The 566,895-nt window shown below is 35.8% G+C and overlaps 13 protein-coding genes across 21 annotated transcripts; 4 read left to right on the forward strand and 9 right to left on the reverse strand.

Moving 5' to 3' along the window:
• Window positions 1-3,174: 3,174 nt before the first annotated feature.
• Window positions 3,175-56,424, reverse strand: LOC124358974. The gene is given in 7 exon segments (XM_046811264.1): window positions 3,175-8,250; window positions 19,433-20,053; window positions 21,424-21,522; window positions 54,649-55,818; window positions 55,820-55,953; window positions 55,956-56,031; window positions 56,171-56,424. Coding segments are annotated over 7 exon segments (2,580 nt in total). The 5' UTR covers window positions 56,414-56,424; the 3' UTR covers window positions 3,175-8,013.
• Window positions 56,425-60,617: 4,193 nt separating this feature from the next.
• Window positions 60,618-65,942, reverse strand: LOC124360948 (translation initiation factor eIF-2B subunit gamma-like). The gene is made up of 3 exons (XM_046814984.1): window positions 65,663-65,942; window positions 62,090-62,250; window positions 60,618-60,794 (listed from the first exon to the last, which is right to left on the reverse strand). The coding sequence occupies exons 1-3, from the start codon at window positions 65,817-65,819 to the stop codon at window positions 60,618-60,620; spliced, it is 495 nt and encodes a 164-aa protein (XP_046670940.1). The 5' UTR covers window positions 65,820-65,942.
• Window positions 65,943-66,579: 637 nt separating this feature from the next.
• Window positions 66,580-267,211, forward strand: LOC124358976. Of its 5 annotated transcripts, XM_046811270.1 has the most exons (8): window positions 66,580-66,778; window positions 71,438-71,569; window positions 212,901-213,047; window positions 213,187-214,566; window positions 242,210-242,308; window positions 250,447-251,067; window positions 251,215-251,323; window positions 262,163-262,302. In XM_046811270.1, exons 2-7 carry the CDS (start codon window positions 71,525-71,527, stop codon window positions 251,290-251,292), a joined length of 2,370 nt encoding a protein of 789 aa, XP_046667226.1. In that variant the 5' UTR covers window positions 66,580-66,778; window positions 71,438-71,524; the 3' UTR covers window positions 251,293-251,323; window positions 262,163-262,302. The 5 variants fall into 5 exon arrangements, with proteins under 5 accessions (XP_046667226.1, XP_046667221.1, XP_046667223.1 ...); XM_046811265.1 differs by lacking the exon at window positions 251,215-251,323 and having other exon boundaries at window positions 262,163-267,211; XM_046811267.1 differs by lacking the exons at window positions 66,580-66,778; window positions 71,438-71,569; window positions 251,215-251,323 and adding an exon at window positions 86,263-86,401 and having other exon boundaries at window positions 262,163-267,211.
• An 8,733-nt stretch (window positions 267,212-275,944) lies between these two features.
• On the forward strand, window positions 275,945-286,498 carry LOC124358977 (translation initiation factor eIF-2B subunit gamma-like). Its single transcript, XM_046811271.1, has 4 exons — window positions 275,945-276,088; window positions 280,716-280,945; window positions 284,187-284,290; window positions 286,359-286,498. Exons 1-4 carry the CDS (start codon window positions 275,945-275,947, stop codon window positions 286,412-286,414), a joined length of 534 nt encoding a protein of 177 aa, XP_046667227.1. The 3' UTR covers window positions 286,415-286,498.
• A 4,270-nt stretch (window positions 286,499-290,768) lies between these two features.
• LOC124358978 (ADP-ribosylation factor-like protein 13B) lies at window positions 290,769-320,017 on the reverse strand. Of its 3 annotated transcripts, none has more exons than XM_046811274.1 (11): window positions 319,933-320,017; window positions 319,125-319,492; window positions 313,307-313,377; window positions 310,777-310,910; window positions 308,149-308,264; window positions 305,544-305,723; window positions 301,882-302,074; window positions 299,957-300,197; window positions 296,455-296,631; window positions 294,381-294,551; window positions 290,769-290,913 (listed from the first exon to the last, which is right to left on the reverse strand). In XM_046811274.1, the coding sequence occupies exons 2-10, from the start codon at window positions 319,208-319,210 to the stop codon at window positions 294,394-294,396; spliced, it is 1,356 nt and encodes a 451-aa protein (XP_046667230.1). In that variant the 5' UTR covers window positions 319,211-319,492; window positions 319,933-320,017; the 3' UTR covers window positions 290,769-290,913; window positions 294,381-294,393. The 3 variants fall into 3 exon arrangements, with proteins under 3 accessions (XP_046667230.1, XP_046667229.1, XP_046667228.1); XM_046811273.1 differs by having other exon boundaries at window positions 319,852-319,997; XM_046811272.1 differs by having other exon boundaries at window positions 319,125-319,965.
• Window positions 320,018-320,141: 124 nt separating this feature from the next.
• LOC124358979 (UPF0389 protein CG9231) lies at window positions 320,142-330,012 on the forward strand. The gene is made up of 3 exons (XM_046811275.1): window positions 320,142-320,666; window positions 326,518-326,611; window positions 329,647-330,012. The coding sequence occupies exons 1-3, from the start codon at window positions 320,537-320,539 to the stop codon at window positions 329,855-329,857; spliced, it is 435 nt and encodes a 144-aa protein (XP_046667231.1). The 5' UTR covers window positions 320,142-320,536; the 3' UTR covers window positions 329,858-330,012.
• A 6,756-nt stretch (window positions 330,013-336,768) lies between these two features.
• LOC124358980 lies at window positions 336,769-382,908 on the reverse strand. The gene is made up of 20 exons (XM_046811276.1): window positions 382,616-382,908; window positions 381,901-382,308; window positions 380,760-380,816; window positions 374,048-374,219; window positions 372,321-372,660; window positions 371,950-372,238; window positions 371,078-371,293; window positions 367,776-367,882; window positions 367,299-367,467; window positions 366,498-366,682; window positions 364,816-365,134; window positions 361,223-361,391; window positions 360,279-360,462; window positions 359,420-359,548; window positions 353,197-353,337; window positions 351,039-351,163; window positions 349,477-349,694; window positions 344,547-344,735; window positions 343,100-343,267; window positions 336,769-336,903 (listed from the first exon to the last, which is right to left on the reverse strand). The coding sequence occupies exons 1-20, from the start codon at window positions 382,883-382,885 to the stop codon at window positions 336,844-336,846; spliced, it is 3,915 nt and encodes a 1,304-aa protein (XP_046667232.1). The 5' UTR covers window positions 382,886-382,908; the 3' UTR covers window positions 336,769-336,843.
• An 8,673-nt stretch (window positions 382,909-391,581) lies between these two features.
• On the forward strand, window positions 391,582-406,146 carry LOC124358981 (zinc transporter ZIP1-like). The gene is made up of 6 exons (XM_046811277.1): window positions 391,582-391,637; window positions 397,795-397,854; window positions 398,955-399,092; window positions 399,901-400,113; window positions 401,412-401,583; window positions 405,822-406,146. Exons 4-6 carry the CDS (start codon window positions 399,910-399,912, stop codon window positions 405,896-405,898), a joined length of 453 nt encoding a protein of 150 aa, XP_046667233.1. The 5' UTR covers window positions 391,582-391,637; window positions 397,795-397,854; window positions 398,955-399,092; window positions 399,901-399,909; the 3' UTR covers window positions 405,899-406,146.
• Window positions 406,147-407,746: 1,600 nt separating this feature from the next.
• On the reverse strand, window positions 407,747-437,682 carry LOC124358982. 2 transcript variants are annotated; one of them, XM_046811280.1, is made up of 7 exons: window positions 437,574-437,682; window positions 426,492-426,651; window positions 418,191-418,402; window positions 417,198-417,232; window positions 414,513-414,683; window positions 411,727-411,990; window positions 407,747-408,126 (listed from the first exon to the last, which is right to left on the reverse strand). In XM_046811280.1, exons 2-7 carry the CDS (start codon window positions 426,647-426,649, stop codon window positions 407,974-407,976), a joined length of 993 nt encoding a protein of 330 aa, XP_046667236.1. In that variant the 5' UTR covers window positions 426,650-426,651; window positions 437,574-437,682; the 3' UTR covers window positions 407,747-407,973. The 2 variants fall into 2 exon arrangements, with proteins under 2 accessions (XP_046667236.1, XP_046667235.1); XM_046811279.1 differs by having other exon boundaries at window positions 417,198-417,235.
• Window positions 437,683-452,135: 14,453 nt separating this feature from the next.
• Window positions 452,136-464,735, reverse strand: LOC124358983 (V-type proton ATPase subunit S1). Its single transcript, XM_046811281.1, has 3 exons — window positions 463,947-464,735; window positions 456,548-456,805; window positions 452,136-453,400 (listed from the first exon to the last, which is right to left on the reverse strand). The coding sequence occupies exons 1-3, from the start codon at window positions 464,700-464,702 to the stop codon at window positions 453,185-453,187; spliced, it is 1,230 nt and encodes a 409-aa protein (XP_046667237.1). The 5' UTR covers window positions 464,703-464,735; the 3' UTR covers window positions 452,136-453,184.
• Window positions 464,736-477,985: 13,250 nt separating this feature from the next.
• Window positions 477,986-482,109, reverse strand: LOC124358984. Its single transcript, XM_046811282.1, has 3 exons — window positions 482,002-482,109; window positions 479,672-479,764; window positions 477,986-479,565 (listed from the first exon to the last, which is right to left on the reverse strand). The coding sequence occupies exons 1-3, from the start codon at window positions 482,092-482,094 to the stop codon at window positions 478,417-478,419; spliced, it is 1,335 nt and encodes a 444-aa protein (XP_046667238.1). The 5' UTR covers window positions 482,095-482,109; the 3' UTR covers window positions 477,986-478,416.
• Window positions 482,110-520,569: 38,460 nt separating this feature from the next.
• LOC124358985 (protein STIP1 homolog) lies at window positions 520,570-561,398 on the reverse strand. 2 transcript variants are annotated; one of them, XM_046811283.1, is made up of 7 exons: window positions 561,246-561,398; window positions 552,576-552,750; window positions 541,394-541,484; window positions 540,133-540,303; window positions 527,724-527,959; window positions 523,597-523,686; window positions 520,570-521,071 (listed from the first exon to the last, which is right to left on the reverse strand). In XM_046811283.1, the coding sequence occupies exons 2-7, from the start codon at window positions 552,740-552,742 to the stop codon at window positions 520,861-520,863; spliced, it is 966 nt and encodes a 321-aa protein (XP_046667239.1). In that variant the 5' UTR covers window positions 552,743-552,750; window positions 561,246-561,398; the 3' UTR covers window positions 520,570-520,860. The 2 variants fall into 2 exon arrangements, with proteins under 2 accessions (XP_046667239.1, XP_046667240.1); XM_046811284.1 differs by lacking the exons at window positions 552,576-552,750; window positions 561,246-561,398 and adding an exon at window positions 544,385-544,564.
• On the reverse strand, window positions 538,338-540,106 carry LOC124358986. The gene has a single exon (XM_046811285.1). The coding sequence runs from the start codon at window positions 539,187-539,189 to the stop codon at window positions 538,338-538,340; it is 852 nt and encodes a 283-aa protein (XP_046667241.1). The 5' UTR covers window positions 539,190-540,106.
• Window positions 561,399-566,895: the final 5,497 nt, after the last annotated feature.

Consider the following 566,895-nt stretch of genomic DNA (forward strand, 5'->3'; position numbering starts at 1 on the left):
AAATGGCACTTTTATTTTCATCTAAAATTTTATCTTTAGGATTTCGAATTAGGTTATTTATCTTATATAGTGTGTAAAATGTTATGTTTTTTTGACCAAAACTTTTATAGATATACTAATATTTATTTTATTTTATTTTACTTTTAACCATATAAATCTTGTTAGTTTTACTCAGCTGATATTTGTTTTTAAATTGTTGATTCACTCCTGATGATGGCATCTTCGATGTCGAAAGGCCTCGTGGTAAAATACACAAATTATTGGAGAATTTTGAGTTTTCTTTTGTAAAATAATAGAAAATTGATATTCCAATAAGAAGAGCTCCTCCTCCTTCATTGCAATCTTGTTCAGTGTTTAAATATATTTAATCATTATAGGAACAACCACTTGACAGTATAGACACAATAAGTGACGCAGTATATTATCAGGGACAGCTGTAGACCAGCATTCAAACAACTAAAAATAAAGACAGTCACAGCGATATATATCCAAGAACTCATTCTAGATGTGGACAAGCTTGGACTTCTCCAGGGTAACACGACCACATTGCTACAATACCCGGAATGCGTCTCTCACGCTGCCAGTCAGACATCGAACTGGACAAGAAACCCTCAACAATGGGAGCACGACTTTACAATCAGCTCCCAGCTTCCTTCAAACAACTAACTGGAAAGGCAATAAAGAGGAAACTCAATTCGTCGTTATTGGAACATTCTATCAACACTGTTCCAAGAATTCACCGAAGAGATCAGCCAGACTTTAGACTAATACTTGATCGACCATAAATGAAAATCATGTATTATTACCATGTATCACATGTATATTCTGACGCATAACTGTTCTCAATGTTCATGTTAATAAAGAGATTCTGATTCTGATCTTTAAAAGTAATCAATTGCGTTTCTAAAAACACCAGTAAATTCTTACTTTATCAAATTATATTTTGGTTCTAGTGGCATACTTGGGAGTGAGAAGTAAGGCTAAACATACGGGAAAATGTAACAAAATTTATCAATAGATGGAAGCACTGTGTGGCCAAATTTACTTGTGTGTCTTTGTTTTCCTTAATTCTCAACCAATTTTAATTTTTAAAAACACATTTGTAAACTAAAAAATTATAAAATTTGATACATAGACTCAGAAAATTATTTTATTACTAGAACAAAAATTAATTTAAAGAATTTATGGTTAAAATTAATAATGAAAATTTGCAATTAGTAATTTTGTGGACAATAAATTCTCATCAATTTAAAAAATTTACTTCTATAATTGGTTGAACAGTTCGATCGGAATCCCTCTTTTTCTGTAATTTCTTAACAAAAACCACCACAACACTACTGCACAACGAGGTTGAATGGCAGTATTCCTGGCAAAAACCTTACAAACTATACTAAGAGTGATATTGTGTGCAGTTACCCACTAAAGCACGGCGCCCACTGCGACCGGCCCGGCCTAGTCGCAGTGGGCGGGTGTTCATTTGATTGTGTATATTTCGACTTCACAAAAAGGCCAGTCCATAGCTGGTATCCGTAGCTGTTATCCCAGCTGGGATGAGCCGGTCGCAGTGGGTGCCATGCCTAAGAAGATACCATGGCACAAAAATTTAATACAACATATGAATTTATCTAAGGCCGCACATCTCTTTAAAACAACTATGAGAAGAATAGTGTTTCATTTAACACGTTCACGATGACATATACTCCATCGCGTACACATGATCTTTCACAACTGCCATTGTGTACCTGATCGTTGTTAAGCTTTTTTTTATTCCATTTTTCTGCTTTGTTGGTTTGTTTAATTTGATCCCGAGCTTAAATAAATACTTCAGACTATTATGTACCCTGTCAGGCGCATGTTTGCTTAATTTTTAAGCTAAATGAATTTTTTGGAATCCCCCTTGGGGTACACAGAAAAATTGGAAACAAATGTAATGTAATATTGTTTTTGTGCACAATTGCTAAGTCTACATACTTTACTTACTAGTTATACTTAAGACACTTGACGTAAAAAACTGATTATGGTTGTTTGCCAAAAGTCCGGAAAAAAAGCTGTCGTCGTGGACGTGTTAACTCTTTTAGACAATAAATTTAAATGTAACTTTGCTGATTATTGCATGTATAACATCCATAGGCTATTATGGAATGGCATTTTGATATATTTGCTTCATTTTGATCTTGGTCTATGGTGGATCAGTTTGGAACCACTCAGGCATTTTTAGCCTTAATAGGAAATCACCAGTTTCTCTGTGGGAAACAGCTATCAGAAAACAAACACATGTTTTCGATGTACAGGCGTACTAATTTAGGAGGATTCACTCCTGGCTGGTTTATACCTTCCAGTTGAACCTATAATGGACACAGCAAAAACCGATGTCACTTAAATTTGAGTAAACTTATGGATGTCCAGGAGCGGCAAATCACTAGCCACAAATGTCAAGATTCTGGAATAAAATGGTTGATCAATAAGTTTAGTCTACTGCAGAGGATGTCTGTTGGGCCAAGTGATAAGGCAGTAAGTTGCTGACCTAAATATGAGAAACTGCACAACTAACAACATTAGGCCTGTAAATTTAAGGTTTAACTCTCTCCCGGTTGACACACTCTTTCGAACCGGATTAAATCGCCCACTCTGTCCAGGAGAACATTATTCGCATTTTTCTAATTTAAAAAACTTTGAACAAAACTGTCACAATGTTCCTTGTCATTGTTAAATTCCCTATAGTATAGAGGTATTAATAACATTGTTATCCTTACAAAGTTTACATTAAATGGAATAATAATTTGCATTTTCAAATGTAAATGAATGTTTACGTCCTCTACATACAAACATTAAGATTATACACTCAATTTGTTTTTATACGAGTACCATAAAACTTAAACTTACATTTACTCTTATTATGAAATCTCTATCCTTTTTCCTGTTGGTACTAAAAACAAAACACAATTGGTTTTGAAGAAACAAACACCACTTTTCTCATAGGCAGCAACAAAAGTAAAAATCAATTTAGTGAACATGGATAAAATTAGTGTGAATACATTATTTCATGTCCAGTTAGGAACTTATGATGGCAGTACAAAACAAAGAGCAATGATAAAAACAGATTTGGGCAATTTGAGACCATCGGTTAGGAGAGGACTGGAAAAGTCGGGTGGATTAAAATTAAAAAATCACCCCTACGAATCATAAAATAAAAGACTGTATTTGATATAAACAAAATTACATATCATACAAAACCATAATAATGTGGAACACTTACAAAACAACACTCTTTTAACACAATATATTGCTATACAATCCTAATCAACTAGCCTGCCTTGTATGCCTAAAGTATCACAGAAAAAAACGTGGAGTGTATATACAAATGCTTCGTCACTATATGTATATATATACAAACAGGCACCTATAGTGTACTCATGGAATAGTAAACAACTACAACAATCTAGTCTATCATCAAGTTTTATGCATTATGGCATTGTTTGATCAAATAATACAATTTTAATTTTTTAACTTATGGCGTATAAAATCTGGAAAAATTCTGAGTATTAAAAAACCAAGCTGTATAAAAAAGTGAAAAAATAAATTTGTCTATACAATCAACAAAGACGTGATTGATAACACTGAAAAGGGTCTATTTCTTAAACAACATTCAACTTGTTTTACTAGTTCAATATATGATTTAATGGAGTACTATGGCTAGAAGAATGCAACTATCGGAAAGCATACGTTTCAAAACTGGTATACACTTTTAATTCTTATAAAATGGAAATCATACATCCATTCTCTGCTATTCAGTCTCAATATAAAAGAATTACAAAATGTTACAACAAAACAAAATAGTTTAAGAAAATTTTTCAAGCAAAACAGTCTAGAACGTTTTATGCTCAAATGAGAGCAGGAATATTCACTACTTTCAATTAGCCACTATTCATAGTAAATCACAATTACAATTTAAGTTTCAGTAACACTTAAAGAGTGATCTAACTAATTCAATTCAATTGAATAATTGGAAAATAATATGGTAAACACAATTATTTTACAGAAAATCAGATACTAAGCAAAATATAAACAAAACGTGGATAACAAACATGAACATGAATATATTAAACGATCATAGAATAATAAATCCAGAGAAAACACAACGTAATCTGTCTATAAAATATTAATAAACAAATTTCATTAGCACTACAATATCTGAAGCAGACAAAGTCTTATAGCTCTAGGAAAATAATACCTTAAAATGTGTTAAACTTCCAAAAATAACGTAAACATGTTACTCTTTGAATCTGTATCGAATAAACAAACTTGGCAATGAAATAGTTTAAAATCAGTTTTGGGCACATCCGGAAAAGGCAAGATATGAGTGAAAGTTTGAATCAAGTCAAACCCATTCTTGTCAATATTCCAGAAAAACATCAGACAACAACACTAAGAATAGTATGTATAAACATGTCTAGGTTTATCATTAAATTTGAAACACATTTTACATTCAGATTTACAAAAATAAGTTAAAACATTTTGTTTCAAGTTTAGAAAATAGTATAAAATTAAAACTATCGAAAACGTGTGGATGGAAAAAACTTTGCTACAACAGCCTCCAAGCAGATGGTTCCAATTAATTTTACTAGTGAACATAATTAATAACCTTCCGGAATAGTTTCTGCACTACAACGATAAACGATCATCATCACTTGACTGCTGATATAATAATTTTAATTTGGGGTTGCTTACATTTATGCGATTTAACAGTAAATAAACGAATAAATAAATAAAACAGATTTGTTAAATAAAAATCATAGAGATCAAAACAAAAATGCGATAACAATAAATAAAAAGGAAAAACAATATAAAACACATTAAATTTATTTTAATAATTTTTTTACCTATATTATACTCCTATACAGAGTGCTTTGGCTTACAACAAACTATATACCTTCGAGGTACAGAAAAACAAACATAACAAGAAAGTAATACAATTTAATTTTGAATAAGAAAAATAAACAGTTTCCTCCAACTTCTTAATTTTAAAATATTTTAAGAAAGAACATTAATGCAACTATCTATTAACTACTTAGCGAGTTCAAAAATACGATTTTCAAACCATTTAGAAATACAATATCGTACAAGAGTTTATGCATGTAAAAAGTTGTATTTTTAAGGTAATATCCTGAGATATGGTGAGCCTCAAGAGTTTCTGTAAAAAAACTATCCAATTATAGCACTAATAGAGCAAGTTCTTGTAGTGAGTGATCTTGAGGAACTGTCAACCACAAGTGTCTGGATGTTACCACGGTAGCAACCACAAGTGCCTGGATGTTGCCACGGTAGCAACCACAAGTGTCTGGATGTTGCCACGGTAGCAACCACAAGTGTCTGGATGTTGCCACGGTAGCAACCACAAGTGTCTGGATGTTACCACGGTAGCAACCACAAGTGTCTGGATGTTGCCATGGTAGCAACCACAATTGCCTGGATGTTGCCACAGTAGCAACCACAAGTGCCTGGATGTTGCCTCAGTGTTTAAAGTGGTGCCATAAATAAATGCATCGCTTCTGAACGGTCCAGTTTCAACTCAATTCATCATGTGTACCACGTAGGCATATTTTAAACTTTCTGGTCAGCTGAGTATACAACACCAGCATTTGGCATCGATGAGAAAGTAGGTTTTAGTTTAATTTATACAGCAGGAACACCCACAGCCTAACATATCATGCCTTTTATCCACTACATTTTTGAACTGAGAAGCAGTTAAAAATACCCAATTTAAAAATCACCTTGTCTGTTGATATGTTTAGAAAAACAAAATTACAATAAATTATTCATATGATATACCAAGTTTTTAGCATTCTTAAAAACTATTTCTCCGAGGCTATTTATTTAAATTAAATTTTATGTCGTTACTTAACACATTCTTTTATCTAATGCACAATTTACAATTGTTTTTGAACCCTAATTAAGGTCACCACATCCCGTGTATCAATTTTTTTCATATATTTTTATATAAACCAATTTTTTTGTTTGTTTTTTTTTGTATATCAAATGGATTTGAATTAGAAAATACCCTAAATTAACGTTTTCAAATATAAGGAACATAATCGTTTGCGGTTAATCAGCAATTACTTTAAGTAAAAGTTGTACTTTTAAGTGTTTATTTAAATTGTAAAATTAATAACAATTTTACAATCTCCGTGAATTCGGTTTTCCAATTTGTATAGTTTAATTTCTATAAAACAGTTTTTCCTTTACTTACGCAATTAACAGTTTAATATTCATCTCCAGCTCTGTGATACACGCACCACGAGAAACACTTTTGCATATATGTACACCAATGACGGACGAGTTCAGGAGAAATATGAAGTTTCATTGATAATTCACACAAGCTGGAGATAGCAGTAGAAATCGGTCGCAAACTCTTCCTGACAACACTATTTACCGAAGCTATTTTATCAGTTGGAAAATGTGACAGAAACCTTAGTGGGGTGAACTTAGAATTGGAAATTTATAAGCATTTCAAATTGCAAACACTATTGGATCCTAAGACATTCCGGTAGTAATCAGATATAAATTGTAACAGATCTTTAGTACATAATTAAGGAATTAAATTGCTTTAGAAGCACCAATTATGAGTGTGAGTGAAAAGTTGAAGGTCAAAGTCACACTTTGGACCATAGTATTTCTTCTACTATTGTGACTAATATTGAAAATAAATTATGAAAGATAAAACTACGATTAATTAAAATCTCTAGTTCCATTTCCCTAATACTTCCAAAGTTTACTATATGAAATTGTATGTGGAAATAATAGCTTACAAAACATTGCTTTTCAAACGTCCATGAAATGCAGACAAGCTTCAATGAATCTTAGACGACAAAATTAAAAAATATGAAATTGGGCTTAAACAACATTATGATAATAGTAAGTACCTTAAGAGCTCTACTGGCAGCCATCTTGATTTTTCTCAAAAAAAAAGATAAGTGGTAAACCTGTAACCATTCTACCTAGAAACCATCTATATTTGGTCAGAAAGTTTTACAAGATATTTCCCATTTTCAAGATATGGATTAAATGCATTGTTTTTTTATAACGATTTAATCACTCCTGGTCACTAAATATGAAATATTTTATAAAAAAACCCAAAGAGGTTTTGGCTGCATATTAGTTGCAAGTTGAAAACGAGATCTTGCTAAACTGTGTGGCCAAATATAAGAGAATGAATGATTCTAGGTTAAACATTATTCTTATAGAGAATCTCACCGTTGATTCAGTATATCCGGGTGTAAATTTGATGGCATATAGTTAGAAAAATTATTTAAGAACATTCCTTGATATGTATTTTTGTTGTGTTAGGCTTTCCCTTCATCCTAAATGTATATGACTTTCTTGACAGCCCTCAAAGTCCCGAGGAATATTTAAACCTGTTATATTTTCTAATCCTATTTAAATTACAAATTTATTGCTCATTGAATTTAGACTTTTCAATAAGAAAAACTGATTTTTGAAACTTTTACGGTATAAACACGGGTTTCCTGTTGAAATCCATCACATGCATTTTTTTAATGAGGACTTTATTTGAATTTGAAAAGCATTATTATGAATAAGTGAGAGATTCGGAATACAATATCTGTGTAATAATTCTTTCTTCCAAGTAACTACATAAATTAAAAAACTAAGAAATTCTTTTTTTTTGCAAATACTGAAATTATTAATCAGACAAGCTTTAATTATTGAATTTATCGATATGTTGATTTTTATGAAATTCTCTTTTCCGTTTTACGTTCCAAATTAATTCCTGAATTTTGTGTGCTGTGTCAAATTCCTCGTTGCAAAAGTGATCAGATACAAATCCTCTTTATCTACAACAATTACTTTCAAAATGTTTCTTTAAATATTCTGCTACTTGAAAGATACACAAATTTAAGTTGATATACGTGAAGAGTTGCAATGATCTCGCACGATCTAAAAACGCGGCGACAAAATGGCACCAAATTAATCAACATGAACAGAGGCACGCCCCAGTCACACGAGGTCCCCCAGCTCCGTCTCCAGTGAGTCGCAGTCCGCCAGTGCTTCCCGCTCGCCGGCGGACTGGTAGCAGCTGGAGTGGTTGTCGATGCTGTCGAAGTACTCCGTGTCACTGCCCGAGTGACGCCACACACGCGACGGCAGCGACCTGTCCAGCTCCTGGCTACTGACCTCTGACGCTCGGGGCTCATCTGTGTTGAGAGAGTCGGGGTACTCCGAGACTGGTCTGGCCTGCAAACAACAGCAACATTAGTACGTTACCGTCGAGGAAGTGGTTTCAATTAAAATATTACTTTCATTTAAGTCAGAGTAACGGTAGATTTCTTATGTGGCTGTCATCTAAAAATCAAACGAAAGATGCATAATCATTACTTTAGGAAGGTTAACCTGTACATCACTGATTAATATATGACGACTCATTAATGACTGGTATGTCAATATAAAATTGGGATTTTGTATAGAGGTATAATTTATTAGAAACTAAGACCAAGATAATTATTTGATGTAACATACAACACCTACGCAAGGTATAATTATACTAATCCTTTGTAGTGTGTATATCTACAAACAAAAATATCGTAACAAATAATAAACATGAGTATAATGATATTATTAAGCACTCATTTGAAACATTAACAGCAACAGCAACTAGAGTGATACTCTTTTTTCTGCTTCTCCGTAATTAGCATGATTTTGTGCTAGCAAAATAACGCAGAAAGTTAATGATCACTGGAACTGTGTTGGTGGTTGTGGTCAAACAGATGCATCCTGTATGCAATCATCCCAAAGATCCTCCTCATCCAGTCTTATTCAAACACTTTTATTTCAGAATTTTATGTTTATCCAATTTTGGCGATCTGATTGTGTACAGAACATGAAGACTGTAAAGTTGTCCTTAAATGACAAAGATATCAATAAAATGTCTATTAACACGTAAAACAATGACCTGAGTTCAATAGGTAATTCTTTATGCTTAGCGTGATAAAACATCCAGAAAAAGCTGAGCCAAAAATCTTCACGTATTTGATAATAGTATTGCATCCTCACTAGGCTAACTAATAATAGTGACTATTACTGTAGAAAATTATTCAAATATAGTACTGGTTATGATATTATATATGGAACTGCGAATGCCTTTTTAACAACTGCAGTGCATCTCTTCCTCCATGTTCATGAACCAGTCGTCTCCAAGCCTTCATGTTGTCAATTATTTTTTTCCTATACATTTTTTGGGAACTACATTCATTTCCTTTTTTATGTTTCTCCATAATCTTAAACAGGGTTGCTACAGGAGTCCAATAATGAAATTCCCTGACTTTTCCCTGATTTCCAGACCAAATTTTTCATTTTCCCTGACTTTTTCGACGCAATCCCCAGGGTTTTTTGGCAATTAATGGTGGAAAAAAGCGGTGTTGAGGCTAACAGGGTGGCAAATATAGAAAAAGCAAAAAATAAGGTGAACACAGTTTAATACGTACAAAAAGATTGACTTAAATGATCTTTTACAACACAGAAGTAAAATATGCACCGCGTCGTCTGCAGGCTTGGACTCGGCACGGCGGCAGTAAGTTTATTTGTGTAAAAAATTTTATATTTTTCCCTGACCAACGTGAAAATTCCCTGACTTGAGACCGGATTCCCTGACTTTTCCCTGATTTCCAGTCCTGTTTTTTTTCCCTGACTTCCCTGATTTCCCTGACCTGTAGCATCCCTGATATATTATTATGGACTTCTCAATCCTTTCAAACACCGGTCATTCTCTAACTTAGGTTTTAGCCGCTTCACTCCTACGCCAGTGGCCAAGTGTAGCGGGTACAACAGTTATCACAAGATAACTGGATCAAGCAATGTCGAGCGTGGCTGCTGCTTGGATGGGTGACCGCTGAGCAATCCTGTCCTTGCAAGCAGTCTGCCCGGCCGTTGGGGGTGGTTCGGAAGTCACCTTTAAGCCGTTGGTCCCCAGGTTAAATGTTAGAGAGGGCTTCTTAGCCTTAACTTCGCCTGGTAAAATAAAACGTCTTTACTATTTCACTAGTAAATCCTCGTTTCCTTTTATACTCCAATTAGTTGTCTAAAAAATTGTGCTTATCTCACTCGTTCATTGATTTCCTTATCAATCCTATCATTCTATTATGTGTACATTTGAAAGTCCTTTATCCTTTTTATCTTTTCCTTCTCCAGGAAACAGCTCTTCTCTTGAATCTCTTTCAGCCTAAATCCTTCTTTCTTTTCCCTTTATAGTAAGTGATACCACCATCTCATTTGCATTAAACATCATTACATATTGCCCAATCTCACATAACCAAGCATCCATCTATTCCTGTACTTTATCTCCGTCCAGATCCATTTGTCTTCCACAAATACCATCATATTCATTTACATATTTTTCTATTTCATGAAGCACAGCTAAGAGGACATTATTCTAATCTAGTATGGTGGCTGACCTAGTATCATGATCTTGGGAGTCGGACAGATTGTCGAATACGGAGCAAGAAGAAGAATGATTGTAAGGGGAGGAGCAACGCTATAGTTTAGGCGGCAATGTAATCACCTTAACATTTGGGCCATCATCCTTACGTTCCGTTTAGAAGGTTATTCGAAATATTTAAATATGGAATAAAAAATATATTTCTATGGGTGTAGGAGCCACATACTGTTAGCGTCCCACGTCCTAACCCCTGGGCGGGACCGTTGAACAGCTGTGTATTGAGGCGGTAGTAGTAAGATTATGAAGGCGTTCATTTTACCGCAATAACAAATACTATTGAAAAATATTGATAATACATTTTAACACAAATATATGTGTTAAATATTTATTTTTCAATAAACGGCACAAAGAGCTGTTAACTATTATTACTGCAAATAAAATTTAAATAATTTCAAATGTCATGGTTTTTTATTTGTATCCCTCGTACACTAAGCGTTAAGCGATTGCATTGTAAAATGTACAGCCTGTATGTAGAATTTTACAGTAAACACTGAAAGCAGCAGACTGAGTGTGTTGTTTGCGTGGCGTATAATTCGCGAAGTAGCGCCTTCAACTCCCAGGTAGACCAAGGCTCAGGGGTCAGGACTTGAGACGCTAACAATACTAAGGAGATAATTAACTTTTAAATCAAACTAGTAGGAACACGTTTAGGCTTCATTGGGGAAAGACATACCAGTCAGGCAATCAAAGTATATTTAATATAATTTATTTAAGACCCATAACATGATAAGTAGCTCTTGGTAACAATTATATATCATCATTATTTATCCATTAAAGGTGGCAGGAGAATTGTGTTTGTTCAGGAATGTTGGGGCTCCACAGGATAACAGAATTAACCACATGTACACATTATTATAAACATAATCCTGTATAACAACACTATTTTAGCCTGTAGTCCAGGCTAAAAATAAATAGGTGTTGGGCTGCGAAATTCCAACACTTATAACCACACCACTAGTGAATCTTTTTTTCTAAATTGGCAAACTTCTTATCTTGTGAATTTCGAGTTGAAATTAAGTAATAAATTTTACTCCATAGGAACAACTATATGTAGGTGTCATATTATTTGATCAACTAGGATTGATTTATGTGAACCTGGATGTTACAACACTTTCATACTCTGAATGAACACAGTGATATAAAATTCTGGACGTGTAAGCTTTATAACCAAAAATTACTATTACCACACTAAATTAACATTGTTTTAGCCCTTTTAGTGCTAACATCTAAGAAGAAACACTGAAAAGATTAAGAAAAATTTAAGGTCTAAATATGAACTAGTAAAATAGTTCAGGTGAATTATTGTAGACAATTCACCAACAATATTACATACGATTCGAAAGATGTAGTTGACACTTTCAACGACAGTAAATATTCAGCAACATCTGACTTGCAGACGACAGGTCACATAGTGTTAGTCCAGATTAAGTTACCATGCCCATGCAACAACAGCAAAGTCAAGATAGTCGGAGGTAACTTGCCCAAAGCCAGCCCAGCATTTATCATGCTCCAAATCCCTCTTGTAACATGACCAAGTCAATGAAACACAACCAGAGTACATAAGCATGAGATTCACCAGCATGGATACAGTGATCACTATTTACACTGGAAAGTACGAGGGGTATTAGAAAAATAAGGTTCCCTATGCCGCGAGACAGAATGCGATATGTTGGGAGAAATCTGGCAACACTGTCTTACTCATCAGCTGTCCCTCGCTCTATCCATCCCACTCACGCCTCGCTACGTCCAACAGTGCCGGCCTAGCTGCCTTCGAAGATGGAGCTCCCTATCGTTGTTACCGCCAGATGCGCAATTCGTGCTGTGATACATTTTTTAATGCAAAACAGATTTCACCTATTGAAATTCATCGTCAGTTAATCAAAGTTTATGGGGAAAACTGCATATCTGTTCAAAACGTTCGGAAATGGTGTAGAGAATTCAGTGAAGGCCGCATGGAAATTCACGATGAAAACCAAAGTGGACGGCCTTCAGTTTCAGATGGAGTTGTTGAAAAAGTTGAGACAATATTGCATGAAGATCGGCTATCCCCCCTACAGCCCAGACCTAGCCCCAAGTGATTATCACTTATTCCCAAAATTAAAGGAACACTTGAGTGGCCAACGCTTAAGTACCGATGATGAAGTCAAGGAAGAGGTTACTTGATTCCTCAAAGGAATGACGGCAGAATTCTACAACATGGGAATAGAAAAGTTGGAGCATCGTCTACAAAAGTGTTTGGACAGAAAAGGTGATTATGTGGAAAAATAGCTTAACTTTTAAGTTTTAAATTGATGTATAACACTAAGTAGAAATATAGAGCTGTCTATTTTAAAAAATCATGAGAACCTTATTTTTCTAATTAATTGTAAATCCCCTTGTAAATTGAACAAAAACAGTCTTCAGTAAAATCTTGTTAAACTTAAAAAATTTACTTTATAAAAATTTGTTACATTTTACGAAAAATTTAAAATATTTACTTAGAAATCTTTTTTGTATGAATTGTGTTTGTCATACATCTAACTCCTGAACTGGCAAATATCATTATATGGGGTAATAAAAAAAAAAATGTAAGTATTTATGAAGGAGGAGGAGCTCTTCTTATTGAAAATATCAATTTTCTATTATTTTGTAGAAGAAAACTCACAATTCTCCAATAATTTCTAAATTTTAACACAAGGCCTTTCGACATCGAAGATGCCATCATCAGGTGTGAATCAACAATTTAAAACAAATATCAGCTGAGTAAAACTTAATACAAAAAATTATGGTTGCCTGTAAAGTCGGTTTTACGGGCGAAGATTTTACGTGACGTCTTTTTCTCGGTAGAATATTTATTGATATGAATATTATTAAATTGCACAATAGGAACAAGGAATTGAATGAAAATAAGAATTGCACAAATTTTAACTATAGAAATATATTTTGTTTACTAAAACATTGTACATAATTTGAAATTAATTAAAATTTGTTATTGTAAATGGTAAAGTTGAATAAAACATTTACTAAAATTGGAATTTGAAATTCTTGCTAAACACAGTTAAATTCTAACTCTGCGCGTGGTGATTGGTCGGTTTAGTTCGTTTGTTTGGTCGCACTGTTATGACAGGTTAGAGGTTATAATTTGTTATTTTAAATGTTTGACTAGCAATACGCGCTGTTTCTTCTCAATCGACTGAATTACGATTGATTGCAGAGTGATTTAAACTAATAATTTACTTAACACTCTCAACATTTGTCAATAGTATGACATAACCTATAAACTCAGTTTCTCAACTTTTGTGTCAATCTAACAATTAATCAATCAATCATAGTTTTACGATAATGAAATATCAGTGTACAATTATTTACCTTTATTGTTGTAGTTGTTGTAAATGACGAATCTAAGCACTCCACATTTTCACGAATAAACATAGTTATCTGCTTTATCCCGTGCGGCGGACCCACAGTTATCTGCTTTATCCCGTGCAGCGGACCCACAGTTATCTGCTTTATCCCGTGCGGCGGACCCACTGGACGGGCATCGTAACGTTACCGGGCGTTACACTTTTTCATGAGTGACTCCGAGCCGCAACCTAATTTAAGACGTTGTCACGTCAAAATTAATTTTTGTCTGTGTTTCAAAATTAGTGTAAATGGACTTACAAACGATCTAGCTAAAAAATGAGCAGGATTTTGTTAAATTATTAGAACTTTTTCTTTTTTATATAGATACAATTAATGATTTTCAAGTTCAGCTAATGTGTGTTACATCAATTCAATGTATGTAAAATTATTTACTCTGTTCCTTGGAACAGTACTAATACAGATTAAGTATAATACTCTCAGTCAACTACATTATTTATATGAGAATTACTCGAGTATTAGATGTTTTGTTCTTTTGTGCATGTTAATTTATATAGAGCTAGGAGAAACAGGATAGAAACACCCTTATATCTATGTAACTGCTTTGACCAGTAAAACTAAACTCAGCATGTCTTAATATTATATGAAAAGGCACTCGTTCATGACTTTTGTGACTTTGTGGAATTTTTCAAAATGGGGTGTTTGCAGGATAGTAACATTTCTTATGGAAAGCTCCACCTAGCGATGCCTAATTTTAAAGGATCTGGTGAAATAATATGAATGGTGAAAACTAGAGGTTTACATGAAAACTCTGTCATTCCATAAGAAAATACAATTTTTTAATAAAATATCCTAATATGTCAAATATTCACCATTTTCATATGGAATAAGCTAGAGAAGCATAAGCACCCCCCCTCCTACTTTGTTTTACTTACTTTATATTGCCTTGTATTATAATTATTATAGTTATTAAATTATAAATTCTCTCAATAAGTATTTAAGTAGCTTTGTCTAATGATGTTGTAAGTGTTCATATTATAAATTGTAGTCGTTTGGAAGAGTAGTATTTATTGTATCTTTGATTGTGTGTATTATAGATTTAAGTATAATTACTTTATTTTTGTTTTTATAATTTAGTTGCCATTTGAACTGTGATATTTTTAAATTGCAGTAAAGCCTCCAATCAGGCTTAGCCTTGGAAGATTAAATATTTCTCATGATATACTTCTTAAATGTATGTATGTATGTAAGGTGTTGTTTGAGAAATAAATTTCTTTCTCTTCTTTCTTTCTTTCACTTAACAAGGCTTTCCATCATAAATAATGTAGTTAACCGTCAAATACCCCATTTGAAATAGTGGACGACAAAAACACCAAAAGTACACTTTTTTATCCTATTAAAATGTGCTGTATTTAATTTTAGTGGTTAAGGGGGTTTGAAAGATAAAAGGGGGTTCCATACTTTTGCCTAATCGCACATAAACTTGTCACTCAAGATATGTTATCACAAGCACCTGAAAAAACATCAAGTTCAAATTATTAAAGGAACAAATCAAACAAAATATTATTCATTTTGAGGTTTTCGAAAAACATTCAAATCAGTTCTTTGTTTGAAGTTTATTTTTGACGATGGAAGGATTGTGAAGGAAACAGGATTTTTCCGGATATTTGCCATCATTCAGTGAAACAAAAAAAAATCAGCAACACTACGTTTCTATATAGTATATGAAATCAGTCATATACTACAATTTATAACAGCTTTATAACAAGTTTGAAAATTGATTAAATAGTTATTTGTACAGGAGTTATTCCGAAGGTTTTGAGATACTGGCAGATACTGCAAATTTCAATAATCTTGGCAGATACTGCACATTTCAATAATCTTATCATTCTTATCTGATTGTCAGAGCCCAATCAGTATCTGACAGCAACTTCATCAGTGTACTTGTAAAATCTGTTTGGAAAGATCAATTTTGTGAAGTCGTGAAATTTTTAAGAGCATTTTTGGGCTATGGTTTTAAAGTAGGTTTGTCTCAAGAGAAGTGCTCTCAAAATTGCCTTTGGTTTAGAAGCACCATCACACTGTTTTTAGATGGGATTCAGAATTTAAAGAGTTTGTAATTCGTTTTATGACAAAGAATGTTCCGCATTTCGGTTTCATCTAAGAAAATGTTCAGAGGGTGCACACTATGATCCAAGAGAACTGACACTCCATGTATTTAATGATTAAAGCTTCCCTAAGGATTGGATCCACAACTGTGCAAATAATATTGCATTGCTTTTTAAAAATCAAAAAACTTTTTATTGAAACAACAGATGAGCAAACAGCTGACTATATGAAAATCAGCCAGCAGATCCTCAAACTGGTTAATAATGGTGGTCATCGGATAATTGATACAATTTTCACTGGTAATGAGACGCACAGACTATTTTGTGATGTTCCAACTTGAGGAGTCGTGTATGGTTGTATGAAGACGAGCCATGCCTCACAATGGTCTAGAAACAACAACCGGTGAAGGCTATTAATGGATGGAGGAACGAAGAGCTGCCACAAATTGGTACACTGAACTACAATTGCTAGAGTTTTGCAGAATTTGAACATTAAGGGTTTAATTTTGCACCACAACAATGCCTCTTCTCATACTGCCACAAAAACTGTGAGTTTTTGGCCGAATATAGATCAAAATGATGGAGCACGTCCCTTAATCACCCAAACTCGCTATGTGCAACTTCTGGTTGTTCTTCGATCTCAAGAAAGATTTGCGTAGTCATCGCTTTTCTTCAGAAGCCGAAATTGATGAGAAATTGTAAATATTTTGACTACATTCCAAATATTGAGTGGCTGGGTGCAGTGGAAAATCCGGCTTCAAAAGTGCATTGACGCTGGAGGAGATTACACAATTAATGTTTGGCAAATCTAGCACAAAAACTATTCATATATCTCAAAACCTTCAGAGTGACCCTAGTGGTAAGTACATGAGTTAACACTGCCAGTTCTTGGGGTTACACAATTTAACAACAATTTGTTGAAAAGAATAGGTTTTTGGACAGTAATTGTTACCATTACAAAAATAGAAACTAATGCTGTACTGATAACAAAGGCAAATATCTGAAAACAGATTAGCCTTTCAAATTATCCATCATCATTGGCAAACTTTAAACTGGTTGTTATTAAAACAACATTACCAGTTATGTTCTCAATGATTGCCCCCAGCTTTCTTAACTCTACATATAAAAATTTACCACTTGTTATATATCCCAATCCACCTCTATTTTGTAATTGTTATTGGACTCTTGGAAAAATGCACATTTCCTTGATGACTTCACAGAAACTAACTGAAATCTTCAAGAGTTAATTACATATCATGACTACTATATTTAACCAAAAAATGAAATACAAGTCTCGGATCCCCCAAACCCCATTGTTAATAAATTTTGTGTGTATGTGTTTATAAAGGGTGTCCTGTAATTCTCCAGACAAAGGTATATCACATTATTGCTCTTCACTATATCAACATGAATCTCCAGTGCTTAGTTTTCCATCTGACTATGCGTTTTTATTATAAAAAATGAATATCTTAAAAAATAATGAATTACATCTACCAAATTTTGGTCACATGTTTACGGTAACAAGGCTAGTTACTACAAAAAATATTATGATTTCATCTTTAATACTTTTAAAATGAATGGCGGCCATTACAATTTTTTAGTGTAGAATACCTAAAAAAACCAGCAATTTTATTGACGAATTACAAAAACAAAATTGTTTGGTGAATTTCATCACAAATGAAATAACACTAAAATGATTTAAATCAAATAATAAGTAACCGATAGAGCGTATGTACTTTGACAAAACAAATTGAGCCCCAAATTGAGGTTCCCAGCAAATGGCCAACAATACAAAAAATTATAAACAGCAGCTTCAGAATATCGCATACCTGACATATCCTAGTTATACAGTTAATATTCACTGAGAACCTCAAAGTGCACCTTGTCTTGTCACAGTAAATCGGTTATTAATTACCCAATTTAAATAGTTTTAGTACCATTAGATTTATGATAACATCTGCTAAGATCTGTTAGTCTTGTAGGTTTTAGTAAAATTGCCGGTTTTGAAGATATCAAAAGTTAAAATGTTTTAAATGGCCACTATTTTGAGAGAATTAAAGATAATATCACATTTTTTTATAATATTAGTATTTCCTATAGCTTTGTGACGATTAAAATTTGACCCAAATTTGGTAGGATTTAATTTATTATTTTTGTACAAACCCATATCCAAATGGTGAAATATGTTTTTCTTCATCTGGGCAATAGTACGATACACCTTTGTCCACTTAGTTACGGGACGCCCTGTATATTTATTTACAGTAGTAATAATGTAAAAAGTGGCTTCTCTGCCTACTTCACTAATAAACCATAAAGTGTTGTGACCTACAAACAAATATAAATCTTTAATGATTTTGTGATAAGTTCCACTCCTATATTAAAGATGCCTATCACATAAAATCCCACCAGACTGAAAAGCTTTTATTGTTGTATTACATATTTTATTCTTTAATGTCAAATCTTTAGAGCACAAAGTGTTAAAAAACACATTTTTCATCTGTTAACAAACAGTTCATCCCACAATGCAATTCGCTTTACTTTCCCAGAGTTATATATAATTGTTGTAGTGCACAGTCAATCAGAAGTGTAGACAAAGTACCCACTGAAGTTATGATTTCAACAACATGCATGGAAAACACAAACTACAGTTTTGAAAGACCTGGTATGACAGTTTTCTAATGTATTTGGAGAGTATTATGTAATCAATATAAGTTCAGCCTTAATCACAAAGAATGTGTGCATTTAAAAAAGTAGAAAAGAATTTTATATTTGAGCAATGGTTGAACAATTTATTAGCAATTTTATTTCTTAAAAGGCATGTCTATACAATACATAGAAAGGTAAAAATGACTTCAATGTAATACTGTAAAATAATAAATTAATTTGTTCAAAATTATATGTTATAAGTAAATTTAATTTTCTAATGGGGAAAATATTAAAAGGAACTACTTGGTTTAAAAAATAACCAAACAAATCATTTAATAACTTACTCGTACATATACAGACGTGTTTAATCAAAGTGCCACATTTTTGTATGTATGTACATAACTCATTAAAAAAGCCAAACCAAAGAAAAATTAGCACAGAATCCACTTAGTTAGTTTGGTAATATATGGTAACAGTTTGTACTAGGTTTCTGAACTTGGAACACCCAACACCAATTACAGCAAACCAAAAGATAACTGCAAATAAACCAAAATAAAATGAAAATCCACTTACAAATACGAAAGGTGATGGAAGTGGCTCCTGGTTATGTCCCTGGTGATGACCATCGTCCAAGAATGGGGAGCAGGAAAACGGGAGGTTGGAATTCAAGGAAAGATGTTACCTGCGGAAATGTTAAATGAAACCGATAAAAAAGCAAATAAAGCAAATCGCTAAGCAATACTCGTGGCCCACAACACAGAGTGCCTCATTACGAAGGGCCCGACATTCGAAGCCAGTTACTCCAAAAAGACAACTTGGATGGTCGTACCTTGGACTCACTATCTGAGCTAATAATCCTGTCTCTCTGGGGAATCTTCTTGGGAGCTGGGGAGGAGGGGGGGTCCCGCCGAATGGACGGGGTGGAATTGGTAGAGGAAAAACTACCGTCTTGGTTGGAGGTTTTACGGACTCTTCGGTTGATGTTGGAGGACGTGTTGACACTCTCTCGACTGGCAGGTCTCGGGGACTCCCGCTTGCCAGCAGAGATGTCCTTCATACTCCTCGTCACCGGATCCCAGTTCTTCTCTTTCTTACCCCAGGATGGAGTGGTGTCCTTAATCTTGGTGGTAGTCCTCACGGCCGCTACCGGTTTCCCAGAAGGGGGTTTGGGCGCCGTGTACGACTTGAGGGGGATCTTGCTGGGTGGCCTCCTCCTGGGACTGTTGATGTCATCGTGATGGGCGGACTCAGTGCTGCTCGAGTGGTCGGTGGCGGGGAGGGGAGGGGGCAGGGCCAGGCGGGGCAGGAGGGGGGCAGGGGGACTCTCGTGGCTTGGCGGGGGCAGAGTATGGCTGTGGGTCAACTCTCCTGATAGCTTTGCTGCTTGCAGACGCTCCAACAGTCGCACCCGCGCCCTGGTTCCCTCCAGCTCGATGCTCTTCTCTTCCAGCTATAAGAAATTCATAAATTTATATTAATATATGTTAACTTGGAAAGGCCTTGATCTCTCAACTACAAGATAAAAAATAACAAGCTGAGAGCTGACGTGGTGATATATCTTACAGTCATTCAAACACACTATTCTATATCAACTCCAAAGTGATCTCTCAAGTTAAAAAAATTGTATCAGCAACACTTTATGAACTCAATAGAACAATCTCTCCATATCCAGGAAACAAGTGTTGGTCCAGAAATTCACACTGATCTGCTAACTGCCACATACAGATTCATGTAAATCACACATACAAACAATATCAAAATAGTAAAAGGAGATATCAAACAGTTGTGACAGAAATGTAATTGTTCAAAGAAGGCCAATCATCTTTTTGAAAGCGAATATTACTGTGAATGGGTATTGAGGTTTAAAATGGTTGACATTTCCATGCACATAACATCCAAAAACAACATAGTTAATCAATAACAAGGCAATTATTAATTAGGGTTCAATGTAACAATTGTTTAAGCTTACGCTTAAAGTGGACAACTTTTCAGTTTTGATCATTTGGATATGGATACTCTGTACGTTATGTGTACTTTGGTGTCGTCTTCTGAAATCGATTTTAGCTCCCTGGTGGCACTGTGTGGTTTATAAGTTACCAGCCATAGTGAATATGACTAGCCCAACAAAACTAACCGTAACACGTTTAACCCCACCTTAACCCCATCGCGTACACGAGTTCTTTCACAACTACTGTCATGTACCCAATCAGGCTTTCATAAAGGACGTCATGCACCCGATGCTACACATTTCATTACTGCGGTTTTATTGTTTGCTTATCTTGGTGATTTGTTAAATGTGATCCCGTACTTAAATAAATACCTTAGACTATCGTGTACCCCGTTGAGCGTACAATTGCTTAATTTTAATGGTAAATTAATATTTTATGTACCATTTGGGGTACACTGAAAAACATTAAAAAAATATATTGAAATACATTTTTAGTGCAGAAAAGTCTACATACATTTCTCGTTAAACTTAAACGTTTAAAGTAAAAATAAATTATTATGTTTTTGACATTATTATTGGAAAATTCAATGAAAAATAAAAGTCCGGAATTAAACCGTCATCGTGAACGTCTTAATGCCCATTCACATGACACTAGCTACTAGTCGACTAGTATAAGTAAAGCACTAGTATTCACTAGCACAATAGGGTTTTTGACATGTTTGACTGTACTAGTCACTCGTTTATTTTATTTTTTGCTAAGCCCAAGTGACAAGCTTAAGATTAGCTTTGAACTGCACGATATCTCCTCTTAAGTCTATTGACATGATAAAACTGATCTCTATGACTTGCTATCACACAAACTTAATACTGACCTGAAACCTGAGATCCTCATTATCCTCCTTGACTCGGTCTAGCTGCAGGGAGAGATCCTTGCAGGACGTCGATAACTGTTGCATTTTGTGTCTGGCCACCTGTAACATTGCAATTTACATTACACAAATATATTTGGAAAAAAATTCATTAAGAGCAACAAACAAGTTTTGTTACTTGAATATTTTTACTTCCAAGTTTGTTCTGTGCCTTTGATTTTGATATACATAAAAATCCAAGCTTTCCTGAACTATATAGTTCATGGCATGCAAATTCCTTAAGTGGCAGTTCTCTCCCTTGTTAGTTTTACACAGTTGGTGTGATAACTAATATCCACATTTTCCAGTTTATCTAAACATTGCTTGAACAATTGCGTTCTTGAAATATTTCACCCTTACAATGGAGAATCATATTCAGTCAACAGATGTTGTTAGGAACCGAATGCAATGGCAGTTATCTTGATTTTAATCCCATACGAACAATGTAAAACCTCATGCACTTTTACTACCTCATTTTTAGTTGTAGAATTTATGGGAGGTGTCTCATTTTAAAGATATACTCATCCAAACTTTTTTTAGTTTTCAATATTTTTGTTGGTCACTCTGAAAATAATCTCACACTTTATTGTACTTCATCATTTAAATGTTCAAAGAGGATACACATTACAAGAAAAACTAAAAAGTATTTGGAGGAAAATGAAACATCTCCCGTAATGCTAAGATTAAAAATAAATGCGTAAAAGTGCATGAGGTTTTACATTGGGGAAAAACTGAAGGTTGTTTATCAACACTCAGCTCTTAAAAAAAAAAAACATAATTTCAGCTCTACACGTGTTTCAGTTGTAATATATCTCTTGACTGAGGATGAATCTCTACAGTGCATTTCATATTACATTTGAATGTACTATTTACATTTAGACCTGTTTCCAGTGGAAACACTGTTGCTGTTATGTGAGTGGGTAAATATGTTTTGTAAAATGCAAGTTATTAACAACAATTTAACAATTTACCACCAGATTAAAAATTACCTCATGATACTAACTGCTCTTATTATGTTACCATTTTATAAATAAAATAATGTATTTTATTTGGAAATATTTTAAATATTAAAATTAGAAATAATGTTATATGCTATAAACATGTACAGGAATGTTTTGAACCCTTACAATCGTAATGCACCCAGATTAAAAAATTATTTTATTTACCCCATATGAGCTAGTTTAACTTAGCTTTACTATCTACCTGAATATACTATCTACCTGAATATAATTTAACTACAGTTTTCTTTCCGAGTTTTAAGGCAAGGAATGTTTTAATAAATAATACAAGTGGCAGTTTGAAAGATTGAGAGCAGGAAAATGGGATGGATATCTGAGGATGGCATGTCCTTAAATGCAATTGCTCTCTATACAACTATAAATTTCCCAGGATGGGATCTGTCCTTACAGGATCAATTCATGACATTCTAAAACTGTTATTGCTCCATTAATAAATTTATGGACGTCCAGAACGTGTTTTATTTGTATTATAAACCACTAATAGTAACATCACAACTGTAGCCAGTAATAAATTCTTATCTATACACTCAGGAAAGATCCATTCCTCATCATAGGTTGTGGATAGAGTTATGAAATTTGCAGTCGAATCGTTGCCAATGGGAAACCATAAGGTGGCAATAAATGCACTGCTACCATCCTGTTGTAACATGCCTGGCTACTGGCACAAGGGCATGTTGGGGAAGACCTAATTGACAGGAGATGTGTGAGGAAGGAGATTTGGCAATGAGGAGATGAGTTGGCTGCTACCAGTACATGTATATGTGGATTGCCAACGCACTGGCACTGTACCTCCTCCATAGTCGTTCATTACACAACAGAAGCTTTTAATCTTCTACATCTCATTAAGTTTACATAATCACTATCAACACTGATTGTATAACACTAAACAGGGGGACAGTGTTGGATCACAACTGCCAGAAATCGTTAATATCATTCACCATGACCTTGACTGACAGACATAATCTACTAGTGATTAACACCACGAAACCAGAGTAGCCATAGTGAGGCTTCAAAACAGATTTTTAGAACAATATACCTTCTGCCCAACAAGACCATTTGAAGTTAATAGATTTCAGCACTATTGTGATCAGCATTTGCCTTATGGGTAGGCTTGCCAGACGTCCCGGTTTGACCGGGACAGTCCCGGTTTTGAATTACGATCCCGGTGTCCCGGCCGGTTCACTACGCGTCCCGGATTAATTGAAATTTGATCCTATCCTAGGCTCTTGTACATAAGATCGCATTCATATTAAACAAGAATTTGATGGATTTTATGACAGATGCATCGCATATTTGAACCTTTGGGAGAATAGCTTTGGACACGCTGAGAAATTTTCCTGGGTAGATCTGGCCACACAAAATGTTCTTTCATAGGAAAATGTTGAACGTTCCGCTGAACTTATCAATGGAAGTCTTCCTAATCATGGCGATCTAAAAGTGAACGTTGACTTTTTGTTTGACGAAGTTATTCTTGCCAAAGACTATTTTCAATCCATCTGGGAGAAGTGGACAGAGAAAGAAGCTCTAAGTGATAAGCGTATTCCAAGTGAATAGAAATGGCTGAGGTTGTTTTCTCACTTTAAAGAAAACCATATAACAGCAAACAACCTATTTAAAATTATTGAGTACGTGTTCTGCACGCCGGGGACATCAGCACCGGTTGAAAGGGTGTTCTCCTTGATGAACAATGTGTGGACTGATGATCGTGGTTTGATGAAAGAGTCAACGGTAAAAGGCTTGATGACTTGTAAAATTAACGTTGGCCTCAGCTGTGAAGAATTTTACACCAAAATAAAAAGCATGAAAGAAGTGCTGAAAATGACGAAAAATACAAGCAAAATGTAAAATCTTAATCTTAAACTTATTTTAATGTGTGTTTGTCTTTTGCCATGTTAACGAGAATAACATTTATTCATTTTCATTTATAAATTATAATATAATGTCTAATTTACTTGTTACTAATTTACCTGCATATACCTATATTTTTCCAGACCCCAGGCTCTTCTGATGGGCGGACCCCCCAGCCCCCCCCCCTTTTTTGTCCCGGTTGAGCTTTCAGAAAATCTGGCAAGCCTACTTATGGGCCCTGTTCTCTGGAAACTTTTTCGTCCCTACGCTATTTAAATATGAAAACACATTCTGTGTAAATTCACTTTTCTCAAACAGAACCACGAAACATAGGGCAATGAAACTTCTACACTGTTTTAATAAATATCTAATAAAAAGTGTATATTTAATAAAATGTAAAAAAGATCAAAATAGATTTACTCCAGTTATTCCAGTTAAATAAATATTATTCAAGTTGATATGTAAATCATGTGTGTACAGGTGATCTACATGAGAACAAACCAAATTCTTTGAGATAAGCCCAAGTCATTAATATTTAATTTTCTTGTTAAAAAAATGTTTACACTTGAACACATGTTTTTCAAGAATTGTTGAACATAACTTAATGAAATGTTTTGTACTTATGCACATAACTCTACACACATAATATAGGCTACCTATTATTAGCTTGCTGTTATATAAATAAAAAAATGTATTATTTTAAATTCCATAATATTTATGTATTTACTTTTCCTTTAAAACAATTTAGTAGCTAAATAATAATACATATTTACACACAATTATTATTGAAGTGTATACAATTTATTAGACATTTAAGGCAGATTATATAAGTTAAATTTCCTACGTTTGGTGGTTTATGAGTAAAATAAACGTACCTAAAAAGAATTTCTGTTTTTTTATTTTATATGTTTACAAGGGAAAAAGCATATCTCAAGGAAAAAGTTGTCTGACTCCAAAACTAATAAATGGTATCAGAGTTTTCAATGCGCTGAATTACCACTTAAGTGATGAAAAGCAAATGGTGTAATTATTTACTCAGTTGACATTAGATTTATTATTTTCAGATTATTTTAGAGTAACATTTACAGGTTTTCAAGGTAATTTCTTTATATTACAAAATTAGTAAAAGCACAGGCAACTAAAGTCATCTTTTCCAATGCAGCTTCTTAGACAAATTTTAGGAAGCAAATGCATATTTTAAATGCTGTTTTCTGTATTTCTCTAAGTTATCCAAAATTGTAAATATAAACCTTCAAATCTGTGGTAACAGACAAAATCTGGGGAACATTTCTACCAAGAAAATCCAAACCTAGACTTCTCACGGGTGAGTACTAGGGCCAACAACGGATTTGATAATATTTGTTCCATGCAATAATGTAGTTTCTAGGTCTAGTAATACTAAGGCCATAAGCAGAATTCTCTAATGTTGTTCTATGCGATATCGTAATTTCTAGGTCTAGCAATACTAAGGCCAATAAGCAGAATTCTCTAATGTTGTTCTATGCGATATCGTAATTTCTAGGTCTGGCAATACTAAGGCCAATAAGCAGAATTCTCTAATGTTGTTCTATGCGATATCGTAATTTCTAGGTCTGGCAATACTAAGGCCAATAAGCAGAATTCTCTAATGTTGTTCTATGCAATATCGTAATTTCTAGGTCTGGCAATACTAAGGCCAATAAGCAGAATTCTCTAATGTTGTTCTATGCGATATTGTAGTTTCTAGGTCTGGCAATATTGAGACCAATACACAGAATTCTCTAGTGTTCTGTGCAATATTGTAATTTCTAGGTCTAGCAATACTAAGGCCAATAAGCAGGATTCTCTAATGTTGTTCTATGCGATATTGTTATTTCTAGGTCTAGCAATACTAAGGCTAATAAGCAGAATTCTCTAATGTTGTTCTATGCGATATCGTAATTTCTAGGTCTGGCAATACTAAGGCCAATAAGCAGAATTCTCTAATGTTGTTCTATGTGATATTGTAGTTTCTAGGTCTGGCAATACTAAGGCCAATAAGCAGAATTCTCTAATGTTGTTCTAAGTGATATTGTAGTTTCTAGGTCTGGCAATACTGAGACCAATACACAGAATTCTCTAGTGTTCTGTGCAATATTGTAGTTTCTAGGTCTGGCAATACTGAGACTAATACACAGAATTCTCTAATGTTGTTTTATGCGATATTGTAATTTCTAGGTCTAGCAATACTAAGGCCAATAAGCAGAATTCTCTAATGTTGTTTTATGCGATATTGTAATTTCTAGGTCTAGCAATACTAAGGCCAATAAGCAGAATTCTCTAATGTTGTTCTATGCGATATTGTAGTTTCTAGATCTGGCAATACTGAGACTAATACACAGAATTCTCTAATGTTGTTTTATGCGATATTGTAATTTCTAGGTCTAGCAATACTAAGGCCAATAAGCAGAATTCTCTAATGTTGTTTTATGCGATATTGTAATTTCTAGGTCTAGCAATACTAAGGCGAATAAGCAGAATTCTCTAATGTTGCTCTATGCGATATTGTAGTTTCTAGGTCTGGCAATACTGAGACCAATACACAGAATTCTCTAGTGTTCTGTGCAATATTGTAGCTTCTAGGTATGGACCATAGGATTTAGATAAAAGATTCATACATAAAAAATAAACTTTCAGTATTTAGTAATATAACTAGAAATTCTAAAGAAACAGATTATATGCACTACAGAATCAAGTGTATTTTAATTACAGCAAACCAAAGGTTGTTGTTATAATCTATATACAGCTTGCAGCTGTATACAATTGTAATATTTCAGCAAAAAGACTAATGACAGTTTCAGATAGAATTATGAATACTTTGAATAGAAAAGTGGTATTTGCGATATTGTTTTAACAGCCCCATATTAGAGAGGAAGAGATGGTTAACCTAATTAACCTATTGAAGAGAACTAAGTAATACATTAATTTGTAATACCTTGTTGTAAGCTGTTAGTACCAAGGATTATTAGCTGAAGGGAAATTATTAATACCTCTAAGGGGAAATACATGTGCAGAGATACAATCACGTCCCCTCTGGGTTCTTCACTGTAAGCAGTAGATATTATCTTAACAAATGAACTCAGCCTGGAGCAGATGATTGTGGAAGGGAAACAAGAAAATGGTGCACACAATGGCATTGAGTCAGCTGCTAACAATAATACAGGCCTAATTCGCTACATCCTGTGCACACAAAGGCGTTTCTGCACGAAGGTGGGTTTTGTTCTGTGTGACCTTGGCGTTTAATACTGTCTCTACGACGAATCTAACTGTTTAATGCTTTCTTATCAACGGTTAAATCTGATATGTTTATTTAATATACGGCCTTCAATGTTTACACCAAGTTTAAAGTCTCACAATGGGTAGCAATAAAAAAGTCTTATGAGATATTATACTGCAGGTAAATATTTATTTGCTTATTTCCTGCTGCATTAACGGAAACAAAAGGAAAAAAGTAAAAATTACAAATATATCAATGGAGCTGCTGATCTATAGTATTAGCAAATAGGGATTGCTGCTGATCTATAGTATTATCAAATATGGATTGCTGCTGATCTATAGTATTAGCAAATAGGGATTGCTGCTGATCTATAATATTATCAAATAGGGATTGCTGCTGATCTATAGTATTAGCAACTAGGGATTGCTGCTGATCTATAGTATTATCAAATAGGGATTGCTGCTGATCTATAGTATTGTCAAATAGGGATTGTTGCTGATCTATAATATTATCAAATAGGGATTGCTGCTGATCTATAGTATTATCAAATAGGGATTGCTGTTGATCTATAGTATTATCAAATAGGGATTGCTGCTGATCTATAGTATTAGCAAAAAGGGATGGCTGGTGATCTATAGTATTATCAAATAGGGATTGTTGCTGAGCTTTAGTATTAGCAAATAGGGATTGCGGCAAAAGGGTGCTCGCACGCACGCACACCCACACTCACGAACGCAGAGGGTGGGGTCAGCCGTTTTAAGTAAAGGGGTTAACCAGTAATGTCGTAGAGTAATGACTAGCAAGAATTATACGTTGTTTATTATAATTTTTCTCATTATAATGTTTATTATCTATATATACTAATCACTTTAGGACAAAACATTAAAAAAAAATTGGGGGGTGTCAAGACTACTGACATTTTTCCGTAGTGGACAGAAAGTAAAGCGAGTGCAGTCAACCGCTCATTTCCCGTTTTGTTCCTTAAAAAGTTCTTCATCAGTTTCTATGTTGAGAATGATCTTTCATCAGTACATGTCGGTAATACTGAATTACTTTAATAATAATAATTGTTTGCTAAAAAAATTAATTGGAAAATTAAAAATTTGGGTGAGGGATCCGGACCCCTTGAACCCCCCCGCTAACTACGTCCTTGCTGTAGGATAACATTACAAATAAGAAAAATCTGGGTTTTGTTAGAGATGCACTAGGTGACTAACGGGGAAATTCAGACGTTCCTAACACCCTGCACTCAAGATTGAGAGGTCTGCGCGCGGGCGTGTAGCCCACTTGTTAATTCCCCCATTTGGCATTATTGGCATTAAAATGTACCATCTGCCATATGCGTTGCTGAACAACTATTCGCATTCAATAACGCAACAGTGAACCTCGGAGAAATCCAATTCTGTCGAACGTTCCTCTAATAACAGTTGTGCCCGGCCTGATGCAATGCTTTCCCTCAGCCATCATTGACCGCGGTCGCGCCGCCGACCTCGCCCGGGATGAATAGTCCTCAGTCGTGCGACTGCGGCCCGCGGACTCCCAGGTCCAGTGACAGTCGGACTGTGCCGATGTCGGGAGAAAGTGAGCGCGGCCCCAGGCCGGGTATTTATGGCCAAAATCGTGGCCTATTTCGTCAATCACATCGGATTGCTGCTGGACAAAACGTAGGATTGGTTCCCAGCCACCATCATATGCGCTGCAGTAAGGCCATTACGACACCATGTTGTAATCTACAACAAATATAACACAATCCGACCACCATCAGAGTGCGTTACCCGCAATATGGTAAAGTGCCTCTGACCTGTTTCCTAATTCATTCATATCGGCTGCCCACCGGGATCTCTCAATCTATGATTGGTGCGCAAGTTATTTAGAAGTGGCACGGCGCGCCTGGTTCTCCATAACGGTGTGTGTCTGTCCGTCTGTCTATCTGTGACGTCATTACCTCCCCTTGTCCCTGATCCGGACTTGGGTCAGGGGAGCAACCAGCCAGAACGGACATGTCCAGGAAGAAACTCATTGGTGGGGGGAGAGAGGGTAAAAATAATCGGAAAAGAGTGATAATTTCGACGTATTTGATTGAAGCTTCGGCCTTATCTAGCCCTCGGGTACAGATGTAGAGCGAGCTGATTATCTGGTAGGAAGATTAGATAAGGACTTTTATCTCCTGAACACTGCCAGCGCTTTAGAAAACCAATCGAATGGTCGTCTTTGCCACAGTTTTTAGAGGAAACAATTCGAACTGGAGAAACTACTGCGATGTCCTCAGGGTCAGCAATCACACGGCGTTCGGCAGATCGATGCGGTACGGTACACCAGAAGAGGTGGGCCGGTCTAATGGAGGGTGACGGGCTACCGTTACAGTTTCCACCTTGCTTCGCCGAGCTCTCCCTGGCCTGACACTTCCAGAGTGGGCGCACAAGTAGCGGAGTAGAGACCCTTAGTAGGGGGGGGGGGGGGTTGCACTCTGCGAAGGTACTCCAAGACTGTCCCTGTCTCAAAGTCCAATGAAGGTGTCTTCTCGTCTTGCAAATTGTGTCTTGGCGTGGAATCATCGGTGGAAAACAATGGGTTTTTGATGATTTTGGACGGAACTGCTTGCAAATAAACAAAAGAAAAAAACAACAAAAAAGCAGAATAGCGGTAAAGACAAGCCCTGTGACACAGACAGCCAGCTTGTCGTGACGTCATATGCACAGTGTGTGTGCGGGAGACATGTGCGAGGTTGCGTGGGGTTTCCCTGCACACGTGCCCCAACACCGCGCCACGCCGCGCCGCCTTATATAAACACCACCACACTCCTTCTCTTCACTGACTTTTACACGTGACGAAATATATCACTGTTGTGACGAACGAACTTCATACCCACTAGTCCAGTCATTTCAGGTTTTATCTGAGGAAAAATTCCTAGCAAGCTGAATTTTGGTGTACACCTTCATTATAGGGTTTTAATGAAGATGTAAAAAATCGACATTGATATCGTGCCGGCTAAAAAAGTTTGTAAGGGTCAAAAGGTCACGAAAATCATTTTTTTGTGAATATCTCGCAACTATAACTTGGAAGTCAATAAAGGTCAGTATATAAATTATTCCTCATACGATTATCTACAAAACATGTCTCTTGCATTTTTCTGTAAAGACAACAGTTTTCGGGCTAGAGCACTGACAAAGCGACTACATTATGATGATGCACTCGTTTCCGCACCGTCTTTGAGGTAGAATGCAAGGCACGTTTTTACATGGTTTCCCCCGTAGGCATAATCCATGATATGTAAAGTTTTTTTATGCTCATTAACTATTTATTTGTATATTAAAAATAGGAGAAAAAATTTGTTTATAGTTTTCTTTTCGATATCCTCCATTTAAACTTAAACAAAAGTTGCTGACAAAACATCGAGTGGACTTATTGCTGTATATCAACATCTTCATCATTTTCTTTGGACTCTGCGTTTGAGCATGACTGACCACGACAATGTCCACAAGCTTTAGAACATCTCAATCCAATTTTTTACATCCACGTTTGCCGCCACAACCTCTTGTACAATTATAAAAGATTGTGTTTAGTTGATCGGGTTCTGGTGGCAATTAAGTTGTTATTGGCTGTAATATATTACTTTTCAACTCCCACCCCCATTGATTTTATCTAACATTTGACTTGGTGGTGGATAGGAGTCGTGAATAATTTTAATGGAACGAATGAATATCTTCTTTGATTGTCGATGCAGCAGTTTCCACAATTCGTAATCGTTCATCACAAAGATGTTTCTTTTTTTTCTTCGTACCGGTACAGTTCGAGGACTTTAGCTGTGCGCGTGACCTTGAGTGTGTGGTGATAGGCGGGAGGGGTTGCGGGGTAGTATTATGCGCTGCGTCCCGAAAACATTTCCTGAGACACATAGGTAAAACCCTCCTTTCAGGAATCGTATTGGCCCAAATAACTCATCACACTCGCTAAAATCAGTTTGTTTTGTGACAGTGCTGATTGTGGTGGAATTAAAAATATGAGAATACCAAATAATAGCAATAATAGGACTTATCCTTGTTTTTCAGTTGTTATAGTGTTGTTTAATGTGTTTTTGAAAATAACGCATTTGTCAATACTAATCTGCAAATCAAAACCGTGAGTTTAAAGTTGTTAAAGAGATTGTCGCGCCTTCATCTCAGCGGCTAGCACGTAAACGCAACCCGCCACACAGATAGCGTTTATTTGTTGAAAAGGTAGTATTAGGGCCCTACGAGCACAGCTAAATTCCTCCAACTGTACCACGAATTAGTCAAAGTATTAGCTGAAGTATATCAAAAGCAAATTATAATAAAAAATTTGCTTTTCGTGGTAATTACAATACTACTTCCATATCGAGCAATCAATTTTTTATAATTCTCTTGTCATCTGGAACGTAACCTTGAATTACACCTTTCAACTCAGCCAATGTGAAATGACAATCGTCATTGTTTTCAATGTAATGGATTAAAACATTGTCCATAGCAATTCTGATATTCTCATCCAATGGACGGCTTCCTACATCACCCTTTCCACTAAGTAACAAAAAATTTGACAAACACTTATACTACTTAGCTTCGACATAGACAAGGTCATATTCAAAATGTACACGCTCCTTTACATTTCTTCCATATTTATCACCACGCGCCTCTGCAGCTTTTAAAACTGTGTCTTTAAATGTGAGACTACTCACTTTTCTTATATTATTTTTTTATATCTGTATTTTTCTTTTTTTCTTTCGATTTCTTCACTTGCTTCTTCTCCACAAAACAAACATAATTTTTTTTAAATCTAAACAATTAATTCTTTTTTTGCGCGGAAATGTTTATTTACTCGGCTCTTTGCGTCTTTTGAAGGCCGCAACACTCAAATCGTTCGTATAATGTTTACGACAATTACTGTGAACATTTACAAATGTCACAGTATTCAAATATTCAATGTTACCATCACTTCTAGCAACACTAGCATTTTTTAATGTTTGTAGGTTTGACCAGGTCTAAACTCTACTACGTCACCACTAGATAATGATTCATTACATATGAAACGTTTATCACTCATTATGAAAACTGTTCAAGAGCACAAAACTACGAAAATAACGACTTTAACATTCAAAAACTGATTTTCAACTGAGCTAAATACGGTCCGACAGGCAGTAGCAGGTATAAAGGGGCGGGTCTCAGAACAATAAAGAAAGGAACATCCTGGCAGTGGAGGTCATTTGTATTATATATAGTACATTTTAATAAGTTCCAAAACCTCTATAATATAAGTATAATTATTTGTCACAAAACGCCCGAGTAGAAGTTAGAAGTTTTAAGAAAACTTCAATACATTGATAAAAAGCAATAGAGCCTTATATGTTACGATATATAATACCCTATTATGAGTGCATTCTACTCGCTTTCTCAGCACTCTAGTCCGACAACGGTTCAATTTACAGAAAAATGCAAGAGACATTGTTTGGCACGATATCAATGTCGGTTTCACATCTTCATTAAAACGCTATAACGAAGGTGTATACCAAAATTCAGCTCACTAGGAATTTTTCCGCAGATTGAGGTTTAAAAAACCTAAAATGACTGGATTACACGTCTTTTTCATACAATTGCAAGTTCCGTACTGTCAACTATTGCACACGTTACTAACGGCCAATTGAACTACCGATTGGTCGAAAATTATTGGTTCGATTTTTAAACAGAAAACACACGATAACTATCGACCAATTGAACTACCAATTGGTCGAAAATTATCGGTTCGATTTTTAGACAGAAAACACACGATAACTATCGACCAATTGAACTACCAATTGGTCGAAAATTATCGGTTCGATTTTTAAACAGAAAACACACGATAACTATCGACCAATTGAACTACCAATTGGTCGAAAATTATCGGTTCGATTTTTAGACAGAAAACACACGATAACTATCGACCAATTGAACTACCAATTGGTCGAAAATTATCGGTTCGATTTTTAAACAGAAAACACACGATAACTATCGACCAATTGAACTACCAATTGGTCGAAAATTATCGGTTCGATTTTTAGACAGAAAACACACGTTAACTATCGACCAATTGAACTGCCGATTGGTCGACAATTAGCGGGAGACAAACTTAATTTACCAGAGATATAGTAAGGACTTACAGGACTAAACGGTCCGTAAGAAAATAAACATTACCCCACTTGGTGTGAAAATCAACTATTTGATCTACTGAACACACGGAGTATAGGTTTACGTTACAGAATATTTATTGTAATAATTCGTTTAGAAATATTTCAAGTGCAATTACGGTTATTTTCTATAAAAGAAAACTCACAATTGTCTAATAATTTTAATTTTCTCACACGAGGCCTTTCGACATGTAATGTGCCTTCGTCAGGTGTGAATCAACAATTTGAAATAGTATAAATAGTTCACAATTTAAAACAATTAACAGCTAATTAGCTTAATAAAAGTGGAACTTACAAAAATAACTGTGAAGATTGTGATAATATTTACATTGGCCAGACAAAAAGAACCATTAAAAATAGATTTAAAGAACACGAAAGATATTATAAATATGGACAAACTGAAAAATCAGCTATTGCCAAACATGCTCTTCACGTTATTACAAGTCCACAATCAAGAAGAACTCGACGCTTACCAAACATTACACATAAAAAAAAATAAAGATAAAATATTATACGATGCTTTTGGACCGATTCAAAATTCGCCCTTCCTTTAAAACATAACCAAATTCTTTTTGACCCAAACTTTCATTCACATATTAATGTTTATTTTATTTTACTTTCAATTATACAAATCTTGTATTAAGTTGTATTCAGCTGATAATTGTTTTAAATATTGTTAAATTAATATTCTTATACTATTTCGAATTGATTATTCACAACTGACGATGGTATCTTAGATGTCAAAAGGCCTCGTGTGAGAAAATTAAAATTATTGGCCAAGTTTTTTTTATTTATTTATTTTTCAATTTTACATGACAGCTACCGGACATGATATAGCACAAACAAAGTACAAAACCTTCAATTATTCCCAAAACAGCCATCCTAACTAAAATTAATGTACTCTTAATATGAACTTTACATAACAAACTAAACTAAACTAAACTAAACTGCTGGCAGTTACACAAATTAATATTTAAATTTCTTTACACAACATAAATAAATGAACTCTATACAATTTAAATAAAAATAACAACTTGCTACATTGTACACATACACTTCTACAATGAACAATAAATTAAATCAAAATAAAAGGTTGCTGCATATCTTTAAAATATTTTCCAAATTATCATTAAAAATATCTAAGTTTAATTGGTTTAAATTAAGAAACCGTAGAGTCTTGTACAAAGGAAAATTATAATGAGAAACTGTTCTACATCTAGGTAAAGTAAATAAATTAAATTCTCTAAATATATGATGTGGTACATGCAAACCTATGTGACTTAACAAATACGAACTATCAACTGAATTATTAAGTAACTTACATAAAAAACTTATTGAGGCTAGTTCCCTTCTTATGGACAATTTTTCAATCTCAAACATTTCCCTTAAATTTTCTTTTGTAGAAATTACTTTTTCCAATAAGAAGAGCTCCTCCTTCAATAAATTGCGGTTAGTTTAGAAATAAATGTTATTTACAACAAATGGAACGTGACTGAGAATGTCCGGACTTCAATGTGCAAGTTCATTGGATGCTGAGTTGTGGGAGTGTGTATGCGGTGCGCGCGCGAGAGGAAACCCTCAAGAGAATTGTCGCCAACATATCCGCCTCATGAGGGCAATCTACTTACGGTGAGTAAGTAGCACTCTTCTCCCATACACACAAATAACCTTTAAGCTTATTTACTTATAAAATGTTCATTGACCTTCCTTCATTACGACCAATCGAATCCATGGTTTCAGTTACACCTTTGATCTAGAAGCCATACTCAACCCACCGACTAACATGTACAAAATGTTTATTATTTTAAATAGTTTTTACTTTGAAAAGAGTACTTCTGTTTATGTATAATGTTATATAAACGGAAAACAGGAAAGGAATATAATATTAAATACGGGAAGATGTTGAACCAGGGTGAGCAGACGCAAATTCCTAAAAGGATAACTTATTGGGGCTTCAAAAGGAAGGAAGGAGGACAATATTAATTATGCTTATAAAATTTTCTAGAAAGCTATTTATTTATACATTATTAAAAAAAAATATATAAATCAATCGCGACATTATAAATCAATCAGTACTGTATTTGAGCATATTTTAATGCAAATAACCCTAAAATTGGATTTGTTCCGACATATAAATTGAAAAATAAAAAGAATTCATATTAAAGTGTATATTGATGGATTAAAGTATTATTTTGTGTGCGGCATAAAATTGAATTCATTATAGTTAAAATTGTTCCCTTTAAAATTATAATGGATTTGAACTCAAATTTTAGAATGATATTAAAAATGATTTTTTTTATAATTGGATATAATTCTATGCACTGATTTATCACATTATTAGTAAGCTATGTATGAGAAATTATCACAATAATATAAAAATATATAATGTAATATAACAAAATTAACCTATCATTTATAATACACAAATAGAAAATCAAGGGGTAGTAGCGCCAGTGCAGCTGAGCGGATAGAAAACAACAGTGAGTCAGTGACACTATAGACAACACTCAACATACATTACGTGTGCGCTGCAATAACTGTGCATGGTCTATTTTAGGAAGAATCTTTAACGTGATGCTACTATTTTAGTACATTTAAGTGGCCGCCAAAAAGCCGGACATTTTACAAAATTTTCAAAAGCCGGGAGGACAGCAGGGCAAATTAAAAAGGAGGGAATGTCCTCCTAAAGCCGGACGTCTGGTCATCCTGGTTGGAACCCGTAATGTGGAATTTGCTTAGGGACTGTCTGATTCTTCACCAGCCCCTACAGTTGTCATGTTGAAAAACACTAGTTGCTTTCAATAAGGCGGCCACAGTGATACTATACGTCACGCTAGACGCTAACGCCAAGAACCCAGGTGATATTCTTGTTAGGTGTTCCCCATAGCAGTCGATCTGTGTAGGTGGGTTTAGTTTGTCACTAAGAGATGCAAGCCGTAGGAAGATATGATTCAATTTCTCGACAACTCACCGTTCCTGTTTTACGACTCGAAAACTGAACATTAGAAAATGCTTTTGGTTTCATTGAAGGCCGAACCATTAGGCGTGTACGAAAGTAAAAGTGCGTGGTCCCTTAACGGAGACGTACGGTCGGTGGGTAGGAAGAGGCCAGACACAATGTCACTTCGCGTTGCCCATTTAATTCCCATCAAGACCGGGGAAAGTCCCGTGGAAAGTGATACAGCGACAGTGGTAAAGCTACCGCGTCCCGTCCCTGTCACTGTCACTGTCACGGTTATATGTATGTTGTCACTGTCACCGGTTAAGTGAATAATCTTGTACTGACATCACTGACTTTGCTAATCGAGGGACCCCCTCTCATTAGTGAAAGGCAGAGTAAAGTGTTAGTACAATCTTTCTCATTTCTCTCATAAAAAACTGATGTTAGTGCAAAATCTTAATAAAGGTGATAAAATTAATTATTGATTGTGGAAATTATTTTCATTTTATATTCATAGCCCTTTACGACAACTTCCCTGAAAAAAGAACAGTAAGAAATTTGGATCTTTATCACTCTGTACGAAATGTAGGTAATTTTGAAAGCAGAAAAAAATAAAAACAGCTGAAGATGAAAATGTTACAATGTTTACAGTACATGCATGAACTATAGATTCCGAGATTGACATGTTTTATTCATTTGACACAAAAATATAAATTATAAGTAAATATAAATTTTCTTTACATATTTAATATTTATTTCATAAGGAAATGAGTATTACAAATAAAAATGACGATCCATTCAATCATTTTAAAGGACTTTACCAAGTACTTACTGTAAAATTTAATATCCGCATGTACAACCGTTTTGTTGGGTCTCATTTTAAGATGTACAAGTACCTAAATTCTGCTTTGAATGCCCAAATTTCCTTGTTGAACGATTAAAGAATGTATATTTTTTCAGTCCTCAGAAATGGTATGTTAAAGGTCTGTGACCAATATAGTCTTTAAAACACAAAGAAATGGACCATTCCATGCGATAAACGACTTCACTTCGTTAAAAACACATGGGTTGTTATTGGAGCGAAACACTAACTTCTTCTGTGAGCAGGGATCACTTCTGGCTGGTTTATACCTTCCAGTTGTACCTACCACTGGGCACAGCAAAAACCGGTGTGTCATTTAAATCTGGGCAACCATATGGACGTCCAGGAGCAGCACATCACTAATCGCAAATGTCTAGATTCTGGGGTGCAAGGGTAATTCAATAGGTCTAGTCTACTGCGGGAGGTAACTGATGGAGTTGGTGGGGTCGTTCTCTAAGTGTCACAGGTTCTTGCTAGCCTCAACAAGGGTGTGCCACCCCCTGCCTGCTTTGACTGGAGAGGCTGGTTTCAGAGCTGGTCCCCCCTTCTTCCGAAGGGACACGACGAAATTAGTGTGCTAAATTCTTCCTCATTGGTCTCGATCCAGAATATCCTGTTACTTCAGAAGCAGCGCAAAGGTCCTTATTAGGCTAGGGAGGGACAAGACTTCAAAATTAGTGCCCTAATTCTTCCTCGTGGATCTCGATAGGAGGCGACCCCTACCCCTAACCTTACCCATCCAGAACATCCTATCACTCCGGAAGCGGCGCTAAGGTTCTTACAGGACTAAGTGCAATCTATAAGCTTCTTTTCCCGAGAGAATAAAAAACCCAAATCACCCTCCAAAATACGACAAATCATGTGACTAGATACAGGACATCTTTATTTTGCCACTGTAAAATCACTCGAGCGTTTTGTACTTCTTCGTCTAAATTTAAAAAAAGGACACTCGTTACTAGAAACACTAAAAGACGTAAAAGTGTTTTGGTTGAACATTGCTCTTATGGGGGAATGGCTCAATAGCCGTAGTCAAAGCATACGGTTCTGCACTGCTCAAGACTCCAGGACTAGCTATTGAAGCCTGACGCTTAGGTTGCCTTGGTAACGTACAAAACGAAGAAATCTCATTATGTTGCATCAAAGACTCCATGAGGTCTAGACCGCTCGTTATTAGCCCACAAACGATGTGCGCATTCGACTGGAAACCCCAATGTTATCGGACCTTCTGAAGAAGTCACTTATCGAAGTGGAATTTTAACAATTTTCAGTGTCCATCATTCGGTTCTTCCAGGAAACCCGTGACACCCAGGTTGGGGTGACACTCAGGCGGAAGCGAGTAATCAGGACCAGCCGGCATAGTTCAATTGGGACAAGTGAGATTTGGTGCATGCGGGTCTGACTGGCCGCGCAGTAAGGTCACTGCCACGGGGAGGGTGTCAAACTGTACAGTAGCCGTCATAAAAAGACGGACAACCGACATTGAGTACACAGTCGGGGAGCCCTACTCAATGCAACATTCAAGTTGCAAACAAGTGGGACCATCATAAAAGACCACGTCATTTTACAAGGGCAACCCACGGTAAGTAAGCAGGAACTTTTCTCTGTGCCTTTCCTCGTACCAAAAGATAGAAATGACCGTTACTTTCAGTTCAATTTTCAAGTTGCAAAAACGAGGGACCATCATAAAAGACCACGTCATTTTACAAGGACAACTCACGGAAAGTACGCAAGAACCTTTCTTTGTGCCTTTCCTCGTACCAAAATATAAAAAAGTGTGCTAAATTCTGTTCAATTTTCACATTGCACTAAAATGGAGACTATACTTCCAAAGGAATTGAATTGAGAGAGATGTGGAACGTATATTCCATTTCACTGATTTTGCTGGAATAGTAAAAGGTTCCCCGTGTAGTGTAACTGAAATGTTGCCCACTTATGTCTAAGACAACTGTAGTGACGAATGACAACATTATTTACACAAACAAATCTATCCCCTCCGAATTCAATAACACATTTAAAATATCACCACTATAAAACCCCGTCCGTAATTAAGTAATTATAATTTATTACACGTGACTTCTAAGTCTTAACGTACAAAACTTTTTTAATATCCAACCAATCACATGGTCCGTACCAACCACCATACCGGACCAACACATTTGTAATGAAAAACACATTGAAATAAAGCAAACACAGATACCGGTATATAAAAAAGATCAATTCCTGCCATTACCATATTAAACGTTCGCGAATGATCATGAATGTGGGGGGGGAGGGGGACTGACGAGGAGTCAAACAACATGACGGCATTGACGTGTTTGCTATTCTAAGATCTAAAAACACATCAGTCAAACTGAAGAGGGTAGGCACGTCATCTTAATAACGTGCTGCCGCCACCCAATAACACTTTTAAAATATCACCACTATAAAACCCCGTCCGTAATTAAGTAATTATAATTTATTACACGTGACATCTAAGTCTTAACGTACAAAACTTTTTTTAATATCCAACCAATCACATGGTCCGTACCAACCACCATACCGGACCAACACATTTATAATGAAAAACACATTGAAATAAAGCAAACACAGATACCGGGATATAAAAAAGATCAATTCCTGCCATTACCATATTAAACGTTCGCGAATGATCATGAATGTGGGGGGGAGGGGGACTGACGAGGAGTCAAACAACATGACGGCATTGACGTGTTTGCTATTCTAAGATCTAAAAACACATCAGTCAAACTGAAGAGGGTAGGCACGTCATCTTAATAACGTGCTGCCGCCACCCAATAACACTTTTAAAATATCACCACTATAAAACCCCGTCCGTAATTAAGTAATTATAATTTATTACACGTGACATCTAAGTCTTAACGTACAAAACTTTTTTTAATATCCAACCAATCACATGGTCCGTACCAACCACCATACCGGACCAACACATTTATAATGAAAAACACATTGAAATAAAGCAAACACAGATACCGGGATATAAAAAAGATCAATTCCTGCCATTACCATATTAAACGTTCGCGAATGATCATGAATGTGGGGGGGAGGGGGACTGACGAGGAGTCAAACAACATGACGGCATTGACGTGTTTGCTATTCTAAGATCTAAAAAACACATCAGTCAAACTGAAGAGGGTAGGCACGTCATCTTAATAACGTGCTGCCGCCACCTTAGCAGTCTACTGCTGTCAATCGCCGAGACAAGCAAGTCATTATATTGGAAGGATAATTTAATATCCCTCGCTATATTCCAATAGCAGCATTCGGCTTGGTTTCTAAGGTGCACAACTACCGCATGTAAGTCAAATAAATTCTGTATTATTTGTTTACTCATACTTATTTTTATTAAAATACGCTTTAGCCGTCGTTTGAGCTTCAATCTTTGCGAAGCTTCAATCTTGAGCTTCAAGCTATTCAATCTTTAAATCTTAAAGTTTAAAGTCGCACGAGAAACTGATTTTAATGAGTTAGAGCTGTGTGAAATTGTTTATAATATATTTTCTTAATTCAAGACTACAAAAAATACATTTAAAATAGATGATTAAATGAAATTTAAAATAATTAAAATTGTAAATTTATTAATATATATATATATATATATATATATATATATATATATATATATACTTGTACATGTTGCAGGTGGAGCTTGTATTGTCTAATGTTACTTAATTGCTTTAAAAACACACGAAACCAACACTTAATAACTTTTATTTTTTGTGATGTCATTCGATAGCAAGGCAGTACTGATAGTGTGTGTTTTAAATGTAATTAAGTTACTTGTACATAATTGTGTTTATTAAATTCTCTCCTCTCACTCCTACAAAAAAGAAAAATAGTTCTCTAACCCGAGTTAATGGAGTAGAATAACTTAATCCACATACTACACCACAACACACCTAAGAAAATTCTCCTTGTTAACTAAAATACTTGACTGAACGTAGTAAACCTTCGCCAATAAATCAATCGAAACCGACTGAACGACAAATACGATCTTCCCTGTAGAAACCCATTCGAATTATATTGTGTTCCTTACTTTCGGACCACACACTACGACATATCACGTACGCATATATATAAATCCATACCGCGGCGTAACACACGGAAGCCACAGTCGTGTGGTATGGAACCGGAGAAAGTCCAATGTAATTTCTGTTAATTACTGTTATAACAATTCCGTAGGACGCTGCTGGCTCCATTGTGTTACCGTGAGGACGTAACCAAACAGAGAGACAGTGGACCCCCAGTCACGCATTCCCTGCAACACTCATTGTCTCTACATCGTGTGGTCATCGGGGGAGAAAGCCACAAATATTCCAATCACACGCGTAATTATTCGGGAAATTGACTTGGGCCATTTTATTTGTTTCTTTGGAACAATCATGCCCGATACGGATAACCTGAAGTCTCTCCGAACAAGAGGCCTCGGGGACGTTCGGTGAACTAAACGCTGATTTGGCAAAATACGGCATAATAAACAATATAAAAACTATTGTACATTTTAGTATGTAATGTTCATAAGAACAGCCAGTACCAAAATAGTCCGCGGCGTTGCCATATCTCTGCCGTTCCCGTTATGACGTAGCCGTGGTCACTTCTGTCCGTTTTATTTGACTGTCGTGTACAAACAGATGAACGAAACATACGTATATTTGTTTGTGGTAGCACATATGATGTTTGTTTATTGTAACACATGTTGAGACGGATCAGTAATTTTTCCAACACGTAAAATTGGCAACAGTGTATGGCGCGGAGTATAGAGGGGGGATTGAAATGCAACAGCCGCCAGAGGACTACTTTGGTGCTGACTACTATAGGCATATTGACAAAATTCAAATTGCAATATTTATATAAACCTATAAAACGTATTTTCGTTACAAACCGTATTTCAGAATCCGTTACGAACATGGATAATGTGTTTACTTTATGACACACTGATGTATAAAACGATACTCACGAGGATGAGAATTTAGATCAACCAAGTTCAGACTGAATGTCTTTTCTACATTCCAGCTTAAATCCCAAACATGTACGTTGTATTGTGATAAATTGAAACTATTAAACATGTCACAGTTTGCACTTTTAATCTGATTAATAGTGAGTTAAATGTGTAAATATGTGTTCTGGAACAGTTCACGATACAAAAACTGTCGAAAATCAACGCAATGTAATCCTTGGAATATGTCCATAACCATTTTTTTGCATTTGTGTAACCAAGCTTTCCAAACGCGTCATTTCCATTCATTCCGAAACAATAATTTATTAACAAAACTAAACTACACCCAACTTGGAAGACATTCATAAATTATTTAAAATCATTTATTCTTAGCTGAGACTTTTATAAACATGTGTGTTTTAACACCATTTAATTCGTGAGCCAATGTAAATTCAATAAATTAGACGCATATGTTTTCAAAATTAATTAATGCAATTTATATTGTACAATTTGAAAGCACTGATCCATTCATTTGACAAATTAATGGTCAGTCTGCTGCCTGTTCAGTTATAAATACAAATGTTAACCGTGTGCGATAATTAGCGGACTAACGCAAATAATGTGTTCTCTGCAACACTTCCTCCTGAATGTGTCCGAATACATTTCTATTTTGCCCGTTTCAAATTTGGCAAACCCCTCCTCACCCCCCCCCCCCCCCCAAGTGGCCGTACCCGCAACAGAGTTAGCGGAGGTGCGCCAACTCCATTCTACGAGTTAGCTGTCCATTAGTACTGCAGTCATTTATAAATGTCCCGAACTCGTTACAGGTTATTTCGAGAACAATTGACGTACTATTGAAAATATCTGCCGTTTAATGTTTAAAATGCGATTACTTTATATGAGTTTTCCGGTATAAATGAATTGCGTAAATATGGCATTCGTTCTGAACCGGATTTTGAACGGCATCGCTAATTTGGGGGGGGGGGGGGTGTTCGAACATTTACCGATTGCTAGTAAGAAACTTCTACAATTAAATTACTTACGCCCTCTGTAATTAAAAACAACTATAACACGGTTTAAATTCAATTGCATATACAGAGCGTAATGATGTAACTTAGCACAGTTACTGTAAAATCAAAGCCGTAGCCAGCGAGGGGGTCCAAGGGGCCTGGACCTCCCAAATTTTTAATTTTTGCAATTACCTTTTCAGTAAACTATTATTATTAAATAATTCAGTATTACTGACATGTGCTGCTGAAAGATAGTTTTCAACAAAGAAACGAGCCAAGAACTTTTTAAGGAACAAAATGGAGCATTACTCACTGTTCACTACGGGAAAATATAAGTTGTCTGCACCCCCCCCCAAATTTCTTCCTAGCTACATTCTTGGTTAAAACGTGCACAAAACGTCTAATTTACGTCTGGATTGCCTGCATCTGCTTGAATGTAGTAATCCACGTGTGTTTTATCCACACGACGTCTTATTTTAAAAGATACATTTATATGTACCCAAATGTTTTTGAATTTTTCTTGTAAATTGTTTACTTTGTGGACATTTGGATGATGAAACAAAACACGTTTCGAGATTTTTTCAGGGACGAACAATATCAGAATAACTGAAAGATTTTTGGATCTGTAATGATTAAAATGTAACACGTCACATTATTCTGTGACTACTACAATAGGGGTGTAACAGTTTGAGATCTAACATTGTTCTTATAGGGCTAAAGTCCTAATTACATCTAGGACTTCTCCTGGAGGAAGTCCTATTATGAGCAAGAGCTGTTGCCAATTAAAATCATGAGACGAGAATAGCGACATGAAAATTAAATATGAAAAACCATTATTATGTTAAACTAAGACTTTGCCCTTTTCAAGAGCCACATACCTCAGATAAAGAGGGTCATATGGACATAAGGCAATGTTGCTAAAATGAGATCAGACAGATCGTTAGACTTGGATTTCCTTAAATTCGCACCCAAAAAAAAGGGTAACTAATGGTTAAATAGAGATTACTCTAAATAAATACCATTTAAAGTTACATAATGACCCATATTGGACGCTAAAACCTCAGAACAAACCTCAAAACGATATACAAACAAACAAAATCACCCCAAGGACTAAGGGTGAAGAATAGTCGTGCTAATGTTCAACAGTGAAATTCCATTAGACCTTGCGTAGTGTTAACATTCAGCACAACACAATCTAACTTTGAACAGTATTACTAAATAAATCGGAAATGTTTCTCCAGGAAATTCAAAATTATGGAACTAAAGATTACACGAAAGAACTGTTTTATGAACTGGAGAAGAAATCGTCAGTTCAAAAATTCGCCAAATCTTACAAACGTTTTTTTCTTTCTCTATGTGTCACGAAAATTATGTTTTATTTTATTCCTTGGGTGTCATAGGTTAAAGGCATCGTTTATGTTTTATAATCTTTTTCCCTCCTTATATTTATTTATTTTTATATTTATATAGTATGAATTTGAAAAGATCACTGAAACGTAAAAAATTACACGTAATAAAATTGAAGAGATGTGTTTTAGCTTTCACACAGTTCCTCCTTTTTCAACAGCGAACTCTTAAAACAATAATTAATGATTTTCAATTATTAAGCCAGTTAAACCAATAACAATAGTGAGAAGATAATATGATTATTAAACACTTTTGAATAATTAATAAGTCACAATTACTTGCTACAATGAGAGTATTATGTAATAGGTGTGCGAAAATGCAATTAGAATATTTTAAGCTTATCATAAGACGTTTATATAGACCTTACTGAGATTGTATATTAACGAAGAGCCCAATTAATTAAGTCAGTTAAACGTGGTCGACCTGCTTTTATAGTCTGGTTACTACTTCAGAAGCAACATAAATTTTAATTACTGTACGTTTAGTTTAATCCACATTAAAATTGAGACGCTACAGTAAAATAGTTCAACAACACGGAAATAGAGAACATCTGATGCTGAATTAAATAATTACATAATTAATTTTCCTTCCTTCACACTGCTTGGAGAGCGATTAATTAAATCTTACGTGTTTCACAGTGAAAATCGAGTTGTGTTCTTGTTATAAAGACAGAGAAGTATTTTTGTATTACGCAACTATTACGTGTACAATAAATGTACTGTTGAATAGTCTTCATTTATGACAATGTGCCCATAAGGAATTAATGATAGACAAGTCACAACAGTTATACAATAACACAGGCAATACAAGGTTTGACGTGGTGATAGTAAGTAACCACTAACACAATGACCGAAGAGTAGGTAGGTAATAATGCAACCCCCACACTCGTATGTGGCCTTCAGTCCACAGGTCAAAGGTCAGGTACTACTTTACCTTCCTCTGCCTACAGCCATCCACCTACTTCATCTCCACCCAGGGAATAAATAAATGTATAAAAAACCGAGGAGTATACAGGATAACTAGTAAAACCAACAGGAATTTACTGAATTTTCTAACATGTGATCAAAGTAAGAATTTATTTGTTGACTATACAGGATATCTATTAAAACCAACATAAATTTACTGAAGTGGAAGGATCAAAATAAGAATTTATTTTTAGTGTATACAGGATATCTATTAAAACCAACATAAATTTACTGAAGTGGAAGGATCAAAATAAGAATTTATTTTTAGTGTATACAGGATATCTATTACAACCAACAAAAATTTACTGAAGTGGAAGGATCAAAATAAGAATTTATTTGTAGAGTATACAGGATATAATATTAAAACCTACAGCAATTTACTGAAATGGAGGGATTTAAATAAGAATTATTTGTTTTAACAACACACCGAGTTCTTTTTTTTAATTTTAGATTCCTAAAACTTCAAGTAACTTAGGTTAAGTTTGTCCAAATAATACATAATATGTTGCATTATTTAAGGCACAAAATTATATCATGGCAATAAGAAATAAGCACATTGCATCCTGCCTGAGAGGAAGAATTTGAAAAAGAAGAATGTCGACCCATTAAGCACACTCTTAAGAGGTGGTTTACACACACCTCATAGCAATAAAATTTGAATAGTTGTTGAAAGACAAACAAAGAAAAAATGCCAACAAGTGAATTAGGAAATCAAAAGTACAAATCACTTTCAGAACAAAATATATGCTTCCAAGTAGAATGCCAGAGTGGAAGATTCTATGCAGAAAAATTATATAACCTCTTGAATGAGGAAATGTGAAAATGTGTTGAGAAGAGAAGAACTCATCTGTGAGGGTGAAGAAAGAAAACTGGAAGATGGTGATGATTAGCCTAAGTTAAATATTACTTACCATCTTTGAGATCCGTTTTGAAATTCATAAACATACCATATACATACAAAAAGTACATATAATTTATTATTATATAAGAATTATTTTTATATCACTGTTGTGTGAAGAGATAACAAACTTTTAACCTGAGAAGAATTTTTCCTACCAATTATACTGATAAAAAATTATAATTTGAAAAGTTCCAAAATACTATTCATGCTCTTGTATCACAATTAAGCTTGTACCTCTATTAATAGGTTAGTTTGAGTACACAATACATTTGTTAATTTTACCTCTTTCCCGAGTTTTCTATTCATCTTGCAAACATTTAATGGTTTTACTTTGGATTACAAATAAATTCTCAAATCTCATAGTTATACTAAAACTTATGTCAGGACTGACATAGCTTTAAAAGCTGTTCTACCTTTCCTTTACCGAACTAGATAAGGATAGGAACTGTTTTTGAAATGTAGAATTATACAAATAAATCGAAATAAATTGTCTGTGTACAAATTTAATTTTGAATGCCAATGAAACTCAATCGTACAATTTCAACAACAAAACCTAACCAGGTAACAGTGAGCAACAAAACCACATGGCCTTCGCGAAGGTGGCATTACTGGAGATACAGAGGCGGTTATTAAAACTAATAGACTTTAATAACAGACATTATAAGTCCATTATGCATACATCACAACCGTGAATACATGCGTGTCCCACACTTCCTTGAGTCATCGTACACTTTGTAACTACATAACCAGTTAAATTATATTTTCACTGACATTTTAATTGTACCTCGTGTTAGTAGTTACCTTAGTTCAATTATTTGTTTAATTCCATCTTAAAAAAATCAAAAATCAAACTTAATTGACAGCAAATCCTGTTAAAACTCAAAGCTGTGCGATTTTTTTTAAGATTCATACTTTTAGAGGAGACCAATACTTTGGAGATCTTTGGAACCAATACTAAGTAGTTTACTTTATGGTTATAGAATCTAGTGTGATGTCTCATTTCAAACATATGAGCCATAAACGCAACAGTGAATTTTATATATATATATATATATATATATATGCAGTGAGAGATCCGGGTTCGACTCCCGGCGGAGCAAGTACTTTTTGTGATTCAATGTTTATTGAAATTAAATAAGGCTATTGCCATTTATACAATTTAATGTAAATAAAAGTCGTTTGACAGGTATTTGGTCTTCCGATCATATGTGAGTTTGCTTATTTAAACGCATATGTGACAGATACGGCCAAATACAAAATAATTGAATCGGAAAAAGTAAGCGCTCTGTGGTGTAATGGTAGCACATTCACCCGGCAAGTGAGAGATCCGGGTTCAGACTCCCGGCGGAGCAAGTACCTTTTGTGATTCAATGTTTATTGAAATTATATATATATATATATACAGCTTTTGAACAAAATAACTTTGAAGTTTCTTTATTAAAATGCTCAATTATTAGAAAAAGTATTGACACGAAAAATATAAAAATAAGTAAATTATATGTACTAGGGCATACAATTTATATTCCTTTCACTTGGGCCGACACACTAGATTCTACAATTGTACTCAATGAAATAAGATGGTTTATGGCCCTTAAAGGACAACACCTCTTGTAAATATAGATTCCAAGGCAAATTGTGAAAAAAGTGAAGATGAAGAGAAGAGAAGATGAAGACTTTACACTAACTTAATTACAAAATAACCTGTTCACCACACATCGCCCAAATACATTTTTCTACAACCTACTTAGTTGTAGTAACATTATTAGTATTAATTCTTGTTATAAGCTATTTAGTATAAGGCATAAATTTTAACATATGAACGATTATTTTAACTATGTTACAGAATATCTACAAAAAGAAGTAGCTCCACAACTATATTATTGAGTTGATTGTGTTGATAAACAAAAGTAAACAGAACTATCGAGAACCCATTACAAAAGATATTTCACGAGTAAAGACAAACTGAGTGCTACCATTATCGGGGTTGTAAGAGCCATTAACAGCCACTTTTCCTAATTACGTCCCTTCAACAATATTGATCTATCTGTTGTGTAGCCAAGCACGCTCACCTCATTCACCACCTCTGACTAAATATTCATACAGGTGGACAAGAACTAACTTGATTCATGATAAACAAGAGTAAACAGAACTACCAAGAACCTATTACAAAATATATTCAATGAGTAAAGGCAAATTGAGTGCTACCATTATCAGGATTGTGTAAGCCATCAACAGCCACTTTTCCTAATTACGTCCCTTCGACAATATTGATCTATCTGTTGTGTAGCCAAGCACGCTCACCTCATTCACCACCTCTAAATAAATATTCATACAGGTGGACAAGAAACTAACTTGATTCATGATAAACAAGAGTAAACAGAACTACCAAGAACCTATTACAAAAGATATTCAATGAGTAAAGGTAAACTGAGTGCTACCATTATCGGGATTGTGTAGGCCATCAACAGCCACTTTTCCTAATTACATCCCTTCGACAATATTGATCTATCTGTTGTGTAGCCAAGCACGCTCACCTCATTCATCACCTCTGACTAAATATTCATACAGGTGCACAAGAACTAACTTTATTCATGACAAAAAAGAATAAACAGTACTAGTGTTGCAAAGCATAGGATTTGTTTAATAATCCAATATTGATGTACGCTTTATTCCAAAATTATTTTAGTACTTGTGTAAACATGTTTAAGGCTAAAAGTCACAACAGTGCACAATGCATTATCTATGAGCCACCCGACAGTGCTAACATTGCGTTAAGCGTGGTTGGTCAATGTTAACCGCAAACATCATGTCATTCATAATACTTCTCAATGTGATGTAATGTAGAAATAAAATCGAAAACAGCACTATTAATTCATGCACATGCCGTCTTTATTTTTAATATCTTAAAACTCATCTGTTGAAGTAATTGTTTGACTTTGTCAAATTTTTGGAGCTTTTCAATTGGGGAAAAAGAACACAATTTTTGTACCCATATTTTTTTCCTAAAAAGCAAATGTGAAATTTGTTGTGTTGTACGTTTTATTTGTAATAAAGTTGTCTTTATTTTGTATATTTTAGATTGTTATTTGAGTGCGTTTAGTAAAGAGCTATGCTGCACTAAATGTGTAAAAAGTGAAGAAAAAGAGCATTTTTAATAGTTAATAACTTTTTAACATGGAGCAGTAAGTTATTTTAATTACTATTTTATTATTCTATAGTCTCTGCTGAAAATAACAATATATAATATGTTGCGCTTTGTTAATTTTTATTTACTCAATATTTACTTTCAAAATATGCTTGCAAAACTGCTAAAGGATGTGTAGCACCACAAGTCAGTACTTTGAGGGTTTTTAAAACCGTTTCTACCAACAATGTGCTTAATAGGTTCTCACACCAACAATACAACCAGCTGACTTGCAGCACCTTGTGATGTAACCTGAGGGAGGGGGGTCAACATTATCTGGAGGCTATCCACGGGGATAATCGGAGGACAATGTGTTCAATCAGACTAACAGAATGAGTGGCCCAGATAAAACTGTGGCGGCAGAGAAAGCGAGGCTTGTGGCACTGGCCTTGCGTCTCTGTCACTGCCTCCATCATTGGTCAACATTCATCACATTTCAGACCACCGTGGCGAGGTTATGACAAGGGAGGAGTCACAAGACTGTCGTAACAGGCAAAACTGTAATAAGTACAACAGTCTTTGTTCTTGCTCTATTACGGATAAAACTTCATGAGAACAATACATTTTAAATATATAGCAGGGACAAGGTCGAAGAGGACATTTGAACTTAACAGACTGAGGTGAGACAGTGAAACTTAACAGTGGTTATGGATCGAAAGATATATAAAGATTGGGATTTGCATTACAATTTTTGAAAATAAAAAAATTCATGTATAAAGTACTCATGTTAAGAGACTGACTAAAACTAATTAAGGTGGACAGAGCCAAGTGGAACTTCCATCAGGAAATTCCAACTTTGCTGTAGTGGAAGGCTGCTTTAATCCAATTTCCAATGGCAATATTACTTACTCGCCACCATTCTGAGAATACATCATGTAATGCAACATTGCGCCAATTTCATACTATTATCTACTTTTATTGTCAAGAATATTACTGCAGCAAAAAAGACAGAACCAAATTATCAAAAGGTTGGCAGTCGATGATAGTTGCTTCGATCAATCACCCCTACTCCCCTTCTGTACACCCTTATGAGGAGATGTGTATTATTAACAATTTTTCTTTAAATCTGTTAACTAGGAATGTGTTTTCACAGCAAGTGTGAAATATTTCAAGACTAAACTGTGATAACAATGAATGTTTTGTTGTGGTTTTAACTCAGAAACTTTAGATAATATTCATGACATCTAAGGCCGATGTAATGCAACAGTTTTAAAATGAACTGTTTCTAATCAAAGAAACATTTATAAACTTTAAAGAATTCACCAATATTGCACAACTGTCCTTTAATATTCAGGTGGCTACGCATCACAAAATTGCTAACCTCAAACAAGAAGTTGCTGAAAATAACAACCACAATCCACAATTTTCCCAAACAAACACAAACTGCAAATTGTCAAAGCCAAAACTTGTAACTATTATCGTGTGACTGTGAAGGTGAAATGAGTGACAAGACAATGCTAATTTACAGCAGAAGCTAAGTGATTGTTCCCATGACAGCCTGGTTATCACAGTATACCAGTGATGGGAGCCAACCCAGTGAGCTTCCTCTCACCCTAGATTTAGCACGGTGTATGCAATATCATATTCAGAGCCTATAATAATAATTGCTGTAACATAATACAGTAGACTCCCGTAAGTTCGGCCTCGGTTAGTTCGGCCGCCGCTTAGTCCGGCCGGTCGGCTGAGCATGAGTCACACGCACTTGGCGCCAGCCAGAAAGCGGGCAGCACGTCTCTACTAACAGTGCCGTTGTATTCTTTGGTTAGTTTACTGCTCTGTCAAACAGCTCATCAGTTCGTCTCGAACATTCATACTGGGTGGTGCTCGTCATTTTTACAGTAGACCTACAAAGTCAGTTATTTTCTTTTAGTTTGCGTTTTGTACTGTTGTTTATTTACTCGTGGGTTTCTGTGATTTCTTTTGTGTATGTACAGTACTGTTGTTTTCATAGTTTTTGTGTGTGTGCGTTGTGTGTTTGAACAAAAACTGTTTTGCATCGTGTTTTAATCTGTTTTTAAAATGAGTGAAATGCGTAAACGTAAGTACAAGTCAATGGAACAGAGACTACAAGCTCTGGAGAGATTAGACAAAGGAGAATCCGTGCAAAGTATTTGCAAGGATTTAAACGTGGGCAAAAGTACAGTCAACGACTGGCGACGCAACAGAAAAAGTATTGAAGGCTTTTGTACACAAATTGATACCGAAAAAGTTCTAGAAAAGCGTTGCACACTAAGGAAGGCCAAACACGAATTGGTGGAAGATGCTCTATGGTTGTGGTTCGTTCAAGAACGAAGACGAGGAACGCCATTAAGTGGACCAATATTAAAAGAAAAGGCCATGATCTTACACTCAAAGCTTCAACCAGAAGAGGCGTTCGTGGCTAGTGATGGATGGCTCTCTCGTTGGAAAAAGAGACACGGCGTACATTTTATTGGAGTTTGTGGTGAGAAGTTATCAGCAAACCCAACAGCGGCCACCGACTTTTCTGCAAGATTTTTAAAAATTATCGATGATGAAAACTTTTGCCCAGAGCAAATATACAACATTGACGAAACTGGGTTAAATTTTAAACTTCTGCCTAGAAAAACATTTGCCACCCCGCAAGAAACGTCTGCTCCAGGGTTTAAAACCAGCAAAGACAGGATAACAGTCGCCTTGTGTTCAAATGCTTCGGGGACTCACAAGTTACCCCTATTTGTCATTGGCAAAGCAGCAAAACCGAGAGCGTTTAAGAACATAAACATGGACGCTCTCCCAGTGTATTATCGGTCACAGAAATCAGCGTGGATGGACACGTACTTGTTCAGAGAATGGTTTGTATGCGAATTTGTTCCCAAAGTGAAAAAACATTTGGCAAAATCGAAACTCCCCGCCAAAGCACTTCTACTTCTTGACAACGCGCCTACTCATGATGAACATCTTCAGTGTGACGATGAAAAAGAAATTAAACTGCTGTTCCTACCACCCAATGTAACCAGTCTTCAACAGCCGATGGACCAGGGGGTCATTGAGTGCTTCAAGAGGAAGTATCGTCGTAAGCTACTTTCGGAAGTTCTTTCCAAACTGGAGACTGATGACAGCTTAGACCTTACCAAAGTGTTGAAGTCAGTTAACATGAAGGATGTTGTGTACATGTCGGCCAAGGCATACGACGAAATACCACCATCCACGTTTGTAAAGTCTTGGAAAAAACTTTGGCCAAATATAGAAGATAGCGTAGATCAAAACAACACAACAGCAGATGAGCCAAACAACATTCTTGATGGCGAAACCTGATGACAATGCAGCTCTATTGCACGACCTTCAGCAACTACCGAACTGTGGTCCCATTGTTGAAGAAGATGTTTTGGAGTGGATCAACATGGAAAAGGAGCTAGACAACGAGGTTCTGAATGATGACGAAATCGTCGAGTGTGTCATTCGCCAGGACAACGAGATGAAATAACGACGCAGATGGTGCTGAGATTGAAGAGGAAGACGAAGAAAATAAAATGAGCCACGCTGAAGGAAAAGCAGCTTTGCAACTGGCAGCTACTTACATCGAACAGCAAAAAGAAGCAACTGCAGTCGATGTAATTTTTATTAAGAAGTGGCGTGAGTTTGCACATAAAAAATCATTAGAAACAAAAATTCAGAAAAAAGTGACAGATTATTTTAAGTGTTAAGAAGCTAAACCACCAATGTACAGTGCAGTACTGTATTATTTTATTTTATTTCATTAGGTCTGTGGTTTTGTAAATAAAGCGTTACTCTGTGTTGTATTCTATGTGCAAGTGTTTGATTCCTACACGCATTGATTCCCAACATATGCAGTATTACCGTGTTTTATTGGTAAGTACAAATTTAAAATTAGTTTAGTAGTTAATTCTGTGTTGGTAATGTTTGGAAAGGTTAATTTTACGGTTATTTCATAACTTTTATTGAAAAATTACCCTTGCAAACAATAAATGGGCATTTTTTAAATAGGCATCGGTTAGTTTCGGCCGCTTTTAAGTTCGGCCTAGGGTCCGGTCCCGAGGTGGCCGAACTTACGGGAGTCTACTGTAAATGGCTTAACTCTTGAGAACCACAGACTAACTGCTCTATAACAGGTTCACTACCGACAGGCACAGTAGTGGTGTGTGATGACTGGCTTTACACTCATCCAGATGTACCAATGAAGCTAATCAAGTTTGTTTTAAATTCTTTTCATTCAAGATGTAAAAGGAAACACACTGTGATGATAAAAAAATCTAATGTTGATTCTTAGTAGAAATTTCATTTGAGATCATTTAATATATAACAGTTAAAAAACATATTAAACAATTAAATGATTAACATACAATTTATATTATTTATTGTCCATAAGATGCTTGGAATATGGCATGATCTGGATATATAGAACATCATTTATTTAAAAGTTACATGAGATTAAATTTAAGTTTCGGTATAACGAAATTAAGCAATTAATTATTTTGTATGAAGACCATAAGGATGTTCGGGTAAAAATTATGTATGTATATCTTTTTAATTTTTAACATTTTAAAATTTTTTAATGTGATTTTTACGTAAAATAATAAACTGAAACTTCTAGACTCAAAATATTTCTACATTTTCTAGAATTCTCAAGGAACATGGAAATTATTACCACAATTAATAAAAAATTGTTGTAATCAACATCTGATCAATTAAATTACTCATATATCACATACCTGATTTTCAAAAGATGTAGTGAGCAGATGGCGTTGTAACTCCACAACATTTTTCTCCTTCAGGATGGCTGCAGTCTTATCTTTGTCTGGAAGAACACCTTTGGCACCTTTGATTTTGTTGGAAGGAGAGCTGACCACCCCATCCAGGGTTCCCAGCTTACCATGCACATGAACACACTTGGAATCACTTGCGTTCAATCTTTCAGACACTGGATTTGAACTACCACTGCATGAAAACCGTGGGGATAACATAAACACTTTATCTGATTTTGGAGTAGAAAACTTTGGGGAATCATCAATTTTCAAACCGTCCTCGGAATCACTATAATCTGCTGATTTCAAGACAGTTAACTCCTTGCTTGTCCTTTTGAGCCGATTGGGATGTTCCTCTCGCTGTTTAAGTCTTTGGAATTCCTTAATACCTGGACTGTCGTCGGCACTTGACACAGTCTCTTCATTGGACAACGACCTCTTGACCGGAGTAAAATGAGATCCTGTCCCAACAAATTGACTAGATCCTAATTTTTGAATTCCTTTACTATGTACAGCTAAAGGAGAAATAAGAGCTTTACTTAATTTATTATCTGATCTACTGACAAACTGAGAATGCAAATCGTGGATTCTACTATTAAGTTCAGTTTTTGTGTGAATAGCCGCTCTCAATTGATCTTCTAAATCACGTTTCTCTGCAGTTAGAGCTCCCATTTCGGCAAGGAGCTGGTTGGTCTGAGCGAGGTTGGCAAGATTTTCAGCTTCCATTTCAGTGACCCTATCCAACAACATATCCCTCTCCCTGCGCAAACCCTCCACTTCCACTTCATACACCCCATCACATCTAGTCCGTGGCGGTTCCCTTCCTCTTCTAAGATCCTCTAAACTCTTGGATCGTCTCTCCTGCACATCGTCTTTCTTATCAAACTTCTCCTGAAGATGTTCGACCTCTAGTCGCAGTTTGGTGCCTTTACGGTGGATGAGCTCCAGCAGCGTCCACAGTTCATCCTCCGCCTCCTGATCTTGGTCCGTTTTCCTGACGGTGGTGGTGGTGGTAGTGGTAGAGGTGGAACAGTGCTCTTTGCTCTCTGTACAGAAGCCAGAGTCCTGTACTGCGCTGCTGCCAGTGCTGCTGCCACTATTCCCTGCCTCACTGCGCCCAGCCTTGCCGTGACTGTTTGCTGCGACTGCGGGGCACCAGGGACGTCTCCTGCTCCCGCAGCTTACGCCGCACACGGATGCCCGGTTCCCAGTCCCGTTTGCTATTCTGCAGTGACGCTGTCCCGTGCCGTGCAATAGGGTGGATGGCTCCGTCTTGGTCCGCAGGTGAGGGAACGTTTCCATAACCAGGTCCCGGAATTCCAGTAATGCTGTGACCTCATTCTGTAGCTCCTGGAACAAACACATATACCTCTATACATTTTACCACCAGATATTAAAACAAAGTGCGATTAAAACATTGTTATAAAAACATATGGTGTAATTACATTGATGAAACTATCAATATGAAATTACTAATAGTGTTTGTTACCTGTAGGGCTGCAATGGACTTGGCCTGTTCGTTGATGAGGTAATGGAAGGGGGCAACTGTGGTGACGGTAGTAGGGGCTGAACTTGATGCTACGATGGTATGCTCTGTCTCCATCCCCTGTAGACAAACTTCACTCAGACCCCTCTCCTGAAACAAACAAGTGACATTTAGTCTCTTAATCTTTAGTTGATAGAGATTTCGGAGCTCAAATATATGGAGGCTTATTGATAAAATTTCAATCATAATTTTTTATTCCTAAACTCGACGTTTACTTAGAAGAGAAATGACGAAGCAGTCAATAAAAGGTATTTATTTTAAAGGATTTAAGGTTTAGTTATTTTTTATAAGATTAGGTTCAATCAACTTGAGCAAACTTTTTATCACAATTACTTTACAACAATGAACAATTAGTTGTTTAAAGTACACCAAAATCATCAGGGAGTAGCTAGAATTTGCATTGGTGATGAGACTGAGAGCAAATTCAACTTCTGACTCTGACGACTTTTATCATGCATGAATGTACTATTCATGTAGCACAACATAGATTTATTCTGTTCTTGTGGAAATTTTTGGTTTTAATATAACAGACATTTTTATTTCTTCCACAATTTTAATTTATTTTAAAAGTGCTTTTGCTGGTTAAACCTTTTAAAATAAATAAATGTCTTTTATATTAAAATCTGGCGACTTCCATCAGGTATACAAAGCAGAAAATGAAACTTTTTGGTCACAAAAAAATGTTATAAACATTTTATTGTTTCAACATTATAATACAAACTCGTTTTTGAAATAAAAGTTGTTACGTAAGAATGTTTTAACTTAGGAAAACTATTAAAATAAATGAATGAATAAATGAATAAATGATTTATTTCCATATAAATAAGGTAAATATAAAATACATGTAATAAATGGAAATAATGTTGGCCTGTTACTAGTATATGGCCAACATGAGTTCAGTATTTTTTACAAAACATTATAAAGCTCGAGCACGCCTGCATTACTATAAATACAATTTATTACAAATGAAAAAAAAAAAATGAAAAAAAAATAAAAAAAAAGCATCTACGCATCTACTTGAAAATGTTGGGTGTCATTCCATAGCAACAATATTAGACCTATGTTAAATTTTGGTGGAACATGAACGGACACCGAACCATAGACTCACACGGCACACACTTCTAGCCCCCAGTCCCCGAGAGGCTAAAATTATACAATGTTTACATCATTCCTGATTTTCATTTTAACAAATGAAACCGCCCTCAGTCAGTAATAAAATAACAGTGAGTAAAAATTTAACAAATTAAAATATATTTTGTCTTTTTAAAATTTATCTAAAACATTATGAGTTACAAATAGATTTTTACAGAAGATCCACATTTATTTCTTTGCTCCATTAAACGAGTAATATCCTTAAAAACAGCTGCATTTAAAAAGAGTCCCAGTGGTAAAAAATTAATAATCAGACTTCAGAAAGACCACAGAAGCAACCACAACATCGATTACTACAATGTCACTTGTGACAGGCACAAGAGAGCAGGAGTTGACTGTTGTGTACACAAAGGTGAGTGGAGAGCAGAGCTCGGCTTTGTGTTAACACCTGGGCTTGGTCTCCGATGTACAGCTGCTAGCTGCTAAATGCTAATGTGCACTTAAACCCTGATCCTGGCTGGCTTCACTGCACCTCCTCATGCTAATTACGCATAAAACCTTAACACACATTTTATTGGATTTTTCTAGGAGTCTTTTGAAAAGACAAATATGGTAAATACTTCCACAAAAAATAAAACAACTGGCAAAGATTAAGACCTACAATGAAAAATATTTAGGTAATTAAGGCGATCTCCAAAACAATTTAAAAAAATAAAAGAATAAGCAATTATGAGACACATCAGAATATGCTAGCCCAGAGCACAGTTAGAAAAAAATATTAAGATATAAAATAATATATTTTAAATGAACTAAAGACTTTTTTGTAACATTCATAATTACTCCACTCATTAAAATACCAAATAGAACGAAAATGTTACGTATAAGTATATATATTATTTCCCTCAATTGTTCTAAAAAGAGCATTGAATTAACTGTGATCTTCAAGTGTATGTGAAGTACTCCAGATTTGGTAATATACTTATTAACCTTGATTGGAAAATGTATGTATGAAATGCTTTGAAAGTTTGATCGAAACCCCAAAACTCCTCATGTCTTTGCCAAATGCCCTATAAAATGACTTAATATGATAATCACAGCGACTGGCATGTTGCCTGCATGAATTTAGATTTTTGTATGGATGGTAACAGCTCATCAAACTAATAGGTATATGTCTGCCCTTTGACTTGATATATATAATATATATATATATAATATATTCCCTCGGTTTCAAATACTGACAATTGAGACTTAGGCCTTGATAGTGTGACAATCTAAAATTAATTCCTCCCCCACAGTAGTTCATTTTGCTGATGATTTGGAAATTACTCATTTGGTTTCTTTCCCACGACTTAAGATTTAGAAGCCTGGAGAGTTACCCAACTAATATCTCTCTTCACAATAATGCTAATATTTGACCTCATTACTTAGTTGGCCAGTTTGTATGTAGTGATCGCCATATTATTATGCTAGAGAGTGCCTAAAACCCATCACATAACTTGAACCTTTATTTTCGTATTTCTTACAGATGTTACCTTTACTTGACTTGAGAAAAACCGGTCACACACCTTATGAGCGGTTGTTACAGGCAGTCAGTTAAGGGGATTCACCACTGAAAAACATACTTTTTTTTTAATACACAATAAAAATAGCTTAACCATTTTTTTTCTAGTGTGTAGTAGGCTAACAAAAAATACAAAAAATATAAAACGGCAAAATAGTTGTCACATACAGCCTACAGCGAATAAAAACTTTGTTTTTGTTTTCGCGTTTTTCAGACCATATTTAAAATTGATATATCTAAGAAACTTTCCAACATATTGCACTACTCATGGTCTAATTTTGAAGATATGGATCTATTCTAAATATTTAGGTAGATTTATCATGGTAGCATTAGTAGTTTTAATAAAATAATTTAGTAAACTTTAGACTTTAAAAAAAAAAACAAACATGCTTATATATATATAAAATTATGTTTCTATTCATCATATATACCTAAAAATCTAATTCTACCTAAATATTTAGAAAAAGACTACTTAATATGTGGTAAAAATTATGAACTTTCTATCTCAATTAGTTCCCAAGATATATCGATTTTTTGTCTGAAAATTGATCGAAAATTCAAACTTTCGGAGAAAACTGCAATAGAAAGTAGACGTAGGTTCAACACTAATATATCACGTATATTTTTTTACTTTATGGTTCTGAAATAAATTTACACAATATATTTAGGTCAAAAGGTTGTATTATACATCAATATTAGGTCATATTATTATGTCAGTGTTCAATAAAATATACATATATATACATTGTAAAATAAAACAGAGTTCGGTCGGTGACGTAGGTTGCAGGTTGCACCTCTTACCGCTTTGCAATATTGTCCTTATTTCTTCTAGCAACATTTTTTTTTGTATTCTTGACTCTTTCCATATTTTATGGCATAAAAATGAACTAAAACTTCACTCAAAACAAACAGCCTGAAACTCGACAGTAGAATGACAGATGACAGAACAACAAATTGTTTTGTTTTTATTCTATTACTACTTCTTCTTCTTCTTCTTCTTCAGCATAGAGTAATGAAAATAAAACAGTACAATGATTGATATGCGTATTAAAACTAGATTTAAATATCTGGTTTACATATTTATAATGAAGTATATAAAAGAAAGTATGTTCTTCTATAAAAACTGAACGTAATAATACCAAGCTTTGGTGTTCTGCAACAAAGTTTTGAAAAAATATTATGTTTTACATTTTTGGACTTTTAAACGAACATATAATAAGCACTATAAATCAATTTTTGTGCGTTCCACAAATATATTTGTGTGTTAATAAATTCAAAAATATATATTAATTAAACACTCTTGCCTATTATTTAATTTTTTTAGTTGATTTATTAAATCAATATATTATCACCAAGGAAATTAAAATAATAACAGCACTCAAGAAGGACATAAAATAGAAAACTGTTGCGAGCAGAAGCTCAACACAAGAATGGATCTGAAGACTCAGACTCATTAGCTCCATGCTCCAGGGGCTTAGCTCTTTATATTATTAATGGAACACCTCTCTTGAATTATCCAACATCCACTTTAAGCCTTCCCACCTTAAATTATTCTTTTACATTCATCCCCACCCCCCCCCCCCCCCACCCCCCCCCCCCCCCACCCCCCCCCCCCCCCACCCCCCCCCCCCCCCACCCCCCCCCCCCCCCACCCCCCCCCCCCCCAAACTTAATCTGTACTATGACATCACAACCTTGAATGGGGATAATTTTTTCACGTTATATATTATTCCTCAACTACTCCTTACCAGGTTTGTCCTTGGACTTAGGCCCAGGTGTGGGTAGAGGGTACTTTGCTAACGTTGGCTGGAAAAATAAGCTGGTCAAGGATGCATCATGCTGACGAAACAAGTTAAGTACAGCCGACAGATCAACGTCTGTGATTAGATCACAACTAACCACAATCACATCGGACTGAAACAAAAAACAAACTAACAATGAAAGTGTTTATTAGTCTATAATAAGAGTTTATTATTATTCTATTACCATTGGTGTTTTCATACAAATATGTTTTAGGAACTACTGATATTTACATTTTATATACCAGCATGGACAGGATGTACAGACCACTGGTTCAAATCTTTCAGCCAAGTTAATTTAAATAGAATCTTTAATCCAATTATAACCCCATAGATTCAGGGAATTATTTTTAATTTCGTTACATACCCAAAAATCATTTTTGGGGGATAGGATCTGTTTTGAAAATATGTGATCCTATGATCCAAATGATACCTGAACTTTCGTTTTCATACATAAAACATAACTGACTGTCCTTTATTTGGCTATGAATAGTAAAAAAAAAAACTACAACTATAAGTAAAAGCCTAGACTTACAACAATTCAACAGTTTCATTGATGAAATTCAGTAACTTTGAAAAATTCCATAGGAGTTATTATTTTTTGTTGAAACTTCAGTGTAGTATCCATTGAAAAATTCCAATTCTGGAGCAACTATGGTCAACTGAGTGTTTTTGTGTAGGGGTTACAGTTTTAATGTAACAGATTTTTGAAATATGTCTTTATTTGGATAACTTACAAACAATCAAAATTTCAATAGTCGGAAACTGACAATTCTTATTTTATTTATACGTATGATATAATACATATTTTAGTAATGTTATTTATACCAAATAAAAGCCTATGATCTGTAATCTCATTTGATTACCTTTGAAATTGTTATCAGTAAGTAGTTATTACGACACAGCTGTTTCAAAAGGAACCATTTTGTAGGTTGTTACATCACACGATGCACAAACTCCAGAGTCAAGCAGGTTGTTTATAGTTTGATGATATAAAAAAATTATATCTCATGATGATGTATAATTTGAAGCATGAAATCATATTGTTCAATAAATATATATTCATATTTTATTTGATATGATGTAAACTATAATTTGTTTTTTTCAGTTGTGATATATAAACAGACAACATATACAAACATTTGTAGCCTATATACATTTTGTTCACAATTCATAAACAACTTTAGCTCTAGAATGATATATAAAGTACTAAGCACAAAACACAAAATCAACTTGTCACTCTGGAGAATTAAAATATACACCTCTAGGGTTAATTAATTATTTTTTAAGAGATTACTTAGACTTATCGTTTCTTACTACAAATTATTTTATAAATAATCATTTATAACTGTTAAACCATATTAGCACTTAAATAAGCAGTGTTTATAACAAAACCATTTATTAGCAAACCTTAATTCTATTAATATCTTCCAAATGCCGTAGTGTATCTGCAGTACCCCAGTCTTCTCCAGTAGGAATTCCAACAATCTCTAGGCGAATTTTCAAACCAGTACGTTCTAATGCTGTTTGAACTTCATTCTTAATTGACTCCAGGACAACAATGATTACTTCTGTAATAAAATTGAATAAATTTAATTATAAATTCATTTTGTTAACCCTTCAAGCGCTAACCATCCCGAACAGGACACTTAGAGTGCAGTTCCCAGAGTTGCAGTCCTAATCGAGAAAGGTTAAAACATTGATTTACTAATTCCATTGTCATTTATTCTTTTCATGTGAAGAAATATTTAGTATGGTGTTACTCGGAAATAAACTCTCTATCGAAATATAACACAATTGATATGTTTTATTGATCGTATATAGAAAGCTGTAACTGCTAAGTAAGTTGTATTTATGTAGTTGAGTGTCTATCATCAGCTTGTATTTTATATAATGACATTTATTAATTCTATCCTTTGGGATAACTGTCTGTTTGTTGTGTATGTCTGTAATCACAAATAAATAGGGAATATTTTGCATATAATGGTTTACAAGTCTCACTTTTTACGATTTCTCGTTTTTTTGTTTTAATATAAAGTATATAAAAAGTGTTAATGATAGAAATTTTAAAGAAACAAAGAAAGATATACTTAATCTTCTTATTTTTTGGGCACAAGCTTCAAGGGTCAGCAAAAAAAAGAAACATTCATGTAAATAATTGTAATTCAATCAATCAAACAAAAATTAGATAAAATGAGGATTGTGTTACTTTAAAATTCGACCGAGTTAAGTTATGCTTAACACGTTCAATGCGGTTGCGGTAGATCTACTGCACGGCTGCCTCGCGCCAGGCGCGCATGACGTAGATCTACTGCACAGCGCCATTGTTTAGAAACCCAGTCAGTGTGCTCTCAGCACTCGTCGTGTATGGTTGTCCGTTTTGCAGCAGCGAACGTGTTAAGTTGACTGAAGTGTAAGAGGCCTATTTAACTACCATGTGACAACGACGACATTGTCGGCATTCTGCATGGGAGTGGGCACGATGACATTGTTATTACACATATGTTACTAGCAGTACCGAAGTTAAAGATAACCTTTATGAATGCTCACACGATCTGAGCTTGAATTTGGGTACTATCTCCAGGGATATTTTTCTTTTTTTGCTAAAAGTGCAGAGTGGCGCTGAAGACGTCTCTGAATGCACACTGATGGCCAGGGACATTTCCTATCGGAGGTTGGGGATGTACCGATCAGAAACGCCCCTGGCAATCAGTGTGGACTTTTGTGGTTCAGTACCACCCCGAACTTCTGGTGAAAACAGAAAAACATCCCTCGAGAAACCTAAAATCAAGCTCAGATCATGTGAGAGCTTATTAACTTTTTATATTTATAATATGCATGTATGTATATTTTCCTATTTCAGGTAGAGTACAATATCTTGGTTTTTATATCGAATAGTATGATACTAAATATTCATATATCCAATACGCATCTATAAATCATATCAACATATCTATAGTCATAATAACAATCATATTTTAAATTAAAATAATCAATCAAATACAAATAGTGACAATCCCACAAATAATAGCCTAAATGAGATATAACAATCAAACAAACAGTTAGAACTGGAAATACAAAGAACCTAATTAATAATGAAATGATAACAAACATTCAAAACAGAAAATATGAAATACGCGTAATTATTTATATGTTTTCTCCTGGGTATCAATGATTAACCGCTTTGGATAAATTGTTAAAGCATCTTCTCTAGAAAGCTGTACTTCTCTTCTGTACAAATACTCACAGAGATGATCTGTAAGTAGGTTGGCTGATATGCCACTTTTTAAAATTCGTTTCATGGTCTTCCATGAGCTTTGGACTGCCTGTTATTTTATTTTATTTTATTTTACATTTCAACGGACATCTCCATTTTTACAGTTTTGAACAATAATTAAGCAATGAAAGTAAACAACCACAGTGACAAATAGAGCAATAACGATTAATAAACTATTTAAGTGACGAAACGGATATAAACTATGAATGACAATAACGTAATTAATTATAAGTGTACCGTGATTTGAACTATGGAAAACAACGAACAATAACAGCAATAAATTAGCACGAAACAATGAGAATAAAACCATGAATAAACAAGAATAGACAAGAATTAACAATATATAAATAACATCAATGAGAGACGTACAGGTAAAGTGTAAGAACGAGTGTCTTCCCTCATTGTGCAACTCCTAGGCAGATAACTCCTGCAGACCGGCGATCTTCCTCTTCAGCACTGGTATACTGTCCACAAAAAAGTCAACGATGTCGGCGACGCTATTACCAGAACTCTGAAGTCGGTACATCGTATCGTTTGCTGCGTAGTTGGTGCGATGTTGCTGCCTAGCGAACAGGTCTCTGGAGCGAGTGGCTGAAGGGGTCCTGAAGAGGATCTGGCTCAGCATATCAGGACAGTCGATCTTGCCGTTAAGGATCTTTGACAGCAGTACAACGTCAGCGGAGAATCTGCGATCCGCAAGAGTCAGGAGTCCCAGATCACGAGACACTTCCCCGATGGGAACCTGACGATAGAGAAGACCACTCCTGACACCCACTATTCGAATAAATCTTCTTTGAATAGTCTCTAGTTCATCTATGAGAAACTTCTGGTGGGGGTTCCACACTGGAGAGCCATATTCAAGGATTTGGCGTACCAAAGCACAATAAAAAGTTTTTAAAGCCGTGTCACTTAAGCCTTTTGAGAAGCGGGAGACAAATCCAAGCATTTTGTTTCCTTTGCTGCAAATGTTTCGCACATGCAACTCAGGATTCAGTGAAGGTACTAATGTAATACCAAGATCTTTCACCTGCAGTACACGAGTTAAGGGCTTATCTACAAAAGAAAATGCATTTACTATAAGAAAAAGTATTTATAGCTAATACAAGTTACTAGTTATTGTTCAAAATTCAGTATCAGTTAAGTATATCAAAAGTTATAATTAAGTAATATCAGTATAAAAAACCGGGTCCGCTTATTGTACTCTACCCTCTATACTTATAGCCAAATAATAAATAGTAGATAGGAACAGAGAGGCATCCTCGCTTCCTTTTAGGAAGCAGAAAACAAGAACCGATCATCATAATAACATATAATTAGCTACTAATTTTTTCAGTATGTAAAATAAAGTCTGCTCTCTCTCTCTCTCTCTCTCTAATAATTTAGTTTTATTAGATCCAAGGGAGAAAATCTCCACAAATACAAAAGTATAAATACAAAACTTTTGTTGTCTCTGATAATACAAAAGTACCATTAAATCTGTTCTAGAATTCTAGTTAAATACACTCAATACAATTTCTTATCTATGTGTACTATTTATCTTCCCTTTAAAAACAAATATAGATTTCGTGAGGGTTTAGTTCAGGAACAAGGCCAGAATACTTGTTGTTTCCATGGATGGAATCTACAGGCAGTTTCACGAAGGTAACTAATAGTAACATGTTAGAAAGTAAAAATTCTTCAGAATTTTCATACTAGAATATGGTTACCTTCAAACCCAGATCTTTCAAACAAGCGTATGGGATACCAGACCATAGGAAAATTTCCGATTGGAAGAAGACATTTTGGTCTTTTAGCTGTCAATTCAGTCATCCTTGAACCTTTTCCACCGGCCATTATAACACCTTGAAACTCAGTAACTCCCATTTTAAAAATATTTCATAAACAATTGTAATAAAATGCACAAAGCCAATGATGAACTTTTATTAGTTGAGGTTATGTTGATAAGTAACTTGGCTCAAGCAGACACCACACGACACATGCACCATCCACCACCAAACATGTTAATTTGTGTTTTTCTTTTTCAGAATAGTGATAGGCTTCAGGATTAGAACTTCAACTGCATTCTCCTTGCAGCCTGTGTAATTGTTTGTTTGCAACAAAATGCTCTCATAGATTTTTAATATTTTCTTTTGCACACAGAAAATAGTTGCCGACCACCTATCTAAGGCTTCCCTCTACCATAGGGCTAAAGTAGCACGTCTTAAATCCATTTAAAAAAATCAGATTTAATGTCTCAATAACAATCAAAATGGTTAATATGCAACCATCTGTTAATACAAATAAATTACAATTTATTTACAATTTCCGTTAAGAAACACATATCATAAATATATTTATTGCCTCACTATACTATAGTTTATTATATAGTTTATCTATAAATACAACTTTATTGGTTTCCAATCGAAATGTTAGATAAATAAATAATATTTCATTAAAAATCTTAAAAGAGTAACTGGACAACGTTTTAATAAATTATATTTTTATTACTGGTGTTATATAATTATTGAGGAATCTGTTCATTGTAATGATAAACTTTTATTGTATAGTATGAATGTATCCTGAGTAAAGTTTCAAGACAGTATCTAGTTAGTAGTGGTATGTATGCCAGATGAATCACAGAAAGCAACCACTCCATTGCATGTTTTTTGACGTGAGATATTTCTGTAATAAGTCAGTGGGGTAAAGTTATTGTTTAGTTTGTATTGTAGTTAAAATAATTATTAAGTTTCTAATCTGACTGATCTTCATGGTGCTTCATGATATTTTAGTGTTATATGTATGACTTTTACAGAACTTCAAGGTACATTTGCTCAATAAGAAACGTAAGTAACGCCCTCTGTCAAACTTTTCGAGCTATGGTCAATTGGCTTTGCCATCTTGTATTTCAGTTAAAATTTACTACCCTAAAACGTTTAACATTTATTTTGGTATAGGCTTAAATTTAGTCATAAAGTCTAATTGTTTAGTATTTGACCAATAATATTCTGAAATAAGGACTAAACCTTTCTAGACATTTCCAAGTAAACTAGGCCTGTTTCAACTTGGATACCATGAAGTAAACTTAACAACATTATTAAATTTAATAAGGTAATCAATAATAAATTAGTTGATAAATTGGTAAATATTGGGTTTTGGGACACCTACTTAAACAATCTTAACACTTCATGTTTCCATAAGAGGTTATAAATATTGATATTTAAAATCAAACCATTATAAATATCGGGTCCCGGTATAATAAGCAGTCATCATAGATGTGGTATAATAAGCTGCTACCACCACTATCAAATCATCGATATTCATGATCATTTAAATTATCAAAGCCAAAATGTAAAATCAAATTACGTTATTTACAATTACAGTATAGCTCAGCTGTTTTTGTATCTAAATCAATAATAATTGGGGAGATTTTAATGAGCAACCTTCCTACATTCGTTATTTGTCCAACTTTGATATGTAAAATTCGTACACAATAAGAGTTATAATAAATTACCGTAACAAGAAGAATCTTGTACATTACAATTTTAAAAATATAAACTTAATAATAACGTTACAAAACACCAAACCAACTATGGCCTAGACTAAGATATCAAAGAAACCTTACAATATTTATAACTTGCCCAGCTTTATATCATTGAGTAAAATAGCTTTTGTGAAATGGAGGAAATAATTCTCCCCATGTATTACCAGGAGCCAAACCCACACGTTGAAGCAACTTAAACAAATCTTGTCACTTTTGAGAAATATTTCACATATTTTTCCTCATACTCATTGCCATTTTCAAAGTCTCAAAATATTAGTTACTTCTTGTTGTTTATTGTTAACGAATAAGTTGAAATCATATGCTAAGTTAAGTAAATTAATTGTAATATCAAATAATTTCTTTGGGTAAAAACAATCAAACCATTTGATAATAGCAATCAAATAATAAGTGTAGGCTGCATATTAGTCTACCCTAATAATTTAATGATCTCTAAAAACCGACCTAGTTTATGTGTATTTAAAAAAATGTAACAATCAAAACAGTGCAACATGTAGTTACTCTGTTAAGTTTTATTAACATTATGATTTTTTTGATAATGACAATCGAATACGTATGTAGATTATTTATCAAGGTCTCTTCTCAAAAAAGGCTACCAATATTTAATTGTAAATACAATAGCTGTAATTAGAATATTTTTGTATTCAATAGCTTACATATTTCTATTCAATAATCTAATACCCTAATTCGATTGTGGTGGTGCCCACTTACTATACTCCAGCCATCACCACGACAATCAAATCAGTGAACCAAATTACCGATTAGAATTACCTAAACCATAGATACAAAAACATTCTTAATATAGTTGTGTACAATTAACTTGTATTGTCGTACTTAAAGTATTGCTACTTTGGATAATTACTTTAGTCACGTTACCCAAAACATCTTAAACTACTTGTACCAATTTCACAAAATAATAAGTATATACTTGCAATTCCAAAAAGAATTTGAAGGTATCGCAAATTTATTGCACAATAATAGTTATTAACGTTTTTATTTTAGGTTATAGGCCTATTTCAATTAGTTTATCAATGTTAAGGAATGGGATGAATCAGGTTTTTTTTTGTTGGGTTAAATAACAACAAACCAAGGAGGGGTATGTTTAAGAGAAGGGATTAACAGGGTTGTCAATCTTTATGTGAGAATTTCAGCAGAAATATTGTGTCTACCAACTGCATTTAAATATAATTAAGAGTTTTCAACGCTTTTTCCTGTTCGACCATAGTTTATTCCTTCATGGATAATTGTATTCATAGTTTCTACCTCTATTGTGAAGATTATTCATTGTTTTTCATTTGTTTATTCAGTCTTGTTAGCTACTATGTAACTTCTTCGAGCATCTCGACGTTGCTTTTCCTGATGGTTGGATTTAGTTGTATAGCCATTTACAAATATAGTGGTTAGGTTTAGTTTTATAGCCATTTAAAAATATAGCCATAGTTTAATTCTTTTGTAGTGCTAGTGAGTGGAGATTTTCTGTATGTACAATGTAAAAAGTTATTGTTGTGAGCGCACTTTAACATATACTCATTTTATATCATTGTGTCAGAATGGAAAGAAAAGATGTTGTATTGTTTTATTTTACTTCAGTATGCAAATTTAAATGGCACTTCTACACTAGAAGCCATTTTGTAAAGCAAGATTTCAGTTTTCCGCTTTGAAGGCTTTTTCACGACTCTTTCTTGTCTTTGATTTAAACATTTGTCTCTTTCTTTACCCCCTGATTTATTCTGATCTTTCGGATTGTTTTCAATCTTCATTATTAACTTGTGTCTTCTATAGCTTCTGCTGATAGCTTAAATAATACTATTCTTTTAGCTTTCTTACTGGTAGCAGTAACAATTTTTACAGTTTAAGTCCTCTTGCCTTATTGAAATTTCTCATTTTTCTTCTTACAAGCAAAGATCTGCAAAAAATACAGATCCACATAAGAATTTCATAAATGTTGTGTATTCTATTAAGAAAAGTTAATTTCATTAGAATTCTTGTTAATAGATTTTGTCATATTCAAGAATTCCAGTGTCATTTTGGTCATTAGCCAATTCATTTAAGATGCACACTTGTTGATTTTATTTTGAATTTTATAAGGTACGTAATAAAAATATTAACAGGATTGAATCTTTGTAACTTACATTTTGCAATCGTGGTTGCAACACAGGATGTAATGGTACATCTCTCTGAACTATCACGATAGTATTCTTCATGCCTTCTTCTCTATCTCAAAAGGTTTATCTTTTGTTGCTTTATGAAGTATCTGAAATGAAAAGTACATCTACCTATTATCAATTGAATTGGTCTATGTTTTACGCTCTTTGTGGTACTCATTTCACTCCTATGGACAGGCTTTTGATTATTGAAAAAAACTTAAAAAATAGAAGCTTACATTAATATATATTATGTTATATGTATAATTGTTTTCCGAGAGTGAAAAATTGTACCATGTCAAAATTATTAATAATTATTAATAAAATTATGAATAAATTATTCATAACAAATTATATAAAAATACAAAAACAAGGTGGCTTATGCTTTAGAATTGAAATAATTTTGAGAAATTGAAAAATCTTTAGTAGCCATTAACTTTGGCATTTATAGGTTCTAAAAGATATAAGATTTGTTGCATTAAGTAGAATGGTACAAAAGTTACAAATAAAATGTTATACTAAGGTGCATAAAATTGAAAAAATTGAATGTTAGTGTTTTTTTAGATAATTCTAACCGTACAAATATAAATACAGATGAAAAGGTTTCATCTTGTATGTATAATTTTATTTCTCAATGAATTGTCAAAGATTTGACATTTTGCCAAACTTATATAGTAAAAAATCTTCTATTGTAGTAAATTACTATATTACACCATAAATTACTGAATAAACACAATGCAATTCACATTTGTTAGCCAAGTAAACAATTGATCTGTCAAAATAGCTGACTTACAAAACAAAGTCATACTTCAACATGCAATGACATCACAACATAAAACTAACAAGTAAGAAAAAGATAGCTAACATTAGGATATCTCCTAACATTTTATGTGGTGTTTCAATCAAGTCAATACATTCATGTTTAAAATTAAGTTTAATTTCATGTTGTTATGTATACGAAATTAAAGTCAGCACTTGTTCTGTAAATGGATAACCATTGATTGCCGCAAAGAGGGTTAAATTAATAATTTAAAAAATCACAAAAAAAGGTGTGTGAAGTTGTGAGTCCTAGTCATGATTTTCCTAAGGTGGTCAATTTGAGGGTTATGCATTGCCATCATTTTGGTCTCATTGACGATTATAAATATGAAAATGCCTGAAAGCATTTGCAAATATGTAAATTAAAATGACATACAGGTAAATATCTTAGAGTTATCTTTTTAATTTTAAGTCTAAGATACATCATAATAACAAAAAGTGTATAAAGTTCTATAAATCACTAGACTTAGTTTGATGGAATGTCAGGGACATTTATTCAAGGCTGCAATTCCATATTGAAAACCTCTTTAAAATTTATACTTATCGAGAGTAACCTCGTTTTTTATAACACTGATGAGTGATATGCAAAGAATTGCTTTCCATGCAATATCTTTTCAACCATTATACTTATCTAGTATATTTGACTCTTATCTTACATTTTTTAGCCTATTATATATTTTTCCACTAAGATACATTCATTTCTTCACTAAATCTTTACTTGGTCTATGTTCACTTAAATAAGAGTTCAACCAAGGTGAGTTTTCTTGTATTTAACTAAACTATAACATGTTTTGTATATAAACAATAGGGATAAGCATTAATTAAATGGATATTTGCTGTTGCAATTATATAGGTTTTGTAGCGGGAAAGTGACTTTCTGACATTAACATTTTTGAAACCTTGTGCTGTTATGTTTTTGTAGTTTTTAATGACTATTGTACAATGATATGTTGATATCAACTGTTAAATTTTTGTTTCAGATAAATAAACTCACTAATAAACAGGCTGTGATTGTGAACCTCAGAACTCTGGTAATGATTGTGCAAATTTATTAAGATTTGTGCGTAATGAGTTACGACTACAACGAAAGCCAGGCTACATTCAATTACTTGGTGAGTAAAAGTCTTCATTTATCACACTTCACATTCGAGGTGGTCTTACTGGTAATGCTGATTATTTGGTGTTAAAATCCACTTTCTTTTGTGTATTTTATTCGTATGGTCTCTAAAAATATACCATTTCGTTAGCCCAACAGTGCTAACAGTTTTAGTTATTTAAAATGAAATGTCCATTTGTTATATATTAAACATTCCATATTATAGTCTTCAGACTTTAAATTTTCTTAAAGTCTGAAGAGATAAAGAAAGTCGTAAACTAAGACGTTCAAAACAAACTCTTCGTTTCAACATCAGAGATACCTAGGCTACTAAAAAGGTCTGTATGTTTACCCCGCAGCCATCCTAGTGTAATCTAAATGAAGAAGTGTTCTTATTGTCTCCATTCAACACGTAAGACTAAGTGGACTTGGTGAAATCGTGCTGATGTCAAAATTCACATTAAACCAACACTTCCCACTTTTAGTATAGTGTCTTATTTTTTTCCTTTCTTTATACATATTGTAATACGTATCTCAGTATCATTAGTGTATATTTTGTTTCCAGAAATTAAAAATGTGAAGTTCTAAACAAGGAGTAAAGGAATTTTTATGCAAATCTATTTTATTCTCCATTTTTCAGATCCAATATCTGTTGTAGAAAATAAAAATTTCCCACTCTCAAATAAAATGCATTTATCCCAACTCAAGCTGTCTGCCAACCTTGAGTGTAGAATGTAAAGTGACTAGCGAGTTGTACTTTTCTCGTTTACAATGGCTTACATTAGAAAGGAGTTACTTTATGTTACATTATGGAACATTTTGAAAAGGTTTAGTATCCCAAATAAACTGATAAGTCTAGCAAGACTCTGTGTAAGCAGCTCCAAAGGAAAAGTACAGGTGGGAAAGGAGTACACAAACTTGTTTAATATAAATACAGGAGTGAGGCAAGGTGATGGAATATCACCAATTCTATTCAACTTTGCTCTGGAAGAAGCACTAAAAAAGATAAAGGGGATGCCTGAAGGAGTAAAATTGGGAGATAAGTTCAATATCCTGGCATTTGCAGATGATGTAGCCATTCTAGCTGAGAGAAAGAGGGACTTAAACAGACTAGTAGAAGCCTTTTTTAGTTGAGGCTGCAAAAGTAGGATTACAAGTAAACGAAGACAAGACGCACTACATGAAAATAAGCAGAAGAATGGAACAGGAAGGAGAAAAGCTAGAAGTACTCAACCATGAATTCAAGGCTACAAAGGAATTTAAGTATTTAGGAGTGACGATAACACATGACAATAGAGAAGAAGTTGAAGTCCAATGTAGATTAGCAGCAGCAGATAGAACATACTGGAGCCTTGCAAAACTTCTCAAAAGCAAACTATTAATGAGGAAAGTTAAATTAAGAATTTACAAAACCATGATCTTGCCAGTTTTGATGTACGGGTCAGAAGTATGGGCACTCACAAAGAAATCCCAAAAAAAGTTAATAACCTTTGAAAACAAAATACTAAGAAGAATTTTTGGACCAGTTCAAGAAGGAGACATATGGCGGATCAGGAAGAACAGAGAGTTAAGAGAAATATACCAAGATCCCGATGTGATTGCACTGATCAGGAGTAAAAGAATGAGATGGATGGGCCATGTTACCCGCAGGGGAGAAGATAAAATGATAAAGAAGGTGTGGCGAGGGGAACCAGAGGGAGTGAGGCCATTGGGCAGACCTAGGATGCGATGGAGAGATCTGGTGGAGAAGGATTTAAGAACGATTGGCGCTACACTGGAAGTGGCTCAAGATAGAGGAAGTTGGAGAGACATTGTTGGCGAGGTCAAAAACCATCTGGGTTTCGAGTGGCCACAGGAGTAAGTAAGAGTAAGTAAGTAAGTACATTAGAAAGGTACACCGGTATATTAGTATAAAAGAAAAGGATTCAATATATCATATGGTTGTATTTTTCATATAATTCTGTAAAAGACTAGTGTCAAAATGAGTATTACAGAATGTATTTCTTTGTATTAAATAGGTTTATAATGATATTTTATAATGAGTATCTATTTTTTCTAATAATTTTCTGTCTCATGTGTGAAGAACTTTCTGTACAGAATCACCTATTTTTTATTTACAATATTAGAATCCATGCACTGCACTAAATTTGTATTTAACGTTTTCTGAACTATTTAAAATGTTAAAATTGGAATTCTCAAACGTGATGTGAGCATGTGTCCTTTCTGGTGTAATGGGCATAAAACCAATTATGCATTATGTGCAGTTTTGTTTCTCCACAATGCGTTCTGTGGTGTTTTTATGGTAATGTGGTATTATCCGAAGGTCATTCTGTCCTCATTTATTACTTGTTACTACGCGATATAAGTAGGTTTAGATTAGGTTATTATAAATATGTTACTAGTAGTACCAAAGTTAAAGTTAACCTTTACGACATGATCTGATCTAGAATTTGGGTACTATCTCAAGGAATGTTTTTTTTTCACCACGTGTGGGATGGTGCACCACCGAAGTCCGCACTGATGGCCAGGGGTATTTCCAATTATCTGACGTACCAATCGGATATGCCCCTGGGCTTCAGTGCCACCTGGCGTGAAAGAATAAAAACGTCCCTTGAGATAGTACTTAGATTCAAGCTCAGACCATGCGAGTGCTCATAAATGTTGACTTTAATTCTTTCTATTTATAATAATTATATTATGTATTTATCTACTTATATAACCTAATAATACTAGTAGATAAGGACAGAGTAGCCTCCTGATAATAACAAAATCTCTATTTCTGCCTGGAAATCGGCTGTTCCTTCTTTTGCTAAAAATACAGGCTGCAGTTTTCAACATAGCCACTGTGTTGAAACTTTTAACTATCTATGTTGGACTTGGCTACCAGAATGTACTGTATTTATGACTTTGTCAATGATCATGAGATTTATACGACAATAAAGTGATTTTTTATTTTTTTTGATTTTGATTTGTCCTCCTTTGTGATTGCACAATGACAAACTCCTCGTAGAGTTGGGTCTTTCAAACCTCTCATGAGCACAGCTAAGAAAGCATCTTTCTGTTTTTTGATAGTTTGATCTCTGCTTTTTTTTCAAAGTCACTTGCCAAACATTTACCCATGGCAATAATCTATAAAAACAATATTTCTCTTTTGTTCCCCAAATTGCCATCGATCATAAGTAAGAATGACAAACAAACAAATAAATCGTTTATTTTTAACAATAAAGACTGTCTGCTGCATTTTCCAAAGCAAAATTCATTTTTCTTGAGCAAACTCCACAACTTAGTTCTTTTAAAATTGGAAAGGTTTTGATTTTTGTTTGCTCTTTTTTAAGCTGCAGTAAGTGTTGGTGGGTATTTCTGGCCAAAAAAGAATGCATTATTTTCTGAAAAAGACCAACAACAAACCCATAGTAAGTATTTCAGTTTACTTCTTATTTTTTATTCTATTTTATGTGGTGTTTTTCTTGGCGTAACGAAATTTCAATGGATTTTTATATATTTAAAAAATGTATAAACAAATAAATTTATCAAAAATTTATGTTTTGCAGTCATCACTTTTTATAGGTTTTCCTGCAGCTCTTTATACCATAACACAGACTATACTTAATTAAGAAACATCAAATCGACACTGAGAACAAAAAGTATAAAAATATTTTACAGTATGCAATTATAGGTTATAAACACAATAATTATGCATATACAAAACATGTCGACAAAAGTTTAACATTTCCACCAAACCAATGAGTACTTTGACTTTTGACTTTGTTTATAAGTCCTTGCTTGCTCTTATCCCCAGCCATCTGTTATTGTCATGTTTAGGCTGAGGAATTCTAATAACAGATAAATAAGTCATGTCCTCTCAGATAAGATCATAGATTGTTTCCTGTTCTGCCTAAACTCTATTCAGAACCATGACATGTTGCAATATAAGTTTAGAAGTACTTAGGAGAGAATTGGCATACAAAATTTGTATTATAAATAAAAATACATCATATTTGTACATATATTTGCTTATGCAAAAACTAGAATCTGTTTACTGTCACTGCATTAAAAAGTTTCTCTTAAACACTTACCATAACAAAATCATATTTAGTGTTTCAGTATTTTAAACATCAATTCGGTGTGAATTAAGTTTCATATGGTTTCATAGTAAATTATATGTTTCTTTCACCTATATTTTTTATAGAGTACAAAGAGTAGGGTGCAGTAAAATCTATCTAAGCGCCTTTGCACGGGTTGCGAGGACAGTTAATACAGCTCGCATGACACTATGCATGATGTTCTCAGTGAAGGTAACATGAGCAAGGGAACGATACACCATCTTTGGTAGTCTGGACAAGGGTGGTGGAATTTCCCCAGGAGGACCTGATCGGTTGTTTTCGGCGGTTTGTAGAACTGCTGAAACCGTAGTCGGCTTCATGGTGTGCTTGTGGGGTGCGCAATAGGCGGAAGTGTATGGCAATAGGTCGGCCCATAGAAGAAGAAGAAGAAGAGTATCTCCCATTAGACCTTTACTGCACAGTGAACATGGAACCAACCATAAGCTAGAAGTGCCTTCCTGGTTGCCGATTCAAGAAAATGTTATTTACCCTGGAAAAAAGTACTCACAAGCACTGTAGTAAATAAAAATGCCTAAAACACTTTGAGGTCTGAACATTTTCCATATTGGGTGGTGTTACGAACAAGTAAAGCTCCCACTACGACATTGGTATAATGTGGATTACCCAGAATGCACTGTAGTAAAAAACTTTGAGGAAGTTAATAAATTTAGTTATTGCGAGAGCACCACACACACAACAGGTACGGAGTAACGCCAAGGACACGAGTTGTACACTGTGTAGGAGTGTCTGGCAGCAATCCCTGGTATCGACTTTCATCCTGTGCTGTAGGTAATGTGTGTGGTGTATGTGGGTGTGACCTTGACCATTGTGCTGTCTGCTGCCCACTGCTGCCAATTACTGTTTGACACCCTTCCGGTGTCCTCTGCCTCCTGTCAGGAGTGTATGGGTGAAACAATGTAAAAGCCTGCCTCCTGTCAGGAATGTATAGAACTTCTAATAATAAACCAAATTTTCTCTTGCAACAAAAATTAATTACAAAAAAAATTTGTTTAAATTGTTGCAGTATTCTTTGGAAATTTCTAACAAAAAAAATTATGTTGCAGTATTCTTTTGGAAAATTATTTATTTACATAGTTTTATGTATCTACACATTATTATCTCTTAACTTTTATCAGCTGTAGGAGGCAATTTATTAATAAAGCGGAACTCCTGGAGAAATAGCGTAAAGAGAAATAAACTTTACCTTAGTTGTATTAGTTTCGCATGATGCTGAAGCCATGTTATAAAACAGTCTATTGAGTTCCATGTGACAAAAACTCAATGTCATCTTAAGAAGTGTTCATCCTCAGATCTACAAATAAAACAGAGCTAGAAATAAAAGTCCTCTCTACCTGATCATTTCTAGATTAATCCAAACTTCTAAAAGCACTCATTCCCATAAATAAAGCAGAGCTAAAGCTGCAAACCCTCCCTACCTGTTCATCTCTAGATTGATCCAAAATTCTAAAAGCACTCATTCCCATAAATACGACAGAGCTAGGGTTGACAAACTCTCCCTACCTGTTCATCTCTAAATTAATCCAAACTAATAAAAACCCTCATTCCCTTGAATAAAGCAGAACTAGGGCTGCAAACTCTCCCTACCTGTTTATTTCTAGAATAATCCAAACTTCTAAAAGAACTAATTCCTATAAGTAATGCAGTAAATAAGACAGAGCTAGGGTTGACAAACTCCCCTTCCTATTCATCTCTAGATTGATAAAAAGTACTAAAAGAACACATTCCCTTCAATAAAGCAGAGCTAGGGCTGCAAACTCTCCCTACCTGTTCATCTCTACCATAATCCAAACTTCTAAAAGAACTCATTCCTATAAATAAGGCAGAGCTAGGGTTGCAAACCCTCCCTACCTGTTCATATCTAGATTAATCCAAAGTACTAAAAGACCTCATTCCTATAAATAAGACAGAGCTAGGGTTGACAAACTCTCCCTGCCTGTTCATCTCTAGATTGATCCAAACTTCTAAAAGAACTCATTCCTATAAATAAGGCAGAGCTAGGGTTGCAAACCCTCCCAACTGTTTATCTCTAGATTGATCCACACTTCTAAAAGTACTCATTCCCATAAATAAGACAGAGCTAGGGTTGACAAACTCTTCCTACCTGTTCATCTCTAGATTGATCCAAACTTCTAAAAGTACTCATTCCCATAAATAAGACAGAGCCAGGGTTCACAAACTCTCCCTACTTGTTCATCTCTAGCATAATCCAAACTTCTAAAAGAACTCATTCCTATAAATAAGGCAGAGCTAGGGTTGCAAACCCTCCCTACCTGTTCATCTCTAGATTGATCCAAACTTCTAAAAGTACTCATTCCTATAAATAAGGCAGAGCTAGGGTTGCAAACCCTCACTACCTGTTCATATCTAGCATAATCCAAACTTCTAAAAGAACTCATTCCTATAAATAAGGCAGAGCTAGGGTTGCAAACCCTCACTACCTGTTCATCTCTAGATTGATCCAAACTTCTAAAAGTACTCATTCCTATAAATAAGGCAGAGCTAGGGTTGCACACCCTCACTACCTGTTCATATCTAGCATAATCCAAACTTCTAAAAGAACTAATTCCTATAAATAAAGACAGAGCTAGGGTTGCAAAACCCTCACTACCTGTTCATATCTAGCATAATCCAAACTTCTAAAAGAACTCATTCCTATAAATAAGGCAGAGCTAGGGTTGCAAACCCTCACTACCTGTTCATCTCTAGATTGATCCAAACTTCTAAAAGTACTCATTCCTATAAATAAGGCAGAGCTAGGGTTGCAAACCCTCACTACCTGTTCATATCTAGCATAATCCAAACTTCTAAAAGAACTAATTCCTATAAATAAGACAGAGCTAGGGTTGCAAACCCTCACTACCTGTTCATCTCTAGATTGATCCAAAGTACTAAAAGCCCTCATTCCTATTAATAAGACAGAGGCGGTTCTACTAAGTCATCACTACCTGTTTCTCTGTAGATTGATTTAAACTTGTAAAATCACTCTTTCCTATAAATAAGGTAGAGCTAGGGCTAACATGTTTGCTTTATAATTCCACTTCTAATTTGTTTAGTTAATGGTGGGCAATGTTGAAGTAGAGGCAGCCAGTTTAGTGGTTAACGTTTTTGAATATATATCTAGTATACTTATCAATCTGATTGTAATCTACTGTACATCCCTAACCTTTGCATTGATACCGTACTTACTTAATTTTTGTACGTTGTACTAATTTTTTGTTGATACACTCTTTGAACATAAAAAATATTCTCATGTTTATATTTATTGTGGTGAAAATAAATGTGATGAAAGTACTATTGAAAATATGAGAATTTCAGTAACTATTAAGCATATGTTTAAACTTTTTATTAAGTAATGGTTGGCTAATTAATATATCTTGCGGAAGTGCGTTAATGGTTCTGCCAGTTTTGGTTCAACATGTTGGCGTAGAATCAATTAAAACTTTGCTGATAGCATTATTTTACTTATTCTTGACATTAATTCCGGAGATCGTAAGTTCCAGTTTTTATATCAGTATCATCGTGCAGTTTTTGTTTGAAATCTCTTGCAGGATTCAGGTCGTTATCTATTTTGCTGGAATTTAAATCAGAACAGACTGGCGAAACAGGATGGGGAAACGAAACAGGATGGGGAAACTGTTCGCGGTTTCTTTTAAATGTTCAGCGAGAACGCGAAGCTGTTAAACCTTTTACGACGCGTAATACAAAGGCCTAAATATAAATAAGGACAAATAAAGTTCATGGCAACACTGGCGCGGCGGAAGTATGAAGTCCGGGTGAGCCGGAGCGGTGACCGGAAGTGGGGTCTATTATGTGCTATAAATAACATTACCCTTTGGAGTGTGCAAGAAGAGGGATGGGTGTTATAGTCGGTTGGTCTGGTACGCTCACGCTCACTCCATCTCGCAGCGCTTTCTGTAATTATTTTTTGTATGGTGCTCTTAAACGTCTTTACGACAAGCGGTTAAAATGGAGGGTATACTACCAAAGGGTATACCGATATGACGTGCTGTTCCAGTTGAACATTGGAGATGACACAAAGAGAATGATATGGCCTATTGTAGGGTTACAAAATTAAATTTACTTGAAAATCCAGCGTATTTGAAAATCATCAAATATCACATCACTGTAAGGATTTTAGTTAGACTCTGAATTAAATGGTGCTCCAATTGAATAATGACATGTAATTTTCAATTAGTGATCATAAAACTTAAGAAAAAATTGTCTGTGCTATTTGCTTTAGTGATAAGACGATTTAAAAAATAATCAGTATCATTGAAGTATCAATGAACTATGGCAAATGTCCGGAAATCCTATTTCCTTCGCAATCCTTCCATCGTCAAAAATAAACTTCAAACAAAGACGATTTAATAAAGTGATATGATAATGGTCTAGGTAAATAGTATAACATATAAGGGAATATTGCGCGAAATATGTTGAACGTTGAGAGAACTCCCTCTTTATGGAGCTCAAGTGAATTCGAATGCGAAATATTTAATATTGGCTCAATAACTAAATTCAGTCAATCACATTTTTTATTGTTCATTAACAATGCAATACTGTATGGAATATTGTCATAATCATGTACTTATAATATTTATATAATATATATAACTATATTATATATAATATTATTTATATATGCCGTTTCAAATTTAATCACATCCCAAAAATATCACTTAACATGTCTATTGAAAATGCAATTTATAAGTCCATGAGATAATAATTCTGTTTTTTATATATATATATATTGAAAGGGTTTCACTAGTTTTTATACAGTCTGGTAGATCATTACAATATTTTGGCCCAAGATATGTGGTTGTTTTTTTAAAAGAATTCACGGTAATGCTTTGGAACTATAGGACAGGTTTTGAATCGTGTGGAATAGGAATGTATATGTACTGGAAAGGATGGCAGGTTTTTAAAAGTAAACACACACATAGAATATAAGAACAAGGATGGAGGGGTTAGGAAATGTTCACTAGGGAATACTATGTAAATCCGATGAATTCACGAGTTTATCTGGGAGACTTATGAAGAAGAGGAGGGAACATAAATTGTCGCGGTGTTAGACCAAACATGTGCAGCTGCTAATGCCTTCCTGCATTGACTATGTCTTTGATTTTTGTTTTTGTATGAGAAAACAAAAGCGGAATATATTGGAATATGTAAAGTTTTCCCTAGAAAAATCGGTGGGGTGGAAGTTTCAGGATTACACTACCCGTTTTAACTGTACGTCAGATCCTAGCGGGAAGGTTAAATTGCAATGAAGCGACCCGTACAAGAGATGGTTGACTGGTAACACTGCAATGTTGCCTAGTAGTGCAGTCTCCTGAGGTGACGTTAGAGCTGCTTTAGTGTTGGGATTGCATAGAAACCTGCACCTTGACTTTGACGTCCAGTTACGATTTGTTCGTTTGTCAAATAGAGTCGAATTTTTTCGTCAGCGAAACACACATGATATCTCGAAAACGAACTGACTCTGTAGACATAACGTAGCTATGGTAGGAAGGGTTGATTCAATTGAACTTTGAGTTTAGCTCCAGTTTACCTTCCTTTTATTGCAGCGTCTGGTATCTGGTGACACTGTCTCAGACTTGACTCCTGGAGTCTGGAGTCTTGTTCGTCTGAAGGGATCCAAAAACGAAACATTTAAATCGTTTCGACATCAGAGACACCTATAAATAGGTGAAGTGGTAGTCTCATTGTCTCGTCAGGTGCACAATTGAGTGCACTACGATGTGATTGACACGATCTCTGAGCACGGTGAAGAAACCGAGTTTTCTACACATAACGTAGCTATGGTAGAAAGGGTTGATTCAATTGAATTTTGAGTTTAGATCCAGTTCACCTTCCTTTTATTCCTTAAAATTCGACACGGTAGACTAGAAATTTTGCACGAATCTTCATTTCTGTATAGGCAACAGCTGATTAGTATTGGTTCCAGCTCACTATTTCGTTGTGTACCATCCCTATCTCACGGAAACGGTTATTATTTAATCACTGCTATGAAACCTAAACAAACGAAGAAAAATATGATGTATCGTATAGCAAAATATCTCGTGAAAGTTTTAATTTGTAGGTTTTATATTTTGGATGAATTTACATTTCAACATAGACAATAGGATTTTCTCGGACATTCACCATTTTGTTCAGTGATACAAAATTCAGTAACACAACGTTTCGAGATTTTCAATCTGATCTCTTCTTCAGATAAATAACTAACCTAACACATAATTTAAAACTAGGTTGAAATAAACAAATCGTACCAGATCGTTGTAACACTCGTGAAGTCAGAAATCACAACCACCATGTTGTGTGTCAACTTCACTAACTCTGAAACATGCACTTAATAAACAACTAAACACAACACTAATTATTAAAACCTAACTACAGAATACAGGTCACAATAGGTATGCATTCGTCGACCAGCCACTTACGGCAGCCGTGATTCCTCACTTACGCGTGTCACAACGGTCTGGTATGATTTGTTTATTTTAACCTAGTTTTAAATTATGTGTTAGGTTAGTTATTTACCTGAAGAAGAGATCAGATTGCAGATCTCGAAATGTAGTGTTACTGATTTTTTTTTGTCACTGAACGAGGGCAAATGTCCGGAAAAATCATGTTTCCTTCGCAAACCTTCCATCGTCAAAAACAAACTTCAAACAAATTACAGCGGCAATATTGAGTTTTCCAATGGTGCATGTCCAACCATGGAATTCGGCTGAGCGTCATCGAAGCGTAACACTCAGTAGGCTGACGTACTGTTTTGTCTATAGGGGGTGTAAACATATATTTTGTGTATGATTACCTATCTATCCGTCCGTGGGACATCTCGATAGTGAAGTGAGCTACAAAACTTACCTTGTTCCAGTCTGTCTGAAAAGTAAAAACAAGATTTATAGTTGACGTGGAATTGGTGTCAAGTTTACGGTCCGCAGGGAGTGACGAACTAGAGAGACATCTGCCCCCGAGTTTGGACGGACGGAAGCGAAGCTGAGTCTCGAGGTTGACAAACAATACGATGAAGGAGGGATTACCACATAATGCAGCTGCCTACACTGTCTTTGTTACCCACGGGCCGAGTGTGCGCTTGCTATATTTGCTCACAAGCACAGTGTACTCGCTCGTGCCGTGTCGAACATTGTGTCCCGCCTACACGTGTTGATACAGACGTCACTTGTGCCGGCTACTGAATGGCGATGAACTTGTGTCGTTGCTGTGTGTGCCCTGCGTGTTCGCTAATTATCAACAACAGGTCGTCGAGTCAAAGTTCTCTCTCGTGTGCAAAATCCACCAGTTCTTTATCTTATGATGTCCCCTCCCGTTTTATCTTATGATGTTATCTACGTTTTTATCACGTTGATTGAGGCAGGTGCCTTCGAAGCTCTCCCTTTGTGCACAAAATCCACTCCGTTTTTAAAACGTCCTCTCTATGGTTAGTTGCTATGGAAATTCCTACCTTTGTGCACAAAATGCACCAGTTCTTTATCTTACAGGTATGTTGCAACCTCCGTTTTAAAACGTTGTTAAACAGGAGGCTTTGTTACTCTGGACGAGGTCACCATCACTGAGCTCTATTCGGTTTGTTTCTTGTGTGTTCAGTTGGATGCTGGTTTTTTCTTGCCGATGCCCTTTGCTCTAAGCTCAACTCCTTAATGTTTTTCTTGAGGTGTCTTTCAAACCTCCTGAATTGTAGTGTACTAAGAATGGTATACCATGGCTACTTTTCCTCTTTGATGTCGTAAGCCATAATGTCACAGGGAACAGCATCATCTGCTTTGTTAGAAAGGGTCTTCAAATTGCAAAAGAGGGCTATTCCTGTGGTGTTTGGTCCGGGGAGCCCAGAAAGTTATGGGCAGGTTGTTTTCTGAGAACACACCCATACTAACAAAGTATATCCTTAGTACAGACATTTTAATTTGTTACTTCATGAAGTACTCTATACTCCATGATGGGCGGGCGCCACACACTTCCTAGCCAGAACCAAAATTTTCCCAATAAAATAATGCTGGATGTTTTATTTTATTAGTTTGATCGCTCTAATGGAAAAGACTAATTTTAGGGTCGTGTAACTCACCAAAAGGAGGTAATTTTTCGGAGGCGTCAAGGACGTAGCCAGCAAAGGGGTCCAAGGAGGTCCGTACTCTCCTCCCAAATTTCAATTTTTTTAATAAAATTTGTAGCAAACGATTATTATTATTAAAATATTCAGTATCACTGACATTGTACTGCTGAAAGATCGTTCTTGAAAAATAAACGGGTTGAGAACTTCGTAAGAACAAAATGGGACCTTACTACGGGAAATATCAGTTGTGTGGTCCCAAAAAAAAAAAAAAAAAAATTCCTGGTGACGTTCTTTGGAGGCGTTGTTTCTATGAAAAACAAATTCCGTATCGGTCTCTACATATATTCAGAAACACCATGAATACCAGGTGTTTTGTGAGTGATACAGTCGGTTGTAGATATAGCTGTAGAGCATCAACACAAACGGCAGACCGTAGATCGGCCCGGTGTGGTAGCCAACACAGAGAGACGCGGCGTCACTCATAATCAGGTCGATGTCCGGCCGCGGTCGGGAACCGAGCTGAGAGATGAGACAGCTGTTGAAAGTGACACCAGATTACCCCCCCCCCCCCCCGCTTCACCCGCCCACTGACACACACACACACACACACCCACTCACTCCCCAGCAACGCTCGGCTCGGGGTTTCTTCTTCAATTAGACGGCCCTGTCTGTGATAGCGGTCCCACTTTATTGTCACACTTTAACTGCCTAGCTTTTTGTTCCTGTAGTCTGTCTATAGATCCAGTTGGGTTACTTTCTGTCGCGTAGCAGATGCGTCTGATATCGCGTGACGGGGTTCCCAATTAAACATTTGGGGGATTCGGTGAAATTTGAATCCTAAAGTCCTTACGCTGGCCAGGACTGTAGTGTAGCGGGTACACAACCGAATCAAGCAATGTCGAGCGTGGCTGCTGCTTGGATGGGTGACCGCTGAGCGATTCTGTCCGTGCAAGCAGCCGCCTGCATGGTCATTGGTGGTGGTTCGGAAGTCACCTTTAAGCCGTTGGTCCCCAGGTTGTGTTAGAGAGGGCTTCTTAGCCCTAACTTCGCCTGGCAAAATAAGACATCTTTACTTTACTGCAGATTGGGACCTGTTTTGAATTGAATAAAAAACACGGCATAGTAATTTTTTTACAGGTTTTATACCAGTGACATATTTAAACCAAACCTTTAGTCACTTGTGTGTTAGGTATACAAACTTGAATAAAAAAGTTGAACAGGAAACAGTACTTGGCCCAATATTGTTTATTTTTTTACGAGGACTTTCTAAACCAAAGGTTTCATCATCAGCCGACTCGATCTTTAGTTTCGAAAGTCCTCATAAAAACACCCATATAGGAAAAGTATTGTTTAACATTTACTACTATTTAAAATATTTCTTCAATTGCTCCAAGGGTTTTCGAGTTGAACAGGATTGAAAGTTGTGACTTGCAAGTTTTCTGATTTTTAAGAACTTAATGTGGAAAAGTTTTCAAATTTTCAATTTCTAAAAGAGCAGCACTCCAAACTGAAAGACATATCGTTGCACTAGTTGGTTATTATAGTGTCACAAAGTTTGAACACAAAAGTGTTCTTTTTCGAAATTATTTTTAAAATTATATGTCATGAAACCTGCATGCACTTGTACGAATAATTAAACCATCTAAACACAGAACGCAGGCAGACACTTTATTATATTATGAAATACAGTTTTTGTTTTGCATTTTAAAGCCCGTTTTGAGTATAAGGGCATAATATTCATCTCCAGGACTAGTGTGCACTCTTTGCGGATATAGTTCCAGCGGGAGAGTCGGCAGCCACCCGTAACTTCAAGCATTTCTCCGAGTTTCCTGGGGATTTTCTCCCATTTCCCGTTAATTTTATATTTAAAATCCATTTCATCTGTTACAAAGTTAGTCAGATCCAGTTGTTTTAAGTATTATTTAACACGTAAACTAGAAAGTCTAGGAGGAAATCGAAGAACTAACCTCGAAGCTGTAATTTTTGTACACTACAAAATACGTTTATATTATAAATACTAACTCAGCTAATGGTTGGCAGATCCCTTCGATGTCACTGGCGTATTTAAGATTCGCGTTAGGGGTGCACTCATACCATCATCTTATTGGGGGGGGGGGAGAATAAATTGACCCCTTTATTTTATCAAAGTTTAGTATTTTACACACAGACGTACTTATATTGTGATGAGAAAGTATTTAAGTGCGTAACTTTACAGTAGTGTCGGCCTTCTCTTTGGATAAGCTCATAAAACAGCTGATTCCAAAGAGAAACATTTTTGTTACTACAATTGCCATCAACATTAATTTAATATTCATCAAATCGATTCTGACGTCTATGTTGGCATCACTGTCGAGATGACGGTTGTTGGTGCAGAGGCGGGCGGTATGAATGATCTATTTTTAGCAGCCGTTGATGAGCGCCGAGCCGCTCGCCGACCCCTCCCCTCCCCCCACCAACGTCGGACCAGCTGGCAGCTGTAGTGACGTCACGCGATCAGCTGAGCGGCCGCTCCGTGTCCGTCTTGTGTCAGTTTCAGTTTGACTGTAGCTCTGAGCGGTGACGGTCGTGTTTGTCTGTGGTTCTTGTGATTTTCACGTTTTCGTCTATAATCCAGTGTAACCTATATCATGTTGATTAAGGAATGCCTGTTGACAAGGTATGCCACGTGTTATTTAAAATCGTTAAATCGTTGTTTCTTTATTGAATGTGTGCAATTGTATGTATATATAATAAACAACTTACTATATTTGTACGGTAATTACGTAAGTTATTAATAATGTATCAATGTTTTTTTTTATTCCCCTGGTCGGAATTTAAAGTGGTGAGGAAATTTTGAGGGCGGAAAATTAATGGTTGTAAAACACTATATAAAGCCACTTCAGACTAATAGGGGTTTAGGAGAAAAATCGACGAGACGTACTTATTACGGACTAATTTACTATTAAAATTAAATGAAGAATTGGCATTAAATTTCCTATATCCGTTCCTCTAATGCTGCAAACAATTGTGAGGGGAAACGATCTTGTGACGTGTTTCTTTTTAGTATCCGGATTATTTGCGTTTTCAGACTTTTATACAAGGCTGTACTGTATTTTTTTATTACGCGTATTTTACTCGTTAGGAGTGTACATGAGTAAGTGAGTACATGTGTTATTTATTTATTGAAACGGAAATGAGTTGTATTGTTTTATTTTAATGATTTTCGAACTTCCACTAGCGACTTTGTATTCTTGTACAGTTTAGATCACCGTACCGAAGTACGCCACAGTTAGCTTGTACAGTACTCTCTCAGTACTAGGAGAATCGTGTACTATCACATATGTGTGTTGGCTCAAGGATGCCAAAGAAATCGACTTGTTGACACTGATCGAACAAGATATAACACACATTACTGTAGACAGTTGAACGAGGTGTCAGCAGAGGCAATGCTAATTAACAGAAGATATTGGCAGCTTACTGGAACTAATTGTCATGGTAGTTTAAAAACTAGCTTATCAGTATATTGTATACTGTGAATGAAACGTTGGCTTACTGATCACAGATGTTTAGGCTACCCATGTGCAAATATCAGAACAATGAAATTCTGCTTGCGCCTAGCTGTTCAAAATGTCATCAGTAGGGTAAAAAAGTTTGAAAACTTTAGGGGAGTGACGAAATCAGAAGTCATTTTAGTACTTTGGTATTATCCGAAGGCCACTATTTTTGGACAAGTTTTCCTTATCGGGGACCAAAATCAACTGCAGTATTAAAAAACAGGCCTTTTTAACCTTATTGAAATGTACAAGTCATTACGACGGGACGGCTATCGTATTCTGTTTCCCATCAGGAAGAGACGTCTGCGAGAGTTGAGTTGAATGCATCGCTACCAGTCGCCGCTATTCACGATCGCCACATGCACAAAACTGCCAATACGGCATTAAGATGCCAATAAAAAACTCTTCTCTTCAGTTCGAGGTAAATCCTAGAGGCGAAGGTAATTATTCGTGATGAAATTATACATTAATTAAGTGCACGACAAACAATGAAAACAAAAACTAAAAGAACAAGTAATGACGATTCGTGCGTCTAGACCTAATTGAAGGGTTACTCGTCTAGGCCTATTTGGAGAAGATTTGGCGACAGGAAGTATGACTCAGCGGGTAGTTTTCGATTCATTAAGTACTAATAGCATATAATGAAGTTGATTTTGGCCCCTATAAGGAAAACTCGTCCAAAAGTAGTGGCCTCCGGGGTAACACCGTTAGTACCGTCATTTTCAAGGGAATATTTTTTTCCAACACAAAAAGTTACAGACCTGATATTCTCTGTGTATATAGTTTTGCATAAAGGAAAATAGTCAAAATGATTTTTAAGGAGCTTTACGGGAATAAAAAGGTTTCTCTCAAAGTACAACTTTGCCCTTATAAAATGTTGCCCCTATAGTGGGAACGACATTTTTACTAACTTTGCCTATAAAAAAGCATAAAATTCCCCAAAAGTTGGATTTTTTAATTAGAAATTGATTGGTGCGGTTACGAGGAAAATTTCAGAATTTCCCTTTAAATAGATTACATTGCAAACTACCACAATCACCGAAAAAGTTAACGTAAATACACGAAAGTCGGTTTGCGCATATATTATAAAACAATTCCAAAAGTAGAAAATTTCAAATTTAACATATTAGAAAAGTTAAAGTGGTAATGGTAAAGCAATCGGTTAATACACTTCAATATCGGTGATGGATTTTGGCTAAATAAATGTAACAGTTATAAATGGCTTTCATGTTGAGATACAATGAACATGAAACATTTAGTGACATTTGGAAATATCCTGAAACTTAAAGGATTGAGGCCATATGGCCCTTTCTAATAATTATCCTTCATAAAATATAGAACAAAGTAAATGCTGAATTAAATTTGTACTAGAAGGTAACGGGTATGAACATTTTAAAAAGAGGACATTGAAGAGGTGGTTCTGTAAAACAAAGCAACTTTTGAATAAAACTAAGACGAATAGTTAATTATGTTTATATGTAACCAAGAATTAAGGTAGGAAAAAAATTTTGGAGGGGAGTCAAGACGACTGATATTTTCCCGTGTGGACAGTGCAGTGCTCTTTTCCATTTTGTCCCTTAAAAGGTTCTTGGCCCGTTTCATTGTTGAGAACGGCATTCTTTAAGCAGTACATGGCAGTAATACTGAATTATTCAAATAAATAATATTAATCGATTGCTAAAAAAGTATTTGAAATTTTTTTAAATTGGGGGGGGGGTGTCTGGACCCCTTGGCCACCTCGCTGGCTACGTCCTTGAATCTGACTATGTTGTTTAGTGTTCGTCTAATTAAAATTTCCACGTGTAAAAAGTATCGAACCCCGGTTTACCGCAGACCTGGGTACATAAGAAATCGGTGGCTTCCTCTGACCTCTCTCTGGCCGAATAAAATACAGCATAAAAGCACGAGCCTGTATATGTGGAAAGCGTTCAACATGAGCCATCCTGATGGAAATAATTGACAGCGAAGTGGGTTGTACAATTATGACCGCGTTATCTCTTGTAGCGCGGGATTAGCTAGCAATAATTCCGCCGGATAGCCGAGTATTGACTCATAAAACCTGTCGTGGCGGGACTTTTTATCGGTCTGTTCTGGGATGCGTGATACATTCACGGTCATGTGTGGCAGGTGGAACGTGTATTTCACGCGGGATTAACCTACAACAGTGTTCACGTCACGTGATCTATGACGTTCAGTCGATATAATGTTTTATACGGAGTGATTAAGAGCGCTCAGCCCTAGTTCCTGCTGATCACCGTCGGAACTGACAATCACTCGGTTTTAACAAGTCGTAGTCTCCTACACTGCGTCATGGCCAGGGTGGCCAGTGCAAAATCCTAAAGGGGGACTTTTGGGATTTATAAGGAGAACAGTAATAAATATTTGTATAAATTTTGCGAAAAATGTATAGTACATTATTTAATAACTCGAATTTGATTTGTTTTGACATACGAATAAAAAATTAAATATTATTAAAGAATATACTTATGGATAAGAGTATTATTTGAGGCTATTATTTTGTATGTGACATAGGATTGAATTAATTATTGTTAGAATATTCCTCTTCAAAAATTTCAACTGGTTTGAACTCTATTTTTTAGAATGATACTAAAAATAACTTTAGTGAATTATTTGGAATTAATTCATTGCATTGATTCATTACATTATTGGTAAGCTATACTAACAGACTATATCAGAAATATCACTATAACAGAAATATATATATATATATATATATATATATATATATATATATATATATAAATATTATATATATATATATATATAACGCATTATGAAATGTTATATAAGTGATGAACTTATCTGATGGAATCCCTATTCAGGCTTTGCCTTTGGGACCCTACTTTCCTATTAAAACTATACTTGATTTTTCATAACAGAATGTTATTTTGTGTTAATATAGATTTGTAGTACTCATGTGATTTTGTCTTGGTACTAATATTTGAGTTTTTTTTTTTAGAAAATAAATAATGTATTTATTAATTTAATTAACCTGTTATACATAAGTATGAAATCAAACGGTGAGTCAGTGACACTATAGACAACACTCAACATACAACTGAATCTAACAGCAGTTCACATGCCATGGCATTACGTGTGCTCTGCAGTAACTTGTCATTGCCTATCTTCGGAAATGGGAAGAATGTTTTAATGTGATGCTACTATTTTAGAACATGTAAATGTTTACCGAAAAGCCGGACGTGTTACATAATTTCCTAAAGCCGGGAGGATATTGTCTTCTAAAGCCAGACGTTTGGTCACCCTGATCATGGCATAGAAGACCTCTCTAACACTGAACCTGGGGACCAACGGCTTAAAGGTGACTTCTGAACCACCACCAACGGCCGGGCGGGCGGGCTGCTTGAAAGGACAGAATTGCTCAGCGGTCACCCATTCAAGCAGCAGCCACACTCGACGTTGCTTGATCCGGTTATGTTGCGATAACCGTTGTACCCGCTACACTACGCCATTGGCCAGTCTTATACCGGTGTTTGACTCTGTCTCGAGACAAACTACCATTAAATGAGCAGTAATTACTCCGCAAGATGTAGGGGCAGGGCAGAGTCTAATAATTCAAGCTACTTGAATAAAAAGCGAGTACACCGTTTTACTAAACGGTCCTGAACTCGGTGCTGCGGTTTTTAACCCCGTAATTTGTTAGAGTCAGAAATTCGGGAGAAAGCAAGCGACCTCGCGCTGTAAAACGTTCGCAATTCAGGTATTATTTCTATTGACCACGACTTCACGAACTGGCAACTGCGCATGCGCAATTCAGGCCACTTGACCGATTTGGTGACCGAGACTGGCGGTTTAGTAGGATCGTTTTAAGGACATCGTGATTACCGCAATATGGATAGGATATTTCACAAGCATACATAAATACATGGAAATATTAAGGTTTTCAATATATTGCTGTATACACTAGTAGGGTTAGAAATCGCCTTTGAATTAATTTTCCAATACCTGTCCACACTACTTTTCCGTGACTATTTTCCAATTATTTGATCATCGTAAAAGTTGTTTTTAATAGTCTTAAATGTCCCCTTAAAATATTGAAAGATGCATTATAGAATTCAAAACTGTCTTTGGTGAAGACTCACTTGTATTCTTCACACTTAGGGAAGCCGATGGCCGCACGGTCTCAGACGTCAGACTTTGCACAAGATCACATTCTGTCTGTGGACGTAGCACTTTTCATCAGTACTGTGTCTACTTTCCTTCGTATCCTGTTTGATAAGATCCTCACACATGCCGGTGGCCTATTAGGAAAGGCAGAATAAGCCGTAACAGATCGGTGTCCTTTTTATAAAACCAATAGAACAACACCCTTTGGGTAGAGGAAATTCAAGTTCAAGATTTCGCCAAGGTGTGTTTTTTTACAACTTTTACAGTATTATTTTTTAACAGAATTTTGATTTTAGCTCCAGTTCAAATTGCTCTTATTGCAGCGTCTAGAATCTAACTCTGTCACAGACTTGACTCCTGGAATCTGGAGTCATGTAGCCTACGTCTGAGGAGATCCAAAGAAAGTCGACGACGAAGAAGCTCAACACGAAACCTATAAATAGGTGAAGTGGTAGTCTCATTGTCTCGTCAGGTACACAATTGGGTGCACTACGATGTGATAAGGCACGATCTGGAGCAACCGTGTATTTTTTTCTCGTTCTTTTTGGAAATCCAGCAGCAGCGACGACTCCGTGTGGCTGTCGCTTTCTTCGGCCTTAATGTCCTTATTACCCTCCGACAATTCCTCAGAAGATTTGCATCATCCATCAAGGGACTGTCTGCGCCAACAGCCACACTTTCCCCTCGGTCGCTCTGCAGGACAAGGATTATTAGCCCAGTTGCTGCAGTCGCGGTCCGCGACCTATTTATCCGCCCCGGCTCGTCTGGTTTCGTTTCCGGCCGTATCGCCCGCCGCGCCACCGCCTTATCACCCGATACCACCAATTAGGTTTAATAGTCCTTCATAAACAGCGATAGAGCTCCGAACCGCCGCGCCCGCCGCCCTCCTTGTTTATTACCTGCATAATATCAGGACCGATCGGGTGATTCGTTCGCGCTCTTCTCCTAATTGTCTGCACCTAGATGCCGAATGCGAAAGTTGGATGTGGAGCAAACTATGGTCACCGCATAAAATATATGCTCGTGTTATGGATAACTAGTAGTTACCCGCGGCCTCTCACGTAATGTCGTGCTGAACAAACTGGGACATCATAGGAATGAAGTAAAAAGTATAACGCGACGTTTCGAGGATTGGGATCTATCCTCTTCGTCAGGTGGGGGAGGTATTAAATACATATAAAATAAAGAACAAAAAGAAGAAAATGTGGGAAAGAAAGGGTTCAAACATTCCCAAAAGCTGCTCAGAGTTCAGTCCAGGCGTTGTCACTGCGCAGGATGCACTTGTGCTCGAGACTTGCATTCTGTGCAGTGATAACGTCTGGACTTGGACTTTAAGCTTCGGTTTATTTATCATGGAATTCCCTCCACTTTTCAAATCGTCTATTGAATTGAAGCGGGGTTGCATTTTTGGCCTTGAAAGACTGTTTTCCTTTGTGAGTGATTGTATAATTATTTATTTCAGTAAGTGTGGCATATTCTTACTGGAATTAGTTATTACCAGTTGTAGTTTAATTCAGTACACCGTTTATATGAAAGCCCAGTCCACTCGTAAGGTCGCACAGAGAGGTTTAACTAGAGCTTGTTGAGCTAATCCATGGCCAAGGACTTGTGACTAGCAAACATCCGATAATAACGCTGTCGCCGCGCCGCACTTGTCCTCTCTGTGTCAAACCTACACTTACTGTTCAGCATGCAATATAACTAGCTATGTAGTAGTATTCCTTGCAGCACGACAAGCAGCATTTGTCGGGTGGAGTGTATAGCTCTCTGCCCTCTCTGCGTCAAACCTACACTTACTGTTCTGCATACAATATAACTAGCTATGTAGTAGTATTCCTTGCAGCACGGACAAGCAGCATTTGTCAAGTGGAGTGTATAGCTCTCTGCCCTCTCAGCGTCAAACCTACACTTACTGTTCAGCATACAATATAACTAGCTATGTAGTAGTATTCCTTGCAGTACGACAAGCAGCATTTGTCAAGTGGAGTGTATAGCTCTCTGCCCTCTCTGCGTCAAACCTACACTGACTGTTCAGCATACAATATAACTAGCTATGTAGTAGTATTCCTTGCAGCACGACAAACAGCATTTGTCAAGTGGAGTGTATAGCTCTCTGCCCTCTCTGCGTCAAACCTACACTTACTGTTCAGCATACAATATAACTAGCTATGTAGTAGTATTCCTTGCAGCACGACAAGCAGCATTTGTCAAGTGGAGTGTATAGCTCTCTGCCCTCTCTGCGTCAAACCTACACTTACTGTTCAGCATACAATATAACTAGCTATGTAGTAGTATTCCTTGCAGCACGACAAGCAGCATTTGTCGAGTGGAGTGTATAGCTCTCTGCCCTCTCTGCGTCAAACCTACACTTACTGTTCAGCATACAATATAACTAGCTATGTAGTAGTATTCCTTGCAGCACGACAAGCAGCATTTGTCGAGTGGAGTGTATAGCTCTCTGCCCTCTCTGCGTCAAACCTACACTTACTGTTCAGCATACAATATAACTAGCTATGTAGTAGTATTCCTTGCAGCACGACAAGCAGCATTTGTCAAGTGGAGTGTATAGCTCTCTGCCCTCTCTGCGTCAAACCTACACTTACTGTTCAGCATACAATATAACTAGCTATGTAGTAGTATTCCTTGCAGCACGACAAGCAGCATTTGTCGAGTGGAGTGTATAGCTCTCTGCCCTCTCTGCGTCAAACCTACACTTACTGTTCAGCATACAATATAACTAGCTATGTAGTAGTATTCCTTGCAGCACGACAAGCAGCATTTGTCAAGTGGAGTGTATAGCTCTCTGCCCTCTCTGCGTCAAACCTACACTTACTGTTCAGCATACAATATAACTAGCTATGTAGTAGTATTCCTTGCAGCACGACAAGCAGCATTTGTCGGGTGGAGTGTATAGCTCTCTGCCCTCTCTGCGTCAAACCTACACTTACTGTTCAGCATACAATATAACTAGCTATGTAGTAGTATTCCTTGCAGCACGACAAGCAGCATTTGTCGAGTGGAGTGTATAGCTCTCTGCACTCTCTGCGTCAAACCTGCACTTACTGTTCAGCATACAATATAACTAGCTATGTAGTAGTATTCCTTGCAGCACGACAAGCAGCATTTGTCGAGTGGAGTGTATAGCTCTCTGCCACTCTCTGCGTCAAACCTACACTCTGTTCAGCATACAATATAACTACAAGTATTATCTTACTGTTCAGCATACAATATAACTAGCTATGTAGTAGTATTCCTTGCAGCACGACAAGCAGCATTTGTCAAGTGGAGTGTATAGCTAGCTGTAGTGCAGGACGAACGAGAAACTAATCCATGGCCAAGGACTTGTGACTTGGCCTTTTTGTATCAAACCTAACAGTAGACCGTAGAGTGCTGAACGTACACTTATGCTACTATTAAATAATGTTTGTTTTTTTGTACTTTAATTTTGCATTTTTATTCTTAAATTATTTATTTCGTTTTGTTTCCTTACATTGTTAATCTTTTAACCATTCAAGTGGTTTACGAGTGTAGGTTTCTTTTGCTAGTCTACTTCTCGAAACCAGTTGAAAGGACGGGTATTTTTATGAATTCTGTTTGCCGTTGCTGTATGCACTGTTTTATGGCCTGTAGTAATAGTCCATTGTATTCGTTAAAAGTGCAATACAACGTCTTAATTTAATGATTTAAGGATGTTATGAATGTAGACGTATTGTTAGGTTTTATGTTGTGTAGCGTATGGTGACGTAAAATAGTATACGGAGCATCGCATCAAAGGTTTTACATAACAATTTGTTTGGGTTTCAATCCACGCTGGCCTTTTTCCTAGAATAATCTTCAGTAATATAAATTGTCATTCAAGAGTAATGACATTTCGAGTCCAATCGATTTGGTGCCTTTCTTACATACAGAATTTTAAATTATTCTGAAAAAGTAGTGGAATTCTGCCGAAAAGTTTTAATACCGTACACTTTTGGGGAAACTATAGCAGCGAGTAGTGTATACAACCCTACGTCGCCTTAACGTCGAATCACAATCAGAAAAATCTTTATTCAGTCGTTACACTTGGTTACATGAATGGCGTCACATGATTGGGAAAGTAAACTGTTAAGTTTACTAAATATATTTTACATTAGTATATAACTAAATCTAATACAATATAATTTTACAATATAATTTTACCGATGGTAAATACTATTGTGAATTGTATAAAATTCAGAAAAGGAGTACAACCGGCAGGTCAGTCAGGTAGCTTTTAATTTTATTTTTAAATAATTTACCATTTTATATTAATTTTATATAGCTTGGCGGTAAATTAAAAAAACTAGCTCTTATGTATATTGTTTTTATACATAAAGAATGTTAAGTTATGTTGAGCTACTGCCATATTATTTCTATTTATCGTGTATTATAACTATGGTTCTCACCACTTTCTGCCTAAGCTATGAGCACGATTCATCACTGACATTATAATTACACACACACACACACACACACACACACACACGCGCGCGCGCGCGCGCGCGCATAGTGAACCGTCATGATACCCAGTTGAGGAAGTGATACTTCACAATTTCATTCCATTGAAGTTTTTAAAATGACACGAATAGCTGTTTTTGTTTAACTAAAATTGAATCTAAATTTGTTATTGATGTGGAAGACATGTTGTCTGGCCTGTAACAGTAGTCGGTGGCTGTGCCATATGTAATTGCTCGGAGATATCTGACGTTACGCTTTCTGGTCGCTCCCTGTGGCTGATACACTTTCACGACTCGAGCGGTGAGCCCAAGCCTGCTTGTGTTCGGCACCATATTTAATTACACTCTTCAATTTCACCAAGTCCAAATTTCTAACAATAGAATTTCTAAAGTAGGTTTCTAAAAGTCAAAATTACCACCAGCAATTACAATTATCTTCATGTGAAGAACGTTTGGGGTTCCTCCAAGTCCAAATTAACAGCAATGATCTTCGTACCAAAGCAGTTTAGGGCTTTTCTAAGTCCAAATAAACGGCAATGATCTTCGTACCAAAACAGTTTAGGGCTTCCCCAAGTCCAAATTAACATCAATGATCTTCGTACCAAAAAATAGGGCTTCTCCAAGTCCAAATAAACGGCAATGATCTTCGTACCAAAACAGTTTAGGGCTTCTCCAAGTCCAAATTAACATCAATGATCTTCGTACCAAAATATAGGGCTTCTCCAAGTCCAAATAAACGGCAATGATCTTCGTACCAAAGCAGTTTAGGGTTTCTCTAAGTCAGAATTACCAACACAATGATCTTCGTACCAAACCATTTTATGGATTCTTCAAGTTCAAATTAACTGCAATGATCGAATCAAGAAAGTTATGGGTTTCTCCAAGTCCGATTGAACGGCATTAATCTTCGTACCAAATCTGTTTAGAGCTGTTTGTTTCTCTACCGAACAATTTGAGAGTAGATTTCTCAAAATCTAAATTAATATCAATAATTTATCTATCAACAAGGTTTGTCTTTGCTCAAGTCTAAATTTCAAACAGTAAATAGAATTTCTGAAATTAGGGATTTATCAAGTCAACATTCTAACAATGAATTGATTTTCTCCTGTATGTTTGATTGCTGCCATTGAAATGTGTTAATTTGAAATGTCGAATACCTCGTGAGCGAGTTAAAGTTACTTAGTTGCATTATCCGCCTCCTCCCACCTGGCTTTCTTATGAAGCAAAAACGGTTCTGTTACAATCGAATCATATTTTTCTCCATGCACTGCATTGAGGATTACAACATACATAATATTTCGAGAAATGTCTAAAACCGTGTCAGATGGGAAGTTATTGTCTACATTTTTTTCTTGGATAAACATATATTTCTGGGATCCATTATTTAACATTGGACCCAGTACTTGTATGGCGGTCCCTGTCAGTGAGAGTGATAGTATTCGGTCATGTTACCGACCGCCTTCGTTTTATTTAGTTGTGATTGAGCAGACAAATAGAAACAAAATCAAGATGGCCGCCAATTTTCATATTTGAGAAACAGCACATAAATCTCGATTTTGTTTCGTCGAAAACATTTGTTATGAAATATAAATGCAGTATTTAATGACAACGCTATCGTTTTACGTAAGTTGTCGTGTCGATCATAAGAAGAACATACGTAGTATACGTGTTTTCGGCGAATGAAGCGGAAGGCTGCGGCTGCGATGTCATGCGATACAGACTGCAGCGACCGCACGGCGAGGCTGGGCAACCGCTAGACGTGTGCGGTAACTGATACGTCACCGCACACACGACAGCTGAGAGATGTGATACGGCGTACTCAGGGTTTCTGTCTAGGCTCTTACTTCTTCCCTCAGTACAATCTGGCTTGTTCTCTGATTTATAACGTAAAATACACGACAGCTGAAGATGTGATACGGCGTACTCAGGGTTTCTGTCTAGGCTCTTACTTCTTCCCTCAGTACAATCTGGCTTGTTCTCTGATTTATAACGTAAAATACACGACAGCTGAGAGATTTGATACTGCGTACTCAGGGTTTCTGTCTGGGTTCTATTTTCTTCCCTCAGTACAATCTGGCTTGTTCTCTGATTTATAACGTAACATAGCCTACACGATAGCTGAGAGATGTGATACGGCGTACTCAGGGTTTCTGTCTAGGTTCTTACTTCTCCCCTCAGTTCAGTCTGGCTTGTTCTCTGATTTATAACGTAAAATACACGACAGCTGATATGTGATACGGCGTACTCAGGGTTTTCTGTCTAGGTTCTTACTTCTCCCCTCAGTTCAGTCTGGCTTGTTCTTTGATTTATAACGTGTAATTTAAGACATGTAACAGATGCGATACGGCGTACTCCGGGTTTCTGTCTAGGTTCTTAATTCTTCCCTCTTCTGGCTTGTTCTTTGATCTAATATACGATAGCTAAGAGATGTGACACGGCGTACTAAAGGTTTCTGTCTAGGATCTTACTTCTTTGCTAGGGTCTTATAATTTGGCTTGTTCTTTGATTTGCCTGTTGCAACTGGATTTCGATTAGCGTAGAGCGAACAGCATTTATTTGCCTTTTTATGATACCTACAAAAATATTTTAAGAAATAGATTTTTACTATTACTAGTTTTTTTTTAATTACCTACTACTTTATTAGCTTATTCCTCTCGTTTTCAGAATGTTCTGAAAGTACTTAGTTCGTACTAGGTGGAATATTCAAGTTTTATTCACCTTATCCGTATGTGGTAACCGAAGGCTTTAGGTCTAACATTAAAGTTTGCGTGTCTTCTACTCTTATGTTTGCTATATACTTGAATCCGTAAATAATGATCTACATTATTTGTGTAGCAAACAGCATTTGTTGTTTAAAACCGAATTTCAGCGTTTCCATTGATAATTAATTATTAAACTTGGTAAGGGAGGGCCTGGAACATTACACATTAAATCCACAACTAAATCTTCTTCTCCTAAAATTCATAATTGGGAGTGCCGGCTGTTGTGGTATTCAAAGTGGTCAGGATCGCGGTTGACATAATTCTCAGTTCACATGGACAGGTTTCGTTGGAGCCACTCCGGAATAAGGTGTAAAATTAGAGTTAGATGTAATCTAAGGAGCCTGTGTGGCTGGACGAGGACCGCCGGACCGGACCGGACCAGATAACGGTGTGCAGATAAGACACGGGCTGGAGCACAGGCGGCCGTGGCCCTGCCACCCAACGGCTTCTGTTACATAACATGCTTCAAGACTATCGATTTTGGCGATGCCGGTCTAGCAGAGATGGGCTAATTGTTTCTGGAATGTCTTGCACCACTGGGTCTCCTCCGGCATCGTAGGATGTGGGGCAACTTCTGTACAGAGCTGGTTCTGTTGGTTTGGGTCCGTACGATGTTCACTAGCACCACCGGTCAGTAAGTTACGGTCTGCCCGTGGTCTCAACTGTAGTCTAGATCCACACGAATCAAGTTGACTGAGGAATAATCCAATTTACCCCCACGCGTATACTCATAGCATTGTCATGCTTATATTAGAGTCTAAACTTAATTATCACTGACAATTATCACAGACATTTGCGCTGCTTCCGGAGTGACAGGATATTCTGGATTGGTAAGGTTAGGGGTAGGGATCGGCTTCTGTCAAGGATTTTGAGCATTAATCTCATTCATGTCTCCGCCGAAGAATGGGAATTTCTAGGATAGCAATAGCCCTTAACACTCACGGAGCCCTACCAACTCTAACAGTCATCTCCCGGAGTAGACTAGATCTATCGATCTTGCACCCCAATACATCGACACTTCTCACTCCTGGATACCCATAAGGTTTCCCAGATTTAAGTGACGTCAGTTTCTGCTGTACCCATAGTGGGTTTCCATGGGTTGAGGGTTACCATGGACAGGGCCCAGTTAAAACACGTCTTTCGTGGCAACCTAGCGTAATGCGTACATTTAACTGTGTAAAATAGACGTAGGTCCATGGTGGTAGTGAATCCTTCTGTCATTATTCTTAGATATTGTGTTGAAATGATGGGACTATAGAGGAAACAGACTAACATTGGAAATTATATGAATGTATCAACTCCCCATCGATATATTTATGCAGTTTATTATATTAAACCTCTTTATCAGGAATGAGTAATATTTGTTTGTAGACTGATAGATACCGGACTCTAAAGCAAATTATTGGTGGTAGGTAATAATATTGTTGGTAGATAATATTGCCATGTTTTCAAACTCCTTTTCAGATGGTAGATAATATTGCTATGTTTCCTACCTCCTTTTCAGCTGGTAGATAATATTGCCATGTTTTCAAACTCCTCTTCACTATGTTTTCAAACTCCTTTTCAGACTTTTTCTCCGTATTTAATGATCAAAACGCTGGTGTGCCCGGATCAACCAGATGATCACTGTTCTCCCAGTGTGTCGCTCTCACACTGGGCGCAGCCGGCCCACCGGAAGTCCGATTGTCAACTTGTGAACAGCTGATTGTGACTCCACTGTCCATTTCCGGTGTTCACGGTCAAAGCCCTCGCGGTAGCTTGGCACGCCACACATTGCCAACAAGTTCCCTATCTTTGTTAATGGTCTTGCTAACCTTTACAGCGGTTTCTGGAGTGCAAAATGAACTAACACATTGGTACAAATTAGGGGGGGAGTGTGGTTCAGTGGAGGAGTCAACGTGCAGGGAACCGAAAATCATTTTAACGTGTGATTGTACACCTTAAAACAAGAAAAAAAAAGATCGTATAAACATATGTGTGGAAATGCTTTGTTAACAAGATAAGACTAGGGAAGATTTCCACTCCGAGAGATTAATGAAACCAGACTGAAACCATTAGAACGGCAATTAAGACAAACATTTGATTGCGTCATGTGAGTTCTAACCTGAAAACTGAATAAACTAGGTCCCTTAGTTTATAAAGAAAACTTGCTTAAATGACAAAAATGTACTATAAAAAAACCAGGCGCTATAATGTCATTAAATGGATAACAAATACATAAATCCGTGTGCAAAAAATGATGAGAACTAATTCTGAGAAAATGTATGTAAATAAAGTCGATAGCAAACAAATTCTTAATTAATCGATTCAAATTTAACTAGCCTCATCTCGTGAACATGTTCATATACATGTTTTGTATGAACCTTTTGTATTGTTTTTAGGTCTACAGTCATCTTATAAAACTTTCCCCCCTGTATGTGATTGTCTCTTCCCCTCCCCCATCTTTGACATTTGCCAACACCACCGGTGGGTGTTAAAGAAAAGGTCTGATAATCATTTCTGCAACGTTGCCGAAAATTGCATCTGCAGAGATGATCTCAAAGCGGCTCTATGGTATTAGCTATCTGGGATTGAGGCTGGTTCCATGTAGGTTCACACTCGCTCACGCACACCTAGAGTAAATCTTCAATTGAATCCGTATTTTTGTTATTGAAGTGACTGCTTCTTTTTCCGGGCTATGGATGTATGTTTCGTACGGGAAAACTTTCGTTTCGCGTCACGGAACGTCACGCAACACGCATGTTCGCTCTGTAGCCGATAGGGGCGGCACTTTCGCGGCCATTTTTATGTTAGGGCGTTAATTGACTTTAAAAGAAATTAAATTTAACAATGTCAAACGATAAAAAACGATAAGTGCAAAAAGTTACAGAACAGCCACAGATGTTGTGTTTGCAAGATATTTAGCAAGATTTATTATCGTACAATTTCCTAGTAATGAGCCTTAGGATGTTACTGAATTATCCGGGTCGGAAAACGCCAGGTGCCGGGCTGACCACAACTCTCTGCGCTCGTGAGCGCGGGTGTGCGTGCGTACTAGCCTTCAGCCGCAATCTCTATTTGCTAATACTGTAGTATATTAACCAGTAGTGTATGACAATGTGGAACACATTAACTAACAAGTGGATTGTTTCAAGTGACGGAATGTAAAGTCCCCCCCCGTCACAGCGTACACCTGCTCCGAATCGGCTAAACGTCCCGCAGATTTATGGTTATGGTTGATGGAAGCAGGTTACATAACCGAGCGTAATTGAACCTATTTTGTAATAAAGAGCTGACCGGACGTTCCAACATTGGCAGGTTTCCATTGTTTGCCTCAAATATTCGAGTTCTACAACAATCGATGGTATCGTATAAACATCTCGAACCCGCTATGAGAACATTCGCTTCGTCGATGAGTTTGAAGAGTGACAGGTTTAGTGGGTGTTTTGTTATTTACGTATATTTTCGGACTATTATTTATGCTTATAGCGTTAATATTTTATATATTTTTTGTTTCAGGTAAGGAGGTGTGCACGATTCGTAAGTTCGCTCTATACAGTGTAAATAATTGTGCTAAAAAAAATAGTTAGTTTTATGGTTAGTATACTTATGTAAGGCATTGTTGATATGTTGACTGCTGCGAGCGCATATCACTTTTGTCCGCATATCACAATATTTTTTTTAAGTTTGCATAGTTTTATTCAATATTTTGAAATTTCGAGAACTAAGAGAAATAGAGTAAGTAGTACGTGAGGATCGCCACGCCCTCCCTCCCCCACCAAAGATGTAGAGTGATCACGTGATCATGTAGCAGTGTTACGTCATTAGCACAGCTGGAGGGAGGAAGTGGGATTTAAAGGAGTCGTTAGCCTCGGGTCAGCTGATTAAACTGGCCTTGAGACAGCTGACTCCGACCCGACACTGGTGCCAACTGTGTAGCGTTGAATGTACAGACAGGCCACTCGTGCGTTGTGTTGTGTTTACACTACGATCAAAGTCAAAACAGGACCCCACTTGAGCGTTGATCACTCTGTCGATCAGTAAAACTGATCAGTGATCAGTCAGTCAACAATCTTTACCACGTGCCATGTAACAGGCCTCGCTGAGGTTTACAGCTCATTTAATTCCTCTCATGTGGTTGTTTGTCTGTTTACATTTTAAATACCCGGCGGTCTTTTCGTTGCTATCGTGGTTCGCTAACGCTCAGCCAAAACCCGTGGAGTGACATTCACTATCATAGAACTCGATATTGCTGGTATATAAATGAAGAATGAAGTTCATCCAATATTTTTCAACACTATAGGTTAGTTCGTTCTTGAAATGGCGTGCGGACAGACATACAGACAAAAATTTAATTTATCCAGTTTATCGAGTGGTAGGCTTCGCTGAAGCTCAGCCAATAAAGTTTGTGTAATTGTTAATTTTACCAGGCCTGGCAAGAGATAGCCACCTAATGTGTTTAAGAGAAACATGTAATTTATTGATCTTCAGTTTTTGTTTTGGATACAACAAATCAGTGTAAAATGCTTAGGCTACGATTCGTGCAAAACATGCCTTTTCCGCCGGGACTCGTTTCCGCATCCCTTACTTTCCATGGAAGCATCCTAATTACACAATAGGGCTTTCACTTTTGTGATTCCATTATTTTGCTACACAACCTGAGTGATTTCTCTCACGGGTGCAGAGTTCCATCCCGCTGTGTCGTTGCAAGAACAAGCGAACATGAACATGCCTCTCAGTTCCATCCCGCTGTGTCGTTGCAAGAACAAGCGAACACGAACATGCCTCTCAGTTCCATCCCGCTGTGTCGTTGCAAGAACAAGCGAACACGAACATGCCTCTCAGTTCCATCCCGCTGTGTCGTTGCAAGAACAAGCGAACACGAACATGCCTCTCAGTTCCATCCCGCTGTGTCGTTGCAAGAACAAGCGAACACGAACATGCCTCTCAGTTCCATCCCGCTGTGTCGTTGCAAGAACAAGCGAACACGAACATGCCTCTCAGTTCCATCCCGCTGTGTCGTTGCAAGAACAAGCGAACACGAACATGCCTCTCAGTTCCATCCCGCTGTGTCGTTGCAAGAACAAGCGAACACGAACATGCTTCTCAGTTCCATCCCGCTGTGTCGTTGCAAGAACAAGCGAACACGAACATGCCTCTTAATTCCATCCCGCTGTGTCGTTGCAAGAACAAGCGAACACGAACATGCCTCTTAATTCCATCCCGCTGTGTCGTTGCAAGAACAAGCGAACACGAACATGCCTCTTAATTCCATCCCGCTGTGTCGTTGCAAGAACAAGCGAACACGAACATGCCTCTTAATTCCATCCCGCTGTGTCGTTGCAAGAACAAGCGAACACGAACATGCTTCTCAATTCCATCCCGCTGTGTCGTTGCAAGAACAAGCGAACATGAACATGCCTCTCAGTTCCATCCCGCTGTGTCGTTGCAAGAACAAGCGAACATGAACATGCCTCTCAGTTCCATCCCCCTGTCTCGTTGCGAGAACAAGCAAATACGAACATGCCTCTCATTGTTTGTAACAATTCATGTAGGGGCTAACAACATGTTTAAAAAAACAAATACTCAACGTGTTTATCAGCAGTAAACATTTTTAACCTTTTCGTATTTAACTGTAGGGTTTAAGTGGAACAAAACGTATTTAAGAATGTAACATACATTCAAGAATTATGGTTTCTGTTCGGAAAAACCTTTCTGAGAGGATTTAAAATTATACCTGTCTCCAAAAAATGTTGATAGTATAATGCGTTAAATCTTATTTAAATGTTCATTTATAAAGTTTTTATTAAAACCCTCCAGCTACCAGTGAAAATTCCGTTCTCTCCCAATGTCTTGGTAATCAGTATATAAAATAAGCGCGTTTCCACTAATCATGTCTAATTACGCAACTAAGTAAAATTACTACAGCAATCTGATCGCTCATTTGATGTTTAGTTAAGAGAATCTCAAAAACCGTTTTAATAAGTGTAATATTTTTAAACTAACCTTGTATACATTATCTAAATTTGGCAGCATTTTAATAATTCACTGTACTTAAGTAGATATCAATATACAATAAACGAATAAAAACATTAAAGGTTACTCCAATATTGTAATGGATTGTGATTGTGCCACAGATGCACACCGCCGATGTCCAGTTTTTTTTTTTTTAAGCATTTATAAATGTAGAAATAATATTATTAAACAGTTTTATGAGTTTTTTTATTATTAAATCATATACAGTATTTATTATTTGAGTTTTTATTGTGTAAAAGTAAATTATCATTCGAATTTTTTACGTAGTAGAAATCACTAGAAGAAACAAGGGGTTACGTATGAAGGTGGACATTTTTAAAGCACACATTAGTAAGTACATAAGTACCTAAATGTAATTAAAGTTTACAATAATATCTGTAATTTTTGGTGGCTGGTTTGACGTTTTTCGTTTTTTTCCGAAAATTTAAGTATTTTAATATAATACACTATTAACTTTGTCGTTTTATGAGCTAGATAGTTGAACTCTTAATTAGTACACAGTGCTACATTTAGCATAAACTGTTGTATTGAAAATCCAAAATATTCTCAAAAACAAAGTGTACGTTTAGAAGCGCCGGTAAACCATTTACTGCACAACAAATATTTATAAAAGTAATTAAAATTGTAATCTACACTTTGTAAAATGTGATCCTTTTCTTAAAATTAAAAAAAATCTATATTCTAATTTCAAAAAGTTATGTTGTTTGGATAAAATACGCGTATATTTTAAGATCCTTGTCATCAAATAGGGGGCGAAGGGAGAAAACATGAATTTAAAAGTATATTTTTATTATACCTAGTGACACTATTGGGGCAGTAAATGAAAATGTTTCTACAAAAATCCCCCCTGACCGGCCTGCCAGTTTGTGCAAACGGACTTCAGATATGTTGCCTTGCCCGGACAAAGTAGCAGAGTAGTGGACGGGAACGCGCTCTGCGGACGGACAATAAATAAAAGCCGGCCTTGGCGGCGGTATTGGGTGTCCTTAGTCACTGATACAACTCGGACCGGCCCAGCCTTCGGTGAGTCATCGGTTACGTTACGCTCCCTGCGCTTCTCGCTTTATTTCTGATATCGAGACGATTGTTTTATTTACTACGTAACCGGCAATATATTTAGCTTCTAGAGAAGTGGGTGCGATACGTTTCTTCGTCCGGGTGCCACTCGTGCAGCCCTCGGACCGTTATCGTTGTAAGGTGGTCCGCAAGTCCCTGCCTTGGGCACAACAATATTGATTAGTCTATTATCGTTCATCTTTGGGAGTTTCCAGGAGTACTGGACTTTTAGTTTGGTATCTATATGGCACTTAGTGATATGCCAAGACACTGTATTTTGAATTGTTCTGAGACTCATGTAAAAAAGGAAGTTTTTTAAATATCCAATTGCTTCTTAGCGTCTTCTCGAATTCTCTATTCAGACATTCTAAGCCTACCCGTTCGCTCCTATTTTATTGGGGTTTTCCCTCCCATTCTTTTTTCGTGTTTCTTTTATTCACCTAAGTTTCCCCGTTTTCCCCGTATCCAAATGACAATTTCTTTCACGATCTTTTTGTAACCGATTCACCTCCAAATCTCGTACTAGTACATTATTATTTGTGGCGTGAGTTTGTTGTAAGTCTAAATGCATTATTTAGCATATTCAGGGTTACGTTTAACCACGAGTGCTTACGTAAAAATTTACAACCTGAAAATAACAAATCAGTATTATCACGATGCGATGTCTAGAACTGTGTACCATCACTGGGTATGGTTTGCCCAACCCCCCTCCAACCGCTTTTACCTTCTATTCGTTTCTCTATTCCAGCTCTTTCAACTAGTCTTTGCGTCCTTATCCATTTATCTTCTGTATCTACGTCTTCCTTCTAGTGTTCTACTCTTCGTTCTTCTCTCTTCCAGCACTCAGCTAGTCTTTACGTCTTCATCCACCACCTTCTGTCTCTACGTCTTCCTTTTCGTTGTATACTCTTCATTCGCCTCTCTCTTCCAGCGCTATCAGCTAATCTTTGCGTCTTAATCCTCTTATCTACTCTTCATTCGTCTCTAGTCTGTTTCCTTTGGGAGCCTAGCTGTAGCTTGGTTTTGTGGTTCTTTAACAATTCTCTTTCCGATCCTGTATTTCATTCAATCCAGCTCTACACCACGGAAATATAGTCTCGCAAGCTTTCAACCTTCTCCTTTTAGTACTATATTTTTTGTTCGTGTCGGATGTAAATATCACTATTATACCATACTTGACGCTACAAGCTCGTTTACATAAATTTACAAGGCACATTGTTAATTTGTACTTTTACTATGTGTTGGAAAAACGCGGAATTGTTTGTCGGCTCCAAGTTCTGGCTAGAGATCTCGCAAATAATGGGAAAATGATGTAGCATATATATGTCTCATGTAACATGTCCGAGTGTATTGTGGATTGTGGATTTCTCGTCATAGTTTGACTTATACCTCCGATCTTGGCCTTAGGTGGTGTTCACAATCCAAGACCTGATACATTCTCAAGCACGGGTTTTTAACAGTTGTAGTTTTAATGATCACGTTAAATTGGGTCATGTGTAAAGGAGAACAATGACGAATGGTTATTATGTAGCAATGACGTAATGCCGCGAGACGACAGGCTAGTTATAGCCAGATGTAATGTGGGAAGTTCCTGCGATATGTGTTGAACTCTCACATGTCAGTACTGAACGCTAACACAATTTCTTTGTTTAAAGTTTGTTATTGACGATGGAAGGTCCGAAAGGATAATATGTTTTCGGATATTTGCCATCTTTATATGTTATAAAATGTATAACAGAACGTTTCGATGATTGAAACTGTATCCCCTTCTTCAGGTGAAAAATTAATTGCATGTAAAAAGAAAGAAAAAAGAAGAGAAAGAAACGGATTCAAACATAGCTTGTTTGAATCCAGACAGGAGAATATGAACCCAAGCTTTTTAGTGTAGTTGTTATATTCTCACCTAAAGAAGAGAATAGATCTCAGTCATCTAAAAGTCGTGATATACGTTTTATAACAAATAACGATAGCAAATGTCCGAAATCCTATGGACACAGTTTGGCTTCTATACGTAGCCTATTGTATGCAATGTGTATTGTAATCTCTAGCGTCATCAAACAATAAAAATGACTGAATAGTATTTCCCGGTATCCCGGTATTATTACCTAGTAAACCACACAGTGGTGTAACTAAGGGGGGCGTGAGGGGTATTTAAGGTAGCAGAAAAGCGATAAAATTAATTTAGCATTCACTATTTATCTTTATAAAACTTACACATTGCACTCAAGGAAATTTCTTTATTTCGGGAATTCTTCGAATTTTTTTTACATTTTTATGTTATTTTAGGTTTGTGAAATTTGAGAAGGAATTTTTAAAACACCCTTAGAATTTAGAAATCCCCCGATTTAGAACTACTTTACTACTTGATAAGTTCTAAAAATGTTAAGTTAAATCATAAGTGAGTGTAAATAAAACAAATAAATAAAAAAACTGCGGGTGATATCTAAACGTTTTATGTATAATTCTGTTAATATGGTATATATGTTAATTTTAACCCAAGGAAAAAACCTCTAAAATGTCCCACTTGTATAGTATTACTATTCATTAATATTTCGCAATAGTTTCGTTTTTCGAGATCCTTTCGACGAGTAATCATGATTACTTACTACTCTTGTCTTACTTAGGCATTTAAAACTTAAGCAGTATAGCCACGCTGTTTTATACAAAGACCGTTCTGTTTAATGGCATAAGTATGAAAGTTAGTAATACGTTGAAGTTATTCCGTTGCTTTAAAAACCCAGGTGTGGACTACTGTTCCCCGTTTAACAAATCATTTAAATTTCATTCATAAAATTAAATATTTTATTTCTTCCGTTATTCATAAGGAACGAATGCCGTATATTGTTCGAAGTATCCAATAAGACTGTTCACCTAAAAGTAGGACCCTTGCTAAAATCATATATTTTAAGAAACCAATAGAACTGTGTTTATAATCACACGGATAAGCGAGTACGTGTCAGTTACGTGCTGGTGACTGAGTGTGTTGAGGAGACGAGCGATACACACTCCACGATTACAAAGTGCCACTTGTTGGCTGGAACGCGCGCCCCCGCGTGAGAGAAAGCACGTCTGGTCCACATGTGTGCGGTGCGGCATCCGTGATCATCTCCACGCTCACTTACAACCGCATGCAAAATTAATGTGTTACGTTTTTCACACTGTGTTATGCGGTTTGCCTGTTTTTAGGACCACCAGTGCCGGACTTAGCATTTTGGCGCCCCTTGGCCTGGTTAAAGTTACTTTCCTAGAAACCTTTTTCTTAAAAAAAATATACGTCAGGCCTATATGTTAATTGCTTAAGCACCACTCCACGATGGAATTTTATCGTTGCAAGTTTTTTTTTGTAAGGAATTTACTTGGTTCTGGCTTAACGAAATACCATTAATATATTAACAAAAAATTGGTTGATAACTAAGGTTTTGTTCAGTTTAGTCTTTGGGCCAAATAGATAAAAAAAAACTCTGTAATGCATTTTAAAGTAGGTTTAATCTCGGAAACACAGCTTATGAAATGAAGTATTTTGATAACCTGAGAACACGTTGTCACAAACCAGTTTTGTTCCGAAGACAGTAACAGTGATAAAAATAGTTGGAAAAACAAATATTGCATCATGGTATTACTAATTAAATAAAAATGTTTAAACATATCGCCACGTTTTAAATTTCACTTACAAGTCTTAAAATAACTCGTATTAACCACAGTTGAAAACATTGAAATTTTTTAATAACTATCAAATTGTTATTTTCTGTTGTTATTGCTTGTTATTTAGGTGATGATTTACACCCCAAAACGTACGGGTTAAAACGATAGGTATGAATGGTAAGTCTAGATTGTAAATAATAGTGTAGTAATTTTGAATAGTTTAATTTATTTATGTTATAAAATTTGATAAAACTGCGGTAATACACAGCGAAATTGGTTTTTAATTTTTTTATGAAACCTATTTTGAAAACTAGGTAAAAGGAGCGAAACCACTTTTTTTGCAGTAAATTGTAAGTAAAGATTAGTACAATATGATAAAAGTAACATTAAAAAAGTAGCAAGATTTTTTAGGACTTTTAAAAACGATTCAAATTTAAATAAAGTATTCGTTGCCCAACAATGATCGGAGTGTGTAGTTATGACTGAAGAAATCTAGGTTAGACGTTTTTTGGCAAGAGGAGATAATTTGGACACAATGCTGAACTGGAAAACTTTCCTAGCGAACGATGGCACATGGTGACTAAGCAGAACTGAGCTGTAAATTAACGTTCTTTTCTGTGTGTGGCATGTGGCACACAAGTGCTTGGCAGATAAGATAAGGAACTGATGACCTTGTACGCGCTGGTTTACATACTCTACTGTTTGCACTGTAATGGTGGTAGTGGAAGTGATTAAAGTAATGAGCAGATTGAATGTGCGTTATATTTACAAACGGCTCGATTTTCTTGCAAGTAAGCGTTATAATTTAAATAAGAAAGGAATTGGTGGACGGTGTTCCCTTCTCGCGAATTCTGTCTGATTGCTTATTGATCCACACATAACACGTCAACTTCAAGAGGAAATGTGTTTAACTTATGAATGTCTTTCAGCATGTGTATTTGTGATTATATTTGTATTACACAATCAATCAATAACTGAGGCACTAAATGTTTGGCTATTACCTAAGCTAGCACCCAGTTGAGAGTGGCGAGACATCGTAGTATCGTCCGCGCATGCGTATTAGCTTCGGCTGTGCGTGCGTTTTAGCTTGGCCGCGCATGCGTATTTATTTCGACCGCATAATCAAACAGTCTAGAATTTAATTTTGCTTTTTATCAGTGTAATGCGCATTTCAATTCATCTTTGTAAAAAATTCGTATGACTTCTCTCGGATATATTTACTTCGTTGGAGAAACAGGTTGAAATTGTCAACCTAAGATGGCCCTTTGTAGAATCGGTAGTTTTCCGTATTGCCTTATCCACATAACGTTAAATATATGTTACTTTGTAATACGTTTTGAAATTTGAATGTTAAATTTATAGATAACTTGAAAGGTTTGGTACTTATTCTGATTCAAAGAAATAAGATGTACTTCATATATTGCATTCGTTAATTATAATCACAGAGTTCAATTGGTATGGAAACATATTCTTGTAAAGTCGTCGTAGCTAATGTATTCTTCATACGACGTAAAACTTTTGGGAAAATCGATTTTCACAGCAGAGGCGTCGACGGTAGAAGATTGCCGGGATAACTGCTTAGTTAGGAAGAAAAGAGGATCTGCAATCTTTCACTGTAGCTCGAACGTGGGTGTACGTAAAGCACATGGAGTAATGAAGTAAAATTGCAAAGATAGTATTTTTTTTAATTCTAAAATACATTCTAGAAGGTTTCCACATGTTTTAGGTACACAGTGCATATAACGTTATATCCAAGAAATATAGCGGTCGTATGATCGTGGTCGCTGCTGCGGCTGTCAGAGGAGCGGGAACCGAGGACAATGTAAACTGAGTCACCCTGCGGCACTGATACGGCTATCAGTTTATGGTTTGTAGTCTTTCAGATTGTTTGCCGACCTTCTGTTCTCGGCTCTCTCACCCAGCTGTAGCCCCTCCCATCGTCACATCGCGTACAGAACTGGGAATTATTGTGGCAGTTAAAAATACAGCTTTCCTAACCTCGCCCCTGGAGAAAGAGGTGGAAGACCAGTGAAGTAGGTGGAAATATACTTTTAGGGTTAAGAGCGATCAGGCTGACATCCCTGCAATTTCTTTTTTTAAGTGAGGATGGATAATGCGAAAGGATGATAGGATTTCTGACATTTGCTATAGTTATATGCTACGAAAAAGATAACACGACGTTTCATGGATTGAAATCTTAACTCCTTTTTCAGGTGCGAAAATCCTTGTTTTTGTTCTCTTAGATCAAAAAACTTATAAATTGTACTTAGTCCTAGAAGAACCTTAGCACTGTTTCCGGAGCGACAGGATATTTAGGATGGACAAGGATAGGGGGTAGGGGACGCCTCCTATCGAGATCCATGAGGAAGAATTAGGGCACTATTCTCCAGAATAGTCAGTAGTGGTTGGGGAAGTCATGTCCCTCCAGAAGAAAGGGAGGCCAGCTCTGAACCAGCCTCTTCAGCTAAAGCAAGCAGGGGGTGGTATACCCTTGTTGAGGATAGCAAGAGCATCTGATATTTAAAGAACGAACCTCACCAACTCATCTCTCGCAGTAGACTATACATATCGAATTACCGTTGCACTCCAGAATGTCAACATTTGCGGTTAGTGATGTGCGCTCCTGAAAAAGAGCAGTAATGGACTGTCACTCAAAATTATATTGATTATAAAGTGATACGCGAATGGTACACGAACGGCATCGAGTCCAGACTCGAGAGAATGAGCAAGTGTCCCAACCTCGTCAGTTCGAGTGTGACGTGCAGTTTGCTCTTTGCTCCTCTGCAATGACATCGATTAGCGTTTTTTATACCATAAGAAGAGCGTAGATCTCAATCCTCGTGACGTAGTGTTATACCTTTTAGTTACGTGTATCTAACTACGGTGAATGTCAGAATTCTTCCCTCTTTGTCATGTTGACTAATTATAGTACAAACTCACAGCGGTAAAGTTAAAACAGTTCAAGTGCTGACGTGTCTCCTGCCAGTGTTCCAATTCTCAAATTTATCCCGACTTCGCTGTGATGCAACATCAAACTTTTTGACAAAGCCGATAGTTTGGCTAATCGCGCCACTTAACGACTAAGTGTGCACGAGTGCTTTGACGAGATAAGTGTGTAATAGATACCGATATATCCATAGCCGAGTTTTCCTGGTACCAATTGCATAACAACCATTAAGAGGTTGAAATTGAACCCAAATATTATGGGAATCGCTTTTTGATAGTATTACAAACATTTCAATTGGAGCAAGTCCTTTGCTTCACACTAGTGTGCTAGTGTGGTTTACACTGGCATGCAGTGCGGTGACTACGATGAGCCTTGACCGCAAGAACACTGTGTAAGTGTGAAGGCTGTCCGTGTACGACCTTACGTTGCGTCATGACATAGGCTGCCTTGGGCCTCGAGGATCGGCTCTTTCGGCTCTGCCGTTGTTACTCAACAACAATGCGTTAGCTCGCACGTCATAAAATACTGGAAGTGACTGGTTCCCCCTAATGTTTGGGAAGGTTTCACAGTTTTGTTCACTTGCGAGGTGTTGATATTTGAAGCACTTTGCCAAATGAACTCTGGGATCTGCTATTTAATGTGTTGATGTTTTATAATTTTCCTTGATCATGAAAAAGCTAACTTATATAGAACAATTTGAAATTGTAAAAAATGTTCAATATCGACATGGAGATCAAAGATTCTCATCAGCATTGATACGGTTTGTGATTGAATCTTGTGAGTCTAAGATGTATGAGTCAACTGAAGAAAGTTTTTTGTTGCTGTGATTGATATCTAAACTCTTGGTTTAAAATTAGGTGGCGAAATGTCGGAATGTTGGGTTGTAATTTGGATTTCTACAGCTTCCAAATGAAAGATTTGAAAAGAATCCTCCGTGGTCCCGTCTTAACATAAAATGATAAAACTCCTCTAACTTTTACCTGTTGATGGGCGGATAATTAATGACGTTTATTGAAAGTACGCCTTACCTACTGACAAGGTTACGTTTTAATCCTTTATAACGCTTTTCTCTCACTTAGAACCCTACCGGATAATTTCGGTGTCTCAGTTCGGCAATTGCTAAAATCGCCCGATGCATTGTGAAATCAACAGACATACGATAGAATGAGAAATCTGTTTAGAGATCTGCATTCCCTGATGGGTGGTTGGTTGTCTACACTCGTTTGTTAGCTTTGAAAGAGAAATTGTCCGTGATTTAGGCGGGATTGACAATGACAGTGAGCGTTGCTTCGTGGGGCTTTCCTCGTGATTGGCGAGGGCCTATCATTGTAGAAAGTGTCTGAGGTGGAGTGCAGGTGGAGCGCTTCACTCGACTCAGCCCGTCGCTGGAACAGTCACGTCTTTCAATTGGCCTGTCAGGTGGTTGGACTTGGCGGTCGACCTTGATACCGTCTCCAAGGAGAGATTCTGCCGTTACAGAGCCATACATTTATTTAGTTGGTTTGCAGTCACGAATAGAATAATTGTTTCCTCCGAATCGTTTATATGAATCGATCAATCTACCCACCTGCTGGTCAGACTGGGTTTATCAATGAATACAACAGAAATGTTTCAGGGAACTGCTCTTGCTTCTCCAGGTACTAGTAGTTGGGAGTAAAAAATTGTGGAACTTTAGGATTTGGCGAAGCCAAATGTAAAATGAAGGGCTGAAACGTAGATTTTGGGGGAGTGAAAGGAAAAGTGTCTGTAATTCTTTCAGTGTTACCATGCAGTGCTTTTTCCATAGTCATACTTTCTTTTCAGTGCCTTTTTAGTGTTACCATGCAGTGCATTTTTCATAGTAATTCTTTCTTCGTTACCATGTAATGCCTTTTCTATAGTCATTATATCAGTGTTACCATGCAGTGCCTTTTCCATTATCATTCTTTCAGTTTTGCCATGCTGTGCCTTTTCCATAGTCATTCTTTCAGTGTTACAATTTAGTGCCTTTTCCATAGTCATTATTTCAGTGTTACCATGCAGTGCCTTTTCCATTAGTCATTCTTTCAGTTTTGCCATGCAGTGCCTTTTCCATAGTTCATTCTTTCAGTGTTACCATGCAGTGCCTTTTCCATAGTCATTATTTCAGTGTTACCATGCACTGCCTTTTCCATTATCATTCTTTCAGTTTGCCATGCAGTGCCTTTTCCATAGTCGTTCTTTTAGTGTTACAATTCAGTGCCTTTTCCATAGTCACTCTTTCATTGTTACCATGCAATGCCTTTTCTATAGCCATTCTTTCTGTGTTACCATGCAGTGCCCTTTCCTCAGATAAACTAATTACACTTGTGTTGCCAACGGTCGTAAAGGTTACTGATGTTAGCAACACGTAATATATCTGAACGATATCGTTCTTTGGAACTGATAAACTGATAACACTTTGATCAATCCTTGAGAAATATAATTTTGCAGATCAAAAAGATAGGCAAAACCAGACAATCCAATCCTAGGCGCGTCACTGAGGAGACAACCAGGACCAGTCGTCAGAAGACAATTCGATAGCGCAATGTTCAGTCGATGGTAATACTAGGGCTGGTCGGAGGATCGCGCCGTGAACAGTCGCCACTGCGGAACTCGAGTGTTTCTGTGGCCAGAACTTAGGTAAGAACTGAACAAGATATGATCTAAGAGTTCCCTGTTGGCACGACTTCTGGAATATTATTGACCAACCTTCACCTTGGGCCCGGCCAGTCGTGCATGGCAGAGCTTCCGTCCTCGCAGACAACTCTATCGAATGACTTCACTTCAAGCCTGGCACCTCCTCCACTGCAGGATTTTCACTACAGTACCAGTTATTGTGTTTATATTGTATAATTTACACGGTGGATACAAAGTTTGGACACCTTAAATTGACTTTTTAATGACCTCATCTAGAAAACCCAAACTCAGTCAGTACAGGTCTGTGGGGTACAGAACTGCACTTTTAGATTAATATGACAAGAAACTTATTGGTCGCTATCTCAAGCCAGCACATAATGTGACAAATTCAAATTTAATATAACCTGTTATGTAAAATTGGTGATTAGGTGGTGACTTTCAGGGGAAATCTTGTGATACTAACAGAAAAGTGCAGTTAGTACAGTTTAGTGCAACAGAAGTGTACTGAGTTTGGTTTTTCTAAGTGCGGTCGTCAAAAAGGTTAATAGGATAAGCGAACTTTTTATTCATCCTGTAAACTTGATACTTTTGTATATATGCTATATTTTTCAAACATATAAACGCCTTCTTTAAAGATTGTGCAGGAGAATGCTGACTACTAATATCAACACTAAAAGACGTTCACGAAAATATTCAAATAAACTACTTCGCTCTTGGCTACCTTAGTAAACTTCTCGCCATTTCGACATTTCTTTTACCGTACACACATGGAGTAGTAATGTTTGTCACTTTATGGTACACCTGGCCTCCTCATGTATAGACCCAGATGGAAGGAGTCCTTATGGTACACCTGGCCTCCTCATGTATAGAACCCAGATGGAAGGAGTCCTTATGGTACACCTGGCCTCCTCATGTATAGAACCCAGATGGAAGGAGTCCTTATGGTACACCTGGTCTGCTCATGTATAGAACCCCGATGGCAGGAGACCTTATGGTACACCTGGTCTCCTCATGTGTAGAACTCTGATGGCAGGTGACCTTATGGTACACCTGACCTCCTCATCAATAGAACCCCGATGGGAGGAGTCCTTGTGGTACACCTGACCTCCTCATGCATAGAACCCCGATGGCAGGTGACCTTATGGTACACCTGGCCTCCTCATGTATAGAGCCCCGATGGGAGGAGTCCTTATGGTACACCTGGTCTCCTCATGTGTAGAACCCCGATGGCAGAAGACCAGTGAGGCGGCGGGTGATGGCGCGGCGCGGGAACGGGAAGGTCAGCCCGGGTAACGGTGGGGACTGGTTTTTGATTCCGAAGCTACGTGACAGGTTCTGCTGACTGATTCCAAATTGTGCCCCCCCTCCTTCCACAATCGATAGTGGTCTTTACGCTATAGCCTTGGGCAGGTGCCTTCAGCTTATGCAAGAATTTGTTGGGTATTTCAATTCTTGAATCTGCCATTTCGTATAACTTCCCTTGGGCTTTAACAGCGCTACTAAATCTAGCCGGCTTATTGTCGGTAGTAAACACGTGTTCAGGAGGTCAGACCATCAATTTTCGCTCGGCGCTCGTATTTTGCTGGATGGTCGCAGTTGGTCATGTACCATTGGGCTTTGTCGAAACGGAGTGATTTAGAGAACGGTCGCGACTGAAGCATCGAGCATGGATTTCTTTTATCGGCTCGCGAGAGAGCGGGAGCACATACAACGCGGTGACTTATGGCAACAGTTTTGATACATGGACGGCCGGCTGTGACATGTTTATGTGAGAGAGACTTTGGAGCGCAGGCGCGACCCCCACAACACTGCTGTGCTTTGTGTGTCGTTCTAGTACATTCCGCGTGCTTACATTTCCATTTGAATCTGAAATATTTACATCAAATCATTGCTGCAACATTAAGGTATTTGGGGTTCAATTATCAAGATCTTCCTTTTTCACTTATGACAAGAAGCTTGAAAATTTCACTTAGTCCTATAAGAACCTTAGCGCTGCTTCCGGAGTGACAAGATATTCAGGATGAGTAAGGTTAGGCCTTCTATCAAGATCCATGAGGAAGAATTAGTGCACTAAATCTCATAGTCATGTCTCCGCGGAAGAAGGGGAGGCCAGCTCTGAACCAGCCTCTCCAGTCAAAGTAGGCAGGGGGTGGCACACCCTTGTTAAAGCTAGCATGATCCTCTGACTCCTAGGGGACGAACCCCACCAACTCCAACAGTCATCAACCGCAGTAGACTAGACCTATCGAATTGCCCTTGAACCCCAGAATCTCGACATTTGCGGTTAATGATTTGCCGCTCCTGGACATCCATAAGGTTGCCCAGATTTAAGTGATACATCGGTTTTTTTATTCTGCCCAGTGGTAGGTTCAACTGGAAGGTATAAACCAGCCAGAAGTGATCCCTGTTGGGTTAAGATCATTCTTACTTAGGTTGTCTTTATGTCAGCTACTCAGGCTTAGACCGATACGCCCCAGGAGCATCATTGTCTCTTGTTTTCTGTAGTTTTTTGGAAAACTGTTGTCTTACTCGTTATCTTTGTTCCACCCAAATTTACCGGTTACTGAGTGACTTGGAATCTAGCAGTTTGGCGTTCTGCAGTGAAGTACAAGTCAAAGACAACGTTGTTCGTTGAATGTTGAGTTCATCTCTAGGTCACCTTCCGCTTAGTGGTGACGCTGCCGCAGACTTCAGTCGCTGGAACTTGAGTTCAACTCAACATTCACATTGAATCAACCCTTCCCACCATAGGTACATTAAGGTTGTTCAGTGTTTATTCGCGGGGAATTTCCTGATATGTGCAAGGTTTTAAAATATTAGGAGCTAATTTTGATCAATAGTGTATTTGAGATCTGATTTTCATCCGTTATTAAGATTTTGTCTTGAAACCTCAAAAGAAAACACTAAACAGTAAATTCTTTGTTTGAAGTTTATTTTTGACGATGGAAGGATTGTGTAGGAAACAGGATTCTTTCCGGACATTTGCCATTCAGCGTTAAAATTAACATTAAAGTAGGTGGTTGGTCGACGAATGCAGACGTGTTGTGACTTGTATTCTGTAGTTCACTTTTAATAATTAGTGTTGTGTTTAGTTGTTTATTAAAGTGTATGTTTTAAAGTTAGTGAAGCTGACAGACAACATGGTGGTTGTGATTCCTGACATATGCGTGTCACAACTCTCTGGTATGATTTGTTTATTTTAACCTAGTTTGTAATTTTGTTTTAGGTTAGTTATTTACCTGAAGAAGAGATTAGATTTCAGATCTCGAAACTTGGTGCTACTGATTTTTGTTTCACTGAACGATGGAAAATTTCCTGAAAATCCTATTTCCTTCATAAATAGTAATTTTGTTAGATGCTGTTATTAAAACTTTAGCATGACGCAAACCATTATTTTTACTAGGGGCACCTGAAATGTACTAAAAAGTGGTCTATTTTTCTTTAGCTAAAAGAAATTACTGCTTGGACCCTTAATCAACAAAAAGGTTGTGATTATTTCCTGTCTTCAAGAAGTGTGCAGGTTACTATTCTCATTGAAAAAGCTGAAGTTTTAGAAAAAGCTTAAGTTTTGTAGTGGTGCTGAAATGTTTTTAAAGTTTTACTGAAAAAAATCTGTTCACCGAGGTATACGCCGATCTTGTTGGGTTGTGATGCGGATAGAGAATACAACTGAGAGAGCAACTGCAGCGTGTGGGATACCTCTCTTCAGCCAGTCGTCGGGATGTAAACATTTCTCCGTGTTTACAGAGGCCAGCTGCTGCTGCTCGCAGTAAACACTCAACTCTCGCGCGCGTACACGCACGCGTGCGCTATCTGGGATCGGCACTTATCAAGTTTCTGAACAGAACACTCGACGCTCGGATCACGTCATGTTGATGTTGATGTTGTATCAGCCTTGATGTTGCCGAGTTTACTTTTCCTGTAGGAACTGCTACACTGTGTCTATTCCCGTGGTGTCTCGCAGACATGCAAAACATTTCAACAGCCAAAAACAATTCCAAGCTCGTCTTAAACGCCTATTGGTGTCAAAGGCGTTTTACTCTGTAGAGGAATTCATGATGAGTCGCTGAGATAATTAAAACGATTATATGGCTGAAATTGTTGGATCTGAAGTCAGTGCGGCTGTATTTGCTCAATGTAGAAAATGTATTTATGACTGTGTGTAAATTGGATTTACTCTGAGGTTCTAACGTTGGTCATATTTTGACGATTGCGATACAATGATATATTGTCTGATGCAATAAAGATTGTATTATTATTATATTACAGCGTTATACCAGAACTATATAGTAACATTTGGACAAAGACAGTGTCTTTGAAAGAGTTTGATTTTGCAAGGTTATTACTCTGTCAGCCATATTTCGTATTTAAAAATCGTACTTGCAGATGCGAGGCTTATACGTGTAAAGGTTGAATATGGAATGCCTCACGACCTTCTTCTTGTTCTTCAAAAGAACCCTTCTTGCCCCTCTTGCTTTCTTGCTTCTTGGTTTTGCTTGTGACCTTCTTAGATGGTGTATTAACTCGGTATTGATCACTTCTGGCTGGTCTATATCTTCCAGTTGAACCTACCAGTCGGCACAGAAAAAACCGATGTGTAACTTAAATATGGGCCACCTTACGGATTTCCAGGACCGGCACATCACTAATCGCAAATGTCGAGATTCTGGGAGGTGCAAGGGTTGTTCGATAGGTCTAGTCTACTGCGGGAGATGACTGTAGGGATTTATTCCCCAAGTATCAGAAGTTCTTGCTAGCCTCGACAAGGTGTGCCCTCCCCCTGCGTGCTTTGACTGGAGAGGCTGGTTCAGAGCTGACTTCTTCCGGAGACATGACTTTGAGATTAGTGCTCTAATTCTTCGTCATGGATCTCGATAGGAGGCGGCCCTATCCCCTAACCTTACCCATCCTGAATATACTGTCACTCCGGAAGCAGAGCTAAGGTTCTTATAGAACTAAATGCAATTTATAAGCTTGTCCTAAAGGAACAAAAAAATGATGGTGTAAGAACTCTTTTTTTCTTATTTTGACAACCTAACCTTGTTGCTAGAGGAATCTGTAGATTTTACTTGCCTGTACTTGTCGCTTTTCAAGATTATTAGGGGATAGGCTTATCTCGCGCTCTTCCCTTTGAACGACTTTGAGTTAAGGTGTGCTTTAGAATTTAGCGTGGACATAGAAACTACCTTTCTTCAAATATAGTGGCGCTGCCGTGCAGTGGTAGTGCAAGGAGTTAGGGTTCCACGTTGTAAACACATTATACAAAGTGTCCCGTAACTCTCTGGACAAATTTATACCACGTTATTTATTGCTCAGGTCAAGACAATTTCACCATATGAACATGGGTCTGCGAAGCTTAGTTGCCGTTTATTCAGTTTTTGTATTGTTGACTATTCGCTAAGAACCTCAATGTGAGTCATGTCTTGTCACATTAAATCTGCTCTAAATCAGTTATTTATTATTCACTTTAAATAATTTTGGTGTCATTAGACTTGTGATGTGAATGGTCGAGAAAAAATGCAAGTATTTAAGATATTCACAGTTTAAAAGTTTGTATGGCGCCATTTTGAAAATACTAATGATAATTTCATGATATTTTTTCGGTAATTGACCCTGTTATCGTAAACATTTGAGTCATATTTGGTATAATTGGACTTATTAGTTTTTAAGATATTAATAAAAAAAAAAAAAAAAAAACATACAGACACATAGGAAACTAAGCATCGGAGACCCATGTTCATATCTTGAAATATGTTTTTCTTGAACTGAGCAATATCGTGGTATACCTTTGTCCAGAGAGTTACGGGACCCCCTGTATAGATCTGAGTACGTTATAGGTGAATCTTAATACGCCGATTTTAATCCCGTCATATAAAACTCCTGCTTGTTAAATAAATTGTTTTCCCAAACCCTCTAGAGTGATGCTGACGTTAATGAAATGACCGCTGTCCAAGGGGCACCACGTGGAATTAACTTCGCCTGGTTGTCATTCATTCTCGTTCCTGTCTTTTTCAACACGACCAGAACGCAGGTTTCCGTCTAATGCCAGACTGTACTGTCTCGGGCATGAATCCAATCTACAGACAGAATGAGGGCGATTCAGATCATGAGAAATAGTGGTTATAATAAATTTAGGATTATCTAAAAGTAATATTGCCCAATAGTTAAATGATTTAAATATAACATTTCTGTACTCACAATGCACACTGTATGTCTTATGTAACCTAGTTTGTAATTATGTATTAGGTTTCAGATTGCAGATCTGAAAACGTAGTGTAACTGATTTTTTGTTTCGCTGAACGATGGCAAATGTCCGGAAAATCCTGTTTCCTTCACAATCCTTCCATCGTCAAAAATAAACTTCAACTTACTAGTTTCGCTATGAAATGTATTACCTAACAAGTAAGTATGAGCGGAGAGGGAAAGTGCTACCGCGGCTGGTTACACAGAGCAATGCCTGTGACTTCCTACTTGAACTACGGAGAGAGCAGCTAATAACTGACCGCAGCGCAGAGCACAGCCATTATACGGGAAGTCGTGTTCACAACACGTCGTCACTTACCTTTTATCCTTTCCCGCCTCTGGAAACTACTGACGTTTGGTTTATGGTCAATGTTTTCTGAACTGACTCCCAAAAGTATAAAAGATTGCAACTCACTTTTTACAAAGTTGACACATTAAACAGCATGCGCGTTTTGCGCGGAATATATCTGATCAGAAGGGCTGAGCGGGATCAGGGATTGTCTGATATCCGGGACTGATGTTGTTCAGGGGCTGTATGATATCCGGGACTGGTGTTGATTAGGGGCTGTATGATATCCGGGAATGATGTTGATTAGGGGCTGTATGATATCCGGAACTGATAAGTACCAGGGGTTCTATGATATTCGGGACTGATGAGGACCAGGGGCTGTTTTATATCTGGGACTAATGAGGACCAGGGGATGTTTAATATCCGGGACTTATGAGGACCAGGGGCTGTTTTATATCTGGGACTAATGAGGACCAGGGGATGTTTAATATCCGGGACTGATTAGGACCAAGGCCTGCTTTATATCCGGGACTGATGAGGACCAAGGCCTGTTTGATATCCGGGACTAATGAGGACCAGGAGCTGTTTTATATCCGGGACTGATGAGGACCAGGGGCTGTATGATATCCGGGACTGATGAGGACCAGGGGCTGTTTTATATCTGAGACTAAAGGGGGCCAAGGGCTGTTTGATATCCGGGACTGATGAAGACCAGGGGCTGTGTGATATCCGGGACTGATGAGGACCAGGGGCTGTTTTTATATCCGGGACTAAAGAGGACCAAGAGCTGTTTGATATCCGGGACTGATGAGAACCAGAGGATGTGCTGTGGGCCAGACACTGAGCGGGATCAGGTACCCATACCCTACCTATCATTATTCAATACATGTACAAAGAATCGGGTGAATTAAATTGGAGGTCAATCAGTTTTTTCTTGTGTATATCCTATTTCTCTTCTTTACCTATCATGTTAGCGTTTCCAAAACCTTCACTCGATTTATACCAGAGTGGTTTAAGTGATTTAACTCTTTGTAAAACACCATCAATAACGGTTTGCGGGAAATATTAGTTTACGGAAAGATAATATCGTCAGTGGTTTTACGAAAAAAACTACAATTTTTGAACTCACACTGGTATTATTAAAATAAACTATTTCTTCGTACGTTTCAAACTGACCCAGTTGTAGGTTAACATTAAATGTCAATCTTCTGTTTGGAAAGCAAACAAGATGCTGGAAAACTTTGTTACGGGCCAAATGGCGCACGGCAGCATCTCGTGCTTCCATGCTTTATATTACTGCTCCCGATACTTGTCAGCTTGATGGTACTCATTGATTCATTCACTGCCTTTCCAGCATTTTTTACCCTTCCAGAACTTCCAGCATTTACCACTGTACACGATTATTAAGGTCAGAACCGTTCGCGACACATTTTAAATTTGTTTCGATATTTACTTAAATCTTTTTACCAATTTGCTACTAGGCTTCACTGCAATTCTGTGTCCATTTAAAGTCTCTGGCAAGAACTGTAATATTGTAACAACCGGGTCCGTATATTGTTATGGGACAATAAAATTCACTCAGCTTTCCTCTGGCTTTTCGAGAAACATAATTCCTTAAGTAGGTGACCGCTTGTTCTCTGGCCACTTATCGCCGTGTTTATAGTCTTGCTTTATTATCTTGTCCATATATATAATAATATCCTGCGCACTTTCTCCTGTGTCATTTTGTAAGTGTTGAAAACAGGGGAAACGTGTGTAATTGTTATGGTCTCGTTATGGTGCGTCATATATGGAACATTGGTGAGTTGCTAAGTTTAAAACACCCGATATGTGGTACACTGTGATACCACGATCAGTCTGTCTGTCAAATATGCAAGGTATTCTCTTTAATTATCTGGGAGTGCCGATGGCCGAGCGATCTAAGACGCCGGACTTTGGGTTTGAGTTAGAAACAGCGTAGGTCCTAATCCTATATGTAACCGTAGCACGTGTTATATGTACCATCGACTTTGTATTGTGTCGACACTGTCCTTAATAAGATTCTCGCACAGACCATGAGGACAAACAGAATAAGGTTCAAAGGGGGATCGGCCTGTCCTTGTTCTAAAAAAAAATATAAATAAAACATTGTGGTCATATTAACTAAAGAAAAGCCACGAGGTGACTGCAGCAATGAATTCTATTGATTTCAATTGTTTTTCAGAAGTGGTATTTGCTCTCATGGTGTTGTCTAATTGGTAATGTTAGTATCTTTAAGGACGCTGATTACTTAATTTATTCGTACTTTTTTGTTCGATAACCCCAAATATCGTTGTATTTGTTGGTCAAGTGACATCAAAGTCTTGAAGGTTCGCACCGCAGCGAAACTTTCCGTACACAATATCTTCTTCTAATATTTCGGTCTCGCTATAGATACCGTCTTCAATCAACAGGTTTTGTAGGCAGTGTTACAACGCAGTGTGAATTAAACATGTTAAATATTTAATTGTGTGTATTTGGTAAATATTTTCTTCTGTTACTTCCCTTTTTTTAGAAAATACTTAAGCAGTGAATGGAAAAACTACATAAATACAACTGCGTTTCGGAAAGACCGAAAAGTAAACAAACGCGTAAAAGTTGTTACTTTAATGTAAAGAAAACAAAGTAAATGTGTTTTTCTATGTTTTCTTTCCAGGAAACTGCACTGACCAACACCGAACTGCGATTCCTCGTACAACTGGTTGAAACCCAGAACGAGACGAGCGAGTTACCGGAAGCCATTAGTACAGTCTGGTTGTTCACCGGCAACCGCCATGTGTACCATCACCTTCGTAGATAGTTACAGTCTGTTGCGGGGGTCTGCCGGTACGGGTGGGTACACACTGTAACTAGCTCGCGTAGTAATTAATGGTACATGTCGAAACTAGTTTTCTGGAAAGAGCGGTCGTGCGTCTTACATTTGAACGTTGTAAAGTGCAGGGAAAAGGTTAAAGATGAACGACGGAAATGGAGTAATGTTTGACAGCTTTTCCTTTCTTCCGGTTTTATATTAATAAGCTACTTACTCAAAACTGTTAGTGTCGAGGGGGGGGGTTCTTACTCATGCCGCGTTGAAACATTGTAAATACAACAAAATTCACGTGAAGTGTTGTAGTCTCGCTGTTAAAGAAATATTTCCAGTCACTAAATTCAAACAGAAACTTTCAGTAAACACATCCGTTTATACAGTTGAATTGAAGAGTGGAGCCGTATCGTGATTAGTTGACGACTAAATACGATAAGGCTGTTATCGCAAGCTGCCAGCTTTTCGATAATTTCACAACAAAGGTAGCGTCAACAATGATCCGTTGAATGTATGGTCCTCGTAAGTATGAGCCAATAGCGTTACGACTCCACCTTATCACCTTAGTTTAGTACCACACTATGGGTCGTATTCATAAAAACGCAGGACATCCTTCAAAGCTAGAAGTATAAGGTTATGATTTTATTTCGGTTTTTTTCTGTATTCATAATGATTACCTTATACTCTGAGAGGATATACTCCTATCGCGAGTAAAAGGTTAGGCCATCTGAGACCGTGTTGTAAGATAGGGAACCGGCGTTTCAGTTGGTCAAAACATCGTCCAATTATTACTCTTTTTTTTTTTTTTTCTTTTTTTTTCTCAGAAATTTGTCTTAATTTACCTCTGCAGCAGCAGTATGATTGAGAATTGTTCCATCTCCTGAAGACGTGCACGGACCAGGTCAAGTAATTTCGGCACTAGTGAACATATCTCTCGCATCACACGTGGCTTGAACATTCAGAAGGTTTACCTTTTCGATTAATAAATTCATCTCCGTGGAGTTTTGGTTTTAGTCTCCCTATATGGGTACAATCAACCACCACAATAGCTGTCGGAAAAACTGCTTTGCCTCTGTCATTCCAACGTTAGTAGTTGGAAACTGCATCCATTCATTTCATTGTGCAATTATATTGTCAACTACTGCAGTCGAGGTGCCGTAGCATGGCTTACACCAAGTTCTTTACCGATAACTTTTTTACAGCCAGGTTCACCACCCGAGTTTCTTCACGTGTACCCAAAAACCTGCCCGCAAGCCATTTTAAAACGGTATAAAATTTTGAAATCTCGAACAAGTGTACTTAAACGAGGATTGTAATGTTTCACTTCCCGCACATTCTCAACATCTGTGATCGGTGTGGAAATCGCGGAAACGGCCGTTCAATATAGAGGTGAGTCTGCCACTGACCAACCTCAGTTTTACCCATTTACTTTTTCAACAGCAAAAGGATACACTTCTACTCTACAAGTATAAAGGTTCTACTTGAAATTAATAGACACAAAAACAGAAGGATACCCCTGAGATTATGCAAGTAGAGTATAAGCATATGCTTTTCCAGCAAATGAATACGACTCGATATAGAACGGGCGAACACTCGCGGCCATAGTGCAGGGGCAGTCGTGTGCATTGACCACTACTGGCGGTGCAGGATATTAATGTGGACAACAGGTGATTATAACAGTGTTTCCGGTGTGAGGCAGCGGGGCGATAACGATGACCTTGTACGCCCTGATTACACCCCCCCCCCCCCGGCTGTGTGTATCAGACGCTTCCCTTGTGTGCCACCAGTACTGCTAATTAGGGCGATTCTGACAATTTGCTCTTCCTCTAATTGAGTGTGTATTTCTCTCGAGTCACGATCATGTCTTAAGTAGCTTGTGTCCTTAAATTCCATGATGTTTTATCGGTTGTGGTCAGTTAGTACGTAGTGTTGGAGTTTCCACTAAAAGGCCTGATCATCACTCTATTATTGCATATCCACTCAATGCCGCCTCTGCATATGCTTAAGATGTGTATTAATATCGTTTGTATATAATAAAGCGTTTATATTTTTTTTATCCTTAGGAAACTTCTTTTTTAAATCAGACTGAGATCTCGTATGAAACAATGAATGGAATGATATGCTTTTTTAGCTTTAACTGCTGTTCATACGTCTGCAAAAATTATAAATATAGGTGACAAAATAAAAAATAATTAACTAAAAATGTGATATAATCCATCTATAAGGTATTGCAGAGTTTGCAAGTTTAAAGTAACGCAATTGTATATATTATCTAAATGTCTAAATTATTTACATTATTTAGTTGTGGTTTCATCAAATAAATGTTTACTCTATTTAGTTCTTTATATCTTAGTTCTTTATATAGTGTATTTAATATCTTTTGTGGTACTTTGGGATTATACCGACCACACCCAGACATGAATCGTTATTTCACATTTCGTTTCTACTGATTACTAGATTAGCGTAGAACAATATTTCGTCAATATAAAACAGGAATTGTCTTATCGCAAACCCCTCCCCATCCTCAGACAGAGGTCAAAGTCGAGCGTCTAGTAGATAACGTGATTGCAGAGTCTCGCCGCCCGTTCAGCTGGTGCATCGCTTTGTTGTACTTCCGTGTTTTACCTCTACATTTCTCCAAACACAAAAATTCAACAAAAACAAACATTTACCAAACTAAACTCTTTATTTAAAAAACACTCAAAAACTTGTTTTTATTCTTGATCACATTCCGCCACCCAAAATGCGAGTGCCTCCGGCCATCAGCGCGGGCTTCGGCAGCACCTTCGGTGCTGCCGAAGCCCGCGCTGATGTCGACGAAAGAAAAACATCCCTCGAGATAGTACCTATCAGTAAAATATCAAATTCTAGAGGGGCTAATCAGAAATATAAATTGAATTGTAATGGAAAGGTAATTATGTACCGTGCAAATCACGTGATGCCGCGCGGCCTGCCGTAATCAGGATTCTCGAGAAAGATAAGATAACAGCGACATCAATACCGATCACAATACCTGGAAATGCTTGTAAGTTTGTAATTTTGTAATTGAAGAGTTGTTTTTTTCGTTCTATCATGTTTGTTTCTATAAATTTCTATTTTTGTGTTCTTCATACTGGTGTGGTCGGTATAATCCCAAAGTACCTCTTTTGTATATAATAAAGCGTTTATATTTTAAAAATCCTTGCATATTATGATTTGAAATCAGACTGAGATATCGTGTGAACCAATGAATGGAATGATATGCTTTTTAGCGTCAACTTTGTTAGTACTTAAACTGCTGCTTATACGTCTGCAAAAATACAGATAGAGGTGAAAAAACTCTAAAAATGTAATGTAATCCTTCTATAAGATATTGTAGAGGTTGCATGTATAAAGTAACGCAATTTTATATATTGTATATAATCTAAATGTCTAAATAATTTACGTTTGTAGAGCAATGGTGGGAAGGGTCGATTCAATGAGAATGTTAAGCTCAGCTCCAGTTCATCTTGATAACATTTGTTTGTAGATAATGAGTCTCTGATTCACTCAAACGACGTTTTGAACTTCGTCGCCGACTGTTTTGGATGTTGATTCCAGATTCCAGGAGTCAAATATGTCACACTGTTAGACTTCAGACGCTGCACTAGTGGAATGTGAACTGTAACTGAACTTGACATTCTTAATTTATGTTATATAGTTGAGGTTTTATCAAATGTACGTGTACTCTATTTAGTTCTTTGTTTAGAATCGCACAACAAACTGATATGTTGTATTATATTGTTATATAGGTACATCTAGCTAGCCGACGGGGTATTAGCAAGTACGGTGTATGACATCTAACTAGCTGACGGGGTATTAGCAAGTACGGTGTATGACATATAGCTAGCCGACGGGGTATTAACAAGTACGGTGTATGTCATCTAGCTAGCCGACGGGGTATTAGCAAGTACGGTGTATGACATCTAGCTAGCCGACGGGGTATTAGCAAGTACGGTGTATGACATCTAGCTAGCCGACGGGGTATTAGCAAGTACGGTGTATGACATCTAGCTAGCCGACGGGGTATTAGCAAGTACGGTGTATGACATCTAGCTAGCCGACGGGGTATTAGCAAGTACGGTGTATGTCATCTAGCTAGCCGACGGGGTATTAGCAAGTACGGTGTATGACATCTAGCTAGCCGACGGGGTATTAGCAAGTACGGTGTATGTCATCTAGCTAGCCGACGGGGTATTAGCAAGTACGGTGTATGACATCTAGCTAGCCGACGGGGTATTAGAAAGTACAGTGTATGACATCTAGCTAGCCGACGGGGGTATTAGCAATTAGCAAGTACGGTGTATGTCATCTAACTAGCTGACGGGGTATTAGCAAGTACAGTGTATGTCATCTAGCTAGCCGACGGGGTATTAGCAATTAGCAAGTACGGTGTATGTCATCTAGCTAGCCGACGGGGTATTAGCAAGTACGGTGTATGACATCTAGCTAGCCGACGGGGTATTAGCAAGTACGGTGTATGACATCTAGCTAGCCGACGGGTTATTAGCAAGTACGGTGTATGACATCTAGCTAGCCGACGGGGTATTAGCAATTACGGTGTATGACATCTAGCTAGCCGACGGGGTATTAGCAAGTACAGTGTATGTCATCTAGCTAGCCGACGGGGTATTAGCAATTAGCAAGTACGGTGTATGTCATCTAGCTAGCCGACGGGGTATTAGCAAGTACGGTGTATGACATCTAGTTAGCCGACGGGGTATTAGCAATTACGGTGTATGACATCTAGCTAGCCGACGGGGTATTAGCAATTACGGTGTATGACATCTAGCTAGCCGACGGGGTATTAGCAATTACGGTGTATGACATCTAGCTAGCCGACGGGGTATTACCAATACGATGACTTTTTTTTAGTAGCTAATGTAGTAATTCAATATGGACACGAAAACGTATCGTTTATTCATATATCAAAGCCGCCTAGGGTCAGAAGGTCACGACGCGTGGGCGTGGGCAGCACCCTTGTCAGGACTCTGATGCAACAGTTCCAGTTGCGATACGTGTATGATTCTACATCCGAGAGTTCGGTTCGACGCAGAAACAAAATCGGTTCCTCCATCACCGTCTGCATCTGGAAGTGACTCGTTGAATAATGTAATGTTTATTCGTCGGTCGAACGTTGACTTCCTATTTTGATTGGTGAAGAAACGCCTTTTCCTTTGACCGCGCGCCAGTCCGTTTCATAATCTCTATTGGCCTCGTTCTCCTGGGTCCTCTGTTCCTTTGCTTTCCTCTCCCGACCGTGGAACTGGTGAAAATGGAACCGAATTAGCGATGTGAGAATCGAATACACAATCGAATAGTATTCGAATACCTTAAAATGAATTCGAATACTTTTGAAATGAATAAAATGTTGCTAGAGACAAAATGTACAGTTGTACAAATATTCAATTGTTAAATGCATTTGTAAACAATTATAACAATAATATATGTATATGTCTGGATTATGAAAAGAATAATTAAGGGGAGATTCATAATTTGGAATAAGTAATTAAATATTTTTAAACTTGAAAAAATGTATAATTGAACAATTGTTCAGTTAATAAATATATTTGTAAACAATAAAGAGAAAAATGAATACTCATTTCATGTTGTTGTGTAAAAACAAAATATGATTGAGGTTTATGGCTTCAATCTATTTCTTAACGATCATTGGTGACAAAACCTGCACTAGAAAAGAATTACCTTTACCTGCAACTTTCAGACGGGACTGAAGTTGCAGGTAAAGAAATGATTTTTTTCTGGAGTTCATAAGTAAATCATGGGTATGACATGTTTGCACGAAGCACAAAAAGGCAAAGGATTTTCTCATCTGTTAGGCAGGGCAGATCAAAATAACCAAGAAACAGTAGATTACGGGAAGGGAGTAAGACAAGTCTAGTACTCAATCCCACTATATAATGTGTTATCAGATTTAATAGATTAATAACTCGTTACACATCGTGACAGATATTTTGGACTTACAGCCGTAGTAAACTTTATTTTAGCAAAGCTATTGTAAACCTAAATAACTAGAAAATTCCTGCTCTTGTATAGGTTACAACAAATATATTAATGACTGGGTGCATTTATTAAAGTTGTTGGAAAACAATACTCTTCCTGTGACAGTGGAAATATTGCATTTCTGCTTTGTCATGATTGTGTTCTTTTTATTTACATTATAAAGAAATGCTGCTAATTTAAAACGCAGGTAACTCGTTAAAAGTGTTTACAAAATCAAGAAAGGAGACAATAGGTTTGCTATTTCTGTATCACTAGAGGTAAGTGTCACTTTGTCATCTGAGACCAAGGTTGACAGCACTAGAGGTGGGGGCAACAATTTATTGTCTTGAGGGTGACTTTTCTCTTGTCGTACAGATACAGTTTTACTCCTGCTGTCAACATGCACTGTGTTTCCCTCCTTTCGTACATACACAGTTTTAATCGTGCTGTCGTACATACACAGTTTTACTCCTGCTGTCAACGTGCACTGTGTTTCCCTCCTTTCATGCATACACAGTTTTAATCGTGCTGTCGTACATACACAGTTTTACTCCTGCTGTCAACGTGCACTGTGTTTCCCTCCTTTCATACATACACAGTTTTAATCGTGCTGTCGTACATACACAGTTTTAGTCGTGCTGTCAACATGCACTGTGTTTCCCTCCTTTCACACATACACAGTTTTAATCGTGCTGTCGCACATACAGTTTTAATCGTGCTGTCGTACATACACAGTTTTAATCGTGCTGTCGTACATACACAGTTTTAATCGTGCTGTCGTACATACACAGTTTTCATCGTACTGTCGTACATAAACAGTTTTAATCGTGCTGTCGTACATACACAGTTTTGATCGTGCTGTCGTACATACACAGTTTTAATCGTGCTGTCGTACATAAACAGTTTTAATCGTGCTGTCGTACATACACAGTTTTAATCGTGCTGTCGTACATACACAGTTTTAATCGTGCTGTCGTACATACACAGTTTTAATCGTGCTGTCGTACATACACAGTTTTAATCGTGCTGTCGTACATACACAGTTTTAATCGTGCTGTCGTACATACACAGTTTTAATCGTGCTGTCGTACATACACAGTTTTAATCGTGCTGTCGTACATACACAGTTTTAATCGTGCTGTCGTACATACACAGTTTTAATCGTGCTGTCGTACATACACAGTTTTAATCGTGCTGTCGTACATACACAGTTTTAATCGTGCTGTCGTACATACACAGTTTTAATCGTGCTGTCGTACATAAACAGTTTTAATCGTGCTGTCGTACATACACAGTTTTAATCGTCCTGTCGTACATACACAGTTTTAATCCTCCTGTAATACATACACAGTTTTAATCCTCCTGTCGTACATACACAGTTTTACTCTTCCAGTCGAACATTCACAGTTTTTACTCCTTTTTTACGTACAGGTACAACTTTAATCCTCCTGTAATACATACACAGATGTTATTCCTCCTGTCGTTCAGACAAGGGTTTTACTCATTTCGTACAGGGACGTTTTTATCCTTCCATGCATACAGACATAATGTTAATCCTTCTTTCATACAAATACAGGTTTAATCGTGCTGTTGTACAGCTACAGTTCTGCTCCTCCAGTCGAAAATGCACAGTTTTACTCCTTTTGACTTACAGTGACAGTTTTAATTCTCCTTCCATACACTCACAGAAGTTATTACTCCTGTCTACAAACAAGGTTTTAACTCTTCATGTCATACAGACACAATATTAATCGTTCTGTCGTACAAATACTACAGTTTTGATCGTGCTGTCGTACAGACACAGTTTTTACTCCTCCTATCGTACAGACAAGTTACTCTTTCTGTTGAATATACACAATTATACCTCCGACTTCAACCTTATAAATAAGGCACACTTTTCGCCGTACCTGAATCCTATCGCCTAAAACCTAAATCACAATCGATGGTAATTACTGCCATAATCCCATTAGGTCCTACTTAAAAGTAGGTGAGTTAAAATAGGCGTTTTATTTTCTTCTTCTGTAGTGGATGATATGGACTTGTGCTGTACGTCGGCTGTCACCCGGGGAGCCCGTGTCAGCCCAGGCTGGCTGGAGGCCGCTGTCGTGTACATGTGGAAGCGCGGACACGGGCACAGGACACAATACATTACGTGATGTAATAACGCTATTGTATCCGTGTTGCATCAACAACAACCCACAATGGCCACCTGTCTCATAATAACCCAAAAAACTGTGCTTCGACCGACACCACTTCCACGAGCCGGTGTCGGTGCTATCGTGGCCTCTTCACTTTTTATCCGATCGGAGGTGAAGATCGAATCGGGAGTGAGGATTGGAGACGCCTTCGCTGTAGCAGCACCGATCTGTTGAAGACATGAAGTGAAGGTCGGAACAGTTCGACCTAACCATTTCTGGTAGAAAAAGGCAGCCGACATCTTGTATAACTAAAACATGTTCAATGTAAGGCTCTGGATCTTAAATTATTTATATTGGACCAACACCAACGAAAACGAAGACCAAATAATTGAAATTAAATTAATTATTTACTGCAAAAGCGCTTTAGTAATTTACGATACTATATAGGTAAACCGCGAACAAAAAGACACTGGGCGCTTTTAGTTCACGCAGGGTGGGGTAATATACCCCACTGGAGGGGGGTTCCTCCTGCGCGTGGCTGCTCAGATATTTGCTTCTGCGCAGGTTTCTTTGCGAGCAGTTTACCTATAGTTTTCTCAGTTTATTTCAACACCTGCGTCTCGTTTTTTCGCTTAAGACCTTCGTAGACGCATTTGTGTTGTGCTTTTTACCAGTTTGCCTATTACTTTTCGCCGTTTTTGGATGATAAAGCTTTGATAGAGCTCTCAAATGGAGGTCAGCTTAAAATGTATGAAGAAATTGAATTTGGGATGAGTAAGTCAGTTGAAGGATAAGGCAACCTGGAAGGGCCACTTAATAAAATACAACCTCGCAAGGTGGCCGCAAACCTCGTTTCAAACTTTGCAGAAGACCCCGCATGTCCCCGTTGAAACACTTCGTTAAGTTTTATCGCAGTTACCAGTCCCTTTTATGCACTATGTACAAAGCCATTACCCAAGTTTCTGGGACAGAATTGTTCCGTGTTCAACCTGGTGATAGTAGAATTGAATACTTAAAATAATCGAATACAATGTATTCAAAACACCCTTGTGTTCGAATACTTTATCTGCTTCGAGTATTTCTAACAGACAAGTCTAGACTTGTCTCACTTCCCTCCCGCAATCTATTATCCTTTGCTTATTTGGAATTATCCATGACAAAAACGTGGGACAATCCTTTTTCTTCCTACAAACATGACATACCCATGATTTATGAACTTAAGAAAAATATATTTGTTCACTCGCTACTTCAGTCCCGTCTGAAAGAACCTTTTCTTCAGCAGGTCTTATCACTAATGGTCGTAGAAATTGGTAGATGCCAAAAACCTGAATCATACTGTATTTTGTTTTACACAACAACTTGAAATAAACATGAATTTTTTCCTTTATTATCTACATATTATTCTGATGTATATTATGTATATATTCAGTAGTATTAATTACAGTTATACGTGTTGTTAATTTTTAAAATGTGTAATTATACATACTAGTATTTGGATATATGTTTGTGTGTGTGTATATATATATATATATATATATATATATATATATATATATATATATTCATCTAAAACCCTCCAATTAGTAATTTATTGTAAATGGATAGGAATACAGATTTTGAATATTTTATTTCAATACTATTATATTCCGAATGAACGAATACTGGAGGTTTGGATTCAATTCTACCAGTATATATTCATATAAAACCCTTCAATCAATAATTGTAAATGGATACGCATACATAATTTGAATATTTTATTTCAATAATATTATTCCGAATAAATGAATTCAATATTATACCAGGAAATTGTATTAATTTCAAAAGTATTCCAATTCATTTCGAGGGTGATTGGGTATTCGAATATGTGAATATCCGGGCTGTATTCGAATACTATTCGATTCTCCCATCACTAGGCTAGTACAAACATTTGGTCTAGCATTGATTTTCTTAGATACGGCAACTGACCAGCAACTACGATAGAGAAGATGGTGAACGTCTTATTAAAATGACATGCTTGGCTTTTTAACTATTGTCACACATTTTAAGGGATTTTTGAAGTCCTGTAGGGATCACCATACGGCGAGGGTGGAACAACCATGTCGAAAGCAGGCAGACACAAGACTGGATCGACTGACGGCGCGGCGGCGAATCGCCGGCCAGGAGGCTGTAATAGCTGATAATTATTATCTATCCTGAGTGACGCAATTACAAAAATTGTCCGGAGAAACTGCGCTAAACCCTTCCCGATTGCGTAACGCGGCCACGGAGCGAGCGCTTTGAGGAGGCCTTGATTTGGGGTGATAATGACGCCGCGTGTGCAGTTATCGGGTACGTGACAGTGAATGTTTCACCAACATGGTGGAAATTAGATCTTCCCCAACTCGTTCAGTTTGTAGTTTAGGGTAGCACCTCTGAATACAAACGCTATAGGTAGGTAATTATCAAATGCTGTCTCTCGCCCGCTCTTTTACAGAATTTTGATTTTTTTTTTTAATTTTAGCGACAAGTGTTACGCGTAATGCACTACAGTTTTCTGCGTGTGGTTGTTCGCTCGGCGACTCTCGCAGTGAGTGGCCGTCAAGGAAGTGGACCTGTGTGAGTGTGAGTATGAGTATGAGTCAGGTATGAGGTAGACTGGCGATCACGTCACGGCATCTTGCAGTCACTGACGGCACGGAACAGCGTCATCATCTCGCAGTTATATCCGGGTGTGAGTGCCTGAGATCGTAGGGTTCATGGCTGCAAGACGGCGAGTAGTAACGGCGCGGCTGGGTCCGGGTAGTTTCACACCCGTAGTACACACATACAAGTGCAGAGGATTAGGAGTGGCCTCTACTCGGTCTCCTTGTCCTAAATATTAGTTCAGCACAGGCCCAAAACCCCTTCCATACAATTTGGGTGGAAATTAATCATTTATATCATGATATAAAACTATACTCTATTTAAGTTACAAATATTTAAGTTTTTCAATCTGACTTTAATGAAATATATTACATATTTTCTCTCGATTGAATAACATTCTTTTTGTTGTTTATAAAGACTAACACTACAAATAAGTTATTTTAATTACATATATTTTGCTAGATGACATCTTGTCTACTGCAAGAATATGGATTTCATCTGGTGTCTCCAAACTGGCGATATCGTTCTCACCTTCGGAGGTTTAGAAGTAGGTGATGGCACGAGGTAATAAGGACTGAACCCAACTACTTATTTCATCCTGTCTGTCCTAAGAAATAAAACTGTCCATTCAATAAATTCGTGTAATTTGATAAGGCACTTGTATTTCCCTGGGATACACTTCGCTCCCCTGAACTAGTTCCGCGGACGCCCCTTCGGCTTTGACACTCCAGCGAGATTTTAATGTCCCTTAACTGTTCATGTAGAACCAAAGTAATTGTCCATGTGTCACGCGGATTAACAACCTCGCACCACCCACGACTACGCACCAGACAGGACCATGGTGCTCAACCATATGACTAATCTTGCCCTCTTTTCTCCTTCCCCATTTTCTAAAGTTTGTCCCTCATTGGTCGACACTTATCTGGTCGTCACCAATGATTGGTTCTATCGTAATCTTATGTCTTCTTGGAAAGAGCCTGTACTAAGTTTCCTACCGGATGTTTATAAATTCCTAGGTTAGTTTTCGTTCTGACAGGAGACTCCACGGGAAGTCTTTTGTCCGGTCGATATTTATCTATCAGCACTTAAATTATCTAATCTTTTCTTGTAATTCGATTTAATTACAATGAACCAATTCGTCGATCCCGCTTCAAAGTCCCAGTGCACTACCTAACCAAACCCAGACATTTGTTGTTTTTTATATTATCCTAAAGTGATTAGTATTATATGGATAATGATCATCATATCAGGAAACCAACTTGTAATACACTTAAATTATCACAAAGTACTGCTTAATCGTGATTCTAAGATATAACTGAATTTTCAGGGAAGGATAACTGCCGGTGCTGGTTCTAACCATCTGCGGTCTTGAAAGTGGAGGTGACTGCAGTACCTGGCCCTTCAGCCGAAGTCCCTAGTTGCTAATACTGTAGAGCCATGTGTTGCAGTGTTGTCGATATGAGTCTGAGCTAAACTCCAGATATTCTATATTAAAGCAAGGGTGTGTACTATTGCTTCTTTAAGTTACGCTCTAGCTGAGAGCTCAGTTACATGTACAGAAGGTTCCACATGGGCAAGGTCTGTATGTGTAGATTATCTACGTGATCCATCATCTACGAAAGAGAACTCCGTTACGCAGCACCGATCAAGAAACGTTTTGTCTTGAGTCGAGATGGGATGAACAGTCGGGATCTCCGTTCAGCAGATTAAACCGTCATCTCTCCAGCAATGTATGCAAGGCTTGATGATGTGCGGTTTTATGGAACGCTGTGGAATGTAGGGGCAGAGCCCGGTGTGAGTCGGTCAACAGGTTGTCTCTACATGGACAAGGTCTCTATGTGTGGATTAGCTGCACATGATCCGTCATCTGCGAAGAGAACTCCGTTACGAAGCACCAATCAAGAAGCATTTGTCTTGAGTCGAGATGGGATGAACAGTTGGGATCTCTGTTCTGCAGATTAAACAGTCCTCTCTGCAGCAATGTATGCAAGGCTTGATGATGTGCGGTTGTATGGAACGCTGTGGAATGTAGGGGCAGAGCCCGGTGTGAGTCGGTCAACAGGTTGTCTGTGTCTCTGACCGGTTTATCCTCTCCACGCTGCGCGCCTTGCCAATACATCACACGACTCATCGAGGTTTCCCCTCAGCGACATCTTTTTACTGTAAAATCGTGTTGTGTGACGATCTGTGCTGGCCGACACACGCACCACAGAACGCCGCGACGTGACGTCACGCCCCACGCTGCCGTGTCACTGCGGGAGAAACTGTGACACGCGATTGATACGCATCTGTTTTTTTTTTCGGTCGATCGGTAGATACAGGGTACGGTGTTGTTCGGCATTTCGATCTTCTCGATCTATTACAGTCTACGAACTTGTGTGAATGAGTACTTTTTAATAACCTTGTCATATGTGAAATATATCTTGTATGAATAGTTGTTGCTATCGTAGTAATTATCGTTATTGCTTTTTACTTGTATTTTAACGAAGATTTTGTTTATTTTAAGATGGGCGTCACAGATTTTTAAGACACCTTCATTGAGGATAGGAAAATGGAAACGTTTTGGCGCTCCATCAGACGTATCATAATGTTAAATACCGGTACTCTTTTTGGGTGATTTCGTGGTTAGTCTCTAGGAAAAACTGCTAAAGATAAGCTACCTGAATTGTTCACTGTTGTAAGAATTACTAGAAGAAAAGCACATGTAAATGAAATAAACTTCAGGAAATGACATTTTGAAACGAAATATAGCATTATAAAGGCGTGTTTTATGGTATATTGCTTAAGAAATTACACGTCTTACATGTGTCATACTTCAAACAGATACTGTAAACACGTATTTCCATATAGTCGTGTTTTGTGGACCTAAAAAAGTCTATAACTACGAAAAAAATACACCCTGCCGAAAACAGATTTTACCAATTTGTCTTGCAGTTTTTGAAGTATTCTTGCTTTCTCTAATTGTACTGTCATGTTCTTCTAAAACATTCGCTCGGATTGAAAGCCATTAAGTGTTGTGTTTATAGAGATAAAAAAAGATGTGTACTATCAAATTTTGTCCACAAAGTGAATAATATAATATGTATATATGGTCAAAATATTCTAACTGTGGTTGATTTATTACATGACTAAAGGTTAACGATTGTTACTCACATCAAGAAATGAAGCTGTGTAGGTGAAAATAGTTAAAATAATGAGCCATTGATATTATTACAAAGTAAAGGTTGTCAGATTTTCGGATGGAAATTACAAATAACACTTATATACCCTTATAAAGCAGTTAGGTAACGTGATGTGATTCTAGGAAAAGGTTGACACTGACCCCTGGGGCTTATAAGGCTACACGGTAATGGAGTCTCGGAGATTATTGAAACTTTCTTTGCAATGCGGTACCTCCCCTTTTTGGCAAATCATCGGTTACTAAACTACTATAAATTATGGTGTACGTACACGATTCCTGCACAATTTTTCTTTCCTTTTTTTTTTGAAAAAATTATGAAATTTTAGAAATAACGAAATAGGTCGATAGTTAGCTGCGGACTGCGCGGTAGCTACGTTGCTGTGTAATAACGACCGCGCCGTTCCGCAACCCGCGCGTAGGCGTGCTGCACGTTTGCAACTCGTAATTAATTTTCCATGATTTGCTTTTTATACAGTTGCCGTTGCTGCCGCGAAGGCGTTGTTGAATCGCCTTGTTGCTGTGAACCCGCCAACAGCAACATTCGTATTAATCTCATATTATAAAATTAACATTGTCTTCATATGTACTTTGGACGTGTATTATTTATTTAATATTTGTCTCCTTCTGTTGTAGGTAAGCAACGGTGATGAACACTAGCGCTGTTAAACAGTAAGTTGTTCCCTCCAATAGTTTTTCATCATCTGTTATAAGTAATCTGTTATAGTACTCATACTTGGTACTACTTGGGTATGAATTGTATCTAGTAATACTCCACTGTACAGGATGTTCATTTGAAAACTTCAAACTCGTATTAAAACTCAATATATATATATATATTTTATTTTCAACAAGATGGAGCTCCTCCACATTATGCTCTTCCTGTGCAATAATGGCTAGATGCATGCCACCTGGATCGGTAGAAGAGGATAAAAATCGGCAAGGTCTCCAGACTTAACACCCTTAGACTTGTAATCAGTAGTTAAAAACGTATCCCACTGGTGTCCAAGACTTGAAAAACAGGATCACTGCTGAGTGCAGACGGTTAACCAGATAAACTTTTAGAAAGGTTAGGCAAGAATTTGAAAATAGATTTTTTGCTTGAACAACAATGGCTACCAATTTGAACAATTGATTTGAAGTTTACAAAGGATTTACGACAGTATTCAGTGAATAATTTTGATGTTATTACCAGTAGCACAATAGTTTTTAGACTAATAATTGTTGTGTAAGAAATGTTGCTGACACCAAACGGCTTGGCCGATTCCAATTTTTTTACCAAAATACAGCATTTTTATGAGCTTCAATTTGAGGTGTCACAAGGTATTAGTTGCCGTTTCAAAAATTTGGCTTTAAGTACGGTGGGGGGACATGGGGGTAAGCACCCCCATTAAAAATTTTTAATCCCAATTAATACTATACACTCCAGTTTACAGAATGTTGATACTTGGGCTATAAGTCTTCTAATACGAGTTTGAAGTGTTCAAAATATCACTCTGTATAACGTGAAGGCTGTTATTTTGCAATCAATGTATGGCTGATGGATGCCGTATGCTGTCCACGCGCAGCAAGGAGCTAGGCGGTAGACCAGTCTTGCCTTGTAGCCAGCACCAGTTGTCGCAGACCTGGTCTAGTGTATTATGTATGAATCACGGTGCGGCCGGCCGTGCGTATCGGCTTACATAACATTAGCCCGCCATCAAAGACGATGACGGGGCTCGACGAAAATCTCCAGATCTAAATAAATTATCTTTCACTACGGCACGCCTCGGCCCGTTACGCTCACAACTTTGTCTCTTTGTGAGCTCAGAGCTCAGAGGTTGGGGTTTCCCGTTCGAGGGAGTTTCTCTTGGAATAATTATAGAAAGGTGTCTAGAGTTGATGGATGTGTTATCGCTTGCATTTGGTCTAGTGCTTAAGTTCGTTGCCAATCTCACAAGCTATACCATTTTTTATGATGGTTATTTGAATGATTTGTATTTCATCCATTTCATACGGAAGATGAAACATGTCTCTTTAAAATGTCATTTTTAAATCTATAAGGTTTCAAAAGATAATAGTTCAAATTTTAGGAAGTGAGTCTCCGTTGTGATTCTCGGATAACAAAACATTGAAACCCAATCTTCGACGTTAACCACTAACTAGTAGAGCTGCAATAACGGGAACTGCTTTAAAATGTTGTTGTTTATTGCTGCATTTAGAAATACAAAAAAAAAATATTTACAAAAAAAACTTCCAAATAATACGGATAAGAAGATACTTTGAAAATTCACAACTCAGATTAAGATCAAATCTTTATACAATATATGTACAAGTGTACTGTTTTTGAGCCTGAAATGTTCAAATTTTGTGTCTTATTCGGACCACAAGTTTCCGAGTTATGAATTTTTATAGCTGCATTTTGGTTGACAATCATCAAAACCTATGTCTATTTTGTTCTTATCGTCATCATCACTGGAAGTTATTGTTTTAAAATCATTTCCTTTGTATGTACAAACGCCTAGACGAGCTGGGTGTTACTGTAATTCGTGTTATTACAGGTGTACTAGTTAGTTTGTAACTAACGATGAAACTCGGGTATCTGGTATCTGTACTTTTTGATCGGAGAGATAGGAGCATTGTCAATCAAAAGATAAGCGCGTCATTTAGTTCAATGGGGATCACATTTCGTTATATGCCCCCAAAGCTTAAACTTTTTCAATTACCTTTGAACGTTATAAAACGATGTAGTTGAGTAACAGAACTAACATTATGCCCCTACGCTAATTTTTCATTTTCGGATGATTATAATGAATTACAATTTTGGTTACTAGCTAAGAACAAAGGGTACTTACGTATTATATTGACCACATCTCTACATTTCTCCAAACACAAAAATTACAAACAAAAACAAACATTACCAAACAAAAACTAAACTTTATTGAAAAAAAACACACAAACTTGTTTTTATTCTTGATCACACTCCGCCACCCAAAATGCGAGTGCCTCCGGCCGAAGGTGCTGCCGAAGCCCGCGCTGATGTCAACGAAAGAAAAACATCCCTCGAGATAGTTAGTACCTATTAGTAAAATATCAAATTCTAGAGGGGCTGATCAGAAATATAAATTGAATTGTAATGGAAAGGCAATTATGTAACGTGCAAAAAACTTAAATAATCATGTAATGCCGCGCGGCCTGCCGTAATCCGGATTCTCGAGAAAGATAAGATAACAGCGACAACAATACCGATCGCAATACCTGGAAATGCTTGTTGATTGATGGAATGTTAGTTCTGTTACTCAACTACATCGTTTTATACCGTTCTAAGTTCATTGAAAAAAGTTTAAGCGTTGTGGGCATATAACGGAATCTGACCTCAACGGGTGTTGGGGCAAGCTAATTATTTTGAACTAAATGTAATAATAATGGAGGTTTGTCATCATTCCATGGGAAATCGTAAGCATTCACAGTTAGTATTTGGGGGTGTCTTTTAATGAGACTCACATATAAAACCGCTTAAGGATATGGATATAGATAAGGCTATGAAAGATGACTGAATGCAGCAACATGTTTCAAGTCGTAACGGGTTATATACATTGTTATTCCATGATCCCACGATAAACTGTGAATTAATGCTATAAATACTTGTGAGGGGATGAAGTACGGTTTTTTAAATATCTTCTGTCTCCAGGATATCTACTTTAAAGGTGAATTACTCTAAAGTACAAAAAATACCAAACACCGATTAAACCATCGATTTGGATGGCGTGTTACGATGTTCGTCAGTCGAAGTGCTCAGTCAGTGTCAATTCACAAGAATCTACTACAGTGCTGTGTTCAATAGCGGTGAGTCTCGAGCAGTTCAGAGATGTGTTAGCAGCCTATCCCTCAGAGAGAGCCTCCGGCTTAGAAAGCCACCGAGTACATCGCCAACAACTGTCACACTGACATGCAGAACATGCTCTGGATCGTGATGGACATTCGAGTGTTCGTTTACATAAATTATAATTACATCCGAATAATCGAATACTTGGTGAATAATCCGTGATGCATCCATTTGCTTTTGTAGTTTATGGCAATGTGTGTGAAATTATTGAAATGTTAGCTTTTGTTCATAACGGATGGACAATTTTCATTCATAAATAATTATTCAGGGTTAATACCATAAGAAAGTGATTCGAAGCAACATAACTTCAGAAATTGTGGTCAAGGTAGAAGTGCGGCCCTAATACCTCTACACTAGTGTGTTGGTGTAAAACTACCTGTGCTATAGCCGCAGTCACTATTTGCTCCAATACTATACAAAACGTGTTAGGTCAGTAATTGAATTAAGAAGTCTCAAGAGATGTGGTTCAATTGAGTACTATTCACACGACCCTTTTGGTTGGTAGAAATAATAGAGTGAATTTTGTCGAATAGTTCTTGTAATCATTTGTGCACAATGTATATGTGTGGAATAATTGTTAACGAATATTTAACCGAATACATCGTGGAGGTATTAGGTACTGTATTCGATTATAAAACGTACATTCGATTATTGTATTAGAAGTACGGAGCTGATAATTTCAATCATCGAACTATGTTGCCCCCCCCCCTCTCACTGAAATGCTATTCACGTGACTGACCAGTGACGAACACTACCGGAAGTCGATGGAGGGTGAGACCGGAAGTGGATGGTAGGAGGGTGCGAACAAGTTCCGACTCCCCGAGTTTGCACAACTAATGCGTGTCGAGCAAGTACCGCAAGCCTGTTGAGGAAGGTAATCCTGTAATGTAAGAGGAAACGTGCTATGTACATGTCACATGTCTGTACACAGGTCGTTACGTGGTGGAATCTACTTTGGTAAGGGCATAGTACAGTGTAACACAAAGCTGTGATGCTTGGTTTACTTAATCTCGTGGTGTAGCGTCAGTGTCACGTGCACATGTGAGTGCGGGGGAGGTTAACTAAAGTAAACAATTCGTTATGCGGCACTTCATTTCTCAGTATTTTTGGCCATAATTAAATTCTCGACTTTATGATTTGACAAACCTCGTGTGTAAACTGGACTTTATTACTCAGTTCAAGTTACTCGTGTACATTGTGTACATATAGTTAAATTTATATGCCTTTAAAATGTATATAAATTAAACTAAATGCGTATAAATTGTTTTACGTGTGGTCTCAATGTCTTTAGCAGATACATTTAATTCTTGTATGGCAGTGTAGGCGTAAATCTCTTTCTTTTTTATTATCCCTGTACTCTTTGGACTTCCCATACGAAGCCCAAATTTTCTAAATTTGTGCAGTATTGTTTCTCGACTCCAGTCCAAAAGACTTAACAACTAAAGAATTAAAAGGTTTAAAAATTACCACCACAATTAGAAAAAAAAAAAAAAAAAACACATAACCTACAAAATAGCTTGTATAAATCTTTGATTTAAGTTGTATTTAATTTATTCTAACTTCAATTATCATCACACACAAGTCAATGTTTAAACAAAATTTTATTCACTGAAAATGTATGAGCAAAATGTTGAAGGTGGTACAAAAAAATTTGAGTTTTTGAGCCAGCAAATGTTTCCGTAGTTTTTGATTCAACAAGTATCTCACACAAGTTCTCATGTGTGTACCAATGTAAACGTACCTTTTTATCTCAAATTACTTCCTCTGAGTTACAAAATTGCTTCAATGTCACATGGGTCTCACAGGAAAGAAAAACGAGATTTGCTTTGTTGTTCACTTATGATCACTGAGAAACTCTCAATATAAACCTGAACTATATGAAATGTAATGTGCAATTTAGACATGTTTGAAGCAGCAACTGTAGGTAACGTGTACGACTGACTTCTCTCTGTAAGACTCCAGACAACAGCTGACCGCAGCGCAGATTGCAGTTTTTACGACCGGCTGTGGCCGTTCTGTTTGTCGTGGTACCGGAAGTTACCTGCTGCTGCGCTGCAGGTTCTCTGACTAACAAGGATCTCTGGTTGTATCGTTACGATTATCCCTGTTCAGTAAATCTCTCCAAGACTGGACGTAGAGTACCGGCCCGACACAAATGTTAACTGAGCAGACAGTTAGAGTATGATTTTGGATGTTGAGTTTAGCTCTAGTTCGCCTTCCTTTTATTGCAGCGTCTGGTATAAAAGGACGCTGTCGCAGACTTGATTCCTGGAATCTGGAGTCATGTTCGTTTGAAAAAATCCAAAGAAGAAGCTAAAAACGTACCTTTACATAGTTTCAACTTCAGGGACTCCTATAATTAGTGGGGACCCCATTTTCTCAGGTAGTCAGGTACACAATTGTCTCTGATGTCGAAACGATATAAAGGTACGTTTTGAGCTTCAGATCTTGTCTGATCTTCAGAAGAACATGACTCCAGATTCCAGGAATCAATACTGCGACAGCGTCAGATACCAGACGCTGCAATATAAGGAAAGCGAACTAGAGCTAAAGTCGACATTCAAATTGAATCAACCCTTCCTACTATATCTACGTTATGAAATGAAATGAAAATTGTCTTTATTAGAGGCGAAGTTGGACTTAAAGTCCTCTCTACTAAACTAGGGCAGAGGTTTTTATGTGTGGATTAGTGTTTGAATTGTGCAGTGCACATCTGCTCTCCTGGGCGTTTAGAACAATATTACCTGATTGAAGCAATGACTGTTTGTCATGATGCAAAGTCCCCGACAGACAAAAGGAAATTGTGTCAGCCTACTGAAGGGTATGCTTCGATGACGCTCAACCAAACCCCATGGAGTGGAATGCACTATCATTGAACTCGGTGGTTCCTGTATTGAAATGAAACTTTGAGTAAAATGACATGTTGTTAATTAAGTCGTTGGGCAGCCACTTTAGTGATAGCGTTTTTGACGCTAAGCCTACATAATGACCTATTTTAGTCCATCCAAAAATCCAATTTCAGATTATTGTTTTACAACCAGGAGTTCCTTTTAGTTATATAGTTGCCAATTTCCATCATAATGATACAAAGTGTCCTCCCTCTATTATTTCAGTACTTTCAGCGAAATCTTATCATATTCTCTCTGCGAATCTCTCATCCCATTTAACGAACTGTCGAGCTCATACTTTTGCCCTTCCTTTCTTTTCCCTTATTACCTTCTGTGCCAAACCCTGAATAATCATCTTCCTCGTAATGCCCTATCATCTCAGCCGCCCGAGCTCTCCGCCTTCTTCCAGCAGTGGCTCCTTCTACACTCTTCTTTATAAGGACCTTAAGGTCCCATACCTTCTAATGTTTCTTAAGTAAACTTGTCGACGTGATGGTACTTTCCTTAGTCATCTTAAAGTCATAGGATTTTTAAATAGAACAGAAAATATATATGATGCCAAACATGTTATTGATTTATTAAAATTCTGTTCTGGAAATTTGCCTCAAAGTGAATTGAAATACTGTATACCCGTACTTTAGTTATGTACTTAGTTAGGTATACGTTCTGTGGATCACGCTAAAAAGCGTAACAAAGAACAGTTTTTCTTCACTTTTAACCGTAGTTGTTTAAAATTAAATTCTTATATTAGCTTAATATTTGAAATCACCGTTGCAAGAACTATTCTCCAATAGATAGACCAGTGCGATACAATAGTTATTTCCTAGAGAATGTCTTTGCCAAACATGAACTGTGATGTTTTAGCTATATCTAACTTTACTAACAAATCTGCTAGAATGTTGATGTCGATATTATTCATCCTAGAAACGGTGTTCATTTTCAATTAAATGTAAATGCCTAAGTTCGTTATGTTCTGTTTAATATAACACTACCAGATTGCAAATAAAATTCTCCCTTATCACGTCACGTTGAGACACTATGTGCAATGTACGTGACAGCAACGTGCGGTGCACTGCAGTTAGTGCGCCTGGACTAGTGACGCACGTGCGATCGTACACTTAACCTTTGAACCCACACTCAGTGACTCACTTCCTCTCCATGCCCTGATAAGCTTATCGCTTCTCCTCAACACCAGGGACTCAGCTTCGCCCCCCCTCCCTACAACGTGCCGCCGCATCCATAGCGTCCAGTAGTCTTCGACGTGGTATCTTCTCGAGTGGTAGTGTCCTGTGTAGTGTTCAGTGTGTTCTGTTTGTTGTGATGGTGTCTGTTGCACTCAAGGTCAGTTATGTTTAATATGTTTTCTTGAACTGTCATTGCTTTTAATGAGTACGGAGAGAGACACAAGCCGGTACGCTTATCGTGATCTCTCTGCGATGTCATGCACATATAGGCCAATGTCTGCTCCCGCTTACCCACCAGACGTCTCGGTAATAACCTAATAACCGATAACGGTATCTGGGCATGACTGTATATCTTGTAGCAACGTGTACAGTTACTATCAGTCGCCAATGTATGAGAAAGTTTCGATCCACGTCTCATTTATGATGTCTAGGAACGCTTCTCAGTTCCTTATGTCTCTTTTCCGAAACTCTGCAGTCAAACCTTTGATGCTAGGAGCACAATTTCAATTTCTCAATTTGTAAAGCCGTAATCAGTAATAACTCAGATTCTCTTAATGCGTGTTTTAAAATTGTGGTCATGGTTATGAAGCTTGTTGAATTATAAAACAACACATTTTTCAATTTAGGCTATATCAAAGCTAAATTGTCTCCGAAATAGTTTTATCGCTGAAAAAGCAGTGTTCTTTGTTTTATCTAGTTGTACTAGATCACTGCCAATCTAAAGATAGACACGTGAGTCCGGGGTTGGAAGTAATTTTCAATAATTTGAAAGAGTTAAATCTTTACTTCTACAATTATTAATATTAACTAAAACTGTGTGCAAATGTGTCAGTTAAAAGTATTCAGTATCGACTATTGTCCAATTAGTGGTTTTGTCATTTTAGCTTGTAGGCTTTAATGTTGGTAATTGATTTATTTCAATTATATATACAGTAGCCACAGATGCAATATCCTTATAGCTATTTTGACGTTTTATAAAACTAAACAAAACACAATACATTTTAGTACAAAGGGAAAAACTTTAAACAAGAATATTAGGCTAAGCAAAAATTAATAAATTAAAATAACGCTCTGCACAAGTTAAGACATTTGGTATACGCAACTAAACTAAAGAATAATTTTTATATCGAACAAAATTGAATAGTTTGCTTTATAATAAGTCAACAAGCTTTGTCAATTTGGGATTTGAACTCACGAACTATTTTATTAAACACATCTATCTCCTGCTTAAATAACTTTAAAAGTCTTAAGGCTTTAAAAATGGAAAATATTGATGGACGCAAGTTGCTTCTAGGAACAAACAACTGGATCTTATTGACAAAAAGAACTTAACTGTCCATTGAACCATGAATAATTTTGTAAATAAACGTAAGACCAGATTTGTTCCTTCTGGGTGTAATTGTATCAAATGAAAAAATTCTTCTAAGAATAACCACTGCACTTTGCACTTCCAAAAGTTCAGCCCTTTAATCCACGACACTGGTTTATAGCAATTACTTCATGAACTTTAATGAACTTCGACTTTGAGAATTGACGCTCGAGGTTTCCAGCAGAATCGATCCTTATATTTCCCGCATAGGTTCCTTATATCTCCCGCGACGGTTCGCACAAGAAAGGTTGTTGGCGGAGAGCAGAAGCCGCGGACAGGGGTCAATCACCGCAGTCACCGCGTGTCCAATCACTAATGGATTGTTAGCACATTATTCTGCGCACAGAAGGGCTAATTGTGAGCACAAAAACTGCGCACCGATGACGGCCCGGCACAGCGAAGCGCACGGCTCACCGACACGAGGGGAGAGGTAAGATTGACGCCGTAATGTTACCTGTTGCCAATGTTGGCAACAGTGATTGTCGTCGATACAGAATTACAGTAGTGGTGTGATCGCCCCGGTAGAGTTTTAGCGCGGGAATTATTTTATTGTTGTACTTGCAAAGAAATTTGCTATGTCCGCTACAGGGTCAACAAATTGTTTAAGAGCCATATGTAATGGAAACGACCTTGAGATTTTTCCTCGATAACAACGTTAATTCTCATTCACTTTTACACCCTCGTTTGCGATTGTAACGTTACGGTAGATATGTCGTTTATGGATGTAAATAATACGAAACTGAACGCTTTTTAGATGTTTTGTAATGTATAGTATAGTATTTAAACGATGAAATAAAACGAAGTTTGAGATCTTTGCCTGAATAATCCATACAATAAAATAAAAAGGCTTGAATGCGTATAAATTATATAATATATCATATTTCTCTCATAATTCTACTAGTAACCATAAGGCCGTAAAAGTACATGTGGTTTAACATTGTTCTTATGGGCGTACAGTCAAGATGGCTGCCAGAGCAGCCAGCTCTGAATTTTGGTAAAAAAGGATAAACATTCTGATTTTAAACGCAAAATTGTGCTATTCTTTAAGCCTACATGTCTGCGTGAGATTCAGTACTGTCGTGTACCCCCATTTCTTACGAAAAAATACTCAAGGGATGTAACGAAATTATTGTGATTTCTATTTAGTAGGGTCTTTATGATTTTGAGAAGTGAGATTCTATCGGTCCCCGTATCAGGTAGCAACGCCCAAATCAGATCAAGTTGGGTTTGTGCACACGAGTGTTTTCAGGCGTAATATTGCGTGCACCTCCCCCCCCCCATTTCCACCACCACCACCTATTATACAGAACTTTAAGGGGTGGCAAACTTCTTGCCGTTTTATTGAAATTGTAAACATTTTTCTGTGAACATCATTCCTCTTTTTACTTTATATATTCAACTGCATCCCAAAATATGAATATTCAGCTGTTTTTTGTAAAGACCCAAATTAGAGCGTCATAATAACAAAACGTTTACCGCCAGGAAGATATAAGTTGAATGATTTACAATCACCCCTACACTAGACAGTGTACCTAATACTCCTATATTAATCAATAAGAAAATCTTTATTCAGATGTGACCGTGTGAGATTCTGTGCTCTTGAGAAAATTCGATAAGAAGGTCTTAAAGTGCTTCGACTATCCAGATTATGTGCTAAAAGTTTGAAGTTTTAATTTATCGAGCTTCATTTGTACACCGATAATAAAGTAAGTAATGGGTGGCAATAAGTTATGTTTAGCGAGTATTGATAGTAAAAGAAAGAATGACAGGACTTGTGTGTCGGGAGACGGCAGTTCCAATTTCTGTCCATTTAAATCATGCGAGAGCCCAGTCAGAGGGAGAGAAAGTTCTCTCTGTTTATTGTCAGCCTGATGACCTGGATTGCCAGGCGATAGCGCGGGTTCGCGAGTTTATTAGAACAGGGTACCGAGTATCCATGTAGCGCTGGTGGTAGCTCAGGTTTGGTTTGGTAAAGCGAGTACCAGTGGACAACTGTGAGCGGTGTTGGAGTACTACACGCCTACCCAGGAGATACATATCTGTTACTCGTGACGTTCTGGCGGTGACCCAGACAGAGTGGGCGGCGTGACCCGGGAGAGAGTGACCTTGCCCCTGACGTCTGTGGGAGTGGTGACCACACAGCCGGCACTGGTGTTGTCATACTGCTTGTCGGAAATGTCGTGTAAATTCCCGTATGATTGTCATGTACAATAAAGTGAACTAATTTATCATCTCTGATAGCTAGCGAGTAACCGTTCAAAACATGCACCGAAAAGACAAAAATGTTTTCGATTTTTGAAACTGAATTTCGTATAGAGCGTGGCTAATTATGCATACCACTTTAGCCCTACAAGTAGCAAAGACAAATAATAGAACATTTATATTAATGATAGTATACTCTTATGGGGAAACTCCATTATTTATTTGTACCATAGTTTTCCTTCCTGATTTGGTATAATACGGAACATATTTAATTACGTTATTGATTGCATTTGTATTTATTGTAGGCTATTTGATACTTTTAGTGAATAGAGAAAGAAGAAAAAAATACTATGGTTATTATTTTACTGTTTATTACTTATCATTTATTTAAGCAGCACAGCTGAAAGGTGTATTAAGTTATTATTAACATGATGTTGGGGGTTATATTCTACTCTGGTACATGTCCGTTACTACTCCTGTACTGGCAGCAACTGGAATACACGTCCGTTACTACTCCTGTACTGGCAGCAACTGGAATACATGTCCGTTACTACTCCTGTACTGGCAGCAACTGGAATACATGTCCGTTAATACTCCTGTACTGGCAGCAACTGGAATACATGTCCGTTACTACTCCTGTACTGGCAGCAACTGGAATACATGTCCGTTACTACTCCTGTACTGGCAGCAACTGGAATACATGTCCGTTACTACTCCTGTACTGGCAGCAACTGGAATACATGTCCGTTACTACTCCTGTACTGGCAGCAACTGGAATACATGTCCGTTACTACTCCTGTACTGGCAGCAACTGGAATACATGTCCGTTACTACTCCTGTACTGGCAGCAACTGGAATACATGTCCGTTACTACTCCTGTACTGGCAGCAACTGGAATACATGTCCGTTACTACTCCTGTACTGGCAGCAACTGGAATACATGTCCGTTACTACTCCTGTACTGGCAGCAACTGGAATACATGTCCGTTACTACTCCTGTACTGGCAGCAACTGGAATACATGTCCGTTACTACTCCTGTACTGGCAGCAACTGGAATACATGTCCGTTAATACTCCTGTACTGGCAGCAACAGGAATACATGTCCGTTACTACTCCTGCACTGGCAGCAACTGGAATACATGTCCGTTACTACTCCTGTACTGGCAGCAGCTGGAATACACGTCCGTTACTACTCCTGTACTGGCAGCAACTGGAATACATGTCCGTTACTACTCCTGTACTGGCAGCAACTGGAATTCATGTTCGTTACTACTGGCAGCATTGCTCCCGTCGCCTGCGGAGTTCGTGTATACGGCAGCGGCACCGACAAGTCGGACGGTCGGAATCTGATGAGTCTAGTATTCGACGTTATCGCGCTGTGTCAGAAGATTACAGTGTTTATATTGGATGAGTGTGTAAATTGTTTGATGAGCGTGTTTACTCACTCGACAGTGTGACAAACAATTTTGTGGAAAACCGTTAAGATAGTGAGTGGCCTGTCAAGGCCAGCACACTTCATCGCCCTGAATAATTAATTACCTACTTATACAGCGTTCGCTCAATGAGCCCGACCTTAAGGATCAGTCAAGCGCTGGAAACTGCAGCCATTTAGAAAACGCTAAAACGAGTTCCGCTATATTATTTACGTCAATCAAATTATTGAGGAGAACTTAAAATTATTATGGGGAATTATAAGAAAATCATTGGAATACGATCCCTCGATATATATCCATAGTTATAAACAGATTAATGTACAATATTAATATCGATGTTATTCCATGAAAACAGATGTATTCTGTGAAACTTAGCGCTGTAGACTAATCGTTGTCGAAGCAGATCTAGAAAGGCTGACGAATGTTATTGCCGGAATATTTTTTCGACATAATATAAAAATAAAATATTTATTCCAGTGGTATTGAGTGTTGCTTGGACAACATCTCAGTGCTTTTGAGATGTTTTTCTTCCCTGTTATACTTTTTTTATTACAAATAAAACTGTGAGAAAAGACTATGGTTGACGTAAAATAGTCTCCGCCTTAGTCTTAGCGCCAGTTAGGTTAGGTTTTGTCTAAGGATAAAAGCGTGTTTGGCATTAAATACAATGTCGGATTAAAAGAAAAGACTACGAGTTTGATTTCTCAGAAACACACACATCGCTGCCAAACGATCATTTTCACAAGATCTACTGGTTTGATCCATAAAACTTTAAATTAACATCTTAGTCAACACAGATTAACAAGTGTGTCAACGAATTTCGAAAAAGTGAAATTTTATAGCTTAATGTCATGGAAAAATAAAAATGTTAATTATGTTTGAAACCCGTTGTAAAGATTGTGTAGGCCTATATGAAGTTTCACAATATTTTAGTACTTTTCGACTCAGTTACGGCTAATAACAAAATTGAAAGAAGATTGGCCAAGGTAATTTACAGGTTTTCGGAAGTTGTCGTATCGAAAGAATGAAAGTATATAAAAATGAGCAGAATCTCACTCAGTACGCGATTCCCGTAGTGGTAACGGTCCGAAACCCGAAACCACCGAACTCAGAGATGTGCCTCTGCCCGGGTCAAGTAGAGCGTGCCACGCGTGTAGCCCACACCGCTCCACAGTCCGCAGCCTCGCGGTGAAACTGACAACCCAGCCAGAACACTTCCGTTACTCCTGTTAATTAATTAATACCACCACTGTTTAATGTCTGGGCAGAGATGATTAGTGGCGGTATGCGCCAGAGTTCGGGGTGACCCGAGAACTTCTAACCGTTCCTCATTATCTCGCATCGAGACTTCATTGTCATCTAGGGACGACCTGTCTTACTTACAGTTTTGTGTACAGGGTGTTCATTTGAAAACTTCAAACTCGTATTAAAAGACTTATAGCCCAAGTATCAACATTCTGTAAACGGGAGTTTATAGTGCCCCCTCCCCATACTCAAAGTCAAAATTTTGAAATGGCAACTAATTACCTTGTGACACCTCAAACAGAAGCTAAAAAAACTTATGTATTTTGGTAAAACAAAAATTGAAATCAGCCAAGCCGTTTGGTATCAGCATCCAATAATGTAATTTCTTGCACAACAATTATTAGACTACAAACAACTGTACTACTGCTAATAACAACAAAATTACTCACGGAATACTGTTGTTAATCCTTTGTAAACTTCAAATACAGAATTTTAATACTTGGGGCTATAAGTCTTTAAATACGAGTTTGAAGTTTTCCACTGAACACCCACTGTGGTGTGCTATGTGTGTATATGCGCCCTATAGAGTCTGAGGCCATTGGCCTATCTTTAACGTACTAATTAATGAGTGTCGTAGTGAATCTCAACGAAAATTAAGATCGGTAGTTGTAAAGTTTTCATCGTCCGTTCTTAAATGTCCGTGACTTTTTCATTAGCTGATATGTGCTTGCAGAACAGCAGTGGCGTAACTAGGAGTTAAATTTTTTTTTTGGGGGGGGGGAGTAAATTATTAAAGAGCACACCACACTGGGAGGTATGAATACATGTAAATAAATGATTCAGGCTTAATTTAAAGTGCATTTATATTGTTTTATATATTTGTTTGGGGGGTTATAACCACTTCACCCACCTCCCTTGGTTACGCCACTGCAGTGCAGACACAGTGCATTCATCTCATTGCTAATATTGGACTTGAACAGGGGCAAGAAACGTTTTCAAACAAATTCTGCAATGTGCAAGTGTGATAAAATAACATATCGGACTGGTGGTAGCCAATGTCTTGTAATGTGATAAGGGACGGGTGGTGATAACACCAGGGTGAGGACGCCATAGTTACGTAAATTAGGTCGGAACAAACGCACAGAATTGATTCTGCCAGTTGAATGTGAACACGATTTCCGGGAGGGCGTGTGGCGGTACTCCCAGTGCCGTGGATTAGCATCGTCACGCATCGGCGGCGCCGCTCCTCCTCTCCACCTGCCCGCGCGGGCGTCGCCACCAACAGGTTCCAAGCTCCGAGGGCGCGGTAATGTTCAGACACATTGGATCAAGTGAGGCAGCGTTTCACCGTCGCTAGGAACACGCATGCACAATCAGGTATGCCGTGTTTGAGACTCATCTAAATGCATGGACACTAAAACGGGATATAGGGACCCGTATATACAAGCGGGACGTCGAAATGTTTTCTTTGATACTACTATGGCTTACAAAAATACATTGGGCGATTTTAGTTTACGCAGGGTGGGGTAAATATCTCTCCCACCACTGCCCGGCACTCGCCCGCTCACTCTATCACCTGACCAGTGACCTGGCCACTGTCACGAGCGGCTAACCTCACACCAAAACGCAAGCTCCATGGATACGTCTATGGATACATAAGTCCACATAAGTATATAGGCCTAGTCACAAAAATACAATATGCTTATAGAAGAGGTAAGTAGCTGTAGTGTACACAAAACAGCGCGAGCGAAACAAGATCAACACTACTGATAAAACAGATATGGTTGTCCCGATCCCCACCATTGGAGGGGAGGCCCCTCCTTGCTTCTGCGCAGATTTCTTTGAGAGAGTGATTTATCTATACCAGTGTTGTTGAGAGATTTGATCATGATTTTCAAAGATTTAAATAACATTAAGCCGTTGTCTCTAGCAGCCTAGTCCACCTTACAATTGTTCTATTATGCGATTGTAGTCCATTAGGTTTTCTTGAGCCTCCGTTATTTACACATGAAATTCCTAAATTCACCATTGGCAGCACTTCTTTTCCATCATCACCCCATTCGGTACAGTAATCTGATTCGCTTGGGAACAGGGTGGCCAGACACAAATTCCCAAATTCACCATTGGCAGCACTTCTTTTCCATCATCACCTCGTTCGGTACAGTAATCTGATTCGCTTGGGAACAGGGTGGCCAGACACAAATTCCCAAATTCACCATTGGCAGCACTTCTTTTCCATCATCACCTCATTCGGTACAGTAATCTGATTCGCTTGGGAACAGGGTGGCCAGACACAAATTCCCAAATTCACCATTGGCAGCACTTCTTTTCCATCATCACCTCGTTCGGTACAGTAATCTGATTCGCTTGGGAACAGGGTGGCCAGACACAAATTCCCAAATTCACCATTGGCAGCACTTCTTTTCCATCATCACCTCATTCGGTACAGTAATCTGATTCGCTTGGGAACAGGGTGGCCAGACACAAATTCCCAAATTCACCATTGGCAGCACTTCTTTTCCATCATCACCTCGTTCGGTACAGTAATCTGATTCGCTTGGGAACAGGGTGGCCAGACACAAATTCCCAAATTCACCATTGGCAGCACTTCTTTTCCATCATCACCTCATTCGGTACAGTAATCTGATTCGCTTGGGAACATGGTGGCCAGACACAAATTCCTAAATTCACCATTGGCAGCACTTCTTTTCCATCATCACCCCATTCGGTACAGTAATCTGATTCGCTTGGGAACATGGTGGCCAGACACAAATTCCTAAATTCACCATTGGCAGCACTTCTTTTCCATCATCACCTCATTCGGTACAGTAATCTGATTCGCTTGGGAACATGGTGGCCAGACACAAATTCCTAAATTCACCATTGGCAGCACTTCTTTTCCATCATCACCTCATTCGGTACAGTAATCTGATTCGCTTGGGAACAGGGTGGCCAGACACAAATTCCCAAATTCACCATTGGCAGCACTTCTTTTCCATCATCACCTCATTCGGTACAGTAATCTGATTCGCTTGGGAACAGGGTGGCCAGACACAAATTCCTAAAAGACGGACTTTTCGGGTTGAAAAGGAGGACAGTATTGATTATTGTAATAAAATTTGCGAAACAAATTCACAAATAGATTATTTTAAAAAAAGCGCATTATAAATTACTACTATGTTTGAGCATATCATAATGCAAATAAAAATTTGTTTTGACATATAAATCGAAAAATTAAATGCTACTAAAGAATATATTGAGTATTATTTGAGACTATTATTTTGAATGAGCAATAAGATTGAATTACTTTTTGTTAGAATTTTTAGAATTATATTAATAATAAGTTTTGTGAAATAATTATAATTAATTAATTGCATTGATTAAATATATTATTGGTAAGCTATACTAACAGACATATATAATAAATTATCACTATAAAATAATTAACCTGTCACTTATAATACACAAATAGAAAATCAAGGGGCAGTAGCGCCAGTGCAGCTGAGCGGATAGAAACAACGGCGAGTCAGTGACACTATAGACAACACTCAACATACAACTGAATCTAACAGCAGTTCACATGCCATGGCATTACGTGTGCGCTACAAGAACTTGTCATGGTTTACATTAGGAAGAGTTTTTAATGTGATGCTACTATTTTAGAACATTTAAGTGTCCGCCAGAAAGCCGGACGTGTTATACAATTTTCAAAAGCCGGGAGGACAGGTGGACAAACATTAAAGGTCACCCTACTTGGGAATATTTGAAAGTAGCTGACCATCGCTGTGCCCGGTACGGGAGGGGACTCTCTGTCGTTTAGCATAAATACAGGACACTTCGAGCCGCGGTGTTTCTCAGACGCCCCCTCTTCCCGCGAGTGATCAGCGCACTGACCAGGACAGGCGGCGCGGCGCGGCAGCCATATGGTTTGTTTGGTGGAAAGTTGGAAATGCTAATGAAATAGTGACAACGCTCCAGTTACCGGATGGCTAGCAGCCAGATCTCCTAAGTGGGTCCGAGATTGTATATTGTGGAGCTGCTGCTAGTGACCCGGTTTCCTGCCCTGGCCCTTCATGAATCTGTGAGAACAGTGACATTTTTATTTGCTGACTACTCATAGGATCGCGTTTGTGCCTTTGTGTTGTGCTTATTAGTCATATTCAGATAATTAAAAGCAATTTACCTACGTCATTTAAAAATTCATAAAGATATTTCTTTACAGAGTGTTCATAACAAAGGATACAACCCTACCTTTCATACACTTACTGTAAGTGGTTCGCAAGCAATACATTTTAATTTTAAAACACATACAGATATATACATGGTGTCCAGTAACCCTGTGGACATAGGTATACGACGTTTATTGGATCAGGTCAAGACAAACCATATTTCACCATATGGGTCTCCGATGCTTAGTTTCCCATTTTTCAGTATGTGTTTTTTTTGTTTACAAAAAAATTAATATCTTAGAAACTAATGGATTAAGTAATACCAAATTTGCCTGAAATTTTTGTAATAACAAGACGAGTCACTCAAATAATATATCATCAAATTATCTTTAGTATTTTCAAAATGGCGACCATTAAAACTTTTAAACTTGAAATATCTTAAGACTTAAAAACCTGCAATTTTTCTTAAGAATTACAAGAATAACAGTTTTTAGAGGATTTTATCACAAATCTAATCGAATAATAAATAGCTGATCTAGAGCAGATTTACTGTGACAAGACATGGCTCACATTGAGAGCTGCCGTTTATTCAGTGTTTATATTGTTGGCTATTCACTGAGAACCTAAATCGGCTATTTTTATTCGATTTAAATAATGTTGGTAACGACACCCATTGTGATATTATTTGTGATAATTGAGGAAAAATTACTGGTTTATAAGATATTAAAGGTTTAAAAGTTGTAATGCCCGCCATTTTGAAAATGCTAAAGATAATTCAATTATATATTTTTCAAAAAGTGGCCTTATTATCATAAACGTTTAAGCTAAATTTGGTATAGTTTAATTCATTAGTTATTAAGATATTAATTTTTGTATAAAAAAACACATACAGACATACAGATGGAGAACTGAAAATTCTAGGACGAATAATATGGATGTGTTCTGTAATTTTTATGTGTACTATGTTAATTGATAACGTCTGATAGCGTCTGGAAGCGCACTGATTTGGTGCCCTCTGAGCGTGTGATGTGAAACAATGCCGGACAGTGAACAATAGAATGTGGTAGTGGTTCTCCAATGGGATCAAGAGCTCATTATTACAACAGACAGAGCGGAGTTGTACTGCCTTGTAGGGACGTGTAGACCCACTGTGTCTCTGCCGGCCTACATTACACGGCCTGTACTTGCTGAGTGGTCATCCGCCGGCTAGAGCTGATCATGATAGCTTGTGTTTGATAAAACAATAAACAGTGGATCACAATTTATACATTAAAAACTCATATAATATTCCCATCGTTAAGTCACATACGAAGATAGGTCCAACGGGAACTTCCTTACGTCACTTAAGTTTCTGTTGGGTCAGTGTAATCATATTGAGTAAGCTTGTTTTCTCGAATTGTCACGGACTGAATGGTTTGTTCAATAATGCTAATGGCCACTCCCTCAGATTTTGTTTGTTTTTTGTTCTTTTTTTGGTGGGGGGGGGGTGATCCTTTGGTTACTGTAGATATGCCGTCCTACAATGTGTTAGGAAGTCAAATTCAATACCTGGCATGTACACATTCACAATTTAGCTGATTAGGTAAAATCTAGAATATATTAATTTGTTTGCCTTGTCACGATGTTCGAATAAAAAGTGTTGTTACTTTTGTTATGCTTTTACCCATTAAATTTAACATACTAATTGGAAATATTGGTTAAATTAAATAAACTCATGCTGTAATAATACCATGTTAAACTTTTTATTACAGAACTTTAGAGGCCAAGATGAAATTTTTGCTGCTTCAGATACCAGTGGGGCGTAGCCCGGTGGGTTTTCGAAATAAGAATACACCTAAATTAATCTCAGGGACGGTAAGAATGTCCTTGTAAAATTCCAGTACAATTGGTTGAATATTTTGTGCGTGAAAGCAAGACAAACAAATAAAGTCACTTTGCATTTATAATATTATTAGGACGTACATTATTCATTTTGTCAATAGACAGAATAATAGAGTGGAGTAAAAGTCCATGTTAAAAGTGGGCAACAAGATCTGATATCAGCGCACTCTTACGTTGTCGTTCCCTGACTAACTCAACAGAATGTTTATTATGTGAACACTGCTATGATACCTTAGGTAAGAATGTAAATGTATCATGTGGTAAGGTACCTTAATAAAGATTATTTGCGTACTTTACATTTTGGATGATACATCATTTCTCTGTAGACGAGAATTAGTTCTCTGGTGGTGCATGTCCAACTATTGAGTTAGGCTGAGCGTCATTGAAGTCTTACTGACACAAACAATTTATTTTTTGTCTGTCGGAGGAATGTACATTTGTTTACAGTCCCCCGCGACATGTGGTTTAGCGGTTTAGCGTGCTTCTACCTAATTAATTAACAGCAATTAAATATTTCTAAAGTTGTACCACTATTGATAAAATTTAAATTAATACATTATTATTACATACATATTATTATACATTACATAACATACATATACACATACATTACATTACATTGCATACATATACACATACATTAATATTAAATACATTAATACATAAATAAATACAATCCTCGTACATAAAGAACTTGCTAAATAAACAGAATCTTACTTGAGTGTAGTAAAGCTCTGCGGTAATTGTGGAGGCTGCTGATTGGATAAGTGGATAGGATTAATTGGACGACAATTTAGTTTACTGGCTGTTGAGGGAATACCAAAGGTCGCCGACAGACAGGTCACCTTCACAACAATCGGTGGCTTCCTTCCTGTCCATCGCTCATGCCGAGGTCTGCCCATCGTACACAGTAGGCCTACGCTGGCCAGGCCAGGCGTAGTGATGGGAGAATCGAACACTTAAATGAATCGAATACAGTGTATTCAAAAGCAATTGAATACAAATATTCGAATACTTTTCTAACAGACAAGTCTAGACTTGTCTATGAAATTATTTTTTCGTAGTCCAGATATTTACATATTGTATTTATTATTAGCAAATGTATTTATTGATTGAATATTTGTACAATTATACATTTTGACGAGTTTGATTGCTTATTCCACATTATAAATGTTCTCTTAATAATTCTTTTCGGTAGTCCAGATATAAATAAATATATATATATATTATATATATATATAATATATATATATATATATATATATATATATATTATATATATATATATATCAGTAGAGTCCCGTTAATCCGACCTAATTGGGACTGAGCCCTTTTCGGATTATGTGATTGTTCGGATTAGCCAGAATTACAGAAAAAAATACGGTTTTAAACTTGAGAATAGGTCTATTTTTGTTATAGAATTATCAATATTGTTTATTAAAACAAACATGTTTTCTGACTGTTGCATTGTATTTCTTGACAAATAAAACGTGGTTTGCGAATACTAAGCACATTTACCGTATTTAGTGTGAGTTCTATTGTTAAGCAATGTGAGTCATCCAATAAACTCTCTTCATGCGACAGAAGACAATAACTGAACTTATGGGTACGTCCAAGATGCACGCTGATAAAAGCAGGTAGACAGAGTCAGATTTCTCGGCGCACGCGCCGACTGTCTGACTCTGACGGTAGGCTGATGTGGCCATTATGTAAGCAGGTTGTCGGCGCAGAAAGAGCTGCCACCAAAAAGATATCAGGTGTACAATGGAACTTACAAAGTGAAACTGGCTGCAGCTTTATTGCAGCCAAGTTAAAACCTATAAGAAGTGAAATACATCCAATTAATAAATTACGATCTGTTTACAGGGAGTACAAACACCTATTTCCGCAATTACTTGCCGACGAAAACCCATTTTTTTTAATATTTCAGAATAATCCCGGATAACTTTTATTTTATTTTGTCAAAAATTGAAACACAGGCTGACTAAGAACTGGGCGAATTACCACACAACCCCCTATTCAAGCGGAAGAGAGACTAGTTTGTCACATTAAGGTACGTAAACACAATTTTTATAATTTATAGAGAAAGTATAGTGATCGCTCAAATTCGATGTTGGTTTTTTTTGACGGACCTTTACGTTTTGGGGTCCTTCTGAACCCAAAAAAGTGGTTTTACAAAATGTCTTTTTACAACATACGTTGTTTACTAAACATTGAAACTGACTTGAGAAAAAGATCAGTGATTTACTAACAAAACTTTAATAATTCTAGATAATTTGAAGCAACCCCCCTTTATGTGGTCACCAGCAAATGAAACTACCTATATCGACCATGGCCTATAAAACACGTTTTAGAACATTGTGAGAAAGTAAGTATGTGCCAGTTCTTGGTACCGTTTATTATAAATCGTGATCCTCTTTAAAACAACCTTAATATCTTTAAATCTTCCGCCAACAGGCATCAACGATGTTCCTATTGGAATGTTTTTTTAAGGCGCTTATCCCATATCGGAGGATTAAGTTGCACTTTTGATACTAAATTGTCGATATCCATCGTATAAAAAAAATAAAACAAACAACACTCAATACACACACGAAAAATCACTTTCCGACTAGCAGGTCGTCTGAAACCAGAATGAACAAATCATTCCGGTAAAAATCGGAGTCAGACTACCATGGGCGCAGAAAAGTCAGCGCGCAGGTGCAGTGTGGCCACTCCTGCTTAACAACGTGGAATTTTTACGCACGCCGACTCGGCGCTGATCGGCGCCGATCGCCTGACTCAGAAAACCCAGCGTGCATCTTGGACGTACCCTATGTCTTTTAACAATTAAATATTGTACTCAATAATAAATATCAGTACTGTACGTCCCAATTTTTGTTTGATTTCATTTCTTAATACAGTAATTTAACTCATACTTAACCTATAACTATCAATTTGGTACTGTATTTAACTTCATTATTTATGTATTGTACCGTACACAATTTGTCTTAATAAAATACTGTATGTCTATTTAATTAAAGTTTTCTTATTTATGTACGAAACGATGCACCCATTTTCATTTTTTAAGTAATTAGTTCCTATAACTGTTTCATTATCGTTATAAAAATAATTCCTCCTCCTGGACCTGTTCGGATTAACCGACGTTCGATTACACGTGTTCGGATTAGCGGGACTCCACTGTATATATATATATACATATATATATATATATATATATATATTATATATATATATATATATATAGAGAGAGAGAGAGAGAGAGAGAGAGAGAGGGAGTAGAGAGAGAGAGAGAGAGAGAGAGTTGTATTTATTATTTAAAAATGTATTTATTAATTGAATATATTTTGTACAATTACTATACATGTTGTAAAGTTTGAAAAGTTTTAATTATTATTCAAAATTATAAATCTCTCCTTTTTCATAGTCCATCCCAGATATATACATATTATTATTGTATTTATTATTTACCAAGTATGTATTTATTGATTAAATATTTGTACAATTAAATATTTTGTCAAGTTAGAAACATTTTTAATTACTTATTCCAAAATTATGAATCTCCCCTTAATTATTCTTTTCATGGGCCAATGTGTATGTATATAACATCTAAAAACCCTCCAATGAATACATGTATATGAATAAAAATAGAGCTCTTGAATATTTCATTTCAATACTCTTAGTCCTAACAAATCAATACTGTATGTTTGAATTCGATTCCTCCAGAGAAATTGTATCCATTTCAAAGTTATTCGAATTAACTTTTGAGGTATTCGAATATGTGAATAACCGGACTGTATTCGATTCTTCTACTCCTCTCTCTATCTAATCTACTAATGTTGATTCTGTATTCGATTCTCTCTATCGTCGCTAGTCAGGCGACACAATCTAGTATTGTTCAGTTTAACCTCACAAATGATAATAATGCTCGCGTGTTTCTATGGAATCTCAGTGAACCCCCAGTTATACAATTTGTGCTTGTACAATGTAATTCCTGTCAGTCTTGTTAAATACGACCTTTTTATCAGTGACGCTTTAAAGTGTACAACAAGAGTCACTATGATGCAGCCAAGTATCCGACCATGCAACACCATCAGTGTACAAAGACAACCTTGTCGGGACATAGCCGAGGTTTTGGTGTGTTATAAAGTGTAACAACAAGATTCACTATGATGCAGCCAAGTATCCGACCATGCAACACTAACAGTGTAAAAAGACAACCTTGTCGGGACATAGGCCGAGGTTTTGGGTGTGTTAAAGTGTACAACAAGAGGTCACTATGATGCAGCCAAGTATCCGACCATGGCAACACACATCAGTGTACAAAGACAACCTTGTCGGGACATAGCCGAGGTTTTGGTGTGTTAAAGTGTACAACAAGAGTCACTATGATGCAGCCAAGTATCCGACCATGCAACACCATCAGTGTACAAAGACAACCTTGTCGGGACATAGCCGAGGTTTTGGTGTGTTAAAGCAATTAGATCGGCCTTGATGTCCGTGTCGGTGCGGACGGCTGTATGAGCCCGGACCGCGCTCGGTAACAACGGAGGCGCTGTACAACATTTCACTCAACCTGTGTTTGAAACAGTAAAAACAATTTTAAAATAAATAATTCACTTTATGAATAGGAGTGGGTTCCTCCCAACAGTTGCGTCGCAAATGTCCGTGTTTGTTTGTTCGTGTCAAGTTGCAAAATGCAGTTTAATATGAAGTATAAAAAAATCGAGTTGTTTTTTTTTTTTTTTTTTGCGCTGAACAAAGAAGAATAATCTCCGCATCTTCTAAGCTCACCTAGCATAACTACTAAATTTTCGTTTAACCCTCGAACTGACAATCGACATTATAATGTCGCTGTAAATAGTTTTACAACGTGCAATCGACATAATTCAAACAATGATGTAGCCTACTTGTGAGTGAGTACAAGGGAATTTGGTAATTTAATATTGACAAGTACAAGTACCTTGTTACAAAACTTGAGCATTTTCTTTAAAATGCCTTATTTATACTTTTAATTATGAGGGTTATAGGCTAATCTTTGTTAGGTAGAAAAACTAACGACTAAACTTATACTGAGTTACACTAGGCGATTAATTTACCTTGTTACAAAACTTGAGCATTTTCTTTAAAATGCCTTATTTATACTTTTAATTATGAGGGTTATAATCTTTGGTAGGTAGAAAAACTAAAGGCTAAACTTATACCGAGTTACACTAGTCGATTAATTTACGGTCTACTGCTGTGATATATGAAGGTTTTCATCACTAGCAAATGGACGAGGTTACATCTTTACTTTAATGTAGAAATAAATATACTTTTGACTAAATTTAATACTCGTGAAATTTTTAAGTATAAGTTCTGGCAAAACGCTACAGTACAGTTAATGATTCAACTAAGACTAGTCAAATCAACCGATTAGTCGACTACTTTGGGCAGGCGATTAGTCGACTACTAGTCGAATAAACAGGTAGTCGTTTACAACCGACTAGTCGTTTAGCCCAACACTACTTACATGACAGTGTGGACAACGGCCGCGTAAGTCTGACCTGACCGAGTTGAAACAATGATTCTACTCCATCTAGTACCCGAGTTCGCGACAGTGGACAGATCTGGGCCGTACGTACGTGTGTGTGTGTGTGAGCATGTTGCTCTCTATGACTGATTAACTACCGCAGCCAATCGCAGATCGGTTCACATAACCCGAAAACGTCCACGGCAGATTGGACATGTCCCGTAGGACGGCCTCTTAGGAAACTCGGCCAATTGATTCCATAAAGCGGAATTCCACTACGCACGTCAGGACGTTCTACATGTTATGTTCGGAAACAAGTCAATAACTGTGATGAGGATTCCACTATACATGAGTAATCTGGCATTTACAAGTAACAGCAAAGTGCGCTAAAGCTTCTTTGGATACTATTTTGCATATGTAAGTATATTTGTATTTCGATGTTAAAATATAACACTCTGGTTCTGGTAGATTCAACCGTAACAGTTGTACCAATCCAGTAGATTCCACATCAGCCTGTGTTACAATAAGATCCTCTTGCATTTTGAGTTTAGCTCCATTTCACCTTCCTTTGAGACAGTGTCAGACCAGACGCTGCAACGAAAGGAAGGTGATCTGGAACTAAACTCAAAATTCATTTTAATTAACCCTTCCTACCATAGCTACGTTATTTGTAATAAGATTATGTTTATTCCTTTTAAATTCCTTTGTCGCCAAATCTAGGCAGTAGATTGTAGAATGTCGTTACGGTTTTATTTCACTAAGTAGTTCTGTTGTATTTCTGGTCACTATTAAATTCTATCACATTTACTAGCTATAAATAGCCGGCAATTGTGCGTTTAATATGCACGCGAAAATTATGTTCTTGCTATCTACGCCTTTTCGGTGACGCAGTACCAGGAGAGTAGTAGTAACGATTGCGCTGTTGCCAGATTTAGATTAGGTAAAGCGAGCTGAGGTTTGAAAATTGCTTTTTGTTCAGCACCGATTGGCAACACTGTGCGCAGTGTTGCCTAATCTAAGCGTCTAACTACGTTGCTTTCCTGTTGTGGCGTAACATTTGCAATCGTGCTTTACCAGCCAATGTTTAGTTTATTACAAATTCATGCTTTAATGAAATAAATTAAGCTGTTTTTTTTTATTTTTTTTTATTTTAAACCGTTGTTCTTCATGGTTCATTGCTTTCGATATTTTCATTACTTGAGAATCACATAAAATCTATGTTCTTATTGCTCCGAGGCCCAGGTGATAAGTTTGACGGAGTTTGGTTTGATTTCAGGAATTACGGTCATCACATAGGCACAGTGTAGATAGGGATGGAAAGATCCATTTTATTCAAAACTTCTTTCCAAATCTGTAATGAAGGTTTCCGAACTCTGGAACGTTATGTGTGAACCAATATTACTTTAAAATTATCTTACTCCTTGTTTTGTCAAATAATGCTCGAGATATTGTGTTTTGAAGGTACAATTCCAATGTACTTCCAAGTGTCTTCGTTTTCACGCCCTAATTGTTAAATGCTTTAGTGATACTGACACTGCGATGAAGCATACATAACAGTGCTTGATGGATCAGAGCTGTTGATCTGACCTAGAGATAGCACAGGTAGAAATTGTGTCTGTGACCATGACACTTGTTATCAGTATCATTGACCTTGTACTGTATCGACCCTGCCCTTTATTCAGTTTTGGTAACATCCTCGTGCGGTCGTTACGTACACTGCTGAGGAACTGTCCCCCAGGCACGTCAGCGTTGGTTTCAGAAAGGTTTTATGGTAGCTGACCGAAGACTGTTCTGTTCCGATCGTGCAGCCTGGATCGTTCAGCAGAGCAGCGTTGTTACTTCAGTGGTCACCGATATTTACGGCCTTAGTTACCTCGGCAATCATTGTTATTTATTATTGTCACTGACGCAACCGTTTCTCTCATCGGCCGAAGACTCTTCTCATTATGAAACCCAACCGGACCGTACACAGACAGGCTGCACTATGGATCCTGACTATCTCCCACTATTATACATAGTTTGTTACATGTGGTTTGGTGTACCATTTCTGTGTGAAAGCGACAGAAACATCTTAGGTCAAGGATAATTTAAGGCATTAATTAAAATTCCTACATTAACACTAACCTGCAGAAGTTAAATTATTAAATGTACAGCTTCGACCACGACAGTACAGTACTTCATTACACATCACATTGGCGAGACTTGATTCAGCAAGTGGTGAATAAAGTTGGTTGCTACTACTGTACTAGTTTGCTGTCGAGTACTTACAGGAGAAACTGGATGGATATTGTTTCTACTATTGGCTCCTCTCATAGTTGCATTAAGATATATTTGACAGCTTTCTTCTATTGTATTTCGTAATTGACTGGTGCTCGCTGTAATATATGTTTTTAAATGGTAATTGAAGTTTTTGACAAATTTTACATGTTTTTTTACTTATGTGTTCTACAAGATTTCCATCATACCATGAGATCTCCTACTCTGATACAGTAGTCCTTTAAACTCTACATCCGATATACCCACCATACAGGTGCCCTTAAGACCCTATATCCGGTATACCCGCCATGCTATGCTCTTAAGTCCCTTATATCCGAAATAACACCATACAGGTGCTCTTAAGGCCCTATATCAGTTATACCAACCATACAGGAGCTCTTAAGGCCCTATATCAGTTATACCAACCATACAGGTGCTCTTAAGGCCCTATATCAGTTATACCAACCATACAGGAGCTCTTAAGGCCCTACATCAGTTATACCAACCATACAGGTGCTCTTAAGGCCCTATATCAGTTATACCAACCATACAGGAGCTCTTAAGGCCCTACATCAGTTATACCAACCATACAGGTGCTCTTAAGGCCCTATATCAGTTATACCAACCATACAGGTGCTCTTAAGGCCCTATATCAGTTATACCAACCATACAGGTGCTCTTAAGGCCCTATATCAGTTATACCAACCATACAGGTGCTCTTAAGGCCCTATATCAGTAGGTGCTCTTAAGGCCCTATATCAGTTATACCAACCATACAGGAGCTCTTAAGGCCCTACATCCGATATACCCATCTTACAGGTGTCCCAGTTACCAGACCCGTGGCCCTGCCGCTTCTCCGGATGTGATGTGATGCGCTGGACTTCACCGGTAACCTATTGCACAACTACCGAGCGTACCGTGTGAACTCGCCGCTTCTCCGGATGTGATGTGATGCGCTGGACTTCACCGGTAACCTATTGCACAACTACCGAGCGTACCGTGTGAACTCGCCGCTTCTCCGGATGTGATGTGATGCGCTGGACTTCACCGGTAACCTATTGCACAACTACCGAGCGTACCGTGTGAACTCGCCGCTTCTCCGGATGTGATGTGATGCGCTGGACTTCACCGGTAACCTATTGCACAACTACCGAGCGTACCGTGTGAACTCGCCGCTTCTCCGGATGTGATGTGATGCGCTGGACTTCACCGGTAACCTATTGCACAACTACCGAGCGTACCGTGTGAACTCGCCGCTTCTCCGGATGTGATGTGATGCGCTGGACTTCACCGGTAACCTATTGCACAACTACCGAGCGTACCGTGTGAACTCGCCGCTTCTCCGGATGTGATGTGATGCGCTGGACTTCACCGGTAACCTATTGCACAACTACCGAGCGTACCGTGTGAACTCGCCGCTTCTCCGGATGTGATGTGATGCGCTGGACTTCACCGGTAACCTATTGCACAACTACCGAGCGTACCGTGTGAACTCGCCGCTTCTCCGGATGTGATGTGATGCGCTGGACTTCACCGGTAACCTATTGCACAACTACCGAGCGTACCGTGTGAACTCGCCGCTTCTCCGGATGTGATGTGATGCGCTGGACTTCACCGGTAACCTATTGCACAACTACCGAGCGTACCGTGTGAACTCGCCGCTTCTCCGGATGTGATGTGATGCGCTGGACTTCACCGGTAACCTATTGCACAACTACCGAGCGTACCGTGTGAACTCGCCGCTTCTCCGGATGTGATGTGATGCGCTGGACTTCACCGGTAACCTATTGCACAACTACCGAGCGTACCGTGTGAACTCGCCGCTTCTCCGGATGTGATGTGATGCGCTGGACTTCACCGGTAACCTATTGCACAACTACCGAGCGTACCGTGTGAACTCGCCGCTTCTCCGGATGTGATGTGATGCGCTGGACTTCACCGGTAACCTATTGCACAACTACCGAGCGTACCGTGTGAACTCGCCGCTTCTCCGGATGTGATGTGATGCGCTGGACTTCACCGGTAACCTATTGCACAACTACCGAGCGTACCGTGTGAACTCGCCGCTTCTCCGGATGTGATGTGATGCGCTGGACTTCACCGGTAACCTATTGCACAACTACCGAGCGTACCGTGTGAACTCGCCGCTTTTTCTTCCGAGCCATTTTGCCGGGAACTGCGGCTGTAACGAACAGTGACGTAGACGGAATATAAATTAGTGCAATTAATCACATGCTAGTAATTAAGAAATCGAATTCATCTATACCATTTTATTGTATTGCATTACGTTATTTTCCGGATTCACGTAGAAGCAGTCTGAAATTAATTAGTGGAATAAATCACTGAATTTAAGATTTCCCATAAGGTGTTTTTTTAATGGATTACGCTTGTATCTCGCTTGTAGTTGAGTTATTGTGAATATTTAAAACGTTCCTTTTCGATATGCAAAATAAATCACAATCGTAAAAATTAATTTAAATACATTGTTTCGTGTATACTCCTTAATTAATATATTCCGGATGTCCGACAACTCCAACACATTTTGAAATATGTAGTAACAAAATGACTACACCTCTTTTATCGAAATGGGGGGAGGGGTAAAAGGGTAAAAATGATATTCCACATAATGTCTTTACTGCTATAAATGGTTTTAAGTACCCTAAAAACACCATGTTTGAGCATGAGTAAAAGTTTTTAACTAACCCAATCGTGTGATGCCTCATTCAAAAAGTTTGGTTAGTTGAAGAAGAATTGTGAAAAGTAGATCTGTGTAAGGCTGACTCTTCTTGTAGATTTTAATGGAAAAGACATTTTTTATATACTTCCACATTTAATTTATTAAAAAAGCGCTTTCGCCGGTTAAGGCACCATCAGTTTGACATTGTTTACAAACTGTGTGTTTACAATGTCAAACTGATGATGCCTTAACCGGCGAAAGCGCTTTTTTAATAAATTAAATGTGGAAGTATATAAAAAATGTCTTTTCCACTAAAACCTACTTACTTCCACCAAGGATACAAAGCAGAAAATGAAAAATCTTCTTGTAGAGATGACTCCATCCAGCACAGCGTCCAATTATTAATGCTACATTTTAGCTTCGATCCAACGGCACCCAGTTGGGTTTTTTGGTGTCTTTGGTTTTGTTTGGTGACGTCTTTGCATTTAAGGTGTTACTCGACGGACCATTAGAGTGATTTGAGTTGCCCCCCCCTCACTAATTCGGCGTTGCGCGTGGTAATTTTGAAATTTACTAAAAAGATCCTCAGGTGATTGTGATCACCTGTAAATAAGTATTTCAGTATTTGTAACGTTTAAAATACTAGGAGACTTTAAATCAGTATTTTCGTACTTGTAACGCTTAAAATGTTGAGCATTTTTTTTTTTTAATAAACACACAATTTTGTGAATGCTGTTATGTAATTAATAGTATTCTAAGTTACAACGCAATTATGTAAACATTTATGAATATAATTTAATATTATTAAAAACGTTTACACTTTTTAGATGTAGTGAATGAATTGTACGATAAATTGGACCTCTGCTTCTTTGTATAGAGTCAAATAGGCTGTTTCCCTGGGTGTTCTTTGAGGTTTTAAAAATAAAGTTCTATTTTACAAGCAATTTTAATTTTCTTTAATGTATTTTTGTACATTTACATAGTTTTTTTTATTACGAAACAATTAAATAAGCTTTCATTTAAAGTAAAAACATAAAATATCTAATCATAGTTTACTTAACTAAACATTTTTAATTCAATGTACTATATAAATTATTGTTTAGTTTTCTTTAAAACAATATATTTATTAATCAATAACTAATCCAAGAATATAACACTGACACCGGGATTGGTAAGTGATTTACATTGTGAAGTAGCAATATGTTCCAGTTGGAGCTTTACTATCGCGGTATTTATTTTGTATTTGTCAGCCTCAAATACAACTAGTGAAGTAATCAGTACGAGAAAATATCTGTACCTTGTAACTATATGAACTACTAGATACAAAGTATGTATCTGTCATCAGTATTTTTGGTTCTCGGTAACCGTTATAGATAATGGAGAGGTAACCGTTACAAAGTACCGAGTACTGAAATACCGTCTCACCTCTACCTACGGTGCCTTCTGACTAAGTAACAGTTGTAGTTGCACCGTCAGCCACGTGTTAGTTATCCCGCCTCTTAGAACTCGCTGCACAGCTCCAACGCGTTCTCGTGCGGGATATCTGGTCGGTGAATCACCCGAGGTTCATTCCGTTAGGCGAAGTGTTATTGGTACAGTCGCATCGTGTGAGACTTCGCTATTCCATAACTCGAATAGCCAAATGAACGACACGAACGACAATAGCCTTGAATGCAACGACAATCTGGTTTTTGCGAAGGTAAGAGAATTATGAAATGCCAGACTATGCATGTATGTGAATTAGATTGTAATCTTAAAACGCAGGACGTCTGTTAGTGCACTATTCTGTGATAAATGAAGTGTAGAGTGTGTGATGTGCCCAGTGCCGGATTGTTACTATGTAAAGTTGATTTATCCTTAGATATATGGTAATTTATCGTGGATTATTATAATAAAACTATAATCACTCAACACACACACATTGACAGCTAGCCGCCGCAACTGTTACTATAGCATTACCAAAGAGTGATTGCGGCTGAAGGGCCAAGTAGTAGTCGCCTCGCACGCGCTCGCTCCCACACTCACGTGCGCAGAGGATGGGGGTTGGGACAAGCCCGTCAACTGCCGTCTTCCGTCAAATCAGTCTAAGAAATACACAACAACAATTTCAGTGTAATGGTACGTACTTTAGTATTCTACTGGATTGTACTGTTAATGCCTAATCACCCTAATTCTTGACATTGAGAAAGCCAACTCTAATAATTCTCTTGTTCATCGTAGTCCGATTGATTGTACTATCTAATATCACCCTAATTCATGACATCGTATTGGGCGCCTCTGACAGTGTCGGTGTTGGACGGAGACGAGAGGACCAAGCCCAACCCAGTCGCGTGACAGTGCGACTCCGCTGTAAGCCAGTTGTATGACAGAGAGGCATGCAAGGTCAGGTTACCTCCCATACTTTATGTTCACAATTTGTAGAATTACTTCGACATTTACCGCCTTTGTTTCAAATACCAGGCGCACGACGATTGTCTCGCTTTTCCTGCCCATCAAAACTGAGCCCTTTGTCGGGACGGTTATCATTACCAGCTTTAATTCTAATTCGTACGTATTAAAATAAATGTTCGTTAGAATAAGGTGAATTTTGCTATTTTCATGTGTTAATAGCAAGATCGGAGCACACCATTAGAAATAGAATTAAAGTCTGAAAATTAAAAAAAGGAAGAGGTGAAGCGGAAGACCTAAATTGACTACGGCGGAAGATCTAGCTTTAAAGGACGTAGCAGTTGGTGTAAGAGGTGATTGATATGAGTAAAGTATTTCGGTAAAAAGAAACACGGTGTGCAATGCTAACTATATTTAAGGAATTGAGTAGCCGTAGTAAGGTCTCGTTTGATTCGCAATTGATTAAGTTATAGTCGTTATAGATTCAGTAGATATCATGTCCGACAAGTAAGCCGTCATCAGGAGCTCTCATATGGACGCCAATCTGCTCTAAAACACTCCTGAAACATGTGATGTATACAATGGGATGTATTCATGCAGTAACAACCCATTACGTTTCGCTCCCTTATTTTTTGGAGGTGTTGTCCAACTACAGTCTATCGTTGTAAGACTTTGTGGGTCGTTTGGATGTCATCAGACTCTCATATAGGGTCAGAAGAGGTCGTTGGGTGAAGTGTTTATGCCTATATACAATACTATCTCGCTGCATGAAACAGGAGGTTGTTTTGTACTCCTAACTTACTTAGTACGACGTGTACACCGAATGATTATTATTGGAATAGTCAAACCTCCCAGTTTGGGAAGTTTGAGACGTCCTACAGGATTGTAACAGAAAATCCTTTTCTTGAAGGTGCCAAAGCTGAATTGCTATCCTTAAATTATTTCAATAAATCCGCTTTTCAGCAATATATCGAATTGTAAGCACCACCCAGAACCTCATGATCAACAGCGTCGTCTCCGAGAATTTCAAAGCATCCGATCATAATATTCGATATTGTAAGAAATTCCTATTCTTCCAAACCGTTCTGTTCTAGTTGGAAGTTCTGTCCCCCAACAGGAACAGAGTAGTTCGCACAACACGAAGAAAAGTGAGAGTCCCAGAGCAGTAGCCTGCGGAGAGATGTCGCGAGAAAGCTGGTTCCGTTCGTCTTCAACAGGCCATCAGCATCGACACGGCAGCAACACGGGCGCTGGTGTTGGAGGAAATCATTAGACAGAGCGTCTCCGTGGCCCAGATAGGATTTTTAAAGAGCAGAAAACGGCTTCTTGCATTTCGTCACGTCTTTATTCCGCAGGAGAAAATTGACTTGTAGACACTGGTTTGTCAAGCAAATCGTTACCTATGGTCAAGTTCTGTCTGTAATAATAATATTTTATTCGTTAAAGTTAAAATACAATTAAACACATCAAAGTAAGAATAAATTAAAAAAACCAGTTTACATGTTTTGTATAAAGTCGTTATAAATGCCTTTTGTTACAAAATACTCCCTTAACAGACTTTTAAACGTGTAAGCACCAGTATCATTTTTTTATGTTTGGTGGCAGCGTGTTATATATTGCAGTACATATGTACTGTGGCCCTTTTTTAAAAAAAATGCAGTCGAATGTTGCGAGTGACAAGTCGCGCCGGCAGTAAACATACTGGGAGTATTTCTTACAAACATGCAGCACTCATACCCCACCAGACCAGCCAACGTCATTTTTTTAATATCATCTGACAAAACATTGCTCTCATGCACCATTTTTTAATTTTGAAAACTCTGAAAATTTTTGTTACTATACATACATCAAAAAATAATTCCATAACTTAAAATTGACTCCACATACGAGAAGGAATCGGATGCTGCATACCTGAGTAAGGCGGCCGAGAGCATAGCAGACTGGGCGGAGCCTTTTGCCGTAACATCTACAGTACATGAGATTCCCAGCTGAGATGGGCATCCAAATGCAGCCCAAGAAATTTGGTGGCAGAAAAATTTTGCAATGAGTTGTTGTTGTAGGTGAGTGCACTTCCTGGTAATATGCTTGAGTATGTTTTACAATGAAATGTAACAACCGTTAATTTGATCCATTTTATATTTGGAATTGCTTAAAAATGTGCGTATTGAATAGGTCTCTGATTGAACACAATTTGACGCATAGTGGAGTAGGAGACACAGAATTGTTGATGAGTGAAGGGTGGTGGTAGAAGGCAGCGGCACTATGCGGCAGTGGGTGTATAGATCCCCGCAGGCCGTACCTGGTACCTCGGCCCCGACCAAGGACGTCCTGACCTGAGCCTCTCATTGATCTACAGTTCAACCCTTTCATAATAACAATCAGAATCCATCAATTTCCGTTATAGCAATCAAATAAGGTCGCTTAATATAATTGACATTCTGTGTTTGAAGTTTGTTTTTGACGATGGAAGGATTGTGAAGGAAACATGATTTTCCATCGTTCAGAGATACAAAAAATCAGTAATTAAAACTATTGTTTTACCTAGTCTGTAATTATGTGTTAGGTTAGTTATTTACCTGAAGAAGTGATCAGATTGCATATCTCGAAACGTAATGTTACTGATTTTTTTTGTATCACTGAACGATGGAAAATGTCCGGAAAAATACTGTTTCCTTCATAACTGACATATTGGTAAGATCTGACTGAAACTGTTGAAAATGTTTTTTGAGCTATATAGGTGTTTAGGTGCCAGCGCTTTTTAGAGCTGCAGAGCTGAATAGTGCATGTCCTTTCCAACAAGTGTTAATTTATGGATTGGGTAGACCGTGTTATCCTTTTGGCGTGTTTGTTAGTGCTGGCTAAAGGTATATTCTGCAAAAAATGAGGGTTCATTTTTAAATAAAGTGAAAACATCAAGTATGTAGATACTTGGAAGAGCGAGGAGATTCACTTTCTGAAAAAAGCTTACAGTGAGCAGATCATGACATAATGCGAACAATCCCATTTTGGAGACTAAATTTCACTAGATGACCCCCAGAATCCAATCAAATATTAACCCAACATATTGTACACATAAGCATAGTATATTTGAAGTATAGCCATTAACACTCGAAAAGCGAAAGTAATTGAAGACAGCTTTGTGCATAGGGTATCAATATGTTTATACCATTTGAATTTATCCAATAACGAACTCTTGTTAGGGGTCCGGGAAACTGTATGAAAAAGCTTACTATCGTTTAAGGTTACTTTCCCCGAAAGTACACAATTTAATTCTTGAAGATTTCCCCACGTCGTGGATAGCCATCAATAGCCAACAAACTTTAAACCAAAAGTGATTTGTTGATGGAAATTGTAAGATTTTAAATATGTTATAATTTTTCAAAGCGTTATGGACCAGACAACCTAGTAATAGTCATCTATCGAGGCATATACTGAGGCACTAACGGCTGTCGTGATTGGTATGGCTCCGACATCACGTTAAGTTATTGGTGATTTATAAATGTGTGTTTTACCGTTCCACCATTCCCATGCAGGATACTAAAGGGTGTAGAAGTCTTTGGAAATAACAGTCCTCAAATCACAGTTTTGACAACTTCCTCGTCACGGTACCATTACGGTGATACATCTTATCGAGAGACCCGAGGCCGGGCGTGGTGTAGCAAGTCGCTCCGGCCAGTGAAAGTGTTATCAGCCCACACACGCTCTTATCACTGTCTTCGTGACTCCCCAATAAGGCTTTCTCCTACACACGCTGCTAGACTCCAGGGTATCTTGCTCCGTGAGTTACTCAACAGGTTACGTTACACTCGCCAAATTCGGGCAACCGTTTGCTTGTTTGAGATTAACTCGCTTGGCAACAGTGCTAGCGAGATTCTTCCATTACGCCCCCATCCTGGCTTGTCACGTCACGAAAACAACTATGGAAAATTATTACCCGAATTTGGTATACCGAGCCTAATAAATTCGTTACCGAGAGAACTGCAACACCTTCAGAAGAAAAATCAGATAGAAAGATCAGATAAAATTGTTTTTAAATAGTAAAAATAAAGAGTCATGCCATTCAGCAATCCGTAAATTCAGAGTAACGCACTCACAAAGTAACTTTAGTCAGCGCTCACACAAAATAGTACCTCACTCCACCACCCGCTCTGTGGAACTGAGCCACTTCTCTTTTCCCGTTCATTTCACGATGAAAATATTCAAGAAAAAAGGTCTTTTTCGTTTAAGGGTCACCACAAAAGACCTTAGCTTGCCTATTCAAAACTCAGATCACGCGATGCTTGCCCGCTGCGCAGCGCTTTGCGCTGCTTGCTCCTTTAGAAAAAAATTAACTCGAGCTTGCAAAGTCCAAGCCCAGATCAACTCACCACGCTTTATTGTCCCAAAACTCAACAGAACTAACGCAGGTTTCATTACAGGCAAAAGATAAGCGGCGCGCGTTTATCACTGATAATATAAGACGAGTTTATACTAGAAGTAGTACCTGGACTACTGCCCTACGAACTAATAACGCCAAAAAACGATTAAATGCACTGTCAGTCAGGTATAGTATGTTTTTAAGGTGCTGGCCCTTAAACGAAAAAGACCCAAGAAAAACAATATACAAATCATAACAATATCTTCCGGTTCAGGTTTATGGCACATAACATTACCTTCCCATTATTTTGGGCATATCATTATAGTTAAACAACCCAACACCGATAACTCCATAGGCAACTTTCTCTTTCAAAGTACAGGCAGGCAAAGATAACTCACAGTGGTTTTGAGAACGAATTTCCACTCAAATAAATATAAAATGTTCAATAATGTTTCTAATAATTTATAGTTTATTTTTATATTCAATCTACGATTCCTATTTATCTTTATTTTGAAAAAAAAGGATTTATGTATTTGTGTATTGTAAGAAGAAATATGTTTAATATATATAAATTGTTTTAACTTGTTTATTGTTATAAGAATTATTTATTGCTGAATTAATGTAATTAACATTAATATACATGTAGGCTACCTATGTGAAACAATATGCATGTAAAGTACGTTTAATACAATAAAAACAGTTTTTTTCAGTAAAATTGTCTCCCTCGATTAGCAATGCTAGAGGGTTAGTTATAGATATAGTTATACTGCAATGTAAACAACGCTTTCCTGAATTTAAATGGATTTTGAATTTAAATTATAACTAACAACGAATAATACACTTAAATTGTCACAGGGTATTGCGTAGTCATGACTAAAGCGTTACTGATTATGCTTTCTTTGAAGTTTGTTTCTGGTGATGGAAGAATTGTGAAGGAAACAGGATTTCCGGACATTTGCCGTCGTTAAATGATACAAAAAAAAAAAAACAGTAACACTACGTTTCGAGACCTGCAATCTGATGTCTTCTTCAGGTAAAGAAGTAATCTAACACGTTACTGACTAATTCGAGGCGGAAAACGACAGGTGCCAGACTGGTCTTCAGTTCTCGTGCGTGCGTGCCAGGCGACTACCTGTCCCTTCAACTGCAACTCCTGTTTGTGTACTATAGAGTGCATAGTACAGTTGGAGGAATTTAGCTGTGCTCGTAGGGCCCTAATACTACCCTTTCAACAAATAAACGCTATCTGTGTGGCGGGTTGCGTTTACGTGCTCGCCGCTGAGATGAAGGCGCAACAATCGCTTTAACGACTTTAAACTCACGATTTCGATTTGCAGATTAGTATTGACAAATACGTTATTTTCAAAAACAGGTTAAACAACACTATAACAACTGAAAAACAAGGATAAGACATATTATTGCTATTATTTGGTATTATCTTATTATTTAATTCCATCATAATCAGCACTGTCACAAAAATGTTTTCGGGACGCAGCGCATAATGCTACCCCGCCACCCCTCCCGCCTATCACCACACACTCAAGGTCACGCGCACAGCTAAAGTCCTCGAACTGTAGTATCAACCTTTGTTGATTACACGCTGTAGTGTGGGTTAGTTCACAATTAGGATTGTGAATTAAAAAATCTGCAATTATATTGTCCGTACTCCATGTCACAGAAAGTAATGTAATAATTTTGAATATTTCGCAATACAGTAATTGAAAACACCATTCAAACTTCAACCCTCGGCGGAGTCCAGAGCGTTATTGACCAGCAGTACGATAAGACACTGGACAATATTGGCTGCCAATAGGTCACGTGACCCGGCTACTGGTTCGTAATGGTCTACTAAAATCAAACCAGTCAGTCGGCTGGCAGTAGTAAGCTGTCCGGGACAATTATTGGTGATTGTACATGACCAGATGTGTTGTCTGTGTTTGCAGAACGTTATATTAACACTAGAAGTGGCAGACCCACTTCTTCCTGTCCCACGCACACAATCAGAGAAAAAAAACAGTTTTATAAGTATTATTTGTTGCATACTGAATTCTTTACAAATAAAATAAAAAATCAGAACATCTTGGAAATTTGCTAATTGGTTGGTTTTAATCGTCTGGTGTTACAAAAATGTAAATGAAATTCGTACATCCTGCGACAATTTTTTTAGTATTTTTTAAAATTCATATCGAATATTGTGTTTTTTGAGACGATATTTTCTAAATACCTTTCAGACTAAAGTAACATCATTATCAGTTACGTCAAAATTCTCTCCATCACACAACCCACCGGCTTTCATTGCTCGAACAAGGACCATATTACTATTATTGAGGTTAAAATAATGAAGTACTACTTTACAAACAAATCGTACTAGTCGCCGAGTGGAATTCCTCAATGAAAACTGTACGTTTTGAATTTACTGTTTTGAAGTTATTGTTTAACATTAAGTAAATATTTCAGTATTTTAGTTTTCAATGTATTGACGATTTACATACCTACACTATGTAAAACGTAAAGGTATATGAATTCCATAGAGGTAAATAGAAAGAAAGCGCTCTCGAATGAAGTAAATTTAAAGGCGAATCATTGCTCGAGTGTGTATCGCGGTGATGCACTAATATTTTGTGCTGCAAACCCCTGTCGCCCAGGTCCTGGGTAACGTTGTCAGTCCGGTGCCCTGGTAAACGGCCTTGGAATTATTTAACACTAAACCCAAGGTGATAGTCCTGCGAGCATTTCTCTTCGCAGTTACAGCAACTCGGCAATTGCGCAATGGTAACAGTGGTAATGGTCGTTAAATTGTTATTTCTCCATCGGATCTGTGTACTGTACTGAAGGGAGCGACATTCAATGTGCTGCAATACCTGGTCTGCAGACACTCTGCCGGCGTGCGCATAGTGGGAACACGACTAGCGACCCGTCACCCGTGTGAAGATAGTACGTAGTTCACTTGTTGGACATTTTTATCTCGACCATTATTGAACAATAAGCTCTACGATAAAATTTCAAATATTTGTTGAAAACTCAAGCATTTTAAAAACAATTTGGTTTCTAATAATATTTTTAAAAGAGGTCTTTAAAATTTTGAAATTTATATATCAGATTTAGTGATTTAAAATCAAAACTAAAAGGGATTTTGGGATCGTAGAATTACAATGGCATTTACAATGTTTGTGAAAATAAGTGTTTGGTATAATGTTCAAATAAAGTGATAATAATCCAGTAGCCGATAGATATTTCGCTTTGTATCCAAATACCGTGTGTATATTATATTAGGAAAAAATACATTTTTTGTAAAAAAATTACTGTTTTATGTTCAAAACCCTTTCGACGCCTTTCTATTTCGACCTCCACCAAAACTAGCGCGACTGATGGATGGTCTATTTCATTCTTACGAAAACAGTTTTCAATAAAAACGAAGTTATTGGCTCTCTACTTCGCCTTGAGAAATATACGTACAGGTGTAAATTAAATCCTGACACGCTTGGGTATATTTCAAACTGATTGAGATGTCGATTATTTCTCCATCGTACCTATTAAAATACCTTTTTGGACTTTTTGGGGGGTAAAAATATATCCTCCCCCTTTTGGGGGGTAGAGGTCACTTTTAACTTCTCAAACTACAACCCCTATCTTGTGACATGTCATTTGAAAGTTAAATTCAGAGGGAACAAAATGAAACTAGGTAAACAAACACCTTTACGCCGTTTCTAACAAAAGTTATGGGCAAATAACGCAAAAAAAATCTGTAGAAACAGTGCCAATGTCTTCCGTAACTCAAAATCCCATATCTAACCACTCTAAATGTCCCTCACGTTTTTTTTTTTTTTGATAAAGAATAGCCTAATAGGAAATTAACTTATTAAAATTAAGTTATTCATTGGAAGGAAATCCGTTACAAAACTTCCATTATTAACCGTTGTTGATTATATTGTTAAAACTTATGAAATCCCACATTCCACAGATTTTTGGTAACATTCTTGATGTGGTCTGAGCCAATCGGTTCGTGTGCCTCGCTCCATCTCCTACTCCAGTCATGGTATGCAGAATGTAGTGAAAGTCCGTGTCGACTACAGTTTAACATTTCGTGTTCGGCTGTTTAGGCAGTTCAAATAAATTGAGCTGAGCGTTAGTGGAGTATCATGTGAATGTAAGCGTACAACTGCAAGGGTCGTAAAGCTTATAGATCACAAGTTATTGGTCTGTAGTTATTACTCAAGTACTCGTAAATTGCAAAGAATCGCCTTAAACTGTAGTGTCTTGGTTTCTGAAAAAGGACAATCCGAGAGATTCCTACTGCCAGACGCTTCCAGCAGTCGCTAAAGTATTGAGGCACACAATCAAAAGCTTTACAACATCGCGAAATAAACTTCGTACTTGTTGATGACTCTCCAATCCAACGGTAAAATCTTCAAATGTTAGACAATGCATCAATGTAGGATTTATTTCTTTTTTAAATCCTTAACATTCAAAAAAATTTTTGACCATTTCAAGAATTTTACTAAATGCCGGCAGTATCGGCAAGATCGGTCGGCAATTTTCCACATCTTTGCTATCGCCTTTTTGAATAGATGTAACTAGTCGATCTTGATTAATTGAAAACATACTTTTTTATTGTGAGATACATTGGTGTCGATATATAATGAAAGACAATCACACAAAAACTAACCTTTAATTTCGTAATGTTACGTTGGTTTTAGCAACCAAGTCGTGCACAGTGTATCCTGCTATGGATGTAAACGGTTCTCGAACTGAATGCAGTTCCAAGACCTTCCGGAAAGTAGATTAGAAGTCGCTGAGGGGAGAAATATAAAATTATTTCGTCTTCGAACTCATGAATACTGCTTCAAATAAACGATCTCCGATTTTTAGGACAAATTCAAGTCCGTGGAATATGTCATTGTTTGAAATCTTCAGAGTTGAAAATCACAAGTCTAAAAATAGAGATAATTGCTCACTCCCGTTGTTGGTACAATTTATTTTCAAGGTTCCCAATTGTGGTTTTACGTGTGGTCCTGAATGATTCGGTAAAATAATAGAGGTCGGCGTGTACTCAAGGTCGGTTGGAATTCTGTCTCACCGCCACGTACAGTCTAACCTCAAATTAAGTTATTTTAGCTCCTCCTGTGGTTTCCTGTACTCATTCATTTCTTCTGTTTTTACAGGTAAGTCGCAGTGTCAGATCTCGAGCAGATTCTCCACGCCGCCATACTAGTTACGTGAGTTGGTCTAATTGTATCTTTAGTTTAATATAGTTACACCAATCAGGTTTTAGAATGATACGAGTTGCCGATTCAGCGTGCTCGAGCGTGACTCGAATGGTGCGAACCAACACGTGACATTGGTGTAGGGGGGGGGGGGGGCGGACGACATTATCAGTTGATCCAGAACAGCTGATAATTTTGAAGCTATTAAGTAGGACAATGATCGATTATCTAAATTAACTCATGAGATGCGTTTTGCACTAAGTATTGTTTCTTTATATCTATTAATTATTCTCCATCTTAACATACTGGGTGATTCGGGTAGTGTTACCGGCACTTTCTGAGCTTATTGTGATACAGAAAATAATGAAAAAAGTTCTTATAAACATGGACCTTGAACTGTTTTGTTACTGAGTAACCGCCAATCAATGACTTCCGAAAGCTGTATGTTATTCTATTGGTAGCAAGGAAAGCAGTTTTCTCTTAATCTGCATCCCGAATCCTGTTTTCTGGAATTGACTGGAAGCCCTCGATGACCGCGTTGTGGGCAGCGAAGAGAGCTGAACGGCCCCAGAGCGAAGAGGCGCGGACCCGGGCCCAGGTTAATGGTGGGGTGAAAGTGTGAAAATTGCGTTCTACTCCTGTACCATCACATCCGGCGAACTGGCGGGCCGATATTAGGCGCAGGTCGGCAGCCAAACTAGCTCGGTATCACGGTGGAGTGAGCCGGCAGTACAGTACAGTTCCACTCACTGGCCACCTGTAGGACACACCGGGGACGATGGAGCATAGATCTCGCTAACGAGTGAAACCTGTGGATTCCGTCTCAAGTGGAGGTGCGAAGCCTAGTGGGAGGTTTTTTTACGAACTCGGGTTCCCTGCAGAAAACGAAAGAAAATAGTTGTTTAAAAACTTTGAATTAGAGTAACGCGTTGATATTAATGTGGAAAAGGAAATACCGTCTAGAAGATACGGTACTGGTGTACACAAACATTTTGTGTCAGAGCCGTGGAAGCGATTTATATTGTGACGACGAAAATGCGCTTTAAGATTCATCAGTTAGCCATCATGATGTAAAAGGATCTGAAAAACACGTGAGCGGGTGCTTGCACTCGGAGGAGAAATGTGCCAGATATGCTTTTCGCCGAAGCTCTTAGGACGGTCTAAGAGTTCTAACCAGAATAAACGCCACTACTGAGATTTTGCACGGTCTGTTGTGTTCACATCAGTTGGGCGCGGCCAAAGGAAACATCATCGCACAGTGGGCAGATGTCGTACTTGTGACTGCACCAGCCAGCGGGCGGGAATCGTTCACCCTGGTGCCAGTGGCCTGGAGGTGGGCGAGATCCTGCCACCATCTGTCCTCACCTCATTATCTTGGGCCGTGTGGTGGGCGATCCTCCTCCACCCGTCAATAACTAACAGTTGGACTGTAACGGGAATATCCACGGACTATCGTTGTTACAGATGGAGGAATTTAGCTGCGCGCACGGTCCCCAAATACTACCCTTTCAACAAATAAACGCTATCTGTGAGGCGAGTTGCGTTTACGTGCTCGCCGCGCTGATATGAAGGCGCAACAATCACTTTTTGATTTGCTGATTAGTATTGACCAATAAATTATTTAAAAAAACACGTTAAACAACTCTATAAACATTGAAAAAAAAAACAAGTATATGTTCTTTATTGTTATTATTTGGGTTTATCTAACTATTTAATTTACCAGTGACTTCAATAATATCTAGTTAATAGTGAGGCTCACCGTTTTATTTGAGTCACAACTCGCTCTGATACACCATTTGCTGCAAAGTTCTTTGACGAGTCATCAACAACGTAATATTAACAGTTTCACGGTCTGCCTCTTCCTTCATAAATCTATAAACATTACTCACGATTTCGCTGGTCTGACTATTCTACATTTGACTTTCGACTTTCAGACATTATCAGTAAAAACAAAGCTCATGCAAACACTGTCGATAATTCTTGTTGTCGGTTTGTAGATGTCAATGAGTACTTATTATGTAAAATTCGTGATTTTTGTTATCAATATGTTTTTGGTACACATTTTTAGACCTAACTAAGCCGCAACTGTACCTAGTAAGTTCACGTCAGCAGTTGCAGTTCCCAGACCAACTCCCGCCGATACATATTCCTCCCGGTTACGAACGGTAACAAAGCGAATCTGCGGCACTGGGACTTTCACCGCCCCCAATGTATATTGCTCTGCATTGTCTGACTGTCGCTGGCTCTAGCAGTGGCGGTGACGTAAGGGATATAAATCGCTGGAAGTACGCTCGACCAGTCTCCGCAGCTCCGCGTAGCGCTCGTTCCGCTCACCGCAGTCCTGCCATTACATTTTACTAATTACTTATCTTTTATTCTTAATAGTATAGTACCGGATTAAATGGGGTTTAAAAATATTCTGTGAAGATTTCAGCTCTGTAGCAATTTTTGAAACAAAATGGTGGCGTTTCGAAAAACTATACTTAAAAAACAGCATTTTTGGTTTTGTAAAATTTTTGTCATTTTGTTTTGTTCATGTCATTGTGTTTCCATTGAATATACCTTTAAAATGACATGTCACGAAATTGAAATCTGAATAAATGTGAACGAAATTTAGAGTGGAATTTTGGGTTGCCCAAGACATTGGGATTGTCCCTACAGATTATTATTTTTTTTTGCGTTATTTGCCCCTAACCTTTGCTAGAAACAGCGTAAAGGTGGAATGTTACTATCATTTTGTTTCTTTTAAATTTACCTTTAAAATTAAAAAGAGGGGAAATATATATTATCCTTAAAAAGTTCATAAACGTATTTTAATAGGTGTAGTTAAGATTGTACATCGAAATCTCATTCCGTTTCGAATATATCCAGGCGTATCAGGACTGAATTTACACCCTGTATATAAGCAACACTGAGTTCGATGATGATTTATTACACTCCATAGGATTTCCCCTGACCGTTAGGGAATAATGTTACATTGGTCTTATGAGTTACCATGATGGCAACGAGGAATAGAATACATAAGTATGTCAACATGAGTACAAATATTATTATTAACACGTGTGTGAACACTTTTACATACTGAGTAATATAAAGAATAGTAGAGTGGAGAGTTACTGTCATACGTTCGTGACACGATTAGATTTCAGCGCAATCTTGCGTTGTACTCTCTCCCTAGCTCATCGAAACTTGTATTACTTGTGAACTCAACGTGGGACAAAAAAGGGGAATCATTCCTCAATATAGCCTATCTCAAGGAGGATTTCTTTCGTGTGTAACGCTTTAGAGTCAGTTTGTAAGAATGCTCAATACATTTATTATTAATATTTTTGACTTCAACTGTTAGTCCTCACATCACTGAGCGATATCGATCGTAACTAATGTAACTCGTATATGGGAACGTTAACGCGGTTAGTAGTAACACGGTAGTAACGGCGGTACCGTAGGGCGGCAGGGCTGGTGGTAATAGGTGGCTGCGGCCTGTTACACGCAACACAGTTCCAATACGTTTAATTAGTGCCATCCTGGCGTGCGACGCGACGACGCGTCTATCCATTACTCTACCCACCTGGTCAATCAGCCGGCACATTAGGTCGGGTGGAGTGTTTTGGATTCGTGATGCTGTGTGTGAATAACCCGATGGCTAATGACGGGTTGGTCCTAGAGTAACCAGCGAATCCTGTTGGCGGGTTCCATCCCAGATGAACAAAGTGCAACCTTCTGGACAATCACAATCACTTAGCGCGATCTTCTTGGTTAATTTGGGGCACAGAAAACGTGCAGAAGTCTCACCAGAACAACTGTTAACAGCGCTTTCTGACGGTTGGGCCTAGTTAGAGATGGTCTTCAGCCGGTCACGAACATTTGGTGTGATATCAAAGGTTGGTTTTGGCCACAGAAAATATGCAGAACTGTCACAAGAATAACTGTTAACAGCGCTATCCGATGGTTGGCCCTAGTGTGAGATGATCTTCTAGGCGGTCTTGAGCGTTTGGTGTGATATCATAGGTTGGTTTTGGCCACAGAAAACATACAGACCGTATCACGGGAACAAATGTTAACAGCGCTATCTGACGGTTTGACCTAGCAGTATAGAATTGTGGAAACCCAGTCGCCAGCGAATTTTATTAACTGGTTCTAATGTTTAATCTTAGCGTGGACTGTGAAGTCCACGTTTTCGAATTGTCTTTAGTTTGAGGATTTCAGGATTACAATTCTTCTACTTCAGGATGACCTTAAAGTATAGTAATCTTTTGTGGTCTGTGTGTGGCCATAATTTTCCCCGCAATATCCAACAACGTTGCTGACTAAATAAAAGATCGTTTCGTATTATTCCAGACTCGTGTAGAGATGACTGACTGTGCCGTGACTGTGTCCCAACGCACTGTGGTAAAGTGAGAATTTATCTGGATGACTGTGCAAGGGAACCTCCTACACCGTTCTACACTGTCTCCATTGTCTACCTGTGACACCGAACTACCAGTTTCCACCGCATGACTAATGTATTATTGTGAATGTTGATTGCTCTGTACCTCTGTACCTCGTATACGAGAGTGCCTTTGGTTACTCCGGTTAGTAGAGAGGCCAGTAAGTCTAATTGTGTAATCTGTTTATGGTAGACGGATTGTTACTGCGGGTTACGCTGCTACCTTTTCGCAGGGGGAGGGGGAGGGGTGTCGTGCTTTGAGGAATTATTGGTCATTTGTCATATTGTTGTGTATGTGGTTTCTTATTGTTAGACAATTATCTGAGTTATCTGGTGTCAACTATTGTTGAGGAAATAGTATTGAACAGTTAAAAATTTCCACGCTTCGATTAAGTGAAGACAAGTCAGAAAAACAAGAAGATTTTAATTCGTATATTTTTATTTTTAGTTGGAAGTATTTTTTATAACAAAAGGGTTATCAACTTTTTAAATTGTTGAAGACTGTATCATACCGGCAGATTAAAGCTGTTATATTAATTTAGTCTCTTTTCCTTTGTTTTTCAAGTGTGGATTTATTTTATCATATGCCAAAACTTTTAAAGTGGTTTTACCTGTAAAAGTATATTTCTGTAATGTGTATGTGCTCGGCTAGGAATTTCAAGGTACGTTAAAAAAGTGCAATACACTTTAAGCGAATAAAATTACAACTTCAGTATTACCTTCTTTAAAATATGATCATCAAATTTAAAGTGACCATTGAAAAATGCAACATTCCGATTTAATCTACATTATGAAAATTATATTTTTATTAATTCAACCAATTTCGTCATCTTAAATGTGGTGGAAAATTCTAAAATTGTAAATATTAAACTTTATTACAGTAGATATTTTACCAATACACGTGTTGAATTTTGTTTAACTGCCAGGTTAGTTCTTACAACGGGATTTCTTTTAGTGTCCTTTTACGAGTAATCAGGAAGATTAAAACGCCACGAAAGTGTTTGTTACAGTAACATAAATTTTAGTTTGCGTGTGAAATAAAAGAAGTAAGCGCGTGAACTATTGCTTTCCGAGGCCGTAGAGAAAGTAACCTTGCTTAATTAATGCTTACAAGATAGAGCCTGCGGGAAGCTTTGATAGATGTCGCGATGTTTTCACAGTACCATAAGGATAGCATTGATCAGTTTAACGGTGAAGTTGTAAATTCCATACGTATAGCATTATTCAATTCCCTTTTGAATTTAGTAATGGTAACCATGATGGACAAACGGCAGTTAAGATACTCAACTTGCGTCAGTATCTCAAACTCTGACCGCTAGATCGCATGAGCATCATCGTTTCCTGTTTTCTGCGATAAGCAGCCCGCTTGCCCATCCCAACTCCTCTCCAAGGAATTAGTTATCTGTCCCATCTGCTCATCTCTCCCTCTCAATCCTCCTGAACTCTAAATCTGGCAATAGTATATAGCAGGTAATCCCACCATTGTCATATTTCCCCGAGACCGGATGTACATTTACCTTGATTTGGCAATCGTATGAAGGTTTTTTGACCGAAATGTTGATTCAGTGAAAACGAGCGTTATTATTATTGGGAGGGATTGGTAGTCTTTTCCTAATCCAGCTACTTGGATGTGAAGTTTGGGCATTGTCTGAGACTAATGTTCTGCGTGTGTTTTATCTCACATCCGCACTGACCTCTTGTCAGAGATAGAGCCTTGTACAGCTGTATAGGTTATCTTTGGGCGATAGAGGGTGGATTTGTTGGTGTAAAAAGTAGAATTTTATCAGTCCGTAAATTGGCCAAAATAGAATCGTCTTTGTTGGTAGTTCTTGTCAGATGATAGGATTTCCCGGATTATATTGTGCTCAAAGACACTGGATTAGAAATGACAGTGGTTACACTACTAAAATGGTTACACACTTCATTGAATTCACTTATTTTGTTGTTGTTTTTATTAACTACTTATTAAAACCAGTATCACACGATGTCCTCGTTAACATATAACATCAAACCGATTTTGTTTGGAAGAAACTATCTAATGTTAACACTCAATGTTTTGTGTTTTGCCTTCAGGCGTAGTCTCAAAAACCCTTCCCAGTCTGTATTTGGCATAACCTCCCCATAAACTCACACGATACGACAGGTGTGACTAAACTAGACCAAAATAGGCCATTTTTAAGATATAAATCGAACAATACTTTGCCAAATTACGCAAAGCACAAAGGCCTGAGGCAACTATAGCACAGGCGGTATTCCCAAAAACTTGGTGGATTCTGTTTCCTCTACATTATTGATAAACACAATTGGTCATAATTCTTGTTGATGTAGTCTATAACTAAATTTAATGAATGAGAACTGAACGATTTGTGTTTATTTCAGAAAAGTGTTCGATGCAACACAACGATTTAATTTTTAAATCTTTAATTTTGTTATCTGAAATACAAAGAGTCGTGTCATCAGCATATTTAATCGTCTCTCAATAACGGATCAATGAGTTCAAGTTATTAACGTAAGTAAGAACTATTAACGGCCCAAGAATTGATCCCTGAGGGACTCCATAAGGCATTCTATTTTTTTCTGACAGGGCGTTCGTGACCTGTACACACTTATCTCTGTCACCTAAATATTACGAGAGTCAATCGTACGACAAACCACGAACCCCACAAGGTTCTTAATGGTGCATCGGTTTCATGATGCACATAGTCAAAAGCCTTTGAGGGATCGAGGAAAATGCTGAGCACCTGTTTTACGTTACACATGTACGCGCTCATTGAACTTTCTCTACTAGTACACTGTGTTACGTCAGATAGCGTTTAGCGCGATAAACTGGAGATGGGCGGGCGGGCGGTTTCTCCGCTCAGTGGACTACATCTACTCGTAGATAACTATCTACCCCACGTGCTATAGAAACATTACAGAGGGCTGGCTACAGGGCACGCAGGTCACACATCGGGTTTCTCCAGTTTTCACTATCATTCGGTACGTTGTACGACAGTATCGGTAGAAAGCTAATCGACGGAGATAGTACTGCAGCCCGCGACCTGTTGACCCAGTGCGAGCCGCCCGGGGTGGTGCCTTGTGTGGCGCTGGAAAGCGAGGTCCGAGTGGTCAATGATAACATCCTGCTGATGGTAACCGTTATCGTCTTCCCAGGTCCTTCGACTGTATCACCACGTGTTCAACCATCCATTATCTCGATAAGTAAGTTCGATGTTACTGAATTCCAGGAAACTTTTACTTTACTGCTTCTAGAAAATCACTTTTTTATCTATGTCCTATTTTATTTAACAATTAACCACCTAATATTAAAAGTTTCCAAAGCCCATCGGTTTTCAAGAGGAGATTAAGAGTCTATCTCTTTGAGAGGGCCTTCTACAGCCTTGATGAAGCGCTGGGATTTCAAGTTTTGTTCTGCTAATCGACTAAAAATATGAAATTGGTCTCTTAAATTACGTTTTTAGTATTTAATGTATTGTATAATTTTAGTTAAACTACTTGCACCCACAAAATGTAAATTTTTAATGGTGTCAATAAATCTGATTTGATTTCATCATTACTCGTCAATATTGATCGAAATTGCCTTGTCAAGAGCCTAAACTAATTCTGCGCCCAAAAAATATGTTTTTATATTACTTCTCTGAAACTGATGTAGTGCAGACTTTGCATTAACAATGCAATCCATATATAATAAATAAGTGTGTGTGTGTGTGTGTGTGTGTGTGTGTGTGTGTGTGTGTGCGTGTGCGCGTGCGTGCGTGCGTGTGTCTCGGTTGTAAAAACATTGGAAAGATGATACAGTATTTTTAATAAATGTAAAATAATCTTTAGATGAAATTATTGAGCATAACTATAAATGGCTGGTGTCTCCCCACAGTTAACAGATAATACAAATTTAAAAATTTGTATATTGGGGAATGTGTAATTTGCTCCATTGGGCCTCGAACTCTGGTCTCACTTGCCGGGTGAGAGCGCTACCACTATACCACAGAGCCCTTACTTTTACGATTCAGTTATAGTGTACTGGCCGTTTCTGTCTCATATATGTGTCTAAATCTTTCTATAAATATTGAATCACAAAAAGTACTTGCTCCGTCAGGACTCGAATCCGGATCTGTCACTTGCCGGTCGAGCATTTTACCACTACAGCACAGAGCCGTCACGTTTTACGATTATTTTGTATTGTCACATGTGAGTATAAATAAGCAAACTAACATGCGATCGGAAGGCAAATACCTGTCAAAGTACATTTAAATTTGTATTACATTTGTAGACGTGGCAATAGCCTGATTAAAATTTCAATAAACATTAAATCGCAAAAAAAACACACACACACACACACACCCTCTCCCTCCCTCCCTCCCTCTCCCTCCCTCCATGTCAGATGTCGGATGCATCATTAGTCCTGTACATGTCTCCGGACTTCGATCAAGTGAAGTGAGACTGTCAACACACTCGCCAAACCCGCGATCGTCAGGTTTGATCGCCATCGAGTCTCTGTCTGAAGAAACTTGATCCCTGGAGGAATATAAGGTCACCACTGCAGAAGTCCCAACTCTAGCCGGCTGTATCGGCGCCCATCTTATTGTGATTTTAAAGCCGGCTGTTACGTGAAATTGGTTTGAAGTTGTTCTCCGTGCGAACAACGTTAAACTTCATGCAGTTTTTTGGTCTTATTTTTAGTTAAGCATGATTACGGATCTCATTTAAAGATGTAATTAATACGCAGCCAAACGCGTTTGTCTTTTTATTATATTATTGGTTGTACAAAATAATATTTCTAATTTGTTGTAATTCATCATTCCAAAATGGAAAAAAAAAAAAAAAAAAAAAAAAAAAAAAAAAAAAAAAAAAAAAAAAAAACTATACAGTTTACAAAAACTAGGATGCGTTTTAATTACGTCTTTAAAATAAGACACATCCCATAAACGCTACGTTCACAAATAGGCACGTAAAACTGTATGAGGTGTACCATAGCTCTTGTGGAGAAAAAACTCAAGGGAATTTACTACATCCGATCCATAACTGGGAATAAATACAGAGTTCAAAAACTACTTCATCAAACTTTTAGTATACTGAAATATTTCACCAAATGTGTTATTTCATTGAAGAATAATGAAATTGGGTTTGAACGTACACCGTGTACGTGTGTTAAATAGTGGAACAATTTAATAAATACCTTTTGCTTGTAAAAGTGACACGTTCCTCCCGACATGGTGTGTAGTATTAGCGGCTGAAGGGCAGCGCGCACGGAATGGGATGTAGGGGCCAATGCTTTGAGTACACACGTTTTAGTTACTGGATCACCAGTAGAGCTTCGTACTGTATGATACATAATAACAGTTTGTGAAGCATACATAAACTGGTGATTTCAGTAGCGGGCGAGTTGGAGGTCCGGCCAGTCGCGGCATGGCGGCGGCGGCGTAGCGGATACATCGGTTCCGTCCTTGGGGCACAATACCGGCCGTGTGGGCACGGGAACACGACAGTATACATCACACTTACTGTGGTAGCAACAGTTGTACATCACGCTTACTGTAGCAGTAACAGTTGTACATCACGCTTACTGTAGTAGCAACAGTTGTACATCACACGTACTGTAGTAGCAACAGTTGTACTTCACACTTACTGTAGTAGCAACAGTTGTACATCACGCTTACTGTAGTAGCAACAGTTGTACATCACACGTACTGTAGTAGCAACAGTTGTACATCACACGTACTGTGGTAGCAACAGTTGTACATCACGCTTACTGTAGTAGCAACAGTTGTACATCACACTTACTGTAGTAGCAACAGTTGTACTTCACACTTACTGTAGTAGCAACAGTTGTACATCACGCTTACTGTAGTAGCAACAGTTGTACATCACACGTACTGTAGTAGCAACAGTTGTACATCACACTTACTGTGGTAGCAACAGTTGTACATCACGCTTACTGTAGTAGCAACAGTTGTACATCACGCTTACTGTAGTAGCAACAGTTGTACATCACACTTACTGTAGTAGCAACAGTTGTACATCACACTTACTGTAGTAGCAACAGTTGTACATCACACGTACTGTAGTAGTAACAGTTGTACATCACACGTACTGTAGTACCAACAGTCGATAACACTGTCTGTAACATGTCAACGTGATGTAAGACCACCGACTTTCAAACTTAGCAACACGTGTCGCATTTGTACGTTTTCAACTGCCTTTTATAATTATCGTTGTTATTGTTGGTATTTCTACTGTACTGCAGCCAGTGATGTACTGTCACATGATTATTACAAGGTTCTCGTGACAACAGGAACGCCCGAAGTCGGTATTGTGTAATCGTTAATAAGATTAATTAACGTATAGCGGTCCCGAGATACGAATACGTACCATAGAGTTAAAACTGATTAACATTTGCTTACTTATTTAAAAACTGCGTTCGTTTACGTCGTCCTTCGCGTGAAACGAGAAGAGGGTTGCCTGACTGACCCTTAGGTTCCCGGAAAAGTAGCATGGCTCTGTTCGGGCGCAATGCACAAGGTCTGGATCCCCGCGGCCACTAGGGGGTTTAGTGGGGATTTCCTGTGTCGAGCTGGACGAGTCCCACGCTCTGTGCGTAAATGCAATCCCCCTACGAAACCGTTGTGATGCAAGTCTTAAAATAGCCTCCCCGCCCAACAGTGTTGCGTCATCACTATGTGACGATACGAGTATCATATCAACATCGTGGCTGGTGTTTCCAGCGCCAACCATTTTGCTTTGTTGGGCCGATTAGAACGGGTGAATAGCTCGACTCAAAGGGCAGGATGCTTTGGGGGGGAGGTGGGGGAAGTATGACTTGTAATCGTTTGAGCAATCTGTGTACGTCCTCGGCACGTATACAGGGTACGAATGTTCGGGTTGGGGCGACAATTGGAAAAATATAACTAAATGTATAATTGCACTTTTTAGGAATTAACAATTTTCAGAGTAGTCTATTATCTAAAGGTTAGTTACCATAATACTGATTTTTTGTTGTTGGCAGGTTCGTATGCAATGTTTTGGGTCACAGGACATCAATATTGGTTTTGTAAATGGCTGTTCACATTTTTTAAGTTTTTTTAGTCAAATTGTACCTTAAATAGTGCACCTCTTTTTAACCTTTGAATGTTTGCTGATACGGTCGTTCTATAAGTAAGGAGACGAATTACTACTGAACTAAAACGGTTTATTCAATTAGTGAAAAACTTTGGTTATCCTTCAACACAGTACCCAGCAACACTTATAGACCTGTTCCATCTTTCGGCTAATTTGTAAATGCCCTTCGCATAAAATTCTTTGGGTTGAACCCAACGCCACGTTTGCACCTGATTTTCGACCTCTTCATTGAGTTGAAAATGTTTTCCTCGTAGACCCTCTTAAGGGGTCCAAACAGATGGAAGACTGTAGGGGCGAGGTCAGGGCTGTAGAAGGGACGTGGAAGGATCTTCCACACTAGTTTCTGAAGTTTCTCTTTCATCAGCGGGGCGGGCAGTTTCTCAGTATGTGGACGGGTGTTGTCATGAAGCAAAATCACGCCTTTAGCCAGGAGCCTGCGAAGTTTCCTTCAAATGGCAGGTCACTGTAGTATTGACTGTTGATTGTTCTTTGGTCTTCAAGGAAACCACAACAAATTTACTCCTGAATGTCCCTGAATACTGTAAGCATGACTACCGGTAGATGGCTGGGCCCGGAATGTTTTGCGAGTGGAAGAAGTCATATGCTTCCACTCAAGGCTATGTAGTTTTGCCTCTGGCTCATAGTGGAGAATCCCATGTTTCACCACACGTACCAATTCTTTTCAAAAACCTTCTCCTTCAATCGAATATCGGTTCAGCAGTTGATGGATTTGAAGCCGGGGTTCTTTGTTCTTGTCCGTGAGTTGTCTAGGCACCCATCTCGCACAGGATTCCCTGTACTGCAGCTTGTTCTGAATAATTGTACGGGCTCACGTTTATTTTTCACTTATCAGCTCAACAGTAATACCATATTGTCCTGAATTGTCAAGTCCGAGATTCGAGAGAGGGAGTCCAGCTTCGACCGGTCGCTCACTGCGTTACTCGCTAGAAACTTTTGTACGGCCACTTTGAAACTGTTCTAACCGTTTGTAAACAATCGATCGATTCAAACAATTGTGTCCGTAAATTTTTAAAATTCTTTCGTAGGTTTTTAGTCATTCTCGCGGTGTACGATTAAAAATATGATCACGGTACGTTGCTCTTCCACGGTGCAATTCTGGTGGTGAAACGACCTTGACTTTGTTATGGGAACAATATCAAACCTCGTGTAGTTTTACGCCCTTATTTTTGAGCGTAGCGTTATGGGGGGTATACGCATCGAAACGATGAAATTATATTGTTAGATTATTCTGAAGTTATTAAAATACGGGGGAAAATCTAAAAAGCGTTTGGATGCATATTGAGTATATCTTTAAAATTAAACGTTTCTTATAATTCCATGATGGCAATAAGGTCCTTAAAGTGCATGAGATCTAACATTGTTCTCATGCGACTACACTCAAGCTTGCTGCCAGTACAGCCGACCCTAAAATGTAATTTTTGAACGACGTAAATCTCATTGACAGGCTGACTCGAGTATTGGCCACTTAAGTGCCGCACAGACCAGTAAACTCAGTATAACGTTTGGAACATCGATGTCGCTGACACCACACAGTTCGACTCAAACCCAGGCCGGGGCAGATTAACAGTTTTGCTGTTAATACTAATCAAGTATTTCTACTTTTATATTTTTAGTCTTCATTGCGATTGTAGGGGCAATCAGAAACCGTTCAGTAACATTATAATTTTTGACACTTGATGAATAATTAATTTTGAAGTTTACACAATTACACAGACCGTACATTTTTGTGACTGTCATTGTACATTCTTTATGATTTAAAACTGATTAAAAATGATCAAACATGAACGTATATGTTTTCCGATTTAATATGATACAAATAAGCCAAACTTCTGTGGTCGGTCAGCTGTGGAGTAATCAAACTGAGCAAGCTCGGAATTGAAGTGCTGATAACGATAGGATCGGAACAAGTAAAGTTTTGCCTGCACTAATTGTACCGATGCAAAAATAGATTCTAGTTTGATTGCTTCGAAACCCGCTAATCTGGAAGTGTCGGGTGTTGAGTAATCAAACTGAGCAAGCTCGGAATTGAAGTGCTGATAACGATGGGATCGGAATAAGTAAAGTTTTGCCTGCACTAATTGTACCGATGCAAAAATAGATTCTAGTTTGATTGCTTCGAAACCCGCTAATCTGGATGTGTCGGGTGTGGAGTAATCAAACTGAGCAAGCTCGGAATTGAAGTGCTGATAACGATAGGATCGGAACAAGTAAAGTTTTGCCTGCACTAATTGTACCGATGCATAAATAGATTCTAGTTTGATTGCTTTGAAACCCGCTAATCTGGATGTGTCGGGTGTGGAGTAATCAAACTGAGCAAGCTCGGAATTGAAGTGCTGATAACGATGGGATCGGAATAAGTAAAGTTTTGCCTGCACTAATTGTACCGATGCAAAAATAGATTCTAGTTTGATTGCTTCGAAACCCGCTAATCTGGAAGTGTCGGGTGTGGAGTAATCAAACTGAGCAAGCTCGGAATTGGAATGCCGATAACGGTGACATTGGTGCAGGTGAAGTTGTGCCAGTCGGGCGTGTGGAAGCCCAGTATAGCGGAACCGATTAGCGCCATGGCTGATGTGGTGGTGGTGGGGGTGGAGGTGGTAATGGGATCGTGCAGTGGAGGTGACACAGACATAAACGTCGTGATACCTCTCCACCACGACCTCCCTGCATTGTGCGACTGGCAAGTGTGAGGAGCATCAAGTCTACTGCTTACCGTTAGATCTTGGGTTTTTACGTACAAAGATGCTCTACAACACACATTAATCTGGCTGCCTTCTACTCCCTCTGTTTGTCTGTATTAATTGTTAATTCATATGTAATAAATCGTATAGTTCAATATAACCTTAAACTTTCTAAAAATATACATAACAAAAAATTGGAATGTTACAAAACTCGACAGTTATAAAAATAAAAATGCTCAAACAAATATTTACAATCATCAAAATCGTCTAAAATTTTTTCTCATAAGACAAGACGCTTTAGAAATTGCACCTAGCCTTATAAGGACCTTTGCGCTGCTTTTGAAGTAACAGGATATTCTGGATCGAGACCAATGAGGAAGAATTTAGCACACTAATTTCGTCGTGTCCCTTCGGAAGAAGGGGGGACCAGCTCTGAACCAGCCTCTCCAGTCAAAGCAGGCAGGGGGTGGCTCACCCTTATGTTGAGGCTAGCAAGAACCTTAGGTAACGATTCCCATCTACTCCCAGCAGTCATCTCCCGCAGTAGATTACCCTATTGAATTACCCTTGCACCCCATAATCTCGACGTTTGCGGTTAGTGATGTGCCGCTCCTGGACATCCATAAGGTTACCCACATTTAAGTAATACATCGGTTTTTGTTGTGCCCAGTGTAAGTTCAACTGGAAAGTATAGACCAGCCAGAAGTGATCCCTGCTAGATAAATCCAGGAAGGATGATAACAGTTTCTATACAAACTCCTTCTTTGAATAATTAATTATGAACTGATGCTTTATCTGGGTTGCGTAAAAAAGTATTACGATTTATATTTTCAGGACTGAATTTGGAATTCAAGACTGTCCGGTTTTCCTCCGAAGCTGTATTACCACTCTGTCTGGACTAGGTATGGATTCTATAGAAGACTACCAGAGCAACGATTGCAGTCTGCAATTACTTGTAATATCCTTTCCTGTCCTTATCCTAGCCGTGACCAACAATTGTAAATACCATCTTTCTTCGTAATAAGCGAATGATGCTTAGGACAGTTTAGCTACATGTGGAGTCCATTATAAATTTTAACTTTTTATGGCAAGAGTTTCGGTATCCACTTTCATTGGGTATTAGGCGAAAGTGCTCTTGCAGCAAATGGCAGAATGATTCGCGTGAAATGAAAATAAATGATATCTGAGAGCGTTTGGTAGCGGTTTCCCCTTTTCTTGTGTGAACTAAGTTACAGGAGGACTACAGAGAGGGAGGGCAGGAAACAACTGATTGGCGGAACGGATGGGGTAAACAAGGAGATTTCTCTGGTTCTTTCACGTCTCTATCATGTTAATATATGACCAGTTAGAGTAATGATGGCATAGCACCATCATCATGTTTATCAGTTTCCTAGTTCACTGTAGGTTTCATGAAATCCCAAACCTTATAGTTTAACATCCTCTTTATTCCACCACACTCAACGAATCCTCCCTTTTTGGCAAATCAAATCACCTTACTCATCTTCTCTATTCAACACGTTCGACCACAATTCTCTCCTGGATAATCTCTGACATCAGATCTTCTTCAACTCTTCTTGTAGTACAACCATATTCTGATCAAATCAACTTTCCTCTTCAGACATTTTTTCAAAATTTCAGTATACGCTTAGATATTATAATATGTTTAACGAATTATTACATGATATAACTAATTTTCATGTACATAAATTAATTTATTCGTAATGTGTTGCTCGTACTCGACGAAAGAATACACAGTACAGAAACTTATCATGTACAACCGTAGGGATTCCAAAAACGAGGAACGACGAATCGCAAGTATAGGGGCAATTTATGATGGAAATATCGCCTTTCAGTAGACATTCTAATAGTGGAAATCGCAAATGACTGTTAACGCAGTCAACCACTGGATAACCGTCACTTTCCACACACCAAGAAAGCTTCGAGCAGAAACAGCCTCGTGCCAGTGAACCGTGACGGTGGCATCCGGGCAGAAAGCTTGGTCTTCGTATGTTCCTGCCGAGGGGCGACCGACTGTGACTCTCGAGACGTCTCATCTGCTTAGCTAGCTAGATGTGCGGTCTTCGTATGTTCCTGCCGAGGGGCGACCGACTGTGACTCTCGAGACGTCTCATCTGCTTAGCTAGCTAGATGTGCGGTCTTCGTATGTTCCTGCCGAGGGGCGACCGACTGTGACTCTCGAGACGTCTCATCTGCTTAGCTAGCTAGATGTGCGGTCTTCGTATGTTCCTGCCGAGGGGCGACCGACTGTGACTCTCGAGACGTCTCATCTGCTTAGCTAGCTAGATGTGCGGTCTTCGTATGTTCCTGCCGAGGGGCGACCGACTGTGACTCTCGAGACGTCTCATCTGCTTAGCTAGCTAGATGTGCGGTCTTCGTATGTTCCTGCCGAGGGGCGACCGACTGTGACTCTCGAGACGTCTCATCTGCTTAGCTAGCTAGATGTGCGGTCTTCGTATGTTCCTGCCGAGGGGCGACCGACTGTGACTCTCGAGACGTCTCATCTGCTTAGCTAGCTAGATGTGCGGTCTTCGTATGTTCCTGCCGAGGGGCGACCGACTGTGACTCTCGAGACGTCTCATCTGCTTAGCTAGCTAGATGTGCGGTCTTCGTATGTTCCTGCCGAGGGGCGACCGACTGTGACTCTCGAGACGTCTCATCTGCTTAGCTAGCTAGATGTGCGGTCTTCGTATGTTTCCTGCCGAGGGGCGACCGACTGTGACTCTCGAGACGTCTCATCTGCTTAGCTAGCTAGATGTGTGCGTATGTCTTCGTATGTTCCTGCCGAGACTCTCGAGACGACCGACTGTGAGCTCGAGCTGCTTAGCTAGCTAGCTAGATGTTCCTGCCGAGGGGCGACCGACTGTGACTCTCGAGACGTCTCATCTGCTTAGCTAGCTAGATGTGCGGTCTTCGTATGTTCCTGCCGAGGGGCGACCGACTGTGACTCTCGAGACGTCTCATCTGCTTAGCTAGCTAGATGTGCGGTCTTCGTATGTTCCTGCCGAGGGGCGACCGACTGTGACTCTCGAGACGTCTCATCTGCTTAGCTAGCTAGATGTGCGGTCTTCGTATGTTCCTGCCGAGGGGCGACCGACTGTGACTCTCGAGACGTCTCATCTGCTTAACTAATTCCGTTATCTGTCTCCAAACGTAAATGTTAGTTTTACTACTTTAATTACTGAAGTAGAATTGCAAACCAAGAAAAATGGTCTCTATGATTACGAAAAACACTCCCTGAGGTTTATATATCACTTTACATTCCGTAATTATAGAGGTTCTACGAATAATCTCGCCTAATTTGGAGTTTCTTATAATTCAAAAAAATGTCCAAAATAAATCCCGTGGGTCAGCGGTTTGTCTGGGAAAATGAAATGTTTGATGATGGTTTGAGCGCAGCGACTGGGTTTGCTCGATATTTCAGTTCGGTTTACGACCGCGGGGAGTTCTTGGACCCAGACATGATTAATAAATCTCCTGTCATGAATGAAGTTAATAATTTTAATTTACGTTCCATTTCTGTGAGCGAGGTTTCTGCCGCGATTCGAAAACTTCCGTCTAAGCGTTCATACGGGTTTGTTGAGAAACCACTCTTGTCATATTTTTAACCCGTGTTTAGCTAACAAGTGTTTCCGGATTGTTGGAAGATCACTAAACTCCAATATTAAAGAAGGGTAACCGATTTGAAATCCCCAATTATAGACCCGTAGCTATTTTATGTGCTCCAGCTAAAGTGTTTGAACTAATAATTTTTGATCATGTGCCTTTCATATGAAACAATATATCAGCAGTCGTCAGCATGGGTTTATGCCTTCGCGTTCTATAAGTACAAATCTGGTGAATTTTGTTAATTTTACTTCTTCAGCTTTGGACTCAAGACATCAAGTCGATGTTGTTTGTACGGACATGTCAAAAGCGTTCGATAAGGTTGACCATTTTATTCTTTTGAAGACAATTAACTACTATGGGATTCCCTATTTATCCTATTTACATAGTCAGATATGTAGAGCTCTTAGAGATGTTTAAGTTCCATCGTTTGGATGTAAAGAGAAAGGTCGCAAGCCTTGTTTTTCTTAAGGGTGCCATGTCTGGGTCCGTGGATGACCCCGAGCTGCTGACGGGTGTGCCGTGGCATGTGCCGAGACGAGGAGGCCGAGCAAGTAGGTTGCTCTACGTGGAGTATGCTAGAACGGTGGAGCATGCCACTTTACCAATGTTGACGGCATTTCATTTGCTAAACAATGTTGTCAATAGTTTAGATATATCTTTAAAAACTATGGATTTTAAGAGAAACTGTTTTAATATTATTTCGAAAACCTTACGAATATAAATGTAGTAATATTTTTTTATTTTTTAGCTCTAGTATATTTAAAATACAATATAATGGTATAGTTATATAAATTGTTATTATAAAATTAAGTACTATATTATAATATATGTATATATTTTTTTATGATAAAAGTAATAAGTTTGTGTTAATTTTACCATTATTATTTTTAGTTTGGCAGACTCTTTTACATAGATATTAAATTTATTATGAAAGTCGTGGTTCTTTCAATATAATATAAGGATTTTATTTAATTTTCGTTTTACCGGGGAGGTAAACCTTAGCATAGGGTTCCCTTATAATTGGGCTTCATGCTTGTAAGGGCTACCTTTGCGGGAATTTACATATTTATAGTATGTATTTTAGTAGTAATTATTGTTAGTTGTAAGTAATTATTGTTTATTTATGAACTGTTTTAATCATGTGTTATTTGTTTTATTTCATTTGAAATTGAGTTTGTATATTCCTGCAATAAAGAGAGTTTTCTATTCTATTCTAATTACCTAGAAACCCCTGTGCAGTGGGAGCCAGATATCGGAACCTATCCAACTCCAGATTGTGAGAATTATCTTATCGTTTAATAACAGTTTGAATCTTAAGATACACACATATGTAATAAACACAATGGGGTAGCTTTGATAATTACCGCATATCACAATTTTGTTTTAGCCTATCTATTCATTATAAAATAATAATGAACAATTGTTAAGTATAGAAACACTTATCAAAGAGGTTAAGCAGAAGATGCTGTGTGCTTGTTCTAGATTGTGTTACAGTAAGTTCTCGGAGAGCTCCCCCTCCGTGGGTCTAACCTTACTTGGGGTTTGGACAGTTTGACAAAGCAGCAAGCTTGCTATCTCATCTTGCCTGGCTCAGTTTCCGGCCTGATAATGACTAACAACTAGCCTTTACCTAGAAACCACACTCTTCTTCGAAATTGAATCAACACTTGATAGAAATACGAATAGTAAATAGAATGTTCTCATAATCATGAATATCTCAAATATTTTTGTCGGACAAGTACCGTAATGTAATAGTAACACTTGAAAATAATGTTTTATGTTATATAACGTTGGCTGAGCGGTAGCGATGCCTATCTCTCGTGGAGTTGGAAACATTTCGGAAACAAACTTACATAATTACTTGAAATTTTACATGGTACTTCATTTCTGCATTGGCAAGAATGAGCTCTAAGAATTGAAGCCCCATCACTCAGTAGGGTGACACAATTTCTCTTTTGTCTGCCGTGTAGATGTAAACAATTTCTTTTTTGCGTAATTGCTTTTATGTGTCCGCAGGGCAGCTTGAGAAAGAAATAGCTGTAGATTTGGTAGTCTGCATGCGACCACGGTGAGGCCTGCTACGTGATACGTGATGTTCAGTCAAGTTCGGTTTACGTGCGTAATCTCCCAGCTTCCCGCCAGACATCTAAAACCTCAAAGTACTTTCCTCCTGATGGTGTCGGGTTCACTTTCCCCCGATATGACACAAGGTCTGTGTACACGGGTGACATTTTGCTCGCGCCACGCCAACAAAAGCCAATTAGGTTTCTTACGCGGCCGACGATCGTTAAGAGAGCATCGCCAAATTTGATGGCCAGGGGAGAAAGCGAGACACACGCGGACGCAACGCACAGAGGAGGGCCACAAAAACGCGCGCGACTACGTGGTCACTCGGTGGGGTGAAAGTGGTAAACGTCCGATAAATCTGAATCGTCGACCGGCCTGTACATGCGGTGGTACGGGGGAAATCGATATTGTACAGCGAGGCTGTTTAGGTTACTATAATGAAGTATTAATGGTCCAACTGCTGTTTTTTGTTAAAAAAATAGAGTTACAAGTTCTATAGTTTCAATTTCAATCTTAGTATCGCCATAGACATGTATGACAAACATGAGTAGTACATTATTGTAACTTAGAATATAAAAATATAATATTTGTATGGAAGTCACAAACAATAAAAATTAAACTTACATTAAATTATAAAAACCAATACAAGCGAATAATAATGTAATAGTGTTTAGGCTAGAAACTCTCCAACCGAATAAAAACAACACTCAAATAGGTATTCTTTTAGTTTTTCAATATTATATTTTCTAAACGACTGGGGGAGTCTCCAAAAAAACCTAGCGTCTGAGTTTTGAGACAGTCCACCCGCCAGAGCCGAGCGATGTTGGGTTTGTCGCAGGTCTACTCGGGCTCGCGTGTTGTGGTCATGTATAGCGGCTCCATCTACTACATTTGCACAATGAAACCTGGCATAGGTGATGGTGTCGTAGATATAAAAAGATGGGAAAGTCATAATGCCGTGCTCTTTAAATGCATTTCTACATGAACCTCTGCGAGATATACCAGCTACAACACGCATAGTATTGATGTGTTTAAAGATAACCTATTATAAGCGAGCGATGTATGAATTTGAACTGATAGCGTGGTTTCGGACATTGCCGTCGTTAGGTTAACAAAAACGAAAACTACGTGTCGAGAACTGGTCATTTTAATTAGACTAAGTTTCATAAACGTAAGACCTAAGTTAAAGCATGTAAGAAACCTTCATGTTTAACATCTAGACGGATGTTTAGAGTTTGGACACCCGAAGAAGAGAGCAGATACAAGTTCTCGAAACTTAGTGTTTTAGTGTTGGCAAATAGGAAATGCGAGTGAAGGGCCAGGTAGTCGTCTCGCACGCACGCACCCTGACACTCACGTGCGCAGTGGGTTGGGTTGGGGCCATCGTTTTTCACACCGGGCACGGTGCGGTCTACGAGCGGCATCATATGTTGTTTACTGTTGCGTTCTTCTTTTTAAAACTATTTATGTAGTCTACACGTTTCTATTTTCTTGAAATTATTTAGTATAGCCTACTAAAGGTTGGGACAACACATAACCGCACCGTGCCCGACACGTGAGTCCGGCCGATTGTCGGTGCGGGCTCGGCTCGGTTACCGTGAGGCCACACATGTCCGTATGCAGTCCGAGCGCAACAATCTCACTGTTTGTACTAGAACATGTTTCTTTTGAATTCGAAGTGACAGATACTTAAAAAATATTCGAAAGATTAACTATTGCTTGAGAAAATTGTTTAATATCATTGTTGTTATTTTTATTAATCGCTGTGGTGAATGAAACAATTATAATGCTACAGTAAAGCTTTGTACAATCAGCTAGTATGTAAAATTTGTAAATATCATTATCTATGGTTATATTTTTTATCCCTATAATTATTTTCATTGTGTTTTCATTGCAATTAATTTCGTCAAATACACTATAAACTATTTGTAAAATATATACTGGAGAACATACAAAAAAACAGATTTTACAAAATGTTTTTCTTTTATAGCTCCGAGGACAAATAATTTATTGCCAGAATTAGTCAAAAATAGTAGAAACATAAATAATATTTTCTAAAAAAATTAGAGTATGGTTGATCGGTCAAAATGATATTGAGTACTTGTTTAAGATAATACATTAGTGTATGGTTAGTCTTGTCTGCTAAGTTATAATAATATTTAAATAGACAACGTTAGAGCATTATAAAATAATTATTTATAATATAATATTTAATGTTACATGTGTAAAGTCTAATATTTGAATTGTAAATCATGCATACATCCTTTTTGTTTAATACAGCACACTAGTTATACTAAATTTAAACTTTGAAACGTAAGAGTACATTATTTACTACATAAACTACAATAACTCATTTTTTCATTTCATTCTTTGCTCGATTCCGCTATTTTTATTTTTTACCCTTTTTGTATATAGTATCCCCAACACAGGCACAGCCTCTTATGGGTAACCTAAATTTCCCTTATTTTGTAAATCTATTGGCCTAATTATTAGTTTAAAAAAAAAAGAAAGAAAAAATCTAAAAGGATGTAACCTACTTTTTACATTTTATTACTCTAAGTACATAAATTTGAAATAAAGTAAGTAGAACAACATTTTTTTATTTGTTATTTACTGATATTGTAAATACGTTATGTCATAGTATATATTTATTTGTATGGCAAATAATATTTATTTGTAATATTCAGTTTTGTTATTATGTGGAAATAAATGATTTATTATTATGATTTATTTTTAACATGGGTTTTCTTGCTTGAAAATCTTATTGTAAATAAAATATTTTTATTTTTACTTTATTGAAGTGAAAAAAATAAAAATGTCATAGAAAACATTCTAAATACGACCCTTACAAAATACCGGAATAAATGTATCAAGTAACTTCAATACATCAAAGAAAAATAGATTTTCGCGCAAATAATTACATGCTTGTTATTTTTTAATTAATGAAAAATGTTTTACCGTATAGATTTTTTCATAATTCAAATCTAGTTTTTTTAAAATCACTTTAAGGGTACAACAATGGTTTTCAAATTTGTTGTAATAAGAAAAATATGCACAATAAGAAAATATGACTAGTTTACTCTAAGGTAAGAAAATGTAATACTTTTAATAATAAATACGATTTTGTACGCGAACACAGGATGTAGAGTTAGTAGGCTATACTAAATAATTCACTAAAATAGAACGTGTAGACTACTTAAATAGTTTTTAAAAAGAAGAACGCAACAGTAAACAACATATGATGCCGCTCGTAGACCGCACCGTGCCCGTCAAAATTCAAACTAAACATATCGGTGACGGTGCGGGCCACGGTGCGGCCACGACGGTCTGGTGTCGGTGCGGACATGTGTGGACTTGCAGGTTGAAAACTGCGCTGCAATTCTTTCACCGTATGACGGCCAGCATACGGCCGACTGACGTGTCGGGCGCGGTGCGGTTATGTGTGTCCCAACCTTAACTCTACATCCTGTGTTCGCGTACAAAATCATATTTATTGATAAAAGTAGGCTATTACATTTTCTTGCATTAGAGTAAACTAGTCATATTTTTCTTATTGTGCATATTTTCTTATTACAACAAATTTGAAAACCATGTTGTACATTAAGTGATTTTAAAACAACTAAATTTTCGAACTATTAAAAAGTCTAAAAACATTTTTCATTAAATTAAAAAATAACAAGCATGTAGTTATTTGAGCAAAAATCTATTTTCTTTGATGTTTTTGAAGTTTACTTGATAAATTTATTCCGGTATTTTGTAAGAGTCATATTTACCGAACAATTTGTCATTTGTCTCTATGACATTTTTATTTATTATTCTTTTCACTTCAATAAAGTAAAAATAAAAATATTTTTTTACAATAAGATTTTCAAACAAGAAAAACCCATGTTAAAATAAATAATAATAATACTAAAATCATTTATTTCCCCATAATAACAAACTGAATATTACAAATAAATATTATTGCCAGTGCTTAGTAATAAATAAGACTATGACATAACGTTTACAATAGCAGTAAATAACAAATAAAAAAAATGTTTTCTACTTACTTTATTTCTAATTTATGTACTTAGAGTAATAAAATATAAAAAAGTAGGTTACATCCTTTTTAGATTTTCTTTCTTTTCTTAAACCTAATAATTAGGCCAATAGATTTACAAAATAAGGGAAATTTTAGGTACCCATAAGAGGCTGTTCCTGTGTTGGGGATACTATATACAAAAAGGGTAAAAAATAAAAATAGCGGAATCGAGCAAGAATGAAATGATAAAAATTAGTTATTGTAACTTATGTAGTAAATAATGTACTATTACGTTTCAAGGTTTAAATTTAGTATAACTATTGTGCTGTATTAAACAAAAAGGATTTATGCATGATTTACAATTCAAATATTAGGCTTTACACATGTAACATTAAATATTATATTATAAATAATTATTTTATAATGTTCTAACTTAAATATTATTATAACTTAGCAGACAAGAAATCATACACTAATTTATTATCTTAAACATATACTTAATATAATTTTGACCAATCAACCATACTCTAATTTTTTTAGAAAATATATTTATGTTTCTACTATTTTTGACTAATTCTGGCAATAAATTATTTGTCCTCGGAGCTATAAAAGAAATAATTTTGTAAAATTTGTTTTTTGTATGTTCTCCAGTATATATTTACAAATATTTACTATGTTTTACAAATTATTATAAACGGGCTTGCAACATGGCAAACTCTCTGGCATCACACTATAGCTCTTGGGTTTAATACAAAAAACACCAAATACACTGTTTTATAGTGTATTTGACCGAAATTCACTGCAATGAAACACAATGAAAATAATTATAATTATAATTATAATTATAAATTATTGTCCTCGGAGCTATAAAAGAAAAACATTTTGTAAAATCTGTTTTTTGTATGTATGTTCTCCAGTATATATTTTACAAATATTGCAACATGGCAAACTCTATAGCTTTTGGGTTTAATACAAAAAACACACCAAATATACTGTTTATAGTGTATTTGACCAAAATTCACTGCAATGAAACACAATGAACAAGATTATAGGGATAAAAAATATAACCAAGATAAAGATATTTACAAATTTTACATACTAGCTGATTGTACGAAGCTTTACTGTAGCATTGCAATATTTCATTCACCACAGCGATTAATAAAAATAACAACAATGAAATTAACAATTATCTCAAGCAATACTTAATCTTCCGAATATTTTTTAAGTATCTGTCGCTTCGAATTCAAAAGAACATGCTCAAGTACAAACAGTGAGATTGTTGCGCTCGGACTGCATACGGAAATGTGTGGCCTCACGGTAACCGAGCCGAGCCCGCACGATACTCGGCCGACTCACGTGTTGGGCACGGTGCGGTTATGTGTGTCCCAACCTTGATTCAGACCGCGTGTTGTCTGTATTGTCATATAGACAAGAAAATACTTCTTTGTTAATAGTTACTAGGTTTTGAATTATTTTTTCAATATTTTCAATGTTTACAGTTTTTTATACATGATGAAAAAGCTTTAATAAATTAAATACTAAACTATGTGATAATACATTTTTTGTCTTTTATTGTAGAAAGCAAAATATAAATTTTAAAATTGTTAAGTTATGGTTTTTCCGAAATTAACTTAAAAATACCTTTTGGACGTTGCTGATTCTTGATAGTTTTGAAAAAGCCCTCCCCAAGCATACAGCAAGCCGTTCTCTCCTTGTTATTCGTGTTTCCCTCTTAATATCATTCTCTATAAATATCAAAATCTTTTCGAATTGTTCTTTACTTAGTATAAAATACACTTTCTTTTTTAATTGAAGGGTGTACCTAATGTTCTCGTTTACTAACTGAATACTTGTAGGACTGTATTTTTGGTCATCACTGATGAAACTGTCAGCAGCAATCTATCTACTGTAAATTTTAATGCAAACGATAGGAACAAACCGAATTACCGTATGATTGTCCTCTAATCCTTTGGGGTTCTTAAGGTTCCAGACATATTACATAGGTCACGTGACAGCGACACAATCTCTAGACACAAGTGCGGTCAGGAGCTGTTGATTCTTCTATGTACCGATAATGTGACCGAGCGATTTCGTGGTCCATAAATCGAGATAATAAACTAAACACTCATAATTATTCTAGATTGCACTACTTTATGCCGCATGACAGAATCGGTGTGACTAAACCTGGCCTAGATTTGCTAGTTTGTCTCCAACCAACAATGGTGTTACAAGAAAAACTGGATTTGATATAGAATTTTAATTTTATGGCCGGTTATTACAACCATCTGTTCCCGCTTTATGCTTGCTTCGACTTAGTTATACTCTTTATAGTCAACATTTTATAGGGTTTCTTTTAAGTCAGTAAACGCGGTCAGTTTTACAACGATTATGGCACCACAAGAAATGGTGGAGTCTCACATAAGAGACCTAGCAGATGTACAAACTCGGCAGTTGAGAAGGGTTGTGTTTGGGATCCGTACTATTAAGATAGCGGTATTTCCATAGCACTGGCCTGCTTGATGCAGCAGCAAGGCAGAAGCTAGTGATGGGAGAATCGAATAGTATTCGAATACAGCCCGGGTATTCACATATTAGAATACCTCAAAGTTAATTCGAATACTTTTGGAATGAATACAATTTCTCTGGAGGAATCGAATTCAAACCTACAGTATTCATTCATTCGCTAGGACTAATAGTATTGAAATACAATAATCAAGAGCTGTATTCAGAATCGAATGGCAGGTTTAGATAAGCCGGTTAGGGAATGAATGATAGGTTGTGATAATTCGGTTAGGGAATGAATGACAGGTTGTGATAATTCGGTTAGGGAACGAATGGCAGGTTGTGATAAGTTGGTTAGAGAACGAATGGCAGATTTTGATAAGTCGGTTAGAGAACGAATGACAAGTTGTGATATGTCGGTGAGGGAACGAATGATAAGTTGTGATAAGTCGGTTAGGGAATGAATGGCAGGTTGTGATAAGTCGGTGAGGGAACGAATGGCAGGTTGTGATAAGTCGGTGAGGGAACGAATGGCAGGTTGTGATAAGTCGGTTAGGGAACGAATTGTAGGTTGTGATAAGTCGGTTAGGGAACGAGTGGCAGGTTGTGATAAGTCGGTTAGGGAACGAATGGCAGGTTGTGATAAATCGGTTAGGGAACGAATGGCAGGTTGTGATAAGTCGGTTAGACAAGTGCATAGCTACCGGCGGCAGGTGCGCTAGGAATGTATGCCACTTTCTATCATCACAATACTCCAAATATCGGCAGACAAACCGGTCCGGGTGCGGGAAACTATCCCTGACCTTCCCGCTGCTTCCACTTGGCCCCGCGGTTTGGTGTGCTGTCGTGAGCTGTAACTGTAAACGCCGGTGTTCATTTGTGTCGGACTGTGGTATGCCGCAAGGTTGCTGTCTCGGCCAGAGTCTAATGGAGTTTTTGCGCATCCATTAATAGCTCGGTGTAAGCGATGGAGTGCCGCGGTATTGTGGTCTTGGTCACGTAGTGTGGGTTTGCTTTTGAGGCAGTATTTGTAGTGAGGGGTGCTCTCTACCAAGAGCGAAAACGGATATCCTTCCTTATATGCAATGCCCACAATAGGCAATATTAAGAGTGCACTTATATAGAACCCGGGGATAATGTTACATATTATTCATTGGGTAGCTTTGAGTGCCAAAGATGGCTGTATGGAAAATGTTATTTTTAATTTATAGTTGTCTCAGAAAAAAATTGTTTAAAGTGCAGTATTGTTCTTCTGCAGGGAAATTCAAGGTTGTTTTATTACACTGGCTTTCAAGTTGGCAGTTAAGATATTTCCAATTAAAGGTATATATATATATATATATATATATATATATATATATATATATGTATGTAAGTTGGTTACTGAAATTATAACACTTCATATGCACAATCATATTTTTGCTGTAAAGAGTTTAGCACAAAAAGTGTGGACAAAAGACTGACATGTAAAAGAATAATTTAAGGTGGGAAGGCTTAAAGTGGATGTTGGATAATTCAAGAGAGGTGTTCCATTAATAATATAAAGAGCTAAGCCCCTGGAGCATGGAGCTAATGAGTCTGAGTCTTCAGATCCATTCTTGTGTTGAGCTTCTGCTCGCAACAGTTTTCTATTTTATGTCCTTCTTGAGTGCTGTTATTATTTTATTTCCTTGGTGATAATATATTGATTTATAAATCAACTAAAAAAATTAAATAATAGGCAAGAGTGTTTAATTAATATATATTTTTGAATTTATTAACACAAATATATTTGTGGAACGCACAAAAATTGATTTATAGTGCTTATTATATGTTCGTTTAAAAGTCAAAAATGTAAACATAATATTTTTTCAAAACTTTGTTGCAGAACACCAAAGCTTGGTATTATTACGTCAGTTTTATAGAAGAACATACTTTCTTTTATATACTTCATTATAAATATGTAAACCAGATATTTAAATCTAGTTTAATACGCATATCAATCATTGTACTGTTTTATTTTCATTACTCTATGCTGAAGAAGAAGAAGAAGAAGAAGTAGTAATAGAATAAAAACAAAACAATTTGTGTTCTGTCATCTGTCATTCTACTGTCGAGTTTCAGGCTGTTTGTTTTGAGTGAAGTTTAGTTCATTTTTATGCCATAAAATATGGGAAGAGTCAAGAATACAAAAAAAATGTTGCTAGAAGAAATAAGGACAATATTGCAAAGCGGTAAGAGGTGCAACCTGCAACCTACGTCACCGACCGAACTCTGTTTTATTTTACAATGTATATATATGTATATTTTATTGAACACTGACATAATAATATGACCTAATATTGATGTATAATACAACCTTTTGACCTAATATATTGTGTAAATTTATTTCAGAACCATAAAGTAAAAAATATACGTGATATATTAGTGTTGAACCTACGTCTACTTTCTATTGCAGTTTTCCGAAAGTTTGAATTTCGATCAATTTTCAGACAAAAATCGATATATCTTGGGAACTAATTGAGATAGAAAGTTCATATTTTTACCACATATTAAGTAGTCTTTTTCTAAATATTTAGGTAGAATTAGATTTTTAGGTATATATGATGAATAGAAACATAATTTTATATATATATGCATGTTTGTTTTTTTTAAAGTCTAAAGTTTACTAAATTATTTTATTAAAACTACTAATGCTACCATGATAAATCTACCTAAATATTTAGAATAGATCCATATCTTCAAAATTAGACCATGAGTAGTGCAATATGTTGGAAAGTTTCTTAGATATATCAATTTTAAATATGGTCTGAAAAACGCGAAAACAAAAACAAAGTTTTTATTCGCTGTAGGCTGTATGTGACAACTATTTTGCCGTTTTATATTTTTGTATTTTTTGTTAGCCTACTACACACTAGAAAAAAAATGGTTAAGCTATTTTTATTGTGTATTAAAAAAAAAGTATGTTTTCAGTGGTGAATCCCCTTAACTGACTGCCTGTAACAACCGCTCATAAGGTGTGTGACCGGTTTTTTCTCAAGTCAAGTAAAAGTAACATCTGTAAGAAATACGAAAATAAAGGTTCAAGTTATGTGATGGGTTTTAGGCACTCTCTAGCATAATAATATGGCGATCACTACATACAAACTGGCCAACTAAGTAATGAGGTCAAATATTAGCATTATTGTGAAGAGAGATATTAGTTGGGTAACTCTCCAGGCTTCTAAATCTTAAGTCGTGGGAAAGAAACCAAATGAGTAATTTCCAAATCATCAGCAAAATGAACTACTGTGGGGGAGGAATTAATTTTAGATTGTCACACTATCAAGGCCTAAGTCTCAATTGTCAGTATTTGAAACCGAGGGAATATATTATATATATATATATCAAGTCAAAGGGCAGACATATACCTATTAGTTTGATGAGCTGTTACCATCCATACAAAAATCTAAATTCATGCAGGCATCATGCCAGTCGCTGGATATCATATTAAGTCATTTATAGGGCATTTGGCAAAGACATTAGGAGTTTTGGGGTTTCGATCAAACTTCAAAGCATTTCATACATTTTCCAATCAAGTTAATAAGTATATTACCAAATCTGGAGTACTTCACATACACTTGAAGATCACAGTTAATTCAATGCTCTTTTTAGAACAATTGAGGGAAATAATATACTTATACGTAACATTTTCGTTCTATTTGGTATTTTATGAGTGGAGTAATTATGAATGTTACAAAAAAGTCTTTAGTTCATTTAAAATATATTATTTTATATCTTAATATTTTTTTCTAACTGTGCTCTGGGCTAGCATATTCTGATGTGTCTCATAATTGCTTATTCTTTTATTTTTTTAAATTGTTTTGGAGATCGCCTTAATTACCTAAATATTTTTCATTGTAGGTCTTAATCTTTGCCAGTTGTTTTATTTTTGTGGAAGTATTTACCATATTTGTCTTTTCAAAAGACTCCTAGAAAATCCAATAAAATGTGTGTTAAGGTTTTATGCGTAATTAGCATGAGGAGGTGCAGTGAAGCCAGCCAGGATCAGGGTTTAAGTGCACATTAGCATTTAGCAGCTAGCAGCTGTACATCGGAGACCAAGCCCAGGTGTTAACACAAAGCCGAGCTCTGCTCTCCACTCACCTTTGTGTACACAACAGTCAACTCCTGCTCTCTTGTGCCTGTCACAAGTGACATTGTAGTAATCGATGTTGTGGTTGCTTCTGTGGTCTTTCTGAAGTCTGATTATTAATTTTTTACCACTGGGACTCTTTTTAAATGCAGCTGTTTTTAAGGATATTACTCGTTTAATGGAGCAAAGAAATAAATGTGGATCTTCTGTAAAAATCTATTTGTAACTCATAATGTTTTAGATAAATTTTAAAAGACAAAATATATTTTAATTTGTTAAATTTTTACTCACTGTTATTTTATTACTGACTGAGGGCGGTTTCATTTGTTAAAATGAAAATCAGGAATGATGTATACATTGTATAATTTAGCCTCTCGGGGACTGGGGGCTAGAAGTGTGTGCCGTGTGAGTGAGTCTATGCTTCGGTGTCCGTTCATGTTCCACCAAAATTTAACATAGGTCTAATATTGTTGCTATGGAATGACACCCAACATTTTCAAGTAGATGCGTAGATGCTTTTTTTTATTTTTTTTTTTCATTTTTTTTTTTTTCATTTGTAATAAATTGTATTTATAGTAATGCAGGCGTGCTCGAGCTTTATAATGTTTTGTAAAAAATACTGAACTCATGTTGGCCATATACTAGTAACAGGCCAACATTATTTCCATTTATTACATGTATTTTATATTTACCTTATTTATATGGAAATAAATCATTTATTCATTTATTCATTCATTTATTCAATAGTTTTCCTAAGTTAAAACATTCTTACGTAACAACTTTATTTCAAAAACGAGTTTGTATTATAATGTTGAAACAATAAAATGTTTATAACATTTTTTTGTGACCAAAAAGTTTCATTTTCTGCTTTGTATACCTGATGGAAGTCGCCAGATTTTAATATAAAAGACATTTATTTATTTTAAAAGGTTTAACCAGCAAAAGCACTTTTAAAATAAATTAAAATTGTGGAAGAAATAAAAATGTCTGTTATATTAAAACCAAAAATTTCCACAAGAACAGAATAAATCTATGTTGTGCTACATGAATAGTACATTCATGCATGATAAAAGTCGTCAGAGTCAGAAGTTGAATTTGCTCTCAGTCTCATCACCAATGCAAATTCTAGCTACTCCCTGATGATTTTGGTGTACTTTAAACAACTAATTGTTCATTGTTGTAAAGTAATTGTGATAAAAAGTTTGCTCAAGTTGATTGAACCTAATCTTATAAAAAATAACTAAACCTTAAATCCTTTAAAATAAATACCTTTTATTGACTGCTTCGTCATTTCTCTTCTAAGTAAACGTCGAGTTTAGGAATAAAAAATTATGATTGAAATTTTATCAATAAGCCTCCATATATTTGAGCTCCGAAATCTCTATCAACTAAAGATTAAGAGACTAAATGTCACTTGTTTGTTTCAGGAGAGGGGTCTGAGTGAAGTTTGTCTACAGGGGATGGAGACAGAGCATACCATCGTAGCATCAAGTTCAGCCCCTACTACCGTCACCACAGTTGCCCCCTTCCATTACCTCATCAACGAACAGGCCAAGTCCATTGCAGCCCTACAGGTAACAAACACTATTAGTAATTTCATATTGATAGTTTCATCAATGTAATTACACCATATGTTTTTATAACAATGTTTTAATCGCACTTTGTTTTAATATCTGGTGGTAAAATGTATAGAGGTATATGTGTTTGTTCCAGGAGCTACAGAATGAGGTCACAGCATTACTGGAATTCCGGGACCTGGTTATGGAAACGTTCCCTCACCTGCGGACCAAGACGGAGCCATCCACCCCTATTGCACGGCACGGGACAGCGTCACTGCAGAATAGCAAACGGGACTGGGAACCGGGCATCCGTGTGCGGCGTAAGCTGCGGGAGCAGGAGACGTCCCTGGTGCCCCGCAGTCGCAGCAACAGTCACGGCAAGGCTGGGCGCAGTGAGGCAGGGAATAGTGGCAGCAGCACTGGCAGCAGCGCAGTACAGGACTCTGGCTTCTGTACAGAGAGCAAAGAGCACTGTTCCACCTCTACCACTACCACCACCACCGTCAGGAAAACGGACCAAGATCAGGAGGCGGAGGATGAACTGTGGACGCTGCTGGAGCTCATCCACCGTAAAGGCACCAAACTGCGACTAGAGGTCGAACATCTTCAGGAGAAGTTTGATAAGAAAGACGATGTGCAGGAGAGACGATCCAAGAGTTTAGAGGATCTTAGAAGAGGAAGGGAACCGCCACGGACTAGATGTGATGGGGTGTATGAAGTGGAAGTGGAGGGTTTGCGCAGGGAGAGGGATATGTTGTTGGATAGGGTCACTGAAATGGAAGCTGAAAATCTTGCCAACCTCGCTCAGACCAACCAGCTCCTTGCCGAAATGGGAGCTCTAACTGCAGAGAAACGTGATTTAGAAGATCAATTGAGAGCGGCTATTCACACAAAAACTGAACTTAATAGTAGAATCCACGATTTGCATTCTCAGTTTGTCAGTAGATCAGATAATAAATTAAGTAAAGCTCTTATTTCTCCTTTAGCTGTACATAGTAAAGGAATTCAAAAATTAGGATCTAGTCAATTTGTTGGGACAGGATCTCATTTTACTCCGGTCAAGAGGTCGTTGTCCAATGAAGAGACTGTGTCAAGTGCCGACGACAGTCCAGGTATTAAGGAATTCCAAAGACTTAAACAGCGAGAGGAACATCCCAATCGGCTCAAAAGGACAAGCAAGGAGTTAACTGTCTTGAAATCAGCAGATTATAGTGATTCCGAGGACGGTTTGAAAATTGATGATTCCCCAAAGTTTTCTACTCCAAAATCAGATAAAGTGTTTATGTTATCCCCACGGTTTTCATGCAGTGGTAGTTCAAATCCAGTGTCTGAAAGATTGAACGCAAGTGATTCCAAGTGTGTTCATGTGCATGGTAAGCTGGGAACCCTGGATGGGGTGGTCAGCTCTCCTTCCAACAAAATCAAAGGTGCCAAAGGTGTTCTTCCAGACAAAGATAAGACTGCAGCCATCCTGAAGGAGAAAAATGTTGTGGAGTTACAACGCCATCTGCTCACTACATCTTTTGAAAATCAGGTATGTGATATATGAGTAATTTAATTGATCAGATGTTGATTACAACAATTTTTATTAATTGTGGTAATAATTTCCATGTTCCTTGAGAATTCTAGAAAATGTAGAAATATTTTGAGTCTAGAAGTTTCAGTTTATTATTTTACGTAAAAATCACATTAAAAAATTTTAAAATGTTAAAAATTAAAAGATATACATACATAATTTTTACCCGAACATCCTTATGGTCTTCATACAAAATAATTAATTGCTTAATTTCGTTATACCGAAACTTAAATTTAATCTCATGTAACTTTTAAATAAATGATGTTCTATATATCCAGATCATGCCATATTCCAAGCATCTTATGGACAATAAATAATATAAATTGTATGTTAATCATTTAATTGTTTAATATGTTTTTTAACTGTTATATATTAAATGATCTCAAATGAAATTTCTACTAAGAATCAACATTAGATTTTTTATCATCACAGTGTGTTTCCTTTTACATCTTGAATGAAAAGAATTTAAAACAAACTTGATTAGCTTCATTGGTACATCTGGATGAGTGTAAAGCTTAGTTACACTTTAGCTTCTGGAGACTCATTGTATCTATTAGAGTGTCATCACACACCACTACTGTGCCTGTCGGTAGTGAACCTGTTATAGAGCAGTTAGTCTGTGGTTCTCAAGAGTTAAGCCATTTATTATGTTACAGCAATTATTATTATAGGCTCTGAATATGATATTGCATACACCGTGCTAAATCTAGGGTGAGAGGAAGCTCACTGGGTTGGCTCCCATCACTGGTATACTGTGATAACCAGGCTGTCATGGGAACAATCACTTAGCTTCTGCTGTAAATTAGCATTGTCTTGTCACTCATTTCACCTTCACAGTCACACGATAATAGTTACAAGTTTTGGCTTTGACAATTTGCAGTTTGTGTTTGTTTGGGAAAATTGTGGATTGTGGTTGTTATTTTCAGCAACTTCTTGTTTGAGGTTAGCAATTTTGTGATGCGTAGCCACCTGAATATTAAAGGACAGTTGTGCAATATTGGTGAATTCTTTAAAGTTTATAAATGTTTCTTTGATTAGAAACAGTTCATTTTAAAACTGTTGCATTACATCGGCCTTAGATGTCATGAATATTATCTAAAGTTTCTGAGTTAAAACCACAACAAAACATTCATTGTTATCACAGTTTAGTCTTGAAATATTTCACACTTGCTGTGAAAACACATTCCTAGTTAACAGATTTAAAGAAAAATTGTTAATAATACACATCTCCTCATAAGGGTGTACAGAAGGGGAGTAGGGGTGATTGATCGAAGCAACTATCATCGACTGCCAACCTTTTGATAATTTGGTTCTGTCTTTTTTGCTGCAGTAATATTCTTGACAATAAAAGTAGATAATAGTATGAAATTGGCGCAATGTTGCATTACATGATGTATTCTCAGAATGGTGGCGAGTAAGTAATATTGCCATTGGAAATTGGATTAAAGCAGCCTTCCACTACAGCAAAGTTGGAATTTCCTGATGGAAGTTCCACTTGGCTCTGTCCACCTTAATTAGTTTTAGTCAGTCTCTTAACATGAGTACTTTATACATGAATTTTTTTATTTTCAAAAATTGTAATGCAAATCCCAATCTTTATATATCTTTCGATCCATAACCACTGTTAAGTTTCACTGTCTCACCTCAGTCTGTTAAGTTCAAATGTCCTCTTCGACCTTGTCCCTGCTATATATTTAAAATGTATTGTTCTCATGAAGTTTTATCCGTAATAGAGCAAGAACAAAGACTGTTGTACTTATTACAGTTTTGCCTGTTACGACAGTCTTGTGACTCCTCCCTTGTCATAACCTCGCCACGGTGGTCTGAAATGTGATGAATGTTGACCAATGATGGAGGCAGTGACAGAGACGCAAGGCCAGTGCCACAAGCCTCGCTTTCTCTGCCGCCACAGTTTTATCTGGGCCACTCATTCTGTTAGTCTGATTGAACACATTGTCCTCCGATTATCCCCGTGGATAGCCTCCAGATAATGTTGACCCCCCTCCCTCAGGTTACATCACAAGGTGCTGCAAGTCAGCTGGTTGTATTGTTGGTGTGAGAACCTATTAAGCACATTGTTGGTAGAAACGGTTTTAACTCTCAAAGTACTGACTTGTGGTGCTACACATCCTTTAGCAGTTTTGCAAGCATATTTTGAAAGTAAATATTGAGTAAATAAAAATTAACAAAGCGCAACATATTATATATTGTTATTTTCAGCAGAGACTATAGAATAAGAAAATAGTAATTAAAATAACTTACTGCTCCATGTTAAAAAGTTATTAACTATTAAAAATGCTCTTTTTCTTCACTTTTTACACATTTAGTGCAGCATAGCTCTTTACTAAACGCACTCAAATAACAATCTAAAATATACAAAATAAAGACAACTTTATTACAAATAAAACGTACAACACAACAAATTTCACATTTGCTTTTTAGGAAAAAAATATGGGTACAAAAATTGTGTTCTTTTTCCCCAATTGAAAAGCTCCAAAAATTTGACAAAGTCAAACAATTACTTCAACAGATGAGTTTTAAGATATTAAAAATAAAGACGGCATGTGCATGAATTAATAGTGCTGTTTTCGATTTTATTTCTACATTACATCACATTGAGAAGTATTATGAATGACATGATGTTTGCGGTTAACATTGACCAACCACGCTTAACGCAATGTTAGCACTGTCGGGTGGCTCATAGATAATGCATTGTGCACTGTTGTGACTTTTAGCCTTAAACATGTTTACACAAGTACTAAAATAATTTTGGAATAAAGCGTACATCAATATTGGATTATTAAACAAATCCTATGCTTTGCAACACTAGTACTGTTTATTCTTTTTTGTCATGAATAAAGTTAGTTCTTGTGCACCTGTATGAATATTTAGTCAGAGGTGGTGAATGAGGTGAGCGTGCTTGGCTACACAACAGATAGATCAATATTGTCGAAGGGATGTAATTAGAAAAAGTGGGCTGTTGATGGCTTACACAATCCCGATAATGGTAGCACTCAGTTTGCCTTTACTCATTGAATATTTTTTGTAATAGGTTCTTGATAGTTCTGTTTACTCTTGTTTATCATGAATCAAGTTAGTTCTTGTCCACCTGTATGAATATTTAGTCAGAGGTGGTGAATGAGGTGAGCGTGCTTGGCTACACAACAGATAGATCAATATTGTCGAAGGGATGTAATTAGGAAAAGTGGCTGTTGATGGCTTACACAATCCCGATAATGGTAGCACTCAGTTTGCCTTTACTCATTGAATATTTTTTGTAATAGGTTCTTGATAGTTCTGTTTACTCTTGTTTATCATGAATCAAGTTAGTTCTTGTCCACCTGTATGAATATTTAGTCAGAGGTGGTGAATGAGGTGAGCGTGCTTAGCTACACAACAGATAGATCAATATTGTTGAAGGGATGTAATTAGGAAAAGTGGCTGTTGATGGCTTACACAATCCCGATAATGGTAGCACTCAGTTTGCCTTTACTCATTGAATATTTTTTGTAATAGGTTCTTGATAGTTCTGTTTACTCTTGTTTATCATGAATCAAGTTAGTTCTTGTCCACCTGTATGAATATTTAGTCAGAGGTGGTGAATGAGGTGAGCGTGCTTGGCTACACAACAGATAGATCAATATTGTTGAAGGGATGTAATTAGGAAAAGTGGCTGTTGATGGCTTACACAATCCCGATAATGGTAGCACTCAGTTTGCCTTTACTCATTGAATATTTTTTGTAATAGGTTCTTGATAGTTCTGTTTACTCTTGTTTATCATGAATCAAGTTAGTTCTTGTGCACCTGTATGAATATTTAGTCAGAGGTGGTGAATGAGGTGAGCGTGCTTGGCTACACAACAGATAGATCAATATTGTTGAAGGGATGTAATTAGGAAAAGTGGCTGTTGATGGCTTACACAATCCCGATAATGGTAGCACTCAGTTTGCCTTTACTCATTGAATATTTTTTGTAATAGGTTCTTGATAGTTCTGTTTACTCTTGTTTATCATGAATCAAGTTAGTTCTTGTGCACCTGTATGAATATTTAGTCAGAGGTGGTGAATGAGGTGAGCGTGCTTAGCTACACAACAGATAGATCAATATTGTTGAAGGGATGTAATTAGGAAAAGTGGCTGTTGATGGCTTACACAATCCCGATAATGGTAGCACTCAGTTTGTCTTTACTCGTGAAATATCTTTTGTAATAGGTTCTTGATAGTTCTGTTTACTTTCGTTTATCAGCACAATCAACTCAATAATATAGTTGTGGAGCTACTTCTTTTTGTAGATATTCTGTAACATAGTTAAAATAATCGTTCATATGTTAAAATTTATGCCTTATACTAAATAGCTTATAACAAGAATTAATACTAGTAATGTTACTACAACTACTGAATTCATAAATAGCTAAGTAGGTTGTAGAAAGATGTATTTGGGCGATGTGTGGTGAACAGGTTATTTTGTAATTAAGTTAGTGTAAAGTCTTCATCTTTTCTATCAGGGACACTTTTTTCACAATTTGCCTTGGAATCTATATTTACAAGAGGTGTTGTCCTTTAAGGGCCATAAACCATCTTATTTCATTGAGTACAATTGTAGAATGTAGTGTGTCGGCCCAAGTGAAAGGAATATAAATTGTATGCCCTAGTACATATAATTTACTTATTTATATATTTTTCGTTTCAATACTTTTTCTAATAATTGAGCATTTTAATAAAGAAACTTCAAAGTTATTTTGTTCAAAAGCTGTGTATATATATATATATATAATATATATATATATATATATATATATATATATAATTTCAATAAACATTGAATCACAAAAGGTACTTGCTCCGCCGGGAGTCTGAACCCGGATCTCTCACTTGCCGGGTGAATGTGCTACCATTACACCACAGAGCGCTTACTTTTTCCGATTCAATTATTTTGTATTTGGCCGTATCTGTCACATATGCGTTTAAATAAGCAAACTAACATATGATCGGAAGACCAAATACCTGTCAAACGACTTTTATTTACATTAAATTGTATAAATGGCAATAGCCTTATTTAATTTCAATAAACATTGAATCACAAAAAGTACTTGCTCCGCCGGGAGTCGAACCCGGATCTTTCACTGCATATATATATATATAAAATTCACTGTTGCGTTTATGGCTCATATGTTTGAAATGAGACATCACACTAGATTCTATAACCATAAAGTAAACTACTTAGTATTGGTTCCAAAGATAAAAATTTCAATATGCCACCAGTACAGTCTCCTCTAAAAGTATGAATCTTAAAAAAAATCGCACAGCTTTGAGTTTTAACAGGATTTGCTGTCAATTAAGTTTGATTTTTGATTTTTTTAAGATGGAATTAAACAAATAATTGAACTAAGGTAACTACTAACACGAGGTACAATTAAAATGTCAGTGAAAATATAATTTAACTGGTTATGTAGTTACAAAGTGTACGATGACTCAAGGAAGTGTGGGACAAGCATGTATTCACGGTTGTGATGTATGCATAATGGACTTATAATGTCTGTTATTAAAGTCTATTAGTTTTAATAACCGCCTCTGTATCTCCAGTAATGCCACCTTCGCGAAGGCCATGTGGTTTTGTTGCTCACTGTTACCTGGTTAGGTTTTGTTGTTGAAATTGTACGATTGAGTTTCATATATCATGGCATTCAAAATTAAATTTGTACACAGACATTTTATTTCGATTTATTTGTATAATTGTACATTTCAAAAACAGTTCCTATCCTTATCTAGTTCGGTAAAGCAAAGGTAGAACAGCTTTTAATGTTATGTCAGTCCTGACGTAAGTTTTAGTATAACTATGAGATTTGAGAATTTATTTGTAATCCAAAGTAAAACCATTAAATGTTTGCAAGATGAATAGAAAACTCGGGAAAGAGGTAAAATTAACAAATGTATTGTGTACTCAAACTAACCTATTAATAGAGGTACAAGCTTAATTGTGATACAAGAGCATGAATAGTATTTTGGAACTTTTCAAATTATAATTTTTTATCAGTATAATTGGTAGGAAAAATTCTTCTCGGGTTAAAAGTTTGTTATCTCTTCACACAACAGTGATATAAAAATAATTCTTATATAATAATAAATTATATGTACTTTTTGTATATATATGGTATGTTTATGAATTTCAAAACAGATCTCAAAGATGGTAAGTAATATTTAACTTAGGCTAATCATCACCATCTTCCAGTTTTCTTTCTTCACCCTCACAGATGAGTTCTTCTCTTCTCAACACATTTTCACATTTCCTCATTCAAGAGGTTATATAATTTTCTGCATAGAATCTTCCACTCTGGCATTCTACTTGGAAGCATATATTTTGTTCTGAAAGTGATTTGTACTTTTGATTTCCTAATTCACTTGTTGGCATTTTTTCTTTGTTTGTCTTTCAACAATTATTCAAATTTTATTGCTATGAGGTGTGTGTAAACCACCTCTTACGAGTGTGCTTTATGGGTCAACATTCTTCTTTTTCAAATTCTTCCTCTCAGGCAGGATGCAATGTGCTTATTTCTTATTGCCATGATATAATTTTGTGCCTTAAATAATGCAACATATTATGTATTATTTGGACAAACTTAACCTAAGTTACTTGAAGTTTTAGGAATCTAAAATTAAAAAAAAGAACTTGGTGTGTTGTTAAAACAAATAAATTCTTATTTAAATCCCTCCATTTCAGTAAATTGCTGTAGGTTTTAATATTATATCCTGTATACTCTACAAATAAATTCTTATTTTGATCCTTCCACTTCAGTAAATTTATGTTGGTTGTAATAGATATCCTGTATACACTAAAAATAAATTCTTATTTTGATCCTTCCACTTCAGTAAATTTATGTTGGTTTTAATAGATATCCTGTATACACTAAAAATAAATTCTTATTTTGATCCTTCCACTTCAGTAAATTTATGTTGGTTTTAATAGATATCCTGTATACACTAAAAATAAATTCTTATTTTGATCCTTCCACTTCAGTAAATTTATGTTGGTTTTAATAGATATCCTGTATACACTAAAAATAAATTCTTATTTTGATCCTTCCACTTCAGTAAATTTATGTTGGTTTTAATAGATATCCTGTATAGTCAACAAATAAATTCTTACTTTGATCACATGTTAGAAAATTCAGTAAATTCCTGTTGGTTTTACTAGTTATCCTGTATACTCCTCGGTTTTTATACATTTATTTATTCCCTGGGTGGAGATGAAGTAGGTGGATGGCTGTAGGCAGAGGAAGGTAAAGTAGTACCTGACCTTTGACCTGTGGACTGAAGGCCACATACGAGTGTGGGGGTTGCATTATTACCTACCTACTCTTCGGTCATTGTGTTAGTGGTTACTTACTATCACCACGTCAAACCTTGTATTGCCTGTGTTATTGTATAACTGTTGTGACTTGTCTATCATTAATTCCTTATGGGCACATGTCATAAATGAAAACTATTCAACAGTATACATTCATTGTACACGTAATAGTTGCGTAATACAAAAATACTTCTCTGTCTTTATAACAAGAACACAACTCGATTTACACTGTGAAACACGTTAATTACGTAAGATTTAATTAATCGCTCTCCAAGCAGTGTGAAGGAAGGAAAATTAATTATGTAATTATTTAATTCAGCATCAGATGTTCTCTATTTCCGTGTTGTTGAACTATTTTCCCGTAGTGTCTCAACTTTAATGTGGATTAAATGTAAACGTACAGTAATTAAAATTTATGTTGCTTCTGAAGTAGTACCCAGACTATAAAAGCAGGTCGACCACGTTTAACTGACTTAATTAATTGGGCTCTTCGTTAATATAGAATCTCAGTAAGGTCTATATAAACGTCTTATGATATGCTTAAAATATTCTAATTGCAATTTCGCACACCTATTACATAATACTCTCATTGTAGCAAGTAATTGTGACTTATTAATTATTCAAAAGTGTTTAATAATCCTATTATCTTCTCACTATTGTTATTGGTTTAACTGGCTTAATAATTGAAAATCATTAATTATTGTTTTAAGAGTTCGCTGTTGTAAAAGGAGGAACTGTGTGAAAGCTAAACACATCTCTTCAATTCTATTACGTGTAATTTTTTACGTTTCAGTGATCTTTTCAAATTCATACTATATAAATATAAAAATAAATAAATATAAGGAGGGGAAAAGATTATAAAACATAAACGATGCCTTTAACCTATGACACCCAAGGAATAAAATAAAACATAATTTTTGTGACACATAGAGAAAGAAAAAAAACGTTTGTAAGATTTGGCGAATTTTTGAACTGGCGATTTCTTCTCCAGTTCACAAAACAGTTCTTTCGTGTAATCTTTAGTTCCATAATGTTGAATTTTCTGGAGAAACATTTCCGATTTATTTAGTAATACTGTTCAAAGTTAGATTGTGTTGTGCTGAATGTTAACACTACGCAAGGTCTAATGGAATTTCACTGTTGAACATTAGCACGACTATTCTTCACCCTTAGTCCTTGGGGTGATTTTGTTTGTTTGTATATCGTTTTAAGGTTTGTGTTGAGGTTTTAGCGTCCAATATGGGTCATTATGTAACTTTAAATGGTATTTATTCAGAGTTATCTATATTTAACCATTAGTTACCCTTTTTTTGGGTGCGAATTGAAGTAAATCCAAGTCTAACGATCTGTCTGATCTCATTTTAGCAACATTGCCTTATGTCCATATGACCCTCTTTATCTGAGGTCTGTGGCCCTTGAAAAGGGCAAAGTCTTAGTTTAACATAATAATGGTCTTTCATATTTAATTTTCATGTCGCTATTCTCGTCTCATGATTTTAATTGGCAACAGCTCATGCTCATAATGGGACTTCCTCCAGGAGAAGTCCTAGATGTAATTAGGACTTTAGCCCTATAAGAACAATGTTAGATCTCAAACTGTTACACCCCTATTGTAGTAGTCACAGAATAATGTGACGTGTTACATTTTAATCATTACAGATCCAAAAATCTTTCAGTTATTCTGATATTGTTCGTCCTTGAAAAAATCTCGAAACTTGTTTTGTTTCATCATCCAAATGTCCACAAAGTAAACAATTTACAAGAAAAATTCAAAAATATTTGGGTACATACAAATGTATCTTTTAAAATAAGACGTCTTGTGGATAAAACACACGTGGATTACTACATTCAAGGAGATGCAGGCAATCCAGACGTAAATTAGACGTTTTGTGCACGTTTTAACCAAGAATGTAGCTAAGAAGAAATTTGGGGGGGGGGTGCAGACAACTGATATTTTCCCGTAGTGAACAGTGAATAATGCTCCATTTTGTTCCTTAAAAAGTTCTTGGCTCGTTTCTTTGTTGAAAACTATCTTTCAGCAGCACATGTCAGTAATACTGAATTATTTAATAATAATAGTTTACTGAAAAGGTAATTGCAAAAATTAAAAATTTGGGAGGTACAGACCCCTTGGACCCCCTCGCTGGCTACGGCTTTGATTTTACAGTAACTGTGCTAAGTTACATCATTACGCTCTGTATATGCAATTGAATTTAAACCGTTTTATAGTTGTTTTTAATTACAGAGGGCGTAAGTAATTTAATTGTAGAAGTTTCTTACTAGCAATCGGTAAATGTTCGAACACCCCCCCCCCCACAATTAGCGATGCCGTTTAAAATCCGGTTCAGAACGAATGTCATATTTACGCAATTCATTTATACCGGAAAACTCATATAAAGTAATCGCATTTTAAACATTAAACGGCAGATATTTTCAATAGTACGTCAATTGTTCTCGAAATAACTTGTAACGAGTTCGGGACATTTATAAATGACTGCAGTACTAATGGACAACTAACTCGTAGAATGGAGTTGGCGCACTCCGCTAACTCTGTTGCGGGTACGGCCGCTTGGGGGGGGGGGGGTTTGCCAAATTTTGAAACGGGCACAACAACAGAAATGTATTCGGACACATTCACCAGGAAGTGTTGCAGAGAACACATTATTTGCGTTAGTCCGCTAATTATCGCACACGGTTAACATTTGTATTTATAACTGAACAGGCAGCAGACTGACCATTAATTTGTCAAATGAATGGATCAGTGCTTTCAAATTGTACAATATAAATTGCATTAGTTAATTTTGAAAACGTATGCGTCTAATTTATTGAATTTACATTGGCTCACGAATTAAATGGTGTTAAAACACATATGTTTATAAAAGTCTCAGCTAAAAAATAAATGATTTTAAATAATTTATGAATGTCTTCCAATTTGGGTGTAGTTTAGTTTTGTTAATAAATGATTGTTTCGGAATGAATGGAAATGACGCGTTTGGAAAGGATGATTACACAAATGCAAAAAATTGTTATGGACATATTCCAAGGATTACATTGCGTTTATTTTCGACAGTTTTTGTATCGTGAACTGTTCCAGAACACACATTTACACATTTAACTCACTATTAATCAGATTAAAAGTGCAAACTGTGACATGTTTAATAGTTTCAATTATCACAATACAACGTAGGCTACATGTTTTGGCTTTAGGCTGGAATGTAGAAAAGACATTCAGTCTGAACTTGGTTGATCTAAATTCTCATCCTCGTGAGTATCGTTTATACATCAGTGTGTCATAAAGTAAACACATTATCCATGTTCGTAACGGATTCAGAAATACGGTTTGTAACGAAAATACGTTTTATAGGTTTATATAAATATTGCAATTTGAATTTTGTCAATATGCCTATAGTAGTCAGCACCAAAGTAGTCCTCTGGCGGCTGTTGCATTTCAATCCCCCCTCTATACTCTGCGCCATACACTGTTGCCAATTTTACGTGTTGGAAAAATTACTGATCCGTCTCAACATGTGTTACAATAAACAAACATCATAATATGCTACCGCAAACAAATATACGTATGTTTCGTTCATCTGTTTGTACACGACATGTCAAATAAAACGGACAGAAGTGACCACGGCTACGTCATAACGGGAACGGCAGAGATATGGCAATGCCGCGTCACGGACTATTTTGGTACTGGCTGTTCTTATGAACATTACATGCTAAAATGTACAATAGTTTTTATATTGTTTATTATGCCGTATTTTGCCAAATCAGCGTTTCAGTTCACCGAACGTCCCCGAGACCTCTTGTTCGGAGAGACTTCAGGTTATTCGTATCGGGCGTGATTGTTCCAAAGAAACAAATAAAATGGCCCAAGTCAATTTCCCGAATAATTACGCGTGTGATTGGAATATTTGTGGCTTTCTCCCCCGATGACCACACGATGTAGAGACAATGAGTGTTGCAGGGAATGCGTGACTGGGGGTCCACTGTCCCTCTGTTTGGTTACGTCCTCACGGTAACACAATGGAGCCAGCAGCGTCGTACGGAATTGTTATAACAGTAATTAACAGAAATTACATTGGACTTTCTCCGGTTCCATACCACACGACTGTGGCTTCCGTGTGTTACGCCGCGGTATGGATTTATATATGCGTACGTGATATGTCGTAGTGTGTGGTCCGAAAGTAAGGAACACAATATAATTCGAATGAGTTTCTATAGGGAAGATCGTGTTTGTCGTTCAGTCGGTTCGATTGATTTATTGGCGAAGGTCTACTAAGTTCAGTCAAGTATTTTAGTTAACAAGGAGAATGTTCTTAGGTGTGTTGTGGTGTAGTATGTGGATTAAGTTATTCTACTCTATTAACTCGGGTTAGAGAACTATTTTTCTTTTTTGTAGGAGTGAGAGGAGAGAATTTAATAAACACAATCGCGTACAAGTAACTTAATTACATTTAAAACACACACTATCAGTACTGCCTTGCTATCGAAAGACATCACAAAAATTAAAAGTTATTAAGTGTTGGTTTCGTGTGTTTTTAAATGCAATTAAGTAACATTAGACAATACAAGCTCCACCTGCAACATGTACAAGTGAATATATATATATTAATAAATTTACAATTTTGATTATTTTAAATTTCATTTAATCATCTATTTTAAATAAGTTTTTTTTTAGTCTTGAATTAAGAAAATTAAATCAAATTACTAAATTTACACTCAGAGCCGGTTCTATTGGCGGCCATCTTGGATTTATACCCATACGAAGTATGTTGACTATATTTTTAGACGTAGAATTATGGGAGGTGTCCTGTTTAAATATATATATATATATATATATATATATATATATATATATATATATATATATATATATATTAAAAAAACTAATACTTTTAAACGCTTGTTTTGAGATCTTTCTATACTTTTATTGGCTTTTCAGGAACAAATCTCGAGCTATTTGTCCTTCATAATTTCAATATAAAAAGCATTAACTTTACAAGAAAACTCAAAGTTTTTGGGTGAATATTAATAGAATTTTTAAAATAAAGCACCTCCCATAAAAAAAGTTAGGGCGTGAAAGTCCTTGAGGTTTGATGTTGTTTTAATGGAGAATAACTCGAGGCCTCCATTCGGCTCCTAACATGAAATTGATCGACGTCAATACGATTATGATCTGAAAAGTTTGCGATATTAAGGACGTAGCCAGCGAGGGAGTCTAAGAGGTCCGGACCCCCCCCCCTCCCAAATTTCAATTTTTTTCAATTAATTTTTTAGTAAACGTATATTATTATTATTATTTACATATTACTCACTGTCCACTACGGAAAAATATCAGTTGTCTGGACCCCTTCCCCAATTTTTTTCCTGATTAAGTTCTTTTGCGACTCCAAAATGTATTTTTTAAAGAATATTATAAACAATTTCACACAGCTCTAATTCATTAAAATCAGTTTCTCATGCGACTTTAAACTTCTCAAAGATGGAATAGCTTGAAGCTCAAGATTAAAGCTTCGCAAAGATTGAAGCTCAAACGACGACTAAAGCGTATTTTAATAAAAATAAGTATGAGTAAACAAATAATACAGAATTTATATGACTTACATGCGGTAGTTGTGCACCTTAGAAATCAAGCCGGAATGCTGCTATTGGAATATAGCGAGGGATATTAAATTATCCTTACAATATAATGACTTGCTTGTCTCGGCGATTGACAGCAGTAGACTGCTAAGGTGGCGGCAGCACGTTATTAAGATGACGTGCCTACCCTCTTCAGTTTGACTGATGTGTTTTTTAGATCTTAGAATAGCAAACACGTCAATGCCGTCATGTTGTTTGACTCCTCGTCAGTCCCCCTCCCCCCCCACACTCACGATCATTCGCGAACGTTTAATATGGTAATGGCAGGAATTGATCTTTTTTATATACCGGTATCTGTGTTTGCTTTATTTCAATGTGTTTTTCATTACAAATGTGTTGGTCCGGTATGGTGGTTTGGTTAGACCATGTGATTGGTTGGATATTAAAAAAAAAGTTTTGTTCGTTAAGACTGAAGTCACGTGTAATAAATTATAATTACTTAATTACGGACGGGGTTTCATAGTGGTGACATTTTAAATGTGCTATTGAATTCGGAGGGGATGGATTTGTTTGTGTAAATAATGTTGTCATGCGTCACTACAGTTGTCTTAGATATAAGTGGGCAACATTTCAGTTACATTACACGGAACCTTTTACTATTCCAGCAAAATCAGTGAAATGGAATATACGTTCCACATCTCTCTCAATTCAATTCCTTTGGAAGTATAGTCTCCATTTTAGTGCAATGTGAAAATTGAACAGAATTTAGCACACTTTTTTATATTTTGGTACGAGGAAAGGCACAGAGAAAGGTTCTTGCGTACTTTCCGTGAGTTGTCCTTGTAAAATGACGTGGTCTTTTATGACGGTCCCTCGTTTTTGCAACTTGAAAATTGAACTGAAAGTAACGGTCATTTCTATCTTTTGGTACGAGGAAAGGCACAGAGAAAAGTTCCTGCTTACTTACCGTGGGTTGCCCTTGTAAAATGACGTGGTCTTTTATGATGGTCCCACGTGTTTGCAACTTGAATGTTGCATTGAGTAGGGTTCCCCGACTGTGTACTCAATGTCGGTTGTTCGTCTTTTTATGGCGGCTACTGTACAGTTTTGACACCCTCCCCGTGGCAGTGACCTTACTGCGCGGCCAGTCAGACCCGCATGCACCAAATCTCACTTGTCCCAATTGAACTATGCCGGCTGGTCCTGATTACTCGCTTCCGCCTGAGTGTCACCCGAATGGATGGACATTGAAAACTGTTAAAATTCCACATCGATAAGTGACTTCTTCGGCAGGTCCGATAACATTGGGGTTTCCAGTCGAACGCGCACATCGTTTGTGGGCTATTAACGAGCGGTCTAGACCTCATGGAGTCTTTGATGCAACATAATGAGATTTCTTCGTTTTGTACGTTACCAAGGCAACCTAAGCGTCAGGCTTCAATAGCAAGTCCTGGAGACAGCATTGCCGAGCCGTATGCTTTGACTACGGCTATTGAACCATTCCCCCATAAGACCAATGTTTAACCAAAACACTTTTACGTCTTTTAGTGTTTCTAGTAACGAGTGTCCTTTTTTAAAATTTAGACGAAGAAGTACAAAACGCTCGAGTGATTTTACAGTGGCAACATAAAGATGTCCTGTATCTAGTCACGTGATTTGTCGTATTTTGGAGGGTGATTTAGGTTTTTTATTCTCTTGGGAAAAGAAGCTTATAGATTGCACTTAGTCCTGTAAGAACCTTAGCGCCGCTTCCGGAGTGATGGGATGTTCTGGATGGGTAAGGTTAGGGGTAGGGGCCGCCTCCTATCGAGATCCACGAGGAAGAATTAGGGCACTAATTTTGAAGTCCTTGTCCCTCCCTAGCCTAATAAGGACCTTTGCGCTGCTTCGAAGTAACAGGATATTCTGGATCGAGACCAATGAGGAAGAATTTAGCACACTAATTTCGTCGTGTCCCTTCGGAAGAAGAGGGAGGCCAGCTCTGAACCAGCCTGTTCAGTCAAAGCTGGCAGGGGTGGCACACCCTTGTTGAGGCTAGCAAGAACCTGTGACACTTAGAGAACGACCCCACCAACTCCATCAGTTACCTCCCGCAGTAGGCTAGACCTATTGAATTACCCTTGCACCCCAGAATCTAGACATTTGCGATTAGTGATGTGCTGCTCCTGGACGTCCATATGGTTGCCCAGATTTAAATGACACACCGGTTTTTGCTGTGGCCAGTGGTATGTACAACTGGAAGGTATAAACCAGCCAAAAGTGATCCCTGCTCACAGAAGAACTTAGTGTTTCGCTCCAATAACAACCCATGTGTTTTTAACGAGGTGAAGTCGTTTATCTCATGGAATTGTCCTTTTCTTTGTGTTTTAAAGACTATATTGGTCACAGACCTTTAACATACCATTTCTGAGGACTGAAAAAATATACATTCTTTAATCGTTCAACAAGGAAATTTGGGTATTCAAAGCAGAATTTAGGTACTTGTACATCTTAAAATGAGACCCAACAAAACGGTTGTACATGCGGACATTAAATTTTACAGTAAGTACTTGGTAAAGTCCTTTAAAATGATTGAATGGATCGTTATTTTTTATTTGTAAAAAGTCATTTCCTTATGAAATAAATATTAAATATGTAAAGAAAATTATATTTACTTATAATTTATATTTTTGTGTCAAATGAATAAAACATGTCAATCTCGGAATCTATAGTTCATGTATGTACTGTAAACATTGTAACATTTTCATCTTCAGCTGTTTTTATTTTTTTCTGCTTTCAAAATTACCTACATTTTGTACAGAGTGATATAGATCCAAATTTCTTACTGTTCTTTTTTCAGGGAAGTTGTCGTAAAGGGCTATGAATATAAAATGAAAATAATTTCCCCAATCAATAATTAATTTTATCACCTTTATTAAGATTTTGCACTAACATCAGGTTTTTATGAGAGAAATGAGAAAGATAGTACTAACACTTTACTCTACCTTTCACTAATGAGAGGGGATCCCTCGATTAGCAAAGTCAGTGATGTCAGTACAAGATTATTCACTTAACCGGTGACAGTGACAACATACATATAACCGTGACAGTGACAGTGACAGGGACGGAACGCGGTAGCTTTACCACTGTCGCTGTATCACTTTCCACGGGACTTTCCCCGGTCTTGATGGGAATTAAATGGGCAACGCGAAGTGACATTGTGTCTGGCCTCTTCCTACCCACCGACCGTACGTCTCCGTAAAGGGACCACGCACTTTTACTTTCGTACACGCCTAATGGTTCGGCCTTCAATGAAACCAAAAGCATTTTCTAATGTTCAGTTTTCGAGTCATAAAACAGGAACGGTGAGTTGTCGAGAAATTGAATCATATCTTCCTACGGCTTGCAACTCTTAGTGACAAACTAAATCCACCTACACTGATCGACTGCTTTGGGGAACACCTAACATACATATCACCTGGGTTCTTGGCGGTCGCGTCTAGCGTGACGTAGTATCACTGTGGCCGCCCTATTGAAAGCAACTAGTGCTTTTCAACATGACAACTGTAGGGGCTGGTAAAGAATCAGACAGTCCCTAAGCAAATTCCACATTACGGGTTCCAACCAGGATGACCATACGTCTGGCTTTAGGAGGACATTCCCTCCTTTTTAATTTGCCCTCCTGTCCTCCCGGCTATTGAAAATTTTGTAAATGTCCGGCTTTTTGGCGGCCACTTAAATGTACTAAAATAGTAGCATCACGTTAAAGATTCTTCCTAAGATGGACCATGAACAGTTATTGCAGCGCACACGTAATGTATGTTGAGTGTTGTCTATAGTGTCACTGACTCACTGTTGTTTCTATCCGCTCAGCTGCACTGGCGCTACTATCCCTTGATTTTCTATTTGTGTATTATAAATGATAGGTTAATTTTGTTATATTACATTATATATTTTTATATTATTGTGATAATTTCTCATACATAGCTTACTAATAATGTGATAAATCAATGCATCGAATTATTTCCAATTATAAAAAAAACCATTTTTAATATTATTCTAAAAATTTGAGTTCACATCCATTATAATTTTTAAAGGGAACAATTTTAACTATAATCAATTAAATTTTATGCCGCACACAAAATAATACTTTAATCCATCAATATACACTTTAATATGAATTCCTTTTATTTTTCAATTTATATGTCGGAACAAATCCAATTTTAGGGTTATTTGCATTAAAATATGCTCAAATACAGTACTGATTGATTTATAATGTCGCGATTGATTTATAATTTTTTTTTAATAATGTATAAATAAATGGCTTTCTCGGGAAGTTTATAAGAATAATTAGTACTGTCCTCCTTCCTTCCTTTTGAAGTCCCAATAAGTTAGCCTGTTAGGAATTTGCGTCTGCTCACCCTGGTTCAACATCTTCCCGTATTTAATATTATATCCCTTTCCTGTTTTCCGTTTATATAACATTATACATAAATAGAAGTACTCTTTTCAAAGTAAAAACTATTTAAAATAATAAACATTTTGTACACGTTAGTCTGTGGGTTGAGTATGGCTTCTAGATCAAAGGTGTAACTGAAACCATGGATTCGATTGGTCGTAATGAAGGAAGATCTATGAACATTTTATAAGTAAATAAGCTTAAAGGTTATTTGTGTGTATGGGAGAAGAGTACTACTTACTCACCGTAAGAAGATTGCCCTCATGAGGCGGATTTGTTGGCGACAATTCTCTTGAGGGTTTCCTCTCGCGCGCGCACCGCATACACACTCCCACAACTCGGCATGCAATGAACTTGCACATTGAAACCCGGACATTCTCAGTCACGTTCCATTTGTTGTAAATAACATTTATTTCTAAACTAACCGCAATTTATTGAAGGAGGAGCTCTTCTTATTGGAAAAAGAATTTTCTACAAAAGAAAATTTAAGGGAAATGTTTGAGATTGAAAAATTGTCCATAAGAAGGGAACTAGCCTCAATAAGTTTTTTATGTAAGTTACTTAATAATTCAGTTGATAGTTCGTATTTGTTAAGTCACATAGGTTTGCATGTACCACATCATATATTTAGAGAATTTAATTTATTTACTTTACCTAGATGTAGAACAGTTTCTCATTATAATTTTCCTTTGTACAAGACTCTACGGAATATTAATTTAACAATGTTTAAAACAATTATCAGCTGAATACAACTTAATACAAGATTTGTATAATTGAAAGTAAAATAAAATAAACATTAATATGTGAGTGAAAGTTTGGGTCAAAAAGAATTTAGTTATGTTTTAAAGGTAGGGCGAATTTTGAATCGGTCCAAAAGCATAGTTTAATATTTTATCTTTGTTTTTTATGTGTAATGTTTCATAAGCGTGGAGTCCTTGATTATGGACTTGTAATAACGTGAAGAGTCTGAAGTATGTTTGTCAATAGCTGATTTTTGAGTTTGTCCATATTTATAATATCTTTCATGTTCTTTAAATCTATTTTTAATAGTTCTTTTTGTCTGGCCAATGTAAATATTATCACAATCTTCACAGTTATTTTTGTAAGTTCCACTTTTATTAAGCTTCAATTAGCTGATAATAATTGTTTTAAATTGTGAACTATTTATACTATTTCAAATTGTTGATTCACACCTGACGAAGGCACATTACATGTAGAAAGGCCTCGTGTGAGAAAATCAAAATTATTGGACAATTGTGAGTTTTCTTTTATAGAAAATAACCGTAATTGCACTTGAAATATTTCTAAACGAATTATTTAAATAAATATTCTGTAACGTAAACCTATACTCCGTGTGTTGCAGTAGATCAAATAGTTGATTTTCACACCAAGTGGGGTAATGTTTATTTTCTTACGGACCGTTTAGTCCTGTAAGTCCTAAACGATGAACGTTTACGAATTGTGGAAACTGCTGCATCGACAATCGAAGAAGATATTCGTTCCATTAAAATTATTCACGACTCCTATCCACCACCAAGTCAAATGTTAGATAAACTCAATGGGGGTGGGAGTTGAAAAGTAATATATTACAGCCAATAACAACTTAATTGCCACCAGAACCCGATCAACTAAACACAATCTTTTATAATTGTACAAGAGGTTGTGGCGGCAAACGTGGATGTAAAAAATTGGATTGAGATGTTCTAAAGCTTGTGGACATTGTCGTGGTCAGTCATGCTTAAACGCAGAGTCCAAAGAAAATGATGAAGATGTTGATTTAAATACAGCAATAAGTCCACTGGATGTTTTGTCAGCAACTTTTGATGAAGTTGAAATGGAGGATATCGAAAAGAAAATTATACATATAATGTTTTCTCCTATTTTTCAATGTACAAATAAATAATTAATGAGCATAAAAAAACTTTTATTACAGATCATGGATTATGCCTACGGGGGAAACCATGTAAAACGTGCCTTGCATTCTACCTCAAAGGTGGTGTGAAAAGAGTGCATCATCATAATGTAGTCGCTTTCTCAGTGCTCTAGCCCGAAAACGGTTGACTTTACAGAAAAATGCTAGAGACATGTTTTGTAGATAATCGCATGAGGAATAATTTATATACTGACCTTTTTATTGACTTCCAAGTTATAGTTGCGAGATATTCACAAAAAAATGATTTTCGTGACCTTTTGACCCTTACAAACTTTTTTAGCCGGCACGATATCAATGTCGATTTTTTACATCTTCATTAAAACCCTATAATGAAGGTGTACACCAAAATTCAGCTTGCTAGGAATTTTTCCTCAGATAAAACCTTAAATGACTGGACTAGTGGATATGAAGTTCGTTCGTCACAACAGTGATATATTTCGTCACGTGTAAAAGTCAGTGAAGAGAAGGAGTGTGGTGGTGTTTATATAAGGCGGCGCGGCGTGGCGCGGTGTTGGGGCACGTGTGCAGGGAAACCCCACGCAACCTCGCACATGTCTCCCGCACACACACTGTGCATATGACGTCACGACAAGCTGGCTGTCTGTGTCACAGGGCTTGTCTTTACCGCTATTCTGCTTTTTTGTTGTTTTTTTCTTTTGTTTATTTGCAAGCAGTTCCGTCCAAAATCATCAAAAACCCATTGTTTTCCACCGATGATTCCACGCCAAGACACAATTTGCAAGACGAGAAGACACCTTCATTGTATTTTGAGACAGGGACAGTCTTGGAGTACCTTCGCAGAGTGCAACCACCCCCCCCCCCCTACTAAGGGTCTCTACTCCGCTACTTGTGCGCCCACTCTGGAAGTGTCAGGCCAGGGAGAGCTCGGCGAAGCAAGGTGGAAACTGTAACGGTAGCCCGTCACCCTCCATTAGACCGGCCCACCTCTTCTGGTGTACCGTACCGCATCGATCTGCCGAACGCCGTGTGATTGCTGACCCTGAGGACATCGCAGTAGTTTCTCCAGTTCGAATTGTTTCCTCTAAAAACTGTGGCAAAGACGACCATTCGATTGGTTTTCTAAAGCGCTGGTAGTGTTCAGGAGATAAAAGTCCTTATCTAATCTTCCTACCAGATAATCAGCTCGCTCTACATCTGTACCCGAGGGCTAGATAAGGCCGAAGCTTCAATCAAATACGTCGAAATTATCACTCTTTTCCGATTATTTTTACCCTCTCCCCCCACCAATGAGTTTCTTCCTGGACATGTCCGTTCTGGCTGGTTGCCTCCCCTGACCCAAGTCCGGATCAGGGACAAGGGGAGGTAATGACGTCACAGATAGACAGACGGACAGACACAAACCGTTATGGAGAACCAGGCGCGCCGTGCCACTTCTCAATAACTTGCGCACCAATCGTAGATTGAGAGATCCCGGTGGGCAGCTGATATGAATGAATTAGGAAACAGGTCAGAGGCACTTTACCATATTGCGGGTAACGCACTCTGATGGTGGTCGGATTGTGTTATATTTGTTGTAGATTACAACATGGTGTCGTAATGGCCTTACTGCAGCGCATATGATGGTGGCTTGGAACCAATCCTACGTTTGTCCAGCAGCAATCCGATGTGATTGACGAAATAGGCCACGATTTTGGCCATAAATACCCGGCCTGGGGCCGCGCTCACTTTCTCCCGACATCGGCACAGTCCGACTGTCACTGGACCTGGGAGTCCGCGGGCCGCAGTCGCACGACTGAGGACTATTCATCCCGGGCGAGGTCGGCGGCGCGACCGCGGTCAATGATGGCTGAGGGAAAGCATTGCATCAGGCCGGGCACAACTGTTATTAGAGGAACGTTCGACAGAATTGGATTTCTCCGAGGTTCACTGTTGCGTTATTGAATGCGAATAGTTGTTCAGCAACGCATATGGCAGATGGTACATTTTAATGCCAATAATGCCAAATGGGGGAATTAACAAGTGGGCTACACGCCCGCGCGCAGACCTCTCAATCTTGAGTGCAGGGTGTTAGGATCGTCTGAATTTCCCCGTTAGTCACCTAGTGCATCTCTAACAAAACCCAGATTTTTCTTATTTGTAATGTTATCCTACAGCAAGGACGTAGTTAGCGGGGGGGTTCAAGGGGTCCGGATCCCTCACCCAAATTTTTAATTTTCCAATTAATTTTTTTAGCAAACAATTATTATTATTAAAGTAATTCAGTATTACCGACATGTACTGATGAAAGATCATTCTCAACATAGAAACTGATGAAGAACTTTTTAAGGAACAAAACGGGAAATGAGCGGTTGACTGCACTCGCTTTACTTTCTGTCCACTACGGAAAAATGTCAGTAGTCTTGACACCCCCCAATTTTTTTTAATGTTTTGTCCTAAAGTGATTAGTATATATAGATAATAAACATTATAATGAGAAAAATTATAATAAACAACGTATAATTCTTGCTAGTCATTACTCTACGACATTACTGATTAACCCCTTTACTTAAAACGGCTGACCCCACCCTCTGCGTTCGTGAGTGTGGGTGTGCGTGCGTGCCTTTTGTGCAATCCTTTTGCTAATACTAAAGCTCAGCAACAATCCCTATTTGATAATACTATAGATCACCAGCCATCCCTTTTTGCTAATACTATAGATCAGCAGCAATCCCTATTTGATAATACTATAGATCAACAGCAATCCCTATTTGATAATACTATAGATCAGCAGCAATCCCTATTTGATAATACTATAGATCAGCAGCAATCTCTATTTGATAATACTATAGATCAGCAGCAATCCCTATTTGATAATATTATAGATCAGCAACAATCCATATTTGATAATACTATAGATCAGCAGCAATCCCTATTTGATAATACTATAGATCAGCAGCAATCCCTATTTGCTAATACTATAAATCAGCAGCAATCCCTATTTGATAATATTATAGATCAGCAGCAATCCCTATTTGCTAATACTATAGATCAGCAGCAATCCATATTTGATAATACTATAGATCAGCAGCAATCCCTATTTGCTAATACTATAGATCAGCAGCTCCATTGATATATTTGTAATTTTTACTTTTTTCCTTTTGTTTCCGTTAATGCAGCAGGAAATAAGCAAATAAATATTTACCTGCAGTATAATATCTCATAAGACTTTTTTATTGCTACCCATTGTGAGACTTTAAACTTGGTGTAAACATTGAAGGCCGTATATTAAATAAACATATCAGATTTAACCGTTGATAAGAAAGCATTAAACAGTTAGATTCGTCGTAGAGACAGTATTAAACGCCAAGGTCACACAGAACAAAACCCACCTTCGTGCAGAAACGCCTTTGTGTGCACAGGATGTAGCGAATTAGGCCTGTATTATTGTTAGCAGCTGACTCAATGCCATTGTGTGCACCATTTTCTTGTTTCCCTTCCACAATCATCTGCTCCAGGCTGAGTTCATTTGTTAAGATAATATCTACTGCTTACAGTGAAGAACCCAGAGGGGACGTGATTGTATCTCTGCACATGTATTTCCCCTTAGAGGTATTAATAATTTCCCTTCAGCTAATAATCCTTGGTACTAACAGCTTACAACAAGGTATTACAAATTAATGTATTACTTAGTTCTCTTCAATAGGTTAATTAGGTTAACCATCACTTCCTCTCTAATATGGGGCTGTTAAAACAATATCGCAAATACCACTTTTCTATTCAAAGTATTCATAATTCTATCTGAAACTGTCATTAGTCTTTTTGCTGAAATATTACAATTGTATACAGCTGCAAGCTGTATATAGATTATAACAACAACCTTTGGTTTGCTGTAATTAAAATACACTTGATTCTGTAGTGCATATAATCTGTTTCTTTAGAATTTCTAGTTATATTACTAAATACTGAAAGTTTATTTTTTATGTATGAATCTTTTATCTAAATCCTATGGTCCATACCTAGAAGCTACAATATTGCACAGAACACTAGAGAATTCTGTGTATTGGTCTCAGTATTGCCAGACCTAGAAACTACAATATCGCATAGAGCAACATTAGAGAATTCTGCTTATTCGCCTTAGTATTGCTAGACCTAGAAATTACAATATCGCATAAAACAACATTAGAGAATTCTGCTTATTGGCCTTAGTATTGCTAGACCTAGAAATTACAATATCGCATAAAACAACATTAGAGAATTCTGTGTATTAGTCTCAGTATTGCCAGATCTAGAAACTACAATATCGCATAGAACAACATTAGAGAATTCTGCTTATTGGCCTTAGTATTGCTAGACCTAGAAATTACAATATCGCATAAAACAACATTAGAGAATTCTGCTTATTGGCCTTAGTATTGCTAGACCTAGAAATTACAATATCGCATAAAACAACATTAGAGAATTCTGTGTATTAGTCTCAGTATTGCCAGACCTAGAAACTACAATATTGCACAGAACACTAGAGAATTCTGTGTATTGGTCTCAGTATTGCCAGACCTAGAAACTACAATATCACTTAGAACAACATTAGAGAATTCTGCTTATTGGCCTTAGTATTGCCAGACCTAGAAACTACAATATCACATAGAACAACATTAGAGAATTCTGCTTATTGGCCTTAGTATTGCCAGACCTAGAAATTACGATATCGCATAGAACAACATTAGAGAATTCTGCTTATTAGCCTTAGTATTGCTAGACCTAGAAATAACAATATCGCATAGAACAACATTAGAGAATCCTGCTTATTGGCCTTAGTATTGCCAGACCTAGAAATTACGATATCGCATAGAACAACATTAGAGAATTCTGCTTATTGGCCTGAGTATTGCTAGACCTAGAAATTACAATATTGCACAGAACACTAGAGAATTCTGTGTATTGGTCTCAATATTGCCAGACCTAGAAACTACAATATCGCATAGAACAACATTAGAGAATTCTGCTTATTGGCCTTAGTATTGCCAGACCTAGAAATTACGATATTGCATAGAACAACATTAGAGAATTCTGCTTATTGGCCTTAGTATTGCCAGACCTAGAAATTACGATATCGCATAGAACAACATTAGAGAATTCTGCTTATTGGCCTTAGTATTGCCAGACCTAGAAATTACGATATCGCATAGAACAACATTAGAGAATTCTGCTTATTGGCCTTAGTATTGCTAGACCTAGAAATTACGATATCGCATAGAACAACATTAGAGAATTCTGCTTATGGCCTTAGTATTACTAGACCTAGAAACTACATTATTGCATGGAACAAATATTATCAAATCCGTTGTTGGCCCTAGTACTCACCCGTGAGAAGTCTAGGTTTGGATTTTCTTGGTAGAAATGTTCCCCAGATTTTGTCTGTTACCACAGATTTGAAGGTTTATATTTACAATTTTGGATAACTTAGAGAAATACAGAAAACAGCATTTAAAATATGCATTTGCTTCCTAAAATTTGTCTAAGAAGCTGCATTGGAAAAGATGACTTTAGTTGCCTGTGCTTTTACTAATTTTGTAATATAAAGAAATTACCTTGAAAACCTGTAAATGTTACTCTAAAATAATCTGAAAATAATAAATCTAATGTCAACTGAGTAAATAATTACACCATTTGCTTTTCATCACTTAAGTGGTAATTCAGCGCATTGAAAACTCTGATACCATTTATTAGTTTTGGAGTCAGACAACTTTTTCCTTGAGATATGCTTTTTCCCTTGTAAACATATAAAATAAAAAAACAGAAATTCTTTTTAGGTACGTTTATTTTACTCATAAACCACCAAACGTAGGAAATTTAACTTATAATCTGCCTTAAATGTCTAATAAATTGTATACACTTCAATAATAATTGTGTGTAAATATGTATTATTATTTAGCTACTAAATTGTTTTAAAGGAAAAGTAAATACATAAATATTATGGAATTTAAAATAATACATTTTTTTATTTATATAACAGCAAGCTAATAATAGGTAGCCTATATTATGTGTGTAGAGTTATGTGCATAAGTACAAAACATTTCATTAAGCTATGTTCAACAATTCTTGAAAAACATGTGTTCAAGTGTAAACATTTTTTTAACAAGAAAATTAAATATTAATGACTTGGGCTTATCTCAAAGAATTTGGTTTGTTCTCATGTAGATCACCTGTACACACATGATTTACTTATCAACTTGAATAATATTTATTTAACTGGAATAACTGGAGTAAATCTATTTTGATCTTTTTTACATTTTATTAAATATACACTTTTTATTAGATATTTATTAAAACAGTGTAGAAGTTTCATTGTCCTATGTTTCGTGGTTCTGTTTGAGAAAAGTGAATTTACACAGAATGTGTTTTTATATTTAAATAGCGTAGGGACGAAAAAGTTTCCAGAGAACAGGGCCCTTAAGGCAAATGCTGATCACAATAGTGTGCTGATCACAATAGTGCTGAAATCTATTAACTTCAAATGGTCTTGTTGGGCAGAAGGTATATTGTCCTAAAAATCTGTTAAGCCTCACTATGGCTACTCTGGTTTCGTGGTGTTAATCACTAGTAGATTATGTCTGTCAGTCAAGGTCATGGTGAATGATATTAATGATTTCTGGCAGTTGTGATCCAACACTATCCCCCTGTTTAGTGTTATACAATCAGTGTTGATAGTGATTATGTAAACTTAATGAGATGTAGAAGATTAAAAGCTTCTGTTGTGTAATGAACGACTATGGAGGAAGTACAGTGCCAGTGCGTTGGCAATCCACATATACATGTACTGGTAGCAGCCAACTCATCTCCTCATTGCCAAATCTCCTTCCTCACACATCTCCTGTCAATTAGGTCTTCCCCAACATGCCCTTGTGCCAGTAGCCAGGCATGTTACAACAGGATGGTAGCAGTGCATTTATTGCCACCTTATGGTTTTCCATTGGCAACGATTCGACTGCAAATTTCATAACTCTATCCACAATTATGATGAGGAATGGATCTTTCCTGAGTGTACAGATAAGAATTTATTACTGGCTACAGTTGTGACTTTACTATTAGTGGTTTATAATACAAATAAAACACGTTCTGGACGTCCATAAATTTATTAATGGAGCAATAACAGTTTTAGAATGTCATGAATTGATCCTGTAAGGACAGATCCCATCCTGGGAAATTTATAGTTGTATAGAGAGCAATTGCATTTATAAGGACATGCCATCCTCAGATATCCATCCCATTTTCCTGCTCTCAATCTTTCAAACCGCCACTTCTATTATTTGTTAAAACATTCCTTGCCTTAAAACTCGGAAAGAAAACTGTAGTTAAATTATATTCAGGTAGATAGTAAAGCTAAGTTAAACTAGCTCATATGGGGTAAATAAAATAATTTTTTAATCTGGGTGCATTACGATTGTAAGGGTTCAAAACATTCCTGTACATGTTTATAGCATATAACATTATTTCTAATTTTAATATTTAAAATATTTCCAAAAAAATACATTATTTTATTTATAAAATGGTAACATAATAAGAGCAGTTAGTATCATGAGGTAATTTTTAATCTGGTGGTAAATTGTTAAATTGTTGTTAATAACTTGCATTTTACAAAACCTATTTACCCACTCACATAACAGCAACAGTGTTTCCACTGGAAACAGGTCTAAATGTAAGTAGTACATTCAAATGTAATATGAAATGCACTGTAGAGATACATCCTCAGTCAAGAGATATTACAACTTAAACACGTGTAGAGCTGAAATTATGTTTTGTTTAAGAGCTGAGTGTTTATAAACAACCTTCAGTTTTTCCCCAATGTAAAACCTCATGCACTTTTACGCATTTATTTTTGAAAACTAAAAAAAGTTTGGATGAGTATATCTTTAAAATGAGACACCTCCCATAAATTCTACAACTAAAAATGAGGTAGTAAAAGTGCATGAGGTTTTACATTGTTCGTATGGGATTAAAATCAAGATAACTGCCATTGCATTCGGTTCCTAACAACATCTGTTGACTGAATATGATTCTCCATTGTAAGGGTGAAATATTTCAAGAACGCAATTGTTCAAGCAATGTTTAGATAAACTGGAAAATGTGGATATTAGTTATCACACCAACTGTGTAAAACTAACAAGGGAGAGAACTGCCACTTAAGGAATTTGCATGCCATGAACATATAGTTCAGGAAAGCTTGGATTTTTATGTATATCAAAATCAAAGGCACAGAACAAACTTGGAAGTAAAAATATTCAAGTAACAAAACTTGTTTGTTGCTCTTAATGAATTTTTTTCCAAATATATTTGTGTAATGTAAATCGCAATGTTACAGGTGGCCAGACACAAAATGCAACAGTTATCGACGTCCTGCAAGGATCTCTCCCTGCAGCTAGACCGAGTCAGGGAGGATAATGAGGATCTCAGGTTTCAGGTCAGTATTAAGTTTGTGTTATAGCAAGTCATAGAGATCAGTTTTATCATGTCAATAGACTTAAGAGGAGATATCGTGCAGTTCAAAGCTAATCTTAAGCTTGTCACTTGGGCTTAGCAAAAAATAAAATAAACGAGTGACTAGTACAGTCAAACATGTCAAAAACCCTATTGTGCTAGTGAATACTAGTGCTTTACTTATACTAGTCGACTAGTAGCTAGTATCATGTGAATGGGCATTAAGACGTTCACGATGTCAGTTTAACGACGGACTTTTATTTTTCCGGCAAAAATAATGGCAAAAACGTAATAATTTATTTTTACTTCAAACGTTTAAGTTTAACGAGAAATGTATGTAGACTTTTCTGCACTAAAAATGTATTTCAATATATTTTTTTAATGTTTTTCAGTGTACCCCAAATGGTACATAAAATATTAATTTACCATTAAAATTAAGCAATTGTACGCTCGACGGGGTACACGATAGTCTAAGGTATTTATTTAAGTACCGTACGGGATCACAAAATCACCAAGATAAGCAAACAATAAAACCGCAGTAATGAAATGTGTAGCATCGGGTGCATGACGTCCTTTATGAAAGCCTGATTGGGGGTACATGACAGTAGTTGTGAAAGAACTCGTGTACGCGATGGGGTTAAGGTGGGGTTAAACGTGTTACGGTTAGTTTTGTTGGGCTAGTCATATTCACTATGGCTGGTAACTTATAAACCACACAGTGCCACCAGGGAGCTAAAATCAATTTCAGAAGGCGACACCAAAGTACACATAACGTACAGAAAGAAATCAAGAAATCAAGAAATCTTTATTGTCTTTAGGCACTTGACAATGCAATGGACAACGTCAATTTTTCTTATATCTAAAAGGCCTACTCCTATCACACCTTTAAAATCCCAAAGTACAAGTGTAATGATTAAACAGTAAGTCAAAGTAAATGTTATATGTACATGGTAGATGTGAATAACGCCACAATTTGGTCATCAAAAAATAAAAGTAAAAATGGTTTTTAGCAGCATCTCGTTAAATATAAAACATATCTAAAACTTTATATTTAGAATAAATTAAATAGTAAATAAAAACAATAAATATATAACAATAAAACAAATAAGAAGTAACAATAAATAGATAACAATGCAACAAATATAAATTTACAATAAAATAGGTTTAACAACAATAAATAAATAACAATTAGATATAACTATTAACAAAAACATAACTATTAAAAAAATTAAAGTACTAATATCACAGGTTAAAGTAGTCATTTACAGAATAAAATGTATTATCAACAAGCCAATTACTCACAACACTTTTAAAATCTACTAATGGACACATTCCATGCTTTTTCAGGAAGTTTATTAAAAAGTTTAATCTTCATATAGATAAAAGTGCCTTTGGTTTTCTCCAATTCGAACATTCATCTGTTCAAGCATATATTTTTTTCTTGTACAGTAGGAGTGTATCTCTTGTCTACTAATAAAACTGTCTAATTGTTCCTTGATACTAAGTAAAGTACAGTAAATATACAGAGATGGAAGGGTCATAATTCTAAATTTTTTAAAAATTGGGACACAAGAAACTCTATTGCCAAACATTTGCAATAATTCTAATTACTTTCTTTTGCCAAATGAAAGCAGTTTTAGCACTAGTACTATTCCCCCAAAGTGTTACACCATATCTGAGCTGGGAATGGAAAAAAAGGCATAATATGCTGTGATTAACATTTCACTACTAATACTATACTTTAGTTTCCTGATAAGGTGTATGTAACCCTAGCTAATTTTTTACAAAGAAAACTTACATGTGCATCCCAATTTTAAACCGATTATCCATGTATATTCCTAATAGCTAATAGGTTCTGTGTACTTACCATCAAGGACACAGTTTCCATCAAGAGTAAAAAATTAGATTTTCTGTTTTACTATTATTTACCACCAGAAGGTTGGCTTCAAACCACTTAATAGCTTCAGCCATTGCCTGCTCCTGTTCTAAAATTAAAGTTTCCAGATGTTTATTGCTATTTAAAATAGTTGTATCATCTGCATATAGAACAGACCTACAAGGCATATTAAATGAAAAATCATTTATTGCTACTATAAACAGGAAAAGGACCAAGTACTGAGCCTTGTGGTACTCCCTGTAAAACATTTTGGAAACCAGATACATCTTTATTTTGTGAAACCATCTGCCTTCTATTTTGTAAATATGATGAAAATAAACTTAATTCATTATTTTTTATGCCATAAAAATGTAGCTTTTTTACAAGCAGGTCATGAGGAATACAATCAAAAGCTTTACTTAAGTCAATTAACCCTTAAATCGAAATACGGTCTTGGAGACCGCTAGGGTATTTTGACTTGTGAATGTTGGTAGTACTACTTGACCTTGAGGCGTACGCGCCTGTGTACCTTCCCCCCACTCTTTTTTCGGTCGATCAACACTCTTCCCGCTCAGTTCCAGTCCAGTTTGTGAAGCCAGTTAGTTGTGTCTTTTAAAAGTCTGGCGGTCTCTTTATACCGGTATTTCTCTTACGCGCTGCCCGTTTTAGCGGTCTTACATACTGATATTTCTGGAATGAGCTCAAAATACATTTTGAACTTTTCTTATTTTCTTTGTTTATCTTTACTTGACATGTATTAATAGAGTGAACATTTGTAAAATACTTGTAAAATTGACTTGTATAGTGGGTGTGGAAATAGTGAAATAGTGGAAGTAGTGGAAAAAGGTCTGGTTCATTCACTATGGATCAACAACCTTCATCAAGTTGTGACCAAAGGATTTTAGCAAGTGATGTGGACTTCGATACCAGGATCCAGAGACTCTTGAACGATGATGATAACCTTTCTGATGTTAGTTCAGAAGCTGACGATTCGGATCAAGATCCCAACTATGTTCCATCAGACAGCGACAGCTCCAATTGTGACTACAATGACTCCAGTGATGATGAAGATATAATGCTGGAGGATGCGGTAGGTGTTGTCACTGTAGATAACTACCTAGATTCGCAGCCACAAGTTTTACATGGAAAAAAACGGATATGAGTGGAGCACTGTTGAGCCTCCAAGAAATCGGCGAACGCCCAGCTCACAATATTATTATTAGGGGGCTGTCTGGTCTTACTGCTGAGGCTAAAGCTGTGGGCGGAAAATCCAACCAAAAAGGACGTTTGGAAATTGATCTTCACAGATAGTATGATAGATACTATAGTGAAGGAAACCAATAGAAAGCTGACGGAGCTTTAGAGGAAGAATAAGTGACCACACATCAAAGTATAATTACAATCCGTGTGATCAAGTAGAGGTAAGAGCTCTTTTAGGGTTGTTTCTTTATACCTCAATATTTAAATCTGGACATGAAGATATGAGATCTCTGTTCAACAAAGAATCCTACTGGGCGACCAATATTTTTAGCTACAATGTCGTGTAAAAAGGTTTGAGATTTTAATATCTTGTCTACGATTTGACGACTCCACGACAAGAGAACAGCGCAAGGCAGAAGATAAGGCAGCAGCAATATCTGATTTATTCAATCAACTAATCTCAAATGGCAGGGGGTTGTTTTGTCCAAAAGCAAATGTAACTGTGATGAGATGCTTGTGCCTTTTAGGGGCAAATGCCGTTTCAAACAGTATATGCCCAAAAAACCAGCAAAAATATGGCATAAAAATCTTTTGTATGGCCGATTCAGGTAGTTCGTATCTCTGTAATGCTTTTATTTACACTGGTTAAAAACTGTTACAGTGTTGGTCTCACCAGAGATGAACAACAACTACTGAAGAGTACGCAGACTGTCATAAAATTAACAAAGCATATAGAAAAGAACCAATCGTAATGTTACTGCTGACAATTGGTTCACTTCCATCGAGCTAGTTGACCAATTGAAACTAAGGGGATTAACATTTGTTTGGCACTATTAAAAAAAACAAAAAAGAGATTTCCTCCAGAATTTTTACCTCACAGGCAAAGACGTGTGGGATCTTCGCTGTTTGCTTTCCACAATAACACAACGTTACTTTCTGTTGTGCCGAAGAAAAATAAGGCCGTACTTCTTATTTCCTCGATGCACCACGATATTGAGACAAATTCTGAAATAAATAAGCCTGAAATTGTAGGATACTACAATTAAGACTAAGGGTGGCGTTGATACCCTAGATATGAAGACATCTATCTATGGGAGTAATCGAAAGACTCGTCGTTGGCCAATGGCAGTATTTTTATGCCATAATTAATATTGCCAGTGTTAACGCGTTCATATTGTTTCTTTGCTATCGGGGAAGTCCAGTTTTGACAAAGATTTCAGTTTATAAAGCAGCTGGCTTTTGAACTAGTAGAGCCTCATATTAGAAGACGACTAGAAATGCCTAACTTGAGAGCAGACCTGAAAAAGACCATTCTTTCTGTTCTTGGACAAGAACAGGAGCGAGGAGAAGTGCGTGACGATCGCCTACAAAAGAGGAAAACCTGCAGCATTATGCCCTTATGAAAAGAAGAGAAAAACCCAATACAAATGCATTGAATGGAGAACGCCATTTGTTTGGAATGCTCCCGCAAAGTGTGCCTAAATTGTGCAAGGTAGAAATGATGTGTTCATCATTCATCCAGGAATATTAAGTTTTCGTGCTGATTACTCTTATTTAAGCTACTTTTTATTACGTATACCATGTTCAATAAACCAAACTTAATGTGAAAAAGTGTCATTTTTCATTATTCCTTTGTTCAAATCCAACAAAAATACCCTTGATGATAATAAGTATAACATTCTTTAATTATCTAAGCATTGCATTTTAATGATAAGATTTAACTTTAAAGGCTTTTCCAATGTAAAAAAAAAAACAAATACTAGCGGTCTGACAGACCGGTATTTCTCTGGCGAAAACATCGGGCGGTCTGACATACCGCTATTTCCCTGGCGAGTCAAAAGTGTCCTATTTCGGTTTAAGGGTTAAGGTAGTAGATGTCATCATTTTGTTTTCAAAATTCAGAATAACCTGTTCTGTTACAGTTTCAACCGCTTTTACTGTGTTTTTAAACATGGGAGAAAACCAAATTGGTCCGGACAAAAAAGATTATTTACAACAAAAAAGTTGTACAATTGTTCTTTGATACAAAAACTCAAATATTTTACTAAGAATAGGAACTAATGAGATTGGTCGATAGCTAGAGGGGTCAGTCCTATCTCCTTTTTTAAAAATTGGCACTACTTTGGTTACTTTTAATGCTTGAGGAAATGTTCCTTGGTCTAGCATCTTGTTAAATAAATAAGTAACTGGCTCTAATACTATGTCAATGATGTCTTTCATAATTGAATTGGAAAAACCATAATAATCCTCACTTTTTTGAGGTACTCAAACCTAGATGTACAATATAAAACATCATTTCTTTCAATATTTTTCCATTTAAAAATCATTTTTAATACACCCTTATTTCTTATGTAATTTTCTAAATATTCAAGAGCAAGGTTATTATCATTCTGCTGGTCAGAAGTATTAATTATATTTAGAAGGTGAAAGTGTAAAGAAGTTATTAAAAGTCCTAGAATCAATAAAAGTTTCATGATGTTTTTTCTTCAACCTTTTTTTCTGTATTAATTATTTTCCAAGCAGCTTTACATTTATTTTTTGAATTGGTAATATATTTCTCATTGAATAATTTTTTCTGTCTTTTAATTTCAGATCTATACAGATTTTTTGCTCTTGTGTACACATTTTTACATTGTAGTTCATGAACTGTACCCTTACTGTTCTTAAGCTTATCATACAATGCAACTACTATTTTCCTAATATTTTCCAATTCTTTTGTATACCATTTACTACTTTAACCTATTAGTATTGTCACTATTGCCTAATTTAATATCTTTAAAAGGACAGCACACATTAAAAAAGTGCTTGTCAAGACAAAGTTAAAATAATCAAATGCTGCATCTACATTAGTAAAACGTTGTAGCTGTGACCAGTCTACATGAGTCAAACTTTCCCTAAAATTTTTAATAGCATATGGCGTTAACGTTCTAATGGTTGTAGTTGAAATACCTTTTTTTTATACCTGCGTTTGGAAGCACCAATTGTGTGAAAATTTGCACAAAACTGCTGCGTGATCTGATAAATGAGGTTCGATAACATTACAAGTTACAGTACCCTTTTTTACATTAGTAACTATATTATCAAGGCATGCCTCCACCCCTGGTGTTTTCTAGATTTAAGCAATGCATGTTGTGGGAACGCAGTAAATTGAAAAAAGAATCTACTTCGACATTACTTTTTTTTATATTGATATTAAAATCACCTGATATGATCAACTTCACTTTAGAATATTTTTTATTTATATAAACAAGTAGCTCATCAAAAAAAACTTATGAAATCCATTAATGAGAGAATTTGGTGTTCGATAAATTGTTATAATGATAGCATTCAAACTAACTAAAAATATACTGAAACCTCAAAAACGAAATCTACACATAAATGTTCTAATTCAATAGTTTTATACATTATATCTCTTTTAACATATATACTACACCCCCTCTTCTAAGGGGAGGCTTTCGGCAATAAACACTACCTACACAAAAAACCTGCTGGCACATATAACAAAGACTCTTCTGGACAAAGCCAGTGTTCATTTATAGTTAATACATGTATATTTAATTTATTTGACCATAGATTTAATTCTTCTAATTTATTTCTTATACATTTGAATATTTAAGTGATAAACAATGAGGCATGAGTCTTAGATTCTGGTGAGCTTCTACTTGTGCACTGTAGTTTTTTCCAATTGGTAGGCAGTTCCCTGACACATCATAAGTACCTGGAGGAGGAGGTTGCACATCTCGTAGGTCCAGACTGTGGTCAAGGATCATTCTTGGCAGTAATGGCTTTTGCTATTACTTCAGCTAACCACTTCTTTCCCCAAAAATTTAAGTGGAGACCTTGACGAGTGTGTAAAGCTCTCTCTGCTTTACTAGATTTCACTAGTGTGACGTTGGAGTACTTGCCACTGAGCTCCTTCGAGGCGCTTATTTGTCTTTTTTCAACTTCTTTGTTGACACAGGACCAACTAGCCAGGTCATAACGGTGTGGGAGGTCTACTAAAATGATATTTGTATTTGTAGCTCTGTCCAAGGTTTCAGTTATTAAAGTCAAAGCTTCATTTGCTTCATTTTTTTGCCACATCATTTGTGCCGCATACCATAACCAAGTAATCATTTTTATTTAAATTTACATTTTCTATATTTTTATAATTTAAAATTTGTCTTGTACGCCCCCAGGCCTCACAAAACCTACTGCTTCATGATTTTTATGTATTTTATTAAGGTTGCCAGGCTAAATCTCGTCCATGACTATCAGCACAAATGAGCACCTTATTCATGTGTGTCTCACTGTGGCTTCCATCAGTACTGGAGATCACTAACATTTGAAGTCTCATCTTCATCCAACTTGTAAAAACCTCAACTGGTTCCTTAATTCAATGGGATTTTGGTTTCCATTATACGTCTTGGGTATAGGGTTAGGTATATTTTTTTTTACTTTTTACGACCACTGAAAAACTCTCCAGCTTTGTTTTTTCAGAGCTCCATAAATCCAAATGATCAAAACTGAAAAGTTGTCCACTTTAAGCGTAAGCTTAAACAATTGTTACATTGAACCCTAATTAATTGCCTTGTTATTGATTAACTATGTTGTTTTTGGATGTTATGTGCATGGAAATGTCAACCATTTTAAACCTCAATACCCATTCACAGTAATATTCGCTTTCAAAAAGATGATTGGTCTTCTTTGAACAATTACATTTCTGTCACAACTGTTTGATATCTCCTTTTACTATTTTGATATTGTTTGTATGTGTGATTTACATGAATCTGTATGTGGCAGTGAGCAGATCAGTGTGAATTTCTGGACCAACACTTGTTTCCTGGATATGGAGAGATTGTTCTATTGAGTTCATAAAGTGTTGCTGATACAATTTTTTTTAATTTGAGAGATCACTTTGGAGTTGATATAGAATAGTGTGTTTGAATGACCGTAAGATATATCACCACGTCAGCTCTCAGCTTGTTATTTTTTATCTTGTAGTTGAGAGATCAAGGCCTTTCCAAGTTAACATATATTAATATAAATTTATGAATTTCTTATAGCTGGAAGAGAAGAGCATCGAGCTGGAGGGAACCAGGGCGCGGGTGCGACTGTTGGAGCGTCTGCAAGCAGCAAAGCTATCAGGAGAGTTGACCCACAGCCATACTCTGCCCCCGCCAAGCCACGAGAGTCCCCCTGCCCCCCTCCTGCCCCGCCTGGCCCTGCCCCCTCCCCTCCCTGCCACCGACCACTCGAGCAGCACCGAGTCCGCCCATCACGATGACATCAACAGTCCCAGGAGGAGGCCACCCAGCAAGATCCCCCTCAAGTCGTACACGGCGCCCAAACCCCCTTCTGGGAAACCGGTAGCGGCCGTGAGGACTACCACCAAGATTAAGGACACCACTCCATCCTGGGGTAAGAAAGAGAAGAACTGGGATCCGGTGACGAGGAGTATGAAGGACATCTCTGCTGGCAAGCGGGAGTCCCCGAGACCTGCCAGTCGAGAGAGTGTCAACACGTCCTCCAACATCAACCGAAGAGTCCGTAAAACCTCCAACCAAGACGGTAGTTTTTCCTCTACCAATTCCACCCCGTCCATTCGGCGGGACCCCCCCTCCTCCCCAGCTCCCAAGAAGATTCCCCAGAGAGACAGGATTATTAGCTCAGATAGTGAGTCCAAGGTACGACCATCCAAGTTGTCTTTTTGGAGTAACTGGCTTCGAATGTCGGGCCCTTCGTAATGAGGCACTCTGTGTTGTGGGCCACGAGTATTGCTTAGCGATTTGCTTTATTTGCTTTTTTATCGGTTTCATTTAACATTTCCGCAGGTAACATCTTTCCTTGAATTCCAACCTCCCGTTTTCCTGCTCCCCATTCTTGGACGATGGTCATCACCAGGGACATAACCAGGAGCCACTTCCATCACCTTTCGTATTTGTAAGTGGATTTTCATTTTATTTTGGTTTATTTGCAGTTATCTTTTGGTTTGCTGTAATTGGTGTTGGGTGTTCCAAGTTCAGAAACCTAGTACAAACTGTTACCATATATTACCAAACTAACTAAGTGGATTCTGTGCTAATTTTTCTTTGGTTTGGCTTTTTTAATGAGTTATGTACATACATACAAAAATGTGGCACTTTGATTAAACACGTCTGTATATGTACGAGTAAGTTATTAAATGATTTGTTTGGTTATTTTTTAAACCAAGTAGTTCCTTTTAATATTTTCCCCATTAGAAAATTAAATTTACTTATAACATATAATTTTGTATAATTTATTAATTATTTTACAGTATTACATTGAAGTCATTTTTACCTTTCTATGTATTGTATAGACATGCCTTTTAAGAAATAAAATTGCTAATAAATTGTTCAACCATTGCTCAAATATAAAATTTGTTTCTACTTTTTTAAATGCACACATTCTTTGTGATTAAGGCTGAACTTATATTGATTACATAATACTCTTCAAATACATTAGAAAACTGTCATACCAGGTCCTACAAAACTGTAGTTTGTGTTTTCCATGCATGTTGTTGAAATCATAACTTCAGTGGGTACTTTGTCTACACTTCTGATTGACTGTGCACTACAACAATTATATATAACTCTGGGAAAGTAAAGCGAATTGCATTGTGGGATGAACTGTTTGTTAACAGATGAAAAATGTGTTTTTTAACACGTTGTGCTCTAAAGATTTGACATTAAAGAATAAAATATGTAATACAACAATAAAAGCTTTTCAGTCTGGTGGGATTTTATGTGATAGGCATCTTTAATATAGGAGTGGAACTTATCACAAAATCATTAAAGATTTATATTTGTTTGTAGGTCACAACACTTTATGGTTTATTAGTGAAATAGGTGGAGAAGCCACTTTTTACATTATTACTACTGTAAATAAATATACAGGGCGTCCCGTAACTAAGTGGACAAAGGTGTATCGTACTATTGCCCAGATGAAGAAAAACATATTTCACCATTTGGATATGGGTTTGTACAAAAATAATAAATTAAATCCTACCAAATTTGGGTCAAATTTTAATCGTCACAAAGCTATAGGAAATACTAATATTATAAAAAAATGTGATATTATCTTTAATTCTCTCAAAATGGTGGGGCCATTTAAAACATTTTAACTTTTGATATCTTCAAAACCGACAATTTTACTAAAACCTACAAGACTAACAGATCTTAGCAGATGTTATCATAAATCTAATGGTACTAAAACTATTTAAATTGGGTAATTAATAACCGATTTACTGTGACAAGACAAGGTGCACTTTGAGGTTCTCAGTGAATATTAACTGTATAACTAGGATATGTCAGGTATACGATATTCTGAACCTGCTGTTTATAATTTTTTGTATTGTTGGCCATTTGCTGGGAACCTCAATTTGGGGCTCGATTTGTTTTGTCAAAGTACATACGCTCTATCAGTTACTTATTATTTGATTTAAATCATTTTAGTGTTATTACATTTGTGATGAAATTCACCAAACAATTTTGTTTTTGTAATTCGTCAATTGCTGGTTTTTTTAGGTATTCTACATTAAAAAATTGTAATGGCCGCCATTCATTTTAAAAGTATTAAAGATGAAATCATAATATTTTTTGTAGTAACTAGCCTTGTTACCGTAAACATGTGACCAAAATTTGGTAAATGTAATTCATTATTTTTTAAGATATTAATTTTTTATAATAAAAACGCATAGTCAGATGGAAAACTAAGCACTGGAGATTCATGTTGATATAGTGAAGAGCAATAATGTGATATACCTTTGTCTGGAGAATTACAGGACACCCTGTATAAACACATACACACAAAATTTATTAACAATGGGGTTTGGGGGATCCCAGACTTGTATTTCATTTTTTGGTTAAATATAGTAGTCATGATATGTAATTAACTCTTGAAGATTTCAGTTAGTTTCTGTGAAGTCATCAAGGAAATGTGCATTTTTCCAAGAGTCCAATAACAATTACAAAATAGAGGTGGATTGGGATATATAACAATTGGTAAATTTTTATATGTAGAGTTAAGAAAGCTGGGGGCAATCATTGAGAACATAACTGGTAATGTTGTTTTAATAACAACCAGTTTAAAGTTTGCCAATGATGATGGATAATTTGAAAGGCTAATCTGTTTTCAGATATTTGCCTTTGTTATCAGTACAGCATTAGTTTCTATTTTTGTAATGGTAACAATTACTGTCCAAAAACCTATTCTTTTCAACAAATTGTTGTTAAATTGTGTAACCCCAAGAACTGGCAGTGTTAACTCATGTACTTACCACTAGGGTCACTCTGAAGGTTTTGAGATATATGAATAGTTTTTGTGCTAGATTTGCCAAACATTAATTGTGTAATCTCCTCCAGCGTCAATGCACTTTTGAAGCCGGATTTTCCACTGCACCCAGCCACTCAATATTTGGAATGTAGTCAAAATATTTACAATTTCTCATCAATTTCGGCTTCTGAAGAAAAGCGATGACTACGCAAATCTTTCTTGAGATCGAAGAACAACCAGAAGTTGCACATAGCGAGTTTGGGTGAATAAGGGACGTGCTCAATCATTTTGATCCATATTCAGCCAAAAACTCACAGTTTTTGTGGCAGTATGAGAAGAGGCATTGTTGTGGTGCAAAATTAAACCCTTAATGTTCAAATCCTGTAAAACTCTAGCAATTGTATATCAGTGTACCAATTTGCGGCAGCTCTTCGTTCCTCCATTTTAATAGCCTTCACCGGTTGTTGTTTCTAGACCAATGTGAGGCATGGCTCATCTTCATACAACAATACATGACTCCTCAAGTTGGAACATCATAGCACAGGTCTCATTACCAGTGAAAATTCTATCAATTATCCAATGACCACCATTATTAACCAGTTTGAGGATCTGCTGGCTGATTTTCATATAGTCAGCTGTTTGCTCATCTTTTGTTTCAATAAAAAGTTTTTTGATTTTTAAAAAGCAATGCAATATTATTTGCACAGTTGTGGGTCCAATCCTTAGGGAAGCTTTAATCATTAAATACATGGAGTGTCAGTTCTCTTGGATCATAGCGTGCACCTTCTGAACATTTTCTTAGATGAAACCGAAATGCGGAACATTCTTTGTCGTGAAACGAATTACAAACTCTTTAAATTCTGAATCCCATCTAAAAACAGTGTGATGGTGCTTCTAAACCAAAGGCAATTTTGAGAGCACTTCTCTTGAGACAAACCTACTTTGAAACCATAGTACAAAAATGCTCTTAAAAATTTCATGACTTCACAAAATTGATCTTTCCAAACAGATTTTACAAGTACACTGATGAAGTTGCTGTCAGATACTGATTGGGCTCTGACAATCAGATAAGAATGATAAGATTATTGAAATGTGCAGTATCTGCCAAGATTATTGAAATTTGCAGTATCTGCACGTATCTCAAAACCTTCGGAATAACTCCTGTACAAATAACTATTTAATAAATTTTCAAACTTTTTATAAAGCTGTTATAAATTGTAGTATATGACTGATTTCATATACTATATAGAAACGTAGTGTTGCTGATTTTTTTTTGTTTCACTGAATGATGGCAAATATCCTGAAAAATCCTGTTTCCTTCACAATCCTTCCATTGTCAAAAATAAACTTCAAACAAAGAACTGATTTTATTGTTTTTCGAAAACCTCAAAATGAATAATATTTAGTTTGATTTGTTCCTTTAATAATTTGAACTTGATGTTTTTTCAGGTGCTTGTGATAACATATCTTGAGTGACAAGTTTATGTGCGATTAGGCAAAAGTATGGAACCCCCTTTTATCTTTCAAACCCCCTTAACCACTAACATTACATACAGCACATTTTAATAGGATAAAAAAGTGTACTTTTGGTGTTTTTGTCGTCCACTATTTCAAATGGGGTATTTGACGGTTAACTACATTATTTATGATGGAAAGCCTTGTTAAGTGAAAGAAAGAAAGAAGAGAAAGAAAGTTATTTCTCAAACAACACCTTACATACATACATACATTTAAGAAGTATATCATGAGAAATATTTAATATTCCAAGGCTTAGCCTGATTGGAGGCTTTACTGCAATTTTAAAATATCACAGTTCAAATGGCAACTAAATTATAAAAACAAAAATAAAGTAATTATACTTAAATCTATAATACACAATCAAAGATACAATAAATACTACTCTTCCAAACGACTACAATTTATAATATGAACACTTACAACATCTGCCATCGTTCAGTGAAACAAGAAAACAGTAACACTACGTTTCGAGATCTGCAATCTGATCTCTTCTTCAGGTAAAGAACTAACCTAATACATAATTACAAACTAGGTTAAAATAAACAAATCTTACTAAAGCGTTGTGGCACGCCTGAGTCAGGAATCACAACCTACATGTTGTTGTCAACTTCACTAACACTAAAGACATGCACTTAATACAAAACTATACAAAACACCAATCATTAAAACTAAACTACGGAATACAGGTCACAATACGTCTTCACTCGTCTACTAACCACCTACGACTGACCAGAGGGACTAGCAGATTGATCAGATTGCAGATCTCGAAACGTAGTGTTACTGTTTTCTTGTTTCACTGAACGATGGCAAATGTCCGGAAAAATCCTGTTTCCTTCACAATCCTTCTATCGTCAAAAATAACCTTTAAACAAAGAACTTACAACATCATTAGACAAAGCTACTTAAATACTTATTGAGAGAATTTATAATTTAATAACTATAATAATTATAATACAAGGCAATATAAAGTAAGTAAAACAAAGTAGGAGGGGAAGTGCTTATGCTTCTCTAGCTTATTCCGTATGAAAATGGTGAGTATTTGACATATTAGGATATTTTATTAAAAAATTGTATTTTCTTATGGAATGACAGAGTTTTCATGTAAACCTCTAGTTTTCACCATTCATATTATTTCACCAGATCCTTTAAAATTAGGCATCGCTAGGTGGAGCTTTCCATAAGAAATGTTACTATCCTGCAAACACCCCATTTTGAAAAATTCCACAAAGTCACAAAAGTCATGAACGAGTGCCTTTTCATATAATATTAAGACATGCTGAGTTTAGTTTTACTGGTCAAAGCAGTTACATAGATATAAGGGTGTTTCTATCCTGTTTCTGCTAGCTCTATATAAATTAACATGCACAAAAGAACAAAACATCTAATACTCGAGTAATTCTCATATAAATAATGTAGTTGACTGAGAGTATTATACTTAATCTGTATTAGTACTGTTCCAAGGAACAGAGTAAATAATTTTACATACATTGAATTGATGTAACACACATTAGCTGAACTTGAAAATCATTAATTGTATCTATATAAAAAAGAAAAAGTTCTAATAATTTAACAAAATCCTGCTCATTTTTAGCTAGATCGTTTGTAAGTCCATTTACACTAATTTTGAAACACCAACAAAAATTAATTTTGACGTGACAACGTCTTAAATTAGGTTGCGGCTCGGAGTCACTCATGAAAAAGTGTAACGCCCGGTAACGTTACGATGCCCGTCCAGTGGGTCCGCCGCACGGGATAAAGCAGATAACTGTGGGTCCGCTGCACGGGATAAAGCAGATAACTGTGGGTCCGCTGCACGGGATAAAGCAGATAACTATGTTTATTCGTGAAAATGTGGAGTGCTTAGATTCGTCATTTACAACAACTACAACAATAAAGGTAAATAATTGTACACTGATATTTCATTATCGTAAACTATGATTGATTGATTAATTGTTAGATTGACACAAAAGTTGAGAAACTGAGTTTATAGGTTATGTCATACTATTGACAAATGTTGAGAGTGTTAAGTAAATTATTAGTTTAAATCACTCTGCAATCAATCGTAATTCAGTCGATTGAGAAGAAACAGCGCGTATTGCTAGTCAAACATTTAAAATAACAAATTATAACCTCTAACCTGTCATAACAGTGCGACCAAACAAACGAACTAAACCGACCAATCACCACGCGCAGAGTTAGAATTTAACTGTGTTTAGCAAGAATTTCAAATTCCAATTTTAGTAAATGTTTTATTCAACTTTACCATTTACAATAACAAATTTTAATTAATTTCAAATGATGTACAATGTTTTAGTAAACAAAATATATTTCTATAGTTAAAATTTGTGCAATTCTTATTTTCATTCAATTCCTTGTTCCTATTGTGCAATTTAATAATATTCATATCAATAAATATTCTACCGAGAAAAAGACGTCACGTAAAATCTTCGCCCGTAAAACCGACTTTACAGGCAACCATAATTTTTTGTATTAAGTTTTACTCAGCTGATATTTGTTTTAAATTGTTGATTCACACCTGATGATGGCATCTTCGATGTCGAAAGGCCTTGTGTTAAAATTTAGAAATTATTGGAGAATTGTGAGTTTTCTTCTACAAAATAATAGAAAATTGATATTTTCAATAAGAAGAGCTCCTCCTCCTTCATAAATACTTACATTTTTTTTTTATTACCCCATATAATGATATTTGCCAGTTCAGGAGTTAGATGTATGACAAACACAATTCATACAAAAAAGATTTCTAAGTAAATATTTTAAATTTTTCGTAAAATGTAACAAATTTTTATAAAGTAAATTTTTTAAGTTTAACAAGATTTTACTGAAGACTGTTTTTGTTCAATTTACAAGGGGTATTAGAAAAATAAGGTTCTCATGATTTTTTAAAATAGACAGCTTTCTACTTAGTGTTATACATCAATTTAAAACTTAAAAGTTAAGCTATTTTTCCACATAATCACCTTTTCTGTCCAAACACTTTTGTAGACGATGCTCCAACTTTTCTATTCCCATGTTGTAGAATTCTGCCGTCATTCCTTTGAGGAATCAAGTAACCTCTTCCTTGACTTCATCATCGGTACTTAAGCGTTGGCCACTCAAGTGTTCCTTTAATTTTGGGAATAAGTGATAATCACTTGGGGCTAGGTCTGGGCTGTAGGGGGGATAGCCGATCTTCATGCAATATTGTCTCAACTTTTTCAACAACTCCATCTGAAACTGAAGGCCGTCCACTTTGGTTTTCATCGTGAATTTCCATGTGGCCTTCACTGAATTCTCTACACCATTTCCGAACGTTTTGAACAGATATGCAGTTTTCCCCATAAACTTTGATTAACTGACGATGAATTTCAATAGGTGAAATCTGTTTTGCATTAAAAAATGTATCACAGCACGAATTGCGCATCTGGCGGTAACAACGATAGGGAGCTCCATCTTCGAAGGCAGCTAGGCCGGCACTGTTGGACGTAGCGAGGCGTGAGTGGGATGGATAGAGCGAGGGACAGCTGATGAGTAAGACAGTGTTGCCAGATTTCTCCCAACATATCGTATTCTGTCTTGCGGCATAGGGAACCTTATTTTTCTAATACCCCTCGTACTTTCCAGTGTAAATAGTGATCACTGTATCCATGCTGGTAATCTCATGCTTATGTACTCTGGTTGTGTTTCATTGACTTGGTCATGTTATAAAAGGGATTTGGAGCATGATAAATGCTGGGCTGGCTTTGGGCAAGTTACCTCCGACTATCTTGACTTTGCTGTTGTTGCATGGGCATGGTAACTTAATCTGGACTAACACTATGTGACCTGTCGTCTGCAAGTCAGATGTTGCTGAATATTTACTGTCGTTGAAAGTGTCAACTACATCTTTCGAATCGTATGTAATATTGTTGGTGAATTGTCTACAATAATTCACCTGAACTATTTTACTAGTTCATATTTAGACCTTAATTGTCTTTTCAGTGTTTCTTCTTAGATGTTAGCACTAAAAGGGCTAAAACAATGTTAATAGTGTGGTAATAGTAATTTTTGGTTATAAAGCTTACACGTCCAGAATTTTACATCACTGTGTTCATTCAGAGTATGAAAGTGTTGTAACATCCAGGTTCACATAAATCAATCCTAGTTGATCAAATAATATGACACCTACACATAGTTGTTCCTATGAAGTAAAATTTATTACTTAATTTCAACTCGAAGTTCACAAGATAAGAAGTTTGCCAATTTAGAAAAAAAGATTCACTAGTGGTGTGGTTATAAGTGTTGGAATTTCGCAGCCCAACACCTATTTATTATTAGCCTGGACTACAGGCTAAAATAGTGTTGTTATACAGGATTATGTTTATAATAATGTGTACATGTGGTTAATTCTGTTATCCTGTGGAGCCCCAACATTCCTGAACAAACACAATTCTCCTGCCACCTTTAATGGATAAATAATGATGATATATAATTGTTACCAAGAGCTACTTATCATGTTATGGGTCTTAAATAAATTATATTAAATATACTTTGATTGCCTGACTGGTATGTCTTTCCCCAATGAAGCCTAAACGTGTTCCTACTAGTTTGATTTAAAAGTTAATTATCTCCTTAGTATGTGGCTCCTACACCCATAGAAATATATTTTTTATTCCATATTTAAATATTTCGAATAACCTTCTAAACGGAACGTAAGGATGATGGCCCAAATGTTAAGGTGATTACATTGCCGCCTAAACTATAGCGTTGCTCCTCCCCTTACAATCATTCTTCTTCTTGCTCCGTATTCGACAATCTGTCCGACTCCCAAGATCATGATACTAGGTCAGCCACCATACTAGATTAGAATAATGTCCTCTTAGCTGTGCTTCATGAAATAGAAAAATATGTAAATGAATATGATGGTATTTGTGGAAGACAAATGGATCTGGACGGAGATAAAGTACAGGAATAGATGGATGCTTGGTTATGTGAGATTGGGCAATATGTAATGATGTTTAATGCAAATGAGATGGTGGTATCACTTACTATAAAGGGAAAAGAAAGAAGGATTTAGGCTGAAAGAGATTCAAGAGAAGAGCTGTTTCCTGGAGAAGGAAAAGATAAAAAGGATAAAGGACTTTCAAATGTACACATAATAGAATGATAGGATTGATAAGGAAATCAATGAACGAGTGAGATAAGCACAATTTTTTAGACTACTAATTGGAGTATAAAAGGAAACGAGGATTTACTAGTGAAATAGTAAAGACGTTTTATTTTACCAGGCGAAGTTAAGGCTAAGAAGCCCTCTCTAACATTTAACCTGGGGACCAACGGCTTAAAGGTGACTTCCGAACCACCCCCAACGGCCGGGCAGACTGCTTGCAAGGACAGGATTGCTCAGCGGTCACCCATCCAAGCAGCAGCCACGCTCGACATTGCTTGATCCAGTTATCTTGTGATAACTGTTGTACCCGCTACACTTGGCCACTGGCGTAGGAGTGAAGCGGCTAAAACCTAAGTTAGAGAATGACCGGTGTTTGAAAGGATTGAGAAGTCCATAATAATATATCAGGGATGCTACAGGTCAGGGAAATCAGGGAAGTCAGGGAAAAAAAAACAGGACTGGAAATCAGGGAATCCGGTCTCAAGTCAGGGAATTTTCACGTTGGTCAGGGAAAAATATAAAATTTTTTACACAAATAAACTTACTGCCGCCGTGCCGAGTCCAAGCCTGCAGACGACGCGGTGCATATTTTACTTCTGTGTTGTAAAAGATCATTTAAGTCAATCTTTTTGTACGTATTAAACTGTGTTCACCTTATTTTTTGCTTTTTCTATATTTGCCACCCTGTTAGCCTCAACACCGCTTTTTTCCACCCATTAATTGCCAAAAAACCCTGGGGATTGCGTCGAAAAAGTCAGGGAAAATGAAAAATTTGGTCTGGAAATCAGGGAAAAGTCAGGGAATTTCATTATTGGACTCCTGTAGCAACCCTGTTTAAGATTATGGAGAAACATAAAAAAGGAAATGAATGTAGTTCCCAAAAAATGTATAGGAAAAAAATAATTGACAACATGAAGGCTTGGAGACGACTGGTTCATGAACATGGAGGAAGAGATGCACTGCAGTTGTTAAAAAGGCATTCGCAGTTCCATATATAATATCATAACCAGTACTATATTTGAATAATTTTCTACAGTAATAGTCACTATTATTAGTTAGCCTAGTGAGGATGCAATACTATTATCAAATACGTGAAGATTTTTGGCTCAGCTTTTTCTGGATGTATTGAACTCAGGTCATTGTTTTACGTGTTAATAGACATTTTATTGATATCTTTGTCATTTAAGGACAACTTTACAGTCTTCATGTTCTGTACACAATCAGATCGCCAAAATTGGATAAACATAAAATTCTGAAATAAAAGTGTTTGAATAGGACTGGATGAGGAGGATCTTTGGGACGATTGCATACAGGATGCATCTGTTTGACCACAACCACCAACACAATTCCAGTGATCATTAACTTTCTGCGTTATTTTGCTAGCACAAAATCATGCTAATTACTCTAGTTGCTGTTGCTGTTAATGTTTCAAATGAGTGCTTAATAATATCATTACACTCATGTTTATTATTTGTTACGATATTTTTGTTTGTAGATATACACGCTACAAAGGATTAGTATAATTATACCTTGCGTAGGTGTTGTATGTTACATCAAATAATTATCTTGGTCTTAGTTTCTAATAAATTATATCTCTATACAAAATCCCAATTATATTGATATACCAGTCATTAATGAGTTGTCATATATTAATCAGTGATGTACAGGTTAACCTTCCTAAAGTAATGATTATGCATCTTTCGTATGATTTTTAGATGACAGCCACATAAGAAATCTACTGTTACTCTGACTTTAATGAAAGTAATATTTTAATTGAAACCACTTCCTCGACAGTAACGTACTAATGTTGCTGTTGTTTGCAGGCCAGACCAGTCTCGGAGTACCCCGACTCTCTCAACACAGATGAGCCCCGAGCGTCAGAGGTCAGTAGCCAGGAGCTGGACAGGTCGCTGCCGTCGCGTGTGTGGCGTCACTCGGGCAGTGACACGGAGTACTTCGACAGCATCGACAACCACTCCAGCTGCTACCAGTCCGCCGGCGAGCGGGAAGCACTGGCGGACTGCGACTCACTGGAGACGGAGCTGGGAGACCTCGTGTGATTGGGGCGTGCCTCTGTTCATGTTGATTAATTTGGTGCCATTTTGTCGCCGCGTTTTTAGATCGTGTCTGATCATTGCAACTCTTCACGTATATCAACTTAAATTTGTGTATCTTTCAAGTAGCAGAATATTTAAAGAAATGTTTTGAAAGTAATTGTTGTAGATAAAGAGGATTTGTATCTGATCACTTTTGCAACGAGGAATTTGACACAGCACACAAAATTCAGGAATTAATTTGGAACGTAAAACGGAAAAGAGAATTTCATAAAAATCAACATATCGATAAATTCAATAATTAAAGCTTGTCTGATTAATAATTTCAGTATTTGCAAAAAAAAAAAAAGAATTTCTTAGTTTTTAATTTATGTAGTTACTTGGAAGAAAGAATTATTACACAGATATTGTATTCCGAATCTCTCACTTATTCATAATAATGCTTTTCAAATTCAAATAAAGTCCTCATTAAAAAAATGCATGTGATGGATTTCAACAGGAAACCTGTGTTTATACCGTAAAAGTTTCAAAAATCAGTTTTTCTTATTGAAAAGTCTAAATTCAATGAGCAATAAATTTGTAATTTAAATAGGATTAGAAAATATAACAGGTTTAAATATTCCTCGGGACTTTGAGGGCTGTCAAGAAAGTCATATACATTTAGGATGAAGGGAAAGCCTAACACAACAAAAATACATATCAAGGAATGTTCTTAAATAATTTTTCTAACTATATGCCATCAAATTTACACCCGGATATACTGAATCAACGGTGAGCTTCTCTATAAGAATAATGTTTAACCTAGAATCATTCATTCTCTTATATTTGGCCACACAGTTTAGCAAGATCTCGTTTTCAACTTGCAACTAATATGCAGCCAAAACCTCTTTGGGTTTTTTTATAAAATATTTCATATTTAGTGACCAGGAGTGATTAAATCGTTATAAAAAAACAATTCATTTAATCCATATCTTGAAAATGGGAAATATCTTGTAAAACTTTCTGACCAAATATAGATGGTTTCTAGGTAGAATGGTTACAGGTTTACCACTTATCTTTTTTTTTTTTTTTTGAGAAAAATCAAGATGGCTGCCAGTAGAGCTCTTAAGGTACTTACTATTATCATAATGTTGTTTAAGCCCAATTTCATATTTTTTAATTTTGTCGTCTAAGATTCATTGAAGCTTGTCTGCATTTCATGGACGTTTGAAAAGCAATGTTTTGTAAGCTATTATTTCCACATACAATTTCATATAGTAAACTTTGGAAGTATTAGGGAAATGGAACTAGGGATTTTAATTAATCGTAGTTTTATCTTTCATAATTTATTTTCAATATTAGTCACAATAGTAGAAGAAATACTATGGTCCAAAGTGTGACTTTGGCCTTCAACTTTTCACTCACACTCATAATTGGTGCTTCTAAAGCAATTTAATTCCTTAATTATGTACTAAAGATCTGTTACAATTTATATCTGATTACTACCGGAATGTCTTAGGATCCAATAGTGTTTGCAATTTGAAATGCTTATAAATTTCCAATTCTAAGTTCACCCCACTATGGTTTCTGTCACATTTTCCAACTGATAAAATAGCTTCGGTAAATAGTGTTGTCAGGAAGAGTTTGCGACCGATTTCTACTGCTATCTCCAGCTTGTGTGAATTATCAATGAAACTACATATTTCTCCTGAACTCGTCCGTCATTGGTGTACATATATGCAAAAGTGTTTCTCGTGGTGCGTGTATCACAGAGCTGGAGATGAATATTAAACTGTTAATTGCGTAAGTAAAGGAAAAACTGTTTTATAGAAATTAAACTATACAAATTGGAAAACCGAATTCACGGAGATTGTAAAATTTTTATTAATTTTACAATTTAAATAAACACTTAAAAGTACAACTTTTACTTAAAGTAATTGCTGATTAACCGCAAACGATTATGTTCCTTATATTTGAAAACGTTAATTTAGGGTATTTTCTAATTCAAATCCATTTGATATACAAAAAAACAAAAAACAAAAATTGGTTTATATAAAAATATATGAAAAAAATTGATACACGGGATGTGGTGACCTTAATTAGGGTTCAAAAACAATTGTAAATTGTGCATTAGATAAAAGAGTGTGTTAAGTAACGACATAAAATTTAATTTAAATAAATAGCCTCGGAGAAATAGTTTTTAAGAATGCTAAAAACTTGGTATATCATATGAATAATTTCTTGTAATTTTGTTTTTCTAAACATATCAACAGACAAGGTGATTTTTAAATTGGGTATTTTTAACTGCTTCTCAGTTTAAAAATGTAGTGGATAAAAGGCATGATATGTTAGGCTTTGGGTGTTCCTGCTGTATAAATTAAACTAAAACCTACTTTCTCATCGATGCCAAATGCTGGTGTTGTATACTCAGCTGACCAGAAAGTTTAAAATATGCCTACGTGGTACACATGATGAATTGAGTTGAAACTGGACCGTTCAGAAGCGATGCATTTATTTATGGCACCACTTTAAACACTGAGGCAACATCCAGGCACTTGTGGTTGCTACTGTGGCAACATCCAGACACTTGTGGTTGCTACCGTGGTAACATCCAGACACTTGTGGTTGCTACCGTGGCAACATCCAGAGACTTGTGGTTGCTACCGTGGTAACATCCAGGCACTTGTGGTTGCTACCGTGGCAACATCCAGACACTTGTGGTTGCTACCATGGTAACATCCAGACACTTGTGGTTGACAGTTCCTCAAGATCACTCACTACAAGAACTTGCTCTATTAGTGCTATAATTGGATAGTTTTTTTACAGAAACTCTTGAGGCTCACCATATCTCAGGATATTACCTTAAAAATACAACTTTTTACATGCATAAACTCTTGTACGATATTGTATTTCTAAATGGTTTGAAAATCGTATTTTTGAACTCGCTAAGTAGTTAATAGATAGTTGCATTAATGTTCTTTCTTAAAATATTTTAAAATTAAGAAGTTGGAGGAAAGTGTTTATTTTTCTTATTCAAAATTAAATTGTATTACTTTCTTGTTATGTTTGTTTTTCTGTACCTCGAAGGTATATAGTTTGTTGTAAGCCAAAGCACTCCGTATAGGAGTATAATATAGGTAAAAAAATTATTAAAATAAATTTAATATGTTTTATATTGTTTTTCCTTTTTATTTATTGTTATCGCATTTTTGTTTTGATCTCTATGATTTTTATTTAACAAATCTGTTTTATTTATTTATTCGTTTATTTACTGTTAAATCGCATAAATGTAAGCAACCCCAAATTAAAATTATTATATCAGCAGTCAAGTGATGATCGTTTATCGTTGTAGTGCAGAAACTATTCCGGAAGGTTATTAATTATGTTCACTAGTAAAATTAATTGGAACCATCTGCTTGGAGGCTGTAGTAGCAAAGTTTTTTCCATCCACACGTTTTTGATAGTTTTAATTTTATACTATTTTCTAAACTTGAAACAAAATGTTTTAACTTATTTTTGTAAATCTGAATGTAAAATGTGTTTAAAATTTAATGATAAACCTAGACATGTTTATACATACTATTCTTAGTGTTGTTGTCCGATGTTTTTCTGGAATATTGACAAGAATGGGTTTGACTTGATTCAAACTTTCACTCATATCTTGCCTTTTCCGGATGTACCCAAAACCGATTTTAAACTATTTCATTGCCAAGTTTGTTTATTCGATACAGATTCAAAGAGTAACATGTTTATGTTATTTTTGGAAGTTTAACACATTTTAAGGTATTATTTTCCTAGAGCTATAAGACTTTGTCTGCATCAGATATTGTAGTGCTAATGAAATTTGTTTATTAATATTTTATAGACAGATTACGTTGTGTTTTCTCTGGATTTATTATTCTATGATCGTTTAATATATTCATGTTCATGTTTGTTATCCACGTTTTGTTTATATTTTGCTTAGTATCTGATTTTCTGTAAAATAATTGTGTTTACCATATTATTTTCCAATTATTCAATTGAATTGAATTATTTAGATCACTCTTTAAGTGTTACTGAAACTTAAATTGTAATTGTGATTTACTATGAATAATGGCTAATTAAAAGTAGTGAATATTCCTGCTCTCATTTGAGCATAAAACGTTCTAGACTGTTTTGCTTGAAAAATTTTCTTAAACTATTTTGTTTTGTTGTAACATTTTGTAATTCTTTTATATTGAGACTGAATAGCAGAGAATGGATGTATGATTTCCATTTTATAAGAATTAAAAGTGTATACCAGTTTTGAAACGTATGCTTTCCGATAGTTGCATTCTTCTAGCCATAGTACTCCATTAATCATATATTGAACTAGTAAAACAAGTTGAATGTTGTTTAAGAAATAGACCCTTTTCAGTGTTATCAATCACGTCTTTGTTGATTGTATAGACAAATTTATTTTTTCACTTTTTTATACAGCTTGGTTTTTTAATACTCAGAATTTTTCCAGATTTTATACGCCATAAGTTAAAAAATTAAAATTGTATTATTTGATCAAACAATGCCATAATGCATAAAACTTGATGATAGACTAGATTGTTGTAGTTGTTTACTATTCCATGAGTACACTATAGGTGCCTGTTTGTATATATATACATATAGTGACGAAGCATTTGTATATACACTCCACGTTTTTTTCTGTGATACTTTAGGCATACAAGGCAGGCTAGTTGATTAGGATTGTATAGCAATATATTGTGTTAAAAGAGTGTTGTTTTGTAAGTGTTCCACATTATTATGGTTTTGTATGATATGTAATTTTGTTTATATCAAATACAGTCTTTTATTTTATGATTCGTAGGGGTGATTTTTTAATTTTAATCCACCCGACTTTTCCAGTCCTCTCCTAACCGATGGTCTCAAATTGCCCAAATCTGTTTTTATCATTGCTCTTTGTTTTGTACTGCCATCATAAGTTCCCAAACTGGACATGAAATAATGTATTCACACTAATTTTATACATGTTCACTAAATTGATTTTTACTTTTGTTGCTGCCTATGAGAAAAGTGGTGTTTGTTTCTTCAAAACCAATCGTGTTTTGTTTTTAGTACCAACAGGAAAAAGGATAGAGATTTCATAATAAGAGTAAATGTAAGTTTAAGTTTTATGGTACTCGTATTAAAAACAAATTGAGTGTATAATCTTAATGTTTGTATGTAGAGGACGTAAACATTCATTTACATTTGAAAATGCAAATTATTATTCCATTTAATGTAAACTTTGTAAGGATAACAATGTTATTAATACCTCTATACTATAGGGAATTTAACAATGACAAGGAACATTGTGACAGTTTTGTTCAAAGTTTTTTAAATTAGAAAAATGCGAATAATGTTCTCCTGGACAGAGTGGGCGATTTAATCCGGTTCGAAAGAGTGTGTCAACCGGGAGAGAGTTAAACCTTAAATTTACAGGCCTAATGTTGTTAGTTGTGCAGTTTCTCATATTTAGGTCAGCAACTTACTGCCTTATCACTTGGCCCAACAGACATCCTCTGCAGTAGACTAAACTTATTGATCAACCATTTTATTCCAGAATCTTGACATTTGTGGCTAGTGATTTGCCGCTCCTGGACATCCATAAGTTTACTCAAATTTAAGTGACATCGGTTTTTGCTGTGTCCATTATAGGTTCAACTGGAAGGTATAAACCAGCCAGGAGTGAATCCTCCTAAATTAGTACGCCTGTACATCGAAAACATGTGTTTGTTTTCTGATAGCTGTTTCCCACAGAGAAACTGGTGATTTCCTATTAAGGCTAAAAATGCCTGAGTGGTTCCAAACTGATCCACCATAGACCAAGATCAAAATGAAGCAAATATATCAAAATGCCATTCCATAATAGTCTATGGATGTTACACATGCAATAATCAGCAAAGTTACACTTAAATTTATTGTCTAAAAGAGTTAGCACATTCACGACGATAGCTTTTTTTCCGGACTTTTGGCAAACAACCATAATCAGTTTTTTACGTCAAGCGTCTTAAGTATAACAAGTAAAGTATGTAGACTTAGCAATTGTGCACAAAAACAATATTACATTACATTTGTTTCCAATCTTTCTGTGTACCCCAAGGGGGATTCCAAAAAATTCATTTAGCTTAAAAATTAAGCAAACATGCGCCTGACAGGGTACATAATAGTCTGAAGTATTTTATTTAAGCTCGGGATCAAATTAAACAAACCAACAAAGCAGAAAAATGGAATAAAAAAAAGCTTAACAACGATCAGGTACACAATGGCAGTTGTGAAAGATCATGTGTACGCGATGGAGTATATGTCATCGTGAACGTGTTAAATGAAACACTATTCTTCTCATAGTTGTTTTAAAGAGATGTGCGGCCTTAGATAAATTCATATGTTTTATTAAATTTTTGTGCCATGGTATCTTCTTAGGCATGGCACCCACTGCGACTGGCTCATCCCAGCTGGGATAACAGCTACGGATACCAGCTATGGACTGGCCTTTTTGTGAAGTCGAAATATACACAATCAAATGAACACCCGCCCACTGCGACTAGGCCGGGCCGGTCGCAGTGGGCGCCGTGCTTTAGTGGGTAACTGCACACAATATCACTCTTAGTATAGTTTGTAAGGTTTTTGCCAGGAATACTGCCATTCAACCTCGTTGTGCAGTAGTGTTGTGGTGGTTTTTGTTAAGAAATTACAGAAAAAGAGGGATTCCGATCGAACTGTTCAACCAATTATAGAAGTAAATTTTTTAAATTGATGAGAATTTATTGTCCACAAAATTACTAATTGCAAATTTTCATTATTAATTTTAACCATAAATTCTTTAAATTAATTTTTGTTCTAGTAATAAAATAATTTTCTGAGTCTATGTATCAAATTTTATAATTTTTTAGTTTACAAATGTGTTTTTAAAATTAAAATTGGTTGAGAATTAAGGAAAACAAAGACACACAAGTAAATTTGGCCACACAGTGCTTCCATCTATTGATAAATTTTGTTACATTTTCCCGTATGTTTAGCCTACTTCTCACTCCCAAGTATGCCACTAGAACCAAAATATACTTTGATAAAGTACGAATTTACTGGTGTTTTTAGAAACGCAATTGATTACTTTTAAAGATCAGAATCAGAATCTCTTTATTAACATGAACATTGAGAACAGTTATGCGTCAGAATATACATGTGATACATGGTAATAATACATGATTTTTCATTTATGATCGATCAAGTATTAGTCTAAAGTCTGGCTGATCTCTTCGGTGAATTCTTGGAACAGTGTTGATAGAATGTTCCAATAACGACGAATTGAGTTTCCTCTTCATTGCCTTTCCAGTTAGTTGTTTGAAGGAAGCTGGGAGCTGATTGTAAAGTCGTGCTCCCATTGTTGAGGGTTTCTTGTCCAGTTCGATGTCTGACTGGCAGCGTGAGAGAGGCATTCCGGGTATTGTAGCAATGTGGTCGTGTTACCCTGGAGAAGTCCAAGCTTCTAGAATGAATTCTTGGATATATATATCGCTGTGACTGTCTTTATTTTTAGTTGTTTGAATGCTGGTCTACAGCTGTCCCTGATAATATACTGCGCCACTTATTGTGTCTATACTGTCAAGTGGTTGTTCAAATCAAATCAAATCAAAGAGAACTTTATTCATATACATCGAGTACAGAATATGTGTCAATATGTATGTAAAAATTTTATCTAGTTTAAAACATAGATCAAGATAAAAATGTCATGTCCAGTTTAAAAATTCCTCGATGGAGTAAAAAGTCCTGTCAGCAAGCCATGCACTGAGATTCCTCTTCAACGCTGACTCTCTTGTTATACTATTTTGAGGTGTCTTGGTAGGAGATTGTAAAATTTTGCACCTGCATAAGATGGCTTCTTGGTAGTCATGGTGAGTCGATGAGGTTGTAAGACGAAGTCTGTCACATTGCGGGTTCCATATGAATGAATTTCGCCCAGTCTATTGTAATCAGTGTTAAATACATGTAGAATGGTTTGTTGAATGTAAAGAGCCACCACTGTCTGAATTCCAAGGTCTTTGAAAGCACTTCTGCACGAGTCAAGATGATTTAGACCTGCCAATATTCTTACCGCTTTCTTTTGAAGTTTTAGAACTTTAGTCATATTTCCTATACTTGACCCTCCCCATATTATCAAACCATACCTCACAACAGACTCAAATAGGGCAAAATAAGCGACCCTGGCCGTTGACAGATCTGCAACAGACCTTATTCTTTTTACAATATACAGGGCAGTACTCAGTTTCCTGCACACCATGTCCACATGAGGGGTCCAGGACAGATGTTGGTCAATGATCACTCCCAGGTATTTGGTCTCGTCCTCTACTTCCACCATTGGCAACCCCTCGGTTAAGTTTGCAGCTCTTGTAAACAGGATTTGTTTAGTTTTGCTGTCATTTAGTGCAAGATCGTTCTCTTGACAATATTGTTTTGCCATATTGAAAGCAATGAAGGCCTGACAATCTAAATCATTAGGGCCTTTTTCAGCAAGTATAAGAGCTGTGTCATCAGCGTACATTGTGGTGTGGGCTTGCTCCTTTAGGTAATCTGGGAGGTCATTTGTTACCAATACATACAATACTGGACCCAGTACTGAGCCTTGAGGGACCCCTCTTGTTATATTGAGGGGTTTTGACCTAGCATGGTAAACTGTGTTATTAACTGTATATTTCAGCTCTACTAGTTGAGTCCTGTTCTTCAAATAACTATTGAACCAGTTTATTGCATTACCTTGGATTCCTAAAGTCATTAGCTTAGTAAGAAGTAAATTATGTCCCAGTGTGTCGAAAGCTTTACTTAGATCCAAGAAAATAGCAGATACTATTTTTCCAGTTTCAATTTTGGTCAATTACATTCTCAAAGAAGTCAGTGATAGCTGTGGTTGTAGATTTAGAGGATAAAAATCCGTGCTGGTGTTTACTGAGCAAATTATTGTCCATGAGGTGGGTTATTAATCTTGTTAAAACGATTTTTTCAAATATCTTGGAGATGGTTGATACAAGAGATATTGGTCTAAAGTGGCCAGCTTCTGTGCTTTGTGGTTGTTTCTTAATAGGGATTATTTTGGCAATCTTGAGGTCAGCTGGAAAAATACCCTGAGCTACGGACTTGTTCATAATATCAGTCAGAGGCAGTGTAATTTCATCAACACAGTGCTTAAGTAAGATAGATGAGACATCATCTATGCCTGCTGATGGCTTTGATTTCATTGCCATGATGGTTTTCTTAACTTCTGCCTGTGTAGTGCTATGAATAACAAATTCAGGTGCATTGGTGGTGCATTGAGGCTTCCTTGAGATATCTGAAGTTTGACCTGCTTCTTTTAGTGTTATCTCAGCTATAGTTGTAAAATAAGTATTTAGGTGCTCAGCTATTTCGAATGGATTGTTTAATTTGTTGCCATTGACTGTCAATTCAAGTGGAGTGTCCTGTTTCTTCTTATGGCGTTCATTATTAATTGTGTCCCAGACTGCTTTTGACCTGTTTTCTGAGTTGCTTATGCGGTCTACTATTGCTTGCCTTTTTAGATATTTCAGTCTCATATCATAGGCTTTTTTCTTTTCTGCTGTTTGGGTTTTAGCAGCTACGCAACCTGTGGTTTCTTCTCTATTTAAGGCTTCTAAAAACTCGGTCTTCAGTCTTTGAGCTTCTGGATCATTAAAGTGACAAGCTCTTGCATTACGCTTTGCTTTGGTTTTTTTATAAGGACATGTTAGGTTCATTGCAGAGTTAAGTATTTGGCTAAAATTTTTAAAAGCAGTGTCCACAGCTGGTGCATTAAGCACTAATCCCCAGTTAAGTCCCCTTTAAGTAGTCACTCAGGCTGTCAAGGTTATTTTTATTAAGATGTCTTCTAATTGAATAAGTTGTGGGAACAGGTGATTTCTTCAGATTCGTTGAACACAGCTTGTGCGTTGTGATCCGAAAGCCCTGTGGTCAAGACATCTACTGTGACTTCTGGTAAAGGAATGTTGGAGCAGACACAGTCAATTGATGTTGATGTAGTGCTGGTTACTCTGGTAGGTGGCAGTGATAATCTCCTAACACCATATTGTGCAAGAGCGTCATTAAGTTTCAAACAGGGACTGTCTTGAACTAGGTTGTCCACGTTTATGTCGCCAATTATAATGCTTTGGTTGAAAGGGGATTGTGTTCAAGATCTCTGTTAAGTGATCGATTGCCTCATCCAAGTTCCCAGATGGTGGTCTATAAACACCCAACACATAGATGCTCTTTTGGACCTTCTTTGATTTTGATAATGATTAAATATATCTAAACACTGAAACAAGATTGCAATGAAGGAGGAGGAGCTCTTCTTATTGGAATATCAATTTTCTATTATTTTACAAAAGAAAACTCACAATTCTCCAATAATTTGTGTATTTTACCACGAGGCCTTTCGACATCGAAGATGCCATCATCAGGAGTGAATCAACAATTTAAAACAAATATCAGCTGAGTAAAACTAACAAGATTTATATGGTTAAAAGTAAAATAAAATAAAATTAATATTAGTATATCTATAAAAGTTTTGGTCAAAAAACATAACATTTTACACACTATATAAGATAAATAACCTAATTCGAAATCCTAAAGATAAAATTTTAGATGAAAATAAAAGTGCCATTTTACAAAATTAACTGTGAAGATTGTGATAAAATTTTATATTGGCCAGACAAAAAGAACCATTAAAAAAAGATTTAACCTCTTCATGCATGAATTATTAAATAATAAAAATAAAAATGTGTTTTACTTGTTTTTCTTGTTAAATAGGCTTGTTTAATAACAAAAATAATTTGTTCAAATTTTTTTGCGTCTTAGTTAAAAAATGGTGGACCTGACGTCATATGACACCACCATGCAATAAGGAAACAAAAAATGAATGTTACCTTTTTTATAATTTGTTTTATTTTCTGGTATATGTGCATTAAATACGTACTATGTTTAAATTATAAATGTATAAAAAACGTATTTAATCTCTTAACATTAAATATTCTCACATTTTGTAAAATAAAAAAAATGTTTATTTAAAAAAAAATTAAATTTCAAAACTAAAATCAATTTATTTATTGAAATATCCATATAAGAACATCCTATTTACTATGGAAAGCTTCCATAAAGTGTGGACATACATGTAAACCACAAATGTTTTACACTGGAATCTGGTTTTTTTTCTTGCAGTGTTCAAAACGGCATCGCTGCTCCCTGGCGTTTTTGACTTTCGATGGCCAGTGGTCAACTTTGTCGTATCTCAGTTCCGGAATTATGCTTACTGGTTACTTTTTTTTAAGAGTTGGAGTGTTGTTAGGAGACATTGATGAGGGCCTTCCTCTCTTCTTCGTGTCCACATAACCCTTTCGCAATGAGGGTAAGGGGCTACAGATGATTTGAAAGACAACAAGTCCATTTTTCCATCAACCGATTTCGTGTAAGCACAAACCAGGCATTCACTAGGGACACATTTAAGAGGTGAGCAAATACTCTAAGGTACCACTTCTTAGACTTGATGCCATGGAGGGTAATGTGCTATCATTCTGTTCGCCATGTCAACTCCTCCCATGAAGGTGTACTCAGATATAGCATGAGGCCGAGTGATCGTTATAACTTCTTGGATTTTCCTGTATTGACTGAAAATTTTGAAAATCTGTGCAAATTTCAGGAAGATCTTCTGGTATTTCAATACCTTCTGAAATATTCTGTTGGGCAACATCAACTTCAAATAGTTCATCACCTGAGAAACTACACTCCTCATCCTCTGACCCAGATGGAATAATATTCTCACTATGGTAATTCCAAGTATTCGGCAATATCACTATCATTCCAAGACAGTAGTATCCATGTTTTCTTACACCTACGAAGAAGAAAAAATAAAATAAGTGAAACTATACCAATCAGTAATGGGCATCGGCATAGTTTTCACTTATTGCATGGTGGCGTCATTTGCCACTCATCAATAATTTGTGGCTAATTTTTATTATATTAGCAATTTCAAAAATATATTTATTAAATATGTTAGTATATAATACCTAAAAAACAGAACATAATTTTTCTTAACTGATAAAAATTCCTCAATAATCAGGAAAAAATTATGAAACTGCCAAAATAACCTCTCACTAATAGCAACAATGCTGTACTGAATAAAAATGGATGAAAATGAACTATTGCTTTCAATGTGCTGTAGAGTGGCTTTTGCTAGTACCTATGAACCCTTGAGTGAACTATATGAGATAGAGGACAGTTTGGAGTACATCTTACATTTTATATATATTTATTTATTTAGTGGTGTCAAATGACATCGTCATGCATGAAGAGGTTAAAGAACACGAAAGATATTATAAATATGGACAAACTGGAAAAATCTGCTATTGCCCAACATGCATTTGAAAACAAACCACACCTTTAAAAACTTTACATTATTAAAACAAGTCCATAAACAAGAAGAACTCGACGCATATGAAACATTATACGTAACAAAACATAAAGATAAAATATTAAACAATGATTTTGGACCGATTCAAAATTCACCATTCCTTTTAAAATATAACTAAATGATCAAAACTACATATACTAATATTTATTTCATTTGACTTTTAAATATATAAATTTTGTATTAAGTTTTACTCAGCTGATATTTGTTTTAAATTTTTGATTCACACCTGATGATGGCATCTTCGATGTCGAAAGGCCCCCCACCCCCCCCCCCCCCCACCCCCCCCCCCCCCCACCCCCCCCCCCCCCCACCCCCCCCCCCCCCCACCCCCCCCCCCCCCCACCCCCCCCCCCCCATAGATGGATATATTAGAATGGTATGCTTTGATCAAAATGCCAAATACAGTTATATCAGATATTATAGATTATGTCTCTTGAAGAGTGTTTTAGTTCACAAAAGGCCTTCGAAATGCTCAGTGCACGCTCCATGCTTATTGAGGTTGCCAAGGAAGTATTTATAAACCTCGGCAGAGGGAGGCAAGCACCCTTTGTCTTACTCCAACCACCTGCTCGTCAGTTCTGCGTCTCCTGCAGAGCCATAACCAAATATATTCGTGGCGTGTCTTGTATTACTGTTTTCCTTTTCCTCGGTTGTCACGATTGTGCATCTACTACGTATCTCGTTAATGTTCTTCATCGTGTGGTAGTGTTATGATTAGTTTGAAATATTTACCTTGTTTTATAGTAAAATGTAATTAAACTTTTCAGTAAATGAGATTTAAATTTATTTTAAATAAACAGTTTTGAAAATAATTTTCTTATTTTTATCAATAAATATGCTAATTTTAAGTAAAATGCCCTGTTTTATTCTTTTTGTTTGTTTTACCTTTTATAATTTGGTTGTAATAAAAAATAGCTTTGAACTTAAAGAAACAAAATTCTTTTAATTGCCTTGGCGTTATAGAAAAGTTAACGGATTTATTAGTGGGGTGCAGAGTCAAAATAATGTCTTGTGTAAAATTTGGGACGATTGATAATGGGTTTTAAAATTAATTACAGAACTAGTAGAAATGGCTGAAGAGTTGAAGCTGGCTCTAAAGGTGAGAGGACATGTCCAATTTCACCGATCACCATGGGGACAAGAGCGGCGCCTACCATGGAGATGAAGTGCGTTGCTACGCGTTCATCGCGCCTGAGACCTCCTTCGCTACTAGGGCCAACACTCTACCAGAGTACTGTCGGATGAACAGAGAGGTGAATGCTATGGGGATTGCCTTCATATAAAAAGACAAATTTCTGATCGACTGACTAATCATTAATTTTTCTACCTCCCATGTAACTGGAGAGGTGATATTTAGCAAGTGAACATTTTCAGAATAAGTATATTATTACAGTATTAAGATATTTGGTTTGATTGTATTTTGAAGTTATCATCCCATTTTTGGCCTTATAAATGGGATCATTTAAATGATTGTGAGATGACAAATATGTAAACAATGAGTTCCTGACAAATTTCTGCTCAGGATGCTTCTGGAATAAAGCAAATTAATAAAATTATAACGTAGTACTTACATACTATCTTATGAAAGATGGTAGTAAGGATGAATTATTCTTCCATAATTATATGACAATGCTCAGATAACAGTCAAAAAATTACTATCCTGATAGGACCCAATCATCCAGATATGTTCCATTAGGTTGGAATGGATTTTTAAGATGGAAATGTTGTACCTTTTGTAAGTATAATGTAAGTTACTGAAAATCTCTAAAATTTGTAATGTGGTAATTTAAAAGGAGGGAAATTCCTATCCCAAAGAATATTTGTCCTTGCGGAACTGAAGATATTTTAAATGGGGATATTGACTATAAACTAGGAACTGACGATATTTTTAATGCTGATATTGACTATAAACAAGGAACTGACCATATTTTAAATGCAGATAGCTTTACTTTTGAAATGGTGAAGAATTAATTCTAAAATCACCCTTAAGAGAGCAGGTCGATGTTTCTTTCGACTGTTGGGACTAGATTAAGTACTTTGTTATCGTTGTTGATGTGTAAAGTCGGATAGAAAGCAATGGTCACCAGCAATGCTCTGTGACTCGGTATGCGCCTATAGACATGTTCAGCTAAATCATGTGTGTTTGCAAAGTTTTCGTCGGTTTAGAAACAAACTGTTGTTATTCTAATGGTGTTTAGTTTGTTTTTACTGAGTTGTAGTGTAGTTGTTTGTTACGATAGCTAATCCAGACAATCCAAATTTTGATGAACTTGTAGTTAACATTATGAACACTTCATTCTCAAGTGTGATCAATTTTGATACTGTGAGCAATAAAGAAGACAAAAATATAATTCTTCATAACTTAAGTGAAAGTGATGAGGAGATAAATGTTAATGAGGAACCTCTTTTATTCTAAATAAAAAACCATTATTAGTCTGATTTTTCAATTTCTATAATTTTACTGACTGATAATTATATGTACGAATAATACACAAAAATCGGCAAAATCAGACACATAAAAAATTACATGTTCAAGGTTCCCTAAGACTACTCCACCAAAACGCTCAGTACGCAACCAACAAATTGGATGAAATTCAGCTGATGTGTGAGGAGCTGAAATCAGACATTCTCGTTGTAACCGAGAACGGTTTTAACAACGAAAACCTTGAACTATGCAAAATTCCAAATTACAAATTGGCAGAAGCGTACTGTCGCCAGACCTCCAAAGGAGGTGGTGTAGCAATTTTTCTGAGACAAAATTTAGTTTTCACAAAATTTCCAATCAAAGTAACGACCGCGAAAGATTTCGAAGTAGTTGGGATCAAAGTACAAACTAACAGGTCAACATTAATTGTGATAGGGATTTACAGGTCTCCCAGTGGAAATGAAGATCAGTTTTTTTCAAAATTCGAAGCGTTACTAACTGACCTGACTAATCATCAATACGATTACGTCTTGATGGGAGATCTCAACGTGGATGCGATGGACAGCAACCATCCATCCACCAAGCGACTAGTCGATCAAGGCTGAGGTCATTTGGCCTTGAACTCCTGGTCAAAACTCCAACGAGAGTGACGGCCACAACACAGTCGGCTATTGATAATATCATTACGAACATTGAAAATGTCACAGTGTCGGTGGTCAACACAGCTATCTCGGACCACTATGGCCAAGAGGCTGTCATTAGTGGAAAACAAATCGTGAGAGAACCAAAAAACTATCAAAACAATAAGAGACACAAGGCCAGAAAATATCGCTCTCCTCAACGCTTCCCTTTCAAAAGAAGAGTGGAATTTTCTAAATTTGTCACATCCCGTAGAGCAGCAGTTCCAAATTTTCAATGAATGTTTGAGTTTCCACCTCAACACCTGTTGCCCTACAAAAACGGTTAAAGTTCGTCCAAAGAAGGTAAACAATACTTGGATCACCAAAGGTATTCTGGTTTCGAGAGAAAAACTCAAGTTTTTCTCTGAAATAAACAAAAAAATCAGCCAATGAACAGTTCAAAATCTTTTTTCGAAATTATAAAAAAATTTACAGAAAGGTGATCCAAGCTGCAAAAGCGTATGATGTCTCAAAATCAATTATTTCTTCAAAAAACGTTTCCAAAACTGTATGGGGCATCATTAACAATAAACATCAAGAATTTAAGCAAATCACAGTCAAAATTGGGGACACACTTGTGAGTGATGCTTCGAGGGTTGCCGACGAGTTTAACGGCTTTTTTGCGTCTGTTTGCTTGTGGATGGGGCCCTCTTCCATCAATGCCACAGGGGAACCCCACGCGTAGACAGAGCCCAATAGCCTCAATGGCTCTGACTCCCGTAGTTGAGGAAGAGCTCGATAGAATTATTCAAGAACTCCCAGCCAAAAAATCAAATGATCTAGAATTGAGATCCATGTGGTTAATAAAAAAATGTTCAAGGCATATTGTAAAACCACTCACTCAATTAGTCAATTTGTCTTTTAACTCAGGAGTTTTTCCCTCACTCCTAAAAATTGCAAAAGTGCATCCAATTTTCAAGAAAGAAAACCCCTGTTCAATAAATAACCATCGGCCCGTCTCAATTTTGCCTATCTTAAGCAAAATATTTGAAAAACTTTTTCTAGCGAGAATGCTTTACTTTTTAAATAAAAACAACCAGCTTTCTGAACACCAATTTGGATTCAGGAAAAATAAATCGACAATAGACGCAGTGGTGAGTCTGGTTGATATGGTTGTAGAGGGGCTAGAACGTCAGGATCACACATTAAGTGTGTTCCTTGACCTTTCTAAAGCATTCGACTGCGTTGACCATGAAGTACTGCTTGACAGACTACAATCTCATGGCATCAGAGGCGTGCCGCTCTTATGGCTTAAATCATTTTTAAGTCAGAGAGCTCAAGTGGTTCAGATCTCAAACCAATTTTCCAAACCAATGCAACTGAGTTATGGAGTTCCCCAGGGCTCTATACTCAGCCCAATCCTTTTCCTGTTGTATGTCAACGACGTATATTCATCGCTGCTGCATGGGAAAATCGTGCAGTATGCTGATGACACGACTCTCTGTTTCAGAGATAACTCACAAGAAGGTTTGGAACTACAAACCTTTGTCGATATCAACAATTGTGTTCAATATTTCAATAGCCTCAACCTTCAAACAAATTCTTCGAAATCCAACGTGCTAAATTTCGCACTGCGCCCAGTGGACTCCCAGTGTGGGTCAGCTGTCATGTTGGCAGATTCCATATTGGAAGAAGTCTACTCCGCAAAATTCCTTGGAATACTCCTCGATCGAGGGTTGACATGGAATAACCACATTGACCATGTGTGTACCAAACTGTCCTCAGGAATATATGTTTTGAGGTCCTTGGCCCGGTATTGCCCCAGTCAAGTATTGATTGCGGCATATTATGGGCTAATTCACTCTCACCTTTCCTATGGGGTAGTGTTGTGGGGGGCCTGTGCAGGCAATAATTTCCTGAGGGTGTTCAAATTACAAAAAAAGCGATTCGTATTATCGCAAAGTTGAATTTCAGAGAGTCGTGCAGGACAGCATTCCAAAATTTGAAACTGTTGACTTTGCCCAGTCTCTACATTTTAGAAACATCTTTGTTCTGTTTGTCTAAATGTGCCCTTACCAGGGGACGTGACATACACGGGTATGAGACTAGAGGCAGAGATAACTACCGAACTGGAAGACACAGAATGGTAGTTTATGAGCACTTGCCTTCACAGGCAGGTGTTCACTTCATCAACAGATTGCCAAATTCTATGAAAAACGCCCAAACGCCCAAGGCGTCAAAAGCTCGTCTTAAGCGCTTTCTGGTGTCAAAGGCATTCTACAGCGTTGACGAGTTTCTGGCGTTTAACTGGGAGACCGCCCAATTCGATAACTGACTCCAGCGCTGTAAGTGGGTTGAAATTGGCGAAGGATGAATGAGACTGGAATGTATGAAAAATTATGTAAGTTTGAATGTGGTAGTTGTGTGGTATGAGAGTTTAAAATTTAGAAATAATTATGACGTTTGCCATACAATGTGAACAAATTGTTGCGAGCAATTAAAGATTTGATTTGATTACTAAGAACATCATAGTTTGAGTATGTATTTTTTAAAATATTTTACGTGCAATATTTTGTGTGTTATTTATTTTGTATATTATAACGATTTGTTTATACAACTCCAATTCAGTTATTCTAAATAAACAAGGTTTTATAAGTACAGTATTTTAGTTTTGCCTTTTTATCCTATCATATGAACTTCACATTTTTACATGTAACTATCTATGCAAATTGTTACTGAACTTAGTAATTTTGTTGTACTAATTATATGATTGTGATTGAACATCATCTGAATGTACGTAATTTAAATTTGTCTCCAAGAGTAATCTTTGAACAGATTGTGGAGCGATGGTCAGCACTATCAGGGGGACAGGATATAGCTGCAGTCGCCTCAACAGCCACAGTGGCTAGCAACCAGCTGGATCCATCGTGTCTGGTAGGCGACCGAGCAGTGGTGTCCGAGCGTACCGCGGTCAAGGGCTCCGTACTTGGACCGCAGACCACGATCAGACCTCGTACCAGGGTCTTCAACAGCATCCTCATGGCTGGCGCCAGCATCGGTGAAGGGTGAGTACGGTTTTATTTTTTTTAGTTATGCTGTTAGGTATAGTGTAAGAGAATGTTCAGTGATAAGACACTGGGAATGTAACATTCCATTTGACAATGGTGTGTTTGTGTGTATTAATGGACTTTGAATATGGAATCCTCCATTACCAATGTCCACCAATAGTTGTTGGATAAACTAACATTAGAGAATGCGACACAGGATATATAAGAAGTGCAGCACATAAACTGCTACCTAAACGACTAACAAAATAAAAATAATCCAATCATTGGTGTCTTCAAAAGGTTCAAATTCAAATTCTTTATTCAGCATGTAGACAGAGTTAACAATGTATATGCCAAGTCAACAAATCATAACAAAATATAATAATGTCTCTCAATAAAATAATTTTACTTTTTCAAGTTTACACTATCTTATCAGCTAAAAAGTCCTTAACAGAATAGTAAGCCTTCTCGATCAACAACCATTTCAATTTTTTTCTAAAAACTGTGTAATCTCGGACTAATCTTAAGCTTAATGGAAGACTGTTAAAAAGAATTACTGCTGAATATTTTAAATGATTTTCAAAAAATGAGGTGGAGTGTGGCGGGATATTCATAATGCATCTGGGTTTACTTCTTGTTCCATACATGTGAGTCAGAAAAAATCTATTAAAAAGGTGAAAGTTTTTATGAAGAAATGATAAGGTTTCCAGAATATAAATGGAAGGAAAAGTTAAAAGTTTGTTGGAGGAAAAAAGGTTAGCACATGAGGTTTCTGGATGGGACATGACAAATTATTCTTAAAGCTTTCTTTTGAAGCCTAAACACAGACTTAGTTTTGGTGCTTTCAGAACCCCAAATGGAAACCCCGTAAGATATGAATGGATAGATGATGCCATAATAAGTAGCAGTAAGAATTTCAGTTGATGCGAAACGAGCCAGATTTCTGAGCACAAAAATACCCTGACTCAGCTTCCTACATACATGCTCTATATGGAGATGGAAAGACAAATTGCAGTCAATAATAAGGCCAAGAAATTTTACGGAGCATTCTGAGAAAACAGCTTCATCACCCAAATGAATACTGAGCAAACTTTTGCTTGAATGGCTGTTAATTAAAAATTCAATGAGTGTAGTTTTTGAGACATTTACTTGAAGACTGTTTTGCTCAAGCCAATTAACAAGTGCATTCCCTTCTAAGAATGTGTCGAGTTCCAGGTGATCTCTGGAGGAATTAGAAAACGTTAGTGACGTGTCATCTGCATATAGGCACAAGTTTGGCACAGTTAAGCCCTTACAAAGATCGTTGATAAAGATTAAAAAAAGGACAGGGCCCAAAATTGAACCTTGGGGCACGCCCTTGCTGATAGTTCCTTTCGTGGAAAAACTATTGCAGATGTTATTTGACGCATCAATAGAACTAACCTTAACAAACTGTGCCCTTTTGACCAGATATGATTGAAACCACTGAAGTGCGACACCTCTAATCTCCATGATAGACAATTTATTTAGAAGAAGAACGTGATCAACTAAATCAAAGGCTTTAGTTAAATAAAAAAATAAGCCACTAGACCGGTTACCCGAGTCAATAGTATCAACAATGTTCTGCACGACACAGAACATTGCGTCAACAGTACTTTTCCCTTGGGTGAACCCATATTGATGTTGAAACATCAGCTTGTTGTGCTGTAGGAAACTCCAAAGCCTTTTTAATACTATTTTCTCTATAACTTTAGAGAAGGTTGAAACTACAGAAATCGGCCTGTAATTTGAACAGTCCACATTGCAGCCTTTCTTGTACAATGGGGTGACCATAGCGAGTTTCAAACAGTCAGGAAATATACCCATTGAAAATGAATGATTAATCAATTCACTGAGTGGCTCTGCCAGCTCTAAGACTACGTTTTTCAACAAAGCAGATGATATTCCATCTAAACCAGTGGAATTCTTTGATTTTAGGCTGCGAACTGACTCAGCAATCTCCATAGGATTAGTAGGCGACAAGAAAAACGAATTCAGAGGACATGTGCTCAAGGCAAAAGAGCTAATATTAGGCGGAACCTTGTTGGACTTATCACCCACATTAAGAAAATAATCATTGAAAATATTACACACTTCTGAGGGATCATTAACAACCTCTCCTAAATTATTCCTGATTTCTGGTTTTTGGTACTTTTTAAAGTCATGTGAACCTTGACTCTGATTAACGATCCCCCAAAGTGTTTTGGTTTTATTAGATGACGTTCTGAGCCGCTTAGCCACACTATCAGACTTGAGTTTCAGAATAAGCTTACGATACAACTTCTTGAGGCCAAGATATCTTTGCCTAAGGGGGTGGACAGAAGGCAAATCTTTCGATTCCAAGTAAGAGGATCTTAACTGTTCCCTAACCCTTATCGCCTCACCATCTAGCTTAATCCTACACTTGTCCCTACTCTCTGAAGTACTTCTTGAGAGTACTCTCTTGTACTTTCAGAGACACAGATTGTTTTCTTGACTTTTGACCCCAAAATAAACAGGTGTTTGTTTTCTTTGGACCAAAAGGAACCCATGTACCAATTTTCAAGTTTTTACCACATTTCTATCAAGTATTATTGCACAGATGGGTCAGACACACAGATAGATGGACTGTCCTCAGGCCTTTTGACCTTAAAACCAATAAGATTCTTGGACCTTTTCACCTTAAAACCAATAAGGTTCTTCCTTGGACCATGAGGAACTTAAGTTTCAAGTCCCTAGGACCTTTCTATCAAGAGTCATTGCACAGAGAGACGGACTTCTCTTTGACTTCAAAATCAATAGGGTCCTTCATTGAACTAAGAGGAACCCAAGCTCCAAATTTCAAGACTCTAGGACCTTTGTATCAAGAGTTATTGCTATACAGACAGACGACACGATTTCAGTAAGGCCCTGTCGGATCCTTATTAAAAGTGAATGTATAAAAAAATAATGGAACTGCCATTGATAAAACTACTACTAAATAATTGGCAAATTATATTTAATGAGTCATACATTACTACTTTGCCGTTTCGTTAGGGAGTAAGATAGGTCAAGTATTACGACTTTGCTAGTTCTAGAGACCCTACCTAATATTTTGAGCAGGAAAGACACCAGCTGTTATGGTTTGCGGTTGTCTGAGGAATGGCCGAATTGAATGTTGTGTGGGTCTAACCGGCACAATGTAAGAATTTATAAATAAGACTGTAATTAGTTCTCCGTAATCAAAAAAATGCTCTTCTACAGGCTGGTATCACTGTTACAGATGTGCGGTGGTCAACTGTATTCTCTGTGATGAGGCTGTTGTTGAGGATGGGTGCGACCTAAAGGATTGTCTGGTTGGAAGTCGACAAATAGTGCCTAGTGGAGGTGAGTGATGTAGCCTAATGATCAATATTGCGTAGGGCTTCACCTCTTCCACAGGTTGGACCTCGAAGACAGGAGTTGGGATGGTAATGTCATCAGAAGTTCAAGATAGTGATGGAAACTCTAAACTTTTTAGTGCCAAGAGCCTATATATAGGCTCAACCTGTTGTTATAAAACGCCAAGAGCCTTTATTTAGGCTCAAACTAGGTTGGTGGTGAAATGCCAAGAGCCTTTATTTAGACTCAAACTAGGTTGGTGGTGAAACGCCAAGAGCCTTTATTTAGGCTCTCAACATTAATAAAGGCTCTGAGGGGGTACTGTTAAAAATTTTTCATGCAGTACACAACCATTTATTAACTAATATCAATAAAATTAGTACTGATTAATGCATTTTATGTAAAATGTACTATAGCAAGTAGCACTCCATATACATTCATATAATATTTAAACAAAATAACAATACACACTAAAATGTTTTATCTAACGACATGCGTTTCTATGGTAAAAGTCAGTTTTGTACTTTGTTTACTAATAAATAATATATGAACTGTGTGTATTATTTTACCAAATTTTCACAGGTCTTTCTCAATTAAATATATTACACTATAATACAGAGGTTTGTTGAGTAAATATTTTTCAGGCATTTATTGAGCTCTTAATTTACGCACATAAAATGGAAAAGTATGAAAAACTTTTAAAGGTACACAATTATAACAGATCAAAATTTCATAAATTCCATTACATGTCATTGTTCTCCTATTAATAACGAAAAAAATGAGGTCAAAATCATTAGTTTATCATAAAATTTAGTGTAATGAGAACGATTTATATCTATGTGTGTCTAATTCGTAAAATTACTCTGGCGCTACTGCGACATACCTAGCGGCTATGCTGCCACGCCTGACAGGACAACCCGGTGTTATGTGATGTGACCTGCCCAATATGCTTGGCACTAAAAGGGTTAACCATACGCATTCAAAGGCAGTATTTACAATTTGTCCTTGCAGCTAGTATGGCCAGCTCTACTGGCCGTCACCATTTTGTCGGAAGTACGGATTAGTTATTGCTGTAATGTTATCTCAGCTCGTATGTCCAAGATATAATACGTCCATAGCTCGTTTGACCATCACTGGCCACTAAACATAACGGTTTTTTTCTAATATTCTCTTTGTATTATAATGGATAGAGAGTGCTGAAACCTATCGAGGAGCTTTATTTTTAAATAACTTTTTTAAGAAAAGTAGTAAATTTTTAATTTTTAATTCTTCTCTAAACATTGACTTTGCAAATAAGACAAATAATGCGTAGTGGGCGTGTACACTGAAAGTGATAAAAGGAGTAGAAACCTAGGAAATTTTACTTGAAATGTGTGCTAACTATTCTTGACTACACATAGGCATGTATTTTTAAAATTTTTATTCCGTAAAAATATTTAAAGCTGAGAAAAATGAAAAATATAACATAACTTTAAAAGCCTACTTTATAACATTTTATTTACATATCTTTGATAACAATATACGTATAAGAGTTAAATTTGCCAAATGTATGTTTATCTTTGTATTAGAAAGATTCATTAAAACAAATTTTAAATTATTTTTAATTTCTTCTTAAAACATTTTAAATTACTATGCAAATACAAGGAGGAAACTGAAAAGTAATTCCGATCTGGGGAGGCATACAACAAGTATGGCCACCGAACTGCCAATGAGAGTAGCACAGCCATCTGTACTGGCCTTACGAGTTGTGAGGACAAACTACGGCAAACCTAACGCAAGCTATCTGCAACCTTGGAGTGCTGCTTGGTGATATGGACAGTTTTGAATACTGTAAGGCAAAGGTAGGAAAACACAATGGCGTACTAAATGTTTGCAACAAAACGTGAAAATTAGTATTTTTGGCGCCATTAAAAGGACAATGACTTGCAACATTGTATAATTGTTTGGTTTGTTTACCTTAGGAAATGTCGTGAAAGTAAATAATGCTTTTAATTCGAAAAAAATATATTACACTAAATATAAACATGAGTTTCTTCTTACATTTTATGAACAGTCTTTTATTCTTGTTTTTCAGAAAAACATTCCAATGAAGTTCTGACAGATGATGAGCATCTCATTGAAATCCTGTAACCATCTGCATCTTATGTTGACACTGCATCTAGGGTACGATGATTTGTAAAAATTTATAGAATAAAAAAGTTTTATTACCTTGTAGCTGTCTGACAAAAACCTTTATAGTGAATATCCTGTCATAGAGTTTTATCAATTACTGTAATTAAGAATTTAAAGGTGCTGTTATAAGTATAACTAGCAGCTTCACACACAATTCCATAGGTTTTGCACCTGTATGAGCAATTCTGGTTCGAGTGAATTGTATTTGACACCAATGTTGAGTTTTCTTTTTTCCCACGATCAAGAAAATATGTTAAAAGTGTGTATTTATGGTCATTGAAATTTAATCCGATCCTATTTTTTTTTTGTTCCATAGCCGATTTTGCTTCTTTCCAGATTAATAAAATATATTATACATACACAGCACAGAGAAGCCTACTTTTGTCAAAAACAACTAAGATAGGTGTCATAATCGTCTTTATATGTATAGTAAAAGTTAAACTACATTGTCTCATATCTGCACTGTTAGCAGTTACCCACTGCTTTCCACGCAATCCAGTAGGTGTTGCTCGTGTATGACCACTGCTGGTTCGAGTGAATTATATTTCCTACACCAATGTTGAGTTTGCCTTGTTGCCACAATCAAGAAAATACATATAAGTGTATATTTCTGGCCATTGTAATTTACGTTGTTCTTAGTAGGTTTTGTTCCATACTTGATTTTTACCTTGTTTCTTGATCAAGAAAATATATATCACAGATCAGAGAAGCCTACTTCTTTCAAAAGTGAACTAAGATGGATTTTATATCAGTCTTCAAATTTATAGTAAAAGTTAAAATAGTATCAGTGTCTTTTATATCTAATACAAAAGACACATATTTGCTAAACATGTACAGCTAAAAGTACATTATCAATGACATTATATAAGTGTTTGTTTCTTTAAACTGAAAAATATTGTCAATATTTTAGAGCATTTAGAGCTGGAATTGGTATATTAGTTCAATAGCAGAGTGCAGCGAACTATCATCTAGCATTGTTATTGCCAACTGCTTCAAAGGGGGTTTTTGTAGTCAAATTCAGACCATCCTGTCTTAGGATATTTTCTGAGGTAAATGAATACTTACCTAATCGCTGAAATCTAAAACGATATGAAAAATAATCGTTATTTCTTAGAAACTTTACTCACTATAAATGTAAACAAATTGGAAATAACAAACAACGTTCACACATAACTTGATTATGTTAGACATGCCCTTTTAATTAACCCTTCCCACGCGGCAAACGGATATATCCGTACCTAATTTTGACCGAAATGCAGTAAACGGATATATCCTTCAAAGTCTATTTTGTGTTATTTAATAAATTGTAGTTGCCGTGGAATCCGCTAGAGTTCAAGGGAGTGTTGAATACTTGTTCCGAAAAGCAGATGTTACAGTTTGAACCTCATTGGCACATCGCAGTGGTGGGAGGGCGTGGCTTTGTCCCTCGTGGCGTGATTTTGCCTCAGTCTGCGGTGAACCATTACGCGGTAAACGGATATATCCCGGCACGGCATATTTTAGTGTTTAACGCCGTTTTGCCATATTTCCTTACTTACTGTTCGTGTTCCTGTTGTATTTAGCATTATATTATCTTTTTATTTTGTTGTTATTACTATATTTGTTGAAAATATTTTTAGAAATTCAAGTAAAAAGGTTGTTTTTCAATTTTATGTACATTTTTAAAATTTGTAAAAAAATATAGGGGTCTGATTATTTTGTGATACTGTATTATTTTTTTATTCCTAATAGCCACCACTAACTAAAAAAAAATTAGAGTTGGTAAAATCTAGAAAAAAATTGTAAAGTTAATTACACGTTATGAGTCAAAATTGAAAGATAAATTCCGCGAGGGAAGGATTAATATTTCACAACTTTAGAGACAAAGATGGGCTGTTTCGCTTCTTTAAAAGACCAGTGGGGTGTAGCTCGGAGGGATTTTTGAAATAAGAATAGGCCTATATTCATCCCAGGGACTGTAAGAATGCCCATGTAAAATTTCAGTACAATCGGTAATAGCGTGAAAGCAAAACAAACAAACAAAGGGACTTTTCCATGTATAATATAATTAGGATGTCCAAATTTAACACATTCACTGTACGTGGTAAGCTGTCACCCCATGGCAGTATTGTGGACCAGTGTCTAGCCATCACCACTTTGGCTGTATATACTCAGAATGATGTATACTCTTTCAGTTCCAATATGGGATTTGTGGGAAGTTGTTACATAAAATAAATCTATTCACCAAATCCCTTTTATAAGGATGATTATGTGTTGAAATTTGTCAAAAGCAAATTTAAAAACTTGCATACTTTATAGATTTACTTAAACTGAAGAAATTTAAAAATTATACTTCATTGTTGCTTGGTTACACTTTCCTTGAAAATTTCACTGGTACACTTATTGGAATTTTGCCCATCACATCCTTCCTCACCAAAAATGTTCAGTAAGTACGTAATAAATCATGACAGATTATAAGTGTTTTGGAAAATGCATGAAAAATTGTGAAAAGATTTGTCAGAATCCCTCGGACCACACAAATAAGAATTGTCATTTAAAAAGATTTTGCTGTTGCTATGATTCTTCCGCTTGTAAATTTGCTGAGAAAGAGGCCCCCGAGCCTAATGTGTGTGAAGTTTGCTGCTGTCTGTTGAAAAACTGTGTTTGCCAAAAGAAAAATCAACACAGAGAAAGTAGACATAAAAAGCCGCAATGTAACAAACGGTTGGAGAAGGAGAAATCACCGGAGCAAAGAATATGTGAACTGTGTTGTCACCTGTTGAAGAACTGCAAGTGCAGATCAAGTAGTCCCGGGCTGAGTAGTGGTATTCGTGGACCCAGAACTCTGTGCGAGGATCTTCCGTTGTATGACGAGAGGTCTCACCTGATTGGCTACATCAAGCGAGGAGCAGTGATTGATGACCCGTCATGTGTCCGCAGCAGAGACCCGGTTCAGACCAGCGGTTCGGTGTCGGAGACCGGTTTACGGTCACGGTTGCCCACCACAGAGCGAGGTTGCATGGCTAGCTGCCGCTACGCTGAGGGGGTGAGGAACGACAACCGAGCAGCGTATGTCTCGTGTTGGACTACAAAGTCGGCCTTCGAACATGCCTCCACTGGTGAGCCAGATACTCGACACAGGAAACATAAACGGAATCCTTGTCATTGTTCAAAATAAGACAAATATTGTTGACTGAAATAAATTCTACTTGTCGTTGAACTAAGTAACTTTTTACAGGACAAATTGACAGTTTTCATATTTTACAAATCAAACTCAACTGAGGAGATGGCAATTAGGGTACCATTGTAGGTTAGCAAATCCAGAGAACCACCTACTCTAAGCATAAGATCATTTTCTTGCTTAACCCTTTGCTTTTCTTGTAGGCCTACTAAAGAACTGGAAGTATGAATTGTTTAGATCCACTGAATCCTTGTGAACTGTCCCCAGTATGATAATAAAATTTGATTTTTGAAAAAACTATTTTTGGTATAGTAATCATGTAAAGTTTTGTTGCTTTACCTGGAATAGTTAAAAAAATTAAATGCCATCTCCGGAATTTTTGTAGACTAGTTAAGCTAAAGAAACCCTATTTGGCGCATAGGTTTAAATAGATAAGAGTAAAAGAAATTGTGTTATTTTCTTTAATATTAACAAAACAGTGCCTGTTAAAAATTTTTTAAGTGAAATTACAAAAAAAAAACCAGGACAATTATAAATAATTATTAGATACCATCTATTTAAACATTTTTATTACAACTCCAAAGGTATTACAGCTCCTTGAATCAGGTGTTGATTAATCCCAAATATGATATTTTATTCAACGTGATTCATGAAACTGTGAATGAAGAACTGTGCAGCCAGACTCCGATGTTGTTGAATTGTGTAGAGTCCATGGACTGCGCATAGTTACTACAGTGTGTGTGATCGATGATGTATATTGTTCTGAGAACGATTGCTCCACATGATCCGATTGGTCACCAGTTACATAAGTTAAAACGAAAAAAGTGAGGTTATGTTTTGATACTTCGGTCACATCCAAACTTGGACTGAACTAATATTGTCGCCAGTCTGCAGACTGCTGGCCAAATTCCCCAAAAACATCAGTTTTCGGAAATTTAACAAACTCTTCAAAGGCTCTTCTGAGATAGTTCCTAGCTTCTTTCCTTACTAAAAATTAACTTTAAAAGTGGCTAAGACTTCAATATAACCTTTACTTTTTATTTATACATCTATTTTATCTCAAATACAGGCAATACTTTTTTTACAATTTACTGTTTGGCTCGAAATTAGATAGACATGAATGATAAGACAGGAAAAATAACAAATAGCACATAAAACAAGAAACTATATTTAGTTTGCAAAATATACAAAAATAAAAAATCTACAAAATATCACTGGAGTTGTGGAGATCCTCTGTTGACTAGATAGTGTGGAGGGCATTGACAGTTGAGGGAGTGTGTTACACGAGTATGGCCACCTGTGTCACACATATCATTTAAAATATTTAGAAAACACTTAGTATTGACATAATTTTAGTGAAGTAATAGTACCAAAATTAGCATTTATAAATACAAAAAGGCATGCACAATGTTATTACAGGGTAGGAGTATGCCACACCACGTGTCGCGTAACAGGCTTCACTGAGGATGCATGGAAATTTCAAATCTGTACTTATTTAATTCTTGAGATGTCCTGTGGTCTCAAGACAGTCATAGAAAGACATTTTTACCCTATTTTCAGACAAAAGAGAAATTGTGCAAGCCTTCTGCTAAATTCCACGGTTGAAAATAATTGCCATTATACTACAACGCAAGAGTGCGCTGAGATCAAATATTGTAACGATTTTAACTTTCTAGTCTATTATTTTTCGTATTTATACACATGTGTCTCTATGAATAAAAAGCCACATGTTAAAATCTTATATGATTGTACTCAGTTTATTTACAAAATTGCTTATTCAGCAATTTTCTTGATGCCGTCATGGTTACCCATAAGACCAATGTAATGATATTCACTAACGCTCAGCCAAATCCCATGGGATGAGATGCACCGTCATCGAACTTAGTGATGCCCTCGTAGAAATGAAGCTTCATGCCAATTTGAAAGTCTAGATCATCTCGTTTTCAAGATGTCGTGCAGAAAAACAGACAGAAACAAAATTATAGGCTTCTTCAAAGGTCCATCAATTACTATTTTTTGAATAACAAAATAATGTTGTTATTTTTTAATAACATGAAAAATTAAAAAAATAATTAGACTCAAAGGAAGACATATAAAGGACACATTTACTAAATATTTTAACTTCCTAAACATCCTCACTTGATGAAATGGAAGAAGCCACTTGTAAAACTCTTACCTAGTGTTTGAAAGAAAATTAAGAATAGAAAAAAAAGTATAGTGTGAAGTATTACTCTATTATTTGCCCCAGCTGATTGGGTTCAGCCTATTGGACCAAATGCACATTGGTATGTGCCAATGGTATGTGTTAGGAACAAAGAAGAACATAACGCTAACCTAAGCTCAATACACTTGGAATTCTCAAGTTAATCTGCGTCACAATGGATAGAATTCTCTATTGAGGAAGAAGTCAGAGTAGGAATAGAATAACCATTAGTAAACTACGAGCAGTTTTGAAAATCACATACAGGGTGTACCAAAAAGGTTGGGCTGGCTATTTATTTTCAAATTCTGTGTGTGATTCAAAGCTAAAAATAAAGAATAACTTTTTCTCAATTTCCACTTTGTTTAACCGCTAGCCGTCATTTTGTATTTTTTATTAAAACTAGTAAAGCTAAAAAAAAACCAAATTTGGTACATAGGTTTGAATAGGTAAAAGGAAAAAATATTGTGTTTATTTCTTTAATATTAACAAAATAGCATCTGTTGAAAATTTTTTAAGTCAAATAAAAAAAACAACAACCAGTATAGTTATAAAAAATGTACTAGACACCAACTATTTGGAGAATTTTATTGCAATTCCAACGGTACTAATTTCAACGAAATCCGTCAATGCATAAGCAAATTTGACCACTTTGAAGATACTCTTGTAGAAGCAAGGAGCAACAAACAACTGATAACTCTCAACTATGACATGTTTGGGGCTCCCAGCTTGTGCAAGCGTATCTTTAAAGTGGTTCTGCTCGCTTATGCATTGATGAATTTCGATGAAAAAAGTACAGCTGGAATTGTAATAACATTGTCCAAATAGATGGTACCTTGTAAATTTGTTATAACTGATGTAATAAAGCTGATGCATATCAAAAACAAAATGGTTGCTGCTTCTGGTTTGTGCAAGCCTACCTTTAAAGTGGTTGTTCTCGCATATGCCTTGACGAATTCCATTGAAAATAGTACCATTGGAATTGTAATAAAATTCTCCAAATAGTTGGTGTCAAATAAATTTTTTATAATTATAATGGTTTTTTTTGTTATTTGAATCTACAAATTTTCAATAGATGCCATTTTGTTAATATTAAAGAAAATAACACAACTATTTTCTCCTCCTACCTATTTAAAACCTATGTGCCAAATTTATGTTTTTTAGCTTTACTAGTTTTAGAGATAATAATTTGTTAATAAAAAATGGCGAATAGCCATCTTAACAAAGTGGAAATTGAAAATAAGTTATTCTTCATTTTTAGCTTAGAATCACACACAGAATTTTGAAAATACATATCTATCCCAACCTTTTTTGTTACACCCTGTATATCTCTTAAAGGTTTTATTTATATTTTCATTATTACAGACGTTGAAAGAGAGAGAGAGGGGTTGAAGGGAGTGTTGGTGGGTTACTTTATTTCCAACCTGCACATTCTCTTGATAGTCACCAAACGTATATGGAAGAAGGACTCAATCATAACATTTTGGTTATATTCTCATTAACTTTCTGAATACCGTTCTTTGTAAAATTACATATTTTTGTTATGGGAATAGGTGTTTTAACTCTTCTACTGACCAGTGACACATTTTGAGTTGTTATATCATCATCTCCGCTTCTATGACCTATTTAAACCCAACAAATATGATACCATCTACATGTTTTCAATTAACTAAATTATCCTAAATAGGTATTTATTTTATATATAAACTTCATCATTTGACTTTAGCAACTTATAAAGTAGTAGCTATTTACCGCCAGACACAATGTTCCGAGAAGTATATAAAAACTCTATATTTCAGAGTATCATACAAAAAGAAAATTTCATTTTGTATTATACATTAATAAAAACTTAAGTTCTACACTATTTCAAAAAATTATTGAATTTGCAAAAGAACTTTACAAACCAATACCAACATGAATATAAAAAAATTGTTTATACTTTTAAAGTTTAATTTCTTATTTCTCCTTTTTTCTATGACTTTGATGATATAACATTTGTTGCATTTGTAGGTAAAGCAATATTTTACTCTGGCTTATAAAAAAAACATTGTATTTTTGGTCAATTTGCTACTTTTTTGTATATGTTAGTATAAAATGTTTTAATAATATTATATATTATTAAAATAATATATAATATTATTTAATATATTATAATATTATTATATAATATTATAATAATATATAATATAATAATAATATATATTATATTTTTACATAGTGTTTCATATTTTATTATCAGCTAAATAAAATTTAATAAATTCTGTCTTTTGATATTTTGGATTTTTTTTGCATTTGGTACATAGTCAGGAAACAATATTTGTGGTTTTGCGCTAGATCTTTTAAGAAAATCATTTTGTATGAGTGCTAATATTCTTACTAGTTCAATATCAAAGTTTCCGTACTTTGACAAAAATAAATATTTATAATAGTGTACCTTTGCATAAAGCATTTACATTAACCTTGCAAATTGGCCAACATGGGCTTGCAGTATAGAAGTTACTATACAACCAGTTGGAGGGTTAAGTTGTTTCTCATAAAAGTGTTCCAAAGACACAAGCTCTTACCACAGTGAAGAGATCAGCTGCTGCCAGAGCTCTTGACACAGATGACATCATTGTCATCTGTGTCTGATCCGGAGGTCGTGGCCAGAGTCCTGGCAGACTGGAGGACTTCCAGCTTGAGAGAACTGTCCTGTGGAGGGTTTACCTCCTCCAAGGACAGGCCTAGTCCCCATCCTGCACAGACAACAGAGTGAGTCAAATAACTGATCTGGATATGATGCTATATATGCGCATAAACCTTTTCTTTTGCACTTTACTCTGTACTTCCAGAATCCAGATAATTCAAGTGAACCCCTATCTTCCTTGTATTATTTTGTATACTAATTTTCATAACCTTAATATTTTTGTATACATTTTAAAATACGTTTAAAATTTTTAGAGCAAGAGTCCGTGACACAGACCTTTGTTAAATCATAAAAGCTGAAGAGTTCTCCAGGTACGTGTACCATACAGGTATAAACATTTTTTAAGATTTAACGAAGGTCTGGGCGTCACAAGCTCTTAGAATATTTTTAATTGTGTTTTTTTCCCTTATATGACTTTAAGAGAACTAAAATAATACGCTATTAACTCACTTCAAATCATAGGAATGATAAATTAAGAGCGGTTTTATGTGTGATTCTCTGTATCTTTGGATTTATGGACAGCTATCTGGTAACAAATATTTTGACTGGGCCTTATGTAGCGTGTCCTGTAATTCTCTGGACAAAGGTATACCACGTTATTGCTCAGGTCAAGACAAACATATTTCACCATATGAACATGGTTCTTTGATGCTTAGTTTTCCATCTGCCTGTCTGTTTTTATTTTAAAATTTATATTTAAAAAACTAATAAATTAAACTATACCAAATTTGGCTCAAATGTTTATGATAACAAGACCAGTTACTGAAAAACTATCAAGAAATGATCTTTAGTATTTTCAAAATGGTGGCCATAAAAACTTTAAAACTCAAGAATTACATAGATAATAGTTTTAAGAGGATACTATCACAAATCTAATGACACCAAAATTATTTAAATCAAATAATCACTGATTTAGAGCAAATTTACTGTAACAAGACATGGCCCACATTGAGAGCTGCCGTTATTTATTCAGTGTTTGTGTTTGCTATTCACTGAGAACCTCAAGGTGGTATACCTTTGTCCAGAGAGTTACAGAACACCTTTTATAATTTTGTTCATATCTGTGTAATTATTTTCAAGTTTTTTTTTATATCGGATTCATGAGAATTCTGATGTAAAAAATACTTCTTTATAGTTAATACTTTTCATCTTGATTCCAGTATCTGAAAAATCCTAATAATAAGACCATATTTCCACATTACCCATATTATATTTCTGAATTCATGAATCCTGTCTTGTAAAATGTAACAAAAAAAGAAGTGGGCATTCTTAATTGGCTTAAGTTTTTTGCCTAATGTTTGGAAATCAGAAAAGATTTTGTTACAAGAAAAATTCTTATAAAATAGTGGTAAAGCAATATTAATTATTCTGTGGAAGATGGTAACTCGAGAAATATTATGTCGTTAGATTAAAGCAGTGATAAAGAGGCATGGTATTTATTGTAACAGTTCTGATAGAATGAGCTATGCTTAAAACATTTAAACCTTTATTAAAATGTTAATCACAAGCCTTAATACTTCACTGAAACTTTCGAGAGATGCTCCTAAGCTCAAGTTGCAAGTATTAATTTAGTAAATAAATGTTGCTTAATTCATGGAAATACCTATGCAACTGAATACATTAATCCAAAGTTCTATATCTCACATCTATATTCAGTCTATCTCTGTGATGCAAAATTAAATATTGTTGTAAGTTGGCCAATGGTTTTTGCCAGAAGTCTCTCAGCAAAAATAATAATTTTCTGAACATTTAGTAATACGTTGTCATACAATTGACAATGTTAATGAAAACCTTGATATTTGACATAAACATTTAAAAAGCCCTGTGCATGATGCTTTTGAAAACTTGTATTTTTTCCCTCCAAACCTCACTAACAAACACATTAATAAATGAAAATATATGTTATAGCAGAAACACTGATTTGAAAAATGTCTGAAAACAAAATCTGAAACCTTGTGAAGGGAGGGACTTGGCTGTGCTAGGTCTGGCCCAGTTGCAAGCTCCAGTGGTCTTGAGCGGAGGCAATACTCTCTCCCCTGCAAAGGATTTGGCAGAAGTGGGAGCTGTGCGGTTGGATCGAAGTACCAGAAGTTTTTTCTTTTGTTTCTGCATCTTCCATTCAAATTGCTCTGTAAAACATTGATAACATTTATTATGCTCAGCCTTTTTCCATTATACAGAGTGGCGCATATGTCAGTTTCCCCAGAAGAGAAATTTAAAGGCATTATAGGTTAATTGAATAAAACACTTTTAGGCAAGAAAACAAATTCATTATATGAAATTACTTTACACTAGCCACTTGAACAGACAACAATGAACTGACTCAGTGTTGCTGCCAACTTAACATTTTTACCAACCTATTGAAACAAAATATCCCAATTTATGGGGAAACTGACATATGTGCCACTCTGTATAACTGTAAGCTTTGTGTATTGAGGGAGAAGCAGGACAGTGAAGAAGTTTCTAAGCAGTAGGTGTAGCGACTGGTTAAAATACAACGTGGAGGACAATACTCTACTATCTACTTCAAATACATTCTGAAATGGTTACTGTCTGATGAAGAGCACTACAGGGATTATTCATTAGTAATAACACTTTCCCAATATAATTTTTGGACAAGGCCGTTCGTAAATTAAGGGTTTCATTGTCAGGCGACTCCATAAAACGGCAATAAAACCTTATATTGTGAAAATAGTTGTCATTGCTAGTTTAAAATTGTTTCCAATTACACAATTCCACTCTTGTTCCTTCTTCTCATAGTGACCTCTAATACCCCATTCACCAATGGTGTCAAACCCCTATATACACGGATTTTGTATTATCTTTCCATACCAACAAAGTCATAATAAGAGATGCTGGTCCATCCACAATCTCTTGTATAAGTGGAAATTTGAGTCATGAGCATAAATAAGTCATGACTCATTCTGATGCTTAAATTTTGTTTTGTTGTTCTAGAGAATAAAACGTCACAACTACCAAGTATATTCCCGTCATCAATTAGCATTTGGTGTAATGACGGGCATTTACATATCTTTGTTAACAATATATACGTATAAGAGTTAAATTTCCCAAATATATTTTTATCTTTTTATTAGAAAGATTCATTATAACTAAATTTTAAATTATTTTTCATTTTTTTTTTAAACATTTTAAATTACTATGCAAATAAAGCAGAGGATATTGAAAAATAATTCTGATCTGCAGAGGCAAATAAAAAATATGGCCGCCGAGCTGTCAATGAAAGTAATACTAGCCATACGGGTTGCGAGGACAAACTAACGCGAGCTGTCTGCAACCTTGTTGTGGCCAGTGCTGCTGGCCTTTCGAGCGCAAAGGGTTAACATATATTAATTTGTTATATGGTAGTTTAATATTTTTGATATACCATAAGCATCCCACAATGATTTCCATTGAAAAATAAAAATAAATTTGGTACTGAGGACAAAAATATTTGAATTTTAATTCGTAGTCAATGGGTTAATAAAACTGCTTGTGCTGCTAAAATATTTTAAGAAAAGCATTGACTAAGACTGTGGATCATGATGTCATGAAAGGGGTCAAGTAACAACAGTATGAGTGTGCAGCTGTATTGTCAGCAACTTCAGGTCAGCATTCTCAGCTGTCTACGTGGCACACTTGTACTCTACACGTCTCGAGTTCAATACATCTGAGGTCTTACATCATTACGATCTATGAGTTGTTAGTTGCAGATGATGTCATGGTTACATTCGTTTTTAATACAAATCCATAAATGTCTCTTATTTTTCAACTTTCCGTTAGCATTGAGGAACTGAACTGATTACAACACAAATCACTTTATTAGAAGCTTTAAGCTGGTTTATAAACAATGGTTTCCATCTAAATGTATCTAAATTTCAAAATATCCTGTTCAGTTCACAAAAATCTGTAAACTCTTAAAGCTATCTATCAAATCATACTAAACATACTAAATTCTTGGGAATCTTTATTGACAGAAATCAATCCATTATAAGGTATGGAATAGTAGTGTGAGGCAATGTAAGTAAAACTAATAACATTCTTATTCTTTAAAAGAAATCTATAAGAGTTATTACTAACTCATAGCCACTTGAAAATTGTAAACCTCTTTTTACTATTTATAAAATTCAGATCATAATAAACCTGTACCCTTTTGATCTTGTGAAATATATCTTTCAAAATCCTCAATTAGTAAAGCCTAGCAGTATAAAACACTCCCACAATACCAGGAATAAAAATGCTGCATCTATTAATTTTAATAGACAGCATAACTCTTGAAAGCCATTCTGTTATTGCTCTGAGGGTGTACAACAATTTGTTACCCTTAGTCCTAAAGTACAACAAAAAAATATTTTTTAATAAATATTACTTATAGCTGTTAGATAACCCATTTTATGCACTGGACGAGTTCTTCCGATAAAAAAACATTTTATTCTAAATTCCCCAATGCCACTGGCTGTATTTCAGTATTATAGTTTATGTTTACGTAACATAAGATATAGATAATCTAAGATGTATAACTGACTTGGCTATATTTATAATGAAAGCTGTAATGAAACTTTGTCAATGATCTTTATTTTATGGCAATAAAAAGTGTTGATTGATTGACTCTTTTAAAGTATCTGCAATGGCATTTACATATCCTTGTTTATTCAAATTAATAAAATCGTACATTAATATACAATTAAATGAAAGTTCCACACCAAAATGCTTATGATCAGTGTGGAATTTGCTGACTAAGAGTAGGTCAACACTATAGTTCAATTTTAGAATCAAGAATTTTTTTACTGTCTTGAAACAAACAGTGTAATTGACAAAGTCATAGGCTTACAATTATTTTGTTCATATTTACTAACAATTACAATTACATATTGTTAACAGACAATATAATCACAAATTAACATTACAATGAGATTAAAAAATAACAATGGCCTAATTAAAATATATTATAAACTCTGTTCTACAGATAACACATTTAGAAAAGACTACAATGTGATTTTAGATTAAAATACTAATACTGAAATAAAATTTACAATAATAACAAAGACATATATAATACCTATTAAAATTAGACAAGTGCATAATTAAAATTCAGACATTAAAAACTTAATATACTAATATCACAGGCAAAAAATTTGTCAATGGAGTAAAAACATATTATCCTTGAACCATCTATCTGTTATTTTTTTTTAACTGTTTCAATGGCACATCCCGTGCACTCTTAGGCAGTTTATTGAACAATTTAATCTCCATACATATATGAATACTTATGATTTTTTTTTAATTCTACTAATGCTTACTAAAGTCAAGAAGATGTTTTTCCCTAGTTTAGTGGAAACTTGCTTTAGATTTTGTTGGCTTTTTAAAATTAAATCGTCTTTTGAGTTTTAGATATAACTACAAAATTTGCTGTTAAATTATGAGTGTTACGGAATACAAAGATCAACGTCGTCCTACCTTTAACAGCAAGGACGACGTCAGCTGGCTGTGGCTGACTGACAACAAGTACATCAGGCTCGTGAGGGGTGGGTGGAGAGGGGGAGGTAGGACTGTGGAGGGGGATGTACACCCCTTCCTCCTCCACAGTGTGACTGCTACCGTCTGGACTATCATTAGACCCTGACTCTGATAGGGGTTCCACTTGCACCACATGCCCGTTAACGTGATTCTCCGTGGTCAACTTCGACACATGACCGTTCTGAAAACACAATTTTTGTACTGAGGTGCATGAATACATGTGCACATGGCTGTATTTGGGTCAGAAGAACAAGATGTTTTATTACTTTTTTTATATTGTGTTAGTGCTGAAGATTGGTAATCCAAAACAATATATACTATAATATTTTAAATGAAGGTTTTGCAATAAAAATAATTAAGTTTCATACTTTTAACTTTATTTGTTGGTTCTCTTAGGACAAGAAGTTTATAAATTGCACTTAGTCCTGTAAGAACCTTTGCATTGCTTCCGGAGTGACAGGATATTCAGGATGAGTAAAGTTAGAGAGTAGGAACCGCCTCCTATCGAGATCCATGAAGAAGAATTAGGGCACTACATCTCAAAGTCATGTCACCCCGGAAGAAGGGGAGGCCAGCTCTGAACTAGCCTCTCCAGTCAAAGCTGGCAGGGGGTGGCACACCCTTGTTGAGACTAGCAAGAATCTCTGATACTTAAGAAACGAACCCCACCAAATCCAACAGTCATCAACCGCAGTAGACTAGACCTATTGAATTTCCCTTGCACCCCAGAATCTCGACATTTGCAGTTAGTGATGTGCCGCTTCTGGATATCAATAAGGTTGCCCAGATTTAAGTGATACATCGGTTTTTGCTGTGCCCAGTGGAAGGTTCAACTGAAAGGTATAAACCAGCCAGAAGTGATTCCTGCTGGGTAAGTTTTAACTTTGATTTCAAAACCAAACGTTCATATGGTTTTTGTACAGAAAATACTCAGAAATATTGTCCTAAAACAAATTTAACACATTAAACCCTAGATCCAATAGTGATGCATTTTTTTTCTGTTTATTAGCCATTTTAGAGGATAAAAAAATAATTATCTATAAAAATATTATAACCATATTATATGTAAAAGTAAATGAGCTCTGAGGAAATGAACTCTGAGAAAATAAAAATATATAAACTGCTTGTATGTTACAGTGATGATAAATAATCTTTTACAACAAAACTAACCCTTAAATCAACTTCTACTAGACCATTTTATAAAATTGAATACTCGTTTACAAACACACTGGAATCAACTAAAAAGCCCGAACTGAACTCATATTATGTAGCAACTGCACAAGAGTTCAAAGTCATAAAAAAATTTGGCTGAGTACAAGTGGCATGTGTGTTTCCATGACGTATGAACACACACTGAAGATGATCTTTGTTGTGGATACTTCTCCACTTCCACTGCACATGACAGTACATGTGAGAAATCAAACATATAGACAATGAATGATGTGAACATTAAATTTCAAGTTCGGAAATATTAGCACAGATATTTATTCGACTGTCAATGCATACGAATTTTTGAAGGTGGTCAACGCTATGAGTTCCTGTGGGACATAGAAGCACCCACTTTGATGTTGTCTTTCATATGTTTTTGTAATCTAATTTTATACAGTTGGTGAATTCATGGACCATCTGACTAGCTTCAATGTGCGATAGTACAGGGGCGTTGACATCCAAAGTTATTTTTTATTATATATTAATTTTACTGCTTGACAACTTTTATTGTTAACAACGATATTTTAAAAATTAAATCGTTAAAAATTAAAATTAAAAACTTTTTGACTCTATCTCATAAATTGAACTATAAAAATATAATATCTGTTCTCAGCTTGTAAATAAACTAAAACAGAATAAATATCTGCTCTGCTGACCACCAACGTGCTGATGGGTTTGAAAGGGTTCTCCTCGTACTCGGAAGGAATGCTGTCTATCTGATGATCCGTGTCCTGCCGCTTCAGCCACTCCTGCCGCTCGGCCTCGTGGACTAGCCTCTCCTTCTCCATGTCCTGCTCCACACGAGCATTCAGCAGGTCGTAGTCACTGATAATCCGTCTCATCAGCCACCTGCATTGTTCATACGACTTGGTGAAATATCACTTAGCTTACTGTGAAGGTACAGGCTTAACTACAGGGCCAGCTAAAATTGAATGATGAATAATTTACGAACTACCAGTTGTAGAAAGAATAACAAATGTGGTAAACATACATACTACTGATAGTTTATTGAGAATTCACCTGAAAATCTTTCTCAAGGTAACAAAGGTAGTACATTTTTCAAATAATCTACATAATTTAATTTTTTTCTTTTAAATATCTGTGCAATAAATTTATTTGTGTCACATGAAATTAAAAACTTATGCTAATAAACTTATTTTTATTCCCTTTAAGGAGAAACACTCACCAAAAGTGTTATTGTTTTATATGCGCACACAATAAAGTAGTAAATTGTTTTTAACTAAAAGGGGGACATAAAAGAACATTTTTATTTTCGATTATGTGTTAATGAAAGTATGTAAAAATAAGTAAACATAATCAACTATTCAAATATTATTTGTCTTAGTGTTAGCAAAGCATCAATGGGCTAGCAAATCTTCTTTTTTGTCTGTCTGTCTGTCTGCAGGATATCTTGAGAAAAAATTGACTTGTAGACTTGAAATTTTGCAAGAAGTTTTATTTCTATACAGGCAACATCAAGTCGGATGAAGGTGCATGGCACACATTGAAAATTTGGCGAGTGACTAGCGAAGCCTGTAGCTTGAGAATGAACTAAAATTATTTACTTGAAACTTTGCATGTATTTTCATTTCTACAAAGGCAATATCGAGTTTGCTTACCCCTGGGATTTGAGTCTATGACTTCTGGAGAGGTATCTCAAGAATAAATGGAGCTATAGGCTTGGAAATTTTGTATATTTTTTCTGTTACTCAGAGCACTGGCAAAATTCCTCTTCTGTCAGTTTGTCTGTTTTCTATAAAATATACTGAGATAACATTGAGCTACGGACTTAAAATGTTGCAGTAACTTCACTCGTACATAAGTCCCCTCTATGGGACAAATCCCACACTCAGTATCAGTAAAAACTGGACGTCAGCGTAGCCTAACCATCAGCAAGACATCTCTAGAAAGATTAAACATATAGAATTTTAATTTTACATGAAACTTCATTTCCACGTACACAAGATTGGGTTTGATGATGGTACATGTCCATCCATAGGATTTGGTTGAGCATCATTGAAGCCTATCACTTGGGACTGGTAAAATATCTCTTGAAATATGCATTCAAATTCTCTGAAGTCTCTTACACAGCACATGGTCTTGTGTGCTCTACCTTATATTATATATTACGAGGCTAAATCAAATATAAACGGTAATTTTGCCAATTGTTCTTAAAATGCAGGTCTTAACTAGATAATTGCTGAGTGAAGTAGATGTTTGGTTTATGAGAAGTGGGGATGGAGGAAACTGTTCTGGTTAGTGTTCAGTTTGGCATTGCCGGTCAGTACAGCTATGGCCTAGCAACAAGTCCCTTTGTCTGTTTGTGCAACGGATTATAACAAAGTTTTTAACCAATAAAGGCATTAGACCGTCTGAAATATTAACTCGTTTGCGGGCACATTTTGGGGACAGTACGCTGTCTCAGGATCGTGTGTTTATGTGGGACGAGAGAATTCAAGGGTGGACGAGAACGGGTTTGAAAATGAAAGTCATGATTGATGTCCAAGAATAACCCTCACAGATAACAATATTCGAGCCATTCGAGAGCTTATTGAACGTGATCACCAGTTAACGGTGGAAGAAATCTCATTAGAAGTGCTAATGAGCTTGGTTTGTAATATACTACTACTATACAATTTAAATAAATAGTTAAACTTAATTTTTATTCTGATGATTATAGCTAGAAATAATAAATAACTCAGTATGATACAAATATGAACTTTAATGATGATAAATTGACATACAGGTTTGAATTTTGAAACAATAATGGTAATGGAGGATACAATAATGGTAAAATTTTTTAAATACAGTTCTTAAATTTTTAAGGCAGGGTGATCGTGCTGGCTTAATGAAATAGAAATATTAGATATTGTTTTTTAATAAAAAGATATTGTAATTTTGAAAATAATTTTGTTAAATTTTAATTATATTAATTTTCAAATGTTCCTGGGTTTTATGTTCTTCCAATGGATCACTGTTAAATTTAAAAGGAATGTTCTCACCCAATGTCTGTCTTCTGCTTCTCTGTACTTCAGTGATAATATGAATTTAATAAATTAACCTTTCTTTTGAATCAAATACTGCTGAATAAAATGTAACCAGTTTCTTTATTTAAAATAATAATCTTGCTTCACTTCTTCTATATCCATCTCTCCTCTAAAACTTTTAAACCTCTGCTCTCTTTACTCAACAATCATCCCTGCACACTATATCACTGACTTTAGTTTACTTTATAACTTTTGAGTTTTATACGTAATAAGGTGAATTTTGATATATTTAACTTTTGTATTTATTATTATTTGTATCAAAAAATTTGAGACAATTTATAATTAATTATTCCTTAATTATTTAATTATTATTACTAATACATTTCTAAATTAAAATTAAATATTGAAATGAATGTGAGATGAGTGTATGAAATGAGTCATTACAGGTTTCAGAAAAATTAGTGCTGGATGGGTTCCGAGGTTGTTGACTGAAAACCAAAAACAGGTTAGATTGGAGATTGCTGGAAAGCTTCTGGATCAATTTCAGCAAGAAGGGGGAGGGCATTTTTAAAGCACATTGCTACTTGTGATGAGACGTGGGTACACCACTACACCTCTGAGTCAAAAATGGCAAGTAAACAGCAGCGTAGAAAGGATGAAGGTTGCTCTGTGAGAGCCAAAACTTGTCTCTCTGCTGGAAAAGTCCTTGCAACAATATTTTTGGACTATAGGGGAATTTTATTTGTCAATTTTCTGCATAATCAATGTACAGTGAGTGCAGCCTACTACTGTCAGTTGTTACGGTCGGCGAAAGCGTTTTATCGAAATAAAAGAAGACATTCCCGTCAGAGATGCCATTCTCCTCCATGACAATGTCAGGCCCCACACCGCAGCTTATACAAGGGAAACACTGGAAGAATCTGACTGGAAAACTCTTGAGCACCCTCCTTATATATTTTTTGTTTGTGCCTATGAAGAAATCACAGGGAGGAAAACGATTTGAGAGCAATGAAGATGTCGAGGAGCATGTGCGCAAGCCTTGTATAAGCTTGGCTTACAACTCGCCCTCAAACTGTCTATGACCAAAGAATACTGAAACTACCAAAGTGTGTAGATCATGCAGGAGAGTATAATGAAAAATATTAAAAGAATAAGTGTATAAGGTTCTCAAATAAAAGTAAAAAAATAAATTACCATTTATAATTGATTTACCCTTGTACAAAACACTATACAATTCATAATGAAATACTTGTAAGATGTACTTTCAAATGATTTAATATTCTCTAGGAGTAACTAGCGAATGGAAATATTTAAGAGTTTCAAATACAGACCGGTAGCCATTTTGGATGCCGCTGTCAAGGTGTGGCTTGTGGCCACCAGGGGCGCCAGCAGCAGAGCATGTCTCCACCAGCGTAGGACACTTCTGCTGGTTCACTAAGCTTTCCACATTTAGCCTTTCCACGATGTCAATCTCGTCCAGAGCACCCTCCCGGTCTTGTTTGTTTGCCAGTCTGGTATGTTACAAATAAACTTAAAATTAAACTAACAATAAATTCTACTTATCATATTGACGAATTTCTTCATTTTTATACGTCAACATCTGGCACCGTTTTATTGAAAACTGACAGTGATAACATCATAATTTTTGTATTAGATCAAACAGTGTGCAATTTAAAAAAATGTTGATGTAACACTTTACAAAACCTTATGTAACATCAAATAAATTCAGATAATTGTAATGTGGGTAAGAAGTAGCTCTGAAACCCAAGGAAAGGATTGATAGAATTTGAGAAACTGAATGTAATAAGAATCCACTTTTCGTTGTAATCAATATAGATAATTTACATAGGATTTCTTCAAACAGAAAATAGTTTAAAAGGAAGAAACCAGTAAAGTATTCAACATTTCGAACACATATTCATTGGTGATGACAGATTGAAATGATTCAAGTGAAACCATTTGAGATTTATGATATTTTAATTAAATATACAAACAGTCATAAACAGTACTATCCAGATATGATAACTATATAAATTTAGTTAATAAAGTTAGTAAGCAACATGTTCTAAGTATTAAAACAGCTTAATACCTGATCATTTTACAATTTTTTTTACATGTTAAATCATTCCAATACAGTCTAAAATATTGAACAATTATAATAATTTCCCATTGTGTATACCTTCTTGAACCTAATTTAATCATAATACATTACATACCTGGATCATCTTTAGGTTCATGTAATTTGAAATGTTACTATTGTAATACTACCATTTTACATTCAAACATCAAAGACATTTTAAAGATGTTTCAAATTCATTAAAACAGAACACTTAATAAACATTTAGACTAATAAACCACTAACAGAAAACACTAAAAAATGTATTCCATAAAATAACATAACAAATTTTATCAATTTATCACGTACTCTTTGTTGGCTGTGGATACGCTATGGTAGTTTTTAAATGTTATGTTACAAGTACTTTCAGATGTATTGAGAGATGATGATATTTCAATTAGCCACCATTTTGTGCTGGCTTGAGATAGTGAGTTTTTGCTTGTCATAAAGACCTATAAAATAATGTGCAACATGATGGGGTTTAAATTTAAACATTTTTTATGTTGGTCTCAAAATTTGGTATTTTGTGGGCTCTTGCAATCTTGTGATAGTAACTGAAAATAGCAGTTTTGTATCCTATAGATTTATACTTGTTAAACAGTTAATATTCACATTTTTATTCATCCTGTATAATTGTTATATTGTTGAGTGAATCCTCTCTCATGAATTGTTGATGACAAAATCCAACTTCTGTGTATCTGTACACACGATAATAGCTCCTGCTACGTACGAAAATCAGTAAATTTTTCATTAATCTAGAAGTTATCCATAACGGAATGTTTAAAATCAATCCCAGTACATAAGAAGATGTACCCTACATCAATCCGGAGTGACGTTGCTGCAGATGTAGAAAGGAACAAATAAGAGACAAACCCCTGTCACCCCTTTCATGGTCACCAGCCTGCCGAGCAACGGTTGCAATCCAGAAAGAGCTTTCTTGGTAGAACTACTATATCGGAAAGATCACCAGCAAGCAATCACATAGCGAGGTGGAAATCCTCTCTCACAAACTCATCTGTACCACCCAAGGAGGAACTAGCACCTGGTGAAAAACTACCATATATAGTGTGGAGACACTCAATACACAGAACAAGGGTAGAAATACCAAAATGCAAGATAAACTTGCAGAGATGGGATCTCCTATCCAACACTGGCCAACTGTTGGTTTGCCCATGGACGGACCAGCCTTGCAACATGAAAAACCTTTTAGAGGCAAATGACATTTTTGGAAGACAGAATTTTAGATCTGGAAACGTAAAGTAAGTAATTAAATGTTTGTCACTAGACAGTACAGTTTGTATTTATTGCATGATTTTTCAGTCACAAATGAACTTGATTTTTGAAAGATATACTAGGAAATGTATTGGTAATTTTGGTAAACCTATTCATATTTTTAAAACCAGCCCAATTCCGAAATTTTTTGTCTCAGCATTTAGCAAAGCCTCTCCCGCCAGTTGATGGTGGAAACATATCTCTATCATTGTGTGTCTATCTGTATACATGATAAATTTCAAATGAGATAACATACAGAGTTGAAGTTTTGTGAAACTTCCTCTATATCGAATTGAAAAAAAACATCAGTCCACTAGGAGTTGCTCACTAGACAAGGATTTTGTCTGTTGTAATATGAACAAGAAGCACTTAACGCTGACAAGCGTTAATGTCTGATAATTCTAAAAGTTCATGGTTATGGAATAATCAAGTACATTTCAACATATGTCATAGTCACTGTCAAAACTAATTTTTGTATTTAAAATGTAATTACATGAACGTATTGCGAGAGAATTGTTCTTAAATAGCTAGTTTTCCGGTCAACTTACAACAACAAGGGCTTCCCAGCAAGTTTATCGTGAGCCAACAGTTCCTCGAGCACTTTTCTGCTCTCATCAATTCTCAACAGATCACTGGCATCGACAACGAAGATGATTCCATGGACCTACGGCAAAACCATAAAATTTTTAAATCTGTTAATAACAATAGTGGATCATTTAGGTACAACATAACTATCCTCAACAAGCTGTTTAAGACAATCATTTTCTGATGCAAAGTATTGATGAATCATTCTGTGATGCAAGGTATTGATGTATCATTGAAACACTACTAAAGCGATTATGTAATACGACATCCATTTACATATTCATAACTAATTATTTTATTTTAGACAAAAATAAGCAAATTACGTTAATTTTCAGTGTAGGAAATAACCATAACTAAGACACAAGAAAACGTTGAACAAATAAAAAAGGTACAATATTTAATTTAAATCACATAATATTGTACAATGATGACTAATAACTTTAATTATAGTTTATTGGGTTTTAATGTTATTAGTACACAACTTTCAAGTAGATATATAAATATATACTATTGTGAGAAACTCAGATTTGAATCTTCGCAGAGTTAGTACTTTTTGTCATTTGAGATATATTTGGTCTTCTGATCACATGCTACTTTAGTAATTTAAACGCATGTGTAACAGAAACAACCAAATATAAAATAATTAATTCACAAAAAGTATAAACTCTTTAGTGTAGTGTACCATGCTCACACAGGAAGTGAAATCTGGGTTCGAGTCCTGGAGAAGCAAGAGAGTCAATCTTTATTGAAATTATATACGAGGTCCATGGATAACAAGAATCAAGAACATTTGTAAAAAAAAAACACGTTTACATACATATTTTATAAGTAAATGCAAAAACCACAAAGGTTCACTTGGATTTAATACTATTTAACTATCATAAATATTTAATTTATTTTAAAAACTATATCATTTCTTATGAATTATTTTGAAACTTCAATAATTTAAATTATACTACACATAAAGTAGCCTAACAATGTGTAAAGTGTAAAAATTGAATGAAAATGTTAAGAATATATAAAAGTTTTTGATACAGGTACATAACAAAGATGAAACTTATATGACCAATTTTGGAAAAAAGTTTTAGTAAATGACATTTCTAATAATTGCCCAATTTCACTCCTAGAAAATATTTCAAAAATATTTGAAGAACTCTGTATAATAGACTTAGTAACTTTAAGAGGCAAATTAAATTATCTATAATGTACAGATCGGACTTAGGAGAAGTAGAGTAACAAGAAGTCAGGCTTAATCTAATTTATGAATAGCCTTAGGGCCTTGGATTAGTTGCAGATTACGCTGGTACGTTCTGCTACTTTTCCAACCAAGGCTTTTGATTGTGGTAGTCATGGTCATTTTATTGGTAAGATTTGTAATACAGAGATAAAAAGTAATACATTTACTATCATGGTTATATGTAACCCTTTTAAACCCTGGCTGTTATATAAAGTGACGTGGTTAAAATCTCAAGCCATTTTAGACAATATGTATCTATGGTATTTTTAACTCTTAAAAGTTATTATTACGGTCATGATTCAGTAATAAATGCCTCATAGAGCATAAAATAAATATAAATCAAGTGTTTTTTTGAATTTTTTTAACTAAGCAAAGCCAACCACCGTTAATTTAAGGTGGGCTCTCCCACCGGCATTACCACAGACCAGTGACTGACTCTCCGAGTACACTAGACTGAAAAAATTTGTAAGATCAGGCGCGAGAATTAAACCCGTGACTCCAAGACTAATTCCAGCGTTCAAGAGTAGTGCCTTAGACCACATACCCATCCTGACCTGATGTATTTCATGTGCAGATAGCTCACATAGAGATTTCTCAATCAAAGGATGACAAAATATAAAGTCAAAGCTTTACAAACTAATTTGGTGAAATATGTGGCAAGTAACATAATATAAATTGCACGTCTGCACTATATGGATAATTTTACCGAATGATGTGTTGGCGTGCCAATGGGATGCTAGCGAATCCAGGCAGACGACGAGCTGGCACACCCATGGGACTCATAAGGTTAATAGAAAAAAAATGAACAATAATGTCCATATATGTTTTAAATCTTCTTGGTTTAGTATTTACTTTAATCTCCCATAAGTTTCAAATTTAGGGTCAACCCTGTCTTTAATCTACTTTTAAATCTCTCTTAAGCATTTCCTTATAATGATATGAGTCCCTTCTTTTCAATAACTAAACATTTCCATGTTTGGCTGCAGCATTCAGCTAACTTTTTCCAGTGCATATCACTTTTTGTATGGAATTTAATTTATATAATTAAGATCCAGTTACAACTTTTAAATTACTTAATTTTATGTAATTATGCACTGAAATAAAGTGATTTCTTATCAAACAATGATGTACCATTGAACTATTTCATGATTTCATTATTGTTTTACTATAAGTTCAATTAATGTTGGCTTTAGTTTTAGTATTCTACACTTTGACAACACACCAATTTGCTGTACATTATTTATATACTTATAACACAAGTATGATTATACACTGTTGATGCAAATATCAGTCCATACATTTGAAACTGGTGCATCACTACTAATCATAGGTATAATTCTAAAGGACTACTTACATCAACAAAATACCTGTGCCAGATGCCTCTGATCTGTGAACTGCCACCTAGGTCATAGATGAGTACAGTGAAGCCTCGGTGCTTAAGCGTAATGGAGTTAAATCCTACAGTTGGAACTGTGTCATCAACAGGTTCTGAAACACACAAACCACTGTTCGAACATATCTAATCCATCAGTGACCTTGAAAATGCAATATGGTCTATCTAAAAAGAGTTGCTCCACATTCTTTAGGTCAACCCTACCATTGACATTGTGTCATCAACAGGTTCTGAAACACAGATCACTGTTCGAACAATACACAATCCATCAGTGAGCTTGAAAATACAATGTGGTCTATCTAAAAAGAGTTGGTCCATATTCTTCAGGTGAACCCTACTGTTGACACTGTGTCATCAACAGGTTCTGAAACACACAGGTCACTGTTCAAACAATACGTAATCCATCAGCAAGCTTGAAAATACACTGTGGTCTATCTAAAAGAGTTGGCCCACATTCTAACATATTAATTACTACTATTTGCTGACAAATCTGGAGAACTTGGTTGTGAGCAATGATAAAAGAAGAGATGCTCCAAATTTTCTGCAGAAGATCAAGCAGACAAAGTAATTCAATATGATTATAGCATACAAGTTGAATACACTTATTTACGAACAGAGATGTATTAATAATACCAATTCTATTGTTGGATTCTGGGACGAACTGAATCCAAACACATTCTGCTTCCATTAGCAAGAATGTGTAAGCAGCTCAAACCCAAATGCAAAGAGAGTGGAGAGGTCTTGAATGTGTTGATGTCTTCTGTAGAAGTCATTTATCACAAACTGTTTTTACTTATTGTAGTATTACTACAGTAGATTTTATTATAAGAGCACCTCCTTCAATGAAATGCCTTTGCTTAGTTTAGACCAAAACTCAATCTGAAGAATGAATTACAATAAGACTAATCTGGTCATGAAATTATCTTGATGTTGAGAACTGAATCTCCCAAGAACAGTCAGAGATTGATCATTACTACAAAATTAAGGCTTATGGAATAGAGCATAGTGTGAGGATAGTTTAGTTTAATCTGAGAACAGTCAGAGATTGATCATTACTACAAAATTAAGGCTTATGGAATAGAGCATAGTGTGAGGATAATTTAGTTTAATCTGACAACAGTCAGGGGTTGATCATTACTACAAAATTAAGGCTTATGGAATAGAGCGTAGTGTGAGGATAGTTTAGTTTAATCTGAGAACAGTCAGAGATTGATCATTACTACAAAATTAAGGCTTATGAAATAGAGCATAGTGTGAGGATAGTTTAGTTTAATCTGAGAACAGTCAAGAGATTGATCATTACTACAAAATTAAGGCTTATGGAATAGAGCATAGTGTGAGGATAGTATAGTTTAATCTGAGAACAGTCAGAGATTGATCATTACTACAAAATTAAGGCTTATGAAATAGAGCATAGTGTGAGGATAGTTTAGTTTAATCTCCCGAAAAATACTTTTGTTATATAATATTTACACCGGAAAAGTGTCATTCCAGTCTTAAGTAATATTATTTGTGAGACTGTACTTAAGAGTTCTAAAACAATAAACAATAATTATGGTTTTAACAGTATTCAAAAATATTTTTATCACTTCTGGAACATTCAGATATAGACAATCAAATATAAATGAAAATGTATACAAGGTTAGAAGAGAGGCTTTATATGAGAACTAAAAGAGTTTTTCAAAGATTGGAGAGAACCTACAATGTTTAAATAACATTTTCTAAATGGCGTAGGCTTCTAAAAAGTTTATCTTACTCTGTGCTCAACAGTGGTTGCAGAAAAGGTTGAAATAAGAAGTGTTGTTACTATCAAGCTTACTCTATGCTTTCAAGACTAAATATAAACAAATTAAAAATAGTGGTTGCTTACATCAAACTATCTTTACACAGAACAGTTGATTACATAAAAGAACAAAAATATAACATGTACTATGACAGTGTATGTGATATTCATGAGTTATAATATAACCTACATTGAGAAATGTTATTCCTCTGTAAAAAGGAGTCAGTTTAAAAAAATGTTGAATAAAGTTTAATATGTTTGATTTTGTATTAGCAAATGAAGTTTACATTCTGTACAATCCATGTATAAAATTAACCTAAATTTGTCATAAGCCTCCTAGATATATTATTTTATAGTTAGGCAATTTACAATATTGAAAAATTCAACAACACAACAACGGCCCAGCAAAATTGTATATTGTTATTGTTATTAGTCCACTTCCTGATGAGCATTTCCTGTTATTTCCCATCTTTGATTGTAAATTTAATGGAGTGTAGCTCTTAACTCTTATCTCGATCAAACAACTCTAGAAAGAGTTATTTATTATACACTATTAACTGATAGTAAAGTGATAGTTAGCTAGTCTAACAACAAAGTTTATTTAGTCAACATTATTGCTTATAATTGTCTGATAGCAAATAAGTATATTACAATTTAGAATACTCGCTGGACACTTGTCAAACAAAGTCTTTACGAACAAAACATTACCTCGAGCCAATCCTTTTGCAGTTGAGGATTTTCCTGCATTGTCCAAACCAACTAGTAACAGCACTATTTTCCTGAAAAATTAAAAACATTTTTATTAAACTCTGCATTTCTTAAAAAAAGATAACAATTAGAAATTTATCATCAAATCTCAACATCTGCAAGTGACAACCAATTTAAGACACTAATACATTTTATCTTTTTCTTATTTTATCTTTGCATCTCTATTATTTTTCCAAGATACGCACAAAATATTTCTGCCACAGTTATAAAAACAATCCTTCAGTGGGACGAGAATCTTCACATGCTGTTAGAGAACCTTAGGATGTGTGACTAAAAATTCTAAGAAAAGATTGACCAGTTTGCTGATAAATTCCACAATTTATTGCTTCGATGAGTTTTCTTTTATTGTTAACACTATTTTTTAACCGCTCATAAGAACTCATTTTAATGTTTTACCTTACAAATTGTCACAAAAAACATGTTTGTTACCTTCAATTCAAACAGATTTTCCTTTTTACATTCCTGCCTTTTTACAACTTCTTAAACTAACCTTATACACATTGCTTTTAGTGTATAAATTGATTCTGTAACCATTCTTGATGATTGTGTAAAGAAAGATATCGTTGATTGATTGATAACATATAAAACTGAATCAAAATACATCACAGAACATACATAACATTCAAACGATCACTATAAATTTATATCTAAACAGGTACAGATATGGTACAAAAGCTAATTGTGGTACAGTCATTTTTATGGTTTGTGGTGTTAATTGCTTTAAAAACTATGGGATTTCTGACAAGATTTTGCCCTGATCATACATTACTGTCAAAAAGGCTGGGATTTTTCAGTGTTTTGCAAAGTAAATTTGGACTATTATAACATATTTCAACAATTAGTTTTGCAAATCTAAAGTTGTTTTTGTGCAAGCCATAGCTACTCTGAAACACAGCTGGCAAGTTATCAGAGCCATTCTCCCAGTTAGTAGCATTATCTAGTCTCAAATCAAGGATACAAACATCTCTGTAAATAAAAAAAATGTAAATAATAATCTTGTAAATAAATTCAAAGTCAAAGCCAAATCATCTTTATTTATATAAACTTTAAGTTTAGTAACTGTGTCAACAAACAAAGGTTTAGGTCTAGTTGTCTTGTTGGTCTTAGGTCCTCCTTCCGTAGAATTCGTTTAGCGAGTAAAATGGTCGATCCAGTATCCAGTTCTTGAGGGTTTGTCTGAAGTGTTTCTGTCCATCTTTTTCAAGTCTTCAGGAAGTGCGTTCCATATCTTGGCGCCAGCATAGCTTGGACTCTTCCCAGTTGCTGTGAGCCTATGGCGAGGCAGGCAGTAATCAGATGCATACCTTGTGTTATATTGATGCATTTGTGCATAGGTCCTTGCTACCTCTGGTGCTTTGAAATGTACATGCATCACAGCTTCTAGGATGTATAAATTTACAACAGTTAGTATTCTAGGTTGTTTGAAGGAATCCCTGCATGTTTCCCTGTATTGAAGACTTCCCAGAATTCTTATAGCTCGTTTTTGCAGCACCAGTAACCTTTTTATGTTTCCTGCTGTGGTGCCTCCCCATATGATGATTCCATATCGGAGGTGTGTCTCAAGCAGCGCATAGTAGGCAACTTTTGCTGTAACTAAGTCACCTATGCTTTTCGCTTGACGTATTACATACATTGCTGTACTGATTTTTTTGCACACAGAATCAATGTGTGGAGTCCATGAGAGGTCATCGTCTATGGTTATACCTAAGTATTTAGTGGAAGTGACTTCTTCTAATTCAGTCAGCCTCCCTGCAATTTGCATTTGGAAATAGAAAAGTCTATTAACAGATATGGAAATGGAAGGGTAAACTAAGAATCTTGTAACAAGTTACAAATAAAAGAAATAGTTGCAAGTAGTTACAATTACTATGGGGCAACTTTAGTGCCTCCAAACCAGTTTTTGAGTGGCAAAAAAGGTACTCTGGTTAATGGCAGATCTTTCTAATCAAGAGTCCTGCAGGCCGTCTTTTTGTAATTTTAAAATAATGACTTCCTTTTATTTATGTATAACAACACCTTTATCTTTCATGAGTTAGTACATGATTACAATACTCGGTTTCCATATAATCTTATAGCACCTCGAGTAAGACTAACTCAGATGTTTAATAGTTACAATTCCCAACAAACTACCATTAGCTATATGAGAACTACCATTTAATAAGTTAAGGATTATTAAGGATACCAATTATTAAGGATTTCAGCTTAGCTTAAGACAAAAGCTTTTTACTCTGTTGACGGGTACATGAAGTGCAATATTTTTTATCTGTTACAAAATACCTCTGGTTAATGTAAAACTGTTATATAAATATATAACTAATTAGGCATTTAAATGAGTTTTTCTCAAATGTTTTGTTCATGACGATGTCTATTGTAACTGAAAATGTTATTTAATGGCCAATAAAGATCTTGAATCTTGTAACTATTTCAATTTAAAACGCTTTCATTAGATTATTTAAAAAAATTATGTGACCACTTATTAAAACAAATTAATAATTGAAATATTAACTGCATTTTAAAATTGGAGATGCTTAATATAGACTGCATTGTGACCAATTATTCAATTGTAGATCGTTGAGTTTTACATCCGCCAGCACACCAATTGTCTTCATTGGTGGTCGAGGGGAACCTACAGAGCTTGGACTCTGGAATCTTTTCAAAGCATGTTTAAAATCAAGTACAGTAATAGTTTATTACATAATTCATTGAAAGCTTTGTACTGTTACCTACATAACTACATATGGTTTTAACTGAATTTCAAATTAACTAAATACTAGATGCAATTAACCAGTTGAATCATTAAACAACCAAAGAATAACAAATAAAATGCATTGTTTAACTTCAGGAGGAGGCGCATTTAAATATATCCCTTTAACGGATAATTTGCAAATATGTCATAATATTGAATTTTCAGATGTGGAATTTATAAATAATAATTGGTTCAGTGTAAAATGTGAACTTTTAAAATTAAAATCTTTAAGAACTTCTGGTCCAATATTTTCAGCACCATTCCAACAAATTGAAGTATTAAAGTAATTTTATTTAGTTTTATAAAGTTAACTGGTATTCTTAAAAGATGAAATTTACTTTTGAACAAATTCATCAACATCAGTTGATATTGATCGGTTTTAACAGTATAAAAACTGGGTCATCATATTGCACTGTACTGTACCCAAAAGCCAAATCATAAAGATAGTCTCTTGTCATGGCTTTAATATTACACTTTAAACCAAAATTTAAACTGAATGCGAATTTACAAAATGAAATTTTTGCAAAATTATTTGAGTGATATTTTTTGACGTATTTTCCCTGCAAAACACAATTTTAGGGGGTTAAATATGAAAAATAATAACTACAAACAATGGAAAAGTATATTCATCAACTACTTCTGTATACAAATTTTTTTAAATCAGTCTCTTCCATAGAACTATAAAAATATACAGTTAATCCTAAAAAAATTAACTTAAATCTCATGAAAACTTTTATACACACATATTAAACACTCACATTAACCGTCAAAAATGATAATAATAAGAAATATATTTTTAATAATTTAAAAAGTGATGAAAACACGATGACCACTTGAAAAAGAGGTAACATGCAGGCGGACAGATTGACAGCTTAACTGCCCTATTACTTTTGATCCTAAAATCAATAGAACCCTTCTTGGACCATGAGGAACCCATATACCAAGTTTCAAGCATCTCTGATTTGTCTATCAATAGTTATTGTACAGACAGAGAATAACAGACAGACAAGTAGACTTAACCTTTTGGCTTCGAAATGAATAAGGTTTATCCTTGGAGCACGAGGAATGTATGCACACCAAGTTTCACGTCTGTAGGAACTTTCTATCAAGAGTCATTACACAGACAGTCAGACAACAACAAGATTTTAAGAAGGTTCTGATGGGTTGCACATGACCATACTCATCTAAAACAGGATTAAATGTTTTGGTGCAAACACTCAAATGGAAGTACACTTTAGTTTACTGCGATTTCTTATATGCGAAATGTCAATCTTTCTACTGGTAGTGACAAACCAAACTTACGACAATGATTAGATAAAAAGCAACTTAAGCTTTCAAAGGTGTGAAATATATTTAAGTTTACAGAATATTGTAAAATCAAAGACATGCTGGAAGTTACTGGAAGAGGAAATTAAAAGGCAAAAAATAGGAATTACTTGTGAAGGAGGAAGCTTTTAGGCAAATTCTTGCTATTAAAGACTAAGTGAGTCATGTTCAGTTTTCTAAAAATCCATTAGTGTATTTTTTTATTTTCGACATGACAAGGGATGAGGGTATACAATCACATAATTTGCACTACTTCCATAAAAATTAAAATGTACAAATATGTAAGCGAAGAAGAGGTCATTATAAGTCTATGTTGACTACTCCAAAAAGGCTTGTGAGAATACCATAATCCCCATTTTTAAATGTTGACTAATTTTTACCAAATAAAAAAGTTTTAATTTCTATTTACTAAAAAATATTGGGCAGAGTAAGATGATAACCGGACTTGATTTTTATATCACTTAGTACAATCATAGATACTTTATTTATAGAATAACTATTAATAAATAACATTGTATGTAGAATACTGAATAAAAAAATGTTTTAAATTCATAATCCCATAAGTAACTTAGTAATTATAACCATTCAATAAACAATTAGGACAAATCACAGGAAAAATCTAATTTAAATAATAAGACATGTACTTTGAAACTAAGAAAACACAATTTATTATCTTTCATTGCTATTTCATTCAGTTTTATAAACTATAATTTTTTTCAAATTAAGTTACTTTTACACCAAAATAATATTATGTAGTTACAATAAAAAAATATGTTTACAGCTGGTACTGAATTATTATTTAAGTAAATTGTTGAAATTAATTAATCAGTTTAAGTTGATAATATTGATTGGTGTAATTACAAAGCAATTATAAGCATTATTATTTGTTGTTATCAAAATAAAAACTAAGTCCGCTTGTCACTCGTATTCTACCAAAACATTTCAGAAAATTAGAAAGGATTTAAGAATGAAATTAGAAAATAAACAGTAATGCATATATTGTACAACAAGCTTGGTCAAAATTGAACAACTTTTCAAAATGGTTGGTGGTGGGTGGGTGTGATGGTATCCCACAGAGGGTAGATATATACCATAATGGACAATGTATATTTATCACTTCAAAATAAAAATAAAAATGGGTAATATTTTCTTATCTCCAGAGCTTTTTTTCATCAAACCCTTTATGATGATCATTTTGAACTTTCACTATGGCATCAAATATAAGGTTAATCAATTTAGAAATTTAGTTGAATTTAATTTAGCCTGCCTTATGGTAGAAATTCAAATTGAGAAATAACTTAGAGTACACAATTTTAACTTTCAATAACAAAAGAAGAAAGAAAGAACTTTATTTCTCGCAATATTAGAATATCAAAACATAATGAAATGGGTACTAGATGCATTAACTTTAACAGTGCATAAGCTTCACTAATTATATATTTTTTTATTTTACAAGAATTGAGCATTCTTTTACACACATGCACACAATACCTAGACAATTATATAATAAATAACAAGAGAAATGCATATTTAACCTTCCAGACTTAGCCTGTTTGGAGGAACATTGTGTATATACAGCCTTTAAATGTGTGATGTTATGATTGAAATACTATTTTTCACTGCATATTTTGTAAGTAGTCTACTTTGTAAAAATATACAGTAACATAACAGTAAGGTTTATTATACCTGTTTTTAGCCCTTGAAGAATATCTTCTTATTAAACCTATGGGACAGGAACAATCCACAGGAAAACAGCACCATTTACAACTCATAGCGTCTGACTAAATATAACATCATTTTCAGACAGTCATTGAACTCTTAACTCATAGTTCTAACACAAGTATCATAGTCCATTTAGTACAGTCCATTACAAAAATGCCAGAAAATTATAAACACGGCATGATTCATGTAAACAAAAGTAAGCTGAATACGAACTCAATTTTAGTCACGTGACACATTATACCAGAGGCATAATTTCTTCCCAAATATTGTGTCATGACCACTGAAAGCAATACATTTTCGTATAGCCCTTGTTTTGCAGTTTCTATGGCAACCTATTGACAGAAGGTACACAACACCGTCAAACAGCTGATGGTGACGGAATCATTGTCGAGCTAATGCTTTTGTACGCACATGCTTAGAGCCATAATATCCGTTATCAACTTTCGTGAAATAATTTTTGGTTTCGTTATATATTTGTTAACTAAATGCGGGTTTTAATTATTTTATAGAAAGCAAACCCTTAGCCTTAAAAGATTAAATAGTATAAAAAGCTAAACAATCTAATATTTTTCGATAATATTATGGTTTTAAAATGTTTTGATAACTCAAAAAGCAAATTTAATATCAATTTTCTACGAACAATTAGGCCTAATTTCTTATAGCATGAAGCGCTGACTAAAAAGTACGTTACTTGTTTTTAATTCCATATTAGTGGTAGCCAATATTGTTATAAAAGCAAAACCGAAAAGCGCATGCGAACAACTGCACGTACATTTCTTGTTTTTATTATTAGGTTGTGTCGACACACCACTAGACTAGGTCGTTCAAGAGGAGGGGGCAATTTAGAGAGTACGTGAAGACTGCATGCACTGACTGACCAATGTAAGCCGATATACTAAGAGAGGGGGAAGGAGAAGGGGAAGTTCACTGGAAATTCCAGTTCATTGTACAATTACTTCACTGATTCACGTTTAACTTGTCACGTTCTCACCACAGTCGGTACAAAGTACAACAAGTAAATAAGTTAGTAGCGTTTGGTTTACTCTAGAACACTGGTTTAAAATCTTCAGTTGCGAACGTAAATTGAGACACAACTGACTGTGTGAAGTGTAGGACATTTTTATAAACAGTAATTAATTTTATTGCTCATTTCTTACAAATTAGAGTACGATTATTATCAGTGGATTGTGGCACTGCTACAAAACTATATATTTTTCTTTGGTTTAAACTTTTAGTAACCTCGAATCAGCTGTGCCGCGCAGAGGAGAGAGAGAGATAGAGGGGGAGAGAAGTTAAGGAAAATAACGAATGAATAGTTGTTTTCGGACAAATAAACAACTGTGGGTGATTAGAATTTTAAATTTAAACAAATTAATATGATTTTGAACGCTGTCGCTAGAACATGCTGTCGGAAACGGTTAGTATTGCAGCCTATTTCAAGATGTATGTCGGATAATAAAGTATCAACTGCTGAGAAGATTGCTGCTATGTCACCTAGTGAAATGGGTAAGTAGGCTTATTTATTTTATTTCTCTTATACTAATTGTAACAAACATTAGATTTTGGGGCTTATACTAAAACGACCTTTAGAATATTCTTGTTTATGTAAAATGTCATTACAACCATGAATTTACTGAGGAAATTATTAAAAAATAAGGAAAATGTAATAATAATCCAAATTTAACCTAACCCCCACTTTAAAGAACTAGAGAACCAGGAGGATATTGTTGGGGTTTTGTTATGGGGTGGGGTAAATCTTAAGATCAGTGACTACCGCTCCAATCGCCGTAAGTTTTTGCATACTTGGGGTGGTAGATATCAAACAAGGTACGAGAAGGAGGGGGATAACAGTATGAGGGCAGAGTACGATAAATGGACTGCTTTTCAATTGCTTGGCGTAATCAATAGTATTTTATATATTGAATAAAAGAACTAACAATGTACATCGGCTTCAGTATAATAAGCGGCACCAACACAATCGGATGATGATTATCGAATGATATGGAATCATCGATATTCATGACCATCCAAAGGACTGAAAGCAAAATTTCTGACCAAGTAACGTAATAGATATTTCAAAGAACAACATGGTTTGGCTAGTTTTCAATCTTAGAAATTATAAATATTAATATAATTTACAAATTAAAATATAATATATATTACTATGTAACATTTACTCACCTTATTTATTTTCAAGGATAAAAGTGACTGCTTGTAAAACAAAGAAGACACATAGGTCACTGTTCTTGCCGCCATTAGTCAATAACAAAATACATGATTTTAACTTTTAATTTATTTTCAAACATGTTTTTACTTTAATACACTTTGAACAATGACGTCAAAATGAATTAAGTTTTAAGCTTTGAAAATTTTAATATTAATGGTTCACCACCATTAATCACAATTTCTTGTTGATACACATATTCTGCAAGATGATCAGTAATGCACTCACTTTTGAGACCAGATTTTAAAAATTTCTTTGTTTATAAAAACATTTTGAGGCAATATTTGTATATTCATCGCCATTATTCTTGTCACTAACCATCTCCTACATAAACAAAATAACAACTGCTAGTAATGATGTCACTTGTCTAAATAAAGAAAGTTGGCAATAATTAATTATGAATATCTATAGGTCAAATGTCGTATTCAATAGTATTGATATTTAAAATCGATAATTATCGTCCGATTGTGTTGGTGGCGCTTATTATACTGTAGCCTGCACATCTAAAATATTAAAAGTAAAAGCTATAGGCCTAAGTTTGAAATAAAAATAAAATAATTTAGTATACATATGTGACTGCCAGCATTTAAGCCTTGACAGGCATACTATCTTGATGGTTTACATAGACTTTTAAATTTTGTATCATTTGCCTTTTGACAGCGGTTTGTCCTAACTGTGTCGGACTCTGTCATGTTTGTGTTGTGGAAATTGATACAAGTGATTGCGTTGTGTGTTAACAATAACTATCCTCTAACGAGGTAAACTAATACAATTCTAACATTTCCTTCTTATATAGTGTTCTATATTTTACTGTACAGGGTATATATGTCGGTATTCATTATAATTTAACTGACTTACCTTGATTGAGTTTCAAGGTTAAATATTTTTGGACTTCTTGTCCATTACATTAATGACATTTTGTCCCTTTTTCTTATGGGTAGAGCGGCAAGGTGTATGAGTGTGTTTAAACAAAATAGATTAATAAAGAAAATAAAGTGAAATATTTTGCTCACCTTGTACATTTATCTTCATTTATTATTCTTTAGTGTTGCAAAAGTCAAAGTCAAAATGTTCTTTATTCATATACATCAAGTACAGAGATAGTGTCAAAAATTAATAAACCTAATTGGTGACATAAAACATTTAGAGTAGAATATTAATGTCCAGGGTTGGTCATTTGGTAAAATTCTTCAAGTGTGTAGATGGCCTGGTGTGAGAGCAGTTTATGGAGTTCAGTCTTTAGCTGTTTCCCCTTCTTCGTTCTTATTTCTATCGGTAGACAGTTGCTCAGCTTTCTTCCTATGTAGGATGGTTTTTTTTCATACTGTGCTAAGTGGTGAATGGGCAGTGGATACATAGTTGAGTTGCGGGTGTTGTAGTAGTGCAGGTCTTCAAGCCTTGATAGGTTTTCTCTATCAACATATAAAATAACTTCTTGTATGTAGAGAGCGGTCACGGTCAAGATCTTTAATGTTGCAAAGACCTCTCTGCAGCTTTCCCGGAAATGAAGGTTTGCAAGTATTCTTATTGCTTTTTTTTGAAGGATTAGAATTCTGGTCATGTTAGCATTTGATGTCCCTCCCCATACAGCTAGACCGTATCTTATATGTGCCTCAAATAAAGCAAAATAGGCAGTACGTGCTGTAGTCAGATCACCAATTTCTTTAACCTGTTTGAGTGCATATAGGCTTGAGTTTAGTCTATTGCATAGCTGGTCAATATGGGGTGTCCAGGATAAGCTTGAGTCAATTGTAATTCCGAGGAATTTGGTTTGTTCAACCAAGTTAACTTTTGGTGAGCAATTAATTTGTCCTATTCTTCTCCCAAACCCTAATTGGGTAGTTTTAGAGGGGTTAACCACTAAGTCATTTCCATCACAATATTGATATGCCATGTTGACCGCAATAAAAGCATTTACACTAAGGTTTTCAGGTGTATTGTTGTCAAGGATTAAGGTTGTATCGTCAGCGTACATCAAAGTTTTAGTATATTCATGTAAGTATTCTGGAAGGTCATTAATAAAAAGAATAAAAAGCACTGGACCCAGCACGGATCCCTGTGGGACACCTCTATGTATAGGATGGGGTTGTGATCGGAATGCTTTAGTCACCCCTTTTTCAGTAGACTTTAGTTCGACTATTTGACTTCTGTCTTTGAGGTAGCTTTCGAACCATTTCAGAGCTGTTTCTGTTACACCAAGTGCTTTTAGTTTCTTCTGTATGAGGTCATGACCCAGGCAGTCGAAAGCCTTACTCAAATCCAAGAAGATAGCTGTAGTCAGGTTGCCTTTTTCTATGCTGTCAGTCACTGATTCTATCAAGCTAATCATTGCTGTAGTTGTTGACTTGCCATTGACGAAGCCATGCTGAGAGCTGCTTAACAGGTTGTTCAACCTGCAATGTTCTAATAGCCTGACGAGAACAATTTTCTCACAAAGTTTTGAGACAGTTGGTAGTAATGAAATGGGTCTGTAATTACTTAATTCTGATTTACTGCCAGTCTTAAATTTAGGATAGATTTTTGATATATTCAGTGCTGAGGGAAAGTGTCCTTCGTTGAAAGATTTATTGAAGATATCAGAAAGGGGATAGATAAGTTCTTCTGCACAGTGTTTTAGTATTTTTGTGGATATATCATCAATACCGGCTGAGTTTTTTGATTTAAAGTTTTTAATAATTAATCTTAATTCCTCTTGAGTTGTGGGTCTTAATGAACTAAGTTCATTAATTTGAGTGCCTATGCGTTCAGCTGGTTCAATTGGTTTTCTATTAGAGTTTTTATTAAGGTTAATTGTGTTTTTTGCCATGTTGGCAAAGTAGTTATTGAATTGTTCAGCGACTATATATGTATCTTCAATAAGCTTTCCATCAATGGTTAGTTTTAGTTCAGGTGAGCAGTTTTGTTTTTTTGATCGGACAGTATTTATTGTTTCCCAGATTGTTTTAGATTTGTTTTCTGAGTTGGAAATTTTACTAGCAATAGCTTGGCTTCTCAGAGTTTTCAGTTTTTGGTCATAGGTTTTTTTGAGATCCCTTGCTTTGTTTTTATCCTCAAGATTTCCTGTAGTTTCATACTCGTTAAGGTGAGTTAGGAATTCATTCTTGAGCACTAGTGCTTCTGCATCAGCGAAGTGCTTTAGTGTTCTCTTTTTGCTACCAGCTGTCATAAGGGGACATGCAGCATCTAGGGCAGCTGTCACTAGCTTTCTAAAGTTGTTGTAGGCTTCTTCTGAGTTCAAAGAAGTATACACAGTTTCCCATTTTTCTTTTGTTAGCAAACCTTTCAGTTCATGTAAGTTTCTACTCCCATATTGCAAACTAATCATATTGGATTTCTATTTTTAAAATAAAGTTGTATTATGTACAGTAGCAATTAATTTAAATTCCAGGATGCAGTTGTTCTGAATATCTTCCATGTGTTAAGATGAGAATAGGGTTTCGAAAAAATCGGAGTGTAATATTCTCACACTTATGCCCTCTGCAGATTGTTTATAAGTTGGTTTTTGAGGAATGCTGATTGTTCCTTTCGTGACCCCTGTCTCACTTCATTTCTCGCTTTCTTTCTCTGATGAGCTTCCGGAGTGAGGTCTTTTTGGTTATCCCTCTCTTTGTCTTTTTAAATATCTGTTTTGTTTTTCTGGGATTGGTTTTAAGACCAAATCCCTGGCTTCTTCTTGAGAGTACCCTCTTTACACTCTTGACTCTGGCTGAGTTGGGGGTTTCAGGACTTCTGCTGGGACGTCCGCCTGTCTTATTTGTTTGTTCAGGACAGCTAGGGTCAGCACCCATTTCTATTCCCTCTATTTTTTGTGGATTTTCATTCACATTTTGAGTGCTGCTAGAGTTCTCTGGTTTGGTTTGATTTCTTTTTCATTTTTACTCATTGTGTTCCCACGAGTAGCGGAGATCTAAAGGTCACCCCAAGCATTATCCCGCTCTACTTATGGAAGGCTGTGTTTAAACTGGAGGCCACCAGGTATCCAGAGTTCGCATATTAACGATCAATTATGCCCTTGACCACGCAGCCTTCGGCATAATATACTGTTACACCTTCCTTGGAAGACTAATTATATATTTACTACTCGATTAAAACATCAGTCAACTACTTTTTTCTTCCAAAAATTTGAAAATTTTGTAAAGAAAGCTATAAACTTTCTACATTAAAACAAATTTGAAATAAAAAAGGATGAAACATTTTTTTTTATTTTGAGAACATTTGAACATTATTTTAAAGTGTATCATACACGGTTTTGAGTAAACTAGTTAAATGTTATTCAATTTTAATTAAAAACAAATTTATAATAAAACATTTTATTATAAATGACATATTTTACGTGATATTTTTATCCTTAACTTCATAGCAATGTAGAAGGTACACATAGTTTTCTCTTTTAGAACTTATGTATAATAGGTGTTGTTTCAAGTCTGGATATTTTAAATTCATGTTTTCTTGTTGTAAAAGCTTAAATGTTATGCCATATTATTTAAAAAAAACGTAATTAGATTTTCGCCACTAACATATATTTTGGATATAACAAAGAGGAATAGGTTTTGAGTAAAAGGTATTTATGAACTGTTTTTTATCTTGAGAAGAGTATACCGGGCAGCCATCTTGGTTTTAGACTTATAAGAACAATCTTAAACCTCAAAAACTTACAAAACTTGATTTGTCGTCGTAGACTTACAGGACATGTTTCACTTTAAAGATACACTGACTACACATCCAAACACTTTTTGGTTTAGAAAATTTTTTCATTGATTATGAATTGTAAAGCTTTGTTGTAGGCTAATTTTTAAAATTGTTACAAGAAAAAGTAAAAATGTTTTAAGAGGTATTATTAATAACATCTTTTAAATTAGACCTCACCCATCATTCTATGTCCAAAATTAAGGGCGTAAAAGCTAACACTCCAAAGGTCATTTCTTTACCGTGCAGCTTTTAATAGAAGATTACCAATGTGCTTGGTAGTTGCAAATCACTCGTCACTTATTTTCCTCTTGTTTTTATTTTTGGAAACTGGTTTTACCATAGGTGCTGAAAAATTTCATAAATCATAATAGTCCTATAGGAAATATGTTAACGGTATTTTGCATCGTTTTCATCGAAATTCCTAATACAATGATTTTGTTACAGTCAAGAATGTTGTACATGTGTCAGACTGGAACAAAAGATTGCTGGTCTTTGCTGGACGTTTCAAGACTATGGCTGAGATACCAGATGTTCTTCCGTAAGTGTGCAATGATTTTATGTTCAAATGTCTTGAAATCACTCTAAACGATCAGTCTACCAGACAACATACCAGTAATTTTCTGGAGGTTATTGAGTGCACCAAAAACGGAGAAGTAAGCTGGTATGAGTAGAATTTATAGCGCATTAGTAACTGGCTGAGCATTAGTGAAGCCTGTGACTTAAATGGCTGGAAAAATTGTATTTCCGTCTTTTCGAATGATATCTAGAAATTGAACTCTATATCTGTTCAGGCAATATCGAGTTTGATGATGGTGCATGTCACTCCATGGGATTTAGCTGAGCGTTAGTGAACATTTTAAAATTGGTCTTATTAGTAACCGTGATGACAAACAAAAATAATCAAAGAGTAAATAAATTTGTAAACAACCTGAGTACAATCATGTGGCATAGTAACGCATGTAACTGTAAACTTGACATTTTGCATACAACCTTGCATAGTCTGTTACGCAACATGTGGTATGCCATATTTCTCTTATGTTTATAAATCATCTTTAATGACTTATAAGGGAGACTTGTTATTTGAAATTAGTGTTTGTAGTAAAATATGCAGATAACTTACGTCTATTCGAGCAAGTCTAGAAAATATAAAATCATGTCTGTGTTTTGTCCTTTTGGTAAGATGAAATTTTCCATTTTCTTGCCAAAAGTTACATATTTGTCGGCGATATAAAATTTGGTTAAACATTGTAATTCCTGTCATTTGAGAACAATTCATGTGTGGGCTCTATTACTTTGGGTTTAATAACTGAGTGGGTTTGTGGTTTTTAAACATTTTCATAGATATTTTAGAAACAATTTCTTTGTGAATACTTTTTAACACGTTGATTGACAGACGTGTTATGGTGTACATTCAGATTGACACTAGTCAGTTGATCTTACCCAGTATAAAGTCGCTGTGAGTAATATTTATCTTATATTAGTGTTTGTTCAATGTGCTGTTCACAACAGAAATGAAGTCTTATATTGCCTTCAAAAATTAGAATGTATAATAGTGCTCTACAACGTGTAGCTATTTTCAAGCTATTTACTGTTTGATGGTATGAAAGTGGAACAAATGACTTGCAGAGTATCCTTAGGTATACCCAGAATCAAAAAAGGGAGGGTAAGTTATGGTTGTTCAGGTTGTAGGTTTTAAAACAGAACGGAGAATGAAACCATAAAGTTGTAAGAAAATAATATATAATTATAATAGTTATTACAATAATTTACTTGCAATAAAAATGTTGATTTTTCTTCTAATTATATGTCATTCTTATCATCATATTATTTCCTTGTTCTCTTAAAAGAGGGGATATAATTGCCCCCCTGCCCCTCACTGGGTACAGTATTTAGAATAAGTAATTTTAACTTTGAACAGCAATTTTAAAATATATAGAATAAAAAAAGAAACCTTTGAAAGCAGCAAAGATTAGGAGTTGAGAGCTTTAGGGCAAAGCCAACACAAAATATACAATTGACATTTTCTGTGTGTGTATTAAACATTTTTTTGGCAGCACAAAACTAAATTTTGGTCTAATTCAAATAATGTTCTGGGAGTCATTCATACCACATTATATTTGTTAAACCACAGGGAATTCTTCCTCATTCTTATGCGCTACAATTATTTTTTTAGGTTATTTTTTATTAAATATATAACGATGATTTTTTTTTTGTGATTGGTCTAAATTTTTAAATTTTAATATTAATAATTGTTACATCTAGATGATGGTAATCTGTTGTTTCTTTGGTAGAGGCATTATTTAATTCCCTCTCTCACACCTTAAATCTTGTGAATGCATTAGTCATGCTTGCTGTGATTCCACGGTCTGGCAAATTTTCGTATGCTTCTTTGTGATGTAATTATTAAGAAATGTTTTTGTAATATCCAAGTAAAATAAATGTTTATTGGATCAGTATTTGTTAAAAACGATTTATTTAGTTACTTGCACAAGTTATACAGTAAAATTTGTAACTGTTATTATTTTAAGAGTTATATAAAAACTAAATTTTATTTACAATGAATATAAGTGAATTTTGTTTTTAAATACTTTTTTATTGAAGCTTTGAATGTTTTATGTGTTGTTTAATTTCTTTGAATCCCTCAACTTCGCTGTCTTGAGACCTTGCAGGACAAATGATAATCAAGTGTGATGTAGCGCTGGGTGTCATGTTCATCCACTTGTACAGAAACAAAATTTGTAGAAATAATTATTAAAGGAGGATGGGATGATGTGTAAAGGACAGCATCTTTTGTGTGTTGTAACGGATGACATTAGGACAGATCACATTATGTAACCATTCCAGCCGGGTCATACTATCAATATTTTGACTTATGTGGCTTTCTGAACACTTTTCATTCAAGGATGCCCTGTTGGGATTAGAAGTTCAAGCTCTCAGATTTGAAAACTGTAAGATTGCGCTTGCTGTGTAAGTGAAATGAAATGAAATGAAAAATGACTTTATTAGAGGCGAAGTTAGGACTATAAAGTCCTCTCTACCACTTAACCTCAAGTGGTATTGTTTCTTAGGAATTTGGTCTTCGAAACCTGGCCCTGGGACCTTACTAATCCAACAATTGTGTTTGCTGGCCCTAGCCCCCTACCATTTTAGCCTTTTGAATTTCTGATTTATCAACATTTTCTATTTAGTAGGAGTGAAGTGAACGTATAAAACCTGCTTAAACCTTCTAGTTCAGGTCAGAAGTATGAGATTTATCAAAACCTTATATGCCATACAATTACTAAAGAGGCCTAATTGGTGATAGATATTATGAAGCTGTTTTTTTCTCCTGCTTCCCTAGTCTTTTAGTTTTCTAGGTTTCAGTCTATTTTTCTTGATTCCTGGATCAATTCCTGCTATCCTCAGATTAATAGCTTCTATTCATTAATATGTCTAATATGTTTTTGCTCTATTTTTAAGAGTTGGTTTATCATTTAAAAACAAATTTCAGACTGATGTTAAATGTTTTTACCCTCACTTTGAGTTAAGTAATATATTTTTCTCCAAATTTAACTTATTTCGTACTGAATTAAGGTTTGAGACGGTGGACAAGGGTCGCAACAAGGCTAGGATCAAGGTTGCCAACTACATGATGGTGCTAACAGCGATCGGCTGCGTTGCCATGGTGATAAGCGGCAAACAAGCGGCGGAGAAGGGAGAATCAGTTACGCAGCTAAACCTCGATTGGCACAAAGAATACAATGAGAAAGCCAGACAAGAAGCGGAGGCGCAGGCAAAGAAGTGATTTGCCAATGGAGTAACATAGTTTCCATACTAAAACTGTAACTGTATACCACAATCACGTTTGCATGTATCACGCTTAGGTTATAAGTCAAAATGGATATTATTTTTCTCATGTGGTTTGTTTGTATGATAAAAAAATATAACATTTGTTTAAAACTGTGTGCTTTTATTATCCAGGATATCAATGTTTAATATAGAAGAATATATGTTACACAACAAACAACCTGTGAATTTCGAGTTACTCAGTAAAGAACAATCTCTCACTTGACCAACTCAGATAACAATATTATTGTGAATTTTACAAATTCCAATTTTCCTTAGTCTGCAAAGTTTCAGTTACTCGGCACCAGTCAACTTTAAAATTAAGCGTATTGAGTTAGTTAAATCTGACCTACAAATTATAGATGAGCTGCTTTGAGAGAGAGATATGGAGAGGGAGTAGAAGCGGAGACTCACTTCCCCCTCCACATTCCTTGCCAACCACTCCTCAGTCGCCATTTTACCACTCGTAGGTATGTGTTACATAACAGCTGTTTTTCAAACCCAGTAATAATAACAACAGCTGTTAACAATAAACATTTTGTTAAAATACTTCTTAATAATACTAACACACTAAATAGATGCAATGGACAATTCTTAACATAAATAATAATATTTGTTATTCCACAACAACGAGAATAAAAAAATAAAATATAGCGTGATGCTCCAAAACACCAACGCTGGGAAGCAAAGCACTCGGTTCTCACTTTTGTCTTATAAAGGAAATAGATCAAGCAGTGAAAGAGGGGCAGTAGATGTGGTCGAGCTCCTGCTCCTCCCTCCCCCTATGGGCAAGAAATCTTCGCCCAGGTTGCTTTCAAAACGGCTCATCCATTAAAGGTTATATAATTATTCTTGTTTCATCCACATCTTTTATATTCAAATTCATCAAACATGTACTAATATAATTAAATGATGGAACAAAAGAACAATTTCTGTACCTCAATTTTTTCTTCGCTTAACAACCCTGCTCACCAACATCTTGAAAGTGTGCCTTGTGTCACCAGTGGTGAATTTGATCACTCTGCGGGTTCCGTAGCTATTGTCACTGAACAATATTTCCTGTACTGTTAGGAGAGTTATAATTGTTCAAATTCAATAATCTTTATTTGTATGTGTGCATTAAGGTAGAGCAAATAGCATCCAATTTCAACAGACTATATATAGGACAATTTAAAGCATAGAAAAGTATCTAAATAAATCATAAATCCAAGGTTTCAATTTATAATCTGAGATTAAATACTTTGAGCTGACACATTGCAAAGCTTTAGTATCATTTAAGTAAATTGTCTTAAATTTTACAATCCGTAAGGTATAAGAAGGATTTTCAAGCAAGAAGTCCTTTAACAATAGCCTAAATTATGATTTTTATGTCCCTAATTTCTTTTGGATTAAAATTTTAAAACTATACAGTGAATATCAGTTGTTCCTCTGGACACATATTGAGCAATCTAGTGTAGATAGAAACACTTGCATGTAGTTTCCATTCTGCTTAATAGAATGCAGTGGCATATTCTCTCTGTTAATTTGTTATAATTCACTAATCCACTGTGGTTTGTAATCGGTTTAAAAACATAAAATAGCAATACCGTAGTAGATTTCCATACTCAGAGAAACTTATTGTTTCTGCTTTGAGCATTATAAATTCTAGAATATAATTTACAGATAAATGCAATATAGATTTTACTCCAGTGCAACAAGAACTGTACTTCAATGATTTTTAATTGTGCAGGCATTTTATCATTTGAGACATCCCAGCCTTGTTTACCAAAGCAAGATTAAACCAAGATTTGTTTCAGACACAGAATGCCATATGCGATGTTTGTTTATTCTGGACTCTGTAATCTAGATTTGGAGAAACGCCTGCAACAGATGTAGTTCCATGTGTCACATACTGTGCAAGTAACGGTGTACAATTTGTGAAGTAGATTTACATTTAAGGGACAGGTAGATCTGTTGATAAGATGGATCACTGGAGCAGCTCAGATAAAGGATAAAGGATTTGTAGGAAAAGGAGTTTTAAAGTAGAAAACAAGATAGTTTGAATTAAACAAGAGCTAAAAATTCATAGCTCTTAAGTGGGATTTTGGAAATTAGATGAAATCCAAAATTCAATATAATATACATAATAAATTTATATATTAACCCTTTAGGTATAATTTTGTCACAAATTTTAAGTTGTGACATTTTGTTATTTGTTAATAATGGTATTGCAAGGTAACCTGACTTAAAATGCAAATTTGTAACATTTTCGATAAAACACAATTAATTTAAGTAAATGTATTTAAATGATTTTCAATATTTTATTTAGATGATAGATGCTACTTAGCTAAAGAAATGTATAAATTAATATTTTGACTTGTGTATATATCTTTAAATAATATGTAAAACCTTTTCCATAATTAGTTTTTCACATTGCATTTAAGCCTGCAACTTGCTTTAAGCGATTATCAATGTATTAACTACATTTACAAATGGCTCGATAAGCTATTTTCAATGCATTAACTATGTTGTAATATGATCTCTCACAGGAAGTCTATTTTACTTTGTTTGAACTATAACATATTATGTAAATTTAAAGATAAAAATCCAAGGTTTCATATTATAACGTAAAATATTCTGTAGTTCCATTATTAAATTTGTCATTAGAAAATTTAAAAATAAGTTCACATTTTTTATTGCGATTTGTTACGTAATTGTTACTCACGAGGTTACGCTCTACATGATCTTGTGTGTCGTTATTGGAAAGGGTGTATTCTTGACTTTCAGAAACATCATTATAGCCTGTAAGCAGATAAATATTTGTACAATAATGTTAGAAAGAATTATGTTTTGTAAAATCCCAAAATGCCTAATGCGTCGAATAGAGCTTCATTAAATTTTATTATTTTTTTGTACTCTTTCGTTGGCTGAAAGTAGTGAAAATCATATCAAAATAAAGAAGAACTTCTCTAAACAACAGTATCATCACTGAAGACAATGAACTATTATTTTATTTTTATTCTGTTGCACAATCAATGACTCACCTAGTAGATAAGAATTACTTTGTGGTTGCCCTATTGATTTGATTTCTCGGTTGTTATTACATCATTTGTCAATACATGTATTGTTTATTATTATTTGTATATTTAGAAATGTAATTGTTTAGTGTGTATAAATAAATGTTTGTGTAGTGTTTTATAAATTATTGGAAGTAAAAAATATGAATGTTTCTGTAAGGTCTTGCCTGCAGGTTGGCCTATATCTATATAGGTTCAATATTTGTATTGACGAGTAAGTAATTTATCGTACAATTCACAATAAGTGTTAAATTGAACAGTATTGGCATTAGGAATGGCAGTGAATCAGAAGGCAATGTTAGTTTGGTAGATATGGATGAAGTTTTATCTGACTTGGATGAACCATTGCCTGGTGAAATAATTGTGCCTGATCTTACTGACTTTAAAAATAATAAAGATAAAAATGTATTGTACATTTTTGTAAACTTATATAAATATACTTTCTATAGGTCTGTAAATACTTTTTGGATGGAAACAAAATTATTTCCTAAAAAAGACTTGGCCTTTATTTCGCAGTTTTTACTTTTATAAAATTTAAAAAATTGTTGCCATAAAAAATGCTTTATATAACATAAACTTCTATAAATATATTTTTTCTTCTATATATATAAAATGTATATATATATATATATATATATATATATATATACATACATTTTAGTAAAAAAATTAGTTCATCCAATAGAATCCCTTGTCATAATTATATACAAAATAGTGCAATAAGAGAATTTTGCTAATTTTTGTAGATGTATCATTAAAAAGTACCAACTAACTTTTTTTACAACATTTCATGTCGATAATTTGTGAGTTAGATATATAACCAAAATTTTATATTTTAGATTTATTCAAATAAATTTGAAATTGCCTTTGAGGGAAAAATGCTGTGCATTGGAGAAAAATGTACTCTTTACTACACTTTTTATTGTAATAAATTTATTTTTGAAAGTAAAATTCAAATGATTCAATGTTAAGTTCTCTTGTAAACTGCAATTATTTCTAGAAACAATAATATTTTTAAAATGTGTGTATCTTAAAAAATAGATGAGTAGTGATTAAAATAAGAAGAAACCCATATAAAATCGCAAAAAGTGCCTGTGGTTTTGGGAAAAATTATGGTCAGTTCCAGGGTTGAAAAACAAAATATAATTTACAAGTGAGAGACCTATTATTTGTATTTAAAATATTATTGCTGCTAATAAGTTTATATAATGAAAAATATTTTTTTCAATAAAGTTCAAGGCTAATTTAGTATAGTTAACCCTTACACAGCAATCCCACAACAAATTTTGGAGTGCCCTGCGTACCGCCTGCAGTAATCCCGATAGCTGTTCGGGAAGCGCTATGACGCTAAACAGTTTTTGCAATAATGTTACGTAATGAATAACCTCGCTCTTGAATACAAATGCGATTTGTACAGTTTCAAGTATTTTTTGTCATTCCCACAAGATTGCACTTGTTCTTTTATTTATTTATTTCAGACCCAATTGACAGTATCTAGGTCATTTGATCATATTCAATCAGTTGTTCCAAGTAATCAGCTGATTCTATTTCTGTTTGTGAAGTGAATATAGGTGTAACCTCACTTTTACGTTACCAGTTGCCCTCATTGTAAACTTTATTTGTATTTACCATGAGTAAATAAACAGGCTGTTTGTGTAATTACTAAGTATGTAAAATGGGGCGAGAAAGACTTACAAATTTATGGCTGAGATGCTTTCCTGAGACTTACTGCTAGGCATTTTCCTGCCACCATCATGCTACATATTAGAAGGACAAGCCGAGGAGAGTATGTCACGTGTGCAGATAGACCAGTGTCGGCGAGCAGCAGTGCCGGGATTGCGACGTTCCGCTTTATGTTTCTGATTGTTTTCGCGCCTTTCATACAATCAAAAATTTCTGAGGAGGCTTGTGTACTGTTACTGTCTTGTGACTAACCTGTACCTTAGTATGTTTATGAGATAATACTGATAATAACTTGTGCATAATTAGATTAGTTTCTGTATAAATACTAAACAAATTTTAAAAACGTTTGAGTGTTTTTTATAACACATCTACTAAAGTAGTAAACTAAAATCACCTAAAATAACAAAATCGAAAATGAAAAAAAATCGGAAATAACCCACCAGTCAAAGGGTTAATATACTAGTATAGTTTGAACTCAATGCCATCGTAATTTACACAAGATAAAAGATTTAACATGAATATCACACGAAGACAAACTTGTGATAGCAAGTAGAGCAGTAACACTTGCTACAGGCAGATAGCAGATTTGCTTGGTTATATCTTTGTAGAACACGTAAGGAAGACAATCAGGTGTGTGGGACTAGACCAAAGACATCCCACTTCCCATGCTGCGGAATATAGGTAATCTAAAGATTTTTTCCGACCTACCACAACAAGTACAGAGCTGCACCTGCCATACAGTAGGACTTGCAAAACACTCCAGTGTATTATGTAGGATATAATCGTATTTGGTATTTAGGTCAAGTCTACTATTGTATATTTCCTTCTATGGCATATCTTCTAAGGTTAACATTGTTCTTAAGAGGTGAAACTCAAGGTTGTTTCACTAACCCGCTCATTACATTATAATGTTTCAATCTGGCATAAATTTATCTTATTACACCTTAACCAATGGAAAAAAAATAAAGATGTTTACTAGGTTAAACAAGAACAGTAATTAAAAATTTGTGAAAAATAAGCTACATGAAAACTAATTTGCATGCATACAAATACAAGTATTAGTTTTTCGTGAAATATATTTTCCCCTTTTCAAGGGAAATTTACCCCAAGAATAATTGATAGCTAGTTTGGTTGGGTTCAAGTTATCAGGATATCTAGTATCAAGAAGTGATAAATTTCTTCACATGAACATATGTTAATGCTGGAGATTTTGATATGCATTCTTTGTTTGAAGTTTTTTGTTTTGTTTAACTGAACGATGTCAAATGTCCAGAAAAATCCTTTTCCCTCCGATATACATGATGTAATAAAATGAATATGCCATTCCATTGTAACAAAACTGTTAGCCGGAACCACTTCAGAGCTATTGAGAGCCCGTTGTTACCGTTTTGCAACTGTAATGGCTTGGCACATCTCTACAAAGCACTAAATTTTGATTTGTACGGAGTTACAAAACAACTTCCAGAGAAATAATTGTTCATACTTTCCAACTAATTGGATAAGACTCAGTGACCCAGCATTTGTTAGCTAATTTCTCCCCTATCATATATAGGGTGTAACTGAAATTTTTTTAAATTGGAAAAAAATGCAAATTTGATATGTTACTAGGTTAAGAAAAATGCCAAAACTTTCTTATCTCTTGAGTGATATCAACAATTGAAATACCATTAGTTTTAGAATAAAATCTTTTGATTCTAGTAATTTTTTATACAGGAAGTAGTTTTTAAGAAATTCATAATCAAAGATTTTAACAAGCTGCTGTTTTGAATTTTGTTGACTAAAAATTTTCAGTTAAAAAAAATTGTCAATCTTTACTAGATTAGCATATGTTGAAAATTTTAACTTTCTACCTTTGTTGGTTGTTTAGAAAAGATTTTAATGTAAAAAACAAATAGACGGAAACAATACATTTTAGAACATACATTTATAGGAACTTTTTGGACCCCAGGAACAACCTCCTGAAGTTTGTTCGGTATATTTCATTTACACCCTGTATAATTAACCCATGTGGAATGTGATGCACACAGTCACGTCAAAAATTAATAACCTTGTGGGCAAATCTTGAATTATTTCTTGTTTTATAGATTGTAAAAACACCATTGGAATGAATAGGATAATAACACAACTTATATAACAATATACATTTTAATAATAAACTATAAACATTTTCAAAATATTACAAAATAAACCCCACACTTCTGCACATTCAAAACAGGTTTCTGCAAATAGGGCAGGTTGATTTGTTGCTTGTTGTAAACCATTTGTACTGGAAAGAAACAAATTCAAGAATTAAATAGTAGCATTGGTCAAGTATAAAGATCATGCATTTTATTAATTTAACACACAAGAGGCCACATCAACAACAGCTTGTCACACACTGTATGGATGTATTACAATTCTGTTATTATCGTTATTAACAGCTCAAGAGCTCGTCTTGTCTCTCATACATTTCTTTATGTGACTTTGGCATCTGATGGTCTTTTACACATTTTGGTTTCAAAATAATGAAAATGTTTTAGTTTCTTGCAAACAGTTCTGCAATATTTACTGAGACGAGGATTTAAAATTATGAATAGATACACTTACTTCTAATACATTAACTATTTTCTTTTAAAGTATAATAAATATGTCATTTACATGTGTCATAAAATGTACATGCTGCAATTTGCTCACATGCTATCTCTGTAATGTGTAAATTTTGAGTCATATTGTGCGGTACTTTTACATGGTTTTTTATTTGAAAATTATTTTAATTTGTGTATTCTAAGAGACAAATATTTAAATTCCAAATGGAAGTAAATCACAAAAAAATTAAAAAATTAACATTTAGCAAATTGGTTCTATATGACTCCTATCTTCTAGTGTCCATAAGTTGATATCTCCATGTTGAGATTTTGTCACAAGGTCAACTTTTATTTTTTAAGGCTCTCAATTTTAAAGCACAATTAATTACCACTAAATATTTATGCTATCCCAACCTATTTTAGTGAAATATACTAACAATTAGTTATTTTTAGAAAAATGCCCATTTAATGTGAACATCTTGAAACAGTTTGTAAGACACTTTATTCAACCATTGATTGACTTGAAATGGTCTGTGGTTTGGTTTGGTGATATGACTCTTATCTCAAACAAGATAAGGTTATGTTGGTTTCCTATCTTAACCTTTGATAATTTATAAGAATAATTGTACATAAACAATTAATCATAGATTGTAAGGTTATAAACAACAGAGTCCTCTTTAGACATCTACTATTCGAATGAACAAACTGCCAGTAGTTATAACCTGTACAAGTATAAACATGCATAGGCTCCATAAAGAATTGAAGCTGAAAGGCTGAAGCTGCTTACAAAATTAGCTTTATATATTAATAAAAGAGGATTTTATAAAAATTGTATGACAATTCCTCTACCTGTTGTTAAAGTTCATTTCCTGATAGACACAGTAATAGGGTGAAAATATGAAATTTGTTGTGAAAGGTCTGACAGTACTAAGATACTCAAGAGACAGTGAAAAAGGAACTACTTGCGAAACTGGTATGACAGTTTAACTTACTTACATTAAAACATAAAACCAATATTTAACACTTTTATTATTTTATGAGGCCTTTCGATATCAAAGATATCTTCTTCAGAAACATCACAAAAGTAAATAAAAAAAAAAACTGGTATGACAGTACTAAGATACGAGACAGTGAGAATGGAACTCCTTGCGTCAGGTCTAACAGTACTAAGATACTCACGAGACAGTGAGAATGGAACTACTTGCGACAGGTCTGACAATACTGAGATACTCACGAGACAGTGAGAGTGGAACTTCTTGCAACAGGTCTGACAGTACTGAGATACTCACGAGACAGTGAGAATGGAACTTCTTGCAACAGGTCTGACAATATTGAGATACTCACAAGACAGTGAGAGTGGAACTTCATGCAATAGGTCTGACTATACTAAGATACTCACGAGACAGTGAGAGTGGAACTTCTTGCAACAGGTCTGACAGTACTGAGATACTCACGAGACAGTGAGAATGGAACTTCTTGCAACAGGTCTGACAATACTGAGATACTCACGAGACAGTGAGAGTGGAACTTCTTGCAACAGGTCTGACAGTACTGAGATACTCACGAGACAGTGAGAATGGGACCTCTTGCGACAGGTCTGACAATACTGAGATACTCACGAGACAGTGAGAATGGAACTTCTTGCAACAGGTCTGACAATACTGAGATACTCACAAGACAGTGAGAGTGGAACTTCTTGCAACAGGTCTGACAATACTGAGATACTCACAAGACAGTGAGAGTGGAACTTCTTGCAATAGGTCTGACTATACTAAGATACTCACGAGACAGTGAGAGTGGAACTTCTTGCGATAGGTCTGACTGTACTAAGATACTCACGAGAAGTGAGAGTGGAACTTCTTGCAACAGGTCTTACAGTACTAAGATACTCACGAGACAGTGAGAGTGGAACTTCTTGCGACAGGTCTGACAGTACTGAGATACTCATAGACAATGAGAGTGGAACTTTTTTGCAACAGGTCTTACAGTACTAAGATACTCACGAGACAGTGAGATTGGAACTTCTTGCAACAGGTCTGACAGTACTGAGATACTCATAGACAGTGAGAATGGAACTTCTTGCAACAGGTCTTACAGTACTAAGATACTCACGAGACAGTGAGAGTGGAATTTCTTGTGACAGGTCTGACAATATTGAGATACTCACAAGACAGTGAGAGTGGAACTTCATGCAATAGGTCTGACTATACTAAGATACTCACGAGACAGTGAGAGTGGAACTTCTTGCAACAGGTCTGACAATACTGAGATACTCACGAGACAGTGAGAGTGGAACTTCTTGCAACAGGTCTGACAGTACTGAGATACTCACGAGACAGTGAGAATGGAACTTCTTGCAACAGGTCTGACAATACTGAGATACTCACGAGACAGTGAGAGTGGAACTTCTTGCAACAGGTCTGACAGTACTGAGATACTCACGAGACAGTGAGAATGGGACCTCTTGCGACAGGTCTGACAATACTGAGATACTCACGAGACAGTGAGAATGGAACTTCTTGCAACAGGTCTGACAATACTGAGATACTCACAAGACAGTGAGAGTGGAACTTCTTGCAACAGGTCTGACAATACTGAGATACTCACAAGACAGTGAGAGTGGAACTTCTTGCAATAGGTCTGACTATACTAAGATACTCACGAGACAGTGAGAGTGGAACTTCTTGCGATAGGTCTGACTGTACTAAGATACTCACGAGAAGTGAGAGTGGAACTTCTTGCAACAGGTCTTACAGTACTAAGATACTCACGAGACAGTGAGAGTGGAACTTCTTGCGACAGGTCTGACAGTACTGAGATACTCATAGACAATGAGAGTGGAACTTTTTGCAACAGGTCTTACAGTACTAAGATACTCACGAGACAGTGAGATTGGAACTTCTTGCAACAGGTCTGACAGTACTGAGATACTCATAGACAGTGAGAATGGAACTTCTTGCAACAGGTCTTACAGTACTAAGATACTCACGAGACAGTGAGAGTGGAATTTCTTGTGACAGGTCTGACAATATTGAGATACTCACAAGACAGTGAGAGTGGAACTTCATGCAATAGGTCTGACTATACTAAGATACTCACGAGACAGTGAGAGTGGAACTTCTTGCAACAGGTCTGACAATACTGAGATACTCACGAGACAGTGAGAGTGGAACTTCTTGCAACAGGTCTGACAGTACTGAGATACTCACGAGACAGTGAGAATGGAACTTCTTGCAACAGGTCTGACAATACCGAGATACTCACGAGACAGTGAGAGTGGAACTTCTTGCAACAGGTCTGACAGTACTGAGATACTCACGAGACAGTGAGAATGGGACCTCTTGCGACAGGTCTGACAATACTGAGATACTCACGAGACAGTGAGAATGGAACTTCTTGCAACAGGTCTGACAATACTGAGATACTCACGAGACAGTGAGAGTGGAACTTCTTGCAACAGGTCTGACAGTACTGAGATACTCACGAGACAGTGAGAATGGAACTTCTTGCAACAGGTCTGACAATACTGAGATACTCACGAGACAGTGAGAGTGGAACTTCTTGCAACAGGTCTGACAGTACTGAGATACTCACGAGACAGTGAGAATGGGACCTCTTGCGACAGGTCTGACAATACTGAGATACTCACGAGACAGTGAGAATGGAACTTCTTGCAACAGGTCTGACAATACTGAGATACTCACAAGACAGTGAGAGTGGAACTTCTTGCAACAGGTCTGACAATACTGAGATACTCACAAGACAGTGAGAGTGGAACTTCTTGCAACAGGTCTGACAGTACTGAGATACTCACGAGACAGTGAGAATGGAACTTCTTGCAACAGGTCTGACAATACTGAGATACTCACGAGACAGTGAGAGTGGAACTTCTTGCAACAGGTCTGACAGTACTGAGATACTCACGAGACAGTGAGAATGGGACCTCTTGCGACAGGTCTGACAATACTGAGATACTCACGAGACAGTGAGAATGGAATTTCTTGCAACAGGTCTGACAATACTGAGATACTCACAAGACAGTGAGAGTGGAACTTCTTGCAACAGGTCTGACAATACTGAGATACTCACAAGACAGTGAGAGTGGAACTTCTTGCAATAGGTCTGACTATACTAAGATACTCACGAGACAGTGAGAGTGGAACTTCTTGCAACAGGTCTGACAGTACTAAGATACTCACGAGACAGTGAGAGTGGAACTTCTTGCGACAGGTCTGACAGTACTGAGATACTCACGAGACAGTGAGAGTGGAACTTCTTGCAACAGGTCTGACAGTACTGAGATACTCATAGACAGTGAGAGTGGAACTTCTTGCAACAGGTCTTACAGTACTAAGATACTCACGAGACAGTGAGAGTGGAACTTCTTGCAACAGGTCTGACAGTACTGAGATACTCACGAGACAGTGAGAATGGAACTTCTTGCAACAGGTCTGACAATACTGAGATACTCACAAGACAGTGAGAGTGGAACTTCTTGCAATAGGTCTGACTATACTAAGATACTCACGAGACAGTGAGAGTGGAACTTCTTGTGACAGGTCTGACGATACTGAGATACTCATAGACAGTGAGAATGGAACTTCTTGCAACAGGTCTTACAGTACTAAGATACTCACGAGACAGTGAGAGTGGAACTTCTTGTGACAGGTCTGACAGTACTGAGATACTCACGAGACAGTGAGAGTGGAACTTCTTGCAACAGGTCTGACAGTACTGAGATACTCACGAGACAGTGAGAATGGGACCTCTTGCGACAGGTCTGACAATACTGAGATACTCACGAGACAGTGAGAATGGAACTTCTTGCAACAGGACTGACAATACTGAGATACTCACAAGACAGTGAGAGTGGAACTTCTTGCAACAGGTCTGACAATACTGAGATACTCACAAGACAGTGAGAGTGGAACTTCTTGCAATAGGTCTGATTATGCTAAGATACTCACGAGACAGTGAGAGTGGAACATCTTGCGATAGGTCTGACTGTACTAAGATACTCACGAGAAGTGAGAGTGGAACTTCTTGCAACAGGTCTGACAGTACTGAGATACTCACGAGACAGTGAGAATGGGACCTCTTGCGAAAGGTCTGACAATACTGAGATACTCACGAGACAGTGAGAATGGAACTTCTTGCAACAGGACTGACAATACTGAGATACTCACAAGACAGTGAGAGTGGAACTTCTTGCAACAGGTCTGACAATACTGAGATACTCACAAGACAGTGAGAGTGGAACTTCTTGCAATAGGTCTGACTATACTAAGATGCTCACGAGACAGTGAGAGTGGAACTTCTTGCGATAGGTCTGACTGTACTAAGATACTCACGAGAAGTGAGAGTGGAACTTCTTGCAACAGGTCTTACAGTACTAAGATACTCACGAGACAGTGAGAGTGGAACTTTTTGTGACAGGTCTGACAGTACTGAGATACTCATAGACAGTGAGAGTGGAACTTCTTGCAACAGGTCTTACAGTACTAAGATACTCACGAGACAGTGAGAGTGGAACTTCTTGCAACAGGTCTGACAGTACTGAGATACTCACGAGACAGTGAGAATGGAACTTCTTGCAACAGGTCTGACAATACTGAGATACTCACAAGACAGTGAGAGTGGAACTTCTTGCAATAGGTCTGACTATACTAAGATACTCACGAGACAGTGAGAGTGGAACTTCTTGTGACAGGTCTGACGATACTGAGATACTCACGAGACAGTGAGAGTGGAACTTCTTGCAACAGGTCTGACAGTACTGAGATACTCACGAGACACTGAGAGTGGAACTTCTTGCGACAGGTCTGACAGTACTGAGATACTCATAGACAGTGAGAGTGGAACTTCTTGCAACAGGTCTTACAGTACTAAGATACTCACGAGACAGTGAGAGTGGAACTTCTTGCGACAGGTCTGACAGGTGAGCTTGGGCAGCTGGTGGCTGACACTGTGCAGGATTGCGAAACAGATGTAACACTCTTCCACTCCCTCAAACCTCTTGTCCAGGTTGTGCTTCCATAGTTCCAGAGCGTCCCAGATGGACCCATTCTACACAGAAACAAATCATTTGTGTCAGAGTATAGGACATGTTATTGAACAGAAGTTTTAACTTCTTGCCTATCCCAACTGAAAATAACAATAAAACTTTCTTGTAACGTGATCTGACTTGCACAATGATATGTTCTGACTTGCAAAATTATATGATCTTACCTGCACAATAAAATATTCTTACTAATTCAAGATCTGTTTCTGATGTCATTTGTTTTTAATGTCTTATAATGAATTTAAGGCAGGCAGAAAGTAGTGTAATGATTTTATATAAATGAACACAATGACAATTTTTTAAGAATTTTCATTTTTAGCACAATAACAAGATATTCTCAAGCAATGTTGTATATTTTAATACCCCTTTACAGAAGCAAATTGTTGCAGAAGATGTATAACTCAGTATGAAAACAGTGGAATTGAATATAATGAGTTTTAACCCTTCGCGCGCTGTTGTCAAATATAACCGCCAAATTTTACTTTGCTAAAAACGCTGTTGACAAATATACTCGCATTTAAACATTGAGTTTATTATTGGGAGTAAGTAGTACCCAGTTTTGCCGGTGGAGTGCAGCAGCTGCTGGAGCATAAATCCCTCAATAGAAAAACACAGTAATAGTTTTCCCCGCCTCCCGGTTGTTCTCCAAGCTGCAAAATGGCGGCGCACTACCCATGCCACTGCCTGTTTTGCCAGACACTAGCGCTACTGACAAATAAACTCGCCGGTTTAGTTCGTTCGTGGACTGCGATTGGAACTGTTATGCATACGTTGTCAAATAGGTTTTTGACATATTGGGAAGATGTGTTGTGTGTACAACTAACTGAAGAGTTTTTTGACAGATAAAAATGTTTGAATCCCCCCAAAATATGGAGGTAAGTACAAGTTTTAAATAGAAACCCCTAGCAAGTGACACCTCATTTTAGATGTCGACGATGAGGAAGCTCAAAACGAAGCATTTACATCGTTTTGACATAAGTGACACCTATGAATAGGTTAAGCGGTAGTCTCACAAGGTGCACAATTGAGTACACTACGATGTTCTGACACGATTTCTATAAAACAGTGCATCGTTTTGAGCTTCTTCGTCGCCGACTTTCTTTTATCTCTTCAGACGAACATGACTCCAGATTCCAGGAGTCAAGTATGAGACAGCGTCAGATACCAGACACTGCAATAAAAAGGAATGTGAACTGGAGCTAAACTCAACATTCAAATTGAATGAACCCTTCCTATCATAGCTATGATATGTGTGAACCAGAGTGAACTATTCTAAAGGTGTACCTGGTGAGTAAGGAAGATGGTGATCTGCATGAGCCACTGCCTAGTCTGGATGCTGGATACCATCTGTTGTCCACTCTTGACCTTGACCTGCCCGAGGGGATGATTGTGGGCCAACTCGATGATAAGCACCATACGAGACTCCTCTAATGTGTAGACTGCACACACTTCCTTGTTTGAGATCACATGGACCTGTAAGCACACATACCAGTTAGTCATGAATCATGAACTGGTGAGAACAAATTATCTTATGGAATATCACACTATTAGACGGAAAAAAATATGTAATGGTATCTGGCATGAAAATAAATTACTTCAATGTACATTTTTTCATTAAACCCTAAAACTGGCAAATTCACAATTAAAACTAAATTAAATTTTAGATCATCCTGTAGGTCTATATTTAAACACCTAAATTAATTTATTGTTCTATCACTATATATATGAAATGAAGTCTTAATGTACAGTATATCCATAAAAACTTAGGTAATAATATCACCACAAAAGATCATGATTACAATACAAGACAGAGAGACAGACTTACATAGCAAATATATAGAACTAAATTATCTGAAATGTCTCCTTATTACAAAGAACAAAAATTTGATAATAAAATTCCAATATCTTTATCCTCTTTGCCTCTAGAAAAGTCCTATAACATTAAAAAAATATCTTAATTATTAATAGAGAAAGGATATTATATATTATTCGGAAATTGATTTTCTAATTGATGTAACCTTCATTGAATAAATTACTCTACAATAATAATAAAAAATATATATTAATTCCACTGTATTTATTTTATCACTCATTATTTTTAAATGTGTTTTAAGTTTTGTACATTATTTTATTTTAGGATTAGAATAGCTACATCCACCTTCATTTAATTTTAATATGAATAAAATTATAACCTGTACCTGTACCGTTAGAATTTAATGTTTTATGTGTGTTTATGTATGTATTTAAAAGCTGGATCACTGTTTGCGTGATTAATATCAATGAATTATTAATTATTTTTATAATTCTTTAGGATAAGTATATTTTAAACTATATTGACGAGTCACCTGTTCAATGTAGAACTTATCTACTACAATACGTAATGTTACGTGACAAGAAATTTCTGAAATCAGTGATGCAATTTACCCATTTTTGAACTGACAAGAGTCGTGATTTACGACTCACAATATGGTACAATACTATTTTAGTGCACAACCTTCTTTGCTGACCTGTATTGACAGTGTTACCTTGTTTTGCTTTCATGATAACGCTGGTTATTACGTTATTTATTTTGGAACTTGGATTACCATTATTGCTGTCTGTTGGATACCACAAGAATCGTATTGTATGTAATTTTGGATTGGTCTATGTTGTTTCTTCTTATTGAATGGAGTGTCGCTTGATGTTGATTTGTAGATAGTAGAGTAAGTAAGGGAATTATTGAATTATACACCTGTAGTTTCTACCCCTGATTGCCATTTAAAATATTATACGTCTTGTAAATAATTATTTGCTAAATCAAATCAAATCAATCTCTTTATTGCATTTTGACAATGGACATTGTATTGCAAAAGTCAGAAGTAAGTAAGATAAACCACAGGCTTAGACGTTCAAAACACATTCATACTTACAATTCATGCATTCACTCAAACACATTCAAACTGACTTCAGATCCAAGTTAAATTTAGACATCCCAGCGGCTGACCATGAATTCATCGACAGAATAAAACGCTTTGGACACCAAAAGGCGTTTAAGACGAGTTTTGAATTGATGTTGATTGGCGGAATGTTTGACACTTTCAGGGAGCTTGTTGATTAGTCTGACACCAACTTGTTGAGGGAGATGGTTTTTTATATACTAAAAAAAGTATATAAAAACCCGTTAAAAACAAGGAAAATACTAAGCACTGAAGGATTTCACCATAAAACTACACTTGGAGCTTGTTGTCTTGGAGACTGATCTCATGGTGGTTAAAGGGTTAAACCATCTAATTACCATATTTATTTAATAATTTCTCACTTTCTTTGCTGTACTCTTTTATATAAACATTTATTGTTTCTGTTCTGTTTAATTTTATGTGGTCTTTATCCTACATTGTTACAATATGTATGGTATTTAGTATGGTTTTTATTATCAAGTAACAATAAAAGTGACATTTCTATGGAACACTTTCCTCCAAAAGTTTCTTAGCCTAAGTATTTTCACTATCTTTTGTATATTGAAGTTTTTTGCAAATTAATGTATTACTAGCTGTTACCCGCGACTTCGCACGTAATCTTAGAACCAAAGTCCTTATATTACTTAGTAAAAGCAATTATGATGTAATATGATGGAAGTCCTATACAAATTTTAAAATGTAAGTAGGCATACATCAGGTAGATATTATTTAAGTTCGTGGTAAATAGTATCAGAGTTTAACTTAATTATTATATCATGTTTGGCATGTGTAGGAGCATTTCTGGTTCTAATTATTTATATACACAACGCCACAGCTGAATCTGCCTTGTCATTCCGATCAAGAAAACACAAATCTCAGATCACACAGGTCTCGGAAACTTACTTTGGTCAAAAAGCGTATATTTCCAGTCCTTGTCATATATTTCAGGTCTAAGATATTTCCAGTACTATAGTAGAGTTTGCCTTGTTGTTCTGACGAAGAAGAAATATATATACAAAGTGTTTGAAAAGTCTTGGTACGGCTTAATATTTTTTAAACCATAGCAGATAACATCTATAAACTTTGCACAGTGTCATATGGCCTTGTAAACTATTTTTCCTTGCTGTTACCATGACATGCCAACCATGGGGGGACGGCCCACAGAGGAAAACATGGAAATCTTAAATTAAAGCATGGGTCGAGTGATACCTCATTTTAAAGAGCTCACTTAGTAGAGTTGAATTCCGCAAACCGCATCTCAAAAGGTTTATTCAATCAGAAATGGCGGGTTGTTTTAGGTACACATTGTGAAGTACATTATGCGCTGCCATTTCTGACTGGATCGTCGTATTCTGATGCGGTAGGCGGCGTTTCACTCTACTAACCAATGGTTTCACTGATTAGTATTTATAAAAAATAACAAAAAAATTTAATTCAAATTAAATGGTAAGTTAACTATTTCACCAACAAAGTACAATGGTACCTAAGTATTAATATTATCCACTTTAACATTTTTAAATGTTTAAACTAATTTATTTAAGAGGAACTTGGATGTTTACTATTGTAAAAGTTTCCATTCATGAATGATGTCACTTTCTAATGTATTTTCACATATTGAATAAAATAGCATTGCTAGTGTGTATAACTATGTTAATTCATAAACATAAAGACGACGAATTCATTTTAGTTTTATTTATTGTGTTATAAATTTATGACATAATTTGCTAATTAAAAAAAGTCAGTGAAAACACACCTGTTAGTAAAGTGATACGCCGCTTACCGCATTAGAATACGACGATCCAGTCAGAAATGGCAGCGCATAATGTACTTCACAATGTGTAACTAAAACAACCCGCCATTTCTGATTGGATAAACCTTTTGAGATGCGGTTTGTGGCATTCAACTCTACTAAGTGAGCTCTTTAAAATGAGGTATCACTCGACCCATGCTTTAATTTAAGATTTCCATGTTTCCTCTGTGGGCCGTCCCCCCATGGTTGGCATGTCATGGTAATAGCAAGGAAAAATAATTTACATAGCCATATGACACTGTGCAAAGTTTATAGATGTTATCTGCTATGGTTTGTAAAATATTAAGCCGTACCCAGACTTTTCAAACACCTTGTATATATATACTTACGGAGGACCGAGATGCCTACTTCGGTTAATTAGTGCCTACTTAAGACCATTTAAATTCACTTGCCTACTATTTCACAGTTTAGCTTGCCATATTGCCTTGATCAAATTTTATATAAGTTCGATTATCTAGTTCTCGGAAATCTACTTTGGTCAACATCGTGTTGACATAGTTGAGTTTGCTAGGACTGAAAAGCCTATTACGACCTAGGGGGAAGTCCTACCTACTTCTTATGTACTTCCGGTATAAAGGGGAAATCCTTATTAAGGTTATGCAACATTCCAAAATAATCGTTATTAAAGTTTTGCGTTACACTTGTTTTTTGGACTGTAGCCAGGAAAAGAATGAATCGTTAAGGTATGTTAGTATTCATTTCTCTGTTTTTCCGTAAGCCATTGTTAAAATGTAATATCATAATGTCAAGGAAGCCCACCAGTTTAAAGTAACTTATGTGAAAACATTCATAACTTTGTTCATTAAGGTTAGTTTTATAACAGTATTTAATGCATTAGACGATTTTAATTCGTCCATCACGGGCGCAATCTGGAGTAAAATTTATATATTAATGTTTTATTTACTATCTGCATTACACTACCGATCAAGCACTGTTTACTTATTATTGATAAAATTCAAATGTAAACAGATGTTTCAGAAAGTTTGTCGAACTATAGCTGTCAACAGCTGTCAAAATACGTTTCGTTCTTATCATAACATTCGAGTGTAAACAAACTAATTTTTCAATTTAAATTCGACTTTATTTGGTGAAATGAATGTGTTATGGGTGGTAAAAAGCACTCTAAGTGTTAATTCAGACCAAAAGCTATACCTGTTCCAAATTTCAGCACAATCCGTATAGCAGTTTCAGCGTGATTTGAGGACAAACCTCCAAACATTCAAACTTTCGCATTTATAATATTAGTGGGATTTCAATTATATAATAAAATTAAAGTGACAGTTCCTCCACCAATGTCTTACGAATAGTAAGCTTGAGCTTTTTCCCTAAAGATAAAGTTTACAATGACATTTTTTTAATTTGGACAAAATACTGTCTTTATTTGATTTATAAAGTTGTTTATAAGTTTATATTAGCTAAGGTAGAATTTCCTTAAAAATTAAAATCTGAGTATAAATGCACTGCTCACCGTTACATTGTCGAATTTCTTCTCGTGCAACTGAATGGCTCGCATTTCCTCTGCGCAGAGATCGTGGCTGACATAAGTGGCTGTAACATGCTCCATCAGGGTGTAGGGTTTGTGATCAGCCTCGTTCCACCACCGGCGCATGGCAGCTGGCAAACGGCGCAGCACGACACCGTACACCCAGCAACTCAGCTGAGCTAGTCTCTCACTTCCCCACACTCCTAAACAACAAACATTCCGCATACTTCAGTGTAAAAAAGATCATGTTTAAATATAAATATACAATAATAAACCTTTTAACACTTTTTATAGAATTTATTTGTACAATATACATTTCAAACTCAACAAATTCATCATCAGGTACTTTTAGGGAAGTAAATAAATAATTGAAACCAAATTGTCATATGTTTTTAACTACATTGGTGGCTAAAGTTTTGTATTTATTTCAAATGTGATCAAATTATATTGTTTAACTATTGTTTAACAGTCTATCGAATAACAAATATTTTTTGTTAGAAAATCTTTGTCATTTAATAGTTTATTAGGATTAATTTTGGTACTTTTGTAAATTTCCAAATGTTCTAAAGTTGACAATAGGTGACTTTTTTGCATGTGTGTAAAATTTCAAGATTGTTTTCAATGTTCAAGATGAAAAAAAATTGAAGATAACAGATGTTTCATAATGACGATGGTTTCAAATGAATTCCACCAAATTTCCCATACTGTTTTCTACGGAATCATTACAGATCGTTTAGGAAAACATGTGTCCCCGATGGCTTCCAAAAATGTCACTGATCTTCAAAAAAACAAAGAGAAAAGGAGCAAAATAATCTAGTTGGTTTTTGCAGAAGCCTCAGATATGAGGGACAAACATATGTAAGGGAAAGCAAAGGTCATTTTAGGACTAAATACAGGGCCTTAGACTTGTTTCACTAAAAAAGTTTTATTAATGGAAATATTTACCCTTGGTTGAATATTTTTTATTCCTAATGACTATATAGAAATAGTATTTAACCTTTTAACCGCCACGCCCGAGATATATCGTGCAACTCTGGTTTTGTGAACAACCGCTAAGCCCGAGTATACACGTTATCAGCTGTTTATTGTATCAGCTGTTATTTTGTGTTACTTGGTGTTCTATTATGTTAGAAATGTCTAGTTGGTGGTGCACTCTTGTGGACATTACTCGAACTATTTGGACACAACGTGCTTTGTATTGTACACGAGTTCAGGAATGATTACTATAATATTTTACAAGGTGATTTCCGCTGTTTATTCATATATGTAGATAGTTGTGTGACAGTGGTAACATGTTGTAATTATTTGAGAAGTTTGTAAACACTGTTAATTGTTTACTCTATTTATTAAACTTGAAATGACGTGTTTAACATGTCATGCAGTATGTAACTAAGCCCAATGCTCGGGTGTCGCCGCGAATCCAGAAAAGCGGCAGTTTAAGGGTTAATTAGATTTTGACACTATTCATATGTGCATTGTACTATTAGTAGATAATGAGAATTTTGACTTTGACTAAATCAATGTAAATCTAATGCACAATTCCTCACCTTTTTCCAACTGCGGAGGCTTGGAGAAATACTGGACGAGTCGCTGATTGACCACGTCTCCGTGGAGAGCCGCCTCGGGCATCAGACAGAACACTGTCTTCATGAACACTTCCAAGTACCCCTCTCTGTGACAAAACATTTCTTAGATTTTACAAACAAAAGATCTACTATAGGATTTCAAATTATCATAGGTCCAAATTGATCTATCTAAAAAAAAAGTGAGTGGTACTATGTTTTGAAATTTGTATGCCTGTCCCAACAGCTTTGGCCAATTATTGGTTAATTTTCACTAGTGTAGAGCAGAGCCACCCCTGTATTGGTGACAAAACAACTGAGCCAATAGGAGAAAATATTTTTCAACAAAAGGAGATTCTCAATATTGATTTATGCCCTAGCTTGCTTGATTACCTTTGTTATTATTCCAAATATAATTTTAAGGAATGTTTATAAAAAATCTATATAGAACAATGCAGAAATAATGTTTTGAAATACAAAATCAATTAAAACAACTCAAGGGTCCACTCACAAATTTATGAATGCCAAAATGTTAATGTAAAAGAGTGTATTTTATGAATATTTACTATTTTAAATATATTTTATTTTAAATATATAAGGTTGTACTTTTTGTATCCGCCCCATGTTTATTTAAAATTCCACAAACCTGGACAGGTTTTTCACAAAAAACTATGTAAAAATGAGCATTGTCTTTAAGATTTTCAAAATAAGAATAAACCTGTATGTTAGCCAGGAATCCTAAGAACGTCCGTGAAAAATTTCAGTACAATCAGTTGAATAGTTTATGCGTGAAAGCGTAACAAACAAACTCACTTTTGCATTTATAAAACAACTTCTTCTATGGGGCAGCCTACTGCCATGCACTTTAACCACAAGGGCCTTTTGCGCACCCCAGAAGCACACCATGAGTCCTACCAGTTTATGATTTCAGCAGTTCCACAAACCACCGAAGATCAGACCTACAACCCGAGAAGTCATTGATCTATTTAGTGAGACAAGGTCCGACGCCACTCTGGAGGAAGGTGACTGTAGTACCATTCTGCTCATTCTCATACCCGGACGCAACCTCCACCTTCTCTCATGTTCAGCGCGAACCCATTTCAAGAGAGCCTCAAAGGATTCACACCTTGGAATACCGCAGAATGGTGTAGGACCTGTCATAATTGACGCTGAGCCCCGGTTGGCCAGGGCATCAGCTCTTTCATTCCCAGGGATCCCCTTGTAACCAGGTAACCAACAAACGGTCCAGCAATATAACTTAGGATATCAGCTTGAGTAAAATTGAATAGAATTTCAATTAATCTTTATAAAATATCTGGTGAGGTTGTTTTATATTGTAAGTTGATTACCTTCTGTCGTGTTGAACTGTATTTAATGTGTTTAAAGTCATTATTTATTGGTTCCTTTGTGTTGTGTTTTTAACTCTTTAAATGTGTTATTGGTTTAAGTTTTATAATAAATTGTTAAGAAGATAGAAGACACGCCAGTCAGGACATAAGTCACGAGTAGTTTGTAGAGTCAGAAGATAAAAAATTTGTAAAATATTCAACATTTTGTAAAGGCAGGGTTAACACTTTTTCAATGTGTTGTAAATTAATAACAGCATCATAATACTGGAAGTGGAAAAGTTCAATGTATGTAAATGCTATTGGAATCAAACACAAAATTTAATTTGTATTTATAGAAGGACGTCTAGTAAAAATGGATTGTAGAATTAAGTACTAATACTAAGTACTAAGTACTATTCTTAAAACTAAAATTTGCTTACATCTCAGTAACATTGAAAAGCGATAGGTTCTAAAACTAATTTTCAGTAAATCTATAATTTTTTAACTCGGATTACATTTAATCTTGATTAACCCGAATAAAAAGATAATTTATTTTATTTATTTATTTATTTTTAACACATGATTTTACAGAATCATGCCCCCACCAAGTCAAAATGACTTATCGGTGAAGTCCATATGAAACTTAAAAAAAGCAAGATTCAAAATTCCATTACAGTTTTATCAATTGTTTGTTTTGCTCATTTTAGTTTATGCGTTTATGCTTTTATCGTGGTTCATTTTAAAACTATAAATGAAACTCAGATTATCATCCAAGTCACGTAGTACTTCACAAAACGCAACAAACAACACATCACCTTAGCCAGGTAGTATAGAGCGCACGAAGCTGGGCACTGGCTTGGTAACACATCTCTAGTAGAGCGGACCATAGCAGTAAGTAGCAACGCACATAAGTGTAGCTGTCGGTGAACGGTTCTACAATGCAGGTGTCCCCAAAACTGTAAGAAACAAACACTAAACATTAGTACAAAACGTCAACGTTAATCCTGAAATTGTTAGTCACATTTCTTAGAACATCAGCCCACCTCTTCGATCCCGTAACATATTATTAGATATTAGAATTATTTATTTGTTAAAAAAAAGACTGACTATGAAAAAGGGTACTTAGGTGAGGTTAGGTATGTATTGAAAAAAATATGACTGTCAAATTAGTCTTTATAGAAATATTATAAGCATTATGAGGTAGCCGTTTTGTTTTGAAAGAGGATTTTGCAAATAAAAACAAAAATGTTAGCCAGCCATCATATTGACTGTAATGGTCATCATAAATGCATCCATAATTTATAAAAAGTATTATATTAGAAATTTATTTAAAAAAACCTAAATATTTCATTGAAGGAGGGTCCCTTCTTATTGGAAGAAGACCTCATAAACAAGAAGAACTCGACGCTTATGAAACATTATACATAAAAAATCAAAGATAAAATATTAAACAATGATTTTGGACCGATTCAAAGTTCACCCTCCCTTTAAAATGTAACTAAATTCTTTTTGGCCCAAACTTTTATAAATATATTAATATTTCTTTCATTTTACGTTTAATTAAACAAATCTTGTATTAAGCTTTATTCAGCTGATAATTGTTTTAAATTGTAAAATATTTATACTATTTCAAATTGTTGATTCATATCTGACGATGGCATTCTTCTTCCCTCAGGGGCGGTCTTACTTTCAAGGCCGTACGGGTAGTGGCGACCCCGAGGTACCTAGCTAATGCTCAGATCCCTTCTCTTCTTGTTCTGGAGGCCTATGGCTGGTACACTTCTCTATGTGTCAGCCTATCTCTCTTCTTCACTCTCTTCTATCTGAGGTAAAGTTCCTCAACTCTTCGATCTAGTTTCCCTTTCATTTCTCCCACTAGGGGCCAAGCCACGGTGGAACAGCGTAGGCCAGGGCTGAATGGCTGGTGGCAAACCAGTCCTATACTATGCGGACTCTGGGACACCGGCGACCCTCCAGTTTAAAAGCAGCTTACCCAGGCATGCGGGGCTCTGTCTGGGCGGACCTCCCATTCCCTAGCTTCTCGTGGGAACAACATGGAAAGAAATAAAAACAAAAAACAAAACAAACCAACCCTTGAAACAGCTCTGAAGCTGTTTCTAACCTACCTCTTCCTGCTGAGGTAGCTCCTGAAGCTACCTCGCACATACCACCACCTGGCAACACAACTCAAGAGGTTGTGTATGCCAACATCCCTACCTTCTCCTCAACAAAGTGCCTTAGGAACACAGGAGGTTCCATTGCCACACTGAAGCTCCCATACATGGCAAGGCTTTATCTGAGGAAGGCAGTACAAGCGCTGAGGTAGCAAAATCCCTTCAAGATATAGAAGATCAGCTCCTCAACAGCCCAAGCACTCCCATGTCTACAGGTACGCTGGATGATGCCACAGAGCAACTCGGCAACTCAGAATGAAGAGGCCCAATCTCACCACTGCTCAAAGAAGAGAAGCACTAAAGGCTAAACTTCTTGAAAAGGGTGAAGCTTTTGACCCTTCCAAGTGGAGGAGGGGGAAAAAGAAAGAAGAAAAAAAGAATCCCGAACGGCAGGAGGTCTCAACTCCGGGCCCAACTGCGGGTACCAAGGCGGGGGTGGGGTCGGCCAAACGCCCCAGAGGCACCTTGGTCACCCCGCCCTCCGCTGAGGGACCCGCAAAGAAGGCTAGGAGGGAAACCCAAAAGCCCGAAGCCCACGATCCCGAGGCCTCTGGTAGCACACCCAAGGCTACCTACAGAGAGGTCGCAGCGATTAAAATGGCCATAGCCCTCGAAGGCTACCCGGAAGCGAAGCTCAGTGCAGAGCAAGGAGAAGCCATCGAGGACGCAATTATGGAAGAAAATCCAACCCCTGGAGGATGGTTTCCGTTCCATCGTTTGCGGGCAACCTACCTAGAGGAAGGTGTTTTAATTGCTTCCTGCATCAACGAACACACCAAACGTTGGCTGGAAGAAGTTATCCAAAGAATAAAACCTCTGGGAGATGGATATCTCTCTGAGAGTGGGTCTGCGTAAGGACATCTTGAGGTCCACCAGGGTGTTTTTCAGAGCTCACCCGAAGCTTCTGAAGAAGACACCTGAAAAGGTACTTGAGATGTTCAATAAGCAGAACCCCAACCTGAATGTAAACGAGTGGAAAAATCCTTCCATCCAAGCCAGACCCGAAAGGTTACGGATTCGTCTGCTTCCTGGACGAGGTCTGCTACAAGGCTGTGAAGGCTTCCAACTGTAGAGCCAACTTAGGACTCTGGCAGGTCTCAATTGTCTCCTCGACAGTCAAGGACAATGCCAGGAGTTCTACAAATCAACCTCCAGCACAGTAGGGCTGCCTCGGCAGCCTTCTGCCAGTTCTTCCTCCAGGAGGGATTTGATCTGGCACTGATTCAAGAACCATGGCTTCACCAAGGGAGAGTGGCGGGCCTAAATGAAACCAAAGGTAAGTTAATTTACTGTACCTCTCTAAGGAATGTCAGAACCTGCATCCTGTTGAGGAGAGGCTTGGATTTTCTAACCCTCAACGAATTCTGCTCCAGAGAATCTCACTGTGGGCACACTGAACCTGGAAGAATGGAGGTATAGTGCAGAGCACAATTGTAGGCTCCGTATACTTGCCATATGATGCCAGGGAACTCCCTCCATCAAGAGACCTAGAGCTCCTGGTGGAAGAAGCACAAGCCAGACGTCAACAACTTCTTCTAGGTTGTGACGCCAACGCCCATCACTCTGCTGGATGGGGCAGCACCAACACTAACCCTAGAGGTGAGGCACTTTTACAATTTCTTCTAAGTAGGGACCTATTTATATGTAATAAAGGTAACCGCCCTACGTTCGCCAACACGAATTAGACAAGAAGTTATTGACATAACAATCTGCACACAAGGAATACTTGGAATGGTTGATAAGTGGCACGTAAGCGAAGAGGCCTCATTATCGGATCACAGGTATATCCTCTTTAACTTGCAAGATGAGGCTGCAGAGGTCCTCTATCGTAATCCAGGAGGACTGACTGGTTGGGATATAAGTCTGACCTTCAGTCACAGTTGGGGATCGGTAGGCGGAAGGGTGCGATGCTTCACAGACATAGATCAGATAGCTTCTGACCTGCAGAATGCTATAATCAATAGCTTCCATGACAATTGCCCATTGCGACGGGGGAAGAGTTCGAACCAATAGTAAGTGGGTGGACTGCAGACCTCGCTCGCAAAAGGGCTAATGTCAGGAAGCTGTACAATCAATGCAAAAAGGAGCCGTATCTGGGAGTCCTATCATAGAGCTCTAACAGAATACAGCCCTAGCAATTAAAAAAAGCAAAACAAAGTTCCTGGAGGCAGTTTACACAGAAGGTAAATGAGTTAAGCGCGGCAGCTAGACTGCAACGCTTGCTAGCCTCAGTCAAGTCCAACCGGTCACTTGGGATCTTTAAGGTCCCAGGGAGGTCAACACACTTCCGGGTCTAGTGATAGCCTCAAACTTCTCCTTGAGACTCACTTCCCTGATTGTATCTTTGAGAATGACGACACTGGAACGTCTGGTAATCACGAGGCAGGCTCACGGCAAGAGCTTGTCGTGGTAGCTGGGCCATTGCCAGAAGGATTGTCACTCTCTCTAAAGCCAAATGGGCAATTTCTAAATTTGCCCCTTTCAAATCTGCAGGAGGGGATGGAATCTTTCCGGCCCTGCTTCAACAAGGGCCGGAGAATCTCCTTACCCTTTCTATGTGAAACTATTCAGGGCGGAGCCTAGCCTATGGGTACATACCACAAGTCTGGCGTACTCAACAGGGTGGTCTTCATCCCTAAAAAAGGGAGAGCGGACTACTCTGTCCCTAAATCTTTTCGTCCCATCAGTTTATCTTCGTTTCTACTGAAAAACATTAGAAAGACTGGTGGAGAGGCACCTGAGAAAGGGAGTTCTCTCAGACACTCCCCTTCATCGCACCCACAAGGGGATGTCCTCAAGGAGGCATCCTGTCACCTCTACTGTGGAACCTAGTAGTAGATGGTCTACTTGAGGACCTTACTAACAACGGAATCTATGTCCAAGGATATGCAGACGACATAGTCCTTATGGTACAGGGAAAATACACAAATGTTGTTGTTGATATCATGAATACCAACCTTCAACATGTACACAAACTGGTTGTCAGGGAGAGGGACTGAAAGTAAATCCCTCTAAGACAGTAGTTGTACCATTCACTAGAAAAAAGAACCTAGAGTCTCTTTCTAGGCTGAAACTCGCATCCACTCAGCTGGAGTGGTCAAAGACAGTCAAATATTTAGGACTGACTCTAGACCATAAGCTTACGTGGAATGATCATCTTAATAATATCCTGCACAAAGCAAAGTGGGCGCTCATGACGTCCAGGAGACTTGCAGGAATCTCATGGGGCGTAAAACCCCATATAGCACTATGGCTTTACAAAGCAGTTGTAAGGCCTCAAATCACTTATGGTTCATTAGTCTGGTGGACAAAGGTGAATCAGGTAACTGCCAAAGCCAAGCTTGAAAGCTTACAAAGGCTTGGCACAATCTCTTTGTAACCGGAGCATTCAGGAGCAGTCCCTCAGCGACCCCTCGAGGTGGCTTTAGGACTTCTACCTCTTGATGTTCATATAAAAGCTGAAGCGCGTAAGTCAGCTTATCGGCTGATGGTTGCTGGCTTGTGGAGGAATGGCGCGTCTAACGCGAGCCATGGCGCCATCACTGAAGCTGTAAACCCAAGCGCTATTCTCGAAATGGTCTCCGACACAATGAGAACGGAGTTCGTATTCAATAAGCCATTCTCTGTTGACTTCTACTCCAGAGATGAGTGGAAATCGCAAGATAACATCCCAACAATAAGAAAGAGCTTTGTCTGGTACACGGATGGCTCGCTTATTAAGGGTAGAACTGGATATGGAGTGTTTAGTCAATCCCCTAGAACTGCCCTTAGCGGCAGTTTGGGTCGGAACTGCTCCATATTTCAAGCCGAAATCTATGGTATCCTAGCCTGTGCCAACCTAGGCCTCACCAGAAGGTACCAGGAAATGAACATCTGTATAATGTCAGACAGTCAGGCAGCTCTTAAAGCTCTTGACTCCAACAGCATTTCATCCAAGCTTGTGTGGGAGTGCTTTAACACTCTCTGCAAGCTTGGATCACGCAACTGTGTGCGTCTTGGTTGGGTACCGGGCCACACAGGCATAGGTGGCAACGAATGCGCCGACAGGCTTGCCAAAAGCGGAGCAAGCAAGCATGCCATACACCGGTCCAGAACCGAGTTGTGGTTATAAGCAAGTCAGCCGCTTATCAAAGTATAAAAACAATGGTCCAGGGAAGACACACGCTTGCAGGTGGCAGAGTCACCAAGGACAAGCACTCGGCAAAAGACTGCTTGCCGATTCTAGCTCCGGATTCACCAGATGGCTGATGGGGCTGGGGAGGGGATCGGGTTAAGCAAGTGATTGCCTTGATCACTGGACACGGCCCACTTCAGGAAACACCTAAACACTCTAGGTTTACGAAATGAGGACTCGGAGTGTAGACTCTGCAATAAGTCTGAATAGACTGCAAAACACATAATACTGGACTGTGAGAGACTGGGAGCATGGAGAAGGGCTCTTTTCGGTGATAAACAAACCAGGCGACGAACCAGATGCTAGTATCGGGGAAAAGCTTCTTAGCCTAATTAAGGGCACAAAGATAGGCTTACCCCTCTAACATTCAAAGGGGCACACCAATAAGCTCAGGTTGACGTGTGAGGATCTAGGAATCCACCCCAATATCCCAAAGGAAAAAAAAAAAAAATGGCATCTTTGATGTCGAAAGGCCTTGTGTGAAAAAATAAAATTATTGGATAATTGTGACTTTCCTTTTATCAAGTAATAGAAAGAAAACTAAAAATATGTTTACTACATCTTATGAGCTTAAAAATTCCAGAAAGAAAAAAAAAATATGTTTGAGTGGAAAAATAACAAACAAATATTTTTATGTAAGAAACAGAACACAAGGAACTATTAACTTATATTGAGCACCAAATCTGATACCTGAGTCCAGAGAGAATAGTATCAATGATAGTTTGAGTGAAGATAAGAGTCTGGTCTATGTGTTTACAGCTGAGGGCGACATTGTTTTCACACTCCTTCGTGTCCAACTCTATAAGAGCAGGGATTAACCTAAACACAACAACATGTTACCTGAATGAATACGATGTTCATAATTACATAGTTAACGTAAATAGTAATATGTACCACAGTATATACACTCAGTTATACTTATTTTACCTCTTAGCCATGTACAAATCTACTACAGTTAATTTCATAGGCCTTGTAACACAACAAGTTCGTAATTTCTATTTTGGGCTCAAACTTTTATTACAGTTATTCTGTGATAAATAAAATAGCACTCCATAAATATTTAAAACTGTTTATCACCATTAATGTTTTGAAATATAGACGAAATTAATCTTTAGTGAATATAATCATGACTTAAGTTTTACAAGGATGATTTATAAATAGACAAACCTCATTAAATTTAATTTCCAGTCTTTTTAAAGAAAAATTTTAAGAATTTAATGTATGGACTGCATACTTTTACACAGTCTTGTATTGTAAAATCTTTAATCAAATTTTAAATTACCTGACCAATAATAAACATGGATAAATATCAATGTTACATATATTAACATAGAGAAATATCCAGGTATTTCACTTCATTATCCAGAAAATTAAGTATATACAAATTTACTATTTGCTACAAGCGTTATAAATTTGTGTTTATAAAACAATTTGAACAAATACATTTTACAAGATTTCCAAAATTCACTACGGAACGTGTAGTTTGCTGTTTTTTTTTAAATAGTACCCAGATCTAATATATTAGCTGCCTACTATGACAAGTACTGACTTGACGAGCAAGTGGTATGCGGCCAGCTGCGTAGAGGACTCCGAGGACTGCACCAGACGACAACAGGTGCTCAGACAGGAGAGGGGGGAACCATCAACGAAGTGTGGATACTCGACAAACCTGGTGACAGAAGAGCCGAGTGCCTCGACCATCAACATCATGGACGGCATCTCACAGCACATCCCTGGCACACAGAGGTTTCCACATTGTAATCGTATTTTAATTTTTCTGACAATGTTGCCACTCACCCACACAGTTATCTTGTTCCAAAAATACAATATGTCTGTATTGCTGAGATGGATAAATTAAATTTTTATTCATTTAACCACTATTTTGCACGAAAAGACACCCAAATCAGTTATTGATATTTACTAACCATTTGTGTGGAAATTTAAATACACCATTTTGGGCATTATTATTATTATTTTTCATTGTGAAAGCTAAAAAAATAATTTATTTTAATACAAATATTTGCATAGATCTATTAACTAATAATATTAATTTATTTTATTGTATTTTTTTACTCTTTACATAGCAATGTATCCATGTAGATACATCATCCTGACTGTTCTCGTTTATTTGTGAAACACAGTCAAGTAAAACTGAAAAAAAATTATTTTAATACAAATAATTTGCATAGATCTATTAACTACTAATATTAATTTATTTTACTCTTTACATAGCAATGTATCCATTTAGATACATCATCCTGTTTGTGACTGTTCTCATTTGTAAACTGAGGTTCAACTGGAAGATATAAACCAGCAAGAAGTGATCCTTGCTGGGTTGGATTTTTTATTGGAACTGTACAGTATCTAGTGAAACAAAAATATTGCATTTTGTTGCTGCGTTCTATGTGAATTTTGGTTTTAAATGTACTCTGCCCATGCTCTTTAATTATAAAGTCAGAAAAATGCCCCACAAGCACATGTCACGGTACGTACCGGCCACGCTCAGCCACGCCGAGGTGATGGCAGCGTGAGTGCCTGGCAGGAACACGTCGGTCCACTCCTGCCGGCGAGTCCTGGCCGCCTTGTCATCGTCCTCCACTGACCTCATATGAGTAGATACCGCATCGAACAGGCGACACACAGAGCACACTACTCGCACCAGCTGGGCACAATACAGTGAGTGTATGGTAACATCTTATCAAGAGGCCCACACTTAGTAATTAAGTAATATCATCAATTCATTGTGGATCAAGTTATCTTAGCGCATCATGCACCAGGTATATATTATTTATCTGACGGCACGTCAGTTGAACTGTAATGGAATCTATTGTGACATAACTCAATTTTAGGCACTAAAAGCTACCTTTAAAATTACGTACAGTAGAACCTCTCATATCCGACCTTCCCACATCCAACTTCTCCCGATGTCCGACCGACCGTCTGGTGATCCAACCATGCTCCATTGGCGAGCCTGTTCAGACTTGATTTTTACCGCTCCATGTTACACCTTTAATACAGCCTGTGGATCAGGCGTCATTGAGTGGCTAAAGAGAAGATACAGAAGAAAATACGTTGTCTCTCTCGTGGAAAAACAGAAGGATGAAACCTTTTGGAGGCAATGAAATGTTTAAATATAAAAGATTCCATCTATATCGTTGCTGCAGCTTGGGATGAAATTAAACAAAATACCTTTCAGAAGGCTTGGAAAAATATTTGGTTATCATTGAAACAAAAAGAAACCTGAAACTGATCATGAGCCAACTTAGACAGAAGCAGATGTTGAGACAGACAATACAGAAACATTACAAAATCTACAAGTGTTTCAGCACGATCTCCAGGACAGATGTAGAAGAGTGGCTTGTTGAAGGTGATATTTGGAAGTCACAGCCAATGAAGATCTCAGTGACGACCAAATCATTGCTATTGTGCAGAACAAAGAAAAAAATTGACCATGGCTCAGTCCTGTCATGGTCGGATATAAGAGGTTCTACTGTAAATTGTGGCTTTAAATATATTACTTGCATCTTTATTTTATGAAACAATGTAAAATGTTACTAATTTTTCAGGTATATTTAAGGAAAATAACAAATCAGTAGCCCTAATAAACACAAAATATTATAAATTCAACTAAATGCTGTCCAATTCGAACATACTAGTATTGGCTAATTAATTAAAGTGAAAACTAAATGTAAGTAGTTGTTAAAAATATTCAGTGTTGCATAAAACACACTACTGCTATCTACCAGGTATTATTTTAATTATCTCAACGCAATATTAAAAACAGTACACTATGGCAAGCTAAGCTCGTCAGCAATCTGTATTGATTATTAGATAGTTATAATAGATTACACACATAATACACAACTTAAATTCAAAAACAAACCATTACAACAATTTCCATAACTAAGGGCAAATGGAACAAAAAATGACATGATTTCACTGTCACTTTAGTTTTGTGGAAAATGTGAACACTGTCACCAACTTGTAAAGTGTCTTCTTCCACAATAATCACTCGATAATTAATGCTGTAAATAAAAATATATTGTTCTCACATCAGCATATAACAACCAGTATCAGAATATTGTTTGTAAGTGTTTACAAGGAATGTTGTAAAACAAAATGTATTGACGCTAGAAGTAGTTAATGTTTAGCAATAAAAACAGAAAGAATTGTTTTATTTTTTAGCTTTGTAAAGCAACCAATCAAAGATTATAATGTTTGGCACTATAACCTACTGCGACTTCAGCAAATTTTCATACTTTGTTTCCTTTGGTCTCTTAAGAAACAATACTGGTTAACAGGAGAAAATTTGTTTCCATTTGTTGGAAACATTTTTGCAAATTAACAGGAGAAATAAAAACTGCTTATTTGCTAGTTGTTGCTTACAAAATATTACCATGTAACATTTTTAGCAAAATTGAATTTTTGATACCAGCACATTACGATGTATCTCCAACATCAGCAAATGGTCATAGTTTGAGCAAAAAGTCGGCTTGCTAAAAATGCCAAATTCTAATACTATGCAAGCTACCGATATCAGTGATACACCTTTTTTTTTCTTTCCCTTGGGGCGGCCTACTGCCATGCACTTAAGCCTCAAGGGCTTTTTGCGCACCCCGGAACACACCATGAGGCCCACCAGTCTACCACTTCAGCAGTTCAACAAACCGCCGAAAACAATCTATCAAGTCCTCCTGGGAAAATTCACCACCCCTGTCCAAACTACCAAAGATGGCATACCGCTCTCTTGCTATTGCAGGGCAATCAAAGAGCAGGTGCTCAGCAGTCTCCTCCTGCTCATTACACCTTCCATAGAGCGGATCCTCCTGAAGGATGCCGACTCTGTGAAGATGCTTCCTCAGGTGACCATGCCCCGTAATGAGACCAATGACCTTGGAAGACATTGATCTGTTTAATGAGAGATACACCTTAGTGCAGGCATGAGGTGTTCTGAGTTAGGCAAAGTTGTTTCGTATGATTTTGCTACACGTAGATGTTATTTTTCATCCCAGCCATGCTATAAACTTGTTTTTTTTTTTTTTGGCAAAAATACATCCACTAGTTGATGCAATAGATCAGGCCAAGTGCGCTGGTATAAAAAATTAGATTTTGCAAAAATATTACTTCGAATTTTTATTTATGTACACTGAAATAGTTTTTAATTAACAATTGAACATTCCTCACATGCGTGAGTTAACATACCAGGTTTGACAACACTTTCTGATGTATTTTTACAGCGTACTTACCCTGAAAACAATTATAACCCATCAAAAACTATTTGTGCGAATAATAAACAATAGCCAAAAACTGATCATAGGATGGCCATTTTTAAGCAGCTAAATATACTGCTTTAAAAAATTGTTATAATAAAAAAATGTTGAAAGTTTATTATAATATGAGTAAGTAATGTAGGAATACTACCATGGGTCTGAGAAATAGACTGAATACTCATGTGCCGAGACCTAAGCTTACACTGTATAAGAAACTCTTTACTTCTCGCACCAACATTTTATAACTGTTTGCCTAATAATATAAAAATCACACAGAAGGAAATTATATATTTGAAAACATTAAAAAAATCACCTTTCTTTTCCACGAAAACCAGGGGTGTATTTTATGACAGTCTAGTTTAATTATTTGTTCATTTATTAATGAAAAATACATGATCTTAACAGGGTCTACAAAGCAGTGTCAATAGAGTTAGTTATTAAGTTTCAGGGAATTAGATATAGGCTTAATTTACATTTAAACTATCTCTTCCTTCAGGAGGATCCGCCCTGTAGAATGTGTGATGAGCAGGAGGAAACTGCCGAACATTTGCTCTTTGATTGTCCTTCAATAGCAAAGGAGCGGTATGCCTTCTTTGGTAGTTTGGACAAGGGTGGTGAATTTCCCTAGGAGGACCTGATAGGTTGTTTTTGGCGGTTTGTGGACCTGCTGAAATCATAGACTGGAAGGCGTCATGGCGTGCTTCCGGGGTGTGCAAAAGGCCCTTGAGGCTTAAGTGCATGGCAGTAGGCCGCCCCATAGAAGAAGAAGAAGATTAGGGCTTGTTTTGAGTATGATAAACTTATAAATGTACTTACAGGTAACCGAAGGAAATTCTCCGAACTATCTTCTGGCACAGCGTCGGACTCCACAAGCAGTGACAGTGGCCAGGGCTGAGAGCTAGTGGTAGCAGTGGGCTCAGCAGGACGCGACTCAGGTTCCGTGTGAATGGAATGTTGCTCACTCCAATCCTTGAGCGTACTGTCGACACAGAGTGTGAGCGCGGCAGTGGCTACCAGACACGCGTCCCAGGAAGACTGCTTCATGTGGACACTGTAGTTCGACACGCTATGACACGCAAAGTCGGCAACCTCGGCGATGTGACACAACTCATGGTCTGACAGTTCCAACAATGACCTAAATGAATCGAACATTAAAAAAATCTCTACAAAAACAAAAATTATAACAAGTTACTAAGTTTTTTCATAAATCCTTAAATGCATCTTCCTCTGTAACAGGAAGATGCAGAAGATAGGTCAACAACATGGAGGAGACAAGACATTGGTGCAACTAAATATGAACTCAGATATAGATAACCCTGGGAGTAAGTACATACTCTTAAAAGAATAGATGTTTATTATTTATCACAAACAGTTCAGCATTGAATTATTTAAAATGTAGGATGATGGATGGTATCCACGAAGAGCTAGACGAGTTGCAGTCTATCAGATCATCTTAGCCAGAAAAGTTTTAGTAGTAGAATTTAGTCTTCTACACTGGGTGGGATGTTACTTGAAGAGAGAGCAAAGCTCTCAATATTCAACTGAGTACGCTGTAACTCAATAACAGCTGAAATCTGGATTTTCTCTACTGAGTGAGAAATATGACGTTTTGGAATTGCACCAATACATTGGTGCTGTTTACTTTGTCAAACGTGTTGACACAGCTCTAGTACATGTAGCTTATGCTACCTGGTGAGAAAAACCTTGCCTGGTTGTGCTCTTTTGACTACAGAGGGTTTTCTCAATAATCTGAAATGAGATACTCTTCTTAGAATTAAAACAGATGTCTCCCTTCAAAAAGAATGCCGCCAGACACTTTTTTTTATCCTGAGGGAAAAAGACGAATTGTCTCCGCACTTAGTCCTAAAAGGACCTTTGCGCCTCCCTTACTTATATATGTCCTCAGAATCTGAGACTATTACAGAAGCCGATCAGATTTGAGGGCTCCTGTTATCTGATGTACTTGGGGATGAGGAGATAATATGGCCCCAGGAATCTTTTCCAGAATTTTGATATGGCAGGACAGTTTAGCCAAATATGCTCCGCTGATTCCTCCTCTTCTCTGCAGAGTCTGCATTCATCAGTCTGGCTAAGGCCCACCTTCATGAGGTGTTTTCTAAGGGGGCCATGTCCTGTCAACTCCCTATTATCATTCTTATATCCTCCTTACTCTGATCTAGGACAGATGCCTACCATTTAGCATAAGGAGAGATGAACATTTTAGAATGTTTTAATCCTGAGGTCCTACTCTAATTAAAGTTTCTTATCTTCTTTTCCCAATCTTTTACAAGAGCTTTGCTGTAGGAGAAAGCTCCCTTTTTGACGAGGATATATGCTCTTTCATTTCCATGAATGCCCCCATGGCCCGATACCCAACCGTGTGTTACTCTGTTATTCATAGCCAGCTCTGCATTACCTCAGACTTATTAGTTGACAGATAGTAAGTTAGAATTGTATTTTATATGCTATGTCTACGACAGTGCCCGTAGTTGCCACACCTGTTGTCCTTCAGTTCACTGACGTGAAGGTCAAACACACTGTCCATGATGGATATGTACGTGGTGCTGGTGGAGTGCTCCATGTCCTCCTGCAGTGCTACCAACCGACTGAAGAGAATATTGATTGTAGGCAGTTGGGCTCTGTCCACCACCCCACTGTTGACAATCTCTTCCAACACCTCTTCCTGTCCATCAGATCACACAAAATTACCAACCAATACAATAATGAACTGTTTTAAATTATTAATACACAACTGGTGTAAATAACAAATGTGTATAACCATATATTATTCTGTGTTTAAAATAAATATACCAATTTCACTTCCAAAAAAATATCCAAGTTTATTATATATTTATGTACATACCGGTTTTTTGCTATTTGACTTTAAAAATGTCAAAATAGACGCCATTTTGAAAAGGGTAAAAGGATTTTGTTAATATTTTATTTTCAAAAAGGTTAATACAATTCTTAAGTTTCATAACTTTATCTTAAATGGTTCAAAAGATATAAATTTTTTAATAAAAACACATACAGACAGATAGATGGAAAACTTAAGGACATACCTTTCATATAAACTTTTTGGCTCATTTTTATGTGTAGAACAAAATCCCAAAGTATTGGAACACTTTTACTGAACACCCTGTATACAAAGACTATAAACAATTTTAAAACTCATGGAAATTATAATCACTATTTTTTTATCGCAAAAATTAATATTAAAAACCATTTTAACAACTCCGTCTTCAACATGATATAAAAATGTATACAGCAGAGAATTGTAAAATTCAAATCATACTTACGGGAAAGTAATGTTGTTTTATTATATCATTTTTTGATTTGAAAGGAAATAGACCTTTCTGAAGAAGTTTTAAATTGTACAGAAGGCCCAGGTCTTTGAGAAGTATTTGCTTCTGGAATTTGGCCAGAGCATCGCACTGTGAGAGCGATGTGCCATCTTCTTCACAAAGACTACAACAATTTACAAATCTTATTAGACTAAATAAGTTTCATCCTAAATATATTTAAAATTACACAAATTTAAGAATGGTTGAAAAATTAGTTGAGTCACGTGAGAATTTAATGTTCGTGTAACAGTTTTAAGTGAGCAAATATAGTCAAAGTCAAATAATCTTTATTAAATTATTCATCAAGAGTGGTTACAGCACAATCAAACTATCGTAAAACCAAAACTAAAAAAGTACTATTTAAATATCACGCCAAATTGTTGTAAAGTATAATTATCAACCTATATTGTATTTCAAAAAAGACTTACTTACCTGACATTTAAGTGACTGATCAGGTCTTTTTCTCTAAGCTGGCAAAACAAACCACACTCTTCAATTATAAAAGTGATTTTCTCTTTCAGCAGGAAATACTGCTTTGTCTGCAAAAAGTACAAAAATATTTTTAATTGAACTGTTTCATAGAGACTCATTGTACATAATGTTTGAATTCTAAATTAAACGTAACATTCATAATGTTACAACTTCAGCAACTGAGATAATAGTAAATCTCTGCACAAAAGAAGTCACCTTGTATACTGATGGAGAAGCATTGACACAGAATAGACTAATCCACGGCTACAACACTAGACTTGGCATACGTTAACACCTACCAGCTCACCATCTCTCCCTGTATGAAAAGAAACCCTCCTACATGGGCATAAAACTGCACAACCTTCTTCCAGAAGAATTGAGACGCCCCACCAAGAGAAGAATTGAGATGCCCCAACAAGAGAAGAATTGAGATGCCCCACCAAGAGATAAATTGAGATGCCCCACCAAGAGAAGAATTGAAATGCTCCAACCAAGAGAAGAATTGAGATGCACTGCCAAGAGAAGAACTGAGATGCCTCGCCAAGAGAAGAATTGAGATGCCCGCCAAAAGAAGAATTGAGATGCCCCGCCAAGAGAAGAATTGAGATGCCCCACCAAGAGAAGACTGAAAACCGCTCATAAAGCTTGGCTGGTCAACAATTCTTTTTATAAAGTTAATGATTACATTGAAAGATTACAATACACATTACAACTTGACTAACTTAACACATTCACTGCGGGTGACGAGCATGCTCGTCATGCGAAAATGGCGCACCGGGCGGTGGACGAGCGAGCTCGGCATACAGCAGCTGCTTTCATATTGCCTCAGTGTGAGCTGAGCAGTTGCCCAGGAAGGCTGTAACACTCATAGAGAGGTGAGCCTGTTTCGGTGAGTCAGTTGGTGCGATTCGTCGCCGGTTCGCCATTTTCGTTTGTTCTGTATGCTTTGCAATATTGTGTGAGTGGATTATAGTGTCTGTTGACTGTGTAAGTGTATGTACTCAAAATGGAGGAAGACGATAATGTTATTGACGATAATTTTTCATCTGATGAAGACAATGAGTCACAATGAAATGCACTTTCTCCAGGTTGTTGTAGTAAATTCTTTTTACCTGTACAACATGTACAACTCAGATAGACTATCCCTGTATGACTTCTGAGTTCGTGTTCTTGAAGACCTGCTCCCTCCAAAGGAAGCCCTACTGCTCATCACACTGACGCGCAACAGCATGCATCGTCTCTCCAAACTAAAGAAGCGCAAAGGAAACGGCAAGTCAGTTACCCGGAGGTGCCGCGTTTGCTACCAAGAAGGCAAGCATAAGGAAACAGTGTAGTATTGTGCAGTGTGCCCTGACGAACCAGGTCTGCGTGAACTCAGTTGCTTTGATAAGTATCACGAGGACAAAGAAGTAGTTTTTAGTCTTTGGCGGTGGGTGGGGATGTATATAGTTTTTTTCTAATGTTAACTGTTTTTGATGTTTATTTTTCAAACTAATATGTAATATATACGTGTAATTGATATGTAATATATACCTTAGAATGCCTTCCCACAAATTTCCCCACCATTGGTCCAACTGTTCTACTCCATCCCCCAATAATCTACTCCTTTCAAACGAGAAGTCAATTTTTAAATTTTATTTATATCTTTACATTGAGAGCTGCCGTTTATTCTGTTTTTTTATTGTTGGCTATTCGCTGAGAACCTCAATGTGGGCCATGTCTTGTCATAGTAAATCTACTCTAAACTAGTTATTTATTATTCAATTTAAATAATCTTGGTGACGTTAGATTTGTGATAAAATCCTCTAAAAGCTGTTATTCTTTCAATTCTAGAGAAAAAATTTTAGTTCTTAAGACATTTCAAATTTATAAGCTTTAATGACCGCCATTTTGAAAATACTAAAGATACTTTGTTTGAAGGTTATTTTTGACGATGGAAGGATTGTGAAGGAAACAGGATTTTTATAAACACTAATCATTATAACTGAACTACGGAATACAGGTCACAATACGTCTTCATTCGTAGTAGGTGGTTAGTAGACGAATGAAGACGTATTGTGACCTATATTCCGTAGTTCAGTTATAATGATTAGTGTTTTGTATAGTTTTTTATTAAGTGCATGGTTAAAGAGTTAGTGAAGTTGACAGACAACATGGTGGTTGTGATTCCTGACCTAGGCGTGCCACAACGCTTTCGTAAGATTTGTTTATTTTAACCTAGTTTGTAATTATGTATTAGGTTAGTTCTTTACCTGAAGAAGAGATCAGATTGCAGATCTCGAAACGTAGTGTTACTGATTTCTTGTTTCACTGAATGATGGCAAATGTCCGGAAAAATCCTGTTTCCTTTACTAAAGATAAATTAATTATATTTTTTCAGTGCCTTCTCATTATTAACATTTTAGCCAAATTTGGTATAATTTAATTTATTAGTTTTTAAGATATTAATTTTTGTATTAAAAACACATACAGACAGACAGATGGAAAACTAAGCATCGAAGACCCATGTTCATATGGTGAAATATGTTTGTCTTAACTTGAGCAATAACGTAGTATACCTTTGTCCAGAGAGTTACGGGACACCCTTTGGAGAAAACAACATAATATAGTACATAATGCATCTTTAACAATCTACTGTTTCTTTTGTTTAACTTTGATATAATACTTCTGGGAAATAAGATCATGGGATCTGCGGACAAGGGCATCGTTTTCACTGACGATGTGTCAGAATGTCACTCAAATTATCCACAAGAATGAGTCATGACATCTTTCAGTTCTCCATAATCAGAATTGATTTCACTGTTCTACGTCACCATTGAAGAACGAACTGCTGACGCAATTCCTTCATTGTTCATCTCACCAATGCTATTGTCAATCTAGCTATCATTTTCATCTTCTAAATTTACAATTATCAACCTCTCTTTGGCCTATTACAACATTGTTAAAATACTATACTGTATTATTCTGAAGTGTGTTAGTGGAAAAACAAATTACACTGAAAATTCCAAAATTTGAGACTCTCACCACTTTATGAAACCGATTCGAATAACCCGGAATTCCAGATAAATGAGGTTTGGATAAACGAGGTTATACTGTATTATTGATAATTTCTACCATCAATTCTAAACCCAAAAATACTTATAACAAACATACGTAATGACTGAACTGGATTTAAAACTTTCTCATTAAATTGGAAATAAAGAGAAACTTAAACTGCTTTTAGAAATTAAACTTAAGAAGTTAAATGAAAGCAGCTGACTCACACTGGTGAACCTCTCCTTAAAAGATACACAGAAGCACATGGAATAGAGCACTTCCGAGGTCCAGTCCCACAATTCCTCTGTCACTACAGCAGACCTCAGCTGGGAGTAGGGGAACTGGCTGAAGGTCTCGGTATCCGGAGCTTCAGAATCCGTAGCCTCGGTACCCGTTTGCAGCCTCACCACCATCATCAGGAATGGTATCATACTGGTTACATACTACAATCATATGATGCAGAACCAGTTTTTAGTTGACTTATAATAAATCGAGATTTCTTAGGATTTAGAAATGCTGAATGCATTGATTTTCAGTTGTTATTACATTAGAACCCCTCATATCCGACCTCCGTATAAACGACTCCATGGGATATCCGACCTAAAGTCAGGGTGTTTGCTTGTTCTGATGACGTCAAGCGTGTCTGGACTTTTCTGATCTTCAACAATCACTACACACAGTATACTCTCATTTTTAGCTAAAAATGATTTCACAAATACTGTACACACTATCATATTGCTGTATGAGTGTTTTTTGTCCAAATATATAAACTTTATTGCTTGGAGAGACTTTTTTGTTTCTGGGGTTATCCGACTTGCAGTTCTGACACTCAAGAGTCGGATGTAAGAGGTTCTACTGTAATATATTTTTTCACAGCTTTATAATATTGAGTTGTATCATCAAAAGTAATCAGATTTGTACTGAATATCTGAGCTGGAAAGTGACATAAACTTATGCTCCTTATTGCAATTTTGTACAACTTGAATTTTAATACTTGAAATGAACAATTTTAATATGTTTTGTAACATAATTCATTCTTTACAAGAAACGATGATTACAAAAACTCAAGCTTCTACTGAGATAGAGTGTTATGGCAGACCTGTTGAAGAGGTACAGATGCAAGAGGATCCTTGGACATGGGTGACCAGAACTCCTTGTAGGGTAGTTGGTTGTTCTTGAGATTGCCAGCCACACTCTCTGCCATTGCGTAGAGACTCCAGACGTTACCCGAGTGCTCCCTGATTCTGGCGGCCAAGCGGTGCAGAATGACTGCAGTCAAGGAGGCGGTCATGTCCGTTACATCGCTGTCTGTTGACGCCGCCACTGCTGCCTGTATCAGGTCCTCCAGCACACATACAAGCTGTTTGCACTCAAGCAGATCCATCGATCTAACCACCACAGACATTAAGATCAATTTTGTGCTCCGAATTTCCACTCTATTGAACGTTAATACATCATTATATATAGTACCTGGTGCTAATGACTGCCACTAAGAGGTCTACGCATCTCTCGCAGGCAGCTGAGAACGTGAGATCGGCCCCAGTCTGAAGTGAGAGCACTGTCACACAATGCTGCCAACACGACGGGAAGTGTGGCAGGTGCTGCAAGGTCGCAGTCAGCAGCTCGTACAGCAACTTCTGCAGGTCCACTGCTGGCAGGTGGGCGAGTATGACGTGGTTGGCAGTGTTCTGCAGCATAGCGTGTACCAGGTCACCCGAGCAATCCTTCACATCGTCAGAAACAGAGCCATCCATCAGGTTGTGGCGAAGACATCTCACCAAGTTCCGCAGAGAATCAGTTGATAACCAGGCTAAAAAATGAAATTCTACTGTTATTAGAATTTCACAATTTATGAAGTAGTTCAGATATAGAAAGTGGTTGGACAAAAACAGGCTGTGAACGATGATATGTTAAAAAAGGGGAAAAATACCTAGGAACAGCTGAATGCTGTGTATGAAGGAATGTTTAAATTCCCCTATGAGACCTTTGAAACATACATAACATGAGGCAACAAGACAGAATAGGTTGCTGAGATTAAATTTTCTTCCAAAAACGATCACTTACCTCAAGGATGCAATGGAATATTTCACTGTATATATAAACGTCCTTGTTGGAAGCAATGTGGAACTAATTCCGGGGCAATGAGACAAGGTACAGTGCAGAGATTGGAATTTCTTTAGTCGCTATGGCTCACCCTTAGACATATACATAAGTCTGGGTTTCAAATGATGACCAACTAATAAGTCTGAGGTAAAATATGATGTGGAGCACAGAACAGAACATGTTGCAGAGATAACATTGACTATCACTTCTCTTAGGAATGCTAAGGAACATTAGACTGTTCATGTTAAACAAACATTAGAAATATCCCTAACAAAGGCAATTTGAAATTTATCATGGAACAACGAGACTGTCATTTGTGAAGAATCATTACCATGATAACAAGGGATTTCCCTCATGGACTACGACTTACTTAAAACAGTAATGTTAGGAACAAACTTTACTTTCCCTGTGTTTTTGGGATACAAGATGGAGTATATGTGCCATGGAGCAATAAACAGTTCAGAGATTCTTATTCTTTAGATAACCTTTACAAATCTCAGATATAGTACGGCAAGTTTTTCTACTTACGTCACAGTATGGGGCTACAGTCCATTAGAAAACCTGTTTAATATGATATGTAGCAACAATAAGGAACATATAAAGAATTCTTGATTTAATCAGATGAATTGCCCACATAAAATTGACATTTTATCTGACAAAACAACAAATTTACTAATGACATCACTAAATTTGAGGTGTTAATCCCTGACCATCTTCATCTTCTTCCTCAATAGCATAACGCAAAACATTAAAAGTAAAAAACAATACTACTTTTAATTCTTTGTTTAAAATTTATTATTGACGATGGTTGATTTGAAATGATAATCTTCCTCTACAGAGTGAAGAAACTTAATGCATATAGAATCAAACACAAATCAATAAATGGCGATGGACTCAAAGGACATATGACATATATATACATATGAGTATATAATTATGATCTGTTTTAAGCTGAAACAAATTATATCGAAATTGTGTAATACATCCACTTTTGTAACGTTTTCTTACAACTCTTACTATTGAGTTTTACGTAAGCTTGTCCGAGTAGGCCAGGGTTTAAGGAACAAGGGATCGATAGCACTGATGTTACTCACTGCTGTGGCGCAAGTTGCGCAGGCAGTTGTGGAGGATGTTGTACGAGGGGTCGTGACGGCTGAGGGAGGTGGCAAGACGACACACGTCTCCGTTGCTATTTATCCACCGTAGCACACAAGGTGTCTGGTTCTCAGGGCACAGTGCCCACTCTAGGATATCCTGCCATTTTACCTGTAAAAAATATTGCATATCCCGTAAAAGCCGGTTTTCCATCTTTAATTTAATATTATTAACCCCCTTTTACATGTAAAAAATAACGGATATCCCGTAAAAGCCATTTCTCCATCTTTAATTCAATATTATTAAATAGCATTTTTCTCATAGAAAAATTAACTTAGAAACATAAACAATTATTAATAACATTTATTTACTTGAAAAACTGATTTTAATCGATCACTTCTACAAATTAACATACAAGTGCAAGATTGTAAACAGTGTTTTTGTTAATTATAATATAATGACAGTTCCCAGTATTTTTTGTTTTATAATTTATTATATGTGGGGGGAAAACCTGAATAACTTAACCTGCTTTGGAAAAATCCATGATTATGATACTTGACGAGCTCACGACGAGCTATTGTACCTTCTTTCATACTAAAAAAAAAAAACATTAGCAGCCCATATTTATTTACAGATTAAGTGTTTCAATAAACTACCTCATACGTTTAGAAGCTTAGAACTAAAACCATTTGCAGCCAAGTTGTCTAGCTGGCTTATTATATATATATATATATTAACAAAAAATTATATATATATATATATATATATATATATATATATATATATATATATATATATGTATTAACAAAAAATGGCGCCTACTAACAAGAATCTTAAATGTGGTGCTTGTCCTAAAAGAGTCACTAATGGATCTGGTGGCATTATGTGTGAAGGAAACTGCAAGAAATGGTTTCACTTTAATTGTGCAGGAAAATCTAAAAGTGAATATGCATTTTCTAAAGGTGAAAAATCTAATTTTAAGTGCAATAGCTGTATGGAGCAAACTGGTCTGCTTGAACATGACGTGAGTACATCACCTGCAGTTGTTATTGCTGTTGAAAGTGAGGGAATTGAGGACAATACATGTAAATGTTTTGATTTTATTAAAATATTGACTGATCAAATTTCTGATCTAACAAATAATCAGCTTGAACTTAGAAAACAATTAAATATTCTGCAAAATGAAAACGCTAAACTAACTTCAATGGTGAATAATCACTCAGATGCTATTGGTGACATTTTCACTGATACCAGCAGTATTTCTTATGCTAGTGTATTAAAATCCGCTATGACGAAAATTGACTCTTCTTTAGTTACAAAAGATTTGAATAATAAAAATAATAATATCTTTGATGCAGTTAGAAATGTCAATGACAAACATATTTTGACTCCAGCGGTCGAAACTTCTCTTTTTTCTCAATCTCAAAGCCAACGCAAAGAAATTTCAGTGCTGCCAACCAAAACTTTGGCAGACATGAAAGGAAACCTGTCTGAAATGAAAAAAATCGAGAAAGCAAAGGCGTCTGACAAGGAGAAGACAGCTAGGCTTCATGAAAACAAAGCTATACCATCCACATTGCGTACCAAGTCTACAACAGATGTTCCTTCTGTTGTTGCGTCGTTGAATAGGGAACAGGTGGTTTTGGAATTGGAAGAGGATCCTGAGGACTCCAATAGTGGATTTATTGAAGTGAGAAAACGTAACAGCAATCAAACTAGGAAGGTTATGAATAACTACAAAAGGTCTAAGTTCTTAACGGGCCGTGCTCCTGTTAATGATGATAACCTGAAAATTGTAGAAAAACATAAGCATATCTTTGTTTCGAGATTTGCTGAAGGTGTAGAAAGTGAGAACATTAAGCAATATGTAATTGCTCGTGTGAAAGGTAATAATAACTGTGAGGTGACGAAATTAAAAAGTAGGTATCCAGGATACAGTTCATTTAAAGTGGGTGTCCCATTGTCCCAGTGGGATACTGTGTATGATGAAGACTTCTGGCCTGAAGGAACTTATGTAAGTCGGTTTGTATATAAACGCAAAAGTTCTGGGGAGAAAGGAACCCATGAAGCTTCTTTTTTGGAAAACGTACAGGTGAATTCACAAGTCACATAGTTTATGGTTCTACACACTCCACTAAGGATGAGTCTCAAGTTGAGGTTAGTGGCAATGTATCTTTTGAAGTCAAACTTGTACTTATTAATCTTCAATCAATAAAAAACAAATTAAACCTATTGGACATTTTCAATCGTACTATTTTATGTGATATACTGTGTGTCAATGAACATTGGTGTACCCAGGGTGAAATAGGATTATATGTACCTGATGGATATTTTCTAGCTGCTAGCTATTGTAGACCTTCTCCCTACGGGGGATCTGCAATTTTTTGTAAGATACTCTTTTCAATATCCATTTGAGGTGGTAAATATTGACATTTACTGTGAGTGCAAAATATTTGAAGCAGCCATGATTGTATCCAATGCTGTCGGTCTGATCATTTTAACTGTATATCGTACCCCAGATTCCGCAATTGACATTTTTAATGATAGATTATCTGAACTTTTGGACTTTATAACTAGTAACCCTAAATTCTGTAAGTTGAAGATCGTTATCGCAGGTGACATAAACATTGATCCTAGAGTAAATAGTTCACAAACTATAAAGTTCATCAATATGCTTAAGTCTTATGATTGCTTTTGTTTGAATTTTCAACCCACTCATGCGGAAGCGTGCTTGGATAATTTCATCTCCAATCTCCATCCAGCTACTTATACTTGTAAAACTGTCCAACCTCACCTCTCCGATCACCTTGGCCTGCTGTTGAATTTCGAACTTCCAGTTACAAGCTCACAACCCCGTAATGCGGGTGAAAAAATAACCTACAACTATAGACTTTTAAATGATGTAAATATTAATAGATTGAAGTATAGGTTAAGTAATATTAACTGGCCATATATTTTCTCAGTAGCTAATGATCTTGAAAGTGCCTGTTATTCTTTTCTACAGTCTCTGTCATTGAGCCTTGATGAATGTTGCCCTCTAGTTACTAAAACTAAAACTATTTCTAGGCCTAGGCGTGCCAAAAACTGGTATACCCCTTTCTTAGGAAAACTTAGGCTATTGCTAGATTTAAGCCATCAAAAAAGCAAAAATGATCCTAGCCTGTTACAAAATCATAGGAGAATCAAGAAGTTTTATAAAGAACAGATTGATATTGCAAAAAGGAATGCCAATGATAAATACATACTAGAATCTCGTAACCCTTGCAAAGCGGCTTGGAATGTCATCAATGCTGAAACTGGGCGTAGTTTTAAAAAAACAATTGTCAGTCTAAACTTCCCTTTTCTGCCGATGACTTCAATAACCATTTTGTCAATATATGTAATAATGTAAATAGTAGTAATGATAATGTAAATACAGCTAGTGCCATAGAGATATTAAAATCAACCATCAAGAGTCCTCAGGTATTGCCTTTTAAGTGGAGTTATGTTAACCCTGTTGATATTCATAACACTGTATGTAGGCTAAGTAACTCTAAGTCTGAAGATGTCTTTGGATTATCCAATTTTGTTTTAAAGAAAGTTACAAAGGAAATTTTGTATCCCTTGACAATTCTTATTACAGTAATTGGATGCTCAGTGTTGGTGTTTATCCTAGATGTTTTAAAAACGACTGTAACTGTGCCGATATACAAAAAAGGCGATAAATTAAATGTTAATAACTACCGACCAATTGCTTTGGTGCCTGTTGTGTCCAAGATAATCGAAAGCATTGTTAAATTCCAGGTTGAACATTATTTTGAGCAGAATTGCTTACTCTCATCGGAGCAATTTGGTTTTAGACAAAACCTCTCCACTGTTAAGGCTGTAGAAAACATTGTCTCCTATATTATTAATGGTTTTGAAAACAAAGAAGAGATATGCACTTTATTGTTGGACCTTAGTAAAGCTTTTGACATTGTACCTCACTCAGAACTCATTGAAAAGCTTAACCATTATGGACTCGGAGATGTTGAACTATCTCTTTTTAGTTCTTACTTGTCTGATAGGTACCAGTTTGTCAAACTAAGTGGCCAGAACTCTGATCTCAAGAGAGTGACTAGGGGGGTTCCCCAGGGCTCTGTCCTGGGCCCCTTTTTGTTCGTCGTCTTCATTAATGACCTCCAAAAATTTCTACCAAACAAGAGTATCTTATATGCTGACGACACTACTTTGATGTGTTCTAGTAAACTTCCTGAGCTTAATCTTGTTATGATGGACTATATGAAAGAGAGATCCTACCTTTGGTTTACTGCAAATAGTCTAAGAGTTAATGAGGATAAGTCAGAGGAAATAATATTTAACCTAGGTGTCAACTCTGTAAATAAGTCTGTTAAGTTACTAGGTCTCCATCTTGACTCAAGACTTACATGGAGAGCACATACTGATGCCTTGTGTGCTCGTCTATGTAGAGTTATCTTTTTACTTAAGAAACTTAAACTTTGTACTAGTTGTAATTTAGTTTTAAAGGCTTATTTTGCTCTTTTTCACTCTCACCTTCTGTATGGCACCCTTCTCTGGGGTGGATCTAGTGGTGCTAAAGAGGTTTTCTTGTGCCAAAAGAGGGCTGTGCGTACAATTTTTAATATTAGCTATAGTGACACCTGTAAACCATATTTTATAGAATATGATATACTTACGCTTCCTTCAATTTTTATCTTACAAATTTTATCATATGTAAAAGAAAACTTAGAATTATTTAATTTAAGAAGCTCAGTCCACAATCATTATACTAGAAACCAACATTCTATTGATCAGACGTTTGCTAGACTATCTAAAACACACGGTGCATATCTTTATTTAGGCGTAAAACTCTTTAATAAGTTACCATTAGTTGTAAGAGACATTTCATGTAAAAATTTTAAGAATTCAATGACTAAATGGTTAAAAGAAAAAGCTTTTTATTCTGTAGAAGAATTTTATTCCTGTAGTATAAGTGATTGCATTTTCATGTAAATTTTGCTATGTTGATTTTTATGTGCCATGTGATTTATAAACTGTTTTGTTGTAGGCTATTTTTAATTTTAACTTAATTTTAAATTTAAATTTAAATTTTTAATTTATTTATATGCTCCTATATGTTGGTCATATTTATATATTTATTTAGGCCTACTAGTGCTATTCTGACGTTGTCAATACATTGTTATGTGGGATGACAATAAAGATTCTTGATTCTTGATACATAATAAGTAAGGCATTTTATTCCCTTGATGAATTTTTTCTACAAATTTTAACCTTTTTGATACCATTACCTAAGCAGTTGTCAATCGTTTTATAGTTTAATTTTTTTGTTATTATTTATACGGTTGTGTTTTTATTTATTTATTCTATTGCGTTCTTAATTTATACTGTTATACTTTTATTCATGCATATTGTTAAATTTTTTAACTCTTACCGGTTTATGAAAATAAAATTATCATGTAAAAATAATAATAATTAAACCCATATTACATTTATTTAATGACACTATCTGTAATGACTTGCTAAATGATCTTATATATAATATTAGTTTTATTGACATTGTCTATTGCAATGTACTTTAATAAAAGACAATACATTCTATTCTATTCTAACAAACTTTAACTTTAGTTTCATTAATTCTACTTGTAACACATGTTCTATACTTTACAAACGTGCATACAGTGTATACATCTTCATTTTCACTAAAGCTGTTAACATCCATATAATGCGAATAGTCTGATTTCTAAAAAAAAACTCAATAACCTTATATTTTAACAACAGTTTTGAAATTTGGCACATTGACTTTAAGAAATTTAGAGAAGAAAAATTATTAACAGCTATCGCCGTTTTTGTAAGAACAATGATATTCATATAACGCATACATTCGGTTTTCTATAATGCACTGACTTCATATTTTAACAAAAGCTTTTTATGACATTTAAACAATGAAATTGGCAAATAGTTATTCTTTTGGTCTATGATTTTATATTTGCCACTCTATAACCTTGAACTTAAATAACAAGTAAACTGCTGTAATACTGTAGTATAGGCTTATTTTAGGGGCAATTTTAATGGTTAAAATGGTAGATCATTCCCTTCAGGAGGTTTTTATTTTCCAGTACATTGTGTTTCAATCTTTAATTGAGAGTACATTTTAGCATAAGTGACACAAACATTGTTATAACATTTTTGCATACATAGTGTAGCACATGTCATGAATATGTACAGAAGTACAGTAAAATACTAACCATCATTGCTGGGATTAAAATTATGAATGTAAACAGTGTAGTACCTTTAGAAAAACTGCCTCAGATTTAACTCTTAATTTGGAGTTGAAATTAAGTATTAGCATTAGAAACACTGACTGGTCCATTAAAAGACAAAAACTTGTTTATAAATGTGGTGAAAGTAAAAAAAAAATTAAATTAAACAACTACCAAAAAGAGTTGTCAGCTATGGGCAAGGTGGCAGTCTGGCATTGAAACAGTGAAAACAAAAACTTGGCTCAAGACAAACAATTTTGCCATTGCAATGTTTGTTCGGTATAGTTCACTATTACGCTCATCACATACCAGAAAAAAAAAACCTTTTAGCTAGGACAAGAGAAAACATAACTGAAATCTTTGTAACCGCCAGGTTATGATCAGCTCACCATTTTTTATGAAACCGACTGCTCTAACAAGATCTGAATTAAAGTTTAAACAATATACTTACGTAGAGAGGTTCTGGTTGGGAATCATTTCCGTCACTCAACACAGCCAATATTTCCTCCTGAGAAATAAAAATTTAAAATTTATTAACTAAAATGATTAACTAGAGAAGATTAATTTAGATTGTGTTTACACTAGAATAAAACAATAAACAAATATTTTATTTTTCCTATATGACTGATCGGTTAACTTCTGTAAGACTACTGGGAGAATAATTTTAGTTCTGAACACTTAATTGATCCACCCACACATTTGATACAATGACATTAAAATATTTATTATTTTTCATTTTGTCACTTTTCTATACCTGTACATTTCAGTTTTCAACTTTACTGTCAAAATTAAGTGATAGCTAATTTTTCAGTAACTTTATTTCAATAGCCTGAACGTGTTTCTACACGTATCAAAATTACAATACTTTAAGTTTATAAACTTAAAAGTTTAGAAAGCTAGACAGTTTTAGATTCTTTGTAAGACTACATTTGAATAATATGTTAATTAAAATTGTCTAGCTACTAAAGTAGGAAGACATCTCAGCAGAACTTTTCATTAATTGAATCCTCAGCATTTCTCCTCTAGGTGGCTACACGAATTTCCAAGTAGATCACAACTCTTCAATAAACAGAATTTTCCATTAACAAAAGCTTCCTTTTTAACAAACAGTGGAAAACTACCAACTAAAAATTTACTTGCACGAAATCCAAATTGATGTTAACATCAAGTTACCCCAGTGTTGAAATTTGAAATATTGTTTCTTCCGTAGTCAAGACCCACAATGGCTTTGTTATACAGCAATTTGATTTCATCTTTGTTGATACCGGTAACTGGATTATTTTCTAAACCTTCTTCGCACACTTTTCACTCACTTTGAGTGTATAAAAATTTTACACAAACAAATCATTGTAACTAGTAAATAGGAAAAAAACTTCTTGGCAGGTATCAGCCACTTTTTTGCTTTTTAATAATATATATATATGTTAAAAATTAGGTTATATTAAACTGATTGGTGAATTGAGATAATCAGCTGTTTTAAAATAAGCAAAAATGCTCTCTCATAAAATTAACCAGGAAAGGCACATCTAGTATAAGAGCGTTTGATTGATAAAAGTCTGTAGATAACCATTAACAAGTATTGGCTCACTCACCCCGCTCAAATCAGCAAACACTGTCTGCACATCATCATCGTTCTGAATGTGCGAGACGAGGGAGAATATGACCCGCAAGCTGTAATCTAGCGGAACACTTTCGTCCCGGAGCCACCGTGCCAGCCGCTGCCGGTAGAACTCGGCCCAGCTCAACTCACTGATGCTCAGAACATAACTGAACACCTCAGGACTGGAATATTCCTCTAAGACCCGTGCCAGATGACCCACGAAGACGACCCTGGCTCGATCGCTGCAAACCTCCATCAGGTTGAAGATAACGCTCAGCTGCTTGTAAACCAATTTATTCAGCTCCTCCCTAAATGATGGTGCCAGGTCCGATGATTTCACGATGGGGGATACAGGTTCTTCAATTTCATCTTGAGACTTTCTTGGAGACACAAAATTCACCTGCAACCGTTACATAGATTCTTTAGAAGCACAGTTTTATTTTTAAATCAAGTTTGAAGTAACTTTTCTGTCACTGCAGACAGCTTATATTTACTCAAGGAGCTTGCAAAATGGTTACCACACAATAATTGCTTCTGTTTGTGCTGTGAACAAAAACTTCAAAAATATTGTCTCCTTAGCATGGAATAATTCTAGACGGTTGTCTTAAATTGACGGCATAAAATCTACTTTAACACAGATAATTATTTTAAAACGTAAAAGTCATCTAAAAAAATAATGTGTATGCGTTGTGAAATAATTATCCCACCTTGAGGTTCTTTCTGGACTGAGAATCAGGATTTTTGAAGGAAGTAAGTAGTGCCTCTAAGGAAGCACAACTACTGGCCAGCGCAGAAGCATCTGTGAGGTGGCTTTCCGATGCTGCTGAGCATGTGTCGCCCAGGCGACCCCAGAAACTGGTGGTGAGTGCAGTGTAGAAGCTGGTAGGCTGGCAAGCCTGCTGGGACCATTGGTTGACCAGACTGGCCAGACCAGAGAACAGGCCAGGGCGTGCCAGCTGCAGCTTAGAGTCCGACATGACACAGTCTAACAGTGGAAACACCTGAGGTAAAAAGTAACAATTAACCTCAAATAGAACAAAATGTATTACTGAGAAAGTTAATAAAAAATTACTTTTTTTTAAACCTTATAACAATTTTGTGATTCTCAAGATTTTTTTTATGTACAACACGTTTAATATTTTGGTACTTTGTAATACAAAATATTATAAAATATCTTTTTCCATTTAGTTTTAAAGTGTAAAATTCATTCCGAAAACCTGTATTTTTATTTTGGTTGATGTAAAAGAACATTCTCTCTCTTCTGCGTCAGCTGTAAAAACTCGACTAATTCAATTAAATCACCTACATTGGTTATACTAATTCTTTAATTCCTCTCTGTACAAGTTTTTTGTTTTTTGTAGAAATTAACCGCCTTTCACTAACACTAATTTAATAGAAATTAGTATTTTTTGCATCATTTCTTGACCATCCAAGATAGAAACCAAACCACAAAATACAAAGAAATTCATTCTTAAGAGAGCTATAAATTGGTATAATGAGTCATACCTTGATATTTGAATTTTTTTTATTTTACGAGTTTGAAATATCCTAAATTTGAACTATTAAAAAAGGTTTGAAATGTGCTGAAATATCACCATATTTTTAGAAAGAGTACTTCTTTGGTAAACTTGTATAAAAATTGTGATTTGCTAAAATTTATAACAATGTTAACGGTAAAAGAAAACTAAAATTGTACAGCTTTGACATTTTAGACCACTCTGTATACTAAAAGCGAAATAAATAGAAACTTTTTTTCAAAGTGATCAGTGAGTCAGAGACCTTTCAAATGAGGTACCCCCCGACCTACCTTTGCTTTTGAAAATTTTTTAAATATGAATGTTACCTTACCTCCTCAAAAGTGCCATTTTGGGGTAGGTTTTGGTAATAAAATTTATTTTGTAGAATTCTTTGAGGTCAAAATATGGGGGTTTTTGTTGAAATAAAGAAGGTAGGTTTCTCGGTATGGAACTATTAATTGTGGAAGGATGGTCTACTTCACACTGCATAAGATGTCAGATATCTGCATTATATAAAAATAAACAATCCCTATCAAATTCAAACATACATAATAGTACCATTCACTGACTCATTAATTCATACTCATTTTAAATTTAAATTTGGTGCTAGTTCATCCTGTATTAGCAACTATACAAATATCTCCTTAGTACCTGAAGCTATTAATATGCAACTCTGGTGCATGTCCAATATCTGGCAGCTGCTCTAAAAACATTTCCTCATGTCCCAAGTTGTTGAAGTGTGGTTACCAAAGATAAAACAATTGCTCCCATCTGAAGTAAACCCATCAACAAACACGACTACCACCCCCCCCCCCCCCCACCCCCCCCCCCCCCCACCCCCCCCCCCCCCCACCCCCCCCCCCCCCCACCCCCCCCCCCCCCCACCCCCCCCCCCCCCCACAACGGCTCCGTCTGCCGACTGCCTCTGCCACAGCTGACAGACGACAGTGAGAGTGACTACGACTAGTGAGCTAGTGACAGACAGCCCGGATAAGGTTATGTTATGTTGATGGTAAACTAACACCAAAAACTGACGTTTTGGCGTTCGTCCGTTACTCGTTTGTTACGGTGTTAAAGTGTTATACAATTTGTATTCTTATTCTTGTATTTGTTAAAATGAAAAGAAGCTATCAAAGTGGGGCAAAGAAAAGGCAAGACAAGAAGAAAAGAGAAGAGGATGCTTCAAAGTGTTCTTCCACCCTATCTGCTTGGTTATGTCCTACTACTAGTACTACTACAACTAAAAGTACTAATGTCACATCTACATCTAGTACTGAAACTAGACCAATAATTGGTGAGTGGTTTGAATTTAGATACGGTATTTAGGCCTAATTAATTAGCTTGGCCAATATCTATATAATTAATATCTTAAAATTTAACTATGTTAAAATTAACTGTGTTAAAATTTAACTAGAGTTTTGGATGTTTGATTGAGTTTAGACCACTGTGTCTGACTCAGACTGCAATCTATTCTAATCTAATAAGCAATGTTTGTTTGTGAATTTATCACTAGTCATTTAAAGGCTACATATTACCTACTATTGTGTAGTGGTCATTTAATTTTTTATGTGATTTTTATGATTCCTTTGGTTTCTACTTCTTTCTGTGTAGGTATTTTATTTGTTTATACATGCACAGCAGCACAGCATGAATATCTATCATAGTAATTTTATATCTTTTTCTGATAATATGATGTAAAAAATGCACCACACTCGCTTGCACATTCATTATTTATGAGGCCATGTATCTACTCTTTTTATATTTTTTTTATATATTTTATACATATTTTATTATATCTTTACAATGTTATTAAAATTGGCTTTAAATTATATGTTATATGTAACTTAATGTTATTTTGACTTGCTATTTTTATTGCAGCCTCAGTCCCAGGAAATGAGATTGAAGAGGAAGTTACAGCTCAAGATAACGCTGAAGAAAGTATTGATGAAGAAGTAACATGCCTAGGGGCTAGGGCATCAACAAGAAAATTGTGCCAAACCTCCAACAAGTCCTACGTCAAGCAGTGAACTGATCGGCGTAAATGATCAAGTAAGTAGACATGCCAAGTACAGAATACTTATATTATATTTTTCAACATAACAACATATGCTGTTTTATCGCCCTAAACATGGAATCCCTACGATAAAATATTCCATGGTTACATGGAAGTAAACAGTATTACTTCCATGTAAACATGGAATTACAGTAAGTCCCTATTGTTATGATCATGTTTGTAAGAAAAAAATACTAATGCATTGCAATCTACTTACAGGTGGAATGTAGCCGGACGAATAAAATTAATGAAACTTGTTTAAACACCGGAGAACCCCATTTTCCAGACCAGATCATCGATCCAGAGGTGAAAAAAACGAATTATTGAATTAGGACTAGGACCCTATCAACCAGTTGGCCCATTTCCATATGATGGAAAACAAGGTAGGTCCTTTTCAGACAATTATTTTACCCTGAAGTCAAAGTCTGGGCTCAAACTGAAAAGAACTTGGTTGTGCTATTCGTCCAAATTGGATTGTGTTTATTGCCAACCTTGCTGGTTGTTTCCCCAGAAAGGACCTGTAGGAGGATGGGATTCAGGAATAAGGGACTGGAAACATTTGTCTGATCGCATAAAGACACATGAGAATTCACAGCACCATGCTGATTCCTGCTTGGTTTATGAGCAATGGCGACGTCATGGCTCAATAGACGATGCACTAGAAAAAGGTTTGAAGGAGGAGCGGAATTTTTGGAGGAAAGTTTTGAAGAGGGTCTTAGATGTCTCCCTTATGTTGGCAACATGCAACCTTCCTTTTCGTGGAGACAGTTGGCATATCACTGATAGAAATAAAGGTAATTTTCTATCATTGATTGAATTGCTGTCAAAATATGACACTATCCTAGAAGATCTAATTACAAGGCCAAGTGGTACTGTTAATTATCTCAGTCCAACAATTCAGAATGAAATTATTTCTCTGATGGTTAGTGAAGTGCTTAGTGGAATTAAAGAAGAGCTTTTGAGTGCGCCTTTTTTCTCCATAATTTACGACACAACACAAGATGTAAGTAAAGTAGATCAGCTAAGCGAAGTTTTTCGCTATGTAAAGATTGACCATGACCAACTCGGAAAACCTTGTGAGTTGAGAATTTGTGAAACGTTTACATCTTTCACAGCAGTTACTGACCAAACCGCTTCGGGGCTAGAAGACGTCATCATAAAATCAATTTCAGAAAAAGGCCTTGACATAACAAAATGCAGAGGACAAGGATACGATGGTGCATCGGTCATGAGTGGTGTGTATAATGGAGTACAAAAGAGAATCCAAGAACTTGCACCCCATGCCTATTTCATTCACTGTGCCAGCCATAATTTGAATCTGGTTCTTAAAGATGCCGTTGAATGCAATCGAGAAATAGCACAATTTTTTGAGACGGTGCAAAAATATTTACAGTTTTTTTGGCCACAGCATTGTTCGGTGGCAAGAACTAAAAGTCGTTTCTGGTTGTACAGAGAATCCGAAGGCTCCTGTTCCTAAAGACAAGGTAACATTAAAGACTTTAAACCCTACACGTTGGGCAGGGAGATATGAAGCTGTGTACGCTTTAAAGGAAAGGTTCGGTGATGTAATGAAAGCCTTAAATAAAATAATTTTGACAAGCAAAAAGCCAAAGGAAAGGAATGAAGCTGAGGGGCTCAAAAAAAGGTTAGAATCTTTTAGTTTTGTTTTGCTCTTGACTGTCCAGTGCAAAATATTAGGGGAAATAAACATTGCCTCAAAATCCTTGCAAACGGAATCTATTGATTTAATGACAGCGTACGATCTCCTAAGCAATGCTTTATTGAAAGTAACCGAACTTCGTTGGTCCTTTGAAGAAGTCTGTAGTGAAGCAGAAGAAGTATGTTCAAAATGGGGGATTACGATTACCCATGAATTTATTGGCCAACGTGCAAGAAAGGTAAAAAAGCACTTTGATGAACTTTGTGAAGACCAAAGACTGACAGATCCTAAAAGCAATTTCAGAGTGACAATATTCTTCCCAATGGTTGATACTATAGTGTCACAAATTGACAACCGTTTTAAAGGCATGAAGCAAGTGATTGATGCCTATAAAAATTGTTCACCCTTCTTTCCTGGCCTCATGTTCAGATGAAGAACTGCGTTGTGAAGCTGATAATTTTGTAAGCAGATTTTCAGATGATGTAACGCCATTGTTCAAAGCTCAGATTTTTATCAGTAAGGAATGCTTTTCAATCCAAATTAAAGGATTTCAAAGAAGTAAAAGAAGTTGGAAATCTCCTACTCATTGAAAACAGTTCCCTAGCATCAACCTACCCGGATGTACTAACAGCATGCTTTATGTACCTCACAGTCCCTGTGACAGTAGCCAAAGCAGAGAGATCATTCTCAAAATTAAAACTCATCAAAAACTACCTGCGAAGCTCCTTGTCCCAACAACGTCTCACTGATTTGGCTCTTTTGTCTATTGAAAATGACAGAGCCCGAAAAATAGATTTTGACCGAATTATTGATGTTTTTGCTAGTGTCAAGTCAAGAAGAAAGTCTTTTTTAGTAAGTTCAGTTGCATTCTCACTATCAAACTAGTTGGGCAATTTTAAACTTGAGAATGAGTGGGTATTACCACCATTGATCATATATAATTAATGGTATTACCAGTATTACCATAAACACCATAAATAAATGTACAATTTATTGTGTATTCAAAGGTATTACATAATTAATGATATTACTTGTATGTTTATCTACTAAACTACATTGCTTGGATGTAGGCCTAAGAAGAGACTAAAAAGTTTTAAGACATCAGCACTTATGTCTTTATTTATTTATTATCTATTGTGAATAAAATTTGAAAAAATAATTATGTTTTTCATTTTCCTTTCAGCACTATAAATAGAATACCAATCACAATGGTAAGCTGAAAAAATAATGGCTCTAAAAACCAAACTAATGGCACCAGGGCCAGGAGTCATACAAATTTGCATATAAAATCATTACCAGTTTATGACTTACCGTAGAAATTTGTAAACATAGTTTAAGCAAACAATTAAGTATTATAGATTTAATAAGAAAAAAGGTAATAATAATAATAATAGGATAATAATAAAAAAATGCACATAAATTCTAAGCCTAAAGATCCAATTACTGTATGCTTATATCTATTAATTAAAAAAAGTGCGAAATATATAACAAAGGGGGGCCCCGAATGGACTTTCTGCCCCGGGGCCTCCAAGGGCCTAGTTACGGGCCTGATAGGTATCCTGGCTCTTCTCTTTTAAGTGTTTTGTAAGCTAAGGACAGCGTATTAATCTGTAATCTTTCTTTTATTTTCATAACACCCAAATGCCTATAATAAAATTGATCTAATCTTAGTTTGAAAATAAACCTTATACAAACATTTTGAGCTCTCTGTAACTTACTTAAAGAGTATTATTTATATGACAAAAAGCAACACTAGCGTAATCAAAAAGTGGAAATACTAATGAGTTGTATATAAATTGGGAATTGTTCTTGGTCAATGAAATCTAATTCTCGGCATATTTATAATATTCAGGGTGTTTGTTCCAGAAGGGAAGTAAGGGATGTTTTGGTAAAAAATATTAAATTCTAATCCAGCCATTCTGATAAATAATTTTCGAGTTGACAAAAGCCAAGTAGAACTATACAGTATCTATGCTGCCATAAACTATAGTAGATTTTACATATTAGTTCTCCTATTTCAGGTCAAAGTTTTTGGCCTGTTAAAAATCCTTGTTATATAAAAACATAGGAATACAGTTTCGTTTCGACATTAAATACCAAAGTAAAATATTTGATGTTGCAAGTATTTTTAGAATAAAATATACCTTAACTTTATTTTAATAGTTATTTTATGGTTGACAGTCAAGGTTTTGCTTCTTTCTCTCCTTAGCTCATACCATGTTGTTTAAAGTTTTTTTTTTTTTAAATTATGTCATCATTGAAATCTTTTAAACCTGTGGGAAAGAGCGTGTGTGTGTGTGAGAGAGAGAGAGAGTGAGAGAGAGAGAGAGAGAGAGGAGAGAGAGAGAGAGAGAGAGAGAGAGAGAGAGAGAGAGATCCAGCAATCTTAAGTAAGTTACTCTAAATCTTTTTTAACGACTAAATTTTTATTTACCAATTTTCAAAGCGGTTGTCAACTTCATTTTTATTCAGCAGCCTGTATTTTATTCTTTATTAATAATTAATTTCTGATAAATAATGAGCTTTTAATGTGTTTTTCTTCTCCAAATAGTTTAAACATTGAATTTTTGTCATTTTTTAAATGGTCGTATTAACTATTATTTGATTAATAATATTACTCGTATTGGTCTAAATAGTACTGTTTAGCTAGTAAATGGTGAATTTCTTATACAAATGAAAATATTAAGCCGCGTTTGGTCCATTTTGGGTAGGTTAAATTTATTAGCCTATCAGGTTCTTAATACCACTAATGCCTTCAAAAATTTTAACTTAGTGTCATATTGGATTTTTTTAGAATCGCAGTCCATCATTAGTCCTGTGAGTGACCATTCCCGTGTATTTATCTCATACAGCAACGATTTTCATAAAGCTTTCGATTTAGGTTCTACTTGTCCTCTATTTCAAAGTCTACCTTGTGCCGGCGATTGCTTTTTCCCTGGGGGTTCATGCCCCCCCTTCTCAGGGATGAGCAATTTTTCAATGAAAATAAGTGCATAAATCAATAAATTGGTTAATAATTCTAAGCAACTTTTGTTCTATGAAGCTTTTATCTGAAATTACTTTTCGACTTATTTGCAAGTGAAATAGTCAGTTTTCAGGCCAAAAAAACACGTTTTCAGATGGCTTTTCGCGAATAACTGAAAAAATATGCATTAAATCAAAAATCCTGTAGAAAGCAAAATTATAGCTTATACAAAAACAAGAAAACATCGTATAGTTATGATATATGTAGACCCAATACAAACGGGATTATTGCTTGTTGAATGTTAATTTGTATTTGCAATGAAAATTTTTTTCTAGCAAACAATAGCCAAACCCCAATGCATTTTTCGGGGAAAACTCAGAACCTTTTTTGAAGTCGAAAAACCAAAAGTTGTAGAGAATTTCATTCTGAATGAAAAGAACTATGTAAACTTGGCCAGTAATAAACAAACACAAAAGGATTGGAAAATGTAAATGGCATCTTATTGTAAAAACACGAAAAAGTACAAATAATACGAGTACAATAATGATTTAATAATTTATGTCATAAGGGATGGCTTTTAAGGGCCGAAACGAAACTGTGTAATGACTCATTAATTGTATTAAAAATTGTTAATTGATGTTTATTTAACTGATTAAATATGATTTAAATTAATTATATACCCCAATCTAATTTTTTATTTTTTCTAATAGGGGTTGTTTTACCCCTAAACAGCAATAGCTAGACTAGTAATTAAATATTTTTAACCAAAACATCCTTCACATCCCTTCTGGAACAAACATCCTGAATATTATAAATATGCCGAAAATTAGATTCCATTGACCAAGAACAATTCCCAATTTATATGCAACTCATTAGTATTCCCACTTTTTGATTACGCTAGTGTTGCTTTTTGTGATGTAAATAATACTCTTTTAAGTTAGTTACAGAGAGCTCAAAATGCTTGTATAAGATTTATTTTCAAACAAAATTAAATCAACATGTAACTAATTATTATAGGCAATTGGGTGTTATGAAAATAAAAGAAAGATTACAGATTAATACGCTGTCCTTAGCTTACAAAACACTTAAAAGAGAAGAGTTAGGATACCTATATGAGATGTATAAATTTATGAGAGATGTACATTTGCGCCAAACAAGATTTGGAGAAAATACCTTGCAATATCCTTTACATAGAACAGTAATATATACTAATAGTTTTCATACTCAGTCAATTAGGTTATTGAACTCATTGGAAGATAGTATCAGGAATTGTATCACCCGAAGGCAGGTCTTTTGACTACTTCGTATTTGAAAACAAAATATTAGAATATCCTCCATTGCTTGGTTTCGTAACTATATTGAGGCTAAGCAGAGGAGAAATAACCTGGTTCGTATACGACGTTTCCGAAAAATTTTTTGTCACTTTATATCTAGCAATAGAAAATAATTATAAAAGTACGATTAATATTTTCAGCCTCATGGACGAGACCCACACGCGGACTCTGTTATTTACATCCAAAAGAGAAGCATTAAGGTAATTAAGGCGTAATTATTGGAAACCATTTGTATTCTGTACAAATTCAACATTAGAATCTAAATAATATTCTTATCATTAGATTTTATCGCACATGAAATCAATATCTCATAAATATCACCTCCTTTATATGTACCTTATTAAATAATTTAGAACATTCCCTACAAACTAAGACAATTTCTTATATATAGTGTATTTTATATCATTGATAAGTTAACTGAAAAAGAATAAACGAAAATAAAGTCTCTTCTAATATCTTGCTTTATAATGTATAATTGTTAACAAAATCAAGACAGTATTCTTTCATTTTCTACATGGGTCTCTTTCTATGAGCCAATCTTGAAGGTTTTGCTTCAACTCATTCTCTCATAACTTTTTTTAAGTAATGTAGCAAGCTGTTGCAAAATTTTCATCCTGTGTACGACGATTTCCTGCTGTATCGGGTGGTTTGGTATGCAGGAAGTAGGTAGTCGGCTACTCTTCTGGTGATTTGGGAGTGCGTATCCTTAGCTCTTGTTTGCAGTCAGGATAACTCCAAAATTGATGTACAATATCACAAGCTTTAGAGTTAAAAGCTCCTCTGCAGAGCTCTGTTGGCTTAGGGTCTGCAATTGTTCCTTTTACCTTTTTACGTTGCTGTCATGCCGGACATGCGATTCAACAACAGCACTGTATGTCGTCTTTGCTGCTTGTTGCCATCCTATCTAGTGTATTCTTCTCCCTGCGTATATTCCAGATTCAAGCTTTTTGGTTAAGCTGTTATATGATCAGTCCATGTATGATCACATCTCTGTGTTGTTGGATATCACCATTGTTATACCTTTACAGTTTTGATTGTTTTTGTATTGTAATATTTTGGATGATAGGAATTTGGTGGAAGGCGTGAAGCCTTCTGCTAAAATCAGTTTTAGTGGTCGTAGTTGGATTTGTTACTAGGTTTTTTTTTAATTTTTCTTAAAGTGTCAGTCAATGTCCGTATGGAGGCTCCTTGCTGCCATTTTGTATAAGAAGGGTTGTGTCATCTGTATATGGGATAGTTTTTACACTGTCACTGTTGATATAACTCGTGAATTCGTTATAGAAGAACAAATAAAAATGGACCCTGTACTGAACCCTCTGGGGCACATCTGTTCACTGGTACCGTTCGGAACCTGAAGCTATAACTATTTTCCATTTATGGGTTTCTGCACATCAACGGTATACCTGAGTCCTTCAAGATAGCTAGCTATGCAACTTATTGGTATAGGACTCAAAGTGCTGAGAGTTTTCTTAGAATAAGGTCATTCCTTAAGCAGTCGATATCTTTACTGTAATTTAAAGAGACTGCTGATATATAATCATTTTCTTTAAGTTAGTCGATAACATATTCAGTGAAAGTTGTAATGGCGCTCCTAGTAGATATTCCTTTCAGGAACCTAGAACATAGCCAGGAAAACATTTTGGGTGAGGGGTATCCAGACAACTGATATTTTCACGGACAGAGAATTAGGCCCCACTTTGTTCTTTAAAAATTTCTTGACTCGTTTCTTTTTTGAGAATGATCGTTCAGCAGTAGGCTACATGACAGTAATACCAAATTATTTAAATAATAATAATCGTTTACTAATGAAGTAATTGGAAAAATTGAAAATTTGGAGTGTCCGGATCCCTTGAATCACTGGCTACGTTCTTGTCAGGAATCCGTGCTAAAGACTTGTTGCTTGACCAGGCTATACGTTCGGCAGTGTCACGTTTGGGGTTTCTAAGTTAAACGACGTATGTTTTCCATTTTGTAACCATCATCCTCCTGTCACTTTCACTGTCCATTATTTTATATTTGTAGTGTGCTCTAAGGAAATAATTTTTCATCAACATCAACTTTCTGTCATGGCAGATCTTAAGTTTATATTTATACTTTGTTCTGGTTTGGGTCCTTAGCTATGCATGTTTTTGTGTCTTAGTCATTATGGTTCGTAATCATTTGTAAGCTTATTCAAAACCAAAAGCGTTATGCATGGAATCTCAGTTTTATGAAGCAAGCGCTGATTTTAAGTTATCAGGTTTTTGTCTTTTTCTCTTATGATGCTTTCTTATGAAGGTACTTTTATTTTGATACACAAGTTTTCTCCCCAGTGTAAGAATACAAGTTAGCCCGATGTGGTCAGAGGCCCTTGTCTTAGTGACTGAGAAGCATAATATGTCTTCTCATATGTTTGTGCATACACAATCAATAGATGACCTTGAGTTATTCGAGTTGCTGACAGTAGGAGAAGTCTGATTCTATAAGAATGTAAATCTCCTTCAAACAGTGTGTTGTCGTATTTGCAGTGAGCTTATCAACTAAACATCATAACTAGGCATTTGTTTACAACGCGCTGATGTGTTGATTTCTTCTGCATCAATATTTGCTGTTTCTTTTGCGTCACTCAACCTAGTTTATAACATTCCCAACAAAAACTTCGTTTTTAAAGAATAACCATAAGTTGTTTTTTTAATAGAAGGTTTTTATACTTAGGCCAAGTTCAATTATTATTTCGGTGATATAATTGATAGTATTGATGATAGTAGGATGGTTAACCCTGAATATATTTGGATAGTCCTCTAACATTTTTATGGAAAATGATGTAGGGTAGTTTTTTTTCTGTTTTCACAATAGATTGCAGTTCAAGATAATTCTGCAACTGTGCCCTGTCTGTTTTCCTTCTTCTCGCTATCATTATTGTCTAAAACATGACAGAAGTTGGTTTTTAAAGTAGTTGGTATTTTAAAACATTGATTCATAAGTTTAATATTATACCAGCTTTTGCAATATAATTGAAGTCATTCTTCAGTGTAAATTAGAGGCTATCAAACGAGTAATCTCCTCTGTAAGTGTAGTTGATCATATTTCCTGCGAAGTTGTCAAATAGCAGGATTTCGCAATTTACATTGAGCCTGTGAAAGGAAAAGTAGCCTATGTCAAGTTATCATAGTTTTGAGCAATGAAAGGGTTTACTAAAAACAGTTGCACAAATCCAAATGTAAATATTATCTTAAAATTGTATCATATTTTTATTCTATGATAACCATTTTAACTTTTGGACAGTTTCAATTGTAGTTTTTTTTTTACTTATTATAGTTTTATACTAATAAAATAATAATATTAAGTATGACTTACACCACTTTTCCTTCAACAGTTACGCATGGTGATGAATAATAAAACGTTGTTGCCATGAAATAGTAAGTTTATTATTAAAACAATATTATTCAAAGTAGCTAGTAACATATTTAAAATATTACAATTAAATATTAAATTATTTAAAATCAGGTTAAACTTTTTTTTGTAATTTTAGAAAAATTGAGTTTGTTTCTGATTCACTGTCGATAACTGGGTTCTCATCACACTGACTTGCAGTCACTAGATTCATAAAAAACCCATGGTGGATTTGGTGGTATGTGTGGAAGAAGATCCATCATGTCTTTCTTCTTTGAAACAGTGACTTCACGAGGATTCGAATAAAGAGGTTCCATTAAAACATTGCCCACATTTTTTTTGTGTCGTCCTCTCTTGGCAGGTGTAATATCCAAATCATCAAAAGGCATATCATCATTAAGAGTTTCTTTGTACAGGATTTTAAAGGGTTCATCCTGTACATACCTTAACCATTGAATTTTGAGCCAAGATATGGGTTTACCCACAGCATTTGCCTTTCTTCTTGTGATTGATTTCTCACGATTTTGAGTTTGTAAGCATGTCTTTCTGTTGCATTTCCTTCACAAAGTAAGGTTTCTTGTGTTTGGATTTTGCAATAACACTATACCAATCTTGAGGGGTATACATCACCTTTCGTTTGAAGGCTTTCTCTATAACCCCAAAATCACCATCGTTGGGCAAGTAAGAATGGCCACTCGTCATAAACTTATGATCGATAATCTTAATGTTATTATCTACTTGCTGTACAAAGTGCATCATAGCTAGAGCAACTTTAACATTGCGGTTCTGCCCACCGCAACAGTCACTAAACATGACAACATGGTTACAGTTTTCAAGGACTCTTTGACGTAAATGCTCAACTATGCAGGAACTTATCTCCTGAGAACCCCGTGAGGCTGTTACCTCGTACCAAACATACATGTATCCATTTCCTGTGGATAGCTCGTGACACCCTAGGTTATAGGCTTACATATACATATTACGTTTATAATACGCTACAGAACAGGTGAGTCTAGGGAAAGGTAATGCTTTTTGGAGATCAAAAGTAAATGCATAGTAATTAACATCTGGATTTGATTTGGATTCTTCCATTGCCTCTTTAAGCTTTTGCCTGGAAAGATCCGCTTTACGTAAATGCAACTCATGAGCAGTCTGAAGAGTTTGCTTCTCCTCATTGTTTTCACACATTTCAAATTTCACTTTGAATGTGTCGCATTTTGTGCAGGTATCTTTCCGGGAAGGATGAAAATGAAGATTAAATTCGAAATTAAAAGTACGGCGGAAAATGGCTTCTGACACTGGTTCTGCATTGCTAGCAGCACAGTGTTCTTTGTACAAGTTGTACATCAGTCTAATATTAAGGTCCTCTGAGAGATATTTCCTATTTGGATTGTGGGTCCTTGTGTAGTGTGATTCGTTTGAAGGGAAAGAAGAAATGTGATCTCTCACTATTTTTAAACGTTCATCGTCTATTTTGTATGTACATGGTTGCTTACCCCTTATATCAGACCCAGGTACTTGTCCTTGACTAATTTTTTTGTAAGGCTCTAAAAGTCCTTCCATCTGAAATCTGAAAAGTTTGTAAAAAAAAACTTTTTACAAACTACTACATTAGCATTTGGCAACTGAAGATGATACTTCACACATTTGCCTTTGTTTCCTCGAGAGCCATCTATGTGTACTAGGCATGGTTACCTTGCAAAGCCCAGTTATGTAAGCAAACTGAAGGAATCACAAGGAACAGTGGAATAAGTCATACATACACCACTCTTCCATCTAATGATCAGCTGTTCTTTTTAACACAGTGTGGAACAGTGAAGCAAGTCAGACTTACACCACTATTCCTTCAAACAAAACTAATATTCTGTTTTTTTTTCAAAGACCAATACACAGTATAAAGAATGGAGTTTTGACTTGCTTCACTATTCCATCAAATGTAATGACCCTTAAGGAGTTCATATCAGGTTAAAACTGAAAATAAAAAAAAACTGATTTACACCACTTTTCATTTCACAGGCTTATTTACAAACGTCAATTTATATAAGAGGACTATCCAGAAATTCGATGAGAAGATTAAAAAACCGCCAATTCACAATAACAGAACTTTCACTTAGTGTTCCTCAAATTTCAAGGGGTGCGCTGCCCGAAATTGTTACACATAAATTAGGTACCAAAAATGATGTGTAAGATGGGTACCGTACGTAGCAAATCAGACTCTAGAAGTCCTGGAAGCTTTTAAGTGGGAGGTGTTTCCACATCCATCTTAAAGTCAAGATCTTGTACCCAGCGACTACCACCTATTTCCAGCAATGAAGATCTGGCTTTGATGACGACGTGGAACAGAGGGGAGGGGGAGGATAATTGTTACAAAAATTATCTTTCAACACTAATATATGACTTCAGTTTCACATTTCAAGATAACAGCTATAACAGTCACATATACAACATGCCTTTTCCGTCTTTGGCGAGAAGAGAATATTTCTTTTTCTATTTTGTAGTATAAGGGTCATAACTAACTTATATGTTGTTATTTTTAAAGTTAGTTTAAATTATTTTGTTTACACAATGTTTTTGTTCAGATGATGATGGCGATTCTTGATACACAGTGGTATATTACACTTTGAGTTTCTAGTGAATATAAATCACAACTAAAAGTTGAGATATTTTCGACAAATCTATGCCTCCACTTTTTAAACATATATTTGAAGTGATTTTGCATGATTATTTGTATAATTTATGTGTAGCACTTTGCAAAAGACGAATAAAATATATGTACTACTTTCAAAATCTTCTTTCTTTGCTTTATAATGATTAATCGTTTCCTAAAATGTGTAACGTAATTCTAAAACAGCATGTGTAATTAATACTTCGAATACCAAGTGGCACAAAGCTTAATCTTTCAATATTTATAATGATGTACTAAATGTAAGTTTGACTGGAAACATAACGTGTTAATCTCATTAATGTACTTGAATAAATTTTCAGCCGCATGGACGAGATCCACAGGCAGATTCTATCACTTACATTCCAAGGCGACACACCAAGGTAGATTTATTATAGTACGAGTTTAATAATCTTTATCACTTACACTCCAAGAGTTTGATAATCGGATATCACTTAGATTCCGTGACGGTACACCAATATAGATTTATTATAGTACAAGTTTTATAATATGATATCACTTACATTCCAAGGTGACACGACCAAGGTAGATTTATTGTATTACGAGTCTTCATAATATTATATCACTTACATTTCAAGAGTTTGATAAGAGTTTTAGATTTTGAGACGACATATCTATGTAGATTTAGGCTAGTATAGTACGAGTGTTATAATATGATATCACTTACCTTCCAAGGTAACACACCAAGGTAGATTTATTACAGTACGAGTTTTCATAATCTTATATCACTTACATTCCAAGAGTTTGATAATCTGATATCACTTAGATTCCGAGACGACCCACCAAGATATATTTATTACAGTACGATTTTGCTAATATGATATCATTTACATTCCAAGACGACACACCAAGGTAGATTTATTGTAGTAAGAGTTTGATAATGTGACAAATTGAACTACTGACACAAGCAAGTTTCGTACCTGAACTAACTATCTCTTACCATTTATTACCAACACTCAATGCCTGTGACTGTTGTGAAACCACGTCTTCCCAATATTTAGTTACTAAAACCTTGAGGCATTTATACTCAGTAAAACGATTAGGTAATCTGGTATTACATAGTGGCCACTGTTATACAACGCGATGTGTATAAAATAGCAAAGTTAAAATTAATGTTTAAGAGCGCTCAAGTGATCTGAGCTTGAATTTTGGGGAAGCCAGGGGCATTTTCGATCGAGACTTTCCCGATCGTCCAACGTCATCTGATGTAGGAAAATTACTGTAATGATTAAAAATGCCCCTGGCCATCAGTGCGGTCTTCGGTGGCCCGCACTTCTGGCGAAAGAAGAAAAACATCCCTCGAGACAGTATTTAAATTCAAGCTGTATTTGGGCAACTTACATGTATATTAATCTTTAAATGTTAATAAATTTATTTCCTTATTTTTAAATCTATTCTATCCTCTATTTCTTGAACTCCTAATTTTGCTTTCCACACTAATACACTGTTAGTAACCTTACAGGACCAGACAACATCTACTGACAACGCTGTGGTAGAGCCTGTGCAGCGCGACTTTCACAATATTCACATTCCTGGAATCCTGACTATCCTGGCATTGTCTTTCCATGACATATTTGAGGGCCTTGCTCTTGGCATCCAGGTGATATTTCCATTAAGACATCCGACATTTAAAATAATTTAAGGGGATCCGCCACCATTTATTCTGTATTTATCGGGTTTTTGACAAATCTATTTTACTCAACTTTGTAACCCTATTCCCGCAAAAACCGACCCTCCTCTGGTTTTCGTTTGAATATATTATTTAAAATAAGAAAGATTGACTGAAACTTTCACAAGTGTATCTTCATAGCACAATAAAGCTGTATTCCTATCAAGAGGTAAAAACGTAGATTTAAAAATGTTTATGAAAAAATAATGTTTTTAATATAGTATTTCCGTAAACATCTGTAAAGGTTTTCTTATTTGTTTTACTATTAGTAGTTTAAATACGAGAACAAATTAATTAAATTGTTTATAAAAATTTTAGGAAATAATAATGCAATCCATTCATAAATTAAATAGTTATTAAAAAACCATACTTCAAACAAAAATTATTATAGACTACAAACAGAATTCGAAAAATAAGTACCGTACTTGAAGCACGATGTAGTTACATTAATGTATGTTTATAGGTTAACTTAAACCTTTTCATTTAAAAAACTAAAAACCTTCCTAAATTGTGGCAAAACTCCTTAATACTCTTTAAAATGGAATGAAGCCCGTAAAATGCTCTTAGATTACAGGAGACAACTTTCCACACAAAAATGATTTATTCTTACTTTAAAGCATTTGTAATGGTAGTTGTCATTTTTAAATTTCTTTTTATGTATTATATTTCACTCATTTGTTGATAACTTAATATCTTTCAAACGTTTTGAGAAATTCACAAACATATATTAACGTTTCAGGAACGTAATATGGACGTGTATTTCCTTTTTCTTTCTGTGGCCACCCACAAGTTTGCGATCGCATTCTCTGTCAGTTTGGACTTCCTGTTGTCGGGTGTGGACCCCAAGATGATTATCCTGTACACAGTCATCTTCTCGCTGGTGAATCCCGGTGGGATAGGCATGGGCATAGCTCTGAGTCTGCTCAGCAGAGAGGGTACCATCCATTCACCGGTGAGAGATTGTGCACATACACTCGACTGTTACTTCCCCAATTTATATTAATCAGTTAAATAATCGTAACTCTTTGGCCAATTTAATGTCAATTACTATAACAATATACGAGGTGTGTTCAAAACGTAATGGGATTTTTTTAAGTTCCTTGGGATTGAAGAGTCCGAGTGAAATAAACAATTAATGGATCCGTAGGTTATTCAATAATAAACTGAATATATAACTACCACAAATGACACTGTTCGATAGCAGAATTCTCTGAGATGGAGATGCAACTTACTGACATCACTGCAGCTCTTTCCTTCTTTTTTAAAAACTTTTGTAAATATTATTTGACATGAATTGTAATGTGAATGACAAAATGGGTTTTTAAAATTTAGTTTTAACATTAGAGGTTTTGATAAGGTAATAGGATTTGTTTAGATATTCATCATTGCCACACACACAAAAAAAAACAAAAAAACAAAAAATGGCACACTGTATTCCAATAATCATTTTATATTAATAAATACAGTTGTAACAGGAAATACTGTACAGAGATATAAACAAAAAACCTTTAAAAAAATTAAAGTAAACAAAAAGGGACAAACAAAAGTCACAAATTGTTATCATTGTTGGTTCAAGATTGTCGTTTAAATTTGGATGAAGCTACTAACAAGATATAATGGAAATATTTCTTTAGAAATTAATTGAATTAAATTTAATTTTGACTAATTAAATTAAATTATCGGACCAACCATTCAGCCAATCATCAGATGAACTTAAATTGTTTTGACTGCCAAATACTAAAAACCAAATAACTAAAAAAGAAACCTACAAAATCAAATAGTCAACTGTCCATTGTTGATTGTTGTAAGCAGACGTATTATGACGTGTTTTTTACTCAGTTTAGATTAGTTTTTATTTTAGTGCGTGTTTTAGAGATAGTATGCAAGGAGATATGACTCAACTAATGACTTCTGCATATCACAATAATTGTATGATGTACGAAACAGAGTTAATATAAAATTTTGTTTGTGTAAACACGTAACACATAACAATAAGATATGATCAAAAAGATTTTGTAGTCGAAAGCCTTCAATAAAAAGGTTTGCATTTTTTTTAAAATTTAATCCAATTTTCATAAATTTAATTTATACCAAAGTGAAGAATAATCTGTGTTCATGAAGTATTGGACACTTAATCACTTCTAATGTAAGATTAAGTTTTAAAAAATTGTTGTCAAACAGACAAGACTATTAAAAAAATATTGTTCACACAAAAACCATTTTTACGTTAAGAAAAAAAGGTTTTTTCAGATGACGGTGACTATGCAAGGTATTGCAAGTGGTTCACTTATTTACGTCACATGTTTTGAAGTGCTCCAGCGCCACACGACACAAGAAAATGGCAGCCACGTAAGCGGCATTCGCAACACTGTTTTTGTGATCTCGGGTTTTATATTCATGCTTGGCATGAAGATTGTCATGGGTGAGTTCAGCCTTACTGTTCACATTTCTGTAAAGATTTCTAGACAAGAATAAATGGATGAAAGGTAATTGCCCAGCAATTCGGCAGACTACCCTTATTGGCCAATTCATTTCCGAATCTCAGCCTAACGGCTCATTAACCACATACTTCACTCTTACTCAGATTGAAAAGTAACAGTATCTGAACTCTCAACACAAAGACTTGTGAAATATTTTGACGTTTGGCCTCACTTATTGCACTATTATTTTATACCAAAATGTTAACCGTGGTATGTGCTGCCCAATACAGTATCGCTTTAGTTTCTTGTTTGGCCGAGAGATTTACGCACTTTCCAGATACGCCTGGGTAAGGTCTACAACACGTAGCAGCTCAAGACAATGGCCCCATCCTGACTCAGAGAACCATGTAGGTATATGGAGCATTTCACACGACTATGTTACGGAGATGGAAAAAGAATGTACCCGTCGAGGGGTAGCGAACTGTCTGTGAGGTTCGTTACCAATCGACGGACCTGTGCCTTGGCTCAGTCCGTCTTTTTCGCAGGGGGTGTGAAAAATGCATTACTGCACGAACGCTTCGCCTTACCGTAACCAAGCGAACGAGTGGTGGTGGTGTACTCCAACAGGGTTTTCCTGAAAGCATAATCACTAAAATAACACACCCCCTCCTCTTCTTGGACCAGCATGGAAACGGTGTTCCCAACACTTCGGGATAGGCCTTTTGTTTGAGCTAAGGCCTAACAAGCTCTCATATGGTTTCCATTTTATGATCATATGTTGTTATTTACGATCTAGAGTTACTTTTTTCGCCCTATCCACTCTCCAGACTGTCTCTCCATCCACTCTGTAATGTTAGCGATCAACGTTTTCGTCCAACTATCGCGGGATTCAGTATCCCAGCGAACTTTTCATCTCCGTATGCTCACAACCTTTTCAACTCCGAACTCTTCCTTGCTGTCAAAATCATACTTACATTCTTGCGCCTTTAAATCAATTGGCATTACACTTGCAATGATCTGAACTGCTGGCTCAGAGACTGTTCAGTCTCTGACGAACTAGCAACCCTCAAAGCGACTTTTCTCTGAACAGAAGCCATTCTCTTTACGATACTTTCCTTTCCTTAGTGTCAACCCAAACCTCACATATATAGAATAGGAAGGAGTCGGTAATTGACATTAAGAGTCGCCTTCACTTTTCAATCACTAATGATAACCCATGTTCTTGTAGCCACAGACTCACGCGTTGCATTACCATGTTCAGCACCAACTGTGCAATCTTCTGTACTACGAGCAAAAATGACTGCAGCGATGTCATCTGCATATCCCACCAGGAAAGCCTCCGGAGGCACCTGCAAACACAAAATGTCATTGTAGGGAACGTTCCAAAAGTCGGGGCCCAATATGGAACCCTGAGCATCCCCGTTTGTGACCTCCCTCCTGAGTTCGTCATCTGATGTCATAAAGACCAGCTGCCGATCTGTCTGGTAATTTTGATTACCCTGAGCAGATACTCTGGGATCCTGAAATATTTCTCCAAGGCCTTCATCATGTCAATCCATCTTGCTGAATTAAAAGCATTCTTGAGTAGTGGTTCCCTGGAGTAGTGGTTCCTCTGCTATCACCTGAAATTTTCCTACCACTTCTTTGATGGGACCAATGGTCGACTTCCCCCGTTTGAAGCCTTTGTGTGGAGAGGACGCCAGCCTCCTAAATTACCCTTGTCAGATGTGGCCGGAGGAGATTCTCCGACACCTTCCCTGCAACAAGCATACAGAGAGGCCTGTACACTGGTGGGGAGCCTCAATCCCATAGCTTTTGCTGACTAAGACTAAGCGGTTAGTCATCAAATCACCGTTTGCTTCTAAAGCACCCAGGGGGGCCCATTCCACATCACCTTTCTCTGTTGCGCACCCTTGTGACATACGCGTAAGATTATAAATAACAGATGTTGAAACTTCACAATTCAGTGGGCCACACGTACTGACCGACCGATTTTAACTAGAAAATAGTGGGCACTTTGAGTGGAATTATAACACATTTTTCATGAACTATTATAGTCTTGTGTTAAGAATTTTAAAGATTATAATTGGTTAAATGTAGAACTTAAAAACAAGAGAGCAATAATTTAATTTAATTGCACTTTTTTATTTCATAAAATCTAAAAACGCTGAAAAAAAACAAGTTTTGAGAATCATTACTATCTTTTACATTCTCTCTCATACAGTGATGAGGAGAACGTTATGTAAGAAAGAAAAGACTGTGGGCAACATGAAAATATCTCTCCAAACATATGTCTGTGAGTGTAAAATTTGTCAGTGAGAAATACGCAAACTCCTTATGACTTAAATTGGCATACAAAGTCTGACAGGTCTACAGCATCCTCTTCCCTCTAGCCAGTTCTCTTAGGTCCCTCCCTACTTAGTTTTTTCATCATTTCTTGAATCCTCTTGCTGTTGGATTCTTTTAACGATTTTCCTTCCTCTCTTCTAATCACATGTCCTCCGGGAGCATTCACTTCTGGCTGGTTTATACCTTCTAGTTGAATCTACACGGGGTACAGCAAAAACTGATATCACTTAAATCTGGATCACTTTATGATGTACAGGAGTAACACATCACTAACCGCAAATGTTGAGATATTGGGGTGCAAGGGTACATCGATAGTTCTAGTCTACTGCGGGGGATGACTGTTGGAGTCAATGGGACTCCCCAAGTGTTAAGGCCTGTTGCTATCCTAGACAAGAGCGAGCCACCTCTTTGTCTGCTTTGACTAGAGAGGCTGGTACAGAGCTGGCTTCCTTTTCTTCCAAAGCGACATGACTGAAATTAATGCCCAAAATACTTCCTCATGGATCTCGATAGGAGGCGGCCCCTACCCCCAACCTTACCTATCCAGAATATTATGTCACTCAGGAAACTGTGCAAAGTTCCTTTTAGGACTTACTACAATTTCTCAGCTTAAGGGAACAAATTAAATCGCAAGTCCTACCCACCTTAACCTTAGCTCGGCAACAACAGTTGGAGATTTGAACAATTCCCTAACCTTCCAATTGTTTTATGTTACATATATTACCTTCTCTAGTAGGTCCAAATATTTTCTTTAAAACTTTATTTTTGAATGTTACTAGTTTCTTTTCTGCTTTTTTTGAAGTGTCTAAGTCCTGCTCTATGAAGCGGGATTCGTCGAATATTAGTCTTATATAGTTTTAACACATTCACTACTATCGTCTCCAACCGAAGATGCGCCACACTCACTCCAGGTGTTGCTGTGACTGATCGTAGACCTTCGGTCAATGCTGCAATATATACTAAAAATTTGTATGATGCTTAATGAGTCACAAAACATTTTTAACAGTGAATAATATATTAATTTTGTTTTTTTTTTAAATAAGTGGTGTACATTTTTATGCTTTAAAATTATAATTTTGTCTGAGAAAAAATCGCTTTCACAATTTTGGTTTCATTTATACTATTTAAGGCCAACTAGCTACCACATTAAATTGGCCAAACTTCATTGCTGATAAAATGTATGTTTTAAAAATTCTATTGAAAAATTGGTTATATCTCTCGTAATGATACTGAGGTTCTGAGAGAAGAGGGGGAAAGAGGAAAAGAGGGGGAATTGAAGTAGACAAGACCAGACGTTATCTAAACACGCCTTGCGGTAATTTACAAGAAATGGTGGAAAGTTTGAGCTATTCTGAGGTGCTACTTACTTACTTACTCTTACTCCCATGGCCATGGATACCCTAGGTGGTATTTGGCCTTGCCAACCAGCTGCCTCCATCTGTCCCTGTCTTCACAATCCCCCTGACCCGCTCTCAATTTCCGCAAGTCCTTCTCCACCTGGTCCTTCCAGCGATTTTTGGGTCTACCTCGAAGTCTTCTTCCAACTGGATTGTGTTTCCAAACCTCTTTAATCAATTTATCATCCTCCCTCCTCATCACATGGCCTGCCCACCGAAGTCTCTTGCTCTTTGCTTCTCCTACAACGTCTGGAGATTGAAACATCTCTCTGATTTCTTGGTTGTACCTGATTCTCCATCCATCTCCATCTCTATTAGGTCCAAAAATTTTCCTCAAAATTTTATTCTCGAATGTAACCAATCTCTTTTCTGCCTGTTTATCTATAATCCATGTCTCTGCTCCATAGGTGCTACTTAAAATAATATAATATTGGTTATTTTTAAGTTGTTTTAAAAACGCTTTGTGCATACAGTATTTCTTTCTATGTTCTCAGGAGCACACAATCAACACTTAACACACAATCATTACTTCGAAGGAAAAGCAGCTGGAAATTCAACAGCAAGTTGGTGAAGTCAGGAAGAGAATCTCTTTAACTTCTTAAGACGTAGAGCTTAGTAAATTGAAGAAGCTAACTTACAATCAAAGTATTTGTTTTACCATAGTTTTAGTAAACATTTTCATTGATGTATTTACATTTGCTATTTGTAATAAAGTCAAATAAATGTATCAGTTCGAAAAGATTGAAATCTATATAACATTGATCTAGTTTTTAATTTCATTACTATTGTGGCAAGTATACACATATTTATTTAATTTGTTGAAGACAAATAAGACATTCTAAATGACTCAAATATACTCTAACTAAAAATAAATTTTAACTATTTAAAAATAAAGAAGTACAGGCTTCGAATACATCACACAATGAACAATGTATTGCAAAATTATCTGTTACGGAAGTTATTGAAGAGCAGTTGATTCTTGATCTTTATAAAAAGTAGAAATCAGTACCGAACAATATTTTCCACAGTTGCTCTTGGAATAAGAGCATAGTTAAAATAATATTTTAATGGCTCTTAAATATTTTGTATTTGCTTTGAGACGATTCAATAATACAATCACACCATCATGATAACACAATTATAAAATAAATAAATACACGAAATACTGTGGTTTGAGTCACAAATTGTTCGATAGATTGTAGTCATGAACTATGAAACAACATGGCGTAAGACTTCTCATACACGTAAAACAATTGGTTGTACGATTTGCATTCAACAGTTAGAATTTTGTCACATGTGTGAGATAGTACGAGGCGTGTTCAGAAAGTAAGTACCTTTTAAAAAAAGTAATACAATTTTATTTCTACACGAAAGCCGGTTTCACACTTTACGTTCAAAAACCTTATTACAGAAAGAATCTCACAATCGGCAGGATCACGAATTGTCTTAAAGATTTTAAACGTTCAGAGAAAACTGACAATACAACGTAGAACAACTAAAATGGCGTGAGTCGATAGTGAAAAAGGATGACTAGTGCGCATGTGCGGAACACCGATTGCAGCTCTTCGGCAGCGTAGTATGAAACGGTACTTACTTTCAGAACACCCTCGTAATTCAGACGATTAGTTGATTGGAGATATTATGGGATTTCAAATAGCCGTTGTCCAACCAATGCCGCTCTGATGACGTAAAATTGACGTTTGTGGGGAATTCAGTCAGTCATCTGCACATTGGCGACAATGTTAGTTCAATCGAGGTTTGGATGTGATCGTGATATCAAATCATAACCTCATTTTCTTTGTTTTAACCTATGTAATCTGACGACCAATCGGATCATGTGTTAGGAGCAAGATTGACCAAGATTGATCGGCCGATTAAAATCGTCTGAAGGATCGTTGCTTGGAGGGGGGCTTAACGGGTAGAACAACCCAAGATAAACTTCAGTTCACTAGTGGAAGCAAACCTTGCATTAAGAAGTGTTGGGTAATGCTCACGAACACATCGTTGATCTCACATACTGTAATAACCATGCCCTTTCCACGAACTCTGTACACAATTCGGCGACATCACAGTCTTTTGGCTTGCATTGTCGATCTTTATTCATAGTTTCACGAATCAAGTCTCATACAATACTATGGGATTAATCAATTCCTGATTCAAGGAGCTGTAAAATTAAGTTCTCAAAGACAAAAACCTTTCTTGAGATTTTACCAGTTTTACAGGTAGATTTTAGGTTTTTCCCTATTGCGTAAAATTCCCAGCTTATTCCTAGTTGGGTGACCACCCTGCTCAATACAGAATACATTTTTTTAAACTTTAACTATTGTGAAGCATCGATTTATTGCAAAGGTTGAAATTTTTTGTGATAAAAGTGTCTTACTCTGAATCTTAGGTGATGATTTTTGAATAAAGTTGCACATTTCATATAAAGAAAAAATGTAATCAAAATAGACTTATATTCAATCCGATCTATACGTATGATAGATTTACACAATATTCTTATTTGAAAAGTAATATACACATAGTATATACAAAAAACATATTTACAATACTTAATGCTACAGGAAAAACTTCAATTAAAGCAGTCAGTTCGGGAAACATCTTCTCAAGAAATTCTTAAACCTAATTGGTTGACTAAGTCAAAGACTAAAATTGCATGTTATCGTCGCCAGCCACAATGTCGTCCCACATGACTTGAACCATCTGCACAGACCCGTCCTCGGCCACGGACAACATCTGTTTGGCTCCGTCGATGTCACCCTCCACCACGTAGAACTGCCCGTCTTCAGATTGTTGTACCTGTGAAGCACCAGACGTAACTGTTATTTTTTAGAATTAGCATAGACTACGATGAACAAGTAAATGATAATTTTTTTTATCCATCCACTCAGATTAAATTAAATCTTAACATTACTGTTCTTAAGTCACAACAGGAAGACAAAAATTGATTTAGCAATCTAGATACAAATTCCACAATTAGAAAATGGTATCTTATATACGTACGACATAATGCAATGTTCATTTGCTATTCTTATCAATGGATTGTGTATACATATAAAATTATATTTCTGTTTTGAACTCTACACATATGATTTTTTATTTTCTACCTGCACCAATATGTGTCATCTACTGTGGCGTACTGTTTACTCAGTTACCTCTCCCTCCTATCCCACCATGCGTATTTGTCTCACTAGTGCTTCACATTCCACGAGTCCCCAAAAATACACATCCTGTACAATTTAGAATGAAAATGACTCCAACACCAGTCTAAGTCAATCATTGCTGTCACTTTGTTTAACAAATAAATTCCCTTCTACACTTTGTTTCATGTTATTAATGCTTTTATGGGATACAAACTCCCATAAATCAAAGAAAATAACATGTTAGGTGCTAAAACGAAATTCATAGGCGCTAGATATTTTGGGAGGAGGTAATCCTGTCGCCAAACTGTCTAATGTGTCAAACTTTGGGTTTGAGTTTAAAGATATATGTTTAAATCTTGTCTGTGACCGTAGTACTTTATTTACTGTCCTCCTTTATTCTGTTTGATTAGATCTACCTTACAGAATGGGTAAAACAATTTGAGCTTTTTCGTCATCGATTTTCTTTGGATCTCTTCAGACGAACAGGACTCCAGATTCCAGGAATCAAATCTGAGACAGTGTCAGATACCAAACGCTGCAATGAAAAGGATGATGAACTGGAGCTAAACTCAAAACTCAGTTGAATCAACCCTTCCTACCATAGCTACGTTATTTATTTATTTATTTATTATTATTTCAATGGCATCCGCCAATATACAATAATTTCACAACATTTTCATGCAACTTAAATATAACATCAACAAAATAAATAACAACTAATTAAATTACAGAAAGTAGTGATTATGCAGTGGAATAATAAATAAGTATTAAGATTTGTGAAATAATGTTACAATAGTGAAAAATCACAAACATCATCTCCAATTGATATTAAGGGGAAAAAAACTCTATCACTCATTACTGTTGCAGTCTCTTTTTAAGGTGTGCGATGCTGTCATAAAACATATCACCATCGGAAGGAATGCTGTTTCCACGCCTATGAAGTCGAGCAATAGGACCGTGATAGCTGTAATTGTTTGAGTGGTGGCAGGTTGAAAACATATTTCTGGATCTGGTTCCAGCAGGCACCAAGAGGGATATCCTACTCAGAAGCTCTGGTGAATCGATCCCCCCGTTGATAAGCTTGTGCAGGAAAATAATATCAAACATTCTCCTTCTGCGCTCCAGCGTAGGCAGAAGAAATTCCTGCTTCAAGTGCGTTATGTGTAGAATACAAAACAGTGTCACAAGTGTTGTGGTTCTGTGGGTGTTATAGGCCTAGTTTAATTATAAAAAATGTTACTATTTTACATTGCGTAAACAGTTAGGAAATAACATTAATGTAATACATAATTTTTAGTTGTATAGTTATTTTTAACCATATTTTAAAACTTAACCTTGAAAAGATATTCCATATAACGAACAAATAACTGAGAGTGTCAATGACGGTAGGCTGTAGTCCGCAATAGGAGGGGTTGTAAAAACTCCCTTGTTGTAAAGTTAGTAACAATATAAAAAAAAACCCACAACACAATTTAAAATCAAAAGATGTTATTTATAATTGTAGCATTGGTTTTAATTCAATTAATTAAAATTTAAAAATGCTAAAATTATATAATTGTTTTTAAATATAGTAAAATATTTTTAGGATTCCTTTATTTTGAAAACAAAATAAAATAATTTTATTTTAACCCTTTGAGTGCCACAGCGTCGCTAATTTTGACGCTACGAAAAGTGCATAAAGTGCCAGCGTCGCCAATTTTGACGTTTCGTATTTCGATAGTATTTTATATAGTACAAGATTATTTGGGCCAAATAATCAGACGGCTGTATTCAATAGGTTCCAAACTATCAATAAATACGAGTTTTATGTTGTTTCTCTACTATTTTATCTGTGAAACTTATGTTGTTTGGGTACTTATCAAGAAGCCACTATTTTTGGACGAGTTTTCCTTATCGGGGACAAAATAAATTACATTGTTAAAAACAACTGACTTTATTTAACCTATTTTGGAATGTACAAGTTATTACGACAATCAATTAAATCAAAAACTATAAGAACAACGTTTCATTATTCGGAAATGTCAGGTCATTCGTGTGTCTATTTGGAGACGATTTGGAGATAAGAAGTATGACTCATCGAGTATTTTTCTATTCATTATGGAAGAAGGAACGTATAATGAAGTTTATTTTGATCTCTGATAAGGAAAACTCGTCCAAAAATAGTGGGCTGTGATAAGTACCTGTACGATGATTCTGTCTTACAGTCACGCGACGTAGCGGACGAGTACCGTGTTGCGTAACGGCCTTTCTTGTTGTTTATGTGCCGATAACCAAGCATTTGAGTTAATACAAAATAAAATAGTAACTTATGTAGTATTTTACTGTATTTCTTTACAAAAGTAATGTATGATTTGAGTTGTGTTCAAGCAAAAAACGTGAATTTTCAGTGTAAATATTATTAGGGTTATTATTTAGTAAATGTAAACTTTTATGTAAATATGTTAGCAAGTATTAGTTTCTAAATTTACTAATCATAATTATTTGTGTTGTATTAATGTTTTATTAGATTTATTGGGAAACCTACATCATTACTAAGTAATTTCTAAACTCTGACAAATGAAGTACAGTTTATAAAATGTCGGTACCGGGCAGCATTTTGTTAATACATATAATGCCATGTTTTTAAAATTCTATAATAAGATATTACACATGGGTTTTATTTATAATCATATGGCCTTTATCATGGTATAAAGAAAAAAAAATCTTTAAAAATACCGCATACACACAAATTAGGTCGAAACTTCACTTTTTATACAAAAGTAAAAAACTTTTTTTATAAATACTGAAATTTTTTAATTTTTTAAAATTAAATTTTATTTGTAACGATATGTATCATATTCTGCATTTAATAAGAAAAAAAACAACAACAAAATGATGGAAATCTGTTTGGTAGTTATTTTACAACAGCTTTTTTCCCAAAAGCTTACAAATATGCGAAAAAAAACAGCGTGGCACTTTATGCATATGCCTTCGGAAAGTACCCGTGGCACTCAAAGGGTTAAAATATATTTTTAATTTTGGATGAAGAAGCCTTATACTAAAACTTTAGAGTCAATCATATCAATAGGTAATACCTGAGCTAAATATGTGGTGAATAACTACCATAAAAAATAATTAAGATTTGAAAATGAAATCAATAAAAACAATTTATGGTAGTTTGTACCGAAACTCCAATTAAGATTTTATGAACTGTATACTAAAGAAACATCTGAAGAAAGGATATTTAGTAATGTTCCAAAACCTATCAATTACTGACCTTCTGCAGAACGATGCCATTCTCGTCCACCATGCAGATGTTCTCCTCACCCATGTCCATCTCAACAACAGCCCCATCCATGTCTGGTCCTTCAACATCGACTCCAGGCTCTATCCCCTCCTCCACCTCCTGACTGTTCTCCACCACCTCTGCCTCTGTATTTGCCACTGCCGCTTGCTCCGCCTCTGCCTCCAGCGGAAGCGGCGGAGGCACTTCTTCAGCTGCCTTCACTGTCGCTGACCTCTCATTGTCCTCCGCTTCCACCTGTACAAAGCACGTTCGTTAACCTTTCAACCTAGAAATTTGTGACTTACAATATAAAATTTAAACTTTTCCAAGATGCCTTACGAATACGAACTACAAACTACACTAAGTTTATTGCCCAGTTTGACTAGAAGTAGCTTAGAAGCAGTGAAATTTTTCCTCTTCAACCAGAGCTTAATAATTAAGTTACTCAGTGTTCATCTGGCATATGAGATAATTAACCTTTGGAAGCCAGCAACTGATATACTTAACTCAACAAATATAAGCGTAAACTATGATCAATTGATTTTTTCGGCTAGAAAAACGATATTCATGACTGACTCTTTTTTGATCTGGTAAACCTAGCTTAACCATATGAGCGGACAGCTTAACCATATGAGCAGACAACAAATTTGGTTGATGCAGTACATCATTCTGAATGAGAATTAATGTTCAATACAGTTAAAAATAACAAAAACCGTATACCATTGGTAAAAATACTTTCTAAACTTTATTTTCATGCATACAAAATTACTGACCCATTACTATTTTAGCTATAAAATAAAAAAAGTTTTAACTTTCTATAGTTACCAATTTGGCTTCTGCTTGCATTGCATCGAAAACAAAACCGCTGGTTTGGAAAATTCCTCTTACAATAATATTATTCGTCGTAGAACATTGTAGTTGATACTACTGTCAACATCTAACTTTGTAGAAGAAGTGGTCAATTGAGTATTTTTAAGTACAATTATTTATAGTTTTTTATCTAGAAATTTTATAAGTAGGGTTTACATTCCGCATTGTTTTATGCTGTAAGTTGAAAACAAAAACAACTGATCATAATTTAACTCACAAATCAATGATAATGATAATTTTCAAATTTTTATTTGCACTTCCTGAAAGCCAAAGAGTTTTACTTTTATTTGAATGGTATAACAATTCTCTATGTCTAAATATTCATTTTTAGCATCTCTTGAAAGTCTGATCTTTTTGCGATCTTGAGTTTTAAGCAGGTATCTATTGTTTGTTGAAATTATATCCGTTTATTGTGAACAAATTACTTCTAATAAGTATTTTAGAGTGTTTTAGACTACTTTTTTAAAATTTCATCAGTTGAAAATAAATAATGTAACACATAATAACAATCCTCAGATCTTTTTTACTGGTAAAATATTTTTCAGTACATAAAATTTAGCTTTTTTTATTCTTCATAAAATATGAAATTTTAGATCATGAAATTTGTTTAACACTTTGCTGCTTGGCCAAAAAAAGTGAGTTGGTGGATTTAGTGGACTAACTACACTGTAAAAATGCCGAACTCATCATGAATAATTTCGACATTGACACACTCCAATATTGGAGTTATTTGGAGATGAAACTCTTATCTGGTTTTACTGACTGCTAATGTCAGGATGCACCGGCATGTCAATAAGCACTAGTGAGTAAATGCACACGACATGCCCAGGGATTGAAAGGGACGTTATATAATTTCATACAAATCCACAGTTTGTTGCTCTCATACTAATTTAACGCTTTCACTGCCGACAACGTCATTTGACGGTGCCAACTTTTACATTAATAAAAATGCATTTAAACATATTTAGACTTTGGCACTGATATGCATTCACCATTTGCTTGTTTTGATTTATTACTCTATGGATTATGATCTATGAAACGTTGTTGGCAGTCACCTGGAATAGCGGAAAAAAAGTGGTTTATTACGAACTCCTTGTCGCGTCGTGGTCGCGGCAGCCGTTTGTTGTTGTTCTGCTAATTCGTCATCTGCATTGTTATTGCTTTGCTTGCTATTACTTTAGTTTAGATTGTTTTCTGAGTAAATATAATTAATCATGAAAGTATTGAAGAAAATCAAATGCTAGAAGAGTTACTCAGATTTTAAAGTGACAGTGAAAGTGGTCATTTATTCCAAAATTACACAAATAATGATCCTGATTTTACTACCAATGGACTTGTTGACATTGAGTTTTACTCAAAAAATCAAATATCAGCATAATAGTAATAAAAACTTGTATCCGTGTGTTTTTATAAAGTAAATGGTTTGTTAGCTTCTGATGAAGATTTTGATGATGGCCCTGGAACATGTGGGTTAGGGCCCCACAATAAAAAAAATTCTTCAAACATAAAGGGATTTAAATTGTAAATATTTGTAGATATAGTGAAAGTAATTCAAATACTGAATACAGCAAATAATAATGAGAAATATATTTATATTACAGATTAGAACATGTTGATGTTTTTAGGTCAACCTTTGATTTTTTTACAAAAGAAATTATAATTTTGTTTTAAAACAAGACTTTCTGTTTGAAAATATTTATGCATGAGCATTTGTATTGAAAGAGGAAGAGTTCAGCTTTGAGAAAATGTAAGTACCATGGATTTGTTATAATTGGTTAAAAAATGATTTATTTAAAAAACCGTTAAAACGGGTGACAGTGTAAGAAATTTGTCAAAATGAGGAGGCGGCAGTGAAAGTGTTAAAGATGAGTTTAAAGCACATAAACTCGAAGAAGGAAGAATCCTACCTGAGCGTTGTTCTGTTTCTCCTCCTGTTTTTTGGGCTCGCTGTGCTTGTGGATGTGATTGATCATGAAGGAACTGTACGGTGTCGTATACTTGCATCTGTCACACTGCATCCATACGTTGGACTTTGCTTCCTGCTCGTTGTGTGCTTTGGCCGACTGCTTCTTCCGTTCCTACACGTACATCACATTGTACAGATATTTAACACCTTGGGTGACAGATTACCTCTCTGACGAGTTTATATTTACCATACAAATACATTACTACTAATATTCTTAATGGTTAATTAATCAATAATTTATTGTCAGAACACAGAGTGTATAAAAACGTCATCAGTTATAGGATAACAACAATCCACACTAGCCTATAATTATTAAGTACAAATATATTTTTAAAATTCATCAATCCTTTAAATACATGTTTTCTTTACTACCTGAGTAAAGTACCCTCAGTACATCTTTATTACCTCAAGAGTAAAGTTTTTGGTCATTTTGCAGGACATTGTCAAAACAGTGAATATTTTGTTTAATAGGCCTTGGCCTAATTTAAAATTACAATTTAGTGGTCCAGGTGTAAAATTAACTAAAAAATAAATAATAGTTTAAAAAACTAAAAAAACCACGCTTTTATAGCTAACCAAACTAAAAAATAGAAAATAATTTTTAATTGCAAAGAGTTTATATTATGGTAGTAGAAGGCAAAACAATCATTCATAGTCAATCACCTCAAAATAAAATTATAATAAAATTTAAGTTATTAACAGAATAAATTAATTCAGGGTAAAAAGCGTGGGGTGCTTGATATATTAAATATTACAATCATTCTATCGGTAATTATCTTTGAGAGGAGACTTATGAAATGTAGTAAAATGCACCCCACACTTTTTACTATCGCGCGCTAGCTCTATCTTTTTTACTCCACTACAGAGATAATGATCTATAAAAGAATTTATTAATCCTGGTGGTCCTTATAAGGATAATGGAAAACTATGATCAAATTATTGCATTGTCATCGGTCCTTGATACGTATGCAAAGTTTCAAATTAATCAGACTTCTGGAAATTAGTGAAAATTATGCTCAAAGATTCCGTTACATACATAGATACAACCAAAGCTTATAAAAGTGTGTTAAAAATGTATAAAATACATTGATGTTAAAGGACCAAAACCAGGTTAAAAGTTACCCTATATATAAAAGTACTCACTTACACTATAAAGCATTTTTCAGTTAACCATAACTTAATAGTGGTTTTAAACCTGTTTAGGGACATGCCTTTGACGTCACTAGGTAATGCATTGAATAACTTAATGTCCTGATATACAAAGCTGTTTTGAGTGCTAGGGTAGTTACATCTTTTTGTAACAATACTTAGCCTATACCTTGTTTCGTAGCCATGAATATCAGCTATATGTTGAAAAGCATAGAGATTTTCTTTAATGTACATTAGTGTAGAAAAAACATAATGAATACTTAACATGCAATACTAATTTCTTATATACATGTCATAGTTGTATCGTTATTGATCTATACTATTATGTAAAAATCTAATGGTGTCTGTAATTCAATAATGTAAAAACTACTGGATCGATTGTATTGCAATTTGACAGGAACATTCTTAGGGTGCCTGGTTAACATATATAGGCACATTCCTATTTCAAAAATCCCTTCGGGCTCTGACCCACTGGTCTTGAAAACTCCCCTTTTACTTAATCAGCAGATACTAATGTTTTGTACTGAATTGTTTCTTTGTAAACATTATAATGTGACAACACAATCATATTCTCACTTAATTTAGGTACCATTTTAAATTTATTTACGTTTATAGCTTGAAAGCATGGAGTAAGCTTAACACGTTTGCAACAAAGGCTTATTTCCAGACTATTTTATTTGCAGTTAAATTTTTCAATAATAGTGGTAAAAAACCTTAAATTTTAACGTTAAATGTAGATTTGGTAATTTTGCACAAAAAGATTTATTTCAACGTTTTTCTGTGTACCTAAAAAATTAAGCAATCATGTGCCCGACGGGGTACACTATAATCTAAGGTATTTATTTAAATGCATGATCACATTTAACAAACCACCAAAACAGGCAAACAATAAAAACACAATAAGGAAATGTATAAAAACATGTACCTCATCAGGTACTTATTTTCTGAAGAAGAATCCGATTAAGTTCAGACTGTTCTGACGATGGCATTTTTTAACATTGTATAGGAATGGATATTGTTGTGTAGGGGGGGGGGGGCGAGGAAGGAGTGTTAATAGTTTTGATTAATAAATAAATACTTTAAAAAAACATAAACTGATTTGCTGGTACCAGTGGACGTGGGGGCTGAAAACCAACGATGTTCTGAGCACAGACTGGATGAAGACCAGAGCCCTCACCGGTGCTGGAAATAAGGTCATCAATTCGAGCCCACATGAGTTCCAGGACAGCTTCAATCATAATTTTGGACACGTCATTTTAGGATGAGTAAAACAATTAAAATTGTTTCAAGTATTGTGGTCACATGTTATTTCCGCAGCAAATGTATTTCAATAATGTAATGTAATTTAATGATTGTTTATTCGATGGCAAATAACATACAATGATATCAAAAATTATCACAAACATTAATAAAATACACATCCAATGAGATAGGGAAATATGTGAAAATATACAATGTTGTATTAAATATTACTTACATGAAATGTTGGTAATGAGGGTTCTGTCTTTTTAACTGCTGAAACATAAAGAGCAGATTAGCAATATTTGCACCAAAACATAGAAATATTACATTGAATAATAGTACAGTGCCAACAGAATAATCAATGTTCCAAGTCTCTCTGAGATAATATTTCAAACATCTTCATGTTCCCTACAAAATCTGAAATTGAAAATATCAGTTCAAAATAGTAGGTACGTAAAAATATGTTGTTGTTTTAGGACAACATTTTAGTCAATATAAGATTAATTGGTTACAATACAAAAATGAATACAGCGAAAATAACTTTGATCAGAACTTAACTTTTAATTTGTTTAATAAATTACAACTACAGATTTGATTAAATGATATTAGGACGTATGGGAGAGTACTATCATATGAAAGCAATATGAATTAATTGGTTTATTAACTGTGCAATCAAAAATCCTTTCAAAGATTATATTAATACCAATCCAACCTTACCAATTAACCTGCATTCTGTTGCCAGTTCAGTCGTAAATAATAACAAGGCATTTGGACCCAAATTTGAGTTTTTGGTATTGACAGAATAATACTGCAAGTGAGACTATCCACGTTTATTCTTTCTTTCGTTTTATATTCAATATGATTATTTTGTATATTGGTGGGATGGCAGGATTATTTATAACAATTATTTAATTCCTTGATGTGAATTGTTACATAAATTAGGCATCTATCACTGCAAACGGTAATAATTTTCTTAGAATTAATAAGTTTTTACTGCCCTGTGAGAAAATTTTTCCCCTTACAGGTGTGGTAACTGTAAATCAAGTTGTAAAAAAAACACCATATCCACCTGCTAGCACAGTTAAAATACAATGTCATCACAGAAGCTGAATCTAGTATACAAACTAAAACTTTTAACATGTATAACATACTCTTATATTTCGCTTCTAGACATATGTTAAATATATTTGTATAATATCTATTCTTTTCTGTGTTAATCCTAACGTACCAGGTTTGACGATGTCTGGATGGGCGGGTGGAGGGGGCAGAACCACCTTGCTGTTGGCTAATTCTCCTTCATCCAATCCATACTTCTTCTCTAGGAACCGCAGGATGACTGAACGCACTGAACTCATCTCCTTCTCCAGTCTGTCTAGATTGTTCATCATCGTTGTGCAGCTGCGGCAGATTATGTCATCTTCCGATATCACCACCATGTACCTTAAAGCATAATTTATGGATTAACCAATAATCTACAATCAATTTGGATTATACAGGGTGTATCACAAACTCTCAGGTGATCTTTTCCGAATTTGTTCTTTGGGCAAGATAAAAAAAGTAATATGGACATCGGTAAAATATTAAAAAACCAAGCAAAACATAACTGGAACAAAATTAAAATGACTGAAACCGAGTATTCTTGTGAAAAAATGTGCCAAGGCTTTTTTTGTACAGATTGTCCAACATGGTTTCATGTAAGGTGTACAAACATAAACAATGAGGACTACAAGAATGATTATGATTTCTGCTCATCATTTCAAGTAAGTGATAGTGATACACTGTCAGATAACTCAGACGTAAACATAGATCTGATTCAGGAGTTATCAAACTTTAATGGAGTTGTGAAAACTCAGAATAAAGATCTTCATCGTGCTAGGGAAGAAATTATGAAACTAAGTCATGGTTCACAGTTGGAAATAATAGTCTCGGAGAAAGAAAAAACTATTCGTGTGCTGAAAAAGAAGTTGTAAAGTATAAATGAAATTAAAATATCTGAACAGAAGAGAAGTACATTTTTATCGAGACATGGCTTGCCAATCACACTCTTCAGCTCTTAAAGTAATAAAAATAAATTGTTTAGCACAGTTAAAAAAGTTACTAAAATGTCAAAAACTAACAATTTGTTAACGATAAAGAATCCTTCAAAAGCCCAAATCCATTTGAATTCTTTCGGTTGGAGAGAGTATGACAGAGGATCGTATTCAAGTTACTCCAGAAAATGCAAAGGAATTAAAACTCCTAAAGAAAATGTAAATCTGTGCAGGCAGTCTTCGGGCATAGCACAAGTGCTTAGTTGTGAAAATACTGACGGTAACAGCTAGAAATGTTGACTACACAGTATAACACTGCTTGTTGAACAGTTTATGTGAACGGGAGTAGAGAAAATCAATGCAGTCTTGAAAGAACTCGCTGCTGCAATGTGACAATGTTACGTTTGTGGAAGCCAGCAAAGCCCAAGACATCTGCACGCCACGGTATGCATCTTAACAACCGGGGAAAGATATCACTGGCAGACTATATACACAATGTTGTGATAAACTTCACCATGCAACTATCATCATTGGAGAGCAGAACTGAGCATAGGGAACAACCAGCTACGGCATCTGGAAACTCCACACCTTTGCGGCGGAACATCGGTCATAATCACATCATAATAGAAAACAGTACACAGTAAGAGACTCTTGCACGATTTATCACCTGAACTTTTCATTTATAAGAAATAAAATAGATGAGATAATGAATCATTAGATGGTTGTAAGTTTCATATTTTGACTGTTAGTGAGCACTAGATATGTCCTGATGGATCAAATTTTTCCATTCCTTCCAACTTCTTCTTGAGACGGTGGGTGCATTATTTTTTAAAAGAAAATATAGATTGTCAAACAGTTAATGTGAAAAAATTTCTGCAGATTGCGTATTTGAATTAGCTACCTTGATTTGCAAAAAATAAATTCGGTTATTTCAACAGTTTACTGGACACCTAATAAGCAAAAGATATCAAAAAGAAAAGTGTAATATTTCAGGAAACTAATGTAAATTTAAAAAGGAAACCATCATATACACATTTTTTTCTAAATGTTTTGTGTACACTCATACACTTATATGGGTTAAACATCAATCCTACAAGAGGCAATGCTTGCTTGGATAATATTTTGGCCCAAATAACAAATGAAGATGTAACATGTAAAGTCAAATCAAATCAAATCAAATCAAATCAAATCATCTTTTATTGCATTTTTTTTACAATTCAACATTGCATCGCAATCGTCAAGAAACCCCTTATAATTATAGTTATAAGCAACCCCTTATACATTCACACACACAGTCAAACTTACATCTTCATACATTCTCTCAAACACATTCTCACTGACCTCAGATCCTATGCTCTCATAAATCCCAGCGGCTCATCATGAATTCATCGACAGAGTAAAACGCTCTAGACACCAGTAGGCGTCTTAGACGAGTTTTAAATTGATTTTGATTGTTGGAATTCTTTATACTTTCAGGGAGCCTATTGATCAGTTTGACACCAACTTCTTGAGGTAGATGTTGCGACAACGCCAGTCTGTGATGCTGAGTTCGATAGTTGTCCCTGCCTCTTGTTTCATATTGGTGAACGTCCCTGCCACGAATCAGAGTACACCTTGATCTGCAGTACGTAACCACCTCAAAAATGTAGAGGCAGGGCAAAGTCATAAATCCAAGCTCCCTAAAAGATTCCCTACACGACTCTCTGAAACTCAATTTTTGTATGATTCTGACAGCCTTTTTTTGAAGTCTGAATACTCGTTCCAATCTATTTTTGGCACAGCCTAGGTCAGCCCTCTGTCAAGGAACATTCCCAGAAACTTTGTAGAGTATGTTTCCTCTAAAAGGACATTATCTACAAATACAGCTGGCCCATCCGAACGTGTATTCTGCCGAATGCAGAAATGTACAAAATTTGATTTGGTTTGATTTGTTTTCAAGTTCATTTCAGAAAAGAATTGAATACATGAATTCACTTCAACAAACGTTGTGATTTCCAGTTCTTGCAGTGTTTTGCTTTTAAAACAGAGAGTCGTGTCATCAGCATATTGAACTAGTTTCCCATGTTGGATCACCGAGTTCAATCTACGGACATAAATCAGGAATAAAAGAGGCCCAAGGATAGATCCCTGAGGGACACCATGAGGCATTTTGATTTTGTTAGATGTGACGTTCGAAATCTCCACGCTCTGATCTCGCTCCCTTAGGTAAGAAGCAAGCCACAGCTGCGGGAGTCCCCGAACGCCACATTTCTCCAACTGGTGCAGCAGTGTCTCATGATGCACAGTCAAATGCCTTGGACAGGTCAAGAAATATGCTAAACACATGTTCTCGCCGTTCCAATCCATCGACAACATTTTCCAAAAGGTTGTTCACAGCGTCAATTGTGGATTTGTTTTTTCTGAATCCAAATTGCTCTGGATTCAGAATCCGCTTGTTTTCTAGAAAGCTTTCAAGTCTTTCATAGAAAATTTTTTCAAAAATTTTGCTGAACACCGGAAGAATTGATATGGGCCGATAATTGCTTGGAATGCAAGGATCGTCCTTCTTGAAAATTGGAATGACTTTGGCTGTCTTCAAAAGAGAAGGAAAAGTTCCAGATTCGAATGAGGAATTTATCAGTTTTGTGAGTGGTCCTAATAAGTGCCTGAGGCACCGTTTAAGTAACCAAACTGACATCCCATTTGCGTCACCTGTTTTCTTCGAATTCAGTCCCTGTATGACACGTGCTATCTCATCCCCACACACAGGAGGCAGAGCCATGGACGCAAAGTAATAGAATTTCATATTTCTGACCACGCTGGGAGTTTTAGTAAGTTTTCCTAATTAAAAACTTGATTCCAAAATATAAATATATATATATATATAATTTTTTAATTGATATTAAAAAATTTATCAATGTTATATAATTCTGTTGTTGTAATTTCTGAGGCTGTGTTTTACTTGTTGTTGTTATTTGTTGTTTGTTTATTTGTTACATACCTGTTTTAATTTGTTATTTATTTATTTATATTTTAAAATAATTTAAATTGTGGCGTGACTGTTTTGGCAACTTCATATTTTGGGTACTGAATTTTCCTTGTCTGGACTTATGCTAATTTTTATATTTTATACATGACTTGTGTCGATGCTCGTGTAAGCTCTATGACAATAAACGAATTCTTATTCTTATTCTTATTCTTATAAAGGCAATTGTTAACAACAAAAAAATATTAACACCCACCTCCATTCAAAATTTTAGAGATAGCCTTGCTCAGACACATTGGTCACAGCTGCAGTGTTGTTGACAATGTATATAACTATTTTATTAATTTAAAGACAAATTCTTTTGAAGAATGCTGTACAATTAAAACTTTAAAGATTAATAACACTGGAAAAACTAAATTTAAGTGGTTCACAGCTGAACTAAAGCAAATTATGAACTGCATGGTTGTTTTATATGAAAAGTTCAAGAGCAGTATACGTACAAGTAAAGTAAGTGAATATAAAAAGAAATAGTTATTAATAAAAATTACACTAAACAATCTAAAAACCAATGCAAACCTATATGAAATATCGTTACAACTTGAACAAATCGTAATAAACGAAATCTACAAAACATTATTTTCTCTGAGACTAACGATTATTTTAGTAATGCAACAACTCAAATTATTAATACATAGCAAACAAGTGCCTGATAGGTAAAATTCTGCCATTAATTTTGTAGATAACTGTATGTTACAGTGCAATGTTAAAAAAATTAATTTTAAGTAGAAAAACTTAGTATAAGAAATGTTTTTAAATGTGTGTCTAACTTAAGTTTTTTTTTCAAAGCAAAGATTTTTACAGGTTTTCAAACAAGGTAATTAAGGTGATAATAGGTGTCACTGAACATCCATTAACATTTCTATTTACCATGATGCTTGAAAAAGGTACATTTTCCAAGGTTTTTAAGATTACTAATACCATCCGTTTCTTGTCCATCGAGCTATCGTCCCATATCGTTGGAGCCAATCTTTGGCAAAATCCTTGAGTACTGTGTAAAAGAACAGCTATATGCATTTTTGACATTTGTCAGTACCTATTTAAAGATCCGTTTGGGTTTCTTCTGGACTTATCTACGATTATGGCTGTTGAAAAAGTTGTTGAAAATGTTGACTTACATTAGTAGACTTATGTAAAGCATTTGATACAATGAACGATCAGTTATTTTAAAGAAGTTATCATGTTATGGTGTTATTAAAAACAAACTAAATTTTTTCAATTCTTATCTAAACGATAGAAAACAAGCAGTAATGCAAGGTAATGTTATGTCTGATTTTAAAAACGGTTTAAATTGGTGTACCACAAGAATCAGTGCTAGTGCTCTTCTTTTATAATAGCTATAAATGATTTTTCTTTAATATGCCAAGTGCATTTATTTTATAACCTGATGATACCACTTTTTCAAAAACAGTCAAAATTTACAAAATGTAAATAAGGTTCAAAATGAACTTACATTAAAAGCTTGGGAGTGGTTCAATGTCAATTATCAAGCAGTAAACAATGATAAAACTGAAAAGATAATATTTTCTCTGACGCACTTCAACAGTGTAAACAGTGTGGAATAACCTGGTACTGAGCAGGATAATAACCTTAATTGGGATGTGATGTTGACTAGTTGTGTCAAAACTAGCTAGAGTTACTTACTTGATCCATAGGCTAAAACAATGTGTAAACATAGATATGTTAATCTCAGTCTACTATGCATTCTTTCACTCTCATCTTTGATATGTTATAACCTTTTGGAGAAATAACAGTAAGGCAGAAAAATTTGTATCTGGCAAAAAAAGTGTTACAAATAATAAAAAATATTTCATCTAACAGAGTATATTTCATCTTCAAATTCAAGATTCATGATTCAAGATCTTTATTGGCCATTAAATAACATTTTCAGTTACAATAGGCTTCGTCATGAAAAAACATTTCACATAAAAACTAATTTACTTACTACTAATTTAGTTACATTAACCAGACGTATTTTGTAACAGATCAAACATGTTGCACTTCATGTACTCGTCAACAGAATAAAAAGCTTTTGCCTTAAGCCAAGTTGAAATCCTTAATTTAAACTTATTAATCAGTAGTTCTCTTGTAGCTAATGGTAGTTTGTTGAACAATCTAGTTTGTTGGGAGTTGTAACTGTTATAGGTCTGAGTTAGTCTTACATGAGGAGCTACAAGATTATATCAAAACCTAGTATTGTAATCATGTACTAACTCATGAGAGATAAAGGTCTTGATATTTTCTCTAACAAACACTAAATTCTGATATACATAAATTCAAGCAAGAGTCATTATTTTAAAATTACAAAAAGACTGTCTGCAGGACGCTTGATTAAAAAGATCCGCCATTAAATTGTTTAATAAACTACAACATTTTTTAAGCCAGTGACTAAATTTAATCCACTACCAGTGCCGCATTTCCCTATAGGCCCACTAGGCCCAGGCCTAGGGCGCAAAATTTTAGGGGGCGCATAAATTTTAAAGTACACAAAAGAAAAAAGTTGCGGCGGCGGGTGGTGTTGGCGCTCGGCGGGGCGGGTGGCCAAGGTCAACTAGGTCCGGGGTGCGACGTTGACTCATTCATTGCTTTTATTTATTCAAAACACTCATATATATTTATATATATATATATATATATATATATATATATACTATTGTAATTATCTTTCATCAAAATTACGTAATTAAGAAATTTACTGGATTTCTACGTCAGTGTAATCAGAGTCCTCTGGGGGGGGGGGGGGGGGGGCGCTCTTTGGTCTGTAGGCCTAGGGGCGCCGAATTTGTAAATGCGGCCCTGTCCACTACAATAGTATTTTTAAATGTTCTATGTGTTTGAATGTTGTTTAATTTTATTCTTGATTACCTTATTTTAATTAACTACTGATATAGATATTACTGTATGATAGTTATTTAGGATTTTACACTCGTAAAAACTTTATTGTCAATTTATTAACATTATAAGGTTTTTATTTTAAGTTTTCTTCATACCCTTCAACATGTATTGCTAATATTGATTAGGTCTATGACACCATTGTAAAAATGTGCCTGATTACAATAAACTACTAAGTTCTGAGATTTAAAAAATGTTTTAGAAATAAGGCCTACAAATAAATAAATATTTGACACACAGATCATAAAAATTAGTCAATAAATAAATATATATATCTATGCTTTCAACTGTTGCAACACATGAGTAATGGTGCTGTAAACTTTTGAAGTAAGAAAATGATGTATTGGTTACTCAACAGGGAGGGTTGAAAATAGTCAACTTCATCTGCTCGAAAACATGTAACTCAGTGGAGTAGGATGAACAGCATAAAATATTAGGCCAAAGTGATAATATCTTTATATTGCGCAAATGGTATAAAAAATCAAATGTAAAAAGTGGGAATTTTTAATAATTTTATCAAACATGTAAGTTTCATGATAATTTTAAAATTTGTAGTATAAAATATTAAGCTTGGGAGTTTATATTTTTAAGACTGTACATTTGTCTTGAAAATTGTGATTTTTGTGAACAAATTTAACTTTTCATTCATTATTATAGTAAACTTGCCAAAGCTTAACAGTCCTTGTAGTATTCAAAGTTATATTAAAAAGGTTCCTTAACCTGTTGAGGAGTGCAGCAAAACATACCCAAATGAGTGCGCACGGCATTTGCCGTTTGGTCCCGTATGAGGAGGCACGGCATTTTCCGTTGCAGACTAATGACTGTCAATTCGTTCTCACTGACTTACTGTGACGTCTAGCAGAGATTTTTGGAACTTTTCAGTTGTTCCTAATAGTGTCTCTGTACAGTGTTGCTCGTCCTGTATCGTGGTGGCACCTGGTGATAACTTAAAAAACTATTTTACAGAGGCGGGACACAAGGCCATTTTATAAGGCCACTCCCCCAGAATAACCCTAATAAGCGAAAACTACTCAGGCAGTGCTATGTGTGCATGCAAACACACTACTCGAACTGGACATAAAGAAAAGAAACCAGCTATGAATGTTCAACATGTGAGGTCACCCTTTGTATATATCCTTGTTTTGAGCAGTATCACATATTAGCAAAGTTTTAAAACGAGGATATTGCTTTTAACAATCTACAATGTATTTTTATATACATTTAAATTATAATAAACAAGTTTATTAACATTTCCCTAACAGTCTGTCACTGGTCAATGAGTCACTAAGTATGGACCGTCATAGGGGCACGGCAAATGCCGTGCGCACTCGTCAACAGGTTAATCACCACAGAAAACATTAGGAGTTATAATAATAAAACTTTTGAATAATACAAAAATTACATACTCTTGGCAATTTTCAAAATAAAAGCACTGTACGTTTTCTTTCACTATAATTTTTCTATGTTCTCACATATTTCTTTTCTGGTTTTATCAACCAGAAGAAATATATTGAAGAATATTCATTAGTTAATTAGGCACATACTGTAAAAGCTAATTAATTACATTTTGCTTAGTAACACTTACTGTTCTCCAACTAAATGTCCAAGCTTTTCTACGAGCTTCTGTTTGGTCACCTGTGTCTTGCAGGAAGCTAAAGTATAGTAGCGTCCAACAACAGTGCCATCGCACACAAAACATATCAGCCCCTCTGCAGGGCTTGCCACTCCGGTGCACACTGACATTGCTTAAACAAAACATGCAAAGAATTAATGTTTTTCTATACACTAACATAATATAAGCTACAGGCCAAACATATTTCACTGTCAATATTGCTATTAAAATTAACAGTTTTAAGATATCTATTCATTCATTCTTTGACCTATCAACACCTAAAGGTTCATTTTGCAAGGATATTATACAACGACCTGCTAGACCCCTTCATGGATAAGGTAGGTACACCATGTGTCGCGTAACAGATTTTACTAATGTTGCAGGCAAAATTTCAATCCTATAGTTTATTTCATTGTCAATATATTTACAAGTGTTCACAATATTCATTTGTCACCATCAGAGTGAGGGAAATGATAAGAAGCTCATGCTGATATCCAGAGACACTAGTGTCAGCCCGATACGAACTTTTGTCCTAACTTAAGGTCTAAATTAACAAAAATGTAATTAATTTGCGCCAGAATCCTCTCAATTTGAGCATTCAACAGCTCATATCACCAGAGATGCAGAGCAAGGATATATTGGTTCGTGCAAGAACAGTAGCTTCACTTTTAATGTTGTCTAAATTTGTTATTTGTCATTTCCACTCCTTGAAACCTTATATTGTTTTATTCAGAAGGATGATACTAATAGGTTAAGAACATGGGCTGCAATATAGTAAGCGGCCACCACGACAATTGAATCAGGGTACCAAATTATCGATTAGAAATACTAATTATAAATAATTAGTTATTTACTATTAATTATTGCCACCTCATAATACATCTATAATTATTTATAATTTAATATTTTATTTATTGAATAACAATATTGTTCCAAATTAGTTCAATTACTTGTATGGTATTTGAGTAAGTGCGTAAGTACAATGGTGATGTACATGTGTTATTTATGTCACAAGATATCAGACATGTTTATCCTTCAAAATAGTAAAAAGTGAGGTACTTTGGTATTATCCGATGCCCCTATCTACTATTTGTTGTAGGCTATATAAGTAGGTAAAATACGTACTCACTTGATCTGAGCTTGAATTTAGATACTATTCTGAGCTATGTTTATCTTTTGTCACCAGAAGTGCGGGGTGGCACTGGAGGCACAACTGAAGCCCATACTTATGGCCAGGGACATTTCCGATTGATACTTTTCCGACCTCAGATCACGTGCCAGATCGTCCAACATGATCTAATATTGGAAAATTTGGATGATGTAGGACATGATTTGAGGTCAAGAAAGTACTGATCAAAAATGCCCCTGGCCATCAGTGCGGGATTTGGTGGCCCTGCACTTTTGGCAAAAAAAGAAAAACATCCCGTCACTAATACTCAATTTCAAACTTAGATCACGTGAGTGCTCGTAAAGCTTAACTTTAACTTTGGTACTACTAGTAAAATATTTATTAACCTATTGCTATCGTCCTGCTGAACAAAACAATAAAAGGTTTTAGTGCGTAGAAATGATAAATAACAAAGTTATATCAAACATTAACCCTTCCCACGCCATAGACAGATATATTAAAATGGCAGACTTTGACCAAAACGCCAAATACAGTTATATCTGATATTATATAAATAATTCTTATGTGAAAAATCTAAAGCACCTATTAAAACAATACAATATGAAATACTTAATAGAATTCCCCTCAAGGTCAACCAGCACTACTCAGTCAGCAATAGACAATATTATAACCAATCTCAAACAATCACAGATTCAAGTTGAGTGTGTAAATGCAATGTTGTCAGATCATGATGGCCAGTTAGTTACAATACTTGATTATGTATCTAACTCAATGCAACAACAAAATTATTCATTCAAGTATTCCAGAATATTTTCTGATGAAAATATGAGAGATTTTAATCTAGCATTAAGTTTAGAAACATGGACACAGTTTTATAAAGCTCCAGATCATTTAAAATATGACACCTTTATCCAAATCTTTTTATATTACTTTAATACTTATTTTCCAGTTATAAAGGTCAGAAATTACTTAGATAAAAAAACCTTGGGTTAGTGAAGATCTAAAACTAGAAAAAAAGAAACTAATTACTGAAAGTAATGCTGCCTGAAGAGCAAAATCACAAAGAGACATTGACAACGTAAAACTGAAATATAATACTTTTAAAAATAAAATTATTAAAGAAAAATTAAATTACTATACTAATAAAACTGAAAGATCTAAAAATTGATCAACAAAGAGACACTTGGAAAATCATTAACTATGAAACAGGTATTACTAAACCAAATACAAAAAATATATACATCAGGTACAATAATAAAATAGTATCAGATCCTAGTCAAAGTTAGTGACATTTGTAATAGTTACTACATAACTTCAATTAAGGACAAAGCAAAATTTAACACATCTCAAAAAAATCTTAGTTTTAATGCTTTTCAACATTTTTCAGATATTAATTTTCAATGCAAACTAATTGATAGAGATGATATTATTAGAATCATCAGAAGTCTAAAATGTAGTTATAGAACTGGATATGATGACACACCAGTGCCAATATTAAAATATGCTATGGAATTACTAACTGACCCACTGCTTCATATAGTTAATTCATCTTTCCTCTCTGGACTATTCCCTGAAAAACTAAAAATTACAAAAATAAAACCTTTATTTAAAAAAGGCGATCAGTTCGATTGCAGCAAATTATCGGGCACTTGCATTGCTCCCAGTTATATCCAAAATATATGAACGTGGAATGTCTAACTGTGCTTCCATCATCACCACCTGCATTTGGTCAACAAATCCAAGTAATGGCAGATGTTCACCATCCTGATACTCCTCCCACAGATCAAAATCATGATTCTTTTTTAGAGCATCAGAAAAAACAAGGAATCAATTCCTAAACAGTTCAATACAACACAGCCCTGTTCCAAAGAAGGTGAAACGTAAATCCCTCACTATCCTACATCAAAACACAGACAGAATTGCGAACAAAATCGAACGACTGAACACCCTCCTCAACATTTTAAAACCTGACCTATTGATCGTGACGGAACATGGACTGACAAAAGACACATTGTCAAACACAAGACTAATAGGATACTCACTGATAGCAGAATACTGCAGAAAACACCATCAGAAGGGAGGAGTTGCTATATTCACAAATGACACTTTAAAATGTCAAATTGAAACAATTGACACTTACGAATATAGTATGGAAATGATATGTGAAGTAGCAATTGCTAAGATTGAACTTGGCAAGTCCAGTCTCTACCTAGTTGGGGTTAACAGGACTAAAGGAAACTTAGAGGCGGGTCTGGATGTTGTATCTGACGCATTAGAACGCTTACCAACTAACAAGCCAGTATTAATCATGGGTGACATTAATATTTACAGCAAGGCAAAAAAGAATGACTACATCCGACATGACAAAAATCTTGACTAGTTACAACATCTAGAGACTGGACCTCCCATACAATAGAATCACACCAACTTCCAGAACATCCATAGACTGTGTATGCACTAACCTGCAGCTAGAAAAGCTGCATGTTAAGGTTTTAAACACAGCAATCTCAGACCACACAGGACAGCTCTGTACCATCAACTTGGATAACTACTTACCCCCACCACCATCGGCTGAGCGCAGAAACATGAGTACAAGAAATTTGCTTAAGTTAAAAGCTCTCCTTCACCAGCAAAACTGGCCAGCAGTCTACAGCTCAACGAATGCAGAGGAGTCTTACAACAGTTTTAGCAGTATTCTTTCTAACGCAATATATATGACATGCTCTATAACAAAAATGAGAATAAAAACAAAACGAAATAAGCAAATTCTGACTGACCCCATAGCAACGCAGTTGAGGAGACATTACATTGAAGCTCAAGACTTGTACAATATAACTGGAAGTGAGATTGACAAAAATAATGCAGCTCAATTAAAAAAAAAGAATATGACCTTAGGCTGAAACATCTGAGACGACAAGAAAACATTGATGTGATAACAGTGGCAGTGATAACAAATCAAAGGCAATATGGCAAATATCATAAATTCAGAGAGGAAGTCAAAAAAACGATAAGCCCCTGTCCTTAGCATTAGACATACAGGGAGAACTGATAAGTGACGCAGTCAAAATTGCAGAACATTTCAACAATATTTTCATAAACATAGCCGAAGACACAATACATCAAAACCAAGACAGTGTTCAAAGAATACTATCAGACGCAAATCCAGATATTCCAAATTTAATACTACAACCGACATCCCTAGAAGAGGTAGACAAACTAATCCGATCATTGAAAACCAAAAGCTCAGCTGGATATGACAGTGTCTCTACAAAATTGTTGAAAATATGTAAAGAAGAAATAGTTGGTCCTCTAGTGAATGTCATTAACAAATCTTTCACTTCTGGAACATTTCCATCTGCTTTAAAAATATCTAAAGTTTATCCAAAGCTCAAACAAGGAAACACCAAACAACTTGCTAACTATCGGCCGATATCACTGATACCAACTTTTTCTAAAGTTATGGAAAAATTATTTTTGAGCAGATTCCTACAACACTTGTCAATCAACCAACTGCTTACATCACGGTTTTCAGACTGGAAGATCAACGACAGCACTTATTAGCCTTGTCGAATTCCTAACGGATCAACTGGAAGATGGCAACACAGTTACTACTATCCTGCTCGACTACTCTAAGGCCTTCGACTGCCTTAGCCATACACATCTTTTAGACAAACTGACAAAACTTTGGAGTGAAAGGACAATCATACAACTGGATAAAAAGCTACCTAACAGAACGAAGACAAATTGTCGAAATACACCAGCAACGGATTAACACAACAGATAAAATCACTTCCACAGATCATTAATCGCGGTGTACCACAAGGATCTGTACTAGGGCCATTTTGTTTATTTTATACACAAATGACTTCCCTAGCTACATGCAAGACTATAGCCATACACTGATGTATGCTGACGATAGGTCCTCCTCCTTGGTCAAGGATCCATTTTGGGGCCACTTCTATTTCTATGCTACCTAAAAGGAATTCCAGAGCTAGATAAATTATGCTTATACGCTGATGATGCCACTCTAAGAATTAGTGCATCATCTAAAGAGGAAATATAGGAGTTTGCTTTTCTTAGCGTATCAAAAATAAATAAGTTTTTCAAAGAAAACAATTTAATTTTAAATTCAACAAAAACAAGCTATATGGAATTTTGTACTAACCAATGCAGAAATAAAATTAATCCTCATATAGAAATAGATGAAGTGGCTATAGTTAAGGAAGAAGAAGTTTTTGGGTTTAACATTAGACAGTTCGCTAAGTGGAATAAACATTCAGAAAAAATAGTTTCAAAAATTAACTCTGGTTTAATTTTTGAAACCATTATGCTCTTCACAGAATGTCAAAATTATGCTCACAAGAAACTCTAAAAATGATTTATTTTTCACATATCCATTCACATGTTATATTTGGTATCTCATTATATGGGTCCACATCAATAACAAATTTAATTTGAATTTTAATGATACAAAAAAAAGCTATTTGTGTCATTTTAAAATTTCAATGCAATGAAACTGTGAAGGATCACTTTCCTCAACTGGGTATCATGACAGTTTACAGTGCATATATATATATATATATAATTTCAATAACCACTGAATCAAAAAAAGTACTTGCTCCGCCGGGACTCGAATCCGGATCTCTCACTTGCCGGGTGAATATGCTACCATGTTTACAAACTATAATGTCAGTGATGAAACGTGCTAATAGCTTAGGCAAAGTGGTGAGAACCATAGTTATAACAAGAAATAGAAATAACATAGCAGTAGCTCAACATACTACCACCCGACGGAGTGCCGATGGCCGAGCGGTCTAAGTCGTTAGACTTTGGGTCTGAGCTAGAGATAGCGCAGGTTCAAATCCTGTCTGTGACCATTGCACTTTTTATCAGAACCATCGACCTTGTACTCTATCGACTCTCCCCCTTATTCTGTTTGATAAGATCCTCGCACAGGCCAGTGGCCCATGAGGACGGACAGAATAAGGCTTAAAAGGGGATCGGCCTCTCCTTTTTTTTTAAAAAAAAACTTACATTTTTTCTGTAAAAAACCAATATACATAGGAGCTAAATTTTTTAATTTGCTGCCAAGCAATATAAAATTATAAATGATTTTAAAATAAACTTAAAAGCTACCTGACTGACCTGCCGTTGTACTCCTTTTCTGAATTTTAAACAATTCACAATAGTTTTTACTATCGTTAAAATTATATTGTATTAGATTTAGTTAGATACTAATGTAAAGCATATTTAGTAAACTTAACCGTTCACTTTCTTAATCATGTGACGCCATTCATGTACACCATGTGTACTGATTCTGATAGATTGTTTCTTGAGTTCTTTAGTTCAGAGAGCCTTCGAAATCCCGGTGCACGCTTCGTGCTTATCAAGGCTGCCAAGGAAGTATTTACATATGACCTTCAGACAGCGGCAGGTGGACGGGAGTGCCCTTTGTCTAACTCTGATTGCCTGCTTGTCAGTTCTGCGGCTCCTTCAGGACCATTACCAAACATATCCATGGAGTGTTTTACTGCTTTCTTGGTTGTCACGAGTGTGCATGAGCGCACACGTCTACTACATATCTTGTTATTATTCATTGTCGTGTAGTAGTGTTGTGATTAGCTTGAAATATTTATCTTGTTTTAGAGTAAAATATAATTAAACTTTTCAGTTTAATCAAATTTTACAATGAAATTAAAATTTATTTGGGTACTTTCTGATTAAACGGAGTTCACTTAAAATAAACAGAATTTAGCAACTTTGGATGGGCAGTTAGGTTGCTGCACAATAAATACTAACAGTTGGGTTAGGTTAGTAAACCTAAATCGCCTAACCATATCAGCTGCAGTAGCCTATGCTTTGAATAGGTGGCCTCTGTTTAACCCTTTGGATGCCAGCCCATTTTCCAAAAGTACTACCCAGAAACGCCAAGGGCATTTACAGCAGTTTTGCAAGCTTTCACTAAATGTATCATAACTTTTTTATTTTTTAACAGATATTGATGATTTTTTTACCATTATTTTGCTTATGAAATTCCCTTGTTCTGTTGGTAAATTTTAGTTGCATAAATGTAATTTAAACTTATAAAAAAGTTAAAAATTAAGAAAAAAAAAAATTAAAATTTCCAAAAAACATTTTTTTTAGCACAAATAAGTGGTTTAAAAGAAAATGTATGCTGATTTCCTGTTATATCCTAGTAAACTATATCTAACCCTTAACCTAATTACAAAGTTTCAAAAGCCTACCTTATATAGAAGTCCAGTTATGATTTTTTTCACTAAATGTGACACGGGCACAGTTTTTGTAATTTGCATGGACGTTGTATGTAATGTTACACTATATTCACAAATCAATATTTGACACTACACAAATCGGTACTTTGGGATTATACCAACCACACCACTATGAAGAACTTAGAAATATAAAGTTATAGATATATTATAAACAAACATGATAGAACGAAAAAACAACTTTTTAATTACAAAATTACAAACTTACAAAGATTATCAATTGTTAATGAGGTCAGATTCGCTTAAACTTTTTTCAATGAACTTAGAACATTATAAAACGATGTATTTGAGTAACAGAACTAACATTCCATCAATCAACAAGCATTTCCAGGTATTGTGATCGGTATTGTTGTCGCTGTTATCTTATCTTTCTCGAGAATCCTGATTACGGCAGGCCGCGCCGCATCACATGATTATTTAAGTTTTTTGCACTGTACATAATTGCCTTTCCATTACAATTCAATTTATATTTGTGATCAGTCCCTCTAGAATTTGATATTTTACTGATAGGTACTATCTCGAGGGATGTTTTTCTTTCGTTGACATTAGCGCGAGCACCGAACCTGCTGAAGCCCGCGTTGATGACCGGAGGCACTCGCATTTTGGGTGGCGGAGTGTGATCAAGAATAAAACCAAGTTTTGTGTGTTTTTTTTTTCAATAAAGAGTTTAGTTTTTGTTTGGTAATGTTTGTTTTGTTGAATTTTTGTGTTTGGAGAAATGTAGGGGTAAAATACGAAAGTACAAACAAAGCGACGCACTAGCTGAAACGGGCGGCGAGACTCTGCAATCACGTTATCTACTACACCGCTCGACTTTGACCTCTGTCTGAGGATGGGGAGGGGTTTGCGATAAGACAATTCCTGTTTTATACTGACGAAATATTGTTCTACGCTAATCTAGTAATCAGTAGAAGCTAAATGTCAACTGTCTGAGGATGGGGAGGGGTTTGCGATAAGAGAATTCCTGTTTTATATCGACGAAATATTGTTCTACGCTAATCTATTAATCAGTTGAAGCTAAATGTCAAATAACGATTCATGTCTGGGTGTGGTCTGTATAATCCCAAAGTACCAATGAATCTAATAAAAGGGGCATAGTAAAAATGCCCTAACAACAAAAGTAATGAGAGAATTACAAACGTAAACAACGCATAGCAACACGAACGTAACCTCAATCTCGACCAAACAATTCAACAGCTGCGAAGCTCAAATACGACCAAACAAACAGTCCATAAACGAATTAACTACTTTGTGGTTGCAAAGCAACTAATCGACTATCGATTAGTCAAAATTTCGCGACAATAAGATGAACTGTAAGAAAATTACAGGTGAAAAACGTGACGTACCTACCTATACTACGGCCGTTGGCGATTTTCAGTTGCAGTAGCCGACGGCCGTAATACCGGTACGTTGGCATCCAAAGGGTTAATCAGAAAGTACCTTTATTTGAAATAAACAGTTACGTAAATAGTTCTTTATATATTTTTACAATGAATGCGCTAATTTTAAGGAAAATGCTCTGTTTTATACTTTCACCTCTTATAATTTAGTTATATTAAAAATTGGCGTTATAGGAAAGTTAATGGATTTATTAGTGGCGTGCAAGAGTTAAAAGTGGAACTGCTTTTCTCGCAAAGAGTAATATTTAATTTTTCTATGAGCATCATGTGACCTTCTTATGATCATAAGTCAATCTCGTATTGGTTGCTACTGATGTAAGTCATTACGCCATTTTTGGATATGTAAAGTAACAATAATACTTAAATCAGAGGAATTTGACCCGGAAATTAAAGACTTTTTATAATTTAGACATTCACTTGCAATGTTGTCCTGCCTTGATGGCGACATTAAAAAAACATCCCTTGAGATAGTACCTATCAGCAAAAATCAAATTCTAAATGGTTCGATCACGAATGCCTCCGGCCATCATTGCTTTATAAGAAACGCAACTTTAAAAAACAAACATATATTGTAAATTTACTTAACAATAACTTCCAATAGTAATGTTGCAAGAAAAGTAGTTCCACGTTTAATGCTATAAAATTCATTACGTGTAATTTTCCTCCCCTAAAACCTTATATTGTATTATTGTTCAGTAGGACAATAGCAAACAGGTTAATAATGTGAATCTCATTCCCGGTTTAGATAAAAATAAATTTTAAAATAATAATGCATAAAAATTTAATTAAATAAACAAACCAATAATGTAAAAAAACAAACATAGGTTTAATAAATAACCAAACTAACATAACTATAACTTCATATGTAAGAACTATGTACTTACATACCACACGGTAACTTCCAATTACATAAAAATAGCATTCTTGTTTTAAAAATAACATACGGTTACATAACTCATACTCTCACTTTGACAAAAACATGATTATCAATTAAAAAGGAATAAATTGTGTCCTAATATTTTAACTGTTCACGTAATCCACAATTAAACAAGTAAATAACTTTTAAAATAATTAACAGTATTAGAGTTAACTCGCCATGATTGGGTAACAGACGTCATTGTTATTAGAGAGGCAGAGAAGAGTAGTGCATGGGACGGTTGATGGTGCTTAACTAAACAGTTCTTGCCACAGAACACTTGGATAAACTATCGGGGGCAAATAACGCAGAAAATCATAGATGACAAGAAGCACAGTACAAAAATTTGGCATGTACATTTCAATTTAAAAAAAAAACAAAGTTATTTGTGATTCCGCCATCTAAACCATACATATGTTTGTTCAGGAAGATGAGCAGAATACATTAATAACATTCAAATTTTGATTGGCTATTCCATTTGTTAATGTCACTGATACCTCCATTTTTAATCGCCACAAGTACAATGGCGATCTACACGTTTTATTTGTATAAGAAGGTGTCTGACATTTCACCTTAAAAATAGTAAAAAGGAAGGAAATGTTACACTGTTTTGGTTGTTACATTTTATAAATATAAATAAATGTAACATACTTATATATAGGCCTATATAGCCTAGATAGTTTTTTGTCATCATAACTTTTAATGATAAAAAAACAGCCGAACTATGTAAATACTTGTGACATAATTTGGTTTGAGTAATTATATCAAGGATTTGTCATTCATGAATATCAATGATTAGGTAATCATGAATATCGATCATTAGTGTTGGCCACCTATTACTTTTTAAGATATAAAACAGATGAACTATAATGTAATTTGGTACTTTGTGTAGTAAGTACAATTAAAACTTAAACAAGCAGACAGGCAACTAACTAACGAAGTAATTATTACCAACTTAATTAATTACGTAGGTAATTACAAGTAAATGGTAATTGTCAAAATTTGGAAGCAGAAATGAGCCGCTCATATTGAGGTTAGTTCTTAATATCAATAACGTTAAAATAACAATTTCTTTGCGACTTTGATTTAATTGTTAGAAATAAATACTAAGATAATATTTAAACCAAATCTTAAGTTATAACATTTGTTTTACTTAAAACAATTTTAAAAACAATAACTAATGTTTTTATCCTAGGGCATATATCACAGAGTGAAGTTATAAAAGCCGTTGCATTAAACTCCTTTTTATCTATAAACAAATAAGTAAACCCCTAACTAAAAACATTAACGGATAAATTTTTCATTTCAAATTTAACTTACTGGAATTTTGTTTACAATTTGTTTTTAATAACAAGTGAAGAACCCAAAACAAATCAAAGTATCCTTCTATAAGAAGAGTACACAAACACAACTAACTATCCATCCACAGAGTAGTCTTGCCAACGGATTGTGTCTGCCAAAGATAATCCCAACCTGTTTTTGAAATTCTTCAAAAAATTACCCCACGTTTTTCATGAACTATTTACATGTCACAGTGTTTTTTTTTGTTTTTTTTTTTTTTTTTTTTTTTTTTTTTTTTTTTTTATTAGTTAATATTATACGTTAATATATACCTAAAATGTATCTAATAATCTATAACTAAAAACCTATTACTAAAAAATGTACACAAGAAACAATTTTAAAATATATTATTTATTCACCAGATATCAAAGATAATACCAATGGTCATCACCAGGAATATACCAACTTACTAAGACCAGTTTTTGGTTAACTTATATTGACAAATTGAGTTTCCCCTAATTCAAGATATTACACTTCAGCATTGCTTTCTAAGGCTCAAATGAAATTGTATCCCACTGTCATTAATGCAATAATTAATCCCACTATTGTGATGGTTTTAATTTTATTTCTATTGACAAATTTTGTGTTAGTTATTGAAAACTCTATAGCAACATCTAAAAAAGGCAGTACCAGCAGGAGTTTCCATATTTGTAAATAGAAACAAATCACAACTTGTTTCATATTTTTTTAAGTCTGTCCATTATTGTTTTCCTGATTTTTAAGGATCAACATTTTATTTTATATTATCTATGACCACATGCGATTCCACTTTGAGTATGATGCTTAAAAATCAATTTCATTTTGAAGACTGGGGAACCTTTGAGCTACCTTACACACCTTATAACTGTGAATGATATAACAAAAATGTTTGGAAGAGATATTCCCAGATAATAACAGTATAAGTACAGGACACTTTTCACCAGATTTTTGGTTTGACTGGGAGAAGAGTGAGGAGTTTATACAAAGATATTGCTGATATTGCTGTACGCCTTATATAACCGATGTAGGAGATTTACTTGGATTTTAGAGATTCTCGTAGTTCTTGACAATTGTTTTGATCAAATTCAGAGGATAAAGCAACGTCTGACCACTGTTATGTTAGTTCACTAAATACTAAAAAGTGGAATGTAGTAGATGTGTGGTGGACCACAAAAAGCAGTAATAGTTTACTTCAATTACACCTAGAGTATTAATGTGTTTTGGGTCCAGAAATAACGACAGTTATCAACTTAGGTTTTCGTATCACCACGAAATAATCCTAAATACTATGTCACCTCAAAATTATCCAAGTTGGGGTAATTAACCCACAATTTATAACACTGTACCAAGCTCTAGCTTTTTTTTATAACGGTTTCCTTATAAAACTTTTGAATAGATTGCTGGGAATCATATGATTTATCTCTAAATCAAATCAAATCAAATTATTTTTATTGTTGAAGACATTTACATGCATAACAATCGTCATTGTACATTAAAAATGAACTAGCCTAGTTTCTAAAATAACTAAAGGTCCTTATCAATTAGAAAACAATTAGTACTATAATATTCCTTTTCAGATAACAAGCACTTTATCTTCCTCCTAAATGATATTGAAAGTGTTGGCCTCCTTGAACCCAGATGGCAAGTTATTGAAAAAAATTTTATGCAAGAGTAAAGGGTTTGTTTTTCAAAGAATGTTGTTGAATGTTTTGGGAGAGTTAAGGAATTTGTACCGCGGAGATTATAATTTGACTGTTGTACTGGAAAAAGGTGTTTGTTTTTAAAGACAAATGTCAAACATTCCAGTATATATAGACTAGGAAACGTCAACAATTTATTTTGTCTAAAAAAACCTCTACATGACTGAGAACGATTGAGTCCACATATCACTCTTATGGCTTTCTTCTGGAGGGTAAACAAGGCTTTAGTCTTAGTGGATTCATGGCCCCCATATGATCAAGCCATAACTCATGTAAGTGTAGAAGCACCCATAGTAAGCTGTCAGCAAAACATCTTTACTAGAAAAAAGTAGCCAATCTTCGTAAGATGAACAGACTGCTGCTTAATTTTTTAATTACTTTGTCGATGTGATTGTGAAAGGACAAATTACAATCAATTACCAGACCCAGAAAATCGGCGCTGGATTAGGACTAAGACGAAAGTCGCCAATGACTATATCAGAAGAGTTTGCACCTGTTCGAGACGATCTTAAATAGAATTCAACAAGTTTTTTGTCTTCTTTACATTTACATGAAGTTGGTTTTTTTCCAGCCATTGCAACAAAGAACTACTCTGAATAAATATATCAGTTTCTAGTCGCCCTCTGTTTCCATTGGAAATGCTGAAGGATGTGTCATCAGCAAAAAGACATAAGTTACCCATATTTACAGCTGTAGGGATATCATTCACAAATAAGAGAAAAAGTATAGGTAAGAGAACGGAACCCTGTGGCACACCTGTCAAAGTAGACAACTCCTTCGACTCGTATGTGCCCAGGCAATCCGAACTGTCAATATATGGAACAGCCATCACTTGTTTTCGGTTGAGCACAACAGATGAAACCCAATCATAAGCCTTGCCTCTAATACCGACCTGTCGGACCTTTTCAAGTAACAAATTGTGAGGTACTACATCGAACGCCTTACTTTGGTCCAAAAAACAGAGCAAAGGTGTACCTGTGATCATCAAGCGAAGAAAACAATCTCTGATACAAAATTAAATATTGCATCTGTAGTAGAAACACCCTTTCTAAACCCAAATTGTTGGTGACAGACCACCTTGTTCAATTCAAGGAAAGATTCAAGACGGATAAGAAAGAGCCTTTCCAAGACCTTAGAAAATGTGGAGAGTATAGATATTGGCCTGTAGTTTTCTGGGTCCTGATGATTTCCATTTTTAAACAAAGGCTTCACAATTGCTGTTTTGAGAGGTTGAGGAAAAACTCCAGTTTTTGGAAGGATGCATTTGTTAAATGAGCTAGAGGCACAGCCAAAAATTTCGGCACAAGGGACTTTAGAATTTTTGATGATATCCCATCTTTTCCTGAGGAGTTACTCGTGCGTAGTGATTTGATTACTTTCAAAACTTCAAATTCATCTGTTGGCGTCAAAGTACAAAGAAGGACCTACATGCTCAGATGACCTATAGCACTCTACTGATGAAGAGGGTCGTAACGAGTTCAGTCGTGTTCCGACCCGGCTAAAAAATTCATTGAAACCCTCAGACACAACACGAGGGTCTTGCTCTACAACTCCTTCCGGTGTCAAAAATGAAAATGGTTTAAAATTTTTTCTCTTTTTTCTCGGATTTAAATCATTGATAATTTGCCATGCAGCCTTTTGAATGTTGTTGGAGTTTTGATAATTTTTTTTAAAACCAATTCCGACTTTGCAGACCTAATGCTGTCCCTGAATTCTTTTTTTCAATTTTCTGTATTGCACTTTTAACGGATGATGAAAATCGAGATGCTTAGAAACAGAGTACAACAGTAACATCCTTTCTCTTAGGTTTAGAAGAGTTTGATCTAATGTTATCCTGGTAAGACCTGTGCTCTCATTTAGCCCTAACTTGCTTCTCAGTAAAGGCCAACTTGTAATAATAAGAAACTTTGTTTATGAAAAGAAAAAACTTATGCGAAATCAGAGACTATAAAAAAATCTATTCAGAGACTATAACAGAAAATATTAATCTGTATTTTACATCTGCCACGAAAACAGCATAGAATAAAAATGAAAAAGCAGGTTCTGCCTACTTTGGGTATAGAGCTTCAAGAAACATTTATTTTACTTATAACTCTCCTTCTTGTGAATTTACTTTCACACATTTTTCCTTATATGTAGGTTTTCAAATTGTGCTAAAATTGTTTTATTTTGTTGTTTTGAGATCTACTGTGTTGGTTTAAATCACTTGGAAGGGGGAGTTATTATTAAATACACAAATATTAATTACTGAAACTGCCTTTAAACTTAATTATAATATTAGAAATACCTCTTGTCTATGATAATTTATATTTTATTATTTTAAGGACATTTTCTAAAGGAATGTCCTTGATAGGTGTATGACTATAATAATGGATCAGTTGTGGACCCAATCTAAAGATAGAGTGTTTCATGCCAGAGGCCTTTCGGTTGACTTCACAAGAACAAGTCCTGGACACACATACACTGATCGTTAGATCCCATGTAGGCATGTACTGAGACCGGTTTATTCGGACAAATTTACCAGGATCCGGGCCGGGCCCGCCGCACGTCTATTGTGTTGATATACGAGATAGCTCAATCTAATAACTGTAACTTACTATTGAATGTCAGAATGAGCCATGCAGAATGCCTTTTCTGGGGCCCACCAAAGCTGAGTACGGTTCTAAACCTATAGATTGGGACAATTATGGTTTTAAACAGATTACACAAGACTTAAAATTACTATTAGTGCTTGTCTTATACTCTTTTCTATATAGTTTACCTTACGGATTAAAAAATTACCTCTAATACTATATCTAGATAAAAGTTGACCAGTCTTACAATAAAAGTAGATTAATGTCTATGAGTCCAAGAATCAATAGTGGCGATTGTTTGAGTGACGCGTGATTCGATTGTGAGGTATTCTTATCGATTGCAGAACCCGCTCAAGACGTTTCAGTGAAGACCAAGATCAGGACCGGGTGCAATTCAGAGTCCCGTTGATGTAAACTATCGTCCTTCAGAACAATAGGTGATAATATACATACATGGCCACTCAAATAGAGTATCTGAAAAGACTGGGTCCTTCCATGTAAAACAAGGTGAGATCCTGTTGATCAATAGTGCAAGTAACGACTAACTAAACCGTTAATAGAATCAACAAATCTAGGATATTATTTATAAGATTTTATTTAAAAATTAGGATATCGTTACAGTTTTGTTTTGAAAAGTTAATAGTTCATATTATTTTATGTTTGTTTAAAACACACACACACACACACACACACACACACACACACACACACACACACACACACACACTCAGGAATCCATACCAGAAGAAGAACATACACCCATGCAATTTTGATAACTTACAATTAAACATATATAAATCAATAGATTTTAAAACTAAGAAAAACTAGCAACCTATTTTAGAATTAAAATTAACATAAAACAAATTATCATACATATAAGATAGAAATACATCAACTATTGTAAAATTGAATCATCAGATAAAAAAAATAATTTCTTTAGACCAAATACCACAGAATACATTAAATCTTAATATCAAGGAGATTGTTATGCAAAGTTAGTTTACAACACCTGGAGTTATAAAGTGAATTTAGATCAGCTTGTGACTTTACGATAATGGAATTTTATTCTTTTGAATGATGGCTTAATAGGAGACTGAGAAGAAGCATTTCTCATCAAAGTTAATAAACATTTGAGTTATTAAATACAGTAATACTTTTATTATTTGTATTAAATTGGTGAATCTCGATTTTTGAATCCAAGAACAGAGAAGACATTTACTAGATGATGAACACTTGAATATTGGATGACAACCAGAACTCTCAGATCTGCAAAGATTACTACTACCAGTATTAAATCTACACTAAGCCGTCAAGGATGATTGGAAGATGAATAAGTGTCAATGGAACATACAAAGTAAAACTGGATTTGAACTCAAGTAAGATCTACCCAATTTATGATTCCAAATTTTTCAAAATTTAAACCTATTTTTGTATAAATTCAAATTTAACATGTACCTCAATTTTTCCTATGTTGGATATAATTTTTTTTATGTGCCCATGGCAGTATAATCCACGAAACCCTGTATGTGACAAATAAACTCAATAGCAATTATTGTAAATCAAACGTTTATTTATTTATATCAATAGCTAGTTAAGCAAGGGCAAAGTACGGGTTAAATAAAAATAAATAAAGCAAAAAGAATAATTTAACAATATGTTACCAATAATCTCTCTGTCATCAGTTCAGTTCCTGGTTATTTCGTCTTCTTCAGTATCCTTGGAACTAGAGTAGTTGAAAATGTTATATTTAACGAAACTTATCTCCAGGAAAAGTGGTCTTAACATGGAGCTGGTCGGCTGTCGCTGTTTTGCTCTTTTTGGTACGAATCTATAATTCTTGTCTGATACTGGTAGCAAACTTATATCTTGAGTCTATGGTAGAATCCATGGTGTTTGCAATATTATAACCATGCCTAAAGGTACAGTTTACTTATTAAAGTAGTTGGTGGGGAGGAGATTAACATGTGTAACGGAGGCACATTTCCTTAACACATGCAACAAATAGCCTTATTATTTTATTATTATTATCGGCGGCCATTTCTCGTCCAATATTTCGTACCAGTTTTTTTTTCTTTTCTTGTTTGTAAAATGATGGGAAATCTAGTCAGCCGCAGATTGTCAAGATTATTGGACTAGAACTACCATCTTGTATCGCAGGCAGTAAGGGTTCTGGCAGAAATATTAATCCATGTATTATTTATTCTCCATCGAGGCTTATATTCTCGGCGTGGTTGCTGAATGATTTAATTTGTTCTGAGAAGTCTTACAACATTCAATCAATCAATCAATCAATCAATCAATCAATTCTTTATTGTCATTAAACAACATACAACATTGTAATAGACATTGTCAAATAGGAACATAAAATATACTCTTTATGAACAGTGTAGGGGGATTGGTCAACTTACGTTTATCTTGAAGAATAGATGGCCACATAAGCTTTGATCTAAAACTTAACAGACAAATGCTCACTGTAATGACAGTATTATATTCTTTTCCATCAAATATTTTTGGAGAACGCATGTTGCAAAAGGTCACATTTTTAGCTGCGCACCTTTTTTAACCATCAACAGTATAACCTTCTGAGCGTAAGATGTAAAACGTTCATTATACTTTGTAGATAGCTTTGCCATAATATTTTCCTATAGTTGTGAGCAAAACCTTACCCAGGTGCTGAGTGCTTGTCATCAACTGCATTGAGAATGATCGATGAGTTGCTCCGGTTGTGTATCATCTATGGCTAAAACTAATCGAAAATGTTTATCCCAATTGATACATGTCTCAGAGTCCAAACTAATCCAGATTAGATAATCTATCATCGTTGCTAATGAATGAATGGTTCTTGCAATAATATTTGGAAAGCAGATAAGTGGATTCTGCATTTAATTGCCAATTAAGTACAAACGACAGACAACATTGGGCACAGAAACAATCACATGCTAATTGTTCCTATCAGGATTATAGTACCCAAGTCTACTCATGCTAGATTATGCCCTGATAATGATATATATTGTTCAGACTACTACATTATGGATATGTTTGTACAATAGATGTACAGTAAATCATAGCCTATACTGTGGCGTGTTTTAATGATTTAGCACCTTACTCTCTGCATTATTGTTACCCTTATATTATCTGCAATAGCCTATTCCTTAATATAGTGACCGTGTGTATTTATAAAATCATGTCTGATTGCTCTGTTTGAAAAAAAGCTACCGGTCAACCTAGGCATAAAATGTGTTGCTCAGACTGCAAGAAGCTATGCCATACATCATGTGTTAGTTTATCCAAAGAAGATGTGGACTATATAACTAATGAGAAGCAAATTTGGCGCTGACCATCTTGTGCTGTGAGTAGAAGGAAGAGTATGTCTTGTGAGTCACCTTGTGGCCCGGAATCTGATATTAGAACAGCTTTATCTAACGTGCTAAAAAAGCTCAATGAAGCTTCCGATGACAGTAAGCGAATTGAGTTTGAAATTAACAAATCGTTTGAGTTTCTTACTGAACAAATTAATGAACAAAACAATGTAATCAAAAGTCAAAGTGCTAGTCAGTTAGTGCTACTCAGTTAACTGAGTACCTTCAACTTATTGAAGATTTAAGGGTGAAAAATATCCAGCTTCAAAGGAAGGTTACTGATTTGGAGCTCAGGGTTGAGGACAATGGGCAATATATGCGTAGCAACACACTCGAGATTCAGGGGATTCTTGAAAGCAAAAACGAAGACGTGTACGAAGTTGTGAAGAAGGTTGCCGTTGCTCTCGATATACACATTTCGAGAGAAGCTATCGATGTCTGCCACCGTCTAAAGAAAAGAAATGATGCTGACCGTCCTGCTGGAATTATAGCTAAGTTCGTCAGACGAGAAGTTAAGCTGAAATTTCTTGAAAAAAAACGGAGAGTCAAGAGGAACCTCAACTCACGTGACGTTGGTTACACTTCGACCACTGCTAATCCAGTCTACGTGAACGAGATTCTCCGTTCTATCAAGAGGAAACTATTGGCTGCTGCTCGATCGGTGAAACATGAAAAGAATTATTCATATTTATGGGTAAGAAATGGCAAAATATTTCTGAGGAAGGCTCAGGGTGATCCCTTTATTATTGTTAGTTCAATCGAGCAAATTGAAGAACTGTAAGTAAGCACTTATTTTAGTAAAAGTAGTAAACACTAACAATCAATTGTTTGAGACAAAACTAGATTTTTTTTATATTTCATCAGAACATATCTAGTCTAAGAGAAAACTTTGATTCTTTTTTAATTTATCTTAATACTTTGCCTTCTTTGCTAGATGTAATTGTACTGACAGAAGTTTGGATACACGAATGTGAAATAAGTTTGTATTTAATTAGTGTGGTTATAACCAGTATTCAAACTAACTGTAGTGACAGCTATAGATCAGGTGGAGTGATTGTTTATGTGAGTGAGCGATATGAGGCCAGACCATCAGTTTGCATTACTATGCAAACTGGCCAGAGGGGAATTCATCAAAATTAGAGGAGTTTGACAATTTTTCTACCTTAGTAGCAACAGCTGGTAGCAGAAATGGGGATGGATTCAGCATATACCACCAAAATATAAGGAGCGTTAGACACAAGGTTTCGGATTTCTGCTTGTCGTGGGCTCGGGCCCCTGATGTAATCTGCCTCACAGAACACTGGTTGGGCGATGGGGAGTCGGTGGTAATCCCACAGTATTCATGTGTGACATCTTTCTGTCGGAAATATTCCGCTGGCGGTGGAGTGGCCATTTTGAGACACAATGACTCAACATTTGATTTCTCTGTAACACGGCTAGCCGAACTGGAAATTGAATTTTCAAATGAAGATTGCTTTGAATGCGCAATTGTAAAATTGGAGTTTAAAGTTGGTGATCAGTCTTTCTTAGACACTTCAGTAATTAATTTGGGTTGTGTCTATCGTCCTCCCTGTAAAAACAAAAACGATTTTTTGCTTAAAATGGAGCAGCTGTTGACTGGCCTATTAAGGCGAAATCAACGAACTATAATATGTGGGGACATTAACTTGAACTTTTTAGCAAGTAACGATTCTCATGTTACATTATTACGGCAAGTATTTTTCTCCTTTAACATGAGGGAAATTTTAAACCAACCGACAAGAATAACTGCAACCGGTGCATCTCTCCTAGATAATGTTTTTACAGTGATGTTCAAAGTAACATCCAATGTGAGGTGACATTTAATGGATTGTCCAATCATCATTCTCAAATTATTTATCTCACCAAATGTCTGAAGGTAGAAAGGGTCTATATTCTAAAACGAGTGTTCTCCAAGAACCAGATTCAAAATTTCAAGTCCATTCTGGCTTCAACGGATTGGTCCATTTTATCAACATTAGAGGATGTGAATTCAAAGTTTGAAACATTCATGAGTTTAATTAATAAAGCTTTTTCAGTCTCCTTCCCGTTTAAAGAGTCGAGGTCTATAAAAAGATACAATGCAACTTTTGAGTTTGATTACAAAATTAAGGAGATGGCGTCCAAAAACAGAGATCTATCAATTTTGGTTAGGGATTTTGGTGATCCAGATTTGAAACGTCTGCTCAATCGGCGTCGTACTATTCTGAGGAATCTTGTAAACTGCCGTAAACGTTTACTAACATCTAGAGCAATTTCCGATAGCGGCAACAAACAAAAGACATTTTGGGAAATTATCAAACGTGAAACTAGAGACTCGAAACCGCATGAAAATATTGCTTTGTTGAATGGAGGAGTTGTGGTTGATTCACCTGGGGAAGTTGCTAGCATATTTAATTCAGTCTTCTGTGATGTGCAACCAATTGATGGCTTGCGTTTTGATAAAGGAGCCTGTTCACGTGGAAGAGTAATCCCTCAATCTTTTTTTTACGCAAATCACACCGGATGAGATAGAAAAAAGCATCATATCAATGAAAACCAAAAAGTCTTCGGGGGTTGATGAAATGTCCGCTTGGTTGTTGAAGCAATGTTACGGTTGTTTTCTAAATCAAATGTGTATTCTGTTCAATGAATCAATTGCAGGTGGTGTTTTCCCAAATTGTTTCAAAATAGCTAAAGTTGTGCCAGTTTTTAAGAAAGGTGATCGGGAATGTGCGGACAACTACAGACCGGTGTCTCTCTTGCCTACTTTATCTAAGGTGCTGGAGAGACTCGTTTGGTCTCGTTTGACTGCCTTTTTACAGCGCCACAAGGTACTGGTCGCAAATCAGTTTGGATTTAGACAGAATCATTCAACAGCTGACGCAGTGATTTCTCTTGTTGACCAAAATTATGACCACCTAGAAAAATGCCAGGCAGCTTTAGGAATCTTTTGCGACCTTTCAAAGGCGTTCGATCGTGTAGACCATAGCATATTGTGTTCTAAGCTGGAAGGGTATGGAGTTAGAGGCGTAGCTCTCCATGGCTACAGTCGTATTTGTCTCACAGGCAGCAGTTCGTTTAAGTTGGGTTTTCGAAATCAGGTTTGATTGAGAACAAGTATGGGGTGCCGCAGGGTTCCATTCTAGGCCCATTACTTTTTATCCTCTACATTAACGATATTCATGTGTGCAGGGGGGACGTCAATTTGGTACTCTACGCGGATGATGCTACGGTTCTTCTCGGTGGCTCAGATAGTGACGTGGACCTACGAGCATCTTCTTCCCTCGTAAATATTGACAGTTGGCTCTCGAAAAATAACCTAATGTTGAATGCTAAGAAAACCACATTTATTCAGTTTCTAACAAAAAATAAGCAACACTCTGATTTGTTGATTAACATAAATGAAACTTCATTAGAACCATCTCAATCTACGTGTTTCCTGGGTGTAACCATCGATAGTAGATTGCAGTGGTCTACTCATGTATCTGGGTTGTTGGTAAACTGAGTCAAGTGTGTTTTGCATTACGAACTCTGAGTACTTTTATGGACAGAGATGGGTTGGTGACTGCTTACCACGGGTGTTTCGCTTCATTGTTGGCGTATGGGATTGAGGTCTGGGGTGGAGCCTCTCCTGCAGAACATGCATTTTTGGTCCAAAAGAGAGCTGTACGGATCATATTCAGGGTCCCAAATCTTCATTCATGCCGTGGTTTATTTAGGAATCTCAACATTCTAACAATGACATCCCTTTACATTTTTAGAGTTGTCATGTATGTGAGGAAGCATCTGTGTCAGATTCCGTCAGTGGGAAGCTCTCATGCCTACCCGACGAGGCACGGCACTTTGCTTCGCACTCCCTCACATCGATTGTCCCTGTACGAGACTAGAGTGATGCACGCGGGTGTAATTTTTTTATAATGCTCTCTCTCAAAATTTGAAGGAGGTTTGTGAGCTGACAATTTTTAAAAGGAACCTGAGGAGATACTTAATAGGAAAGGAATTTTATAGTGTAAATGAATTCCTCTCTGGCAGTGGCTTTTAAATTTTAATTTAAATAATTGTTTTTGTGTGCTTATTTCTATCTTTTGACTACTATTCAATTTGATTTTGTTGATAGCACTTTTATACTTAAGTTTAGATTTATTCTATATTGACGATTGCGATGTACTTCTGTGTACCTTATGCAATAAAAAGAATTGAATTGAAACAGCTGACACGCTCAAGGTCACTGTTGACATTGAGTCTGTTGGACTTTCTGTTGCGATCGTAGCGGTTTATAGGCTGCATTCGCACCCTATTGCATCTTTCTTGGATGAAAAAGTATCCTATAGTCTGAATCCACAGATCGGAATTTAGTTGTTACCGGGGATATGAACTTCCAGAGATCCTCGCCAGCAAAGACTCAGACGCGAGAGTTATGTCGGGGATCGTACCCCTCTGCCCGGGACGCCGGAAGGTAGGTGTGTTGCCCTCGATCAGAAGGACACACCCGGCCCTAGCAGCAAATTCCAGGATGTATTTCCTGCGGGAGTTAGTAGAGGGCATTCCCCACTCAACAGCCCTCGCGCTAAAATCTCCGCCTAAGATGATGTGCTCAGTAGTGTCAAGCACACGCTCTTCCAAACGATCGATTTTGTTACGGAAGTCCTGAATGGCCTCGTTGGGAGTGAGGTAGCAACTAAAAAACCTCACATCCCTACACTTTACCCAGGTAAAAACCGCGGCCGCATCCACGACTCCGCACCGGCGTTTCTGCATTGTTTCACGCCCAGAATGCAGCAGTACCGAGACTGTCGGGAAACCAGTACGGTATGTCCCTATTCCGATAATGTTCGCTCCATAAAAGCGTATCAACACCGTAGTCCTGGGCAACCTGGTCCAAAAAAGCATCAGCTGTTCTGGATCTCAGGAGGTTGCACTGAAGAACTCGCATCTACGAGACTTTCTTCTTCGCCTGTTCATGCTGCACTTTCCAGAACCGGGAATATGCCTCAGGGAGTTCCCGCCGAGGCCCTTATCTTTGCAGAGGAAGCAGCAGGTCTTATCGCAATCCTTCCTCTTATGGTCGTTTCCGCCACACCGAAGACAGTTCTTACTCCGGTCCGGCCCCTTGCAGTTTCTGGCTGAATGACCGTACCCGAGGCAACGGAAGCACCTCGAGACAACCACCCTCCGTCTGAGCCAGCAGTTTACCCAATCGACCTTCAGGTGCTGGAGACTCAGCAGCTTATTGGCGAACTTGTCACTTAATTCGACAACCGCCATCCACTGCTGGCTCCGGTTTGGTTTTGTCAACCATAAGGCCCGCTTCATTGGAGAGTACTGGAGGATTTCGTGGGAAGCGACCACCAGTATATTCCTTTATTCTTCTTTTAAGCGACGTCCTTAATAGTGACACCACCTAATTCCGAGGATCTGCATCTCGGGAAGTCCCACGCCGCTGGAATACCAACAAGCTGGTCGTGATGAAGTTCACCGATGTCATAGCACAGGGAACGCCAGTGGATCCTGCAGCAGCCGGCGAGGTTGGTGCTGAGGCGTTGGTAACATCTACGATGGGATTAATTGTCTCGACTTGCGACCAGTCAATGCCACGCAGGAAACCCCGGCGCGTTAGGCAACCTATTTATTGATGGACAGCAGAGATTGGAGAGCTACGAAACACCTGCCTGAGGGCAAGACGAGTCGCCACTAGAGCGGGAATACCCGCAGACAGAGTTCGTGAGACGGAGGCTTACAAGGCTGCTAAGAAAACTATTCGCTGGACCATCAACCGGAGCAAAGCTGAGATCTGGAGGAGACTGAGAGATGATGTCGATTCCGATCCTTGGGGTCTGGGTTACAAGATTGTAACTAAGAGACTCTGCGCCCACACTCCACCTTCCGTTATGGAGGGCGACACCATGGAAAGGATCGTCACATCTCTAATTCTGAAGCACCCGCTACGCTGTCAAGTCGCTTTTGGACGGGTAGAGCACTTTCCCCTCTTCAGCAACGAGGAGTTGGAAATGGCCGTTCGCTCCCTGAAGAGCAACAAAACTCCCGGCCCCGATAGAATTCCTATTGAGGCCCTCAAAAAGGTATTCCACATCAATCCCCGACTCCTGCTAAATATGTATAACGCCTGTCTGACCAATGGGATTTTTCCTTCTCCTTGGAAAATTGCCAGGCTAGTACTGATTAGGGGAAAGGTGATCCCGATACGCCGTCGTCCTACAGGCCTCTTTGTATGTTGGACACGGCAGGTAAACTTTTCAAGAAGTTGATTCGTGCCCGACTGAGTTCCGCCGTGGAAGCTGCCGGTGACTTAAAAATAAATAAATAAATAAATAAAAATAAATAAATAGTTTTTGTAATCTTTCATTTGAGCCATCTGTGGTTGGTGTAGAGTTCTTGGATAATCGTTTGATGATAAGGGCTAGTGGACTGGACAACGTTTTTTTTCTTACAGGTTAAACTAATGAAACAAATTAATTCTGTGAGTAAAAATTGTGCTGTATACAATCAAATGAAAGGATGGAACTTTTTATAATATGCCATAGTATAAAAGTTATACAGGAAAAATATAAACAGAACTGAAAACAAGATCTTTACCAGAGAAAACAAATTTAGTTTTTGACTGGTTAGGTGGATCATTACGATCCATTTATTGCTAACAATCACCCACTTAAGGACATACCTGAAATTGATTATTCGTTTTTTACAAATATCTACGACACTATGTTTAAAACAATATGAAATATTTTGAAATACCCTCCCTTAAAAATTGAAAAATGCAGCTACATGAAATACAGTATGTCCATGTCCAAGTATTGATAAGAGATGTTGACATTTACAAAATTACTGTTTACTTACAGCACAAACACACCACAATTTATATCCAGATTCTTATTTTTAAAATGGATTTTTCAAGGAATAAAAATATCAAGATAATGTTTTACTGATTTAATAATGGACAAACCAACACCCAACTACACTTGAGAGAATGGATATTGTGTTAAATAATAGATATACGAGGCAGTATGTCCATGTCCAAGTATTGATAAGAGATGTTGACATTTACAAAATTACTGTTTACTTACAGCACAAACACACCACAATTTATATCCAGATTCTTATTTTTAAAATGGATTTTTCAAGGAATAAAAATATCAAGATAATGTTTTACTGATTTAATAATGGACAAACCAACACCCAACTACACTTGAGAGAATGGATATTGTGTTAAATAATAGATATACGAGGCAGTGGCTTTTACCCTACATGTTTTATTTATATTATTCACCTTCAAGTACAGATTTATTAATAATTAATGTTCGTATAACTCATCAAAATCGTAGAACATTTCCTGCAAATAAATAAAATCTTTAACAGTTCATAGTTGATTTAACACGTAAATAAAACACTAATCAACTTTTGTGCTAATTATATTGCAATATTAACTAAGATAACAAGAATTTTGAGTTTACATGCTATATATTGACTTTAAAAGAAACTTATTAAAATATTGTCTTCTCTCTTCCCTACAACAAAACTAATCTATATCTATACAGTCAGTAATTTCTTAGACTAATGTTATTATTTACAAATTAAACATATCATACAAGAATTACAACGTAATGAACAATTCGGAATGTGCTCTCAATTTTCAACAATGAAGGATGCTAATAGGGAGGGAATACACACTATAGGGACTTGGACACCAAACATACAAATGTGTCATGTTTTAAGTATGAAATAAGCATTTCCAACATACTGTAGTAACACCTTCACAAAGCATTCTTCAAATTAATTAATAGTGAAAATAATATTATTGGAAAAACAATGTTACAGATCCAATCAAATATACACTTAAAGAACCATCAGGAGTTAACAAATATTTAATTTAAATTAAAAGAATTTAACTGCTGAAAACATTTTAAAACAGTGACCGCTGATAACAGAATACTATCATGGTTGTCTTGACGGTCCAACAGCACTTAATCAGTCGCAGACACAGTGATGGTTTTGCCCTTAGGATCGTCAAACTGGTCCATTGTTCGGATGTCCATGATCATCGTGATGCCCCATGTGAAGATGATTCCCAAGAGGAATGTGACGAATATACCTGACCAAATTGCTGGCGTGAAGAATTCCACAGCGTCAACAGCATCACCGAAAGATCTCGAGCCCATATTCAAAAAGAATGGTTGCATCTGAAAACATTTGACAATTTAGTTAGAATTGCGTACAATTTAAACACAATCCTATACAATTTTGTAAAAAACCAAAGTAGATAGATGTTTGATGACTTTTTGGACCAGAAATATTTTATACAATTGACAATATTGTGTAAAAAACATTTGTTATTATTTATATTAAACCAAGAAACAGTAAAAGAAAATATCTGACATAAGTTATGAAACACTACATTTCTGTCAAGATGTAGAACACTGACTGCCACTAGGCTTTGGAACACAACTCCAGTAGGTTAACCCGTTGTGGAGCACTGACAAAATATCTCACCATGCAGTGCATGCGATAGTGGCAATCTGCCTTAATTTTACCTCCTAATAGTTCCAATAATGTCTTGTAGACTGCGTGAATGTCATTACTAGTCTATTAAATGTTTTTAACTATGGTCTTGCTTTAGTTTTCTAAAACACGTTTATGAATATTATATAGATCAAAGTTGTATGTAGAAATTGAAGAATCAGTTCAATTTACTCTCAGCTAAGCGTTAACGATCTGTTATTTTCCTCAACAACTGCGACCAGTTTTGCATTTTGTGGTATCAGATGTGTGTATTAGGTCCTGTTAAAACAGAAATGTACTATCGTCCGAATTAGATTGGTATGTTTAGAGCGAGAGAAGTGGCCTGGACAGTGATAATGAAGATATAGTGTATATTTGTCCGCGTTGGTGTATTAATGATGCAAGTGACTTTGAATTTAGTGATACAGGTCTTGAAGATGTCCAAATTATATACAAAAATACAATTCAGTGCATTATGAGTTCAGTGTCCGAGGTCATTATGAACACCGGGCGGTTTATTGTGGCATGGTATTCTGTTCTACTGATAACATGCAAATTAATCCGCATCCGCTAAAACACGTGCGGTCATACAAATTTGTCAGCAAAAGGTTAAGATAGACTAATCTAGAACGAATCAGAACAATATTTTTTCATTACATAAAATTATTTCTAATTATATTTCAACAATTTTCTTAAGTTTATTGTTCTGGCCTCTATAAGACTAGGCCTATATTTTATAATTGTAATTTTTCTGATTTGCCTGGCTGTTATTTCTTTTCTGTTATTTAAAGATTATTACTTTCCAGTATTGGCACGACAAAGAACATGTGTACAGATCAGCAATGGCCAAGGGGCAGCAAGCGTTCAAAGCAGGGACAAAACGTAAATAGGCTTAATTTAGAATATAAAATATTTCCTATGCTCAAAATAACATACACTCAGTGTAATGTCTAATGTTAAAGTAATTTAGTAATCTGAATTGGTCGTTGTCTTGGTGGAGATGGTCGAGACAAAAGTGCAGTGTTGTGTGTTGCTGGCATATGAGAGGATGGAGTAGAGCGGTATGTTGTGAAGTATGCATTCCAATTGTTCTATCACAAGGAGCAGCACCTCAATCGCTCCAAGAAAAAATTCTTTTCACAATACATAATTAAGGTGGGTTCATCCCACTTCAATGATGATTTCAGATTAGTGTGTTTGCCATATCTTTAACTGTTTACCTCTATGGTCATGCTTGGCCTTAAGTTATAAAATTGTACACCTGAAGGAGGGTGTTCAGTGCTGTAACTAGGAGTTACTGTATTTAAAAGAAATTTGATTGTGGTAACAAATTTAATTTTTTTTTATTTTAAAAGCTTTTTATGGGGGAAGGGGGATTCTTCCTCTCATCTCCCTTAGTTACATTACTGACAGGAAAAATGTGAGTTCTAAAGTGTGTTCTCTAAAGTTGTTACACATAACAATAGCTAATGCCTATAATCCTGTTATCCTTTCAAATCGTCCATTATTAATAATGCACTTTAAACAAACATGTTTTTTTCCAAACAGGGAATACAAAAGCCCATATTTTAAACTGAACTTAGCATGACGTTTGCATATCCATCACATTTTTTGTCCTCGTATAGAGTTTAAAAGTCTATAGTCTATTTACTATAAACTTCATCTCATAACAAAATCGGTGAAACTTGCATCGTGAATTAGTTAGTATCCCCGCCTATTTACTTTATATTAATATATCATTGATGTTTATAAACTAAATTTTTAATATACATGGAAAAATTATATTACTATTCTAATATTAATATGACTAAGCCTAAGTAGGATTACAAGATTACTTAAAAGATCTATTGGTACTTTGGGATTATACCGACCACACCAGTATGAAGAACACATAAATATAAATTTATAGAAACAAACATGATAGAACGAAAAAACAACTCTTTAATTACAAACTTACAACGATTATCAATTATTGTTATTGGGGTCAGATTCCGTTATATACCTCCAACGCTTAAACTTTTTTCAATGAACTTAGAACGTTATAAAACAATATAGTTGAGTAACAGAACTAACATTCCATCAATTAACAAGCATTTCCAGGTATTGTGATCGGTATTGTTGTCACTGTTAGCCTATCTTATCTTTCTCGAGAATCCCGATTATGGCAGGCCGCACGACATCACATGATTATTTAAGTTTTTTGCACGGTACATAATTGCCTTTCCATTACAATTCAATTTATATTTCCGATCAGCCCCTCTAGAATTTGATATTTTACTGATCTCGAGGGATGTTTTTCTTTCGTTGATATCAGCACGCTGATGGCCGGAGGCACTCGCATTTTGGGTGGCGGAGTGTGCTCAAGAATAACAACAAGTTTTGTGTGTTTTTTTCAATAAAGAGTTTAGTTTTTGTTTGGTAATGTTTGTTTTTTTGAATTTTTGTGTTTGGAGAAATGTAGGGTAGTACAACAAAGCGACGCACCAACTGAATGGGCGGCGAGACTCTGCAATCATGTTATCTACTAGACCGCTCGACTTTGACCTCTGTCTGAGGATGGGGAGGGGTTTGCGATATGACAATTCCTGTTTTATATTGACGAAATATTGTTCTACGCTAATCAAGTAATCAGTAGAAGCAAAATGTCAAATAACGATTCATGTCTGGGTGTGGTCGGTATAAACCCAAAGTACCGATCTATTATTCACTTGTATCAATTGATCAATAATTTTTTTTATTTTTAGGATCCAGTCCTAGCCAGAATGTAGCCTACTTGGTTATTTAAACTTGTAATATTTTGTGAAATATCTGGTTATAGTCAGATCTACCTGAAAATCACTGAATGTCAACGTAGTGGAACCGTTTCGGAAGACGACCTTCGAGCCACTGTGGAAGGACATGTCGAGTGGTGCTGCAATCTCAATGGGACTCTTGAGAGAGATCGGAGGGTTGTTGGCGTACTGTACATCGATGGTCCGCAGGTACCAGTAGCCGTTTGTTTTGTTGTCAAAATTGAACATTACCCTGTAGTCTGGGGTGTACTTGACACTTAACTTGATGTCGAAGGCTTTAGAGTTATCTCCTGTCTGTGAAAAAACATCTTTAAGTGAGTAGGCTTTAATTACAACGATAGAACAAAACAAAACTTTTATAAATGTAGGTGTACATACAAGTTTGCCATGTATATATATATATATATAATATATATATATATATATAAACAGGGTGTATATTAGTCTGGAAACACCCAATATATCCTATTAAGAATTTAAATATAAATTTGAAACCACTTACAATCGTGATTGAGATTGGCATCTACTTTTTGGAACAATGTTTTGTTATGTCACACCAACGGGGTGACATCCTGCCGAGGGTACGTGAATATTCTTAATGGAAGCCTATACCTTTGATACATAATTTTTTAAAGGTAATAGCTACATGAATTGAATGCCACAAACCGCATCTCAAAGGAATTATTCTATCATAAAATAGAGCATTTTTTAGTATTGAAAATTATACTGATGGTTTTAACAATGTAATTTTATTATCAAGGTTTCCTTGCCACAAAAATGTGTTACACTAATTATTTAAAGCATTTTTTTAATGTTCAATTAAATAAAACAAAAATTACATTTTAAAGCAGGTTCTATTAGCAACAAATTTGCCATTTTTTATTTACAGTACAATTATGGGAAATACTTAGTTATTGATTACTTATACAAATAAAAAATAATGTATGCTGTTTAGAAAATCTTTACAACAAACGTTTTACCTGCATTTTGGTGTCAAAGCAATGTTCGCAACTGTGTTCCTTCTACGTTTGACAATGAGCCAATCTTTGACAATGATTCGACAGAGTTGCCTAACAATTTCTTCAGTTATCAAAGCAATCTCCTCTATAATCCTGTTTCCTTAGTCTTCTCCAAATTATGATGCTTACTCTATAAACATATTGGATTTTAAAAATGACCCCATAAGGAAATAATCGATTTGGTGGACAAATCCGGGATCTTGGAGGCCATTCGGATTTCTCCTCTTCTGCCAATCCATTGATGAGGAAAACCTTAAAATCCAAAATACCTCATACCTGTCTCCCATAATGGGTGGGAGCACCATACCTGCTGAAAACCATAACATACTCAAAGTATTCTCCTGAAGGCAATTTGAATAGCTGGGATTATTTCATTTTGGAGCATATTGTAGTAAAGATCGGCATTTTAAATTCCATTGATAAAAAGGGTCCAACAATTTTGTTACCTAAAATTTTTTTCCACACCATAACGTTCAGTTTTTGTGGTTGCTGTGAATGGGACTCAGTAATCCACTGTGGGTTTTCACTAGCCCAGTAACGGCAAATTGTGCCGTTAACATTGCCATTTAGGAAAAAAAGGTTGCCTCATCAGAAAATAGTTGTTGGTCAAAAATCTCTATAGTCATCACATTTTGCGCACACAAGTTCACAAAACTCAACTCTTCAGTCCGTACATCAACCTCACTTAACTGTTGGACTAAATGAACTTTAAATGGTTTGTATTTTATTAATTTTCAAAATCTTACTCACAGACATAGGGTGCATATCATGTTGCTGGAGAAGCTTTTCTGAGTCGATGTATGTGGGTCTCACTAAATGTTGCAACACATCTAGTCATGTTCTTCATCTGTTTTTTTTTTTTTTTTTTTTTTTTTTTTTTTTTTTTTTTTTTTTTTTTTTTTTTTTTTTTTTTTTTTTTTTTTTTTTTTTTTTTTTTTTTTTTTTTTTTTTTTTTATTTTTTTTTTTTTTTTTTTTTTTTTTTTTTTTTTTTTTTTTTTTTTGTTTTTTTTTTTTTTTTTTTTTTTTTTTTTTTTTTTTTTTTTTTTTTTTTTTTTTTTTTTTTTTTTTTTTTTTTTTTTTTTTTTGTTTTTTTTTTTAATTTTTTGAGTTATTTTTTTTTTTTTTTTTTTTTTTTTTATTTTTTTTTTTTTTTTTGTTTTTTTTTTTTTTTTTTTTGTTTTTTTTTTATTGAATTATTTTTTTTGTTTTTTTTTTTTTTTTTTTTTTTTTTTTTTTTTTTTTTTTTTTTTTTTTTTTTTTTTTTTTTTTTTTTTTTTTTTTTTTTTTTTTTTTTTTTTTTTTTTTTTTTTTTTTTTTTTTTTATTTTTTTTTTTTTTTTTTTTTTTTTTTTTTTTTTTTTTTTTTTTTTTTTTATTTTTTTTTTTTTTTTTTTTTTTTTTTTTTTTTTTTTTTTTTTTTTTTTTTTTTTTTTTTTTTTTTTTTTTTTTTTTTTATTTTTTTTTTTTTTTTTTTATTTTTTTTTTTTTTTTTTTTTTTTTTTTTTTTTTTTTTTTTTTTTTTTTTTTTTTTTTTTTTTTTTTTTTTTTTTTTTTTTTTTTTTTTTTTGTTTTTTTTTTTTTTTTTTTTTTTTTTTTTTTTTTTTTTTCCACCAGATTGGTATCCACCCGAACTTTGGCCGATTACGTCACCCCTGTAATTTCAAAACCTCAATAGTTTTTGATATTGTTGAAACACTTATGGGATTACCTTTCTGGGAAAGTGTCATTTAAACAAATTACAAACTTCCCGATAAGATCTTTGACGATCGCCATATCCTCGCATCATCAACAGAGTAATTCGTCTCCTTTCAGACAATTCCATTAAAATTGCCAAATAAAAACTGAACTACTGTAATTAATAAACTTGTTGACAGCAATGCTTCAGAGACCACTGATTAACTCGACAGGAATGAATGACCTTTGGTCATTTGTAATTCCCAAGCTTAGACCTTCCTAGTGAAAGCTCCATGCTCAACAAACTGAAACCGTAGTAGACCAGCATGATTATAAACACAATAATGTTTCTCATCGGCTAGTACCTTTGTCCACCTTTAAACCTTCCCTTGCTCGACTGGAAAACACAAGTACAGATTCATAAGAAATCAGAGAAAGTGACTCCTAAGTTTTTATTTCCATGTAATAAAAACTGGGCAATTGTACTAATTGAAACCACATTAAAAATAAATTGTTTATATTTATTTTTAAATGACATTTAAAAAATGGCTAAAAAATTAAGTGTAACCCATTTTATGTGGCCAGAACCATGTTAAAATTACATTGTTGAACATCAGTAAATTTTTCAATACTAAAAATGCTCTATTTTCTGATAGAATAATTCCTTTGAGATGCGGTTTTTGTGGCATATCACATCAGTAAGCTATTACCTTTTAAAATTATGTACACAAGGTATAGGCTTCCCATTAAGAAATATACACGAATACCCACGCAGACGTCCCCCGTTGGTGTGACATAACAAAACATTGTTCCAAAAAGTAGATGCCCAATCTCAAATCCCGATTGTAAGAGGTTTCAAATTTATATTTAAATTATTAAAAGGATATATTTGGGTGTTTTCCCCAGACATAATATACACCCTGATATATATATATAATATATATATATATATATATATATATATATAATATATATACCATCTCAATTGGGATGAAAATACTTTATAAAAGCTTCTGTTTTATTATATTAAAAACAAAAATCATACAAGACATATATATATATATATATATATATGAATACACTTAATTAAGACAATACGAGATAATTTTGAAAGTAATGTTTACATACAAAAAGATAAATAAGTTTACAGAAGAAAATCAGTCAAGGGCTGACTATAAATCTAAATTTGTGTGATTGACTTACTTGTCTTCTGTACATTGTTGCAGAAAGAAAGAATTGAATGAACCAATCTGGCTGCAGTATAATAAATGGCAACCACCACAGTCGAATCATGATTTTGATTAGAAATATTGAATATAACATTTGACCTATAGATATTCATTTTCTAATCATTGCCAGTTGTTTTTATTTTATTTACATACTGAGTAGGCTAATGATATCACCAATGAACAAGCAATTATTGTCTCAAAATGTATTTTTAAACATTGACCAATGTTTTAAATGGTTACAAGGTAATGCTACTTTAAATCCGAAGTGTCCAGTTTATAGTGACATGAAAACTAGAATTAAAGGTGGAAATTAAATATAAATTCTTTTGCTACAAGAGAAGTCAGAACAAACACGACGTTGCAAAAAACACGCACTTGTTCTCAAGTGCATCTTTTGAACATTCTAAATTTGGTATTATGAATATATTGAAACTCATGTACTATTTTAAATAGTTGAAATCAAACAAACTGTGAATTTTTAATGTATAAATGTTGTTTTGACAGCATCAGTACCTGGAGGAATACCATTTCAGATTAGATAAAGTAATCAATCGTAAGTAGCCTACTATGCTGCTCAAACATAGCTTAAATAAAGTTTTGTTATTTTATATAATCTGACACAATTACATTTCTTTTACATATAAAAGTATAGCTTCACTATAATCCGATTTTAAAAGCATAAAACATACTTCATTTCAACATTGTTGCTCCAAATTAATTCAAATTAAAATAATGTGTTTGGAATTTACTAATAGTAGCAAGTAGAATGACAATGTACCTGTGTTCTTTGTGGCATAAAAAGTCATACAGGTTTTCTTTGAAAATAGTAAAAAGTAAAAAAATGTTATATTGTTTTGTTTGTAATATTTTATAAATATACATAGCAAAGATAGGTTTAAGTTTCGTTAATATATTAGTTTTTAAAATTTAAAACCAGCAGAACTATATTTTATTTGAAATACCTATTACGTAATTTGGTTTGATTCAGATTCAGATAATTCTTTATTCATAGGTATTACAGCCAATACCTTGAATAGTGTCATTAACTTAAGTATTCAACATTTCTTAAAATTAGGCTAATTTTACTTTATTGCATTTATAATTCCTTAAAAGAGTATAATACTTTGATTGTTAGGTAATCCTTAAGTATTTTTTTAAACTTATTGAATGATGGTTCAGTCTTAATATGTTCTGGAATTTTGTTAACAAATTTAATTCCTGCATACTGCGGTTTCTTGCAAAAAAATGCCGAATGATGAGTGGGAATGGCAAAATCTTTACTTTGTCTGGTGTTATACTTGTGAAAATCACTATTAAATATTTGATCATGATATCTTTGTTTTAAAGATACAATTAGCCTACTTCGTAAACATAAAGGCCATAAACTGTAAGAATGTTTAATTTTGAAAAGTGTTCTTTAACTGAGGTTTTTGGTTTCAGGTTCTGAATAATTCTAAGAGTTCCTAGATCAATGGACTATTTGGATATAAGTGAACCTAAATTTCAATACGTTAAATGGCTATTAATTTTTGGGAAATAATGGATATGGTTTATAAGTGAGTAAATATTTACTTAAGCCACTTCCCATTATTTGTTGTTTTTATCAAAAGGAAAATACGTAAAAAATAAATAAAAAATTACCTTTCCATACTAATTGAGTACCAGTCGGATAATAGCCAAAATACTTGAAGTAACCTACTCAGAGAACTTATATTCTTACTATGAACTAAATAGAAAACAATGGTTTACAATGATAGTAATCTACTGAAAAGTACAATCACAACACAAAATTGTAGCCTACATTGAATATATAGAAAAACATCCGTAGCTGTAAGATAAAAGGCCGGGGCGGCAAATCACGAATTTGACGTTACCAACGTATTCTGCTCACCCTCCTGAACAAAAAATATATATAGTACTAGGGGGTGCAAATGACAAATAACATGATTTTAGGGGGTATATTCATAAGTGGTTAAGTTTCTAATGTTTTAATGTTCAGTTTGTGTCCTGTGTCTGGATAATCTGTTTACTTGCATATTATCTGCGGCCGGGACTGATAGCAGCCTGATAACGTATCTGTTATCTGAGTTCTCCGGGGCAGAGTCAGTGCTTCACAAGATATCGTGTTCAGTAGGTGAATCAACCATCCACTAGTTCGACCAACCCTAGTGAATTGTGTGTGTCTGAGTTTTTAGTAGGGCATGTAAAGAGTTTACGTTTTAACCGAAACAAAATTATTTCCTTTTTAATTGAACATGGAATTTTTAATAATGAGTGTATTTGTTCGTCGTGCAGTCGCTTCAGTTCAGTTGTTGTTTTTAAACCGGGAGACTTTGTTGTTTTGTTGCGATAGGAAAATTAGAAAAAATAGTAAGAAAAGAAGTTTTAATGTTGCAATTTTTTAAAATCCACTTTTTTGTTGCTGCTGCTCAGCTATATCCGCCAACACACTAATGGTAAGTGTTCTCTGTTATTATCCATCTATATATTTATATTTGAGTTTTTCATGATTTATTAACTTTACATAATTGCCTTTGCATTACATTTCAATTTATATTTCTGATCAGCCCTTCTAGAATCTTATATTTTACTGATAGGTACTATCTCGAAGGATGTTTTTCTTTAATTGACATCAGCGCAGGGAAGCACAAGGTGCTGCCGAAGCCCGCGCTGATGGCCGGAGGCACTCGTTTCATTTCGATAACAAGTAATTAATTTGTTGCTCAAAATTAAGAAAAACATTGTTCATTTTGATCAAAATTCTGCTCATTTCAGTATTATTTTTCATTTACGTTTGCAAAGATGGCGGCGCAACCGATGACGTCATCACGAAGTTGAATCATGGTAATTGGTCACAAAAGGTCACGTGACGCTAGACGTGGATGTAGAACATGGAGATATTACTGAATAGTTATTTAATTTTTTATGTTCTAGAACTTCGTTATTTCTCATTTCCACCCCATCAAACCTTATACTTTTTTTGTTCTATAGGACGATTCCAATAAGTTAATAACGCAAAACTCGTATTTTTCCGCTCCGGCCGTTAATATGATAATTACCAAAACATCACTCACTAGCACCATAAAACACAAAGAGAAAGAAAAGTATCAAGAGAATAAAATGATAACTTAACTTCACAATAAAGATACAATCTGTACCAGGTACAGGTTAAAGTAACAAAAAAATCTTAAATTAGGGTACCCTCAATCACATTTGGTAAACCTGTTCTCCTAGACTAAATTCTATCTAAATAATATTTGTGCACTAAATCGTTTGTCAGAGCCTAAAAACTCCTTCTGAAGTAAGAGTATAGCCTATGAAATAGTTATAAGTGGTCTTACCTAGTGTGGTAACAGTAACTATTATCCCGGATGTAAGATTATGACTTACTGTTGTTCCATTGATAGATAAAAAATAATACACTCGAGTTGGAGAACTAGGCATCTGTGAGCCAAAGAATATTTAGGAAAGTATTTTAACAAACTATTCTAATATATGAGTTTGATTTCTTACCACAACAGTAGTGTAGTTTCCTAGCCCAACATCCTTGCCCTCATAGACTAGAACAGGAGGAGAGGTTGAGTAAAACAAAGATGTAGCTTTTGCATCTTGGTACAGGGTGTATGTTGTGCTTGTGTTATTATCATCCGGACTTCTTTTCATCCTTGAAACTTCTTCTGGCTCTACCCATGATGACTGTTGACCAGAAAGAAACCCAATCACATGACTACATTTAGATAACAGCTTACTGTAAATTTCAGCAATTTTCACGTCATGTCGTCTAAGTAGCTCAGGCCTATCTTCATCAGGCTCAGCTTCTTGTAATTTTACAACCAGTACTTTACCACAGCCATCAGGTAAGTTAACAGTCTTGTCAGAGTCCACATACTCCAGGGAATAGCCAAACTCTGATAGCTGTTTGGTGGCATCAATTGGATCTTGCACAGAGGGAAGGAACTCCATATTTGCAGCGTTTTCTGTAATATACTTCAGTTGAGGGAAATATCCTTGTCCTTGTGAGTCTTTCCAACTATAATCTTCCATCGAAAGGCTTTCTTCAGAGAACACAGCAATCAAAGGAACAGGTTGCTCTCCATGCACTTTTTTCAAAACATACTGTTGAAAATCTTCACTGCTTATCCTGTGCAATGCTGGAAAAGAATTCACTCGATCACTTTTACTTGATTCCCAAAGCAATACAGGTACATTTCCACAAACTATGTTAAATAAAGAAAATATAACACAAGCCAACACCCTAGCAGAAGCCATTTTCGAGCTGAAAGACTTCTTCAGCTTTTGGTCATATGATTACAATCATGTGATCGCGCATAAGAAGATGACTACAAGAATACATGCAGCCAACACCACCACTCTATTTTACCTACATTTAAAGTACTAAAATATACATCTACACACGCTTTAATCCACATAATTTATATGTAATATTGTTAATTCTCCCTTATACTTTTGAGATTGCAGGAGGTATTATTATTAGTCTATATTTATTTTTAACCTTCAACGGCATTGTCAATACATAATCATAATTATTACTACATTGAAATTACATTCCCCTTGAAGGTTAGTTAAAAAATAAGTTAAGGACACTTTTAGTTCAAAAAAACTTACTATTTGATTGGAAACGGTATTTGGTAAGTATTGAAATATGTGAACATACTCCGTTTAAAAAATTCTTGTCAGGATAAAATCGATGAATAATTTAAAAAGATTCGTTTGTCTTTTTTGGGGAAACGGAATACGTAATTTTAAGAGCCACTTATTCACCCTCAAAATTAGGGGATTGTAAACATGCATTTACGAAGAATAATATAGTTATACAAAAATGTGTTTACATGCCTGAGAAAAGTTGTGTCAACCTACTGAATGGTACATATAAATGAACTCACTCTTGTCTATGTAGTATTGAAGTTTCATTAAAAATTTAAAGTTTACAGATCAAATCTTTCTCGAGATATCCCGGTACATGTTACACTCACATTTTTGTTAATTTACTTTGGTTCATAACACGGTTTAAATAATAAAAGGTTACTTATAAGATCACCAAAAGATGATGTTATGTGTTGTGGTAGTTTTGATACATGTATTAATATTTTACATCTCACAAGTTGTACTAGTTTGTTTAAAACATAATATATTATGCTATTTTTTCGTTGCAAAAACGGTTACCCATAGCCCAATGTAAAATTGTTTTCCGTTATCGTTAGGTCTGACAAATCGTGTGGAGTGACATTAATCATCACTAAACTCAGTGCTGCCTATATAGAAATAATAATTCGTGGAAAATTTCAGTTATATAGGCTAGTTTGCAAATTTATAATCCATTGTGAACCCCAGCTGTGCTGTTTCAGTGTTGTGTCCTTTATTTTAATTTAAAATGTAGTTTTTTTACCCAATTAGTGGTTAAAACTATATAAAACAGTTCTTAAAACATTTTTGTTCATAATTTACATAAAAATGTTTAGATTTTTTTCGTAATCTTTTTTTTCCAGTACTTTTCCTACAACTAACCTTACCCGTTAACTTTAATTGTTTTCAGTGTTTGTTTACTATTAGTAGTTTTTCAAGTGAGAAGGTAATGGACAACTTAAAATTTGCCCCTTCAAACAACTCAAACTGTTTGGATTTTGATACCATAACTAATGATCACAATTATTGTTCTAATAAGCAAACAATGAACATCATTTCAGGAAAAACTATTTCTAATGACGATGTCAATAATCAAAACGAGTGGCAAATCGAAACAACTAGAAACAAAAGACATTTGTCAACAGCCAACGTTTCAGATGTTAAGAAACCTTGTAGACCTACAGAGTACGTTGCAAAAACTGCTAGACCTATTGAATTGCACAACAGATTTGAAATGCTGAGTAACCCCAACCTAGGCTCTGAAGAAGAAACGATGAATGACGACAAATGTAGGACGAAGGTGAGGCCTCCACCTATATTTGTCCCCAACATTGTCAACATAAGTAAAATGATGGTAAACATTGAACAAGTAATTAAAAAAGAGTCATATTCATTTAAATGCATAGCTAGAGATAAAGTAAAAATTAACACTGATACTATTGAAGCCTACCGCGCATTAGTCAAACATTTAACTAACATGAAAGTAAACTTCCATACATACCAAATAAAGGGTGACAGAGCTTATAGAGTAGTGCTTAAGAATATGCACTTCTCTACGGAACCCCAGGAAATTAAAACAGCTATAGAAGCTTATAACCACAAAGTTAGGAATGTGTCGAACCTTAGAAGTAGCAAATCTAAAGATCCACTGTCAATTTTTTTTGTAGACTTAGAGCCAGCATCAAACAACAAAGACATTTTTAAAATTGAATTCCTACTAAATGCCAAAATTGTACTTGAGCCCCCTTACAAACGTAATGATGTGGTGCAGTGCAAAAAGTGTCAAAGATATGGGCACACAAAGGCTTACTGCTGGTACCAAAACCGCTGTGTAAAATGCGGCTCAGATCATGATACTAGCAGCTGTAATAAATCTGTAAATGTTCCTCCCAAATGTGTATTATGTGGTGGTGAGCACCCAGCCAACTATAAAGGTTGCTCTATTTACAAAGATATTAAGAAAAAGGCTTTTCCACCTCTAAGACCAGCGTTAAAAAAAGACACTCCTCCTCCAGTGCAAGATCGAGAAGTAGATAGACCTATATCTGTTCGTACTCAAAATTCAACAGGTAATCAGTCTCAACCAGTATCACCAACCTTATCTTATGCTAGAGTGGCATCAGGTCAATCAAATATAGAAGCAAATCACAATCTGAATCAAATAATTGATGGATTTTTAAATAAGTTCGAAATGATGATGTCTCAACAAGCCCAGCAAATAGGTACATTAATTAACCTATTGACAACTGTCATATCAAAACTAAAATGAATAGATTTTATAGGATTGGACTCTGGAATGCCAATGGCTTGGCCCGACATGGCCAAGATATTCAACTTTTTATTTCAATACACAAAATAGATATTATGTTAATTTCTGAGACCCACTTTACAAACTTAAATTTTTTCAAAATCCCAAATTTTACTTTTTATTCTACAAACCACCCTGACAATACGGCGCATGGAGGTAGCGCTGTGCTAATCAGAAAACAAATAAAACATTATGAATTACCTAGATTTCAAGAAGATCATATTCAAGCTACAAGCATAGTGGTTGAGGACTGGATGGGACCACTTACATTTTCTGGTGTTTACTGCCCCCCGAGGCACAATATTACCAAACTTCAATTCAACGAATTTTTCGAAACTTTAGGGCCTCGTTTTGTAGCAGGTGGTGACTTTAATGCCAAACATGTCATGTGGGGTTCAAGGTTGATTAACCCTAGAGGTAGAAATTTGTTAAATTGCATGAATGACAATCACTTGAGTTACGTATCTACAGGGGAACCAACCTATTGGCCTTCAGATCCCAACAAAATTCCAGATCTTCTTGATTTCTTTGTTACGGGAGGTATTTCTCCTAACTATATGGAGGCTGTTTCATCTCTTGATTTGTCGTCCGATCACTCTCCGGTCATCCTATCAATAAGTTCATCATTTGTATTGAAAGAAAAGGCAGCGTCCTTATCGAATAAAGGCACAAACTGGGTGAAGTTTCGTGAAACGTTAAATGACAGTTTAAGTCTTAATATATCACTTAAAACAAGAGAGGAAATAGACAACGCTGTGGAAATTTTTAATTATACTGTTCAGAAATCTGCTTGGAGTGCAACGCCTGAACTTAATAATACAACGTGTGGCAATATCAATTACCCAATATATATTAAGCAGCACATTGCTCAAAAACGTCGCTTACGAAGAATATGGCAAAATTCTAGAAATGTAAGAGATAAAACAATGTTTAACAGAGCATCAAGACAGTTAAAGATTTTGCTTAAAAACTTAAAAAACATATGGTTTCAAGAATTCACTTCAAATCTCTCCCCAACTGAAGCAACAGACTATTCTTTATGGAAAGTAACAAAAAGCACAAAGAAACCGCAAGTGCCCATTCCTCCAATATCTAAACCAGATGGTTCTTGGGCGAAAAGTAACAGAGAGAAAACTTATTTGTTTGCTGCATATTTTAGTAATGTTTTCAAACCATACCCTGTAGATAACAACTTTGATAATAGACATGTTGTAAAGGAGTTTCTTGATTCACCTAACCAACTCTCACTACCTATTGGCTCCTTTAAACCATCTGAAATATATGATGAGATTAAAAATCTTAATCCCAAAAAGGCCCCTGGTTATGAGTTAATAACAGGTAAGATACTACAAGAGCTTCCTAGGAAAGCCATACTCTTTCTTACCTTCGTATTTAATGCTATTTTGAGGCTTGAATACTTCCCATCACAATGGAAGGTGGCTCAAGTTATTGTTGTTCCTAAGCCAGGAAAACCTCAAAACGAAGTAATGTCCTACAGGCCAATCAGTCTACTACCTATACCTTCTAAATTATTCGAAAAGTTATTTTTAAAACGACTTCAGGTTTTTATAACTGAATGCAATTTAATTCCCAATCATCAGTTTGGTTTCAGAGTGCACCACTCCACTATCGAACAAGTCCATAGAGTAGCTAATATAATAAGGCAAGATTTGGAATCAAGAAAATTTTGTTCTGCAGCATTTCTCGATGTGAGTCAAGCCTTTGACAAAGTGTGGCATGAAGGGCTTCTATTTAAAATAAAAAGTCATCTACCTCACACTGTTTACAACATTATAAAATCTTATTTAGAACGAAGGTATTTTCAAATCAAGTTTGATGATTGTCTTTCAGATCTGAATGAAATAAACTCTGGTGTACCTCAGGGAAGTGTACTAGGACCAGTGCTGTACTTAATTTTCACTGCAGACATTCCAACTAATCAAAATTCTTTGACAGCAACATTCGCCGATGACACTGCCGTACTGGCATCCCACTCCAACCATGTTGTAGCATCACAAATTCTACAAACTAACTTAAATTCTATCACAGTTTGGCTTAAAACTTGGAGAATTAAAGTGAATGAAACTAAATCTGTTCACGTCACATTTACGTTGAAACATGACACCTGTCCACCAGTGTTTTTAAACAACATTCAAATTCCTCAAAGAAATGAAGCTAAGTATCTGGGTGTACATCTCGATAGGAAGCTGACTTGGAAACCACACATATGGAACAAAAGGCTCCAATTAAATTCAAAATTTTCAAAACTAAATTGGCTTTTTGGGAACAAATCCCATTTATCAATAGAAAGCAAACTGTTGTTGTACAAGACTGTTCTAAAGCCCATCTGGACGTACGGAATTCAACTGTGGGGAGTTGCTTCTACATCAAATATTGAAATTATACAGCGTTTCCAATCTAAAGTTCTCCGAAAGATATTACAGGCCCCATGGTATGTTCGTAATGAAGTCATTCACAGAGACACGAATATCCCTTTTGTTACTGAAGAAATTCCAAAGTTCTGCATCAAGTACCAAAACAAATTAAACTCTCATCCTAACTACTTGGCTATTAATCTGCTGGACAACAGTGACCATCAATTTCGGCTAAAAAGACATGATTTCTTAAACTTAGCTGATCGATTTTAAAGATGAACAATCTCTTAAATGTTTATGTTAATTAAGGTTAATGAACTTTGATTAACCATGTCCTTAAGATTTATCATCAAATTTACTTATTGTTTGTTGTATATAAACAGATTGTAAATAAATTAAAGTAAAAAAAAAAAAAAAAAAAAATATATAGGCTAGTTTGTTTTAGAGATATCGTGCGGGCAAACACATATATAGGCAGACAAACATAACAGAATTTTGTCAGTCCCTCAAGTTTTAGGCTTCGCTAACGCTCAGCCAATATACGAATTAGTATATAATTAAACTTATTTATTTTTACCACTTCTCTATAAAATAAAAGTTACATTAAGTGGTCAGTTTTGAGTGCTGGCGGTTGTCTCGAATTCGCGTTCTTGGCTTCAGGTTTAACATTTAAAACACGAATTATGTGTGCGGTGACATAATTTTGAATTTGTTTTAATTCTCAGTTAAGTGGTGAAATCTGTTGTTCATGATGAAGAACTAATATTAACAGATGATAGTAATTTTAAGGGTTCATTAGTACTAATGTACTAAAAATCTAATTATCTACAATGAAAAATTTATGGATTTAAGACGATTTCTATTTATAAAGCAGTTTAAACTTTAATCCCATTAGAAGCGGAGCCTCAAATGTGCGGAAGACAGTTAGTTAACTAGCGTTCCCTCTAAAGATTATTGTATATGTTATGTATGTATTAATATGGTATTATTGTATATAAAATAATAGTTATAAAATAGTAATAGTTTATTGTGAAATATTCAGGAAGTAAGTTTAATCTAATATTTCCTTTGGTGTGTGTGTGAATAATCCTTCATGATGAGTCATATTTGTTGAAGTACAGAGTAACGATTTTATAGAGTGAAGAGAGTATTTTAAAACATATTCCCAATCACAAGTAATAATTTTCCTGCTTTTTAGAGCAAGACAAACTGCTCGCCAGATTGTACCATTCAACCTACCTATCTTTTATTACTCTGTGGGCAGTAAAACTTCGTCCTACTTGTACCTACTCCCCTTGAATGAAGGAATGATCTTAATTATCCTGACATAAATGATGAATCTCTGTCAGTGTAAATATAAGATGGCACACCAAAAATCGTAAATAAATTTGAAAAGTTTTCAATTACAATCTTTGAAGTCAAGTCAGGACAAGGGTATGCAAAGGAAAAACGTGAGTATCATCAACGATTGCCAATATATATTTATTACGTTTATATTATGGTAATGGACCTTTGAAATCGACATTTAAATGCTCAAAAGGGGATGTAGCTTTTATGCGCTTTAGTAGCTTTATAAACTTTCGGCTTTGCTTATGCATAGATTGGATACGATAAAGAAATTTTTCAAATACCTTCAACAGAGAAAGGAAGATTTCTGCTCTTACCCAATGAACCATTCTTGTAACACGTGGATAACTTAAATGCAAGTGTAATTCAGAGAGCTTGTTCACGCCAGAGCTACAAACTCTTGACAATGTGTCAAGAATATTATTTTGATCTCCAGGTCTGTATACAATGTCACACTGTAACTTGTTAATACTGTATCTTAGTAATCGACATCTTAGTATCTTTTCTATCGTTATCTTATTAGAATACCGGATGTTGAACATAAATGAGATAGACCTTTGGTCTGTGATTAGCTTAAAGTGTCTACCAACCAAAAGATGATGCTATCTTTAAAAATTCTACAATAGCATAACCCTTTTTTCTACTGATGAATATTTAAGTTCACTCAAAGAGTGTTCTTGGAGAGAAAGCTACAGGGCGTTCAGCTTGTGAAAGCGTACCTGAAATAGAATGCTCACAAGCGTCAGTTTATACAACAAATGGTAGATTATCACCGATACCTCTAATGACAGAGTTAGCTATGCCTTATTTCAACCTTTTAAAGCCTGATTCAGCATTAGTTGTGATTGAGAAATTCTTAGTTGTCAGTGAACTCTTAATTTTGCCCAAGTAGTTAGGGATCCAATTAGGTTATGAGACAACTGTCCAATAGTCCTTTCAGTGATGCTGCAAATGTGATTATCGATGGACTTAACAGTGGTCTGTCTTTCACGATTTGTTTTAACAGTCTTATTACATATTTTATAAACTACAGAAGTATTGATCTTTGAGAGAATTTAGTTTTGCTTTGGTTATAGTAAGACCTTACTTTTTGAAAGCCGTTCGGAATTTTGAAAGATTCTCATTACGCTCTTTTTGTGGTTCCACAGATTGTGTTATCGTCTAAGTAAGTATAAGCCCCTGTAAATTTTTCTTTTTTGTATTATATTGTCAATTACTCTTTGGAAATACGTCACACCGTTCATGACACGAAAAGGTACGCGACAAAACTGGTACAAACGGCCTGGTGCCTGAATTTCTGTGTTATGTTTCTCCCCTTCTAATATTGGAATCCGATGATACGCGCTATAAAGATCCACATAAGTGAGATTAGAATGTTATGAAACTTTATGAACAATAACTTCTAGCACATGTGGAAATGGTAAGCACCTAAAAGTGCGAAACGATTTATAGTTTGAGAATAATCAATAACCATCCTTCTCTTACGGTTTCAATTTGACGTAATTAATGTCGGAGCACGCCATGGGAGCCGGCTTTCCTTTATTACACCTTCTATAAGCCACCGCTGAACATCACTTCCTATTATGTTATCATTTCATTACTGGAGTTGTATCTTCGTGATCTGGTTGTTGTCGGATTTACATCAGGAGTTAGGTTACCAAAGAGTGGCAGCGGTTCAATTTTGGCTTGTGCTAACGAGCATATAGATAGAGAATTTATGTCCTAACCAAAATCAAATAGGATTTGAAAATACGGATAAGATATCGGGACCAATAATAAACATCAGCGAAGAGATTGGCTAAGGTAGTAAATCTAACATTGAACATTCGTTATGTTTGAGTTTAATGTTACAGTATAATTACCAATTATATTAGAACACAAGGAAGTAGATGCTATGGATACTTGTCCTTGTTCAGGGATGATTGCTAATTTTTAAAGACTGATTCCAGTGTATGTATATTTGTGGATCTGTAGGGTTATCATTAATTGTATTTTATGCTACTGTAATCGTAGCCATTATAGCTGATGATTTAGAGTCCTAGAGTTAACTTTACGGTATTTTGTTGAACATTTTACCTTACAAACGTTAGCATACTGACCTCTCTTTGAACAGTTATAACAAATACTATCTTTTGAGGGACAGTTAAATCATAGTTGTCGCAATAATACAAAAGAAAAAAATATTTAGAGCCCACTGCAAACAGTTATGACTTGTTATTTTTCTGAAGTGGATTGTTTTCAAAATGTGGAGCTAACTTATTTTCAGAACTTGTATAAGATAACTGCAATTCAAATTTTTAAAGCATCTTAATTTTTGGTGCAGTTTGAGATTAATTCATACAATGGTTGTGTTTGGTGATTGATTAACAAACTCAATCTGTCTTATTGTTTTATTTCAGTTTCCTTTTATTCCATCGTCTTGACAAATCCTTCAAATATCTTTAATCAGTGAAACCATAGCTTAGATGAGTCTGGAGAATTACGTTGCCCATCAAACTAATCATGTTGCGTAAATTGCCCCATTAATTATTTATTTTTAGTAACTAACAGGAAATATGGTTGAATAAATTGTTATAAGAAAATAAATTATTGAAACCTGTACATTTAGGTTTTATTCAGCTATAACTACACATAATAAAACTATAATAGTATTGTAGAGAAAACTAACATCATTATATAAAACCGCTGGTGTTATGATTAAGTATTTTCATAAATGGATCAGTCAATTATCATCACAGTCACCGATGATTATCATCACTCGTGGACTGGCAAAGTTTCTCGTCTGTCTCAGTGTATTGAGAAAAAACTGACCTGTTGACTTGAAACTTTGTTTCATTTCTTCATATAGGCTACAACGATCTGTTTCTGTACTCACAGTTTGAGCAATCCAATTTATCCTTAATCGTGAAGCGTTTTGCTCGATCTCGGCATTGCTAAACGCACACTCGAATAAGTAAAAAAAAAAAAAAAAAAACATACGGTACGCCGACCTTATTATACTTCTAAGAAGTTCATAACTGATTATACATTAGTATACTCAGGTACGTAGTGAATCATAAACAATGACATGCTTCTACTTGATCTTTACATTTGATATGAGAGATTCAATTATGATGATAAACTACAGTTATACTCTTTATTTGCCTTAGTAAATACTTCAACATGTTATTGTGTCAAAAATGAAATTTGTAGATCTAGAAATTAGGTGATTAACCGACCTAACACATATCTAGGTAAACAAATCGTATCAGAGCATTATGAAACGCATAACGCAGGCATTTCTGATTGCTCTTTTTTATATAAGTTTTCAAATTTTATTTCCTACATAAGTTATATTCTTTTCAAATGTTAGATTTTTTACTAACTAAATGTACTCAGGTATTCCATGCTGTGGTCTTGTACGGTTTATTTTAAAGGTCAAATATTTTTTTATTTGTCAATGAAAACTTTGTTATTAATGTAAATTCATTCTCTTATTTTAATTTAAGATTTTTGAGTGTTATTGGTGTAGTGCAGACTGGTAAACTCGTTTCCCCCACACACAGGCTGATGCCCATGTGGGGATAATTTCCTATAAAGATATTTTGTATGTATTTTATTAACTCTGTATGTACATTTTTTGAAGTAAATTCAATCAATCAATCACAACAACCATATTGTGTTTCAAATTCATTTACACTAACTCTAAAACATGCACTTAATAAAAACTAAACACTAATTATTGAAACTGAACTAAAGGATAAATATCACAATAGGTCTGCACTCACCAACCAACCACAGAGAATTGTTCAGAGATCACAGGTAAATGGCGATCGTCACGGCAGAAATTAGGCAAAAAAAGAAGGAAACGGGTGTGAGCCATTGTTGTTGGTTCATTGTATATTAACTTCTTAAAACTATACTGTGACTCCGCATTGGTTTATTATAAATCTCTAATCTTTTTGATACTTTATGTTTTCTTTTTAGTTAATTTTTCAATATTGGAAACCAAAGCGCCCAATTTCGACTGATGGTTGACTGATCGGTTGGGCTGCTAATTTTATGCATGAGCTTCTATTATCTTCCTTTTAAAGAAATAAGGTTACCAATGTATTATCCTAATTCATACGATGGTCTTCGAACCAACAATGATGTGCAAGTTTTGACTTTTCTGATAGTTCCTTTCTAATTTGTGTGTGTGTGTGTGTGTGTGTGTGTGTGTGTGTGTGTGTGTGTGTGTGTGTGTGTGTGTGTGTTTTACCTTACGTTAACTGTCTTGTGGTAATGAATGGCGTGAACAGTCTTTCATAAGCAAAGCAAGTTGCGGATTTTGCAGATTGAAGGGTTACCATAGTAAAAAAGCGAATACTATAATGTCCAATATGTAGAAACCAATCTGATTCACACGATGATATTCATGAAATTATTCACGAAATGCAGAATATGGTGCTGCAGTGAACATATTCTACACCTAAAGGTATATATATATATATATATATATATATATATATATATATATATATATATATACATACATACATACATACATCCACGTAGAAGGTTTATATGCTATGCCCATTCATGTAACTGACCATCAGATGGCGCTGCAAAATGTAAAAAATATAATTATGTTATCAAAGCGCCTGCTCATTATAAACTGCAATTACAAGACAGTTACGTATATTAAATAGCCACTAACACTATTTGAAGGCACTAAGTTTTGATGTATATTTGTCTTTGAATTAAATTTCTGGTTCAACTTAAAGCTTGAGTGTTACTACTGTATCATAAAGTACATATACGTGTACAATGTCTATAAATATACATATTTTACAGATTTTCTTGATTGTGGCAACAAGGTAAACTCTACATCAGCGTTGGAAATATAATTTACTTGAAACAAGAAGTGCTCATACGCGGGAAAAGCTTACGAAAAGCGTGCGAAGCCGCGGGAAACAGCTAGTAATAGTAAACATTACTCCAAGTAGAAGTTTATTCAATCGTTCGACCAGTGAGTGGCTCTCTAGTAAAAAGTAAAAAATAAATAAATGTTCTAAATGTGCTGAGTGTAGTGACTATATGACGAGGTACTAAGAGGGTTATTTGTCGATAATTAACCATAAAACACAATGTTAAGTCTCCCAAGGAGTGCCACGGCCAAATGTGAAATGCCACTACGTGTAGTGAACCTTCAGTTCTGTTCAGCGCCTACGCCTGTGTGACTTATAGGTTATATATTAGGCTATTACGCATCTTTGACCCCATTTATGTGAGGTGAAGACTAATTATTTCCTCGCATTATCTATTTGTAAAAATGTATTAACTTTGAATGGATTCCTCAGAAATAATGTAACAGATAGTGATTGGTATTTTAACACATTGTGAAATGAAAGTAAAACATATTATACTAGGGCTATACTTTGTTCGGATAAAAAATGTGAGATAAAAGTAAAAATCAAATCAATACCCACATCAATTTTGATGTTATTTCTGAATCTCTGTTTAAATTAATATTGTTATGGATATAATTTGAGTAATTTGGCGCCCTATCGAATAATACAGTATGTTGTAAATTTTGGATTTAATATTAAATATATCGACGGAGCAAGTAGGCTACTTTTTGCGATTCAATGTTTATTGAAAAGTAGGCTATTGCCACTTATACAAATGACGTAATAAATGTAAACAGTCGTTTGACAGGTATTTGGTCTTCCGATCATATGTTAGTTTGCTTATTTAAACGGCAACATGCTCATCCGGTAAGTAAAAACAAACTTATTTCACCGTAAATGAAACATGGGTCTCCGATGCTTAGTTTCCCCTCTGTCTGTATGTATTTTTTTCATAAAAAATTAATATCTTAAAATCTAATGAATTATATTGTACCAAATTTGGCTCACATGTATATATCAACAAGGCCAGTTACTATAAAAAATATAATGAAATTATCTTCGGTACCTATTTGAAAAATGGCGGCCATTACAACTTTTAAACTTTGGGTTCTCAGTGAATAGCCAACAATAAAATAACTGAATAAATGGCAGCTCTCAATGTGGGCCAAGTCTTGTCACAGTAAATCTGCTCTAAATCAGTCACTTATTATTCGATTTATATAATTTTGGTGTCCTTATATTTGTGATAAAATCCTCTAAAAACTGTTATTCTTGCAATGCTTGAGAAAGAATGCTAGACATTCAAAGTTTAAGAGTTTTAATGGACCCCATTTTCAAAATGTCAAAGATAATTTAATTATGCTTTTTCAGTAACTGGCCTTGTTATTATAAACTTTTGGTCCAAATTTGGTATAATTTAATTTATTGGCTTTTAAGATAGGTATTAATTTTTTTCCATAAAAAATACATACAGACAGACAGCTGGGAAACTAAGCATCAGAGACCCTGTTCATATGGTGAAATATGTCTGTCTTGACCTGAGCAACAATGTGGTATACCTTTGTCGATAGAGTTACGGGGCACTCTGTTTAGATGCATTTAATAGGATAATGTTTATATTATTATAAAACCACGGTATTTGTGAAATTGGGGTTTTCAACCACCCGTAGCAAACATGAAACAATACATTAAGGCGGTAGTCTCTGTACTTAGAATCTTTCTGGTAGTTTTAAAAATATTAGATTGATAGATTGATATCAATAAGTATAATTTTACTCGAATGGTTGTTGTACTGTCATAATTGTATACCCTTTTATTGTACTATATCTATAGTGCTCTAAAAATCACAATATACAGTTTCTATATATTTACCATGTTTGAACAGGCTGATAAGAATGGAAAATGTTACTCAGAGTTAAAAATTAAAATTTTATGTTTGCCAAGTCAGATTTTAAACGTAGCTTTGCCTAAAATCTACCAATACATTGGGGAAAGTATTACAAGGAATAAAAACTAACACTCTTTTATAGAGTTTTATTAACAGTAAAAAAAGTGATACAAAAAAGATTAATAACAAGTTTCATCTTATTTAGAAAAATTCCTCATTTTTACATCATAAAAGTATATAAAACATACTTGAGGATACACACTGGACAGAATAAAAATATTGCATAACTTTTTATATTTAACGGTACATAATTAAATACAAATGCCTAGTGTAACCGTATTACATTGACTTTACTTCATGGTAAAAATTGATATAGAGGAACTTTATGTCTTACAATTAGCATAAATATTATTTAAATAAATAAATAATGAGAATTATGACTAAGTGGAACTGACCACAAGTTATTTGCTTAGAGATTTCCTTTTTTAAAACTATCCGAGGATCTCAATCAATTGTTAACTGCACGTGTGAGAGACAGATTTAAATTGGTTTATTGTTTAACCCTTACCACGGCCGATACGACTCCTTCTGAGTTCCCTTGAATGTGATGGTTAGAAGTCATAGTCTGCTTACTCTTGCCTACGACGACGGCAGGGGTGTCAGACCCTCTCCGGAACACCTTACTGGTGACGATCTTCCCGAGGGACAGATCGGGCGCTGGGATATCGTAGCTCTTGGCGGGAACAGCTCCATCCGGAGCGTTGATAGGAGTCCACTCGGATTCAGAGGAGTGGAAATGACTCTTCGGACTTGACTTTTCTTCAGGATACTGTTCGAAATAGTTGTCCGAAACCTCTCCTCTGTCGTAGGCGGCTCTCACGGGTACGGGCTGGAAGAATTGTAAGTACAGTCCCGAATTGTCTGCCGGCAGCTGGGAATGTATGACTGGCAGCGGCTGCTTGTAGAACTTGGCAAGTATAGGGACTACCTTGCCTCCATTCATGTCATCGAACCCGCTCGGTTTATCGTAGTGCGGCTGGTCCTCGAAGTTGTTGTAGCGGTTGTAGTTGACGCTGGGGGTGTAGTACTTCTTCTCGTTCCCATTGTTAGGAACGTACCTGTGCTGCTTGGTGAAGTACAGTTTTGAATAGGGAAGAGGTCTAGCTTTCTTTTCGTACGAGTAATCGCTGTTCTTGTTGTAGTCGTCGTCGAGGTCACCCATGCTCTCTCTGTACTTCAGTTCCTCCTCTTCGTGGCGGTTCCTGTACGCCGATAGCCCCTCGTGTTGGGGGGTCCGTTCGTAGGTGTCTCTCTCCGGTACGGTCACACTGTAGTCGGGCTTGTCCTGCTCCTTGCTGTCGTACGAGACGTCGTCCTCTCCAGCGGCCTCCTTGTTGGTCTCGTCGTCATGCTTGATGTACGTGGAGTATTTGTAGACCGCATCGAGACCTTTGACGTCCTCCTTGGCGGCCTTCAGGTGTGGGATCTTGCTTCGCACCCCGAACCGGTGATGGTACAGTTGCCCGTGCCCCCGAGTCCGCACGGCCACCGGTCTGGCGGGCCCGTAGGTCGCGTGGTGAAGAGGGGGTGGCACGGTGTGGTGGAAGTCCACACTATCCCCCCGAAGAGGAAAGTTACCAGAGGGTAGGTGGAAGTCGTTGTCGACAGCCCGGCTAGCGAAGCCCTCTGTTGACAGAACCTGGAAGCAATGTACGACTATCAAGTATGTGTCGCAATACTACCACATACTCCATAAGGACGGAGAGGTGAACATGTTACTTTATCGTACGTTCAAGGTGTGGTACCTGATGATCGTCGGACATGATGACGTGTCTTGGGCCATTCGGTCCAGGATGCACCAAGATGGACGTAACTTTGTCACTGGCGCCTTCTTGGTCCTGAAAAGAATGTCGTGACAACTGTTACAATAGATTAACTGTTGTTGCCAAAGGAATATTTTTCAACGATCTGTTATATAAAACCTGTCATAAACTCAATGCAAAATAGTGTACTGAATTTGGAACTCTGTATTAACATAATCATTATTTATATACAATGCATCAACAATCTCTTACCCAAAAATGTACACATAACTTTGATGTAACATTAATTGAAGTCATTGAAGTAAAATTCGTTGAAACAATAACCACAATCGTATGTATTTTCATTCAATAACCGCTCACTACCAGATTAATGCCTTATATTAGATATGTAGCCTCGAAAAGTGTGTGATATTAGTAAACAATAATAAACCTTATTAACGTTTTTGTAGATTACACAAATACATTCGATCAGACTACCTTGGTATCCATTGCCACAAAATTAACAAATAATTTTATAAACAAGGATATCAATTGGCTTCAAAACTTCTAACAAACTCGGCCTTTTAATCAAAAACAAAAGTAATTCAACAAACCAAAATCAAAACTTAACAATAGTGGAGTATACAAATTAAATTGCAAGACTGTCAAAAACACTATGTTGGACAAACCGGCCGATCCTTCAAAATTAGATTTAATGAACATATAAAAAACATTGAAAACATCAAATTTACATTATGCTGACCATTTAAATAACATCGACACGCATACACAAACATCGAAAACAGTCTTGAAAATTTACACACATTCAAATAAGTAACATATTGTCAACTTTAGAACATTTTGAAATTTGCCAAAGTGCTAAAATTAATCCTAATGTAATGAACAAGATTTTTTACCAAAGATTTATTATTTCATATACTTTTAAACAAAATAAATTGATCACATATAAAATTAAATACAAAAATTCAGGCACCAAGGCAGTTCAAAACATATGTCAATTTGGTTTAAATTATTTATTTACTTCATTTACCTTAACCTACAAGTACCTCATGATGGATTCTTTAAATCCAAAATGTATATTGTACAAATAAATCTACGAAATTGTTAAAAGGTTTATTATTGTTTACTTATTGCCTTATAGTATGATATTGAACTCATAATTCTCTATTTAATATTCTAATGTTAGTTTGAACGTGTTCTAAACGCTTTATTAGCATGATGTCCTTGACGGACATAGCTTAATCTTTTTGTTGAGTAGCAGTCTATTACTATCTTGAAAAACACGATTTGATTTGACCTTTATATCCATTCTGTAACAATGTAATCGATTTTCTATTGTTTTCCTACCGATAAGAGCTGCAAATAATAAGGTTGAGTAGTAGAGCGCTTGGCAGCAATAAGTCCGCCTCTATAATAAAGGTGTTTTTATATCATAATGATAACAATAATACCAACTGTTCAAGCCGATATTATGTTCTCATGTTGTCATGAAGCTGAGGGGTACCGTTGTTCTTGTACGCCCATGAAGTCTACGTGAACTCAGTGGTAAAATATTTTACTCCTCTTTTTAAATCACGTTGGTGCAGATTTATGTCGTGATAAAATGTTTCGTGATAACATTTACTGAAAATCATCTCTAATATAATGCACATTTGTAATTTTTCAATGGCAGCATCACTTTAAATGATTTATATATACTGTTCATTAAAATTTTTAAAAAATTGGTTTTCTGGCTTATATATATATATATATATATATATATATATATATATATATAATATTCATAAACTTTAATAAAATTTAATTCTTTAGATAAAATTAATATTCAAAATAAAAACTTCACAATTGTGTGAGTTTGAACTTAATATTTAATAATGAACATGTTTAATTTTGTAATTTAGAACATTATTCAAAACTCGAAGGATGGCATTACTTTGAAAGACGCTTTTGATTTAAAAACAAATAAATTTAATTGTAAGGTTTCTCTACCTATTACTAGTTTGTTATAACTATTATTTAGCAGCTTTTTAATAAAAATTATCAGTATGGAGGAAACTTTGAACATGCATAGTTTAGACTTATAAGTACATTATACATGTATCAAATGTTTAATAAAAATAGCCTTGCTACTAAATTCAACTCCAAGAGCAAAACAGGAAATAGCCAACTCGTCACTGTTGGCAGACAGGAACATACAACGCATTACTGTTCTTACAAACGTAATATTAATTGAGTTACTAAAATGACAATATAAGATCCAAGGATACATGTTTTACGATACAAATCCTGTGCGTATCGTTTATTTAAATTACCTCAGCCTTAGACGATTGCTGGTCCTGCCTAGCAGAAACCACGGCGGCTGCCACCAGCAGGAAAACAACACACAGGTTCTGAAACAGTTTCATTTGTAGATCAAACACATGGCAAATAAATAAAACACCAAATCTATTGGTTTAAAATTTGGCCCAAACAAGCAACATTTGAAAAACGAGGTCTTATATAAAGTCCATAGCTCATGTGACAATTTGACATTTCGTACAATCCTATCACATTTTCGTTACAAACACGGAAGAGTACCCCAGAACAAGTGTCGTGTAATAATGCTTTGTTAAGGATGTAATGAGGAAAATGCACCTTCATCAAACTCGATCTTGCCTGTATAGAAATGTTCAATCTATAGCCCAATTCGTTTACGAGACATCTCGCGGGGAGCAAACAGAAGATGAATTTGGCCAGTGGGAACATGGTACTAAAATAATATTTCACAATTTCTGTTTTTATTTTATATTTTGATTGTTTTCTTCTGAATATTTTGCCACCACTCCCATGTTTTTCTGATAATATAAACCCTTAAAATAATTAAATTGTAAAGGCATACACAGGCAAAGATAGAGGCTTTTGTATAGTATAGTATAACCACGGTGTGGTTTCAACAGAGCAAAAATTGGCAAGGAAAAGTAAATCCACAAACATTCTCTTCCTGAAGTGGTGCTAAGAGATGAACCCCATTTTTGAAGACTTGACAAACAATACTCTTTTGAGTAGTTGTACTTTGGGACGGACTCAAAAGCCGAACGTGTCCTTCAGCGGGATTGATTGGAAATGAATCCCTAAAACTGTTTATGTTGGGATTGTAACACTGACCATTTCTTGTTTATGATGCTATAATTTCATTTAACAAAGTTACAGTTGGAAAACTTAATCGTAAAACATCGTAAACGGTGTAGCTTCCGCTGATCAACAAGAAAAGAGTGCGTGAAGCTGAACAAGTGTTTAAGAAATGGAAAAGAAGAAATGAAAAAATACCAGACTGTCAAAAAGAAAGATATAAGAAGACTTCCACAAAGACTATGAACCTGGCATGTTTTAAACAGTAAATTCGCCTAAATGCATATTGCAGTATTGTTTTCCATTTTATCCGTGTTTCCTGAAAAATATAACTTTTGTCCACCTTGTTGCACTTTTCTCAGAAACTAAAGGAGATAGAGGGATACACTTTTTACTGTATGTATATCACATATATCTAAACTAGGCATTTAGAAAAAAAGTAAGTTTTTTAAATATAAAAAGTATTAAGCAAGCACTTTTAAACATTATTTTAGCACAGCACATATTTAAAAGTGGTACAAATCAAAAGCCTACCTCTATTAGTTTTTGAGAAAAATGCATGTGAAAAATGCAAAAAGTACATGGAAGAGATACGGAGTTCCATGTCCCCTTAAATATGTTTGTGATGCCTCAAAATAACACTGTGTGAAGGACAAATGTCTTTCACAAGGTAGGACGTACACATCGGAAGTGTATATTTCCTGTCGAAATATCGTGACAATGCCCAACTCCATAGAGATAAAAGTCAGCTACGGTACTACGGGCTGAAAGAGTAGGAAGACGAAAATTCTTTCGCGCTTCTACTATAACTAGCTCCGGAAAATTCCAGATCATCCACGAAGGAATTCCTGTGCACAACAACAATGCTGCCTGCATAACCCCAACTCCTGCAGCACAATGATAGCTTACGCAAAGATATCCACAATGGCTCAAGGATGCGCGTCACGTCTATTAATAGGAGAAGTGTACATAGTGGGAGTAAATTAAGTAACAAGGAGATTTATGAATGATTCAAATGTATGGAAGGAAAAGAACATCTAGTTGAAAATTAATTTGCAGCTGCGAAAATGTCAAGGAGAATCACTGGATGTAGGAAGTGAACGAGATGGCGACTGATTAGACTAATTAGCAAGTTCTCGGTTTCTGTTACTGCGGCATATATCCTTCCGCTCAGGAGCAGAAGTAGTTCCCACATCCTTCTCTCTGTCTTTGTTATTCCCCCGGCCTTCACCTTCCAGCGACACAGCAGCTGCGCCGGGTGAGGCCTTGGCATTGTTTTGCGATTGATCTTTAGTTGGACTCTGACCACTTGTAGCAACCTAGGCTGAGTAGTAAGTGACTGAGTGACAAACCAAAGGCAAGAGCCACGCCCTCGGCAACAAGTGCGGTGATTTTCTCTCCAGTTTCGTATCTAGGGAAGGACAGTTGGTTTAAGGATAACAATTCTCTCCTTCGTTGTCTGTTTCCTTTTCGTTTTGTAAATGTTTACCCTTTCTTGGAAGAGCCCTGATTACGCGAATGTATTCGGGTTAAGCCTTCCTGGAAGAAAGAACAATAAATTTAATGAATAAATTTATCTCCTAATTTTGCATTGGCATTAGCTTTCTTCTTTATCTGATTTAGGGTATACTTTGAGATTTGAATAATTTTCTTTTTCCGTCAGAAAATATTTAGAAAATATATCACCATTTCAAAGTACATCGGATATTAAAATATTTCTTGAATTGCAGTTAAAATTAAAACAACATTGTGATATAAAGGAAACAGGATTTTCCAGGACGTTTGCCATCATTCAGTGATAAACAAAAAAAACAGTAACACACGTTTCGAGATCTGCAATCTGATCTCTTCTTCAGATAAATAACTAACCTAAAACATAATTACAAACTAGGTTAAAATAAACTACCTATATGCGGGTAGTTGTTATATAAGTTTTTGAAGCGAATTATGTACGGAAAATACAGGAAGTCACTTTAAAAATTACAATCGGTTCGAAATAGGGATGAAAAGGTTGCGTGTTCTTCACAAACATCAGAATCTAAACTTAAAAACACGGTTTTAGTGCACAATAATTAAATTCAATGTCTAATATTTCTGAGTATGCCTAATTTTAAACGTAAAAGGTAGTCTTTTTTTAGATGGTATATTTTAACCAATGTAACATTCTAGGTAAAGTATAAGACTTTTCCTTCCATTAAACCTATAAATGTTTCTTTTCAAATTTTCAGGATCTCAAGGTTAGCCTAGAATAATCATTTTTTACAATAACAACATTTATTATTATACTTAATTAATAACCATTCTATTATCATCGTAATTATTGTTATCGTCATCCTTGTATTTTTCTAATATAACAATGCGTTAGTCGAACGATAATATGTCGAGACTGTCAGATCTTACCGTTTAAATTTCAAGGTTACTTTACTCGTATTTAACGATCGACCTTTGTAGGAGACATATATGTCTCACAAGCTATTCTTTCTTATACTACAGCCCGAAAATAAGACTTCTATCACGTCAAACTCATTAAAAACAATAATCTATTGAATGAATGTAGTTTCAACAGGCTTTCACTCTTCCTCTTATACCGGAAGCAGCACACAATAAATGGTAGATGTTTCTGTAGATGGTACTCTTTTTATGATGAGTGAAAAATCAGAATCAATTATAGCACCAGAGATATTGCAGTTCGAAAGTAATGTCCCTGGAATTTTAAAGGTTTCTTAGACATAGGCTAGAGAGTTTTAACCTTTTTAAACTTTAACATTTTAAATGTAAGAGATCATTTAGTTTAATACTAGTCAACAGATACGTCATTCATTAATTACTCCTCTAGGGTACATTGAATTTAAATAAATTGTTATAAAATACTATTATCTTTGGTACATACAGATGGAATATTATTTATAGACAATAATACACGACAAAGTTAGGTTTCAGCAATTACTTTATTATTATTAATATCTTTTGAACAATATAAGATAAACGCTGCGACGTATTAAACATTAAATGTGCTTGAGCATTGTATCTAAATTGTGTCAATCCATGACTGAAGAAAGATTTAAGATGGCCCATGTAAGAATAATTCATTTATACTACTGGCACTCAAAAATGTTGTGGAGTTGTTCGAGTCGATATACCGCGAAATGTAGAATCAAGTGGAGGTTAGTATTCAAAATTCTTAATTAAGTTAAAACACATATTGAAAACTTAAATCTAGTCTCATCTCAATTTATAAGAAAATTAATTAATTTGATATTGCATACTGTCTAAACTGTTTGCAAATCCTTTATCATACTTTATTGTTATATTTGATTTTAAATAAGTAAATATATATTTGTGAATTCGCCTGAAAACGAAATATTTGATTGCGAAAGGCCTCGCTCAAAGATGAAATTAACGAAATGGTGTACACTTTTATTAGTTGCATAAGAATTATCAATTATTTCCAATTGGTTCAAGAATGTCCATTCGAATTTATAACATTAACTGTGAAAATTTGTATTTATGAAAAAAACCGTTACCAGAAGAAGAGATCAGATTGCAGATCTCGAAACGTTAAGTTACTGGTTTTTTGTTTCACTGAACGATTGCAAATGTCCGGAAATAATCCTGTTTCCTTCACAAAAAACCGTTACTTAAATTTAATTGTATAGGCCAGAGTTTGTTGGCCTGGATGGAAATATAAAGATCCGGCCCTGTGAGGTCCGTTCTCGCCTTGGTGCTGCACTGCAATACTTCCAGATACAACAATGGCTCATCAAATATCGAGTATGACCGTGCATGCTGGACCGGTCGTCGCCTCTATTCATCAGAGGTCATTGAGGCCAAGGTCACTTCTCTCCTTCACCGGATTATTTGTAAACAAGCCGTAAATGCCCAGGTTGGACCTTGCTGGGATAAAACAGTAGTTGGGCATGTCAGGGAGAAAAGGATAACCACTTGTTCTCAAAATAAAATGTTTTATAACCATTCTACTTGATGGGTATAGCACGTGTTCTATATATTTAAGAAATATCTTGACAACTTTAAAAATGACATTAAAATTCCTCCTAATACTTTTTATATCCCTCTTCATTTACCGTCTATCATTTTATTAGTGTTCCTATACTAAAAAAACAGTCATATATGAGTAAAGTATACATCTGTAATTTTGTTTGGATATTGGGATTAATATGATCACTAGATATTTTCCCCAGCTTAAAAAGGGCGGGAGTTTAAATATTTCTATATCAACTCCCAGAAAATAATAAAGTAACGCAAATGTTGTCAAAGTGATAAAAAATAATTTTTCGCTTTTTGAGATAAGCTGAAAGATATCAGATAACATTTCGATATGAACTAAAAAATACTTGTCATGAATTTTATTTGTGGACTATTTGTTATGATTTCAACATAAATGATCGCTCTGGTTTATTGCAATTCTTCAATGAACATCACCTTCATCCACCTACAATATCAGTCTGAATATAGTTCTCTATTTCAGGTCTACCTAATTCTGTTTTCATTTATCTCATGTGTGCTCATATTTCCAGTATTGGGACAGCAGAGAACTCGGGAGTAGCTAAGCTTGTAAAGTCCTCTAGGTCTTGGATTAATTTATGGATGAGGACTATGGTTAAAAGGACAAACTAAAGAAAGTAGTATCATAAAAGTCTCTGGTGATTCACAGATAGAATTACGAAATAACTGTTATTTCAGGAATGCCAGCAGTTTATAAAGGTGTTGCTTACGATCTTCGTGTACTAAGATGAATTCAATGCGATGCCGCGAATTACAGCTAGAAAAAGCTGGTAATACGAGAATGTGTGTTGAATAATTCTGTCCATTGCTCAGTGCTTGTCGTGCAAAGTACTTGAATAATCTTGAAATGTATCGACACTTTACTACGTCTTATCGATAAAAAAGTTCACGTAATACTGGGTAATATGAGGTATGTTCATCGGAGTAATTCCACTATTGCCAATTACGTTAAGTGATTTACACGCCGACTATGGTAAGAATTATACTGCAGGATTCCAAGCCAGACATTATGACCTTTCAAGCCTTGTAATAGCTTCGACATTAGAAAAGGATGTAAATATCTCCCAATACCGCCTTGTCGTGGCTGCGGCACAACTTACCAAACTCGTTGACAATTTAAACTGTTTGCCTTTTAAGTGTGCAGATTATTTGTGATAGATAAGCGAATTCAGTGCATAATGATTTAGCTGTGTGTGTGGTGCACGATAGAACATCCCTCTATGGAAGTGAATTCTCAGTAGGTTAGACTCTTGGCTAAGAAGACGTACGACCCACCGCGGTTTACAGGCCCGATGCCATCCTTGGCTCTCTGCGATCGGGCTTTCTGGAGAAAGTCGACGTTTCGCCGCCAGCCTACCCGACTTGTGCGATATGTCCACTCTCTCACGACCTTCAACTTCGAGCCGGCCGACAGAACGGGGTTTTGGCAAAGAATTTATTCGGGACAACCGCGAAAAAGAAAGAGATCGCGCGCACTTCCTTTCTCTAAATTTCACGGTCCGTCCAGAAAGAAGTCTATGAGACTTTCTCATGATCAAAAGTCAAAAAGTATTTATTTCTTCCAACAAAAAAGCATTTACCTGTATATGCTTTTCCATAGATGTGATACAATATACTACAATCAAGTGATTAGGTTACTGTCAAACTTTATAAAATAATACTGATTAATAAATAATTGAATTAATAATCGTTTTTAAAAAGTTTTAAAATGTTTTTATTTTTGTTGGAGAACTGCGAATGCTTTCTGAGAATTGTTGAATGAAATAATGAATAATGTGTATATTTTAGTTCGTTTTTTTCACCTTTATTAATTCCGATTAATCTTTTTTATTTTTACATCCATGAGATGTTGTATGGTTTTCTTATTAATACATTATTTATGTAGCGGTTCTATCCTTCTTTGAGTTTATTTTTATCATGTTATTTTTTATCTGATCTGCATCCTTCATCGGACTTTTGCTTATTTGATGTTCTATTTTATTTCACAATTATCGAGTTTTATTTTTGTTGTAAGTTCTATTTTATTGTTACGTTTACTTTTAGTTTGTTTGACGATTATGTTATTATTTAATTATTTTTAACTTTGTAAATATTTCAAGATCTTTGGTTTTATATTGTCTGATGCTTTTGTTTTGTATAAATCTCTTGTAAACTTTGTAAATAATGTGAAATAAAGTCTTTTTGAAATGAAATGAATGAATGAATAGAAATTAATTTCCAAACTAAGTAAAAACTTGTGTTTTGGGAAATGAGTCTTTTATAATATACCGCACTGTTCTTTAATATTGCATTGTGGCTTAATTACAAAACAAATATTGCTGTAAAAATAAATAAGTAATTTAAATATAAAAATAATTATTAATTGAATGTGTTCTTAGTAATTTATAAAAAAGAGACTAAAGATTTGTTTGGTTACATAGAAGACTATGGCAGCTGCAACCCTCCCACCCCTCTCACTATCATAACGCCAGTCCCCTAAGAAATCGTACATCCCCAAACACTTGCACTCACACACACCCAATACACACTCACTCAAACGCACGCTCACACGTACTCACATACTCTCATACACTCATCCAGCATTCGTGTTACTTTGGTACGACCACCAATAACTAATTCGTCTCTCGCTTACTGGTAAATCCGGGTTTGGATGGGAATATAAAGCTCCGGCCAGGTTAGGACCACTCTGACGGAATGGGGAGTATTCTTTCCAAATACAGACCTAACCCTAACCTAACCTAACGTAACCTAACCTAAACTGACGTACCCTAACATAACATAACATAACATAACCTAACCTAACCTAACGTAACCTAACCTAACCTGACGTACCCTAACATAACATAACATAACCTAACCTAACGTAACCTAACCTAACCTGACGTACCCTAACATAACATAACATAACCTAACCTAACCTAACATTGATAATATGTTGATCGTGCCTGCAGCCATTTCCCGCTATATAATAGTGACGTCATAGGCAACATCTCTTTAAGTGAATAGTCAAGACTCCATTCCCTGTTTACGTACAAATTGGGGGGTGGGGGTTGGCAGTCACTTTTCGGTGAAAATCAAATTGCGCCGGCGACTTTTTCAATTCGAATATAAAATACCCCCCAAAACCAGTAGATAGTCGGTCGGGAATCTTCATTGTAAAATTTTCAAGTTTAAGGCCTCATAATGTGTTCCAGCCTAAAACAAACTACTGCGTACAATTTTATTGTTTGTATTTTATAATGTATGGAAGAGGCCCTTATACATCCATGGCTGGATGTAGAAATTTAAGGAGATTTTATAATTAACGGAGATTTAAAATTTGAAGTAAAGTAAAGATGTCTTATTTTACAAGGTGGAGTTAGGGCTAAGAAGCCCTCTCTAACATTTAGACTGGGGACCAACAGCTTAAAGGTGACTTCCGAACCACCACCAACTAACTGCGGGATGCTTGCAAGAGCAGGATTGCTCAGCGGGCACCCATCCAAGCAACAGCCGCGCTCGATTTTGCTTGATCTGGTTATCTTGCGATAACCGCTACACTGCGCCATTGGCAAATTTTATAGAATCTTTCTTTAATCTTAATAGAATAATAATAATTGGCGGTTTGTGTTAATTTTTATTTACTTTTTGAGGTGATTATTCTTTTTAAATTGAGACAAAAAAATACGTCATAGTGACTTATGTAAAGAGCTTTTTACGTGTGGATAGAATTCCCGAATTCACAGCAACAAAGATACAGTTTTGCCAGAAAGTTTAGGCACACCCCACATAAAGTGATATACTACTTGTGTCCCTATACTAACAGCAGATTGGCTAACTCTATATATTTCCCCATTAACGCAGTGAAAACAAAGTATTTTGGTGTGACTTTCATTACTTTATGTATAAAAATCTTTGAAAATATGAACTTTTTTGTGATTTTAAAATTTTGGAGGAAACACCTGTTTTTTGAAACATTAAAATTTATAACTTCTAAAGTAAATGTCCAATCATCTTAATAATTGGTACTTTGTTTTTACATAAGATATGGAGTATATAAATGCTATTGTGGCAACTAGAAAAAAATAACTCACAGTTTGGTGATCGCTCAAAGTTCCTTTATTTTTTTTACAAACACGGAAATGGCGATGTTTGTAGCTGACGGCAACAAAGCAAATGATGAAAAAGGAGTGCGTGTGCATCAATATCCCTTCCTTTGTTTTGTGAGGAACAAGCTGGTGTGCGTGGATTGCCTACCACTCTCATAGTTCGAGCGCTACAACGCACCAAAGTTATCAGTTTTTCATTTCCGAAAAAAATAAAAATAAAGGAAACTTTGAGCGATCACCAAACTGTGAGTGATTTTTTTCTAGTTGCCACAGTAGCATTTATTTACTCCATATCTTATGTTAAAACAACGTACCAATTATTAAGATGATTGGACATTTATTTTAGAAGTTATACATTTTAATGTTTCAAAAAACAGGTGTTTCCTCCAAAATTTTAAAATCACAAAAAAAGTTCATATTTTGAAAGATTTTATACATAAAGTAATGAAAGTCACACCAAAATACTTCGTTAATGGGGAAATATATAGAGTTAGCCAATCTGCTGTTAGTATAGGGACACAATCAGTATATCACTTTATGTGGGGTGTCCCTAAACTTTCTGGCAACACTGTATGTTCCATAAAATATTAGCATCTTTTGACCAATAAATTACGTATTTAAGACCACAACAGAAGAAAATTTCTTCTGTATTTAATATTTATTATATTTAATATCTTCCGGCAAGTTAGGACGCCTCTTCATTGCTTCAAGAGAATGGTATTATGCAATGAACATAAGTGTTTTAAATGGAAAATATAATACTTATCTAAACAAAACAGAAGTAGCCTCAAATTCTAGTGATAGAATGTTTTTAATGTTACATTGTCTGTAAAAGCCTTCATGAATAATGGGAATATAGTAGAAAATACCATTAGTGCAATAATACACCACGTTCATTTTTGTAGTTATTTGTTCAAAACTAGTCGAAAGCTGTAAAATGTTTTTACTATTAAATTCAGAAAAATACAATCAAATAATACACCTAAAATATTTAAGAAGTAGAACAAATCTTGAATTTCCAGAAATTATATTAAACGCTACTAAACATTTTATCGTACCTCAAAAATGGGTCATTTATCTCAAAAATTTTGATGTTTCACAGAATAAGGTATAAGCAGTGGATATTATATTCGTATATGAATTTAATTTCCCTTATTGCAAAGTATGTTTAAGAATTTGTGGAACCCCTCTTTTGGCGCCTTACCGTACGATACCGGATCGGAGAGACACTTCTGCGCTCGCCGTCCAGCCTATTTTAACAATAGAAACTGACCATTGGTGCACTTTGCTGTATTACTTAGGTTGCTAATTATAATGTTTACCATAGGCTCAAATGGCATACCTTCTTTATTAATTACATTCCAAGCATACCAGACACAAATAATGGTAGTTGAGAGAGAGAGCATTTCAAAATCCATCATCGAATGTCAGTGGGTCGGATCGAATAAAAAATAACGCCTATGAACTGCAAATTTTGTAACTAAACGCCTACAATTCCATTTTCTCGATTAGATTTCAACATCTAACGAAATAATTCAAAATAATTCAGAAAGGAAGTTATGTTCTAATGTTGGAGAAAATTTGTCAAAAATGCGGCCCATAGAGATTCCCCACACGCGCAGATACACACACACACACACACACACACACACACACACACACACACACACACACACACACACACACACACACACACACACACACACACACACACACATATATCACGCATTGAGACTAGAATCAGTACACCATACACTCTCTTAAACTTTGATGTTCATACGAGGCGACTAGCAATAGCCTATTTCCATTGTATTGCGACTAGCAATAGATTCTTTCTATTGTATTGCGACTAGGAATAGCCACTTTCCATTGTATTGCGACTAGCGATAGTCTCTTTCCATATTGGTATTCTCTGATCAGGCAAGGTTCAACGCTGTTATTCATAAGTCAAGAAAAACTTTAAAGGAAGTTCCCCAAATGTTCAATACCACACTGCCTTTGACCTCTTTTTCAGGCCGATCGTGGGATTCTCCAATCCGGTCACACCATAGGCGGCAACCGCGCCTGTCACTCTCTCTGGCAAATGAAGACATGGACACCGGACGGTCTCTACTTGGTAACGACAACTGCACTCTCTCGTTGGCTCTCTTCGACCTCAAGTGGCAACAAACTTTTCGAGATAATTGTTTCCACGCGATAGCTGATCGTTCTTCATAATGGAACACTGCCCTTCTCTTGTCTATAAGGTTGGCCTTTGAATCTCCTAGGCACCTTCCGTACCCTGCAAGGATAAGGTTACATCTTGATGTATTGTAGAATATTGCATACGTTAAAAAAATACGACGAGCGAAATTTAATCAGAGCATTTTCTAAAGCAACCCATTTTTGTACATCTTCAAACGCTGAACATTAGTATTGATTGGAATTTATCAATATCCATATGTTGTCTTGAGGAGAAAATAGCATTCTAAAAATTTTTCACCGCACTGCTGTCTTTCGCTTTCCAAGAAATTATAGTGCCATTGTCCAGTAGGGTTAACTCCAACAGCTTCACCGATGACCTACAGAGCAGTCCTGATAGACACAACAATGGTGGCCAGGACGTGTCCTTGAGAGCCAGAGGTCGTAGCGTGCTGAGTCAAGAGTTGACCTCGTGATCCTGGGCCTACTTCCTCCCATCCTGAACCCGATCCTGCCGCGTGACCGTCACGAGGTAATGATCACTCACAGGATGCGATGCAAACAAACAAACAGCTTCGGAGAACTGGCGACGACTACTCTCTCCTTCATCCTTCACATTCTCACTTCGGTCCATCGTTTGACCATCCTCAAGTTCATTTCTGCAGTGCGGATGCAAGCTATACAGGTATTACCGGCACATTATGTTGTATCCAAACAATAGTGTTTGAAATAATAAAATCAAGCACATGAAATGGGAGAGCCAGTAGTCATACGTTCTAATCCTCTGGCAGGAGCACTTTTTATCAGTAATATCGACTGTGTACTGTATCGACCGGAAATGTATGGGGGGATTTGGATTTGGGGGGGGGGATGAATCTGATTCAAGACACCACACCGGAGGTGTAAAATAAATTAGATAGGCCTCATTCAAAGAACATAATTTAACAAGTTTGTACTTTTAACAAGTTGTTGTTATAAAAAAAATTGTTTTAAATATTTAAAGCTTTTGGGGGGTTATATTCCTTTAACCCACCCCATTAGTTACGTCACTAGTAACTATGGAAAGGGTCGATTGGGTAAGGAAGGGTCCAAATACGTAGTTACTGCGAAGTTCTGAATTACCTCAAACTTGTTCATGGTCGATTGTGAAATAAGCATACACGTTTATACCTGCAAATATACTTATAAACGATTCTGATACAAGAGACGCTATATTTCCGTACAAGCAAGAGCCACATACCACGAGAATTCGTATCGTAATAACCGGCATCATAGGAGGCCTAACCCCATGTGTCAAAAGAACATTTATATAACAAATTTCTACTGTATTTAATATTTCTTAATTCTTTTATTCCACAATTATTCACAATGAATATATCGTAAAATACTTACATTTGAACATAAAATGATTTCTTATATTAAATAGAATACTGATAAATCCTGCCCTCTGTGTTGTTGCATAGTTTTTATGCCCCCAATGTGTTTTCGTGGTGGGCATTACCTATTATGCTGACAGGTTTACAATGATTTCTAAGGTCAGTATTTGATATTGAATAGAATACTAATGAATCTTGCACTCTGTATTGTTCCTGGGAAGCTCATGGCTCCAATACCCCAATATGTGTTCGTGATGGGCATTATCTATTATGCTGATAGGTTTACAATAATTTCTAAGGTCAGTATTGACATTTACAGAATACTGATCAATCCTGCTCTTTATATTGGTCCACGCAAGGAAGCTCGTGGTTCCAATACCCCCAGGTAATGCTTCCTGGTGGACATTACCTATTATTATGCTGTTAGGTTTACATTAATTTCTAAGGTCAGCACTGGCATTGAATAGAATACTAATCAATCCTGCAATTTATATTGTTTTTTACGCAAATAAGCTCATGGTTTAAATGCCTCCAATATATCTTCGTTGTAGGTTTACCAATGGTTTTTGAGTTCAGCATTGGATATGTACAGAGTAATGATGGCCTGCACTGGATACGTCAAAATAAAAGAAAGAGCGATGTTATTACTTTAATTATTTGAACTGATTTACATCAATCCCGGAATGTTTAAGGACGTCTAATACTATCCATGACACATTTTTTGTTACGAAATCATCGAAATAATATAAATGTGCAAAGGATGAACAGTTAGTTGTCCAGATGTTTCACCTGAGGGAAAATAATACTTTTACATCGTGGCGAGAAGTGCCTCATTAAGGCAGTCCCCGTATCCTGTCCTTAATTAAACCCCTGTTTATAGTAAAGATGTAGACTGCCTGTAGCTGCAAGACTCTTCTAGCATTCATCCTTGGCAAGATCCATCGCGCGTAAAAACTACAAGTTTATGTCCAATTACACTACATGGGTAATACATTTAATCAAAATGGATTGCAGGAATATTGCATGCTTGAATTGCATTTAATGCGCATAAAACTGCAATCAGCCTTCATCCGAGTGGATAATAAACCGCTCGTTAGAACAAACCTTTATGGAACAGACAAGTGAACGTCGCTGCTCCTCCAGGGTGATGCAAATTAGTCACTTTTCATTTACGACCTGATGCGTATGGATAATTAACATACGCTTATGAGGCATTCTTCCAGGTGACTTCCCTTCCGGCAGTCCTGATGTAATCCATGCAGTCTACGGGCCTTAACTATAGTGATTAGTAATACAAACACTGTAGATGTTGGTCGTGACCACCCAACGCCTTATTAAAAGGCAGTGTGATGTAATGGCGTTTCGTAAGCGATGTTGGTTGATCTTTGCATGACATGCGTGACCGAATGTTCTTGAGCACAGAGGTTTTACAAAGAGGAAGATCTTTTTTGTGCTCGTCGTAATGGCAGTCAGGATGGCAACAAGAAGTGTACAATTGGCATTACGAGCCGGCTTTACTGGAACGACCTTCATGTGCGTTCCCCAGGAAGAGTTTTAAATCTCTGGGTTTTCGAATTGTTTCAGTAATAGCTTTGACCACTTTGTCCAGTGGTCAAAGTTTACAGTTGTCTTTGTAAACTATAGAGTAAAGAATAAATAAATAAAACTAATTAAAATAACGTACATAATCAAGTGTTAAAGTTAAAGTGTTATGTAATTTATTTTATTATTATTTAATTTGAAATACTTTTTTGTACCAAGTTTATTTTAATTTCATTTGAAATGCTACCAAGTTTTATTTTTAGTTCGTGTAGTTCATTTTCAACAGAGAAACTTATTTTATGATATATAAAGGAAAAGTAGTTATGAGTAAATAAATAAAAGTATTTTACAGTAAAAGGTAAAAGTTATATTTCAAGAAGAGTTTAGTTCGGTTTTAGGTTAAGTTCTAAGTGTACGTTTAAGTTAGTGGTGTTTTGGATCGGCAGTAGTGATATCGGCCTTATCAGCTGTGCCTAATGTGGACGCCACAGAGAGCAGCCCGGCTGAAACAATTGAAATTTTATCTGGACGCAGATAAGATACTTGTAATTTATATTTAAGTACTCACACTGGCCACCCTACTTGTAAAAGTGGTCAGTCTTTCCAAAGATTATAATATTGATAATAACTGTACATATTGCTGTTGGAATAAATTCAATTCAATTAAAATTCAAGTCAATTTTCATAGTATGTTTACTAAACATGTAATTAGGGAAACAGTACTAATAGTAAAAAATTAAAGAACAGATAATTACATGCAAACCGTGGTTTTAAAATGGGACAAAGTACAAAACCCCACGACCAATTTTAAGGTTATGAAACTATCTTGATATCATGGAGCTGAAGTGGACATAACAGATTATTGTTCATGTTGTTAACTACTTTTAAAGACACATTCGATTCCTAATAGTGCGGTAGTTGGATAAATTCAAACAGGAAAAATACAGTATCAAGAGAACCTTTACTGGTTCAAAATGGATAAACCACTGAATGCTAAATTTGTGAACCAGCTTAAAGAGAACGCATGTCAGCACACAACACCCTTTCCACCGATAGCATCAATAGGTCAAATCAATATTAATTCTTCGAAAAATGCACAATATAGCATATCAATTCCGCAGTCACGGAATTAAAGGACAAAAGGTTTTAGAGCATAAATTGTCGCGTGGCATAACCCAACCTGGTTTACATTCTCATAATTCTCGTAAGATATGCGTGCACAAGTCAAACGTGCGTGCAACTCTTTATAAAAACTCGTTTCGTAACTCAATTGCACACATCGGAGCGGGAACCAAAGCGGAACGAACGTTATTATAATGTGAACATCCGACCAGCGGCACGGAGCTGGTGACAAGATTGTCACTGATATCGTGACAACAGTGTCGGTGACGCAATCTGTCACCGTTACTTTCCCATTCATTGTCGTCGCGGAACTAAAAACTTCACGAAACTGAAGCGCCGGAAATGCATCTAAATCGCCTTTCTCTTCAACGCAAATTCAGGTGAGGACATTGCCGCAAGAGGGGATAAGGCGATGGTACAGTTTTCACTTTGTTCTTCCAATGAAGTGTAACTAAAGAAAACTTTACACAGTGAAGAGTGACAGCAGTAATTTTCCCTGTCTTTAGAGATTTTTGCTTGAAATTGGGCGACAGTCGAAATTTTTGTGTCGGTAATAAGCTTCTTTCCTTCTTCAGCCTACTATTCTTTGGAAGTACCTTGGACTGGGCCTGGAGGTGGATCACAGAGATTAGATTTTAGACGTTTTGAGGCTAGAATATATTGGAACTTAGGATGGTTTGATTTTTAAGGAACTACGATTGTTTTAAAGTTATGGTACTGGAACTAAGGATAGTTATATTTGGAACTAGGTTATATTTTGTAACTGAGCATGGTTTGAGGATAGGTTGTATTGCGGCTGGGGTTGTTTTAAGGCTAGTGTGTGTTGGGACTAAGGATTGTTCGTGGCTAAGGTGTATTGGGAGTGAGAATGGTTTGATTATAGCGTGTATTGGGACTGAGGTTCAGGAGCCTAACGACTTAACTAAAGTCGGAATTCTGTGGTTGGACTCTACATAATTCTGGCAGAGAATCTTCTGATCCATTCGTTATTGAACTGTTAATTAATTACATTCTATAAGAAGAAATTAAGGTCATTCACATATTATTAAATTCACGACACTTATCATTAAATCATTATTACATTAAAATATAGATTAGAATGTGTCAGGGTGTCATTTAGATAATTGACACAGCCCTCTGTTGGCTACTGAGAAATATGTGTCCTATTGTATCTAGGTATGTTTAAAATTGGCGATTTGTTTTTCTATTTTTAATCAAAATATGGAGCACTTAAGGTAAAAAAATGGACTCTCAAGCTATGTTTATTTGATCTACGATTTTGTTGACCCATACAGTAGATTTGAAGATAACAATTAATTGGGCCTGCAGAATATGCAGTAACAGCTGATATACCACGATTGATACCGCAACACAAATTAATAATGATATTGCTGAAGAACTTGGTGGCCCAATGACATTTTTGGAGAGAGGGCGGAAAGTTTTGTTACGTTTAACAACACGGTTTAGCGGCCGTAGCTGTCTTTCCCAAGATATGGAAATGCGCTAACGTAACATGTTATTAGGAAAGTATATGGCAGCGGGTTAAATCGACCTCAACATTTGGACCGACCGGTGGTGACCTTACCCTATCAACCGGTCCAGAGCCTTGTGAAGTGTCGTCTTTATGTTGCAGTCTGAGAGCGTGTTGTGTTCACCACAATATAAACTGGATATTTATTATATACTGGGTGCCCAATTATGAAACGGAGAAATGTTTCAACTAGGCTGCCTAGACATAAAATGTCTGCTATCAACGGAGTACTTCTTACATGTAAGATTTACTCTTGTATAAATGACCACTAAACTGAAGATTCTTTAAATTTTTCTTTTTTTAACTATGAACTTTTCTAACTACCGCTGTTAGTAAAATATTCCAAGAAATACGTTTTAAGTGGTTCTGAAGATATAAATAACTTGTATATGAATACTTTCTTGTACAAATTTCTCTACGCAGATTCAACTATGTGTAAAGCTGTAAAACCCATAGTATTACGCTTTCATGCCGATAAAAAAAAAATTTTAATCCCATCTTAATGTTCACTTGACTTATAACATCTCTGTTAGTTCACGGCTAGTTTAAGATTAAAAACAAGCTTGAGAATTTAGGAGTTCCTCAAGGCTCCAGTTTTGGATCCCTGTTTTTCCTTATGTTTATCAATCTATCGTAGGCCCAATATATGAGATGCTCTATCAATTCTGATGGAACTAAAATTCAACATTCAAATGGAATAAACCCTTCCTGCCATAGGTACGTTATGTGTAGAAAATTCGGTAGCTCCACCGAGCTTAGGGATCGTGTCAGAAACATCGCAGTGCACCCCGTTGTTCACCTGATGAGACAATGAGACTACCACTTCACCTATTTATAGGTGTCTGATGTCGGGACGATGTAAAGGTTCATTTTGAGCTTCTTCTTTGTCGACTTTCTTTGGATCTCCAGACGAACATGACTCTTCCAGACTCCAGGAGTCAAATCTGAGACAGCGTCAAATACCAACGCTTGCTCTGCTGTAAGTAAATCTGGATCATTGTTTTCGTTTCAAACAAATAAATTTAGAGCACTAAAATAGCGGAATGCATAATAATACGTAGCTATTGTGGGAAGGACTGATTCCTCTAATTTGTGGAAAACTCGGTTGATCCGCCTTGCTTTAGGATCGTGTCTAAAACATCGTAGTGCACATTGTGCACCTGATGAGACAATGAGAATACCTCCTCTTCTAGATTACACTGGATGGTTGCTGAGTTAACCGGACGTATCTTTTTTGCCTGAGTGTCTCTGATGTCGAAACGACGCAAAGAGTTCCTTTTGAACCTCTTCTACGTCGCCGTATTTTCCTCTTAAGATGAACTCGGATTCCAGAAGCCAAGTTTGTATTTACCAAGTGGTACATTTGTACGATTCTTTGCACGTTGCGTTTGTAAGTTAGCTGTGACTGGTTAACCATAGACCGTTTATATTCAAACGGTACGTTGATTTATACACGCCTCATGGATGGTTTTGACAATAGGCTTCATCCTCGCCAATTAGCGTGGCTGAGTAGGTAGTTGAGAGGATACCTTAAGGCGGGCAATAAAGGTGTTAAGGTCCTTAAAACACAGGTTGCACACACCTTTGACTGACCTTGTCGGCAAGTTTGGTCACGAGTAATGAACTGATGACACGGCAGTAGGAGACATTTCCATAATGCGCCAGGCTGACCTCCTTGCTCTTCACTGCTTACACCTCCAGCCTACCACTCATCATTACGGAGAAATCCTTCAAATTATATGACGAAGAACCATAACCAAACTGCAGTTAAGGATGTGATGTCACTCCGAAGAATTCTCACTGAACAGGGGAGCTCAGGGCTCTATTACGTTGCAGCAAGCGAAAACGCCGGCTGTGAAGGCGGCCATCTTGATTTTGATTCCATTAAAAACTCTGAAAACCATAACATTTTTAAAACCCTCTTTTTTGGTCACATAATTTGAGACGTGAAGAATAGTTCATCCATATATGTTGGATCCATCCATATGTTCATATCTCAAGTTCTCAAATATTGGCTTTATTGGTTTGTTGATGCAACCCAGTTTCCAATGCCATCCATATTACATCCTGCCACTACTCAATGTGACCTGGGCACCTTCAAAGTGTCTTGTCATCCTAGGACTAAGTTCGGATAGTGGTCTTAAACATTGTTATTAATTATTACCAGTATTTTTATTGTAAAAAAATGTCAAGGTTTAGTTTTCAAGTATTATCGATCCACAATATAAAAAATATAATCGGGAATATCAGTTTGTATAAACTGTAGCTTTAAAAACGAGACATTTGCTAATCTCTATGATCAAAAATAAAGAGAGAGAATGGCATAGTTTAGCATTATTCTGATTAACCGGGGTTTATTATGGACCTTTAAATTGTTACACTGTACGCAATTGTTACAGTACAATTTAATGTATTTTATGTTATTGATGATGCGAAAAATAGTGTTACCATTACATTGGCATAATTCCTTATTAAATTCAAATGCAATAATTTGTTAATTTTGGAGAATGAAAAGACTGAATAGCCTTAATTGCAAAAAAAATTAAGTTTGTTTACAGAACATTAAAAAATACAGATAATAACTTCAGTTTCGAATTTTGAATTTTAGATTTAACGTAGTTGGTATGTCGTATATTTAACTGGCTATAAAATTAAATAACTAAGAAATATGTGTTTGTAAGGAGGTTATGAAAATGATTATCCGTTGACAAAGAGTTTAAAGTAAATTTGAATAACTAACATTTTAAAACATCAACTTTCATGGTATTTAATTGAATTTTGCAAAATTTAGACTGTATAGTAAATTTACTAGATTGAAAATAGAAATAGCTACAAAACATGTACATTGTTAGAGCGTTAAGAAAATAATTATCTGTTGATGACGATTCATTAGTAAATTTAAATAATTAACATTTTACAGCATGAACTTTTGAAATGTCATGGAAGCAATAGCTTACTGTAATATACGTTTAGTTACAAACTAGTAGTTTGTTTATAAATGTGTTTAATGTGGTATTTGAATACACTTTAAAGAATATCCTGTGTCATGTATTTAAATTGAAATGCATATCTCAGTTGGTGTATTGTCTATAAACAAGGTATGAGTACGGCTCTCTGCTTGTTGTGCAACAGGCGTTACTGTTGGATCTTGCATGCAAAATGTTAAGTCTATGACTCGTTTCATTCCAGAGATGTCCTGCGGAAAGACAGACAGACATCATGTGGGAAAGACAGGTTTACATCCCTCCGACACACAAATTGTGTTGGTTTGAGTGATAGGCTTCAATGGCGTCCCATAGTTGGTTATGCTCCATCATTCTTGTCTGCGTACAAATGAAGTTTCGTTTATTAACACTTAACGCTATAAAACACAAATAGTAGTAAACACTATAGATGACATTTCTCGAGATATCTTGCCTCACGATCTGTTCAGATTTTTGTCCATAGCAAGTTAGGTTTCACAGCAGTGTTTAATAATAAAGGTTCCGACAAGAGACGGAGAGCCCTATAACGACAAAGTGCGCTGAAATCAAATCTTGTCACCAACTCTCACTCTATTGTTTTTTCTTTTTACTGTGTGAAGAATCTACATTTTCAGGTATGCCACATGCTGGAATCTCATATGGTTGCACTCAGTATGTTTGCAATTTTATCTATTCTGCAATGTTCTCGTTATCCATCAGACCAGTGTAAAAATATTTGGTAACGATCAACCAAATCCCATAGCGGGACATGCACCATCATCGAACTCAGTGTTGCCAACATACAAATAAAGCAACATTTAAAGACAAGTTCGTTTTCGAGATATCATGAGAGTAGACAGATAGAAATAATTTTTTCCAGCCACACGAGTGATAGGCTTCGCTAACGCTCAGCTAATAGTTATAAAAAATTAATATTTATAACTGTTAAATATCAAATGTTATTACAGGGGGGCATGATCATTATGTTGTGAGTTATAAATAAACTAAATACATAAGCTTTTATATTTTATATTAATTATTATTAATAGTCTAGTTATTATTATTAATGTCCTCCTTCTGTGATTCTTAGGATGTCACTAGACATTCATATAACAAAAATAAGAAAATAACGCTGCAAAATAATCAATTAGAGACGGCGGAATTCATATTACGGTATTTATAAAAACTGTATAATGTAACAAAGCGAAATAGACTGATTTCAAGGTAACATCGATCATTTCGCAGCACGTACCATTAAATTGCAAACTGATGATTTGATCGCCTGTGTCTATTAATTCCAGAGTTTTATTTGAGATGTTATCCACAAAGATCTCAATATTGGCTTTATTGAGCGGTTGATGTAATTCAGTCTCCAATGCCATCCATATTACATCCTTTCACTACCCGACGTGACCAGGGCACCTTCACAGTGTCTTATCATCCTAGGAGTTAGAGCGGATATTGGCTTATGATTAGTATAATAAAATACACTCGCTTTGAGCCGTAATCTTATTGACGAGCCTGATGACAGAGTGGATTGGTTAAAGACTATACACATAGCCATTCCAATAGTTACCAATGGGAGTGCAGAATAGTTCAAAACTTGAGTAAAATAAAAGTCTAGATGTACTTGCATTGTCTAGTACTATCTAGTTAAACCTAAACATTCCCCCACACTACTTATCATATCCGGGAGACGACGGAATATTCTAGAATATGGCACCTACCTCGACAAGAAATAAATCCACACTGTTCGTAGTGTTTAGCCATAGGAAAGAACGGAGTGTTCAAGTACTACTTGGTTAAACCTAAACATTCCTCCACAGTATCTATTACATCCATGGGAGACGTCGGAATATTCTAGAATATGGCACCTACCTCGACAAGAAATAAATCCACACTGTTCGTAGTGTTTAGTCATAGGAAAGGACGGAGTGTTCAAGTAGGCCTACTACTTGGTTAAACCTAAACATTCCTTCACACTACCTATTACATCCATGGAAGACGTCGGAATATTCTAGAATATGGCACCTAGCTCAGACAAGAAATAAATCCACACTATTCATAGTGTTTAGCCATAGGAAAGGACGGAGTGTTCAAGTACTACTTGGTTAAACCTAAACATTCCTCCACACTACCTATTACATCCATGGGAGACGTCGGAATATTCTAGAATATGGCACCTAGCTCAGACAAGAAATAAATCCACACTATTCATAGTATTTAGTCATAGGAAAGGACGGAGTGTTCAAGTACTACTTGGTTAAACCTAAACATTCCTCCACACTACCTATTACATCCATGGGAGACGTCGGAATATTCTAGAATATGGCACCTAGCTCAGACAAGAAATAAATCCACACTATTCATAGTGTTTAGCCATAGGAAAGGACGGAGTGTTCAAGTACTACTTGGTTAAACCTAAACATTCCTCCAAACTACCTATTACATCCATGGGAGACGACGGAATATTCTAGAATATGCCACCTAACTCAACAACACATAAATCTACTTTATTTATAGTGTTTAGCCATAAAAATGGACGGAGTGTTCTAGTCCTACTTGGTTAAACGTAAAAAATGTCTACACATTTCCGTGAGAGACGACGGAATATTCTAGAATTTGGCACCTAACTCCATCACGACAAATCTATTCATAGTGTTTGCTCGTGAGTACGAATGAAATGACACTCAATTAGACAACACTAGACAACACATTTCACTATAATCCATCATGGACTTGCACTTGTCAGATTAGAAATACATCTGCACCATGTTACACAAGGGAACGGTGGAATAGTGTAAAATTAAATCATCCCATAAGTCCACCGTTATAAACAGTAAGAGAACGTATTAATTACTACATCTTTCCCCATCGTACAAATACAGGATGCTGATAATTCTGCACGAATCGGCCGTCAATGTCACACGGTGTCGGGTTGCTAGTGGAAGGCACGTTTCACAACGGATCTAATGAAACTCGACTAACGACTCTGAAGGGAAACACAAAAGGAAACTACGAATTCCATCAACAAGAGTGTATAGAGAAAGTAGTTGGATCGGTTGAGAGAAAAGTAGGACCTACACTCCCCCTACGCGACTGTTAGCGAAGGCTATTTAGTTTATTTGGATTTTGAGACAACTTTCAAACTGCGGCATTTGCCGCAGCTCAATGAGAGGAAGAAGTAGATGGCATATCAAATATTGTACACTCGTGATATATTATGAAATGAAGGATGCTCACGGAATTCTTCACGATTAATAACTAATAGAAGAAGACTGGCATTTCACGGTTTAAAATCTAAATAATCAGTACTAAATGTTCAAAGATTGATACAGCTTTAGGTTAGAACTTAATTACGTACTTGTCATGTTTCTTTTTCCAGAGGGTTTCAAAAACTATTACAAATTACTCTTCAATAATATACAAATCATCTCATACGAATTTCTTTCTATAAAATTGAACTCACCTCATTTCCAAATAACAATTTTCTGAAGGTGTGAATGGTTTGGATGGAAATTCAGTTCATTTTAATGTCAACCATCGATCTGAGGGTTTTCTCGGTGTCTCTTTGACTACTCTATTGTCAAAAACTACGATAGAATTTGGTTTTATTATTGAGCCGATTTTACTGTTTGATTTTAAGAAGTTTGTTTTAAGAGTTGTGAATTGTTCAATAGAAATATTTTATTCTCTAAATGCGTGAGTTTGTGAAGCTTTCTCGTAAGAGTAAAGAGAGTCTTGCCGACAGCATACTGTAAAACTGTTCTGTCTGTACTGTTGCGGAGTTAGAAGAATTATAAATAAAATGGGACTAAGTTAAGAACTTTGAGGAATACCATACCTCAGATTAATTTTCGATCACTTGGGTTTACTGGTTGGTATGAGTGTCCAGAGCTTGGTTCTCCTCAAATACCACAAACTTTGAACTCTTGACGCCAAATGTTATTAATCATAACGTGTGGCTTGAAGATTTAATAGTTTTTAGTTAGCCTTTCTAACTGCGTGGGCTTGTGTAACCCCTGGTGGGTTTCGGTACGTGAGTCTGAGCTACTCGATGCCAGGTACATAGAATAATCTAACTTTACGTGTGTTTCTTAAGTATCCATAACATCAAAAATAGGGTGAAAATACTGGAAATTTAAGGATTCTCGATGACAGCTAATTTGGGAGTCCCAAACTTCAGAGTCTGATGCAGCGAGATAGGGTGGATTGGTCATGCTTACCAATGTTTTAAATCCGACCACTGGAGGTCACGTCAGTCGTCCTCAAGATGAAGCATTTGAATCACGCCATGGAGGAAATATTTTCACATATTGAAAGTAGTGATTACTGTCAGTTTACGTTTGAGGAATTACAAAATGTTTGTACGTACAAATGTAAGTTTTGATAACAGAACAATTAAATTACGATTGAAATTAAATTATGGTAATAGAGTCATTATTACTGAGAAACAAGGACAGTTAACATTTGTATGTTTTCTTGGTAATTATTATAATATTATTAATGAAAAGAAAAAAACCTACAGGCAAAGAAGAGCGATTGAAGGTCCTAGCAACTGCGGTAGCAATTATTCGAGGAGATATTAAATCGGTTCAATAATATACTGTTTTTACATGCTATGACTGGCTGTGATACAACATCAGCAATGTTTGGAAAGGGTAAAACAGCAAATTTTAAATTATTTAAAAAAATGTTATTACTTGTGCACAAGCTTTCAAAGACATCAACTTTTCGCCAGAAACTCTAATCACCGAGGGTATTCGGTTCTTCTGTCTGTATAAGGAGCTCCAAAAAAATTACTTCCATAGACAAATTGCGTTACTTATCTTCTGCAAAACAAACACGTGTGCAATTAGTTTGCCTTCCTCCAACCGCGGCTTCTGCTCACCAACATTTGTATCGTGTATATTACCAGGTTCAGGCGTGGCTTTGTAATCAACTAGATCCAGAACAATGGGGTGGAAGCATGTCAGTAATGTATTAGAACCAACCCACACGCTTCTTCCTCCTGCATCAGAAAACAGGAAGAAGAAGAAATAATTAGTGACGATATTGATGAATAAAACTTGGTTTACAACCAAGTATAACGGAACTTGTCATTCGAGCTGTACCTGAACGACAACGACCACTCTGACAAGATTGCAAGGACTGAAAAGAAGAATAACAAAAAAATAATTACATTTTACTGGAATAGACTGGAATAGGATTAGGCCTACCGCGGAAACCACATTAAAAACCCACATTCCCTCATAGGTGGAGTGGAAACGTGTACATATTATAGACAATACAGCGTAAGAGAATTTTGTAATCAATTACTTTTCTCAAAAATGGTGTTATGAAAAAAAGCGTAAGGACAATTTTTGTAGATAATTGCATGATCTACAATTTTGTCTAACATATTTTATCATGAAAATAACTGTTTCGCAGAAAAATTCAAAAAACCCATTTTTACGAAATTTGACCTTGGATAAAAATTTTTGCAGACGTGGAATCGATGGGGACTTTCAAAAATTTCATAATAATGGTGTCCCTAACATTTATGCAAATTTTCAGCTTTCTGGGAATCTTTGCAAGGGCCAATGTTTAAATTGACCGACAGATACAATCTAAGATAGTTTTGTTTGTAAATCACGTAATAAAAGAAGACAAAATTAGCTTAAAATAGTATGTATATTTTCATAAAGTCAGTTTCTTTTCAATTAAATGAAATCATCTCTTTTTAATTTTGACGAGACAATGGGACTACCACTTCATATATATATATATATATATATATATATATATATATGACTCCAGATTTCAGACGCTGCCATAAAAGGGAGGTGAACTGGAGCTAAAATCAAAATTCAATTGAATCAACCCTTCCTACCATAGCTAGGTTATATGTATATCCTCTCTTGATAGAGCCATTTTGAGCTAACTACCTTTTGGGATCTAAGTCATTTAAAAAAAACTCAGTAGAGTTATATTAAACACCGTTAGGGGATACAATAAAAATATAAGAAATGTGCTGCACACATTCTGCAATCGAATGAACTACATTAAAGTAACTTGTACTGAAGGTTTATCCTTGTAGTCTGAGGGATAGTGAAGAGGGATTTACATCACGAGTCAGAAGTCCTCGTGACTTGTAGCATACATCTTACAGTTCGTGACAAGGATCGTGACAGCCACCCCGAGGTCTATACTTCGCTGCAGTCTAAGGCTACGACTTGAGGAGACATCTGACAAGAGAGGCCACATCTTTGTAGTAAGAGTGAGGGTCATGGCTGAATCTAAGGAATCAGGTTTTGGGGTGCTACCCAAATTTCGGCATCTCAATGGGCACCTCTGATAAGGATCACAGGATATTACTTCATTGGCAAACGAATGTTCAGGGAATTTTGCCAGTGATATTTATTAAGACTCAACAGTACGCAATGTGTATATTTTAGGGAGACAACACCTTAATGTAAAAAAAGATATTTACATTTTGCGTAACGTATCCCAAGGAATTTTTTAATAACTGTATATGGTGATGTGTTTCACATACAGTATTTCTGATTGAACCTTTAAATTTTTGGTTCCAAGAAAAGTTGTTCAACAAAGTAGGACTGAAAAATACAGTAATCCTAATAGAAATACGTGGTACAGATAAAAGACATTTTAAATAACATTCAATTAAAAATGTAATTTAATGTTAAAAAATATTACTTAAAAATATGCCTGGAATTTTGTAATTCCTGTCATGGCGGATCTAACCAGGGAAAGGCATGGGATTCGTATGGGGTGATGATAAATTAGAACAAAAAAGACTATTGTCAAGGCTGGGCGAATTTGTCCATTTTCCAACTTTTTCCAAATGACGTTACTGCGTAATTTGAGTTTGGACTCAAATAAAGTACATAGTTCAAATTCAATTATCACCTGTATCACAGAAAGATAGAACTTAGAGGGTGCACTGGATGTCTACAGCGCGATCCGGCGACCAGACCTAGGAACTATCATTGCCGGGATGAAGCACATCACAAGGAAATTAATTCTATCGATTGTACATATTTATTATTAATCTCAATGTGAGTTTGGGTTTGGATTGCGCTTGATCTGTGGGTTGGACTCTAAATAATCAATATGGGATCATCATGTTAAAATGTGCCATAACTTATAAATGCCATAAATGCATAAACTAAAATTTGAACGCATTCAAAAGCTCATATGCTTGGGAAAACTGTTGTAAATGGTTTATTGATAGTCTAATAGTTTTAAATTTGTTGATAAATGATATGTGCGAGTATATAATAACAACAAAAATGTGTCTTAATCATTAGAAAATAATTGTAGTGAATAGCCTATTAGGCAGACGGATAACGTTCGATTTTGTTTCCTATGTTCCTATATAGTTTCTATCAGCCGACTACAGGCGCATGTGTTAATTGGATAGGTGGTGAAACCACCTTTAAAAACCAGCTATTAATTATCGATATAGCCTACACCGGTAAAGACCTTTACTATGGCATTACGTTGGATTAATTCATCCTGATAGGCGGTGACTTGGCGAATGACTGACACAGATACTGTATGTGGGCACGCTTACAATTACGTCAATTGGAAAGAAATTCAAAACTCATGTAGTACTTTCTCCCCCAGGTCTACGACTCCGGAGTGCGCGACCGGAGTAAGGAGCCCGGATAAGGAGGCACGCCCAGCTGCGAAAGGTCAGCGATACAAAATCCGCAGCCATTAAGTTTTTCTGGACCATCTACAATGCCACGATGGTTCTGACCCGCTTCGAGGATCCTTGGACACACCCAAACTTCACCGGCACGAGGACTTGTGTTACCTCCAACTGCGTAGATCGCCGCTCCGAGTAAGGGACGGCTGTTTTGTGTATTCCTCGTGTCATCGCCACCGGTTTGGGCATATGTGCGAGACCGGTTACCGGTTACCGCCAATTCTCCGAGCAGTGGCAGTTCTGACATTTGTTGCGACTTCTAAAACAGTGGCTGCTGTGACCTTCAGACCTACTATGTCTACTTTCCCTCTCTTGCTTCTTTATTTACAGGACTTGTACTACTAAACTGTAATGAAAATTTACAGCCCTATATATTCTTTGAGCAATCAAAATGAATTAGATGTCAATGTAATTGTACCCTTTGGGATAAAGGGAAATTGGTTATCTTCACTGTACTCCAGTACTACGTTCTGTTACTCCTAATCAAGAAGTTACGGGTACGATTCCCGGATGGGAGGTTTGCAAAAGGATTTGAGCGGTTTTTCATTAAACACGAGTTAGTAAATTAGTAGAAAACTTTCCAAAGTACAAATAAATTACGTATTTAATTCACTTAACAATCCAACATTGAATATTGATTTGTTTTCTAAAACGTAAATTTACAGCACTTAAATTGGATCTTACTGGCCGTTCACGACCGTTGAAAGGCTTTAGTTATAAATCTCACAAGATAAGACGAGAAACAAAAATCCATTTCTATATTTCATTATAAACCTATATAATTTAAGGTTGTGGTTAATTGCTAATGGTGTAAATACATTTAACTGCAAAATGTTAATCTTCAATAACCAAACCAATTACAAACAAAATAACTGATTCCTTTTGAGACAAGTTACGTTACAATGAATGTGGCTGTTGTGTGAAACTGGTCTTAATAACTAGCTACTGATTACTTTACGGATTTCTGTTTGATTCTTTATATTTTATAATAAGCTCTTTCCTTCATATCTATCAACACCATGTGTAGATTGTTGTTTACATTGAACACTATAAATTTAGTCCTACAATAACTGGGAATTTACTTCAACTCAGTTGAATCGTAGTGAGCACGCTTTCAGTTTTAAAGTACTTGTATTTACTAATGTTAGTGTTAACACATCTCCATATACAGTAATTTCTATAGGGCATTTTAATTCACTGTACATGGAAATCACCAAAATCAGTAAATACAATTAGTTTCAACAATAAGATCTACAATGCGCGCACACAACGACAAATTCACACTCCTAAGAAACCCCAATCTGAATATTTTTAAGAAAGCACAACAAGTACTTGTTGTTATTATTTTTTATTTTTAGCCGTTTTTAATCGACCAACCCTAGACAGTCGTCCTATGAGATGCAGTACGCCCAAGTCGAGCCCATGCAGGTATCTGCCACTGCTGACACACAGCGGTTGAAGGCAGGTCGACTTTATCAGCGAGAAGTCGTGAGTGACATTAATCCTGATCAGCCGTTGCCAAACAGATTGTGAGCGAAGCGAACCGAACAATGAGCAACGAACGAAGCGAGCGTCACGCAATAAATCAAAGGTCACCGGCCCGAACGCGAGAAGAGAGGGTGTGTCCCGAACCAGAAGTGCCAAAGTCTATATCAGACTTGATTACGGATTACTGGTGATGCAAGGCTACCTGTAAAATTTAGAGACGAAAATAACTCTGAAGCCGGAAAGGAAATAACACGACTATTAGATCGCCCTATGATTACAGCACAACTAAAACGATCAGCAGTTCCAGAAAGGCCAACGCCGCATTTATATCCGGCTCGCAGGAACAACAATGTTTCCGAGGAATTGCAATGTGTAGAAGTTTACTGCTGTCTTTTAAAACTTCAATGGAATAAAACAGTGAAGTATCACTTTCCTCAAATGGGTATCATGACGGTTCATAGTCATTAAAGAAAGAAATACATTTATTTCCAACCATAAGCAACGCATTGAACATCCATAGTAACTATGCATAGAGATGAGATCCTCGCATGGGTCGTAACCTGTGCGCGAGAATCGAGTCCAATCAGTCCACATTCAGTAACTAAGTGATATATTAAAAATTAGCAGCAATTTTACACATTCTCTGTTTAAAGTGGAAATAACAGAAACAATATATGTGGCCGCACAGACTGTGGCTCTAACTATAGCAAGGTACAAATATGTATTAAAACTGTAAACCATATAGGGCATAAATCGTTTGCCCTGCGTAACTCATTTCCAAATAGCAAACATTCCACGCACGATTGATTTCATAAACACGACATATATATATAACATTTTCTATTACATTTTTTTCTGTAAAAAACCAGTACACATAGGAGCTAATTTTTTAAAATTTACTGCTAAGCAATATAAAACTAATAGAAAATGATAAATTATTTAAAAATAAACTGACTGACCTGCCATTGTATCCCTTTTCTGAATTTTATACAATTCATAATAGTTTTAACTATCGTTAAAATTATATTGTATTAGATTTAGTTGGATACTAATGCAAAGTATATGTAGTAAACTTAACAGTTTACTTTCCCAATCATGTGACGTCATTCATGTAACCAAGTGTAACAACTGAAAACAGATTTTTCTGATTCTGATTCTGCTGTTAGTATAAGTCAAGTAAGGTATCAATATTAAATAGACGCCTTTGTCTGATGAACCTATTTAGCATATTTTATTACTATTGTAAACACACAACACTATATAGCATTAGACATTACGGAGGCTGTACGTAGTTGTACAAAATACAGAGTACTCTGTGGTAGGCTCATGTGAGTTTGTCAAGAATTGAACCAACATAAAAGAACTTTAAGAAGACAAGATTCTGTTTTTTATGTTAACGTTCAAGTATTTACTAGTGATAATATATTGACGTGACAACGTCTTAAATTAGGTTGCGGCTCGGAGTCACTCATGAAAAAGTGTAACGCCCGGTAACGTTATGATGCCCGTCCAGTGGGTCCGCCGCACGGGATCCGCACGGGATAAAGCAGATAACTGTGGGTCCGCCGCACGGGATAAAGCAGATAACTATGTTTATTCGTGAAAATGTGGAGTGCTTAGATTCGTCATTTACAACAACTACAACAATAAAGGTAAATAATTGTACACTGATATTTCATTATCGTAAACTATGATTGATTGATTAATTGTTAGATTGACACAAAAGTTGAGAAACTGAGATTATAGGTTATGTCATACTATTGACAAATGTTGATAGTGTTAAGTAAATTATTAGTTTAAATCACTCTGCAATCAATCGTAATTCAGTCGATTGAGAAGAAACAGCGCGTATTGCTAGTCAAACATTTAAAATAACAAATTATAACCTCTAACCTGTCATAACAGTGCGAACCAAACAAACGAACTAAACCGACCAATCACCACGCGCGGAGTTAGAATTTAAGCAAGAATTTCAAATTCCAATTTTAGTAAATGTTTTATCCAACTTTACCATTTACAATAAAACATTTTAATTAATTTCAAATTATGTACAATGTTTTAGTAAACAAAATATATTTCTATAGTTAAAATTTGTGCAATTCTTATTTTCATTCAATTCCTTGTTCCTATTGTGCAATTTAATAATATTCATATCAATAAATATTCTACCGAGAAAAAGACGTTGTCACGTAAAATCTTCGCCCGTAAAACCGACTTTACAGGCAACCATAATTTTTTTACGATATTTATAATGATTAAGTATTCTCATGATACACATTAACTAACACATTATACAATACAACACATTATACAATACAACACATGTATACAATACAACACATGTATACAATACAACACATGTATACAATACAACACATTCCCCCCCCCCCCCCACCCCCCCCCCCCCCCACCCCCCCCCCCCCCCACCCCCCCCCCCCCCCACCCCCCCCCCCCCCCACCCCCCCCCCCCCCCACCCCATGTGACATACTACCAGTGATGCACTTATTGAACTATTCAGCTGACACATACCAGAGACACAACCATTTTGCTATCAGCTGACTGTGACATACTACCAGTGATGCACTTATTGAACTATTCAGCTGACACATACCAGAGACACAACCATTTTGCTATCAGCTGACTGTGACATACTACCAGTGATGCACTTATTGAACTATTCAGCTGACACATACCAGAGACACAACCATTTTGGCTATCAGCTGACTGTGACATACTACCAGTGATGCAATTATTGAACTATTCAGCTGACACATGCCAGAGACACAACCATTTGGCTATCAGCTGACTGGCACACTTCTTTGACTATCGGTTGACATACTACCAGTGATGCAATTATTGAACTATTCAGCTGACACATACCAGAGACACAACCATTTTGCTATCAGCTGACTGTGACATACTACCAGTGATGCAATTATTGAGCTATACAGCTGACACATGCCAGAGACACAACCATTTGGCTATAAGCTGACTGTCTCACTTCTTTGACTATCGGTTGACATACTACCAGTGATGCAATTCCATGAGCTCAAGGCAAATTTAAGGCAAGACACAATTGAATGGATTTTACAAATCACCTGATTCTCAATTTCAACCATATTGATCTGAACACATATAGGCGTAACCAATTTTTTACGAACTCATCTGCATATTTAACATGTGCTATCAAAAATATCAAAGTCAAACTAGATATTACACAGTTTTTGATGCCATTAACAGATGCTAAGATACTTTAGTTTTAAGTGATAAAATAAAGTTAAGACATTTTATTTCACTGAAATCCAACTAAACTTCACTTGCAAACTGGACATAACTTTTAGTCCGTGTTTTAAAGATAAACATTTCCATTTTTGTTTTGATTAAAAAAAAACCCGGATGGTATGAATAGTGTTTTAAACTAATACATATTTTGTCAAATTCTCACATACTTTTAACTTAACTTGCACACATAAATATGCTTAGAGAAATGTTCTATTTACAAAGTTATTTATTGAGATTTAATAAAGAAAAAAAAAATCACATAATGACCTTTTGTGCAAGTGAAACTAAGGATTTCCTCAGTTTCTTGTCCTAAGTTAGCAAAAATAGTAAAATCTAATTATATAACTATCGGGGAGGAGCATCCTGTCTTATAAATAATTATAGAATAGGAAATAACTAAAAATCAAAATTTATTTTCCAAAAAGACAAAATACATTACCAGTATTTTATAAAGAAACATAATATAACCTATAAATAACTACACATACATACGGTATATTTGCAAATATATAGTATAAAGTACATTAGTTTAAACTTGACACTAAACTTTTTACAAACTACTTTTATTTTAAAATCGGCAACTAGGACAATAAAAAGAAAGACCTGTCCACTAAATTTAAATTAACCTACATTACTTCAAAAAATTAACTACATTATAAGGTATAAACAATACTAGTTAATATGCCAGACTAGATATAATTGTGTTGCGATAAAGTATCAACCTATAATAAACTTTTAACTGTATATGAAGTTAGGTAATAAATTATTTACCTCTTTAAATGGTAAAAACACAACAAAAATGGATATACCGAGATTGAACTGTACATTGCAGTCATCTCTTCGTGAAATGAAAAACCAGTTTCCAAACTCTGAATAGCATAAAAAGTAAGCCAAATATTACCACATTATAGAATATAAACACAACAAAGGCTAAACAAGATACAAAAATAATTATACCTCGAGGGCATCTAGGTACAGACTCTCTGCTATACAACCAATCGAGTATCAACCACATCATATTGTAGAGTATTATATTCATATTAGTGGACATTTCAAATGCTGTACAATACTGTAAATAATGTACTGTGTAGTATTGTTTCAGTTGAAATATAAACACAATACAAAACATAAAATAATAAGCATTGCTCTAATTGATCAACTTTTGGAGTCAATTAAAAGACTCACTGTTTTCACTATCGAATAAGCTTGTTTGTACTGTATTAGAATAATTTTAATAAAACCTTACAGCTAAATAATGCTTGAAGTTAGACTAGTACGATAAAAGTTGTGTATATTATTACTTACTAATATTAGTCATGCAGTATAGTAATTTTTGTTTCGTAATTAAGAACAATTTGTGTTAAGAGTACAATATTTGAATTCAGTAGTGTGATACAGGTATAATAAATAGAATTCTTTTATATTTTTCTTAAAATTAACATGCATAACACATCGACACAAAATTCGATTTTCATAACATTTTTGTCTCGTTTCAGTTTGTTTCAATTCAGGAAATGCTAATTCTAATTTAAAATTGTTTTGTTTACATTTTAATTTTGGATGTAGTTTATGAAGTTTAAAATACCGGCTTGCCAATGAGTCACTGAGGCTTGGTTATTATACGATTATATTAAAATTATGACGTATACATTACGTTTATTAATCAAGATAAATCTATCCTATCTTTTAAAATTGTACCAAACAATAAACGTCTAAAAATTTTATTGAAATTGGTTCAGTGGTTTCGAAGATTAGCGTAATCGAACATCATAACACTAGAGTTTTATACATAAAGATTGTAATACAGCTATACACAAGGACTCGTGATGGTGGGCAGAGATAGAGCTTCCTCGAAGATAACAACGAAAATGGCAACAATTATTTTAACTAGGATGTCAATTGTGGAACAGAAAGATAATTGATAATGATGCCGAACTGCATTTTAATCACAGGTAGCAAATTTCTACTGAGTTGCTATTAAAAAACTTGTGCTATAATATAAACGTATATTAAATATTTTTTAACTCGCCCGTTGTTGTTACTTTTTTTTATTTGTAGTTTCCAAATTTCTTACATAATTTCATCTGTTGCAGTTGAATTCCTTAAAGTGTCTAACGTTTTAATATTTTTACGAGGCATCTGTTTGTTACTTTGTTTCCATACTTGTTATATGATTTCATCTACTGTAGTGTTTAAGTTGCTTAAGACTGTAAGTACACTTAATATTTTGACGATGCACTTTAAAATGTTTTACTATCTGGGCAGCGTGTGCATTATATTAACAAACATAATTTAACCTACATTCGGTTTACATACTTCTACACTTTAACTGTTAAAACCATCTTAACCTCAGTATTGGATAACCTAGGAGAAATTTCACTACGATTTGGCGATTCATACTCTGTTCAGATACACATTTAAAAGTTTAAATAAAACGGTGTTAAATCCTGCCAAGGTCCAGCATTTCCTGAATTCATACAGTGATTCATACATTCCATTATTATATCTAAACAAAGAAAACAACACTATTGGCTTACCTACAAATAACTTAAGTGTCAATTATTTTTAAAGGCAGCTGTTCGCATTTTGGACACATAAATAAATAGTTTCCACTGGATTGATCATCTTCGCAATCACGATTGCTTGTAAACACTAATTATATCACAACATTTCATAAATATTTTTGTTATTGGTATTGGACGGTAATAGTAACGTCACAATTTCATTGGTGATGTTGAAAAACAGAGTTTGTAACCAATTGGTAACCAATCAAGGTATGTTTTACCATTACCATCAACTGACTAAGTACCACACCACATTTTATATTTGGACCCAATATGTTTTGAATTTACAAAAATCTGACATCATAAGTTTCATTGATTTTTTTTACAAAACAACGTAGAAGCGATGTTTAAAAACTAACTATGAAAAATTTTAGAAAAAAATACAGTAGAGTCCCGTTAATCCGACCTAATTGGGACCGAGCCCTATTCGGATTATGTGATTGTTCGGATTAGCCAGAATTACAGAAAAATACGGTTTTAAACTTGAGATGGGTCTATTTTGTTATAGAATTATAAATATTGTTTATTAAAACATGTTTTCTGACTGTTGCATTGTATTTATTGACAAATAAACGTGTTTGCGAATACTAAGCACATTTACCGTATTTAGTGTGAGAGTTCTATTGTTAAGTTGTTAAGCAATGTGAGCGCACTGGATATTGTACGGGTCCACGCGTTCAATAGTTGTACGAAACTACGCGTCATCCAATAGACTCTCTTCAATGCGACAGAAGACAATAACTGAATTTATGTCTTTTAACAATTAATATTGTACTCAATAATAATATCAGTACTGTACGTCCAATTTTTGTGTGATTTCACTTCTTAATACAGTAATTTAACTCATACTTAACCTATAAGTTTCAATTTGGTACTGTATTTAACTTCATTATTTATGTACTGTACCGTACACAATTTGTCTTAATAAAATACTGTACCTATGTCTATTTAATTAAAGTTTTCTTTGTTTATGTACGAAATGATGCACCCATTTTCATTTTTTATGTAATTAGTTCCTATAACTGTTCATTATCGTTATAAATAATTCCTCCTGGACCTGTTCGGATTAACCGACGTTCAGATTACACGTGTTCGGATTAGCGGGACTCCACTGTGTACTTATTCGATCGTCCAAATTTACATTTACATCAAAGCGACCATCCTCAGTTCTAATACACTTTTGCCATCATCCCTGCATTTTTCAAACGTCTACAGCTCCTTGCAGCACGCCTCCTAAGCTTTGTTTATCTTGTGATTGTTGTGAATTTTTGCCATCACAATGGAGTCTTGAATTAGGGGAACAGCCAGAAATCTGGTACAGTTGCAATGCTGTAGTAGGGAATTAATCCATAGCTCTATGAATCATCTTTGCTTTCACAGAAGGGAGAACTTAGTTCTTTCAGTTGCGGGTAATAGTGATCCACCCAGGATTCATCTACGGTTATGATTTAATTAATTTCTCTAATGGTCATTTGTTGATCTTCACGAAAAATAGCGTCAGATATGTTCTGTATAACATCAATGACAGATGTTGGAGGTTGCTCCTTGTGCTCGACTCCATGATGCTCTCTTTATCCTGAAGTATTGGTGATAGAGTAGAAAAAAGGCCTTGTTATGGAGACTTATTGATGATTCAATATCATTTGATATTTCACACATTATGACTATGCCATTCACTCGTGTTCAGCCACATTCTACCGTATTAATCTCAGTAATAGTTTATTTCTAGATAACTGGATCTTTTGTCTGTTACTCATTTAAACAATATTCCATTGTTCTTTAACAATTACACATTGATTTAATAAAATTTAGCAATGGGGCAAGTACACCAAAGTGAATAAATAGAAGTCGTCCTTTCAATGTAAGAAAATCTGTTAGGTGGGTGATGTATGCCTAAACCTTACCAAAATCATGTTCACCATTCGTGGAATTTTTTTAAAGATACCATGTCATGTTAAAATACAAATATTTTCCATTCAAGTATAATTTCATTTATATTTAAATATAAGAATACAGAAATCTAACATCTAAACACATTCAATATAAATTTGTGTATATATTTGGTACAAATATTTCATCATGTAACTGCTATTTATTGAAAATATTCTAAAATAAATACCAGTCCAGTAGGTAATAAGGGATAAAAACATCGACATATAAATAATTAAGAGATTTCATATCATAAGAAAACAAAAAATAATTGAAACCTAACAATCTAAATAAATCTACTTAAAACTATTGAGTATTGGCGTCATTCTACACAACTTAAGTTAGCTGCCTCAAGAATTTTGTATTGTACTCAAGTTATAATTTAAAAAAAAAATAAATAAATACAAAAACATTTTATTTCTACTGATGAAGCTTTTACAATATATCTACAACATTAAACAATAAGAGCAATACAATATTAAAAATACATGGATTTATACAAATGTTACTGTAAGAAATCTACACAAGATAACTGAATTACATAACATCTCTCCAAAGTTATAATGTCTAAGTTTTGTTAGCCTCGTCAACAACTTATTCTAACACATGTGAGCTGTCCGTACAGTACTTGATATTCAGCAATTACTCCTTAATTACGAGAGCTACTGTTATCAGACTCAGCATGAACTATCTCTGTACCCCCCTGATTGGACCAAGACTAGCTCTCATTTATACCTTTAATAAGTCGCCTGTCAGTCAGTGTTCTTTCTGAAGCCTTGGTCGGATTTTCCCCTTCAATAATAACAAAACATGAAGATCATCGGATTTGCATACATTTTTCTTTCAGACTCCGGAAAATGTGTGTGGAAAGCTAGGACTTTAGGAGGAAAGCTAGGTCTCAGACTTCCATAAATTTGTTGTTCACCCGTTTTATAAAAAAAGCCCCAATTCGGATCAACGTGAACCATAGAAAATATTGGCCATGGAAAAAGTGGACAATTATTTAATATGTTGACTGCGGCAGGGGCAAATCATTACTATTCCGGCTGTTCTAAAGTTGATACACATTGAAGGACATACAAATAACAATTATTGCCGAAATTCTGTCAGAGGATTGGGTTCGAAGCGAGTTTGCGAGATTCATCCCAAAAATTCCTCATAAAAAATTAAAAGCTGCAGGGTTTGAAGTCGCACAAGAATTGTATCAAACCATGACCACCAATGCAGACTTTTAGATGTTCCCAAAGTTGAAATCTCCAATCAAAGGAACCCAGACTTCAAGCCGTTGAAGTCGAACTGAATGTAACGGCAATACCAAAGGCGGACATGAAACTGATTATTAATGAACGGGGGAGGATTGTTTGAACAAGTGAATCATGTCCAACAGTGAGTACATTGAAGGGGACTGAAGTTTGGTTGTGATCAGTAAGCTAGTTTTTCAGTAATATCAAAATATTGGATACTTTCTTGCCAGCTCTCGTCCATCTTGTTCAATTAATTAATCACTTGCCTGACAAAGATTTCAGTAAACTTATCCAAAATAACACTCTAAAATGTCATGCATAAAAGGTTACGTCTGCATGATATAAAATGCAGATAAACTAAAACTGTATCCAAAAACTGGTACAACTAACTTTGTCATTGGGTGTATTTCGTCTGAATTGACATTGTGCACTAGAAACAACCTTAACTGGACATACCAAAGAACACACTAGTACTCTTTCTTGCACGGTCAACATCGTACTGGCATGTGAATCCAAATTGCAGCATGTAACTATTCTGCAGTTGTCAAAATTAATGTTTGGCCCCATATCATAAGGCAAACAAAACTTTGTCATTTTAAGTTAAGGTTGATGTTTATATCATTCAGTTATCTTGTACATAACTTCAGTAGCACCTGCTCAAAATCCAATCATTCTTTTTTGGAACATCCTGTATTAGATCTTGACAACAATAAATCTACTACTGTTGATATAAAAAAGTACTTCTTTATTCGTTTATCTATAAAGGCTTTCAATTTCTTTTGAAATTGGCATTATAATGTAGGACACATAAGTAAAGATATATTTAAATACTAGAAGATAAAACATATGCCTGTGGTTACTTACAATAAATTTAAAACTGTCATATAACAATATTAAAAACACAAAAATTTAGAAAATCATATTTAACGAGGGAAAAATATATCTTGAGAAATGAAAGTTATAATAATTTAAAATAACAACATTTGCATGGTAAAGAATAATGATAAGTGTGAATTCACTTAATTTTAATACCATTCTTTTTATTACCAAACATCATAGCGTTGGCTTTAGCATTATCAGGATAACGGATAACTAAAAAAGTATCAGCTATCGGGTAATGCTGGTGAAATTTCTTCATCGCGTTGGCAGCCATACTGGGTTCCATATAGTTTACAAAAGCACAGAAATTTTGGTGCTGTACGATTATGCTCTTTATTTTGCCAAACCTGAAAACATACATATTAACATATTAAATAATCCGCTTCTTTATTAAAATGTGGAATATTTTTATTTGTGCTACATAACGCATTTTGATTATTTCCATTAATCCGGCATCCCATAGTAATCTAGCACTCCTTTTAAAAAGTTACATTTTCTTGAACAATCATTGCTAAACATGAATCATTTAATAAGCAACAATGTTTTTTCCGTTTGTGGTGAACAAGCGTTTAAGCGGGCGTGGAGAAGAGGCTAGGCTTCATATTCGGCCAACTTCGGGGGATATTGTTCAGACTCGAGTCATGTTACTGACCATGGCTGTCAGCTGTCAGCCTGTGTAACCAGCTGTACTTTCATATCAATTCTATTGAGTCTAGTAATGGTAGGCCAAAATGAGGACAAAAGGATCAAAATACTTGATACTATCTGACAGCCATGCTGCACTAAAGACATTTGATACCTGTTCATTTAATTCAAAAGCAGTCTGGGAAGGCAAGAATGCTCTGGCAGAGCTGGCTAAGAATAACAGCTCGATTGGGTGCCGGGCCATGACGGCATTCGTGGAAATGAAAAAGCAGATGTCCTTGCCAAAAAAGGAGCGGAGTCCATTATGGTGGGGTCAGAGCCAGGTTGTGGGATAGCTTTCTCCAACAGCAAAGCATTGGGAAAAAAGGATAAGAAACTTTAATTGGAGTAGAGTCTCCAGATAAGACAATCTAAAATGTTTATCTCTCCTTATGCTAAAGGGTGGGCATCTCTCCTAGATCAGAGTAAGGAGGATATAAGAATGATATTAGGGATGTTGACAGGACATGGCCCCCTAAGGAAACATCTTATGAGGGTGGGCCTTAGCCAGACTGATGAATGCCGACTCTGCGGAAAAGAGGAAGAATCAGTGGAGCATATTTGGCTAAATTGTCCTACCATATCAAAAATTCAGAAAAGATTCCTGGGAGCATATCTTCTCAGCCCCAAGACATCAAAGAACAAGAGCCCTCAAATATGATCGGCTTCTGTAAAGTCTCAGATTCTGAAGACACAAATAGAAGTAAGAGAGGCACAAAGGTCCTTTTAGGACTAATTGCAGAGACAATTTGTCTCTTTCCCTCAGGATAAAAGAAAAATGGTAGTTCAATTTCACAGTTAATTTGCTGAGAACAGGTTTGTGATGAAAGGACGACTCTAAACGACTGTCTCGTCACTACCTTATGAAATAGGCAAGTAGTGTCTAGAGAGGCTGGCAGTGGCAGTACGGTACGGGGCTGTGATGAATTGGTATGAAAGCGCCCTCGACCGTGTTCTGCCTAATTGTTGTAATGCGTGGATTACGCACTGTAAATAGACTGTAAAAACAATAGTTCTTATAGATTCACATATGACAAGGACTGTCTAAAGGTTATATTTGAATAGTAAAAACCTTTTTTTAGTGACATTGTTTGTTTATTTATTATGTCTACATTATTTCTCCGATATACATCCAACAATCTGGCATACTTGATCATCTGGTATGTTTCAAGTCCCGACAGTGCCGGATTAACGGAAGTTTACTGTATTTAGTTTAGTTGAAAATTTCAAAGGTGTCCTGTCCTCTAAAACTATAAGAAAGGAGAGAATCTGAAAGTTTATTACAATTATATAAAGAATAATACATTGGAAAAAAATATGAAACTTTTACTCAATGCTACATTTGTTTTCACCAGTAATCAGAGACGTGAAATAACGTTTGGAACACTGTCTTACAAGCAGTGTAAAACCTTGTAAATTAAAAATATCTATCCGAGAAAAATGTAAAGAAATTCACAATGTGATTCACTATGCGTTTAAAGTTTCACAATGTAGGCTAGTTCTGAAACTGTGGTTTGACAATATTACTGTCTGTAATTTCTTATTCTTGTGAGTTCTCATAGAAAACAGAAGATTAGAAAACTACAGTGCCCCAATAACGGTTATTAGTGTCATATACCCTGAACATTAATACATTCAGTTGGTCCAATGCATGGATCATGTAGATTATCTGAATTGTGACTATGTTGCTTAACCCTAAGCTGCTATATGCCTTGATCAAAATTCATTTACACCACTGCTACCATCCTACCAAAATTCTGATTACAAAATAGTAGTAGTTTTTGTAACGTTTATTTGCTTTAGTCATTAGAAATGTCAATAATCAAATCATCACATAGTAATACATACTCATAGATGACAATGTTCTTAACATCCTGATTCATATACTTTAGAGCTATTTATTTTCAAATGCCACTAAAATGATGTATGCAATTTATAAATATCTTAATACATATTTATGAAAATTAAATACTTATTACCATAGATTGCAATGAGTTAAAAGACTCTGTACTGGCAATAGTAATGTGAAAATGGAAAAAAAACAACACAAAAAGGCAATCAAAGGTTAACAATAATGTGGTCATCAGACTCATTTTGTGTTCTTGAAAATGTTTTTAACATTGCACATATAAACCAATCCTTATTAAAATACAAAAATACTAGTTGAGGTTTTTTAATGCATACTTACTTGGAAAATAAAGGTTTAATCAAATCTTCAGTAATACTTTTAGTTACATTTCCCACCCAGATAGAGTTACTTTTGAATGGATTACTGGGACTGCAACACAAGAAAACATATGTGGTCAAGATTGTGAGACAACCATAGTGAATCTTGGATAGAGATTTTTATTAGGCCTAATAAAGTACAATGTTTTAACATATCAGCACAACATAATGGGTTTCAAATAAAATCGTGTAATTAAAAAAAAATGTAACCATTCCGCCTGTATTTGTTCAAATGATAAAGAAAAGGGCATTTTTACATTAATGTAACTGCAACGTAGATGAAGTTGACAAGTCATGACTGCTACTGGTTCTATCATCTAGCAGCAGTTTGGTTCAATCGTTGATCATTGTAAAAATTAAGTCTGCAGAACAGAAATCCTTATCTTAAGTGTATCTGAGATGACTAAATGAAAGAGGCAAAAGATCAAGAAATTAGCCAACGAAAGAAAGAGACTCAGGAAGCAGAGGGAGTCAACACAGGGTGGAATCGTAGGAGCTGACTTTACTCCGAGTGGGAAAGAGAGGGTGCTTAGGAGGTTCTTCGGCGGAAAAGCCTTTGCCAAAGAGGTGCTCGACTGCACCTCCAGAGCAGACAGGCGATCAAATCCCTCCCTCAACGGAGGAGGGAGTGGGAGATACACTTAGGAAAGTTCTGACGGGACACAAACTTGCCCTGAGAGCTTTCCTTGCTTCAGAGCTGAGTGGGCGCATCTGTAGGAGCTTAAACCCATTCTCGCCCAGTTCAGCCTTTGACATCCACAAGATGCAAGTGAAATCCATTGGCTTCATTGACACTTTCTGATGTTTCTTATTGAAGTCTATGGCTTAACAATAAAAAGTCAAGACAGGTATGTACATGCCAGTTTCCTTTGAAAGCCTTGTAAGCGGTTGGCAGCAGTGGAAACAAAGTGGCATATACTGAGCTGTAGCCACCAGCTTCACACAGCCCATTATCAGGTGGGCAAGAGGGTAGAGAAAGACTCGCAGTGGACTATTTTCTGGACTATTCCGCAGGATGCCCAGAAAAGCCACCATACGAACAGTCTCTCTCATCAACTTGACTAGGTTCTCTCAGCAAAGTGTGTCTACAGTTCAAGAGATGCTTTCCTGAAAGGAGAATGCTGGAATTTCCGTGTCTAACTGGAAGGTTGTTGGAGATGTCCACACAGGATGATGGTGATGTTGGTTGATGAGCAGTCTGCAGTGACTCTTAAAAGTGAGGAACTGGAGGGTGTTCATTGGTGTAGAGCAGGTCCAGCTAAGGACGCGGGGTGGGGCGGCTGATCATGGGGGTCTAGGTCCTTATGTCAATCTGCAGCACGATAAAGCAACTTCAGCTGTATTTTGTACATGTTTACCGGTGGAAGATTTTCACATGGTCCTGATACCCGAATCCTGGATTTTTGAGGGTAAAATAACAGGGCTTGCCATAACATAGGGTCAAAATTGTTAGTGCCCAGGTTAATAATGCCAGAGCTTGTATTGTAAGCAACAAGGTGAACAGCATTCCTCCCGTATGATGATGTAGATTCTACGCCCTCCACAGAGATAGCTGCTCTGGTGGACCATGTTGAGAAGAGCGGCTTGGCCAATTCACACAATGAGGCAGGACTAACACAAACAACAGGGGTGTCGCTTCTGGAATATATAATGTCCCGTAGTCTAGTGCTTGCAAAAGTGGTTAACGTACCTACGATTCGCACACAAATGCGTAGGGCGCTGATAGATGTGACCATGATGTGAGGGTATGGTTAATCGGATACGTGGCTGGCATGTGTCTGACGAGCCCTTACTCTCTGATCATGCTCACTCTGCTTTAAAGTCGGAGAACTGGTAGTCTTGCCACTTGGTAGTCTCAGGGACGATCAAGGCATATAAGTTATAAGGAGTTCTATAAGTCATGATGGGAACACACTTTCCGGACTGTATTGTTTATGACAATGATCAACCACTTGGCTGCGGAAGCTTATTTACAATTGACTTTGGCGTGTTGGGTACCTTCAGAAGGATCGAGTGGGCGATTACCTCGTTTAGTCCCTATAAAGCTCCTGGGGGAGACAGAGTGGGACCGGTTTGTTTGCAGCGGGGGTTGGATATTCTCCTTCCCTGCTGTGGACGGTTCAGAGCCTCCATGACCCTCAGGTACATTCCACTGTCTGGAGTGTCCAAGTAGTATTTATACTGAAGCAGGGGAGGAGTAACCTGGATTAATCTGTCCTTTAGGCCGATATATCTGTCCACCTTTCTTCTTAAAACCATGGAGAAGATGGTTGTCAGGCTAGTTTGGGAGGGATCTCTTTTGGAGCGACCTCTACATCCAAATCAGCACGCCTACATTCCAGGAAGATCATGTGACTCAGCCCTGCATCAACTACTGTGCAGGATTGAGAAGTTACTATCAGCGGAAGAAGTAGCCATAGGTATCTTTCTGGATATCGAAGGAGTCTTTGACAATACGGCCTCTCAGGCGACTATCAATGTGGTTGTTATCACTCTTATGGGAGCAAGTGTCAGTGCAAGGCCTACGAGGGGCTGTCCCCAGGGTGGCGTCCTTTCTCCTCTCTGTGGTACACGAGTAAGACGTTAAATATCTTCACAGGCAGCCAGGCAGCACTGATCTCTTGCCAAACTTGTCTGGGATTGCTATGAAGATCAACAATGTGACTGTTTGTTGAGTTTCTAATCATGAGGGCATCCCTTAGAATGAAAGAGCTGATACCCTGGCCAACCAGGGTAATATTTAATATGATTGGTCCTCAACCATTCTGTGGTAGTTCTAGGTGTGAATCGTTTGGGGCTGTCTCGAAATAGGTTCGTGCTTAACATGAGAGAAGGTGGAAGCTGCATCCGGGTATGAGAATGAGAAGAATGGTACTACAGGGTGGCGTATGACCTTCTCTCACTAGGTCGATCAGTGTCTTCTCGGGTTATAGGTCTGATTACAGGACATGGTCATCTGTCCTGTGAAGGAAGCATCTTCACAGAGTTGACATCCTTCCAAAGGATCCGCTCTGTAGAATGTGTGATGAGCAGGAGGAAACTGCAGAACACCTGCTCTTTGATTGTCCTGCAATAGCAAGGGAGCGGTATGCCATCTTTGGTAGTTTGGACAAGGGTGGTGAATTTTCCAAGGAGGACCTGATAGGTTGTTTTTGGCCCTGTTGAATCCATAGAATGGTAGACCTCATGGTGAGCTTCTGGGGTGTGCAAAAAGCCCTTGAGGCTTATGTGAATAGGCAATAGGCCGCTCCATAGAAGAAGTGTTAAAAATAAAAAATAAAATACTCACAGCAATCCTTGGCAACAAAAGATTTATGTTGATTGCAATTACTATCTATTAGAATATTATAGTAAAAGAAATTAATGTTTTGTACAGAATATAAAACAATTTTATAATATAAGAAAGTGAACAGCAGCATTTTTTTTTCTTTCACAATTCTATACAATTTTTACTATTTCAGAATAATGCAGAATAGTGCATAGTCTCTTTTATTACTATTCTGTTTTACAATTTGTTCAAATTTAATTTATCAATTGTTAACACATTGTCATTGAATATTAGTTAAATTAGTTATTTAAGTAACTAGTCAGCTGAATGGTTTGCTATTTTCAAACACTGATATAATCATGCAGCTACTTTTCTTTCATAATGTTTAAATTTGCCTTTTTTGTTGCTACAACTCTGGCTTTGTTGTAACTCCATTTTGTATTATTTATTTTGTGTTATCTATTAATTCTTTTAATCTAAGTTAGGAATTAGTTATAAGTGTACTTTGACTTGGCCAATGAGCTGCATTATGACTTTGGAAATGTTTATGTAAATAATACAACAACAAAATATTTGAATTTTAATTGTAATCATTACGTGTTTAGTGTCAGTGCAATAAAAGGACAAAACAAATCAGTTTATTTTTCAATCAGTACCCATGTAAAATGTCTTGTTGCCAGTATACAATAACACAAGGAGTCAAACATAATAGTTTTTGAATTTCTACTATGTGTTTTAAACCCTATAAAACATTATATACAATAATTTAAGCAGAGGACATAAATATTAAAAATTATTTTATTGTATACAAAGGTACATACTCCACATAAGGATCGTATTCCCCTTCTTCTGTTGGTGTGACTACTACTGCTTGTGGTTTTGTTACTACTGCTTGTGGTTTTGTTACTACTGCTTGTGGTTTTGCTAATACTGCTGCTGCAGCAGCTGCTGTTGATGTTGATGGCTCCTCCACTTCTTCGTCTGAATAATAAATATCATTCTTGTCATACGAATTAGCACCATTCAATCCTCCAACTTCTAAAAAAGCTTTGGCTTGCTGAAACAGAATTATGGACTTACTTTCATGGAAGAAATAAAATATTATAACATATTTCTGGCACAAAAGGATCTAAGAGGTTAATGAATGAAGGAGGTTGATACGGACAGTAGAATAGGAAACACAGTTAAAATCAAGGTACGATAACAATTAATTAAAATATGTTTTACCCAGAAATATTTTTGACTTTTATTAAATATGATAAGCTTTCTCATATAGCGACATGAGTCAGTGATGAATCATGAAGATGCATTATTTCAGTGCGATATGGTTCGCTGGTGACTGATGAAGATGGTGGACTTTAACGCCTTATAGTTTAGTGTTGGTTAGCACTATAGCACTCCGGGTGAGAACCACCGGTAATTCATGCCGCACACCATTTACATCCACTTAGTTGTATAGAAAGAAATTGTATAAAAGTTCTAAAACACGATAAACGTACTAAATATCAATGTAGCATACAGTTGAAATTAACAGCTACTCTCAACAGTTGACCAAGGGATTCAACTGCATCCGTGGCTTACTAAGCAATTCCTAATTAAATCGGTAAAAGACTGTTAAAAGTTCTGAACTTTAATGCATACTATGAGTCAACAATGAGCTATGCCGTGTAATGAATGTGAAACAAGTGGACTTTTGAAATATTAATATCATAGTGAAATTTTAGAAAGAAACACTGAAATAATTCAGTAAAATTGCATCTAAGTTAATAGTTAATATAAAAAAGAAACTACAACCCTTGAAACTAAAATCCATTACATTGTGGACACTTTGTTTCGGCACCAAGTCATCTTCTGTGTAAAATTTTTTAACATCTAAATATAGTTTTAGTTCCTTTTTAGAATTAATTATAAAGATAACCAACCATACATTGTGGAGTTAATAATAAGATGCGTTATAATTCAAACTTTTACATATAGTAGGGGTGCCCGGGATGCTAAATTTGCAGTAACTAAAGCGTCATGGGGACCTATGGGATTGTGAAGATTAAGTCCTAAAACGAAAAAAAGTTTATAAGTTTTTCATTTTAGTGTGGAGAAAAGCATGTACAAATTTTAAAAAATGTACAAAAAAAACAGTCACATGGAAATACTTGGGCGTGTCAGACATTCATAATATTTATATGCGCTATGTCTTTCTGATAACCGAGCGATAATAATCTGGCAAGTAATTAGTGGAGGGTGGCTATAAAAAGTGGTGAAAAAAAGAAAAGTTATTTGGGCGTGTCAGATATTCAGAGCGAATGTTCAGTAAACTCAAAAAAGTGTCCTATTCAAATGACTGACGATTTGGACGTGATCAAAAGTCATGGCAGAATTTTTTTAATGTAAAAAAAAAATCTGGCCTTGAAATACTAGAGCGCGTCAGATATTTATACAGGCGGTTCAACTTGATGCCCTAATCGTTCTAAATGATAATCTGACAATAATCTGGTTGTAGAGTGTCCAGTTAGGTCGTAGTGGAAATGTGCCCGGTCGAGGTGCACGTATGTGCTCGGTTGGTAACCACTGGCCTGGTGGACGCAGCATTCCTATTTACTATTCTTGTTTATTTTTACAAAAATTTAAAAAAATAAAAAAGAGAGGTCAAAGAGAATATTCGGTCAGTTGCCGGCGCCTAGTTAGGTCGTAGAGTGTCCAATTAGATCGTAACAGGAGTGTCTAACCAGGCCGTAGAGTGTCTAGCCGGGAACGTAGGGTGTCCAGTTAGATCGTAGGCGGTTGGGTGTAGGGTGTCCAATCAGGTTGTAAGTGTATAGTTAGGTCGTAGAGTGTCCAATCAGGTCATACGTGTCCGGTTAGGTCGTACCAGGAGTGTCCAACCACGTCGTAAGTGTCCGGTTAGATCGTACCAGGAGTGTCCGGTTAGGCCATAACACACCTCGAACTTGAATGAATGTTTCCTTGAGATTTAGGTGGTAAGGATGTGCTGATCACATATCATAGATATCCGGGGTTGGCGACAAGTGGCTGACCCGGTAAAAACCCACCAGTGTGTTCACGTTCACGCACGTCCTGGAAATGTCCGGCTAGGTCGTAACGGAACGTTCACGGCCGTAAAATTCATCTAGTCTAACTAAAACTAAAAACATAAATACATAACCCAGACACTACTTACCGGTCACCGCTATCATAGTTTGCAATAGGCGCGTTTCTGCAACCATGGTCTTCAATTGTTCGACAGTACTTGTAAACTGTCTGTCCCTGCGTTCTCGTAACACCAACGGCTTGCCACCGACTATAGCAATCTCATACACTGTGTTTTCCTTCAAGTCCGGACGGTCACCGACGTTTGCCAGTTGCTTTTCCAAACGCTTGTCAACCGTCGTATACGTTACCGGGTCCATGTAATCAATGTACATGCAACCGTTCCTGTATTTGACGTCTATGAAAGGCCTCTTATACTTATACTCTGTCTTTGTGTACCAGAATAAAACCGTCTATATCGATCTGTCGGTTCGTGTTCAAGTCCGTCACCGGACGCTGTACACCCACGACGTATTCACGCGAAGGGGTTTCGTTAGTGGACGTTTTGTTGACAACCAAACGTCTGCTTGTCTCCGTATTGTTTAGAAGCAACAGACACTCGATGGGTTCCGTCATATAGAAATGACCGTCAATGAATGTCTGTGATGATCACCGACCCGGCGGCTTCCATAATCTCGATCTGGAGTACGATGCATGTCGCGTCCCAGTTGTGTATCATTGTTACTGGATGACACGTGCCGCTGACCGTATTGACACCGTCCATGTACAACACCTGCTCCGCTTTGTTCTTACAAAGCCTGCCTCGGTAACCGTCGTACTTCGCCTTTAAGTAGATCTTGGACCTTGCGAACTTACCCAGCCCCTCGTACAGATTAGTAAACTGTCTAGCCGGGGCGCGGATAAACATTTCCGGTGTTATCGTGACCAGTTTATCCGTGGTATTGAGCGAATGCAAACTGTGGCGAGTTGCGAGTCGTCTGGCCATACCGATCACCGCATCTTCGCACTCCTTCACCTTGTCCCAATCGCACGAATCGGCCACGGAGTATTCCACCTCACCGGTAGAGTAATACTTGCAACCGCTGGTGGCCGGTCAAACCGCATCGTATCGAATGCGGTATAATCAATCTGGGCGATCTGGATTCGGACGGTCAACACTGGACGTGTTACATGAAGATCGGTCACAGCAAAGTCTATTTCGACTCGTACGGTGATAGTCAGCCACCGCGGGAACTGGTCCGTTACTTGGGTCCAGAGAATCTGATGTACAACACCAAACGAATTCAAGACTATGACGACCAGCCCATGTGTGGACACTTGTGCCTGGAAGTGTTAAGGCTATACATGTCTGGTTGCAAAAGTTTTACTGATATAGAAAGCGCGTTGGAGAAAGATAAATACATTTGGAAATCTTGGTTTGCATTATGTTTGCAGTGAACAGATTCAACGAAGTAATGATAAGTGATGAGACCAAAGTATTACAATACGTGGATGCTCGAATAAATGAAAAGTTAACATCTGCCAATGACGATAGTATGATGATCAAACAATATGTTGAAGCGCAAATAAATGAAAAGTTGAAAGATTTTGCTTCACCATATGGCGATCAAACAACTATCAAACAATACGTGGAAGCGCAAATAAACGAAAGATTTGAGTCTTTCAGGAGGGGTGGCGAGGTAAATTTAGAAACTTTACGACATACTTTGGAAACGGTTCAGAACGATTTAAAGTCCCAGACAGAGAAAGCAAGCTCACCAGCAAGTTAAAGTTTATCAACAACAAAGTAAACGTGAAAAACAGACGGATCGTAAACGCTGCAAAATCTGTAGACGAACACGACGTAGTGATCAGAAAAGAAATTGACGACCTCTCGAGGAGATTAAACGAGCAAACTTCGTTTACACTGGAAGAAAACATTAGGGGGTTTAATAGAAGGTTCGAACAACTTGAAAACTGGAAGCGTCAATGTGCAAACACGGTATCAGAACTGTATGAAAAAGTGTTTTCTCCAATAGAGTAGTGTGTAGCGTATACGTGCGATGCACGCTTACATATAGACACAGTAACTATATAGAGCAAGTATATAGAGTAATAATACCTGTGTTAAAACTCGTCGGTAAAGGTTCCGTGCTGAACTTGCATTTCGAGCATCCAATCCACTTGGACGAGACCGTGAAATACAAAGTGGCTCTGAATGGTTTCTACTCGGAAAACAATATCTACAACCTGCGAACATGTCGGCACATGTCGTCTTTACACTGAACGACCAGGGAGAACACGTAATAACTCTAGAGACCGGTTACTGGACGATGGAGTCGCTACAACAGAAATTTGGAACCTATCTCAAGATTACAAAGAACAACGATCGTGTCACTCTCAGGTCACCGTATAAGTTGAACATGGACTCGAACTTATGTACAGTACTGGGTTTTAAAGCAGACCATATAGGTCAGGCTGGGGAAACAGTGACAGCAACTAACCCGCCGAGTTTAAGACCGATGGAAATAGTCGAAGTACACTGCGACATTGTGGAAAACAGTTATGTGAGCCACGACGTGTACCAACACAGACACCATGAGACGGCGGTCTTGTATCAGTTCTATCCCGGTGTGCCGCACGGTTATAAAATATCAGAGAGACTGCAGTACCCTCACTATGTGCCTGTGCGACAAGGGCTACGTACGCTGCAACAGATCAAACTAGCCATCACGGATCAAAACAATACCGCTCTGTTAAACGACAACGTGATCAGTTACGTTTATTTGGACCTGGTTCCCGATCGTGCATAATCTATTCACAACTTTGGTTATGTAGTACATTAGTACACAAGATGTATTACTGCACGTGTTTGGTTATTGCAGCCACCTTAGTTTATGCAAATGAAGACTTTGACTCTGTGTGTTATTTGAAACAATACAGATATTTAGAGAATGACAACACTACTTCGTTGGTAGACGGGGAAATCTTAAAGGCGGCGATAGAGACATTTCAAGCTAAATATAATCTCACAGTTGACGGGTCCATGAACCCTGAAACAGAAGCGTTCATGAAGAGACCGCGATGCGGGAACAAAGACAATCCTTTGCCGTATAGAATACTGAGCAACACCACAAAATGGTTCAATAATATAGTGACATGAAACTGGTTGGGCAAACCACGATACATGCCGTTGGTTAACGCTGCTTTCGGCGTTTGGACGAGACACACTAATCTCACGTTTTATCGCTCGTTCTACGATCCCAAAATTCCTATATCGTTGGATTCTCTCCACGTCATGTACGCTACTAGATCGCTATGTCCGTATAAGTTCGACGGCCGCGGATCGGTGTTGGCACACGCCTTTTTCCCAGACGTCTTTAAAAACCAGACTGATATTCATTTCGACGTCGAGGAAGACTGGGACATGACTATGAATCTCCCGGCACCTGGAAAAACATCGTTCTTCTCTGTTTTGGTTCACGATATCGGTCACGCGTTGGGATTGAGTCACTCGTCACAACGGGGCGCCGTGATGAATCCTTACTACGAAATTCCACCAAACATCACACACATGTCTAAACTCGATCTCGCTAAGGACGATATTTACGGTATCCAATATCTCTACGGTTATCCCGTTCCTTCCACGACGACGACGACAACTACTACGACCACAACTACATCGCGACCACCACCCGATAGAGGAGTTTTGACTAACAACCTGTGTGATTACAAAACCAAATTACGTACAGTTTTGATACAAACAACAAGATCTGGGTAGTAGATATTGACGAAACAGACTGTGAGCCGTCACAGTTCAACCGACTCAAAATAATAACGCGGTGGTTGCCGTTTCTGCCACACGATTTTGTAAACATAACTGCCATTTATGAACGGCCTAATGGTGAAATAGCTTTGTTTACCAGAAAACAAGTGTACTTCATTCAATATCCAAGGTAATACAGATACTCAAGCTCTTCTCGGTTTTCCTGACATCGAAGTGAAGTGTGCCGTAAACACCCATAAAGGCTTAACGTACATTCTGACCAACAACGAGCTCGTGTTTGAGGTGGATGAGTTTAAACTGAAAACGAAATTGCTCGGAGCTTTTACTACCGTGTTCCCAGACCTGCCAAAACAAATCACAAGCGCATTTCGATATACTAACGGGAGGCTGTACTTTATGACCGAATCGCTTATATATGAGTACAATGAATTTTCGAAACGTGCGACTCGTACGGTGCCGAATCTGTTTGACGTGTTACAAATCAGTTGCATGGAAGACAGTATCCTGAAACAATTGCATGTTATGGTGTCAAAGTTGTTACACCTCAGATCTGATAAATAAAAGTACTCCAACGTGTACACCAATAAAGCTTACATGTTATTTTTTTGCGTATGTGTATAATGTATTGAACACAAGTAATGTCGTACAGCAATGTTAGATCGAGAATGGACAAGTTGTACGACGAACAAGTTACTGGAATAGAGCAGAGCGAGTACCGGACCGTGATGCCGGTCTCCGACCTAAACTTCAGTACGCCAAACAAATATACCGTTTTCAAATTGGACCACGGAGATGCGTTTTACGATTCTCGCATAATGTACCAAGTGCACGGTGAGTTGGTAAAAAAGGACGGTACCGAATACCCCGCAGCGTCCACAATTCAACTGATTGACAATTTTCCAGCGTACCTGTTTTCGCGAATCGAGTTGAAAAAACACAACACTACTCGACAATGTGGACCATCCCGGCATTACGAGTCAAGTGAAAGGATTGGTGAGTTACAGTAAATCCCAAATGTACATGTTGCCGACTAGCGGTTTCATTTCCAAGTTTAAGGGCGGCGGCAAGTTCGAAACGTCGGGTACACTCGGCCACTTGGGTCTGGGATTCTGATGTACAAAGGCGGGTTCGAGATCACGTTCACTCGAGCCGAAGACAATGACGCTATATACCACTGGTCGGGTAACACACAAGGAGCAACTGAACCGGCAGACGGTAAAGTTGTAATTAAATCGTTTGTGTTGCGTGTTCCGTTGGTCGAGTACGAGACAAACGCCAAGAGCCAGCTTATTGCCGGTCTCAAACAAATGAATGATAAGGATTCGCTGAAATACACTTACTTGCAGTGGCAGTGTATCGATAAGAAAGGCGTGTTCGGTTCAACGTTCAACTTTGACGTCACCGGCCTCTATCGTAACGTGTACAATCCCAAATTCATTATCGTTGCACTGCAAACCAACCGCAGCAACAAGCAGAAGAAAAACCCAAGTCGATTCGATCATTGCAACTTAAAGAATGTGTCGGTAAAAATCAACGGACACCGCTACCCGGCAGAAATGCAAAACTGCGATACGGCGACTCAAAACTATAGGTTGTTGTACGACCAGTACTTAGCATTTAGAAAACTCATGTACGGCGATACGGACGTGTATGTCAACATGAACGATTTTAAATCGAGGTACCCCATCATCGTGATTGACACGCATCTGCACCCCACCAGCCGAGACAGTTCCAGAAACGATATACCTGTACAAGTCGAATTGGATTTCACTACAGCAGTTGCGTCCGCACACGGCGACGTGGGAACAACCGCTTAAGTAATATTGGTGTCTCGGACTGAGTTCCTGTACGACATTACGCGAAACGTTATTCGTATGGTTCAGTAAACTGAATGCAAGAAAATACGTACCGTAACATATTTTTATTAAGGTCCTTGCATTGATGGATCATATCCACAGCTCGTAAGATTGTCACATACGCTCAGTAGACAAAATAGCTTTATAAGCACAAGCGCATGATTTATTAATCTGAAAAGAAAATCAATAACAACAGATTGAAAAAAATATTTAATTTTTTTTTACCGTAGGTAGTCTCACTGTGTCGACAGAGCAGACTGGATTTCCAGCTCAGCCATCACCTCATCGGGAATGTTGTAGTGTCCCCAGGGCAGAGTCCCGATGACATCGTCTTCAATGTAGCGTTTGTCATCGTGAGCTGACAGAACAATTTTGTTTAATTCAACGCTGTACAAGTCGTGCTTGTAGCTCCGGATCATGAACATCGAACCGTACTGTACACCTCTGTCGAACAGGCACTTTTTGTAGTCATCGAAGGTCTGGTGTTTCTCAATCACTGTCTTTTTAACTCATTTCGACTTTTGAATCACTCCGCCTTCGGATCTGCTGGAGGAGTACATTTTCGAGCGAAGTCCCACGTGCTTGTACACGATTCTGCCGTTGAGCTCGTCTTTCATTTTGCCCAACACTTTCTTGTTGACTCGAGGCACGTTGTATCGGTTGGGCTGGGGGTAGTCGCTGGTGTCGAACAGATCAATCATATGTTTTATATCATCGTACAAGTCGACCGTCTGGATGTAGTAAGTGAGCGAGTTGGTGTCCGTATACTGGAGTTGGGCTTTGTGGCCGTACTGTCTCTTGATGAAGTTGTAGAGGAAGTCGTACATCAACGTTTTCGACACGTCCAGAATGCTCATGCCAACGTAGATGGCTTTGTCGAAGAGCAGCTTAGTCTTGCTCATGTGAACAGCCGCCAACTGTTCGGTAAATATCGTCCTGCTCTTGAAGTTTGGTTGAGCAGTCCACTTGTCGACTTGTTCGTTTTTTGTGGCTAGTCGGATGTCCACTCTGTACCGGATGTTTTTCATTGTCTTGCCGAAAACGCTGTTATTCATGAGCTTGAAGAAATCTTTCTCAAACTCGTTCCTGGCTTGCGTACGCATCTGGGTGTTCAAGTCGATGGAGGGCTCGAGCCAGGCTGATTGACTGAAGCTCAGCACTCTGTGGACTTTCATAAGTTTCATTCCGAGCGACAAATACTGTTTTAGATTCCTGTAGTGGACAACATATTTTTCTTTTCCAAACAGTGTGGTGAGGAGTTTCTCTTCTTTCGGTCCTGGCGGTACTCGACGTTACGGTGCAAGAGGCAAGTCAGAGTGCAAGTTGTGCAGTTTCTTCGGATACGCCAAGTCGACTTCTAGAATGTAGCCAGTTGGTGAATCGTCCGGAACTTTTGTAACGTCAAAGTTGGTTTTGCACCACTTGAAGTTCTTATACGGCATGTACTGACTCATGGCCCAACCGTAGAGGTTATTAGCGTCCAAGTACGTCAGATAGGAAGGCGGTTGCTCCTCATCGAAATCTTCCATGTACGAGATGTTGGCTGCAGCGTACCGGTTAGAGCACTGTGACACTCCGCCTCGAATGCCCTTTCCGATCATCAGAATCATGTTGTAATCAGTAAGCAGATCGAATTTGATGCCGATGGTCTTGAGCATCGCACTCCACGCGAGTCCGGGAGCCGTATAGTAACAAGCAGGGCCGAGCTGGTACGTCTGCATGCAAACGTCGCGGAAGTTCTCCGTGACGTCCGCCAGTAGTAGTACGTCCGTTTGGTTGTACAGCATTGTGTATTCTTTCATATTCTGAACGTCAAAGGTGTTCCACACGTTGACCGCATGTTGGTAGTCTTCGGGCTTTACGTGAGCATCGTTCAGCTTGTTGTAAGTCGTTCTGAGCGGGCAGGGACGAACGTTCAAACTTCTCCATACAGTCCATGTAGTCGTAGGGATAGACACCCGTCTTAAGTAACAGTTCAAGTTTCTCTCCGTCATAGAATTTGGAAGTGTGTCTGAATTGATCGGGAGACAGGTTCTTTGCTAGTTTGTCTAGACTGCTTGCCATGAATCTCAACGAGTCCAGGAACCGTATTTTCTTTCCACGCTCAACCTCGACAGTGTAGGAGATGTAAAGTTCCTCGTTGTTTGCTATTACCTTGATGGTTTCGTTATTGAGCACAAACATCTTTATGGACAGGTGGGTGTCGTATCCGCTCAGGTTATGAACAAACACCGGCAGAAAATGTGGTTTCTTGTAGTTGAGGTTGCAAGAGTTGTGTGCCATACCTCTGAATTTGCCAGTTAGATGATCGTGATCGCGAACTTCGTAATCATCGGGATTGTTGAATGACTTGCCACAGATGTGACACTGCCGAGCGTTGGCTATTGCATGTAAATCGTCTTGAGTCAGCTCCATCGGTACGGCAGCAGCTCTAGAGTACAGTTGGAATATTTCCTTGGCGTCTTTCAGAATGCTTTCCACGAACACTTGCGCAGCGTCAGTCCAAAATAACAAACTGGTGGTTTGTACTCACCGTCAGAGTACACGGTGTAATACGAGAAACTTACAGCTTCGTGCTTCTGGTACTTTTCGGTGTAAGAACTTCCTGCATCGGGATCCCGGCTGCTGCTGGCTACGGGAGTCAGCATACACTCAAAGTCAGCACACACTGCAAATGGAACTCTCATCGCGTGTTTGAAATCCGTAAACTGTAAAGTGGAACCTTCTTTCGGTGTCAGAATCTTCACCGCCTCGTGTTCGCTGCAGTCTTATTTGTGTTTGTTCAGCAGGTCTTCGGTACCGTAATGCATGAGGCAGCACTTGCAGAGCCAAGTCTTAGTCGTATGCTTTGTTATTTGTGAACGTACTAATCGGCTGAGATCCTTGATGAGGCAGTAGTGAGAGTTAGTTTGATCTCTAATATACAGCAAGTCAACGTGTGTGTCTTTCTCTTCTCGTGTAATGTAAAACGGATAGACGACCAGTTTCTCATCGTACGAGTACACGTTAATAGATATTCCAGAGCGTTTTTCAAAGAGCTTGACGTGGTCGAGACTCACAAGGAAAGTGATACCGTCCAAATGTACGTCTAGATCGTACTTGAGAGGTTGATAGTGATGGATACGCTCAGGCTTCGATTGCCTATCTACCGGATGCAATGCTGCAAGAATCGACCACACGAAACATTTCTGATCATTGTTCATTATGTTTACGACTGTTTTCTTAGCTGAGATCTTTTTGGGCAGCTCCATGTAACTGGATCCTCTGAGTGGAACGTAGCGATTAATTCGTAACTCGAGGTGGATGATTTTGTGTAATGTCCAACCGGATCCCTTGGCGTAGAACTCTTCCATTTCGACAAAAAGCTTTTTCATTGCTGTTATAACGTACACCCTAATGTCCGTAGTTGGAAGAATCACTGTGTTTTTAGTTTTGAAATTCATCTTTTGAATCACACCACTCGTCGGTTTTGTGTATTCGGCTCCAAACACGAGGTTAGCTTTGATGTTGTGTTCATCAACGAGTTGTGCTATTTCGCGAGTGATTGACTTTCTACATATTTTAAGAAATCTTTTGGAGTCTTTGATACCACGCTTGTTTTGAATTATGTACGTTAACATACGCTCATTGAACGCTTGCTGTAACTTTCTTAATATTACCCCCTTGTTTGCTAGGTTTCATGACTTTAGGCGGAGGTGCTGGAGACTCATCATCATGCTTACGTTTTAAGGCGCCTGGAGAACACTTTGCAATGTGACGGCTCAAGTGAGACATAGTAATCGGTTGCGGACACGGCTCTTAGGCTCAACAGTTGATTTTAATTTACCGCACACTGTAACGTAACGAGACATGTTGGAAGCCGTTATTAACTTGTCGCAGTGTACACAATGTTCTTTCGCCTTCGACACGTGAGGCTCGACTCCTCCGACTGACTTGCACTTGGCAGTGTTATGGTGACGTGCTATGTGCGACTTAGTCACCATTGCACCACACACGTCGCAAGTCACAAACACATCACAAGCAGCAGTAGTCATTATCATGAATTACCCGGACTACCTAGTATCCGACACTGCCTCAATCTCTGTACCGAATGAGTGATGTCCGTATAGGTCGCACATACAATGTGCTCTGGCAACAACAGTTTCACATACGGTACACGAACACCTAACACGTTTTCGTATACAGTCACCACTCGCGTCTTGTTACGTGCGAACCACCGCGCACCAGACTGCCACCGTCCACTGCGCGTGTGCTACCGCTGACTCACCGCGTTGTATGTAACTCGGGCACCGCTGCACTGCGCGCACACGTGTCTACCGCCGCCGTGTGTCGCTCCGCTTTGTGTAATCGACTGACGTGTCTGTTCTGTTACCGCTACCACGGTTACCGTGTCTGCATCGCTGTGTACAAGTGTGTATCGACACGTGGTTGCTCTCAATGCAGGTCAAAGGTCAGGCTACTCGCAATTCCCGCAGTGACCTTTGAACTCATCCTTCTCGTCCCTCCTCGGGGTGTCGCAGAAAATACGTTACCATCTACTAATATGAAATAAACAGTACTCACTTCTGCATTGAAATTAGTGAGCTTAAGAGCTCTAATTGAGTCGTGGACAGAATATCTGCCGCCACCGCAAAGCAACATTATCTGCACCTCTGAAAGCAGGAATTTAGCTTCTTGACAATCTGGCTCCAATTTTAATATTTCATTTAAAACTAATTCTGCTTCTATATATCTCTGAAATAAAACAATAAAATTAGATCACTAAATCAGAATAATTGGTAGTGCAACTTATCTAACATACTTTAATTCCATTTTACATGTTTGATGGCTGATATTTTGATTATTTATATTAGTGCACAATAAAAAAGTAAAATAATAATACATTACTACAATCTATATATATAAAAATGAATGTTTGTATGTTTGTCCTTTATGGAATCGTGAACTATTGGACCGATCATGATGAAAATTTGTACGTATATGTATTTTTCCACGGAGAAGGTTATATGCTATACCCATTGATGTTATCCCTTTCCCGATTCAGGATTCCGCCCCACTGGTTACAGAAATACCCATAAGAAATGCATTGCAGCAAACATATGTTAACGTCTTTTCAAATTTTTAATCAGCTGTTCTTTGTATATTATAAAATATAGAGCTGTCAAATTATTTAAAATGTAAGTACAATTAAATAGTTATGAAGGATTAATATTAATAATATTAATAAAGTTAGAAAGCATCTATCCGTGTGTGAACAGCCGGTTCAATTGGATCGGATACATTATGTGATTCGGAGTGCTGATTAACATCTTTCCTTCAAATTTATTTTAGTTGGTGGCGTAGCAACGCGCGCAGGGTAAGCTAGTGCTATATATATATAACCAAACTAACATATGATCCAAAGACAAATACATGTTAAACAACTTTTGTTTACATTAATCAAATTTGTATAAATGGCAATAGACTAATTTAATTTTTCAGTAAACATTGAATCACAAAAAGTCCCGGTGGAGCAAGTACTTTTTGCTATGAATTATTGCTATGGCTCCGAGTTAGCTTGAAGCACAATACGTGCTGATTTTCTAATTAAGCATCTGTTATGAAAAATGATTATTATTAGTATATAGAGTTTAAAATAATGTACACAATAAACCATCCAGAACGAGTTCAATGTACATTTTAGGAGCTGCTCGTTATATGTTATCATTTTATTAATTTATGTTGATTTTAACTGCTGTTAAGTCAGTTCAATAGCATTCTTTTCATTTAATAAAAATATTATTTTTACTTATGTAGCAATTTTTAAGGAAAAATTTTAACTTACCTTCATCTCTATTAATATTTCTGCTTTTCTGTAATATCCTTTTGAAAAAGATGGAAATTCTTTTACCATAAATTCCGCTTCAGATAAAGCACTGCAACATTTGACACAACTTATAAAAAAACATGCAGGTTATTCTGAAATTATTGTAAGACAGCAGTAGTAATTAAAATTAATTTACTAACTTCTAAGAAAATTTTAAGACTCATTCTTTTGCTGAATGTTTACAGAATTCAAGAATTGTTGTCATTATTAAATGATGTGTCCATATATCTCTATTTTGGATTCGTAAGCAAAATCAATTCAAAATAAATTTACAATCTCATATTTAATCCATCTGATTCTTTTTATGCTGAGTGTCTCTTGACTGGTTGTCAATACCCCAGTTTCTAAATACAGTAATGAATACATAGAAGAGAGGATTACGGTGTAAAAACCTTAAAAATTAAAAGCCGAACTAAATGATGATGGAGGTTATAAACTTTTGATATTCTGCAGCCTTTCTTCAAGCACCCAGCTGTACGCCTGTGCAGTGAGCTGTGAGCTCTGCTACTTTATTGTTCACGCAGTATATTCATTTCTGTACTAGACTTAAGCCTACTATCACACTGCTTATAATTAACAATTTTGCCGCAGATCTCTGAAACTTTTAAAACTTGTTCTAAATGAAATCGGCCTGCAAATGCAGAACTACTGACTGGACAGTGTCAGTGAAACATGTAAAAAATGGACCCTTAATGCCTTTTGTAAATGAGCGTATTATTTTTCATATTCCATTCATTCAAGCAGTATCCCAGTGTAATTTATATGTGGGATAAACACGTCATTTTGTTTTTTTGCTGCACTATTATGCTGTTATATTGTAGCACTTCAGAGTCACATTGAAGCAATCAGTGTTATGATCTGTGTATTGAACTTGTGTGTGAACTGACACCTACATTATAGGAGTATATAGAAATCAAAGCAATCTGGCTCAAAGCCTTGAAGTCATAGCACAGACCCTAGAAAAAATACAAACAGGGACACATAACACCATCTTCATGGGTGACATAAATATAGACTGTCTGGATAAAAAGAACGATTACAGTCATATGCAAGACATCCTAAAAAGTCATAATATGGTGAGACTTGACCTACCGCCTACCAAAATTACACCAACTTCCAGAACCTCTATAGATTGTATCTGCACCAACCTTCAGCCAGAAGACCTACATGTTCAGATAATAAATACTGGGATTTCGCACCACACAGACCAGCTATGCACAATAAAGAGGAATTGTGTACCACCTCGCACATCTAAAACCACGGAACGCAGACATATGAATATCAGAAACCTCCTAAGACTGAAATCACGACTGGGCAGAAGTGTACAGTTCCATTGAGATAAATGACTATAACAAGTTTCTTCAAACGCTAACTCACGAACTAATGACACCTGCCCTTTGGTCAGATCGAGAATGATTCAGAGACTAAATAAACCAGTACTAAATGACCCCTTGACAATTTAAAAGAAATGCTAGTTAAGGCTCACAACCAATACAATGCCAATGGTAGAGAAGAGCATAAAAGAAATGCATCACAAATAAAAAAGAATACAACTTAAAATTACGACAATTGAGACAGCAAGGTACAAAACACATTATAGCTGAAGCTGAAAATAAGACTAAAGCGCTCTGGAGAGTTATAAACTCTGAAAGGAAGTCAAAAGAACAGCCCAACCTACCTATCAAATTAGACCTTCAAGGTACCTTTACCTCAGACCCAGCAAAGATGGCAGACTGCCTCAATGATTTTTTCATAAACACAACTGAAAACACAATAAAAAGAAATGGACAGGTATCAATCAACCTATGGACAGACCTAATGTTCCTACACTCATCCTCCATCCGACAAACAGTCTAGAAGTATCCAAGGTTATAAATGGCTTAAAACCAAAGACATCTTCAGGATACGATGGAATCTCTGCCAAATTAATGAAAACCTGTAATGAAGAACTGATTAACCCTCTAGTAGATATAATAAACAAATCCTATCTTTCAGGAACCCTTCCAACCGCTTTAAAGTTGGCAAAAGGTTTACCCAAAGTTCTAGCAGGGCCCATCCACTCAACCACTAAATTATCGACCAATCTCTCTGATACCGACATTTCCTAAGATCATAGAAAAAATAACATTAACTAGACTCATAGACCATAATGTAATGTCTAACAAACTTCTTTCAACTCAGCAACATGGGTTCTTGGCGGGCAAGTCTACAACCACTGCACTGAATTGTAGACTTTTACAATTCCATAACTACAATACTGAGCTGCACCAGGGTATAATACTGAACATCGGGTATTTTTTTTTAATCTCTCCTTCCGTTATCACTTTTTTCTTCATAAAAAACTTGTAAACAGTATTATGTATCTGGATGTGTTGGACAACTTTTCACTTCTCAGCAAGATGAACACGTGGTATAGAAACACATGCTTCTATACCATCATGCCCCATCATCTTGTTTCCTCATAGAGATTCAGGATTTTCTAGATTAGAACTTCCTGGGTTGGGAGATTGGTTTTGTAAGGTCAGTTGCAATGTCACCTTTTCATGCGACTAGATTTATTTTATAACTCATTATTTTTAAATGTATTTATGTTTTGTAAATTATTTTATTTTAGGACAAGAATAGCTATATCTAGCTGTATTTCATTCTAATATGAATCAAATTATAACCTGTGTCTGTACTATTAGAATTTAATGTTTCATGTGTGCTTACATACTGGATCACTCTTTTGTGTGATCAATAACGATTATTTATTGATGAATTATTAATTATGTTTATAAATTCCTTTTTTTAGGATAAGTATATTTTAAAATTATATTGACGAATCACCTGTTGATTGTAGATCTTATATACTACAATTATGTAATGTTAAGTGACAATAAATTTCTGATTTAATAGCTGTTGTTGCAAGAATTATGCCTGATTTGTCGCATTAGCAATGGTACTTACATCAAATCAAAATGACACATTGGTTTTAAGATAGAAAGAGCTACAAAATGAAACTGTAAACAATCCCAAGACATATCTATATCCTTCCTTAATCACAGTATTTTCTATTCATCCTGAATGTAATTTCAATAAAGGTTAAATCATAGAGAGTAACTGCTCTCCAAAACTACATTACAACTTGTTAAGCAATATGCTGTTTACATGTCTAAATTGAAGAATTATCATCAATGGTTATTGATTATCTTATCTAGGATTATTATTGATAGACAATTTATCTTACAACTCAAGGTTGAAAGCAATCCAACCATGCTGTTAGATGGTAATACATGCAATGATGTCATATGCACAATAGTATCTAAAACTCATTAATGTGGAGTGTGGTAGAAACTAAAAAGTTTTACATCACCTGTATAATGCATCCCTTGAATATGTAAAAGTTTAGTCTTATCATCATAAAGATTTTTTGAAGTGAAAACTTCTTTAGGCGCGTTGAGCGTTTTGGTAGAGGGTAAAATCCTCGGTTCGCGTCACCGACATGCTAATGATACTAACCTGCATGAAAAAGTCAGTCTCGCTGTGTTTTTTAACCGTAGACTTGGCCGCGGACTACTAACCTGCATGAAAAAGTCAGTCTCGCTGTGTTAAAACTGTCCCGGCGGAGTATGAAAACAGACTGCGAAAATCAGTGACCTTTACGGCTTCCTCTCGCGATTTAAAAGTGAAGCCAATGTCGTACAATTCTGTAAGATGCGTCAAATTAAAGCTCTTAATATTGGCAATCTATTGGTTACATTTTTAAATATTAAAAAAATTTCGAAATAATTTTGATTATTGTTTACATTTTACATAGCGTTTACAATGACAAGAAAAAAGTAGTAAGCGAGGATTTTTTTTATTTTTTGGTCAGACAAAATTTGTCAGCGAGAAAGTTGTGTGAAAATAGATGAATATTTTTTTTGTAATTTATCATTTTTTTATTGGAAGTTTAGTTTAGCCTGTAGTAGCGTATGAAGTGATGAGTGAACGTTTCTGCCAGAACTGTAGTTGGCGCATTGGCTCACTGATACCGTATTAACTCAATAAATTAGTTTATTGTGCAATAAAAAATACCTTTACGAACGAACCAAGTTAATTTAACTAATTTATTAGTTTTAAAAATATTGTGGGTTTAATTGTTATTGCAATTATATACTTTATCCGTAGCAATAACTGTATTATTTACAACGGTGTTCAACTCACTGTTGTTCACTCGGTGTTTACTCACTTGTATTCTATGTTTAACTAACTATTAATATTGAGCAATTACAACATATTTTTATACAGATAAATGAATAATGAAAACAACGAATATATTTTTAAACATTTTTAATATTTGTACGAATACTTGTATTTAAAATTTAGCATTATTCATTTTAATTATGTTTTTAATATTTAACCTCTTCATCATGAAATGAGTATTATTACGGTATAAGATTTATCTTACTAGCGTGGTAAAATAGATTTCTAGTTATTTGATAATATTTTTTTCGTGGATTTTAAAATTGGAAAATTAAAAACGCGTCACATTTACAATTACAGATGTACTGCTACTATAACGTATTGTTAATTACTCTCAACTTAATAGTTCCGTTTTCGCTTCTATCGGCAGTCCCACGACTGCTACTGTGTTTTTTTTTTTATTTGAGATAATACTATAAAATTTAAAACATGTTTTAAAAGTTCTTCTCTACAAATAAAAACATTTTAAATCAAAATAAATACCAAAGTAAAAAAATAAAGTTTAAACATATAATAAAAACAAATATTTCTATTGGTTATTTTGAAAAAATTACTTTAATTATCTATTGGTGGACCTGTGCTGTTGATATTGTAATCAGGGGGGGGGAGGGACACGCATTAGTAATTGTTTACCTCGTCAAAGGAGAAAATAGTATATGAGGAGTAACATTCTTAGTCAAGAAATCAGTTCTCATATTTTTAATGTAACATGAAAAAAATTACATATCATAAAAAATTGTAATTAGTCGACATGTTGTTCCAACCCCGTTCACAAAAAAGACTATGTAATTTCACAATACTTCCTTCCAAACCACATCGGGTGTGAGTCGACCTTGAGGGTTAATTTCTACTTTAACATTTTTGTAGAATGATTTCCTGCGCGATGGGCCACATACAACTGGCCATGTTCAGGTAACTATACTCCGACTCGGCCCATTGTTTGTCCCTGCACCTTGTTAATTATCATTTAGAATTCCATTTTGATGGGGAAATGTCTTCGTTTTAATCAAAATGGAACAGTAATGTCAAATGGTGATGTCAATGCGAGGTAATATACCCATTGCCCAACCTCTCTACCAGTAATAATTTCCAAATCCAAACAGTTCTCAAACTTTTTTGACAATTAATCTTGTGCAATTTAGTAATACTTTTATTGAATTAAGGTTTCTCAACAGCATTACAACTGCACCTTCCTTCAAAGTTAACTCATGGGATGGTAAGCCAGTCGTTTCAAGGCTGTTTAAGAATTCAGGAGGAAATTGTAGCAGTTCACTCTCCTCATCTTCAGTTATTTAGTATTTACACCCATGTAAGTTTTGGATGAACCTGGAAGGAGATCTAAAACCCTTTAATTTATATCATCGCAGTGCTCAATCTTAGATGCCAAAATTGCATGGCTGAAAGGTAGGGAGCGTCAAGAAAGAATGATGAATTTTGATGATATAATATTTCACTGACAATATATGAGTGTGAAATCAAGGACAAAGGCAACTCCACTAAACTGTCATCATTGGTAGGGTATTGACCATTACCATTTCAAGCAGGAAGTTACCAAATTAACATTCATTGGCTTTAGCCCTCATATTTTTGGTGAGTTTGAAAACTTTGAAAAGAGACCATAGAATTGAAAATTTAATTGAGTTCTGTACTGTAGCAACTTTAAATGTGTGAGGTACCACTGGCAATACTTGCTGGAAATCTTCTAGTAAGATGATGATTTTCCCACCAAATGGTACATTGTTATCCATTATATCTTTCAATAGCTGATTAATACACATTAAGGAATGTTTGTTGGCCATAGATGCCTCATCCCAGATGATTAACTTTGCAGAACGAATTATGACGGCTTCTCTACTATTAACTTTTAAACTGGATACAGAATGTTCATGTAAATTTAGTGATAATTTGAATCAGCTGAGAACTGTATGGCCATGTGGAAGTAAAATAGCAGCAATTCCAGTCCATGCTACAAATATAACTTGCATGCCTAAATTGATACAATTCTGGATTAAACATCTATACACAAATGTTTTTTCCAGTACCACCTGGCCATCTATAACATATGTCCTGTAAACACTTGTACAACTGTCTCTGTTGTGGATTAAGTTGAGAACTTCGTCTATAACAAATTGTTGTTCTTCATTTGCTGAAGCCATCATTGGCATTAGTTCATTAACTCGAATCTCCTCTGTAGTTTCCTCCATAGTTTGAGGTAAATTGTCAATAGTGGGTAAATCAAAGGATGACAGAGAGCAACCATGTAATTTTAGCGTTTCTGAAAATGTTTTTTTCAACAACGTTTCAACAAAACTGATAAAAACCTGCATTGAGCCACTAATATGCCCACTAACAGACATATCAATAAATCATTTGCACAAGGTATTTTTCCATCCAAATTGAAATCAGCAAAATTCTATCCAAAGTTCAAAAAAGGAGACCCAACTCAAAACAGTAACTATCGGCCAATCTCCTTGCTCCCTGTAGTATCCAAATTATTGAGAAAATTGTACTGTGACGTTTTCTAGACCATCTCAATAAAAACAACCTGCTAACAAGCAATCAACATGGTTTTGTTGAGGGTAAATCTACGACAACAACCCTGGCAAGCATTTCTGAATATCTAATGTCAGCTTTAGATGTGGGAAATACAACAACTGCAATATTCCTGGACTTCACTAAGGCTTTTGATTGTTTGAGTCACGACTTGCTTCTCAAAAAACTGGAAGACCAATGTATCAGAGGAACAACAGCAGATTGGTTCAGGAGTTACTTAACAGACAGAACTCAGGCAGTCGAAATAAAAACTTCAAATAATGGAGTAACAAAAAGAACTGTCTTCAAAGCATTGCCAGTTGACAGAGGCGTCCTACAAGGATCAGTACTAGGCCCTATTCTCTATATCATCTTTGTCAGTGATTTCCCTGAATATATCACAAACTACTGCTCTATGCTAATGTACGCTGATGATAGTCTTCCTACTAAAACATACACACCCATCACAATACTAAAACATACACACCCATCACAATTGGAAATAGAGTCCTATATAGCAATAAATCTGGCAATAGAGTATTGTCAAGCAAATGACCTAGTACTAAATGATACCAAGACCCAGCATCTGATATTAGGAAGAAGAAAAGATGAAGTACTGGAACTGTCGGAGGCCGAAAAGGTAGATAGTGTGAATTACCTTGGAGTAGTCATAGATGAAACTCTCTCCTGGAATGACCAGGTTGACCAATTATGTGGAAAAATTAGCTCGCCATTATATGTACTAAGAAGACTAAAACAGATTGCCAGTGCGGAAGTTGTAAGATGTGCTTACTTTGCTCTGTTTGAAAGCCACCTTAAATACGGGATAAATGTATGGGGAAGCTCCTCCAAAATTAACATGTAAAGGGTACTCGTGCTACAGAAAAAAGCAGTCCGTATACTAACAAGATTAGGACCTCAGGAATCCTGTAGAGATGCCTTTAAACAGAAAAAATTACTGACTGCAGTAGCTCTGTACATCCTAGAAGCAGTTATTTATGCCAGTCAACAAAACCTGACAAGAGGTGCTGATGTACATTCCTACAACACAAGAGCGGCACAAAATTATACACTTCCCATCCATCGACTGACCCTCTTTGAAAAATAACCCACACATGCCGGAAAAAAATTTCTAAACATGCTACCACAAGAGGTCAAAACACCACAAGACAACAGCAGCTCAGAAGAAAACTGACTACCTGGCTTCTTCACCGCCATTACTACTCCTTTGAGGAATTCCTGGACTGGAGGAGAAATGAAGAATCAACACCTTTTCAACTGACCTGAATTAATGCAATTTTATATTATTTGTATACCTATGTAATGACAATATTCTAATCTCAAAGATTATGAATAAAGCATATTGCCTATTGTCTATTTGCAAAGCCAACTGATAGACTACCTCGGCTGTGTAAGAGAAAGGAATCTTAAGAGACTGTATTGCCAGGTAGTCTGGATGATTATAAACCGGTGTAATGTGGGTTAGATTTTAAAATTGATAGTGACAATGAAAACAATTCATCATTATCTGATTGATATTCCTCTTGTCCAAAGAATTGATCAAACACCACTATGGATGTGTACTGCCAAAAAAATTAGTACATACTTTACACATTTTTATCAAAAAACTTTTTTATATTGAAAATAAATGTATATATATGTTATAATCTTTTTGTTCGCTACAAAAGTGTGTGTATTTTGTACATTTACAGTATCTTACTATCTCATGTCAAGTGAAAGTTACATGGAGTGAAACATAGAAAACAAAATTTTACAAAACACATTTTTCAATTTATGTACAAATAAAAAAAACAATAATCTATTAAGTGCATATTTGTATCATTTTAAATTTTTCTATGGTTACTAACAAAAAACTTGTTATATAACACTTTACTTGGCATTAAACACATATTTTAAACAAATATCTGAAAAATATACTGTGCGAAGACAAAAACCAGTGTATCATTCTGGGAGTTTCTTATTTCAGTCGGAAGGTTAAAGAAGACCATCGATTCTCAATTACAGTACTCTCACTTCGTTTTCCTCAAATTTCAAGGAGTTTGTTACACGAAATTGTTCAAAGAAGGTAGGTTACTATAAGTTTTGTGCAAGATGGGTACTGAAAATCTCAACAGAAACCCGTAAAAATCAGCTTATGGCTGCTTCATTGGCATTTTTGGACACTTATGAAAAAGATGGTGACTCACTGCTCGATCAAATGATCACAGAAGATGAAACTTGAGTGAAACACATGAATTGCAAAACCAAATTACAGTCTATGGAGTGGGTGCACTCACCCTCAAATATTGTCGGCATGGAAGATTATGGCAACTGTTTTTTGGGACATAATGGAAGTTCTTCTAGTTGATTTCTTAGAATGTGGCACAACCATAAATTCTGCGAGGTATTGTGAAACCTTGCAAAAGTTAGGAGCAATACATAACGAGCACAGAGGAAAGTTTAGCTTGAAAATTTTGTTTTTTCACAACTCCCGACCACACACGGCAAATCGGGCTTGAGAAGTCCTGTACGCTTTTAAGTGGAAGATGTTTCCACATCCGCCTTACAGACCGGTCCTTGCACTCAGCGACTACCACCTGTTTCCAGCAATGAAGGCTTGTGATGCAGTGCTTTGATGACGATGTGAAACTGCGAGAGGGTATGACTACCTAGTTGAACTCTTAAACGACAGAATTTCATAATGCTGGAATTTCAAAATTAGTTCATCGCTATAATAAGTGGTTACATTTAGGAATGGTGACTATGTTGAAAAATATTATTTTAGTGTCACTTCCAAATATATATAATACAATTTCTTTCTTGTACAAAGTTTACATTAAAACGCAATCTAATTTCTGGATAGCCCTCATATTTAGTAACCAGATTTTCACATGTCAAGACCCGCGTACCACTTCTACTCTGTGTCTAGGCTTGTTTCAATATAGCAACCAGATACCCACATGTCCAGACTTACTTCCATCCATTGTACTTTTTATCGTTATCATCATCTATCAATTTATTGTTAACATTTAAAATAATTCAACAAATTGATGGAGAAAGAAATTGTACGAGTATAAAATATGCATTTCTGCGATGTCATGTGGTATTTAAATAGTGTAAACTGGTGTAACAATAAACATTTTTGTCTCACTATATATTGATATATATGAAAAAAAAATATATACACACACACACACATATTCAGATTCAGATTCAGATAATTCTTTATTCATAGGTATTACAGTCAATACATTGAATAGTGTCATTAACTTAAAAGTATTCAACATTTCTTAAAATTAGGCTAATTTTACTTTATTGCATTTATAATTCCTTAAAAGAGTATAATACTTTGATTGTTAGGTAATCCTTAAGTATTTTTTTTAAACTTATTGAATGATGGTTCAGCCTTAATATGTTCTGGAATTTTGTTAAAAAATTTAATTCCTGCATACTGAGGTTTCTTGCAAAAAAATGCCGAATGATGAGTGGGAATGGCAAAATCTTTACTTTGTCTGGTGTTATACATGTGAAAATCACTATTAAATATTTGATCATGATATCTTTGTTTTAAAGATACAATTACTTCGTAAACATAAAGGCCATAAACTGTAAGAATGTTTTATTTTGAAAAGTGTTCTTTAACTGAGGTTTTTGGTTTCAGGTTCTGAATAATTCTAATAGACTTTTTTTGCATTTTTAGAATAGAATCAAGATTTTTTTGGCTAGTTGCACCATATAAGGAGATTCCAAAACTGATAATTGAATGAATGTAAGAAAAATATATGATTTTCAGTGTATTATGATCACATAGGTGTCTTAATTTGCTCAATGCATAAAACACCAGATGATATTTTTGACATAACCTTCTGGACATGTGCGTCCCAGCTGAGGCTATGGTCCAGTTTCAAACCTAGAAAGTTTGTTTCATTTACTTGATTAATTTCAAAATCATCACTTATGGGTGTGAAAAATAGACAACCCATTCTCAAATCTACCAAGTGTACATATAAAATTTCATCGAAATTGGTTAAGCCGTTTCGGAGGAGTACGGCAACTAACACTATGACACGAAATATTTAAATATATATATATATATATATATATATAGTATTCTCTTGTCTAACTTCAACAATAGCCAACTAAAATAATTTTAAAACTTGAAACATAAGAGCAGTTAAATTAATTTAAAAAAATGTTGTGGTGAGATTTTTGTTGGTTGGATTTCCGAGTTACTGTAGTAATTTATACTTTGTAACTAGTATCAATATCTTGAACTATTTATTTGGTAATTAAAATTATCTCACTATAAGTTTGATAAAATAATTAAGAAAAATCAACACACACCAACTTTATAATCTCTTGTTAGAGTCAAATAACGTACCTTTTAAAATCTTTCAGTCTACAGTAAGAATAACAGCGGTTATTATAAAGCCGAGGATCACGAGGATATTTAGCAATGGCTTTATCAAGAATTGTAATAGCTCCCTTGAAGTCGTTCCACAGAGCCTTCTGATAAGCCTGATTTCCAAGTTCCACGAGAGTATTCATACTTCTGCCTGTAACAAAAGTTAATTCATCACATTCAAGAACATGCGTCATAGTATTCGGTTGTGATATTGTTGAATTCTTCAACTCCTAAAATATTGATTTTTAATGATTTACGATTTGTTGATAAACTTTTGTATCTAATTTTATCTTTGTGCTTTTTTTACTTGACTTGACTTGACTGTACCAATAAGCTGTATACCATAACCTTGTCAATAATGTACATTTTTATGGTAAATAAAGAAGTATTATTAATTTTCTGCCTTGTATTCTTGATACAAGTCACCAGGTTTTAATATAAAAGACATTCTTTATTCTTCCACAATTTTAATCTATTTTAAGAGCGCTTTCGCCGGTTAAGGCATCATCAGTTATTGTTTACAGAAAAACATATATATGAAATAGAAAAAAACATATGATAAAATAGAATAACATTTAAAACTAATTGTTAACACCAAAAACTAATAAATTATAAAAGTACTATATAGAAAAATATGGTTTAAATTCATAATTTTTGAATGGATTTCTTCTTTTACTAATGTTAGAAAAATGTTACTTAAATTTACGGAAGGTTGAGAAATACATTTATCTTTCAAAACCGTCATACATGCATCTTCAATTTTTTTTTCTTTAGTTCAGGAAGATTCTTTAAATACTACACTTGATCATTCAAATATTATATGGTGATTTTCCTTTATAGCATGTTCAAATAATTTAGATTTTCAATGTTTTCTTTTTTTTCATTGTAAATATGTCCTTTTAGCCCCGTTACTACAGGTCTTGATGTTTGGCCGAAATAAGTCTTTTTCCATCCACAGTCAATTTTATATATTGCATACTTGGTTTCCTGTTGTTTGTTTTTTGGTTTTAATGTTGTTAAGTAGCTTCTTAGATTATTTTGTGGTTTAAAAATAGTACGGATGTTAAATTTAGAATTTATCTTACGAATTTTGATGATGTTCCTTTTACATAAGGAATAGTTACAGCAGTGAGATAATTAAAATTGTCTCTTGTTAATTTGCTTGCAGCTTTTGTTTTTAATCTTAGCTCCTTCAATAATTGACCGAGGATGGTTTTTTTAATCAAAAGTTCTGTAGTATATTTTCCTTTAAAATTTTATTTTTGTTATTAGTCACCAAATTATCAATCTTCTGGAACAAACTTTGTACTAATCCAATTTTTACATGTTGAGGATGATTTGAATTATAATTAAGGTACTGTCTACTGCAAGTCTTCTTGTAAAATAATGTTGTTTTTCTTTTGTTTTTGTTATCAAAATATCAAGAAATGGAATTTCACTATACAGAGATGTGCTTGAGTTAATGTATTTAACTAACCTCATTTTCAGGGTAAATTTAATAGATGGCCTAATTTTATTGATGTGTTTTTAAATTAATTTTGAATGTTCATTTTATTTTCCCACACACAAGAGACATCATCAACATACCGTAACCAAATTTTGGGTTTGATACTCCAATTTTTAAAAAGCAATGTCTTCAAAGTGGTCCATAAATATGTTGCTAATTATTGGGCTGAGAACAACACCCATAGGTAAACCGGATACTTGATTGTAAAATCTGTTTTGTAACTGAAAAATAATTGTGTAGGCCTAATCTCTATATATAAAAATGAATGTTTGTATGTTTGTCCTTTATGGAATCGTGAACTATTGGACCGATCATGATGAAAATTTTTCCACGTATATGATATTTGTAACTCGCCACCAGGCGGCGGTAAAAGATAACAATTTTCAAAGCGCCTGCAAACTATAAACTGCAATACGAGACAGTTTGTATGTTTGTCAAAGACTATTAGAAGGCACTAAGTTAGAATATATGTTTGTCTTTATGATACATATATGGTTGAACTTAAAGCTTGACTGTTAGAACCGCTTTATAATAAGATACATGTACGTGTATAATGGTTTATAAGCATACACAGATTTTCCCTAGATCGTGACAATAAGGCAAACTCTACATCGGTGTTAGAAATATAATGCACTTGAACCAGAAGTGCAAATACATGGCCAAGGCTTACGTAAAGCAGCCGCAAACAGCTATGTCTATATATAAAATAAAAATGAATGTTTGTATGTTTGTCCTTTATGGAATCGTGAACTATTACCGATCATGATGAAAATTTGTACGTATATGTATTTTTCCACGGAGAAGGTTTATAAGCTATGCCCATAACTGGTTACAGAAATACCCATAAGAAATGCATTGCAGCAAACATATGTTAACGTCTTTTCAAATTTTTAATCAGCTGTTCTTTGTAAACATATATTACACTTATAGTTTTAAAGCATAGAGTAAGCTTAAGAGAAACGACAAATTTTGTTTAAACTGTTTTTGCAATCACTGTTAAACATAGACTTTACTATCCAGATAATACAATTCAAATTTGACGTAAAAATTCACCTTTAACTGCAATATTTATTTAATATAAACCATGCTCATGCTTGATCAGAAGAGTAATGCAGATATCATAATTACTATCTTACGTTGGCTACAAATATAAAGAATGTTATAAAATCAACCTTAGTTGTTTTTTTTGACAGAAGTATGGTTCTCAAAACTCCGTGTGTACATATTCTCTCGATCGAGACAACAAAGCAAGCTCAATCGTGGCATCGGAGATATAACTAATTTAATCTAAAATTTATTATAGTAAAAAAAAAAATTTACTAAGTAATATAAGGACTTCGGTTCTTAAGATTTGCGTGCGAAGCCGTGGGTAACAGCTAGATAGAGGCAGGAATATGGTACATACCTTCATAATACGCCCAAGAGGCTCACGATGGAACGACTATCAATTATCTCAGCAATGTTTAGAATGTGATAGAAAAAGAATAAGTGAATATAGTGTACTGTTTTCAACGGGAAATTGCGTGCGAAGCCGCGGGCAACTTTTGCAAAAAATTATTGAAATGCGCAGCAAAGCGCGCCGGGCCCGCTAGTTGAAAATAAATGTGGAAACACATACAGAAAGAAGTACCATTACGCAGTTAATAGATAATGTTGTTCTCATACTGAACTTGTTATCATTAGCAAGTCGTTGTCAAATCAAACACAATGCTTCAGGGACAGGCACATTTTAAACAGACTATTTACGTCATAGCTGACCATAAATAATATCATTGTAATCAATATTAGTATTTTTTATTTTATTGATAAAATCATCTGAATTAGCTTGTCCAAATAATAGACTAATAATAGCTAACAAAAATGTTGATAACTTTGATTCGGGAGAGTCAATGGAACCTAATATTGGCCTAAGAGGAATTAAATCTTTGTGAATTTTTAGTAGTCCATACAAATGTGGTGGCTTTTAATATTGAGGGCTTAATTTTACAATAAGAGGTTTACCTAGTCCAGTTTCATGATTTTTTAGTGTTTGTTTAATAATTTTCTCAATTTTTAATGCAGGATCCTTATTTATTGAAGTATATTCATCACAGTTATTTAATTTATTAATTTTACTATCATACTCTTCCTTGTAACACATCCTTCTAAGATAACTGTAATTTTAACCTTATCAGCAGGAAGAATTACTATGGATTCATAATTTCTTATCGATTTAAGAGCACTAATCTCTGTAAAAGTCAGGTTGCTTTTGGATCTATTTGACTTTTTCAGTGTTTGTCAGATCAAAGCCCAGTAACAGTCTTGCTATCCAGGAGGTAATAGAGCTGAATCTGTTGGCATAACTATATCCACGCATGAAACGTGTCCATTAGATATTGACAAATTGTAAGGCTTTATAACTCCACAAGAGCTACTTCCAACCATTTAATATTACTATAAACCAATTTCTTGTGATTATTTAGATAGGATTCAAATAAATTTTCATTAAGCTCAGAAAATAAATAACTTTTTTAATCTTGAAAGAAGAATTTACTATTAACACAATCAAAAGCCCTCATCAGGTCATAAGAAGTAGCCTGAGCAAAGCGTTTGTCCTGAAAATGAGTGAAACTATTAAGTTTCTATTAAGATGATCTAATGCGTTAAAAGTTTATTTATCCTTTCCAAATCCAAACTGTGAAGGATTTAAAAGGTTATAACTTTCCCAAAAAGATGTAATTTGCTTAGAAACTGATTCGATTAATGAACCTAGTATAGTAATTACAGTAATTGTGCAGTAGCTTTGAAGTTGTTCCTTTGGGTGGATTTTACAAATTGGACGTACCCGTGAGATTTAAATGATCCGGAAAAACACCATCATGGAGCAAATTATAGCGGTTGACCTATAACAACCTTATTTTTCAAAATTATTTTCTCCCCGATTCAAAAACAAATCTATTAAACACATCAGGCTCAATGTTACAAGTATCTTGTTTGCTATATTATATCTGATTACATCCCAGGCAGCTTTACATTCGTTTTTTCAATTTTAAATTTATTCAAGTTCGTTAACATGTTTAGCCTCATTTATAGAGTGTTTGTATTTGCATTTTGATTCACAAAAACTCTTATTTGGATTTGAATTATTTTTAACTGCACATTTTTATCTATCCTAAAACAGCAGCACTTCCTTTATGGTAGTTAATTCAGATATGTACCAAACTTGTCTTTTTAGTTCTTTCTTTACTTATTTAGCCAGTAAAATGCTTTAAATGCTCTTTACTCCTCTGTCCAAATTTCTCTACTGATAAAATAGGAATTGGTCTATTACATTCTTACTGGCACCATTCGACAGCAACTATTGAGTTTGCTTTACTTTTAACTCTTTTAGGGAAACAGTAACAGAAATATTGATAATTATTGCTTATTCACAAGTGGGGGGGGGGGGGGGAAATAGAGAACCACTGTACATATATGTTCAAATTCTCAGACACAAAAATTCATTGTTCTTATTCACGCCATCTACAAATTATGTTAATTATTTCTATAGTGCTGTGCATAGGGATGTAATATGGTAGTGTTGGGAAATGAGATTTTTGCTAACACATATCACAAATCACAGGACAGGGACAGGGATTGTATGGGACAGGGTGTCTGAGGCATTCAAAAACTTTTTTTAATACCTTTTAACGAAAAAAATAATTTATAGAATCAATTCAATTATTAATATTATGGCCATATTTTCAAAACGTTTAAATATTAAATATATTTATTAAATATTTAAAAAATATAAAAAGCATAAAAACTAAAATGCATAAAACAATATAGCATAGCAGAAACTGTAAGGTAAAATAAATTAGCCTCATTTAAATATTATTCACATTAAAAAGTACATTCTTAAACACAACCACATTGTTAACATGAACTATTATTTAACTTAATTTCCTTGTAAATAATGAGTGCACAACTAAAACATCAAATTCAAACAAAATATTTAATGAGTTATTTTTGTTCGTATTGTCACAGATAAGCATCCAATATTTAATATTTTAATAGTCCAGTAGTAAAATTAGCATGCAATACCTAACAAATTCAATTACTAACTTTAGCCTTTAGGTTTTAATGTTCAACTTATTTCAGGATACTTAACTGTATTTCATTTATGTATTACTTTCATCTGAAAGCATACAACACTTGTGAGAAGAATCACCCAGACGATGATGGATATGGAGCCAAGTGTTCTAGTTATGAAACCTGTGTTTACCTATAGATCTTAATTTGATCACAGATATTTTTAGAACTCATGACAAGAGTATAATTTGAAGATGTTGATATATCTGACACATTAAATACTTTTGATTGGCTCAGCTGATGTTTTCTTTTATGAGTTCATTGAGCAGATAAGATTTTTATCTTCCTCTAGAGATATCGTGTTTTATATAGAGATATCCTCAAAGCAAATCGTGTTTTAAGAAGTAATAAAAATTGCTGAGAGTGGTTTTGGTTAGCAATCATTAGCCTACATGAAGTTAAAAAAAACACTGAGTATGTTTTGTTATCATATAGCCTACAATATCAACACAAAATGTAGAAAAATGTAAAAGAGGAGATTTCAATATGTTGTGGTGCCTTCTCGGAGTTATTTCTTACCCTCAAATTCTGGTAATCTCTAGGGAAAAACAGTGATGAGCAACCCTAATCCATACATTGCATGTCTTTCTTAGTTAAAAATGTCTTTCTAGTTAAAAATGACTATTTCTTTTCCTCAGTAAGCAAATTATTAATTGTTTTGAAAAATGATTACTGAACTCGTTATATTAAAATTAAATATAATATAATCAATATTTAATATATGAAAATAATCTATATAGTCTAGTTTAGGATTCCCAATTGGGTACACGTGACCCTTCACAACTGCCGTCGTGTACCCGATTGGGTACCCACTGGGCTTTTGTAAAGTGTGTTGTGCGCCCAATGGGGTAAATGTTGCTATGCATTTCATTAATTATTGTGTTTAATTTCATTTTTTGCCTGTCTTGGTGGTTTGTTAAATTTGATCCCGCACTTAAAAAAATACCTCAGACTATCGTGTATTCCATTGGGTGCACGGTTGCTTAATTTTTAAGGTTAATTAATTTTTTTTTTAGCCCTTGGAGCTGCAGTATAGTAAGAGACCACTACTGCAATCGTATCAGGGTACCAAATTATCAATTAGAAATACTTAAAACTATCAAATACAAAAACATTTTAATTACAGTTATTTACAATTAATGTTTATCAGCTCTTTTTAAATGTATTAAATATCAATATTGTTCCAAATTAATTCAAACAAAGTATAGTCACTTGTATGGTATTTGAGTAATGGCCTCTAGTACATGCTTTGTGTCACTAGCTAGCTGTCACACACATTTATTTATCTTTAAACACAGTAAAAAGTAACTAAATGTAAAACTGTTTTGTTTGTTACATTTTATAGATACACATAGCATAGATAGTTTTTTATTCATCAGTAAATTATTAATATTTTAGATTGAAAACAGCTGAATTATACTATAATTTAAAATATCTATAACATAATTCATGTCAACATTTTTGTTTCTGTAGTTTAGATAATAATAAATATGATTCTATTGTGGTGGTGGCCTCTTATTATACTGCAGCTCCCCTTGAGATGCTCGGAAAATAATTGAAAAAATAATAATTTTTGTGCAAAATTGCGAAGCCTACTTTTCTCCATTATACTTAAATGTTTGGTGTAAAAAACCTGATTACGGTTTTTTGCCATTATTAATGGCAAATAAAAGTTTGGAAAAACGCTGATATGTACATGTTAATTAGTCTAGCTCAGCTATGGCCACATAAGCAATAGCTCATGACTGTACGGTCCTATTTCTAGTGTGCTATCTAATAACACTGGTGTACACTAGATAATGATACTGAGGTTAAGTGGAAGAGAGTACTTCCTAGTCTTATTTTTACCTCCAATAAAGCCTAGTTTAATTTGATATCATTCTACTATTTTCAGCAAAAACAAAGTGTAAATGTCCAAAGTAAAAGAAAGTATGCCAGCTATTACTAGATTCCCAGCTAGCTCTAGTGGCCAGATTGGGGAGACTTTAATAAGCAGCCTACAGTCGTTGTTCGGTTATTTGTATTGAACAATGCCATTATTCAACTTCTATATGTAAAGATCGTACATAATAAACAGTTTTTTAATAAATTACCGCAACAAGAAGAATCTGGAATATTAAAATTTTAAAAACATAAATTTAACACTAACATTACAAAACAACGAAACCAAATATTGGACTTAGTATCAAAGAAACCTTACAATAATTATAACTTCCCCTGCTTGATATCTATGAGTAACCACATTTTGTGAAATAAAGGAAAGAATTCTCCCCATGGGTTACCAGGAATCAAACCCACATGTTGAAGCCATTTAAACAAATCTTGTCACTTGTGAGAAATAGCTCACATATTTTCCTTGTAGTTGTCACCATTTCGAAGTCTCAAAGTATTAGTTACTTCCTGTTGTTTATTGTTTACATTAACATTACTATAACTAATAAGTTGGAATCATGTGCTAAGTTAAATAAATTTCAATATCGAATTATTCTTTCGGATTAAAACATTGCCTACTATTCAATAAAACCAGTAGCGTCAACAGGTTGAGATGGTAACTTTTGAAAAAATAAATGTACCTATTGATACCAGAAACTTCCAGAAATAACTTGTTGAATCAGTTATTTTGACTAAAATCTTGTTTTTAACCAAATTGTACATTTCATGCATTTTTAGTCTAAGACATAGTATATTTTATTTCTAATGACAATTAATAATCATTGAGCTAATTAAATTATCTTCCTTTGATGTGGCATATGCAATAAATACTCCCCAAGCTTCTTCGAGTCTCTTGAGTTGTAGGCTACAATTTGCATTTATTTTCTAGCCGTACAAGCTATACTAATAAAATATAGACACAAAGATACAATAAAGTAGAGATTAGCATTAATAAGGTATGATATAGCATCAACATAATTGTTAACTAGAATATTTCCAATGTGATACAAGGAGGGACTATAAAACTACGTCATTTTATTGCAAATAAATAATTTGGTATAAACTTTGTTAGGCTAGTAATTAGCCTAATTACTTACTCAATATAACCTTCGATTATCGCTTTATATTGCAGAAGAAATAACTCTTCTAAAACAATACACTAAATCCTGTAACTAATTCAACCTTCGACATCAACTTCGAGAGATTTGACAGTTTCTACTTCTTCTTACTTTACTTCAAGTAAAGTGAATATCGATCGATACAGACATCGGTATGTGACACACAATATCGATATAGGGGGTTTAATAAAATAGTCAGCAGTGTTCCGATAGGTGTCAAAGCGGGATTGTACAATGGAATGGAGTGGTCTTTACTTAAATTACCGCACATTAAATTACCTCATTCTTCCCATATTAGGTGAGATTAACTTGCGTCTAACAACTTTCTAAAGTACATAACAAAAATTAAAGAATGCTTGTTGCATATACGAAAATAGTAAAGTAAGATGGCAATACTTACTGCTAATAATCCGGCCAAGGAATATTCTTAAAAGTGTTTTACGATACACTCAATTTTGATAAATTCCAATTTTTGGTTTTCAGTTATTAGAAAAGGAACGAAAAATAGCCAAATACTAAGACTATAATAATTGAGTTTTCTATTTGGCTTAACAATCATGAAATTTAAAAAAATTTAAGAAAGCCTCTAACAAAATCTATTAATGCACATGACAACTTTTGTAGTAAAATTCTACATTTTCGAAACAACTACGTTTATATATATATTCATTTAGTTTATATATATATATATATATATATATATATATATATATATATATATATATATTTGCAACCAACTCCTATTAGGAATGCCAATATTTTATTTTATTCTGCTGGGTACATCCTTCAACTTGTTCATAATCTGTTACGTAATCAAATATACAACGTTTTAGAAGAAATGAGAAGAAATTCATCCATTAAACTAGATAGAAGTACGCTAGGACTATTTGTCGAAAAACAGGCTTCTTTAAGCCTCGAGGCTATGTACATTTAACTGACATCGTCGTTGGTATAGTTCATAAAAATTAACGACAAATTACTGACCACCAAAAGATACTATAGGATAGGACATCATTGCAAGCCTGGTCGCTCGGCTTTATTATTAATAATCTAAAAAGATTTTGATTAATCATTTTAATACTAGTCTTAATGCAAGAACTAATATTATTTATAGTTATGCAAAGTTTAACAATATTTCTCTGGGCTTAATGTATTAAACAACAGTTTATTTGCCCCAAATCAGGCTTCCATTGATACATCACGTACTGTTGTAAAGGTTACATGTAAATGAAGCATTTTTGACGGCATCTTGACCAGATGAGAAACATTCATTTAAAGTGTCATGTGCCGTCTCGAACTAAATCTTACATATAGAAATTAAGTTTCTTCCAAAATTTAGGCATAAAACTTAGTTTGCTCTCCCTATGATACATTTCCGCCTAAACTAATAAAGGAACATATACCGTCATCGAACCCAATCGCTTAAAAACATAAACTCTGTGTTGTTAAATCTCTAAAATAAATACATACTATTTTTTAACACTATGATGGAATGTTGGGATTTAGAAAATTAGGCCAAACTCAAACGTACACAAGTATAAATAAACGTGACTGGTATCACATGAGACTACTTAGTTTACATAATACTTCAAACTGTGAATATTAAATAAATATTGTTTTTGCGGTAATATGCAATGTTTAATATAAGTAATTACGTTTACAATGAAACAATAAAGATACATTACGAGTGAATATCTGAAGCTATACGGTACGATACAAGCATCGGTAATCACATTTCCAGCATTTCTCGAATAAGAGTATCGATATATGTTAAGTTTATTCATTCTTCATTCACTTTACGCATCACAATTGAATGACGACTCTTGAAGCGTCGACATGGCAAAGGGAGCGGGAAAACTATTATGTACTCTATGAGGAAGATCGATAAGAAAAATGGAACAAGAGTCCATTAATTTACTCATACTATATAAAATTAAACAGGTTTTGTAATTATGTAAATACATATACAATGATGTAAGTTTAATGTTTATGGAATTTTAATAGCATTTCAGTAATATTTTATTTTAACATTTCAATCTTTTTCATTAACTTAAAATTCAAAACGTTCATTATATTATATTTTTGTGAGGCCTTTTGCCTTCAAGGAAAGCATTATCAGACACAATTAACTGAATACAAAGTGGTTATAAATAATAATATAAACTAATTTGTAAATCCAAAGAATAAACTAAATGAGGAGGAAAAATAAGGAATTTATAAAATTAATTGTTGCAACTGTGATTTAAAATACATTGGCCTAAAAGGAAGTTAAATTGTACAATTTATAAACTAACAATTTAAATCGACTTCACAACCTGTACTAAAATTAAGGAACTAAAAAACTAAATATAATTTTTATTATAGGAAATAAAAGTTACTCCGAGCAAATATAACACAATCATTTCATAGAACACAATCTGTGTACTTTATCCTTTCTCGCTACTCAAGACTGGGCCCCAATTTGCCTTACTCACTCGAAAAACCTAAACTGGAACTATACCCACCCACCATTTGCCACATCAATTGTCATCACTCGGAATGCTGACATCCTAAGTGAAAAATTTCTTGGTATCCTTAAAGTTAATTATAGCAATAACTAAAAAAATACATCTCATAAAATTATTCCGTCTCTTTACTCCATTCCTTGGCGAAACCTGAGAAACATCCTACAAGAAGTCTGAGGTAACTCTATGTAATTATAAAAATTCAAATATCCGCATTCAACCCTCTCTCGTTGCTCCAAACGGACTTCACATTGACTACAATCGGAATGACACTCGGATCATTATTCTGAACAACGATAGGTTTCCTAAGAGTTATACGGTAAGCTCATGGTGATAAAACTGCACATTTTCTCGGCAGCAGTTTGCTCCTAAAAGATTTTCCCTTCTATTTATTAGGATGAACACTTTGATAAATAACCCAGCAAAGTTATCGACAGTGAAATGTCTAAGCTAATCCGATATAAATCTGCCCATTCTACAGAGCAGAACTACCTTGTAGATACATCATCCGGCAAACTAGTTGACTGGCGACTGACCATACTAACTGAAAAAGAACAAACCCATCTTAATTCTAAGTTTGTGTCTGATAGGGAATAAGGCAGCAAGTGTATCTACAGCCCACCACCAGACCTCGGCGTGTTACAAGACCACCTACGTATTTAAATGATTATACATCACCAATTAGGCACTTGGTGAACTTCCTATAATAATGTACTTACATCTGTAACAAAGAGGGAATGTGGAAGTTTTTGAATCCTATTACTTTTTATTGTTACTCTAAGATTATTTATCATGTGTCTTTTGTTTCTTTATTATTAATCTTGTTGGCGTTTCATTAATAAAGCCTTGAGTTAAGATTATTCAGTTTTTAATCCTACAATATCCTATATTACAAACTTGAACATAAGCACTTTGGAGTCGCAATGCTTGGTTGTTTATGTACTGATGAAAACTTTATAAAGAAGCTAGCGTTTTCTTAATTCAGCGCATGTGTCCACATAATTTAATAAACATAACGTGAGGGTGGTAGTACTGAAAGGCCATGCCAAGTTCAAGAACATGTTCAATAAAGCCTTAAGTTGAATGTTTGATGCGCTTAGTGCTATCCCATGACAGTTTTATTGGCTCATTATCTTCAGTGAAAAATATGAATGATAACATTTATCTAGACATGCTAGAAAACTATGCATAAATACAACTAGAAGACCTTCAGAATTGTGTTATTTTTCATCAAACTGGTATCCCTCCACATTGGAAATTAATTAATATATAATCACTTGATAGCACTTTCCCACGCCCGTCACTCACCTTAGGTTTGAGTGCGTTGCCATCTTCCCACCTCCACAATTACCAGACATATCACCATGAGATTTTTGTCTGGAGATTTGTAAAATACCAGGTTTTATAAGTGTAAAACACTCGAGAATTGAGATTAAAATTGACTGCGGCCTATTCAAACATTAATGAAATGCATCATCGTGTTTGGGCAGTGCTAGATTGCCGAATTAAAGTTCTCAAAATTTATTAGAGAAATCAAATAAAGCTTACTAGAGTATATATGACATCTTAAAGGCAGTTAACTTGAATTCATTTTTCCCATTCATTCAATTAACTGTGCCTGTCACTATGGGGTTGGCAACATTTTCCTTCTGTTTGTCCGCAAATATCTTAGTCTAGGGTCTAGAATGAATGTAGCAACATAAGACATTTTTCATGGAGCTTCGTATGTAAGCAGTATTCGGTTCTATGATGGGGCATGTCTCTCTATTTGGCTAAGCGTTAGCAAAATTTTACTGTCCTAAGTATATCTCGAAAAAGGTATATCTCAACCAAGTTTTCATTTGAAACTTTGCAAATTGTTCTCAGAGTGCTGGAAAATTACATTTGGAACATGGTTTCTAGGCCTCAACTCTTGACCTTGTTATTTGTTTTATTTTATTTTTGTGTATAAGTACAATTACAAGCAAGCTGCCATAACTTGATATTGATCACTTCAGCCTAAAATAGGCTAAGGATCGATATAGCTGACTTTATAGATTGTAAAAGTAAAGTAACAATAATCATATATCAAGCTTGTTCTCAATAATTGTTTATTTCATTTTTTTAAGCCTCAGCTCTTGGCTATTCTGGCTTGTTTTCGGTCACGGTGGCACCGGTTGGTCCTATCATGATTGGACCTCCCCGGGATTTGAACCCGTGGTCTCTCAGTTAGAGAGCCGTGGCTGTATCTACTAGTCTACGGAGGGGGACTCTCTACAATTTGATGACAGCTAATGTACTCGTAGTTGCATTTCCAGTTATATTTATAGTGCATTGTTTCATTCCCAGAGAGAATTTAGCAAGTTAAAAACATTAAAAAGTTAAAATTAAGTTAAAAACACCTTATAACAATATTATAAAATATGACCAATGGGCTTCTCATTATGTAATTTGTTTAGTTTTATCATAGTTTTGGCTCTAAAAATATTGTCGTACTTCTACAAGAAATATGAGAGTGGTCTGTTAGTTTTAAGAAACGAACAAATGTATAGTAGACCAAAATAATATCCTTAAGAAAAAGAAATCAAGGAATTGATACTTTTAACCGATAGAGCGGTGAAGAATGAGGGATGCCAGAGGAGCGCTGATTAACAGTGAGCGTACCGTTATCCAAATCACAAAAATGTTAAGATGTTTTTCACATTGAGTTTGAATGCATCAACGAGTAAATTTCCTCCTCTTGTAGCAAGGGTACAGAGCTCGTCATAGGATGCAGAGATCACGGAGATAGAGGAGATCCGTTTTTAATAAAAGCCAATAAAATTAACATCTTAATAAAAAGAAAATCCAGATTTTTATTGCTGTTGAAAACTGTTTGTACTCTGAAAAAGTAATGTTGGTAAATCTCTAAAACTCTGTCTTGGATAGTAGTTTTTGAAGAAATGGATAGAAAATGGGAAGAATAGCTATCTTCTGGAAGTGTAATGAGGGGTTTACTTATTGTCAGAAGTAAAAAATAATTATTGACTAGTTTGAAACGTCGGTTTCATTTTATTTTAAATATAACATAACAAATAATGTAATAAACATTTAATTCAATATAACCCATTGTAGCCCAGACTAATAAGTCAGAAGGCCATTTCTTC

The sequence above is a fragment of the Homalodisca vitripennis genome, chromosome 4, assembly GCF_021130785.1.
Source record: "Homalodisca vitripennis isolate AUS2020 chromosome 4, UT_GWSS_2.1, whole genome shotgun sequence".
Classification (NCBI taxonomy): Eukaryota; Metazoa; Arthropoda; class Insecta; order Hemiptera; family Cicadellidae; genus Homalodisca; species Homalodisca vitripennis.

What these genes read in the sequence shown, in the direction of transcription:
- LOC124360948 (XM_046814984.1), bottom strand. Translation starts at nt 65,819, where the DNA reads ATGGGAGTTACTGAGTTTCAAGGTGTTATAATGGCCGGTGGAAAAGGT. An exon ending in TGAAAGATCTGGGTTTGAAG is followed by an intron (nt 62,251 to 65,662) that starts GTAACCATATTC and finishes ATTTTATTACAG; the next exon opens with AAGTAATCATTGTTGTCCTG. An exon ending in AAGATATTAATAGAATTAAG is followed by an intron (nt 60,795 to 62,089) that starts GTTTGCTAATAA and finishes TTTTTGTTTCAG; the next exon opens with TCCGATGTGATTGTGGTTAG.
- LOC124358976 (XM_046811265.1), top strand. Translation starts at nt 71,525, where the DNA reads ATGAGTTACGACTACAACGAAAGCCAGGCTACATTCAATTACTTG. An exon ending in AGGCTACATTCAATTACTTG is followed by an intron (nt 71,570 to 212,900) that starts GTGAGTAAAAGT and finishes TGTTTGTTTCAG; the next exon opens with GAGAGGGGTCTGAGTGAAGT. An exon ending in AGTCCATTGCAGCCCTACAG is followed by an intron (nt 213,048 to 213,186) that starts GTAACAAACACT and finishes TGTTTGTTCCAG; the next exon opens with GAGCTACAGAATGAGGTCAC.
- LOC124358977 (XM_046811271.1), top strand. Translation starts at nt 275,945, where the DNA reads ATGTCCAATTTCACCGATCACCATGGGGACAAGAGCGGCGCCTACCAT. An exon ending in ACTGTCGGATGAACAGAGAG is followed by an intron (nt 276,089 to 280,715) that starts GTGAATGCTATG and finishes ATCTTTGAACAG; the next exon opens with ATTGTGGAGCGATGGTCAGC. An exon ending in ACAAATAGTGCCTAGTGGAG is followed by an intron (nt 284,291 to 286,358) that starts GTGAGTGATGTA and finishes CTTGTTTTTCAG; the next exon opens with AAAAACATTCCAATGAAGTT.
- LOC124358978 (XM_046811274.1), bottom strand. Translation starts at nt 319,210, where the DNA reads ATGAGTTGTAAATGGTGCTGTTTTCCTGTGGATTGTTCCTGTCCCATA. An exon ending in GGCATCCAAAATGGCTACCG is followed by an intron (nt 302,075 to 305,543) that starts GTCTGTATTTGA and finishes TGAACAATGCAG; the next exon opens with GTGGCTGATGAGACGGATTA. An exon ending in AACCCATCAGCACGTTGGTG is followed by an intron (nt 300,198 to 301,881) that starts GTCAGCAGAGCA and finishes TTGTGTTTTCAG; the next exon opens with AACGGTCATGTGTCGAAGTT.
- LOC124358979 (XM_046811275.1), top strand. Translation starts at nt 320,537, where the DNA reads ATGATTTTGAACGCTGTCGCTAGAACATGCTGTCGGAAACGGTTAGTA. An exon ending in TATGTCACCTAGTGAAATGG is followed by an intron (nt 320,667 to 326,517) that starts GTAAGTAGGCTT and finishes ATTTTGTTACAG; the next exon opens with TCAAGAATGTTGTACATGTG. An exon ending in GAGATACCAGATGTTCTTCC is followed by an intron (nt 326,612 to 329,646) that starts GTAAGTGTGCAA and finishes TACTGAATTAAG; the next exon opens with GTTTGAGACGGTGGACAAGG.
- LOC124358980 (XM_046811276.1), bottom strand. Translation starts at nt 382,885, where the DNA reads ATGTCGGACTCTAAGCTGCAGCTGGCACGCCCTGGCCTGTTCTCTGGT. An exon ending in GGCGTGGCTGAGCGTGGCCG is followed by an intron (nt 360,463 to 361,222) that starts GTACGTACCGTG and finishes TCTGTGTGCCAG; the next exon opens with GGATGTGCTGTGAGATGCCG. An exon ending in AGAAATTCGACAATGTAACG is followed by an intron (nt 344,736 to 349,476) that starts GTGAGCAGTGCA and finishes GTGTGCTTACAG; the next exon opens with GTCCATGTGATCTCAAACAA.
- LOC124358981 (XM_046811277.1), top strand. Translation starts at nt 399,910, where the DNA reads ATGGACGTGTATTTCCTTTTTCTTTCTGTGGCCACCCACAAGTTTGCG. An exon ending in AGGGTACCATCCATTCACCG is followed by an intron (nt 400,114 to 401,411) that starts GTGAGAGATTGT and finishes AGGTTTTTTCAG; the next exon opens with ATGACGGTGACTATGCAAGG. An exon ending in TGGCATGAAGATTGTCATGG is followed by an intron (nt 401,584 to 405,821) that starts GTGAGTTCAGCC and finishes CTATGTTCTCAG; the next exon opens with GAGCACACAATCAACACTTA.
- LOC124358982 (XM_046811279.1), bottom strand. Translation starts at nt 426,649, where the DNA reads ATGTCAGTGTGCACCGGAGTGGCAAGCCCTGCAGAGGGGCTGATATGT. An exon ending in GGACATTTAGTTGGAGAACA is followed by an intron (nt 418,403 to 426,491) that starts GTAAGTGTTACT and finishes TTATGCTTTAAG; the next exon opens with GTACATGGTGGTGATATCGG. An exon ending in ATGGCATCGTTCTGCAGAAG is followed by an intron (nt 408,127 to 411,726) that starts GTCAGTAATTGA and finishes GGTGCTTCACAG; the next exon opens with GTACAACAATCTGAAGACGG.
- LOC124358983 (XM_046811281.1), bottom strand. Translation starts at nt 464,702, where the DNA reads ATGGCTTCTGCTAGGGTGTTGGCTTGTGTTATATTTTCTTTATTTAAC. An exon ending in GAAACTACACTACTGTTGTG is followed by an intron (nt 456,806 to 463,946) that starts GTAAGAAATCAA and finishes GTTTTTTCACAG; the next exon opens with ACAGGAGATAACTCTAAAGC. An exon ending in TGACATTCAGTGATTTTCAG is followed by an intron (nt 453,401 to 456,547) that starts GTAGATCTGACT and finishes AAATGTTTTCAG; the next exon opens with ATGCAACCATTCTTTTTGAA.
- LOC124358984 (XM_046811282.1), bottom strand. Translation starts at nt 482,094, where the DNA reads ATGAAACTGTTTCAGAACCTGTGTGTTGTTTTCCTGCTGGTGGCAGCC. An exon ending in AGCAATCGTCTAAGGCTGAG is followed by an intron (nt 479,765 to 482,001) that starts GTAATTTAAATA and finishes CATTCTTTTCAG; the next exon opens with GACCAAGAAGGCGCCAGTGA. An exon ending in TCATGTCCGACGATCATCAG is followed by an intron (nt 479,566 to 479,671) that starts GTACCACACCTT and finishes CATTGCTTCCAG; the next exon opens with GTTCTGTCAACAGAGGGCTT.
- LOC124358986 (XM_046811285.1), bottom strand. Translation starts at nt 539,189, where the DNA reads ATGTTAACGTACATAATTCAAAACAAGCGTGGTATCAAAGACTCCAAA.
- LOC124358985 (XM_046811283.1), bottom strand. Translation starts at nt 552,742, where the DNA reads ATGAATACTCTCGTGGAACTTGGAAATCAGGCTTATCAGAAGGCTCTG. An exon ending in AAATATTAATAGAGATGAAG is followed by an intron (nt 540,304 to 541,393) that starts GTAAGTTAAAAT and finishes GTTTTATTTCAG; the next exon opens with AGATATATAGAAGCAGAATT. An exon ending in GAATACGATCCTTATGTGGA is followed by an intron (nt 523,687 to 527,723) that starts GTATGTACCTTT and finishes CTTGTGTTGCAG; the next exon opens with TCCCAGTAATCCATTCAAAA.